The sequence below is a fragment of the Caretta caretta genome, chromosome 14, assembly GCF_965140235.1.
Source record: "Caretta caretta isolate rCarCar2 chromosome 14, rCarCar1.hap1, whole genome shotgun sequence".
Classification (NCBI taxonomy): domain Eukaryota; kingdom Metazoa; phylum Chordata; order Testudines; family Cheloniidae; genus Caretta; species Caretta caretta.
Window position 1 is genome coordinate 36,172,325 of NC_134219.1, and position 570,295 is coordinate 36,742,619.

Here is a 570,295-nt window from a genome sequence, read left to right on the forward strand (position 1 = left end):
GGTTCTGGGGGGCCTGGGCTGGCAGGGAAGACTGGCTCAGAGGTGATTTCAGCACATCAGGTGACAATCCCAAGGAGATCTCTGTAACCCAACCCATCAGAGTTTCCATACTCTTCTAAGAGAAGCTGAAATGTCTTCTCTACATCTGTCTTGTCAGCTGTTGTCCTGAACTTCACTATGGATCAGGTCTGGCTTTTTCCATGCTCTTCCACAAAATCCATATGATCTTCAGTTCTCATCACCTGTAGATCTGCTTTCACTGACTTAATCCAGTCTTCTATTGTGATGTCCCCTGACTTTGTTGCCAAGCTATTGAACTCAGATATCTTCCAGTCTCATGGAACATAAATGGTAGGAGGCTTCTTAGCTGCATCAGCATGCTGGTCTTTCACCACCTTAGCCAATGATAAAACTTCTTGCTGCTCAGATCTAGCTTGTCGTAATGCCTCAGCCTGTCCAGTAATGTGTGCTGAAGTTCAGAAAACTGTGTGTTTAGTTCTTCAATTCCAGCCTTTATAGATTTCTGACCCAGACCTGGACAGTACTACCAGAATTCAACCAGTATACCAATGGGGCAAATCCTACGGATAGGATCCTGTTTCCAATGCCAATTATGTTAATGGGGGAATGGTCTCACTATTGTGGGGAACTTTCCTGGCTTCTGCACTACCCCAGTGGAATTGGATAGTGAGAGCATCTCAGTCCTCACTCCCACTCCCTTTACCTAAAATTATAAGAGGCAACAGTCTGTAACCCACTAATGCCTGTTTGACTGGCAAAGTGTTAACAGGCCACTTAACCTTGATTGGTCATCTAGTCCAGTTCCCTGTTCTGAGGCAGGTCTAAGGCCTTGTCTATACTACAAAGTTCAGTCGAAATAAGGCATCTTATGTCGACCTAACTACAAAGGTGTACACACTGCAATGCTACTCCCACTCATTTAACTCTCATTTAAGGCCATTGCAGAGAAACTAAATGAATTATTTGCATTGGTCTTCACTGCTGAGGATGTGAGGGAGATTCCCAAACGCAAGCCATTCTTTTTAGGTGACAGATCTGAGGAACCATCCCAGATTGAGGTATTATTAGAGGAGATTTTGGAACAAATAGATAAATTAAACAGTAATAAGTCACCAGGACTGGATGGTATTCACCCAAGAGTTCTGAAGAAACTCAAATGTGAAATTGCAGGACTACTAACTGTAGTCTGTAACTTATCATTTAAATCATCTTATGTACCAGATTACTGGAGGATAGCTAATGCGATGCCAATTTTTAAAAAGAGCTCCAGAGGTGATCCCGGCAATTACAGGCCTGTAAGCCTGACTTCAGTACTGGGAAAACTGGTTGAAACTATAATAAAGAGCAATATTGTCAGACATATAGATTAATTTAATTTATTAAGTAAGAGTCAACATGGTTATAGTAAAGGAAAATCATGCCTCACCAATCTACTAGAATTCTTTGAGGGGGTCAACAAGCATGTGGACAAAGGTGATCCAGTGGATATAGTGTACTTAGATTTTCAGAAAGCCTTTGACAAGGTCCCTCACCAAAGGCTCTTAAGCAGGTAAGCTGCTCAGCATAAGAAGGAAGGTGCTCTGATGGATTGGTAACTGGTTAAAAGACAGGAAACAAAGGGTAGGTATAAAGGGTCAGTTTTCAGAATTGAGAGAGATAAATAGTAGTGTCCGCCAGCGGTCTGTTCTGGGACCAGTCCTATTCAACATATTCATAAATGATCTGGAAAATGGGGTAAACAGTGAGGTGGTAAAATTTTCAGATGATACAAAATTACTAAAGATCGTTAAGACCCAGACAGACTGTGATGAGCTACAAAAGGATCTCTCAAAACTGGGTGTCTGGGCAACAAAATGGCAGATGAAATTTAATGTTGATAAATACAAAGTAATGTATATTGGAAAGCATAATCCCAACTATACATATAAAATGATGAAGTCTAACTTAGCTGTCATCACTCAAGAAAGAGATCTTGAAGTCATTGTGGATAGTTCTCTGAAAACATCCACTCAATGTACAGCAGCAGTAAGAAAAGTGAACAGAATGCTGGGAATAATTAAGAAAGTGATAGATAATAGGACAGAAAATATCATGTTGCCGCTATATAAATCCATAGTATAGCCACATCTTGAATACTGTGCGCAGATGTGGTCGCCCCATCTCAAAAAAGATATATTGGAATTGGAAAAGGTTCAGAAAAGGGCAACAAAAATTATTAGCAAAAAGAAAAGGAGTACTTGTGGCACCTTAGAGACTAACCAATTTATTTGAGCATAAACTTTCGTGAGCTACAGTTCACTTCATCGGATGCTGTAGCTCACGAAAGCTTATGCTCAAATAAATTGGTTAGTCTCTAAGGTGCCACAAGTACTCCTTTTCTTTTTGCGAATACAGACTAACACGGCTGCTACTCTGAAACCAAAAATTATTAGGGGTGTGGGACAGTTTCCCTATGAGGAGAGATTAATAAGACTGGGACTTTTCAGCTTGGAGAAGAGATGGCTAAGGGGAGATATGATTGAGGTCTATAAAATTATGACTGGTGTAGAGAAAGTATAAGGAAGTGTCATTTATTACTTCTCATAACAGAAGAACTAGGGTCACCAAATGAAATTAATAGTTAGCAGGTTTAAAACAAATAAAAGGAAGTATTTCTTCACACAACGCATAGTCAACCTGTGGATCTCCTTGCCAGATGATGTTGTGAAGGTCAAAACCATAACAGGATTCAAAAAAGAACTAGATAAATTCATGGAGGATAGGTCCATCAATAGCTATTAGCCAGGATGGGCAGGGATGGTGTCCTTAGCCTGTGTTTGTCAGAAGCTGGGAATGAGTGACAGGAGATGGATCACAATGATTATTGTTCTGTTCATTCCCTCTGGAGCACCAGCATTGGGCACTATCATAAGACAGGCTACTGGGCTAGATGGGCCTTTGGTCTGACCCAGTATGGCCGTTCTTATGTTCTCCTGCAACCCCAACATAATAAAACCACCTTGACAAGAGGCGTAGTGCTTAGGGCGACCTAGTTAGAATGATGCAGTGGTCAGTGTAGACCAGGAGTGGGCAAGCTACGGTCTGCAGGCTGCATCCAGCCTGTCAGACCTTTTATTCTGTCCCTTGAGCTCCATTGCCCCGCTCTGCCTGCCTGGCGTTCCCGTGTATTCAGGACCTGCATGACGGGCATGAGGGCATGCATGTTACTCTAGCTGCACAACCCAAACGCGCTTCATGCACAGAGCCTGGAACATGCAAGCCCACGTGCCTGCTACTTGTTCACTTAGGTGACTCTGATGTTTTAGTAAAGTTAATGTTCCATTGTTGAGGATAAAACAAAGGGTAGATGGCCAGGGAGTGCTCAGTGGCAGTTTTCAAAGTTGTGGGCTGTTGGGACCTACAAGGAAGGAGATTTCTGAGAGCAGGAGTCTGCTGAATCTCAATGAATTCCAATGACTGGAGCTGATGCCTGGAAAGGTGCTGCTACCAGGGATACTGAGGGTGCGGCAGGAACCCCCAGCTTGAAGTGGCTTCCATCATCTACAGGGTTTACAGTTTGGTTCAATGACTCTCAGCACCCCCATTATACAAATTGTCCAGCACCTCTGCTTGCCCCTGCCCTCCAGAGACAGGACACCAAAATGGGTGATGCCCTAATAGTGGAGAAGGGAATGACGATCACTGTGTGGAAGCTGGCTACTCCAGACTGCTACCAATCAGTCACAAATCAGTTTGGAGTTGGGAAGTCCACTGTGGGGGTTGCAATGAGGCAAGTTTATCACCTCCTGCTTGTTAATCACCTCCCCCAAATATTAATCACCTCCTGCTACAAAGGACTGTGAGTCTGGGTAATTTATGTGAAATAGCAGGTGGTTTTGCAGCAATGGGATTCCCTGATTGCGGTGGGCGATAGATTGAACACACATCCCCATTTTGGCCCCAGACCACCTTGTGATGGAGTACATCAACACAAAGGGGTACTTCTCTATGGTATTGCAAGCACTGGTGGAATACCAGGGTTGTTTCACCAACATTAATGCAGGCTGCTCTGGGAAGGTGCATGAAACATGCATCGTCAGGAACGCTGGCCAGTACAGAAAGCTGCAAACAGGGACTTTCTTTCCAGACCAGAAGATTCCCATTGGCGATATGGAAATGCCAATTGTGAACCTTGGAGACCCAGCCTATTCCTTGCTTCTCTGGCTCATGAAGCCTTACACTGGGAACTTTGAAGTCTGCAGCAATGAGTGCTTCAACAACAGGCACAGCAGGTGCAGAATGACTGTTGAATGTGTCTTTGGTTGCTTAAAGAGGCACTGGCGCTGCCTTTTGGCAGATTAGACTTCAGTGAGAAAAATATTCCCATTGTCATAGCACCTGTGTGCTCCGAATAACATTTGTGATGCTAAGACAAAGAAGTTTCCTCCTGTGCGCCTGCCTGTTTCCTATCCTGACTATCCATTCACAGTTTTTCCATTGATAGCTTCTCCCTATGCTCTCTGCTTACAATCCGAAGCACCTGAGAATTGCAGCACCTCCTGGAACATCTTTTCCTTATTTCTCTTGTTTTGTATCCTTATCAAATGGAGCCGCTCTGCTGGTGTACAGGAGGAGACCTCAAGGACACATCTGCAGATACTAAAGAAACAAGACACAGAGGCATTATTGTGAGTGCATTCTCACCCTTGATCCAAATGAGTTATCACTACAAGACACTGTTCTGAATACTGGCATTGTTTTCCAGTAGCTTATTTCACTCATGAGAGTAACTGAGGATGCAAGGGTGAAGCTCCTCTGTGCGTGCGACTGCAGGCCGTGTCCATATGCTGCTTGCTTATGTGCTGCTGTGGTGCCTGCAGAAGTATTTACCAATTGGTGTGGCAAAGTTTCCTATCATGGGGGAAGAAACAGAGCAGCCCTCCCAAGGAACCTTTGGCAGAGGATTGAGAGTACCTTCTTACTAGTCTTCCTATCTTTCCTTTGCTTTGGGATAGTCTGAATGGGTTCAGTTGCTCTGGCCTGCGACAACACAACCCTTCATTATAAATGGTCAGTGACTCAGCACAGTTCAGTGGAGCTTAGTCGACCTAGGGAACTGGTGTCCACAGCACAAAGTCCACCGTCATGACTCGTGCTGGTGCAGGTGTTGTCTGGAAGTCTCAGCAGACAGGCCAGGCATCCCCTGGACATGGGGTGTGAGAGAACTCTCACCCCCAGAGGCCCTGCCAGGCCAGCAATGTCCCAGACTGTGCAGCTGCATGAAGGGATAATGGCCTGGGGCTCGGACAATCTGTTGTATTTTGGTTGCACAAGAAAACTCATCAATTACCCCAGGTCTCTAGCTGAGAGTCTGTGCAGTGCCTGGCTCTGCCACACCCCTCACAATCAGGAAAATGTGAGGCTTTCTTTCCCTCACCCCCAGGAGACGAAAACCTTGGAGGACGGTGGCTTTACATGCAATTTCTTTTTATGTTACTGATTCTCAGAGAGCAGGAAAAAACAGGGCAGAGCTGAGTGTCACCTGCCAAAGTGAGTGGGTCGGCTCCAAATCTGTCACTCACTAGCACTGCTGGGGATGTTTCTTTACGAGGACTTTGATCCTTGTACTTTACGCAGCACATGACAAGGATTCCTGTTACGATAACTTCCCAGCTATCTTGTTACTTTCATTTCTGCAGCTGGTGGGAGCAGCAGAAACCGGACATTCAGTTACAAGTGCAGTAAATTAACAAAAGCCACGAATGAACAGGACAGAGTGAAACTCCCTGGCTGTGACTCCTGTGCTGAATGGATGAAACTGCCTCAGCAAAGGGAGGTTTCACAGGAAACACGAACTCATGGATGCTAGAAAAACTGAGAGCTTTGAAGGACCCTGAGTCCGCTTGGAGGAAGTGTCCCTGCAGGACTCAGCAGGTAAGGGATCTTCCAGTGCTGGAACTAGACTCCTTTGGTATTTCCTCAACCACACACACACTCAGATGAACGGTCAGTGTCCCAGGACCCCTCTCCCAGGTCTGTCAGGGGTAAACTGCTGCTCCCACACTTGGAGTGTAAATTTGGCTGCAGAAACGCACACACGTGATGGTCAGTAAGTGTTTGGTTTTGGTAACTCCACAGTGTGCTTAGTCCATTCCAGTCGTACAATGAGGCAGAGTCTCTGCCCCTCAGAGCTTCTAGCCTGAAGATTGAGAGACGGTTTTTCCCTTTCCTGGTTCATTGTGCTTTAGCAGAGCCTGGGGCCCTGCAGTAGAGCTCATTTGCTCTTGCTATTTTGCTGCCTGATGTGAGCTGTAGTTAGTGAATCGCTTCCTTAAGTGATAAGAAAAGGAGTACTTGTGGCACCTTAGAGACTAACCAATTTATTTGAGCATGAGCTTTCGTGAGCTACAGCTCACTTCATCAGATGCATACCGTGGAAACTGCAGCAGACTTTATATACACACAGAGAATATGAAACAATACCTCCTCCCACCCCACTGTCCTGCTGGTAATAGCTTATCTAAAGTGATCAACAGGTGGGCCATTTCCAGCACAAATCCAGGTTTTCTCACCCTCCACCCCCCCACACAAATTCACTCTCCTGCTGGTGCTAGCCCATCCAAAGTGACAACTCTTTACATAATCAAGTCGGGCTATTTCCTGCATAAATCCAGGTTTTCTCACATCCCCCCCACCCCCATACACACACAAACTCACTCTCCTGCTGGTAATAGCTCATCTAAACTGACCACTCTCCAAGTTTAAATCCAAGTTAAACCAGAACATCTGGGGGAGGGGGGGGGTAGGAAAAAACAAGAGGAAACAGGCTACCTTGCATAATGACTTAGCCACTCCCAGTCTCTATTTAAGCCTAAATTAATAGTATCCAATTTGCAAATGAATTCCAATTCAGCAGTTTCTCGCTGGAGTCTGGATTTGAAGTTTTTTTGTTTTAAGATAGCGACCTTCATGTCTGTGATTGCGTGACCAGAGAGATTGAAGTGTTCTCCGACTGGTTTATGAATGTTATAATTCTTGACATCTGATTTGTGTCCATTTATTCTTTTACGTAGAGACTGTCCAGTTTGACCAATGTACATGGCAGAGGGGCATTGCTGGCACATGATGGCATATATCACATTGGTGGATGTGCAGGTGAACGAGCCTCTGATAGTGTGGCTGATGTTATTATGCCCTGTGATGGTGTCCCCTGAATAGATATGTGGGCACAATTGGCAACCTGGATTTATGCAGGAAATAGCCCGACTTGATTATGTAAAGAGTTGTCACTTTGGACGGGCTAGCACCAGCAGGAGAGTGAATTTGTGTGGGGGGGTGGAGGGTGAGAAAACCTGGATTTGTGCTGGAAATGGCCCACCTGTTGATCACTTTAGATAAGCTATTCCCAGCAGGACAGTGGGGTGGGAGGAGGTATTGTTTCATATTCTCTGTGTATATATAAAGTCTGCTGCAGTTTCCACGGTATGCATCTGATGAAGTGAGCTGTAGCTCACGAAAGCTCATGATCAAATAAATTGGTTAGTCTCTAAGGTGCCACAAGTACTCCTTTTCTTTTTGCGAATACAGACTAACACGGCTGTTCCTCTGAAACCTTCCTTAAGTGATGTTATTGGCCGTGTGTGACTCCCCTTCCTTACCACTGGATGGATTCATTAGAGGACTTAGGTGCCTATCACTTTAAGTACCTAGAAAAAAATCCCAGAATCAGGACACACTGGGATTCACAAAACCCTACTCAACTGCGGCCAAACCCTGCACTGCCTACAATCACTTGGTGCCTAAATTTTTGCAGTAACAGTTTACAGGTGCATATTTTTCTGCATCTGAGCATTTTCCCTACTCCGATCCTCCCAAATACTCAGAGGGTCACTCCCTACCCCAACCAAGGGGTAAAGACACCCCAAGGCTGCAGCCAAGTTGGCTGACATATGGAGGAAGGTGGGTTCACGGCTCTCCTCACTCCCTGGAAGATGAGTGGGAGGGGATAGTGGCAGGTTCCTGTCTCGGTTTCAACCCTCAAGGCATTGGGGTGGAAGGAGGCCCTTGAAAACTCCCCATGTTCACCCTGCTCGTGTCATCCCAAAGATAAGACCCAAGGAAGGTTGTGAAACTGCTCTGAACTCTGTTATGAAAACAGTCTGTTTGAGTAATGAAAGTCTGTGCTGTAAGAATCTTGAAATTGCCTGGTAGAAAAGTTACCATATGGATGGGAAATTGGTTTTGGCATCTATGGAAAACATCTGTGGTTTTACCTGGACTTGGAAGGCATCTGAGTTCCAAGGTAGCAGGAGATATGAACATTCCCAAGTCACTGGTTGAAGAGATCTCGCTCAGTTTGATGTCAAAGGGGAAAGAGATGTGTCAAAGTGGGAATTGTCTGTCATATTTTTATGAACTATCTACGACTCTGTACCTATCACCTTGGCAGCACTATCCATTGAGGGAAAGAATTGATTTTCTCCCTGGGACATGGTAGATGAAGGTAGGTATCTCAGACATAGAGTTGCTAGGACTTTCTGAGCTAGAATCAACACACTGGAATGGCATACCCTACAGAGACAATGGAAACCACAATGGCTAAATATTAACACCTAGCTGCAGAGGAAGCTGAACATGGGAGCACAACATTGCTGTGTCTTGAGAGCAAAGAGGAGAGGTGTCAGGGTTAGGTTAGGAAGAGCAGGGTACACAGACACAGAGCTCTGCTGGAATGGAGAAACAAAGAAGACAGGGCAAGCGAGGTTGGGCCTTGTGACAGCCTGGCTTCCATGCAGAGGAACCAGCACCGTCAACTACCAACTACCCCCACCAGCGCCCCTGCAGGAGACCCAGTTCCCTCTGCCCCATCAGCCCCACCAGCACCCCTGGCAGAGACCCAATTCCCCCTGACCCATCCCCCCCACCAGTACTCCTGGGGGAGACCCAGTTCCCCCTCCCACATTGCCCTCACCAGCAACCCTGGTGGAGACCCAGTTCCCCCTTCCCCATCCCCCCACCAGCACCCCTGGTTTAGGGAAGGTCAGGTCCAGTTTGGTCTGGGGAGGGATGTGGGTCGGGTCCAGTTTGGAGGGTTGGCCTGGTCTTTTGGGGGCACAGCTGGTCCTGATCCTAATCTCTGTGCCTCTCTGCCTGAGGGGGCGAGGGGGAGGGGAGGACTAGCAAGTCTAGTATGAATAACGATACTGTAAATACAATGTAATAGAATTTTTCATATTTTATATTTTTTTTAATGTTTTAAATAGTTTTTAAATTCTCCCCAGTTTCATGCAAAAATGTAATGCAAACCCTGGTAGTTCCTATGAGAAATGTGATGGATGAGATAATGGGATGGTTCTCTCTTAGTGGGGGCAGCACATGGCTGGTGTGTTGGCCAGCTTTGTGAGCTGGTTTCTCTCTCTCTCTCTCTCTCTCTCTCTCTCTCTCTCTCTCTCACACACACACACACACACACACAGACAGGCCCCCTGCATCCAGATCACTTTCCCCACCTGGGCTGTGCTAGGAGGCATCAGGAGCTGCTGCTCTCTGCTCTCCACTTATGCAGCCCAGGCGGGGAAAGTGACCTGGATGCAGAGAGCCCTGATGTTGCTCCTTGCTTCTCCCATCACAGCCCCCTAGGGATGCGTGGGGCAGAGGAGCAGCAGTCCTGGGGGGGAGTGAGCAGCAATGCCAGCTGCTTTGTGCATCCAGGTCAGTTTCCCCACATAGGTGCAGGAGGGGGATGCAGGGGTTAGCAGTAAAGGGTGCAGGGATTAGGGGTGCAGGAGGGGGACGCAGGGGTTAGCAGTAAAGGGTGCAGGGATTAGGGGTGCAGGAGGGGGACGCAGGGGTTAGCAGTAAAGGGTGCAGGGATTAGGGGTGCAGGAGGGGGACGCAGGGGTTAGCAGTAAAGGGTGCAGGGATTAGGGGTGCAGGAGGGGGACGCAGGGGTTGTTAGGGGGCTTATTCCTTCACTCTCCCACTTCCCTGGTTCTTCTCGCATGAACAGAGAGCAACAATACCCGAAGTCCGAAGGTGCAAACAATTCGATGTTTATTGGGGTGAACTTCCAGCAAGCTAAATACAAGTTCCTTTTTCCTTATTTTCGAATCCCAACTTACTTCCTGTTTGCCCCTAATTTATATAGTAATATTCTTAGCTATACCTTAACCAATCATTCTAGTAAAATTTAACTAACCAATCCTAACATGGATTAGCTAACCAATTATATCCCACCACCTTAATTAGTTTACACCCAGCAAAATTAATTATACAGCAGACAGAAGCAATCACAGAACCAGACAGAGACCATGCCAATAAACAATAGCAAAGTGGGAACTATAATGACAAAACAATACAGAAGTGAGGATTTCACAACTACATCTGTAAAGACATAAGAGTTTCCCAGCTGTGTCTATTGATAAGTGAGTTCTTACCAGACAGAAAACTATCAACCTCAATTTCCTTTTACAGCTTCTAGGCACTTCCCTTTCTCTGGAGGTGATAGGCACTATAAGGACAAGATTAAATTCCTAACAGCCCAATAGCGCCTTATTTCAATGTGACTAGTTTGGAATGTGAGGATGTGACCATTCACTTCCCAGCTTATGGCTGCCTCTGTCGCTTAGCCAAAGGCCTTAGCCTAAGAACAGGGCCTCAGACTGTCACAGTAAGAGAAGGCCCTTACACTGGCAGACAGTGATTTTGATTCTTTCTTTTATACCTCTAACTAGCCAAGTGATAGGAATACACCTAAATTCTTAGAGTATAGGCCTTTACAGACAGGCCTGAATATCTATATCCTAACACTCCACCCCTTTTTTTTCTTTTTCTTTTGGGATCCTCCTGCCCAGGTATCCCTGGAAAAGCATAGGACATATGGCGACACATTTCCTGATAGGGCCAGGCATCGAGGTGGAAGGTGTCAATGCTCCATCTGTCCCACTGCCCCTTGTGTAGTATAGTGCCCTGCACCTTCTCTCGTATGGGCATACCACACCTATTCCAATTAGTGTTCCAGACTTCCCAGTGTAGTGGGCCCGAGAAGGTTGGGTCCAGGTTGTCTAGTACACTTGGGGGGGCTTACTACATTACTTATAAGTTATAATTAGTGGCTGTTCTCTAGGGGGTTGTGCCCCCCTTGATCGTTTCCATATGCAATGTAACACACATATAGTTAACAATACACTAGCTGCTATGATACTCCACAGCAACACCGAGAGTCCTGACCACTGCAGTATGGTCCAACATCCTGGCCACCACCAAAAACACTGCTTCTCCTCCTTTGATAAGGTTAAAATTTTGTCAGCACCATCCTGTAGTGTGTATTGTAAGTGTGTCCAACTGTTGTCGCTTGCAGCAAGTTGCTTTTGTAATCTTTGTGTACTTTTGTCCATATTGTGTGTCCATTGAATATCCACAGTGAAATTTGGTATTGTCCAAACCAATTCAACTACTTGATACGGTATCGGGTAGTAGGTGCTGGTTCGATTGTTTACAACGATTGAGTCCACTGATCCATTGGTGCACCATAGTCCAGGTGGCAGAGTATAGAAGTTCATAATTTTGTCATACACTGGAAGGATTTTGCCTCCTAGTGTTATATTGCAGGATTGCATACATTCCCAACAGAATACACCATACCCCATATACATTACCCCTAAATGCCCCCCCTTTGCAATAGGCCATTGATCCTGCTCCTCCATAGTCATAGGAGAGGGGCACATCCATATTCCTCCTCTGGATATACAACTGCTTAATGTGATGACAGTCCAATTTACCCCATTCCATGCCCCCCACCTATTCCCTAGTGGCTCCCAACGTGCTCCCCCTTCCCTACTTACTCCCATAGGGTACAAGGGAACCACCTTATTTGCATTTCCTTCCCATGGTATCATAGTAACAACTACACAAGAACTGTCCCCACAGGTCGGGGATGTTATTTTCCAGGTAGATGGGTATGTTTTTGCAATTGTGGATAAATATGGGCTAGCTTCCCGATTCAATACTGAAGGCCATTGTTCTGACCAAGCATCTCTCATAATATCCATTAACATTATTAACTGAGCATTTTGAATACCTATGCACACTTCTCCCCATGTTAGTCTTCTGAAGCCATCTTCTACCCATGTCACCAGGTCCCCTGCCCAATGAGTTAACTGCAAGTTTACCTCTACTGCTGTCCTCCACCCTGTGGCAACTGCTGATAGTTGCTGTGCCATTAATTCATTAATTTGTTGTTGAAATTTCACATTTTGGCTTACTAATTGTTTGGTTACCCACTCGTCCCCCAGATTCCATGTACCCAGCATAGTGTTCCCAGCTGCCCACAATCCCCTTTTCCGACGACGATTCCAGGTGTGTCCCCTCACCCATGCATTGAATTGTTGTTTCAATCCTTTTATGTACATACTACAATTAGGATGGATTTGGTCCACCCACCATTCCTTGGGGCGTACCACCCATGTAATAGAGTGAAAGGACACGTTAAAAAGTGCTGGCTGCACCTGCTCCCACAATGGCTCCCAGACATTTGCTCGTCGGGGAATATTCTTGGCTCCAGGCTGTGGCCACTTTAAATTTGGATTCTTCCAACTTGGCATCCATATCACCTGTAGGGTTACATTCTGTAAAATGGTTAACTCATCGTACACCCAGCGTCCCAAAGGGGATTTTACGCCTAATGTAATATGTACATAACAATCACACCTTTGGGGATTATCTTCCATGGAAGTACCATTGTGGTTACATATGGTAACATCACACCCTAAATGTGGGGCCCTATTTTCCCAAGAGGGTTCATTTGCTCCAGGAGACCAGAGGGTTATATTCTTTGGACCCTCTGTAACAAACCACATAGCTGGGTAACTGTGTTTTTCACTATCGTTAATCATGGCAGCACCCAGGGAGTACCATGCAATATTTCCTGATAAATTTGATATTCTCCACCTGGTTGGGATTCCCCCATCTAATCCATAAACCATATACCGACACTGCCAAATTCCTGTTGGAGTATTAGTGGTACATCTTTCTATGGGGAGATTCTCATAGTCTTCATTAGCTTTATTACCACAGGTTGCATGTGTAGCCGTCCATGTGTTTCCTCCTTTTGACACTTCACATCGTGGGATCTGAATAGAATTTGTAAATGTGACAATTGTGATTAGCACTAGTAATTGTTCCATCCAGGGCCAGGGAATTTTCATCCTTTTCTCCTTTTTGAATTAACCTGTAATACACACATAACACAATTTACATGTCCCCTTTCCCAATCCCCTGTTTGTACCTTTTTATTTGCGTGCAGTGAACCCACTCCCGTCCTCCATTCTCTGTACCCAGTAATAGCAGACTGGGCCCTAATTGGTCAAGGACAAGATAGGGGCCCTTCCATTTAGGAGCTGGGAATGGATGGTGCTGACCTGGAATCTTGTACATCACTAGATCTCCCACCGTGGGTAGATTACACTCCCCAGGCAGGTCATACCACGCTCTGACTCTTGCTGCTCCTTGCTCGTCTCGCCAGGCCACCGCCTGCTGTACTTGTTTTACATGTTCGATTAAAGTTAAAATCCATTCTTGTGTTAGGCTGTGTGTAGTGACTTCCCCAGGTACTGGGGTAAGTAGATTTTCCCACCGTTCCATAGGCCTTCCCATGAGAGCTTCATATGGAGAAAATCCTGTGCCCTTTGATTCTCGGGCCCTTATTCTCATTAAGACAAAGGGCAGTAACTGTGACCAGTTTTTTCCTCCGATTTCCACTCCCTTTCTTAGCTCACTTTTAATGGTGCGGTTCATGCGTCCCACCTGCCCCGCAGCCTGGGGGTGATAAGCAATATGGAACAACTGTGTGATTCCAGTGAGGGCCGATAGCTCCCCTAACAGATTTGACCGAAAAGCAGCTCCTTGGTCTGAGTCAATCACCTTTGGGACCCCCCAGCGAGTGAATACCTCATTTACCAGTATTGCAGCAGTTACCCGGGCAGTTTGATACTTTGTGGGGAAAGCTTCCACCCACCGGCTGAAAGCATCCACTACCACCAACATGAATCGGTTTTTCCTGTGATCTGGTGGTAGGGGTCCTGTGTAATCAATCTGTATCCTTTCCCATGGTCCCCTTGGGGCTTGTCTCATTAATTCTCCCCTTAGCACCTTGTGAGGTGGGCTGTGCCTGGCACAGTCCAAACAACGTTCCAGATGTGATTTTAAATCAGCTGCCATTCCTGGCCACCAGCACAACCTTTTTAAAGTTCCCAGTGCCTCCTCAAACCCGGGGTGTCCCCCTGCCAAGCTCCCATGCACCCAGCTTAAGAAAGCCGTCCGACTTCCCTGGGGGCACAACATGACCGGTCCCTCAGTTGTTAGGACACACCAAATCCCTTCCATTAGTTCCACCTTTGGCACATGCCTGTCCCCAAGTTTCATGATGCCTTCCAGTCCTGGGTCAGATTCCTGCAACTCTCGAATTCGCCCTCCCCGATCTGTATCCACCCCGCTTCTTGTTAACACTGCTACAGGCACACTCTCTTCTGGCTCCCAGGGCCATGGGGGTGCCTCTGTTGCAGCCCACTTGGCCTCTACATCAGCCAGATTATTCCCTTTGCTTAGGGGTCCTGTTTTCTTGTGTGCCTTTACCTTTACCACATTGATCCATGTAAAACAGTGACTCAGCTCCTCCACTCGCTTCCACCAGGTAGCATGCTTGATTGTGGAGCCGTCTGTCGCCCTGAAATGATTATCTGCCCACCATCTCAGCATTAATGTGGCACCACGAAATACATAATCTGAATCTACCACCACCCAACATTCTGCCTCAAATTTGGGATCCACTTCATTTAAAGCTGTTAGCAAGGCTGCCAGTTCTGCCTCCTGAGCTGACTTTGCTTCTAGTGAGAAACCAATGGTGCTGACTGTCTCATTGCCTCTGATTCCCACAACAGCTAAGCCTGCAGTTTTCCGTCCCCCTTGATAGCTACAACTTCCATCCAAAAACCATACCAGTGTCCCCTCCTTTACCTGATTGGGATTAGCTGCCCGAAACACCTGATGTTGGGTTTTACCTGGGCTGGCTTCACATTGGTGTGGGGTGCCAGCCAGATGTAATCCAGCTACCCAGACTATGGGTTCCTTTAACACCTCTGCTTTAATGTTTTCTGCCTGTAGAGCCAGCAACCATTTAGCAATACGCTGCCCACTCACTTGTCCCTGTAAAATAGTGTGCATGTTTAACAGCCGCAGGGGGTCATGATGAGATCAGATTATTACTTTCTGCATTCCCGTAAGGTATTTAAATTTCCCTACCCCCCAGTAGGAGCACAACAGCACCTTTTCACACCATCCATACTTCAATTCCACAGCACTCAAAAGTCGAGAGGCAAAGGCCACAGGTCGGTCCTTTGCTCCATACTCCTGTGTTAATGCACAACCAATGGTAGTGTCCGATACCAAAGGGTACAGATAAAAGAATTTCTCCCCATCTGGGGAGGCCAGCACTGGAGCACTGGCCAGGTTTTCCTTTAGCACTCTCACTGCCTCAGTACACTCTTCTGACCATTCCCAAGTTGAGGCTTGGGTTAGGTCAAATAGAGGCTGGGCTATTTCTGCATAATTGGCCACAAAATCCCTGCAAAATCCAGTTAGACCCAGAAAACTTTGCAAGCTTTTAACATCCGTAGGCAGTGGCAGGGACTGGATCAGTTGCACCCGTCCCTTATCGATTTCCCTTCCCATCTGAGACACTTCCACTCCTAAGTAGGTCACTCTTGTCTGTCCCATCTGAGCCTTTTTCCCATTGACCTTCAATCCTGCTCTTGCCAAAGCTTGCAAGACCTGCTCAGTTAGTTCCCTGTCTTCTTCCTCTGTCCCTGACATTAGCAACAGGTCGTCTACATATTGTATGCACCTTGCTGAATCCACCCCCTCCAGAGCCTGTCTCATGTATCTGTGAAAAATTGCAGGGGAGTCCCTATATCCCTGGGGTAGGACTGTCCAGCAGAATTGTCTGCCCTCCCATGTGAATGCAGTTTTATACTGACACGAGGTAGCTAGTGGCAGAGACCAAAATCCATTAGCTATGTCCAAAACAGTGAAAATTCGGAATTGGGGTCCAATACGGGCCAACATTTCAGGATACGCTGCCACCACTGAGGCTGGCGAATTGGCCAGAGTATTTAGCGCCCTGTAATCCACAGTGAGGCGCCAGGTACCATTTGGCTTCCTCACGGGCCACACAGCAGCATTACAAGGGGATGCAACTGCCCGAATCAGTCCCCTCTGTTCCAATTCCTCAATAGTTGCCCCCACCTCTGCCAATGCCTCCCGAGGAATAGGGTACTGTTTCTGTGGGGGAGGGTCCCCTCCCTCCATCAGTACCTCCATGCTGCCCCTCCCACAATCCAGGTTATCCGTCGCCCACACAGGACTGTGTTCCCACCCAGCCGGGGGTGGTGGGAGGGCATGTGCCGCTTTAATGGTCATAGTGGCTATCCCCATGGGAATGGTATAGCCCTGACCGTCCTGTGTTTGCCCCAGTAAACACACCCAATTGGCTAAATCCAGTACAAGTCCCAGTTTGTGTAAATCTCCTGCCCCCAACAGATTAAGCATATCATTACAACCCCACATAATCTCCCCTTCCCCCCAGATTCCTTTGATTTGTCCCCTCCTCAGGGTTAACTGTGTCTCCCCTCCTGTTGCCCCTACAATTGTCACAGTCCCTTCTGAGGGTCTCCCCTGCCCCCATGTGGTTAAACTGATGGCTGCTCCAGTGTCTATCAAAAAATCCCTCATGGGACTCCCTTCGATTGCCCCCTGGAGCGTGGGGCGACCAGATGCATCCCGTCCTAAACTGAGAACATGGACAGGACGCCTCCCAGGGCACCCCTAAGTTGCAGTACCCACCTCTGTCCCTCCCACTGGTTCATGGGGGGACCGGGGGTCCTGGCACCGAACACATTCCTGTCTCCATGCAAAATTGTATGTCTGGCATTTCAGGCAGTCCCAGTCCCTTGGCCTCCAGGACCACTTTCCTCCTGATCTGGTAAGATCGTGGGTAGTCAGTTTAGCCTGCAGTCTCTGGATCTCTTGCTCTATAGCTGCCCGCTCATCCCTGACTACCCTCCCAAAGCCACGAACTCTCCCTCTACCTCCTCCTCTCCAGGCTGACCCACTCCTTTCCACCTTGTATTGATCCCCCGCAGTAATAGCATGGACTGGCTCTTCCCCTTGATGCATCTGCCTCCACACATCTGCCTGTTCCAGAAACTGGGGTAGCTGATTGGGAGCAAGTTCAGGGTGCTGCAACCTTAAATGCCCCACGAACTGCGGATTGCTCAGCTCCAACCATTTCTCCAGCAATTCCACACCCCTGCCCTGCTCCACACCCCCACCAGGTCCCGGTGCCCCTGTCTGGGGCATCACCCATGGACCGTCCAGGGGATCCACCCAGCACCGTGCCCAGGCCTGTATGCGATTAAGTGTATCCCGCCCTGTTTCCCCAGGGACTCGCTTCATCTTATTCATCCCCGCAGTACGAGAGTACACCCCAAACAAGTGTTTTGCCACCTGTCCGGGTATTAGAAATGGATGTGCCACTCCTGCCACATCGATTCCCAAGGTACCTCGTCCCAAAAGACTACGCCATAAGATCACCTGGTCCTCACGAGTTAGACCCTCCATCTCTCTGCCCACCTCCACTAGCCACAGCACAAACTGATCCCAATCATTCCGGGGTACCTTTCCCAAACGGCCCAGTACTGCCTCCCGGTCCTTCAGGGACAAGGGGCGGATTTCTGCCTGTTCTACTACTTGTGGGGCATGGTCCCCCCACCCCGCAACTGGGGCCACTATTCCTGCCTCCTGCAGTTCCTCCTGGGTAGCCTCTCTCGCAGGGGCTGTAACTGTGGATCGCCGGCTTACAACATCCACCGGCAGTGGTGGGTACAGTGTTTTTTCAGGGTAGGGTGGTGGAGGTGTCTCCTTCAGTTCCATTAGTGGGGCGGATGGTTTGAGGTCCCCAAATCCATTGCCCCCATGTTTACAATAATACAATTCCTCCTCTAAGTCTCCTACTCTCCCCAGCAGTTCGTCCCTCTCTCTCCGGATTGCCTCACAAGACTCCTCTGTCCGTGCAGCATCCCGTGCCTTCAAATCCGCTACCTCTACTGCTAACACAGATTTTTCTGTTAAAATCCGTTGCTGATCCACAATCTCCTCCAAATCCTTAATGTGTTGGAGGAGATCAGCTTCCCTTTTTACCCAGTATGCCATCCCAGCACACAAACCTTGTAATACCATTCCCTTTTTCCTACACTCCTTTCCCTTGGGGTCTCCCAAAACCTCTCCCATCTCCTTCTCAATCTCATCCCAGGTGAACCCCTGCACCTGGTATGGGCCCTGATTCTTCCTTATCCATTTGTTCAAAAAATCCGTTACCCCAGCTTGCCAGAACCCGCAACTACCATCACGAGAGTTCGCCATACCCCCTCCAAGCAGCTGCGCGGACTGTTGGGGAGGGGGACTTACAGGCTGCCACTCACCTATCCAATGCGATGTATCCGAGTCACGGCACCAAGATGTTAGGGGGCTTATTCCTTCACTCTCCCACTTCCCTGGTTCTTCTCGCATGAACAGAGAGCAACAATACCCGAAGTCCGAAGGTGCAAACAATTCGATGTTTATTGGGGTGAACTTCCAGCAAGCTAAATACAAGTTCCTTTTTCCTTATTTTCGAATCCCAACTTACTTCCTGTTTGCCCCTAATTTATATAGTAATATTCTTAGCTATACCTTAACCAATCATTCTAGTAAAATTTAACTAACCAATCCTAACATGGATTAGCTAACCAATTATATCCCACCACCTTAATTAGTTTACACCCAGCAAAATTAATTATACAGCAGACAGAAGCAATCACAGAACCAGACAGAGACCATGCCAATAAACAATAGCAAAGTGGGAACTATAATGACAAAACAATACAGAAGTGAGGATTTCACAACTACATCTGTAAAGACATAAGAGTTTCCCAGCTGTGTCTATTGATAAGTGAGTTCTTACCAGACAGAAAACTATCAACCTCAATTTCCTTTTACAGCTTCTAGGCACTTCCCTTTCTCTGGAGGTGATAGGCACTATAAGGACAAGATTAAATTCCTAACAGCCCAATAGCACCTTATTTCAATGTGACTAGTTTGGAATGTGAGGATGTGACCATTCACTTCCCAGCTTATGGCTGCCTCTGTCGCTTAGCCAAAGGCCTTAGCCTAAGAACAGGGCCTCAGACTGTCACAGTAAGAGAAGGCCCTTACACTGGCAGACAGTGATTTTGATTCTTTCTTTTATACCTCTAACTAGCCAAGTGATAGGAATACACCTAAATTCTTAGAGTATAGGCCTTTACAGACAGGCCTGAATATCTATATCCTAACAGGGGTTAGCAGTAAAGGGTGCAGGGATTAGGGGTGCAGGAGGGGGACGCAGGGGTTAGCAGTAAAGGGTGCAGGGATTAGGGGTGCAGGAGGGGGACGCAGGGGTTAGCAGTAAAGGGTGCAGGGATTAGGGGTGCAGGAGGGGGAGCAGGCCTGTCTGCACATGTGCTGCCAGCCGTCTGTCCCGTCCCTGCTCCCTGCTGGCCAAAGCTGGGTGTCAGCAGTGCTGGGCCTGCAAAAATCAGCTGGTCGGAGGTACGTGGAGGTGGGTGGAGGAGCCGGGCTGAGCCAAGAGAGAAGGGAGCACAGTCATGAGTCACGGCGGGTTCACTCTGCTCACCTGGCCTCGCTCTCTCTTCACACAGTCTGCGGGGGACCGGCTCTGGCCAGCAGCCGAGGGGCTCTGCCTGTGGGACAAGTGGGCTGCCTTGGCACAACCCGGCCCCCGAGCAGGTTTTGTCCAGGGGCTGTGCCCCCCCGACACACTGGGGCACCATTTTATAATCCTGCATAGGGCCCCATAAATCCTAAAGACAGCCCTGGTTATGAGAGAGGCAGCTAAAAGCAATGCTCTAAACAGCTTGCTGCTGGGACAAGTTGCCAGGTCTCAGAGCCCAGGTCCCACCACGTGCTGGGCTTGTGTTTCTCCAGCAGTGAAATTGCAAGTGAGGGGCAGCGCTCAAGATAGAAGCTCCGGAGAGACACTCCGGTTGTCTCTCCCCTTCTGTGTGCATTTGTTTTGTTTTGTCTTCTTAGCAAACATGACTGGACTTTATCAACAGCAGCAAGAACAACAAGAGAGTTGGCCTATGTCAGTAACTTCTCTTTTCCTCACAAAGCAGTTATTAACATGCATGCCATGTCGGTCCCAGGATATTAGTGAGACGGGGGGAGAGATAACATCTTTTATTGGACCAACCAGCTTTCGAGACACACGGAGCTGTTCTTCAGGTCACCATCTTCCCATAATTTATTACCATCTAAGAGACTGTCAAATATAAGGGCATGTCTACACTACAAAATTAGGTCGATTTTATTTAATTCGACTTTGAGCATCCGATTTCACAAATGCTATTTTGCATGTCCCCACTAGGTGGCTGTGGTCAATGGAGCACATCCTCACTGCCAGGGGTTGCATCAACTCAAGGAGTGATGCACTGTGGGTAGCTATCCCACAGTCCCTGCTGCAGATTGGAATTCTGGGCTAGGGTCCCAATGCCTCATGGGATGAAAACATTGTTGCAGGTGGTTATGGGTGCATATCGTTAGTCTCCCATGTCTGTGGCTCGGAACCAGAGTGGCTGTTCGCTAGCCTTGTCCTGTGGTACGATTGTCTAAGCTCCTTTACTTCCACGTATCACTGCTGCATGTCCTTGGTGTAGCCCTTATCCACCATGCCCTGTGCGATTTTGGCATAGATATCAGTGTTTCTTTTGCTGGTTCAGGCTCTGCCTGCACAAACTCTTCACTCCACCCCCCTCTCCCCCAGCAATCAGATTCAGCATCTCCTGAAGGATCCATGCTGGAGTGAATTTGTGCGTCTGGGCAGACATGCACACCAGGGTGGGCTAACCCTTGTGCCAGTCACTGCATGTCTGATTTTGTTTGTTTCTTCTGTACCCAGACCCAGCTACGATGACGGGGAAGGTTCCCTCGTTCTCCCGCAGCTCCACAGTGAGCTCCACTCTGCCCAGCTACGTCGCTCTCTGCCTCACTCTACAGGTTCACAGGCTAGCGTCAGGTAGGAACACTGGCCTCCTCACTGGGTTTGCTGCCTGTTCTCACACAGAGCTCTGCTGCCCTGCAGCTCCTCACACATACAGAGAGAAGTGACCATGTCACCCCTTCCAGGGTCACCCACACTGGACACCCCTGCAGCTCAGGGCACACCCAGAATAGCCCTCCTCCTAACGCTGTCCGATGGACTCCTGCCAGCCAAACCCCTGGGTGAGAACTCCCATTGACTTCAGTGGGGCCTGGATTTCTCCCCTAGATCTGGTGTCTCCACTTCCCTTATGGTCCTTGCTTTAATCTAGCACCAGCCTCCTCTCTGCCCCTTCCTGCTAGTGCGAGAGTGTGTCCCCCCCACTCCCGTGCTCCTCCTGCCACCTGGCACATTCACTGACAAAAACCTTCATTGACGCAGAGTGAGGGTGAAGGGGCTGTTAAAAGGGATGAAGGGCTTGTAAAATGTGACAAGTGCAGGGCTGTTTCTGGGCAGTAGCTCAGTGTAGAACAGGGTTGGTAGCTCCTGTTCAGAGCAGCTCCCCTAAAAACAAGTTTTCTACACTACCCGCTGGATCGGGTCTAGTCTAGACGCAATAAATTGATCCCCGAGCGCTCTCCCGTCGACTCCAGAATTCCAGCGCTGTGAGAGGCACAAGCAGAGTCGATGGGGGAGCGGCGGCAGTCGACTCACTGCCGTGAAGACGCTGCGGTAAGTCGATCTAGGTACGTTGACTTCAGCTACGTTATTCTCATAGCTGAAGTTGACTACCATACATTGATTCCCCCCCCCAGTGTAGACCAGGGCTTAGCAAGGAGAAGGCATTTGACTCTGTGCGACAGTTGTCATATGCCCTGATCCCTGAGTGATGTGCCTTATCTGTGCAGGCAGAGTGCAGGTCTGTGTGAGGTGGTGTATTGGATCATCTCTCAGGAGGGCAGAGTTAAGGTTGCTTTGGCCTGTACCTTAACTTTGTATTTGCTGGTGTTCAGAGCCCTGAGTTTTGCTGAACTGTTTTCTGGAAGGACCTGAAATACCTCTGGGAACCTTAACTTTGCATTAGCAAAGATTTTTGTCTGTGTCTTTCCTAGTTTCTTGAACAGAAAGAGTAGTAGACATTAATGGTCATTTAGGCAGTTGTAGTCCTCACTTAGATTTGCAGTTGATATATGACTGTGGCTAGATAATAACACAAAGCCCTAGCTTTTATATAATAGTTTTGATCAATAGAGCTCAAGGAACTTTATTCATTATCCATTTTACAGATGGGGAAACTGAGGCACAGAGCAGTGAAGAGACTTGCCCAAGATCACCAGCAGGCCAGTGGAAGAGCCAGGAATAGTCCCAGTCCAGTGGTCTCTCCACTAGGCCACAAGGTTGCTATGTCATTCCTCAGCACTCCTTGCCCTGCCTGTACATTTTGTTACAGTGCAATGGGGGTAATGGTTGTGCTTTGAAGGGTTTAGAGTGTGTAGTTGCTAACAGGGCTGGTTCAAGAAATTGGAGACACAGTCCATGTCCCAGCATCTCGACAGTTCCCTGGTGCTTACAGTGACTGTAAGTGTGAGAGAAAACTGCTGAGTCTGACTCCTTCTCCACCCCCTGCCCCACCATCCCTCACAACGTGTAGCCCCCCTTCCCCTCCAACATTCCAGCTCTCCCTCCCCTTCCCTCACCATGAAGCCATTAGTTAGCACTGTCGAAGCCTTTAATATGTAAGATGTTGCTCCTTGCTGTCTCCAGATGGGGTGGACATACCTGCACTAGCTCTGATCAAGGTGTTGTGTCATAAATGGCAGAGTAGACACAGTAGCATGAGAAGCCTCCTTGAATATGTACCTAGGGTCCTGGGCAGGATCATACCTGGGGAGATAGCCCATCCCCCCGCTCACACCAGCACGACTACGCTTTCTCACGCAAGCTCAGTCAAAGCTGGTGGGTGCATGTCTCCCCACACTGGAAATTACACCTCCAGCTCAAAGTGTAGATGTCTCCTCAGTGTTACCAGCTCACAGAACTTTGTCACAAGTCTCATGCTATTTGACGGGTTCTTAAAGCCACAGCTCCCGGAGGCCTGTGATTAGCTGAGAAACTCAGCTTTCATTTTGTTTTAAAGTACGTTTCTGGCCATCTTGGTGAAGATAAATACTTGGAAATGTGACTCAAGTCATCTTTAAAGGTTCAGAAATCAGAAGGCAGAGACCGATTTTATGATTTTTTAAAAAGAAAAGGAGTACTTGTGGCACCTTAGAGACTAACCAATTTATTTGAGCATAAGCTTTCGTGAGCTACAGCTCACTTCATCGGATGCATACTGTGGAAAGTGTAGAAGATCTTTTTATACACACAAAGCATGAAAAAATACCTCCCCCCACCCACTCTCCTGCTGGTAATAGCTTATCTAAAGTGATCACTCTCCTTACAATGTGTATGATAACCAAGGTGGGCCATTTCCAGCACAAATCCAGGGTTTAACAAGAACGTCTGGGGTGGGTGGGGTTGGAAAAAACAAGGGGATATAGGTTACCTTGCATAATGACTTAGCCACTCCCAGTCTCTATTCAAGCCTAAGTTAATTGTATCCAATTTGCATGACCAGAATAAACCAGTCGGAGAACACTTCAATCTCTCTGGTCATGCGATTACAGACATGAAAGTTGCGATATTACAACAGAAAAATTTCAAATCCAGACTCCAGCGAGAGACTGCTGAATTGGAATTCATTTGCAAATTGGATACAATTAACTTAGGCTTGAATAGAGACTGGGAGTAGCTAAGTCATTATGCAAGGTAACCTATTTCCCCTTGTTTTTTCCTATCCCACCCACCCCAGACGTTCTTGTTAAACCCTGAATTTGTGCTGGAAATGGCCCACCTTGATTATCATACACATTGTAAGGAGAGTGATCACTTTAGATAAGCTATTACCAGCAGGAGAGTGGGGTGGGGGGAGGGATTTTTTTCATGCTTTGTGTGTATAAAAAGATCTTCTACACTTTCCACAGTATGCATCCGATGAAGTGAGCTGTAGCTCACAAAAGCTTATGCTCAAATAAATTGGTTAGTCCCTAAGGTGCCACAAGTCCTCCGTTTCTTTTTGCGAATACAGACTAACACGGCTGTTACTCTGAAACCTATGATTTTTTAAAAATCTCTTTATTTTTAAGCCAATCTCATAATTTGGGTGGGGGGCTATCTCCTGATTTTTGAAGACTTCAAAGTTGGCAACTAACATTCCTGTCTGTCTTGGCTCCTCTCCAATTTAATTTTCTTTTTGCCCTGACTCATTTCACAGCACAGTTCACAGTGACTGGACCTGACCATCCAGTCACTGCCTCCCTAGGTGGGGAGGCCGTCCTGCCCTGCCACCTCTCCCCCCAGGATGAGCGCTGAGAACATGGAGGTGGGATGGTTACGATCCCGGGACTCTGCAGTGGTGCACCTGTATCGTGATGGGCAGGATCAGTACGGAGAGCAGATGCTGGAATACCGAGGCAGAACTGAGCTCTTGAAAGACGACATCACCAGTGGGAGAGTTTCCCTGAGAATACGGGATGTCCGACCCTCCGATGATGGGCAGTACAGTTGTTATTTTCAGTCCAGTGCCTCTTACGAAGACGCTTTATTGGAACTGCAGGTGGCAGGTCAGTGACTTGTTCTGATACTTTGACGTCTTCAGCAGGGTAATAAAAGGAGTCAGGGGGGGTCATTGTGAGATGCCACCTGATATGTCTCATTGTAGTGGGGCAGTAGCTCTGCTCTGGTTAAGGTTTATTCTAGCTCACTATTTAACAGCTGTTTTTTCTAAGGGCTCTAAAATCCAGAAACTTACTCCGATTGTTTTGAAATTTTCTGTGACACATTGGAGTCTGGGACAGGGTTAGTGGGCTAAGACTGAGTTCATTGGAGCAAGGAATTAATGAGATACACAAACACCAATAAAAAGTCTGGTGATATGGGCATGTTGTGGTTAGTACCACTTTTTTATGCACACCCGGGGCCAGACAATTTTGTGCACACCTGGGGCCAGACAGCTGGGATTGATCTCGGCTTGTGTCTGGCACCCACAGGGTAACAGTGGTTGATACACAGAGTTCTGTAGCCCAGAGCCTGGTATAAGAAGGGGAGAATTGAGGAATTCCCCCCGCTCCCCAGGACTGGTAAAGGCAGGACCTTTGAAGATGCCAGAGAGACCAGCAAGGGCACATGTCTAGCTAGGTCTGTAACCGTGACATGAGGTTTAGGTCAGGTGCAACGAACACCAGACTGCTGACAATCCCCATGGCGTGGCAAGAAGACACCTCTGTGCACTTCTACTGACACAGCCTACAGACCTCAGCACTGAAATGAGACACATACGTGATCCCTCAAGGTGCATGCACCTCTCCTCATATCGCAGTGACGCTCTGCCAGCCAGCTTGAATTTATCCCTCCCCCAGTCACTTCAGTGATTCCGAACACGGTCTCTGTCATGCCTGTTTGTTGTGGCACCACCCTCACTGAATCATTCCCAGAGCTTATTGCCAGCCCCAGGAGACAGCGTCCAGGTGGCAGGGCTGGGGTGGTGTGTGCCGTTACTTTATATCTCTTGGGTTTTAGGAGTTTAAGTTTAGCCACTCTCTGCATTTTGGAAAGGCACCAGGTCCTGCTGGGCAACCGTAATTCTGCATTGGCAAGTATTTTGTCGGCTTTAGTAACCGAGAGACTTTTTCCATTGGACCATATGAACTGGAACCATAAACTCACTGAACATTAAATCTCACCAAATGAGGGTAAATCCGTCCTCATCATCGTTATACTCCACACCTGAACATAGCTATTATATGAATGTTAGGGGGCTTATTCCTTCACCCACTTACTTCCCTGGTCCTTCTCGCATGAACAGAGAGCAACAATACCCGAAGTCCAAAGGTGCAAACAATTCGATGTTTATTGAGGTGAACTTCCAGCAAGCATGATTCCAGTTTCCTTCCTTAGTGTCCCCCTTCCCAGCTCTGACCCCACAGAGCCTTACACCTGTGTCCCTGTTCCCATTCCTTCCCTTAGCCAAACATGATTCCAATTTCCTCACCCCCATTCCCTGTTCCCATTCCCCCCACCCACACACCCACCCACTTCCTGATTGACTGCAGACTATATAGTAAAACTTGAGTTCTGCTTTGCTATACCTTAACCAATCATTTTCCTGAAATTTAACTAACCAATCCTAACATTTTGTAACATGATTATGTAACCAATTATATCCCACCACCTAAATTAGTTTATACCCAGCAAAATTAATTATATAGCAGACAGGAACAATCACAGAACCAGAGAGAGATTATGCAGACAAACAATAGCAAAGTGGGAACTATAATGACAAGACAATACAGAAGTGAGGATTTCACATTCCAGCTATTGATAAGTGAGTTCTTGCCAGACAGGATGCTATCAAACTAAGTTTCCTTTTACATCTTCTAGGCACTTCTCTTTCTCTGGAGACGATAGGCATTATCAGGACAGGATTGTATTCCTAACAGCCCAATAGCACCTTCTTTCAATGTGACTAGGTTGGAATGTGAGGAGGTGACCCCTCGCTTCCCAGCTTGTGGCTGCCTCTGTTGCTTAGCCAAAGGCCTTAGCCTAAGAACAAGGCCTCAGATTGTCACAGTAAGAGAAGGATCTTACAGTGGCAGACAGGTTTCAGAGTAACAGCCGTGTTAGTCTGTATTCGCAAAAAGAAAAGGAGTACTTGTGGCACCTTAGAGACTAACCAATTTATTTGAGCATGAGCTTTCGTGAGCTACAGCTCACTTCATCGGATGCATACCGTGGAAACTGCAGCAGACTTTATATACACACAGAGAATATGAAACAATACCTCCTCCCACCCCACTGTCCTGCTGGTAATAGCTTATCTAAAGTGATTCTTTCTTTTATACCTCTATAACTAGCCAAGTGTTAAGAATACACCTAAATTCTTAGAGTACAGGCCTTTACAGACAGGCCTGAATATCTATATCCTAACAATGAACGACATACCCTCATATCTCAATGTCTGTACTTTGACCCGTTAACCTTTTACCCCCAATTGGGGATATTGCAGATTATGTATTCCTTACGCCATCTGATCCTAAACCGAACTTCACACCCATTGATAATCTGTATGTTATTCCCTGATAAGCAGAAACTTCTACGCTTAAACTCTGTACCATTTTATTTTTATTTTAGCATCATCTTAATAAAATGTAACTAGAATCGTTGTGGCCGAGATAGAGTCTGTTCTGCAGAGCGGCTCCCGCCAAGAACAGCGTGAACTGGAGCGCAGCAGGGTAACTCCCTTCCCCAGGGCACAGATGGTGGTGGTAGGGCATAGGGGGTCACATGCTCCCCCAGATTTGCTGCCTGGCTTGTAATGAGTATGCTGACATGGACTGAGCTTGCTCAGTAATACTTCTGAAGCCAGCTGCCATCACCCTGACCCCCCCCCGCCCCGCCCCCCACATGCACGCACGATTGACAGGCAAGGGGTGTCCCTGCCTGTTCCAAAACCTCCGGTGTCAACGCACACCCATGGGAATAGTAGAGCAAAGATAGGATGGGGAAATATGTATTTACAGAGGGATGAAGATAGAAGAACAACAGGGAGAAGATGCGGGAGGGAGAAAACACGCTTAGATCCAACACGAGGCCCCACGTGCCCAGTGGTACCACAACATGAAAGCGTAGATGCCAGGCGCTGGGTCCACACTCAGAGTTCAGGGGTCCTGGGCAGAATTCCGGTGCAGCTATGAGACTTGGGTGCTTCTGCTCATCTTCGGCGCCAGTGAACATTCCCCAACAAACGCCTCCAGTGCCCTCTTCTGCCGCTCTCTGCAAACCCCACAGAGCGACCACCTCCCCACTTAACTAGCTAACAGACTCCCTCCTTATTCCCAGTACAGAGTCCCAAGCCCCAGTATCACAGCCCCATACAGCTCTGGGTGACAGGGATCCTGGGACCCGCTCTGGTTTGTCCTTCTCAGGGGAGTCCTACCTGGCACAGTGCTCCTCATGGCTCCCGTCCTGTGATGTCCCCACTTGGCTGCTCTGTCCTTCCTGGGCTTTTGGCAAGTTTTTGGCTACTGTCATTGTGTGAGGGCCTCTCGCTGTAGCCCTCTTGTCCAGATCTACAGACACACACACCCCATCCCTCCCTCTCTCCACTCTCCTCCCCTGGAAGACCCAGCACTTCCTCTGCCCCAGGACAGGTTTGAAGGGGCCGTGCTCTCTAAACCCCAAGGGGGGGTCACAAATATGTTTCCAATTAGCTTTGTAAGTGAAAGTAGTGGAAGAGTTTGGCCTCCCCCTGCCCATCAGTTTAGCAGTGCTCATCTCCTTCCAGAGGCTCTTCTGATTCAACCCTTTGTCCCTGCTGTGCAGTGTGTGTGGTGAGAGGCATTGTCTGTGTTCATCAAAGGGAGAACCAGTCCCTTGTCCCTGCTCAGGAAACTGCAGGATTATGTAGCAGCTCCCCACGATTGGTAGAGAATATGAAGAAAATGCACATAAGCTAGAACAGTAATAAATGAGAGGTCGGGTTGCCTGGTGGATAGTGCAGTGGACTGAGAGTCAAGGGACAGGGGTTCTAGTCCTGCCTTTGCTACTGAGCTGTGCGTGAACTTCGGCAAGTCTCTGTGTCTCTGTTTCCTCTCTCACCCTTTGTCTGTGTTGCCCGTTTAGACTGTAAACTCTGCAGGTCACAGACTGTCTCCTACAATGTGTGTACAGCCATGGGCAGCAGGTATAAGAGACAAGGGAAGGCAATGCCAGATGTGGCCCCGCCCACACTCCATCCCCAGCCCTCCCTCTCCCCACCCCCCCGCCCTGCCCCGCTTCAGCGCAGCTCCCTCCAGTCTCGTGAGGCTGGGGCCGCGGGGCTGCACACCGCTCACCTTCCCCTGCTCCGGGGTCAGGGAGACTGTGGGCGCCTGTCCTTCCCATACTCTGGGACTGGGGAGGCTGGGGCCACATGCAACTCACACGGGAGGACTGGGGGCCTGCCCCTACGGTGCGGGGGCCTTGGCTGCCGTGGGGCCTCTGGCAGAAGGGGCAGGGTTCACCCACTGCCCATGTGTACAGTGCCCAACACACCTGGGCCACAGTCTCAGCTGGGGCCCCTAGTCACTACTGTAAGACAAACAATCATAGCCAATAATTCTGATAAACTTTTACTTAAAACCCTTCCAGACACTCACTCCCATCCACAGCACAATAATTGTTAAATGTGGGTAACCTGAGCAGCCACAACTGGGTATTACACAGAGTTCATTTTATAATCACAACAAGGTCATTCCCTTGTGTAATGTACACGTAACCCACCAAACTTTCGTCCCACAAGCACTCGCTATAATTCCGTGTTACTACAGGGAGAGTGAGAGGGTTCAGTCTGGTCTGACAGTGGAACTCCCACCCGTGAATAACAACAATGAGATAAATACGCATATTTGGACAGTAATGGATGCTCATACTCTGAGTTTTTCCAGTTTGGAATAAAGACACCACAATGGAGTAAAGCTGCCCCAAACTGAAACAATCATTAGGTTCATAAGGGGACAACCTGAGGGTTAACTGAGACTTCTCACGAATCTAGACCCAATCTTATTATTACATCCATACACCAAATATTTTACAAACAGCACCAACAAAATTAGCATCAAACATACAGATTTCTTCAGTACCAAATGGTTCACAGGCCACAAATCCTGCATTTAAAACTTACACTGTTGATTTGGTATTAATGTCACCACACTGCCATGAGCTGAACCAGCAGCAAGCACCCAGTTCTTCTAATAGGCTGGTATCCGTCTCTTTGTGGTTATCTTCTTGCTGCAATCAGTAAAAGCAGACCTGTGAGTATCAGCGCTCAGGGCAGAGATCTTCACCCCCTCTGATGTGGCTGTTGCCCTCTGGGTCTGGCTGAACTAACTGAAGACTTTGGTCCCTTTTTTCTTTATATTGGGAGTGGAATTGGCCCCCACCCTTGGAGATGCCCCTACTAAGCATACTGCAAGGGTTCATAAACTTTTTCTTTTGTTCACCCATGTTACCCGCACACTCTATGACACCCCACCCTTACCCAATTCCTAGGGCTCAACGCATACTGTTCTGTGGGTTTGCGGGGTCTTTTATCCGTTAAAGAGCCTTACACAGTAATATCCTCACCCTCTATTTATTTACAGAATACACATGTTAGGCATACAATGCTATGCTCACCAATCATGATCAGGCAGGCGGTCTTTCCCTGTTGGCCAGGCAAGGTTAGTCTTGTCTGGATTCTGGTTGCTGCCCATCACAGTCATGCAGAGGATTTGTAGTAGCTCTGATCTTGGGCTGTGTCTTACAGGCGAGTTCTTTCTTCTTCTTCCAGGTCTTTTCTTATTCTTATTCTTCTGTTCCTTCTGCTGTTCCTTCTTGGACCCCAGGTTACATAGTGAAATCTGAGTCCTGCTTAGCTGTACCTTAACCAATCATTTTACTAAAATATTACAAAATAATTCTTTGACCAATCTTAACATACTGTGAAACAATTCTTTAACCAATCATACCCCACCACCTTAGTTGATTTAAATCTTGCAAAATTAGTTATGCAACAGACAGAAACAATCAAAGAACCAGACAGAAACCAGACAGATAAACAATAGAGAAGTGGGGACAATAAAGGCAAAACAATAAAGAAGTAGAGGTTTCACACCCACAACTATTGATAAGTGATTTCTTTCCAAACAGAATGGCATCAAGCAAAGTTTTCTTTAAACATCTTAAGAGATTCCTTGCTTATCTGGTGATGGTGGGTACTATTAGGAGAGGATCTCCTCCTTAACAGCCCGATATTACATTGTTTTGATGTAATTTAGATGGAATGTGAGGATGGGACTTTCTGTTTCTTGGCTTATGGCTGCTGCTCTCCTAATGTGGCTGCAGGAAAATGCCTCACACCTTACGCCTGCTAGTCCCCGACTAGCTGGAATCGGTGGACTGTTGAAAAGGAACAGCCACAGAAGCACGGGGGATGGGATGTGTACATATAATTTCCACCATAGGCCCTTTAACCTCAGTTCTTGTCTGTGGCTCTTGGGCATTTCCCATGAGTCTGTTGGACCAAAGCCTTGTGAGTCACACCCCTGCTGGGAGGGGACTCAGTAGCCTGTGCTCTTCTGGTCAAGAATCCCACGCGGAAGGCTCCAGACACCCGGCCCTTCTCTGTCTCTCCTGGGAGGTTGTTTCCCTCTCTAGGCTGGTCTGTGTGAAATTTCCAAACTCCCTGAGGGCCTCTCTGCATACACACTGACTAATGAAATCAGTTTGAATTCACACCTGGTTAAGGTACAAGACTCTTGCTTCAGATTAAGATAATTTTATTTCAGTTTATTTTGTCAATACTAAAAAAGTCCAAGTGTGATCTGGTGTGGGAGGCATGACTTTAACCTAGCATTTCCTTTAGACTGCGGTCCTGGGCAACACAGTACGGGTTAAGGGCTATTGAGAAAAGCTGGACATGCACAAGACCATGGGAGTGGATCTAATGCATCCAAGGGTGCTGAGGGAGTTGGCTGATGTGATTGCAGAGCCATTGTCCATTATCTTTGAAAACTCATGGTGATTGGGGAAGATCCCGGACAATTGGAAAAAGGCAAATATAGTGCCCATCTTTAAAAAAGGGAAGAAAGAGAACCTAGGGAACTACAGACCATTCAGCCTCACTTCAGTCCCTGGCAAAATCATGGAGTAGGTCCTCAAGGAATCCATTTTGAAGCACTTGGAGGGGAGGAAGGTGATCAGGAACAGTCAACATGGATTCACGAAGGACATACCACGCCTGACCAACCAGATTGCCTTCTATGATCAGATAACTGGCATTGTGGATATGGGGAAAGAGGTGAATGTGATATTACTTGACTTTAGCAAAGCTTTTGATATGGTCTCCCACAGTATTCTTGCCAGCAAGTTAAAAAAGTATGGCTTGGATGAATGGACTATAAGGTGGATAGAAAGCTGCTAGATCGTCAGGCTCAACGGGTAGTGATCAATGGCTTGATGTCTAGTTGGCAGCCAGTATCAAGCGGAGTGCCCCAGGGATCGGTTCTGGGGCTGGTCTTGTTCAATGTCTTCATTAATGATCTGGATGATGGGGTGGATTGCACCCTCAGCAAGTTCGCAGATGACACTAAACTGGGAGGGAGAGGTAAATACGCTGGAGGGTAGGGATAGGGTCCAGAGTGACCTAAACAAATTGGAGGATTGGGCCAAAAAAAATCTGATGAGGTTCAACAAAGACAAGTGCAGAGTCCTGCACTTAGGAAGGAAGAATCCCAAGCACTGCTACAGGTTGGGGACTGACTGGCTAAGCAGCAGTTCTCCAGAAAAGGACCTTGGGATTACAGTGGACGAGAAGCTGGATATGAGTCAGCAGTGTGCCCTCGTTGCCAAGAAGGCAAACAGCATATTGGGCTGCATTACTAGGAGCATTGCCAGCAGATCGAGGGATGTGATTATTCCCCTCTATTCAGCACTGGTGAAGCCATATGTGGAATATTGCGTCCAGTTTTGGTCCCCCACTACAGAAAGGATGTGGTCAAATTGGAGAGAGTCCAGTGGAGGGCAACGAAAATTATTAGGGGGCTGGGGCACATGACTTATGAGGAGAGGCTGAGGGAACTGGGCTTATTTAGTCTGCAGAAGAAAAGAGTGAGGGGGGATTTGATAGCAGCCTTCAACTACCTGAAGGGGAGTTCCAAACAGGGGCACCATTTCAGATTTTGGTAGGGGGTGGGGGCGGCTTTAACCAGGATTCCCAAGGCTATATTTTACTGCCTCAGTAGTGCACAGTCACTTCAAAAGTAGCCCAATATATTTATTTAAACATTATTTTTATTAACACTACGGTCTATACCTTTAAAAAGAATCACGAGTTAGAGTATAATTAAACGATGGATGTTAGCAGCATATAGATCATTTTGGCAGCCAAATCATAGAAATTGTTCAGATTGGCTTAGGTTTATGTTCACTGAAGAGTTTATACAAATAGTTACAATAAATACAGAGGGTTAAGTTAGAAGGTTTCTGGTGTGTTGCTGTAAGGATTTGAGAGAGTAAACGTCACCTCCATGAAATTCACCGATTGTACTCAAGTTTGTGACACTCTGCCACCCTCACAAATGTTAAACAGTAAGTACAACAGGAGATATGAATATTTACCAGCTGGAAGAGAAGATACAGCAGAAAGCTGCAAAATGGCTACTTGAGGGTAGCAGCTCCTCAAAAGATATCTGGGGAAAAGGTCCTAGACTAGAAAAGTGCAGCCCCACTTTGGGGAGATTTGGTAAAATCCAGACATTCCCAGGGGAATTGGTGTTTTTGTGTCACAGTCGATGGACCTGACCCAAAGCCCATTGCTGGCAAAGGAAAGACTCCCACAGACAAGGGGGACCAAATGATAGAATAATGGCAGTGCCCAGTGTGGCCATTTCACTACAAAATTAGAGAGTTGGAAAAAAGTGGAAAGTTTTAAGTGTAATTTAAGTAATGTTTGTGGTGGTGGCAGCTCATGTTTGTTTTTTCATAGCAGGGGAAGGATCCCAGGTGCTCATTCGTTAGTTGTGCAGCACCCCCTCCCACCACCCACCACCCTTTGCCCCCCCCCCCCAAATGATGCCCTTGGTTCCAAAGAAGATGGAGCTAGGCTGTTCTCAGTGGTGGCAGATGACAGAACAAGAAGCAATGGTCTCAAGTTGCAGTGGGAGAGGTCTAGGTTGGATATTAAGAAACACTATTTCACTGGAGGGGGCGGTTAAGCACTGGAATGGGTTACCTAGGGAGGTGGTGGAATCTCCATCCTTAGAGGTTTTTAAGGCCCGGCTTGACAAAGCCCTGGCTGGGATGATTTAGTTGGTGTTGGTCCTGCTTTGAGCAGGAGGTTGGACTAGATGACCTCCTGAGGTCTCTTCCAACCCTAATCTTCTATGATTCTATCTAGTGTTTGTGTTTCTCTTTTGCTGACTGTATTTCCTGGCTTTCAGAGGTACCAGTTTTCTGCTACCCATTTCTGCATTCTGGAAGGGTACAAGGCACTGCCAACACAACCCAAACTCCCCTATTGCAAGGTTTTTTATTTGTGAATTAATATAAGGCTTGTCTACACGTATGTAACCCCTGCCCGTCAGAGTTGGCAGCAACAAGGGCCGGGTTCAGTATCTAGGGGTTCCTTTTAATAACACAATGCAAAACCAGCTTGAGCCCCCACCCAGTGACCTGGGACAATTACACAGCACCCCCGTGAGTGCCTCTAAGAGGCAATACTTCCCCTCTCGCAAGCACAGAGTCTGAGTGTAGCAAAAATCTTTTAATGAAGGAGGGAAACAATGCGGCATTATGTTGGGGAAACACCACAAACAAGGTTCATAAACATAAACCATGAGCCAGAAGACCCACCGTCAGGTAGGTTGGGCCATGTCCTTTCCATTTGAGTTCTTAAGTCCAGCAACCCAAAAGTCACCCCACTCACAGTTGCTGTCCTTGGTCAGTGCAGCCCCACAGTTCAGAAGTTCATCTGCAGAGTTTACCTCCCAGCCTGGGTGGAAGGGGGGGAAGGTATGGAGGCACCTTACACGCTCCACTGCTCAGGCCCTCACTGCCCCCCCCAATGGCCAATTGCCACACCTCTCTACCAACCACTCTGTTGGCCACACCTCTCCACTAGCCATTCAACAAGATATCTTCACACACACCCCAGCTCTCAGTGATTGCAGGTGTTAGTAGGGGAACCTCACTGCTGGTGCACACTGGATAGTCTTCTTACATCAGAACCCCTAGCCCAAAGTAGGTCTTACGCTTAGACCTAGATATCAGTGATTTCAGCTCTATAGCATATAACTAGACTCTTAATTAAGTCTAAATTAGCTCTGTAACACAGTGAAGATAGAACAGAACAAAATCACATTTGGGACTAAACTACCCAATACAAATATCTGTCCCCAACCTCTCTTAACTCACTGGGCTTTGGAACCCATGTCCCTTGCCAAGCAAATCCTGTTTTAGTTGAGGGTGAGCCTCTCAGTCAGATAATGCCAAGCACAGTTCTGCTGTCCTTGATTCACTCAACCAGGATAACAACCCTTTATTACTCCTGCCCCAATAACAAAGAGACTGGGGATCCCACAGCAGCCAAAGGGAACATTTGGGCAAGCATCATGCTAGGCAGGGTGGGTGTGCCCATGCAAATGAGATCAGTCCCTGAAGTCCTTTTCTACAGCTCACCACCAGATGTCAGGGGAGAGCTCATTCTGACTCTGCTTACACATATGTGTGCACTGCTTTCGATGAACTAATGCAAACCTCTCTAGGGACACTTAAATGGGTTTGGAAATGGCTTATATCAATTTAGCTTGAGTTAATTCCTTCTTGATATAAGAGTGTCCACAGAGGAATTTACACTTGATTAACTAAACCAGTTTAACTAAAATGGAGCAAATTTGTGCATAGAAAATCCCTGATATTAATATTAATTTTATGGTGTATCAAATATGAATCTGGCCAGATTAACTGACCAGCCACACTCTTGGACTCACACTCGATTATTAGTTTAATAGGAAATGGCTTTTGACAACCATGTAATAAAACTTTTGGCTCATTACTGGGCACTGTAGGATTATCACAAGTTCATTTATTTCTTCTGTAGATTTGGGCTCTGCTCCTGTCATCTCTGTGGAGGGACATCAGGATGGAGGGATCCGGATTATATGTCGATCATCCGGATGGTACCCACAGCCCAAGGTGCTGTGGAGAGATCTCCAGGGGCAGCTCTTACCATCAGCCTCTGAAGAAATATCCCCAGAGGCCAATGGCCTGTTTCAAACAGAGATTGCCATTGTTCTAACAGAAGAGTCCAACCAGAAAGCATCCTGCTGTGTCAGGAACCCCCGACTCAACGAGGAGAGAGAGTCAGCGATTTCCGTAGCAGGTCAGTGCCCGTCCATGCCGCACATGGATAGACCGAGATGCTGCAGACATGAGCGGAAAGTATTTATTATTGTGTCTCCTATTTATTAGCCTGAACCTTCAAGGTGCTGAGCACATCATGGAAAGTCCTGAACAGCCTCAGTTCTCTTTGGAGATGTCTACACTGAAATTAGACACCTGCTGGTGGCCTGTGCCAGCTGGCTCAGGCTAATGGGCTAGGGCTAAGGGGCTGTTAAATGGCAGTGTAGATGTTCAGGCTTCGGCTGGAGACCAGGCTCTAGGACTCTGTGAGGTTGGAGGTTCCCAGAGCTCAGGCTTCAGTCTGAGCCTGAAGGTCTACACTGTAATTAAACAGCCCCTTTGCCCGAGCCCCCTGAGCCTTTGTCAATTGGCATGGGCCAGCGTGGGTGCTAATTGCAGTGTAGACATACCCTTTGACTCCAGAAGGAGCTAAGCGTGTTTAGCACCTTGAAGGCTGGGGCACCATTGGCCAGATTTTCATAACAGCTCAGTACCCAGCAATCATCCTTCTTCTCAGTGTAGGACGGGGAGGGAATTCTCCTTTGTTATTGTGCTGTAGTGAGAACTGTATTGGAATTGCAAGCTGTCACTTTAAGAGTTGGGGGTTTCCTGGTCCTGTTTGCAGGCTAGAGGGCTCTGTAGCAAAGCGTGTGAGCAGAATCAGGGCTTGTCGACAGGAACAGCTAGTTTGTGGCAAACTGGGGTGTAAATCTGCGCACTAACTGTCCATGTGGACCCTGCTACATGCACTAACGATTCCATAGTGCGCTTTGATCTGCCCCACATGGAAACAGGAACAGATCAAAGTGCACCAGGGAACTTTTAGTGCAGTGCAGCAGGGTTCACACAGCCAGTTAGGGCACAACAGGCTAGTGCGAGGTGGATTTACACGCCAGCCTGCCGTGCACTCTCTGTGCTTATAAACGAGCTGACATAAAGCAAAGTGGGGTGAGTTGTGCCCACTGCCTTAGGGAGCAGCCCCTGTTGTGTATTTGGTTGTCGTGGTAATAGAACCTTGTTGTTGCTATGGCAACTGAGTTAAATTATTAGGGGATAACCCAGCCAGTTTTGGCTGGTTTTTGGTTAGTTCAGTGTGTGGCAATAAATGGCTGCTCTTAAGGGTTACAGCTCTCTGTGTCTCCAGTGGTTTCTTCCTAAAACTGTTACCCCAAGGGTACAACAGCCCCCCTCTCCTGTTTTAAGGTTTCTTGTGTGTTAAGGTTCTGGACTCTAAGGGTATGTCTACACTACGAAATTAGGTCGAATTTATAGAAGTCGGTTTTTTAGAAATCGGTTTTATATATTCGAGTGTGTGTGTCCCCACAGAAAATGCTCTAAGTGCATTAAGTGCATTAACTCGGCGGAGCGCTTCCACAGTACCGAGGCTAGAGTCGACTTCCGGAGCGTTGCACTGTGGGTAGTTATCCCACAGTTCCCGCAGTCTCCGCTGCCCATTGGAATTCTGGGTTGAGATCCCAATGCCTGATGGGGCTAAAACATTGCCGCAGGTGGTTCTGGGTACATATCATCAGGCCCCCGTTCCCTCCCTCCCTCCATGAAAGCAAGGGCAGACAATCGTTTCGCTCCTTTTTTCCTGAGTTACCTGTGCAGACACCATACCATGGCAAGCATGGAGCCCGCTCAGGTAACCGTCACCGTATGTCTCCTGGGTGCTGGCAGACGTGGTACTGCATTGCTACACAGTAGCAGCAACCCATTGCCTTGTGGCAGCAGATGGTGCAATCGGACTGGTAGCCGTCGTCGTCATGTCCAAGGTGCTCCTGGCCGTGTCGGCCGGGAGCGCCTGGCCAGACATGGGCGCAGGGACTAAATTTGGAGTGACTTGATCAAGTCATTCTCTTTAGTCCTGCAGTCAGTCCTATTGAACCATTTTATGTGAGCAGGCAGGCGATACAGATTGCTAGCAGTCCTATTGCATCATCTTCTGCCGAGCAGCCATGAGATGTGGATGGCATGCAGTCCTTCTGCACCGTCTGCTGCCAGCCAAAGATGTAAAAGATAGATGGAGTGGATCAAAACAAGAAATAGACCAGATTTGTTTTGTACTCATTTGCTTCCCCCCCTCCCCCGTCTAGGGGACTCATTCCTCTAGGTCACACTGCAGTCACTCACAGGGAAGGTGCAGCAAGGTAAATCTAGCCATGTATCAATCAGAGGCCAGACTAACCTCCTTGTTCCAATAAGAACAATAACTTAGGTGCACCATTTCTTATTGGAACCCTCCGTGAAGTCCTGCCTGAAATACTCCTTGATGTAAAGCCACTCCCTTTGTTGATTTTAGCTCCCTGAAGCCAACCCTGTAAGCCGTGTCGTCAGTCGCTCCTCCCTCCGTCAGAGCAACGGCAGACAATCGTTCCGCGCCTTTTTTCTGTGCGGACGCCATACCAAGGCAAGCATGGAGGCCACTCAGCTCACTTTGGCAATTAGGAGCACATTAAACACCACACGCATTATCCAGCAGTATATGCAGCACCAGAACCTGGCAAAGCGATACCGGGAGAGTAGGCGACGTCAGTGCAGTCGCGTGAGTGATCAGGATATCACTCAGATTTCAGATTTCTCTGAAAGCATGGGCCCTGCCAATGCATGCATCATGGTGCTAATGGGACAGGTTCATGCTGTGGAACGCCAATTCTGGGCTCAGGAAACAAGCACAGGCTGGTGGGACTGCATAGTGTTGCAGGTCTGGGACGATTCCCAGTGACTGCGAAACTTTCGCATGCGTAAGGGCACTTTCATAGAACTTTGTGACTTGCTTTCCCCTGCCCTGAAGCGCATGAATACCAAGATGAGAGCAGCCCTCACAGTTGAGAAGCGAGTGGCGATAGCCCTGTGGAAGCTTGCAGCGCCAGACAGCTACCGGTCAGTTGGGAATCAATTTGGAGTGGGCAAATCTACTGTGGGGGCTGCTGTGATGCAAGTAGCCACGCAATCAAAGATCTGCTGATATCAAGGGTAGTGATCCTGGGAAATGTGCAGGTCATAGTGGATGGCTTTGCTGCAATGGGATTTCCTAACTGTGGTGGGGCCATAGACGGAACCCATATCCCTATCTTGGCACCGGAGCACCAAGCCGCCAAGTACATAAACTGCAAAGGGTACTTTTCAATAGTGCTGCAAGCTCTGGTGGATCACAAGGGACGTTTCACCAACATCAATGTGGGATGGCCGGGAAAGGTACATGACGCTCGCATCTTCAGGAACTCTGGTCTGTTTCAAAAGCTGCAGGAGGGGACTTTATTCACAGACCAGAAAATAACTGTCTATAGTTATCCTTGGGGACCCAGCCTATCCCTTAATGCCATGGCTCATGAAGCCGTACACAGGCAGCCTGGACAGTAGTCAGGAGCTGTTCAACTACAGGCTGAGCAAGTGCAGAATGGTGGTAGAATGTGCATTTGGACGTTTAAAGGCGCGCTGGCGCAGTTTACTGACTCGCTTAGACCTCAGCGAAACCAATATTCCCACTGTTATTACTGCTTGCTGTGTGCTCCACAATATCTGTGAGAGTAAGGGGGAGACATTTATGGCGGGGTGGGAGGTTGAGGCAAATCGCCTGGCTGCTGGTTACGCGCAGCCAGACACCAGGGCGGTTAGAAGAGCACAGGAGGGTGCGGTACGCATCAGAGAAGCTTTGAAAACCAGTTTCATGACTGGCCAGGCTACGGTGTGAAAGTTCTGTTTGTTTCTCCTTGATGAAACCCCCCGCCCCTTGGTTCACTCTACTTCCCTGTAAGCTAACCACCCTCCCCTCCTCTCTTCGATCACCACTTGCAGAGGCAATAAAGTCATTGTTGCTTCACATTCATGCATTCGTTATTCATTCATCACACAAATAGGGGGATGACTACCAAGGTAGCCCAGGAGGGGTGGTGGAGGAGGGAAGGAAAATGCCACACAGCACTTTAAGCACAGCACTTTAAAAGTTTACAACTTTAAAATTTATTGAATGGCAGCCTTCTTTTTTGGGGGGCAATCCTCTGTGGTGGAGTGGCTGGTTGGCCGGTGGCCCCCCCACCGCGTTCTTGGGCGTCTGGGTGTGGAGGCTATGGAACTTGGGGAGGAGGGCGGTTGGTTACACAGGGGCTGTAGTGGCAGTCTGTGCTCCAGCTGCCTTTGCTGCAGCTCAACCATACACTGGAGCATACTGGGTTTGATCCTCCAGCAGCCTCAGCATTGAATCGTGCCTCCTCTCATCATGCTGCCGCCACATTTGAGCTTCAGCCCTGTCTTCAGCCCACCACTACTCGTCCCGGAGTGCTTTCCTGCACTCTGACGTTATTTGCCTCCACGCATTCGTCTGTGCTCTGTCAGTGTGGGAGGACAGCATGAGCTCAGAGAACATTTCATCACGAGTGCGTTTTTTTTTCTTTCTAATCTTCACTAGCCTCTGGGAAGGAGAAGATCCTGTGATCATTGAAACACATGCAGCTGGTGGAGAAAAAAAAAGGGACAGCGGTATTTAAAAAGACACATTTTATAAAACAGTGGCTACAGTCTTTCAGGGTAAACCTTGCTGTTAACATTACATGCATAGCACATATGCTTTCGTTCCAAGGTCGCAGTTTGCCCCCCCCCCCCCCCGCCACCGCATGGCTACCCCCTCAACCTTCCCCCCTCCCCGTGGCTAACAGCGGGGAACATTTCTGTTCAGCCGCAGGCAAACAGCCCAGCAGGAACGGGCTCCTCTGAGTGTCCCCTGAAGAAAAGCACCCTATTTCAACCAGGTGACCATGAATGATATCTCACTCTCCTGAGGATAACACAGAGAGATAAAGAACGGATTTTGTTTGAACGCCAGCAAACATACACTGCAATGCTTTGTTGTACAATGATTCCTGAGTACGTGTTACTGGCCTGGAGTGGTAAAGTGTCATACCATGAAGGACGCAATAAGGCTGCCCTCCCCAGAAACCTTTTGCAAAGGCTTTGGGAGTACATCCAGGAGAGCCGCGAATGCCAGGGCAAAGTAATCCTTTCACATGCTTGCTTTTAAGCCATGTATAGTATTTTAAAAGGTACACTCACCGGAGGTCCCTTCTCCACCTGCCGGGTCCAGGAGGCAGCCTTGGGTGGGTTCGGGGGGTACCTGCTCCAGGTCCAGGGTGAGAAACAGTTCCTGGCTGTCGGGAAAACTGGTTTCTCCACTTGCTTGCTGTGAGCTATCTACAACCTCATCATCATCATCATCTTCTTCTTCGTCCCCAAAACCTGCTTCCGTGTTGCCGCCATCTCCATTGAAGGAGTCAAACAACACGGCTGGGGTAGTGGTGGCTGAACCCCCTAAAATGGCATGCAGCTCATCATAGAAGCAGCATGTTTGGGGCTCTGACCCGGAGCGGCCGTTCTCCCCTCTGGTTTTCTGGTAGGCTTGCCTCAGCTCCTTAAGTTTCATGCGGCACTGCTTCGGATCCCTGTTATGGCCTCTGTCCTTCATGCCCTCTGAGATTTTCACAAAGGTTTTGGCATTTCGAAAACTGGAACAGAGTTCTGATAGCACGGATTCCTCTCCCCATACAGCAATCAGATCCCGTACCTCCCATTCAGTCCATGCTGGAGGTCTTTTGCGATTCTGGGACTCCATCATGGTCACCTCTGCTGATGAGTTCTGCATGGTCACCTACAGCTTGCCACGCTGGCCAAACAGGAAATGAGATTCAAAAGTTCACGGTTCTTTTCCTGTCTACCTGGCCAGTGCATCTGAGTTGAGAGTGCTGTCCAGAGCAGTCACAATGGAGCACTCTGGGATAGCTCCCGGAGGCCAATACCGTCGAATTGTGTCCACAGTACCCCAAATTCGACCCGGCAAGGCCGATTTAAGCACTAATCCACTTGTCAGGGGTGGAGTACGGAAATCGATTTTGAGAGCCCTTTAAGTCGAAATAAAGGGCTTCATCGTGTGGACGGGTGCAGGTTTACATCGATTTAACGCTGCTAAATTTGACCTAAAGTCCTAGTGTAGACCAGGGCTAAGACATAAAGTTGTGTTACGCTGCAACCTTCCAGCAGGAGTATTTATGTTTGTGTCTAACGTCTGTGGGTGCTGTGACCATCACAGTTCTCAGTGGGGGTGGGGGAGGGAATTCTCCTCTGTTCTCAGTGAGAGCTGCTGGGTGCTGAGTATTTATGAAAATCTGGCTAATGAAGTCATTTTTCCTGAACAGCAGAAGAGAGCCCTGGATATGGTCTGAGCGTTGCTACTTAGAATACATCTGAAAATACCAGCAATAAAAGTTGAGGCCCAAAATTGGCTGAAACAAATTCTTACCTAGGAGCATCTTAATTTTTAGAATAAAAGGTTGCGATTTTATGTATTATTATCTACCAAATAACTTGGTTAATACTGAATGAATATTTCATCACTGTAATAGTAAGAAAGTTGTATTTGTAAAGCACTATTCATCTGAGGTCTCATAGTGCTGCACTGCTGGTTAGTCTATGATATGTCCAGTATTACCTAATTGTTATGTTCACAGCATGCACAGAGAGAGTTGAAACAACACATAAACACTCTTCCTGAAAGGCTGCAATGTAGCACTGCTTATTTCTAAGAATCCAGAACTCTAACATGCCACAGCCAAATACAGAGAGAGACAAAGCAGGCTGCTCCCTAAGGCAGTGCAGCAGAACCAAACCCACTCTGCTCTAGGCTGGCTCTTTGCAGACTGACTGCAGAGGATCCAGATGCACGCTCCCAAAAGAGCCCTTTAGCCTGCAAGCAGGACCAGGAATCCCCTCAGGATTTCAAGAGTCAGCTTGTAATTTTTACACAGTTTTCAATACACACCACTAATCACTTAGCAAAGGGCCCTCTAGTCAGCCATTGCTCCGAGGCCCAGGGAAGAGGACTCTGGAGGAATTTTTACTCTGAATCTATCGGCTCAAGTTTTGTTTTTATTAAAATCCTGCATTAACATATTTTGGACCAGACTCTCCCGTGAAGCTGAACCCCAATCTGTAGCCTTAGGATCACTGAGAGCAACCTAGGGACTTCTTGAGCTTATGCCAGTGGGGGATAGGTGTAGCATAATGGAGCTGCACCCTAACCCTTCCCTATCCCCAACATGCCCCCTCCCATTAATTAACCAAGTTAAGTAACCAGGCTAAAGCTTCGGCTTCCATTGGTTTAATAATAAAGCACAAAGCAGCCACGTCTCCCTGTGTATTTCCCTGTGAGAGTCTTGTAAGTAGTCACAGTGTCACCACTGTCTCAGTGTCCTGCCGTCATTCTGCGCGTGTTTGCTCCCAAGTCAATGGCACTTTCTCTTGCAGAGCTGTTTTTCCCACGAGTCAATCCCTGGACGGTGGTTCTGGGGGTGATCCTGGCTCTCCTGACTGGTCTCACTGCCCTGGCCAGTTACTGCTTCTGGAGGCAACGCAGAGCAAAAGGTGATGTAATGAGAGGGGTGGGGGGAACCTGGTGAGAGACAGACTAAGATTTAAAAAACAAACCAAAAGTAAAGAGACAGGGATTAAGGGGCTTTGATTCAGTGTTTGGAGGAGTTTCAGGCAGTGGGAGTTGGGCTGAGGGTGAAGAGGGAGCTGAAGAAATTATGATCATGTTTGAACCAAGAATTGTCAAGTGGTTTCAGCCCTTCAGATCTCACACGAGGATCCCAATCGCATGTGTGAGTCTGAACTGTTCCCTGGGGATCTGCACGGCTCAGTTTGAAACACCCGTATGGGGCTCAGTGAGCTGGGCTGAGAGCACCAACATACAGAACTTGGCTGCTTGCAAGAAAAACAGAACGCAAACTAGAAGAGAGAGGTTTGTTTGGGCCCAATTCTGCCCCCCAGTCTATGCTTGTGAGTAGGAGCTGTGGATGGGCAAAGCAGTGGCTGTGCAAATGGAAAGGTTAGCACTTATCTACACTCAGATTTGCTCTGCCTGAGATCCTGCTACACTACAGAAATAGGGCAATGAACTCTCCATTGCAGTATAAGTGCTCAGCTGTAGTTTTTTCTCCAGTTGCAAAGCGCAGAACTGCCCTTCAGTGATCTAAGTACTTATAGAGATGCTGGAATTTTCACAGCTGCCTAAGGGGTCTGAATGCCCAATTTTTGTTTAGATTAATGACTACTGAGTGTGCAAACTCCCAAGGCAGCTGTGAAAGTCCCACCCAGAGGGTTTTCTCACCTGAAGGGCTGTGAAAATTATGTAGAAATGTACCAGTGTTGGAAGAATTGGGAAGGGGAAATGTCTGTTCCAATGATTTCCCAATGGGGACGGAAGCGGGTAATTGAGAGAAGCAGAGAGGAGCTTTGTACTTGTGAAAGCTGGACCTGGATGCTGCACCTTTAGAACTCTCACCTTCACACTCGGTCAGCACCAGGTGTGAACTGGTTTAGTTAGTGGCTTTAGTTAACAGATACATTATGTGGGTTGAGTACACGTTTAGGTGACAGGGATACACTCATTTTGAGTTGTATGTAAAAGTCATGTATATGCCCAGAGAGAGAGAGAACTCTGTTGGGCTCATTTTGAAGCATTAAACAATCAGAACAATTAACTGTCACTGTCTTGTTCCCTGGGCCTTTCAGAGAATTCTCCGCACCAGCTGCCCTGGTGAGCTGTGGCTAGGATGCTGTAGTAACACAAACACACTCAGGACTTGCACGGCTGGTCTAAGATGCTGCTCACACTGGGCACAAGATAGTCTCGCTCAGGCTGCACTCAGCAGTGACTGGCAGACATGACGCTGCCTCCATGTCCTGCAGTTTTGGTACCCCAGGGCTGATGCACCAAGGGGACGAGCTCCCAGTGGGAAACAGCTGATCTTAGAGGCGATGCCTGTAGGGGCCCCCTTCCCTGGCTTCTGCTGACCTGAGCACCCAGATAAAGAAAGATCTCTCCACCCTGTTCTTACCTGGGGCACCCTCATCTACCCAGGCCCTAGGGGGAGTTGTTCCCATGTATCACTAAGACCAGGGGACAGGCACCTGCCACAGGGTCAGGAGTTGGCCTAGAATGAAGCCAATCAGACCCTGTCCCCTTTCCCAGTCTGGGTCAGTGCCCCATTCCCATCGCTCACTTCCATCCTCCATCCCCACAGTCAGGAGCTGGAGCAGGGGGAGGGAGGGTAGGAGAGCTGGGGCTGTTCAGGGGATGGGCCAGAGGGGAGCAGGCAAGGAACTGGACAAAAAAAGAGACCTTCTCCTCCCCACCATCCCCCTCAATAGCGAGATTAGACAGGTGTGTGACAGGGCCCAGGCAGCAGGGATGCTGGCTGCAGGGATGTTGAGATAGATCTGTCTGTGTGTCCTGTTTGTCAGTCTGTCTGCCTCACTTTCATAGTTACAGCACAATTATGTTAATAGCAGGAACTGAGCCTTAAACATGATGGTGAAATCTCACCTCTCGCCCTTTTCTCCCTCTAGAGACGCTGCAATCGGATAAGGAGAGCGAGAAAGGTCAGTGTCTGGGCCCATCACATTAGCTGTAGAGTTATCCCCATAAACACAACAGGGTGAAATCTTGGCAGCCATTATTAATTATTAATTAATCATTGGAACAATTTACTGAGGGTCATGGGCGGCGGATGGAGCCCCCCTTTGGGTAAGCTCGCCCCAGCTCCGCCTCTTTCACCCATGCCCCCCTCCCCCTGCAGCCAGAGCCCCGAAACCCCCTGTCCCTCCCCCACACCTGGAGGAGCCCCAAGCGCCCCCTCCCTCGGCTGGAGGAGCCCCAGGCTGGCTGAAGCCCCGAGCCCTCCCCTCCCACCTGCCCGGAACTGCCCCTGGTCAGCTGCAGCTATGCTGTGCCCTTCCCAGACCCCAAGCTGCCTGGGGAAAAACATCTCCCAGGTCTGGAAGACGCTTTTGCTATGCCCCATGCTGGTTCCGGGGTGGCTGAGGAGGCGGTATGTGTTACTCAGCTTCCTGGGTCCATCAGTATTCTCCAGTCCAGGGAAATTACTGATGAACCCAGGAAGCTGAATAGCACATACCGCCTCCTCAGCAGCCCTGAACCTACATGGGGCATAATAAATCAAAAATGTCCCCCCAAAACCCCACAAACAGAGGTCTGGTGGCCGTGGCAGTGGCAGGGGAGGCTGAGCCTCTCCTAGTCTATTATACCCACCGCCCATGGCAAGGGTCATGGTGGATTCTCTAGCACTGGCAGTTTTTAATCCAGACGGGATGTTTTTCTAAACGATCTGCTGTAGGAATTATTGTGGGGAAACCCACTGGCTTGTGTTATGCAGGGGTCAGACTAGGTGATCACAATGGTCCCTTCTGGCCTGGGAATCTGTGAATTGATGAATCACCTCTCGCCCTGTTCTCTCTCCAGAGACCCTGCTGTTTGAATGGGAGGGAGAGAAAGGTCAGTGTCTGGGCCAGTTACAATATTAACTCTATCCCCATAAACACGACAGAGGGAAGTCTCACCTCTCCCTCTTTTCTCCCTCTAGAGGCTCTGCGATCTGCGATGGAGAGGCAGAAAGGTCAGTGTCTGGGATCAATGGGATCCGATGGGTTGAAGATTTCATGTCATGTCAGTCGAGTTAGCTCAGTCGAACCAATTTAATTCAATTGAAAGTCCCATTTACTGCCGGTGGAGTCACAGTTTAACACCTTTAGCTCAATTTTAGCAGGTGGAGTTACAGCCTGTTTGAAGGAGTGATGGGGAACATCTCCATCTCTACATCAGAGCCCAAGCAGTGAGCTCAGGCCTGGCACAAAGAGGGCACAAAGGGGCTCTGAAGGGGAAAGGATCATATGATCTAATAAACCCCATGGGAATTACAGAAATGGCACCTTGAGCCCAGGGGCCTGAATATACAACACAGCTCGGTCAGTCTCATTGTTGGAGACTGTGTGTACGTGTCAAAAAACCACCCATGCCCACAAGTCTCAGAGTCTGGGTCACCTGCCTGGAGCTCGTGCTGCAGGGCTAAATCTAGCAGTGCCATTCCTGCTCTGAGACATCCCCCTTCCCTCCTCACTGGGTCTCAGAGCTCAGGTTCCAGCCTGAGTGGGAATGTCTGTACTGTGTGAGCCCCACAAGCCTGGCTCTGAGACCAGCTGCCACAGAGCTTTTTTTGGGGGGGGTGGGGGGGCAAACCCACAGAGACTTGTCCAGTATTTAACAGGATCCCTCACCTGGGAACCCCAGGTGTTCTGGCCCTTGCATGCCCATGTAATGTGGGAGGGGGCAGGATTTCATCCTCAGGGACCACGCACACCCACAACCTCAGCTCCAGCCTGCAGCGACTCCACACAATAACCATACAGGTCTGCTCAATGCAGAGCAGTGTGTGTGTGGTTCTGTGTTAAATGAAACTGATTTTTAAAGGCACGCTGGGTTTTTTTTGGGGGGGGGGTTGTTTTTTTTCAATTTTCCCCTCATAAAGTTACTGCAGAGCAGAGTTAAGGTTGCTTAGCTGCCTTAGTTGCATTTCTACACCATGGCATGTTTGGGTTATTTTTAACTTAACCTTAGTTCTGTATTTCCTGAGTTTATAACACTTGGTTTGGGGATAATTACAAGATCCCTGTAATGTGCTTTACCCTTAAATTACAAGTACATCCTCTCCACCTTAACCCCACACTAATCATAGAATTGGAGGACTGGAAGGGACCTCGAGAGGTCAGCTAGGCCAGTCTCCTGCACTCATGGCAGGACTAAGGGTATGTCTACACTACGGAATAAGGTCGAATTTATAGAAGTCGGTTTTTTAGAAATCGGTTTTATAAATTCGAGTGTGTGTGTCCCCACAGAAAATGCTCTAAGTGCATTAAGTGCATTAACTCGGCGGAGCGCTTCCACAGTACCGAGGCAAGCGTCGACTTCCGGAGCGTTGCACTGTGGGTAGCTATCCCACAGTTCCCGCAGTCTCCGCTGCCCATTGGAATTCTGGGTTAAGATCCCAATGCCTGATGGGGCTAAAACATTGTCGCGGGTGGTTCTGGGTACATATCGTCAGCCCCCCGTTCCCTCCCTCCCCCCGTGAAAGCAAGGGCAGACAATCATTTCGCGCCTTTTTTCCTGAGTTACCTGTGCAGACGCCATACCATGGCAAGCATGGAGCCCGCTCAGGTAACCGTCACCCTATGTCTCCTGGGTGCTGGCAGACACGGTACGGCATTGCTACACAGTAGCAGCAACCCCTTGCCTTGTGGCAGCAGACGGTACAGTACGACTGGTAGCCGTCATCATCATGTCTGAGGTGCTCCTGGTCGCCTCTGTGAGGTCGATCAGGAGCGCCTGGGCAGACATGGGCACAGGGACTAAATTTGGAGTGACTTGACCAGGTCATTCTCTTTAGTCCTGCAGTCAGTCCTATTGAACCGTCTTATGGTGAGCGGGCAGGCGATACGGACTGCTTGCAGTCGTACTGTACCATCTTCTGCCGAGCAGCCATGAGATGTGGATGGCATGCAGTCCTTCTGCACCGTCTGCTGCCAGCCAAAGATGTAAAAGATAGATGGAGTGGATCAAAACAAGAAATAGACCAGATTTGTTTTGTACTCATTTGCTTCCCCCCCTCCCCTGTCTAGGGGACTCATTCTTCTAGATCACACTGCAGTCACTTACAGAGAAGGTGCAGCGAGGTAAATCTAGCCATGTATCAATCAGAGGCCAGGCTAACCTTCTTGCTCCAATAAGGACAATAACTTAGGTGCACCATTTCTTATTGGAACCCTCCGTGAAGTCCTGCCTGAAATACTCCTTGATGTAAAGCCACCCCCTTTGTTGATTTTAGTTCCCTGAAGCCAACCCTGTAAGCGCCCCTCCCAGCGTCAGAGCAATGGCAAACAATCGGGCATCTGAGAGTGCTGTCCAGAGCAGTCACAATGGAGCACTCTGATGGGGCTAAAACATTGTCGCGGGTGGTTCTGGGTACGTGTCGTCAGGCCCCCGTTCCCTCCCTCCCTCCGTGAAAGCAAGGGCAGACAATCATTTCGCGCCTTTTTTCCTGAGTTACCTGTGCAGACGCCATACCACAGCAAGCATGGAGCCCACTCAGGTAACCGTCACCCTATGTCTCCTGGGTGCTGGCAGACGCGGTACGGCTTTGCTGCACAGTAGCAGCAACCCATTGCCTTCTGGCAGCAGACGGTGCAATACGATTGGTAGTCGTCCTCGTCGTGTCCGAGGTGCTCCTGGCCGCGTCGGCTGGGAGCGCCTGGGCAGACATGGTCGCAGGGACTAAATTTGGAGTGACTTGACCAGGTCATTCTCTTTAGTCCTGCAGTCAGTCCTATTGAACCGTCTTATGGTGAGCGGGCAGGCGATACGGACTGCTAGCAGTCATACTGTACCATCTTCTGCCAGGCAGGCAAGAGATGGGGATGGCTAGCAGTCGTACTGTACCATCTTCTGCCGAGCAGCCATGAGATGTGGATGGCATGCAGTCCTTCTGAACCATCTGCTGCCAGCCAAAGATGTAAAAGATAGATGGAGTGGGTCAAAACAAGAAATAGACCAGATTTGTTTTGTACTCATTTGCCTCCTCCCCTGTCTAGGGGACTCATTCCTCTAGGTCACACTGCAGTCACTCACAGAGAAGGTGCAGCGAGGTAAATCTAGCCATGTATCAATCAGAGGCCAGGCTAACCTCCTTGTTCCAATAACAACGATAACTTAGGTGCACCATTTCTTATTGGAACCCTCCGTGCAGTCCTGCCTGAAATACTCCTTGATGTACAGGCACCCCCTTTGTTGATTTTAGCTCCCTGAAGCCAACCCTGTAAGCCGTGTCGTCAGTCGCCCCTCCCTCCGTCAGAGCAACGGCAGACAATCGTTCCGCGCCTTTTTTCTGTGCGGACGCCATACCACGGCAAGCATGGAGCCCGCTCAGCTCACTTTGGCAATTAGGAGCACATTAACCACCACACGCATTATTCAGCAGTATATGCAGCACCAGAACATGACAACGCGATACCGGGCGAGGAGGCGACGTCAGCGCGGTTCCGTGAGTGATCAGGACATGGACACAGATTTCTCTGAAAGCATGGGCCCTGACAATGCATGCATCATGGTGCTAATGGGGCAGGTTCATGCTGTGGAACGCCGATTCTGGGCTCGGGAAACAAGCACAGACTGGTGGGACCGCATAGTGTTGCAGGTCTGGGACGATTCCCAGTGGCTACGAAACTTTCGCATGCGTAAGGGCACTTTCATGGAACTTTGTGACTTGCTTTCCCCTGCCCTGAAGCGCATGAATACCAAGATGAGAGCAGCCCTCACAGTTGAGAAGCGAGTGGCGATAGCCCTGTGGAAGCTTGCAACACCAGACAGCTACCGGTCAGTTGGGAATCAATTTGGAGTGGGCAAATCTACTGTGGGGGCTGCTGTGATGCAAGTAGCCCACGCAATCAAAGATCTGCTGATATCAAGGGTAGTGACCCTGGGAAATGTGCAGGTCATAGTGGATGGCTTTGCTGCAATGGGATTCCCTAACTGTGGTGGGGCTATAGACGGAACCCATATCCCTATCTTGGCACCGGAGCACCAAGCCGCCAAGTACATAAACCGCAAGGGGTACTTTTCGATAGTGCTGCAAGCTCTGGTGGATCACAAGGGACGTTTCACCAACATCAACGTGGGATGGCCGGGAAAGGTGCATGATGCTCGCATCTTCAGGAACTCTGGTCTGTTTCAAAAGCTGCAGGAAGGGACTTTATTCCCAGACCAGAAAATAACTGTTGGGGATGTTGAAATGCCTATATGTATCCTTGGGGACCCAGCCTACCCCTTAATGCCATGGCTCATGAAGCCATACACAGGCAGCCTGGACAGTGGTCAGGAGCTGTTCAACTACAGGCTGAGCAAGTGCAGAATGGTGGTAGAATGTGCATTTGGACGTTTAAAGGCGCGCTGGCGCAGTTTACTGACTCGCTTAGACCTCAGCGAAACCAATATTCCCCCTGTTATTACTGCTTGCTGTGTGCTCCACAATATCTGTGAGAGTAAGGGGGAGACGTTTATGGCGGGGTGGGAGGTTGAGGCAAATCGCCTGGCTGCTGGTTACGCGCAGCCAGACACCAGGGCGGTTAGAAGAGCACAGGAGGGCGCGGTACGCATCAGAGAAGCTTTGAAAAACAGTTTCATGACTGGCCAGGCTACGGTGTGAAAGTTCTGTTTATTTCTCCTTGATGAACCCCCCCGCCCCTTGGTTCACTCTACTTCCCTGTAAGCTAACCACCCTCCCCTCCTCCCTTTAATCATTGCTTGCAGAGCCAATAAAGTCATTGTTGCTTCACATTCATGCATTCGTTATTTATTCATCACACAAATAGGGGGATGACTACCAAGGTATCCCAGGAGGGGTGGTGGAGGAGGGAAGGAAAATGCCACACAGCACTTTAAGCACAGCACTTTAAAAGTTTACAACTTTAAAATTTATTGAATGACAGCCTTCTTTTTTTTGGGCAATCCTCTGTGGTGGAGTGGCTGGTTGGCCGGAGGCCCCCCCACCGCGTTCTTGGGCGTCTGGGTGTGGAGGCTATGGAACTTGGGGAGGAAGGCGGTTGGTTACAGAGGGGCTGCAGTGGCAGTCTGTGCTCCAGCTGCCTTTGCTGCAGCTCAACCATACACTGGAGCATACTGGGTTTGATCCTCCAGCAGCCTCAGCATTGAATCCTGCCTCCTCTCATCACGCTGCCGCCACATTTGAGCTTCAGTCCTGTCTTCAGCCCACCACTTACTCTCTTCAGCCCTCCACCTCTCCTCCCGGTCATTTTGTGCTTTCCTGCACTCTGACATTATTTGCCTCCACGCATTCGTCTGTGCTCTGTCAGTGTGGGAGGACAGCATGAGCTCGGAGAACATTTCATCGCGAGTGCGTTTTTTTTTCTTTCTAAGCTTCACTAGCCTCTGGGAAGGAGAAGATCCTGTGATCATTGAAACACATGCAGCTGGTGGAGAGAAAAAAAGGGACAGCGGTATTTAAAAAAGACACATTTTATAAAACAGTCGCTACACTCTTTCAGGGTAAACCTTGCTGTTAACATTACATACATAGCACATGTGCTTTCGTTACAAGGTCGCATTTTGCCTCCTCCCACCGCGTGAACGGATTTTGGTTGAATGCCAGCAAACATACACTGCAATGCTTTGTTCTACAGTGATTCCCGAGTACGTGTTACTGGCCTGGAGTGGTAAAGTGTCCTACCATGAAGGACGAAATAAGGCTGCCCTCCCCAGAAACCTTTTGCAAAGGCAGAACCGCAAATGCCAGGGCAAAGTAATCCTTTCACATGCTTGCTTTTAAACCATGTATAGCATTTTAAAAGGTACACTCACCAGAGGTCCCTTCTCCGCCTGCTGAGTCCAGGAGGCAGCCTTGGGTGGGTTCGGGGGATACTGGCTCCAGGTCTAGGGTGAGAAACAGTTCCTGGCTGTCGGGAAAACCGGTTTCTCCGCTTGCTTGCTGTGAGCTATCTACAACCTCCTCATCATCATCTTCTTCGTCCCCAAAACCTACTTCCGTATTGCCTCTATCTCCATTGAAGGAGTCAAACAACACGGCTGGGGTAGTGGTGGCTGAACCCCCTAAAATGGCATGCAGCTCATCATAGAAGCGGCATGTTTGGGGCTCTGACCCAGAGCGGCTGTTCGCCTCTCTGGTTTTCTGGTAGGCTTGCCTCAGCTCCTTCAGTTTCACGCGGCACTGCTTCGGGTCCCTGTTATGGCCTCTGTCCTTCATGCCCTGGGAGATTTTCAGAAAGGTTTTGGCATTTCGAAAACTGGAACGGAGTTCTGATAGCACGGATTCCTCTCCCCAAACAGCGATCAGATCCCGTACCTCCCGTTCGGTCCATGCTGGAACTCTTTTGCGATTCTGGGACTCCATCATGGTCACCTGTGCTGATGAGCTCTGCATGGTCACCTGCAGCTTGCCATGCTGGCCAAACAGGAAATGAGATTCAAAAGTTCACGGTTCTTTTCCTGTCTACCTGGCCAGTGCATCTGAGTTGAGAGCGCTGTCCAGAGCGGTCAGAATGGAGCACTCTGGGATAGCTCCCGGAGGCCAATACCATCGAATTGTGTCCACAGTACCCCAAATTCAAGCCGGCAACGTCGATTTAAGCGCTAATCCACTTGTCAGGGGTGGAGTAAGGAAATCGATTTTAAGAGCCCTTTAAGTCGAAATAAAGGGCTTCATTGTGTGGACGGGTGCAGGTTTAAATCGATTTAACGCTGCTAAATTCGACCTAAAGTCCTAGTGTAGACCAGGGCTAAGTATTATCTAGACCATCTCTGGTGGGTGTTCGTCTAACCTGCTCTCATGATGGAGATTCCACAACCTCCCTCAGCTTTTATCTCAGAAGCGCATTATGGTCCTGATCTACAAAGAGCCTTAGGCACCTAAACTCCAGCCTCAATCCCCGTTTTAGGTTCCATGATCCACAACCCCCTCTTGGCTGACACCTACCCCTGTAGGCACCTAAATTCACTCAGGACATAAATCTCTGTGTAAGTTCTCACACTATCTAAGCTTCTGCCTCTGGGCACGAAGAGTGCACTGCTGCCTCACTCTAGATGTTTGGGTACCTATCTCCCACCTGTTCCCCCGGCAACACATAAACTGTGGGGAGAAGCATCTAGCTCGCCTGTGGGGCCTGATCCAGTTGTCATGCACAGAGACCACCCAGAACTGATGTGAGAGACAGGGAGGAGAAGAACCTTCCTCATGGGCAGTGTGTGAACCACCCCTCCGCCCCCTGCCCCTCTTCCAGAGCCCCTGCCCAAGCTCTGAGCTCCCCATCAAGGCCGCTGGCCCCCCACAGTGCCCCCAGCCACCATCCCTAGCAGCCGCTGCCAGAGGGGTGTGCCAGTCAATTTTGGGAGCTGCCCCAGGAAAGCTGACCCCCTGACTCCCTGCACCCCAACCCCCTGCCCCAGCCCAGAGCCAGCACCCTGCACCCAAACTCCCTTCCAGAGCCCACACCCTGCACCCCCTCCTGCACCCAAACTCCCTCCCAGAGTCTGCACCCCACACCTCCTCCTGGACCCCAACCCTCTGCCCCTGCCTGGTGAAAGTGAGTGAGGGTGGGAGAGAGTGAGTGACAGAGGGAGTGGGGATGGAGTGAGTCGGGAGCAGGACCTCAGAGAAGGGGCTGGGCAGGGGGCATGGAAATGGGTCTTTCGGTTTGTGCCATTAGACAATTGGCAATGCTACCAGATGGGTATGTGGAAGCCCTGGCCGTGCTGGAAGAGCGCGCCCAACACCGCAGATGGCAGCACTGCCCGAATGTCAGGGGGACCGTGTCTGCACGGGTGCAGCTTGTGTGTGCGTGGGGGCCCAATGACTGTTCTGCCCTGGGGCCCGGAATTGCTGTCGGCGGGCCTGACCACTCCTATCTCCATTAAATCCTCGCCTTTCACAGCTCCCCCTCTCCCAGTTCTCGTCCTGCCTCGCTAATCGCTCTCGGTGTCTGTTCTGTTGGATCGGTCTCTTCCTGTCTCCCTCTTTCACAGCACATCCCCCAAAGCTCAGTGCTTGTCCCTAGTGGTTCTTATGGACACTCACGGCATCAGATACCACCTCTATGCCAGTGACTCTCAAACTCTTGCTCTGCTAAAGACTGTTCCCGGGCCTCCCATCCCACATCTCAGCCTGTCTGACAGCTCCTCCTCCTCGATGTCCAGAGGGCAGCTTAAGCTCAAAGCTCTTCCGGCCCCCTCACAGCCCACCCCACTTCCTAGTTTCTTCATCTCTTTGGATAAGACCTCGAGCCCTCCCCAAGGCAGGGGGCTGTGACAGCTCTCCCTCCCTCCCCGCCTCCTATCCCGCACACTGGGCTGCCCCGAGCAAGGTACCAGGATCTCTGCCCCTTCAGTGGGCCAGGGATTGTGGTCCTGAGGTGGGGTGTGAGGCCTGAGCTGGCTGCAGGGAGCCCAGAGCAGAGTGAGGGGCCTGGAGTCTGAGTCCTACCCAAGGTGTCTCCTTATGGGAGGGGCCAGGGGGTATTTCCCCTGCCCTGGCTGGGAGAACCGCTCCATAATGTAGGCCCAGGTCAGGGGTTGGGGTTGGAGTTGTGGGAGGGAGAAAAAAACTGTCCTGTATTTTTGAAATACAGTGTTGGCCACCCCAAAAACATCTCCATCAGCCCCGTCAATCTAGACATTGTCTCTGACTCAGCCTCTGTCTGGGCCCCCATGTCCTGACCTCACCCGTCTCCATGCTCCTGCGTGTATAACACGTCACAGATACAGCCTCTTGTGTCTGTCCGACAGCCCAGGCTCTCGTTCACCCCATCGTCTCACACCTCCACTGCTGTGATCTCCTCCTGTCCAGCCTTGATGCCAGCCACTTTGTCCCCTCAGCTCCATCCAAAGCACGGCGGCTAGGCTCAGCCCTCAGACTCGTCTCTCCTGCCACATCCTCCACTTAGTTCCACTGAGGCCCCCTCCAGCACCGCTCCAGCACAAGCTCCTTGTCTTCGCCTTTAGGCCCCTCAACTCAACATTTAGTCCCACCCCGTCTGAGCGATTGATGCTGCCTTCCCTCTGCCAGCGATGGCCGGTTCCAGGGGTGGGCACACAGGGCCGTCATCCTCGGCACCACTTCCAGGGGGAGCTGTACTGCCCCTGGGCTTTCTATTTTTTTTTTCTCCTGGCAGTCTAGGTAGGGTGAGCAGATAGTGTGAAAAATCTGGACACTTTTTCTTGTGCGGGGGTGGAGGAATAGTTGCCTTTATAAGACAAAGCCCCTAATATTGGGATGTCTGGTCACCCACAGCCTGGGTCACCCGCCGGTCTGCTTCTCCCTTAAACACCTCAGAGTTTTCTCCCCCTTCCCATCCATGCAAGGAAAAACATCCCCTCAGTATTAGTAAAGCTGCTCCCTTCTCCTCTCTTCAATCCCTCCCCCAAACCCAGCTGTGCTGTGGCCCCTGGAATCTCTCCTGGCTGGGCATGTGGTGGGCCTGGCCCTGAGTGTGTGTGTACAGGTCCTAGCACCATGGGGCCTGGCACTGTGTATGCATACAGGATGTAGCCCAGTGGGTCCCAGCCCTGAGTGTGTGCGTACAGGACCTACCGCAGTGGGGGCTGGCTCTGAGTGTGTGCGTACAGGATCTAGTGCTGAGTGTGGGTGTACAGGACCTAGCTCAGTGGGGCCCAGTTCAGAGTGTGACCTCTAGATGCAACTGGAATGCGAATAACAATGTGCAGTGGGGCAGGAGACTGGCCCTGGGATATGGAGATATGGCCTGGGGTGGGGCTTAAAAGTGTGTGTGTCTGTGCAGAGGATGGGGGATGAAGAGGTGAAGGTGGGGGGGTGTTGCAGGGAAAAATGTCACACAGCAAGAGATGAGTAATGACATGGACCAAGGAAGCTCTGCTCTCTGGGCCAGGTTTACCTTCCAGTATTTGAGGTTTAGAACGTAGTAGATATAATAGATGGGGCAGGACAGCTTAAGTCCATTCGTCCATAAGAAGCCAGCTCCTGGGCTCGGCTCTGCTTATGGACAAATCTTTCAAAACACTCGTATCACCAGTGAGGGAGACGTCACTTTTATCTTGACTGTTGCCCATTAAGTTTTGAGACTCAACATTAACTCCCGATGTCTTTGACTTTCCAGCGGAATACGAGGCAGCGAAAGGTAAGGGCATTTGTACTAGTTTTGATTATGCTTTAAATTGGAAAAGAAACACTCAGAGCTGTGTATGCAAAGACGTGTTAGTGTAAAAAATTAATGTGTTACTGAGACAGGTAATGTACACGACAAGGAGAAATCCAGATATTACCCAGACATAATGGATGGGAAATTTTTGATATTGAAATATGAATATTAACAGTTTTATATTTCATAACATTAACCCTTGGAAATACCCTTAAAAAGTAAACAAACATCACTTACTGACACCTGAGAGACCCTGTAACAAGAGCAATGATTCTTTTATACCAATAGGGCCCAGCCCACTGAGCTCTCCATGGGTGTTCTCCTGCATCCCTAGGTCTCCTTGGAGCAGGATTGGGCCCTGTTGGCTTACACACACAGCAGCTGTAGGATCAGGCACATGGGTCTGATCCCACTGAAGGTGGCAGGAGTTGCAGGTGCTCATCACCCCTTGGGGTCACCAGCATCACCCAGGGGATGGAGACACTTATGAAGGAAGAGTTCTTTGAGCTGCAGGCCCAGGTTCTCAGTTGGGCCAGTGCCTGCTTGGGGTGGGGGCAGTGAGGGAGCTGGTTATGGCTCCCTGGTTCTCAGGCTGCCCTAGGGGTTGCTCTAACTTGCTCCAGCTGGCTGTGGTCCCTGAGAATTGGTGATGTGCTCTGCTCTGCCCCAGCATACCTCCTCCCAGCCCTGACACTCCCCCTTCACCAGGATGGCTGAGGGAGGAGGGCGGGCAAGTTGACACAGGAGCCAGCTATGCTGCTTTACCCTGGCTGGGCTCTCCCTACACCAGGGGAATTCTCTGATGTCCAGGGCCTGGTTCCAGCCAGTCTGCACCATCCCTGCTCACAGTGACCGGAGCAGGGGAAAGAACTGGGCCCCTTATCACTAATGGCCCCATTCTGCCCCCCGACTCACATGAGTGATCCCCACAGGTGCGGCCCCATTGATTTCTGCAGGGAGGGTTTGCAGGATCAGATGGAATAAAGGAGAAGTCATAACTAGTGGTTAGGAGCCCAATCCTGCTGTCCTTACTCAGGCAAAGTTCCCACTGAATCCAATGTAATGTGGGGTTAGAACTGGGCACTTCTGTTACTGAGAATCTCTCCTGTTCATTCATTTATGTTCTTTTTTCCCTTTTCTCTCCTCTCATTCCCATGGACCCTCTGGCAGAACTGGGTAAGCTATTTCTGGTTGTATGGTTTGTTTTTCACAGTATGTGACTTGCTGAGTCTGCATTTCGTTGGTGTAAATTCTCGTTTCTGATTATTTCAGGACTCACCAGAGCCCAAGGATACGCAGGTAACTAACACTGATACTGCTGCAGTCGCTCTCAGACCCATTCCTCTGGGGTACTCGGTCCCTGCTCAGTCCTCTTACAGCTCTCCCAATAGCTAAGGGGTAGGGCAAATTGTGATTGTCTGTGTGAAACTTTGAGGAGCTTGGTTATTCAAACACCCCCAAGGGTACCTGCTGGGGGCAGGGGGAGCTGGTGCAAACAGATAATTGTTTAACTGCTCTCTGTTGCTATTTTATAGCTTCTAGTTAATACATTGTTTACTTCAATACTGACCATTGTTTGGCAGAAACATCCAGTCGATGAGCTTATCCAACCCCGCTGGATGCAGTGGCAGAGAGGGGGTGGAGGGCAGAGGGGCAGCTGGTGACTCTAGAAGGGTTGCCAGGGTGAGGAACAAGGAATTTAAACCTCCTCTCCCCACACTTAGGGCTTCTCAGCATGGGGAATTCATGGGGAAGAGCCCAGAGTAGCTAGTGTGGAGTATTCTGCACTTGTATTCTTCCAATGTGGATTAACCCAAAGCAGACAAGGGCACTCTTAGCATGGAATAAGAGTGTCCGCACAGGCAGCTAGCGCTGATTAGCTGTTCTGCACTAGCTACTCAGGGCTTCCCCCCATGTATACAAGTCCTTAAATTTACTTCCAAGTAGAGGTGAAAGTAAGCCAGTGTGTGAATTAGAGCAACAATTGGCTCGCTGGGGGCAGGGCTCTGGATGCTGCCAGCAGGGTAACACTGGGCGGTGCTGGGCATGGGTGCCCATCCCACCCCTTCTACCCTCCTCCCCCACAGGAGCCCAAACCACCACCACTCCTGACCCCAATGCCAGACAGCTGGGGGTGAGGCCCCAGCCCTGGTGGGCCCAAGCCAGCACACACAGTCCCTAGGTGGCGCTGCCCCAACCCCCTGCCCTGAGCCCCCTCCCCAAGCGGTGCTTGCCATAGGACAATACCTGTAAGAAATTTAAGTTACTTTCACACCTGCTTCCAAGGGAAAGAGGAGAAGCAAGCCCTCAGGTCCCCTCCCAGAGGTCACAAGCCCTGACTACCCCCTGCTGTGGCAAAATTGGGCCTAGATCTGCTGGTTCCTTGGTCAGGTCAGCACTTCAATCACAAGAGTATCCGTTCACTACTCCAGTCATAGACAGGACACTGGACTGGATGTGGAGGGGCAGTGACAGGGGAGGGCTTGGGGAGCAGAGCCCCATAAGGCCAGGAGATTGTCACAGAGCTTGGGTCTCATGTGCCACCCTAGGACATGCACAGTGCATATGTGCAAGGTCCTAGTGTCCAGTGCCTGGGTGTGTGAATTAAAGCAGCACAGGAGCGTGGGGGGCAGTGGGAGCTGGGAAGCCGGGTGAGAGCAGGGGGTTCTGAGGCAGGAAGGAGGAGGAGGCGGTTGGATGATGCTCAGCAGCAGGGAGTTTGTTTGGGGTGTAGGGGGAGCTGGTGGGAGAAGGGAACAAAGGGAGAAGGAGGGTGAGTGGGGCTGGTAGTCAGGGAGCAGCAGGAGGTGTCAGATGAGGGGTGGGCAGGGTGGAGCCCGGGGGTGGGGACAAGGAGTGGAGCCAGTGAAGGGGACGGCAGTGGGTGTGAGGGGGCCTGTAGCCCAATCTAGAGATTCTATATCGATTATACTGATTACTTACGAATTTGTAGTTGTCACTTTGAGGGTTGACTGGTTTTTGTCCCAAGATCAGGCCCAGTATTATTTAAATCGTTACATGATTGGGAACCCCACTGTGCACAGCTGCAACACTCACACTATAGGAACCCTCTTAGATTTACAAATAGTTTATTAACACATTTAGCAAAGTCACACACACCCCAGCTCAGGAAGGTAGACAGAGATGCCGTAGAACGTCCATCGGCACATTCATATACATAGATAATTTGTTGCAAAAGAACCTAAAACGTGAGCCATTGTTTTTTATGTGGTGGGCCAGAGTGATGAGGAGGAGGTGGAGTTGGTGGCAGCGATCAGGACAGAATGGCAGGGCAAGGCTAGAGTCAGCAAGGCCAAATGCTCCTTCTGGGTTATTTCAGACCCCTGGCACTGCCAGCCCTGCTTCCCTCCCCGCCCCCAGCCCAGCGCAGTCTATGGCCACGGGGCCCTGGGCATGGCTGGGCTCTCTGGGCCATTCCACACCCCTGGCCCCTGAGCCTGTCGTGATCTTGAGCCCGTCTCCTCGATGCCTCATTCTAGGGAATCTCCAGCCCCTGGGGAGCCTCCTGCCCCCACCCCCGGCCCACACACACACACACACCAGCTGTCCTGTCTTGGGCAGGGTCCAGGCCCTGAGAGACTCACTGGCTGTTCCCGGCTGGCCAGGGCCATTGGTGCTGGTACTGCGCTCTCACGGCCAGAAATCCCAGCCCCTGACCCAGCCCGGCCTGTTGCCCCAGCACTGACCCCTCCTCTGCAGCTCTGCCTGGCGGAGCCCCTCTCTCTGCCGCGGCCTCTGGTGCTGCGCTCGCAGGCTCAGCCCGTGCCAGGGCCAATGCGGCGCTGCTGGGGCTGCTCCTCCCCCGGCCCCTGGGTTCTCTGCGTCTGGGGCGAGTGGCCGGGCGAGCGGGCAGGGACCTGCTCAGAGACACGCGCCCTGTGCTGCACCTGGAGGGCAGAGACCAGCCAGGGCCAGGCAGCAAAGTGCCACCGTGCTGGGATTAACCCTTTCCTTCCACCCACCCCACCAGCCCCTGACTGGTCAGTGCCACTCGACTGCCTGCGCTCTGACCCCAGGGACCCAGGTCTGGCAACTCGGGGGAGTCACTGCGTGAATTTGTGGGGCAGAGTAACCAGGGCTCCATGTGCAATGGGGAAGGCCCCATGCTGTCATGCAGACCTTAGGGGCTGGGCAGTGAGTGCCCATGTGTGAGCCAGGCGCTGCAGAGACAGAACAAGGGGCTGCTGGCCCCAAAGGGCTCCCGGTCTGAGTGCGGACAAGGCCCAGCAAGGGGAGCAGCAAACGCCAAGATGATGCAAGGATCCCAGTGCACCCTTGGGCCTGTCTGGCTGGGTCTGACAGAGTATTGTAGTGACCCTGCTGGGCCCTGGGTCACTCCCAGTTCAATGTACAGCCAGCAGGGGGCTCAGCACCCCCAGGGCACAGGGCAGGGCAGGGGCACTCAGAGGACGGGGCAGTCGCAGGTTGCAGGCAAGAGGGAACAGCCTGGGAGCTGGGATGGGGAGGCCAGGAGTCAGGTGGGAGGCACCACCCTGTGCTCAGTTGCTCCAGGTTCTCACTCAGCGACGCAGGCTCCATTGGGCCCAAGCAGACAGACTGGAGAGAGCGAGGCTCTGTCTGCCTGGGGAAGGGGCAATTCTGTAAAATGGGGGCCAGTTGTGCAGACGCATCATGGGGTGGCACCCTCACATACCACCCTCAGCCGGCTCTGGGTGGCCCTGCAACTGCCCTGCCTCAGTTTACTCTCTTCAGCATTCCTTAAACTGCTCCCCACAGTCCAAAAGGGCTGAGACAAAAGTCCCCTGCTGGGGTCCACTCTGAGTCCCAGCAAACCCCAAAATAAAATCTTTTCCTTCACTCTGCTCTAGCCTCTGGCTCTAATTCAAGGTCCTCACTCTCCTCGAGTCAGGAGACCCCAGCCCTCCTTCCTGGAGCTGGATTCAGTTCAGACTGTACCTTTTTCCCTGCAGACCTCACCTGCAGGCCTCTGTCCTCATTCAGCTGCTGTTTCTATCAATGTCATCTCTGGCAGCTCCTCCCCCTTAGAGGAGCTCCTCTCTCTAGGTGCACCCCTTCCAGGGTCCTTGCTCTGTGAGCTGTCCTGGGCCCCCCTCTCCTCAGCAGCTTCCTCTTTCTGGGATCCCTTCAGCTGAGCCCTGATAACCCTTTATCAGGTTCATTAGCTGTTTAGCTGCCAACCAGGCACCTAGGGATTTCATTACTTCCAGGTGGGGCTGGGTTGGCTGGTTCTCCCTTACAGGAGCCTGTCACAGGTAGGCTGATCCCTGACTCCCCGTAAAGGGCCGGCCCCCATGACCTCCCTTCCCCCCGTTTACCTAAAGGCAGGCTTGACCGTGGCTAACACTTGGTGATGTTCTGCAGCCAGGGGGCACTTCCTGCCCTTCTGCCACAAGGAAACCTACAAGGCCCTTGGCCATATTTTTATCCTCATCACTGAATTGTGAAAAAATGAAGAGACCAGGAGTTGTGTTCCCCACAGTCCTGTGTAGCTCATGTGATGGGCAAAATCTCCCATAGTCTTCAGCATGGCGTAGTTCAGAACAACATGTACTGTGTGAGTCAGGCCCTCTGGCCATAGCAGAGGTAGGCAATAGCACCAGGCTTTCACCATTGCCGTCATGATGCTGTAACAGATACGGGCTGGCTACAGAGCTTCCTCCGGAGTCAGGTACACACCAGATGTGCTCATCACAAGGCCCTTCAGGGCTCTGCCAGGTCTGGCTGAGGTTAGCTTAAATAAGGTCTGCTACACACAGACCCACCTAGCTACAAGGTCCCTCCAACAGCTGCCTCCCAGGACACACTCACACACATGCCCTTTGGAGTTAAGTTTGTCTTTCATTCAGATAGCTCCTTATTAGCATCTCTAATTATTACTGAGCACAGCTTTTCTTTCCTGCAGCCTTCAGTAAATGAGCTCTGGGAGCACATTTCAGATCCTCCTCCATTCACCTGGCTGGGTGTAATGTTAGGAGCTGGGAAAGTGCCTTTCTGCTCCTCCCCTTTTCCTGTAGGATGGACTTCGTTTTAGCCCAGCTCTGGTTCGGGCTTTGTGCTGCTTTTTCAGGTCTCTGGGGAGAGAGGTCCCCAGTCTCTTCCTTTTCTATTTCAACTTCCTCTTGGACGTGTGTTTTTATGGTGGCTTTTCCCTCCAGCAGGTGCAATCTCCACCTCAGACAGTCCATCTTCCACACAATGAGCCTGTACCTCTGCACCCACCACAGCGCTGTTCTTGTCTCCAGCCGGCTGGTGTAGCTCACTGCCCAGCTGCTCTGTTTTCTGGAGAAGCTGCGCTTTCTCTCTCTTACATAATTTCATCTCTTTCCACAAGGCCTCTGGGCTCTCCTGTTTCGTATGCGTCTTAGAGCTGGGCTTCATTCCATACTCGATCTTAAGCTGGATCTGGAGCTTAGTCAGCTTCTTCTGCAACAACAAACACTGCTGTTTCCCGGTCACCTTCCAGTGCTGAGACGGGCTCCTTCCAGTGCTCCTGCTCCCGTTCCCACTGGATGGCTTGGGCTGAGATCCAGTCCCTTGTCAGCGCATCTCCTCTAGCTCCTGCAGGGCCTCAGCCTTTGGGCCTGGAGGGTGCTCAGCTGTGCAAGGCCTTCTGCCCTGCTCCCCTCAGCTGCAGCAACCTTTTCTTCTCGCTCTGCCCAGTCCATTGTGGGTGGGGTTGCTGGGTCGCTGTAGAGGACACGGCCACTAGTGCAGCTTCCTTTGTAGCCAGCACCTCTGTATCTGTGCCTGTCGACATCCAGCCCTTCAGTGCAAGATCAACTTGTTCCCCTAAAAAGCCTCCCAGGACACCCACAGCATCACTGCACTCCCCTGTGTAAATGCAGCCTCCTGGTGATTTATTGCTGGGCTCTCTTATCGCACACACCAGAGCCCTCAGGCTGCACCTTTGCCCTCTCCTGAACCCTCAGCTTTAGTCTGTCTAGTTCTTTAACTTAGTCCAGGAGCTGCTCCTTCTCCTCTATTAGGAAACGTCTACATTGGAGCTAAGAGGTGTGATTCCCAGCTCATGTAGACGTAGCTGAGCTAGCACATAAAAACAGCCGTGTGGCCAGGGTAGCACAGGTGGCAGCTTCAGCTAACCATCTGAGTAGAAACCCTCCCAGCCCCCCTTGGTACGTACTCAGGCAGCTGGCCCGAGCTGCCCTTCCTAGCCGGGCTACACTGCTACTTTTAGCGCTCTAGCTTGAGCAGAGTTAGTGTAGGTACGTCTACATGAGCTGGGAATCTCACCTCCCCGCTCAGTTGCAGACACCCTCTGTTTCAAGTTCTCCAGGTTTCTTCCTTCTAACCAGCGTGGCAGGCTCCTGTGTCCCAGCAAACCCTCCTCTAGTTTCCCAGCCACACCACTCCCATCCTGCAGCCCTTTCTGGGCCCCTCCTTCCAAGGCCTAGGGCTTGTTCAAGCCCTTCCCGTTTTGGCTCCTGGGTAACTTTCCTCTTGCATGGCTCATTTTCTACCTTGGCTGCCTGCAGCTTGGCTGCCTTGAGACTGTTGTTCCCCATCTCCCTGTTGCTTTGCACCTCCCTCGGCTGAACGATTCCGGTCTCCAGGTGCTGCTTCTCCTCTAGGGCCCGGGCTCCTTGACCAGGAGTATTGTCAATTCCAACTGCCACTTCCTCCCTGTGGGATGGTACCTGGCGCTTGGTACATTCAGCAGCTGTGAGTTTCTCCTGAATATCAATAATCTCATCAGTCCTCGGCTCATGTCAGTGCTGGAGCTTAATCTTCAACAGCTGGGCTTTTTGGGAGCTAGAGCAGAATTTCTTCTGCCGAATGCCCTATTTCTTTTCAGTGCCTTGACCTGTTTGCTCTCCATAGCCACAACCTGGTGGCTTCTCTCCTGCTCTGCGAGTAGCTCCTTCTGCCTGTCTTCTGGTCATTGGGCTTGCTCCTGTTGCTTGGCCAGTTTCAGTAAGAAAACCCGCACCTGGGCCTGCAAATTACAGAGCTGTTCAATAGCCCTCTCAGAGCTCTAGTAACACCACCCTCTTGGGACCACCAGAAATGCTGAATCACATTTAGCTTCTTCCTCAGCTCCCCTGGCCCAGAGAGCCTGCTGTCCACTAAGCTGCTGGTTGGATCATTTTCCAAGGGAGTCCTTTCAGGATCCTGGAGGAAGCTACTCAAATGCCCCCAGTTCTCAAGCTTTGTTTCTGGGAGCGAGGCTAAGGTATCCCTGGTAAGCAGAGGGATATCTGAAACCCATGGCTGGCCTCTCCCTCTGAAGCTTATACCCCAGGGCCTGCTTTCTTAGCTACTCATTTTGCTCAGTGCTAGAAACTCTCACTGCCCCATAGCAACATCCCCGATCCCCTCTGTCCAAAATCCAAAGTTCTTGTAGGGCAGCATCTTTTTATGTGTCCCTTTTCCGTGTAGTCAAAACAAATTGACCCTGGAGGGGGAACTCTTCCCAGCCCAAAATAGGGTTCCCACAGTCCTGGGCCTGACCTCCCCATGGCAGGGTGTCTAATAACCTGGGACTCCTCTGTTCCCCGAGCGTTCTGGGAAACCAGGCCAGTCTGCCCATCCTTGCTTCTGGAGGCAGCCCCATCTTATATGCCCATCCTGCCCACAGTCTGTGCACAGCACTGGACCAGCCCTGTCTGCAATGGGCCAGGGTGACTCTTTCAAGTCACTGGCCCTCCTCTGTGCGTCGCTGTGGGTGCGTGGGCACTTCCAGCAATGGGAGCTGGAATACCCTTGGCTGTTGCTGGCCCTCCAGACATCAGTTTGGGAGAATGAATGTCCCACCATCATGGAAGGTGTCTGTACCGTGCTGCTCTGTCAGCCCTCCTGGGCGAGTCTCAGAGCCGGGGTGACAGACATCAGCTTCTGGGGTTTGTGCTAAGCATTAAACACAGCTGTTTAGATGTTGTGTCTGGGGCTGGAGCCTGGGTCTGAACCCCACACTTACTCCCTGGGCTTCAGAGCCCTAGCTCCAGCCTGAGCCAGAAGGTCTGTACGGCTCTTTTTAGCGCCATAGCAGGAGCCCCCACAAACCTCATTCTGTTGTCCCGGCTCTGAGACTTGCTGCCACAGGCTGTGTAGACGAACCCAAAGTGTCTCCAGAGTCTGGGTGTGAAAGTTCCCAGAGTGTCTGACCCAGGGCCGGTTAATTAGAGCAAGGGGGGTGGCTGGCGCAGTCATTAGATGGAGACACCTGAGCCCCTGGGGCTCTGAGACGGTCTCTGGGAGCATTATCCGCTCTGGGAGATGCCCAGGTGCAGCTGCAGAGGGTCTGTGCCACTCACACAGTCCAGGGGAGAAAATCGCTCTGAGCAGAGAGTTCAGGCTGGAGCCGAGACTCCATTTTCAGCCTGATTTTTTGGGTGCGATCAGGAGCTGGGGGGGGTGGGGGTGGGGAATTTTCCTACCCAGGGCAAATTTAATGGCAGCTCTGGGGTGTTTCATAGCTGATGACCTGAGCCCGTAACTCTGCGTTGCTGAGGATGTTGACAGTCACTCATTGCAAGTCACTGGGGTTTAGGCTCCTAAGTTGATCAGACAGGTTTGAAGTGGAGCTGGGTGAAATGTTTTGGACAAATAGTTTATTTGCTGCAAAATATTATTTTTGATAGGCTGAAACTTTGCAAATCCATGTTGAGTTTGCTGAATAGTTTGAATGAACAGAAGAATATGCCACCCCTTCCCTTCTAGCCTTTAGCCCAGTGGCTGGGCCCTCATCTGGGAGCCCAGGTTCAATCCCCCCCGTGTGATATAGGGGAAGGAATTGGAATGGGGGTCTCCCCCCCCTCAGGTGAGGGCTGGAACCTCTGGGCTCCAGGTTTCTGACATGGGGCTCTCTGTGTCTCTCCTGCTGAAGATGCCCGTGTCTAAATACTGCCATGGGCCCTCGGCCACAGCATGGGAGTGAGAATGACCCTGCAGCCCAGTGGGTCAGGCCCCACCTGGTACGTACGCCCAGAGTCAGCTCCTCTGCTCCATTGACTCTGTAATTATTGATCCATAACCCCAGTGAGAGAAGGGGTTATGGCCCCTGGCACAGCAGTGTCTCAGGCATGTCGGTGGCCCTGTGCAAACCCCTAGTGCAGACGTGCTGCACAGGTGTGAGTCAGGACTGGCCCCTGGTGCAGCTTATGCCAGATGGAGGGGGCAGGAAGTGGGGAAATGTCCCCTCCCTCCCCACTGCCCCAGCCCCATTAGTAATGGCCCCTGGTCCCCCCATTACCCAGTTACACCTCCAAGCATCCCCCCACTGCCCATCCCCCCACTGTCCTGCCCCCACCCAGGAGCCAAGCCCAGATCTACTTCCCATGGCCTGGGGGAGGGGCTGGGCTTGGCGAGGGGAGGGGAGGGGCTGGCTGTGGGGTTTGCCTGGCTGGAAGGTGGTACCATGGGGCCGGCGGCATGGAGATTCCCAGCTCCACCCCTGGGGCAGGGCTGCCTGGCCAGTGTATGTGGGGACGGTGCCAACCTGCTCTTAGTAACAAACCAACCACACATGGCCCCAAAGCAACAGAGATGCAGACCTGCCCCCTTCACCCCTCTCTGCCCCCTGGCACCTGCCAATCTCCTCATTGCCCTCTGGCCCCTAGCTCCTGCCCCTCCCTTCCCCTTCCCTCAACCTCTGTGCCCACCTGGCCCCTAATTCTATCCTCCATGGCTCCACTTTGCCCCACCCCTTCCCTTTACCCCCTTTCTGCTCCCATGGTCCCCTCTCTACGCACTTTGTCACATGCCCCCTGCCCTGTCACATGTCCCTGCCCCCCACCTACCTCTGCCCCCCTGGAACCCACCCCCCTTCTCACCCTGCCCTCCTGGGCTGGCAGCTGCCCCCTCTTCCAAACACTCTTTGCACCTGGTGCCCACGCATCACTTCACTCCCCTACTCCCTGGCCTCTGCTGTTCCCTTTCCCCCCTGCTCACGAATCCCAGCTCTCCCCTCACTCCCATTTGCCCCTAGTGCCCACCCTATCTTTCACCCTCCTCTGTTGTCCTGGCTCCTGCTCTTATCACTCCCCTCAGCGCTCCTTGCACCTGCCCCTCTCCACATCCTCTCTGCCCCCCTGGCACCCGCCCCTTCCCTCGCCCCCCTGTGCCCACCCCTCCTCTAGCCCCACTCTGACGCTCTGGCTCCTGCCCCTTCCCAACCCCCTCTCCTAACACCCTCTCCCCACCTGCCCTGCCTCTCCCCTCCCCCCTCTCTGCCCCCTGGTGCCCACCCCTCCCCCCTCAGCCCTCCTTGTGTCTGCCCCTCTGCTCACCCCCCTCAGCCCCCCTGTCACCTGCCCCTCCCCTTGCCCCCTTCCTCCCTGGTGCCCCCCCACACACACACACACACCATCCTCTGCCCCCATCACCCATGACTTCCCCCATTCTCTGCCTTTCTGGTGCCTACCCCTGCTTTCACACCATCCTGCTCCTAGCACCTACTGCTCCCCTCCCCCTTCCCTCCTTTTGCCTGCCCCATCCTTTCCCCCGTCTGTCCCCCACCACCTGCCCCTCCCCCTGCCCCTTAGGGACCCACCTCTTCCCTTGCCCCCTCTATCCCCCAATACCTCCTCTTGCCCCTTGTTGGCCACAGTGCCTACCCCTTTCCATGCCGCACGACTGTCCCTCTAGCGCCTGCCCCTCCCCCTGCCCCATTACTGCCTGCCCATCTGCTTGTCCCCTCAACCCCCTGACTTTCACCTCTCCCCTTGTGCCCCTCTAGCTCCTCTGGCACCCACCCCTTCCCTTGCCCTCCCACCCCGTGATGACCACCCTTCCCTCACCCTTCATTTGCCCCGGAGCCTGTCCCATCCCACGCTACACCACTGCCCCCCAGTGCCCACCTCTCCCCCACTCTGTCCTGCCAATGGCTGTCCCTGACCCCATCCCTCCCCTCACCTTCTGGCACAAGCCCCCTTCCTTGCCCCCCCACCCCCTGGTGCCTGCCCCTTCCCTTGTACCTCCTCCCCCTGCCACCTTCCCCTTAGTTCTCCCCCCACCCCTCCTGTCGCCCCCTCTGCCTCCCTGACACCTACACCCCTCACCCCCATCTAGTGCCCTGGTACCAACCCTTCTGTTCACTCCTCTGCCCCTCTGATGCCCATTTATACCCTCTCCCCCATCTGCCTCTATGGTGCCTGCCCCTTCATCTGCTCCATCTGCCTGCCTGGTGAAAACCCCTTCCCTTGACCCACTTTGGGCCCCCTGGTGTCAGACCTTCCTTCCCCCCATCTCTGCACCCCTGGTGCCCACCCCTCCCCACACCCTTTCCTAACCTCTAGGTCCCACCCCTCCCCTCATCCTCCCTCTGTCCCCCTGGTGCCCACATCTCCACACCCCTGTGCCCCCCAGGGCCTGCCCTTCTCCACACCCCACTTTCTACCCCCCACCCGTGTGCACCTGTTCCCTTCCCCCACTCTGCCCCCTGGTGCCCACCCCTGTCCTGTCTCTACTCCTTACATCTGCCCCTCTGATCAGCCCCCTCATCCCTCCTGGAGACTAGCCCTTCCCTCAACCCCCCACCCCAGCCCCACCAGCACCCACACCTACCATCATGCCCCTCTCCCCCTTGATGACTGCCCCTTCTCTCGGTCCCGTTTTCCCCTGGGGTCTGCCCCACCCCTTGCCCCCCCATGGTCCTCTGGCACCTGCCCTACCCCTCACCCCTCTTCCTCCCCTTGTCACCTGCGCCTTCTCCCTCCCCCTCCCCCTCCTTTTCCCCTGGTGCCAACCTCTCCTTCTACCTCCCCTCTGCCTTCCCAGTGCCTGCCCCACTCCTCCTCCCCCCTCCCCACCCCATTGGAGCTCCCCCCATTCCCTCACAGCCCTGTGCCCCTGGTGCCCGCCCCTTCCCTAGCTTCCCTGTGCCCCTGGGGTCTGTCCCCTTCTTCTGCCCTGGCACCCACCCCTCCCCTCACCCCCTGGAACCTGCTCTTCCCTTCCCCCGCCCCGTCCTCCTGGTGCCCACCCCTTCCCTTGCCCCCCCTTGCACTTGTGTCTGCCCCTCCCCTCCCTTTGCCCCCCCTCACCCCCTGCAGCCCTTTCAAACCTATCCCCCTTTCTCCCCCCCCCCCAGCCCTCCTGGTGCCAGCTCCTCTTTCCCCCCCACTGCCCTTGTGCCTGCCCCCCTCTACCCCTCCCCCCCCGTGTTCCCTCACCTGCCCCTCCCCTTTCCTCTCCCAGCAGCCCCCTCCCCCATCCCTCTGCTGCCCTCCCCTCCCTTCCCCTCCCCCACGGACACCTTCCCTCCCCCTTCCCCGGCCTCTGCCATTTCCTCACAGGCAGATGGGCCCTGACTCCCCTCAGGCAACAACCCCCCCCATGCCCCCCCCCCGCAGCGATTAACGGGGACGCAGGTTAATTTCCCTTCGATCCCAGTGACCAGCCCCTGCCCCGGCCCTGACTCTGTGACTCTCTCCCCAGTGGACGTGACTCTGGATCCAGACACGGCAAATCCCTGGCTCGTCCTGTCTGAGGATCGGAAACGTGTGAGACACGGAGACACACGCCAGGATCTGCCCGACAAGCCTGAGAGATTCGATACTTATCCCATTGTCCTGGGCGCTGAGGGGTTCAGGGGCGGGAGGCGTTACTGGGAGGTGGGGGTGGGAGACAAGACTGAGTGGGAACTGGGGGTTTGTAGGGAATCTGTGCGCAGGAAGGGGTGGGTCACATACACTCCTGGGATTGGATACTGGGCCGTGTGGCTGAGGAAGGGGGTATACCAGGCCCTCACCTCCTCCTGGACACCCCTCCCCGTGAGCGTCAGGCCCGGCCGAGTGGGGATTTTCCTGGACTATGAGGCGGGCGAGGTCTCGTTTTACAATGTGACTGACGGGTCCCGTCTCTTCACTTTCACTGGCACCTTCGCGGGGACGCTCCGCCCTTATTTCAGTCCCGGTCTCAATGCTGGGGGTAGAAACGCGGCTCCCCTGATCCTCTGCCCGGTCCCGGCTCCGGCCGGGGGGCATCTCGGTCCCTGACAGTGACCCCACGGCACGGACCGGCCCCCGGTAACTGTGGCAGAGGCCAGTTACTGCAGCTGCTGGAGTTTTTTGTGCTGACCAGACGCTGCCAGTTTCCCTTTCCAGCTGCAGTAGAAAACCGGACACCTGGCAACCCCTGCCCAGGCTGCTGAGTGGGACCCAGACAGATTCCCCCCCCCCCGTGTTTGCTCCACCCCTGGCACAGGGCTATGCTGGTAAAAAATACAGCCAGACAGCGAGTGGTTTTTGCTGCCCTCACCTTTCCCCGTCTCCTGCCCAGGGGTAGCAGATGGTGACGGACGGGGATCATTCACTCCTCTCACAATTTTCTACCCCGTGAAATCTCAATGCAAAATATGAAAAAAAAAAGATAATTCTAAATTAGAAAATGTTATTGTAAAACCAAAGCATTTTCCTTCATATTTCAACAGTACTTCTGACACATGCATCTGAACATATTTTTAGAAATGGAATTATTTACATTTATTTTTTGATTCTTCCCTCAAATCTATATTGAGGTTTAACTTCTCTACATAGCTTCATTTGTATTTCAACTGTGTCATTTTAGGCAATCCAAAATATGTATCTTATCAAAATAATTATTAAAAACCGTCAGACTGGGCTGTTCAGTTACAATGTATGTGTGTCATAAATATCACAACTACACACACATGCAATTGCTCTCGCTCTCTCGCTCTCTCTCTTTATTGTCTTGACTGGTTCTCTCTGCAAGGCAGGGCACATATACCCACCTCCTGCACTACACCTTTGAAAATTAATAGGTGAAAAAATGATAGAATTACTTAAGCAATATATTTAAGTTAACTCACACAAGATTTTAAAATAGTCTTTGAACTTCTGTCAGCATTAATTCATGTGATTTTTAACTTTCTAGCTACATGTAATCGGTAATCAAGACATGACCCTTCCTTTCTTGTTCTCACATCAATTAACAAAACATAGTCCCGAACCTCAAATGCTATCTTCCTATAGATAGAAATCACTTCTACAATCTCCATTGTTTTAGTTTATTTTTCTTTAGAACTATTATTTTCAGGCAATGTCCTGTCAGTATCCACTGTTGATTTCAATGTACTGTCGGGTTCTTCATGCTCTTGGTTCTAAGGACACAACAAATGTATTTTGGTAAAAAAATAGAGAAGGGGTTGTATTCCTTTACTGAATCATCACAAATTACTTAATTGTATTAAAGACACTGGCACTTAATGGCCCATAATATGAAATTTGGTGAAGCTTTATTGGGAAACTTTTCTTCTCAGCCATAAATCACTTGAAAGGGTGATATTTTTGTTCTCATGTGAGGTTTAGAGTACAAAGAAAATAAAGAAGCTCCAGGAAATTCGTCACAGTTCCTCTGGGTTCTCCGTCCACCACCTTCTTGAATGATGTGTACAAATAATGACTGATTGGTCTAATTCCTTAAAATTAGAAATTGAATGTCATTTCCTGAAGAGCTAGCTGAGCAGAGTATGAGGGGAGGCACATCGCATGGCATTGCTAGGATTACTTCTTGTTTTAAATGTGATGTGTTATGAACATTTTCAGTGTAATAATTCAGTTTTGAAAATTTATTCGTACCCTAAACATACCTTGATTATTTGAAAATAAATACCCTAAAATTATCTTGTGATGGATTCATTTGTGTTTTTATCCAGTCTGCTGGTGTCTAGGTGGCATGGGCTGCTGAAGCTATCTGTTTTTCCTAGTTTTTAACATGAGGAAATGTTAATCTAAAAATAGAGAATTTTTCCTTAAAATTTCCTTCAGAAATATCTGTTTTCCTTTTCCTATTTCCCATTGAATTATGTGTAATTACTGTGGTTTCTTATCCAATCTTATTGTGTTATTACATGGGAAAATATGTTCGCAAATAGTAAAAACTACACTGTATATTAACATATCTGACAAGACATAAAAGTGTGTTGTCACTAACAATTTACAGCATGAAATGTCATGAGGAGATTGCAGGCAATGTTCATTTTTAAATTTCTAACTATGAATGCTTCTGCATCAGTTCTTGCAACCCCTGGCTGGCAGACCTCTGGGTGAATTAAGCAGCAGGCAGTCTGCCGAGGAACCTCCACCAAGTGTCTTTATTACCATTTATCGTGCATCACACCATAGCAGCAGTTACGTGGAAGCCCCTTCCTGCTCCCTGGTTCAGCCTTTTATCCTGCTGCTTTCTTCTCAGCGCTGAGCTAGTGACCTCCTCAGGCTTCCTACAGGTGCAGGAGATCCCCTCTATTCTTCCAAACCCAAACTACTCAGTCCCTCCTCCTCTAACTGCACCTGGTGCCCTGGATGTGCTCAGTGACCAGGGTGCTGGCTTCAAAAGGGCTCAGTTTGTAGCTGCGAACAACCCCCTGTCACACGGCCATAATTGTGTAGGTGACCATGTAATGAAAATAACACCAAATGTAAACTGTTACCTCATTGTTCAATTCAGAACCCAGATCTGCCAATATCTGCTCTGGACAGCCATGTTGATATATAATTTTACCTGTCCTCTTTCCACCTCATGTGCTGTTAAGTTGGAGCACATTAAATGTGGTTTGAGCATTGGCCTGCTAAACCCAGGGTTGTGGGTTCAATCCTTGAGGGGGCCATTTGGGTCAAAAATTGGGGATTGGTCCTGCTTTGAGCAGGGGGTTGGACTAGATGACCTCCTGAGGTCCCTTCCAATCCTGATATTCTATGATTCTATGAAATCAGTCCCAGGCGCTATAACTCTTGAGGTGTCCACACTGGTAAGGCTTGTAGAGAGCCCCGACTCTGCGGCTGGAGTACTCCTGGGAATCCACTCGACGAGAGGCATAGAGCTTTCTGTGCCTGGGCTAAAGCACCGCAGTGCCAGTGTGGACGTCCTGCTCTATTGCTGCACTCTCACTGGCCTCTGGGACATTTCCCGCAATGCCTGTTCTAGCCACTCTGGTCATCACTTTGAACTCTACTGCCCCGGCCTCAGGTGACCAAGTGTCAGACCCGCCATTTAAATTCTCTGGGAATTTTGCAAGTCCCCTTCCTATTTGCTCAGCAAGGCGTGGAGCGCTCTCTGCACATCTTTCCAGGTGACCATGCCTCCACGCTCCAGGCGATACCCAGCATGGAGCAATGCTGAGGTGCTAGACCTCATCAGTGTTTGGGGAGAGGAGGCTGTCCAGTCCCAGCTGCGATCCAGCTGTAGGAATTATGATACTTATGGACAGGTATCAAGGGCCATGACCGAAAGGGGCCATGACCGGGACGCAGTGCAGTGCAGGGTGAAAGCGAAGGAGCTGCGGAATGCATATCACAAGGTGCGGGAGGCAAACCACCACTCCGGTGTTGCCCCCGTGACCTGCCGGTTCTACAAAGAGCTGGACGCGATACTTGGGCATGACCCCACTGTGACGTTGCACTCCATATGTTTTATGGAAATATGCTTATGAATGTGAATGTGACATAACTGGAATATGCTTTATGCTAAGTATGCCATGTAACATATCTCCGCAAAGGGTATGATCTACTGAATATATTCATCCTATTTGTATGCATGTATCATTTTCATATCTAAAGTTATGAGCGTTGGCTCTATTCTAGTATGTTAATTATTTGCTGTGGGAAACACATAACCTATTCTGAAGACTATTCAAGTAAATTGGAAGTACTTGACTAACAATGGACTGTGGGAGACACCAATCCACATGTGCTAAACTAACGTAAAAATTGGCGTTGACCTGCGGAAAGCTGAATCATTCATGGACATGTAACTTGCCCATGTGGCTCCAAACTCCATCTAGCTGCTGTAATCTTGCAAAGGGGTTTCCTCCCACAAGGCAGAGAATATAAAAGGCCCTGGAAACCCCTCCATTTTGTCTTCAGCTGGCTCAAGATTGATGGACTGAGGCCATAAACTACAGCTTTGGTCTGAAAAGGATTGGGCCCAGGCTAGGAAAGAATCCTGTCCATGAACTATGCTAATTGAAATATCTTTGAGGGTGAGATATTACTTGTAATCACTTTCTTAATGTATTAGGCTTAGACTTGCATTTTGTTTTATTTTACTTTTGTGACCTTCCTTGTTCTGTCCACTATTACTTGAAACCACTTGAATCTTACTTCTTATACTTAATAAAATCACTTTTGTTTATTAATAAACCCAGAGTAAGTGATTAATACCTGGGGGAGTGAACAGCTGTGCATATCTCTCTATCAGTGTTATAGAGAGCGGACAATTTATGAATTTGCCCTGTAAAAGCTTTATTCAGAGTAAAACGGATTTATTTGGGGTTTGGATTCCACTGGGAGCTGGGTATCTGGTGCTGGAGACAGGTAACTTCCTGAACTGTTTTCAGTGAAGCCTGCAGCTTTCGGGGCTTGTCCCAGACCCTGGGTCTGTGTTGGGTGGGCTAGCATGTCTGGCTCAACTAGATGGGGTTCTGGGGGGCCCAGGCTGGCAGGGAAAATGGGCTCAGGGGTGATTTCAGCACATCAGGTGATAGTCCCAAGGGGATCTCTGTGACCCAACCAGTCACACCCACCTCCAGCCCAAAGAGCACCATGGACACTTCACAGGCCATGCTAGCCCAGAGTGCAACAAGCCAGAAGAAGGAAATCGGGAGCAAGGGTGCTGAGGAGCAGGGGAGCCCAGAGACAGAGGATGACTCGGCATCCATAGATGCATGCTTCCAGGAGCTGTTTTCAAGCCTGGAGGAAGATAGCCAGTCGCAGCAGCTGGAACTTGGGGAATCACAAAGATCAGAGGAGGCACCTGGTAAGTGCCTTTGATTTTAGGAAGAGAGTTGTTGCGGGAAGGTTGGTGGGGCGAGGAGAGTTGCAGAAAGCAGGTTTGGATCTGTGCGGTGCCTGGAAGTGGAACAGGGTGTTGATGCACTCTCTCGCGTCTTGGCACTTGGCCTCACAAATCTCAGCAAAGGTCTCATGCAGATACTGAGCAAATCCGATTCTGTAAGTTCCTTGGCAACGCTGCTGTGTTCATTTTCCCATTAAGAGTAACATTCCCACGCCATTGTGCCATCAGGGGTGGCGGGACCATTGCTGCACAAAGGGAAGCTGCATAAGGGCCAGGGCAGAATCTTCAGTCTTTCAGAAAACCCTGACTTGCTTCCCTGCTCACCCTCAGCAGTGAGATATCTTGAATAATGAACTCAGGCTGTGGAAAATGTGTGGATAGTGTTGAGTATAAGGCCCCCCTGCAGTGTTAGCTCTTCCCATTATACACGGTCCCTGAGCAATGAGTTCCCCTGGCCCCTGAGGTTACTCACCATTTTGGGGGGTCTTGTGGCTTATGTGCTCTTGCCTTGAGACAGACAGTTGTGATAGGTATGTAAGTTGTGCTTGTGTTTAAGACCAACAGTATCATTGCTCTGTCTAGTGTTAACAATGGTGCCTCTGTAAAATGTTGCATTTTGCCTTCACAGAGGCAACCTTGGCATCCCAGTCGTCCTTGTTATCGCCAGCTGAACAGCTGCACAGACTCAGGAAGCAGCCTCAAAAAAGTAAAGAGGACCTGCTGCATGAAGTTATGCAGCAGGCCATTGCTGAGAATAGAAAAATGCAGGAGAACACAGAGCGGCTCCTAAACATCATGGAGCGGCAAGTGGACTCGATGCAGGCGCTCATAGAACTGCACACGGAGCAGCTTCGTGCCTGCCCTCCCCTGCAGCCTGTGTCCCAAAACTCTTTCCCTTGCGCCCCCATGTCACCACCAACACCGTAGATCATAACCTTTCTTATGGTATATTACATGGGGCATTTAGAATAAAGCATATTTCAGTTATGTTATATTCATGTTCATAAGCATATTTTCATAAAGTATATGGAGTGCAACGTCACAATTGCATTAAGTGAAAGCAAGCATAGCCCAGGAAATCAACAAGCACTGCTAGTCAGTGCATCATATGGAGCACTAGGTACCTACTAGCATTACAACCACTGCACTCCTGTGCATGGCACCAAACATTACTTGCTTTCAGCATTGAATTGCTGCCTCAGAGCATCCCAAATCCTCAAGGCCCTGCGTTGTGCCCCCCTAATGGCCCTGGTCTCTGGCTGCTCAAATTCAGCCTCCAGCCACTGAGACTCAACACTCCAGGTTGGAGTGAAACTTTTAACCTTCCCTTCACAAATATTATGCAGGGTACATCATACGGCTATAACCATAGGGATGTGGTCATTGGCCAGGTCCAGCTTCCCATACAGACATCACCAGCAGGCCGTTAGACAGCCAAAGGCACACTCGACAGTCATTCTGCACCTGCTCAAACTGTTCTTGAACCGCTCCTTGCTGCTGTCAAGGCTTCATGAGCCATGGCATCAAGCAGTAGGTGGGATCTCCCAGGATCACAATGGTCATTTCGTCTTCCCCTATGATGATCTTCTGGTCTGGGAAGACTGTTCCCACTTGCAGCTTCCCTAACAGGCCTGGGTTCCAAAGATACGTGCACCATGCACCTTTCCAGACCAGCCTGCATTAATGGCTGTGAAATGCCCACGGTGACCCATGAGCGCCTGGAGAACCATTGCAAAATACCCCTTCTGATTAATGTACTTGGTGGCTATGTGGTCTGGTGCAGAATTGGAATATGTGTGCCATCTATCACCCCTCCACAGTTAGGGAAGCCCATTTGCGCAAAGCCATCCACAGTGTCATGCATGTTTTCCACAGCAATGTTTTTTCTGAGCAGGATGTGATTAATAGCCCTGCACACTTCCATCAACATGAGTCCAGCTTCTCCAGCTCCTGTTGCAAACTTTCCTTATCCTGTTTCCAAATTTCATGCTCCTCTGCAAACTTATTCACAGCCTGATACATAATCCACACAGCAGTATTTGTCATTTGTTTCTTTTTAGGAGTAGGAGTGCCCCATGGACTATAAGGTGGATAGAAAGCTGGCTAGATCATCAGGCTCAATGGGTAGCGATCAATGGCTCACTGTCCAGTTGGCAGCCGGTATCAAGCGGAGTGCCCCAAGGGTCGGTCCTGGGGCCAGTTTTCTTCAATATCTTCATTAATGATCTGTAGCATGGTGTGGACTGCATCCTCAGCAAGTTTTCAGATGACACTAAACTGGGAGGAGTGGTAGATATGCTGGAGGGCAGGGATAGGATACAGAGGGACCTAGACAAATTAGAGGATTGGGCCAAAAGAAATCTGATGAGGTTCAACAAGGACAAGTGCAGAGTCCTGCACTTAGGACAGAAGAATCCGATGCACCGCTACAGACTAGGGACCGAGTGGCTAGGCAGCAGTTCTGCAGAGAAGGACCTAGGGGTGACAGTGGATGAGAAGCTGGATATGAGTCAACAGTGTGCCCTTGTTGCCAAGAAGGCTAATGGCATTTTGGGGTGTATAAGTAGGAGCATTGCCAGCAGATCGAGGGAAGTGATCATTCCCCTCTATTTGGCATTGGTGAGGCCTCATCTGGAGTACTGTGTCCAGTTTTGGGCCCCACATGACAAGAAGGATGTGGAAAAATTGGAAAGAGTCCAGTGGAGGGCAACAAAAATGATTAGGGGGCTGGAGCACATGACTTAGGAGGAGAGGCTGAGGGAACTGGGAATGTTTAGTCTGCAAAAGAGAAGAATGAGGGGGGATTTGATAGCTGCTTTCAACTACCTGAAAGGTGGTTCCAAAGAGGATGGATCTAGACTGTTCTCAGTGGTAGCAGATGACAGAACAAAGAGTAATGGTCTCAAGTTGCAGCGGGGGAGGTTTAGGTTGGATGTTAGGAAAATCTTTTTCACTAAGAGGGTGGTGAAGCACAAGAATGGGTTACCTAGGGAGGTGGTGGAATCTCCTTCTGTCATAAATATAAAGGGAAGTGTAAACCCCTTTAAAATCCCTCCTGGCCAGAGGAAAAATCCTCTCACCTGTAAAGGGTTAAGAAGCTAAAGGTATCCTCGCTGGCACCTGACTAAAATGGCCAATGAGGAGACAAGATACTTTCAAAAGCTGGGAGGAGGGAGAAAAACAAAGGGTCTGGGTCTGTCTGTGTGATGCTTTTGCTGGAGACAGAACTGGAATAGAGTCTTAGAACTTAGTAAGTAATCTAGCTAGGTATGTGTTAGATTATGATTTCTTTAAATGGCTGAGAAAATAGCTGTGCTGAATAGAATGAATATTCCTGTCTGTGTGTCTTTTTTGTAACTTAAGGTTTTGCCTAGAGGGATTCTCTATGTTATGAATCTAATTACCCAGTAAGGTATTTACCATCCTGATTTTACAGAGGTGACTCCTTTTTACTTCTATTAAAAGTCTTCTTGTAAGGAAACTGAATGCTTTTTCATTGTTCTAAGATCCAAGGGTTTGGGTCTGTGGTCACCTATGCAAATTGGTGAGAATTTTTACCAAACCTTCCCCAGGAAGTGGGGTGCAAGTGTTGGGAGGATTTTGGGGGGAAAGATGTTTCCAAACTACATTTTTTTCAGGAACCCAGATAAAGTTTGGTGGTGGCAGTGGAAGTCCAACAGCAAAGGGTAAAATAGTTTGTACCTTGGGGAAGTTTTAACCTAAGCTGGTAAAAGTAAGCTTAGGAGGTTTTCATGCAGGTCCCCACATCTGTACCCTAGAGTTCAGAGTGGGAAAGGAACCTTGACACCTTCCTTTGCGGTTTTCAAAGTCAAGCTTGACAAAGCCCTGGCTGGGATAATTTAGTTGCGGATTGGTCCTGCTTTGAGCAGGGGGTTGGACTAGATGACCTCCTGAGGTCCCTTCCAACCCTCATATGCTATGATTCAATGAACTAGGCCCCTTGACTCAAAAGACATGTCTAACTTGGTTAATGGGATACACTGTCAGAAAACATTTGGATTCAGGAGACCTAAGGGAGCTGGTCATTGTTATGTAAAGCCTCCGCTCAATCCAGTAGAATGTGATTGTAAGATCTGTAACTTTTCAGTCATTGCTAGTATGATCATTAAGTTCTGTAACCTTTTGCAAACTTTGTAACTTTAGTTATTGTTAACATAGCCTTTTAAGTTTTGCAACTTTTGCAAGCTTTGTAACCTTTTCAATTACCATTTGTATAAACCTCCAAGCTTTCAATATTCCATCACGCCACCAGGGAGAGTGTGAACAAGGGAGTGTATGTGCGGCTGGGTGGAGAGGAACTGCCAGGAGAAAAGAGCCCGGAGACAGCAACCGGGTGTGTCTGATGTAATCTGCCCTGAGAAGGCGATCACAGAGTGCTGTAAAGAAAAGAAGAACCTGGTATGCATGAAAGGAACGAGGTCTGGGAACGCTTCTCAGTGACGGACACAGAAGGAAAACTCAGTGTACATTACAGGAGCCACCCAGTTCCAATAAAAGGAAGCAGGCACGCACACAAGCCCCTGCTTCTTGACCTGCTCGCCGGCCCGGATCCGTGACCGCAGGCAGACACACAAGATCTACGAGGCTTCGGCTTCCCAGCTTCCTGTGCTGTCTCCAGGAACTCTCCGCCTGCGTGAGTGTGTGGGTGCATGAGGGTATGAACGTGGGGAATGTGTGCGTGCATGAATAAGAGCCATCCTTTTTCTGTTTGATCCAATAGCGGCATTTAATAAAACCAATATAAGTGTAACCCGGGGTTGGTTTCTAGGGAAACTGAGGTAACAGTAATAACTTGTGCTGGCCCTACCGAAGGGGTGGCAGTGTTAACAGAGCTTGAGATGGAGTCAAATCGAGAGGACAGAGAGGCTGCGGTACGGATGATAGGCCGGTATTTCTTAACCCCTTCTGAGTTAAAGGCAATTTTGCTGATGCATTAGGAGGAGGGAAAGTCAGTTATTGCTTATTGTGCTGGACTGTTGTCGGCAGGCTCTCTAGCTGATATCAAGGAAGGGTAGGTAACAAATTTGTTATATAATGGTTTAAGGAAACCTATTAAGGTGTTTATAGAATCTCAAAAGGAGTTGGATCAGGCTAAGTTAATTTAGATGGCCCGAGAGGCAAAAAAGGTAGTAAGCAGAATATGTGGCTCCTCCCGGAAGGCAGTCAGCGAGGTTTCTTACAGCAACCGAGCTACCTACAGGGGTCCTAATCACGCCGGTATGGGACGTAAAGTGGGACGAACCAACAGAAGATGCGGAGGGTCCAGTGGAGGATCAGTGTGAGCACAGATATGGGCTTTACTCCAGGAGAAAGGAACAGATGTGGTTCGTTTACATGGACAGACTTCAGAGGTTTTGTTAAATGCTGTGAGTGATTTGGCAGGGAACAAGTCACAGCCTATGCCACAACCTGTTGAGATTGTGGGAACAGGCCTGGGAGATCTGGTAGGCCCCTATGGCTTGTTGTCCCAGGAATTGGCTCAGATGGACGTGGCCGCTTCCCGACAGAGTAGCTCCACATCTCAGTAGGGTTGCCTTGCCCTTAGCAACCCCTGCCCCCAAGATTGAATGTTAGCGGCTAAATTGCAGCCCCACATAACTGGTAGACCTTACGTGGAAGTGGGGCAGGTGAGGGCGAAAGGAAACATACAGTGGTTGCTAGCATTAATTGATACAGGAGCAGAGGCAACTCTGATTAAATCGGTGCAGGAGGACATGCAAAAAGGACAAATTATTCCTTTATTTGGCTTTCAAGACAAAGGAGTAAAAGGAATTTTATTTAAAAAATCTGTCACGGGTGACAGGACGCAGTAAGTTTTGGACAGACACAGTGGTCTGGAACAGCATGACTGAAAATGCTGTCTTAGGTGCAGATGTGGTACAGCAGAAAAAATGGATAACTGATCTGGCAGAAAGTCGGCTGTGGAAAAGGGGGACAGGGATTGTAAGTGAGCAGGTAATGCCAGGAGCATTAAGGAAAGAAGCTTGTAAAGCCATAGCAGCTGTGGTGTTACCAGATAATAAATGGACCCGGGAGTTCCCTATGGTGTGGGCCAAAAAAAAAAAAAAAAAAATCCGAATGTGGGGGCATACAAGCAGCAGTGAAAATAGTAGGAAAATTTGTAAAACCAGTTCCTCAATATTCCTACCCTGCAGAAGCTGTTCTGCATAGAAAACAATTGCTGCAGGATTTAAAAAAAACAAAGTGGTGGTGAAGTGCCAAAGTCCAAACAATTCTCTGATCCAGCCTGTGCAGAAAGCGGACGGAAGGTGGCGCCTCACGATTAATTGTAGGAAAATCAATGCGGCTACAGTCCCGATGGCACCAATAGTAGCTAATTTTCCAGCTGTATTGGCTGGAATAGCTTCACCTGCTAAATGGTTCTCTGTATTGGATATTGCTAGCTGTGTCCTTGCTATTCCATTAACCCCTGAGAGTCCGTCTTGGTTTGCTTTTACGTTCCAGAACAAACAGTTCACATTTCAACATGTCCCCATGGGTTACCATGGTGCTCCAGCTAGAGCACATGCACATGCCACAAGGATGTGGGATCAACTCCCTGATTGGAATGAGCCGTGGGTTACTTCTTGTGTGAATAACATACTAACAACAGCTGTTTCCCAGGAGGAGTGTAAACATCGAACTAAGCTGGTCCTGGGAATAGTGGGAAAAAAACAGGCTTAAAATTATCATCATGGGACAAGGCACAGCAAAAAGTTAATACTTAGGTACTATCTTGGGACAGGAGGGTCGTACTATCAGTAAACTAAAAGTGAAAATCTTACGCACCCTCCCTAAGCCAGTGGATGTGCATTCAGTTAGGGTATTGTTAGGAGCTATGGAATTTGGTCAGGATTTTATACCAAATTTTGCTGAAATTTGTAGACCCCTATGATCCCTAATTTAAAAAACTGCCAATGGGACTGGGGCCCAGAACACAATGAGGCATGCGGAAAGGTAAAAGAAGCAGTTATGACTGCACCAGCATTAGCAGAGCCGGATCCAAATCTTTTTACTTCATGGTCTCACAGCTTGGGAGCTTGAGGTGCAGTTCTGCTGCAGGAGACGTGTGGAAAGCAATGCCCTGTCGCTTATGGAAGCTGCAAATTAACACCCCAGGGGTCCACGTTTTCTCCATGTGAACTGGTGTCAAATCTAAAGGGAAGGGTAACCCCTTTTCTGTATACAGTGCTATAAAATCCCTCCTGGCCAGAGGCAAAACCCTTTCACCTGTAAAGAGTTAAGAGGCTAAGGTAACCTCGCTGGCACCTGACCCAAAATGACCAACGAGGGGACAAGATACTTTCAAATCTGGAGGGGGGTGGGAGGGAAGGCTTTTGTCTGTCCGTGTGATACCTTTGCCAGGAACAGATCAAGGATGCAAGCCCTACAACTCCTGTAAAGTTAGTAAGTAATCTAGCTAGAAAATGTGTTCGGTTTTCTTCGTTTTGGCTTGTAAATTCACTGTGCTGGAGGAAATGTGTATTCCTGGTTTTGTGTCTTTTTGTAACTTAAGGTTTTGCTGAGAGGGATTCTCTATGTTTTCAATCTGACTGCCTGGGAGATTATCTTCCATTCTAATCTTACAGAGTGTTTCTTTTATCTTTGTTTTGTTCTTCTAATAAAGTTCTGCTTTTTAAGAATCTGATTGGGTTTTTAAGGGATCTAAAAAAATCCAAGGCTGGTTTGTGCTCATCTTGTTTATTCTCAAGCCTCCCCATGAAAGGGGGCGTAAGGGCTTGGGGGAAGACATCTTCAAGTGGGCTCTTCCCAGATTCCTTGATAAATCGCTTGGTGGTGGCAGCGTACCAGGTTTTAACCTAAGCTGGTTCCCAAGGCAAGAAAGGAATCTGTGCCTTGGGGGAGTTTTAACCTAAGCTTGTAAAAATAAGCTTAGGGGGGGGTCTTTCATGCAGGTCCCCACATCTGTACCCTAGAGTTCAGAGTGGGGAAGGAACCTTGACAACTGGAATGCTTGGCTATTATATGGGCCTTACAGAAATGGAAATACATAACAGGACACTCTCCTATTATTGTAACCACAGCTCACCCCTGTAAAGCTGATTCTGCAAGAAAAGACTAATATTAAAGTAAGTGATCATCGTTTGGTTAAGTGGGCCCTGATTCTACAGAACCGCAGGCTTGTGGTAAATAAAGTAAAGGAACCTCCACTACTTCCATACGCTCTAATAATCGAAGGAAAACAACATGAATGTCCTATACCCATACAGACACAGTACAAGTGGCCCATGCAAGAAGCTGGGGATCTATTACAGGCAATATTGGATCACAAGTGGTATGTGTAAAGGTTCAGACTCAACCCTGTGGCATCTCCTGGTGGTCGCTGGGAATTAGCCCTTTGCACCACCAGCCCCCGTGTCCCTCCCAGGACCCAGTGCCCATTTCTCTGGGGTGCTGCCTCCCTGGCAGTACCCCCATACTCTCAGGTTCTGGGTCTCCCCACCCAGGGGAACCCCCCACCTTCTAACCCCATCTCACCTCAGTCTGGGCTACTGCCAGTACCCACTTAGCACCTTATATCAGGGCCAGACTGCAGTGTATATGCCACTCATCACAGGCAGGGGGGTTTTGGACCTGCTGCCTCTGCCTACCCATGGGCTGCCCCTCTGCAACCCTGCACCTATTCAGCCTCTAGTCAGGCCTGCAGCCTGAGGCTTTCCAGGCCAGAGCTCCCAGCTCCTCTGGAGCAGGGCTGGGGAAGGGCCAATCTAGCTGTCCTGCTCAACACCTTGCAGCCAGGCCCTTCTCCTTCTACCAGCAAAGGGAAACTGACTGGGCTCCTGGCTCACAGCCTCTTATACGGGCCAGCTGGGCCTGATTGAGCTGGCCACAGCTGCGGGTGCTCCCTTAATCGGGCTGGGCTTTTCCCCACAGCCCCAGCCCTCTCCCAGGGCTGGCCTCAGCCCTGTCAGGGCCGGAGCGGGTAACCACCCTGCTACAGTATGGTTATTACAAGGAAAGTCAACTTGTTGGTGCAGCAGCAGCTGTTTGTTTCCAGAACGAGAACTGGGGATCCCATGTGAACAAACATCAGCCCAGGAATGCAAAGTGGCAGCAGTCAAGCTAGCATTCAAAGCAACTCCCTTGGACTGTGACTTGGTCACATGTGCTCACTCTCAATGGACTGTGCAAGGAGTAAGCACCTGGGCACCCATATGGGAACAGCAGGAAGGCAAAGAAGTTGCATACTGGGATTACTGGAAAACTATTATTGACAGTATTCGGAAAAGGGTTGGTCCCACAGAAATCAAGCATGTTAAGGCTCACGCTAAGCAACATACTCGGGAAGGAAACTACAATGCAAAAGTGGATGAAATGGCTAAGGAAGCAGCAGCAGCTACATCTCCTGTGGTTCAAAGTAACGTCGACGTGGTAACTCAATGTCCTATGGAAAAAAGACGCAAATCCAAACAAACACTGATACAGCTGATCAAAGTCTTCTGAAACAACACAAAGCATTCATACAGTATTGTGACAAAGTGGGAATGTTCTTAATGTTTTCTCTGAATACTGTGGGGGTGCCTCAGATTTCCCCTAGGCAGTTCTTAAGTATCTAGGTGGTGGGATAAGGGGGTGTGATTGTTGCAGAGCCTTGGAGGGCCAGTGTGATGCTGTCTGCACAGAGAATGGCCGACACCCTGTCTCCTGGCAACTGATGGCCTGGGCCCCTCCCTTGCAAGGTGCCAACTGAAGGTATTGGAGAACAAAGAGATCAGGTGGCCTCCTGGCCCGGAAAAGAGACAAAGGCCAGAGGAGGGGCTGGAGAGTTTCAGTCTGGAGCTGGATGGGGAAATGGAGGGAGGCCCAGATGTGGCTCTGGCCTCCCTGCCCCCCAAGATGGACCTGACTGAAGGGTCCTGTTCTCTGTACCTACAAGCTCTGTTTTAGACCGTGTTCCTGTCGTCTAATAAACCTTCTGTTTTACTGGCTGGCTGAGAGTCACGTCTGACGGCGGAATTGGGGTGCAGGGCCCTCTGGCTTCCCCAGGAGCCCTGCCTGTGCGGACTCGCTGGGGGAAGTGCACGGTGTGAAAAGGGGATGCTGAATGCTCCGAGGTCAGCCACAGGAAGGTCGAAGCTGTGTGAGCTTCTTACCCTGGAGACAGTCTGCTCATAGAGAGGAGGCTCCCCCAGAGTCCTGACTGGCTTCATATGGAGTAGTTCTAGAGCATCGCCCGGTGACTCCGTGACACTATGAAGAACAGAAATGATCGCTACCCCTTCCTGCTTCTCCACGTGGGCACCAATGATACTGCCAAGAATGACCTTGAGCAGATCACTGCAGACTATGTGGCTCTGGGAAGAAGGATAAAGGAGTTTGAGGCGCAAGTGGTCTTCTCGTCCATCCTCCCCATGGAAGGAAAAGGCCTGGGTAGAGACTGTTGAATCGTGGAAGTCAACGAATGGCTATGCAGGTGGTGTCGGAGAGAAGGCTTTGGATTCTTTGACCATGGGATGGTGTTCCAAGAAGGAGGAGTGCTAGGCAGAGACGGGCTCCACCTAACGAAGAGAGGGAAGAGCATCTTCGCAAGCAGGCTGGCTAACCTAGTGAGGAGGGCTTTAAATTAGGTTCACCGGGGGAAGGAGACCAAAGCCCTGAGGTAAGTGGGGGAAATGGGATACCGGGAGGAAGTACGAGCAGGAACACGTGAGAGGGGAGGGCTCCTGCCTCACAGTGAGAAAGAGGGGCTATCTGTGGGTTATCTCAAGTGCCTATACACAAATGTACAAAAACAAGCAGGGAAACAAGCAGGGAGAACTGGAAGTCCTGGCACAGTCAAGGAATTTTGATGTGATTGGAATAACAGAGACTTAGTGGGATAACTCACATGACTGGAGTACTGTCATGGATGGATATAAGCTGTTCAGGAAGGACAGGAAGGGTAGAAAAGGGTGGGAGAGTTGCACTGTATGTAAGAGAGCAGTATGACTGCTCAGAGATCAAGTATGAAATTGCAGAAAAACCTGAGGGTCTCTGGATTAAGTTTAGAAGTGTGAGCAACAAGGGTGATGTCGTGGTGGGAGTCTACTAGAGACCACCAGACCAGGGGGATGAGGTGGACGAGGCTTTCTTCCGGCAACTCACAGAAGTTACTGGACCGCACGCCCTGGTTCTCATGGGAGACTTCAATCACCCTGATATCTGCTGGGAGAGCAATACAGCGGTGCACAGACAATCCAGGAAGTTTTTGGAAAATGTAGGGGACAATTTCCTGGTGCAAGTGCTGGAGGAACCAACTAGGGGCAGAGCTCTTCTTGACCTGCTGCTCACAAACCGGGAAGAATTAGTAGAGGAAGCAAAAGTCGATGGGAACCTGAGAGATGAGATGGTCGAGTTGAGGACCTGACACAAGGAAGAAAGGAAAGCAGCAGAATATGGACCCTGGACTTCAGAAAAGCAGACTTTGACAACCTCAGGGAACTGATGGGCAAGATCCCCTGGGAGAATAACATGAGGGGGAAAGGAGTCCAGGAGAGCTGGCTGTATTTTAAAGAATCCTTATTGACGTTACAGGGACAAACCATCCCGATGTGTAGAAAGAACAGTAAATATGGCAGGCCATCAGCTTGGCTTAACAGTGAAATCCTTGCTGATCTTAAATTCAAAAAAGAAGCTTACAAGAAGTGGAAGATTGGACAAATGACCAGGGAGGAGTATAAAAATATTGCTCGGGCATGCAGGAGTGAAATCAGGAAGGCCAAACCACACTTGAAGTTGCAGCTAGCAAGAGATGTTAAGAGTAACAAGAAGGGTTTCTTCAGGTATGTTAGCAACAAAAAGAAAGTCAAGGAAAGTGGTGGCCCCTTACTGAATGAGGGAGGCAACCTAGTGACAGAGGATGTGGAAAAAGCTAATGTACTCAATGCTTTTTTTGCCTCTGTTTTCACTAACAAGGTCAGCTCCCAGACTGCTGTGCTGGGCAGCACAGCATGGGGAGGAGGTGACCAGCCCTGTGTGGAGAAAGAAGTGGTTCAGGACTATTTAGAAAAGCTGGACGTGCACAAGTCCATGGGGCCGGATGCGCTGCATCCGAGGGTGCTAAAGGAGTTGGTGGATGTGATTGCAGAGCCATTGGCTATTATCTTTGAAAACTCACAGCGATCGGGGGAAGTCCTGGATGACTGGAAAAAGGCTAATGTAGTGCCCATCTTTAAAAAAGGGAAGAAGGAGGATCCTGGGAACTACAGGCCAGTCAGCCTCACCTCAGTCCCATGATAGAAAAATCATGGAGCAGGTCCTCAAGGAATCAATTCTGAAGCACTTAGAGGAGAGGAAAGTGATCAGGAACAGTCAGCATGAATTCACCAAGGGCAAGTTCATGCCTGACTAATCTAATTGCCTTCTATGACGAGATAACTGGCCCTGTGGATGAAGGGAAAGCAGTGGACGTGTTGTTCCTTGACTTTAGCAAAGCTTTTGACACGGTCTCCCACAGTAGTCTTGCCAGCAAGTTACAGAAGTATGGGCTGGATGAATGGACTATAAGGTGGATAGAAAGCTGGCTAGATTGTCAGGCCCAAAGGGTAGTGATCAATGGCTCCATGTCTAGTTCGCAGCCGGTATCAAGTGGAGTGCTCCCAGGGTCAGTCCTGGGGCCGGTTTTGTTCAATATCTTCATAAATGATCTGGAGGATGGTGTGGATTGCACCCTCAGCAAATTTGCAGATGACACTAAATGGGGAGGAGAGGTAGATACGCTGGAGGATAGGGATAGGATACAGAGGGACCTAGACAAATTGGAGGATTGGGCCAAAAGAAATCTGATGAGGTTCAACAAGGACAAGTGCAGAGTCCTGCACTTAGGACGGAAGAATCCCATGCACCGCTACAGACTAGGGACCGAATGGCTCGGCAGCAGTTCTGCAGAAAAGGACCTAGGGGTTACAGTGGATGAGAAGCTGGATATGAGTCAACAGTGTGCCCTTGTTGCCAAGAAGGCCAATGGCATTTTGGGATGTATAAGTAGGGGCATTGTCAGCAAATCGAGGGACGTGATCGTTCCCCTCTTTTCGACACTGGTGAGGCCTCATCTGGAGTACTGTGTCCAGTTTTGGGCCCCACACTACAAGAAGGATGTGGAAAAATTGGAAAGAGTCCAGCAGAGGACAACAAAAATGATTAGGAGACTGGAACATATGAGTTATGAGGAGAGGCTGAAGGAACTGGGGATGTTTAATCTACGGAAGAGAAGAATGAGGGGGGATTTGATAGCTGCTTTCAACTACCTGAAAGGGGGTTCCAAACAGGATGGATCTAGACTATTCTCAGTGATAGCAGATGACAGAACAAGGAGTAATGGTCTCAAGTCGCAGTGGGGGAGATTTAGGTTGGATATTAGGAAAAAACTTTTTCACTAGGAGTGTGGTGAAACACTGGAATGCGTTACCTAGGGAGGTGGTAGAATCTCCTTCCTTAGAAGTTTTTAAGGTCAGGCTTGACAAAGCCCTGGCTGGGATGATTTAACTGGGGAGTGGTCCTGCTTTGAGCAGGGGGTTGGACTAGATGACCTCCTGAGGTCCCTTCCAACCCTGATATTCTATGATTCTATGAAAACAAGTGAGACAAAGAATAACAGAAGTAGAAGGAAAATGAAAAACAAAAAACAAAATGTCATCATAGCAAAACAAGGAGACAAAAAGATGGGTACCTCCAGAACAACATAAAAAAAATTCCATTTGTACATGAACAAGGACATTTTGGGGCTAAAAAAACATAACACAAGTAAAAGATGTCATGTGGTGGCCAGAAATTAACACGCACATTAACAAATTTTGTCAATAATGCTTGGTGCCTGCCCAAGTTAACCCTAAAAGCGGGGGGGAATACTAAAACACCAACCTAACACTAAGGGCCTGTGTCAAAAATTACAAATGAATTACACTGGACCTTTTTCTAAAAAAAAAAAACAAAAACCTTCTACCAAAACAAAACAAAAAACCCTTTTGCTTGGTGGTCATAGATAATTTTTCAGGATGGGTAAAAGTAATCCCCACAACAAATAACACAGCTCAAATTACAGCTCTGGCTTTATGGACTCAAATGCTAAGCAAATGGGGTATACCCTTGGTCATAAATAGTAACCAAGGTCCTCACTTCATGGAAGCAGTGGTAAAAGCATTATTATTAATAAGGATAATCAAACAAAAATGGCATATGGTCTACCACCCACCAAGTGCAGGAAAAGTAAAAACAAAAACAAAAAAACCACAGTCTTGACCAAGCAAATTCAAACACAAGGCTGAAATTGGAAAACTGCTTTACCTGCAATCCTGATGACCATAAAAACCTTGGAACAAGCTGAAAGTAAGTACTCACCTTTTAAGTTAATGACAGGTTGAGCTATGAGAACTCCTAAATTCCTACTCCCATCTGAAAAATGGGTGCAGAAGGAAGTTTGAATAGCAGATTTAGTACAAACAATTTTTTAAAAATGAGCACAAAAAAATCAGCAAAGACAAAGGGAGGAACAAAAAGAACCATCTGGGTACCAATGGAAAATAGAAAACAAAGCAATTCTCAAAAAATTGGGAAGTAAAAAAACCCCTAAAACCCACATGAAAGGGACCATTCCCTGTAAAATATGTGGCCAGTCCTATAATGGTTCTGATGGCCACTCCAAATGGGAATGTATGAAAACATTCTGATCAAGTCAAACTGTATCCATCAAAAAAGTAAGTATAATCGTTCATGAATATATAAGGTAAATATAAAATAGTGTATAGTCATGTAAAATGTACTAACCTAAAAGGCTCAGTTAAAGACCTGTGTTTTGTTTGTTTATTTGTTTTCATAAACTAATCCATGAAAGCAAAAAATATACCGGGGAACCTGTTTCGTTTGGTCATCTATGGGCTCATCTACCATGTGGCTACTGAATCACCATCCATCTGTCCCATGGGAGAGGCAACCAGAGATTGTAAAATCAAGCAATTCCCACAGCAATGGGGGCTTATACCAAGGATACACATGGATTTTCTCCTCCGAATTGGGGCTACTAGTCTTGAATGGGTAAGGGAGCAAGAAATAGGACTAAGTCTTTAGTCACCCCTTGTGGAAAGGTAATTAAAGCAAAAAAAAAAAAAGTGTGACTTGGAACTGGAATGTCACAAAACTATGAAGTAAAGGCCCTGTATGGTGAACCTACCCCCGACCAGGAAAAGGTTCTTGTAAAAAATGGTCTCCAACTTATTTGAAAATGCGTGAAAAAATTTGAAGCAGTATTTGTAAAACCAGGGAAGTACCTGTATAAAAGAATAAAATGGGGATTCCGATATGAGCGTCCATTCACCTTACTTCCACCTTTTATAGGACACAGACCTATCACCGCACCTCCACCAACTGAAAAAGCAGCAGCAAAAATTCGAAAACAGTCCCTAAGTGCTGAAAATAACATAAATTTAGGCACAGTTCCAACTGGCATGAACCTTACTATAAATAACGGTTCAGAGCCGTCCTCTGTAGTTTTGTCCAAAGGTCATGTTTCAGCAACACTTATCTCCCCAGAATTAAAAAAGAAGCTGAAAAAAAATAAGAAAACAAAACTTTTTATCCAAGCAGCCGATTTCTCGGTTCACAGGGTGAAAAAGGGGTCAAACCTGGTTAAAGGTCGTGACGAGGAAAAAAACTAAATGTGGAAAATGGAAAAGTTTGGCACTGTATGGTAACAAAATCTGTTAATCCCTTTGGGGCCAAAAAAAACACTCAAGGAATATGAACCTTTCGTGTAAGAAATAGAGCATGTGTTTATTAGGAAACACATGGAGCCTCTCTACCCTAAGGGAAAAAATAAAAAAAACTTTAGAGCAACTAATGAAGTCAGCACACACTGAAAAACAAGGAAAACCAGTGAATCAAAAGATGGGATATTCTGTAATGAAATTAAGTAAATTGTAGGAAAAAAGTGTTTTCAATATTGTTAAACAATAAGGAATATTCACTCAGGATTATCCTGGAAAAAAGTTTGTATAAAAGACCAGGAAATCTTAAAAGAACAATAAAAAAAAAATCTTAAAACAGAACCAAAAAGAAACTTGGCCCCAGACTCTTAACTGGGCATTGAGTTACTACTCTTATATTAATCAATCATTCCAAGATACCTGAAATGTGGAAGTGCATACATGTACCATATGCCAGTGCACTCTCATCCTTTCCGATATAGCCAATGGAAAGGCACAAGAAGCGCATCCAGTAATATATGCCAACGCCTGGAAAAATAAAACAAAATACTATAAAATAGTAGCAGAAGAAAATGAATTATGGTAAATACCTGAATTAAAATAAAAGCAAATACTGGAAGCCCAATGGAAATGGGATACCTTGGTTAAAAAAAACCTGAAATTTAAAATAAAAAGAAGGTAATCTCACCATAAACTTACAGTAAAAAAATGGTTGGTGGAAATTATATAAAATAAACCAAAATATATGTTGGCATAAAAAAAAGGGTAATGTAACAATAAACAACCAAACCTGGTTTATGGACCAAAAAATGTGGTGTACTCATGAAAATATAACTTATTTCCAGTATGAACAATATCAATGGCACCCCCAAATGACTAAAATCTTTATGCCTCACCCTAAATTAACATCGCGAAGTTTAAAGAATATCAAGTAAAATAATACAGATTGGAATATAAAAATACAAACTAATCAAGGCACACTGGACCAGATAGAACGGTCAACTAAACTCATAATATCTGTAAAAGATATGCTTGCTCAAAAGTATAAAATTGTTTAAAAAGCTGTAAAAAAAATAAAATCTCAAATGTGTGCTTGGTACAATGTTGTATGTCAAGTAACAACATGAAATAAAGTTAATTGGGAAATGTTATTTTGAATTTCTGAAACTGCTGTATTATTCCGTATATGTTTCTGTTGTAAATATCAGATGTTAAGCAATATAAAAAAACCCAAGCTTTGCAAAAAACTTATAAAATTAAGTTGTTAAATTATGCAACTAATAATCATAAAATAATGCTTTAAGTTTTATAAAAACAAAAAAAACCCACAGATAATCTAATAGTTAGTGTACAAATTGCAGGTATGGCGTGGCAATACTGAATGAATGGTGTGAACATAACTTGACATGACTTAAACATGGCTGAAGGGCTGCAGAGGATCCTGGGAACAGGGTCCCTTGAAGCAGATTTGATAAAGGACTGGCAAAGCCTGCATGTATGATCGATATTGTCATAGTGAACCTATTGGTCGGCAAATATGGGCCCATGCAAAAGTAAATATCACATGTATAAAGTTGCAGCATGGAGCACAGGGCGACCTGGTTGTAGTGACCTTGCAGCAAGGACACCACACAGAGAGCCAGAGTGAATGATTGATGAGTGAGTAAACGTGGAGTGGAGTGGTGTGGAGTGATTTTCATTGGGTACTTCCCCAGCCCCTTCTAAAATACTAAATAAATAAAATTAATAACCACACGCCCACTGGGCATGCTTTTAAGACATGTGACTCCTTTGAGGAAAAAGAGTATAAGAATCAAGCAAAGTAAATTACTGTTGGTTGAGATTCCTTAATTGACTCTTGAAGAAGCAACGCTGCCAGACAGAGTAGCCAAAACTCTGCTCTGTGGGCTCGAGTAGGACTGTGAACCAGAGGGGTCTCAAGGCAGCCAAGGCCTTGCCTCGAGGGAATCCGAGACAGGCCAGAGGGCTGAGAAGAACAGACCTGGAGAGAAGAAGCCGTCCATAAAATTGGTAACCACCTTCTCTGTTAGCCAAGCAGGAACTGCATCAGGCTAGCACAGGGCCTGCTTGTGTATGTTTGTAAAAGAGAGACTTGTTAAGAGGAATTTATAGCTCTTAATGTATTGCTCTTAATATCTAACATAGAAGTTATATGCTTAATGTAACCCTTTACCGCTCGTGTAATTCCTTCTTAAGAAACTATTGTGGATTGAAAATAATTGCTGTGGACCTTTTTCACTGGTATGACAGTGATCTGTTCCACTGGACACCAGTAAAGATCCAATTCAGGGGTAGTATCGCCCCCTGTTGTCAACACCGAGCACCCCCAGCCTCTTTCCCAGCAGCTCTTGTTACAGCAGCACCCCTGGACACCAACATGACGATTCAAATGGGATGGTTTGCAGGATCAGGCCCTCATCGGCTCTCTCATATATTATTTCTCCACATTTCATATAGCAGGAGGTGGGATTCAGGAAGGGGGTCTGAGCAAGGGAGGGGAGACTCCATCATTGGAGCCCAGGTGGGGAAGGGGCTGAGATCCGGGCAGTTGAAGCTGGTCCGCGTGTCAGGAACTGCTTCCCATCAGAATTTGCTACCAATCGCAAAAACCTGCATTCACTTGGTGCCTAAATTTTTGCAGTAGCAGTCCCCTAAGTGCCTGTGTTTCTGCCTCTAGACATGTGCACTGCTGCCCCCCGCTAGGCACCCACATATCTATCTCCTGCCCGATTCCTAGAACGACCCTGACTCTAGGGAAAATAGGTGCTCCTCTGTTTATCTTGCCTTCAGGGCCCAATTCAGCAGCTCTGCTCAGAAACTACAGCATTGCACTGGGAGCTTAGGTTTAGTTACTTGTCCACTAGGACCCCTAAATCCTTTCCAGGGACACCGCTTTCCAGGATACAGCCCCCCATTCTGTAGATAGAGCCTACGTTCTTTAGGACAAATTTTCAAAAGTGTTTCGGCATCTCAAGTTGCAATTGGGTGCCTGTAGGATTTCCAACATACCTAAGCAGGTTAGACAATCACCTGTCGGGGGGGGTCTCTACTGAATCTGCCACAGCACAGGGAGATGACCTTGATGGCTTCTTGAGGTCCCTTCCAGCCGCACATGTCTATGATTTCCATGAGGTCATGTGGTAAAGAATAAACTTGTGCTAGAGGAAAAATAAAAAGAACAAATTGTGAAATAACAATTGTAAATTACAAAATCCTGGTAAGAACAAAGGAAATGTTCTGCTAGGAACACTGCAAGTGATGGCTTAAATACCAGCACCAATTACTATTTTCTGTGAGGGTTTATTATTAGCACCTTACACTAAGCAGCACAGTGACATCCATCTGCACAATGTTAACCAAGGCATGCTAAGGAAAACAGGAGTAACCAAAACACTGCTGTTAAAAAGCATTACAAATAAATAAATAAACTGAAGTGAAATTGCATTTACAGTAGTTTACTGGAAACAGAGTAACTTTCAGGCATCCGAACAGGAGATAAGACCCCCATAAAGTGCCAATGAATTATTTTGTGTAACAAAGACATATCTGGTCATGCGCTTTAACACCACAGCCCAGGAGTGGGGTTGCTGAGACGGGCCAGCAAGGAACACAAACCTCTCTGCCACCCATGTGCTATTTTGGCAACCACTGCCCAGGGCTCACCCCATTGTGGTCACTTTTATCCCCTCTGCCCCTCGCTGTCCCAGGGTTTCCCCTTCTGCCCCTGTCTGGCAGCGCATCTCCCCCATCCTAACCCCGGTTCCTGCCCCCTCTCCCTGACTCTGTCTACCTGCCCCCCTCATTCCCCTGCCTCCGCCAGCGGCTCCACCCGCTCCTGGACACGCTTCGGCCCCCGCCCCATAAACGGGGGGCCGCCCTGCCGCGGGGAGCAGCTTCCGATGGCAAGTGAGGGCGGCGGCTTCAGCAGATGTTCCCGAGCGTGTTCAGACCGCTCCAGCCTGCTCCGTGACAGCTCGGCGTTGTGGGGAAACTCCTCTCCTCCGCCCCTTCCCTCCCCGGGGCTGCGCTTCCTGGCTCAGCGGCTGCTGCTGCCGCCGCCTCCATTGTGATCGGGGAGCCTGGGCCGAGCGGCTGCTGCTCCCCCTTGGGGTCTGTCCGAGCCCCCTCGGGGCCCAGCCGGGGGCACTGTCTGCGGCGGCTGGAACCAGCCCCGGGCTCTGCCGACACCAGCCCCTGAGCCGGAGCCTGCAGGTGAGGGGAGAGACCCGGGGGAAGGGCCGGGGCCGGGCAGGAAAGTGACTCCGCACCAACGGCCCCTCCTCGCCCCAGCTCCGCTCCCGGGGGTCTGCGAGTCCCAGGCCGGCTGCTGCCCTCGCTCCCTGGCTCCCCGAAGCTCTCGTTAGCAGGAGCCGATCCAGCCCGGAGAGTGAATGGCCCCAGCACAGTGACCAAGTCTTCCGGGCAGAGGGCGAAGGAGATGGGGGAAAAACCAGGCTGGAAGGGGCAGCAGGAGCTTATTGCGGAGGGAGGTTCCCGGCTCCCAGCCCTGCCCAGCCTCGTTCCCTGCAGCGCCCCGGGGACAGACTGACTTTCCTGGGAACAAGGTCAGGAGCAGGGAGAGGAAAACCAGTTGCTGCTCCGCCTGGTCCCTGCACTGCTGAGGGAATGTGCCGCCGTCCGGGACAGAGTCAGGCAGGGTCCCCCAAACGGGCTCCTTTGAGTCTGCTCTTTTCTAAGGCCAGGAAATTCCTACACTAGGAAATTAGGTCAGTATAACTTCCTCACTCGGGGGTGTGAAAATCCACACCCCAAGAAAAGTAACACAATTAAACCAACCTAATCCCCAGTGTAGACCAGGGGTGGCCGACCTGTGGCTCCAGAGCCACATCCGGCTCTTCAGAGGTTACTATGCGGCTCCTTGTACAGGCACCGACTCCGGGGCTGGAGCTACAGGTGCCAACTTTACAATGTGCCAGCAGGATCTCACTGTTCAACCCCTGGCTCTGCCACAGGCCCTGCCCTCATTCCACCCCTTCCCGCACCTTCCCTTGAGCCTGCCATGCCCTCGCTCCTCCCCCACCCCACCCCCCAGAGCCTCCTGCATGCCACAAAACAGCTGATCAGGAGGGAGGGGGAGGTGCTGATCGGCGGGGCTGCCGGTGGGTGGGAGGCATTGGGAGTGGGGCAGGCAGAGCTTATGGGAGGATGTTGACGTATTACTGTGGCTCTCTGGCAATGCACACTGGTAAATTCTGGCTCCTTCTCAGGCTCAGGTTGGTCACCCCTCGTGTAGACAGTGCTAGATTGACAGGAGAATTCTCCCATGGACATAGCTACTGCCTTCTGGGAGGTGGAGCACCTACCTCGACAGGAGAAGCCTTCCTGTTGGCATAGGTAGCATCTTTACTGAAGATGCAACTGTGTTGCAGCAGCATTGTAAGTGTAGACCTGCCCTAAGGTTTGGTTTAGAGACTTTTAAAAATGTCTCAGTGGGTTTAGTCCTGGTGGGAGGGGCTGGGTCTGTGCTGCAATAAAGTGATCAAGTGTTTTTCCAGCCTGGCAGAATCGAGAGTCTGGCTTCAGGTAAAGAGCCCTGGGGGAAACTGGGGTGTAAAATAGACTAAAGCATTTTCTGATGCCTGCCCAATGGCCCTTCTTGCACTGACAGGAGGCAGAATGACATCCACATCTTGCTCCAGATCCTCTCATCCTCCCAGGGGACGGGGAAGAGACATGGCTGCTTCAGTGGTGCTGGCTCAGGTAAGTGTTTTGCAGGGAGCTGCTGGGGAGGGTGGGCTTGGTCTGGACGTGGGGGAGAGACAGGAAATACAGGAGGAAAGCTGAATGGGGAATGAAAAACCTCTGTTGTGTCCTTTGTTCTCTACACAACAAAACCAATATGGAGAAGCCACAGGGGCACAGCTAGGTCCTAATTAACCATATTTAGTAACTATACACAGACATGCAAGGTCTAGCCACATATTTACGCTACTGCTTAGATTAGTCCTTGGCAGCTTCTAAACCACAGAACATAGTGAGCCACCAGACAGCTCACAAACTGCTTGAAGGGATGTAAAGGGTTTTTTGGATTGCTTGGTCCTTAAGGGCAGCTAATCATCAACAGGAGCCCTTCCCGTATGTCCCTCTGCTTCGGCCTCAGTGGGTTTCAACTGCCTGGGTTCTCAGCTACTAGCTATAGTGCCCCCATCTGACTGTTTAAGGGAGCCAGGAACCCTACCCTACCTCCCTATGTAGTTTCAGTTATCCCTGACCTGGTCCTTACCCCCAGGACTAGCCTGATGCCTCTGTACATAGCTTCCCTAATGGATGAACCAACAATCAATGTACACTTTATTTACAAGGGGAAATATACAGGAAGCCTATAAAGGGAAGGGAAAAATGGTCTTGGAGTAGATACATCAGTAACACCATACAACTCACAAGTAACACAACCCCGAGGGTGGATTGCCCTGGATTGACGAGTCCAGTTTATTCCACACTAGTGGGCTCCAAAAGGTGGAGGACCCCATATTCCTTGATGAGATGTTGCAGGCCTGAAGCTGCTGGAGTGCGATGGGGTGATGAGGGTGCCGATTCGCCCAGGGTTCTAACCTCTCTTCGGCATCAATAGGCATTACTCAGAGTGGGAAAAGTCTCCACAGCGTAGGGAGGCCCCTCTGTGTTTCCCAGGCCACTTGCTCTCTGCCTGAGTTCGGCAAATCCCTTTGAGGGCAAAAGTGGCAACACACTAGGCAGGGGGAGACAGTTAGGTGATTGCCCGCGCTCCCCTCAGGCTGTGGGAGACAGACAGGGCATCGCCCACCCTCCCCTCAGGGTAGGGGAGACAGTAAGGTGGTTGCCCATGCTCTCCTCAGGCAGGAGGGAGACAGCTGGTGGATTGCCCACATTCCCTCAGGCAGCAGGGAGACAGTCAGGGGATTGCCCGCACCCCTCTCAGGCCGGGGGAGACAGTTGGGAGATCGCCCATACTCCCAGCAGGCGGGGGGAGTCATCTGGGGGATCGACCATGTTCCCGTCAGGCAGGGGTAGGCAGTCAGAAGATCGCCTGTGCTCCCCTCAGGAAGGGGGGAGACAATCAGGGGATCACCCGCACTCTCCTCAGGCTGGGAGAGACAGTCAGGGGATCACCCGCATTCCCCTCACTCAGGGGAAGACAGTTGGGGGATCACCTGCCCTCCCCTCAGGTTGGGGGAGACAATCGGGGGATCACCCGTTCTCACCTCAGGCAGGGGGGAAACAGTTGGGGGACTACCCGTGTTTCCCTTGGGCAGGGGGAGGCAGTTGGAGGATCGTCACGGGCTCCCCTCGGGCAGGGGGAGACAGTCAGGGAATCGCTCATGCTCCCCTCAGGTGAAGGGAAACAGTCGGGAGATCACCCGTGCTCCCCTCAGGGGTCAGCAGGTGGGACATCCTGCTGAACTTGTGCTTAAAAGCTGGTTTAGGCAGACATTCAGTGAAAGACATCAGCTTTCTTGTGCATAAGTTCAGCTAATTTGTTTTGTATCGGTATCAATAATAATAATAAACATGAAGGGCTTTTATGCTCTGCCAGTCCAGTTGAATCCATGTCATTCTCTATTATTTATTACTGGATCCTTTCACTTCACAACATACAGGTCCAGCATATGCACTTTATTTATGTTACCTTCACTTTAATAAGACCTCAGGGAGAGAGGATGTCCATTGTATGTTTTCAGTAGCACTGAGGTTTTCCACAACTTCACTTCTGTAAATAGCCTCTGATAATCCCGCTATGAAATAAGACAGAGCACACCCTGTATCAAGCTTCATTTGAAGTCTAACTTAATCTACATTGTAAAGAATTCCAAACAACATTTTGTTTTCTTCTAACAATTCTAGAGGTGCTATAACTGTCCCGGGGCTTGTCATGACTGCAAAGTTAACTCTAGTTATAGCTCGAGTGCTGCCCCTGACTTGAGTCGAGTCCACACACAAAACCCTTAACTTGAGAGCAGCACAGCTGCCTGCAGAATGAAGAATCATGGGATGTGCCCCCGAAAGTCTTAGCAACACACACGAGTGAGAGCAGCACCGGTGTGGACAGTGGACACGGTAACTTAGGTGTTATTTCGCTGTGTGGCCTCTCTTACTCAAGCTAGGCTAATTTATGAGGAGTACCTCATAAACTGGAGTTAACTCTGCAGCGAAGACATATTGTCACTGGGCTCCATGTTCTCTTGATATCGGTGGGTTCGTCCTCTACTGAGCTATTATACAAGCCCGTTTTCCCCAAATACTAGGCACTTTTAACCTTTCCCTCTTCCACCCTGATTTAATAAACAGTCCAACTGGCTGCAGGTAGCAATTTCTTTGTAGATTCACTTTCACTGGGCCTCTGCCATCAGTGTCTATTCCACTGTATTCCTGGATTTGGACCATGTCCTCGGTGCAAATTGTTGTGTCTTTTTACTGTGTAATATGCCAAAGAACTCAATGAAACTACACAGACATAGTTGGATTCCAAATAATCACATTTAGTAAATTTACACAGATACCCAAGGCCTAGCTACATACCCACCGCTGCTCTGATTGGCTCTGGAGGCTTCTAAAACCTAGAACACAGTGAGCTCCACTAAAGAGCTCATAAACCATTTAAAGAAATACAGTAACTCCTCACCTATAGTCGTCCCGGTTAACGTTGTTTCGTTGTTACGTTGCTGATCAATTAGGGAACATGCTCATTTAAAGTTGTGCAATGCTCCCTTATAACGTCGTTTGGCAGCCGCCTGCTTTGTCCACTGCTTGCAGGAAGAGCAGCCCATTGGAGCTAGCTGGTGGGGGCTTGGAAACAGGGTGGACCGGCAGCCCCCCTATCAGCTCCCCACTTCCCTAAGTTCCCTGTGCATCAGCCGCCCAGAACGCTATCAATTGCCGGCAGCTCAGCTGTCCCTCCCCCCACTGCCACATGCTGCTCCTGCCCTCTGCCTTGGAGCTTCTCCCGGGAGCCTCCTGCTTGCTGTGCAGGGGGGAAGAGAGGGGGCTAATGTCAGGGTGTCCCCCTCCCTCCTGCTCCTGCACCCCACTTACCCCATCTCCATTGTGTGGGGGACGACAGGACAGGGCTCAGGACAAAGGGAGCTTCCTTGGAGCAGCTGCTGTCTCAATTTGCTTATCTACTTAAAAAGGCAGTGTACTTAAGAGTGGGGTCAGCCTACTTAAAGGGGCACTCTCTCTCACAAAGGGTGTGTGTGTCTCTGTCTCTGTCTGCCATGCTGTCTCCCCTCCCTCCATTTGTGCTGCCTTGTAGAGTGTGCAGCTACATTAACACAAATGAGTTAACCCTTGAGGGCTCAGCCAAAAGCTAGTTCATCATTTAGCAGTAAGGCATTCCCTGGGAAATATCCCACCCTCTTCCACCCGCTGACTTCACCACTTCAACCAAGCTTCACAATCATCATTGCTGTGTACAGTATTAAATTGTTTGTTTAAAACTTATACTGTGTATATATATAATATAGTCTTTTATCTGGTGAGAAAAATTTCCCTGGAACCTAACCCCCCCTATTTACATTAATTCTTATGGGGAAATTGGATTAGCTTAACATTGTTTCGCTTACAGTCGCATTTTTCAGGAACATAACTTAACGTTAAGCGAGGAGTTACTGTACTAACCTAACCTTATACACTACCTCTTCTTTAAGGTAGGGCCTGAATTTTAGGGATAGGGTGGAAATACTCCTGTGTGAGGAAACAACCCCCTGAATGTGTTGATACCAAAGCTCTGTTGCCATCCTACAGCACTCAGAAGCCAAGAGTAACTCTGGAGGTGGGCTTACAAACTGTAGGGAAATGGTGGCCATTTTGAATAAGGGCTGTGACATTACTCTCTATATGATTTTATGAAAATATGCTAATGAGTGTGAATATAATGTAACTGGAATATGCTTCATGCAAAAGGTCTCTTGTAAGGTATCATTACAAAGCTTATAATCTACTGAGTGTGGTCATGTATGTATCCTTCTTGTATCTTAAACTAGAAATATTAAATATGACTCTGAGGGCCTATTGTAATTATGCAAAGTTCGGTCCATTAATGGTGGTTTGGAATTTTGATGGCTCCCATTAACCAGGACAATTGACTGTAGATGACTCTGTTTACTTGTAAGTCTTCCTGTATACCTGTGTGCTGGCAAGTGGGTAGTGAAGTCTTACAGTGACATGTGATCATGTCACCTGAACTGGAATCCATCTTTAACCTGGTACTTTTCCATTTAGAAGGCGGGGTGGGAACCCAGAGAGGGACAAAGGATTCCCGCCTTGTGCAAAAGATGTATAAGGGGGTGGAACAGAACAAAGGGGGCTGCAGTCATGAGAAATCCCCTAGCTACCACCTGAGCTGGAACAAGGACTGTACCGGGGAAAGAATTGGGCCCAGACTAGGAAGGTGTCCAGTCTGTGATAGAAGCTTATTGAAACATCTCTGAAGGTGAGATTTTATCTGTATTCAGTTTTCTTACTGTATTAGGCTTAGACTTGTGTGTTTTATTTTATTTTGCTTGGTAATTCACTTTGTTCTATCTGTTATTACCTGGAACCACTTAAATCCGACTTTTTGTATTTAATAAAATCATTTTTTTCTTATTGATTAACCCAGAGTATGTATTAATACGTGGGGGGGGGGGGGGCAAACAGCTGTGCATATCTCTCTATCTCCTCTGGGGGGAGGGATAGCTCAGTGGTTTGAGCATTGGCCTGCTAACTTAGGGTTGTGAGTTCAATCCTTGAGGGGGCCACTTAGGGATCTGGGGCAAAAATTGGAGATTGGATCCTGCTTTGAGCAGAGGGTTGGACTAGATAACATCCTGAGGTCCCCTCCAACCCTGATATTCTATGATTCTCTGATCAGTGTTATAGAGGGCAAACAATTTATGAGTTTACCCTGTATAAGCTTTACACAGGGTAAAACGGATTTATTTGGGGTTTGGACCCCATTGGGAGTTGGGTATCTGAGTGCTGGAGACATTTCTTGAACTGTTTTCAGTTAAGCCTGCAGCTTGTGGGGGACATGGTTCAGACCTGGGTCTGTGTTTGTAGCAGTCTAGCGTGTCTGGCACAACCGGGCAGGGTTCTGAAATTCCAAGCTGGCAAGGGAAACAGGCTCAGAGAGAGTCTCAGCACATCAGCTGGCAGTTCCTAAGGGGGGTTTTGTGATCCAACCCGTCACAAGGGCAGTTTGACTCTACCCCTCTGAAAGTAATGGGAGGTGGTGGCCATGCAGAACAAGGGAGAATGTGTGAGTTCTGTGCCAGGAATTATGAGATCATGGGAAAAGTCCAAAAATCCCAACTAAATATTGTGAGACTCATGATAAAATCAGCGGAGTTGGCATCACAGTTTCACCACAAAAATAGTGTGTTTTTAATGACAGCTTTTAGAAATTTCCCCTGCCCCAGGGAAAATTTCCTGCTCTCTGTGGGTGAGGGATTTTGCAGCCCTGCCTGTGACTGAGCTGGTGGGATTGTGCCCAGGGGAGCAGGTTCTGAGAGGGGGACTCTGGCTGTTTCAGGAGCTGGTGACCTTCAAGGAGGTGGCTGTGTATTTTACTGAAGAGCAGTGGGCTCTGCTGGACCCCCATCAGAGAGCCCTCTACAGGGACGTCATGCAGCAGAACTATGAGAATGTGACCTCTCTGGGTAAGGATTCCTGTCCCCTCGGGTATTAGAAGGGGTGAGGGTCTCTGAAGCATTTGGGTCAGCTTCTGCTCAGGGTTCTTCCGTGGTCTCTTAGTTTTCAGGAGGATCAGCCCCAGAAACCATGTGAGAGAGACTGCTCCCTCCTGATACCCCTCCCAGGGGAGAGGAGATTCAGAGACATAGTGGAGATGCTCATCCACAAAACTTCCAAGGGAGAGGATGGGCTATAGGTAGCACCCTGTGTTTCTCACTTTCACACACAGAAAGATGTCTCCTCTCCATCCTTTCTCAGGACTATCTCCATGGCTGGAAAGGGCTGTGATCTCAGCAGGGTTAGGAAGGAGTAAGAGGTTGCTCAATTGTATTGTGCCAAAGTCATAAAATCCCCCAGTGTGTGGAGATCGCTGAACCTCCTGCAGGGGGAGCTGTATGCCTCCCAAGAACTATCTAACCGGCATGCCCAAAGGGTCTGCAGGAACATCTGTTTGGTTTATGCAGCTCTGGTTGAAGAAGGCAGCAGTGTTGATATAGTATACTTGGATTTCTTCAGGGCATTTGACTTGGTACCACGACATTTTGATTTAAAAAGCTTGTGTTATATGGAATGAACAAGACCACACAGTAGATGGATTCATAACTGGCTCACTTACAGATCTCAAAAATTTTTTGTTAATGGGGGAAGTCAATGAGCAGGGGTGTTTCTAGTGGGTGCCCTAGGGAGCAATTCTTGGTCCAACACTACTTAATATTTTTATTAAGAGTCTTCATGATGATGTAAAATCTTTGCTGATAAGGTTTGTGGATGACACAAAGATTAGTGGGGTATCAATAATGAGGACAGGTTATTGTTACCGAGTGATCTGAATTTCCTGCTTAAATGGTCATAATCTCCGAAAAGGTGTTCTAGTACTTGTACAGCCAAATGCAAGGTAATACATCTGAGACTACAAGAATTCAGATTGTACCTACAGCATGAAGGATTCTGGGGTTGGCTGCACTGCGGAGGTCAGAGCAGCCTAGCTGCTGCGCTGGCATAACCCCATAGAAGTAGCCAAATCTGACCTTCTGAAATAAAAAATCATACTTGATAACCTGGGTTTCATTATCCTTTCTTTTAATTTAAACTGAATCAACCTGTGACTAGAGCCAAGGTTATTTCCTACGACCACCTCTTCTATGATGTCCTCACTACTTACTAAAACCAAGTCTAAAATTGCATCAAGTCTGTTGGTTTGGTGACAGTTTGAGGAAGAAACTATCGACATTGTAGATAATCATGCAGCGCTGTGCGAAACAGGACTCAGGTGATCCTTGGGTGTGTAAAAAGGGGAGTATCAGGCAGAAGCGAGGAAGAGCTCTTGCCTGTATACGCAGCATTGGTGAGAGCACTGCTGGAATACCGCCTCCAGTTCTGGTGTCCACACTTCAAGAAGGATGTGGGAACATTGGAGAGAGTTCAAAGAAGGGACACAAGGAAGGCCCCGGGGCTGGAAGACAGGCCTTTCCATGGGAGGAGCTCAACTTATCCAGCTTATTGAAGAGAAGGTTGAGAGGGGACTTGATCAGTGTGTTTAGGTACTTACACATGGAAAATAGATTTGATAATGGAGGGGAAGGGGGGGTTTAAGCTTTGCTCAGGAAGGAATAACTTGACGCAGTGGCTGGAAGCTGAATTTACACAAATTCTTCCTTGAAATAAGATGCAATTTCCCAGCAGTGAGGATAATTAAACATTGGAACCATCTTACTAAGGGGGGTAGGGGACTCATCATCGCTTTGAGTCTTTAGCGTGAAATTAGTTCTCTCTTTAAAAAATATGCTTTAATCCAGTTTCTGTGGGATGTTTTATGGCCTGGGCAGGGGCAGGGTAGATGGGTGTAGTGGAACTCAGTGTCCCACTCCTCCACTCCCCGCAATCTCCATGCCTCCCTCACCTGAGCCCCCAACCTCTCTTCCCTCCCTAATCATCCACCCCATTTATACCCCTCTTCCCTTATTCCCCCACTCCTCTGCCCCCTAATACCTCTCCCCTCCCATGTCTGTTTCCCCCTCCCCAAAAATATTTTGATTACATTCCTCCCAAAATGAAATTGTGACCCATGATTCACAAATTGTAGCAACCTCTGGCCACTCAATCCATATCTCCTTGTGTCTTAGATGGGGGCTTGTGATTAACTTAGCCTTAGTTATGCTAATTGAAGGGTAAGTTCACAGCCATCAGTCTCAGGGAGTCTCAGTTCAACAGTACAAGGCAGCAGAAGGACATTTTTGAAGGACTTGTAACTCGAGAACCCCTCAAAAGAACCCAAATTTTGGTCACTGGTGCTACCCAACATTCCAAGGAGGCACACAAAATGCAAAGTGATCTGAGTGACCATTCTGCTTTTAGAGCACTTGCAAGAGTTGAGCTTTAAAGCCTATAAAATGGCAGAAATGGAAACCCGTTAATTCTTTTTCTGTATTGGTGCATGCATACTGTAAAAAATGTACATTTTCTTAAATCTCATTCTCAGTCTGCATCCCCCAAAGATTGAGGGTGTGCCATGCACTATTTTGGGTAAAACTCAGCAGATTGAGATCATTCTGCCCTGCATCACTTCAATAGTTTGATCTCTAGCCCTATGCAAAAAAAAAAAAAAAAAAAAAATGTAGAAACTCTTTTTTAAAATGGCTATTTTTCTCAGGCCTTATATTTCTGGCACCTCTAGCTCAAATAACCCCAAAGTTTGGGTCACTAACTGCACCCAACACCCTCCTGACGCACACCAAATTTCAAAAGAGTCTGACAAAGGATGTTGATTTTAGAGGACTTAGAAAAATCAACCTTTTAACAGAAGTCATGATGCAACCTTAACTATAGTGGCCCTGCCATGCCAGTACAATTTCCTGGATTTTCAGAAGTTTGAGACTGAAATACTTTAACTCCGTTTTTCTTGGGTTTTTGGAGGTTTGGGTGTCACTGCATTCATTAAGTGTTTTTTTCTGTTTTGTCATTGAATAATGATTATAATAATTTTTTGGTCATTTACAGCGGTCAGAAAAGAATATTTTTCCCCAATGTACAAATGGCTAGTTGTGTTCTAGAATGGGGTCTTTGTTTGTATGTTTCCTTCCTCTGAAGCATAAGAGATCGGCCACAGTTGAAGACAGGACACCAGATGGGGTGGACCAGTACATCGAGGTGGTACAGAGAACCCTCTTTCTAGATTCCTGGCTGGTGTGTCTTACTCACATGCTCAGGGTCAAACTGATCACCTGATTTGAGGTTAGGAATGAATTTTTCTGCAGCTCCGATTGGCTGGAACCTAGTCGGGGGAGGGGTTAGATTTCCTGAGTCTGCAGCATTGGGCCTGGATCACCTGCTGGAATCATCTGAACATCTCTTACCAAATCAGTTCCCTGCCATTGCAGGGGCCTCAGACATTAGTAGCATGTTGGTCTGTCCTGTTCTCTCCCTGTGCCACACAGTTTACTCTCCTGGGGACGGAAATCTTTTCAACAAAAGTCTCTGGGCTTTAATATAGGGCCTCTGATACACAGGAGGTCAGACTAGAAGATCTATGGGTCCCTTTTGCCCTTAAACTCTGTGAAGAATACAAGGGCAACCACTCATCCAGCACGTCTGGAAACAGCTGTGTCTCAGAATAATTGTAAAATCCTGGTCTCACCTGCTTTCTTTCCCTGGAGCAGGATTTCCAATTGCCAAACCCAACATAATAGCCCAGCTGGAACGAGGGGAAGAGCCGTGGGTGACAGATCTCCCGAGCCTTGAGGAAAGGGACATCCTGAGAAACATCCGCACAGGTGAGGAAGTGATTAAATGGACACAGAAACCACCCGTCATTGGCATAATCAGCTGGGATTCTCACAAAGGGCCTGTGGGCTCCCCCACGTCTGCTTCATCTCACCCAGGTTAGGACTGTGACTAGCTGGTGTCAGACGCAACTCAGGGCTCCCCACCCATCCTGACTGACACCTAGAAGTAGCTCCTGCCCCACTGTGTGCTCACTTGGGATGTGGAGGCAGAATTGGTCCCCTCCTCTCTCCTTTCTGGGGAAGGGTTTGGAGGGGGGAGGGATTTGGCTCCTGATTTTTGCATCTCCCCATCAGATCTTTTGGTTTATTTCCTGCCATCCCATTCACTTTTTTGAGGTTCCCTTTCCCCTCGGGCACAGGAAATGACTCCTGCCTCAAGTATCTCTCTGTCCCAGCAGGTGACGGGATGGTGGGTGAGAGCGAGGAGGAGGATCCTCAGCAGGAAGTTCCTGAGCAAGTGGAACACGGAAATCTATCCGGAAAAACTGAAGCGGACGTTTCCCGGAGTCCTGAGCAGAGAGAAGCCTGTGAGAGACAGCAAGGAATCAACCCAGGGATGAAACTGGGTAAATCCACTTACCAAGTGGGAGGTCTGAAGGACCTTAAGGAAACCACGATCCTGCCAAGAGTCTTCAGTAAAGAGGAACCATATGACTGTGCTGAGTGTGGGAGAAGTTTCAACCGGAAATCCAATCTTGTTAGGCATCAAAGAGTCCACAGCGGCGAAAAACCCTATAACTGCCCCAGCTGTGAGAAGCGCTTCAATCAGATATCAAACCTTATTGTACATCAGAGAATCCATACAGGAGAGAGACCCTATAAATGCCTCAACTGTGAGAAAAATTTCAAGCACAGTTCAGACCTTGTTTTACACCAGAGAATTCACACAGGAGAGAGACCATATAAATGCCCTGACTGTGGGAAGAGCTTCAAGCAGAGCTCAGTCCTTATTTCACATCACACAATCCATACGGGAGAGAAACCCCACAACTGTCTTGAGTGTGGGAAATATTTTGCTTATTTCTCATCCCTGATTTCACACCAGAGAATCCACACAGGAGAGAGACCGTATACATGCCTCGACTGCGGGAAAACCTTCCGTCAGAAAGCGTACCTTATTGTCCACCAGAGAATCCACACAGGAGAGGCACCCTATAGCTGTCCTGAGTGCGGGAAAAGCTTCAAGCAGAGATCAGACCTTAGTGTACATCAGAGAACCCATGTGGCAGACAGACCCTATAAATGCCCTGACTGTGGGAAAGGCTTCAGCCAGAGTTCAAACCTCCTTAAACACCAGAGAGTCCACACAGGGGAGAGACCCTATAACTGCCTGGAGTGTGGGAAACATTTTTCTAATTTCTCGTACCTGATTTCACATAGAAGAATCCACACAGGAGAGAGACCCTATAAGTGCCCCGACTGCGGGAAAAGCTTCAGGCAGAGCTCGGACCTTAGTAAACATCGGAGACTCCACACAGGAGAGACACCCTATAAATGTTTTTTCTGTGGGAAAAGCTTTGCTCTGAGCTCAAACCTGATTTCGCACCAGAGAATCCACACGGGAGAGGCATCCTATAAATGTGCCAACTGCGGGAAAAGCTTCAAACAGAGCTCGGACCTTATTTCACACAGACGAATTCACACAGCAGACAGACCTTATAAATGCTCTGTCTGTGGAAAGAGCTTCAGCCAGAGATCAAACCTCACCGTACATCAGAAAATCCATACGGCAGCAAGACCCTATAACTGCCCTGACTGCGGGAAAAGCTGCAAGCGCAGCTCAGAACTAATTTTGCATCAGAGAATCCACACGGGAGAGAAACCCTTTAACTGCTCCAAATGTGGGAAAAGTTTCTGTCAGAGATCGCACCTTATTAGGCATCAGAGAATTCACACAGGAGAGAAACCTTATAAATGCTCTGTCTGTGGAAAGAGCTTCAGCCAGAGATCAAACCTCACTGTACATCAGAAAATTCACATGGCAGCGAGACCCCATAACTGCCCTGAGTGTGGGAAAAGCTGCAAGCGCAGCTCAGACCTTATTTCACATCAGAAAATCCATGTGGGAGAGAAACCCCATAACTGCCCTGAGTGTGGAAAAAGCTTCAAGCGGAGCTCACAACTAATTTTGCATCAGAGAATCCACACGGGAGAGAAACCCTTTAACTGCTCCGAATGTGGGAAAAGTTTCTGTCAGAGATCGCACCTTATTAGGCATCAGAGAATTCACACAGGACAGAAACCCTTTAACTGCTCTGAGTGCGGAAAGAACTTTACCCAGAGCTCAGCCCTTATTGTCCATCAGAGAATGCACACTGGAAATAAACCATATACATGTTCTGTCTGTGGGAAAAGCTACAAGGCGAAGGTCTCGCTAATATCCCACCAGAAACTGCACACAGGGTAAAAGGTGTTTGGAGCTCTCTCTGTTGGGCAATCGGTCTTTGTCCTCTTGAAGCAAAGTGTAAATGTGCTTCATTTGAGGAGAGTCTGGGCAGGGGGAGCAGGTGGGTGCAAGGTTGGGGTTTTAATGGGGAATGGTTGATGGGGCCCAGACAAGGCAGGAATGCTGGGTAGTGGGAGCTGTGTTGTTTCTGGGTCTGGGTGAAGCAGACAATGAGAATAGTAACAAGATGTTTCTGTGGGTTCCACACACACTTTCCAATGTAGGGGTGAGGTAAAAATGCCCTGTGGCCGTTTGTGTCTCAGCTCCTCAGGCCCCTCAAGACGGGGAGAGGGACGTTCCACAGGGAAGTAGCGAGAAGCCTCGTGGGGCTGTGGTTATAAGGGAGATGGTGCTGCTAAGCTGAAGCAACAGGATTTCAGAGCAATGCTCAGTGTATTGAACATCTCTGCAGCCGTGGGATGGGAGGGAGGACTGAGACAGGAATTCATGGTGGAGATTGCCCAGACAGATATTGTCATTTGGGGTTGCACTGTTCCTGGGAGGACAGTATGGTGTAATAGTGACAGCAGGGGGAATTGGGACTCAGGACTCCTGAGTCCTATTCTGAGCTCTTGTGTGGGAATAAGGGCTAGTGAGTTAAAGCAGTGGAGACTGGGACCCTGGGACCTTTAGGTTCAGTTCTCAGTTCTGAGAGGGGAGCGTGTCAAATCGCGCCATCGAACGACTGCTCCGGAAGGTGGTAGGTGCCAATGTATACTATCGGGACACACTGATTCCACTCATTTTAATGGCACTCAGGACAACTCCATCTGCCTCCACAGATCACACTCCCTTTGAGGTGATGACTGGGCGTACTAAGCCAATACCAGATCATCTTCTGTGGCATACCAACAGGTAGAGGTGGGAGGCATGGGGTGGCAGTGGAGAGATGGGCAGTCAGGACCCCTGGGTTCAATAACGCTGCATACTAGTGTCTCCTGGTGTGATCTTGTGCCAGTCACTCCCCGTCCTTTCTGTGCAGCCTCATCTTCTCCCATCTCTGTTGTGGATAATAGTTGCTCCCCTCCACAGGAAGTCGTGAGGTGTCACTAATTCTTGTTTCAGAGTAGCAGCCATGTTAGTCTGTATTCGCAAAAAGAAAAGAAGTACTTGTGGCACCTTAGAGACTAACAAATTTATTTGAGCATGAGCTTTCTGAGCGACAGCTCACTTCATCAGATGTGTAGCTCACGAAAGCTTATGCTCAAATAAATTTGTTAGTCTCTAAGGTGCCACAAGTACTCCTTTTTACTAATTCTTGTGTGACTCAGGAGGACAGAGGTGCTGACACTCACCTGCCCCTTCCTGGCTCTCTGTGTTGGGGGAGTGAGTTACTGAGCCAACGGGAAGGGTTTCAGCAGGAGTTCCTCATCCCTGTTTTCAGGGAGGGGCTCAGTTGACATCACACATGGGATTTTTCCTGAAATAACTGCTCCATGAGGAATTTTTCTCCTTGTTTCGGGATGGTGGGCGACTGGAGGGTCTCTTGTTTCTGGAAAATCAGATTTCAGATTCATCTTTATTTCTCATTGAAGTTTTTAATTTGGTTGGTTTCTGTTTTTCCCAGATAAATTCCTAATAAAATGTTTATTGCAAATCCATTGTCTCCCAGGGAATCTCAGACATTTCCTCTGTTCTCAAGCTGTACGGGTGCGGGGCAAAGTGCCCCACATTGGGCAAATTCCCCCTCAGGAATTCAATGTTGATAAATGCAAAGTAATGGACATTGGGAAAACATAATCCCAACTATACATATTAAATGGTGGGGTCTAAGCAAGCTGTTACCACTCAAGAAGGAGATCTTGGAGTCATGGTGGATAGGTCTCTGAAAACATCCACTCAGTGTGCAGCAGCAGCAGTCAAACAAGCTACCAGAATGTTGAGAAGACTGGGACTGTTCAGGTTGGAAAGGAGAGACAATTAAGTGGGGGTTATGATAGAGGTCTATAAAATCATGAATGGTGTGGAGAAAGTGAATCAGGAAGTGTTATTTACCCCTTCATATAACACAAGAGCCAGGTGTCACCCAATGAAGTTAATAGGCAGCAGGTAAAAACTAACAAAAGGAAGTGTTTCTTCACACAACACACAGTAAGCCTGTGGAACTCATTGCCAGGGGATGTTGTGAAGGACAAAAGTATAACTTCAAAAAAGAATTAGATAAGCTTATGGAGGCTAGGTCCATCAATGGCTATTAGTCAAGACGTTCAGGGATGGAACCCCATGCTCTGGGTGTCCCTAAGCATCTCACTGCCAGAAGCTGTGGGGTTGGACAACGGGCTGGATCACTCGAAAATTGCCCTGTTCTGTTTATTCCCCCTGAAGCACCTGGCATTGGCCACTGGGGGAAGTCAGGTCCATGGGCTAGATGGACCTTTGGTGTAACGCTGTATGGCAATTCTTATGTTCTTATTCACTCCCCCTCAACAGGAATCTCTCACTCCCCCTATCCAGCCCCTTTCACTGATGTGTCTGCCCATCCTACTTTAAAGGGGATATCTGATGCTTCCATGTCTTTGCTCTTGCAGCTCTAAGTGCCTCTGGGCTCAGTGTCTGGGTCTTCCCTTCCCATAGCCTGAGAATTTAATTGGTCGCTCAGAGCTGGAGCGGCTGGTCCCTGGGAGGCATGATTCATGGACACTTCCCATGGGGAGCAGCCCATCTCCTTCTGCCCGGCAGCATCTCCAATGTCTGTCCTCTCTCTCTGCTCCATATCCAGCTCATTGAGGAATCCAGTGCCTCACAGGCAGAATCGAGACATTTCCTCTTGCACTCAGAGCCGTTGAAGAGCCCTCATCCTGCCCAGACTCCATCCCAGCCATTCACTTCCCACTGGGTTCCTGGATCCCACTCCCAGTTTCCTGGTGGTTTCTGTGGTACTATCTCCCTACTGTGGTAACTGCATCTCTGTCTAGGGAGATAAAACCCCGCTCCCCAAAACTCTGCTGTCCCATTCTCGGTCCCAGGCCCTTGCTCCATTGCTCTGTGCTGTACCTGGGCTGTTAAAGCCCAACATTAGGGCTCTGATCACAACCCCTGCCCTGGACCTGGAGGGGAGTGACCAATTGCAGCCACCAGACAAAACACCCCCATGTGTTTGTTGCTGTGTGAAATTGTCAGCCCAGACATCTCAGTGTGGGTGTTTGAAGCAGCCCTGGGCCATCATCTGAGCTACAGGGAAACAGAGTATCTTTACGGGGTATCTTTAGTTTATGCTCAGTAATCCTTGCCCCTCAGAATCCAAGCAGCATAAAGATACAATTCCTCCTTGTTAAGGCTTTTTATTCCCTCCCCCCTTCTGCTTTGAGTTGTAAGTTCAATTGTTGGGAGGAATGCACTTGCATCACGTATCAGAGAGGTAGCCATGTTAGTCTGGATCTGTAAAAGCAGCAGAGTCCTGTGGCACCTTATAGACTAACAGACGTATTGGAGCATAAGCTTTCATGAGTGAATACCCACTTCATCGGATGCATCATGTCTCCTAGTTTGTCGGATGCATCATGTCTCCTGGTTTTTCTTGTGTCAATGAGTTTGCTTTGTCGGGCTGGACATAACCCTTGTTGGATACTAGTACGTCACGCTAGTTAATGTTTCTCTCTTGTCTGGTGGTTTACACAATTACAGGGGCTCACAGTGCAAATGCTCAACTATTACCTTACAATATGGGATGCAGATGTTATAAGTAAGATTAAAGTACACAGCACTTACAAGCATTCAAAAAAGTCTAAACACTAAGCACGTTTTTATAACTCTACTACCTATTTGACCAATACTAACACACAGGTGAACCAGACTGGTTCTGGTTGTTTTTCAGTATCTAAGTGAGGCATAGGGATCTTGGCACAAAGTGGCACCTGGTTTGTCAATGTCACATCAGGAACCACCTGAGCTCCCCAAAGAGTCTGCAGGAAAATTTTCCCATTTGTTTTGTTTATACAAGGACCCACCCACCCAGCTCATCTGGCAACAGCTCTGTCTCAGGACAACTGTAAAACCCTCATCTCACCTGTTTTCTCACAACTGGTTTTCCAATTCCCAAACTGAACATAATTTCCCAGCTGAGAAGGGGAGGAAGAGCTGTGGGTTCTGGACCTCCAGGGCTCTGAGGAAAGGCAGGTCCTGAGAAATATCCACACAGGTGAGGAATTGGTTAAACGGTCCCACAGAAACCATCTCTCATCGGTATAAACAGCTGGGATTTTTTTTTAAAGACCCTTCAAGCTCCCTCAGTTCTGTCTCATCTCACCCAGGTCAGGACTGTGCCCAGCTGACGTTGTATTTTTATGGCAGATGTCACTCAACTGCACAGCCACCCCAGGGAGACGCCCTATGAGGGTCCCCAGTGCTCACCCTTCACCCGCACAGCCATCCAGGGAGACACGCTGCCAGGGTCTCAAGGACTCCCCCCACATCCAGCACCCACACAGCCAGGCCAGGCCCTACCAGTGAGTGCAGCAGCAAGAACCTTTGGGAACACCTATACTCACGCCAGGCACCAGAGACCCCCAGGCATGGGGTGCACCCCTCCCTCATCAGACATTCCACTTCGGACAGAGATCCCTCTGGATATGACTCTGGGGACATGGAGAGCCACTGTCACACAAGCCTCCCTACAATGGACAGAGCGGGCCCTCCCCAGGCAGGAGGAGAGATTCCCTCTGAGAGCCCTTTCCAGACCAAAGCCCACCTCAGTTCTTCCTTCAGTTCACGGAGCCACTTGACACACGGGAATTCCACAACAGTGGGACAGGTGCCTCACTGGTGTAAATCAGTAGTTGCGCCATTGAGGTCATTGGGCCAGAACCCCAGAGGGTGTTATCGAGAGAATCCAAAAGGGGGCATCTCTCGGAGCTGTCACAGGTCACAGCGTCAGCAGGATAGTCTCACAGCACAGCCTGCCCAACACCAGCGACTTCCCTAGCTGGATGCATGACTGTCTTCAGCGTGGCTCAGTAGCTGGGCTACGACAGCCGCATTTCCTCCAAGCATGGGGGTGGGGGAGACATGTCCCACACACTGGCCAGTGGGTTACACAAGCGCTGTCGGTGCCTGACTCTCTGAGCCCCCATGCAGGTGCCTAACACGCAGGGTTTCCACCCAGAGTGACCCTCCACATGCTGGGGTTGAGTTCATTCTGTGACCTTTGCCCCCAGCCTAGCTAATACAGGGAATGCATTAAAGTAAAACTAAGATGAATCAACCAATGTCTGGGCATTGCACGACTCCCCCATCACAGTGGGGGAACACTAGAGAACCTTTGGGTACAACTGGGCCAAATCCCTCTGGGTCCTGCAAAGAATACACCCAACCAGAGATTCTCCAGCCTACAGGGCTGCAGCTCCCCCAACCCCGGACTGTCCTGTTCCCACTTATAGCTCGCCCTCTCCCAGGCCTTTCCTGTTTTGGCCAGGGACCATGGAGAGTCCCTCATGTCCCCAAAGGTGATCTACTGTCCTTAGTTCCACTGCTCCAAAATCTGGTTGGCTGAGGACAAGGCACTCAGCTGTCCGTCCCAATCTCCGACCAGGCCCGAAGCTGTACAACCTCAGCCACCTGCCAACGGGACCCCTACCCGAAACATGGTGCAGAAGGGATCCAGGCACAACCCGTCTCTCCTCACTGAAACCTCCAGAGTGAATGAACCAGAGACAGAGTCCCAGAGACACGTGCCCTCTGCTGTCATCCTGGGCTTTGGTCAGCATCCCTGGGGCCTTTTAATTTGGGAGCCCTCCTAAGACATTCACAATTCCCTACAGTCCCACATTCCCCAATGACACCCCCTCTTCAGAGACACAGTCCTCCCTCCAGGAGTTAACAGGGCACAATCCATTCATCGTGATCTAATGAATAGAAGAAATCCCAAGGGAAATAGAGCCATGAGACAGGAATACCTGGGTCCCTGTAACTCAGGGCTCTGAGCTTCCACACTAGGTCCAGGCATCCAGACAGGGTCTCCCCAGAGCGAGTGACTCACACTGCCTTGCTCCATGCTGGAGGGACACCCTTGCGTACACAGCCCCCAGAACTGCTCTGGACTTTACTGCTGCCCTATTACAGGGCAAACTACTAGGTCACTCCTTCTCTCTCCCACCATCTGGTCTCTCTAAGCCAGTGGCTCTCAGCCTTTCCAGACTACTATCCCCCTTTCAGGAGTCAGATTTGTCTTGCCTACCCCCAAGTTACACCTCACTTAAAAATGACTTGCTTACAAAAATCAGACATAAAAACACAAAAGTGTCAAAGCTACTATTATTGAGAAATTGCTGACTTTCGCATTTTTACCATATGATTATAAAATAAATCAACTGGAATATAAATATTGCACTTACATTTCAGTGTATAGTCTACAGGGCAGTATAAACAAGTCAATGGCTGTATGAAATTTGCGTTTGTACTGACTTTGCTAGTGCTTTTTATATAGCCTGTTGTAAAACAAGACAAGTCAGACTCCTGAAAGGAGGACAGTAGTCTGGAAAGGCTGAGAGCCGCAGCTGTAGCCCCCTTTTATACCAGGGAGCAGGCTCTGATGGCAAGGGAGGGCAGAAGCTTCTTCAGCCCATGTTACTGGGCATTTCTGGATAGTTCAGGCAGCTGGGTAACAGCAAAGTACCAAATCTCCAAAAGAAATAATCTGAAGCAAAACACTCGTCCTTATTCTTCAGCCGAGGAAGGCGATTGGGGAGGTCTCAAGAGGGGATTTGCCCATTTCACACTCTGGTTCCCCCAGGCTCTGTCCCTGCCAACAGAGACTCTGGGCTTTCGTTACAGTGGGTCCCAGGGCGGGCTGCAGCCCGGGTTGTTATCCATGGGGCACAGGAAGCAGGGCTGGGAGCAGCAGCTGAGAGCTGGTGTATCCGGCGCTGGGGCGAGGGCAGGGGGCGAGCTCAAGGTAGGTAGGAGGCATTAATGGTACTCTCAGAGGGCAGAGACTGCACCGCTCCTGCATTTGAGTGGTCCGTGATCAAGGCGGCTGGAAGAAGCTGTCGCTGCCTCCATTGTGAGCCGGGAGCGCGGGCTGAGCCGCTGCTGCTCCCCAGCGGGGTGCGGGGAGAGACCTGCATTAACCTCCCTTTGCATCCGTTCCTCCCAGGGGAGGACTTTCTGCGGTGGCTGGAACCAGCCCCGGGCTCTGCCGACACCAGCCCCTGAGCCGGAGCCTGCAGGTGAGGGGAGAGACCCGGGGGAAGGGCCGGGGCCGGGCAGGAAAGTGACTCTGCACCAACGGCCCCTCCTCGCCCCAGCTGTGGTCCCGGGGGGCGGGGGTCTGCGAGTCCCGGAGCTGCCGCTGCTGCCCCCCCCAGCTCTGCCCCCCGAGCGCCGGCAGGAGCCGAGCCAGCGCCGGGAGAGCGACCGCCCCAGGACCGGGCCAGGGCCCGAGTCTCCCAGCCCGAGGGGAGGGGAGGGGGCAGGAGGGAGACAGGGGCAGAGACTGGCAGGGGCAACAGGAGCAATCAGTGGGGAGGGAGGGAGGTCCGGGCTCCCAGTCCTGCCCAACCCAACCCCACCCCATTCCCTGCAGCACCCCAGGGCCGATTGACTTTCCTGGGAGAAGGGGAGGAACAGGGAGAGGAAAAGCCAGTTCCTGTCTGGGCCTGGTCGATGCGCTGCCCTGGGGACAGCGTGAGGGGGGATCCCCCAGAGCGGCTCCTTTGATTCTGCTCTTTTCTAGTGTTGGTTTAAAGACTGTTACTGGGGGGTTTAAACATGTTTCAGTGGGTTTAGTCCTAGTGGGTGTGGGTGGGGCTGGGCTGGGATACGCAGCAAAAAAGTGGCAGAGTCTAAATTTAAAGTATCTTTCTGCAGACAAAGAGCCTGGGGAAATCTGTGTGAAATGGACTAAAATCTTTTCTATAACCTGCCCCATCGCCCTTCTCACCTTGACAGGCTGCAGAATAATGTCCACATCTTGCTCCAGGTCCTCCCATCCTCCCAGGGGACAGGGAAGGAAAGGGGCTGTAATGGAATCAGTGCAGGTAAGTGATTTTCAGGGAGGTGGTGGGGTTGGCCTGCATGTGGAGGAGGGACAGTAAATACAGATGGAGGGAAGAACAGAAAATGAAAAACCTTCTGTTGCATAGTTTGCTCTTTACACAACACACAATATGGAGAAACCCCAGGGGCACATCTGGGTTTTTCTAACTATACACAGAAGTGCAAGGCCTAGCCAGTTGTATACATTTACTTGGTCTGGTTTCTGGCAGCTCCTAAGGAACACAGTGAGGGCCGCTAGAGGGCTCACAAACTGTTTAAAGGGATATTACCCACTTCCTACACACTACCTACTCCTGCCTCTTTGATGAAGGTAAATTATTTTTTTAAATGTTCTCCAATACGTTACTGTCAATACTACTATTACTAGAAGACTGCACATTTTGTTCCTTCTGTAGGCCAAACTCATTGCACACATCAGAGGCTCCTGGCATCTTTTCATTCCCCTTGGCCCCCACAAGTGTGCCATCCTCCCATCCCTATTTTAGGGGCTCCCTGCAACCCCCCACCCACTCCCTCATGCTACGGGTCTGTGTGTCCCCCCTTCCCCATGCCAGAATTCCCCATTCTTCCTCCGATGTCCTCTCCAATCCCCTCTTTCCACATATCGTGTCCCCCATTCTTGCATTCCCCCTATGCCAGGAAAGCTATGTGCCACCATAACAGGACCAGCCACCTCCTGAGCACCCCCTCATGGACTGAGGTTGTGCTGCAAGTGTCCTGACTCAGTTTCCCCTCTTGGTTCCTCCATAAACTCAAAAACACTTCTCTCTGTTCAATAATACCCCCCTTAAGGTCTTCTTTATTAGCAAAAAGTTCAAAATAAACCCCAAAATATCTTTGTTTCCACTCCCTCCAGCCTTAAACTGCACACAGTCAATTCCCTGACATATTGTCCCAAAACTCCCAGGATCTTCCTTGCAGGAGCCTTTCTCACTCTCACAGTTTTCTCTTCCTGTTTCCTCCTCTCCTCTGGCTCTTTCTAGAGCCCTCTATGATGCCCCATTGAGAGGCTGTTAATGAGGCACAGGCAGGCTGGACCAGTTCTTTTTTAAAGGGCCCAGTCCACCTTGTGACAGCTGCCCTATTCCTTCTCTTCTATTCCACTACGTTTCTGGATTCAGATCCCATCCCCGTTGCCAGTTGGGTCTTTTGCTCTTCACACAACACAAAGAACTTGGAGAAACCACACAGGCAGAGTTGGGTTTCAAATAACAATATTTACTAAATACTGACCAACACCCAAGACCTAATTACACACACTGGTGCACTGATTTCTTGAGGTTTATAAAACTAGCACACAGTGAGCACTACTAGAGAGCTCACAGACTACTTAAAGAGATACTAACCTACCCTTAAAAAGAAAAGGAGTACTCGTGGCACCTTAGATACTGAGCATAAGCTTTTGTGAGCTACAGCTCACTTCATCAGATACAGACTAAGACGACTGCTACTCTGTAACCTACCCTTATACACTACACCATCTTTAATGTGGGCCCTGAATTTGTGGGACAGGCCCAGTGTAAATTACTATACTTGAGAAAGCAAACGCCTAAAAATGTTGATATCCAAAGCCTACAACTAGAGTGCAGAACTCAGAAGCCATGAGTCACTCCGGAAAGTCAGGAGATGGGCATAGATTCACAGGAAGTCTGAATGGACCATTGTGATCAGCTAGTCTGATGTCCTGTATAACTCAGGACTTAGGACTCTCCTGAATTAGTTCCTGTTTGAACTAGCGCATATCTTTTCAAAAAACATCCAAACTGAATTGATACTACTCCAACTTGACATTTCCATGTTTATTCATCCGAGGATTACATTAGCCCTTTTGGCCCTACCATCATTCTGGGAGCTCATATTCAGCTGATTATCCACCATAACCCGCAAGTCTTATTCACTGCTTCCCAGGATAGAGTCCCCCATTCTGTGTCTATGGCCTGCATTCTTTCTTTCTAATTGTATGAGTTTATATTTGGCCATATTGAAATGCAAATTCTTTACTGACACCCAACTTACTAAATGATCCAGATCGCTCTATAAGGGTGATCTGTCCTCTTCCTTATTTACCACATCTCCAATCTTTGTGTCACCTGCAAACTTTATCAGTGATGAGTTTGTGTTTTCTTCCAAGTGACTGATAAAAATGATAAATAGCAATAGGGCCAAAAACCAATTCCTGTGGGACCCCGCTGGATACACACCCACTTTATGATGATTCCCTGGTTACAGTTACAGTTTAAGATCCATCAGTTAGCCAGTTTTTAATCTATTTAATTTGTACCATTTTAATTTGATATTATGTTAGTTTTTTAGCCATAATGTTGTGCAGTACCAGTCAAACACCTTTTAAAATTCTAAGTATGATCAGCACTATTACCTTTATCAGCCAAACTTGTAATCTCATCAAAAAAAGGTAGAGTAACTCCTCACTTAACATTGTAGTTATGTTTCTGAAAAATGCAACTTTAAGTGAAACAATGTTAAATGAATCCAATTTTCCCATAAGATTTAATGTAAATGCGGGGGTTGGGTTCCAAGGACATTTTTTGGGGGGCAGACAAAAGGCATTCTGTACTGTACTGTTGTTGGGAGAGTAGTTAACTCTGGCTTACCCCACACAGGCACAGCCCACTGCAGACAACGAAGCAGGCAAAGACACTAGGAAGCACCTTGAGCAGCAGCAGTGGCAGCTTCCACACAGAAGAACAGGCGCTGACTTTGCCGGGGGATGCTTCAGGCCTGCCTCTTCCCATCCCTGCTCTGCTCCAGGCCCGCCTCTTCCCACCCCCGCTCCACCTCCTCCCCAGAGCATGCCGCGTCCCCACTCCTCCCCCTCCCTCCCAGTGCTTCCCTGCCACCAAACAGCTGTTTGGCGGCGCTTAGGACTTTCTGGGAGGGAAAGGGAGGAGCAGAGACGCGGCACTTCCCCTCTCCTCTCCCTCCCTCCCAGCACTTCCCTCGCCGCCAAACAGTTGTTTGGCGGCGGGGGAAGCGCTGGGAGGGAGGGGGAGGAGGCAGAGAAGAGGAACTTGTGCAATGCTCCCTTGTAAAGTCGCTGCTCTTCCACAGAATCCTACAAGCAGTGGACAGAGCAGGCAGCCAAATGACGTTATAAGGGAGCATGGCACAACTTTAAACGAGCATGTTCCCTAGTGATGCAGTGACGTAATTTCGAAACAACATTAAGCGGAAGGACGTTAAGTGAGGAGTTACTGTGGCAAGTTAGTTTGACAGGATATATTTTCCAAAAATTCATGTTGATTTGCTTTAATTACATTACCTTTGTTTAATTCTTTAGTAATCAAGTCCCATATCAGCCACTCCATTCTCTTGTCCAGGTTTGATGTCATGCGGACAGGCCTATAATTACTCAAGTCGCCCTGTTTACCCTTTTTAAAAATTGGCACAACGTTAGCTTTCCTCCAGTCTTTTGGAGCTTCCTCAGTACTCCCAGATTTATTGAACAGCAACGTTAACTACTCTTCAGCTACTCCTTAGCCAGCTCTTTTAAAACTCTTGGATGCAAGAGTTGGATTTGCTGATTTAAAAATGTTTAACATTAGTAGCTGGTGTTTAACACCCTCCAGATATACTCGTGAAATGAAAGGAGTTATCGTCATATGATGAGACTATATTATTTGATTTTTTTTAACATTCCAGTCATGCCAATCTTCCCACCAAGTTTCAGTAATAACAAGTAGGTTGAATTTTTTCTCATTTACAAGCAATTCCAATTTCTTTTATTTTTTACCCAGGCTCCTAGTGTGTAGGCATTAAATAATTTCTTCTTTTCATGTCTCTTGGTGCCTTGAATAATTTTGTTCTCAACATCTTAATATTTTGGTCTGAGTGCTCATTTGTTCCCTCATTTGTTTTCTCCTTTTGTTATTAGTTTAATGCCCTCTTGATTACTCTAGCCAGCCTGCCCCCTAGCAGATTGGTTTCCCTTCAACAGATATGGAGGCCATCCAACCTATACTGCCCTCTCTCTCCTAGAAGATGGTCCAATATTTCATAAAACCAAAACCCTCCACCCTACACCACTTACCTAGCCAGTGTTTCGCTTCCAGAGTCTTCTGCCTTCTGTCTTCCTTCACTCCCAGGACAAGAAGCATCTGAGACTATCACTTTCATGTTCCTTTCCTTTAGCACCCTTCCGGTTTCTCTGAAGTTGTCTGTAATGGGTGAGGTGCCCCATGACAGAGTTATTAATGTCAATACAGACCATCACCACTGGATCCTTGCCCACTGACTTCAGAAGCCCTATCCAATCTCAGAGTGACCCCTCATGTCTTGGCTCCGTCCTGTTGTCTGCCTGTCCCTGGCAGAATGTTCTTTCCATTCTTCTTAGCACAGAATCCCCAACAAGGATCGTCTGCCTTTCTTGCATGGGTAGAGATCTCTTTGCAGGGACGCTTGATTGTCTTGTGGGTTGGGCAGGCATCCTCAGGTATGTCCTGTACAGTTCTCCATTCTGTTTGGTCAGCTAGATATTGCAGTTTCCACACTGAGAACATGATAACAATGCGATACTTCTAGCTGTGTGGAGTTCCTTCTTGTCCTCTTCTCTCTGGTGTTCACGGTTTGCCCATCCTCAACTGCCTCCAGGTGTGGAGAATGTCACCGGGTCTTCCCGCCTCAGTGATTACAAACTGCCACGCCTCCTTCTCTGGTCTCCTCCTCTTCCTGGTTCTGTGGTGGCCAGTTCCATTCTTGAATCTAGGGTGGTGATGCTTCCTGAATTTGGTTGTCCAAGAACTCCTCAGTATCTCTGTATCTGTACTTGTCCTGCCAAACCACTAATCTTTCTTCCAGCATAGCCACCAACTTGCACTTCATCCAAAGGACGTTTGATCTGGCCTCCTTCAGGAAAGAAAATATGGCACATCTGTTACAGGTCTCAACCACTGTTCCATTGCTGGCCACGTAAAACTCCCTCCCACCACCAGGGGCTAAGCTGCCTGGCCCCAGTGTTTGTGTATTGCATTGCAGCCACAAAACTCCACCTGCAACAGCACACGTGCAAAAATTAAACTTTCCCTGCCGCTGCTTACAGGGAGACACCAACTACTGACCCTCCCTTACCACTGGGAAGGGGGAGCTTCCCTTCTGGCCCTCTCCACCCCCTTTCTTTACCATTGCTTTGTCTCCTCTCTGCCCCAAACAATGTCTTCCCACACAGTCTCCAGTCTCTTCCCTGCCTGCCCCATAGTCATCGGTCTTTCCGATTGCAGTCTCCTGTTTCTCACACCTGCAACCCCATATGCCCCTGCAGCTCCTCAGCCTCTCTGCAGGCCCCACAAACCCCCTGAATCCCCCTCAGCCTCCCTGTGACCCCCACACATTTCCATTTATCTTCATAGTTTCCTGTCCAGTCTCCTAACCACAGAGTCACAGCCGTGCCTGAGGAGAGCAGGGCTTCAGTCTTATTGTTTTCAATGTGAGTTGGTGGCCATCTTTACCAAGGGCAGCGTCACTCTCACTTCCACATGCCACTCCAGGGAAGTAGTGGCCATCTTGAATCAGGACAGTTTGACTCCAGCCCCCTTCCCCCGCAAAGTAATGGGACCACGTTGAACAAGGGAACATGTGTGAGTTCTGTGCCAGGAATCATGAGATTCCTGTGAGCATGGGAAACATCCAAAAATTCCAACTAAATATTGTGAGACTCATGATAAAATCACTGGAGTTAGCAGCTCTGGGCATCATGGTTTCACCACAGAAACAGTGTATTTTTAATGAAAGCTTTGAGAAATATCCCCTTCCCCGGGGCAGTTCCCTGCTCTCTGTGGGGAGGGGGATTTTCCAGCCTTGCCCATGACTGAGCTGGTGGGATTATGGCTGGGGGAACAGGTCCTGAGTGGGATTATGGCTGGTGGGATTATGGCTGTTTCAGGGGCCGGTGACCTTCGAGGCAGTGGCTGTGTATTTCACCAAGGAGGAGTGGGCACTGCTGGACCCCAGTCAGAGAGCCCTCTACAGGAACATCATGCAGGAGAACTATGAGACTGTGACATCTCTGGGTAAGGATTCCTGTCTCCTTGGTTATTAGAAGCTGGGGTGTCTCTGAAGATTCTGGGTTGGATTCTGCTCAGGGTTCTTCCCTGGTCCCTTAGATTTCAGGAGGATCATCCCATAGTCCCCAGAACCCATGGGGAAGCGTCTGCATCCTCTATGCCTCCTCCTATGGGAGAGGAGATATGGAGACATAGTGGGGTGCTAATACATCTCCATCCCCAGCATGTCCGAGAGAGAGGAACATACCATCCATCCTCTCTATCTGTGTTTTTAAATATGGGCACACACTGGTACGCAGACAGATGTTGTGTGTCCCTTCCTTCCCAGGACTGGCTCTATACCCAAAAAGGGCTCTGGTGTCACCACGATTACAAAGGGGTAAGAGGTTGCACAACTGTGCTTTGCCAGAGTCATATAATCCCCAGTGTGTGGAAATCCTTGAATCTCCTGCAGGGGGAACTGCAGGTCTCCCAGGAACCATCTGATCATCCCAAAGGGGCTCCAGGAACATTTTTCCATCTGTTGCATTTATACAAGGGCACCCACCCAACTCATCTCTGGTCAGAATAACTGTAAAATTCTTGTCTCTTCTGTTCTCTTTCCCTGGAGCAGGTTTTCCTATTCCCAAACCGAATGTGATCTCCCAGCTGGAACGGGGGGAAGAGCCTTGGGTCCCGGATCTCCAGGGCTCTAAGGAAAAAGAGATCCTGAGAAACATCCACACAGGTGAGGAATTGGTTAAATGGACGCAGAAATCACCCACCATTGATGTCAATAGCTTGGATTCCCACAAAGGCCCCATGAGCTACCCCAGTTCTGCCTCATCTCACCCAGGTCAGGATTGTTCCCACGAGGTGTCATGTGATTCATGGCTTCCTGTCTGCCCTGCCTGACACCTGGCTGTAGCTCCCTTCACCTGGAGTTGTTGGATGGGATATGGAGGCAGAATTGGTTCCCTCTCTTCCAGAGAAAGGTTTTGGAGGAGGGGACATTCAGCTCCTGCTTTTTTCAATCTTCCCAGCAGTTATTTTGGTTTGCTCCCCACTTTGCACTCTCCTTTCTGAGGTTCCCTTTCATCTCAGATCAAGTTGATATTCATGTCTGAATTTTCACTCTGTCCCAGGAGGGGATGGGACGGTGACTGAGAAGGAGGCGGAGAATTCTCAGCGGGGAGGTCCCGAGCAAGTGGAACGGCATGGGATGCAGTCAGGAAGAGCTGAAAGGAAAAGTCCCTGCTCAGAACTCCAGGAAGCAACCTGCAAGAGTCAGCTCAGGCCAGAGAGGCAGCTGGGAAACCACAGAGGGAAGACACGGGGTAAATCCACTCACCGTGGAGGAGTTTTGAAAGACCTTCCCGAAGACACGATCCAGCCAGGAATCTGCAGTAAAGAAAAAATGTATGATTGTGCTGAGTGTGGGAAAAGCTTCAGTTGGAGATCACATCTTATTGTACATCAAAGAAACCACACAGGGGAGAAACCCTATAACTGCCCCGAGTGCAGGAAAAGCTTCAGTCGGAGCTCTACCCTGATTATACATCAGAGAGTCCACACGGGAGAAAGACCCTACAAGTGCCACGACTGTGGGAAGAGCTTCAAGCGCAGCTCAGAACTTCTTTCTCATCGACGAACCCACACGGGAGAGAAACCCCATAACTGCCCTGACTGTGGGAAAACCTTCAGTGATGGCTCAAACCTCATTAAGCATCAGAGAATCCACACGGGACAGAAACTCTATAACTGCCCTGAGTGCGGGAAGAGCTTCAGTCGGAGCTCACACCTTATCACTCATCAGAGAATCCACACGGGAGACCGTCCCTTCTACTGCCCTGAGTGCGGGAAGGGGTTCGGTCGGAAGGCTCATGTCATTACACACCAGAAAACCCACACTGGAGAGAGACCCTTTCGGTGTCCCGAGTGTGGGAAAAGCTTCATTCGGAGCTCAGACCTCACTATACATAAAAGAATCCACACGGGAGAGACACCTTATAAGTGTTCTGTCTGTGGGAAAAGTTACAAGCAGAGCTCAGAACTTATTTCACATCAGAGAAGCCACACAGGAGAAAGACCTTATAACTGCCCTGACTGCAAGAAAACCTTCAGTAATAGCTCCGACCTTATTGTGCATCGGAGAATCCACACAGGAGAGAAGCCCTATAAATGCTCCGATTGCGGGAAAAGCTTTGGTCACAGCTCGGCCTTTATTAGACACAGGAGAATCCACACCGGCCTGAGGCCCTATAATTGCCCCGAGTGCAGGAAAAGTTTTGCTCAGAAATGGCACCTTATTAGACACCAGAGAATGCACAATGGAGAGACACCCTATAAATGTTCTGTCTGTGGGAAAAGCTACAAGGCAAAGGTCTCCCTCGTGTCTCACCAGAAACTCCACACAGGATAGAAGGCAGTGGGAGCTGTCCCTGTGGGGCAATGGGTCTGTGCTCCCCTGAAGCAAAGTGTAAACCTGCTGCAATTGAGGATGGGCTGAGTGGGCGCAGCAGGCAGGTGGATGGTTTGGATTTCACTGAGGGCGGCTGGTGAGGCCAAAGGAGGGGGGAGTGCTGGGCACTGGGGGGATAAGTCATTTCAGGGTCTGGGGGGAGCAGGCGATGGAATTAGTGGGGAGACATTTTGTGCAAGTTCCACACTCGCTTTCCAATTTAGCAGGGAGGTAAAAATTCCCTGTTGCCATCCAGTCATCCTTGCAGTTCCTAGGGCCCTTGAGGACAGATGCACGCGGATGTGCAGTCATATTGGGCGTAGTTATAAAGCAGCCGAGAGCTACTGCTCTGAAGTAACAGGATTTCAGAGCAAGTCTTGGTGTATTGAACATCCCTGTAGACATGCGGGGGTGCACTGGACATTGGGGAATCCATGGGGGGAGATTCCCCCAAGAGGTTTGATTGCCGTGTTCCTGAGAAGCCAACAGTGAGAGCTGGGGACTTGGGACGTAGCACTCCTGGGTTTGGCTCCTGGCTCTGAGAAGAGAGTGTGGTCAGGTGGCTAGAGCTGGGCGAAGAAAGTGGGAGTTAGGACTTCTTGGTTTAGTAGCCAACTCTCCTAGTGTCTTCTTGTGTGACCCTGTACCAGTCACTTCCCCTCTCTGTTGTCCTGTTGCTCCTGTCTCTGCCCTGGGGATAGTAATAGTCGCCCACCTCCCTGGAGAGTTGTGGGATGTCACTAATCACTGTGTGTTCATCGATTCTAAGGTCAGAAGGGATCATTGTGTTCCCCTAGCCTGACCTCCTGTATAGCGCAGGCCGTAGGCCTTCCCTGAATTAATTCCTGTTTGAACCAGAGCAGATCTTTTTTAAAAAAATATCCAGTCTTGATTTAACAATTGCCAGTGATGGAGAATCCACCACAAGCCTTGGGAAGTTGTTCCACTGTTGAAAAGTTTGTGCCTTATTTCTAGGCTGAATTTGTCCAGCTTCAAATTCCAGCCATTGGATCTTGTTAGATCTTTGTCTGCTATACTGAAGAGCCGATTGTCAAATATTTGTTTCCAAGATACTTACTTAGAGACTGTGATCAAGTCACCTCCTAATCTTCTCTTTTCTAAAATAAATAGATCAAGGTCCTGGAGTCTTCCACTATAAGGCATGTTTCTCAAGACTTTAATCATTCTTGTGGATCCTCTCTGAACCCTTTCCAGTTTATCAACAACCTTCTTGAATTGTGGACACAAGAACTGGACAAGTAGCTGTCACACCATTGCCAAATATGGAGGGTAACATAATCTCTCTACTCCTACTCAATATTCCCCTGTTTAGACATCCAAGGAGCGCATTAGCCCTTTGGGCCATTGGCAGCTCACGTTTAGCTGATTATCTACCGTGACCCCCAAGTCTTTTTCAGAATCACTGCTTCCCAGGATACAGTCCTGCATCCCTGTAATTAAGGCCTACATTTTTTGTTCATAATTGTATGAGTTTATATTTGGCCATACTGAAATGCATATGGTTTGTTGGCACCCGACTTTGTAACAGTCCCCAATCTGTGTGTCACCTGCAAACTTTATCAGTGATGATTTTATGTTTTCCTCCAGGTTACTGATGAAAATGTTAAAAAGCATACCGCAAAAAACTGATCCCTGCCGGACCCCACTAGAAACACCCACTCAGTGATGATTCCCTATTTATAATTATATTTTGCAACCTGTCAGTTAATCAGTTTTAAATCCATTTAATATATGCCATGTTGATTTTGTATCGTTCTAGTTTTTTAATCAAAGTATCATGCAGTACCAAGTCAAATGTCTTACAGAAGTCTAAGTATATTCAATCAGTACCATTACCTTTATCAACCAGACTTGTAAGTTCATTAAAAATAAATCAAGTTAGTTTGACAGGATCTGTCTTCCATAAACCCATGTTAATGGGGATTCATTATATTACCCTCCTTTAATTCTTTATTAAGCAAGTCCCGTATCAGCCACTCCATTAATTTTCCCAGGATCTGTAAGGCTGGCAGTCCTACTATTGCCTAAGTCATCCCATTAACCCTCTAAGCACAACATTAGGTTTCTTCCAGGCTTTTGGAACTTCCTTAGTGTTTCAAGAGTTATTTTAAAATCAACATTAATGGTCTAGAGAGCTCCTCAGCTAACTCTTTTAAAACTCTTGGATGCAAGTTATCTGGACATGTGGAATTAAAACTGCTTAACTTTAGTAGCTGCTGTTTAATATCCGCACAAGATACAATTGGAATGGAAAGAGTGTTGCCGTCATATGATATAACTACATCATCTATTTCATTTTTGTTCCCAGATACAGAACAGAAATTATTGAATACGTCTGCTTTTCTGCGGAAAGGGATCTGGGGGTCATAGTGGAGCACAAGCTAAATATGAGTCAACAGTGTAATGCTGTTGCAAAAAAAGTGAACATCCTTCTGGGATGTATTAGTAGGAGTGTTGTAAGCAAGACACGAGATTAGGCCTCAACTGGAGTATTGTGTCCAGTTTTGGGCACAACATTTCCGGAAGGATGTGGACAAATTGGAGAGAGTTCAGAGAAGAGCAACAAAAATAATTAAAAGTCTAGAAAACATGAGGGAAGATTGAAAAAATTGGGTTTGTTTAGTCTGGAAAAGAAAAGACTGAGAGGGAACATAACAGTTTTCAAGTATGTAAAAGGTTACAAGGAGGAGGAAGAAAAATTGTTTTTCTTAACCTCTGAGGATAGGACAAGAAGTAATGGGCTTAAATTGCAGCAAGGGAGGTCTAGGTTGGACATTAGGAAAAACTTCCTAACTGTCAGGGTGGTTAAGCACTGGAATAAATTGCCTAGGGAGGTTGTGGAATCTCCATCATTAGAGATTTTTAAGAGCAGGTTAGACAAACACCTGCCAGGAATGGTCTAGACAATACTTAGTCCTGCCACGAGTGCAGGGAACTGGACTAGATAACCTCTTGAGGCCCCTTTCAGTTTTATGATTCTATGAATATTGGCATCTTCAGCTAGAAAGTTTCTTTTATTACTGTATTTTATTATTCTGCCACTGTCTCATTCTTCCCTAGCTCTCTCTGTCAGGGAGAGTGTTTTACTGAGTCGAAAGGTTTTAGCTGGATTCCCTTGTCCCTGATTTCAAGCCGAGACTCAGATCACAATGTGATTATTCCTGAAATGACTGCCCTGGGAGGGAATTCACCTGGTCTCTGGATGATGGGGGTCTTGTGTTTCTGGACATTTAGATTTTGGTTGAGTCTTAATTTCGCATTGAAGTTTTTTCAACATTGGTTTCTGCTTTCCTGAATAAAAGATTTATTGCAAACCCTTCATCTCCCTGGGCATCTTGGGGAATTTCCTCAGTTCATGAGCTTAGCACAAGGCTGGATACACAGACGCCTCCAGCGGGGGAGCAGCTTGTCTCCTCACCAGCAGCATCTCTAGTGTCTATTCTCTCTTTCAGCTCAGTGAGGAATCCAGTTGTTCCTGGGCAGAATCTTGATGTTTCCCCGAGGACACAGAGCAGCTAAAGGGCTCTCAAACATCCTGGCTGGACTCCATCCCAGGCGTTTGCTTCCCATCAGGTGTCTGGCTCCTGCTTCTAGTTTTCTGGTGCTTTCTATGATACTAACTCCGTGGTGTCACAACTGTCTCTATTGGGGAAAAGGGGATTTATCCCCTAGGCACTCTGCTGTCCTGTTCTCTGTCCCAGCTGCCAGCTCCATTGATCAAAAATTGGGCCATCAAACCCCAACACCAGGGCTCTGATTTCACCCCCTGCCCTGGACCTGCTTTGGAGGGGAGCGAACAACTGCAGCCACCAGACAAAACATCCCCTGGTTTTGTTATGGTTTTTTTTTGTTCTACATTTGTACTATGCCTTTCACAATGGGATTCTGGATCATGACTAGGGCTCCTTGGTAATACAATAATGGAACAATAATATAAGGTTCCTAAAAAATCCCCTACCACGATTGGATCTGCTTTAGCCATTTCCATTCACCAACCCCTAGGAAGACGGAACAAGGTGGAGCAGGGTGTGGTGGTTATTTTGGCCATAGATTTCTCCTTCTGTTCTTTTGATTCCTTTATCAATTTTCTATCGTTTTGAGAAGGGTGATTGGGGAGGGTTCAGGAGCTTTAGTGCATTTCACAGCCAAGTTCCTGACTCCTGTTTCCATCCCTATCCCTCCCTGTTGCTGTCACACTACAGACTCTGAATCCCTCTACAATGAGAAAAACTTGTATTTTCAAAAGCCAGTTACAGTTACTTGGGACCAATCATTTCCTGACCTCTCCCACCATTTGCACATTCCCAGCCCTGAAGAGCAAGGACAGGGGAAGCTGAGGCCTTCTAGATCCTGAATTGTTCCCTTAATAAAAACTCCTCAGCAGATATTTTGGTTTGTATTGATGTGAACAAACAGATCAAAGCAGATTACCTAGTAAATAGACAAAAACACAAACTGAGCTTAATATACTAGTGAAGTAGGATATGAATTACCAAATTCTCACATAGAGTGATAAACAAGCTGGCCGATTCTTAAAGCACAAGCTGCCTTTGCTTTGCAGCTTGGGTTTCCCAGGTTTTCATATACAAGCTAGAAATCCCTTTAGCCTTGGATCATCACTTCCCCCAGTTCAGTCTCTGTTCCTCAGGTGTTTCCAGGTGTGTTGTAGGGAGAGTGAGGTACTACCATGATGTCATTTCACCCTTTTATATCTTCTTCCCACTTGCTGGAAAGCTCTTTTGCTGTGACCTGGGTCAAACAGTTCCCACTATGTAGTGCTATCTCTGAGAGGTTTCTATTGTACACAGTTCCTGGGGTAATTGTTGTTCTTGTGTGCATTTCCTCAATAAGCCATTAACATTGTTTGGCCTTTTTACTGTTGTACCTGAAAGGCTGCTTGTGGGTGTTTTCAACCTAAGAACATGTTTCAGTAACACATACATAGCCAAACTTCGTAACTTCACATATAATGATAGCACATACAATCTAATGAGATATTATTGTCTAGTAAATCAAAACTTTTAGAATGATACCTCACAAGGCATAATTTGTGCAAAACATATCCTAATTATATAACAGTGGTGAATATGGGGGTGTCAGGGTGTCACACACCCATCCTCTCCCTTGGATGGGGATGGATTAATGTCTCCACACTGTCTCTGAATTGCCTCTCCTCTGGGAGCAATATAGGGGGGATAGGCTTTCTCTCAATGGTCTGGGGACTATTGGGATGATTCCCCTGAAATATAGGGGACCAGGAAAGGATCCTGGGTAGAAGTGATTGAGGTACTTCAGAGATATCCCTACTTCTAATACCCAAGGGACCAGGATTCCTGACCCAGAGAGGTCACATTTTGATAATTCTCCTGCATGATGTCCCTGTAGAGGGTTCTCTGAGCATGGTCCACCAGAGCCCCCTGCCCCTGGGAAGCAGGGCCTGACACACCACACAAAGGGATTTCTCCCTGTGTCTGTGATGCAATATCTGTTGGACACTGCAGCCGATCCATTCCAAAATTCCAGGGAATGTTCTAGGGAACCACTGGCAGCATCCTGCTGATTGGGTGAAAATGAAAACCAGAAAAGCCTGATTTAGAGACCAAATCCAGCTGCAGGCAGAGGAATCCCTCTGGTGCACCCTGCTGCTGTGTGCACATCACAGGCAGTGGCTGAGCTGGCTGCATGGTGAGATCATACAGCCTGGACTGTACCAGACATAATACAGCCTTAGAGGATGGCTTTTGGAGGGACCTGGAGGGGCAGGAGTTGGGTTTGGGGGGGAAGCAGCAGGTACTATAAGGGTGGTGGAGGGGAGCCAGTGAGAGTGGGGGGAAGGAGTGACCCTGGGGGGGAGTGAAAGTGGAGGGGAGTTGGGGAGAATGTGGGGAAGGAGTGAGGAAGGGAAATGGGGATGTGGAGGGGACACTGGGGTGAGGAGTGTGGTGGGGGGAGAGGAGGGAATAGAACACTGTTTATACTCTGAGTGCCGGGCTGGGGGTGTCTGTAACTCCCGTGACCCCCATATATGGCCCCCGTTCTGCTCTCCACTACCCCTCCCCACTCCCTACACATCCTCTCCCCACCCATCACATTGCAGCGTAATCTGCCATCACCTGCTGTTCTCTATACAGATCATATGTCACAGGACCAACGTCACAAGGCGCTCTCTCTCAAGGGGCGCACAGCTCAGCCAGCGTGAGAGAGGCAGTGTGCCGTCCTGCAGTGACTGGTTAAACCCCTGTGAGATGCAAGCCCATCCCCTGCCTTTCCAGGAGGCTGATGGCTGGGGCATACTCTGCACTGGCAACAGGCCTCTGATATCAGCACGTCCAGGGCTTTGTTCCCTCACAGTGACAAATTTCCACACACATACATACCCCCGCTGGGAATGTCACAGGACTACTAACTGTGATATGTAACCTATCACTCAAATCAGCTTCTGTACCAGATGATTGGAGGATAGCTAATGTAATGCAATTTTTAAAAAGGCTCCAGAGGTGATCCCGGCAATTACAGGCTGGTAAGCCTGACTTCAGTACCTGGCAAACTGGTTGAAACCATAGTAAAGAACAGAATTATCAGACACATAGAGGAACAAGATTTGTTGTGAAAACATCAACATGGTTTTTGTAAAAGGAAATCATGCCTCACCAATCTTCTAGAATTCTTTGAGAGGGTTAACAGCATGTGGACAAGGGTGATCCAGTGGATATAGTGATCTTGGCCTTTCAGAAAGCCTATGACTAGATCCCTCACCAAAGGCTCTTATGCAACACAATCAGTCATGGGATAAGAGGGAAGGTCCTCTCATGGATCAGTAACTGGTTAAAAGACAGGAAACAAAGGGTAGGAGCTGGGACTGTTCAGCTTGGAAAAGAGACAGCTAAAGGGGGATATGATAGAGGTCTATAAAATCGTGACTGGTGTGGAGAAAGTAACAAAGTGTTATTTACTCTTTCACATAACACAAAAAACAGGTGTCACCCAATAGGTATCAAATTTAAAACAAACAAAAAGAACTACTTCACACAATGCACAGTCAACATGTGGGACTCATTGCCAGGGAATGTTTTGAAGGCCAAAAAATAATCAGATAAGATCATGGAGGATAGGTTCATCAATGGCTATTTTAGTCAAGATGGTCAGGGATGCAAACCCATGCTCTGGGTGTCCCTAGCCTCTGGCTGCCAGGAGTTTGGAGTGGATGACAGGGCATGAATCATTCAATGATCACCTGTTCTATTCATTCCCTCTGAAGCACCTGGCACTGGCAACTGTCGGAAGACAGGATACTGAGCTAGATGGACCATTAGTCTGACCAAGTAAGACCGTTCTTATGTAATTCAAGGCTCACGTGTAAAGAATCCAGCAGAGATTTCATGTTCTGTTCTCCTCCCCTTTTCCTTTCCTCCCTCTTTTCCCCCATTCATTTCTGACCAAACCTTCCAGCAGCTGCTGGACAATCTCCTACCTGAGTATGTTTCACTGCAGCCATTTCCCTGTCCTGTCCCCTGGGAGGCTGGGATGATCTGGATCGAAACACAGATGTTATTCGGCAGCCTGTCAGGCTGAGAAGGGCAATGGGGGAGGTTACAGAAGTGGCTTTAGTTCATGTCACACCCCAATACCCCCACCCCAGGCTCTTTCCGTGCAGACAGAGGATTTAGACTTTGCCAGGCTGGGAAAACACTTGGTCACTTTATTACTCACGTGAGCCAGCATCAGTCTTTGAATTTACACCCACAGTTCTGCACCCAGTTATTTCCAGCCATTCCTCTCCCCTTCTCCTACTGAGTGTGCAAAGGCCATCGTGTGCACAATTGCAGCTCTGTATCCACTGCGCTGCCCTGGCTGGGGGCACATTTGGAGGCTAATTCACAGGCACATGTCACTGTTTTGCCCGTTTGGGGCAGTGCCCCTTTTCTGTGGGAAACCAACGAACCCATCACCCCACCGCAGCCCTGTCCTTCTCTAGAGCTTTCCCTGGGGGGCTCTCAAAGGGCTTCACCCCCATTCACACACACCCAGCCTCTCAGCCCCTGGGCAGCGGGTCCAGCTTAGGGCCAGCCCTGGGACAGACCCAGAGACCTGCCTGAGGGGAACAGACAGCAGGGACCCAGCTACCTGTGTCCCTGGCTGGAGCTTTTCCCCAAATATCTCCCCAGCGCTGTGCAGAGGGGCCCGGCCTCCCCTCCTAGCTCCAGTGCAGTCTCCCCAGGTGTCTATATCCCCTACAGGCTCCGGCTTAGGAGCCGGGGTGGGCAGAGCCTGGGGCTGCCCCAGAGGCTGGTTCCAGCTGGGCTGGGCAGAGAGGGGGGTTAATGCAGGTCTCTCCCTGGCACAGACCCCCGCTGTAGCTGCCAGCTGCTCAGTCTCGCCCCCAGACAATGAAGGCGGCAACCACAGTGTCTGACCCGGGAAGCTCCAACCCTGAGCAAAGCAAGAGGCAGCGAGTGCAGTCTCCCATCCCTGAGCAGCCCCTGGAAACCCCCGGTGGCACCAGCTGATAAAACCTGCTGCCTTCGGCCTGGGATCGTGAAACGTGTCTGGATCCAGCCTGACTCCTTCTCCCAGCCTGGGAACATGTCCCACAGAGCAGGACCCCCTGCTGCGGGTCCCACCCCCTGATACTTCCACTGCTAAGGAGAGTTCACCCTCGGGGTTGGGGGAATAGACGTCCCTGAGAGCCAGACCTGTTCTGGATCACCAGATCCCAGCTACAGGTACCGCATGGGAGTGATTTGCGGGTGGTGAGAAGCCAGTGGAGAAGCGAGGACAGGGCGTGTTCAGAGGCAGGAGTGTGATGATGCACAGAGCCCAGGTAGGGGACTGAGAAGGCTCTCCATGCTAGAGGGTGGACCAATATGGGATGGGGTGGGTCTGAGCGCCCCACAGGGCGATGAGGTGGCCCAGAGACCATGAGGCAGCTGAGAGATCCCTGGGGTTGAGGGGCTCAGAGATTATGTGACTGAGAGACAGAGAATGTGTGTGTGAGAGAGGGAGTGAAAGAGGTGAGAACAAAAAAAGGAGGAAAGTAGAGAAGGGAGAGGATCAGGAGGTGAAAGTGATACAGAGCTACAAGGGAAAGGAAGAAATAGCAACAAATGAGACACAAAGGGGAGGTGAGGGGGGAAATGGTTATTTAGCTCAGCTATCCCTGCTGCTCCAGTCCCCTCCCACAGCCTTACCCTCGGTCCTCCAGCCCCTGCTGCAGATGTCCCTGTCAATCTGGTTTCCCTTTTTAAGTTGTCTGGTGAGCCAGGGTTCCTCTACATTCGCTTCCCCCTCCTAGCACTGCTATCTGGGTAGGAATCAGGAGCCTGAAGAGATTGTGAAGTGACCAGGGACCCATGGATCCAGAGAGATCCCCAGTCAAAAGGAGCCCATAAGATGAGACACAGCCCTGATGGCAGCAGGGGATGCTGCTCTGTGGGGCACAGTTCCAGGCAGGGAGAAGGATTCTGGCCAGATCCCTCCTTAGCCCAGTTTCCATCCCCAGGGGGAGAGTGTAGTGAGGGGGTTTCATTAGCTGTTGCCATGAGAGGGCTCTTGTTCTTGCTAAGGAGGGGAGGCTGTGCTGTCTTCCTCTTCTTTCTCTGCTCAGGTATCAGTGTTGAGCTCCCTGGCTCAGAGGGTTACTCAGAGACAAAGGTGGATGTAGATGTGCTGTGTGGGTGGCTGCCCTTCTACAAACCCAACAGAAGGGAAAATGTCCAACCTTCCACTTCTTGTAAGCTTCTTTTTTATGTTTAAGATCCGCTAGGATTTCACCGTTAAGCCAAGCTGGTCGCCTGCCATATTTACTATTCTTTCGACACATCGGGATGGTTTGTCCCTGTAACCTCAACAGGGATTCCTTGAAATACAGCCAGCTCTCCTGGACTCCTTTCCCCTTCATGTTAGTCCCCCAGGGGATCCTACCCATCCGTTCCCTGAGGGAGTCGAAGTCTGCTTTCCTGAAGTCCAGGGTCCGTATCCTGCTGCTTACCTTTCTTCCCTGTGTCAGGATCCTGAACTCAACCAACTCATGGTCACTGCCAGAGAATGAACCCAGAGACAGAGAATGAACCCAGAGGCACTCAGAGCTGTGAGAGCAAAGACGTGGAGGATCCCAGATCCCCTTTTAAAACCAGATGGACAGAAACATCATCAAATAGGCTGGATATGGGAAATGAGCAATTCCTGCTGAGGGGCAGTGAATAAGGGAGGAGCTGACCCGGTTTGAGGCAGTTTGCCCACCAGCCCTCAAGAACTGAGGAAACTTGTGGGATGCCCAGGGTGATGAGAAAATTCACACAAACATTTTATTATTTATTTGGAAAGCCAGAGACCAAGAGAAGTAAAAATGTCAACAAGAAAAAGACTCCAGAATTTCCAGAAACAAGAGACCCTCTCTCCTCCCTGACCATCGACAATAAGAAATAAAACCCTCCCATGGCCATTACAGTAGTAACTCAGAGGTGAGAACACCAGAGTTACGAACTGACTGGTCAACCACACACGTAATTTGGAACCAGGAGTACGCAATTAGTCAGCAGCAGAGACCAACCAACCCGCCCCCCCCCAGCAAATACGGTACAGTACTGTGTTAAATGTAAACTATGAAAAAAATTAATGGAAAGATTAAAAAAAAGATTTGACGTTGTAAGGAAACGGTTTCTGTGCTTATTTCATTTAAATTAAGATGGTTAAAAGCAGCATATTTCTTCTACATAGTGAAGTTTCAAAGCTGTATTAAGTTAATGTTCAGCTGTAAACTTTTGAAAGAACAATCATACCATTTTGTTCAGAGTTATGAACAACCTCCATTCCCGAGGTGTTCATAACTCTGAGGTTCTACTGTATTTCAGGAATAATCCCAATGTGTCATGAGCAGAGCCTCTCCCTGCAAACAGGGACAAAGGAAACCAGATAAACTTTCCCTTTGGCTCACTAAAACAGTTTCCTAGCAGGAAGATCCAGGAGAAGGGCCACTTGTATAAGGTCACAAGTGTAAATATTAGCAGAGCTGGGAATGGAACCCAGGAGTCCTGATTCATAGTTGTCTCTCCTGTTCTAGCTCATTAGACCCTATTCCTCTTCTAGAGTGCAGAAGAGAACCCAAGAGTCCTGATTCCTAATCTCCCTGTTCTCACTATTACACCATACTGCCCACACAGCAACAGTGCAATACCCCAAAGATCCCACCCCACCGATAACACTCCCATGCATTCCCCGACCTGCAGCCCACCTCTCTGTATCCGGAAATATGCCATACATTTTGCACGGCTCTGAAATCCTGACACTTCAGATCAGCAGCTCTCTCTGCTTTATAGCTACAGAGCCACAGGCGCCATCGCTGCTTCCCTGAATAATGTTCTCCTATCCCCACCACGAGGGGTCTGAGGAGCTGCAGAGACGGTCAGACACAAGCCGCGACCGGGTATTTTTACCTCCTCTCTACATTGGAAAGTGTGGGTGGAATCCACAGAAATGTCTCCCGACTAATCCCATTGACTGCTCCCTCCAGTCCCTGAAATGACCCATCTCCCTAATACCCAGCATTTCCTCCTCCCTGGCCCCCGCCAACATCCCCCCACTGAAACCCCAATCATCAGCCACCTCCTGACCCTACCCAGACCCTCTTCAAATGCAACACATTTACACTCTGCTTCAGGAGTGCACAGACCCATTGACCCACAGGGAGAGCTACCAACACCTTCTATCTTGTGTGCAGTTTCTGGTGAGACATTAGATCCAACTTTGTCTTGTAGCTTTTCCCACAGACAGAACATCTATAGGGTGACTCTCCTGTATGGGTTCTCCAGTGTTTAGTGAGGACCGAGCTCCGAGTGAAGCTTTTCCCACACTCAGTGCATTTATAGGGTCTTTCTCCAGTGTGGATTCTCTGATGTCTATAGAGAGCGGAGCTGTGCTTGAAGCTTTTCCCACACTCGGGGCATTTATAGGGTCTCTCTTCCAAATGGACTCTGATGTACAATTAAATGTGAGCCATGAAAGAAGCTTTTCCCACACTCGGAGCATTTATAGGGTCTCTGTCCTGTATGGACTCTCTGATGTGCAGTGAGATTTGAGCTACGACTGAAGCTTTTCCCACACTCGGTGCATTTATAGGGTCTTTCTCCACTGTGCATTCTCTGATGTTTAGTAAGGTCTGATTTCCCCTTGAACATTTTCCCACAGCTGAGACATTTATAGGGTTTCTCTCCCTTGTGGATTCTTTGATGTACAATCAGGTTTGATCTCCAACTGAAGTTTTTCCCGCACTCAGCACATTCATACGGTTTCTCTGTAGTGCAGTTTCGTGGCTGGATCATACTTTCATTCAGGTTATTCAGATCTCCATCTCGGTGAGTGGATTTACCTGATCTCTCCCCTTGGTGATTTCCCTGCTGCCTCTCTGGTCTGGGCTGACTCTCACAGGCATGTCCCTTTTCTGGACTCTGGGAAACTTCCTCTTCACATCTTCCCTGTAAGGTCCCCTGCAGTTCCACTTGCTCAGGACCTTCCTGCCCAGGGTTCTTCTCCTTGTTCTCACCCACCAACCCATCACCTGCTAAGATAGAAAAAGAATCCAGACATGAGTCCTTCCCTGTGCCAGAGAGAAAGGGAAGCTCAGGAAGGGGAATGGAAAAGGGGTGGAACAAACAGGAATAACTCTTGCGGAGATGAAAAGGACAGGAGCCATGAGTGTCATCTGTCGTGAGGACACAATACCTGCTGCAGACAATCCTGAACTAGGTGAGGCGAGGAAGAAAGCGGGAAGCTCACGGGCCCTTTGTGGGAATCCCAGCTGTTTATGCCAGTCATGGATGGTTTGTGAATCCATTTAACCAATTCCTCACCGTGCAGGTGTTTTTGAAGAGCTCCCTTTCCACATAGCCCCATAACTCTGTGACCCGTGGCTCTTCTCCTCGTTCCAGCTGTGAGATCACCTCAGGTTTGGGAATGGGAAATGCTGCTCCAGGGAAAGAAAAGAGGTGAAACCAGGTGTGCCGCTGTATGAAATATGGGAGACATTTTAAGATACTGTTGATACCAAATTTATAAAATTGTAAGGAATCTGACCAGATATGCCATGTAAAGTGTCTGTGAAAATGTTATAATTTGCCAAGTATAATAATTTTGTTTATATGTTTGTATCACCTTTGAATTATGAGTTATAGATGTGTAGGGTACATCCGTATTTCAAAACTTGTGCTGTGTTTCTGGGTGACACCCCCAGACAGATTGGCGTCAGCACTGCCTAGCCTGTTTGATGGCCCATCAAGGGTCATCAGCTGTACAATGAACCCACTGAAAGAAGCCAGGGACTACACATTATGAGCCAGCAAGACATGTAGAGAATTCTATGGCTTTACATACCATGTGCTGGGCAGCTTGTGTTTGGGACACAGGAAGTACAAGCCACATGGCAAAAAAATATAAAGGGCAGCTGCATCATCTCCATTTTGTCTTCATTCCTGCTTCTTACCTCTGGAGTAACTTTTCTACAAACTGAAGTTCTGAACAAAGGACTGAATGACCCGTCCAAGCTGTGGATGTGTTCCAGAGGGACTTTCAAGCCAGTAACTCACCAATACTGCTAAGAACCTGATATTTGGACTTTGAAGTCTTATGTGTGTATGTGATTGCTTGACCATTTAACAACTCTCTTCTTGTTCTTTTCTTTTCTAATAAACTTTTAGTTTTAGACCCTAAAGGACTGGCTGGCAGCATGGTATTTTGGGTAACATCCAAACTAATACTGATCTGGTAATGTCGCTGGCCCTTTGGGGTCAGAAGAACATTTTGTTTAAATAACTTTTCACTTTACTGGACCTAGATGGTGATTGGGAGCCAGAGAACTGGAATGCAATAAAGGGGGCTGTGTGATTTCATTTTTTCAGCTTCTTGACAATCCGTGTGGGGGATCAGAAGCACAGTTCGTGACTGGTTGGGGAGTCTAACTTCAGTGTTAACCACCAGTTTTGGGAGTAAGCGCTCTCCTTTTTTCAGCCTGCCCTGCCCTTGGCATTTTCAGTGAGGGCTTCCCTAGACACCCTGGGTCACACCAGGGTCTTACAGTTATTCAAGACAAAGATGTTTCCAGATGTCCTGGGTGGGAGGGTGCCCTTGTATAAAGCCAACAAATGGGGAAATGTTCCTGGATATCCTTTGGACAGAATGAATGGTCCCTAGGAGATGTGTACATTCAGGGATCTCCACTCTGAGGGATTTTAAGAATCTGGCATAGAATATAGAATATCATAGAATATCAGGGTTGGAAGGGACCTCAGGAGGTCATCTAGTCCAACCCCCTGCTCAAAGCATGACCAATCCCCAACTAAATCATCCCAGCCAGGGCTTTGTCAATCCTCACCTTAAAAACCTCGAAGGAAGGAGATTCCACCACCTCCCTAGGTAACCCATTTCAGTGCTTCACCATCCTCCTAGTGAAAAAGTTTTTCCTAATATCCAACCTAAACCTCCCCCACTGCAACTTGAGAACTCCTTATTCTGTCATCTGGTACTACTGAGAACAGTCCAGCTCCATCCTCTTTGGAACCCTCCTTCAGGTAGTTGAAAGCAGCTGTCAAACAAGACATTCAACCTCTTACCCCTTTATAACGCTGCTAAGACCAGAACCCTTTCCAGGCACAGAGCCAGTCCTGGGAAGAGCAGGACACACAAAATCCCCAAATGTGAGAATGAGCCCATGTTTAAAAAGACAAGAGGAACATACCACCCATCTTCTCTCTTGGATGGGGTGGTTTAACATATCCACCCTGTCTCCGAATTGCCTCTTCCCTGGAAGGGGTATGGAGGTGACAGGCTGTCTCTCAAGAGTTCAAGGGATTACTGGGCTGATCCCCCTGAAATCTAGGGGACCAGGAAAGAACCCTGAGTAGAAACTGATTTTGGTTCATCAGAGATCCCCCTGCTTCTAATGCCCAAGGGGACAGTAAACCTTACCCAGCAAGGTCACGTTCTCATAATTCTCCTGCATCACATCCATGTAGAGGGTTCTCTGACATGGGTCCAGCAGAGCCCACTCCTCCTCTGTGAAGTACACAGCCACCTCCTCAAAGGTCACCAGCCCCTGAAACAGCCAGAGTCCCCCACTCAGGACCTGTTCCCCCAGCCACAATGCCCCCAGCTCAGTCTCAGGCAGCGTGATAGGGGTAGGGTTGCCAACAGTCTAATCACACAAACCCAAACACCCTTGCCGCGCCCGTGCCCCTTCCCCGAGGCCCTGCCCCGTTTACTCCATCCCCACTCCCTCCGATACACAGTGTCCTCCAGCCTCGCTCACTTTCATTGGGATGGGGCAATGAGTCGGGGTGCAGGAGGGGATGCGAGCTCTGGGCTGGGGCCAAGGGGTTCGAAGTGTGGGAGGGGGCTCCAGGCTGAGCCTGTGGTAGGGGTTTGGTGTGTGGGGGGGTGCAGGGTGCAAGCTCTAGGGGGGAGTTTGGGTGCTGGAGGGGGCTCAGGGCTGGGGGAGGGGGTGTGGGGTGCGGGAGGGGGTGAGGGCTCCAGCCGGGAGGCGCTTACCTTAGGCGTCTCCCAGGCGACGGCGCAGCAGCCTGGCCCTGTGCAGGGGCAGGCTCTGTGATCTGCCCCTGCCTGCAGGCACCGTCCCTGCAGCTCCCATTGGCCGCAGTCCCCAGGCAATGGGAGCTGCGGAGTCGGCACTCGGGGTGCAGGCAACACACAGAGACCCCCGCCCCCAGGGACTGCAGGGACGTGCTGGCCTCTTCCGGGAGCAGTGCAGGGCCAGGGCAGGCAGGGAGCCTGCCTTAGCCCCGCTGTGCCACCAGACTTTTAGCAGCCTAAAATTTCTCGGTTGGATTCAGTAGCCTCTGGGAGATCAAGCCCGATTCCGAGAGACTCCTGGTGAAACCAGGAGGTTTCACAACCCTAGGTTGGGGGTGCTCCCCGCACAGGCCCTGCAAGAGCTGAATTGGGCTAGTTGGGCCCAGTAAGCTAATTAGGCTGCCAACAGGGGAGCTTTAGGTTAGAGACAGCTAATTAGAGAGAGGCTCACTATGCAGGGACAGGCAGGGCCTATATAAACCAGGAAGTTGGCTACAGACAGGAGTGGCGGGAATGCAGGCTGCAGTCACTCCCTGGGAGGAGGGAGCTTGGCTTGGCAAACCTAGCGAAAGGGGAGAACCAGAGAGGGTGGCAAGGCTCAGGGGAAAAGCAGCGAGGTACAGGGTAGGCCAGACCTGGGCTGTTGATGAGAGAACCCCTGAGCTGGGACCCAGAGTAGAGGGCGGGCCCGAGCCCCCTGCCAGCCACTGATGAAGTGGCACTGGTGGGGCAGTGAGCAGGGAGACTGCCTGAGCCCCGGATTGTCAAGAGGGACTTTGATACCTTGGAACACATATGGTGACCCGGCCTGAGGTCTGAGTCATGAAGCGGAGACTGCGGTTCCAGCAGTGAGAGGGGCCCGCAGGATGTTGGGAGAGACACTGACAGAGGAGGAGCTAATCCCCCGAGCTGCCAGGAGGAGGTGCTGCATGCCGTGGGTCAACCCCATTACACGGAGGGCTAGAAAATCTCCCTGCTTTCTGTGGGGAAGAAGGGTAAAGAACCAGTGGGGGGGGGAGGAGTAACCCGAGGAGGGGAAATGGGGATGTGATGGGGACAGTGGGGATGGGGAGTGTTTTGGGGGGGGGAGATGGGAAGGAGTAGAACAGGGACTGTTTCTAATGAGTCCCAGATTTCATCAGCTCAACCTCTGCAAATATGGACTGGGGGGTGTGAATTTCTGGAGTCAGATGGGAAGGGGAGGGGGCAGAGTAATGAATAAATGGAGAGCAAAGGGTAAAGCAACCCTGCGTGCAGGGCTGGGGTCGTCTGCAACTCCCATGATCCCATCTCTGTCTCTGCATCCCTCTTACCCTTCCTACACATCCCCACGCCACATTGCAGCCTACAAAGGAATTTCCCTGCCATCCCCAGCTGCTGCCTATACAGACCACAGCCCATGGGCAGCAACTTCCCATACTGCTTCCTCCTTGAGAGAGACAGTCTGAGATTCAAGTCCATCCCCTGACTTTCCAGAGAGCTCATGGCTGCTGTGCAAGGGCGATGGGCCTTCAATATTGGCACATCCAGGGTTTTGTGACCTCACATGGGGGAATGTCCCCCCCACCCTCTGCTGGAAATGTCATTGGATTTCAGGCCCCACATTCACAGAGCCCAGCAGAGAGATTTCATTTCCTCTTCTCCTCCCCTTCTGCTTTCCCTGTCCCCCCACGAATTCACTCCAGACCAAACCCACCAGCAGCTACCGGACCATCTCCTACCTGAGCTTGTTCCACTTCAGCCATTTCCTTGCCCCGTCCCCTGGGAGGATGGGACGATCTGGATCAAAACATGGACGTTATTCTGCAGCTTGTCAGGGCGAGAAGGGCAATTGGGAGGTCTCAGAAGGGGTTTTAGTTCATTTCACACCCCGATACCCACCCACCCCCAGGCTCCCTCCCTGCAGACAGAGGATTTAGACTCTGCCAGGCTGGGAAAACACTTGGTCACTTTATTACTCGCGTTAGCCAGCATCAGCCTTTGAATTTACACCCACAGTTCCGCACCTACTGTTATTTTCCACCCATTCCTCTCCCCCTCTGAGTGTGCAAAGGGCCTCCATGTGCACAGCTGCAGCTCTGTGCCCATGACACTGCCCTGGCTGAGGGCACATTTGGGGGCTAATTCACAGGTACATGTCACTGTTCGCTGGGTTTGGGGCAGTGCCCCTTTTCTGTGGGAAACCAACTAACTCATCACCCCGCCACAGCTCTGCCCTTCCCTAGGGCTTTCCCTGGGGGGCTCTCAAAGTTCTTCACCCTACAGCGTCCCAGCCCCTGGGCAGTGGGTCCAGCTCAGGCCCAGCCCAGGGACAGACCCAGAGACCTGCCCGAGGGGGACAGACAGTGGGGACCCAGCTCCCTGTTCCCCTGGCTGGAGCTTTTCCCCAGAGATCTCCCAGCGCTATGCAGAGCGGCGTGGCCCGGCCTACCCTCCCAGCACCAGCGCGGTCCCCCAGGTCTCTGCATCCCCTGCAGGCTCCGGCTCAGGCGCCTGGGCGTACAGAGCCCAGGGCTGCCACAGGGGCTGGGCACAGAGTGGGATTAATGCAGGTCTCTCCCCGGCACAGCCCTGCTCGGTCCCGCTCCCAGGTCCCAGACAATGGAGGCAGCAGCAGCAGCATCTGACCCGGGAAGCTCCGACCCCGAGCAGAGCGAGAGGCAGCGAGTGCAGCCTCCGTACCCGAGCAGCCCCCAGAGCACAGTTGCCAACTTTCACATGGTAAATAAGCACCCCAACTTGTTTGAGCATTGGCCTGCTAAACCCAGGGTTGTAAATTCAATCCTTGAGGGGGCCATTTAGGGATCTGGGCAAAAATTGGGGATTGGTCCTGCTCTGAGCAGGGGGTTGGACTAGATGATCTCCTGAGGTCTCTTCCAACCCTGATATTCTATGACTTTCACAATAAACCAAAAATCAAGCTAATCCCATTTCAAAACAAGGCCAAAACAAGCCAATCCCTAAGAACCCCAACACTCTATGTGACTAGATCCCCCCAGCATGCAGTCTGGGACTGTGGTGGGCCCGCTGTGCACCCCTGACTCTCTCTCACCCCCCCTTGCCCCTGCTTGCCGGGAACCAATCAAAAAAAAAGAAGCACCAAGCACAACAAGCTAGAAGGCAAAAACTAGCCAACAAGCAACTCACAAGCCAATTAAGCCAAAAACAAGCCCATTTTCTGTGTTTTTTTCATGGGTTTGGCATGTCCATGCCCAGAGCCCCCTGGTGGCACCAGCTAATGAAATCAGCAGGCTGGAAACGTGGCATGTGTCTGGATCCGTGGTGTCCTGTCAAACCTTGCTACCAGACACAATGTGCTGCATGGCTTGTATGTTTGAGTCACTAAAAACATTGTCCAGGGATTCATTTGCATTCTATTGATATGATTAAACATGTATTTAGGCAGTACCTTCTCCCAGGATTACTGGGTCATGTGGGGGGCCAGATTTATAGACAGAGAGAGATATTACTAACACCAAACGTTTGATCTATAATTTTGAGGAAAAAAATGAAAAAAATGAGTGTGCAGTTGGTAAAGCAGTTTCTTAAAGAGATGGTTTATGAACTCATATGTGTACTGCGCACAGGGACTGAGCATCTGCTGAAGCTGCTGGCCTCACTCTGGCCTCACTTGGGATTCAAATCTGCTGCCTGCTGTTCGCAGAGGGGCAAAGAGAGCACATGGGGGGTGGAAACTGACTGTGCAGGGGTGGGGGGTCAAACAGCAGGAGGCAGGGGCAGGGAGAGAGGCCCAGGGGCAAAACCAGGCCATTTCAGATTTGGGGGGGCGGTGGGGGGGGGTGAGACTTTAACCATTATTCCATTCCAGGGGCTACATTATTCCATTCCAGGCACCTGAAAATGCTAGGGGTTTTTTTGCAGGTAATAATTTAGAAATTAGCTGACAGGAACACTGTTCCTAATTCCTATTTGGTAGAAGCCAGGCATTCACAAAGGAATCGGTGTTTCTATGTCACAGCTGATGGACCTGACCCAAAGCCCATTGTTGGCAAGGGAAGGACTCCCACAGACAAGTGGGACCAAATGGCAGAATCAATGACCACACTGGGGTACTGACAGTCACTGCAAAATTAGAAAGTTGGGAAAAATTGGGAAGTTTTAAGTGTAATTTAAACAATATTTGTGGTGGTGGCAGCTCAGGCTTGTTTCTTCACAGCAGGGAAAGATTACAAGTTCTCTGTTCTGCTCTTGCAGCCTGGCTGTGCTTTACTTTCTGCATTTATCTAAGTGTAGACACTGGAAAAAAATCAGTTCTACAACTTTTAATTCATTTCACTTGTAATGTCCTAGTGCGCCAGTGTTTAGGTTTCAAACACTGCACAGGAATCTTGGTCTAAGAACTATTTTCAGTCAGATACAGAGCCTTTTTTAAAAGGTTTTGGAACCTTTTGTAGTCTATGGTTTTATAACTTAGGTTGTTTTATTTTTAAATAAGTTATAGGTGCTAGAACTAGGGGTACTGAGGGTGCAGCACCCCCTGGCTTGAAGTGGTTTCCATCACATACAGGGCCAGCACAGTAGCTGCATGATCTCTAGATTATCCTTGGGCATGACATTTTTGGAGATCTTTCTAATTCATCATGAAAGAAATTTTCAGATTGTGTTGTAACTTGGTCTTTCACCACTAACATAAATGAGCTGATGCTAATGTAAGCGGGGGAATGGCCCCGCTATTGTGGGGATCTTTCCTGGCTTCTGCACTACCCCGGTGAAGTGGGCTAGCAAAAGGATCTGAGTCCTCACTCCCACTTCCTTTACCCAGAGGCCTCCCTGCCCTTGAGGACTCCCCTTCCACTCTCCTGTCTGGCAGAGTCCTCGTAACCCCAACAAGTCTGGGCCCAGGATTCCTGGGGGGCTCAACCCCCCATCCCTGCTGTGGTCACCTAGGACAGGGGCTAGGGTGTCCCCACTCCGGGGTACTCTCTCTGCACTGGGCACTTCCCTGACCCACTGACCATTACATACAATTTAAAGCAAATACAAGTTATTTAATCAACAATTAATTTAAAAAAGAATAAGGAAAAATGGAAAAGATTAGAGGAAAACACATCATCCCACTCTGTGGCAGGGAACGTCACAAACAGTGTCTCTGGAATGTCAGGGCAGTTCACAGTCTGTTCCCTGTAGGTCCCAGGCCTCCTTCTCAGGCCCTGGCTGTGCTGCAGGGATGCTGTGGCTTGGACACTTGCTCTGGTGGTGGCCACGCACCTCCGGGCTTTGGGTGGTGGGACCCTTCTTCCCAGCATCAGCCCCCTGTCAGGTTAAGATCCCCCTCCCAGTCTGGCTTGCAAGGACCCTTGGCTGGGGGTGTCTTCCTGCGCTCGGCTGGCCCCAGTTGCTCACCACACCTGGCTCCAGACTGCTCCTGCTCCAGCCCCAGCTCCACTCTGCCTCAGCACGGCTGCTGCTGCTGCTGTTCTGCCTCCAGACCCCTGAACTGCTTCTCTGGCCCCTCTGGCTCTGTGGCTGCAGCTCTGCTCCCAGCACAGGATCTGCTCTCTCTGGGCTGCTTTTCTGGCCCCACTGGCTGGCCCAGCTCTGTTCCCTAGCTCAGCTTGGGCCCCTGCTCTCTCCTTAGCTCGGCCCCACTCTGTCTGACCCAGGCAATTCCAGCTCACACAGAGGACAGGACTCCCGTCGCCTCCTGACTCCCTCATTAGCCTGTCAATCAGGCTGAGCTGGAGCATTGGCCTCTCCCCATTGCCACTGGGGACTGTCAGTCTCAGGGTCCTGATTTCTCATTGACCCTTCCCCTTTTGGTACAGGGAGCTAGTCAACCAAAACACCCCCACTGAATGTGAGTAAGGGGACAACAATCCCTTTACACTAAACTACAGGGGTTAAGATGAACATTTAAAAGTTTGTCAGGGGGAAAGTAGCATTAGAGAGAAAGTATGTGCATTAATTAACAAATGATGGGGGAGGGTGAAATTAATGATGGCTCAAAAGTAGCTGAGGTACCAAACTTTAAAAAAAAAACCTCTTAAAAAGTCACTATATAATTAAATGATGGATGTTAGCAGCATAGATCTATAAATTTTGGCAGCCAAATCTTACAAATTGTTCAGATTGGCTTGGGTTTATGTGCCCTGAAGAGTTTATACAAATAGTTATGATAAACACAAAGGATTAAGTTGGAAGGATTTGAGAGAGTAAACATCATATCAATGAAATTCACAGATGGTACTCAAGTTTGTGAGACTCTGCCACCCGCAGAAATATTGAAGAGTAAGTAAACAGGAGCTAAGATTACTTACCAGTTGGAAGAGAAGGACACACAGCACAGCAGACACACACCTATAAAATGGCTGCTTAAGGGCAGCAGTTGCTTGTATCTGCACAAAAGGACCAGTAGTTCCTCAAATTGTGTTCGGGGGGAAAAGATCCTAGAAAAGTGCAACCCTGAGTAGATTTGGTAGGATCAAGGCATTCACAGGGGAATCAGAATTTGTGTGTAACAACCTATATGGCCCTACCTAGTAACCTGACCCAAAGCCCAGTATAGGCAAAGGAAAAACTCTCACAGACAAGTGGGACTAACTGGCAGAATAAATGGCCACACTGGGATACTGCCATTCCCCAAAATGGAGAATTGGAAAAAATGGGAAAGTTTTAAGTGTAATGTAAGTAACATTTGTGGCGTGACACCTCATATTTGTTTCTTGACAGTAGGGAAAGATCCCAGGTGGTCATTCTCCACTGCTGCTGTTACAGCCTGAAACTTGGGCTAGCTGTGCGGATAATTATCCCCTGAATGTGTGCGGGGCAGCAGCCCCCTCCTCCCTTGCCGGAGCAGCCCTGTGTCTACTGGTGCCACAAGGGGCTTGCTCTTGCCTTTGTAACGTGTGAGGGTCAGTCTAGGCAGATCATGATGAAATTTGCAGCAGGCATCTTCTGACCGAAGCAGGGAGCTTCCTTCCCCCAACCACCCCCAGGGAGCCTGTTTGTTTCAATGAACAGAATGGCTTCAGAGTAACAGCCGTGTTAGTCTGTATTCACAAAAAGAAAAGGAGGACTTGTGGCACCTGAGAGACTAACCAGTTTATTTGAGCATGAGCTTTCGCTTATGCTTCATCCGATGAAGTGAGCTGTAGCTCACGAAAGCTCATGCTCAAATAAATTGGTTAGTCTCTCAGGTGCCACAAGTACTCCTTTTCTTTTTAATGAAAAGAATGGATTTGAAAAAAGTGCAGCAGAAGCCCCCAGCCCTGCTATTGGCTCTGCCAGATACACCTCTGCATTCCTATTGGCTGAGCAAAGAATAGCCAGGCCAGGGAGGGGTGGGGGGAGAAGAGCGAGTGACGTTCAAGCAGCTTGGCTCCGGTTCCTGGCTGCGGGGGAGGAGGAACAAGCAGCGGAGCTTTCACCGGGGTGGGGAGGGGGAAGAGGCGAAGCCAGGCAAGCAAAGTGACCGCTGCTGTCTCCTTTGTTTCAGAGTAGCAGCCGTGTTAGTCTGTATTCGCAAAAAGAAAAGGAGGACTCGTGGCACCTTAGAGACTAACCAATTTATTTTTTGCATTTGCTGCTGCCCTTCTTGCCAATCAGGAGGCGGAACCGGTATCTCAGGAGCTCTGATTCCAACCCAGCTGCTCCTGATTTCCTGACAGCCAGGAGCCAAGCAGGAGTTTGCATTGGCTGGGCCTTTTGCTCTGCTTGAGGAGCCTGCAGTTGCTGCTCTCACTCCGGGGAGGGGAGCGAAGATGGGGGTGGGTAGGAGGGAGCCAGGATTAAGCCCAGGGGCGAGGTGCTGCCAGATGGTGGCTGAGGGCAAAGCTCTGGGGCACAGGGAGGGGCAGAGGGGGTAACAGCAGGGGAGCTGGAACAGTTTGTACAGTGGGGGTGCTGAGAGCCATTGAACCAAACTGTCAACCCTGGATATCATGGAAGCCACTTCAAGCCAGGGGGTATAGCAGCACTTCTAGTTCCAGCACCTATGGGTAACAGTTACCCCAATGGGATGAGCCACCTGCCGCGTTTGCAAAAATAGGGTGAGGGCAAAGGGACTTTTTTATTCCCCCTTGCACAGGCCAGTAGGTCTCAGCCCAGGCTTCCCAGGGCTGGGTTCTTAAAGGCACGGGTATCCCCATGCCGAGACACCGCCGCTCCTCCAGCTGATACAACCTGCTGAGATGCTGCAGGAGACTTGCTTCAGTGAAATATTTTACATACACCCCCCAAAAACTATGTGTCACACATCCTGAGTAGTTAAAAGAATCCCTTATCACTTTATATGTCTGCGTAGAGCCTCCTGGCCGCTGACAAATGTGTCTGATCTGCTGCTGGGGTTCCCTGAATTGCGCTCCCTTTCTTGTAATCTATTTTAAATACAGTTTTGCTCCTTCTAATTGTTTACCTTTTACAATGTCATTACTCTTAGCACTTCATCGTTTACCTCTGTCAACGCTGTGCAGATGGGATTTCATTGTGCTATTTAATTTATATTTTAACAGCAAGGCATTGAAAATATTCAGACGTAAATTAGGGCCAAGTAGTTTTAGCCATGACATCTGTGTTTCTGGTATAGCACTTCCTCGGCTTTTACTGTGATTTTTAATTTGGAATTTTTAATTCTAAATTTTTATTTTTATAGCACAAGTGTATTCTGTTGGATCCTGTGACTTCCAGTCTGACTGATCTCCTGGCCTGGTGTCAAAACATCTTCATTTGCTCCACCAGTGGGGATTGCCTTTCACAACTGTTGTTTTGCCCTCAATCCAGCCCTTACTGCTTCTTTGCATCTCTCTGCTTGCGTGTAGAACTTGGTTCCTAAATATTCACTAAGGGCAGTTATACAATTTGCTATTAAATCCTCATCAAAGGCAAAAATCTACTATAATTTTTACTGAACATAAAAACAGCCACACTGGGTCAGACCAAAGGTCCATCTAGCCCAGTATCCTGTCTTCTGACAGTGGCCAATGCCAGGGGTGCTTCAGAGGGAATAAACAGAACAGGTGATCATCCAGTGATCCATCCCCTGTCGTCCACTCCCAGCTTCTGGCAAACAGAGACTAGAGACATCTAGAGCATGGGGTTGCATCCCTGATCACCTTTGCTAGTAGCCATTGATGGCCCTATCCTCCAGGAACTTATCCAATTCTTTTTTGAACCCAGTTATAGTTTTGGCGTTCACAACATAACGAACACGCGTCTATAACCCAAAGACTGCTTGACAACCACAAGAATTCAAAAATCATGAGTCAAGTCATGGAATTTTAAAAAGAAATAAATATTGGGTTCTTTTTTATGTGCCTTTTTGTTTCTGGGCCTTTCGGGTACAGGAGGCCCAGATCCACCTAATCCCCTGAGTGAATCTTGGCCTTGCCTCATAGTTTTGCTGTTACCTCTCCCAAATGATTCATATACCTAAAGCCGTATCTACACTACAAACTTACGGTAACACAAGTTACACCAGACTATAGTTGCCACAGTTAACATGTCACTTGTGTGCGTGCCTACGTGGCTCCTTGTGTTGGTGGTGAGCGCACTCACCAGGAGCGCTTCATTCAGAGTGCAGTGCACCATGGATAGGTAATCCCACTGTGCAACTCGCCACCGCCCACCGCACTGTATTTTGGAAAATTTTGGCAACACACGATGGAGCCCAAATGGGTCGCACGGGGGTGACTGGGAGCATGGGATCAACTGTCCATAATGCAATGTTCACCATCCCATAATTTTTGCACCTTTTTTCCTATATCCCACAAACCCGCGTGGCCCTCCTCACTGTCTGCCATCTCTGACGGAAGCATGGAGCATGCACAGCTCTGCACTATTTGTTATGAGCACTGCATGCCCAGGGTGCATGATCCTGCAGTATTTGCAGAGCCACAAGAATAGACATGGGGGAGATGAGGAGTCCATGCAGAACAGATGGCTGTGGGACAGAGCGACAACCAATTCAAGCTTGTTGGTGGCATTCACAGATCAGTCACAGGTGGTTCTGGGCCCGAGAAACAAGCACCAATTGGGGAGATTGCATCTTAATGTGTGGGATGACAAGCAGTGGCTGCAGAACTTCTGGATGCGCAAAGCCACATTCCTGGATTTGTGTGCAAAACTCGCCCCAGCCCTGTAGGGACACCAAAATGAGAGCTGCACTGACAGTGGAGAAGCAAGTGTCAATTGCACTGTGGAAACTTTGCCGGATTGCAACTGGTCAGTCAGAGTCTCTCAACTAAATACAGGGTGGAACAGATTTATGGGAAGTAGTTAACACATATTAGACGAGACCATTCCATGTCAAGTGGCCTGTTAACACCTCCAGTCAAAGGGGCATTAGTGGGTTACACACTGTTGTCTCTTACAATGCTGGGAAAAGGGAGTTGGAGCGAGGACTCAGATCCTTTCGCTGTCCGATTCCACTGGGGTAGTGCGGAAGCCAGGAAAGTTCTGCACAATAGTGGAACCATCCCCCCACTTACACAACTGGTGTCATGAACCTATCTGTAGGATTTGCCCCATTGGTTTACTTTTTGAGTTCTGGTAGCACTGTCCAGGTCTGGTCGAGAACCCTACACTGGCTGGAATTGAAGCACTATGGACCCAGTTTGCAATGGAGCTGGGCTCTAGCACAGAGAACAGGACAGCAGAGTATCGAGGAAAGGGGGTTTGTCCCTTAGAGTCTTACAGTGATGCAGTTACCACAGCAAGGAGGCAGAGCATCAGCGAAACCTCCAGGAAACTGGGAGTAGGATCTAGGCATCTGATGGGAAGCGAAGGCATACGATGGAATCCAGCCAGGACATCTGAGAGCCCTACAGCTGCTCTGTGGCCCTGGGAAATGTCACAATTCTGCCCGGGAGTCACTGGATTCCTCACAGAGCTGGGCACAGAGCAGGAAGAGGGGACAGACGCTGCAGATGCTGCCAGGGAGGAGATGGGCTGCTCCACCTCTGGAAGCATCTATGTATCCAGCTTCTCAGGACCAGCCCCACTCCAACTCTGTGTGACCACTGGCGATCACTCCCAGCCAGGGCCTCCGGATTCTGCCTCTGAGGCTGTTTATGCTCTGCACCAATTAAATCCCTGGGAGAGAGGAAAAGAAGACATGGAGACTGAGCCCAGAGACACTCAGAGCCGCAAGAGCAAAGACATGGGGTGCCTGAATCAACCCCCCCGTCTAAAGCCACACGGGCAGAGACGTCAGCGAAAGGGCTGGATACAGGGAGTGAGCAATTCCTGCTAAGCGGGAGCAAATAAGGGGGAAACTGACCCAGTGTGGGGCATTCTGCCCAGAGCTGGAGAACAGAGGAAATTCCAGGGATACGTTGAGAGATGAAGTAGAGATGCACAACAAACATTTGACCAGGAATTTATTTGGAAAATCAAAAACCCATTGAGGTAAAAACTTCACTGAGAAATGCAGATTAACCTGAAAGCTGAATGCCCTAAAACACGAGACCCTCTCCCCTCCCCAACCATCCTGAAACAAGGAGAAACTCCCGGCTGGGGCAGTTGTTTCAGGAATAATCTGAGTGTGTAACAGCCTGTGCCTGAGAACAAGGACAAGGGAACCTAGCTAAAACCCTTCCCTTCAGCTCAGTAACACACTCCCCCTGACAGAGACCCAGCAAGCAACGGGAGAATGTCTCATAATAATACAATACAGGAATGGTAATAATGCAACTTTCCTCCCATGGTGCCTCTTTTCTCCTGAGCCACTGAATACACAGTAACTAGTGACAATCTCATAACTCCACAGGGAGGTGAGTGACTGCTATTACGTGGGTTGTAGGGAGGAAAGAATAGATGCACAGAGAGGAGGGGAAGTGGCTGGTACAAGATCACACCGGGAGACACCTAGCAGAGTTGGTTATTGAACCCAGGAGTCAGGGCTCAGACTCGTCCCTGCTCTAACCTATTAGACCTCACTCCCCTCTCAGAGCCAGGGCCCTGTGTCCCGATTCCCCCTACTCTCCGTATAATACCATACTGCCCTCATAGGAACAGTGCAAAACCCCACCTCATTGGGGAATCTCCACCATGAATTCCAAAATTTCCCCCACACTGTCTGCAGAGGTGTAGTGGGGTGGCTGCCCCACTCCAGGAGAAAATGGGTTAAAGTAGGCCAGAGAGGCTGCACAGATGGGCAGCCAATCAGAAAGGGCCTGTGGGCGGCCAACCAGGACCAGGCTGAGCCCTATATAAAGGCTGCAGCACAGCGGAAAGAGGCGTCTCCCCTGACTAGCAAGGGAGGAGGACTGACTCTTGGTAGAAGGAGTGGCACCCTGGACAGAGCAGTGAGAGCTCTGGCTGACCCTGCCAGACTGCAGGCCTTGAAACAAAGGCTGAGTGGGTGCTAGGGCTACGGGGCAGTGGCCCAGGGAAGGCAGGCAGTGATGGGGAGTGGAGGAAGGCAGCAAGCGGCTGCCACTCAAGGGTCCCTGGGCTGGGGCCCAGAGTAGTAGGCGTGCCTGGGTCCCCGCCCTTGCACCACACCTTGCCATGAGGGAGTGGGGCCCATGGACTGCACCTTGTCCCTGAGGTAAGGGACTAGACTTTGGAGTGGCAGGTGGCCATGAAGGCAGGTGTGGACTAGAACTGCTGATATGACCCCGGAAGGGGGGAGAATGGAGTAGTGGGCACTGCTGGAGGGTGGTGTCCTGAAGAGACTGGCTTCAGTCTTGAGAATGACACATGGCCCAGTGGTGGAGACCACACAGCCGAGCAGACAACGGGCAAGACACCACCTGCAGAGGGCACTACATAGTTGAATGAGCTAATTCCCAGAGCAAGCCAGCAGGAGGCACAGCAGTGGTGAGTCTGTGCCGTGTTACAAGAGAATTCCAATAAACTGTGAATTGCTCTGATATCCTGTCACTTCAGACTGGCAGCTCTCTGCTTTATCACTATGGCCTCACAGGGCCCCTCGCTGCTTCCCTGAATAAATCCCCCTGCCGCTGCCCCAACAGGCCTTAGGACCTACAGAGACAACTCAGATGCGAACTGCAATGGGGCATTTTTACCTTTTTTCTACATTGGACAGTGTGTGGGGAACCTGCAGAAATGTCTCCCCACTAATCCCACTGCCGGCTGTCCCCAGACCCTGAAAGGACCCATCTCCCACCTTACCCAGTGTTCTCGCCTCCTCTGGCCTCCACCAACCACTCCCCACTGAAACCCAAACCATCCACCCAACTGCTGGCCCAACCCAGACCATCTGCAAATGCTGCATATTTATACTTTGCTTTGGAAGGGCAGAGACCCGTTGCCTCACAGGGAGAGCTCGTGCCACATGCTATCCTGTGTGGAGTTTCTGGTGGGACAGGAGAGAGACCTTCGCCTTGTAGCTTTTCCCACAGACAGAACATTTATAGGGTGTCTCTCCCGTGTGGGTTCTCTGATGTGAAATAAGATGCGATTTCCGAGTGAAACTTTTTCCACAGACAGAACATTGAAAGGGTGTTTCCCCGGTGTGGATTCTCCGATGTCTAATAAGGCCTGAGTTGTCACAGAAGCTTTTCCCGCACTCAAGGCAGTGATAGGGCCTCTCCCCCGTGTGGATTCTCTGATGTACAAGAAGGATGGAGCTCAGCTTGAAGCTTTTCCCACAGTCGGGGCATTTATAGGGTCTTTCTCCAGTATGGATAATTTGATGTCTATTAAGGTGTGAGCTATAACTGAAGCGTTTCCCACAGTCAGAGCAGCGATAGGGTTCCTCTCCCCTGCCGGGTCTCTGGTGTAAAACAAGGTGTTTAATAAGTTGTGAGCTCCACCTGAAATGTTTCCCACAGTTGGGGCACTTATGGGGTTTTTCTCCTGCATGGATTGCCTGGTGTTTAACAAGGTTTGAGAAGTGAGTGAACCGTTTCCCACAGTCAGGGCAGCTATAGGGTCTCTCTCCCGTGTGGACTCTCTGATGTACAGTAAGGTTTGATCTCTGATTGAAGCTTTCTCCACAGTCAGAGCAGACATAGGGTGTCTCTCCAGTGTGGATCCTCTGATGTTTAGTCAGGGCTGAGCCATCGCTGAAGCTTTTCCCACACTTGGAGCAGTTATAGGGTTTCTCTCCTGTGTGGACTCTCTGATGGACAAGAAGGTTTGAACTCCGATTGAAGCTTCTGTCACACTCAGCACATTGATACAGTTTATCTTTGGTGCAGATTCTCGGCTGCATCAAGTCTTTATTAAGGTCTTTCAAACTGCCCCCTTGGTGAGTGGATTTATCCTGTCTGTTCCCTGGGTGGGTTCCCTGCTGCATCTCTGCCCTGTGCTGACTCTCACAGGTGTCTCCTTGCTCAGGACTGTGGGAAATGTTCTCTGATAATGCTCTGTGCCGTTGCACTTGCTCAGGACCTTCCTGAGGAGGATTCCCCACTTTGTTCTCATTCCCCATCCCATCACCTGCTGGGATAGAGAGAGAATCCAGACAGGAGTCATTCCCTGCACTGGGGGAATGAAAACCTCAGAAAGGGGAAAGGCAAATGGGGGGAAAAAATCATAATAACTGCTGGGGAGATTGAAAAATCAGCAGGGGACTTCCCCCAAACCCTTTCCCAGGGGAGAAATTCTGGGGGAGGGAACCAATTCTGGCTCCACATCCCATCTGAATACTGTGGAGGACTGCCAGGTGTCAGCCAGGGTGCATGGGAAGCCATGTATGACGTCTGCAATGAGGCTATGACACCTGCTAGGAATAATCTGCACCTGGGTGAGATGACACAGAACTGAACAAGACCAGGAGTTTACCATGATTCTCATACCGAGTTGTTTTCCAGGTGTGCTGGGTCCAGGGAAATCTAAGGGACCAGGGAAGAACCCTGAGCAGAAATGGACCCAGGACTTCTAATACCCAAGGGGACAGGAATCCTTACCCAATGAGGTCACGTTCTCATAGTTCTCCTGCATGACGTCCCTGTAGCGGGCTCTCTGATGGGGGCCCAGCCCAGCCCACTTCTCCTCCGCGAAATACCCAAGCCCCCTTCTCAAAGGTCACCGACCCCTGAAACAGCCAGAGTCTCCCACTCAGAACCTGCTGCCCCCGTCACAGTCCCACCAGCTCAGTCACAGGCAGGTCTGCAAAATCCCCCTTCCCAGAGACAAAAGGGAACTTTCTCTTCGGAAAGGGAAATTTCTCAAAGCTGTCATTAAAAACACACAGTTTCTGTGGGGAAAATGTGATGCCCAGAGATGCCAACTCTGGTAATTTTATCATGACTCTCATGATATTTAGTTGGGATTTTCAGAAGTTTTTCACAAAGATCTCACAATTCCTGGCATAGAACTTGCACATTTTCCCCTTGCTCCACATGGCTGTCATCTTTCCATGACTTTCAGGAGGGCTGGACTCACACTGCCCTTATTCAAAATGGCCACTATTTCCCTGAAATTTTGGCATGTGGAAGTGAGGCTGCCCCTAGTAAAGATGGCCACCAGCTCCCATTTTTTTCAATGAGACTGAAGCCCTGCTCCTCAAGGAATATGGCTGCAGCTCTGGGGTTAGGAGACTGGATGGGAAACTATGAGGATACACGGAAATATGGGGAGCTACAGGGAGGCTGAAAAGGCACAAGGGGACAGGTGGGAGCTGGAGAGAGGCTAATGAGGTGCCGGGGATTTGGGCATGCAGGGGCAGGCAAGATAGCAGCTGTGAGAGGTAGCAGACTGGACAGGGAAAGACAGTGAATAAGAGGACAGGTGGGGAGAGGAGACTCTGGGGAGCTGTGGTGGGGTGGGCAGGAGACTGGCTGGGGAAGAGAGGAGGCAAACTAGTGATAAGGGAGGTGGGTGGAGAGGGGCTGAAGGACATCTCTCCCATCCCCGTGGTAGGGGAGAGTCAGTGGGTGAGGCAGCATTTTCCCATACACACTGTTGCAGGTGGAGTTTTGTCACTGTGATGTGATACGTGCGCACACATACACACATCACCTCCCACATACATGCTGGGGCCAGGCAGCTCTCCCCCTCCCCCACCACGTCTCAGAAACCAGAAGGTAAATAAAAAAAACATTTATTATTATGATTTTTTTAACTTGTCATTTGCCAGATGAACTGGAGAGGCAAACAGGGACATTTTGAAGGCAGTTTAGAGAGGAAGCAGGAGAGGCTTTCTTCCTACATACAGTTCTACATTCATTATCGTGATTGCCAGCGATAGCACCGTGGTTCGGATCTGCCACAGATGTGCCATGTTTTCTGACCTGGTGGAAGCCAGAAAGGACTTCCTCTGGATGAAGTGCTAGTTGGTGGCTATGCTGGTACAGATACTTCAGAGCATCAGAGGCGTCCTTGGACAACCAGATTCAGGAAGCATTGCTACCCCAGGTTCAACAAACAAAGGAATTGGCCACCACAGAACCTGAGGGGCTTAGGCAGCGTGACACCGAGTGTTGCAACACCTAACTTTTAGGCACCTGGCAAATCACAAGAATAACGCTGGGGTCCACAAAGTCTGAGTTACATGCCTGAGCTCCCTGTGCAATAGGCACTTAAGAATGGAATCCACAAAAGCCAGTGCCCTAGGTGGGCAGCCTAAGCCTAAGCCAGCCAGTGGGAGATGCCAATGAGAGAGGTGCGTCTCAAACCTCTCACAAAGCTAGGCATCTAAATCCGGGCTGCAGGGGGTCACTTACTTCTGCTAGTGATCCACGAACCAAGGGAAGAAAGTTATTCCTCCGCCTAAATTGCGTGCCGGACCTGATCTAGTAGACATGCTCAGAGGCTGCCTAGATCTACATAAAACAGGTGGGGGGCAGGCCCTCCCCTACAACCTTTAGCCCGGTGATTATGACATTCACCCAGGGTGTGGAAGATTCTGGTTCAGTTCCCCACTCTGCCTGATGAGAAGGGATTTTGTTACCTCTCAGGTGAGTGCTTTTAATATTAATATTTAATTAAAATGGAACAACTTCAACAAGCAAGACTGAGCATGACCCACAAAAGAACATCGCATAGTTCAGTGGTTAAGAGCACTCACCTGGAGATAGCAGATCCCTGTTCAAATCCCTCAGCAACCAGAGGAGGAACTTGAATGGGTGGTCTCCCACCTCTTATAAGGGCGGGCTGCCTTCCCCCTCGCTCTCTCAAGGCTGTTTTATGTAGATCTAGGCCACCTCTAAGCACACCTACCAGATCAGGCCCCCTAGGAGATTTCAGCGCTCTGCCACCTACTGTCCCTCAGGTTGTGAATCGCACTGAGGCTTAGGCAGGAGATAGGTGTCTGGGTACCTAGGGTGATGCACGTGCCCAGAGACAGAAACATAGGCACCAAGGGAGCTCTTCCCGCAAAAACAAAGGTGCTGAATGAGGTTAGCTGCCTATAGGATTAGACGGCAGCTGAGTGGGAGTTCTGCAGATCACAGTGGTGCCTAAAAACAGGATTTAGGCAACTCAGTCTGGGGGTTGGGTGCCCAAGTACCTTTGTGAATCTGGACCTCTGCTTTTAATGTTAATTTTCAAAAGATGTTGGAAGTTCCATAGGACTGGAAGAAAGTTAATGTTGTTCTTCAAAGGGGTAAATGGGATGATGTGGGTAATTATAGGCCCATCAGCCTGACATCGATCCCAAGCAAAATAACAGAACAGCTGATATGAGACTTAAAGAATGAAAAGGGAGTAATATAGTTAGTGTCGATCAACATAGGTATATGGTAAATAGATTCATAGATACTAAGGTCAGAAGGGACCATTATGATCATCTCGTCTGACCTCCTGCACAACGCAGGCCACAGAATTTCACCCACCCACTCCTGCGGAAAACCTTTCATCTATGTCTGAGCTATTGAAGTCCTCAAATGTGGTTTAAAGACTTCTAGGAGCAGAGAATCCTCCAGCAAGTGATCCGTGCCCCATGCTACAGGGGAAGGCGAAAAACCTCCAGGGCCTCTTCCAATCTGCCCTGGAGGAAAATTCCTTCCCGACCCCAAATATGGCGATCAGCTAAACCCTGAGCATATGGGCAAGAATTCACCAGCCAGATACCCAGGAATCTTGGATATTGTTAAACTAGATTTTTTTTTTAAATGAGATTACAAGTTAGGTTGATAAAGGTAATAGCACTGATGTAACAGATTTTCTGTAAGGCATTTGGCTTGATACTGCAAGACATTTTAATTAAAGAAACTAGATTGATACAAATCAACATGGTGCGCACTAAATGGATTAAAAACTAGCTAACTGACAGATCCCATAATGTAATTGTAAAGAGGGAATCCTCATTGAGCGGGTGTGTTTCTAGAGGGGTCCCACAGGGACAGCTCTGTGTGTGTGTGTGTTGTGCGGGGGGTGCTAGGCGGGCCGGGGGGAGGGGTTAGGGTGCAGAGGGCCAAGCGGGCCCAGGGGCTTAGCGGGGCGGCCTGGCGCCGGCAGCAGGGGTCGGACCCATACTCACTGGCGGGAAGCAGCAGCAGCGACTCCAGCCCACCTCGCTGGCTCCTAACATCTGGGGAGAGGGTGGAAGCCGGAAAGAGGCGGGGCAGGGGCGGGAAGAGGGGGAGTAGGGGCAGGGGTTGTCCCAGGGCCCGCACCCCCCTAGGGACGGCCCTGCTTATGTCACTCAGGGGGGTGGCTTATTCACACCCTTGAGCGACCGACATAAATGGTAGTGTAGCTATAGCCATAGCTGATGAAGAGCACCCTGTAGCTCCAAAGTTTGTCTCTCTCATCAACAGAAGTTGGTCCAATAAAAGCTATTACCTCACCCACCTTGTCTCTCTATTTCCCTAACTGGGCAGAGCTGGTTCAATCTGCCACCCTTCGCCTTCCTGATAACTTCACTTCCTCAGAGAGACAAAGGGCAACCCCCCTAGGGCCCCTTCACGGTCCCCCTGCAGCCCCCCTCCTGCTCTGGCCCCTGGGGCAAATCCTGACAGGACCTGAGGGCAGAGGCTTCATTTCTGTTAAGGCAGATCAGATGCCTGCTGCAGGCACATTCACAAGGCAGCAGGTTCCCAGGGCCTGTGAGATCAGAGAGTCACTTTCCTGCCCGGCCCCAGCCCTTTCCCCCGGGTCTCTCCCCTCACCTGCAGGCTCCGGCTCAGGGGCTGGTGTCGGCGGAGGCCGGGGCTGGGTCCAGCCCCCGCAGAAAGGCCCCCGGCTGGGCACAGAGGGGGATAATGCAGGGCTCTCCCCGCACACACCCCGCTGGGGAGCGGCGTTCCTCTAATTCTCATTCACTTTTTGCAGCGCAGAAGCCGTTCGCAACCCTGAACTCTCCCCCTTCCACCCCGGATACAGCAGCGCTCGGCGGATCCAGCCCCTTCCTGTGCCCCGGCTACCACCCGGGCGGCAGCCCTCGCTCGGAGACTCGGGCCACCTTCCCAGCCCGCGGGCAGCGGGTTTCATTAGCCGGGGCCACCAGGAGGCTCCGGAGGCTGCTCGGGGGCGGAGGCTGGGCTCGCTGCCTCTCGCTCTGCTCGGGGTCGGGGCTTCCCGGGTCAGACGCTGCCGCTGCCGCCTCCATTGTCTGGGAGCCGGGAGCGGGACCGAGCAGCGGCTGCAGCGGGGGCTGTGCCGGGGAGGGACCTGCATTAACCCCGCTCTGTGCCCAGCCCCTGGGGCAGCGCCGGGCTCTTCTCGCCCCAGCTCCCGAGCCGGAGCCTGCAGGGGATGCAGAGACCCGGGGGACCGCGCTGGGGCCGGGAGAGGAAACAGCGCTGGGAGATCTCTGGGGTCCTGGAGAAAAGCTCTAGCCAGGGGCACAGGGGGCTGGGTCCCCGCTGTCTGTCCCCCTCGGGCAGGGTCTCTGGGTCTGTCCCTGGGCTGGGCCTGAGCCGGACCCACTACGCAGCGGTTAGGGGGTGAATGGGGTGAAGCCCTTTGAGAGCCCCCGAGGGAAAGCCCTAGAGAAGGGCAGGGCTGTGGCGGGGTGTTGGGTTTCCCACAGAAAAGGGGCACTGCCCCAAACCCAGCAATGAAAGGGGTAAAACAGTGACACGTGCCTATAATTTAGCCCCCGAATGTGACCCCAGCCAGGGCAGTTTCCTGGGTGCACACGGATGCCCTTTGCACACTCAGAGGGGGAGAGGAGTGGCTGGAAAGTAACGGTGGGTGCAGAACTGTGGGTGTAAATTCAAAGGCTGATCCTGGCTCAAGCGAGTAATAAAGTGACCAAGTGTTTGCCAAGCCTGGCAGAGTCTAGATCCTCTGTCTGCAGGGAAAGAGGCTGGGGGTGGGGGTGGTATTAGGGTGTGAAATGAACCAAAGCCCCTTCTGAGACCTCCCCAATTGCCCTTCTTGCCCTGACAGGCTGCAGAATAACGTCGGTGTTTTGATCCAGATCACCCATCCTCCCAGGGGACAGGGCAAGGAAATGGCTGAAGTGGAACAAGCTCAGGTAGGAGATGGTGGGTTTGGTCTGGACTGAATTCGGGGGCAGGGAAAGAAAAACAGAAGGAGAACAGGAAATGAAATCTTTCTTCTGGGTTCTGTGAATGTGGGGCGTGAAATCCAGTGATATTACCAGCAGGGGTTGGGGGATATTCCCCTGTGTGAGGTCACAAAACCCTGGATGGGCCAATATCAGAGGCCCATTGCCCTTGCACAGCAGCCATGAGGTCCCTGGAAAGTCAGGGGATGGGCTTGAATAAGAACGGCCAGACTGGGTCAGACCAAAAGTCCATCTAGCCCAGTATCCTGTCATCCATCAGTGGCCAATGCCAGGTGCCCCACAGGGAATGAACAGAACAGGTGATCATCAAGTGAGCCATCCCCTGTCGCCCATTCCCAGCTTCTGGTAAACAGAGGCTAGGGACACTCAGAGCAGTGGTTCTCAACTGGGAGTCCTTGTTCCCTGTGGGTCCATGAGCCCTTCTGGGGGCGTCATGGGGCCCCACCTCTAAAACCTGGTGCCCCGAGCCCTGGCACCCGCCCCCCATGGGCTGAAGACCTCAGCTGCAGCGTCCCCCTGCGGGGCTGAAACCGGGAGCAGCGCGGGGCTGAAACCCCTCCTGCCTCCCGCAGTGAAGCTGGAAGTAGTGGAGCTGAAGCCCCGATGCAGGCAGAAACCTTGAGCCCATGGACAGAGTTGAGGGGGCACAAGGCTGTTGCCCCTCCAAATTTCAGTGCCTTATCCAGAGTGGGGCAGGCCTGGGGCCAGCCCCCCAACCTCCTCCTCTCCTCCAGCCCGGCTCAGACCCTTGGCCAGGTTGTAGGTGGGAAGCCAGAGCCAGGCAGTGCAGGCAGCTGCTGCTCTGGCTGGTGTCCTGGAGCAGGCAGCCAGGGCATTCCCCTGTCTGCTGCTGGTGCCCGGGATTGTGGCTGCTCCTCAGTTCCCAGCCCCCTTTGACTGCTCACGCAGCCAATCAGAGCTGCCCAGGTGGGGACCCGGCTCTGGGGCCGGCAGAGCCCTCGGGGAGCAGCCACCGGCACACAGCCCCAGACAGGTGGGTGGCCTGCTGAGGTGAGTCGGAGGTGGAGGTGGCGCTCCCTCCCTGGACCCCGCTGTGCGGAGCTGGCCCAAGCCCCCCCAAATAGAAGTCAAACTACGCCTATGCCCAAAGGTCCCACTCCTGGCCCCCGAGTCCCGAACCCAGCAGGAGGTAGCAGAGCGATTCCTCTGTAGGCTGCAATGTGGTGTGTGGGGAGGGGATGTGTCGGAAGGGGAGGAGGGATTCAGAGGCAGAGATGGGGGTCATGGGAGTTACAGAGCCCCCAGCCCGGCACTCAGACCTGCTTTGTCCTTTGCCCTCCATTTACTCTCTACTCTTCCCCCATCCCCTTCCCACCTGACCCCAGAAGTTCACCCCCTCCCCCCGAACTCACTTTAGTACTCCCCTCCCCCCACACGGGTCTTATCCTTCCAGAGTCCATGTTTGCAGAGGGTGAGCTGATTAAACCTGGGGCTCATTAGAAACAGGCTGTGTTCTACTCCCTCCGCTCTCCCCGCCACACTCCACACCCCTGCTGTCCCCTCCACTTCCCCATCTTCCCTCCTCACTCCTCCCCATCACTCCTCCACTTTCACTCCTTCCCCCCACTGGTTCCCCTCCCCTCCATCCCCACAGTGCCTTCTGCTTCCCCTGCAACCCCGCTCCTCCCCCTGCAGGTCCCACCCAAAAGCCATCCTCTAAGGCTGTGTTATGTCTGGTACAGTCCAGGCTGTACGATCTCGCCATGCAGCCAGCTCAGCCACTGCCCGTGATGTGCACACAGCAGCAGGGTGCACCAGAGGGATTCCTCTGCCTGCAGCTGGATTTGGTCTCTAAATCAGGCTTTTCTGGTTTTCATTTTCACCCAATCAGCAGGATGCTGCCAGTGGATCCCTAGAACATTCCCTGAATTTTGGAATGGATCGGCTGCAGTGTCCAACAGATATCGCATCACAGACACAGGGAGAAATCCCTTTGAGTGGTACGTCGAGCCTCGCTTCCCCCTCCGGCAGGAAAGTTGGAAGCACTTACATTTCCCTTCCGGTGTCTGAGTTTGTAGGGGGAATTTCATCCCCTGAATGTGTGTGTCACTGCAGGGGGAATCTCAACCTGCAACACAGCACACGCAAAACTGAAGCCCCACACTACTCACTGACAGAGGGATTCAACCCCCTGGGAAGGGGAAGCTGCCCTTGTGTCCCTCTGCACCTCCCTTGCTTACCCAGCACCCATATCTTCTCTCTATCCCAGGTAGTCTCTTGCAAACTTGCCCCACCTCCTATATTCACCTCTTTTTCCCTTCACAGTCTCATACCTCTCACAGCTGCTATTTCCCCACATGCCCCTGCCCACCCTAAGTCTCCTTACACTCCTTCCTGCACCTCTTCCCTCTCCTTTCTACAACACACACCTTCCCCTGAAGCCTCCTAAAGCTCCCCCTGCACCCCACTTCCCCTCCACTGCATCTTCCCTACCAAGCCCACACATCATGTATAAGTAGGGGCATAGCGAGCAGATCGAGGGACGTGATCGTTCCCCTCTATTCGACATTGGTGAGGCCTCATCTGGAGTACTGTGTCCAGTTTTGGGCCCCACACTTCAAGAAGGATGTGGATAAATTGGAGAGAGTCCAGCGAAGGGCAACAAAAATGATTAGGTGACTGGAACACATGAGTTATGAGGAGAGGCTGAGGGAGCTGGGATTGTTTAGCCTGCAGAAGAGGAGAATGAGGGGGGATTTGATAGCTGCTTTCAACTACCTGAAAGGGGGTTCCAAAGAGGATGGCTCTAGACTGTTCTCAATTGTAGCAGATGACAGAACGAGGAGTAATGGTCTCAAGTTGCAGTGGGGGAGGTTTAGATTGGATATTAGGAAAAACTTTTTCACTAAGAGGGTGGTGAAACACTGGAATGCGTTACCTAGGGAGGTGGTAGAATCTCCTTCCTTAGAGGTTTTTAAGGTCAGGCTTGACAAAGCCCTGGCTGGGATGATTTAACTGGGAATTGGTCCTGCTTTGAGCAGGGGGTTGGACTAGATGACCTTCTGGGGTCCCTTCCAACCCTGATATTCTATGATTCTATGATCTTCCTGAACCCCCTTAATGTCAATCTGCCCCCCACAAATCACCCTGCACTCCGCTCGGCCTCCCTCTAGCTCCTGACACTTACCCTGTATCCGCCTCACCCCACTCCCCACATTACACAGCACCCTCCCACCATCCGCCCCACACCCACACTTTACCCCCCTCCCTGGACCCCGCTGCCTTCCCCACTCATTCCCTTTACCACCACCACTCTGCCTCTAACTCCCCACATTCCCTTTTCTTTTCAGTTTCCTATCCAGTCTCCCAAGCACAGAGCTGCAGCCATATTCCCTGCGGAGAGCATGGCTCCTGTTTCAAAGAAAACCATGGGAGGTGGTGGCCATCTTTATTAGGGGAAGCCTCACTTCTACATGCCAAACGTGTAGGGAAATGGTGGCCATTTTGATTTCAGACCCCCTGAAAGTGATGGGAGATGGCAGCCATGTCGAACAGGGGACAGTGCAAGTACTATCAACCTGTGGAACTCATTGCCAGAGGATATTGTGATGGCCAAGAGTATGACAGGGTTCAAAAAAGAACTAGATACATTCATGGAGGATAGGTCGATCAATGACTAGTAGCCAGGAATGGTAGGAATGGTGTTCCTAGCCTCTGTTTGCCAGAAGTTGGGAATGGGTGACGGGGAATGGATCACGTCATGATTATCTGTTCCGTTCATTCCCTCTGAAGCACCTGGCATTGGCCACTGTTGGAAGACAGGATACTGGGCTAGATGGACCTTTGGTCTGATGCAGTATGACTGTTCTTATGTTCCGTGCTAGGAATTATGAGATCACGGGATAATTTTATAACTCTCAACTAAATATTGTGAGACCTGTGAGGAAATCACTGGAGTCAACAGCACTGGGCATCACAGTTTCACCACAGAAACAGTGTAGGTTTTTAATGAACAATTTGAGAAATTTTACCCTTCTTCCCCAGAGAAATCAGGGAGATTTACCAGCCTTACCCATCACATGGTTGACCACTGCACATGGCACCTCCTCCTGGTGGCTCTGGGGATTAGCTCCTGACAGGTGCTGCACTCTGGCAGTGTCTCTCCCATCATCTTGTGGACCCCTCTCACCCCTGGAACTGCAGTTTCCTCTTCATGACTCAGCCCTTGGGCCGGGTCACCATACATGTTCCCCGCCTTCCATCTGGGCTATCAAAGTCCCTCTTGACAATCTGGGGCTCAGGCAGTCTCACTGCCCCACGAGTGCCACTTCATCAGTGGCTGGTAGGGGGACTCGGGGCCCCCCCACCTACTCTGGGTCCTGGCTCAAGGGCCCTCTAATCTGCAGCCAATCTCTGGCCTACCCCATACCTCGCTCCTTTTCTCCTGAGCCTTGCCACCCTCTCTGGGTCTCCCCTTTCACTGGGTTTGCAAAGCCAAGCTCCCTCCTCCCAGGGCGTGACTGCAGCCTGCCTTTCTGCTGCCCTGTCTGTAGCCAGCTTCCTGGCTTATATAGGCCCCGCCTGTCCCTGCATAGGTGAGCCTCTCTCTAATTAGTAGCCTCTAGCCTAAAGTTCTGCTGTTTGCAGCCTAATTAGCTGATTGGGCCCAACTAGCCCAATTCAGCTCTTCCAGGGCCATTGTGGGGAGCACCCCGCATCACAAGGCCTGAGACTGAGCTGGGGGCATTGTGACGGGGGGAACAGGTCCTGAGTGGGGGACTCTGGCTGTTTCAGGGGCAGGTGACCTTCGAGGAGGTGGCTGTGTATTTCACGGAGGAGGAGTGGGCTCTGCTGGACCCACTTCAGAGAAACCTCTACATGGATGTGATGCAGGAGAATTATGAGAACATGACCTCGCTGGGTAAGAAATCCTGTCCCCTCAGGTATTAGAAGTAGGGGGATCTCTAATTAACCAAAATTGGCTTCTACTCAGGGTTCTTTCCTGGTCCCCTAGATTTCAGGGGGATCAACCCCATAGTCCCCAGAACGCTTGAGAGACAGCCTGTCACCTCCATACCCCTTCCAGGGAAGAGGTAATTCGGAGACAGTGTGGAGATATTAATCAATCCCCATCAAAGGGAGAGTGTGGGTGGTGTGTTCCTCTTGTCTTTTTAAATATGGGCTCATTCTGGGATTGTGTGTCCTCTTCTTCCCAGGACTGGCACTGTGCCTGGAAAGGGCTCTGGTCTCAGCAGGGTTTCAAAGGGGTAAGAGGTTGAATGAAGTCTTGTTCTATGCCAGATTCTTAAAATCCCCCAGTGTGGAGATCCTTGAATCGCCTGCAGAAGAAACGGCACATCTCCCAGGAACCATCCGATCTGCTCGAATGATCTCCAGGAACATTTCCCCATCTGTTGGTTTTATTCAAGGGCACCCTCCCACCCAGCACAGCACATCTGGAAACGTCTGTGTCCCCGAGTAACTGTAAGACCCTGGTTTCACCTCTTTTCTTTCCCTGGAGCAGGATTTCCCATTCCCAAACCTGAGGTGATCTCCCAGCTGGAACAAGGGGAAGAACTGTGGGTCACAGAGCTACAGGCCTGTGTGGAAAGGGAGATCCCGAGAAACTCCACCCCAGGTGAGAAATTAATTATATGGATTCACAATCCACTCATTATTGGCACAAACAGCTGGGATTCCCACAAAGGACCTACAAGTTTCTCGCTTTCTGCCTCACTTTACCTGGGTCTGGATTGTCCCCAGCAGGTACTGTGTCCTCACAGCAGATGTCACTCATGGCTCCTGTCTTTCCAGTCTCCCCAAGAGATATTCCTGTTTGTTCCACCCCTTAGCCATTCCCCTTCCTTAGCTTCCCTTTTTCCTCGACACAGGGAAGGACTCATGTCTGGATTCTCTCTCTGTCCTAGCAGGTGAGGGGTTGGTGGGTGAGAATGAGGAGAAGAATCCTGAACAGAAAGATGCTGAGCAAGTAGAATCGCAGGGGACCTTACCGGGAATATCTGAAGGTGATGTTTCCCAGAGTCTGGTGCAAGGGGATACCTGTGAGAGTCAGCCCAGACCAGAGAGGCTGCAGGAAGACCACCAAGGGGAGAGGCAGAATAAATCCACTCTCCGAGATGGAAGTTTGAATAACCTGAATGAAACTGTGATCCGCCCAAGGATCTGCACTGAAGAAAAACCGCATGAAGATGCTGGATGCAGGAAAAATTTCAGTGAGAGTCCACACCTGATTGTACATCGAAGAATCCACAAGGGGGAGAAAATCTATAAATGCTTCGAGTGTGGGAAAAGCTTCAGTCGTAGCTCAAACCTCATTGCGCATCAGAGAGTCCATACAGTAGAGAGACCCTATAAATGCCCAGAATGTGGGAAAAGCTTCAGCCGCAGCTCAAACCTCATTGCACATCAGAGCGTCCATACGGGAGAGAGACCCTATAAATGCCCCAATGTGGGAAAAGCTTCAGCCGCAGCTCAAATCTCATTGTACATCAGAGTGTCCATACGGGAGAGAGACCCTATAAATGCCCCGAGTGTGGGAAAAGCTTCAGCCGCAGCTCACATCTCATTACACATCAGAAAGTGCACATGGGAGGGAGACCCTATAGTTGCCTTGACTGCGGGTAAAGCTTCAGTTACAGCTCAGTCCCTATTAAACATCAGAGAACTGACACTCTAGGGAGACCTTATGTGTGTTCTGTCTGTAGGAAAAGCTACAAGGCAAAGGTTCTCAAATATCCCACCAGAAACTGCACACAGGATAGAAGGTGGTGGGAGCTCTCGCTGGGGGCAAATGGGTCTGTGTCCTCCTGCAGCAAAGTGTAAATGCGGAGGGTCTGGATAGGAGTAGAAGGCAAGTGGATCATTTTGGTTTCAGTGGGGGATGGTTCGTGTTGGCCAGGGACGAGGGAACTCTTGGTACTGAGGAGCTGGTCGTTTCATGGTCGGAGGGAGCAGGTAATGGGATGAGTTGGGTGACATTTCTGTGGGTTACACACACACTTTACAGTACAGAGAAGAGGTAAAAATCCCTGGTCGCAGTTTGTGTCTGCCCCTCATCTCTGCCCCTTGGGACGGAGATAGGGGGACGTTATTCAGGGAAGCAGTGAAGGGGGCCTGTGGGTCTGTAGATATAAAGCAGTGAGAGCTGCTGGTCTGAAGTGACAGGATTTCAGAACAGGGCTCAGTGTACTGGCTATCTCTACAGACAGTGAGGTGGGCTGGAGATTGGGGAATTCATGGGGAGTTTCCTGAGGAGGTGAGACCTTTGGGATATTGCACTGTTGCTGTGCAGGCAGTATGGTGTAATAGTGAAAGCAGGGAGTTTAGGAATCAGGACTCTGGGTGGGGAGTAGGGTCTAATTACTCCTGGGGGAATTCTGCACCAAAAAATTAAATGCCAAAAAAATAAAAATTCTGTGCACAATATTTTAAAATTCTGCAAATTTTATTGGTCCAAATAAAACTACATAATCATGCCAGTTTCAATTATTTTAGTAATTTATTTCAAAATACCTGTCAGCAAGTCTGTCTGTAGCAATACAGACATACACAAAAATTCCCCCAGGAGTAGAGAGTTAAAGAAACCGTTATGACAACCCAGTTCCTGTTTCTCTGCCCCCTCCATCCCCCAGAGCCCAGCCGGGGGGCCAGACACCCACAACCCCTCCCCTCGAGAGCCCAGATGTGCGTCCCCAGCCAATACACCTAACCTGCCTACCTCTCCAGAGCCCAGCTGCGGGCCCTCCCCAGCCCACCAGGACCCAGCCGTGCCCCCCCAGCCCAGGCACCTGCCCCCTTCCCGCCCTCACAAAGCCCAGGGATAAGCCTGATGCTGGGTCCCAGGCTTGTGTGGCGGTTACTGCACTCCACCGCCTCCTTCCCTCAGGGCGTGCTGGGAATTGCAGCTGCCAGGAACCCTCCAGCTCCCTCCTCCCCCCGCCCAGCAGTGTTGTCTCGGCTCTACTGGGTCCAGCAGCCCCTAGTGACGACCAGCAGCTCTGCAGCCCATTTCTGTGGGGGAAAGGAAATTCTGCGTGCACATTACTTTCTGCAAAATTCTGCATTGTGCAATGGCACAGAATTCCCCCAGGAGTAAGTCTAATGGGTTAGAGTAGGAAGGACAGTGAAACCTATGAATCTGCAGTCCTGCATTCCATTCCCAGCTCTGCTAATGGTTACATTTGTGACCTTCTACCAGCAGCCTGTCTCCTTTCCTGGCTTTCCCTGGTGGGAGACTGTTTTAGTAAGCCTAAGGGAAAGTTTTAGCTGGATTCCTTTGTCCCTGTCTCCATGCAGAGGCTCTGTTCATGTTGTCACATGCTGGGGTTATTCCTGAAGGAACTGCCCTGGGAGGATTTTTCTCCATTTTCTGGATGGTCAGGGAGACAAGAGGGTCTCGTGTTTCTGGAAATGTGGGTTTCAGGAAAGTCTTTTTCTTGTTGACGTTTTTACCTCTGTTGGTTTCTGGTTTTTCAAAGAAATGCTAATAAAATGTTGGCTGTGATTCTCCCATCACCCTGGGTGTCCCACAAGTTTCCTGTGTTCTTGAGCTCTAGGGATGGTGGGCCAGGTGTCCCAAACCGGGTCAGTTCCTCCCTTATCCACTGCCCCTCAGCCGGAATTGCTCATTACAACAAATCCAGCCCTTTTGCTGAGGTCTCTGTGCATCTGGTTTTAAAAGGGGATCTGGGCTCCTCCATGTCTTTGTTCTTGTGGCTCTGAGTGACTCTGGGTTCAGTGTCTGTTTCTTCCCTTCCCCTGTCCGACAGGTTTAATCAGTGCAGGGGATAAACCACCTCAGAATCCAGGAGCCCTGGCTGGGCGTGAGCCCCAGCGGTTGCTTAGAACTGGAGCAGCTGGTCATTGGGAGGCTGGATACATGAATGTTTCCAGATGGGGAGCAGCCCATCTCCTCCTTGGCAGCATCTCCAATGTCTCTTCCCTCTTCCTGCTCCGTGCCTAGCTCAGTGTGGGATCCAGTGACTCCCAGGCAGAATTGTGACATTTCCCCATGGACACAACAGCTGCAGGCTCTCAGATGTCCTCCATCCCAGGTCATCGTTTCCCACCAAATGCCTGCTCCCACTCCCAGGTTCCTAGTGGTTTCTCTGATGCTCTTGCTCCCTCTATGGTAACTGTTGTGATAAATGGACCTACAAATGTACTGTCATCGTCAGTGATGCCATTTCAGAATGGGGGGGGGGGGGTTGAGGGGGAGAGGAACTTTAACCATGATTCCAGGAGCTACTTAGGCACCTGAAAACTCTATTTCTTTTGGCAGATGATAGCCTAGAAATTACCTGCCAGGAGCACTGTATCTGATTCCTATATAAAGAAAAATATATATACAAACACCAGTTAAAGCCATATTTTAATTTTATATGTAAGTTTAGAACAATCAGGAGATAATGCAGTAAAATATTCTCAATCCCAAGCCTTGAGGTTTCATAAGAACGGCCATACTGGGTGAGACCAAAGGTCCATCTAGCCCAGTATCCTGTCTTCCGCCAGTGCCAGGTGCTTCAGAGGGAACAAACAGAACAGGCAATCTTCAAGTGATCCATCCCGGGTTGTCCACTCCCAGCTTCTGGCAAACAGGCTGGGGACACCAACCCTGCCCATCCTGGCTAATAGCCATTGATGGACCCATCCTCCATGAACTGATCTAGGTCTTTTTTGAACCCTATTATAGTTTTTGGCCTTGACAATATCTCCTGGCAACTAGTCCCATGGGCTGACTATGCTTTGTGTGAAGAAATACTTCCTTTTGTTTGTGTTAAACCTGCTGCCCAGTAATTTCATTGGGTGACCCCTAGTTCTTGTGTGATGAGAAGGAATAAATATGATTTCCTTATTTACTTACTCTGCTCCCAGTCAACGTTTTATAGACCTCTCTCCTATCCCCCCTTAGTCGTCTCTTTTCCGAGCTGAAAAGTCCCAGTCTCATTAATCTCTCCTCGTATGGAAGCTGTTCCATACCCTTAATCATTTTTGTTGCTCTTATCTGAACATTTTCCAATTCCAATATATCTTTTTTCAGAGGGGGTGACCACATCTGCATGCAGTATTCAAGATGTGGGCATACCCTGGATTTATAGAGAGGCAATATCATATTTGCTGTCTTATTATCTATCCCCTTCTTAATGATTTCCAACTTTCTGTTCGCTTTTATGATGGCTGCTGCGCATTGTGTGGATATGTTCAGAGAACTATCCACAATGACTCCAACATCTCTTTCTTGAGTGGTAACAGCTAATTTGGACCCCATCATTTTGTTTTTGTGTAGGTGGGATTATGTTTTCCAATGTGTGTTACTTTTCTTTTACTTTCCTCTATCAGTTTTGGAGCCTTAATACAAGAACTAATAACTTTAATGGGTAAATAAAATTCATGCTGAATATTTGCTCAATATCATTGTCCTTACAACATCACACCAATCACCCTCAAACACTCACATACTTTTTAATTTTAATTATATTACCATTTGGAAAATTATACTCAAGCAAATATATGCAGTCTTAATTTGTATCTCATTTCTCATCAAAAAGTTATGAAGTCTAAAGTAGTTGAGTTTCCCCTCAAACATTCTTCTGAAACATGGAATAACTAACAAACTAGAGAAGAAATTCATTGTGGCACTAGCTTAAAAAAAAAGGAAAAGCCAAAAAGCTTTTAAAGTGATCATTGGAAAGAAAAGATTACAATAGATTGGCGAACATGGATTTCCTATCAGCTGTAATACATCTGAAGGTGTATTTCCAGTAGATAAAATATTATCACCTTTTTCCAATGATGTTATTCAATAATAAGAAATAAAGTCTTAACATTGTAATCTATTTAAACAATGCATTTGATATTTCTCCAGCACAAATGAAAACACACTCTAGTTCAAGGTACTAAAGATGTAAGGATTCAAAACATAAAAATGAACTTAAAAATTGATCTTGCATTTACTGAGCTTAAAGCCTGTTTTAACCTCTGGAAAATGTTCAGTTTTATAAGGTAATATAGAAATCCTGAGTATGTATCTACAGTGACCCAACCGGATGATTCTTAACTGTTCCTAATGAAAATATAATATGACACTAAATCTTAGATGTTATTAAGAAAAAAAAATTCCCAGGGTACAAAGACTAATCCTAGAAAGAAAACATTTTGTTTGCTGAGTGAGAAGCAGAGGTATGGCCTGTATCTTCCTCTGACTTCCATCAGGAGCAACTGAAACGTCTAAGGGAAGCACTGACTGTTACACTGAAAATAAAAGTGAGCAGTTTTGTGCGGGAGGCTTACGAAGAAGGAACCCCCCCTCCCCTTAATGGTGCTCCTGCGGTTTATGCAGAGTCACTTTCCTGCCCAGCCCCAGTCCCAGCCCTTTCCCCCAGGTCTCTCCCCTCACCTGCAGGCTACGGCTCAGGGGCTGGTGTTGGCAGAGCCCGGGGCTGCCCCAGGGGAAAGTTCCCACCTGGGCTGGACACAGAGGAAGCGTTAATGAAGGTCTGTCCCTGAAACAGCTGCCCTGGGGGGAGCTCAGATCTCAATGGAGGACACAGCAGCATCTGAGCCAGGAAACTCAACCCCCAATATCCTGAGCACGAGCAGCCTCCTCAGCCTTAGCAATAATTAACAAAGAGCCCTAGTGACTAGGATGACCACATAGCAACTGTGAAAAAAACGGGACGGGGGTGGGGGGTAATAGGTACCTATATAAGAAAAAGTCCCAAAAAACGGGACAGCTGGTCACCCTACTAGTGACAGCAATGAATGAACTGAATGCAGCTGAGAAACAATCTCAGCTGTGTTAACACTGCACAGCAGCATCTCTATGGCCACTAAAGGGCTCTGGTTAGTGCCAAGGGATCAGCAGAGCATCTGCTCAGCTTTATTTGCTGCTGCTTCTTTTGTGATGTATGAACCCCGCCCAGGCTGAGCCGGAGCCTGCAGGTGAGGGGAGAGACCCGGGAGAAAGGGCTGGGGCTGGGCTGGGAAGTGACTCTACACCAGCGGCCCCTCCTCTCCAGGGGCGTTGGAACAATTTGTACAGTCAGGGTGGTGAGAGCCATTGAACCAAACTGTCAACCCTGGATATAACGACAGGTTTCAGAGTAGCAGCCGTGTTAGTCTGTATCCGCAAAAAGAAAAGGAGGACTTGTGGCACCTTAGAGACTAACACATTTATTTGAGCATAAGCTTTCGTGAGCTACAGCTCACTTCATCGGATGCATGTAGTGGAAAATACAGTGGGGAGATTTTATATACACAGAGAACATGAAACAATGGGTTTTATAATAGCTCACCTTACCTGATCACTCTCGTTACAGTGTGTATGGTAACACCCATTGTTTCATGTTCTCTGTGTATATAAAATCGCAGAGCTGCTGCCCTCACTGACGCCCCGGGGCTCTGCTCCCCTGAGCGCCTGCAAGAACTGATCCAGCTCCAGGAGGAGAGAGGACCCAGTCTCCCAGCTCAAGAGGAGAGAGACAGGGAGTTAGGGAAATAACAGGGAGAGGAGAAGAGTGGGTGACACAGGGGAGAGGGGGGCATTTATTCTTAATTTAAGAATCCTGCTCTGGGGAGTGCAGTGGTCTTCCAGGCCAAAGGACCGGGTGAGGCAAGGTCATGCATTAATGAACAGTGCAGAATCTGTTCCTGTCGCTAGACTGCATTAATGCATATGTACCAGGGGGCAGAAGTACCACTGCCCTCTGCTGCCCCATCCCAGCTATGAGTGCTTGCCTGAGCAACCTTAATAACATTCTTTAGTGGTGTGTGTAGGTAATACTGATATCAATGCTCTGATATTGCTGCTCTTTACAATGATTTAATCCGGAGATAGCCTCTCCATCTCTAGTGCGTCTCTCCAAGAATCAAATGTTACTGTAATAGCCATCAGACATTTTCCCTTTTCTCAGTTATTGAATTTTTATATAAAAATCCCCACCCAGATTTCAATCCTTTTCTATTTATTCATATTTTCACAAAACATTTGCACATTTTTCTATCTAAATATCCCATGTTGATGTAAAATCGCAAATGTTGTCCTTGTAATTAACAAACATTAATGTAACACTGGGTTTTGTCATAAACCCTCCATCTTCAGCCCAACAACCTGGAGAGACAATCAGGACCAGTGCTTTCCACTGAGTCCCCACGTTCCCTACCTCAGAGCTTTTTCCCCACAGCCAGCTAATATGCACTAAGGCATATCTGGGGCCTGCAAAGCCAGCCACGGGGGCAGCAGGCAGCCCAACATTTGTATTTACAGGGCTACTGTTAACAATCCCCTGCTCCTGTTCTGGGGATCTGCAGTGGATGGGTTCCAGGGTTGGGGAAATAAAGCACCAAAGAGACTTCCCAAGAACCTGCCAACTCTATTAAGGGCCATTTTTGCTCATTATCCAACACCGACAACTCCGGGAGTTTGACAAACTAAATTCTACTTTATTAATTAAAACCAGGAAATAAAAGCAAAACTTCCCCCACTGCCTAAGAACCAGCAACAGGCCAGCTTTTTAAAGCTGGTAGAAAAGTGCAGGCGCTCCATGAGAGATGTTGAGATCCAGTCATAAAAATCAACGCTCTGAGTGCAGGAAATGCACAGAGCTTCGGTTCAGGGGAGCCAGTGAACAGGGTGCATTTTACAGAAGTATCCCGACTGAGACTTCTATTCCTGTGGGGATGTCTCTGGTGTGTGTATGGGGGGGGGGGGAAGTGGGGCAGAGAGAGTCAGACTTAGATCTACAGAGGTATTTAGGCTCCTAACCTGCAGATTTAGATGCCTAAATCCCATTTTTAGAAGCCGCTGCAATCCACAAAACCCCTATTCAACTGCTGCCCAACCCTGTAGGTGCCTAAACTCACTCCGCACCTAGCTTTTTGCTGTACAAGTTCCCTCTGGGCATGCACACTGCTGCCGCTGCTCTCTGTGTGTCCAGGCGCCTCAGCCCCAGAGCGATGCGTGAGCTTGGGAGAGACAGGCATGCGCCTGCAGGGAGCAATCAAGAAGATGCTGTCCCTTTAGCCCAGTGGTTAGGGCACTCACCTAGGAGACAGAGGTTCAAGTCCCCCTTCTATCTAGTGAGGAGAAGGGATCGGCTACTGCTCAGGTGAGAGCTCTAACCACCAGGCTATGGGATATTCTGATGAGGGGGGGAGGTCGTCTCCTACGGAAGTTGTTCCACTTTAATTCAATAATGTAATATCAATGAGGCCAAAGAAAACATGAGAATTGCTCTATAGTCCAGTGGTGGCAGATCACTGATCAGATCCCTTCTTCTCGTCAGGCAGAGAAAAGACTGGAACCAGGAGGCCTCCCACAACCCAAGTCAGTACCCTAATCATGGAGCTAAAAAGTTTTAAACAAGGGCCTTCCTCCCCCTCCTCCTGGGCTGTTTTGGAGCCTTTGCGCATGGAGAAACCGCAGGGGCACAGTGGGGTGTCCCCAGTAACCATTGTGAACTAAATCTATCCAAACAGGAAAGGCCCAGTTACACACACACTGCTGCTCCAAGTGGTTTCTGACTGCTCCTAAAGCATAGAACACTGTGAGCGCCACTCGAGGGCTCACAAACCATTTAAAGGAATCACCTACAGTATATTCTCCTCCTCCCTTAACATAATATTATAGAAAAGTTACAAATGTATTCTCACTCCTGCTATCACTCGATATACAACATGCTACAAATTCAGTCTGAGGGGTGGTTTATGACTTCCTTGTCTAGATGACGTTTCACAGGCAACACGACAGCCTCTGGAACAGTGCCTGTGTTTTCTGGAGAGCTGTATCAGCAACACCTTCCTGCTGTGTAATGTTAGGGTCACTTGTAGTAGAAACTGGGACGTGAGACTCACTGGTGCTATCACGAGTCTGTGGCTGCGGCTGTATCATAGGTGGGCTATTTTCAACAGGCATCACTGGGGTAGGACATCCTGGGGAATGTGTGCTAAAAACCTGGTGCTGATATCTTCTCCATGACCTGTTTGGTGCCACTTCTACCCACTTGACAGTGCGCTGGTCAGTGACTTCAGGCTTCCATAAATTATCTCTGTAGTCTCTTACTAAGACACTTTTTCACACATGAAAACTGCGCAATCCAGGATGACTTTTTGCCCCCAGTTGATCAGACGGTATCTTATAAATGTCCCTCGGCCTTTAACAAGTCCAGTCCAGACATTAAATGATGTCTCATCAGCAACATCACTCAAGTTTGATTTGTTGCAGTACTTATTGCATTTCTATAGGCCAAGGGAAAATTCACAGTCTTGTGTTGTAAGTTACCTTTATCCAGAGGCATAACCCAAATCACTTGCTTGAATGGCTGGATAAACTATTCCGGTAATCCCTGTGTGGCAAGATGGTGAAGCGCTGATGTGATATGTCTGATACTATTTATCTGACATACACTTTAAACTCTTTGGATATGAATTAGGGGTATGGAACAGCTGCCGTATGAGGAAAGAATAAGACTGGGACATTTCAGCTTGGAAAAGAGACAACTAAGGGGGGATCTGATAGAGGTCTATAAAATCATGACTGGATGTGGAGAAAGTAAATAAGGAAGTGTTATTTACACCTTCTCATAACACAAGAATTAGGGGTCACCAAATAAAATTAATAGGCAGCAGGTTTAAAAGAAACAAAAGGCAGTATTTTTTCACACAACGCACAGTCAACCTGTGGAACTCCTTGCCAGAGGATGTTGTGAAGGCCAAGACTATAACAGGGGTCAAAAAAGAACTCGGTAAGTTCTTGAAGGTCAGGTCCATTAATGGCTATTAGCCAGAATGGTCAGAAATGGTGTCCCTAGCCTCTGTTTTCCAGAAGCTGGGAATGGGTGACAGGGGATGACTCACTTGATCACCTGTTCTGTTCATTCCCTCTGGGGCACCTGGCATTGGCCATTATCAGAGGACAGGATACTGGGCTAGATGGACCTTTGGTCTGACCCAGTATGGCCGTTCTTATGTTCTTTAATTGGTTCTATTGTCACTTACAATCTGCTCAGGACCTTCTGTCCTCGACAACTATAACAGTCTTAAAATTTCTACCATCTGAGCCGAACAAACTGAATTCAAACAGAATATTTCCAGCCACTTAGAATGGGCATCTATTGCTATCAAAAACATATCTCCCAAGTAGCCCAGCACAGTCTCTGTGGATTCACTGTCACACAGTAGTGGACTATTCCCAAGGATCATGTTCAAGAGTGTGTTATGTTTCGCTTACAAAGTTTGCATTGTTTTGCCATTTACAGTAAAAGCTTTGTTATCCGGCATGTTGGGAGAATGGGGGTGCTGGTTAATCAAAACTTCCAGTGAACTAAGTGTTATACTTACCAATGGAATGCCAATTTTCAAAGAATTAGAATACAATAAAATGAATAAAGTATAAAAGAGTATACAGATAGTACTGCACTGCAGAGTGCTTGGTTTTTTGAAGCACTTAGGTGTATACAGGGAAAGTTTTCTATACAGAAGGTTATCTTATGACACCACATATCACTATGAGCAGTGCAATGCATACACCCAGATCACTAAAAATACACTGAACACTAAAGCTATACTGAACATAATTTAATCTTTCCTTGATGATTCAGAAGGCACTTCAGGATCTTGCTGTGCCTCACGGTCAGCATTATCAACATCAATTATCACTGTAGATGTGGAAGGTGTAGGAGATTGGGCTGAATCTGTAATGACCCTATGACACACCCTGGAAGCTGCTTTTTTGAATAAATTCCTGATATCTGCTTGCTGACTTGTCTTCTGCCTCTTTTGCATAAAAGTAGAGTGCAGGATGTGCAATTGCATAACCTCCTGGGCAGTAAACTAGTCCCGGTTACTAGACTGAAGATTTCTATTGGGAGAGATCAGAAATACCAGTTAATAGAGCTTTGCAGTTGATAAAGTGCCAGATAACAAAGCTTTTACTGTATGTATCAATCCCCGGCCACTACACAAAACTCCTAGCAAGGATTTGCATTGGTAGGCCTTGCCAGATGACCTAGATCTTTATAGTGTTTCCACCATCTCAGCAATGGTTATTTTTTGGTGGGTTTAACAGGCGCCACCTGTCTTTCATCAGTTATGTTATTAGAAATTATAGATTGTTCCAGTCTCTCGCTACAGGTGTGCTATCAAACAAATCCATTTCCCCCAAACAGCCACATATTTTTGACTTAAAAAAAAAAAAAAACCTCTCTAAATGAGCAGTTAACTTACAGTCCCAGCAAGTTTTCTCTGAAAACATCCACTCAGTGCACAGCGGCAGTCAAAAAAGCTGACAGAATATTGGGAATCATTAGGAAAGGGATAGATAACAAAAGACAGAAAATATCATTTTGCCTCTATATAAATCCATGGTACAACTACATCTTGAATACTGTGTGCAGATGTGGTTGCTCCATCTCAAAAAAGATATATTGGAACTGGAAAAGGTTCAGAAAAGGGCAACAAAAATGATTAGGCGTATGGAACAGCTTCCGTATGAGAAGAGATTAATAAGACTGTGATTTTTCAGCCTGGAAAAGAGACGACTAACGGGTGATAAGATAGAGATCTATAAAATCATGACTGGTGTGGGGAAAGAAAATAAGGAAGTGTTACTTATTCCATCTCATGACACAAGAACTAGGGGTCACCAAATTAAATTAATAGGAAGCAGGTTTAAAACAAACAAAAGGAAGTATTTCTTCACACAAGGCACAGTCAAACTGTGGAACTCTTTGCCAGGGGATGTTCTGAAGGCCAAGACTATAACAGGGTTCAAAAAAGAACTAGATAAGTTCTTGGAGGATAGGTCCATCAATGGCTATTAGCCAGGATGGGCAGGGATGGTATCCCTAGCCTCTGTTTGCCAGAAGCTGAATGGGTGACAAGGGATGGATCACTTGATGACTACATGTTCTGTTCATTATCCCTGAAGCACCTGGAATTGGCCACTGTGGGAAGACAGGATACTAGGCTAGATGAACCATTGGTCTGACCCAGTATGGCTGTTTTTAAGTGCAGTCACTGTCTATTTCACTCTATTCCTGGATTAGGATCCCATCCTTTCTACAGCTGTTATGTCTTTTGCTCTTTACGTAACATACGTAATGTGGAGAAACTACACAAGCACAGTGGAGTCCAAAAAGCTGTGTTTTGTACATATATTCAACATGCAAGACCTAGGTACATACCTATACCACTGTTCTGGTCTTGAAGACAGTGAGGGTCAGCAAAGGCCCTCACATACAATTTAAAGGAACACTTCCCAATCCCTTTACACTATACTGGGTTTACACAGGAAGAAGAGAGCTGGAGGAGGACCTAAGACCAAGGCAGGAGGAAGAACCCTCAACCCCAGAAGGTGGCTCCCATCTGGTATCTTTAAGACTCTTTTGGGGGTGGTATTTGGTTACATGATGGAGACAGAGCCTAACCCACAGTTTACACGGGGGTATCTGGGTGTGTGCCCACCAGTGTGCGGGGATGGGGCCAGGAATGCAGAGATGCTCCACCTAAATCCCTGGCAAGCGGAGGAGCCCTGAGTTTTCACAGGGGTGGTATTGAGACCAGAGTATATAGGCAGTATCCAGAATTGTAGAGGCTGGCAGAGGGGCTGCAGAGCTAGGCAGAATCCGCACAGGCCAGATGATTTGGATTGGTCTTGCCTGGTTAAACAGACACCCAAGATGGCAACTGACAAATGTAAGTTATCTACACTGGTCAGCCCTAATAGCCTCTAGTGTGGAGCCTCTGATGTGTTACGAGATTTGAGTTGGTACTAAAACATTTTCCACATTCGCTGCATCGATACGGTTTTTCTCCTGTGTGGATTCTCTGGTGTTTAATCTGATTTGACCTTTGGCTGAAGCTCTTCTCGCAACTGGGGCATTTATAAGGCTTTTCTCCTGTATGGATTCTCTGATGCCTAATCAGAGCTGAGCTTTGCGTGTAGCTTCTCCCACAGTGCAGGCATTTATAAGGCCTCTCTCCTGTGTGCAGTCTCTGGTGTCGGATAAGGTCTGAGTTTACACCGAAGCTTTTTCCGCACTCGGGGCATATATAGGATTGCTCGCCCGTGTGCAGTCTCTGGTGCCTAATGAGGGCGGTGCTCACAGTGAAGCTTTTTGTGCATTCGGGGCACTTGTAGGGTTTTTCTGCCATGTGGGTTCTCCGATGCTTAACCAGGGCTGAGCTCTGGATGTAGCTTTTCCCGCACTCGGGACACCGATAGGGTCGCTCTCCCGTGTGGATCCTCTGGTGTATAGTGAGCTGCGAGCTCACGATGAAGTTTTTTCCACAGTCGGGGCACGTATAAGGTTTCTCCCCCGTGTGGAGTCTCCGGTGTGCAATGAGGTTGGAGCTCACGTTGAAGCTTTCCCCGCAGTCGAAGCATTTGTAGGGCCTCTCCCCGGTGTGGATCCTCCAATGGGTGATAAGGTTGGAGCTCCGTTTGAAGCTCTTCCCGCACTCCGTACACGTGTGTCTTCTCTCCCCCTCTGGGTTGCTCAGCTGGGCTGGCGTTTCCTTGAGGCCCTTGCAACCTCCCACACCATTGTTGGATTTGCCACCTTTCTCCGATGGATGATTTCCCTGCTGCCTCTTTGGCCTGTGCTCAATCCCACAGCCTTCTCCCCGCTCGGGGTACTGGGAGACACGCCCTTCAGCTCTTCCTGATAATGTCCCATGTGGTTCTGCTTGCTCAGGACCATCCTGCTGAGGATTTCTCTCCTGCTTCTCACTCACCGTCCCATCACCTGCCGGGATAGAGAATTCAGACATGAGTCCTTCCCTTCACTGGGGAGAAAGGAAGGCTCAGAAAGGGAATAGCAAATTGGGGGGGCTGGGGAAATGAAACACAGTAACCACTGGGGTGGTTGAGAAAAAAAGGAACCTGATTTAGACACTAGAAAGAGAGGTCAGTGGGGAGCTATTGCTAGATGTCAGTCAGGATCGGTGGAAGCCATGAGTGACGTCTGCCATGAGGGTATGGCACATGCTGGGTGTAAGAGATGGTGGGGCAGAACTGGGAGAGCTCACGAGGTCTTTGAGCGAATCTCAGCTGATGGTTCCCTACATCCACTTCACTGGTTCCCCACCTGTGCAGGTACCTCTCAACATCTCCCTCTCTGCAGAGCCCTGAAGATCCGGGACCCACAGCTCTTCCCCTCTTTCCAGCCGGACGATCACATCAGATTTGGGAAGGAGAAATCCTGCCCAGGGAGTGAAATCAGGCAAGATCAGGATGCATTATACATTTGTAGAATATCAGTCACAAAGAACATTCCCTGATTTTAACCAGCCCCCATGCTGTGTGTGTGACATGTGAATGTAGGAGAATGTGGTCACTGACCCCCACGCCCATGGGAGAGGCAGATGTCTGTATGGAGAGATATTGCACCTCAGTAGGAGTTTCTGGGGGACATGCTAACTCAGACCCAGCTCTGATATTAAGTCCCTGCCTGTTTCTAAACCTGCAGAGGCCAGGGCCCACCCCACAGATGGAGCTAGTCCCAGGAAGGGAGGGGAATTGGGGTTCTGTGTGAGACAGTGAATACAGACAGCTGAAGATGAAGCTTCTGCCCCCATGTAAATTATGGGGGGTGGATATGAAGTAGGATCTCCCTTAGGTTTCTGACTCCCCTGTCCCATGGGAAAAGGTATAGAGCTGAAAGTCTCTCTCTCACCAGACCAGGGGACTACGGGCCCAATCCCCTACAGCCTAGGATACCAGGAAAGGACCTGAGCAGAAGCCAAATTGGGCACATCGCAGACCCTACAGCTTCTAACAATCAATACTCCTGGGGGAATTCTGCACCAAAAAAAAAATAAAAATTCTGCACACAACACAAAATTCTGCATATTTTATTTGTCAAAATAACACAATATAATCATGCCAGTTACAAATATTTTGGTAATTTATTTCAAAATATTTGTCAGCAAGTATGTCTGTAACAATGCAGATCCAAAAAAGAAAAAAAAAGATTCTGGTAATTTTTTTTTTTTGTACAAATAGATTCCTTATGAGGCATATTAATACAGAACTTAGTGTAATTCATTTAAATTGAAATGAACTGTATTTCCTGCACCTGTCAGAAGTAGTGCAAAGGTTTAGGGGAGTCAAGGGTCACGGAAGAGCTGAGGGAGAGGGAAGGAGCCTAGGAGTGAACCTGGAGGGTGTTGGGTGTGGGTATGTGTTTTTTCTTTGCTGGGGGGGAGGGGGATTGTTAGGGTGTTTGGAAGCCTCCCCCATGCAGCCCCTGGCTGACCCCAGGCACGTCTGCCCCTATCCCTGCATGTCTCATCCCTATGGGTCTCTGCAATCCCCCTCCCCTGTCCCCAGACTCAACACCGTCACCCCACTCCTGAGCCCATGCTCCAGTCTGTCCCATTCTGAACCCCAGTCTGTGATCCCCCAGCAGCCCTGGGTGCCCCTCTCTGTCCTGACCTGGATGCGGGGGCAGGGGGCTGTGATAAACTCTACTCCTGGGAGAATTCTGCTGCACTGGGCAGAGAATTTGGTATTTTCCCCGCATAAAATAAATTTGTTCTGGCGCCACAATGGCCTCTGGTGGGTAAAAGGCGGAACTGCAGCATTTCTGAGGCAAAAACGTTTTTTATGCGGGCAAACACAAACGCTCCCCATTGCTAGCTGCTGGATGTGAGGGGATAGGGCAGCTCCCCTGGGCCTCACAGCTGGGTGGCCCCTTCATATTTCATAGTAGCCTCTGGCTACTGGGCTCAAGCTTCCACACGGAGAGGCTAGCAAATTTCCCAGTTTCTCTCCAGGGGTTTGTTTACTGTTCCATAAATTGGGGGAATTCTGCCCCCTTGCAATGGGCCCGTTCCTATAAACCAGGACCCAGATCCAACAAGTCCCAGCAGGTTTCTCTCACACCCTGTCCCCCTCTCTTTCTCCTCTGTGTATTTTCTGCCCTGGTCCCTTCAGGACAGGTCCCTGAGAAATCCCCTACCTGAATTGGCTTCACCACAGCCATTCCTTTACCCAGCCCCTCGGGAGAATGGGACAATCTGGAGCGAAACGTGGATGTTATTCTGCAGCCTGTCCGGGCAAGAGGAGTGATTGGGGTAATTGCAGAAGGAGTTTTAGTCCATTTCACACCCCAATTCTCAACAGGCTCTTTCCCTGCAGAGAGACTCTGCCTGGCTGGGAAATCACTTGGTCACTTTATTACACCCCAGACCCAGACTCTCCCAAAGACATTTTTAAACCCTCTGCATAGCAAAGGGAAATTTCACTGCCCAAAAAAACTTTGTTAACACAGAGCTAAGGTGACTGACCCACCTCATGTGCTTCCAGACCATTGAATCAACTCTGTGTAAACCTCTGAAAACCAGGAATTAAAGATTTCTGGTCCACATTAGCCCTGGCAATGTTTTCATACTGGGGACGTTTACCCATCCCTGTGGAACTCTATGGGAACCCCATGGCTTATCACTAGGGCCCTACTAAATTCACGGCCATGAAAAACGTGTCACGGACCATGAAATCTGGTCTTCCCCCATGAAATCGGGTCTTTTGTGTGCTTTTACCCAGATTTCACGGGGGGCGGGAGGGGGAAGACCAGTGTTTCTCACTTTGGGGGTCTTGACCCAAAAGAGAGTTGCAGGGGGGTCCGCAAGGTTATTTTTTGCGGGGCTCATGGTATTGTCACCTTTATTTCTGCTCTGCCTTCAGAACTGGGCAGCTGGAGAGCTGCGGCTATTGGTCGGGCACCCAGCTCCGAAGCCACCTCACCAGCAGCAGTGCAGAAGTAAGGGTAGCAGTACCGCAACCCCCACCCCCCACACACAATAACCTTGCGACCTCCCCACAACTCCTTTTTGGGTCAGGACTCCTACAATTACAACACTGTGAAATTTCAGATTTATATAGCTGATATCATGAAATTTACAATTTTTAAAATCCTATGACCGTGAAATTGACCAAAATGGACCCTGAATTTGGTAGGGCCCTACTGATCACTGGAAGCAGTAGCTGGCTCGGGTGTGTGTGTGGGGGGGCAACAGGACAGAAATGGTGTCAGATGTGTAAATAAGGAATAAACCCACACACACACTCTCTCTCACCGCTCCATGTTATTGCCCTAACTGCACAGAGATGGCTAAATCTGCCATATTTCAAGTTGTCTTTCCCACACCTCTTCTTTTCCCTGCATCTCGGTCTTATTTTTCACCCCCTCCCTGACAACTCCTCTGACAAAACGGGATAGCCCACTGAAGCTTATTCATGGTCCCCCTGAAGCGGCTCTCTCCTGCAGTTTGGCTCTTGGTGCAGACAACCCCAAAATCATGACATTTGCTAAAAATAAAAATTAAAAAAATTGCAGATTCTGTTTGTGGGCATTCAGGCTTTTGGGTTTCACTCAAGTCATCAAGCTTTTCTGTGCAACCATGAAGGCTAGCAGCTGAGTTTTAATGACAGCAGAGAGTCACACCCTAATGCCTGGACTAGAAGGGCAGTGTTTGCCCTGAGATCTCCCAGACACAGTTTAGAAAGGCAGCAGATCAGTCTCCAAAAAGTGGGAGAAACACTGGACCAGACCAGTGGCTCTCAGCCTTTCCAGATGACTGTCCCCCTTTCAGGAGGTTGGTTTGTCTTGCATGCCCCCAAATTTCACCTCACTTAAAAATGACTTACTTACAAAATCAGACATAAAAATACAAAAGTGTCACCACACACTAGTACTGAAAAATTGCTTCCTTTCTCATTTTGTCTGTATGAAGTTTTAGCTTGTACCGACTTCACTAGGCTTTTTATGTAGCCTGCTGTAAAACTAGGTAAATAGCTAGGGGAGTTGATCTACCCCCTGGAAGACCTCTGTGTACCCCCAGGAATATCATGTGCCCCTGGTTGAGAACACTGGACTGGACTAGAGGACCTGGGGCTTTAAGAAAAGCATAAAATAACAAGAGACTGGGACTGCCAGATCTGAGGCTGTGCATAGTCACTTCCCTGCCTGGCCCCAGCCCTTTCCCCCGGGTCTCTCCCCTCACCTGCAGGCTCCGGCTCCGGATGGTGTCGGCAGAGCCCGGGGCTGCCCCAGAGGCTGGTTCCAAGCACCGGAGAAAGTCCCACCTGGGCTGGGCACAGAGGGGAGTTAATGCAGGTCTCCCCCTGCACAGACCCCGCTGAAGCAGCTGCTCAGCCCGGGCTCCCAGGTCACAACAGAGGTAGCAGCATCTTCCACCAGGCTTTAGCACTAACTCAGATGTAGGGTCCGCCTGGGCTCCGATTCCTCTTCCTTTTCCCCCAGCAGCTCCTGCCTCCCTCTCTCCCCTCCCAGCATCAGCGGCTAGAGCCCAGCTGGTTTAGCCCCTTCCTGTGCCCTTCAATACCAAGTCGGGTAGCAACACTCACAGGGACTTTCTCAGGCTGGAAGGAGCCTTGTTCCCACACAGCTGTGAATAGAACCCAGGTGTCCTGACTCCCTGCCCATCCCCCCCGGCCTGAGAGCTTCCCAGCCTGGGGCGGTTTTGATTTGGTTTTCACTACAGCTGGATCCACACACACCTTTGGAGAAGCCCCAGGCACCTACCAATCCCCGGCAAGGAGACCCCCCCATGTCCCATTGCAAAACCTTCCCCTGAGCCCTGGCAGTTCAAACCCGGCGGCTGCTGCATGCAAGGCGCCGCTCCCCGGGCCCCAGCGCTGGGAGGAAGCGGAGCAGGGCCAATGCTGCCCGCGGTGCTAGGAGCCCATCCTCCGGAGCCTGCTGCAGCCCTGGGGGCAGCTGGGGAGCACGGCGGGGGCCCCCTGGAGGCAGCTGGGGGAGCGGATCTCCAAGGGGTTTGTGCGGAGCTGTAGGATGCTCGGGTGCTGTTGTGAGAGGAGGGTGTTCAGAAGTGGGGGGTTGGAGCTAGGAGGTGCGAGGAGGGTGCTTATCGCTGGGGTGTGGGGGGAGTTGGAGCTGGAGGGTTAGGGGGTGTCACTGGGGAGGTTGGGAGCTGGTTGTTGGGGGGGTGTTGTTTGTAACTGGGGTGTGTGGGACATGCTGGTGGGAGGGTTGGAGGTGGAGGGTTAGGGGGTGTTACTGGGGAGCTGGTTGTTGGGGGGGGTGCTGTTTCTAACTGGAGTGTGTGGGCATGCCTGGGGGGGGTTGGAGCTGGAGGGTTAGGGGGTGTCACTGGGGAGGTTGGGAGCTGGTTGTTGGGGGCACTGTTTGTAACTGGGGTGTGTGGGATATGCTGGTGGGGGGGGCAGGAGCTGGGTGTGGAGATGGCATGGCGGGGATGTTTGGAGCTGGGATGTTTCAGATTAGGGGGTGCTGGTGGTTAGGGTTGCCACCTCTCCGGTACAAACCCCAGAACATCTGGGATGATGCTGAGCCCTCATCTGGGGAAAATCTGGGCAGGTGGCAAGCCTGGTGTTTGAGGGGACTGGAGCTTTGTGGGGTTGTGTGAGGGGGAGATATTTGGATGTTGGATTTGTGCTGGACACTGATTCTAACTGGGGGGGGGGGTTTGAGGTCTGATAGTGCGGGGACCAGGGAGCTGGTATGTGGGAGTTGATTTATGGGGCAGTGGTTGGAGCTGGGGTGTTGATTGGTGGCTGTGTTTAGAACTGGTCTGCGGAGAGATGTTTGGAGCTGGGGCGAGTTGCGGGGGTGGGAAGGGGTTTGGAATTAAGGCTGTTTGCGGGGAGGGATGATTGGAGCTGGTGGTTTGGGGCTGCACTCACACACACCCCCTCCCTTGAGCTGCCATTGTTTTTCTCTGGCCCATGGCCTTGCCCCTCTGACATCTGCCTCACTGTAGCTGCCAAACCCACAAGCCTGAGGGCCTCCTCCTGCCCTGTGATCTGTGTGAGCGAGTGCCAGGGATGGTGTACCAGCATCTGCAGGGCAGGACTGGGCCCTGAAATCTGGCAGTTGGGTGGCCATTGGCAGCAGTTTGTAAAAAAGCACCTTCTTTCTCCCCTCCCCTCCCTCTCCCCTCCCCCTTTCTTCCAGGAGATGTCACAAGCGTGTCTGGCCTGTCTGAGGAAAAAGAGAGAAGACAACAAAGCTTATAGGGAGAGAAAAAGCAAAGAGCCACTGGTAGGTACAGCCTCCCACTCAAGTATACCTGGGATTGGTTTGCCCAGAGCAACATGGCAAATGCAGGGCCCGTCCTGCCAGCCTCAGCCAAGAATCCCTCCTCATTGGAGCCGAGGGAGGAGGGCAGGGTTGGGCACATGTTGGGTAACGTGATGACCTCCGGGTGTGAGAGGCTGCTATGCAGGAGAGGATCTGCCTGTGTATTGGCGTGGAGAGACCCAGTCCAAGGGCTGCTGTGATATTACAGTGGCTGGGGTTTCTCTGTAGCAGCGGTTCTCAATCAGGGGTAAGTGTACCCCTGGGGGTACACAGAGGTCTTCCAGGGGGTACATCAACTCATCTAGATATTTGCCTAATTTTACAACACGCTACATAAAAAACACTAGTGAAGTCAGTACAAACTAAAATTTCATACCGACAATGACTTGTTTATACTGCTCTATATGCTGTACATGGCAATGTAAGTACAATATTTATATTCCAATCGATTTATTTTGTAATTATATTGTAACAACAACAACAGCAATTTTTCAGTAACAGTGTGGCTGTGACACTTTTGTATTTTTATGTCTGATTTTGTAAGCAAGTCATTTTTAAGTGCGTGAAACTTCGGGGTATACAAGAAAGGGGTACAGTAGTCTGGAAAAGTTGAGAGCACCCAGGGCAGTGATGGAGAGAGAGAGAATGTGGGCTGCCTGGCAAGTTTGACTCGGTGCAAGCTGACAAGGTTAGCAAGGTGCCATGCTACTCTCCTTGTTTGCTGTCAAGCTTGGAGCTGGGGCGAACCTTTATATCTCTACGAACTCTGTCCATGTGCCAAGATCATCGGGCGTATTGTTTTCAGGGCTGCGGTAGACTGCCGCATGTCCTTCTGCCCCTCGCATGAGGGGTTCTTCTGGCTTTTCCTTCGTCTCCAATAAGTCACATTAGACAGAAAGTCTATGGCCGCCCCTTTGTTCAGAAAACTGTTTCCCTTCACCCACTTCTGGGCCATATGCTTGGGCCCCTTTTGCCAGGGCGGATCTTAAATATATTATTGCCTTTGGTGAGTGATATTTTTCCCTCCCTCCCCAATAATTTGTACTCAAAAAATCAGATATTCTCTCTCACAAGAACTGATCATCTAGCCGGCCCCATCTCTTCCTGCACCCCGTTCTGTGATGCTGGGCTCCTGGAAAATACAGGTTCGGAGGGAACTCTACCAAATTGTGGTGGCCAATTTATGTGCCTTTTGCAGTAGATAGTGCAGATCTTCATGCTATGATTGTCCTTGCTTTCCTTATGGGCTTTGACTCTCAGCTGAAATAGTTAACAGTGTGGCCATCTAATGTGTCGACCTTGGAGTCTGTGGTCAACATGCCATTTGGGATGAATGGAGCAGTTCATGCATCTCAGAGCTCCTGTGTCGGGCACTGATAATCGCACCAGTTAAATTTCTTTCACCTTTTTTCTTTGCCATCGTTGTTCCAGGGGCTGGTGACCTTCGAGGAGGTGGTTGTGTACCTCACTGAGGGGCAGAGGGCTCTGCTGGACCCCAGTCAGAGAGCCCTCTACAGGGATGTCATGCAGGAGAATTAGGGAACAGTGACCTCACTATGTAAGGATGCCTGTCCCCTCTGTGACTAGCTGCTGTGGAGTCTCTGGAGTGCCAGCATCTGCTTCTGCTTGGGGTTCTTTCCTGGTCCTCAGGGTTTAAGTGAAAATGTGGGGAGTCACATTTTCCCATCCTCTCCTCCAGGCCCCGAAGGATCTCTCCTTTCTTCCGCCCCTCTCCTGGGTTTGTGGGAGCCCCCCTCTCTTTTCCTTGCTGCATCCCATCATGTCATGACAATGAAACGTAGCAACACCCCGTAATATCAGGATCTGTGATGACAGGCACCCAAATCAGTGACTTCTCCCTATCTACTCTGATCTTCTTTTAACTGCTGTTGGTCCCTTAGATTTAAGGGCAGGGGAGTATCAACCCTTTATTCCCCAGAACCCTTGTGAGAGAGACTCACTCCCACACCCTCTTCCCAGGAAATTCAGAAACTTTGCATCCCTCCCCCAAGGAGGCAGAAGGGCTGTACAGAACTTTGCATTCACACAGACTCCCTGGTCCCTTCCTGCCTGGACTTCACCCTATCCATAGAGAGGCTTTGGAGGTTTAGAACCAGACAAAGGGCTTAGCACCAAGACTGTGTCAGCCCATGTCTGAAGATTCCTGAATCCCCACAAGAGGAACAACACTCGCCCCTATACATGCAAACGTTTCTCACCCCGAGTATTACCACCTTCCCATGTATTCCTCCTCCCTCCCCACCCCCATACAGAAGGAGGCTGAATCAAAATAATAGAGCGTTCTACATAGGGCATATTATCAGGAGATATACTTCCCCCTGATCATGCATATTTTCTTTCCGCTGAGCAGGACGTCGGATTTCTAAGCCCAACATGATCTCCCAGCTGGAGCGAGGGGAAGACCCATGCATCCCAGACCTCCAGAGCTCAGAGAAAAGGGAGAGTCCAGGGGGTACCTGCACAGGTGAGCAATTGGTTAAAATGACCCATTGACAAAGGAAGTAAAAAGTTGGGATTCCCACAAAGGCCTCCTGAGCTCCCCCCAGTTCTGCCTCATCTCACCCAGGTCAGAGCTGTCCCCAGCCGGTGTTGTATCCTCACGTCAGACGTTACTCATGGCTTCCTGCCCCGGCTGACTGACACCTGGCCTTAGCTCCCTTCCCCTTGAGTGTTCAGATGGATGCAGAGGCAGAACTGGTCCTCTCCTCTCTCTCTCCTCCAGGGGAAGGGAAATCAGCTTCTGATTTCTGTAGGTGAACAGTTGGTTTTGTTTTGAGGTATGCCCTTCTCTGAGATCCCCTGCCTCCCCGGCACAGGGAATGACTCGCATTTGGGGTTTCTCTCTGTCCCTGCAAGTGACTTGACGGTGGCTGAGAACAAGAAGGAGAATTCTCAGCAGGAAGGCCCTGAGCCAGGGGAGCCTCATGGGACAGTGTCAATAAAATCAGACGGGAATGTGTCCCTAAACCTGGAACAGGGGGAATTGCATGGGATGCCATCAGTAAAAACCGAAGGGAACTTTTCACAGAGTTGTGAGCAGGGAAAAGTCTGTGAACCTCAGGCTTGACAAAGCCCTGGCTGGGATGATTTAACTGGGAATTGGTCCTGCTTCGAGCAGGGGGTTGGACTAGATGACCTTCTGGGGTCCCTTCCAACCCTTATATTCTATGATTCTATGATTCTCAGTGTGGATCAGAAAGGCTGCAAGAACACCAGCTGGGGATGAGTCAGAATAAATCCACTCATGATGTGGGCGGTTTGGAGGAACTCAACAAAAGCATAACCCAGCCGAGCAGCCTGGTGGGAGAGAGACCCCACCCGTGCGCTGAGTGTGGGAAAAGCTTTAGTTGCAACTCACGCCTTATCCGGCACCGGAGGATGCAGACAGGGGAAAAACCCTATAGCTGCGCTGACTGCAGGAAAAGCTTCAGCCACGGTTCCGCTCTCATCCAGAACCGGAGAACCCACGCGGGCGAGAGGCCTTACAAGTGCCCCGACTGCGAGAAAAGTTTCTGCAGCAGCTTGGCGCTCACCAGCCATCGCAGGCTGCACACGGGAGAGGAAACCCTACGCCTGCTCCACGTGCGGGAAGAGCTTTAGCTGCAGCTCGTCCCTCTTGACGCACCGACGAGTCCACACAGGCAAGAGACCCTATCCCTGCCTGGGCTGCGGGAAGAGCTTCCGGCAGAGATCCAACCTGGTTGTGCATCAGATATTCTACTGTGTGAATAGACCTTACAAATAAACAAACGCCCGTCCCATCCCCAGAGCATTTGCAGTTCTCAGGAATGCCAGGGGGCATTCGGTCACCGGCTGCCTGTCTCTGGGGTCAGTAGCCTAGCAGTAGCCTACTCCAGCCTGATTGGTACTGCTCTCTGGCTCGGCAGGCGGAGGAACAGAGACCCCGTTCGGCTCCGCCTTCTTGCTGCAGCCCCAGCTTCTAAGTCCTTTGCTTCATGGCAGGGGAGGAACAAGATCATCCCAGGCACAGAAGGCAGATGGGAGGGACTCCCCTCCCTTCTCTATCCATGAAGAGGGATACTCCAGCCATGTCTCACTCCAGAGACCTGTGCCTAGCTTCACCCAGCATCTGGGCTGTGATCACCACTCTGGTTTCCTCAAATAGTCGTGGTTGACCAAGGGCTTGTCTACATAGGGAAAGAGACTGGAACAGCTATTGCCAAATGATTTTGGAAGTAGATTAAACTAAACCACAAAAAGTCACTCTTGATATGGTATAAAAGCATCCGCACAGGGAATTATTGTAGAATTGCTCTTGTGCTTTACATCCATACCCTAGCTTATTTGGAATAACTTCCCTGCGTAGACAAGGCCTTAGAAAGTTGCTTCTAAGTTTCCCTGTCACAGGTGATCAATCTGGTTGAGGGAAAAAGTGACAATGAACACAGCCAAAGAGAATACATTTCAAAAGTCACAGGCTTGTTCACTGAAGTGGTTCTGCAGTATTCTGCCAGGGATGAGATCCTCAACTGGGGGGCATTTAGCCCTTTGGGGAATAATGCAAAAGAGGTGCATTATAAGGGGCGCTAATTGCCTAACGGAGAGGGCACTGGCCTGGGACCAGGGTTCAATTCATAGAATCACAGAACCATAGGATTAGAAGTGTTCACAAGGGTCATCTTGGCTAACCCCGTGCCAAGATGCAGGGTTTGTTGTGTCTAAACCATCCAAGATGGGTGGCTCTCTAGCCTCCTTTTGAAAACCTCCAGTGAAGAAGCTGGCCTGTGGTTCCCTTGAGGTCCTTGTGAGTTCCTTGACTATCAATGGATATTATCCACTTTCTCTTCTGGCTGGTTTCCCTGCTGCCCCTCCGGCCTGTGCTGTCTCTCACAACTTTTTCACTGCTCATAACTCCTGGACACATGCCATTTGGATCTTTGCAACAATACCCCGTGCAGGTCCACATGCTCAGCATCCTTCTGCTGAGGATTCTGTTCCTCATTCTCACTCACCATCCCACCACCTGTGCAGGCACCTCTCAGGATCTCTTGTTCCTCTGAGCCCTGGAGGTCTGGGACCCATGGATCGCCCCCTTGTTCCAGCTGGGAGATCACATCAGGTTTAGAAACTGGAAACTCCAGCGAGGTCACAGTCTCATAGTTCTCCAGAGATGTCATGCAGTAGAGAGCTCTCTGAGCAGGGTCCAGCAGAGCCCACTCTTCCTTCATAAAATACACAGCCACCTCCTCAAAGGTCACTGGCCCCTGCAGTCTCCAGCCTGGGGGGAGGGATAGCTCAGTGGTTTGAGCATTGGCCTGCTAACCCAGGGTTGGGAGCTCAATCCTTGAGGGGGCCATTTAGGGATCTGGGCCAAAAATTGGGGATTGGCCCTGCTTTGAGCAGGGGGTTGGACTAGATGACCTCCTGCGGTCCCTTCCAATCCTGGTATTCTATGAAGCTTCCACAACCTCCTGAGGCATCTGTTCAATGGGCCTATTGTTCTTAGAGTTAGGAAGTTTTTCCTGAGATTTAATCTAAATCTGCTATGCTGTAGCTTGAACTCCTCTGTGGCAAGAGAGAGCAATGGTTCTCCATCTTTTTTTATGGCAGCCTTTGAAGACTGCTGTCAGGTCCCCCCCTTAATCTCCTCTTTTCCAAACTAAACATACCCAGTTCCTTCAGCCTTTGCTCAGATCAGGGCCGGCTCTACAGTTTTTGCCGCGCCAAGCAGTGAAAAAAACTGCCGCCGCTGATGGCAAAAGGGAGAAGCTGCCGCCGAATTGCCGCCATGGTCCCTTTTGCACTGCTGCCCCACGCAGCTGCTTGGAACGCTGGTGCCTGGAGCAGGCCCTGGCTCCGATGGCTGCATTCCATCCCTTTGATCATCTTTGTCGCTTGCCTCTGGATCCTTTCCAGTTTCTCCACATCTTTTCTATACGCTGGTGACCAAAATTTGGCACAGCACTCCAGCTGAGGCCTAACCAGAGCCAAATCACCTCCTGCGACTTGCATGCTATGCCTCTGTTAATGCAACCTAAAGTTGCATTTGCTCTTTTTGCAACAGGATCGCGTTGCTGACTCACATTGAGGCTCTGATCCAACATAACTCCCAGGTCTTTCTCAGCAGTGCTGCCGCCAAGCCAGTTAGCCCCCGTTCTGTATCTGTGCCTATGGTGCTTCTTCGTAAGTGCAGCACTTTACATTTGCCTTTCTTGAATTTCGTTTTGTTGGCTATAGCCCGGTTCTCCTATTTATCAAGATCCCTCTGAACTTTAGCTCTATTCTCCAAAATGTGTCATCTGCAAATTTGATCAGCACGCTCTCTAGTCCTACATCCAGGTTGTTAATGAAGATGTTAAACAACACTGTACACGGAACAGAACCCTATGGAACCCCACTCGAGACCTTCCTCCAATCTGACATCATTCAATTCATAATTACCCTTTGTCTGCAGTTGTTTAACCAATTACATATCCACTTAATGGTAGTTCTGCCAAGCCAGCATTTCTCCAGCTTACTTATCAAAGTGTGCGGAGGGACTGTGTCAGAAGCCTTGCTGAAGTCCAGGTAAATTATGTCCACCACATTCCCGCATCCACCAAACCAGTTACTCTGTCAAAGAAGGAAATCAGGCTGGTTTGGCATGATTTGTTCTTAGTAAATCCATGCTGGCTCCTTGTGATTACCCCTTCATCCTCCAGGTATTTGCAAATTGAATGTTATACATTGCTCTATTACAGGGGTGGCCAAACTTACTGACCCTCCAAGACGCATATGACAATCCTCAGAAGTTCAAGAGCCAGGGCTTGACTGCCAAGGCTCGGGGCTTCAGCCTTGCAGGTAGGGGGATCTCAGTCCTCAGCCCTATGGGAGATGCCTGCCAGGGCTCAGGGCTGAAGCCCTGCTCCTGCTGAAGTTCCAAGCCCTAGCAGGCGTGCCCTGTGGGACTGAAGTCCCGAGACCTACCTTCCTGCTGGACAGAATCCTGAAGTGACGCATGGGGAGGGGGGCACACAGGGTCATGTGCCCCGCCCCCCCCCAGATTTTTGCCAGGATTTGCAGGCCCTGCTCAGTCACATGGTGCTGCCTGACCACCTCCTTGCATGGCAGCTGCTGGAGCTGGCAAGCTGGGAGCTGCGGCTGTGGGGAGAGACAGCGGCCAACATCTGGGAGCTGCAGGGAGAGCCATTGCTTTTGCTGCTGCCTCTCCTCGGGGAGCTAAAGCAGCGACCCCTTCCTGCAGCTCCCAGGTGTTTGCTGCTGCCTCTCCACGCGGAGCAAACACCTGGGAGCTGTAGGAGGGACTGCTGAGGATAAGAGGGGGTGTGCTTGGGGGGCATGACTCAAGCTGTTGCGGGGGGCAAACCTTTAAATTGTGCCCCCCCACACTGTTTTCAGCAGCCACCAGTCATCTCTGGCAGAAGCCCCTAGCCCTGCCAAAAGGCAGAAGCCCTAAGCTCCCCCGCAGTCTGGTAGGCAGAGATTGGGGGGTGGGGGGGCTCCGCGAGCTGCACCTGAACTGTAAAAGAGCCACATGGGGCTCGCGAGCCACAGTTTGGCCACCCCTGGTCTAGTAGCTTCCCAGGGATCAAAGTCAGACTGACTGGTCTGTAGTTCCCAGGCTCCTCCTTCCCAAATCCCCAGCTTGGCCGGTGACCCCAGGCAAGTTACTTCCCCATCTGTAACAGGGCAACAATGGCATTCACCTCCATCACTTTGAGACCTCTGGATGAATAGCCCTATAGAAGAACTCGGTATCATCATCAACTAGTGCTGCCCCAATCCCTCCAGTAGAGCAGTACTCTGTCCGCCAGCAGAGGCTCTAGCCCTGTGTTCCTTCTCCTGCAACTTCCTAATTCCCCACATAACCCATCTCCCCGCAGGCAGGGCCATCCCGAGCAGGGTGCGGGGCCCGGGACATAGCAAGTCGGCACTTATCTGCTGGGGGGTGCTCCCCGCAGCTCCTGCCCCACCCCGCCCTGCTTCTTCCCATCCCTGCTCCACCTCTTTCCACCCCTGACCCTTCCGGCCCCGCCTCTTCCCTATCCAGTTCCACCCCCTCCCCCAAGCGCGTTGCACCCTTGCGCCTCTCCCCTCCCCACCAGTGCCAGATGCTGCAAAACAGCTGATCGGCGGCAGGTGCTGATAGGGAGAGGGAAGCGCTGATCAGCAGGGCCCACCGATGGGCAGGAGCCACTGGGGGGAGGGGGAGGTTAGTAGGGGGGCTCCTCCTTCCCCCCCGCCCGCCGCTCGACTCCCTGTTCGCCTCCTGACCCCTTTTGCCCGCCTGCCTCACCTCCGTGCCGGGCACCCACCTCCTCACGAAGGGCGGGGCCCCCGGCAGTCGCCCCAATTGGCCATACCCTAGGGACGGATCTGCCTGCATGCTGGTGGCTGGAAGTTGAAGCTAGACAAATTCAGACGGGAAATAAGCACACATTTTAACAGTGCGAGTAATTCACCATCGGAACAACTTACCGAGGGTGATGGCGGAGTCTCCGTCACTGAAAATCTTTAAATCAAGATGGAATGTTTTTTCTGGTTCAAACGGGCACCATTCCAGGGAAGTCCTATGGCCTGTGTTACACAGGAGGTCAGACTAGATGATCACAATGGTCCCTTCTGGCCTCCGACTCTGGGAATAATCTTCAGCCACTGAGCACGTCCTCCCTAATTCCCCAGCACTCAAGAGGAGGGCTCTGTAATTCCCCCCACCCCGCTCCCCAGCACGCAGGGCTCCGTAATCCCACCCCTCCCAGACACACAGGGCTCCGTAATCCCACCCCTCCCAGACACACAGGGCTCCGTAATCCCACCCCTCCCAGACACACAGGGCTCCAGACAAGCTCCACCAGCTTCTCAAGAAAGCACAAGGAAGTTTCAGGGAGGGAACTTTTTTATTTACGTGGGACCGGAAGTGACCCGGACACGAAACCAGGAAACTAAACAAAGGTGTCCGGAGAGAAGGTCTCTGCTCCCCCAACCTCAGGGCGCTGAGCGGCCAGGTGCCGTGGGGAACAGAGGAGTCGTCCACTGCAGGGTGACGGAAGCACTGGTGGAAGTGGGGGAGGGGGTTCTTACTCCACCCTCCCCTGGAGGAGACGGGTGTGTGTGTCTCTCTCTCCAGCCTCCCCATCAGATCAGCAGGAGGCGCGGGGTCTCCAGACAGCTGGATCTGCAGCAGCAAAAGGCTCTATCTGACAGCCCAAGAGTCAGCTGCTGCCCATGTCCTGGCCCCAGAGAGGCTGGCGGGGGATCACTCCCGCTGGCTGGCCCTAGCCGCGGCACCAAGGGCGCCATGCCCCCCGTGGTGCAGCCTGCGGTGGGTGATCACATTGGAGCTCTGGCTGAAGCGTTTCCCGCAGTCGGGGCAGACGTAGGGTTTCTCGCCGGTGTGGGTCCGGCGGTGCTTGGTGAGGGAGGAGTTGACGTTGAAGCCTTTCCCGCAGTCCAGGCAGACGTAGGGCCGCTCCCCGGTGTGCACCCTCTGGTGGGTGGTGAGGTGGGCTCTCTGGCTGTACTGCCGGCCGCACTCCCCGCACCGGAAGGGCTTCTCTCCCGTGTGGATACGCCGGTGCCGCACCAAGTTGGAGACCACAGCGAAGCTCTTCCCGCAGTCGCCGCAGATGAAGGGGGTCTCCCCGGTGTGGCTCCGCCGGTGGGTGAGGAGGTAGGAGCTGGTGGCAAAGCCCTTCCCGCAGTCGGAGCACGTGTAGCGCTTTTCGCGCCGGGAGGCGCTCTGGTGCCGGGCCAGGTGGGGCCGGTCGCTGAAGCCCTTCCCGCAGTCGGCGCAGCTGTAGGGCCGCTCGCCGGTGTGGGTGCGCTGGTGGGCGATCAGCTTGGAGCTGATGGTGAAGCCCTTCCCGCAGTCGGGGCACTTGTAGGGCCGCTCCCCCGTGTGCAGCCGCTGGTGGGTCAGCAGGTTGGAGCTGCCGCTGAAGCGTTTCCCGCAGTCGCTGCAGGCGTAGGGCCGCTCCCCGGTGTGGATGCGCCGGTGCTTGATGAGGTCCGAGCTGACGTTGAAGCACTTCCCGCACTCCGGGCAGGCGTAGGGACGCTCGCCGGTGTGCAGCCGCCGGTGGGTGACCAGGTGGGAGCGCTGGCTGCAGAGCCGCCCGCAGTCGGGGCACTTGTAGGGCTTTTCGCCCGTGTGGCCCCGCTGGTGACGCACCAGGTTGGAGACCACGTTGAAGCGCTTCCCGCAGTCCCCGCAGGCGTAGGGTCTCTCTCCGGTGTGGATCCGCCGGTGGGTGACCAAGGCCGAGCTGTGCCCGAAGCCTTTCCCGCAGTCGGGACAGTTGTAGGGCTTCTCGCCGGCATGCCCACGCTGGTGCCGCAGGAGGTTGGAGAAGGCGCCAAAGGTTTTGCCGCAGTCGGCGCACGGGTGGGGTCTCTTGCCCCCGTGGGTCCTCTGATGGGCCAGGAAGTTGGACCGCCGACGGAAGCTCTTCCCGCAGTCTTTGCACGTGTTCAGTCTCTCCCTGGGGCGCGGGCCCTTGCGCAACAGGGAGTCTTTGCGGGTCCTGAATACTTCCCCAAGGCGAGTGGGGTGATCTGGACAAGAGTCAATTCCTTGCGCTGGGGAGAAAGGAAATCTCAGAGAGGGGAATGGCAAAGGGGAGAAAATAAACCAAAATAACTGCTGGGGAGACTGAAAAATCAGGAGTCAAGCCCTTCCCTTGAGGAGGAGCAATTCTATCTCTGCATCCCGCTGAACACTCAGCCCGGAGGGAGGTTCTGCCAGCTGTCGGTCAAGGTGGGTGGGAAGCCACGAGCGATGTCTGCCATGAGGATATGACCCCCGCTGCGGACAATCCTGACTGGGGCGGGGGGGGATGAGGCAGAACTGGGGGTGCTCATGGGGCCTTTGTGGGAATCCCGGCTGTCTCCTTCACTCACCGATGACGTCTGTGTCAGTTTCATGGATTCCTCACCTGGGCAGTCTCCTCTCGGGTTCTCCCTTTCCCTAGAGCCTTGGAGATCCGGGACCCACGGCTCTTCCTCTTGTTGCCGCTGGGAGACAGTGTCGGGTTTTGGAATCGGAGATCCTGTTCACAAGACAGCAGAGTGGCAAAGACCCTGGTTGGTTAAACTGTCCTAAAAATTTACGGCAAGAATGTTCTGGGATTTGGCTGGAGGGGGAACATTCATGGACCACGTTCATGGACCCCTTGGGGAAATCTCCCTCTGCCCCTTTGAAAGCCCAGGAGGTGGAGACAGGATTTAGATCATTCTATTTCCAAATCTCTTGTCCCATGGGAGGAGGCATGGAGGTTCTGGCCTCATCCCAGAAATCTTGGAGACCTAGGCCGATCCCAGAGCTGCAGCTGCACAAGGCACGTCAGGGACTATACAGTTTCATAGAATCATAGAATATCAGGGTTGGAAGGGACCTCTGAAGGTCATCTAGTCCAACCCCTGCTCGAAGCAGGACCAATTCCCAGTTAAATCATCCCAGCCAGAGCTTTGTCAAGCCTGACCTTAAAAACCTCTAAGGAAGGAGATTCTACCACCTCCCTAGGTAACGCATTCCAGTGTTTCACCACCCTCTTAGTGAAAAAGTTTTTCCTAATATCCAATCTAAACCTCCCCCACTGCAACTTGAGACCATTACTCCTCGTTCTGTCATCTGCTACCATTGAGAACAGTCTAGAGCCATCCTCTTTGGAACCCCCTTTCAGGTAGTTGAAAGCAGCTATCAAATCCCCCCTCATTCTTCTCTTCTGCAGGCTAAACAATCCCAGCTCCCTCAGCCTCTCCTCATAAGTCATGTGTTCTAGACCCCTAATCATTTTTGTTGCCCTTCGCTGGACTCTCTCCAATTTATCCACATCCTTCTTGTAGTGTGGGGCCCAAAACTGGACACAGTACTCCAGATGAGGCCTCACCAATGTCGAATAGAGGGGAACGATCACGTCCCTCGATCTGCTCGCTATACCCCTACTTATACATCCCAAAATGCCATTGGCCTTCTTGGCAACAAGGGCACACTGCTGACTCATATCCAGCTTCTCGTCCACTGTCACCCCTAGGTCATTTTCCGCAGAACTGCTGCCTAGCCATTCGGTCCCTAGTCTGTAGCGGTGCATTGGATTCTTCCATCCTAAGTGCAGGACCCCTGCACTTATCCTTATTGAACCTCATCAGATTTCTTTTGGCCCAATCCTCCAATTTGTCTAGGTCCTTCTGTATCCTATCCCTCCCCTCCAGCGTATCTACCACTCCTCCCAGTTTAGTATCATCCGCAAATTTGCTGAGAGTGCAATCCACACCATCCTCCAGATCATTTATGAAGATATTGAACAAAACCGGCCCCAGGACCGACCCTTTCTAACAAACGATGGGAAAACACACCCTCCCTTACCCTGTGAGGTCCCGTTCGCATGGTTCTCCTGCATGGCGTCCCTGTAGAGGGCCCTCTGACCGGGGTCAGTGAAGTACAAAGCCACCTCCTTGAAGGTCACCGGTCCCTGAAACAACAGGCATTCGCCACTCAGCACTTGCTGCCTCAGCCCCAATCCCACCAGCTCAGCCACTGGGGACCCAGACTGGTGTGTCTGCTCCATTCCCCAACACATTATGTCCTGACAGTTCCCATAACCCCCCCAGTTAGATTTGCATCCCAACTGGTCCCTCATTCCAGACTGCTCCATGCACACCTGCCCTGTCATCACACCCAGATTTGCCTCTTCCTTGCTGCTCCGGACATAAGAATGGCCATCCTGGGTCAGACCAATGGTCCGTCTAGCCCGGTCTTCTGTCTTCCAGCCAGTGCCAATGCCTCAGAGGGAATGAACAGAACAAGGCAACTATTGAGTGATCCATCCCCTGTCGTCCAGTCCCAGCTCCTGGCAATTGTTTTGCAATGTAAGGACAGTCAGATCAGAGAGCTGCGGCTGTGGAAAATGCTTCTGATGCTGCAAGATCAAATCCAGCCTTGTCTTGACCTGCCGGCTCTTCCGACTTCGTATACGCATGGCCGTCATCCCATCCGCATTACGGGAACAGCAGCGCAGAGAGACTACGTGGGAATCAGGGGTGTGGCCTAGTGGTTAGAACAGGGCAACACGGCTGCAAAGTTACATCACATCCCCGTCCTTCAGTTTCCTCATCAGTACAAGGTGGATAACAAGACCAGCCTAGCTCCCAGGTAGGTGAAAGCCTGGGGTGGAAGGAGGAGCTTTAATGTAATATTATTAGAGGGAGAGAGGCCAAATCAGAAACAGCTCCTTTGGTACGCACGCTCACAACCACAAAAAGTCACCCAAAGGTGCTGCTCCAAATGTGGCAGTTCTGGCCCCAGTTTGTCACAGGGTCAGGTCTCATTCCACCCAAGAGGGGAGATTCCTGCTTCCCAGTAACAGGCATGAACAGGGTCCATCACACCCCTTGTAAATAAAAATTCCCTGCCCCAACCCTACCCTGTGTATTTCCTGCCCCTCTCTCTACAGGACAAACCCACAGCAGCTCCCTGAGAAATCCCCCTACCTGAGCCGGCTCCGCTCCAGCCATTTCCCTGCCCTGGCCCGCAGGAGGACGGGATGATCCGGAGTGAAACGTGGATGTTGTTCTGCGGCCTGACAGGGGGGAAAGGGGAGTGGGGAGGTTTCAGATGGGACTTGAGTCCACTTCACGCCCCGATTCCCCCCCAGCTCCATCCCTGCAGAGGGACCTTCCAGATTCTGCTGCCCCTGCTCTCCCCCGTCTCCCTCCTGCCCCCTCTCCCCTCCCCTCGGCTGGGAGACTCGGTCCCTGGCCGGGTCCCGGCCCGTTCGCTCTCCCGGCGCTGGCCCGGCTCCTGCCGGCGCTCAGGGGGGCAGAGCCGGGGGGCGGGGGGGGGCAGCAGCAGCTCCGGGACTCGCAGACCCCCGGGAGCAGAGCTGGGGCGAGGAGGGGCCGTTGGTGCGGAGTCACTTTCCTGCCCGGCCCCGGCCCTTCCCCCGGGTCTCCCCCCTCACCTGCAGGCTCCGGCTCAGGGGCTGGTGTCGGCGGAGCCCGGGGCTGCCCCAGGGGCTGGTTCCACCCACCGCAGAAAGTCCCGCCCCCCGGCTGGCACAGAGCGGGGTTAATGCAGGTCGCTCCCCGCACAGACCCCGCTGGGGAGCAGCAGCGGCTCAGCCCGGGCTCACAAGCATCGAGTCCCATCCAGGAGCCGCAGAGCCTCTCCTCGCTCCCCCCAGCATCCACACCAGCCTCAGCTGCTCCAGCCCCTTCCTGTTCCCCTCAATACCAAGCCGAGCTGCAACACGCACTGGATGGAGCCGCCCTGGTCCAGGCTGGGGGGGCGAACTAATAACGACGCTGAGTGAGGCCCACCCAGCTCAGCGAGCCTCTCGCCGGGGGAGGCGGCTCTTTCTGCAGCTCAGTGACCCTCCAGCTCTTGCCTGGTCCAGCAAACCCCCAGCAGAGAGCAGAGAAAGCTCAGCCTGGTTCCTCGTCCTCGCTGCAGCCCCAGCTCCGGAGTCCTCTTGCCTACCTCGTGATGAGGGAAGGCGTGACCGAGAACTTCCCTTCTGCTGTATCACATGCCCAGTGAGGGGCCGTTAAGGGTTAATGGGATTTTATGAACCCAGTGTTGCCACAGGAAAAATCACGAGCTAAACCACAGGAAAATCACAAGATGGACTTAAAAAGGGTGAGGTTTTAAAAGGTCCCCCGAAGTTCCTTTTGTTTGCTTTCTACTTTTTGGAACCTTTAAGGAGTTCTGTTTTCCAGGTTTCTTTGGCATGGGTGTTGTTGTTTTGGTGTGGTTTAGAGGGCTTTTATGTTTGTTTGTTTTTAAAAGAAACATACCCCCTTTTCTAAGTGAAAGCAGAGATTTTCCCATGATCACAGGAGTCCAGGAGCTGGAACTTTAAAGAAAATCCCTAATATCACAAGAGTGGTGATTACAATCCACAGAGCTGGCATTTCTGTTATTTAGTATATATTTATTTATGAGCTCTGTTGCGGAAGCATCGAACACATGTACACAGACACAGAAACACACACAAAATCACTGTGTCCCTGGACTCTAAAGGGATAAAATCACCCTGAAGAAAGTAAAGGGTTTTTAGTAAGATTATTTAACTGTTTTCCTTTTAAAAACAAAACCAAAAAAACCTTTTTATTAAGGCAAAGTTACAATAAAAGGTTAACATACTACATTATTTATCCCGTCTGTATTAAAAGAACCTGGCTGAAACCAGAATCTTTCCTTTGTTTTTAACAACTATTTTATAATGTTGCCAATTCCCACAATTGCATCATGAGGTTTGCAATCTTTGGTGCATTTCCGAAAGCCCCAGCTCCTGAATTCATGTTATTCCACGAAAGTCTCAGCTTTCAGTTATAAAAATACAGGAACACAGGACTGGAAGGGCCATTCTGGGCTAGTGAGAAATCCAGTCCCCCTGCTCTTGCAGGCAATCCCATCATATAATCCCATTCATGAATTTATCAAGCTCCATTTTAGTATTAATTAGGTTGTTTGCCCCCACTATGACTATTGAGAGGCTGTTCCAGAACTTCACTTCTCTGATGGTTAGAAACCTTCCAATTTCCAACATAGATTTATTCACGGCTGCTTAGTTTCTTGGCCTGTTGGTTGCAGAGGAAAGCTTGTAAATTTGACCTGATTGTTTCATAAAAGTTCAAAATGTAGAAGGCAAATTTAAAAAGCCATCATCTATCTAATCGATCTAATCTATCTATCTATCTATCTATCTCATGATCTGCAAGGTAATCTCATGATCTTGGGAGGGACCTGACTCATGGGTTTTGAAGATTTGCGGTTTGTTGTGCTTTATTCAAATCCAGTGAAAACTGAACATTTGGGAGAAAACGTGTCTTTGTTAGCGGTCCGACACTCTGCTTCTTCAGTGAATATGTGAGAGCTCACAGTTCAAATGTCTCAGGCCTCCAACTGCCAGCAAAGCTCAGGGCGTCTGATTCAGATGTCCTGATATTGCCCAGTTCAGAAAAAGCAGGGGAGGTGGATTTTTAAAATTGAGGTTTCCTTTATACATCATTTTAAATAAAAGCACAAACTCAATGTTAAAACATCCCTTTGCAGGTGACTTTGAATAGTGAGGATCAGCGTGCGAGCAGTGACTGAGAAACGCAGGACGGGTAGCACAGACTCTCCATGTGTGTGGGTAGAAAGGCGAATGAGACACCAAGAAGCATCGTCGCCCTCTGGTGTGAACCCCATCCTCCAGCCACCCAGTGTGGGTCCCTCATAGGTCCTTGGGGTTAGCCCCATGCCCCAGCAGCACCCTGACATGATCCCCCATCATGTCCCCTGTCATAAATATAAAGGGAAGGGTAACCACCTTTCTGTATACAGCAGCTCCTTCATTTTGTGAATAGCTGAAACTATTTGTGTCACATCTGTAAATAGTTTCAGGTATTTTTCACTGAATAAGTTATTTGTCCCCCCAAAAATTTGCCCAGCTCTACACAGGACACGTTAGCCTCTGCAGAGCCAATTATTAACATTGCAATAGCACCCAAATTGACATAGATGCTCCATTGTGCTAGGCACGGAGAGAGCCAGCCCCTGGCCCAAAGAGCTCATGATCTAAATAAAACAGATACAGAGAGGACAGCCTATAAATCTTCATTGCACAGCTAAGACAAAGAGAGGATGTGACTTGACCAAGGTCATGCAGGAGACCAGTGGCAGGGATGGGAATAACACCCAGGTGCTCTGAGTTCCAGCCTAGTGCCCACCCCACTAGGCCAGTACTTCTTAACTAATATGCTGTGATTACAGCTGTGTGAAGAATGGGTTTTTTCAGTTTGCAAGCACAGTAGAACCTCAGAGTTAGGAACACCAGAGTTAGGAACTGACCGGTGATCCACACGCCCCATTTGGAACCGCAAGTACACAATCAAGCAGCAGCAGAGACCTAAATAAACAAATAAAGCAAGTACAGTACAGTAAGGCTGGTATGTCCGGCTATGGTTGGGTTAGATTTCCAAGTATGTGACAGCTGGATGGAATGACCGGTTTTCCCCAGAGGCCTCCTTCAGTCTCCTGATCTCTGACAGCTCTCACCTGCCCCCTGACTCATCAGGTCTCTCACACCTTTAACACCCACATGGCCTCTCTTAAGCCTGATGAGGGGTCCTCTCGATCCATGGCCCAGGACAGTCACTGTCGTTCCTTCCAGCTGTCACATACTTGGGAGTCAACCTTGATCATAGCTGGACATACCGGCTTCACCCGGAACACCTGGAAATGAAGATCTCTTCCTGTACTGCCTCTTCGTACACCTGTATTGGACCTGGTGTTTGTTCCAGTTGAATACAGCTTTGCAGTCTGGGGGGAGCGCAGCTTCACAACACAGAGCTGAATTGGGCCTCTCGTGTTCTCAGCGTACTCCTGCATACGAGAGAGAGGAGTCCCCTGATGAGTCACACGGGCCCCCACTCCCTCAAAGGCCAGCATCACCCTGTGTCCGGGTTGCCAACCTGAAAAGGTTGAGAAACACTGGTCTAGACCATGCTGCCACCATGATTGAATTCCAGGTCCCATTATTAGGCTTGTTTGAATTCCAGAGCATTAAAATAAACTACCCTGATTAGAAATGTCGACTTTTAGTTGAAAGTTTCTAACTCAAGAATGGTTTGTTGCCTCCACTTCCGACTTGCCACATGGTCGGCTCTCCCTGAAAACCTTAATTCCAGGCCTAATTGTGAGAAACCGGGCTGCAATTAAGCAAGTCGATGAGTAATTTTTGGGAGGTGTTGTTCAGAGGAAGGTTGGGCTAGCATGATGATACTGAGACTGGGGCTTACAAGCCACAAGTGGCTCTTTAATGTGTTTCCGGCAACTCTTTGCAGCACATGATAGTAAAACACTGTGTGATTTAATTATTAACCGATCTAAGTTATTAACCAATCAGGACACTTTTACAATAGAACTTCAGAGCTCCAAACACCCCAGGGACAGAGGTTGGTTGTAACTCTGAACAAAATGTTATGGTGGTTCTTTCAAAAGTTTACAACTGAACATTGACTTGACAGCTTTGAAAATTTACTGTGCAAAAGAAAAATGCTGCTTTCCCTTTATTTTTTTAGTAGTTTACATTTAACACAGTACTGTACTGTATTTGCTTTATTTTTGTCTTTTCTCCACTGCTGCCTGACTGAGTACTTCTGGTTCCAAATGAGGTGTGTGGTTGACTGGTCAGTCTGTAACTCTGGTGTTCGTAACTCTGAGTTCTACTGTACTCTGTTATGAACCAATTAAGTTATTAAACATGCACTACGTTATTATTATTTCAGTTACTATTATAATAACTTATAATAATAAGTTATTATTTCACCAGGAGGGTGGTGAAGCACTGGAATGGGTTACCTAGGGAGGTGGTGGAATCTCCTTCCTTAGAGGTTTTTAAGGCCTGTCTTGACAAAGCCCTGGCTGGGATGATTTAGTGGGTGTTGGTCCTGCTTTGAGCAGGGGGTTGGACTAGATGACCTCCTGAGGTCTCTTCCAACCCTGATATTCTATGATTCTATGATTAACCAGTCAGGATACTTTTACTATGATCATGTGTTTCCTTGCTCATGAAGAGCGGATGTAGGGCTGAATAAGCATGGTTTAAATAACGTTAAGATTTCTGTCACTACAGCTGTAGTTGATAAAATAATAAGGCTTGATCAGTCATTTTACTGTGAGAATTAGACAGATAGATAGATAGAAAACTAAATATTTCCCCTGTCATACTGTTTAAACCTGAATATAAAGTACTATAGTAAATGAAACAATGAATTCACACTGCTGTGTCTCTTTTGAGTAATGCTGATCACTAATTTGGCTCCTGACTCACTGAGGTCTGAGCATCACTGAGCTAGCGGTTGGGGCACTGGACTGGGTCCCAAGGTACCTGTGCTCATGTTTTGACTTTGTCATATTCTTCTTGTGTGACTTTAGGCAGGAAGTTCTCAAAGTCCCCTATGGGAGACAACAAGCTGAATTCCACTGGGAACTGAGGCCTATTGATTTCAATAGGAGTTAGGCACCTAAGTACAACAGAACCTCAGAGTTCCGAACACCTCGGGAACAGAGGTTGTTCGTAACTCTGAACAAAACGTTATGGTGGTTCTTTCAAAAGTTTACAGCTGCACATTGACTTAATACAGCTTTGAAACTTTACTATGCAGAAGGAAAATGCAGCTTTTAACCATCTTAATTTAAACAAAACAAGTCCAGAAACAGTTTCCTTATCTTGTCAAATCTTTTTGTTTAAACTTTCCCTTTTTTTTTTAGTAGTTTACGTTTAACACAGCACTGTACTGTATTTGCTTTTTTGTTGTTGTTTTTTGTCTCTGCTGCTGCCTGATTGCGTACTTCCGGTTCCAAATGGGGTGTGTGGTTGACTGCTCAGTCTGGAACTCTGGTGTTTGTAACTGTGAGGTTCTCTTGTACCTTTGAAGAGCTGGAACTCAGTTCCCAGCTCCTTTAATCTTCTTTGAATACATGGCATGTAGTTTCTATGGGTCTCAGTTCCCATCTGTAAAACAGGGATGGTCCTTGTTCTTTTGTCTACTTAGATTGTAAGCTGCGTAGGGCAGGGACTATCTCTTGGTCTCTGTGTGTACAGCGCCTGGTGCAATGAGGCCTTGGTCTCAAGTGGTGCTACTGAAATATAAGTATAGTTTAGCCTGGATTCACTGATCCGCCCTCTGTGAGTATAGAAGCGAAATCCTCATGCTTTTACAAACTCAGCTACTACTGTGGCTAGATTCAGGTGTTTAGGTCTCACTGACTATGAGAATTAGCTTTGACTGATCTATTTATTTTTTAAATAAACGGAATAAGCAGCACATGTGGTGAGAGTGAGAGATTTCAGAGTGGCTCCTCTTTATTGGGTGCGAAGTGACTTCCTGATCCTTTTGCCCCTTTGCTGCAAGCGCAAAGAAATCGCATTGCACTGCGCAGGAATTGCCGCACTGGGTCAGACTCGTGGTCTGTCGATTTCCGTCTGCATCAATGGCCAGATACTTCACGGGAAGGGGCACATGATTCAAAGCCTTAGGCCTTCTATACACACTCAGAAGTTGTACCGCTTTAGCTATACTGGTGCAGTTAAACCAGAACAACCTCCCTAGCCTGGAGGCAGTAATACCAATATACAAGTGCCTATGCTGTTATAGCTTATTCCCATATGAGAAGGGGAATAAGCTATACTGGAATAAGCACTTTTGTGCTGATATAACTGCCTACACACTAGGGATTTTACCAATACAGTAAAACCTGAGTTACGAACACCTCGGGAATGGGGGTTGTTCGTAACTCTGAACATAACGTTATGGTTCTTTCAAAAGTTTACAACTGAACATTGACTTAATACAGTTTTGAAACTTTACTGTGCAGAAGAAAAATGCTGCTTTCTCTTTTTATTTTAGTAGTTTACATTTAACACAGTACGGTCCTGTATTTGCTTTTTTTTTGGTCTCTGGCTGCGTACTTCCGGTTCCCAATGAGGTGTGTGGTTGACTGGTCAGTTCATAAGTCTGGTGTTTGTAACTCTGAGGTTTTCCTGTATAACTATTTCAGTAAAAAAAAAAAAATACTAAATCAGAGGATAGACCTTACCTAAATAGATCACTTCATCCAGGCAGCCTGACTGTTGTTTGTTTAATCCAGTGGTCTTCAAACGGTGGGGTGCGCCCCACTAGGGGGGCACAGAGGAACATTTGGGAGGGCACAGCAGGGCCCAGGCCAGACCCCACGGGGGAGGGGGGCAGGAAGGGAACACCACTCAGCCCCATACTGCCTTCAGCCCCGACCCCAGGTGTAGTTCCAGCGTTGGCCCTGACTACGGCTCTACTCCTGGCCACGGCTCCTGACCACTGTTCTGGCCTGGCTGCAGCTCAGTTACTGGGCCCAGCTCTTGACTGACAGGGGGGCGCAGACTGGGTAAGGTGGGGGCATGACTGAAAAAGTTTTGGGACTACTGCTTTAATCCATGCACAGTGCTTAGATCTCATGGTGATAAACTCTGTCAGTCCCTAATACAGCCAAACACAAACGCAGAGTAGTCCCATTAATGTCAATTGAGATTTCTCGCATGCTTAAACTTCAGTGTTTGTTGAATTGGGGCCTAAGTGCTTTTCACATTGTTTCATCTCACAGACAATCTTAAAGGCAGGAGGAGAACTAAAATATTTAATAGGTTGCTTTGCTCTGGACACAATTTTTCATTACTGAAGCTGGCAAATAAACTTGATAGTGGTTAGGCTGCTGGAATGCTAAGAACACTGCTGATCACGCTGACCAACATTGTACCATTGTTTCCTTGTACTCCCAGGTCTGTCTTTCTGTATCCATCTGTTGTCTCTTGTCTTAAACTGAGATTGTATACTCTTTGTTTCCTGTTCTGTGTTTGTACAGCACCTGGCACAAATGGCCCTTGACTGGGGCTCCTAGGCACTACAGTAATACAAATAAATAATAGTAATTAGAAAAGAAAAAAGTGAAGAATACAGTCTGTGATGACCCAGTGCCATTTATTCATTGTTTTCAGTGACTGGAGCAAAGAAAGATACTGCGTGTAGGTGTAGTTCTTTCATCAGTGGGTGATTTCTGTGTCCACTGTACACTTAGGACAGATTCTGCTACACATATTCATATTGAATAGTATGTGGGAAACATAGGAATTGCCAGACTGGGTCAGTTCCCAGTCAGTTCTCTGACTGTTCCAGAAGATGACAGAGCTTTGCTATAGCAGATGTGGGATAACCTGCCCCCAGACAGATCTCATCCTGGCATCTAATATGAGACTCCTTCTGCCCCACAACAGAAGATGTTTACAAGCAGGAATCAGGCTCACAGATTTTTAATTTTAAAATAAGTGGGACTGAGACATTGCCAGACTATGAAATTAAAGGAGCAAGTGGCGCTGAGCAATCTAATAATGGCTTAAAAACATCCAACTTGCATATTTTCCCAGTGGCTTTAAAATTGTTGTGGAATTAATCTGCCAGGAAAAATGTACTATCCACAGTCAATCTATCATCCTTAGGGATAGGCCAAACTCTGATACCCTTGCTGTGAATAGTATTTCACTCCCTGATTAATTAATGCCATTGATTTTGAAAAAAAACAATTTTGAGATTGTTTACTCTAGAAAGTAGATGACTGTAAGGGGACATAATTGTCCTAACAGCTAGGTGCCATATTCATAGAGCAGGATCCTCTTGTACTAGTTGCTGTACAAGCATACAGTTAAAAGCTGATCTTGAATCCAGGCCCACAGGGTTTTCGGGAAACAGCTCTGGGATGTTTCACCAGTGCTACTCAGACCTCAGAAATATATATATATATTTCTCAAAGCAAATAAATTAATAACTTGGTGCAAGTTGCTAACTTAATTGGTTAATTACATAGTAAAAGCATCCAGATTGATTAATAACTTAGATTGGTTAATAATTAAATCACACAGTGTTTTAATATTGTGTGCTGCAAAGAGCCAGAGGAGACATATTACAGTTTTATCACTGTGCTACACCAACACACTGGGATTGGGAACTCACAGATTTGTGTGGGCCAGCTGCCAGGGTTCTATGACCCACTTCCTGATTGGCCACATAGTCTTGGCCCTGATTGCCTGGCGACTCTATATAAATTTCCTGTTTTGCTACTAGCCTTGTCTGTGTAACAGGTCATTGCCTTGCTAGTTGCTACTTGGCCTCACCTGACTCTGCCTCACTGCCTCACCCTTGCTGTGCCTTCCCCTTGGATTGGATCTCACCGTGATCAGACTTCTTGTATGAACTCTGATCAGGACTCCCTTTTGCCCTGCCTTACTCCCGGACATTACCCACAGAACAAAAAGACCGTCCCTGCCTTAAGCGTCTTAGAAACTTAGTATGAAACAAGAGACATCAGATGGGTATGGACACGGGCACCGAAATACAATTGTCCTGGGGGGTGCTCAACCCCCACTCCACCCTTTCCCCCAATGCCCCACGCCCACCCCACCTTTTCCTGCCCCTGCTCTGTCCTCGATCTGCCCCCACTCCATTCTTTTCTTCCCCCAATGCCCCACCCCACCTCTTCCCATCCCTGCTCTGCTTCTGCCCCATCTCTTCCCGCACCCTCCCCTGAACACCCCCCATCCCGAGACACTATTGGTCAGCGTGATAGACAATGGTCTCTACAGTTCAGAAAAAGACCAAAACATGGTTGAGGTTTGAGGGTTTTTTTACATCCCAGCAAAGCAAAGTTTTGAGAAGGGATTTGAAAGTGGATAATCAGATAGCAGTGCAGGAATTTCTGTTCTTCCTGTCTTGTAGCAAAGGAAGAAAGCGGGATCGCTTGACGATTACCTGTTCTGTTCATTCCCTCTGAAGCACCTGCCATTAGCCACTGTTAGAGGAAAGGATACTGGGCGAGATAGACCATTGGTCTGACCCAGTAGAGCCATTCTAATGAACAAGGGGACATGCAATGAAATGAAAAGGTGGGAAAATTCAAAACCAATAAGGAAATACTTTTTTGTGCCACCTGCAATTAGCCTGCGGAACTCATTGCTACAGGAAGTTGTTGAGGACAAGAACACAGCAGGATTTATATGGCGAACAAGAATATCCAGAACTGTTTCAATGAACACCACCACATTCTGTCAGGGATAGTAAACCTCATGCTTCAAGGTTTAACCCAATCTCTAAAGTGCTACTGCTGATGTAAATGACAACACAAGGGGAAAAGCCTCGGGTGTGTGTGAGGGAGTGGAGAATTCTGATTTGGGTTCTAAGTGTAAATGAGGACAACAAGGTCAAGACAGAGGAGAATTAGCCTCACAAGGGGCTGGCGCCGTTTAGCCTGAAAAGATAACAACAGCCTGCATCTTTACATTTATTTCAGTGGGACAGCAATTGGAGTAAACAAGAGCATAATCCAGCCATGGCTTTTCAGATGTTTTGTCTCACAAAAGGGTTGGGAAGGAGATTCTAAACATATTAAATAAACCGTTAAAAGCCTAATTTAGTTAGGAAGGAAAGAAAGGCTCAGTGGTTTGGGTTGCCAGCCTTACATTTGGGTCATATGGGTTCAATTCACTCTTTGTCTACTGACTGAGGCTACGTCCACACTACAGACTTTTCAATGGCGCTGTGCCGCTATAAGGTCTCCTGTGTTGAGTTCTCCTGTTGGCTAATTAAACCACCCTTAATAAGCAACGATAGCTCTGTCAGCGGGAGCGGACATAAAAAAAGGTGCCAGCCACTTGTACTCACCCGGCGGTGCTCCGGGTCTTTGGTGGCACTTCAGCGGCAGGTCCTTCACTCGCTCCGGGTCTTCGGCAGCACTGAAGGGCCAGCCACCGAAATGCCATCGAATACCCAGAGCGAGTGAAGGACCCGCCGCTGAAATGCCACTGAAGACCCGGAGCGAGTGAAGGACCCGCTGCTGAAATGCCGCTGAAGACCCGGAGCGCTGCCGGGTGAGTAAAAATTAAAAAGGCACCAAAAAATTAAAAAGGTGCCATTTGTGCTCAGTGTGAGAGTGGCCACTGCCCTGCTCCCCCCCAGCTACACTACTGGTTCAGGGGTTGTTTTTTCCCCACACCCTGGAGTGACAAAAGTTTTAGTCACAAAAATGCCAATGTAAACATAGCTTAAGTTCCAAAGCTTGTCTCTCACCAGCAGAAGTTGGCCCAATAACAGATATTACCTCACCCCACCTTGTCTCGCTCATCATTGGAATTGGAAAAGGTTCAGAAAAGGGCAACAAAAATTATTAGGGATATGGAACAGCTTCCATATGAGGAGAGATTAATAAGACTGGGACTTTTCAGTTTGGAAAAGAGACAACTAAGGGGGGATATGATTGAGGTCTATAAAATCATGACTGGTGTGGAGAAAGTAAATAAGGAGTGTTATTTACTCCTCATAACACAAGAACTAGGGGTCACCAAATGAAATTACTAGGCAGCAGGTTTAAAACAAATAATAGGAAGTATTTCTTCACACAACGCACAGTCAACCTGTGGAACTCCTTGCCGGAGGATGTTGTGAAGGCCAAGACTATAACAAGGTTCAAAAAGAACTAAATAAGTTCATGGAGGGTAGGTCCATCAATGGCTATTTGCCAGGATGAACAGGGATAGAGTCCCTAGCCTCCGTTTGCCAGAAGCTGGGAATGGGATCACTGGATGATTACCTGTTCTGTTCATTCCCTCTGGGGCACCTGGCATTGGCCACTGTTGGAAGACAGGCTACTGGGCTAGATGGGCCGTTGGTCTGAGCCAGTAGGGCCCTTATGTTTTTATCCCAGGTCACTTAGGCTCTTTGTGCCTCGTTTCCCAGCTGTAGCATGGGGGTAGCCTGCGTCCCAGCACCGCTGGGAGGAGGATGCCTGGCTAGGTGAAAGCCCATGTGGCACTGGATCCCATGGTGCTGTGGGCTGCAGCTAGAGACGCACCTGGAAAGAGCATGAGGTTCTGCCAGGGAGCGGAGGGGCTGGGGAAAGCGGAGTCTGTCTCGGCGGCCTCTAGAGGGCTCTGGCTCGGGGAGGGGAGGCTGCGCCCTGTGTTTCCACCGGCCCGGATACCGGGGTTTGGTTTCCGGAGCGAGACAGGGTGACTGGTAGTGGCGGCGGGCGCCAGCTCCATTGTGACTCGAGATCCCAGACTGAGCCGCTGCTGCGGAGCGTCGGAGACCTGCATTAACCCCGCTCGGGGCCCAGCCGGGGGGACTTTCTGCGGTGGGTGGAACCAGCCCCTGGGCAGCCCCGGCCTCTGCCGACGCCAGCCCCTGAGCCGGAGCCTGCAGGTGAGGGGGGAGACCCGGGGGAAGGGCCGGGGCCGGGCGGGAAAGTGACTCCGCACCAACGGCCCCTCCTCGCCCCAGCTCTGCTCCCGGGGGGGTCTGCGAGTCCCGGAGCTGCTGCCCTCCCTGACCCCCCCGGCTCTGCCCCCCCGAGCGCCGGCAGGAGCCGAGCCAGCGCCGGGAGAGCGACCGCCCCAGGACCGGGCCAAGGACCGAGTCTCCCAGCCCGAGGGGAGGGGAGAGGGGGCAGGAGGGAGACAGGGGCAGAGGCTGGCAGGGGCAGCAGGAGCAATCAGTGGGGAGGGAGGTTATTATGGGCTCCCAAAGGGGCCCAGTGTTGCGCCCGGTCTCTGGGTGACGAGTCTTGCCAGTGACGCCTGCTTAGAAGATTCCCCTTTGGGGGGTCCCCCCAGGTCTCGAACCAGTGCTGGGGGTTCCCCACATCTCCCCAAACAAAGGGGGGTGGGGATGAGCCCAGAGCACCTCTGGGGACCAGGGTATTGCAGGGAGTCAGAGGCCACTGAGGAGGGGACAGCCCGTAGCGCCCTAGGTAACGTGTGGGGAGTCTGGGGTAATTGGGGCAGCAGGTTGTTGTGGGTGTAGGGGGATGTGGGTGTAGGGGGATCCTGAGGCAGGCTAGGGTGGGCCTTGTAGGAATCTGGGGAGGGCTGTAGGGAAGTTGGGGCAGCCTCCCCCCCATTTTATCCCTTCCTCCACCAGCCTCCCTAATTCTGTCCAGTCACCTTTCAGTCACTCCCCCACCTTCTGTCCCCATGGCCAGGTTATAGACCCTCCTATTCAGCCCCCTGCTTGTTATCACCCTCCCGCAGGCTGCTGTTGGGTTCGGAGGGAGCAGAGAGCCCCCCTGGCTGCCTAACCCAGCACCATACAACACCCCCCCACACACACATGCCACTTCTGCCGGGGAGCAGGGCAGGACCGAAGTGCCAGTCATGAAAGTGTCACACTGGGAAGCCCCGGGAGCCAAACCTGCCCAGACCCATTTACTGCAGCGTTCCTGGGCAGATTCACTTTGTCATGAACAAGGTGAGGAGCAGAGAGAGAGGAAAAGCCAGTTCTGCCTTGTCCCTGCGCTGTTCTGCCTGTGCTCAAGGGGAATCCCACAAAACAGGCGGCTTCTTGGGTTCTGCTCTTTTCTAACACATGGGTAAGAGACTCTGTTCCTGGCAGGGTTTAAAATGTTTGGGTGGCTTTAGTGCTGATGGGAGAGGCCGGGTCTGCTAAAGTGACACAGGGGGCTCGTCTACACTTGAAGCGCTGCAGCGGGGCAGCTGCTCAGGGCGTCTGGTGAAGATGCTCTAAGCTGACGGGAGACAGCTGTCCCGTCAGCATAATAAAACCATCTCCACAAGAGGCAGTAGCTATGCTGGCAGGAAAAGCTCTCCCACCCAGATAGCGCTGTCCACACCGGAGCTTAGGGCAGTGTAATTTACATTGTTCAAGGGGCATGGCTTATTCACCCCCCCTGCCCGAGCGACATATGTTACACCGACATAACCTGTCGTGTAGACAAGCCCTCAGCGTTTTCCCAGCAAGGCAGAGCCCATAGGTCCTGGAACAATTTGTACAGTGGGGGTGCTGAAAGCCATTAAACAAAACTGTAAACCCTTTAAATGATGGAAATGACTTCAAACCAAGCACCCCCAGCACCCCTAGTTTCAGCACCTATGACAGAGCCTAGTGCAGAGGTGGGCAAACTACGGGCCACATCCGGCCCGCGGGACCGTCCTGCCCTGCCGCTGAGCTCCCCCTGAGCTGTAAGCTCCTGCTGCTCTGAGCAGCATGGTAAGGGGAAGGGGGGGGGGGGTTGGATAAGGGACAGGGGGTCCCAGAGGCAGTCAGGGGACAGGGAGCAGTTGGATAGGGGGTGGGGTCCTGGGGAGCAGGTGGGGGTGTGGATAGGGGTCAGGGCAGTCAGGGGACAGGAAGCAGGGGGCAGTTAGATAGGCATGGTAGTCCCAGGGGGCCTGTCAGGGGGCGGGGGTATAGATAAGGGTCGGGGAAATCAAGGGACAGGGAGCAGGGGGGTTGGATAGGGGATGCGGTTCCAGGGGGCGGTTAGGGGCGGGGGGTCCCGGGAGGGGGCGGTCATGGGACAAGGAGTGGGTGGGGGGGTTGGATGGGTCGGAGGTTCTGAGGGGGACAGTCAGGGAGCGGGAACTGGGAGGGGGCAGGTAGGAGGCCGCGGCCATGCTGTTTGGGGAGGCATAGCCTTCCCTACCCGGCCCTTCATACAGTTTCGCAACCCCGATGTAGCCCTCGGGCCAAAAAAGTTTGCCCACCCCGGTCTAGTGTCTGTCTGCAAGGAAAAAGCCTAGGGGGCGAAGTGGACTCAAGTGCCTTCTGAAACCTCCCCAGTCGCCCTTCTCAGCCTGACCGGCTGCAGCATAATGGCCCCGTTTCGCTCCAGATCCTCCCAGCCCTCCTGGGGCATGGAGCAAGTTCTGTTCAGCTCAGTGAGGGTATTTTTAGCTTGCTGCTGGAGGAGGAAAAGGACAGTAAATGCACCAGGGGAAGGAAGGGAGGAAAGGGCATGACAAGCCTGATGCGACTTGTGTGACTCCGGGTCTGAGTTTTGGGAACGGGCCTGTTGGGGAGGTTGTAGACATTAACCTGTCAAAGGAATAAACCCTGGAATACCTGGGACTCAGCCCTTTCCTCTGTATGGCAGGGAGTTCTCAGGGTACATCCACACTTAAATACTACAGTGACACCGCTGCAGCTCCACCGCTGTAGGGCTTCCGTGTAGATGCTCACTACAGCAATGGGAGGGGTTCTCCCGTCACTGTAGCTAATCCACATCCATGGACCTAACGCTGTCTAGGTTAGGTTAGCTTGGCTTCACTACATCTCTCAAGGGTGTGTATTTTTCACACCTCTGACCAACATAGTTAGACCGATGTAAGTTTTCAGTTTAGACCAGCCCTGAGGGTCCCAAACACGGGACTGATCAGCAGCTACGGAGCTGGGGCGGCCAAAGAGAGGAAAGTGCAGGGTGAGGCAGCGTGGTGTTGGCTGATGTGCATGGGAGGTGGGTCTGCAATGAACAGGGACAAAGGGCCACCGTCTAGGCCCGAGCGAAAGGACTGGCTCTGTCCATGCAAAGGCCGCGGCAGATTCATCCCCTGGTATACCTGCATGAAGCCAGGCCTGTTCTCTGAGGGACGTTGTCACGGTGTTACCATCTCCAAACGCCCCCTCATGGCACGGCCCTGCAGGCACCCCACCATCTGGTTCCCCTTCTCAGACTCCACCGCATGTTCTCCTGTATCCAATATTACCCCTACCCTTTATTATCCCACACGGTACAAAATAGCCCCAAACACAGTCCATTCCCCCCGGTACACACAACTCCTTCGACGCAGTTGAACGACACACCTCATACCCCGCTCCCTGCTCAGGCATCTCTCACCTGCCCCTCCTGCCTCTTTCAGCCTCTTCTCAGCTGTCTCTCACCTGCCCCTTCCCTGAGTCTTTCTCCCTGTTCCTAGAAAGAGCCAGCAAACCTTTCTAATTCTCTGCAGCTTCCCCCCTGCACCTCAGCAGGGCTCTTCCTTGGGAGCCCTTCCCTGAGAGCAGATGTCCTGCTCCCGGGTCTCCATAGATTAGCCCCAATGGGACACACCTGTGCTGCTAGGGTGACCAGATAGCAAGAGTGAAAAATTGGGACTCATTTTTTCAGGGAGCAGGGAGGGTAGCTGCGTATATAAGACAAAGCCCCTGCTATCGGGAGGTCTGGCCACTCCTGGTATAGGGGTGCTGGATCCACTTCTTTTCCAAGGAGCCAGACACTCGGTGACAGGTGCAACATATGGGAGACGGGCCGCTGGTACTGAGCAGGGGGCGTTTGTCGTTACAGTCACTGGTGACGTTAGAGGAGGTGACTTTCACCATGGAGCCCTGGGTGATGCTGGATCCGCGGCAGAGAGCCCTGTACCGGGACGTCATGCAGGAAAGCTATGAGACCCTGATGTCCCTGGGTGAGGAACTCTTTTCATCTCTCCCTTCTCTTCTCTCCAACTTAAATCCACTCCTTCCCACCCACCCGCCCTGCTTTCCCCTCTCCATGAAGATGGGACAGAGCGGAGAAGAAAGGCAGGGAGCTGCAGCCTAGGAAGCCAGATGTGAGGGAGCAGGTGTCATTCCTGTGTGGCTAGAAAGCCCCACGGGAATCCTTGATACTGATTGAGTATTAAACGTTTCATGAATCCTAAGCAAATTGCCACAGAGAACTATGCTTTGCCGATAGTGAAGAGAAGACTGAGGAGCTGTCGTAGGATTAAGGAGCAGCAGGGGCTGGATAAGTGGAAAGGACACAGGGCTAGAGGTGGTCAACTGTTCTCAAACCAGATGTTTTTTGTTAGGAAGAGACGGCTTCTCCCCGCCTCCGAAAATAATTTTTTTCCCTCAAAGAATTGTCAGTTTTTTGGTTGGGGGGGGGGCTTTTTTTTTTTTTGGATACTTGTTTTCCTGAAATTTTGATCAAAACCATTATCAACAGGTTTTTTTTGTTTCCCAAGAAATGGAATTTTGGGGGGAAATGAACAATGGAAATGAACAATTTCCATACACATTTTGGGAGAAAATTGAATTTTTTAAAAACTATGGGACACTGAGATGAAAACAACTTTGCAATTTTTTGCCTGAATATCAATTTATTTGTTCATTTTTCAACCCGCTCTCTCCATGGGAGCTGGAGGCTGTGGAAGGACGGGTCTGATGCCGGGGCAAGGGGATACTGGGGAGAGGCAGAGGGAACCAGACAACGGCCAAAACCGTGGAGCAAGGAGGGGGCTGAGGACAGAGGCCACAAGTCCAGAGTGCAGTGGGAGGAGGACGCGGAGGGAACGGTGTCCTGGACTCTCCATTCAGGGAAGGCCTGGGGGGAAATGTGGTCCGGGCTGTGGCAGTGGAGAATGCAATGAGGATGTGTTTGGGGGGATAGGCCAGGCCAGGAGCTGGTTGCTAGCTCGGCTAGTGGAGAGGGGGGAAGTTGGGCTGGATGGAGGCAGAGCACAGAAGCCCAGAACCTCAAAGGTATTTAGGAGCTGGGATGGAGGGAGTGGGGAGATGGAGAAATCATCTATAATGGAGGGGAACAGAGGCCTGCCTGAAAGGGGAGGCGCCAGAGGAAAGAGATTGTGGCGTGGGATAAGAAGGGCTGTCAGGCAGGAGGTGATGGGGATTGAAAGGAGGAATCCGAAGAAACTGAGGTGGTGAACTGAAGATCTGAGGCAAAGTAAAGATACTTTCAGTTTCCCAGTTCAGTAACCAGGAGGAACGGGCTGCATGGTGTCTGTCAGGGCCCCAAACCGCCCAGGCTAATGCATGAGAATTCAGGCACCCTGCATGGTCCCAGACATGCTAACATTGGTTGTAGGTGCTTGGACCCCGCTCCCATCACAAACAGCTCTGGGTTGGCTCTCCCAGCTTTTGCAGGAGAGCATCATTAGCTCAGTTTTTTTTACAGAGGAGGCCTGGGGTAAAATAAGTGGAAGAACCAGGAATTAAACCTGGGTCTCCTTACTGACCACATTGCTGCTCCTTGGCTGCTGCGAACGGTCCGTAATACAGCCCTGTGAACAGCAGCAAACTGAAATCTGAGTCATTTATAGATTTAGTGCAAAATCTGCTTTATTTATTGATAGTCTACACGCTCTAGGCCAGGGAGAAGGAAGGTGTCCACGGAGTCAGAGGACAAAAGGGGAGGGTGGCTCGGCCTAGCTCAGAGCAGGATGACACAGTCAAGGCCTTTGGTCTACACCAGAGAATGAAGCCATTCGAGCTGAACAGCTGTAATCCCAAGGATCTCAGCGGTCTACTGGCTTACTGAACCACTGCAGGTTTGTCCTGCATTCACCTCCCAAACGGCAGTGCCCTCTGGGTAGCCTCTCCGACAGCTGGAGAGTCCACGGACGTTGCTGTTATTTTTGTTATTTGGAGTGACCCCAGCCAAGATTGGGGTTCTGTAGTACTTCGCCTCACCTTCAAACCTAGCTGGTGGGGATGCCTGCCCTAAAGAGTTTGTACTTCAAATAGATAAAGGGTGGGAGGGAAAACAGAGGCAGTGACTCGCCCGAGGTCACCCAGGAATAGAATCTGGGCATCCCGACTGCCAGCCCAGCGCAGTGTCCATAGGACCAGCTGTGGTTCGGCCGCAGGACTAGTCGGACAGTTCTGCCTAGCTTACCTTCCCTGCAGCACTAACATCATGGCGGGGCGTTGATCAGTGTTCACATCGCCCTCCCCGTCAGTACCCGGCCCGGGGAAGCTAATGATCCAACCAACGGGCACAATTCGGTGATGAACCCTGGTCACATGCCCCCTAAGGCATGTCGCGCATACGCTAAGAAGACTAATGCAGGTCAGACTTCAGCCCTGGAAAGTCCTTACTCACATAGCCCAGGTCATAACTGTGCCCAGCACGTTTGCAAGTGGACCCAGGGCGTGCTACAAGCATGCGGGGAGGTTGAAACGGCTTTTAGCATGGTAAATTTCTCTGGTGCAGTCAAGGCCGCTGATTGGACAGAACAGCAACATGTATGGTCTTCTTTTAGGGCTGGGCAGGCTATAAAGACCAGAGGATAGGCCAGAGGACAGGAGGTTTGGAGGAGACGGACAGAGAGGAATGACAGTAAGCGAGTGTAGAAGAAGAAGGCATAGACTTGAAGGCTGTGAGCTTGGAGTCAGTAGAGTTAAGGGGAGAAAGAGACCAGAGGAGTTAGGGAAGTTGTGAGTGGCAGGGGCAGGAGGATGAACTGGGGGACAGGAAAATGAGATGAGGCCTGGATCGGAAAGAGAGAGGAGAACACATCACAGAGACCAGGCCAGGAGAGAGGGACTCAGCTGTTGAACAGCTGAGCCAGCGAAGAGCTGGGGAAGAAAAGAGATCCCCAGGACAAGGGGCAGCCAGAAAGGCAGAATCAGAGGGCAATGAGCTGGAGTAGAGACACCTAATGAACCCTGATATCACCTGTTTTTCCCCCACGAGCACTATTTCCGATTTCTAAACCCGACCTGATCTCCTGGATGGAACGAGGGGAGGAGCCATCCGCCCGGGATTTCCAGGGACGGGAGAGCCCCCGCGGAGCCCACGCAGGTGAGCAACCGGGTGAATCAGACTCCCCCGGCCCATCCACCTGGGTCAACGGGGCACAAACAACAGAGCCGCTGGAATTCCCGTGAGCTCCCTGCTTCTGCCTCCTCCCACCCGGGTCAGGTTTGTAGCCCGCAGCAGACGTTGTGGCTATAGCTGGTTGGAATTTGCTCATTAACATTTTTTTTTTTTTTTAAGAGGGAGGACCAAAAAAAGGAGCGTTTTCACCAAAACAAACATTTTTGCAGGAAATCTTCATTTTGGTCAAAATTTCCACTTTTTCATCCCAAAACTGGAAAATCAAAATAATCTGCCTTTCTTAAAAAAACTGTTTTGCAATAAAATGGTTGGTCGGTTGGTTGATTTATGAAAACTGAACATTTTTAGAGACAGCTCAAAGTTTTAAACTGCAGATGGTTTTTCGAAAACTGAAAATTGAGGGAAAGGGATTTCAGACTAGATGTCCCGGTGGGTCCCTTTTTAGCCTTAAATTCTGTGACTTTCCTGACTTCATGTTCTTACAGTGACATCTTTGGTGTGGGAAATTAAACAACGTTAAAATTAAAAAGCATTTAAAAAAAATTCTCACAAATCATAATTGTTGCTTTTCAACTAACTCCAGATGTGTATTTGTGGCAGACGTCAGTCATGGTTCCCCAACCGTCCTGGCTCATACCTGGCAGCAGCTCCCTTCCCTGGAGTCTTCAGATGGGATGTGAAGGCAGAATAAACCCCTTCCTCTCTCTTCTTTGGGGAAATCCGGGTTCCTTCCCCCCTCCCCCCCCCCCCCCCTGTGCAGGGAGTGACTCATGCCTGGACTCTCTCTCCCTTTATCCCAGCAGCTGATGGTTTGGTGAGCGACAACGAGGAGGAGGAAGAGGAGGAGGAAGGCTCAGAGGAGCTGGAACCATGCACGTCTCAGAACCCTGAGTGGGAAAAGAGCCCTGCCGGCTCCGATGAACAAAAGAAAGCCCAGCCAGGGAAGAAGCATGACAAAGCCACGCAGCGCGGTCCAGGCCTGAGGAAGCCGAAGGGCACCGCGGCCCAGACTCGCTGCGGCGACTGCAGGAAGAGTTCCAAGTGTGGGGCGGCTGGGGGCCGGCAGCGTAAGGGCAAGCCGACCGAGGAGCGCGCCAAACCCTTCCGCTGCCAGGACTGCGGCAAGGGCTTCACCTGGGCCTCGCACCTGGAGCGGCACCGGCGCATCCACACCGGCGAGCGCCCCTTCCGCTGCCCCGAGTGCGGGGAAAGCTACAGCCAGAGCTCCCACCTGCTGCAGCACCGCCGCACCCACACCAGCGACCGGCCCCATAAGTGCGGCGACTGCGGGAAGCGCTTTGCCCAGCCTGACGAGCTGGCCGCCCACCAGCAGGGCCACGCGGCGGACAAACCCCACAAGTGCAGCCACTGCGGCAAGGGCTTCGTCTGGGCCTCCCACCTGGAGCGGCACCGGCGTATCCACACCGGCGAAAAGCCCTTCAAATGCCCCGAGTGCGGGGAGGCCTTCAGCCAGAGCTCCCACCTGGCAAAGCACCGGCGCAGCCATACAGGCGAGCGCCCCTACCGCTGCCCGCACTGCGGGAAAAGTTTCTGTCAGAGCTCGGACCTGGCCCGCCACAAGCGGATCCACCTGGGCAAGAAACCCCTGCGCTGCGGTGACTGCGGGAAGTGCTTCCGGGCTGGCCCGGCCCTGGCCCGGCACCAGCGCTCCCACCGGCGGGAGAGAGCCCACCGCTGCGGCGACTGCGGCAAAGGCTTCGTCTGGGCCTCTCACCTGGAGCGGCACCGGCGGGTCCACACGGGCGAGCGCCCCTTCCCCTGCGCTAGCTGCGGGGAGCGCTTCGCCCAGAAGGCCCACCTGCTCCAGCACCGCAAGACCCACTCCCCCGACCGGCCTTACAAGTGCGGGGACTGCGGCAAGCGCTTCGGGGACAACGCCGCCTTCCTGGCCCACCAGCAGGGCCACGCAGCGGAGAAGAGCTACAAGTGCAGCGACTGCGGGAAAGGCTTCGCCTGGGTCTCCCACCTGGAGCGGCACCGGCGTATCCACACCGGAGAAAAGCCTTTCAAATGCCCCGAGTGCGGGGAATCCTTCAGCCAGAGTTCACATCTCACCAAGCACCAGCGCAGCCATCTGGGCAAGCGGCCCTACAAGTGTAGCGAGTGCGGGAAGGCTTTCGGCCTCACTCTTGACCTCATCATCCACCAGCGGACCCACATGGGTGGCAAACCCTATAAGTGCTCCCAGTGCAGGAAAGGATTCACTCGCCGGGCCAACCTCATCAAACACCAGAGGAGCCATGGGGAGGAGGAACCCTGAGGGGATGCACGGACTGGGCTGCAGGGTGGAGGGAGAGAAAGGGGGATAGGATAAACATGACAGTCGGAGGCTAAAAAGCGTGTGTGTGGTGGGGAATGGTATATATGTGAGGCTCAGAAGCTAACAGGCTAGAGGAATGGTACAGATGTGAAACTTGGTGGCTAATGAGGTGGGGGAGCAGTATAAATGTGACACATGGAGGCTAATGAGGTGGGGGAGCAGTATAAATGTGACACATGGAGGCTAATGAGGTGGGGGAGCAGTATAAATGTGACACATGGAGGCTAACAGTGGGGGAACAATATAAACGTGACACTCAGATGCAGTATAAATGACCCTTGGCGCAGCTGCCCTGGGATTCCCTGTGTCTCACAGTGGGGTTGCCAGTTTTGGTGGGATGTATTCCTGGAGGTTTCATCGCATGATGTAATCTTTAATTAAAAATTAATCTTTAATTCCTGGAGACTCCAGGACAATCCTGGAGGGGTGGCAACCGTAGTCCCTCGAAAGGTATTTCCAGATGTCTCAGAGCATGAGTGAATCTCCCATAGAGACAGAGACCCACCTGCGCCTGACCCTAGCTCAGAGCACAAGAGGCTAAGGGCCTGGGCTGACAGGTCTTTGCCTCAGTCTCTGTGCCATGGGGATGAATTCACACAGCATAATGGAGAAGAGCTGGTTTCTACGGCGCTTCCCAAGGAAGAGGGGAAAAGCCTTAGTAGGCAGATAATCCCACTTCAACCACTCAGAGTGTTACATTTATACTGTAGCCCCAAACCCTGTTACCTATGAGTGTCACATTTATATTGTCACCCTCCCACCCACTGATCTCTGAGCGTCATCCTGGCACTGTCGCCTCCCATGCTGTTAACCTGTGAGCATCGCCGTCGCCCTCCCAGAGGCAGCAACAGGAACAGGGTAGGAAATTATTGCCTGTTCCCTGCAGTGATGCAAGATGCAGTCGGGGGGATACAGAACTGGGAGACTGCAGGGTTAGCTCATGCAGACCAGACAGCTGAGCCTGAGAACTGTGAACTCGTTGCACTGCGGACAGGCAAGAAATGTCAGGGGAAGCCATCCCTGAATTCTAAAGAGCTACAGATGAGTGACGGAGGTGGTGGTGGGGGCAGGCTGGCAGCGCCTCCTGATTTCTGAAAGGACGAGGCTGGGCAGAGATGAGAAGGAAGCTGAAGAAATCAACTGTCCTGGCCCGCCCCCAGTCACGGAGGGAGACAAAAAACCTGGCAGGCCAGCTAGTCATCTCCCCCCGCTCCCCCATTTGCTATGGGGTCCTGTGTAGGGATAATGGAGATTTAAACAGAGACTCTGCTGCACTCACACCCCTCCCTCTGCAACATACCCAGGATGGCCCAGACCCTCAAAGGTATTTATTCCTTTGGTATCAGTGGATTTTAGGAGCCTAAATGTCATTGAGGTTCTGGGCTAACATCCGCAGGGTGAGAAAAGCCTCCACCGGGATCGGAGCTGCAGATGCTGCTGTGACCTGCCCTTGCCTGTGAGAGCAGCTGCCAGCAGATGAGGGGTTCGTGCTGGGCAGGCAGCGGCCGCAGCAAGGCCATTTCTCCAGCAGAACTGAGCTCCCTGAGGACGGAATCCGTTCCTTTTGTCACCAGATCCCAGCGTGGCTCCCCAGAGACCTGTCCTCTCCCAACCCCTGTAGGAACGTCCGTCTGACACTTCCGGGAGCTGGGATCTGTTTGCGGCTGCGTTCTTGGTTTTTTGTTTTTTTTTTGGAATGCGTCGTGCTGAGTTTAGTTCTCCACCACTGAGTCGTAGACGATGGTTTATTTGTGACTTTTCTTGCTTTCTGTTGGAGGCAAATAAAATAGAATGTAGTTTTACCAGCCTTAGCCTCCAGGATACTTGGCATGATTAGAAATACAGCACGATACTCATTGGAATAGAGTCTGTTCAATTTGAACAGGAGTGTTGTAGATCTAATAGGTACCATTAACTCAGGGCTGGTTCAGACAAACCCAGGACTTCTGTGGAATATTTATTTAGGATCCCCCGCAAGGGAGAGAGACTGCACTCTCTCTTCAGTTAAAGTTATCAACCAGGAGCCCATTAACAGGCCAAGCCTTTCATAAGTGACGAGCTATTTGAACTCCCCCAAGCACTAAACCTCACATCTTCTACTCCAAGTGCAGGGTTTCTTTGACCTCCCATTTGGAACTTAAGGATATAGTGACATGCATATTGGTTTTAGAAACCCTTACCAAAACAAGACACTCTACTGTACACGCTTCTCCTCTAGGGTGTTGTATGAGAGACCAAAGTCGCTTAGTACCCAGCTGGAAGGCGCTCAGATACTTGGGAGATGAGCGCAATAGAAGAACCTATATAGAAAAGAACAGCTTTTGGGTGTCCACCTTGAGACTCCATAAAGGTGTCTAATTTTCCGAAGGGCAGGAGCTTGGCCCTTTCAGGCAGCTCATGCTCGGCACCCAAACTCCCTAAGCACCTCTGGAAATCTGTGGCCCAATTTTATTCTGACCACCAAATAAAAGGCCCAGTTTTATTCAGTGGCCCAATTTTCAATCCCCTTCCCTTCCCTCCCCTTGCCTGCAAACTCCCAAAATTAAAATACCTGCAGTCTCAAAATTTTACAGCAAATGGGGGGAAAAAAATTACAGAAAATTTCAGAGGCCTGGCAGAGTTTCACTGGTTTAATGAAGGTCTTGTCTACACACGGTTTTTATAGCGGCGTAATTATCATGGTTGGAGTGTGATTTTTCTAATGAACGAGTTGCACTAGTTTATTGATATAAAAGTACCTTATTCTGGTGTAACTTAGATAACAAGGCAGCTACTTTGACCTAACTTGGGAAGTGTCTACACTGAAATTTCGCTCCCGTGGACGTAACTGTCCCCCTACAATGATTCCATCTCCATGAGCAGCGTAGAATCAAGGTTGATGTAGTTAGGTCAATGCAGTCTCAGTGTAGACACTGCATTGCTTAAGTTGATTGTTACTGGCTTTCAGGACCCATCCCACAATGCCCCGTATTGACAGTACAATTGATACAAGGGTTCCTAGTGATGACACGCACCAATACAAGGAGCAAAGAATAGACGCGGACAAGTGATACAATTACTGCGGCAGCTGTATGGTGACGTAAGTTAGTCAATTATGTAGCGTAGACATGGTCTTATTCCCCTTCCCTCTAGATATAGCTATTCTTGTATAAGTACTTTTATACTGAGGTCAGGTCTATACTACAATGTTTTGGCAGCATAACTATGTTGGTCAGGGGTGTGACCAACAGCTGTGCTGACAGAAGAGCACTCCTATTGACGTGGCTAATGTCAGTGGGGGAGGTGGTGTTACTATGCCAAAAGAAAACCTGCTTCTGTTATCATATGCTGTGTCTACACTAGAGGGTCTGCTGGTATATCTGTACAGGCAAAGCATTTGTAGTGTAGACAAGGCCTGACATAACTTTGTCCACACCGGTATAGATAAAACGGTACAACTTTTGTATGTAAACAAGTACTAAAGTTGACATTTTAAAGTGATTCAATTCAACCAATGCAGCTTTATGTATGGACACTCTGAAGTTGGTTTAAACCTGTTTTACAACGGTTTACCTTGCACTGGCAAATTTTCAGGTGCAAGCTGTGTTGATATAACCAGTTTTAAACCAAAGTAAGGTGGGTTACACCAATTCAGCAAATTTAGGTGTGGACACAAGCAAAACAAAGTTGACACAGGTTGATTTAATGTTGTAACGTAGACCAGGTTTAAATTGGCTTTTAAGCCAAATTAAAATTAAACCAGTGCAACTTCTGCGTGTCGACATGATCTAAGAAATTAAGCATCTTTTAAAGGATTAAAAAGTCATGACACTGGCTCCTTCTTTAAAAGTGCTTGGAGCTCCGCTGTGGAGAAAATACGAGGTAAGCACAAATCATTACTGACTGCATCTTTCCGCTGGGGTTCTGAAGGGGTGGAGGATAGGTAGGTGCACAGTGATCTGGAGCAGTAGAGGGAATTTCCTGGCTGTGGAACTCAAGAGATTCATGTTTGACTTTTCTGAGGTTCTTTAGCATGTTCAGAGGGGAGGTAGCCATGCCGTGAGGCCATGTGTCACTATCCTAGGTGACCTTTGGTACATAGAACTTGTGTTGTGCGTTTATAGTAAAATCCCCAACTCTCCAGATTGCCAGTCCCATGTATTCAAAAACCATGAGTTGGGCCCCCGAAAGTCACAAGTGGCTTAAAAAAAACCCTTAAAAATTAATTCTGGATTCTCTGTATTTGCTTTCTGAGCCTTTAGGGATTAACATGTTCAAGCTTTTCTCTGCAACACAGGGGACTGGATGATGACTTCTCTCTCTAAAAAATGATTGTGGAGAGTTTCACAGGACTCCAGGAGCTGGGGCTTTTAGACTGATCAAATATCACAAGACCGGTGATAAAGATGTTGGCAACTCTGGAATGTACTCCCCTAATTGCTGCAATTAGGGCCAGATTAAAAGCCACCAGGGTCCTAGCCATGTCACCTGTGCCCTTCTCCACACTACAGCCGCACCCTACTTGGGATGCTAGCAGCAGAAGCTACCACCGCAAGAGCCAGCTGATGGAAAGCCTCTGCCTCGCCTCTTTCAGCAGCCTGAGTCTGCTGTTCCCTGCCTTCAGGCAAGTGGAGATCTCACCTGGGCTTGACTCAAAGGATTCTCTCTGTAGGGGCCCCTGCTGAGCCACAATGCAGGGCAGCAGCACCCAGGGGCCCAACCCAGAGCCCCCAATTTGGCAATAGCAGTACAGGGCTCCCCAGAGCAGTCAAGTTTCCGAGTTAAAATTGGGATGGATAAGGTAGCTCCCCCACCGCCCCATGTCAGAGCAATTGTCTCAGCCTCTCTGCAGACTCAGGCAGACATCACCACAGGGGTTACACTCTGGTCACATTTTAGAGCTTAACCACCACAAAGGCTAGGAACCTTATTATTATAAAAAAACAACAACTAAGTACGGGAGTTAGGGCCAATAGTGCCAAAGGGTAAAGTTTTCAGAAAGTACCTATGGGATTCAGGAGTGATATAGTTACATAAGAGCTTAAGTCTCACTGAAAGTCAATGAATCACCTTTGATGGTGGGACATAGCATCACAGAGCCACAGGATTTGATCTGTGCCTTGCCTTGTAACCAGACCCGTAGGAGTGACCCTTTTAGTGTGCCAGACCCTTCAGGGGCAGGCCCCTAGCCCCAGGGGGTATGTTGACACTGCAAAGAAAAACCTGCAAAGGCAAGTCTCAGGGGCCAGGTCAATGGACTGAAATAACCATGTCGGTGTTCCCACCCAGGATCCAAGACCCTCACAGAGTCTGGGCCTGCAACCCAAGCCTGAACATCTACAGTGCTATTTTTAGCCCCACAGCCCGAGACCCAGGCTCTGAGACTCAGCACTGCAGGTCTGTCTTGGGAAGGTAGACGTACCCCAAGATGGCCTTCAGGCACCAGCGCTCCCTGTCTCTGTCCATGGCTCCCTGCAGCGAATCCAACCCAGCCAGATTTCTGCAGGAAGTTTGGATTGGGCCACTTCAGGGCTCTCAGGGATTATATCCAGAGTCACCAGACAGCCTTTGCAAAACAAGGTCACCATTGATTAGTCCCTGGGTGTACAGAATCAGAGCGAGAGGCAGAGTTCAGCCTGTCCAAGGCTCCCTTCAGCCACGCTGCCATCAAAGGCATCTTGTCTGGCTCTCACTCCCTTTGTCCTTGTATCCCAGCCACCTGCCCCCTTTGTTCTCCAGCTGGGGCCTTTGCTCCATTTTCCTGCCAAAGGGTGTGCGGGGGGGGGCAATCTCTTTCCTTTGGGGTGCTGGTTGCAAACATCCTGGCCATTGGGGTTCCCAGATCTTCCACTGATAGGTCGTCAGTTTCAGCCATTCCTTTCAGGACCCAGTCATACCCGCCCCCCCAACAGCCCACCCCCCCAACAGTTACGAACACCTTACAGCTCCTGCTCTGCCCTAAGAGCAGCTTTTTAACCCATTTGCACTCACTAGGGAGCTATGCAGAGCACAGAGGGAAACTGAGTCGTGCATAGCGATCATAAAAATGTTACCAAAATCCCCACTTTGTCACACGCCAGCCTGGACCCCCAAAGGGTATTTAGCCACCTAGTTCCCAAAGGAGCTACCTTTGAGGCTCCAGGTCAGCAGTGAGCAGAGCAACTCCTGAATACCTTTAAAAATCTGGGCCTAAGTCACTTTTGAAAATGGCACCTTTGAAAATGGCACCGTAGGTCTTAATCCGGTTCTGAGTCTGATGGAGATTATCTGACCTCCAGAGCTCACTGCAAGGCAGATGGTGTTCTTGTGTTAAAACGAGAGCTTGTAGAGAAGCACGCGCATATTTTGAGTCAAATATCACATAGTACAGAAGCAGAGCCTGCTGCAAGCTGTCTGCAGCAGATAGCCCCGCTCCTCCACATGGCGTCTGCCTGCATCCTATGGCTGCTTTTGGCCCAGCTTCCCCAGGGCAGGTGGCTCTCTAAGACAGGCTGAGCTATCAAAGGGTTGATCACAGGCAGAGCTGAGCAGGCAGTTGTCACAGAGAAGCGTGGGCTTTAGCAGGCATCTTCTCCAGGTTTGCAGAGGTGCCCGCTGCTGAGCTGTCCATATCAGCATGACTTCCAGCAACATCTCTGTCACACAAAGCCCCTGGCTGCAGCCACAGATGGATGCTGCTGGCTGAGTTTTATGTCCAAGCTCCCATCTGCCACCACCGAATAGGCCATGGAGTTCTTAGCCAAGGCTGCTAAGTCGGTGCTGCAGGCTCCAAGCCAATCATCTTCCGAACAACCCCATTAAGCTAATGTTCTCCAGGGCTTCTGTCTTATTGTGGTAGAGAACTCCGGTCGCTGTGAGCACAGAGGCCTACCAGCCAACAACTAGCCAGAGCGAGCCATACTGTCTCATGCCATGTGGCCGGCTTTGGCAGTGTCCCACCTGAAGCTGGTTTATCTTTTCTTCTCTTTAGCTAAGAAGTGGTCTGTGGGGAGGGTGATTTTCTCCACTAAAGAGCTGGGGTTTGTGTTCATAGAATCATAGAATATAAGGGTTGGAAGGGACCCCAGAAGGTCATCTAGTCCAACCCCCTGCTCAAAGCAGGACCAATTCCCAGTTAAATCATCCCAGCCAGGGCTTTGTCAAGCCTGACCTTAAAAACCTCTAAGGAAGGAGATTCTACCACCTCCCTAGGTAACGCATTCCAGTGTTTCACCACCCTCATAGTGAAAAAGTTTTTCCTAATATCCAATCTAAACCTCCCCCACTGCAGCTTGAGACCATTACTCCTCGTTCTGTCATCTGATACCATTGAGAACAGTCTAGAGCCATCCTCTTTGGAACCCCCTTTCAGGTAGTTGAAAACAGCTATCAAATCCCCCCTCATTCTTCTCTTCTGCAGGCTAAACAATCCCAGCTCCCTCAGCCTCTCCTCATAACTCATGTGTTCCAGACCCCTAATCATTTTTGTTGCCCTTCGCTGGACTCTCTCCAATTTATCCACATCCTTCTTGAAGTGTGGGGCCCAAAACTGGACACAGTACTCCAGATGAGGCCTCACCAATGTCGAATAGAGGGGAACGATCACGTCCCTCGATCTGCTCGCTATGCCCCTACTTATTCCTTCAAAGAAACATTTTTTTCTGTAAAGTTAAAGCATTTCTGCAGCATCCTTCCCTGGCCAGGTTGTGGCATTGCTGTGGCACCCCAAAATCCACACACACCCCCTAAAACACATTTGGTTCCTGTTCCACCCCACCCCCCTTTTGGCTCCTATCTCCCTTTCCCATTAGTCCCCCCCCAAAAATCATTTGGTTCACATCCCTCCTCCCCATATAATTTGGCTCCTGTTCTGTCTCCCCCCTCCCCACACACCCCAGAAATAATTTGGCTCTGTTGCCTCCCCTACTCACACCCCTTTGTTGTTGTTATAGATTGTAAGCCCCACAGGGCAGGGACAATATTTTTGTTCTGTGTTTGTACAGCACCTGGCACAATGGTGTCCTACTCCATGGATGGGGCTCTTAGGTGCTACAGTGCATCATGGTAGCCCTGAGAGACCCCAACTGAGATCAGGCCCCCTGTGATTCCAGGGGCTGTACAGACACCATGTGAGAAGTCCCACCACCTTACAGGCAGGCAGATGACGGGCCAGCAAAACATACCCCCCCTCCCCAAGTTCTGCACCTGGGAAAGTTTTTTGGCTTTGCTAATTAGCTGCCCTAAGGGAGCCCTCCCCTCGCTGTACTAAGTGCTAATCTACCAATACTGGCATATAAGGCCCTCCCTTCCCAGGGGAACAGCCCCCTTCCCTGGCTGTCCTGCCACCCTCCCCCTCTTTCCTGCTCCACAACCAGAGCACAGACAGGGGGCTGGGAGGAGGTCAGGTCACTCCATCGGGCAGAGGTTGTGGGGGCATCACCCCCACACCCCTGCCATAGCAACCCATTGGCTCCAGTTCCCCTCTTCAAACACCCTACCAAAAATCATTCAGCACCAGCACCCCCCATCACAAAAAAAAAAATCATTGCCCCCCCCCCCAACATCTCCCACCTACCCTGACCTGGAAAGGAGGTGGCATTCAGGGCGCCCACAGCTGTGTAACAACAGGAGGGACCAGCTCTTGTCCATCAACATCCCCAGGGGTCTCTTTTCTCAGAGGTGGATAGAAGGGGGCTCTAGCCTCCCAGCTGCAGTGTTTCCAGTCAAAATGGAATTAGGATGAAATCTAGACACTGCATAAACATGGGACTAAACCTGCCCGATTCCTTTGCAGCTGAAATTCTCTTGCACACCTGGCTCCTTGTACCCACTTTTGCACAGACCAACAGCAGCTGTGCACAGCAGCTGGCAGGGGCTGGGCTCGGCAGCAAAGTAGGCATGTGGCAAGAGGGGTTGATGAGCAAAATTAGAGGCACTTTTGAAAATCCACATATCTTACGCACAGCAAGGTTGCCCACTCTCCCCATTTTAAGAGTCTCAAGGTATGTGCCCAGCTCCTGGAAAATCTGTAGGAAAATCTTTTTAAGTAAGTTGCCAGCTTCTGTGGTTGCAGAAAAAAGCTTGAGACCATGACCCACATGCATAACCCAAGGGCTCAGAGACCAGAAGGGGAAGAAAAAAATGTCTTTAAAACCCTGGGATTTTTAAAAATGGCATTCTTTCCTGCTTGTTTTGAATGCTTCCAGCTGGTGCTATGGAAGACAGACTCCCTATACTTACTCCCACCATTGGTGGCCTAGGGCATAGAGCACTGGACTGTGACTCTCAGAGGCCGATTAGGGGTTTGTGGGGCTCTGGGCGAGAACAAGTGGGGTCCCACCCCCCCAGGGAAATGAGATTGGGGCATGGGGGCTTGCCCTGCTCCCTAGCAGGAGCGGCGGGTGGGTGGAGAGCAGGTCAGGGTGATGTGGTTGCCCATTTTTCCAGGTGCCCCCCATTGGCTGGGACCCCTGCGGATGGGCCCCGTTGGCCCAGTGGCTAATCCACTATTGGTGACTCTGGAGAGCTGGGGTCTATTGTTGGCTTTTCCCCAGGCCTGTTAGGTGGCCTCCGGCAGGTTGCTCTGTTGTGCCTCGGTTTCCCCATGTGTACAAGAGGGATAATGATACTGTCATGGAGTCACAAGGTCTGGTCTACATTCCCGCCCCCCAACCATCACCAGTCTTTGGGGAGTGACCCCCTTCAGTGTCTAGGACCCAGAGGGCAGGCCCTCGGCCTCCGAGACTGAGTCTTAGGCAGTAGTGATCCCTGTTTCTCTCTACCCGCAAATCCAGCGGAGCCAGATTCTTGCGGGAGGCTTGTACGGCAGCCCTTCAGGGCACCAGGCTCTCAGAGTCCTGCAGAGATGCAAGCAGCCTTTCCTAAACAAGGGAACCATTTATTAGTCACCTGACACACCAGATCTGAAAGGCCTCGGGGCAGCAGAGAGAGGCAGAAATTATGCCAGTCCATCCTGGCCAAGCGAGGGCCATGAGCCAAGCTGTGATGGACTCCCTCCCTGTCTCCCCCTCCCCTTTGTCTGCCCAGCTCACAGTTCCTGTGTCCCTCCAAAAGGGCAACTCTTAGTCCAGTTCACATGTCCTGCCTGCTGGGATTTCCTGTTAGGCATTGATTGTTCAGTCCTTGGGGGTCTCACTTTGTCTTGCTGCATCCTCTGTTGATCTGGGTCTGTTTCAATCAGTTCCTCAGTGACCCAGTCATTCCCCCTAGACAGCGAGGTGCCACACACCCATCTCCTGCACTGTTCCAGGAGCAGCGTTAACCCTTTTGCACTCATGGGGTTGCAGTGCAGCGTACCAAGGGAAACTGAGGTATGCCTAGGATTCATAAAAATATTACAGAAAATTCCTACTGATGACCACCTTTGTAAAATGCTTTGAGATCTGCGGATGAGAAGCGCTAAGTAAGAGCTGGATATTATTGTTTGGGCTCTCACCACAGATGGATGCAGCAAAGACAAATACACTTCCTTCTGTCTTCCAACACTCCCCCTCCACCACACACACCCTCCCTCTCCCTCCTGTTCTTTATGAACGACTCCAGACACACTGAGTTTTGCTAAACTACATTCTACTTTATTACCCTCTAATCCAAAGCAAGGAAGTCAAAAGTTAAACCCTCGTCCCACCTCTGTGCCTGCAGCCCAACTACACCCCTGTGCCATTCCCAACCCATCTCTGTCCCGGTACCCACCTCCCCCAACAATAAACCAGCCTTTCAGGCTCTTCCCTGAGACAAACCGCTTGAGCGAGTGACAAAAGCCAATGATGTGGCCGGGAGAACCCGGTTCCAAGGAGTCACCTGCTGTGGTAACTAGGAGATGTAGTGTTAGCTCCTTGTCTGTCAGCAGCCACGCTCCCAGGAAGGAGGCGGATTCCGGCAGCTGAGCTGTCAGGGTTCCCGACTCCTTGTGGCCTCCTCACCGCTGGACTCAGCCTGGTCTGGTTTCAGGGCCGGGCTGGCCTGTTGACTTCCCCAGCTTTCTTTTCTGACCAGCCTCTTCTTCTCAGGAACCCGCAGACACCCCCTTTCCCACACTGTTCCCTCCTCTTGGGGTGTCATGCGTAGCCCTTTAGGATTCAGGGCAGCTTTCCCTGATACTCACAGGACATTTCCTGTCTGTCCCAGTTCAGCAAGTTCACAGTTCTCAGCTGGCTGGCTCTCAAGAGCAAACGCTGTCGTTTCCCAGCGCCCTTATCTTTGACCTTCACTCCCTCCTGACTGTCTGACATCACTGCAGAGCTCAGGCAGTAACTTCCTTCCCCAATTCGGTCTGTCTCCGTCTCTAGCTGTGAGCATCGCTACTTAACCAACTGGCCCCGAAAGGCCAGAGAGGATTTTTCCATTGACACCCACCCAGGGAAGCACAGTCAGACCCAGCATTAGTGCAGCCAACGTAGAAAATATACTAGCTCAGCCTTTCTAACCAACCTTTGTCTAGCATGGGATGTGTCACGCCGAATCTGACGGGAGCAGTATGAATGAAATGCCCGGAGGCTCCGGAAAGGAAGGACAGTATAGACATGACACCCTGAAGCTAACGGAAGGGAGGGGGAACTGTATAAATGTGACCCCTCCCAGGCTAACACAAAGGCGGGGATCATATAAATGTGACACCCCAAAGCTAATGCTATTGACATCGGATTCCCTGGGTCCACAAAGGCTGTTCTAGGCCTCCCACAAAGGGGAGGGCCCATGGAAACCAGCTGCAGCGCTGCATGGTCCTGGGTGAATTCATCCCCCTGGAGCAGAGAGCAAGGCAGAGTCCTGAGCCTTGCCTTTCACATCCTGAAAGAGGGTCAGGACCCATGGAGCGGGGCTTGTGCATCTGTGGCTCTAGGGCCAAATTTCACACCTTTGTCGGGCATTGGGTCACTGGCCCCTCCTTTCAATGGCTCCTGGGGATCCCTGATCTGCCTATAACAAGGCAGATTCCCAGCCACAGAGGCCCTTCACTGCGCTTATTTCTCCAGGTGTCTCCAGCAGCAGGGAGTCCCACTGGTGAACCGTGTGCTGCTCCAAAGCCATTCCTTTGCTCCAGGGACAGATCCCCCCGCCCTGCCACTCTCTCTCTCCCAACCTCTGCCCCACATCCCCTACGCCTGTCTGCTCTGAGGTCTCCCCCATTTCCTTCTGAGCCGGCAACAGCACAGAAGCAAACGGAGTGGAGCAGGTGGAAAAAGTTGTATCGGTGGGCGGCACCTCCGTAATCCCATCTCTACCCCACGAAGCTAGATACCCCCCTGCCCCCAGCACACCCATACGCTGCAAGCTCCGTCTGCTTCCCATCCAACCCTCTGAACCCTAAACACTCAGCCCCCCACCTCGCTCTGCTTCCCACCCTCCCCCCACCCAATGTCTGCTGCCCCCTCTGGTTCCTACACCCCCAGTCCCCAAACTCTCATCCCCCCTGCTTGATGTCCACCCCACCTCCCCCCATATCTAGTCCCTATCCCAGACCCAGCCCTCCACCCCCTTCCCTTCTAGCTCTCATTTCCGCCTGGGTATGGGGTGGGTGGGGGGAACCCCCTGGCCCTATGGCATTCTGCGGGGGGGGAGAAGAGGGTCTCAGCTACCAGGCGGCTCAAGGGCCATTTTTCTGCATCAGCAGTGAATCATGCTGCCGGTGTGAGGGGGCAAACTGCCACCCCCCCTTCACCCGCAGAGAATCCCCTGGCTGGGGAGGGAGAACATGCCAGTCCCCCAACCAGCCCCATCTAGGGCAGAGGGTGTTTCTGGCTCTCTCCAAAGACAGGGGTTCCCCCTCCCCCTACACACCCTGCTTAGCCATGTTAGGAGCTGGGAGGAGGTTGCTGGGCCCAGCTCTCCAGAGGGGCAGCAGCACTGGCCTCCCGTTCCCCTGGCCTCCATGCGCCAGGAGCTGAGAGAGGCTTGGTCGCCCAGGCCCGGGGGGAAGCAGTCGGGGAAGCGGAGGGGACAGGGCATTGGAAGCGGGTGGCCGGATCCTCAGCCCAGGCCTCGGGCGGTGGCGTGGTCGTCCCGGTCCTCCTCTCGGCCTCCCACCAGGCGGGCGGCAGCAGGGAGAGCGGGCTGTCGGTGCCAGCGGTGTGGAGTCTCTGGTGGGCTGCAAGGGCCGCGCTGAGGCTGAAGGCTTTGCCGCAGTCAGGACAGACGTGCCGTTTCTCCGCGCCGGCCTGGGCGTGGGCCCGCTGGTGCCGGTTGCGGTGGGAGCTGCGGCCAAAGCGCTTTCCACAGTGGGCACAGGGGAAGGGCTTTTCTCCGGTGTGGGTGAGCCGATGCCGGTCGTAGTGCGAGCTCCAGGCGAAGCCTTTGCCACAGACACTGCACTGGTAAGGCTTCTCACCCCGGTGCAGCCGGCGGTGCCGCTCCAGGGCTGGGGCGGCAGTGAAACCTTTGCCACAGTCAGGGCACTGGTGAGGCCTCCCCTCCCGGGTGGCGTGGGTGCGCCGGTGAGCCAGCAGGGTGGAGCTGACGGCAAAGCTCTTGCCGCAGTCGCCACAGCGGTAGGGCCGCTCACCCGTGTGGATGCGCCGGTGACGCTCCAGGTGGGAGCTGACGGCGAAGGCCCGCCCGCACTCCCCGCACCGGTAGGGCTTTTCTCCCGTGTGGATGCGCCGGTGACGCTCCAGGTGCGAGATCCAGCCGAAGCTCTTCCCGCAGGCCCCACACGGGTACGGCTTGCCGGCAGCGCCGGCATCACGGGCCGGCGCCGGGCCCTCGGCGGGCCTTTCCCGGGCGTGGGTGCGCCGGTGTTTGGCCAGGGCCGACCCCCAGCGGAAGCGGCGCCCGCAGTCCGGGCAGGCGTAGGGGCGCTCGCCCGTGTGCACACGCTGGTGCTTGAGCAGGTTCGAGCTCTGGCTGAAGCATTTGCCGCACTGTTGGCAGCGGTGGGGCCGCTCGGGGCCACTCTCCTCGACCTGGCAGGGCCCCTCTCCCACCCCGCCGCCGTCCTGGGTCTGCGTCCCCTTGTGCTTGAAGCGCTGTGGGTCCGTCTGGTGGTTGAGGCGCTTACCGCAGTCGGCGCATCTCTGCGGCGGGGGCGGGGCTTCCTCCTCAGCCTCCTCCTCCTCCGCAGCTGCCGCGTGGGTGCGCATGTGGCGGTCCAGGTGGGAACTCCAGGCGAAGGCCCGGCCGCACTCCCCGCACTGAAAGGGCTTCTCTCCCGTGTGGATGCGCTGATGCCGCTCCAGGTGGGAGCTCCAGGCGAAGGCCTTGCCGCAGACGCCGCACTCATACGGCTTGCCGCCCAGGTGGCTCTTCTGGTGCCGGGCCAGGGCGCTGGGGTCGGCGAAGCTCTTGCCGCACTGCGGGCAGCGGTTGGGCTTCTCTCCGCCCGGCGCATGGGTGCGCTGGTGGGTCAGCAGGGAGGAGCTGACGCTGAAGCGGCGCCCGCAGTCGGGGCAGGCATAGGGGCGCTCCCCGGTGTGCACCCGCCGGTGGATGGTCAGGTCCGAGCGCTGGATGAAGGTCTTGCCACAGTCGGGGCATTCATGGGGCCTCTCGCCCGTGTGGATCTTCTGGTGCTTGGCCAGCGCCGACTTGTGGCTGAAGGTCTTGCCACACTCGGCACAGGTGTTGGGGCTTTCCCCGCTGTTAGCCGGCGGCTTCTCCCCTGCCTCGGGGCTTTGGGGAGCCTTCCCAGCGCCGTCGGCTTTTCCCGGGGCTGGCTCCTCTGGGCTCGCTTCCTGGGGTTTCTCTTCTTCTTTCCCACTGGCGGTGCTGTCTGCTGCTAGGGGAGAGAGACCCAGACACGAGTCATTCCCTGCATGGCGAGGGGAACAAACCACAACTGCCGAGGAGCGTTAGTGATGATAATGCAGCATTCAGGCCTCTATATTTGCTGGAGATAGAATTTTGGGTCTTGATGGCCCGTTTGGCTTTTGATATTTTTATATTCTTACTAATATGGGTGAACAAAGAACACTGTGTGTTACATCTGCCCACAAGGAGATGGGAGGAGGGGGAGGAAGAGATAAGAAATAGAGCTAAAGTGTTGCTGGGTAGAATGGGGGTGTAATATACGAGCGTACACTTGAAGACTGCCTCAAATCTTAACTCAAGGCAAGGTCAGGCAACCAGTCAGGAGGGGCAAAGGGACTGGAGTGGGGCGGGGAGTATAAGAAACACTAACAGGCCAAAGAAATGCCTGTCCCTGACTGAAGCATAACCTCACTCCTTACCCCTCCCATGGGGTACAAAAGAGGTGGTACCGAAGCCCCCAGACCGAAGTCCCTCCAAAATGGCACATGACCATAAATGGTAAGGGGTTGGACAAAGGGCGTGCACTTCAGGTATAATTATGCCTGCTACGGAGGGGGGAACGGGGACACTGGGGAAACAGGCTCTGCCAGCGTGCAGAGCTATGGCTATGCTTGCCTGATTAACACCAATAAACATCACGTTGCCTGCACTTCGGACTCCTGATCTTCTGCTTTCTGTCTGCCCTTACCAGGGAGATCAAACGGCCAGCAGCCACATCTCCCCCCAGAACCCGACCCCAAAAGGAGGGGGATCGATTCTGCCTCTGCATCCCATGCGGACGCTCCCGGGGAGGGAGCTACTGCCAGGGCTCAGTCAGGGTTGGTGGGAAGCCATGCGTGACATTGCAGGGATCCTCTCCTTCCTGGAGAGGGACTCACCTGCCCGGCCACCTCTGGGTACGTGAAGATCCAGGGCTGTCGGCTCATCCCCTCGGTCCAGCCGGGAGAGCAGGTCAGGCTTGGAAATTGGAAATTCTGCTCGGGGACAGGGCGAGCAACAAAATGAGCAAGATCAGAGCAGGTTGGGCATTGCCACGCCGCCCCCCCCCGCCTCCCTCAGCCTCAGTGGCCCCTTCCCAGAAGCCCCTGGGGCTCTTGCTCTCTGCCACAACCAGGTCCTTCGTCCTTCTCCCCTCTGTGAGAGACTTCATCTCCTATCCGCCTTCAGCCTCTCTCCTCACCGCTCAAGAAATCCAGTGACATCACAGCCCATCAGAGAGGAGTCACATTTCTACTAGCTTGTTCCCCACCCCTTTACTCCTGCCCCTGTTAAATAGGCTGCTTTTCCCTTTCCCCACCCCAGAGGAGCCCTTCTCGCTCAGCCCTGCTATCCCATCCGCCAATTCTCACCCCAAAGCTCCTCAAGGGAGATCTCTGTTTCCAGCCCTCAGATGCCCGCTCTCCCACTCAGATTCAGTCTCCCTCCGCTGCCTTTCCTAGTAACTCTGAGGGGCCTGTCCCCCCCCCACGCCTGGACGTATCCTCCTCACACCCTCTGCTGCCTCCGGTACAGGGACCCACCTCCTCCCCTCCCAGACCCTTCTGGCATCCTGGGACACGTCCTGTCCTGTTTTGCAGGCTTCTGCAGCCCTGCCTTTGGGATATCCTTTTCCTCCGCCTTTGTCTCCCTCTGTTATCACTAGGGTCCTACCAAATTCAGGGTCCATTCTGGTAAATTTCACGGCCATAGGATTTGAAAACTGGTAAATTTCACGTTTGCAGATGTTTAAATCTGAAATTTCATGGTGGTATAACCGTGGGGTCCCAACCCAAAAGGGGATTATGGAGGAGTCACAAATCTGTTTGGGGGGGTGTCACAGGATTGCCCCCCTCACTTCCATGCCACCTTCAGAGCTGGACTCTGAAGGCAGCAATCAGGGAGCTTCCCGGAAGTGGGTCTGAGCTCTCCCCGCCCCCCAAGCGGCTGTGCAGGGGTTGGACAAGTCCCGTGACTCCCCAGGGCAGCTGGAGCTAGGAGCCCGCTGGCTGGGGCTCTCCTAGCAGCAGAAGGAGATCAGATTGAATGGGGAAGGGCTTATTTCATGGTCTGTGACATGTTTTTCACAGCCGTGAAATTGGTAGTGCCCTAGCTACCACCAGCCCTAGCTACCACTTGGGACCCACTGTCCTGCTCCCATGGCTTCATTCACTCCCTTCTCCACTACATCCCTGAGTTCTGGGGCGTAGGAGGAAGCAGGGGGTGGATTCCCCAGCAAGGAAGACCCCTGAATGGGGCCACTCACGGCTCCCTATGGAGAAGAGGAAGCGATTACTTACCGAGGGCCATCAGGGTTTCGTAGCTCTCCTGCATGACATCCCTGTACAGGGCCCTCTGCCGGGGGTCCAGAAGCACGTACTGCTCCATGGTGAGACACGGCTCCTGCCTCCTCCACTGGTTGCCGGCCTCTGCAACAACAAAACCTCCCCCGCTCAGCACCCACCGCCCCAGCCGTAAGTCCGCCGGTGCAGGCATCGCAGGGCCAGGCTGCCCTCTGCCTCCCGGGGTGGACTGTCATTCCCTCCCCTGTGCAGGCCTAATGTGCTTCTGCTAAGCCCCTACCTCTTATTCCTGGGATCAGCCCAGGCTGCAGCATCAGGTTCCTGGTTATTAAGTGCACTCTGTGGGTGGTACCCTGATTACAGCAGCTGGTGGCCCTGCATCAATCAGAACTTTCTTGGAGGTGCCTAAGGCAGTGGAATAAACTCTCTCAGGAAGCAAGGACCCTCACAAACCTCCCCGCCACCAGTGCAAAGCCCAGTTCTTGGACCTGGCTTCTCCAACAAACATATAGCACTGGGGGAGGGGCATGAATATAGATGTTAAAAATTGTGATTGCAAAGTGCACAAGTGCTACAATAACGAAGGCCATGTAAGCGCCCAACACTGACATGTAAGCGAGCACAGCTGTGCAGAGTACGGAGGTTCCATGTCACAGAGGGTTTCGTGATTTCTAAACGGACCTGCGTTGGGAGTTGGCACGAACACCGGAAATTTCGAAATTCTCGGCAAAGGAAAATTCAAAAAGTTGTTTCAGGGCATTTGAAAGGTTTTGTTTTGACTTGTTTCCTTACTATTTTGCATTATATGATGGCAATTTCAAAACGAGTCATTTCAAAACACACAATCAAAACGTTTTCTTCCCTTTTTTCCCCCAAATCAATCTGATGACAGAACTGCATATTCCGATGGCATAAGGTTTCCATCCCAGTGTCTCCGACCAGCTCTAGAACTAAGGGGTGAAGTTTTCAGAAACAGCGAGGAGACCCAATTCCCATTCATTTCAGTGGGGAAGGGGCTGATAGCAGAAGGCGTGGAGCAGGGGCAATGGGGAGTCTGGAGTCTCAGGAAAATGTGTTGGGGGGTCTCCTCCTTTCTCCCCCATACCCAGGGGCTACTCTGCTGTTGACACAGGGGCTGGAGGGAAGCAGGTGCGCATGCAAGACAGACCAGCTGATCTGGAAAGGTCTATGCCAGGGGTTCTCAAACTGGGGGTTGGGACCCCTCAGGGGTCATAAGGTTATTACATGGGAGGGGATCGCGAGCTGTCAGCCTCCACCCCAAACCCCGCTTTGCCTCCAGCATTTATAATGGTGTTAAATATATTTTAAAGTGTTTTTAATTTATAAGGGGAGTCGCACTCAGAGGCTTGCTATGTGAAAGGGGTCACCAATACAAAAGTTTGAGAACCACTGGTATATACTAACCAGCTTCAACTTCTCCATCTGGTGGCTGCATCCTCCTGGCAGCCCACACCCTGGTCCCATCTGTGCTGCATTCCAAGCCAGGAACAGACTCAGCCAAGGATGAGACTGGAGGGAGGGGAAGAGACCAGATCCCTTTCATCTACTGAGAGCATCATACCCCTCACCCTCTCTTGGATAGAAGCAGAAGGGTAAGATTCCCGCTCCTGGGTGGGGCTCAAACCTGCAACCTCTAGATCCAACAGTATGAGCTGCAATTGCCAGATGTAAGAGACCCAGGTGGTGTGCCCCATCATCAGGAGCTAGCTCAAAGCTCTACATGTTTCTGTCACTAGAGGGGAGAAAGCCACACTAAGCATGAGTTATATCAGTGTGTGTGAGGGGAACGTAGCAGAAAGGTAAGGGTAACTACAGTATTGCCAACCCCAAAGCATTCAGGCCCCAACCAAAAAATAACGAGATTTAAAAAATAATGATAAATTATGGGGGGGGGGGGGAGTATTTTCTTTCTGGTTTTTGAGCCTATAGGGGTCACATTTTCAAGCATCTCTGCAGTTTAGGAGGCTGGAAACTCAATGTTGTATTCTTGCGATTTTATCTCATGGCATTTGGTGCAGGAAATTTGGAGAAAAGGGCTTAATTTAAATGTTTACATAACTTCAGTCCTGAAACAGTGTGAGATTTTCAAACAACATACAAAACACAGTCCTCTTTCACTGCTGCATGGTATTCAAGCCTATCTCCAATGAAATGGCCCTAATCCATTGGCTAAATTTCAGCTCCAAATGGACACCAAATTACAACAACAACAATCTCCTTTGAGCCCAATAATTAAGGGTACAAGGGTTCCCACAGCCTTGTGAAAGAGCCACGTGCAGAGAAGGGTCAGTAGCAGAATTTGAACACAGAATCTTCCGCCATCAAAGCACATATTTGAGCCTCTTGAGCTAAAGGAGGAACTTCAGCAGCTGGTGCCAGTAGTAGCCTCTTATCCTCTCTGAGGATAGAGGGTGCTGTGACACACACACACTTTACAGGGGTCAAGAATAAAATCCCCACCTTCACTACATGAATCTCCAGGTGAAATCCTACACAGGAGGTCTGACTAGTGACCAAAGAGATCCCTTCTGGCCATACAATCTAGGTCTTTAAGTGTGTTACAATTAGCCCCTTGGGGTGGATCATTTACACCTACACAGGATGGGTGCAAAAGTCAACCAGATCAGAACGTTGGAGCTTTTGCATTTGCTTTGCACGGATGTGACCGGGCTGCAACAAAATGTGAGGCAGATGGAGAATTACACCCCACGATTTCAGAGGGGCAGGGTGGGGAAAGAGGCAAAAGCCTGGGGGAAGGAGAAAGGAAGAGTTAAAGTAGTGGTCTGTCCCAAGCAGGGACTCCGTGGAAAAGGCATTGAGGGGGGTTGTGTGTTGATGGTGTATCCCATGTGATTTCCATTTCCAGTCCCACCCAGCCTGGGCCACATGCAGAGGGTAAATCCGAGCCGCTCCTGTCCAGTGTCTCTCTGCTAATTTAGACCAGTTGACCATCTGTCTCTGGTTTTTAGCTGATGTTTCAAAGCTAAACTATTTTCTACTCTTTAAACCCTTTCTCTTGGGCAGCCGACACAAAACTTCTTAGTCAACCACAAAAGCACATCCTGTGGAGTTGAGAACACATGCCTTGAGTTGCTGAAAATTGCCTCCGTTTATTTTCACCCACTTCTACCAATTTACAACCCAGCAGCAGGTTCAAATCATTCCCTCCGTTGTGCATTGCCATGCATTCATTGACACAGATGTTCTTTTGCCCATTTGTCCAGCTGGGTTAGTTAATGGTTAAGAGTTAATTGTTGACTCAAAACTCTTGCAGTTAGTTATTTGCAAAGGGGGCCACCTCGTTTCCAAATCACTAATATATTAAACCTCCTAGTCTGGAGCTGCTATTAAGCTTCTGTATCTATGTTAACTGGCCATTTATACCTACTGTTTCCTGTCTCTTAGCCAATTTCCAACCCAGAATAGAACTTTACCTCTCATCCCATCATTATTTGGTTTTCTTAATAGCCCTTTGTGAGGGGCTTTGTCAAAGTTTTTGAAAGTCCAAATTAAACCTGTCTACTGCTTCTTCCTTATCCACTATTTGCCCTAGTTCTCCACCTGGAGTATGCTACCCCTGGGGGTACACAGAGGCCTTCCAGTGGACACAGCAGCTCCTTTAGATATTTGCCTAGTTTTACAACAGGCTACATAAAAAGCACTAGCGAAGTCAGGACAAACTCAAATTTCATACAGACAATGACTTGTTTCTACTGCTCTATGGACTATACAGCGAAATGTAAGTACAATATTTATATTCCAGTTGATTTGTTTTCTCATGATATGGTAACAATGAGAAAGGAAGCAGGTTTTCAGTAATACTGTGCTGGGAGCCTTTTACATTTTTAAGTCTGATTCTTTTAAGTAAGCCGTTTTAAGTGAGGTGAAGCTTGGGGGTAGGCAAGACAAATCAGACTCCTGAAAGGGGTAAGTAGCCTGGAAAGGTTGAGAGCCGCTGTGTTAGTGAACTCTGATAGCTTAGAGCAACATGATGTTGCTCTGCAGAAGCTATGCTGGTTAGTCTCGATCACATAATACTGACCTATCAGCTTATGAAGCTGAGGGTTTATAACCGTCTTTAAATATTGCTGGAAAGAGATTTTCCAGATACTGAAATCAGGTTCACTCATCTGCAATTCCAAGGGCCAGAGCTCTTTACAAATGTATTCGCTACCCTTCACTCCTATGCTCTAGCAGCTGATTCTCATGTCTGATTGCATTTTCTTTTGGTGTTGGCAACATATTTCTCTTTCTCTAGCAAAGACACTTTTGCGAGCGCTGGCTAATTAAATCCCACCTTTCCGTGCATGATCATACAGAGGCTTTTTGAAATCCAATTTACATCCCCCCCAGAGCCAACCGCAGCTCCATGCCGCCTTCAGCAAGTTAAATCACACACAGAGGAGAATGCTAACTTCTGGATCCACTCATGCAAACAGGAGCAAGAGCCCGGGCTTGCCAGTGACAGCAGCAGCTCGGGGACTCGCGGACCCCCGGGGAATAGAGATTATGGGGAGGGTAACGAGGAGCCATTTTTACAGTCTGGCCACAGCCAAGACTGAATTCTCTCTCTCTCTTTCTCTCAATCACCTGCAGGCTCCGGCTCAGGAGCTGGTGTGGGCAGAGCCCGGGGCAGGTCCCAGCCACCGGAGAGAGTCCCAATCTGGGCTGGGCGCAGAGGGCGCTTTGCTGAAGGTCTTTCCCTGGCGCAGCAACTGCTCAGTCCTGGCTCTTGGGTCACTATGGACGCAGCTGCTGGCACTCAGCGTCTGACCCAGGAAGCTCAGCCCCCTGATATCCTGAGCGAAGGAGAAGAAGAAGCAAATACAGAGGAAGAGAGCAAAGGCATAAGCCAGAGCAGCCTCCCGTCCCTCCGCAATAACCAGAGCCCTCTGGTGGCACCAGCTCCTGGATCCGCATTGCTGCGCTCCCGCCGGGGCAGAACATGGCCCAAAGGGGGCGGATCTGGCCAGAGGGATTCTGCCCCCACCCCAGCCGCCTGCGGGGAGTGTGTGTCGGGAATCCGGGTCCAGCCAGGGCCGTGCTCGGCAGCCGGGCTCTCCATTCCCCTGTGCCACGCAGCGCCCCGCGGGGAGCGGGGCTGGTCCCCGCCGGCCTCGGGAACCAGACGTCAGGCCGGATGCGGGGCGGGTGTAAATCAGCATCGCTCGGCTGACTTTGTGGAAGCTATGGCTGGTTACACCCGCTGGGGATCTGGTCCCCATTGACTCCCATGGAGCAATGCTAATGTACACCCTCTGGGGATCTGGTCCCCATTGACTCCCATGGAGCGATTCTAATTTACATCAGCTGGGAATCTAGCCCCATGGAGCTATGCTAATTTACACCCGCTGGGGTTCTGGCCCTCAGCACTTACATGGGGATCTTCAGCCAGACATCTCAAAGCGCTTCACAAAGAAAGGTAAATCTCATTATTAGCTGTAAAAAGAACGCAGAGTACTTGTGGCACCTTAGAGACAAACACATTTATTTGAGCACAAGCTTTCGTGGGCTAAAACCCACTTCATCAGATGCATGCAGTGGAAAAAAGATATATATATATATATATATACACACAGAGAACATGAAAAATCTTTGTTGCCACACCCACTATAACAAGAGTGATCAGTTAAGGTGAGCTATTATCAGCAGGAGAAAAAAAAAAAAACACGGAAGGGCTGTGACTTGCTCCGGATCATGCACCAGATCAGTGCCAGAGCCCGGAGCAGAACCCAGGAGTCCTGCACAGGAACGACCCTCCAAAAATGTGTTCAGGTTCCCACACCACATAACAGCCCAGCAGGAAGCTAGAGCGGAAGTTGCAGCCCAGGGGGGATCATGTATCCTGTTATTGTTCATACAGCACCTAGCGCAATGGGACCCTAGCCTATGACTAGGGCTCATCGGGGGCACCACAGTGCCCAGAACGGAACGCTAGACACTCCTATCCCTTTGGAGCGCCTGAGACACGCAGCAGGGTTCGCTGGGAGGAGGTCAGGGAAAGACCCAATAGGAGTCTAAGCTGGTCTAGAGAGATCAGAGGTGACAGAGACTTGGCGGGGAGATGGACAAGGTCTATTCTGCACCCAAACACACACTTTGGAAAGCATAGGCACTCGGTGGCCGGTGAGCACAGAGGAAGCTGGGGACACTATCATTAACCCCCCTTTTACAGATGGAGAAACGGAGGCCTCGAGAGCGGAAGTTACCTGGCTAAAGTCCTCCAGCAGGCCAGTGGCAGAAGAACCCAGGTGTCCTGCTCTACGCAGTAGTCACACTTGCCCATGGGGAAATAGCTGCTGTGAGCAGAGCCAGAAGGGGGGACGGGCACTGATGGGGAGCAGCATCCGGGCACAGGTAGGGGGAGGGCTCTTGTTGGGAGTCACCCCTCTGCTCCTCTTGGACTCCCCAAGCTGCCCCCCAACTTTTGGTGGCTTTCCCACCCCACATACATTTTTCCAGTCCTTCCGGCATCACTGGAGGAGATGTGAAGGCAAATGAAGAAGTCACTAGAAGAAAAATACACAGGTGGTCAAGAGGAGGCATGGGTGACTGGAGCTTGCCTCAGTTTCTCCCTCTGTAAAAAGGGGTCAGTGATAATTGACCCCCTTCGTAAAGCACCACTGATGAGAAGTGCTAGATAGTAAGTGGGTGTCGCTCCTGTACGAGAGCGAGGTAGTAGTATTCCATGGCCTTGGCGAGTCCCCTCACTTGGCATATTACATAGGCATAGCAATCCTGTCACAGAGTGGCCCCTCTCTATGACACTGAGGTGATCCCCACCCCCACCTAGGATCCTGCACACACATTTATTGCGCGCAGGAGCAGGGCACAGACACAAGAGAAAGACCAAGTGCAGAGTTTATACAATTTCCCCAGAGCTGGCTCGGCTTCTGCAAGTGTTCAGGGGAGCAGAGCCTGAAGCGGGGACGGGGGGGTCAGGGAGGGCAGCAGCTCTGGGACTCACAGACCCCCGGGAGCAGAGATGGGGCAAGGAGGGGCCGTTTGTGCAGAGTCACTTTCCTGCCCGGCCCTTTCCCCCAGGTCTCTCCTCTCACCTGCAGGCTCCGGCTCAGGAGTGGTTCCAGCCACTGGAGAAAGTCCAACCCATAGGCTGAGCACAATGGGGGCTTTAATGAAGGTCTCTCCCCAGGAGAGCAAGAAAACAACAGGCAGACGCGGGATGCTCAGCATGCATGGGAGAAAAGCTTATTCACTTCCTCCAGGCTCACAATCATACATCCCTGGTGATGCTGCAGGAAACTAGCTGGCCTCTGAGCTTGGGCTCAGAACTGGGGGAACTGCACTGCACTGCCTGAGGATTGTCTGAGCCCGGCTGTCTGATGACCCCAGCTGTGGAGAAGGATTACAGTTTCCAAGGGGGAGCGAGAGCTCCCAAGGAGGAAGAAGAACTACATTTCCCATCCACCCCTGGAAGTGCAGGCCAGTTTTCCACTCTCAGCTTCAGCTAGCCCAGGCTATTTCTCCTGCTGTTTTGGACGGGGAAGAGACAGCTACACAGTGTGCAGCGGCCGTCAACAAAGCTGACAGAATGTTGGGAATCATTACGAAAGGGATGGATAATAAGACAGAAAATATCATATTGCCTCTATCCACGGCACGCCCACACCTTGAATACTGCATGCAGATATGGGGGTCGCCCCCTCTCAAAAGGGATACATTGGAATTGGAAAAGGTTCAGAAAAGGGCAACAAAAATGATGAGGGGCATGGAACAGCTCCCATAAAAGGCGAGATTAATAAGACTGGGACTATTCAGCTTGGAAAAGAGACGACTTAGGGGGGATGTAACAGAGGTCAATAAAATCATGACTGGGTGTGGAGAAAGTAAATAAGGAAATGTTATTTATTCATTCTCATCACACAAGAACTAGGGGTCACCCAATGAAATTACTAGGCAGCAGGTTTAAAACAAACAAAAAGAAGTATTTCTTCACACAACACAGAGTCAACCTGTGGAACTGCTTGCCAGAGGGTGTAGCAAAGGCCAAGATTATAACAGGGTTCAAAAAGGAACTAGATAAGTTCATGGAGGATAGGTCCATCAACAGCTATTAGCCAGGCTGGGCAGGGATGGTGTCCCTAGTCTCTGTTTGCCAGAAGCTGGGAATGGGCAACAGGGGATGGACCACTGTATGGTTGCCTGTTCTGTTCATCCCTCTTAAGCACCTGGCATTGGCTACTGTCAGGAGAGAGGATACTGGGCTAGATGGGCCACTGGTCTGACCCAGTATGTTCTTATGTTCTTATCACTGCTGTTGTGAAGTAGTTTGGGAAGGCACTGGAAGCTACAAAGTACCTCGACAGACAAGGTGAGGGGGAGGCTTTGGGACGCAGGCTGCCAGGGGATCCATCTAGGGCCTGCAAACAGCTGAGCTCTGCAGCTGGGGCACCGGACTGTTCCAGAACTTCACCTTGGGTGATGAAATCGCTATTGATCCACAGGTCTCTGACTCAAGTAAGTAGAAGGTAGGGAGGGTGTGTGTGAGACAGATGCTCCCTGGAGTTTCCTTTTGAGCCACAGCAAATATGAGAGTCAGGACAGTGGGATAGGAAATGTATCCCAGATCTGGGAAAATGTATCCAAACTCCTGGGCAGGAAGGAGGGAATTTGTCTGGTTTTGGAGAAGGGTCTGTAATGCACAGAAGACTCTGGTGCTGTGTTTATAACCCAGCTGCTCTGGGCAAAGGCATCAGGTATTAGACATGGACACAATGAGGAGCACTGGGACAGAGAAACACACACTGTGTGTGTAGATCAGATGATAGGCGATATTAGCAGAAGGCAGGTCTTGAAAGAGAAGAGTGACAGAGGATCAGGATGGGTTAGGCCGGAAAGAGTTCAGTGGGACAATATTGCCACCTTTCTCAGAGGCTAGTGACTATTTATTATTTTATTACCATAGCACATAGGAGCCACAGTCATGGGCCAGAACCCTGTTGTGTTTGGCGCTGTAAAAACACAGAACAAAAAGATAGCCTCTGATCCAAAGAGCTTATTAATGAATTGCAATCATTGGGCTCGGATATGTGGGTTTAGCACAGAAAAGTGGTGGTGGGGGGAATCTGTGGGGAAAAATTCAGAAGCCACTTGCAAGTAGGGTGACCACACAGCAAATGTGAAAAATTGGGAGAGGGGATGGGGGAGGTAATAGGAGCCAAAAATCAGGACTGTCCCTATAAAATCAGGACATCTGGTCACCCTACTTGCAGGTCACCGACAGTGGTAGGGGAGGGGAAAGGTACAGGGACATGAGGTCTAATCCTTTCTCTTTGTGAACAGCATATAGTTGGATGGGTTTTTATTACGGAGGTACCAGTTGCAGCTCCATGGTGAAGGCTGAGTTACATATTATTCTTAAAGAGGATGAGTCCTTTGCTCTGGTACAAATGAAAAATGCAAGGGATCCCCCCATAAAATTGATAGCAGTGACTTGGAGCAGGGAATTCATTTTCTAAGAATTTTCAAGTAAATCTGTTAACTAGTTGAGGGGTAGTTTAGATCATAGGCACAGCTCTGCTAACTCAGTTGGTAGCGCATGAGACTCAGTCTCATGGGTTGGAGCCCCACGTTGGGTGGTAGGTTTGGCCCCTGATGGAAGACAGGATACTGTGCTATGGAAATGTACAGTTAGGAAACCTAAATCACCTTAACTCAGCCTTTCAGCCTCCCAAGCGCTTAGAAGTAGTCACTTTGCAAATTAATCGGTGACCAAACAGTAAGGATTAATTTTCTTGATCTGCAACACATTTTTGTCAGTCAGTAACAAAGTGAAGGAAAGCAGCCCAGTCCAACAGGTAGAGCACTGGACTGAGGGGTCAAAAGGAGTGAATTCAAGCCAGTGAGTCACTTTGCAAACTTGGTCAAGTCACTTCACCTCACTGTGCCTCAGCCTTACCAATCTGTAAAATGGGAACAATGTTACATACATCTCTCTTTACAACACGCCTTGAGATCTAGGTTTCAGAAGCATTACACATAGCTTGACACAAGAACAAGCACAAGGAAACATTACACACACTGACTAAGTGAAAGACAGCTACTGCTTGTTGCAAAGTGATCACTTTAGGGCATCAGCTGTTTGTCTTTGCCCAATTTAAAGGGCCAGTGTCACAAAAGGCATTCTGGGGGGGGGGGGGGGAATTCCAAAAAGAGGGCAATCTTCCAGTAGAGAGAGTTAATAGAAAATAAGAAGCTTTGAGGGAAGGGAGCAATGGTACTTAAGTTATGCTTTGGCTTGTAATGTCATCACTTGATTAATAATAATAGTACTTTTCAATGGGAGTTTTTTTTTACAAAGGATCATTAACCCCAGTTTACAGATAGGGAAACTGAGGCATAGACCAATGTGACTGCCCCAAAGTCACTTAGCAAGTCAGAGCCAGGAATAGAACCAATGTCTTTAGGGTCTTAGTCCAGTGTCATAGCCACTAGGTAACACTCCCTATTATAGCAACTATTCCTACAAACTTTCTTTTCTAACCCATGCACAAACATGCTTCTTTGTAGCATCCAATTAAATTTTCCATGGGAACACCAAATAGATTGAATAGATGTATAGATTCCAAGGACAGAAGGGATCATTGTGTTCACCTAGTCTGACCTCCTGTGTAACACAAGCCATAAGATTTCCCTGAATCAATCCCTGTTTGAACTAGAGTTGACCTTTTAGAAAAATGTCCAACCTTGATTTAAAAATTGCTTATGCTGGAGAATTCACCACAACCCTTATTAAATTATTCTAATGGTTAATTACCCCCATTGTTAAAAACTTGTGCCTCATTTCTTGTCTGAATTGGTCTAGCTTCAGCTTCCAGGCACTTGATGTTGTCAGACCTTTGTCTGCTAGATAGAAGAGCCACTCAGTGGAGTCGCATCATACCCGCATTTAACGTACGCGAATTCAACTATACGCGCTCGGCAAAAAAAAAGAAAAATAACTATAACTCGCGGCGGTGGAGTACTGTACAGGAGTCGACGGGAGAGTGCTCGGGGGGGTCGATTTATCCTCGGGGGAAGATAAATCCTCTTGCCTCTAGATAAAGGGCTGCAGCCTTGCAGTCTAGTAATGTATCAGAAGCACTAACGTTTCCTTCCTGTTTCTCTGTCTCAGACACGGTGCCTATTGCAAACCCTCTCCAAAGCCTCCAGGACGAAATCACCCTCTCCCTCTGCCTCGACTATTTCAGCGATCCCGTGACGCTAACCTGCGGGCACAGCTTCTGCCTGGCCTGCATCAGCCTTTGTTGCAATGTAAATAGATTTCCCCCTCCCCCTGCATACTTACAGTTTCTTTCTAGAATCTCTTCCCCAATGGCTCTGGAAATAGTTATCACTTTATTTGTGCACTTTCCCCTCTTTTAAAAAATTTCCCCTCTTTTAATATTTTTTGAAAGAAAGTGTGACCTTAAAAAAAATCATATTTTGGAATAAGAATAGGACATTGGATGTGGCCCAGCACACTCCTTAATCTGAGTTGAGGCAGAGGTGGGACGTATCGCTATTTGCAGTGTGGCCTCGTGGATAGCAAAGAGGAGTGGGGTGCAGGAGGCTGGATTCTATCCCTGGCTGTGTCACAGGCTTGCTCGGTGAGTTTTGGGCAAGTCACACTCCATGCCTCAGTTTCCCCATCTGTAAAATGGAGATAATGATATTGAACTCCAGTGTAAAATGCTTTCAGATCGATGAAGAGCATTATACAAGGGTAAGGCATAGTGCCAAGAGTTCCAGGTTCCATGTTGCTGGATGACTGTAGAGGCACACAGTGAAAGACAGTCCCTCTTGGGAACAGTTTACAATCAAACTACTGGCTGACCACACTTCACCTCAGTGCCTCAGTTCCCCATCTGTAAAATGGGCCTACACTTGAGGTGGCTGGCAGGTGAGGCACCAAAGCCAAAGAAACCGACAGAAGTTGGCCCTTGTCACAGAGTCACTGGGGTGATGCTCTGGAACTACTCCATATGAAGCCAGTCAGGACTCTGGGGGAGCCTCCTCTCTCTGAGCATACTGTCTCCAGGGCAAGAAGCTTACACAGCTTCAACCTTCCTGGATCTGACCTCAGAGCATTCAGCGTCCCCTTCCACACCGTGTGCTTCCTGCAGGGAGTCCGCCCAGGCAGGGCTCCTGAGGAAGCCAGAGGGTCCTGCACCCCAACTCCGCAGTCAGACGTGACTCACAGCTAGCCGATAAAACAGAAGGCTTATTATTCAACAGGAACTCAGCGTAGGACAGAACTTGTTAGCACAGAAATCAGTGACTTTCAGCCAAGTCCATCTTCGGGGAGGGGAGCCCAGAGCCAGGGCTCTGGCCCTCCCCCTGCACCCCAAGCCAGCGGAGACTGAGCTTCCAGCTACCTGCCCCCGCCCCCCGCCTGTTGCTTCTCCTCCAGCCTTTTTTCTCGCCTCCCGGGCCAAGAGTCACCTGGTCGCATCCCCTTCCTGGGTCTCAGGTTACGAAGGGGCTGCCATAGCATCCATGCAGGCAGCTGAAGCAGCCCCTACAAAAGTCACACACCCTTATTCCCACCACCTAGACATTGGTGCAATGCACCGGGAAATTGAGGCACACACAGCATTCATGCAAAACAGTAAGACTCACATGGGCTCACATACAGCATAACAAGGGAAAATCCCCACTATGTCACAGCCCTTCCCAGCCTTGGTGTGGGAAACAGGAGCTGATGATGCACATGACCTCCTAGGTAAGCTCTTTGAGATCTGCTAATGAAAAGTGCTATATAAAAGCTAGTGGTTGTATTATTCAGCTCTGGCCTTGATACTGCTTGTTTAATTTCTTTTGTTACCGCACCCACGGTCTGTATTTGTCAGATGAGCTTGAATAACATACTTACAATATCGAGTAACGTTCTAGGGGCAATAAGAACTTAAATGAGATCAGGCACATCCCATAATCAATGCTGCCAGCTCTCATGGGTTTATCACAAGTCTCATGATATTGATGTTTTATTGAAAGCCCCAGCTCTTGGGGACATGTCTAGCTATTTATCAAACTTATGTGGCCCCCCATTACCAAAGTATCCAAGTGATTACATGAAAATCTCAGCTCTCATTTTGTTAAAAAAGTACATTTCTGCCCCTTAGGGTTACAAAGACAAGTGTGGAAACCTAACTCAAGTGTATCCTGAGGACTCAAACCCCAGAAGGCAAAGACAAAGAACTCAAAATTTCTGTGACATAGGGGCAATCAATGATTTTGACCTCCTTTGTAAAGAACCCTATGGATGGTAAGTGCTACATAAGAACTAGAAAGTATCAATGATCATTATTTCAAAAATCTAGTGATTTTTCAAGCCAATCTTGTGATTGGGGCCTGACATGATTTTTGAACGTCTGATGTAGGCAATACCACACATCATCTCACCCAACTTTGGCATAAGAACGGCCATACTGGGTCAGACCAATGGTCCATCTAGCCCAGTATTTTGTCCACAATGGCCAGTGCCAGATGTTTCAGAGGGAATGAACAGAACAGGGCAATTATTAAATGATCTAGTCCCAGCTTCTGGTAGTCATAGAATCATAGAATATAAGGGTTGGAAGGGACCCCAGAAGGTCATCTAGTCCAACCCCCTGCTCGAAGCAGGACCAATTCCCAGTTAAATCATCCCAGCCAGGGCTTTGTCAAGCCTGACCTTAAAAACCTCTAAGGAAGGAGATTCTACCACCTCCCTAGGTAACGCATTCCAGTGTTTCACCACCCTCTTAGTGAAAAAGTTTTTCCTAATATCCAATCTAAACCTCCCCCACTGCAGCTTGAGACCATTACTCCTCGTTCTGTCATCTGCTACAATTGAGAACAGTCTAGAGCCATCCTCTTTGGAACCCCCTTTCAGGTAGTTGAAAGCAGCTATCAAATCCCCCCTCATTCTTCTCTTCTGCAGGCTAAACAATCCCAGCTCCCTCAGCCTCTCCTCATAACTCATGTGTTCCAGACCCCTAATCATTTTTGTTGCCCTTCGCTGGACTCTCTCCAATTTATCCACATCCTTCCTGAAGAGTGGGGCCCAAAACTGGACAGAACTTGTTAGCACAGAAATCAGTGACTTTCAGCCAAGTCCATCAGCCAAGTCAGAGGTTTGGGGTCACCCATCGGATGGGGTTGTGTTCCTAACCATTTTGTCTAATAGCCATTGATGGAGCTACCCTCCATGAACTTATCTAATTCTCTTTTGAACTCAGTTACACTTTTGGCCTTCACATGCTCTGGCAAGGAGCTCCACAGGTTGACTGTGTGTTGTTTGAAGAAATACTTCCTTTTGTTTGTTTTAAACCTGCTTCCTATTAGTGTCATTGTGTTATCTGAAGGGGTCAGTTACACTTCCCTATTCACTTTCTCTACACCATTCATGACCGTATAGACCTCTATCATATCCTCCCTTAGTCATCTCTTTTCTAAGCAGAACAGTCCCAATTGTTTTAATCTCTCCTCACATGGAAGCTATTTCATACTCCTAATTATTTTTTGTTGCCCTTTCCTGTAACTTTTCCCATTCTACTATATCTTTTTTGGGATAGGGTGACCAGAACTGCATGCAATATTCAAGGTGTGGGCATACTGTTTAATTATCATAATGGTCCCTTCTGACCTTAGTATCTATGAATCTATACCATGGATTTCTATAGTAGTATTATGATATTTTCTTTCCTATTAGCTATCCGGCATATCCTATCTGGCTGGGATAATTTAGCTGAGGATTGGTCCTGCTTTGAGCAGGGGGTTGGACTAGATGACCTCCTGAGATCCCTTCCAACCCTGATATTCTATGATTCTATGATCTCTTTCCTAATGTTTCATAACATTCTGTTAGCTTTTTTTTTGACTGCCACTGCACATTGAATAGATGTGTTCAGAGAACTAGCCACAATGACTCCAAGATCTCTTTCTTGAGTAGTAACAGCTAATTTAGACCCCATCATTTTGTATGTATAGTTGGGATTGTTTTTTCCAATGTGTGTTTCTTTGCACTTACCAACATTGAATTTCACCTGCCATTTTGTTGCCAAGTCACTCAGGTTAGTGAGATCCCCTTGTAAATCTTTTCGGTCAGCTTTGGACTTAACTATCCCAAGTAATTTTGTATCATCTGCAAACTTTGCCACCTCCTTTTCCAGATAATTTATAAATATTTGAACAGCACAGGTCCCAGTACAGGTCCCTGGGGACCCTGATATTTACCCTTTTCCATTGTGAAAACTGACCATTTATTCCTACCCTTTATTTCCTGTCTTTTAACCAGTTACTGATCTAGGAGAGTACCTTCTCTCTTGTCCCATAACTGCTTACTTTGCTTAAGAGCCTTTGGCGTGGGGCCTTGTCAAAGGCTTTCTGAAAGTCCAAGTACACCGAGTCACCCTTGTCCACATGCTTTTTGACACTCTCAAAAAATTCTAATAGATTGGTGAGGCATGATTTCCCTTTACAAAAGTCATGTTGACTTTACCCCAGCAAATCATGTTCATCTATGTGTCTCATAATTCTGTTCTTTACTATAGTTTCAAGCAGTTTGCCTGGTACTGAAGTTAGGCTTACTGGCCTGTAATTGCCAGGATCACCTCTGGAGCCTTTTAAAAAAATCGGTGTTAAATAAGCTATCCTCCAGGCATTTGGTACATTGGTTGATTTAAGTGATAGGTTACATATCACAGTTAGTAGTTCTGCAGTTTCATCTTTGAGTTCCTTCAGAACTCCTGGGTGAATACCATCTGGTCCTGGTGACTTATTACCTGTTTAATGTATCAATTTGTTCCAAAACCTTCTCTATTGACACCTCAATCTGGGACAGTTCCTCACATCTCTCACCTGAAAAGAATGGCTCAGGTGTGTGAATTTTCTCCACATCCTCTGCAGTGAAGACCAATGCAAAGAATTCACTGAGCATCTCCACAATGACCTTGTCTTCCTTAAATGCTCCTTTAGCGTTGTGATCATCCAGTGGCTCCACTGAGTGTTTAGCAGGCTTCCTGCAACTGATATACTTAAATAAAATTGCAGTTGGTTTTTGTGTCTTTAGCTAGTTGCTATTGAGATTCTTTCTTGACCTGTCTTATTATACTTTTACATTTGATTTGCCAGAGTTTGCTCCTTTCTATTTTCCTCACTAGGATTTGACTTCCAATTTTTAAAGGATGCCTTTTTGCCTCTAACTGTCTCTTTTGCTCTGCTGTATAGCCATGGTGGCATTTTCTCATCCTCTTACTGTTTTTATTAATTATTATTAGGGGTATACATTTGGTTTGAGTCTCTATACGGTACATCAGGAAACAATCACCCAATGGAGGAAGCTTTAAATTCACAGTAGCTTTCCTGTGTAGACAAACCCTCAGACTCCAGATCTTCAAACTTTAAATCCTCCTCAGTTTAGCCACTTGTCTGCACTGATACGTGACATTCACATGTTCTTTACTCCATTCAAACCACTGAAGACACATTAGTTGAATTTCACCATGAACTGGTAATTTGAAGGCACCGAGGCCTTGAAAACCAGGAGGGAAAATGTGAATGTATTTTCAGTTATCCCCTCCTCTGTTTTTTCACCAAAGATTGAAATGTCCATTGAATTTGAATTCAAACCCAGAGCTGCAGCCAAGGCTGTGTACTTCTGAGAGCCCGATTCCTTTGGAGTATGCCTGGGGGAAGCCAGTGGGGAACTAGGGGCATGGCTCCCTGAGAGGCAGGGAGTTTGGAAGGTGGTGGGGGTGGCTAAGAGACACTCAAGCTCCAGTAGCCACTAGGGTGGCCACCACCCAGCACAGCCCCTTTTCTGAGGTAGCTGGCCCAGACCAAGTGGTTCGGATGTCCCGGTCTTTTATACCTCAGAGGTGACAACCCTAGCAGCCACAGCTTGGGAACCCCTGGCCTAGGGCATTGGCTGAGGTGGATGGGGAGCCAGGTCAACTGTGGCTGAGTGAGGGGGATAGATCCAGGGGACTGGCTGAGGAAAGGGTCAGGCCTGGCAGGGGGCAAACCAAATTGAGAGAGGCCTGGCCATGTGTTGCTGGTGGGCTTACCCCAGATGTCCAGCGGCGGGGGAGGGGCAGGTCTGGCTGGGGGCAGAGTGGGAGGAGGCCTGGCTGCTTTGGGGCTGACTGAGGTTGTGGGGGGTAGGTCTGGTGGGCCGGTTGAACAGGGTCAGGCCTGGCTGAGGGTTGGGGATGAGTCAGGCCAAGCTAGGAGAAATCTGGCTGGGGCTGGCAGGGCAGGCTGGTTGGCATGGAGAGGGGGCAGACCTGCCTTCCTAGGGGTTGGAGGAGGGAGGGCAGGCCTGGCTGGTCAGGGAAGGGTTGTTGGGGGTCAGGTCTGGCTGGGGACAAATGGTAGGCTAGGAGAGGATTGGGGAATGGGATGGGGCTGATGAGGGGGAAGGACAGTGGTAGTAGGGGAGCCTGGGGGATTGGGGAGCTGGCTGGCTAGTGAACAGAGCAGACTGGATTGGTGGGGTGGGTTTGTTGGGCCTTTGATTCCTCCCTCAAGAGGCATAATTTTTTTTTTTTTTTTTTTTTACAAGTTGCCAACCAAAAATCCAGAGAAATAATCACCCTGGCAGAGAGGAGCCTGATGGGAAATGTACAGACAGGTAAACTGAGGCCGAGAGAGGGGCTGGGACCTGCCCAAAAGCCATAGAGGGGTCAAAGGCCCAGCCATTAATAGAACCCAGGAGTCCTGACTCCCAGGTCCTTCTGCTCTAACCACTAAATGCCACTCTCCTCCCAGAGCTGGAGAGGGAACCCAGGAGTCCTGACTCCCAGTCCCCTGCTGTTCTAACCCGTAAACCCCTCTCCCCTTCCACAGCTGGGGATAGACCCCAGGAGTCCTGACTCTGAGCTCTCCCTGCTGCTCTAACCAGTGACCCCCTTTCCCCTCCCAAAGCTGTGGATAGAACCCAGGAGTCCTGACTCCCAGCCCTCCCTTGCTCTAACCACTAAACCCCTCTCCTCTCCCAGAATTGGGGATAGAACCCAGGAGTCCTGACTCCCAGCCCCTCTTTTTTAACCCATTTAACCCCAACCTGCCTGGTGCTCCTGCTGGGAAACAGGGGAAGCCCCATGCCCCAACCCCATTTCTCCAGGAGGAGCACCGGGGGCGGGGGGCGCAGAGGGGACTGCAGATGGAAGGGGTGGGGAGGGGCCCCCATTTGCTCTAGTCAAGGGCCTCAGAAAACCCTAGTCCACCTCTGACCCCAGGCGTCCTGATTCCCAGCCCCCTGCTGCTCTAACCACACTCCCCTTGTAGAGCTGAGGACAGAACCCAAGAGTCCTGACTCCCAGCCCCTTTGTTCTAACCACTAGACCCCACTCCCGTCCCAGGGCCCTGGACAGAACCCGGGAGTCCTGACTCCCAGCCCCCTTGTTCTAACCACTAGACCCCACTCCCGTCCCAGGGCCCTGGACAGAACCCGGGAGTCCTGACTCCCAGCCCCCTTGTTCTAACCACTAGACCCCACTCCCGTCCCAGGGCCCTGGACAGAACCCGGGAGTCCTGACTCCCAGCCCCCTTGTTCTAACCACTAGACCCCACTCCCGGTCCCAGGGCCCTGGACAGAACCCGGGAGTCCTGACTCCCAGCCCCCTTGTTCTAACCACTAGACCCCACTCCCGGTCCCAGGGCCCTGGACAGAACCCGGGAGTCCTGACTCCCAGCCCCCTTGTTCTAACCACTAGACCCCACTCCCGTCCCAGGGCCCTGGACAGAACCCGGGAGTCCTGACTCCCAGCCCCCTTGTTCTAACCACTAGACCCCACTCCCGTCCCAGAGCCCTGGACAGAACCCAGGAGTCCTGACTCCCAGCCCCCTTGTTCTAACCACTAGACCCCACTCCCGTCCCAGAGCAGGGAGAGAACCCAGGAGTCCTGCCCGTAGCTAGCCACGAGAGAGCGCTGCGCTGTCTATTGCTGCAGGACCCAGGCGAGCCTTCCCCTCTCCTCCCTCTTCCTCGGCTGCCGGCCCGGCGATTGGCATCTCCTCCGGGCTCGCCTGCGCTCGCTGCGGTGCAGAGCCACCCCTGCCCGGCGGCCCCGCTCGGGCTCGGGCCCGGGCCGCGCGGGAGAGGCGGCTTCGGCGGCGGCCCCTGCAGCCCTTTGTGCGGTTGCAGCTGCAGCCATGGAGGGCGCGGCCGGGCCGGCCCGCAGCCTGCAGGACGAGCTGACCTGCCCCGTGTGCCTGGAGTACCTGCGGGACCCGGTCATGGTCTCGGACTGCGGGCACAACTTCTGCCGCGCCTGCGTCACCAAGTGCTGGGAGGACTCGGAGCGCGGCCTGGGCTGCCCCCAGTGCCGGGAGCCGGTCGCCCACCGCCTCTTCCGGCCCAACCGGCCCCTGGCCAACATCGTGGAGATCGTCAAGCGCTTCGGGGCCCAGGCGGCCGCCGGGCCGGGGGCGGCCGGGGCCGGGGTGTGCGAGCGGCACGGGGAGGCCCTGAAGCTCTTCTGCCAGGAGGACCGGAAGCCCGTCTGTCTGGTTTGCCACCTGTCCTGGGACCACCGAGCCCACCGGGTGGTGCCCATAGAAGAGGCTGCCCGGGGCTGTAAGGTAGGAAGAGCCGCCCGGTGCCTCGGTGCTGGAACTAGGGGTGCGTCCGCACCCCCCGGCTTGAAGCGGTTTCCATCCTATACAGCCCGGGTTCTCATCCGCTTTCTTTCCGAGGCCCCCTCCAACATGCTATAAACTCCACGGCCCACCGGAGAGTCCCAACAGCTGCTTTTCTGCATATGACGGCCAGGCCCGGCCGAGGGGGGTAGCAAGCCGGGCAGTTGATGGAGGCCCCACACCAGAGGGGGCCGGCAAAGCGATGGTGCTCAGGCTTCAGCATCAGCCCCGGGGTGGCCGGGCTCATGGACCTGTGCTTCAGCTCTGTGGGGGGGCTTCGTCTTTCTTTCCAGTGAGTCTAATGCCAGCCTTGCTTCGTGGACCCCCTGAAACCTGCTTGCGGCCCCCCCCCCCAGGGGTCCCGGACCCCTGGTTGAGAACTGCTGGTGTACGGGGTTTCCAGTTTGGTTCAGTGGCTCTCAGCACTCCCCTGTGCTATACACGTTGTGCCAGGAGCTGGTGTGTTGCTAGGGTTTCCAACCTGGAGTCTCCAGGAATTAAAGGTGAATCTTTAATTCAAGATTCGGGCATGCAATTAAACCTCCAGGGATATCTCCAGGGATACATCCCACCAAAATTGGCAACCCTATAGGGGCAAAATCGTGAGGTATGGCTTTGCCTGGGAGAAGTGTCTCTTGGGTGGCTTGTACAGGCCAGGGTGTGTTTTATCTTCTGCAAGGTAATCCTGTATTAAGAAGGAATCTAAATCGGGTGTTAAGGAAGCACGTCAGTCCTGCGTCTGGCTGAAGGAAACGGGCTGCTCTGATTATTTTCCTTCCTTCCTCTGATCAGCTTTCTTTGGATAGCCTGATCTTGGAGTCATTGTGGATAGTTCTCTGAAAACATCCACTCAATGTGCGGCAGCAGTCAAAAAAGCTACCAGAATGTCGGGAATCATTTAGAAAGGGGTAGATAATAAGACAGCAAATATCATATTGCCTTTATATAAATCCATGGTACACCCACACCTTGAATACTGCGTGCAGATGTGGTCGCCACATCCAGCTATATTGGAATTGGAAAAGGTTCGGAAAAGGGCAACAGAAATGATTAGTGACATAAAACAAACACAATCAAATTTATTGCAGGCCTTTGTAACTGAGACAGGCTCCTACTGCAGGGTGAGGCCTAAATGCTAGCCCCAAAGTCTGGATCGGAAGCGGATTTTTATGAGAATTTGAGGGGATCTCTGGAGCTGGGGATTTAAGGTGGGGGGCGAAGGTTAGAGAAAAGGTTTAGAAAACCTGACCTGAGAGGAGAGGTTAAAAATCTGCACATGTTGCCTTGGGAAAAGAAGAGTGGGAGGAAAACCCTCATAAGTTTTCAGTTCTGTTAAGGGCTATTATAAAGGGGACAGTGATCATTTCTTCTCCATGTCCACAGAAGGCAGGACAAGAAGCAATGGGCCTAATCTGCAGCAAAGGAGATTTCAGTTAGATATTAGGAAAAACTTTTTAACTGTCAGGGTAGTTAAACTCTAGAATAGGCTTCCCAAAGGAAGTTTTGAAATCCCCACCATTGGAGGGAATGGCCAACACCTGTCAGGGATTGTCTAGGTTTACTTGGTCCTGCCTTAGCGTGGGGAGGGATAAGATGAATTCTTGAGGTCCCTGCCAGCCCTACATTGCTATGATTCTACGTCTAGGGGTTTGAGGGGAGGGGGGCAATGTTTGGTTCCAGTTGTGGGAGGAGCAGAGCTGGACGTAGGGGTGTTCCGAGCTGGGGGGATCGGTTTGGGTGTCGTGTTGGAATGACTGAGGGTATGTCAGGAGGGGTGGGAGATTTGGAGGCAGGGGCTGGGAGCTAATTTTGGGGCAGTGTTTTTGCTGCCCTGTCTGGGGATGTTCAGAGCTGGGGTTTTAAGGGATGCGTGGATTTGGACTCGGTTTTTGAAGTAGGTTGGAGGGGCTAGGACTTGGTTGCAGTGGGTTGTTTTGGGCAGGATGGATTTTTTTGGTATGTCAATACATGACGGAATTTCTGTCTGGGAGGTAAAACGAAGAGGGCTCCTCTATTTCCAATTGTGCCTGGGGTTTTTTGTCCCTTTTCCTTCCCCCCCCTCCCCCGGTTGAAGATCCATTTGTCCTGTTGTCTCCTCTTCTCACATCTGCATGGTTGAGCATGAAGTGTAGCTAAGAAACAAAGTCCCAGAGAGGCCTACGTCTTGCCCTCAGACATGCGAGTGAGCAGTCCCAATGGCTCCTAGGGAAGCTGTATGTGTTTTTGGCAGAATTTGTGCCTGGATTTGTTGGGCTACGTAAAGGATAAAGAATAACAAGGTCGGTATTTTAACAACATTCTATAAATCCGTGAGATGCCCTCACCTGGGATACTGTATTCATTTCTGGTCAAGCAGTAATAGAAGGGGTTTACAGGTGGGTATAGAGCATGATCTGGACTCCAGAGAGACTTGTGAATGGGCAGGATTTGTCAGCGCTGGGGCTGCTCAGTTTAGAAAGAAAATAAACAAGAGGGACAGACCCCCCCGGGACTCCCACGCCTATCAAATCGCCCCCTGTCCCCTGACTGCCCCGACCCCTATCCACACCCCCACCCCTAACTGCCCCCTGGGACCCCACCCCCTATCCAACCCCCTCTGCTCCCTGTCCCCTGACTGTCCCGACCCCTATCCACACCTCCGTCCCCTGACAGCCCCCCCGGGACTCCCACGCCTATCCAACACCCCCTGCTCCCTGTCCCCTGACTGCCCCCCGGGACTCCCTGCCTCTTAGCCAACCCCCCCTCCCCGCCCCCTTACCGTGCTGCTCAGAGCAGTAGGAGCTCGCAGCCCTGCCACCCATGCTGCCCGGGGGAGGGGCTGAGGGCTAGCCTCACCGGCAGGGAGCTCATAGGCCAGGCAGGATGGTCCCGCGTGCCAGAGTTTGGCCACCTCTGCTCTATGAGCTAGAATAAGGTTTGCCTGGGGGCAGACTAGCCCATAATTCCCTACTGCAGGGTTTATTGCACCTTCTTGTGAAGAAGCTGGTGTTGGAGGCTGGAGATGGGCTCCTGGTCTGACCCAGACTGGCAATTCCTGTGTTCCTAAATCTGGGAACTTTGTGGCGAAACCATCCCAACAAAGATCCTTCTTGCTTCTTCCAGGAGGCGCCACAAGAGCATCTGGCCGGTCTGAGAAAAGACAGAGAAGAAGCCAAAGCCAATGAGGAGAAGAGAAGTGAGGAGCTGCTGGTATGTGCCCAGAGCCACCCTCCACCCCAGGTTCGCCTGGGATCAGAGTGCCCTGAGTGAGACGGCAAACGCAGGGCCTGTTTCTCTGTAGCCCCTGGGGGTGATGGGGAGAGAGAACATGGGCTGGCTGGCTGGCTGGAGAGTTTGGTTCAGTGCAGGTGGACAAGGTTTTGAGAAAAATCCCTGCTGTTGCTGTTAGCAAAGGTGCAGATGCCCTTGCATATGCTGCTGCTGTTGTCTGCTCTAAGAACTGCCTGTCTGCAGAGCTCAGCAGCCATATTGTTCTCTGGGCTGCTGGAAACCATCACAGAGGAGGCACGCACGCTCTGCTACCCCTTTGATACGGACTTCACTTTAGTTCCTTCTCTGTGCCCCTTTTCCCCTCCCCTTCCTCTTCCCTCACCGGGATGAGGAATTGGTCATCTGGCCAGACTCCAGGTCACCTCCCTCTCCACGGCTGGGCTTCTGTGGAAAGGTGAGGGCTTCTGGTCTCTCCTGAACTCTGCCCACTCACAATCTCCAAACGAAATTCCATTTGCAGTGCATGGAGCATATCTTCATAATAGGATCATCCCTCTCCCTTGTCGCCTATTGTGGTCAGCGGTAAAATGTTTATCAAGGATGACTTCTACCTTGTAATCACTAGGCTTCAGAGTTAACATGATTTTGATACATGGTGAAGTTCATGTCTCTAAGAGATATTGTTTCAGGCTGTTTGCAGACTCAAGTAACCCTTACTGCATCATTCACACTTTCAGTTATTTTTTTGCCACTGTCAGGGAAGAAAAAGTAGAAACTGAACCTCAGATTTTGGGGCACAAGATGCAGAGACTAGGGAAAAGTGACAGGTTAATGAGCTACTGCTAAAGGGCTTGATCCTGCCCTGAGGATCCTGCTCTGTCCTTTCTCTTTAAAGAAGTCTCCCCATCTGCTGAGAGACTACTTATGGTCTGTTACCGAGCCACCCTCTCTGTAATTGCAGAAACAGACAGAAGCCGAGAGACAGAAGATCCTCTCTGAGTGTAAGGAGCTGCGTGGGTTCCTGGAGGAGAAGGAGCAGTTCCTGCTGTCCCGGCTGGAAGCGCTCGACGGAGACATTGCCCAAAGAAGGGATGAGAGTGTCTCTAAACTCTCAGAAGAAATTTCCCACATTGACAAACTGATCACTGAGAAGGGAGGAGAGACTGGGCAGCAGCCGGTGAGCCAGTCCGCGCAGGTGAGAGATATCGTAGGGTTACTATCATTATCTTCCATCTTGCCGATTAGAGGAAGGCAGAAAATGAGGCATGGAACAAAGCAAATTGATTGCAGTGCTGGGACTAAAATCCAGGAGTTCTGACTCCCAGATACCCCATCTATAGACCTGGCTCCTCTCCCAGAGTTTGGAGTAGAACCCAGGAGTCCTGATCCACTGCAAACTCCTTCACTCGACAGGGATGTGTCTGTCATATGTATTCTGATCCATTCCCTGTCGGAGTCCAGGATTCAGAGTTCACAACATAATTGACACATACATTATCTAGATGCTACCTGGAGCCAGTCAACCCACTCCCCCTTTAAATTTATATATTTTTTTAATCATCTCATTTTCACAGTAAGGAACACTTTTTAAAAAAATGCATTTGTTTTGGTCCATTTTGTTCCATGGCCGGATTTTGAACTTAAAAGCTTCAAAAGCTGTTTGTTACAAAAAAGGAAACAATTGAGATTTCTTGCATTAAAAACATCCATGAAATCTCAAAGTTGGGAAAAGAGAACTTTAAAAAAAAAATAAAAAAAAAATCATGGGGTAAATTTCAGCCAGCGTTCATGTTAATAGCTCAGTGGGACAAATTGTGCTCTCAAGTGGGACTGGTTGGTGTAAATCTACTGAGTCAGTCTAGCTTGACACTGGTATGAATCAGATCTGAATGCGGCCCCTGTTCACATAGGTCTGGTGTGCACTAAAAAATAGATGGACCTAGCTACATTGCTCAGGGCTGTGAAAAATTTCGCACCGTGTGATGTAATTAGGTCAACCCAATCCCCACTAGAGATGCAGCTGGGTGGATGGAAGAATGCTTCCATCAACTTAGCTACCATCTCGCAGGGAGGTGGATTACCTGCAGCGACAGGAGGACACCTTCCATTGATGTAGGACGTGTCTACGCTACGGTGCTTCAGCCGCAGTGCCAGAGCTGGGCTGCTCTAGTGTAGACGTGCCCATTGAACACCTTCCTCCCAGTCATCTGGAATCCCGCTGCAAACACAAGTGAGTTTAGCTTCGAAGCTAGAAGGGCACTGCTAGGCTTGCTCTACAGATAGGGAAGTTGAGGCAGAAAAGGACTGACTTTCCAAGCAAGCCAGTGGCAGGACAAAGAGTTGGAGCCAGGAATGCTGCACTGTAATGCCCCCCACCCCCCTAAGCTCATCCTTCCGCACCGCTTGAGCTCCCTGTTTAGCAGGATAGGGAGACTTGGGGGGATGGGGCTCTCGCTCCCAAGGCAGAAAATCTTTTCTTCTTGTAAAGTGCATGGGGAGATGCTTTCCCCTGTGGCCACCTCCCAGCTGACCCTTCTTGAGGCTGCTGAGAGCAAACATCCCAGCTGGAAGGAGCTGGAAGTTGCAACTGCTCTCTGAACGGGAGCCTGTGTGTCAGACTCCAGTGGGGACTCCCCTGCAGGTCCAAGAGGCCTCCCCAGTCTGGGACACATTTCACTGACTTCCTCTTCTTTCTCCTCCTCTCTAGGGTGGTGGCGGCGGCAGCAGGATCGGGTAAGTCCTGGGTTCCATCTCCCTCCCCTTCACGCTCAGCTCGGCTTGGAAACGGCACTGAATGCCACGGAGTGCAACGCCCGTGATCATGTGTGCTGCTAGCAGCTGCCATAGCAAGGAGGGGAGGGGCTAGCTGCTATGTGACAGCCAATGGGATTACTCCTTTAGCTTCTGTGGTAGGGGCTTTGTCTTTTGGTGTTAGAGAGCCCAGGTTCTATCCCCGCTGGAGACCTGTGCTGTCTATGGTCCTAGTGTTTTATGTGAGATACACCCACTCTGGATCTCTGTCTCCTTTCTTTCCACATAACCCTGGGATTGGTGCCCCTTGTTCCTGGAGTAGCCCAGGGTGAGAGAACTGGGCTAGTGGGAATTCAGAGAGCTCTCGAACGGGTCTCCATTCCTGCCCTCCGAAGTCCTGTTCCAGGCCATTCGGAGCATGGGGTTGTAGTCACATGACTCACAACAACCCGGTTTGTCTTGCAAAGCTCAGCTCCAAACTGGCCTGAGAGCTCCCAGGTTTCCTGGGGCCAGGCCTCAGGCCTGTTTCTAACCCTTCGTCCTCCTTCTCTCCAGCAGCGAGAACTGGACATTTCAGAAGCCGGAGCCTGCGTTTGCGGAGCTGGAAAAAAGACTCAGGAGTTTCTCTCAGAAAAGCGCCGTCCTGAAGGAAGTCCTGCTGGAGTTCAAAGGTGAATGGAAGCATCTGTGTCTTCTCTGCTCATAGCTGCCGTAATATTGGGGAGGGCTGTTACGTCAGTAGCTTACCTGGTCTCTCAGTCCCTAACTTATATCAGTCGGCCTTACCTGTGCCTGAGTCAGTGGTCTCTGTCTTGCCACCCTGTAATTTTAAAATCCGCTGCTAGACTAAAGCAGCAGCAACCCCGTGGTTAAGGTTGCAGCATGTGGTCCTCAAAATCACTTCACATCTCCTCCAGTGACCCCCTACCGCCACATATATGCTCCGTCCACATGTGCTGCTCCTTCTCTGAGGGCTTGTTTTATAGCAAGAGTTGGAAGAATTGGGTGTGTAGCATGTCTCTCACTCCTTGCTGTGGAAGGCACTGTTCTGAGTTGGGTTGTGAGGACCTGGTGACAGTGTGTCTTGCAAGGGATAGGATATTTTCCCCTTCACTGGGCATTTCCTAGCTCTGAGTGGTGTCTATAATGAAGCCTTAGACCAGAGGTTATCAACCCATGGCCCATGGGTGGCTTGTGGCCCAATCGGCACACAGTTGTGGCCCATGGGACATCCTCAGGGCCCTACAGGTAGTATATATATTGTGTGGATGCAGCCCACATAACACACAGGGCTTGTCTTAAATCGGTGCCACTGCGATTGATGCAGCAGCATCGATTTAGTGGATCTGGTGGAGATGCAGTAAGTCGAGGGCTGAGAGCTCTCCTGTCAACTTCAGTACTCAACCTCTCCAAGAGACAGAAGCTACGTTGATGGGAGAGCGTCTCCTGTCAACATAACACAGTGCTGTAAGTTGACTTAAGTTACATAACTTGCCTAACTTAGATCGACTTACCTGCTAGTGTAGACCAGGCCATAGGGAGCTGCATATACAGCCCACAGTGGTAAACAGGTTGAGAACCACTGCCTTCGACACGGGATATTAAGCGGTCTTTGAAAGTCTTCCAACAGTGGCCTTTGTGCTAAAATGGAAACTCCTTCGTCTTCCAGTGTAATGGAAAAACTTGTTTCCCATTCCCTACCCCGGTTCAGTGGCAGAAGGAAAGCTTTCGTGGATATTGTTTCACTTTTTCAACCTGGTCTAGATGCTCATCCCCATGAAAGCCAGGGCTCAGTTCTCTCTCCTTTCATTCCCCTAGAAAATCTGCGCTTTGAGCTGGAGAACGACACAGGTAAGCCTCCGCCTCCCTCCACTGACTTCTTCCAGTGCCCCAGGAACAATGCTGGAAACTGACGTTAGCCCTGCTGCTGTGGCAGTACAGTGCGGGCGTAGGCCTGGCGAGATGGCTGAAGGGAATTCAGCCAAAATCTCCCCTCAGCGTGTTGTTTCCCTTTTGGATAAGGAAACAAAATGCTGACGGCTGCGAAGCAGGGTGAGACAAACACCTGTTGCATTTCCTCAGCAGACCCCCTGAATTTCTTCCTGAATCTCCTGTTTTCTTAAAGGCAAACACAGTTTGGAAACTGTAAGAGCATGCAGCGTCTCTGGGCCCAGAGACCTCCCCTTTCCCCTGCAGATTCCTTCATCTCTCAGGCTATTGCCCGGCCACAGATAGTACCACAGCTTAAAAGAGGGAAGATCTGGTGGCGTAAGGGGCTGTCCCCAGGGATGAGCTCTGCTGTTAAATCCCTGTCTCCCTCTCTCTAGCCGATATAACTCTAGACCTGGACACCGCAAACCCCTACCTGGTGCTGTCCGAGGATAAGCGCAGCGTGAGGCTGAGGAGCGCCCCGCAGGACATGCCAGCCAGCCCCAAGAGATTCGATTACTCCTTCTCTGTCCTGGGGGCTGAGGGCTTCACCTCGGGGAGGCACTACTGGGAGGTGGAAGTTGGGGACGGGGACAGCTGGGCTGTGGGGGCTGCCAGGGAGTCGGTGAGGAGGAAGGAGAAGATCGACTTCTCGCCCGAGGAGGGGATCTGGGCGGTGGGGCTGAATTGGAAGGGCAAGAACTGGGACCAATACCAGGCTTTCACCTCCCCTGAGACTCCCCTGTCCCTCTGCGAGAGGCCCAGGAAGATCGGGGTCTACCTGGACTACGAAGGGGGGTGGGTGGCATTCTACAACGCTGATAACATGGCCCCCATCTTCACCTTCACGGCCGCCTTCTCGGAGAAAATATTCCCTTTCTTCTGGCTCTTCTACGTGGGCTCCTCCCTCACACTTTGCAACTGACACGCCTGGCCTGGTTTGCTCCTTAAGGGGACCTGCAAAGGGTGGGGGTCCTGGCCCCTCTGTTCTTTGTTGTTGTTGGGGTGTTTTTTTTGTTTTTTTGCTGCTTTCTGAGGCGTAAAGAGAGCCTGAAAGTTTGAAATGATCTTTTTCCTCCAAACTTTTCTCTTCTCATTACACTAGAAATTCAGAGCTTGTCTACCCTGGAAAATGCCATGGCCTGCTGGGAATCTCTGCTTAGATGCTGAGGAGCACAAGTTATATTGCCTTTCAATGTGACTTGCGCTCCTAGGTGGTTTTTTAACAACCACCCCTCCTTCCCCCCCACACCTGTCCTGGAAGACTATAGCCCACTGGAGACCTGGCAGCCATACCAAAGAACCTGCTTGAGATTAAGTGAATTAGGTTATTCAGGCAGGTTGTTTTTTTTTAACACCCCACTAACTCAGTTGCCCTACACACACTTGGGAGAAAAGCTCTCTTTGTTAATGATTCACCACTCCCACCTGCTCGTTTGAGCTCCTGATCCACATCTCTGAAATCTCCAGTGAGTCTGCCAGAGAAGACTAGACTTGATTCTCCTGATGTCTCAGTGGTAAATCAAGTTGTGTGGGGGAAGAAGGCATAAACAGCTGGGCCTTTTTTTTGCACTTTGCAGGTCACCTTTTGCAAATGTAGCTGCTGCAATTCCCTCTCCCCTTCCTCAGCAATAGGATGCTTTCTCTCATAACACAATGTTACCCCTTCTCCTGGCCACTAGCACGTAACAAGCGTAAAGCCTGCTTCCCCTTCTGTTGCTTTCCCTATGTTGTCAAATACCTAGTGAGTGTTACAGGGTTGCCCTTGATGTTGGTGTTTTGGGGCCTTATTGAGGCTGCTGGAAGCCCAGGGCCTCAGTTTTGCTCAGGCTTGTTGGGCATGAGCTGTAGGTGACCTAAGGGCTGGGGGTGGTGGTGGTCTGTGATAACCTGCTGATCCACTGGTAAATGGAGCCAACTTGTCTAGAGGCCACATTCTGGAGTTACATGTGAGATAAGCAAGGGCAATCGAACCCGGGGGTTCCCCCTGAGGTTGGATGATGTTTTTGAGTTACACTAGCACAACTGCAAGTTACAGCAGTCTGGAGTGACTCCAGTGTCAATTGAGAGCAGACTCCAGGAGTTAGTCCAGATTTGATTCCAGCCCTAAACCCCATTGCTTTCAGGAGTTGCCCTGGTTGAACACAGATGCAACAGGGTAAAGTTAACCAGAGGGGTTTTCCATCTGCTTGTATCTAAGTCCAGCCCAGCATTCACTCTAGCCTCTGTAACCCCATCAGTGCTGTGTCTCTCTGAACTGTCACTCTGTTTCATAGGAAAATAAAATTCACTGTGCAAATAGAAAAAGCTCCTGTGGGGTTAAGTATTTCACTGCTGCCTGCCTGGCATACAGCCTTATGCAGGCAACAGAGCTGCCCCAGACAGGAGCCTCCCTCTTCCGCTGCAGCTGGTGAGGACAGCAGGGGTGGGCTGAGTGTGATGGCTAATCCACAGGCACTAATGGATATTCGCAGCACTTGGGCTGAGCACTGCTATGTCCCCTTGGAGGGACTGCAGCTCTGCCCCGCTGTAACTCGGGCTGAGCTGCTTTCATGACAGGCTTAAGGGCACTGAGGGGGGCTAGAACCCAGCTTTCCCCGTCTGGTGCCTTCATGAGTGCATAACACGATGGCTCCTCCGTCTGCCCGTCTCAATGCCAGGTAAGCGGAGTACATTTCCACGTCTGGCTGAGGCCTCGTCTGTGATGGGACGTAGCTGCGCCGGTGCACACTCCTAGCACCGATGAGGTTCGGCGTATCGTAGCATTGCTTGTGCCCACCTGAGACGCAAACAGAAGGTGCGCTGGCAGGTGCCTGCACGGGTGTGACCACTAGCTGGGGCAGCGGCCACGACGGGCAGACAAGGCTGCAGAAAAGGGAACATCTAGCTTGCTCTTCTCAAGACTGGGTCAGGGTCCATAAACTGAGCCATGTGACTACGTGGGGAGCAAGAGAGGGCCAGTGGGTGCCATATAATAGTGGGCACCAGTGTTCCCTCTATTTTTTCCCACGCATGTGCGGAATGAATTTTGTTATGTGCGGCAGGGGTGGGGTCAAGGGGTTCAGGGCTGGGGCAGAGGGTTGGAGTGCATGGGGTGAGGGGTTTGGGGTGCAGGCTGCCCCAGGGCTACAGCGGGGAGAGAGGACTCTCCCCAGCTCTCTCTCCCTGTAGCAGCACCTGGGCTGGGGCGGGGAAAGGTGCCTCTCCCCTGGCAGTGGCAGGGCTGGGTTGGAGCCACGGGAGAGGTGCCTCTCCCTTGGCCATGACAGGTCCAGGCTGGGGGAGAAGCATCATTCCCCACCGCGGCACTTAAGGGGCTGCTGTGCAGCCATACGGCTTAGAGGGACCTTAGGTGGGCACTCCTGCTGCGAGGAGCAGACACATGGGCCATCCTGCTCAGAGCATGCTCCCTTGGGGGGAGATCTGGGGGAGGGATAGCTCAGTGGTTTGAGCATTGGCCTGCTAAACCCAGGGTTGTGAGCTCAATCCCTGAGGGAGCCATCTGGGGGGGGAAAAATTGAGAATTGTGCCTGCTTTGAGCAGGGGGTTGGACCAGATGATCTCCTGAGGTCCCTTCCAACCCTGATATTCTATGATTCTGTGATCTAGTTAGCCTGTGAGGCTGGCACATGCTCAGTGCAGACAAAGTCTTGCCAGCATTTAGCTGCAGAACTCTTCAAGTCACCTCTACTGAGCACGTGCAAGCTGTTTGGTGGCTTATAACTGTGGCCAATTCAGGTGGATTTTTTTTTTTTTTACAGGGGTGGCAAAAAGCAGGGTCCAGACACGAGGGCGACCCACCCCCACCAAATTTCAAGTCCCTGCTCCACAGCATGCACCACCTTGGTGAAACAAAGGTGAAACTTTCACCTGGCAACACACCTTCTTCCCAAATTGGCTCAAAAACGAGGAAGCTGTTGGAGTTGATTTATTTTTGAGAGTTTCAAGCCCCTCAAGCTGAGGCCGCCCCGACCATGAGTGCTGACAGGCTGAATGGTTAGAATGGCAAAGTTAAACGATAGAGACAAGGGCTTCAGAGATCAATCTAGTAGCAGGGATACTGCTGGTACACGCTTTCTGGCAGGAATTTTATTCAATGCACGCTGGGGCGTAGATGGTACTCGAATACAAACAGCGATGGCCTTCCGGGCACACGGCGGCTCGCTGACAATCCCCTCCCCAGTGGCAGCTCAGCACATGGCTGTGCGGATCAAGGCTTCACCTGGTGATTGCTAGGCCAGGCAGAGCCAGGGCGTCACTACCAACTCGCGACCGGCTGCTGCCGTCTCCTGACCGGTGAGCTGACGCTCACCCTGTCCAAACTGAGGCGATGCCGAGGTAGAAATCCTCCCCGCCATGGCTTTTCTGATGGGCAGCCAGGTGTGCTCTCTCCTGGAAGCCTTTCCCACATGCGGGGCACTTGTGGGGCTGCTGGCCCGCGTGGACGCTCTGGTGGTTCCTGAGGTCCGAGCTGCGGCCAAAGCCGATGCCGCACTGGGGGCAGTGGAAGGGCCGGTCACCGGTGTGACTCCGCCGGTGGAGGATGAGGTCTGGGTGCTGGGCAAAGCCCTTCCCGCAGTCGGCGCAGTGGTAAGGGGCATCCCCGAGGTGGCTGCCCTGGTGGGCCAGGAGGTGGGAGCGCTGGCTGAAGCTTTCCCCGCACTTTAAGCAGGTGTGCCGTTTCTCCTCCATGTGGCTGTACCGGTGCATTTCCAGCTGGCCGGGCCACTTGAAGCCCTGGCCGCACTCGGGGCACTTGTAGCGATCGTCCTGCAGGTGGGTGCGCTGGTGGTTGACCAGGACGGAGCGCTTGCGGAAGCGCCGCCCACACTTGGGACACTGGTGGGGCCACTCCCCCATGTGGCTCTTGCGGTGGGCAGCCAGGTCGCAGCGGCGCAGGAAGCCCTCCCCGCAGTCGGGGCAGGGGAATGGGATCTCCCCGGTGTGGGAGCGCCGGTGGACAGCCAGGTCGCAGCGCCGCAGGAAGCCCCGCCAGCAGTCGGGGCAAGGGAAGGGCTTCTCCAGGGCATGCAGCCGCTGGTGGCGCAGGAGGTGAGCGCCGTCAACAAAGATCTTCCCGCACTCGGGGCACGGCCGCTGCTGCTGCTCCGGCTGGAGGCTCAGCAGGACCTGGATGTATCTGTGGCCCTCGCTGCCTCCCCCGGGGGAAATGGGCTGGGCTCCCTCCTGCCCTTCTAACCCGCCCCAGCTCGCACAGACGTCCTCCTGTTCATGACCCCCTTCGCATTCCATTGATGACGTTGGGTGCGGCTCCCCCTGCACCGGTGTCCAGGACGCGTTCCCTTCGGATTTCACGGACGGCGTCCTGCACAGCTCCATTTGCTGGGGACCCTGGTGTTGAGCATTTTCACAGGCCGGGCCCTCACCTGCTGGGACAGAGAGAGAATCCAGACAGGAAACCTCAGAGAAGGGAATGTGTAGGAGGGAAACAAACCACAGTAACAGCTGGGGAGATGGAAAAAAGAATTAAGTTCCTGCTCAAACTCTTCCCCAGAGGACAGAGAGGAGGGGACCAGTTCTGCCTCCACCCCATCTGAAGACTCAAGGGTGTAGGAAGCTACTGCTAGGTGTCAGTCAGGAACGGGTGGGCACAGAGATGCTGGTTTTCTGATTGGCCGAGGGGTGCTCCGCCCCCTTCCCTGAACATGCTCCATCCTTGCTCCTCCCCCCAGAGCCTCCTGCCCACCGCTGATCCGTGGTGGGTGGGAGGCGCTGGGGGGAGGGGGAGGAGCTGATTGGTGAGCACCCATGGAGTTCAGCGCCTACGTGCGGGCACTTGGGTGAAGGAACCTACTGCCAGGGGTCAGTCAGGAATGGGTGGGAAGCCATGCTGATGGTTGCCATGACACAGCTGAGGATAACTCTGCTCTGGGGGGTAGAGGGCAGCTCAGCAGGCCAGCTATTTCCTTTCCTTGCTGATGGTGTGCATCAGTAGAGCTGGTTCCTCACCTGCACAGGCGCCCCGCGGGCTCTCCTTTTCATAACAGCCATGCAGATCGGGGACCCACGGCTCACCCTCCCCTTTCAACTGGGAAATCACATCAGGCTTGGAAATTGGAAATCCTGCGCAAGGCAAAGAAACCAAGTGAGATGAGGTGAATTCGTGGAATATTTCTTACGAAGAGCGTTCCATGATTTTTAACCCCAGCTCATTTTAAAGCGGTAAAATCCCAGGGCCAGCTCCCCAGCTGCTCAAAATCTCTGCACATTCTGCTAGGGGGGGCGGGGAAACAGCTCTCTGCTGAAAACACTGAGAGCTAGACACTCCTCAGCAAAGTGGTCCCTATAGTGCATGGAAACCAACTTTATGTCCTAGAGAGTGGAAACTCCACCTCGGATCCACTTCTTACAGACGGAGAGGGGCCCAGTGACAGAGAGTCACAGGGACGCTGGGACCAGTGGGATTCAGTGCAGTAAGGGATGGGAAAGAGTTGGGGGTATCACCCAGTGCAGCAGTTCAAGGGTGTTAGAGGTCAGCCAAGCTCATTCTGTGGAATGAAGCCATCAACGAGCTTGTGAAATCAGGAACCAAATCCCCACAATCCCTTCCCCAGAGGACAGAGAGGAGTCCCCCCAACCTCCCTTCACACCCATCTGAACTCTCAAGGGCAAGGGAGGTCAGTGGGGTGGGAGCTGGTGTCAAGGTGGGTTGGAAGCCTGGAGTGACATCTGCCATGAGGGGACTCCTAGTGGGGACAATCGTGACCCGTGTGGGATGAGGCAGAACTGGGGGAGCACACGAGGCTTTTGGAGGATTCCCAGCTGTTTCTTTCATTGGCTGGTGGTGTGTGTTAGTTTAATCAATTCCTCACCTATGCAGGCACCTCTCAGGTTCCCCCTTTCCTTGGAGCCCTGGAGATCCGAGACCCACGGCTCTTCCCCTCGCTCTAGCTGGGAGATCACACTGGGTTTGGGAATGAGAAATCCTGCTGAGGGGGGAAGAACATGGTGGGATGGGGTGAATGAATGGTTTGTGGAATGTCTGTTACAAAGAAAGTTCCATGACTTAACCTGGCCCCTCCCCAGTCCGTGGGGACGTGGCATCGGAAGACGGACGTGGGAGACCCTTTGGAAGAGTCGGACACGCTTTGCCCCCTGGAGGAGACGATGGGATCTGCACATGCCCTGTGATCTAGCCATAGCACTAATATCAAACCGCTTAGGCCAGATACCAGGCTGTAGCAGGGAATGAAACTTTCAACAAAAAAGACTTCTCTTCAGAAAATGATTTGGTTGAAAATTATTTCATTGCAAAACAGTTTAGCTTTCAATTCCATTTTTAGAAAATATTTTGAAATGGTAATTCTTTTTTGGGAGAAAGAACTCTGCCAGAGTTCTACTTTCTCCTGCCTGTCCTTTTCCACCCGAAAAGAGGGGGAGGAAAGTCGAAGAATGAGAGAAATTAAAAGTGAAGTGTTACTCTGAAGGGTTAAGCACTGAACGTGATATTTGCGGAGAGAAAGCTTCTAATACCCAAGGGAACAAGGAATCCCTTACCCAGCGAGGTCACACTCTCGTAATTCTCCTGCATGACGTCCCTGTAGAAAGCTCTCTGACTGGGGTCCAGCACAGCCCACTCCTCCTCTGTGAAATACACAGCCACCTCCTCGAAGGTCACCAGCCCCTGAAACAGCCACAGTTCCCCCACTCAGGACCTGTTCCCCAGTCACAGTCCTACCTGCCCCAGACTGTTCTAGTTTCCTGTTTACTTTCAGTAAGGCTTATAGTACCTCTAATCCCCAAGTTAGAATCTCCTCCCTACTGCTCCCATGTGCTGCTCAATGGTTCACTCACTCCTAGGTCTAACATCTCCTCACTCATCATTCAGGCCTCTGGCCATTCCCTCTGCTCATATGTGCTGACTTATTTTTCCAGGTGAGTGCTTTGCCTGAGGCCCTGCCCCTTCCCACAAGGCTCCGCCCTCACTCCGCCTCTTCCCACCCCCTTCCCCAACTCCTCTGCCTGTCCCTCACTCGCTCCTCTCAGTCCCCTTCCCCAAGGCCCCCTGCCTGCCCACTTCTGGCTCCTCTCCACCTTCCCCTGAGCCCCTGCCGCGATCGGCAGCCAGCCCGGGGGCCCCGCTGAAGAGCTGATCGGCAGCCAACCGTGGCCTGCCCAACAGATGTGGCTTGTGGGTGCTGAGCACCCCCTATTTTTTTTCCCATGGGTACTTGAGCGCTGGAGCACCCACGGAGTCTGTGTCTATGCCTCTGCTACCTAATGCACCTTCAGTCTCCCAGGATGAGGGTCACTCATTAGTATGTGAAACTGAGGTGGTTCTCACTGGGTTCACAGGGACCGACCAAGCAAATCTATGGAAGCTCCATATGGAATTCCTCCAATGCAGGATCCAGCAGGTGCGAGATGGAGCCCTCCTGCTCTTTATTCTCACCCAGCCAAATGAAACCTGAACCTTCAGCATCTGGCTCAGTCCACAAGGTTAATTTCTCTCTTTGATTCCTTCCATTCCCTCGGGGGACCGTGCCACCCTGCCGTGCTGTTTTATGCATGTGTTGCTGGTTTACTTTTGAGAATCTTGACTCCCCTTCCTGCCGCCCGCCCCCCAAGCTCTGGACTAGAGGTGCCCTGAACTATAACAGTGAACAGCTGCATTCTTTGCTTTACAGCAATGAGTCTCAACCTTTCCAGACTACTGTGCCCCTTTCAGGAGTCTGATTTGTCCTGCGTATCCCCAAGTTTCACCTCACTTAAAAACGACTTGCTTACAAAATCAGACATAAAAATACAAAAGTGTCACAGCCACTATTAGGGATAAATTGCTGACGTTCTCATTTTTACCATCTAATTATAAAATAAATTGATTGGACTATAAATATTGTATTTACATTTCAGTGTATAGTTTATACTGCTCTACACACAAGTCATTGTCGATATGAAATTTTAGTTTGTACTGACTTTGGTAGTGCTTTTTATGTAGCCTGTTGTAAAACTAGGCAAATATCTAGATGAGTTGATGTACCCCCCTGGAAGACCTCTGTGTCCCCCCAGGGGTACATGTACTTCTGGTTGAGAACCACTGCTTTACAGTAGCTTGAGACCTGACCTGCGGAGTTCAGATCTAGATCTGAAGAACTGAACTTGCCCAGAGAGAAACAGATTTAGAAAACCCAGCATCTTTCTTTTTAAAGACAACTAGTTCAGTTAGTATTATACAGAAGGTTTGAAGAGGATAAGTTTATTTGGCAGGGGGGAAAAAATCAGAAGAAATGGAAATGTTGCATTTTGTCTGACATTTTCCTTTTTAAGCTGTTTTAGGGTTTGGTTGGGTTTTTTTGAAAAAAAAAACATTAAAAAACTTCTGTTTCCTTTCTGTGGGAAAATCCCCACTTTTCTGTCAGTTTTAAAAGCTCCTTCCCCCGCTGGAAAAAAGATCAAGGTAATAAAAAGCCGGGGGGTGGGGGTGGGAGGGCGAGGCGTCTCGGTGAAACGAAACCAAAATTTTCTTAAACAAACAAAAAACTGACCAAAATGAAAAAATTGTTCAGAAATGTTTCTGTCTGTCAAAAAAAGGCACTTCACATTGGAAAAAAAAAACCCCACCCTGGCACAAAATCTTCCACCAGCTTTCCGCAGGTTATTTGTTCGTTTCACAGCTCAGCAAAATAAGGGACAAACTGAAGTGTGAGGGTAATAAACCATCACTTGAAACCTATAAACCTGGCATGGGGCACTGTCAGCAGACAGGATACTGGGCGAGATGGACCTTTGGTCTGACCCAGAGTGGCCGCTCCTATGTTCCAGAGCGGACATCTCTCTGTAAAAGTTGGGCTCCAGTTGAACCACAAGTTGCTGGGTTCTATGAAGGCCTCCTGGGGTGGGAGTCTCTAGTCTGTGTTATGCAGGGGATAAGACTAGAGGATGATCATAATGCTTCCTTCTGGCCTTAAAATACAGGAGTCTATCTTTGGCGTGCTGGTCATGCCAACGTTTTTGCAGCAAGCACCTTCACTCTGTGCTCCATACTGCCCGATTCATGGGGAGGCGCTGCCTGTGAAACTCCACCGAGCCATGACGCTGGTCTATGCAGCTGTTGCCTCATCTTAAGACTGTGAGCATTTGGGGGCAGGCGCTGTCTCTTGGTTCTAGGTTTTCACCCTGTCCTGCATAATAGGGCGGGGGTCCCTAGGGACTTCAGCAATGCACAGAGTAAATAATAACTATACCACTGTTGCTGACGTGCACGCACTTGCCCACGACCCCTCATGCAGGGCGCCCAGCGAGACTTGCTGGGCAAGGATTTTGCCGGCCCAGCCCAGGTCTCAGAGGGATGTTTCCATACGACGACGCTTCCTTTCATCTGTGGGACCTTGTTCAGGCTGAGGCCTTCACAGCAGGGGCGGTGGAGTCTTCCCATACTTTGGGAGGGGGGACCGGAGGGCCCCCACTGTGACCCCACCGATTCCCCAAAGGCCACAACTCCCGGCCAGGCCAACAGCTGGAGCCCGGCTGGGGAGCCCTGGCACCTCTAGGGAACCGCAGAACCTCCACCTTCCAGCTCCCCACAGCTGCACACATGGCTCCTACCCCAGCCCGGCTCTGGCGGGGGCCTCGGAGCTGCAGCCTGGCCATGATAACAGCTGTGCGCGCAGCTGTGAGGAGCCGCAGACCCTCCACCTGCCCTGGGCTCCAGCTGCCAGCCTGGCTGGGGAGTGGGGCCTCGGGGGGAAGAGGAAGGGCAGGGGTGGGACCCATGACGAAAAGTGGATGGGCCATGGCCCCCCTATTCTGGCGCCCCTGCCCCACAATATCCTATCCAGGAGGTGTGGGAGGGGACGTTTTATCCTTTGATTTCCCATCAGATCTGTCTCTCCCATCATCCCTTCTCAGCCACATGCTTGGCTCTGCTCCCGCAGCATTTCCCCACCTCGCGCCGTATCAGCTACCTGAGCAGGCTGGGTCAACTGCCCCTGCCCCAGGCAGGCTTCAGCCAACGCAGCCGCCTCCTCGCTGCTGTGGGGCTCCCTTGCTGTCACCCAGGCCCGCACGTCCGGCTGCAGTGCCCCCAGGAACCGCTCCCGCACGACGACGTCCACTATCTGCTCCTTGGTGCGCTCCCCGGGCCGCAGCCAGAGCCGAGCAGCCCGGCTGAGCCGGGCTAGCGTCTCTCGGGGAGCTTCTCCGGGCCGGGCAGCGCCTGAGCGGAACTGCAACCGATGGGCTTCCTCGCTGGCCTGCTCTGAAACGGCAGCCTTGCCCTCAGCACGGCCCCTAGTGGGGCCTGTCCCCAGGGAGACGCAGGCCTCAGGTGCCTCCCTGGGGAATGAAGGAACCTGGTGCCCATGAGGCCACTCACGGGACGGCACCGCCTGCTCAAGGCCTGCCGTTTCTGCCGCTTTCCGAGACCGGGGAGGCGTCTGCGCCGTCCTCAATGGACAATCTTCCCCCTCCGAGCATCCCAGCAAGGACCGGGACGGCGTCCGCGGGGATAAGGGCCAGCCAGGGCTCTGCTCCTCAGCCTCGCTCTCCTCCTTGGGATGCTGGACCGGGATCCCACAACGCCCTTCCCCCAGGGCACGGGGTTCTCCCCACATCCCAGCCGCCGGGGTCTCCTGTTGCACCTGGTCCTGCTGGGAAAACGCCGGGGTTGAAAAACTTGGACCAGCTACACACCGAGTCTCTTGCTGCAGCCGAGCTGATGGGGCTGTCGCCTTAGCATGGGTGCTGGAGACTCATCACACTTTTATATCATGAGGTTCAACCCTCACAACCCACCCAGCTGGGGGGGGAGGAGGGGGTCGTGGCAGCCTCCATAGCAAGACTCATAAGCATAGGTGCCGACTCCGTGGGTGCTCCAGCCTCGGCTCAGCACCCACCAGCTGTTCAGAGGCTGGGGGAGGGGCTTGGGCAAGGGCAGAAGCAGCAGGCGGGGTCTTTGAGGAGTGGGCAGAGCGGGGGTGGGAAGAGGCGGAGTGGGGGTGGAGCCTCAGGGGAGGGGGCGGAGCACTCCCAGAAAAAAATAAAAGTCAGTACCTATGCTTGCTCATAAGCCAGACAGAGGGGGAGATGGGAATACCACGGCACCCATGCAATAGTTTTCCTCCCAGTGGGCCTGTTCCTATAAACCAGGCTCCAGATCAAGTCCCAGGACAGGTCTGTCACCCCCTGCCACCCACTCACCACCATCTTCCTCACCCCCCTGCGTTTTCTGCCCCTCTCCCTCCAGGAGGAGACCCCATAAGTTCCAGAAATATCCCCTACCTGAGCTGGTTCCACAGCAGCCATTTCCCTTCCCAGCCCCCCAGGGACAATCCGGACCTGATTCTGCAGCCTGTCAGGGCGAGAAGGGAGGTTTCAAAAGGGCCTTGGCACCATTTCACGCCCCGATTCCCTCCTGGCTTTTTCCCTGCAGACAGATGCTCTAGACACGGGGCAGTCACAAGGCGGACCGCTGGCCAGACCCGGCCTGCCAGATGCTTTTGAAGGGGACCCCACAATCTTTTTTATGTATTTATTGTGAGTGTGATTGTGATTATATATATATATATATATGATTGTCTCTGGAGTCTGGACCTTGAGGAAGAAATTTGGACCCTGACTCTGCCCCACTTTATTACAACATCTTAGGATGGCGTTCCAAGAAGGAGGAGTGCTTGGCAGAGACGGGCTTCACCTAATGAAGAGAGGGAAGAGCATCTTCGCAAGCAGGCTGGCTAACCTAGCGAGGAGGGCTTTAAACTAGGTTCACCGGGGGAAGGAGACCAAAGCCCTAAAGTAAGTGGGGAAGTGGGATACCGGGTGGAAGCACAAGCAGGAGCGCACAAGAGGGGAGGGCTCCTGCCTCATACTAAGAAAGAGGGACGATCAGTGAGTTATCTCAAGTGCCTATACACAAATGCAAGAAGCCTGGGAAACAAGCAGGGAGAACTGGAAGTCCTGGCACAGTCAAGAAATTATGATGTGATTGGAATAACAGAGACTTGGTGGGATAACTCACATGACTGGAGTACTGTCATGGATGGATATAAACTGTTCAGGAAGGACAGGCAGGGCAGAAAAGGTGGGGGAGTTGCAGTGTGGGAGCAGTGTGACTGCTCAGAGCTCCGGTACGAAACTGCAGAAACTGCAGAAAAACCTGAGAGTCTCTGGATTAAGTTTAGAAGCGTGAGCAACAAGGGTGATGTCGTGGGAGTCTGCTATAGACCACCGGAACAGGGGGATGAGATGGATGAGGCTTTCTTCCAGCAACTCACGGAAGTTACTAGATTGCAGGCCCTGGTTCTCATGGGAGACTTCAGTCACCCTAATATCTGCTGGGAGAGCAATACAGCAGTGCACAGACAATCCAGGAAGTTTTTGGAAAGTGTAGGGGACAATTTCCTGGTGCAAGTGCTGCAGGAACCAACTAGGGGCAGAGCTGCTCTTGACCTGCTGCTCACAAACCGGGAAGAATTAGTAGGGGAAGCTAAAATGGATGGGAATCTGGGAGGCAGTGACCATGAGATGGTCGAGTTCAGGATCCTGACACAGGGAAGAAAGGAGAGCAGCAGAATACGGACCCTGGACTTCAGAAAAGCAGACTTTGACTCCCTCAGGGAACTGATGGGCAAGATCCCCTGGGAGAATAACATGACGGGGAAATGAGTCCAGGAGAGCTGGCTGTATTTTAAAGAATCCTTATTGACGTTACAGAGACAAACCATCCCGATGCGTAGAAAGAATAGTAAATATGGCATGCGATTAGCTTGGCTTAACAGTGAAATCCTTGCTGATCTTAAATTCAAAAAAGAAGCTTACAAGAAGTGGAAGATTGGACAAATGACCAGGGAGGAGTATAAAAATATTGCTCAGGCATGCAAGAGTGAAATCAGGAAGGCCAAATCACACCTGGAGTTGCAGCTAGCAAGAGATGTTAAAAGTAACCAGAAGGGTTTCTTCAGGTATGTTAGCAACAAGAAGAAAGCCAAGGAAAGTGTGGGCCCCTTACTGAATAAGGGAGGCAACCTAGTGACAGAGGATGTGGAAAAAACTAATGTACTCAATGCTTTTTTTGCCTCTGTCTTCACGAACAAGGTCAGCTCCCAGACTACTGCACTGGGCAGCACAGCATGGGGAGGAGGTGACCTGCCCTCTGTGGAGAAAGAAGTGGTTTGGGACTATTTAGAAATGCTGGACGAGCACAAGTCCATGGGGCCGGATGCGCGGCATCCGAGGGTGCTAAAGGAGTTGGCGGATGTGCCTGCAGAGCCATTGGCCTTATCTTTGAAAACTCATGGCAATCAGGGGAAGTCCCGGACGACTGGAAAAAGGCTAATGTAGAGCCCATCTTTAAAAAAGGGAAGGAGGAGGATCCTGGGAACTACAAGCCAGTCATGCCTGACTAATCTAATTGCCTTCTATGACGAGATAACTGGCTCTGTGGATGAGGGGAAAGCGGTAGACGTGTTGTTCCTTGACTTTAGCAAAGCTTTTGACACCGTCTCCCACAGTATTCTTGCCAGCAAGTTAAGGAAGTATGGGCTGGATGAACGGACTATAAGGTGGATAGAAAGTTGGCTAGATTGTCAGGCTCAACGGGTAGTGATCAATGGCTCCACGTCTAGTCGGCAGCCGGTATCAAGTGGAGTGGCCCAAGGGTCGGTCCTGGGGCCAGTTTTGTTCAATATCTTCATAAATGATCTGGAGGATGGTGTGGATTGCACCCGCAGCAAGTTTTCAGATGACACTAAACTGGGAGGAGGGGTAGATACACTGTAGGGTAGGGACAGGATACAGAGAGCCCTAGACAAATTAGAGAATTGGGCCAAAAGAAATCTGATGAGGTTCAACAAGGACAAGTGCAGAGTCCTGCACTTAGGAAGGAAGAATCCCATGCACCGCTACAGACTAGGGACCGAATGGCTCAGCAGCAGTTCTGCAGAAAAGGACCTAGGGGTTACAGTGGAGGAGAAGCTGGATATGAGTCAACAGTGTGCCCTTGTTGCCAAGAAGGGCAATGGCATTTTGGGATGTATATGTAGGGGCATTGCCAGCAGATCGAGGGACGTGATCATTCCCCTCTATTTGACATTGGTGAGGCCTCATCTGGAGTACTGTGTCCAGTTTTGGGCCCCACACTACAAGAAGGATGTGGAAAAATTGAAAGAGTCCAGCGGAGGGCAACAAAAATGATTAGGGGTCTGGAACACATGAGTTATGAGGAGAGGCTGAGGGAACTGGGATTGTTTAGTCTGAGGAAGAGAAGAATGAGGGGGGATTTGATAGCTGCTTTCAACTACCTGACAGGGGGTTCCAAAGAGGATGGATCTAGACTGTTCTCAGTGCTAGCAGATGACAGAACAAGGAGTAATGGTCTCAAGTTGCAGTGGGGGAGGTTTACGTTTGATATTAGGAAAAACTTTTGCACTAGGAGGGTGGTGAGACACTGGAATGCGTTACCTAGGGAGGTGGTGGAATCTCCTTCCCTAGATATTTTAAGGTGAGGCTTGACAAAGCCCTGGCTGGGATGATTTAGTTGGGGATTAGTCCAGCTTTGAGCAGGGGACTAGATGACCTCCTGAGGTCCCTTCCAACCCTGATATTCTATGATTCTATGAACACAGACCCAGCCTCTCTCTCGAGGAGGGAGCGCATTTCAGCCCACAGTCTGAACCAAACCCGAGAAAGGAGCCGCTCTGGGGGATCCCCCCTGACACGGTCTCCGGGCAGCGCATCCCCCCAGCAGCTGGGGACCAGGCAGAGGCAGGAACTGGCTTTTCCTCTCCCTGCTCCTGACCTTGTTCCCAGGAAAGTCAATCGGCCCTGGGGTGCTGCAGGGAATGGGGCTGGGCAGGGCTGGGAGCCGGGAACCTCCCTCCCCAGATTGCTCCTGCTGCCCCTGCCAGTCTCTGCCCCCGACTCCCGCCTGTCCCCTCCCCTGGGGGGGAGACTCGGTCCCGGGCCCGGGCCCGGGGCGGTCGCTCCCCCGGCGCTGGCTCGGCTCCTGCAGGCGCTCAGGGGGGCAGAGCCGGGGGGGTCGGGGAGGGCAGCAGCTCTGGGACTCGCAGACCCCCCCGGGAGCAGAGATGGGGCGAGGAGGGGCCGTTGGTGCGGAGTCACTTTCCTGCCCGGCCCCGGCCCTTCCCCCGGGTCTCTCCCCTCACCTGCAGGCTCCGGCTCAGCGGTCGGCAGAGCGGGGTTAATGCAGGGCGCTCCCCGCACAGCTGGGAAGCCGGAGCTCCTCAGCTCACAACGGAGCGAGCAGCGGCTGCATCTGACCCAGGAAGCGCAACCCCCGGTCTGCTGAGCAGAGAGAGCTCGAGCCCTAGGAGCTTCCCCTCCTGAGCAATACCCAGAGCCCCCTGGTGGGGAAAAGCGAAGGAAACCTCCTCCCTCCTCACCCCAGCAGCGGGGACAGAAACCTGGCTCACGGCGGATCCGGCCACAGACTCCGTTTCTCTTCTCTGAAGAGAGAAAGAAACTTCCAAAGCAAAGGAACCAGAATCAGAGCCCAAACCAGCGTGTCTGAGACCTTTTCCTTGTGCTCAGAAAACATTCACTCGCAAACCTGGACTTAAGGCCTGCATTTACTCCAGAATGGATAAAGAAAAGGAGGACTTGTGGCACCTTAGAGACTAACCAATTTATTTGAGCATAAGCTTTCGTGAGCTACAGCTCACTTCATCGGATGCATTCAGTGAGCTGTAGCTCACGAAAGCTTATGCTCAAATAAATTGGTTAGTCTCTAAGGTGCCACAAGTACTCCTTTTCTTTTTATTAGTGCTCGTGTAACTCTATGTGGTTCTTTGTCCCCATCTAACGGCTAGAACACCCAGAATATTTACTGTTGCAGGACTTTATCCTGAGTCTCTGACATCCTAGGAAAGTGCCCTAGAGCACTGGCTATAGTCAGTCTCTGTCACTTGCTTTCTCGGGCCCAATGCATATTTAATATAAAATAGAACTGCTCCAGCAGAAGAGATTTGGAAAACCACCCTGGAGTAGCTAGTCGGTAGGGTACACAGGTGGGATGTGGGAAATCTGGGCTCAAATCCTTGCTCCAAATCAGGCAGGGCAGTGATTTGCATTGGGATGCCCCACATCAGAGGTGAATGCTTTAATCCCCAGGCTAGTGGCTATAATGGGGGCTCTCTTCCTGGTTTTTCACAAGATTAGGCATCTAACTCCAGGGTAGGATTCACGATTGAGACTCTTGAGTTGGTGGAAGGGCCTGTCTCTGGCCCATCAGTCAGGTGCCGAGGACCCACATCAATAGGGTTAGGTGCCTATATACTTCTGAGGATCTGAGCCCTCAGCATATCCCATTCCTCTGCATCTCATTTTGGGCTAGTTTAGGCAACTCTCTGCTCAGCAAGCTGGCTTCTGAACAGCCCTTTCCTAGGGGCCTCACACAATGCATGGGGAGCCTGGGACCTAACTTGGGGCTGAGAAGCCCACTAGGTAGCAGGGAGTTTGGTACTGCAATGCCTAAGTACCCTTACGACACTAGCGCCTGGTCCGTTAGCACAGGCAGGAGCTACTCATGCTTTCAGTTCGAGGGGTTGAACCTCACGGAGGGCCTGACAAGGGCATTGTTACACTCAGTCCCTTGGAGGATTAGGCCCTTGTGTTTCTTAAGGTGGGCACCTGAAAAATGGAAGCTGCTTTTGGAAAGTGTGGGGATAAGAATCTGGAGAGGACTGAGGAAGAAAAAGATAGAAATAAAGGCTGATCCAGCAGTTAGAGCAGTATCCTTGAACATTGGAGGTCTGGGTTCTCTTCCCTCTCCCACCACGTACTCCCTGTGTCACTCTAGGCATGTCAGTTAGGCCCTGTTCAGTGGAAGCTAGGAACTCAGACACTATGGTAACAAGGACCAGATAGCTATGGTAGATGGACTTCGGAGATGTGGGTTCAATTCCTAGCTAGGCCAGTGTTGGGAACACTGGGGCATGGCCACTAGGTAACTCGAGGGGATGGAAGACCACGAGTGTCGATGAAGCCCCCTTGCACTAGGCCCTGGTGTCCTTGGCCCCCCCTCCTGCCTGGAGGCACTTGCAGCAGCTCTGCGTACTAGGCCCAAGTGTCCTTGGCCCCCCCCCCGCCTGGAGGCACACACAGCAGTTATGCTGAGAATCTGCAACAGTATGTTGCAGAGTCAGACTGCCTGAAACTAAGCAAGGCCAAACAGGGGAAATATAAAAGAACAATGCTGAATAAAGCAGCTTTATGTATAGTTTAACAAATGATACAGAGAATCAGGGAACTAGCTGGGAACTGGATTGGCTGGCTATATGGACACTTGGGGCAGCTTGCTATTAAATAAGTATGCTGGGAAAAAGGATGTATAAAAGCCTGTGTAACTTCCTGCTCTGTGTGCAGGATTTGAGATTTTATTCTCCCTGTACCTTTTTGCAGCTGCAAATAAACTTTTCTGCTTCTCCACCCCGTTGTGATTATTGGGTGTAGCACACAATGGTAACGAACCACTCAAGCTGTTGTTCAGCCTCTCGGCACTGGGTGCCGGCAACACCAGTAACTTAATCTCACTGTTATTATGGATGCAGTTTTTGTCAAGGTGATCATCCCTGTCACGGAACCCGTGCATTTTACCACTGATTTCAACTTGACTGTGAAAAGCGGGAAGTTATTTTGTTACTATAAAGTTAAGCAGTGTTTGAAAAAGAAAGTATTGTCAAAAGAAATCAATCAATAAAATTCCATAGCTTCCTTTTGCAAAGTAAAGAAAACTTAAGGCTTGTCAACCAGAACAAGCTTGCTGCGGACCAACATATCCTGTGCACCCTGCCTACAAGCATTAGTGGTTTGTTAATGTGCTTTGATCTCGTCCCATTTGATAATATTGATGTTTATTTATTTATCACAGCACTGTAACAGTTAAAAGGAGGTTTGGAATGATTCAATTTCTATCTGGAAATGTTGGCAACCGTCTATTTTGCCATACACACACAAACCCACGAAAGAACATTTCCATCTATAATAATCAAAATGTACAGATAGGCAAAGTAAGAAAAATGCTGCTTGAGAACTTAGGAGAGTCTAATTCCAGTGAGTTAGACTTCTGAATTAGGGTTGTTACAGATGCACTCACACATGAATAGTAAAAGCAGTTGTGATTTGCTGATTTAAGGATATTTAGTTGGTATGTGAAGGGATAGCTCTGTGGTTTAAGCACTGACCTGCTGAACCCAAGGTTGTGAGTTCAATCCTTGAGCAGGCCATTTAGGGATCTGGGGCAAAAATGGGGGATTGGCCCTGCTTTGAGGAGGGGGTTGGACTACATAACCTCCTGAGGTCCCTTCCACCCCTGATATTCTGTGACATGTGATGTAAACAATTTGTATTTTAACCGTCGATAAAGCGTTAACTTTTTGAATCTCAGCGTGTCTATGTCATTAAATAATTCTCTGCCCACCGGCGTCATTTCCTGCAATTGTGAAAATTTAAATGGATCAAAATCAGGAAAAAAATTGCTTAAAAAATAAACATTGATATTATCGGTCAAAATGGTGAAAATAAAAATAAAAATTGAATTGTATTAAGCCTAGTTAAAGAAATGAACTGTAACAACTGGTTAATGCGCTTTGATCAGCTCCAGTGTCAAAGAGGACTAGATCAAAGTGCAGTAATGAACTCTTAACGAGCTGCAGCAAGACCCACAGCAGGCACATGTAAATGTTTCCATAGGCAAGCCCTGTTTGTTTAGCAGAAACATTTTACTGTTCATAAATGCACATTTATGTTCACAATCAGCCTTTATTACAAAAAGTTTTGTTGCCATGGCTCGAAATGATCTATTTTTCACCATGACTGTGCTGCGAATTAGGCATAATTTTACCGTGACAAAATCCTATCCATAACCATTATTACCACCCCGTGTCTCAGTTACCAATCTGTCCTTACTTCACAGGGTGCATGCAAGGACAAAATCCACGGATGATTGTCAGGCGTCCAGTGTGAGGGCTCTATAAGCCCTAAGACCGGTAAGCACAGGCACAGTTCTGCTGGCATAAACCCCATTGACTTCAGGCAGATGCATCCTGGCGAAGACTCAGGGTATGTAGACACTAGAAACGCTATAGCGACACAGCTGCAGCGCTGTAGTGTAGACACGAATTACAGCAATGGAAGAGGTTCTTCCGTCACTGGAGTACATCCACTTCTCCGAGAAGCACTGTCTAGGTCAGTGGAAGAATTCTTCTTATAACACAAGAATGGAAGAATGGAGCTAGACTGTTCTCAGTGCTAGCAGATGACAGAACGAGGAGTAATGGTCTCAAGTTGCAGTGCGGGAGGTTTAGGTTGGATATTAGGAAAAACTTTTTCACTAGGAGGGTGGTGAAACACTGGAATGGGTTACCTAGGGAGGTGGTGGAATCTCCTTCCTTAGAAGTTTTTAAGGTCAGGCTTGACAGAGACCTGGCTGGGATGATTTAGTTGGGGATTGGTCCTGCTTTGAGCAGAGGGTTGGACTAGATGACCTCCTGAGGTCCCTTCCAACCCTGATATTCTATGATTCTATGATTCTGTCAATATAGTGCTGTCTATGCCAGGGCTTAGGTGAGCTTAACTTTGTTTCTCAGGGTGAATTTTTCACACGCCTGAGCAATGTACGTAAGTCAACCCAACTTTCTAGTGTAGACCAGCCCTCACTGAGGAATGGTTTCCTCTCCATGACATGAACAAGCCCTGAGTGTGAATGTATGGCTCCCTCTCGGGGAGAAGTGACTCTGTCCACAGACAGCCCACCCCAAGCTCGTCCTCTTCAAGGACTAGAAGACCATGTGCTGAGGAAACGCAAGGCAGAGTCTGCCTGATATCCCCAAGAGATTTGACTCATACTTGTGTTCTGGGCTCCAAGGAGAGTCACTACCGGGAGGTGGAGGTAGGTGATTGGGACGGCTGGGCCATAGGGGTGGCCAGGGAGATGGTGAGGTGGAATGGGGAGTTCAGTGTCAAGCCAGAGGAGGAATCTGGACAGTGGGGCTGTACCGAGGGCAGTACTGGGCTCTCAGCTCCCCGCACACCCCTCTGGCCTTGAATGAGAACCCTGGGGAAATCGGGGTGCATCTGGACTATGACTGAGGGGAGGTGACATTTTACAACGCAGACACCGAGGTCAGTTCTTCAACTTTGAAGCTTTGTTTGCTGAGAAAATCCTCTCTTCCCTCTGGCTCACGTCTCCAGGGACTGGTATCTTGTTGAGAAGAGGGTTCAGAGCTTTTGCTGACTCCACATAACAAAAACCTGGTTAATATGCAAGGCAGTTATCCCATTAGGAGTTAGGCGCCTAAACGCTTTGGAGGAGTTGGGCCTCCATCACTTGAAATCTTCTCCCGTGACATAAGTAAAGAGGATCCAGGAAGAAAACGGAGGTCATGTGCAAAAGCGGCGAGATATGGTTTCAATTCCTGGCTCAGTCACAGACTCTCTGAATATAAGAACAGCCATACTGGGTCAGACCAAAGGCCCATGTATCCCAGTATCCTGTCTTACAACAGCGGCCCATGCCAGGTGCTTCAGAGAGAATAAACTGAACAGGCAATCACCAAGTGATCCATCCCCTGTCACCCATTCCCAGCTTCTGGCAAACAGAGGCTAGGGACACCATCCCTGCCCATCCTAGCTAATAGCCATTGGCAGGACTTAGCTGCCATGAACTTATCTAGCTCTTTTTTGAGCCCTGTGATAGTCTTGGCCTTCACAACATCCTCTGGCAAAGAGTTCCAGAGGCTGACTGAGCGTTGTGTGAAGAAATACTTCCTTTTGTTTGTTTTAAACCTGCTGCCCATTAATTTCATTGGGTGACCCCTAGTTCTTGTGTTATGAGAAGTAACGAACACTTCCTTATTTAATTTCTCCACACCCATCATGATTTTGCAGACCTATATCACGTCCCCTCTTAGTCGTTTCTTTTCCAAGCTGAAAAGTCCCAGTTTTATTAATCTCTCCTCATACGGAAGCGGTTCCATACCCCAATCATTTTTGTTGCTTTTTTCTGTACCTTTTCCAATTCCAATATATCCTTTTTGAGAGCGGGCGACCACATCTGCATGCAGTATTCAAGATGTGGGCAAACCATGGATTTATAGAGAGGCAATATGGCATTTTCTGTCTTCTTATCTATCCCTTTCCTAATAAGCAATCTTTGAGCAAGTCCCCTGGGGTAAAGTTTTCAAACATGCCTAAGACATGGGCCTCAGAGGTATTTAGGCTCTTAATGCTCACGATTTCAATGGATTTTAGGAGCCTAAATACCTTTGAGGATCTGGGTCTAAGTGACTTAGGAGACACTGATGTTCAGCAGGACCGAGGTGTTACTGAACATCTTACCCTTATGCCCAGATCGGCACCTAACTCCCATTGAAATCCACAGACTTTAGGAGTCTAAATACCCTTGAAGATCTGGCCCTTAGTCTGTCTGTGATTCGGTCTCCCATGCGAAAAGAGGGGATTAGAATCCTTACTGTCTCCTGCCCTTTGTCTGTTTGGTCTATTTACACTGGGAGCTCTTCAGGATAGACTTTCTCACAATGCATGCCTGCAGCTCTCAGCACAATGGGGTCACAGTCTCCATTAGGACGCCAAGGTTCTGCTCTAATAGAAAGACCACAACACAGGCAGGCTTTTCTGCAGCTGGACGGGGGGTGGCTGCTGAACCTCCACTCAGAGGAGCTGCACCAACCGGGGGTGGGGTAATTTCACAGGAGAATGGCAGGGAAACAGCAGCAGAAGTTGTAGCCATTGGGATGAAGACAGGCTCACCTACCCTCACCCCTACCCCACCCAGGCTGGCAGAACCACCAGCCCCATCAGAGAAGATGCTCTCCCCACCCCAGGCATGACACAAAATAATTCTTTATTGAGGATTTGTCCAAAGCCCTGAAGCTGAGAGTAGCAAAGCCGAGGCCTGTTCCTGGGGAGGGTGAACCTCAGCATTTCTCTTCAGAGCCCCCTTGCTCCAGAGAAGGTGCTGGTGTCAGTCCTCTTGGCCCATGGAGAGTCTGCGCTCTACTGACTGTGGTGTGGGGAGGCTGCGCAGGGCTGCCTTTGCCTCCCTGTCCTCATACTCTCAGTACCTGGGCAGAATTTCAGATCTTCTGCTGTAGTCCCCAGCCATGGTTCAGTCATTATCCCCACCCCTCTGCTAAGTGCTTTATGTCCCACTCTCAGCAGAGTCCAGCTGTAAGGCAGGATCCTGCTGGGATCATCTCTGCCAACATCCCCCGTGGTTCAGCCCCCAAGCGCTGGTCAGACACGGATCCCGCTCAGCATGGCTCGTTACTCGGCGGAGGCTGCGATGGGGGACACCGGCTCTTCCGCCTTCTCCGTTTTGCAAAGGCTCGGTGCAGGGATCTCCAGCTGCTCTGTGGCAAGTGGGCATGGTGCACATGGGTGGTCCTTGGTCGGTGTGTCCTCACCGAGGCTGGAGAGCGGGGATGGCGCGTCCCAGTGGCCGGGTGCTGGCATTTCCGGCGTAGGCTGGACCGGGCCGGCAGCCACCTCGGGATGGCTCTTGCTTTTGTGTGCGGTGACGTTGTCCTTCTTCTCAAACTTCTTGCCACAGATGTCGCAGGAGAACAGGTAGAAGGAGTCGGCGTCATGCTTCTTCATGTGCCAGTTGAGGGAGGCCTTTTGACGGCAGCTGAAGCCACAGATCTCACACCTGTGGGTGGGGAAGGGGATCAAGAGGAGAGTGTGGAGAAAGCCGGGCAGGGAATCAGAGAAAGAGAAAGCTCAGAGTGGGATGCACAGAGGAGACAGGAACACAGAAACTGCCAGACTGGACCAGACTCAAGGCCCATCTGGCCCCTTACCCTGTCTCTGACAGAGCTCAGCACAAGATGCTTCAGAGCAAGGTGTAAGAACCTCATGGTGGCCAATGTGGGCTAACCTGGCCTGCACGTTAGGTCTGGTCCCGAGCTCTAATGGCTAGAGAACTGGCTTAAAGCCTGAAGCAGGAGGTTTAATCTCCCTTCCAAAATTGCTATTGTTCATTTTGGTCATTCTCAATATTCTTGTTTCCACATAAATGTCCAATCCTTTTTCGGAATCTCACTAAATTTTTGGCCTCAGCAACTTCCTGTGGCAATGAATTCAACAGGCTATTCAGTACTCCTCAAACTTTTGAGGATCGTGCCCCCCCCCTTACCCCTCTCTGCGCCTCCCCTTGTCGTCCCCGGAGCCCAGGTTGGAATGGTGCCGCGGGTTGGGGAGGCAGGGAGGTGGCATGGTCAGTGGAAGAGGGCCGAGGCTGGGGGTGGGGCTGGGAGCTGGGCTGTGGCCAGGGGTCGAGGTTGGGGACAGATGCGGGAGTGGACCCGCAGCTGAGCTGCAGTGGGTGCCAGCACCCGGGCCCGCAGCCAGGTGTGGCTCCGCTCCCGGCCTTGCCCCCAGCCTTGGCCCTGGGCTGGGAACAGGGCCGCAGCCAGTGGCTGAGGCTCGGGACTGATGCGGGGCAGGGAGCAGCGCTGTGTTGAGGCTGGGGATGGGACAAGACGTGGGGCCAGGGATGTGGATGGGGGCGGGACTGGAACAGAGCTGGGAGCAGGAGTTGGGGGCTGGCCTGGGCCCCGCTGTGCCCTCCTGGACATTTCTCCACGCCCACCCTAGGGAGGCAGGCTTTGGGGACCTCTGGTCTACAAGTATCTAATGGGTGTAGACATCAAAGGGGTGAGGGGGAGAGGCCTCGTCTGTGGTGTACTTAGGAAGAGGGCCCGGACAGCCCTAGGGACTGTATCCTCCAGAACTGGATCGATGGCACCTAATCAGGGATCTCCACCTTTGGCCTCTCAGTGCTGCAATTCTTAGGGACAGAGAGAGCTCAACACAGAGGAAGAGACCCCAAGTCACAGAGCAAGCCAGTTGGGTTTGCTACTTACTGTATGGGTTTCTCCCCTGTGTGGATGCGTCTGTGGACGATCAAGTTGCTGCTGGTGCGGAAGGGGCGGGCGCAGTACTCACAGATGTAATCCCGTTTGTCTGCAGGGGGAAGGAGAGCAGATTACTGGCTGCACTGGGCAGCAGGATGTAGGGCAGGGCATTTTACCCAAGTGGAAGCAAAGGTAGGGATGAGAGAAGGGCAGTAGGTCCATGGGACAAAAAGCAAGGGGGTGCCAGAGCAGATATTGGTAGTGACTCCAGGGCTGGAATGACAGTGGGACCTGCAGGTTGGGATTGAGGGGCACTGGCAGAATTGTGTGTGTAGGGGGAGCTCAGGACCAGAACAGCAGAGGATTCTGTGGGTCCAGACTGAGATGCATTAGCAGCACTGGGGCTAGAATAACAGCGCTGTTTGCAGGGCATGACTGAGAGGCACCTGCAGAGCTGGGGCTGGGTGGGAGGGAATCCGAGGGCTAGAATAGTAGTGGGGGCTGTGGATCAGGACTGGGGGGCATCGGCAAAGGTCGAAAGGGGGAAGGGGCCCAACCCAGGGATGGAATACCAGGGGGCCTGTGGGTTGGGATTGAAATGCATTGGCAGACCTGCATGATTGTGGGGCTGGAATTGAGGGGCATTTGGCAGATGATTGTGTACGAGCCCAGGGCTGGGACTGAAGGGCAGCTGTGGGGCTGAATTGAAGGGTACTGGCAGAGGGCTGTGTGTGTGTGTAGGAGCTCAGGGCTGGGACAGAAGGGGAGCTGTGGGGCTGGATTGAGGGGTACTGGCAGCGGTTTGTGTGTGTGTGTGTAGGAGCCCAGGACTGGACTAAAGCCCTGTGGATCTGGATTGAGGGGCCCTGAGAGAGCTGTGTGCGTGCTGAGGGGAGGGAGAGCCCAGCACCGTAGCAGAAAGGCAGGTGCTTTGAGGCTTTAGCCCCTGTGCTCAGGCATACTGACCGCTGTGCAGCTTCTCGTGCTCCTTCAGGTGTTTCTTGAAGTTGAAGGACTTGCCGCAGCTGGGCTCAGAGCAGGTGAAGGTTTTCTGGTGCACATGCTGGTATTTCTTGTGGTACTGCCGTTTGGGGGTGGAGGGGAAGCAGAGGGTAGAGTCAGCTGCCGCCCAGAGACCCCACAGTCCATCCTCCCTGGTTCATACCTAACTGAGCGCCCTACCACAGAACTGGGAGTCAGAGGGAATGCTTGGTTTGACTTTGGGGCTGGACCAACAGCCCCAATACAGGGGGTCTCCCTGGTGTCACTCAGCTCTCCCTGTGGGACCCAGCAGAGGGAAGCCATAACTCTATGACCCATTCAGCCCCCAGCCTGTCTGTGGAGGCTGCAGCAAAGGAGGCCAACTGGATCACGTTCCAGAGTCAACTGCAATCAGTGGGAATCTCACCATGGATGTCGATCGGCTCTGGGTTGGGGCCTTAGCCCTGATATAGAATCTTGTCCTGCTGCGAACTGAGGACACACGGACTCATTTCACTGAACAGCCAGTCAGATGGGAGCGACCGGGGCATATGTGACAGCTCCCATTTGGGCTGAGGATTGAAATGGGGATGTCCAGAATTAAAAGCATAAGTAGCTACAGATTGAACTATGGTAAGACCATCGCAGACTCCTGTTCTCTGTGGATCAGGCACAGAGAGGGACCCGTAACATACGTTCACCAGTGGGTCACACTGAACTGATTGTCAAGCCGGCAGCTGGGCTGATACCATAACGGTTTTAGGCCACGTATCCCAACAGGGACCAGGCGGTGCTGGGGGTGGGTCAGGTGCCCCTCCCCACAGGTCACTGTGTCACTCACGTTCAGGTACTGGCGGTTGGAGAAGATCTTGCCGCAGCCCTCGAAGTCGCACAGGAGCATCTCACGCTTGGTTGCCTTCCTGCAGAGAGGAGGGGGTGAGGATCTTGCAGGTTATTGATGGAGCCAGGATGCAGGTCAGCCGCCCCTCGGTTCTCAAACCCTCCCTCGTCCTCTCCTCTCCATCTCCCTGCTGCAGGGGCAAGAGCCGTGTCCTCTGCAGCCACCTCCCTGGATCTTTCTCTGCTCACCAGCTGCCTTCGTCACCTCTCCTCTGCAGCTTGTGACGTCTGGATAAAGCCCCCTTCATCTCCCTGCCTCACTGGCTCTCCAGCTCCTTTCCAAACTCTTTTTTCCCATCTGTGCCCATCTGCTCTGGTCTCTCGGTCAGCTGTGCAAAGTATTGGGGGTGGAGTGGTGGACAGATTGGACAAAGCACACCACTAGCAACGGGGAAGGTGTGTGGGTTGGAGGCGCTAAGGGGTGGGTCGCATGCCCTGTGGAAGACGTCAACCAATGGGTGCAGTGGGGATGTGAGAAACGCCAGAGAGTATCACTGGCTGTGAGCCTATGCAGGGACACGAGAAGGGTGGTTGCAAGGGGGAATGGACAGGAGACCAAGTGGCAAGAGGTTTGCCCGTCAGTGAGGCCATTGAAAAGTATGTTAGGTAATGGGCTGTGGGAAGCAGCCCCTGGTGTGTGGCTCTGGGGCTAATGGGGCTTTTCCTCACCTCTAAGTCCAACTGGAATGGCGCTGCAACCCCCACCAAGAGGCCAATGCAGACAGAGCGGGAGATCCTACCCCTGCCCAAATACTCCCCTTTGCAGGAGGCACCACCGGCTGCTCAGTGGAATGGGGAGTCCAGCCGTGGGGAGCAGGGATACAAGGGACTGGTCTGCAGCTGAGCTCTGCTACCATAAGGGCTCTAGGGCAGGGCAGCCAGCAGAGTCATGTCCAGGGTTCCAGGCCAGCTTCCTACCTGATTCTCTTGGGGCCGATCTGGGCCATATCCTTATTGCTCGGCTGTCCCCGCTTCTTGCGGCTGCAAAGGAAGAAACAAACTGATTGGGTGCTCCCAGAGGGGGTGTGTCTCTCCTCCTCCTTTCTCCCCATGTAGTCTCCCTTTCCCCTGGCCTGTGTTTTCCTTTTCTGTACACCCTTCCCCATCTCCACCATGAACATCTCTCTCATCCCCTCATTGCGAGAAGGCAGAGGAGATGAAGGCTGCCTGGCCTTCTCTGGGGCAGGGATCTCCAGCTACCAGCCTCCTCCTACAGAAAGGGCTTCTGGTGCCAGATCTTACGTAGTTGGCAGAATCCAAGGGTGCCCAATAGCCCCTTCTCAGGACTCATGTGGCCTTGGCACAGGAAGACGAAGGGTTCCCTGTCCTTTTTCTAGCTAGCACCAGATGAGGATTGGAAAGGGATCCAGAGCATTTGGCCAGTTCAATGCCCTCCATGGAGACACCAGGAGTCTTTCCCCCTTTGTTCACCTCAGACACCCAAGTCCTCCCTATAAGATCAGACTTCCCACCAAAGCTCCAGATTGCCCCAGCTGAGAGCATCCCTGGGAAGTCCGGTCAATCCTGCCAAAAAGCCACTGAGCCTGTGGCATTGAGTGACAGGGTTTCATTCCAAGCACCCCTGAATCCCAGAGGGCATGGCGGCTCTGGTCTGTCCTGGATCTCAAGGACCCAAAGCAAACCCTGGTCAAAGGAGATTTCAGGGTGGTCACCCTAAGATTGCTCTGGCATCTTCCTGGACCTCCAAGCCTCACTGACACCCACATGGACACAGCAACACCTCTCAGGCACCGGGAAGTGCTCCAGTTTGGCCCAGCACTATGAATTTCATGTCTTGAACGTCAGGTTGGTGTGGAGGCCAGTGCTCAAATCGTGAAAGATCTTGAAATGCCTAAGTCTCATTGAAATCAATGGGAAATAGGCACCTAAACATCTTTGAGGATCGGGGCCTGGGTGTTTCCACGGACTGCTAGGCTTTAGTTGTAGGCTGGGTGCACACCCCCATCTTTCTGATAAAGGGTACCCCTGCCGAAAGGATACAGGGCTCTGTCCAGCTCACCCCCCAGGCTGCTGGAGTCACTAGGGTTCAAAAGTTAAAGGTTTACACAGTAGAACCTCAAAGTTACGAACACCTCAGGAACGGAGGTTGTACGTAACTCTGAAATGGTTCGTAACTCTGAACAAAACGTTATGGTTCTCTCAAAAGTTTACAAGAGAACATTGACTTAATGCACCTTTGAAACTTTACTATGCAGAAGAAAAATGCTGCTTTCCATTTATTTTTTTTTAACAGTTTACATTTAACACAGTACTGCACTGCATTTCCCTTTTTTTTTTTGTCTCTACTGGGGCCTGATTAATTGACTGGTCAGTTTGTAACTCTGGTGTTCATAACTTTGACATTCTACTGTAACTATAAAAACACACAGTCAACATAATGCCACAATATATAAATTGCTTTAAATCAACCTCTAAAATGTTCTCAGGCAGCATTTTTTGTACTTTGTCTTTCTGTAAATTTTCAATGGATTTTTTTTTGTTGGTTTGTGTGTATGTATGATTAAATGGATGTTTATTGACATTGAACAATAACAATCTAATCTTTCCAAGCCTAAATATACCGCAGGCGTGCTAGATACAGCTGAGCTCAGTGCTTTCCTGCTCCATGAGAGGCTCCAAGATTCACCAGATAACAAGCTAGCCGAGGACAACTTGCGCAATGTTACAATTGTTGGGTCTCTGTGCTCATAGTGATAGTACGTTTCCATATAAGTAACCTCAGTTTTTCTGGCATACAAAAACTATTACACACCGCAAGATCCTATGTGTGTGTCTAACATGGCAAGGAAAAAGAAATTGTACAATACTATATTTAGAAATAGCATGTGTTCATACAGTTAATAGAGTACATTGGAACAGTTACACAAGAGGGCAGAGTTAAGGTTACATGTGCAGCCTTTAACCTTTGCCTGACTTCTGCGCACTCATGGTCATGGATTTCCAGAGGAGACGAGCACAGCCTGCTCCCCTGACTTTCAACTAGAATCTCAAGTGCTCAGTGCTTCTGAAAATTAGGCCTTCAGGGTTAGTTTTTCAAGAGGACTCAGCAGCTCCAGAGGTCCTGATGAACATTTTGAACATTTGGCCATAACCATGCAACCAATACCATTCTCCTAATGGCTTTTTTGGTATCATATTTCCCAATTTTTAATTAAAGTAAAAAGATGGACAAAACAATAAGACCGAAGGAGAAAGCATCACTCTACAATTTCAAAGCTCTGATGGCTTGTAATAGAGATGTAATCAGAAAATTTAAGACCTTCAATGCAGTGTGGATGTATTTGGTAGGACACCCCCGAGATGCAGTCATCCTAGGGTTCCTAGGCACTACGGTAATACAAATAATAATGAAATGTTACTAAAACTTGACTAGGTCAGTAGAACCAAGCTGCTCTTGGATAAGTCCATCGTTTGCATGATAAAAATAAAGAGCATTAAAAACTTTTAGAAAAATCCACTCTGGACATTAAATAAGACAGAAAATGATTTTATTTCTGTGCTGTTTGACAGTTATTTTAAATACCTACTCCTCACCACACAAAATAGCTACAAGTTTCCATTATTTATAGTGTAATTAAATTAAAAACAATTATCCTGTTACAAACATGATTAAATTTTATTATTTACGAACAATAAAAAGTCTTTAAACACACTGTATTGCAAATAATACAGTTAAGAAAAAAAGATTCAGTCGTAATCACGTTAATCTAATATTTTTAAACACAGAGAAAGTTTGGTAACATACACTTAAGTTTGATCTAATTTAAAATGTTCTGTCTGCATTATCCACCTTCCAAGGTAAATCTTGCAGTCACTTTGCTTTTGTTGTTGTTGGTCTGTGATGGAATGTCCTGAAAAGAGAAAGAAGTTAGAAAATAGCAAAATTGTCATTTTGGTGAAGAAAACGGATGTTAAAAATCACGGATGACCTGCCATGTTCACTATGTAAGATGCAGGCTATGCAGCTTACTTTGCAAGTGCAAGTTGAGGCTGCTCAACGCTTTGCAATACTGTATATGCGTGTTTGCTGAGTAAGTATCCGAGCGTGTGTTTGCTGGGAGGGCAGTGTGAGAGCCTGAGCGAGTGTCTGATTGGCTGGTAGCCTGCAGGGGGCGGGCAGTGGGGCTGTCTGTCTGTTTGTTTCAGGGGAGCCTGGCTGTTTAAAAATAGCCAGAGCTTCTCGAACCAGCTGAGCAGCGGCGAACCAGCTGAGCAGCGGGGGACAGCAGAGCAGCACACAGCAGGAGTTCGCCTGGAGTGAGCCCAGTGAGGCTTACATCTTGCCAACTTCTCTGAGGAAGCTCATAGTAAGAAGGTGGTATGGAAGGGAGGGGTTCAGCTATTGTGACCTGCACTGGATGTGCCATGTTTGTCTTTCTTCCACAGGACAGAAGCGACTTTGTGTGTACAAAGTGCAAGCTGGTCTCCATATTGGAAGAGAAGACTGAAGGTCTGGAGCAACAGATAACGACCCTGTGTTGCATATGAGAAACGGAGGATTTTCTGGACAAAAGTCAGGATATGCTTCTACGGGCACAAAGCTCTAAAGATTTAGAGCAGGTTGCACAGCGGAGCCAAGAGGCCAGTGAAGAAGCTTGGCAACATGTGACCTCCAGAAGAAGAACGGGGAATGTCCGGGTTTCAGCAACGCGGACACAGGTAACTAACCGCTTTCATGTTCTCTCCACAGGTACCGTTGCGGAGAGTGGACCAGATGATATGTCTGGGGGGAGAAAGCAGAAGGAGACTCCGCTGGTTGGAAGGCATGAGATGCGCTGCCCTGAGATGAGGGGTTCCACGACCACCACTCCCAAGAGAAGGAGGCGGGTGGTGGTGGTCGGGGACTCTCTACTCCGGGGGACTGAGTCATCTATCTGCCGCCCTGACTGGGAAAAACGAGAAGTCTGCTGCTTGCCGGGGGCTAAGATTCGCGATGTGACGGAGAGACTGCCGAGACTCATCAAGCCCTCGGATCGCTACCCCTTCCTGCTTCTCCACGTGGGCACCAATGATACTGCCAAGAATGACCTTGAGCGGATCACTGTGGACTACGTGGCTCTGGGAAGAAGGATAAAGGAGTTTGAGGCGCAGGTGGTGTTCTCGTCCATCCTCCCCGTGGAAGGAAAAGGCCTGGGTAGGGACCGTCGAATAGTGGAAGTCAACGAATGGCTACGCAGGTGGTGTCGGAGAGAAGGCTTTGGATTCTTTGACCATGGGATGGTGTTCCATGAAGGAGGAGTGCTGGGCAGAGACGGGCTCCACCTTACGAAGAGAGGGAAGAGCATCTTTGCAAGCAGGCTGGCTAACCTAGTGAGGAGGGCTTTAAACTAGGTTCACCGGGGGAAGGAGACCAAAGCCCTGAGGTAAGTGGGAAAGCGGGATACCGGGAGGAAGCACAGGCAGGAATGTCTGTGAGGGGAGGGCTCCTGCCTCATACTGAGAATGAGGGGCGATCAGCAGGTTATCTCAAGTGCTTATATACGAATGCACAAAGCCTTGGAAACAAGCAGGGAGAACTGGAGGTCCTGGTGATGTCAAGGAATTATGACGTGATTGGAATAACAGAGACTTGGTGGGATAACTCACATGACTGGAGTACTGTCATGGATGGTTATAAACTGTTCAGGAAGGACAGGCAGGGCAGAAAAGGTGGGGGAGTAGCACTGTATGTAAGGGAGCAGTATGACTGCTCAGAGCTCCGGTACGAAACTGCAGAAAAACCTGAGTGTCTCTGGATTAAGTTTAGAAGTGTGAGCAACAAGAGTGATGTAGTGGTGGGAGTCTGCTATAGACCACCGGACCAGGGGGATGAGGTGGATGAGGCTTTCTTCCGGCAGCTCGCGGAAGCTACTAGATCGCATGCCCTGGTTCTCATGGGTGACTTTAATTTTCCTGATATCTGCTGGGAGAGCAGTACAGCGGTGCATAGACAATCCAGGAAGTTTTTGGAAAGCGTAGGGGACAATTTCCTGGTGCAAGTGCTAGAGGAGCCAACTAGGGGGGGAGCTTTTCTTGACCTGCTGCTCACAAACCGGGAAGAATTAGTGGGGGAAGCAAAAGTGGATGGGAATCTGGGAGGCAGTGACCATGAGTTGGTTGAGTTCAGGATCCTGACACAGGGAAGAAAGGTAAGCAGCAGGATACGGACCCTGGACTTCAGGAAAGCAGACTTCGACTCCCTCAGGGAACGGATGGGTAGGATCCCCTGGGGGACTAACATGAAGGGGAAAGGAGTCCAGGAGAGCTGGCTGTATTTCAAGGAATCCCTGTTGAGGTTACAGGGACAAACCATCCCGATGTGTCGAAAGAATAGTAAGTATGGCAGGCGACCAGCTTGGCTTAACGGTGAAATCCTAGCAGATCTTAAGCATAAAAAAGAAGCTTACAAGAAGTGGAAGGTTGGACATATGACCAGGGAAGAGTATAAAAATATTGCTCGGGCATGTAGGAATGAAATTAGGAGGGCCAAATCGCACCTGGAGCTGCAGCTAGCGAGAGATGTTAAGAGTAACAAGAAGGGTTTCTTCAGGTATGTTGGCAACAAGAAGAAAGCCAGGGAAAGTGTGGGCCCCTTAATGAATGAGGGAGGCAACCTAGTGACGGAGGATGTGGAAAAAGCTAATGTACTCAATGCTTTTTTTGCCTCTGTCTTCACGAACAAGGTCAGCTCCCAGACTGCTGTGCTGGGCATCACAACATGGGGAATAGATGGCCAGCCCTCTGTGGAGAAAGAGGTGGTTAGGGACTATTTAGAAAAACTGGACGTGCACAAGTCCATGGGGCCGGATGAGTTGCATCCGAGAGTGCTAAAGGAACTGGCGGCTGTGATTGCAGAGCCATTGGCCATTATCTTTGAAAACTCGTGGCGAACGGGGGAAGTCCCGGATGACTGGAAAAAGGCTAATGTAGTGCCAATCTTTAAAAAAGGGAAGAAGGACGATCCTGGGAACTACAGGCCAGTAAGCCTCACTTCAGTCCCCGGAAAAATCATGGAGCAGGTCCTCAAAGAATCAATCCTGAAGCACTTACATGAGAGGAAAGTGATCAGGAACAGTCAGCATGGATTCACCAAGGGAAGGTCATGCCTGACTAATCTAATCGCCTTCTATGATGAGATTACTGGTTCTGTGGATGAAGGGAAAGCAGTGGATGTATTGTATCTTGACTTTAGCAAAACTTTTGACACGGTCTCCCACAGTATTCTTGTCAGCAAATTAAGGAAGTATGGGCTGGATGAATGCACTATAAGGTGGGTAGAAAGTTGGCTAGATTGTCGGGCCCAAAGGGTAGTGATCAATGGCTCCATGTCTAGTTGGCAGCCGGTGTCAAGTGGAGTGCCCCAGGGGTCGGTCCTGGGGCCGGTTTTGTTCAATATCTTCATAAATGATCTGGAGGATGGTGTGGATAGGACTCTCAGCAAACTTGCGGATGATACTAAACTGGGAGGAGTGGTAGATACGCTGGAGGGAAGGGATAGGATACAGAGGGACCTAGACAAATTGGAGGATTGGGCCAAAAGAAATCTGATGAGGTTCAGTAAGGATAAGTGCAGGGTCCTGCACTTAGGACGTAAGAACCCAATGCACAGCTACAGACTAGGGACCGAATGGCTAGGCAGCAGTTCTGCGGAAAAGGACCTAGGGATGACAGTGGACGAGAAGCTGGATATGAGCCAGCAGTGTGCCCTTGTTGCCAAGAAGGCCAATGGCATTTTGGGATGTATAAGTAGGGGCATAGCGAGCAGATCGAGGGACGTGATCATCCCCCTCTATTCGACATTGGTGAGGCCTCATCTGGAGTACTGTGTCCAGTTTTGGGCCCCACACTACAAGAAGGATGTGGATAAATTGGAGAGAGTCCAGCGAAGGGCAACAAAAATGATTAGGGGTCTGGAACACATGAGTTATGAGGAGAGGCTGAGGGAACTGGGATTGTTTAGTCTGCAGAAGAGAAGAATGAGGGGGGATTTGATTGCTGCTTTCAACTACCTGAGAGGTAGTTCCAGAGAGGATGGTTCTAGACTATTCTCAGTGGTGGAAGAGGACAGGACAAGGAGTAATGGTCTCAAGTTGCAGTGGGGGAGGTTTAGGTTGGATATTAGGAAAAACTTTTTCATTAGGAGGGTGGTGAAACACTGGAATGCGTTGCCTAGGGAGGTGGTGGAATCTCCTTCCTTAGAAGTTTTTAAGGTCAGGCTTGACAAAGCCCTGGCTGGGATGATTTAATTGGGTATGGGTCCTGCTTTTCAGCAGGGGGTTGGACTAGATGACCTCCTGAGGTCCCTTCCAACCTGATATTCTATGATTCTATATTGCACACAGGCATTGTCATCGGATTGGGTTGACGGTACTTACAGAAGGAGATGAGAGTCATCTGCGAAGGAACACACACTCCAGTATGTGACGTGCTCTTGATGCGCTCTCTCTTGCTCCTCTGATATTTTTTTTTTCTGTCTCCATGTCCCTAGCTGCTGGTATCATAATGGCTACAGCAAAAACCACACATCAATGTGTAACTAATTTGATCAAAACCATTACTTCCTTTAAACCTTAAAGGGACACCACAAACAAGTTTAGCCGATCTTTAAAATGCGTGAAAAGTTCAGGTGCTCTACATTTGATTTCAGTGGGAGTCTGATATCTATCCTACTTAGTTAGGCACGTCTGAAAATCCCACTAAGCACTTACACACCTTTGAAAATCTGGCCCTAAAAGATGATTAACAGAGTGCTCTCAAATGCACAAAGTAAAGAAACTGAAGGGAAAAGAAAGATTTAGAGGGAAATAATATTTTTATTTCCAGTGATTTTGAAAGTTTTCAGACACAAGCATGATTTTTGAGTAGATGGTGTACCTCTAATGGTAAAATTAAAATGCTGCAGGGAGAGGAAGGGGCAGCGCAAATTAAATATATAATTTACCATTATTTTCTGTTGTGTTTCGATTAATGCCTCCAGAACTTGTTCTCTACTGGTAGCAAACTGTTACTTAGTTTCACAGCCCCTGTAAAACAGACATTAATAGACTTTCAGTATAGAACTGAAGTCACAAAAACATCTACAAATGAAAAAGGCAGAAGATCCTTTACTGTGCATGTTAATACTTACTTGGTATCTGTTTGGGTTTATATTTTGGGGCTTCTTTCTCCCATAACTCCCACAAAAACATATAATCGTGAAGAGATAGTTGAGAATGGAAGACTGTTCACACTTAATTCAGCTAATTCCAAAGGAAATGCTTTTATACCTTCCTGTGTAATAAAAACATTAGAAAGTCTGGAAAGAAAGAGTTAGGGTCTATAATTAATTCCCTGGTGTTATGTAAGGCCGCAGTTCAAGAAGAGACTTAAGCATATGCTACTTTTTAGGCATATAAGTAGGCCCATTGACTTCTATGGGACTATCCATGTGTGTAAGCACAGGCACCATTGTCAGCCCTTGTGATTTTACTGAGAGTCTTGTGATATTTGGTGTTTTTCTTAAAGCCCCAGCTCCCAGAGTCAAGCGACCACCAGCTTTTATTTAGATACAATGAAAGTTTCTAGCCCTCACGTTTGGAAAAAAAACACGTTGAAAATGTGTCCTGAGGGTGACTTAAAGGCTCAGAAACCAGGAGAGAAATTTAAAGAACCTATAATTTATTATTAGAAAAATCCAAAAAACCCCCAATCCACACAAATCAAATATTCATGATTTTTGAGATGTTACTCATTACTTCTGTACACTTGAGATCGGCAGTACTGACTTTTAAATACTTTGGTGACTTGGAGCCTAATCATTCACTAAGGACCTGACCCAACTCGCAGTGATTTATTGCAAGTCATTCCTCTCACTTCAGTGAAGGTTGCATTAGGCTCAGTCACCCCAAGCAGTTTCCAGCACCCACCCAAGCTTAACTTGGCTTCCTTGGATCTTCAGAGATTAACTCAACTATCAACATCATAGTACTGAAACCAACACATCTTCTCAGCAATGAGCAAATTTTCAGCATCATTTATCTAGAAATGTAATAACAGAGGGCTCTTCAATCTAACAGACAAAGGTATAACAAGATCCAAAAGCTGGAAATTGAAGCTAGACAAATACAGATTATTAATAAGGCACATTTTTAACAATGAGGGTAATTAACCCTTGGAACAACTTCCCAAGGGTTGTGGTGGATTCACCATCACTGGCAATTTTTAAATCAAGATTGGATATTTTTTTAAAAGATCTGCTCTTGTGCACACAAGAATTAACTCAGGGAAGTCCAGTGGCCAGCATTATGCAAGAGGTCAGACTAGATGATCACAATGGTCCCTTCTGGCTTTATAATCTAAGAAACAATACGCTAATGCATACATCATTTTCTGCATAAAAGTATTACAAATTCACACTAGCAGCTTCAGTGCAGAGAACCAGACACTACACTGCTGAATATTTATTATCATTGTGTGATGGAACCTTATGAAAACTACAGCATTAGTTTACTCCTGGGGGAATTCTGAGCCACTGCTCAAGTGCAGAATTAATGCCTCCTGGAGATATCTTTTCCCCCTGTAGAAAAATTGATTCTGATGGGGAAGTGAAAGGAAACTGCAATTACACTTTTCACGCACTAGGGGCTGATGTGATGCCAGAAGAGAGGACAGCTAACTCACGGGTCAGAGCAACCAGCCATGGAGAGGGAGAAGACAGAGGCTGCCCTCCCCACAGTGCTGTGCCAGGTGAGGAGGCACGGGATATGGAGGGGGGCAGAGTGGGGCACATGGTGTTGTTGAGGCGGGTCACACAGACTGACGTTCCGGAGGGATAGTGGAGGGGGACAGTCTGGGGTGGGAGCAAAGGAGCTAGTGGGGTGACAACTTTGAGCCCAGGGCCGAATAGGAGTGGGGGTGCAGGGCCACATGGAGACGGGGGGCGGGGGGAGGAAGGGTGCAGGGCCACATGGGGACATATGCAGAAATGAATGGCTGAATGGGGAGTGGGGATGCAGGGACACATGGAGACAGAGGCAGCAGATATGCCTGACTGAATGGGAGAGGCATGGGGGAGGTTCCCCAACAATCCCCACCCCGCAAAAAAACCTGTTCCATACTTCTCCCACCCACATCCACCAACCCTCCAGATTCACTTCCAGGCTCCTTCCCAGCAATTACCTCCTTCTCCCTCAGCTCCTTCATTACCCCTGAAATCCCCAAGCCTTTGTACTGCTTCTCAATGGTGTGGGAAATACATTTCTGTATTGTAGTTAAAATGAATTATGATCAAAGTTCTGCATTAATATGCCCGGTAGAGAATCTATTTGTCAAAAAACATTTCCTGAATCTTTTTGTTGTTGTTGTCTGTATTGTTACAGACATACTTGCTTACGGGTATTTGAAATAAATTACCAAAATAACTGAAACTGGCACGATTACATTGTATAACTTTGACAAATAAAATATGCAGAATTTTAAAATACAGTGCACAGAATTTTTAATATTTTGGTGCAAAATTCCCCCAGAAGTAACTACTTATACACTGAAGCCCTATTTAGCCATTCGCCTCTTCCCTGGTGAGTAGGATAGTGCAGTACACTATGGCCACTTTGTACCACTTGGGCAACACAGAGGCCATGTTCTGGCCCCACATGGCCAGAGGAGAAATCCCTTTGTGTCAGTGGAACTCTCTCCAGGGAGGGATGGCTCCTGTGGAACCCTCCCTGCACTCTCTGGTGCTGTGGGGAGAGCTCTGATATATCAATTCTCCATTGATGTTAGGGATCTTATGACAGTGGTATGAGTTAGAGCAGTTTAGGAGCTTCTCTAAGTTATGCAGAGGGCAGACGGCGCAGGATCAGGGAGCTGCAACAGGTTCCATGACAGCTCCACCTGCATTGAATGGAGCTGTGACATGGGCAAACTTCAGCCCTACTATATTCTCTCTGACTACCCAGACACTAGTACGCTTGTCTCCCTCGCTGTCCCCTAGTTTCATTACTGGCTCTATTACCATTGAAGTCAATGGAAAGAATCTCTATTAATGTCAACGGACTTTGCTCAGGTCCTCACATGGCTCCCATCACAGTGGCTAAGCATCCTCCGTGAGCAGCACTGGCTAGGTATACAGAAGCATTCGTCCATCCACTTAGCTGCATCTAATCAGGGGCTAAGCCGGCATAGCTATGGCGCTTAGGGGTGAGACAAGTTTCACACCCCTGAGTGATGTACCCATGTTGATCTACATTTTAAGTGTAGACCAGGCCTGAGACACCCAGCGTGGTGTAGTAGACAGCTCTGCGCTGGGAATTGGCTGCGGTTTGGTCTGACTGCTATTGTCAGGGGTCTGTAGTTTCAGAGCACAGGACAGCCCCACACACGCCCTCGGGCCTTTAGGTTAGCCAGCATTCGAAAACTTTGGGGTTGGGAAATGCAGTCACTTCTCAGATGGGCCCAGAGCCACTTGGATGATCGAGCTGAGATAGACAAACTGATCTCAACCCCTTCCTTCTCACTCACCCACTTCTCGCCTTCCTTTCTCCTCTCCCTATGTGCTCAGGCTCTCCCTCTTCACCTGGATTGGCCCTCTGCCTGTCTTCCCCCTCACCTGGATTGCACCGCCTTCTCCTCAGAGGGGCTGCTGTTGGCTGGACTCGCCTCGGTAGGCAGCTGTGCACCCTTCACGGGTCTCTTGCGGCTCTTGTTCTGGCTTTGTTCTCTTTTCAGCTCGGAGTCACTGGATGGACAAGATGGACATAGGAACTGGTTACAACCTGTGAAAGGGGGCTCTCTAATGGCAGGTGAAGCTAGACATGGGAAACAGATGAAAAGCAACCCAATGCCACTCAGGGAGAGGCACACAGACTAAAAGCATCTCCTCCAAGCCAGTGCTAAAGGAATCAATGTATTATTCCACGTTCACATCAGGTTAGAGCTGAGAGTTTAGTCACACAACAGTCAGGGTTAGATTTGTCAGAGCAGCCTTCCCTCTGCAGAGTATGTTTAACAAATGGGTCTCTCGTTTCCAATATCAGGACAAAGTCACAAGGAAGCTTGGGAGGAAGGATGGGATTGTGGTTAAGGTACAAGACTGGGTGGCAGAACAGCTGGGTTCTGTTCCTAGCTCTGAAACTGACTCACTGTGTGGGTGAAATCAGGGGCCTTTGTTGATCAGATCCCCCTTGTGGCAAGATGGGGAGCTACACCAACTTGGCTCCACCCCCTGATGCTATCACACCCAACTCTGTGTTTGTCAAGTCCTTGTTACAACCTGACTTTTCCTGGCCAGATCCTCAGCAGTCTCTGGCCCCTTCAGGGTGAAGGGGAGTCAGAAGTTCCATGGCTCTAGTAGGCGTTACTCAGCCCTAGGTCTCCTGCGTTTAGAACCTTCTTCTCCATAAGCCCCTGGCTGGAGTATGCAGGGGAGCCCACGCCAGCCCAACTCACTGGGTTCAGCTCGGGGCCCGTTTGGATCAGCCAGAACCAGTCTTTGTCAGCCCCTTGCTGCTACCTCCTGCCTGTAGGCTTGCCATGCTTCTCTTTCTTTGGAGTGTTAGCAGTTCACCAGCCTGCTAGAGGGCGGCTCTCTAGCAGCTGCCTTTCCTCTCGGGAACTCCCCTTCTAACTGAGGTCCTTAATTTTTTTTATCATGCCCAGGTGCTTCCCTGCCTAATTAACTGCCTCCCAGTTCCCTCGGGTGAACCTGAGCTGCCTCATTCCCCATTGTGGAGCCTGTCAGAGCTGGGCTGGGCCCTGAGCCTTCAAAGGGCCATCTACCCTCTGACATTGCAGTGGGCAAATCTCTTCCCCTCCTCTTACCAGTAATGAAAATAAGGTCCCTGCCCTGGGGAATTTACAATTCCAGGGCCGGATTCTGATCTCACTCATATAACTGAGAATTAGGAGCTCTCAGAAGTGGTGTTTAGGAGCATCCCGGGGTACCACAGCTACCTGTGAAATCAGAGTGAGGCCTCAATTATACCAGCAAGGTGTTGGCAACCACAAAGCAGGGAGCAGGTGGGAAAGGGCAGAGATCCAGGAAAAGCTACGGAGAGCTTGTTCTGTATGCGCCCAGTGGGTTCCTGGGTTAATTGTTAATGTACGAAAGGGCCACGGAAGGTGAAGGGACAGAAGACCAGGGCTGTGGAATTACGTCAGAACGAACATACACAGACTCTTTGTAAAGTGCAAGACTACAGTCCAGCCTGGCAGCCCTTCAGAGAGCAGTGCAGTCAGCTCCCTCCCAGCCCAGCTCTAGCATCCCTTACCTGTCCAACGAGGGGTGGTAATTCTCACTGCGCAGGTCATCCGTGTAAGTGAGGTCATCTTCCTTGGTGAAGTCTTCATCCTCGTCCTCTTCCTCTTTGGGGTCAGGCACCTCCTCTGGTTTATCCTCCAATCCTGGTGCACTGCAAGAATCAGATGTCAAGAGAGGAGGTTGGATGGAAGCGCATCTCCCTGAGCCATGGCTCTGAGGGGAAGTCTCTGAGGGCTCTGTGGGTCCTGATCCCACCATCTCTCCTCACAGCCTGATGGCCATCCTGTCTACATGTCCCTGTCAGTCACTGGTCTCTCTGCTGAAGCTGTTCACAACAGCGCTGATGCTAATAATAGGGATGGGGCAAGACTGTCCCACTGGGAACTGGCTTGAGAACTCAGCAGTTAATTTCATACCGGATGTTGTCAGACGGGAGTGACTCTGGGTCATCGCACTGCTGGGGATACAGGACAGCTCCTCTCTAGTCCCGGGAGCACACGCACAGGGGATAGGTGAGCACCAGGGACAGATGATGAGGAGAAGAGCCACCGTCACTCACCTCTCCGGCTCTATCCCTTCCATGCCAGCCTCTGCCTCTGCCAGGGGAGCTGTGGGGAGAGAAACTAGGTGCAGTCAATGGAAGGGTGAGATGGAACCATGAAGCTGAGATCTGCAGAGAAGGGACGGGGAAGGAAGGCGCAGTTGTGGGAGAGAGGGTTTGGGAGGGTTTGGGAGGAGAGAGGAACACAGAGTGAGAAGGCCCCGAGGAAGGGAACTAAATCCTCATTCAGGGTATAAACCAACCACTAACAGGCCAGAGAAAGGGGACTAGGAAGAAACTATAAACAAGTTGTTCCATAATTGTCCAAAGGGGGTTTCTTGTCCCTCCTATGAAGCACCTGAGACTGGTCACTGAGGGAGAAAGGGCTGGATGGACTCCCCCTTTCCTCAGAGTCGTGGGGATCCGAGACCCACAGCTCTTTCCCTCACTCCAGCCGGGAGATCACGTCGGGTTTGGGAATGAGAAATCCTGCTGAGGGGGGAAGAACATGGTGGGATGGGGTGAATGAATGGTTTGTGGAATGTCTGTTACAAAGAAAGTTCCATGACTTAACCCGGCCCCTCCCCAACGCTGTGGGGACATGGTATCGGAAGACGGACATGGGAGACCCTTTGGAAGAGTCGGACATGCTTCGTCCCCTTGGAGAAGATGCTGGGATCTGCACATGCCAGGTGACCCAGCCACAGCACTAACATCAAAACACTTAGGCCAGATACCAGGCTGTAGCAGGGAATGAAACTTTCAACAAAAAGACTTCTCCTCAGAAAATGAGATTTGGTTGAAAATTATTTCATTTGCAAAACAGTTTAGCTTTCAATTCCATTTTTAGAAAATATTTTGAAATGATAATTATTTTTTGGGAGAAAGAACTCTGCCAGAGTTCTACTTTCTCCCGTCTCTCCTTTTCCACCTGAAAAGAGGGGGAGGAAAGTCGAAGAGCGAGATAAATTAATAGTGAAGTGTTACGCTGAAGGGTTAAGCACTGAACGTGATATTTGTGGAGAGAAAGCTTCTAATACCCAAGGGAACAAGGAATCCCTTACCCAGCGAGGTCACACTCTCGTAATTCTCCTGCATGACGTCCCTGTAGAGGGCTCTCTGACCTGGGTCCAGCACAGCCCACTCCTCCTGCGTGAAATACACAGCCACTTCCTCGAAGGTTACCTGTCCCTGAAACAGCCACAGTTCCCCACTCAGGACCAGTTCCCCAGTCACAGTCCTACCTGCCCCAGACTGTTCTAGTTTCCTGTTTACTTTCAGTAAGGCTTATAGTACCTCTAATCCCCAAGTTAGAATCTCCTCCCTACTGCTCCCATGTGCTGCTCACTCACTCCTGGTCTAACATCTCCCCACTCATCATTCAGGCCTCTGGCCATTCCCTCTGCTCATAGGCGCTGATTTTTATTTTTCCCGGTGAGTGCTCCGCCTGAGGCCCTGCCCCTTCCCACAAGGCTCCGCCCTCACTCTGCCTCTTCCCGCCCACTCTCCCAAATCCCCGGCCTGTCCCTCACTCGCTCCTCTCAGTCCCCTTCCCCAAGGCCTCCTGCCTGCCCACTGCTGGCTCCTCTCTGCCCTCCCTTGAGGCCGGCCAGCCCGGGGGCCCCACTAAACAGCTGATTGGCAGCAAACCCTGGCCGGCCCAACAGATGTGGCTTGAGGGTGCTGAGCACCCCCTATTTTTTTCCCATGGGTACTTGAGTGCTGGAGCACCCACGGAGTCTGTGTCTATGCCTCTGCTACCTAGTGCACCTTCAGTCTCCCAGGATGAGGGTCACTCATTAGTATGTGAAACTGAGGTGGTTCTCATGGGGTTCACAGGGACCGACCAAGCAAATCTATGGAAGCTCCATATGGAATTCCTCCAATGCAGGATCCAGCAGGTGCGAGATGGAGCCCTCCTGCTCTTTATTCTCACCCAGCCAAATGAAACCTGAACCTTCAGCATCTGGCTCAGCCCACAAGGTTAATTTCTCTCTTTGGTTCCTTCCATTCCCTCGGAGGACCGTACCACCCTGTCGTGCTGTTTTATGCATGTGTTGCTGGTTTACTTTTGAGAATCTTGACTCCCCTTCCTGCCGCCCGCCCCCCAAGCTCTGGACTAGAGGTGCCCTGAACTATAACAGTGAACAGCTGCATTCTTTGCTTTACAGCAATGAGTCTCAACCTTTCCAGACTACTGTGCCCCTTTCAGGAGTCTGATTTGTCCTGCGTACCCCCAAGTTTCACCTCACTTAAAAACGACTTGCTTACAAAATCAGACATAAAAATAAAGTGTCACAGCCACTATTAGGGATAAATTGCTGACGTTCTCATTTTTACCATCTAATTATAAAATAAATCGATTGGACTATAAATATTGTATTTACATTTCAGTGTATAGTTTATACTGCTCTATACACAAGTCATTGTTGATATGAAATTTTAGTTTGTACTGACTTTGCTAGTGCATTTTTTGTAGCCTGTTGTAAAACTAGGCAAATATCTAGATGAGTTGATGTACCCCCTGGAAGACCTCTGTGTCCCCCCAGGGGTACACGTACTTCTGGTTAAGAACCACTGCTTTTCTTTTTAAAGACAACTGGTTCAGTTAGTGTTATACAGAAGGGTCTGAAGAAGATAAGTCTATTTGGTGGGGAAAAAAAGTTAAAAAAAATGGAAATGTTGCATTTTGTCTGACATTTTCCTTTTTAAGCTGTTTTAAGGTTTGGTGGGGGTTTTTTGAAAAAAAAAACATTAAACACTTCTGTTTCCTTTCTGTAGGAAAATCCCCACTTTTCAGTTTTAAAAGCTCCTTCCCCTGTTGGAAAAAAGATCAAGGTAATAACAAGGCCGGGGGTGGGGGGGGAAGAGGGGGAGGCTTCTCAGTGAAACTAAACCAAAATTTTCTTAAACAAACAAAAAACTGACCAAAATGAAAAAATTGTTCACAAATGTTTCTGTCTGTCAAAAAAGGCACTTCACATTGGAAAAAAAAAACCCCACCCTGGCACAAAATCTTCCACCAGCTTTCCGCAGGTTATTTGTTCATTTCACACCACAAGGAAACTGGAAATAAGGGACAAATTGAAGTGTGGGGGCAATAAACCATCACTTGAAACCTTTAAACCTGGCATGGGGCACTGTCAGCAGACAGGATACTGGGCGAGACGGACTTTTGGTCTGACCCAGAGTGGCCGCTCCTATGTTCCAGAGCGGACATCTCTCTGTAAAAGTTGGGCTCCAGTTGAACCACAAGTTGCTGGGTTCTATGAAGGCCTCCTGGGGTGGGAGTCTCTAGTCTGTGTTATGCAGGGGATAAGACTAGAGGATGATCATAATGCTTCCTTCTGGCCTTAAAATACAGGAGTCTATCTTTGGCGTGCTGGTCATGCCAACGTTTTTGCAGCAAGCACCTTCACTCTGTGCTCCATACTGCCCGATTCATGGGGAGGCGCTGCCTGTGAAACTCCACCGAGCCATGACGCTGGTCTATGCAGCTGTTGCCTCATCTTAAGACTGTGAGCATTTGGGGGCAGGCGCTGTCTCTTGGTTCTAGGTTTTCACCCTGTCCTATATAATAGGGCGGGGGTCCCTAGGGACTTCAGCAATGCACAGAGTAAATAATAACTATACCACTTCTGCTGACATGTACGCACATGCCCACGACCCCTCACACAGGGTGCACAGCGAGACTTGCTGGACAAGGATTTTGCCGGCCTGGCCCAGATCTCAGAGGGGACATTTCGATACGATGACCCTTCCTCTCATCTGTGGGATCTTGTTCAGGCCGAGGCCTCCCGAGCAGGGACGGTGGAGCCTTCCCAAAGTCTGGGCGGAGTGGGGGGGGAGAGACCCCGCCCCCTCTGTGGTCCTGCCTCTTCCCCCAAGGCCCATCCAGCAGCTCGAACCCAGCCGGGGAGCTGCGGCAGACTCTCCACCTGTCCGGGGTGGGGGAGCTCAAGAGCAGCCCCTCGCCTGCGTCCCCACCCAGGGCATGTGGAGGGCCCACAGTTCCCTACAGCTGCACACATGGCTCTTACCCCAATCTGGTTCCGGCCGAGGCCTCAGAGCCGCAGCCTGGCCATGGTAAGAGCTGTGCGGGAAGCTGTGAGGAGCCGTAGACCCTCCACCTGCCCTGGCTCCAGCTGCCGGCCTGGCTAGGGAGCAGAGCCTCAGTGGTGGAGGGGGGGGCAGGGGCGGGAGGAGGAGGAGGAGGAAGGGCAGGGGTGGGGCCCATGGCAAAAAGTAGATGGGCCATGGACCCCTGCCCCACAGCATCAGGGGTGTGTGTGGGGGAAGACATTTCATCCTTTGATTTCCCATCAGATCTGTCTCTCCCACCATCCCTTCTCAGCCACACGCCTGGCTCTGCTCCCGCAACATTTCCCCACCTCGCACCGTATAAGCTACCTGAACAGGCTGGGTCGACTCCCCCTGCCCCAGGCAGGCTTCAGCCAATGCAGCCGCCTCCTCGCTGCTGTGGGGCTCCCTCGCCGTCACCCAGGCCCGCACGTCCGGCCGCAGTGCCCCCAGGAACTGCTCCCGCACGACGACGTCCACTATCTGCTCCTTGGTGCGCTCCCCGGGCCGCAGCCAGAGCCGAGCAGCCCGGCTGAGCCGGGCTAGCGTCTCTCGGGGAGCTTCTCCGGGCCGGGCAGCGCCTGAGCGGAACTGCAACCGATGGGCTTCCTCGCTGGCCTGCTCTGAAACGGCAGCCTTGATCTCGGCACGGCCCCTGGTGGGGCCTGTCCCCAGGGAGACGCAGGCCTCAGGTGCCTCCCTGGGGAACGAAGGAACCTGGTGCCCATGAGGCCACTCACGGGACGGCACCGCCTGCTCAAGGCCTGCCGTTTCTGCCGCTTTCCGAGACCAGGGAGGCGTCTGTGCCGTCCTCAATGGACAATCTTCCCCCTCCAAGCATCCCAGCAAGGACCGGGATGGCGTCCGCGGGGATAAGGGCCAGCCAGGGCTCTGCTCCTCAGCCTCGCTCTCCTCCTTGGGATGCTGGACCGGGATCCCACAACGCCCTTCCCCCAGGGCACGGGGTTCTCCCCACATCCCAGCCGCCGGGGTCTCCTGTTGCACCTGGTCCTGCTGGGAAAACGCCGGGGTTGAAAAACTTGGACCAGCTACACACCAAGTCTCTCGCTGCAGCCGAGCTGATGGGGCTGTCGCCTTAGCATGGGTGCTGGAGACTCATCACACTTTTATATCATGAGGTTCAACCCTCACAACCCACCCAGCTGGGGGGGGAGGAGGGGGTCGTGGCAGCCTCCATAGCAAGACTCATAAGCATAGGTGCCGACCCCGTGGGTGCTCCAGCCTCGGCTCAGCACCCACCAGCTGTTCAGAGGCTGGGGGAGGGGCTTGGGCAAGGGCAGAAGCAGCAGGCGGGGTCTTTGAGGAGTGGGCAGAGCAGGGGTGGGAAGAGGCGGAGTGGGGGTGGAGCCTCAGGGGAGGGGGCGGAGCACTCCCAGAAAAAAATAAAAGTCAGTACCTATGCTTGCTCATAAGCCAGACAGAGGGGGAGATGGGAATACCACGGCACCCATGCTATAGTTTTCCTCCCAGTGGGCCTGTTCCTATAAACCAGGCTCCAGATCAAGTCCCAGGACAGGTCTGTCACCCCCTGCCACCCACTCACCACCATCTTCCTCACCCCCCTGCGTTTTCTGCCCCTCTCCCTCCAGGAGGAGACCCCATAAGTTCCAGAAATATCCCCTACCTGAGCTGGTTCCACAGCAGCCATTTCCCTTCCCAGCCCCCCAGGGAGCCAGGGACAATCCGGACCTGATTCTGCAGCCTGTCAGGGCGAGAAGGGAGGTTTCAAAAGGGCCTTGGCACCATTTCACGCCCCGATTCCCTCCTGGCTCTTTCCCTGCAGACAGATGCTCTAGACACGGGGCAGTCACAAGGCGGACCGCTGGCCAGACCCGGCCTGCCAGATGCTTTTGAAGGGGACCCTACAATTTTTTTTTATGTATTTATTGTGAGTGTGATTGTGATTATATATATATATATATGATTGTCTCTGGAGTCTGGACTTTGAGGAAGAAATTTGGACCCTAACTCTGCCCCACTTTATTACAACACAGACCAAGCTTCTCTCTCGAGGAGGGAGCGCATTTCAACCCACAGTCTGAACCAAACCCGAGAAAGGAGCCGCTCTGGGGGATCCCCCCTGACACGGTCTCCGGGCAGCGCATCCCCCCAGCAGCTGGGGACCAGGCAGAGGCAGGAACTGGCTTTTCCTCTCCCTGCTCCTGACCTTGTTCCCAGGAAAGTCAATCGGCCCTGGGGTGCTGCAGGGAATGGGGCTGGGCAGGGCTGGGAGCCGGGAACCTCCCTCCCCAGATTGCTCCTGCTGCCCCTGCCAGTCTCTGCCCCCGACTCCCGCCTGTCCCCTCCCCTGGGGGGGGAGACTCGGTCCCGGGCCCGGGGCGGTCGCTCCCCCGGCGCTGGCTCGGCTCCTGCAGGCGCTCAGGGGGGCAGAGCCGGGGGGGTCGGGGAGGGCAGCAGCTCTGGGACTCGCAGACCCCCCCGGGAGCAGAGATGGGGCGAGGAGGGGCCGTTGGTGCGGAGTCACTTTCCTGCCCGGCCCCGGCCCTTCCCCCGGGTCTCTCCCCTCACCTGCAGGCTCCGGCTCAGCGGTCGGCAGAGCGGGGTTAATGCAGGGCGCTCCCCGCACAGCTGGGAAGCCGGAGCTCCTCAGCTCACAACGGAGCGAGCAGCGGCTGCATCTGACCCAGGAAGCGCAACCCCCGGTCTGCTGAGCAGAGAGAGCTCGAGCCCTAGGAGCTTCCCCTCCTGAGCAATACCCAGAGCCCCCTGGTGGGGAAAAGCGAAGGAAACCTCCTCCCTCCTCACCCCAGCAGCGGGGACAGAAACCTGGCTCACGGCGGATCCGGCCACAGACTCCGTTTCTCTTCTCTGAAGAGAGAAAGAAACTTCCAAAGCAAAGGAACCAGAATCAGAGCCCAAACCAGCGTGTCTGAGACCTTTTCCTTGTGCTCAGAAAACATTCACTCGCAAACCTGGACTTAAGGCCTGCATTTACTCCAGGATGTCACCATTTGCCCCAGTAGGTGCCCAGACACTATGGTGATGGACACCACAGGAGACCCCTATGAAAAAATAAATGAAAACCAGTATTGCAAGATTAAGCTACAGCCCCTTTACTTCTGGAGGAGAGTAGCCCACAGAGGGGCTTAATGTATTACTTTATGTGCATTTATTACCTTTCACATCTTTAGTCAATTCATAATACAGCTTGTCTACACATGGGAATTCATTTGGATTAAAGTAGGGTATGAATTTAAAATCCAATAGCTAGACATAATCAATTCTCTGTGTGAATACTCATATTCCAGAATATTCCATTTTATTCCAAATTACTGTAACCTGCTTGTGGGGCTGGAAAGCCCACCTTCATTAACACTTCCTATGTATACTTGTGGATTAAGCTAATAAAGTGGATTAAACTAATTTGGAATAAAGCACTCTTACTGCAGAATCAGAACATCCACACAGGAAGTTAAATTAGGAATAGTTATTCCAGAATATCTCCTCATGTAGACTCAAACCCAGGAGTCCTGTAGAGGACCCATTTACACAGCAAAACAATTGTTGTTGAACTAGTCACAGGGAAAACAACCCCTTAGCCCCAGGTATCTGGCAGGTGTGATGTGATTAGTTGTCATAGATTAATAGCTGAGTATTAACCCCATTATGTGCAGATACAAAGCACCTTCAGGGCTGACTTGGCTGCCAGCTGATCCCAGGCTGTTAGAACCTGTAGGGTAGACAAAGTCTAACCACCTAATTTTCAGAAGTAACTACAGATTTTGGGAGTTCCAACTTGAGACACCTGGGGCCTGAGTTTTCAGCAGTACTGAGAACATGCAGCTCCCAGTGACAGAGATTAGTGCTCATGTAACTCGATGTGGTTCTTTGTCCCCATCTAACGGCTAGAACACCCAGAATATTTACTGTTGCAGGAATTTAATCTGAGTCTCTGACATCCTAGGAAAGTGCCCTAGAGCACTGGCTATAGTCAGTCTCTGTCACTTGCTTTCTCGGGCCCAATGCATATTTAATAGGAAATAGAACTGCTCCAGCAGAAGAGATTTGGAAAACCACCCTGGAGTAGCTAGTCGGTAGGGTACACAGGTGGGATGGGGGAAATCTGGGCTCAAATCCTTGCTCCAAATCAGGCAGGGCAGTGATTTGCATTGGGATGCCCCACATCAGAGGTGAATGCTTTAATCCCCAGGCTAGTGGCTATAATGGGGGCTCTCTTCCTGGTTTTTCACAAGATTAGGCATCTAACTCCAGGGTAGGATTCAAGATTGAGAATCTTGAGTTGGTGGAAGGGCCTGTCCCATCAGTCAGGTGCCGAAGACCCAGATCAATAGGGTTAGGTGCCTATATACTTCTGAGGATCTGAGCCCTCAGCATATCCCATTCCTCTGCATCTCATTTTGGGCTAGTTTAGGCAACTCCCTGCTCAGCAAGCTGGCTTCTGAACAGCCCTTTCCTAGGGGCCTCACACAATGCATGGGGAGCCTGGGACCTAACTTGGGGCTGAGAAGCCCACTAGGTAGCAGGGAGTTTGGTACTGCAATGCCTAAGTACCCTTACGACACTAGCGCCTGGTCCGTTAGCACAGGCAGGAGCTACTCATGCTTTCAGTTCGAGGGGTTGAACCTCACGGAGGGCCTGATAAGGGCATTGTTACACTCAGTCCCTTGGAGGATTAGGCCCTTGTGTTTCTTAAGGTGGGCACCTGAAAAGTGGAAGCTGCTTTTGGAAAGTGTGGGGATAAGAATCTGGAGAGGACTGAGGAAGGAAAAGGTAGAAATAAAGGCTGATCCAGGGGTTAGAGCAGTATCCTTGAACATTGGAGGTCTGGGTTCTCTTCCCTCTCCCACTACGTACTCCCTGTGTCACTCTAGGCATGTCAGTTAGGCCCTGTTCAGTGGAAGCTAGGAACTCAGACACTATGGTAACAAGGACCAGATAGCTATGGTAGATGGACTTGGGAGATGTGGGTTCAATTCCTAGCTAGGCCAGTGACTTAATCTCACTGTTATTATGGATGCAGTTTTTGTCAAGGTGATCATCCCTGTCACGGAACCCGTGCATTTTACCACTGATTTCAACTTGACCGTGAAAAGCGGGAAGTTATTTTGTTACTATAAAGTTAAGCAGTGTTTGAAAAAGAAAGTATTGTCAAAAGAAATCAATCAATAAAATTCCATAGCTTCCTTTTGCAAAGTAAAGAAAACTTAAGGCTTGTCAACCAGAACAAGCTTGCTGCGGACCAACATATCCTGTGCACCCTGCCTACAAGCATTAGTGGTTTGTTAATGTGCTTTGATCTCGTCCCATTTGATAATATTGATGTTTATTTATTTATCACAGCACTGTAACAGTTAAAAGGAGGTTTGGAATGATTCAATTTCTATCTGGAAATGTTGGCAACCGTCTATTTTGCCATACACACACAAACCCACGAAAGAACATTTCCATCTATAATAATCAAAATGTACAGATAGGCAAAGTAAGAAAAATGCTTCTTGAGAACTTAGGAGAGTCTAATTCCAGTGACAGGTTTCAGAGTAACAGCCGTGTTAGTCTGTATTCGCAAAAAGAAAAGGAGTACTTGTGGCACCTTAGAGACTAACCAATTTATTAACCAAAGACTAACTCTCACAAGTCTTGGGAGACAGGCCAGTCCTTGCCTACAGACAGCCCCGCAACCTGAAGCAAATACTCACCAACAACCACATACCACACAACAGAACCACTAACCCAGGAACTTATCCTTGCAACAAAGCCCGTTGCCAATTGTGCCCACATATCTATTCAGGGGACAACATCACAGGGCCTAATAACATCAGCCACACTATCAGAGGCTCGTTCACCTGCACATCCACCAATGTGATATATGCCATCATGTGCCAGCAATGCCCCTCTGCCATGTACATTGGTCAAACTGGACAGTCTCTACGTAAAAGAATAAATGGACACAAATCAGATGTCAAGAATTATAACATTCATAAACCAGTCGGGGAACACTTCAATCTCTCTGGTCACGCAATCACAGACATGAAGGTCGCTATCTTAAAACAAAAAAACTTCAAATCCAGACTCCAGCGAGAAACTGCTGAATTGGAATTCATTTGCAAATTGGATACTATTAATTTAGGCTTAAATAGAGACTGGGAGTGGCTAAGTCATTATGCAAGGTAGCCTGTTTCCTCTTGTTTTTTCCTACCCCCCCCCCCAGATGTTCTGGTTTAACTTGGATTTAAACTTGGAGAGTGGTCAGTTTGGATGAGCTATTACCAGCAGGAGAGTGAGTTTGTGTGTGTATGGGGGTGGGGGGGGATGTGAGAAAACCTGGATTTGTGCAGGAAATAGCCCGACTTGATTATGTAAAGAGTTGTCACTTTGGATGGGCTAGCACCAGCAGGAGAGTAAATTTGTGTGGGGGGGTGGAGGGTGAGAAAACCTGGATTTGTGCTGGAAATGGCCCACCTGATGATCATTTTAGATAAGCTATTACCAGCAGGACAGTGGGGTGAGAGGAGGTATTGTTTCATATTCTCTGTGTATATATAAAGTCTGCTGCAGTTTCCACGGTATGCATCCGATGAAGTGAGCTGTAGCTCACGAAAGCTCATGCTCAAATAAATTGGTTAGTCTCTAAGGTGCCACAAGTACTCCTTTTCTAATTCCAGTGAGTTAGACTTCTGAATTAGGGTCGTTACAAATGCACTAGCAAATTAATAGTAAAAACAGATGTGATTTGTTGATTTAAGGATATTTAGTTGGTATATCTTGACATGTGATGTAGACAATTTGTATTTTAACCGTTGAGAAAGTGTTAAGTTTTTGAATCTCAGTGTGTCTATAAAAAGACCAGAAGTACTTGTGACACCTTAGAGACTAACAAATTTATCAGAGGATAAGCTTTCGTGAGCTACAGCCCAATTCATCGGATGCACAGAATGGAACATATAGTAAGAAGATATATATATACATACAGAGAAGGTGGAAGTTGCCATACAAACTGTAAGAGGCTAATTAATTAAGATGAGCCATTATCAGCAGGAGAAAAAAACTTTTGTTGTGATAATCAAGATGGCCCATTTAAACAGTTGAGAAGAAGGTGTGAGGATACTTAACATAGGGAAATAGATTCAATATGTGTAATGACCCAGCCACTCCCAGTCTCTATTCAAACCCAAGTTAATGGTATCTAGTTTGCATATTAATTCAAGCTCAGCAGTTTCTCATTGGAGTCTGTTTTTGAAGCTTTTCTGTTGCAAAATTGCCATCCTTAAATCTTTTACTGAGTGGCCAAAGAGGTTGAAGTGTTCTCCTACCAGTTTTTGAATGTTATGATTCCTGATGTCAGATTTGTGTCCATTTATTCTTTTGCATAGAGACTGTCCAGTTTGACCAATGTACACGGCAGAGGGGCATTGCCGGCACATGATGGCGTATATCACACTGGTAGATGTGCAGGTGAACGAGCCCCTGATGGCGTGGCTAATGTGATTACAACACATTACACCTATTATGGTGTCACTTGAATAAATATGTGGACAGAGTTGGCATTGGGCTTTGTTGCAAGGAAGTTCCTGGGTTAGTGTTTTTGTTGTGTGGTTGCCGGAGAGTATTTGCTTCAGGTTGGGGGGCTGTCTGTAAGCGAGGACTGGTCTGTCTCCTAAGATCTGTGAGAGTGAAGGATCATTTTTCAGGATAGGTTGTAAATCTTTGATGATGCGCTGTAGAGGTTTTAGTTGGGGGCTGAAGGTGACAGCGAGTGGTGTTCTGTTATTTTCTTTGTTGGGCCTGTCCTGTAGTAGGTGACTTCTGGGTACTCTTCTGGCTCTGTCAATCTGTTTTTTCACTTCAGCAGGTGGGTACTGTAGTTTTAAGAATGCTTGATAGAGATCTTGTAGGTGTTTGTCTCTGTCTGAGGGATTGGAGCAAATATGGTTGTATCTTAGAGCTTGGCTGTAGACAATGGATCGTGTGGTGTGTCCTGGATGGAAGCTGGAGGCATGTAGGTAAGTATAGCAATCAGTAGGTTTCCAGTATAGGGTGTGTTTATGTGACCGTCGCTTATTAACACAGTAGTGTCCAGGAAATGGACCGCTTGTGTGGATTGGTCTAGGCTGAGGTTGATGGTGGGATGGAAACTGTTGAAATCATAGTGGAATTCCTCAAGGGATTCTTTTCCATGGGTCCAGATGATGAAGATGTCATCAATGTAGTGCAAGTAGAGTGGGAGCGTTAGGGGATGAGAGCTAAGGAAGCTTTGTTCTAAGTCAGCCGTAAAAATGTTGGCATATTGTGGGGCCATGCGGGTAAAAACAGATGTGATTTGTTGATTAGGAAAAACTTTTTCACTAGGAGGGTGGTGAAACACTGGAATGCGTTGCCTAGGGAGGTGGTGGAATCTCCTTCCTTAGAAGTTTTTAAGGTCAGGCTTGACAAAGCCCTGGCTGGGATGATTTAATTGGGGATGGGTCCTGCTTTTGAGCAGGGGGTTGGACTAGATGACCTCCTGAGGTCCCTTCCAACCCTGATATTCTATGATTCTATGATTCTACCCATAGCTGTGCCACTGACTTGAAGGTGTATGTTGTCCCCAAATGTGAAATAGTTGTGGGTGAGGACAAAGTCACAAAGTTCAGCCACCAGGTTTGCTGTGACATTATCGGGGATACTGTTCCTGACGGCTTGTAGTCCATCTTTGTGTGGAATGTTAGTGTAGAGGGCTTCAACATCCATAGTGGCCAGGATGGTATTTTCTGGAAGATCACCGATGGATTGTAGTTTCCTCAGGAAGTCAGTGGTGTCTCAAAGATAGCTGGGAGTGTTGATAGCGTAGGGCCTGAGGAGGGAGGCCACATAGCCAGACAGTTCTGCTGTTAGGGTGCCAATGCCTGAGATGATGGGGCGTCCAGGATTTCCAGGTTTATGGATCTTGGGTAGCAAATAGAATACCCCTGGTCAGGGTTCTAGGCATGTGTCTGCACAGATCTGTTCCTGTGCTTTTTCAGGGAGTTTCTTGAGCAGATGGTGTAGTTTCTTTTGGTAATCCTCAGTGGGATCAGAGGATAATGGCCTGTAGAATGTGGAGTTAGAGAGCTGCCTAGCAGCCTCTTGTTCATATTCTAGCTTATTCAGGATGACGATAAGTCAGCCTTTGTCAGCCTTTTTGATTATGATGTCAGAGTTGTTCCTGAGGCTGTTGATGGCGTTGTGTTCAGCACGGCTGAGGTTATGGGGCAAGTGATGCTGCTTTTCCACAATTTCAGCCTGTGCACGTCGGCAGAAGCACTCTATGTAGAAGTCCAGCCTGTTGTTTCGACCTTCAGGAGGAGTCCACGCAGAATCCTTCTTTTTTGTAGTGTTGGTAGGAAGGATTCTGTGGGTTAGTATGTTGTTCAGAGGTGTTTTGGAAATATTCTTTGAGTCGGAGACGTCAAAAGTAGGATTCTAGGTCACCACAGAACTGTTTCATGTTCGTGGGCCTGGAGGGACAAAAGGAGAGTCCCCGAGATAGGACAGACTCTTCTGCCGGTCTAAGAGTATAGCTGGAAAGATTAACAATATTGTTGGGTGGGTTAAGGGAACTACTGTTGTGGCTCCTTGTGGCATGTAGCAGTTTAGTTTAGTGTCCTTTTTCCTTTGTAGAGAAGCAAAGTTTGTGTTGTAAATGGCTTGTCTAGTTTTTGTAAAATCTATCCATGAGGAAGTTTGTATGGAAAGTTGTTTTTTTATGAGAGTATCCAGTTTTGAGAGCTCATTCTTAATCTTTCCCTGTTTGCTGTATAGGATGTTGATCAGGTGATTTTGCAGTTTCTTTGAGTGTGGCACAATCTCTCAGCACAGTCTGTGTGATATGTAATTGTAATGGATTTTTTACCTTTAGTCCTTTTGGTATGATGTCCATCTGTTTGCATTTGGAAAGGAAGATGATGTCTGTCTGTATCTGTACGAGTTTTTTCATGAAGTTGATGGATTTCCATTCCATATGGCTAAATTCAGTGCCTTGCATAATATCAGGTTTCAGAGTAGCAGCCGTGTTAGTCTGTATCCGCAAAAAGAACATGAGGACTTGTGGCACCTCAGAGACTAACAAATTTATTTGAGCATAAGCTTTCTATGCAGCCCACTTCATCGGATGCATAGAATGGAACATATAGTAAGAAGATAAATATATATACATATAGAGAAGGTGGAAGTTACCATACAAACTGTAAGAGGCTGTAAAAATTTAAATGGATCAAAATCAGGAAAAAAATTGCTTAAAAATAAACATTGATATTATTGGTCAAAATGGTAAAAAAACAAAAAAAGAATTGTATTAAGCCTCGTTAAAAAAATGAACAGTTCGTTAATGCACTTTGATCTGCTCCAGTGTCAAAGAGGACTAGATCAAAGTGCATTAACGAACTCTTAATGAGCTGCAGCAAGGCCTACAGCAGGCACATGTAAATGTTTCCATAGGCAAGCCCTGTTTGTTTAGCAGAAACATTTTACTGTTCATATGTTTACACTAGAAATGCTACAGAGACACAGCTGCAACGCAGTAGTGTAGACACTAAGTACAGCGACAGAAGAGGTTCTTCTGTGAAGGAATTCTTCTGTCTATGCCAGGGCTTAGGTGAGCTTAACTTTGTTTCTCAGCGTGAATTTTTCACACCCCTGAGCAACGTACGTAAGTCAACCTAACTTTCTAGTGTAGACCAGCCCTCACTGAGGAATGGTTTCCTCTCCATGACATGAACAGGCCCTGAGTGCTAATGTATGGCTCTCTCTTGGGGAGAAGTGACTCTGTCCACAGACAGCCCACCCCAAGCTCGTCCTCTCCAAGGTCTAGAAGACCATGCACGGAGGAAACGCATGGCAGAGCCTGCCTGATATCCCCAAGAGGTTTGATTCATACTTGTGTTCTCGGCGCCAAGGGGAGTCACTACTAGGAGGTGGAGGTAGGCGATTGGGACAGCCGGGCCATAGGGGTGGCCAGGAAAACGGTGAGAGGGAATGGGAAGTTCAGTTTCAAGCCAAAGGAGGGATCGGGACAGGGGAGCTGTACCGAGGGCAGTACTGGGCTCTCAGCTCCCAGCTACCCCTCTGGCCTTGAATGAGAACCCCGGGGAGATCGGGGTGCATCTAGACTACGACTGACGGGAGGTGACATTTTACAACGCAGACACTGAGGTCAGATCTTCAACTTTGAAGCTTCGTTTGCTGGGAAAATCCTCCCTTCCCTCTGGCTCATATCTCCAGGGACTGGTATTTTCTTGAGAAGTGGGGTCAGAGCTTTCGCTGATTCCACATAACGAAAACCTGCTTAATATGTAAGGTAGTTATCCCATTGGGAGTTAGGCACCTAAACACCTTGGAGGAGCTGGGTCTCCATCACTTGAAATCTTCTCCCGTGACATAAGTGAAGCAGATCCAAGAAGAAAATAAAAGGGCATTGTGGTTAACAGAAGGCAAGCGGTGAGACCTGGTTTCAATTCCTGGCTCAGTCACAGACTCTCTGAATATAAGAACAGCCATACTGGGTCTGACCAAAGGTCCATTTATCCCAGTATCCTGTCTTCCGACAGTGGCCAATACCAGGTGCTTCAGAAAAAATAAACTGAACGGGCAATCACCAAGTGATCCATCCCCTGTCACCCATTCCCAGCTTCTGGCAAACAGAGGCTAGGGACACCATCCTTGCCCATCCTAGCTAATAGCCATTGGCAGGACTTATCTTATATGAACTTATCTAGTTCTTTTTTGAGCCCTGTGATAGTCTTGGCCTTCACAACATCCTCTGGCAAAGAGTTCCAGAGGTTGACTGTGCATTGTGTGAAGAAATACTTCCTTTTGTTTTAAACCTGCTGTACATTAATTTCATTGGGTGACCCCTAGTTCTTGTGTTATAAGTAACGAACACTTCCTTATTTACTTTCTCCACATCCATCATGATTTTACAGACCTATATTACGTCCCCTCTTAGTCGTTTCTTTTCCAAGCTGAATAGTCCCAGTTTTTATTAATCTCTTCTCATACGGAAGCAGTTCCATACCCCAATCATTTTTGTTGCTTTTTTCTGTACCTTTTCCAGTTCCAATATATCTTTTTTGAGAGGGGGCGACCACATCTGCATGCAGTATTCAAGATGTGGGCAAACCATGGATTTATAGAGAGGCAATATGATATTTTCTGTCTTCTTATATATCCCTTTCCTAATAAGCAATCTTTGAGCAAGTCCCCTGGGGTAAAGTTTTCAAACATGCCTAGGACTCAGACCTCAGAGGTATTTAGGCTCCTAACTCTCACGATTTCAGTGGACGCTAGGAGCCTAAATACCTTTGAGGATCTGCGTTTAAGTGACTTAGGAGACACTGATGTTCAGCGCGACCAAGGTGTTACTGAAAATCTTACCCTTAGGCCCAGATAGGCACCTAACTCCCATTGAAACCCACAGACTTTAGGAGTCTAAGTACCCTTGAAGATCTGGTCCTTAATCTGTCTGTGATTCGGTCTCCCATGTAAAAAGAGGGGATCAGAATCCTTACTGTCTCCTGCCCTTTGTCTGTTTGGTCAATTTACACTGGGAGCTCTTCAGGATAGACTTTCTCACAATGCATGCCTGCAGCTCTCAGCACAATGGGCTCACAGTCTCCATTAGGATGCCAAGGTTCTGCTCTAATAGAAAGACCACAACACAGGCAGGCTTTTCTGCAGCTGGACGGGGGGTGGCTGCTGAACCTCCACTCAGAGGAGCTGCACCAACCGGGGATGGGGTAATTTCACAGGAGAATGGCAGGGAAACAGCAGCAGGAGCTGTAGCCATTGGGATGAAGACAGGCTCACCTACCCTCAACCCTGCCCTGCCCAGGCTGGCAGAACCAGCAGCCCCATCAGAGAAGGTGCTCTCCCCACCCCAGGCATTACACAAAATAATTCTTTATTGAGGATTTGTCCAAAGCCCTGAAGCTGAGAGTAGCAAAGCCGAGGCCTGTTCCTGAGGAGGGCGAACCTCAGCATCTCTCTTCAGAGCCCCCTTGCTCCAGAGAAGGTGCTGGTGTCAGTCCTCTTGGCCCATGGAGAGTCTGCGCTCTACTGACTGTGGTGTGGGGAGGCTGCGCAGGGCTGCCTTTGCCTCCCTGTCCTCATACTCTCAGTACCTGGGCAGGATTTCAGATCTTCTGCTGCAGTCCCCCGCCATGGTTCAGTCATTATCCCCACCCCTCTGCTAAGCGCTTTATGTCCCACTCTCAGCAGAGTCCAGCTGGAAGGCAGGATCCTGCTGGGATCATCTCTGCCAACATCCCCCGTGGTTCAGCCCCCAAGCGCTGGTCAGACCTGGATCCCACTCAGCATGGCTTGTTACTCGGCGGAGGCTGCGATGGGGGACACCGGCCGTTCTGCCTTCTCCGTTTTGCAATGGCTTGGTGCAGGGATCTCCAGCTGCTCTGTGGCAAGTGGGCACAGCACATCCGAGTGGTCCTTGGTTGGTGTCTCCTCAGTGAGGCTGGGGAGCAGGGATAGCGTGTCCCTGTTGCTAGGTGCTGGCATTTCCAGCGTGGGCTGGGCCGGGCCAGCAGTCACCTCGGGATGGCTCTTGCTTTTGTGTGCGGTGACGTTGTCCTTCTTCTCAAACTTCTTGCCACAGATGTCGCAGGAGAACAGGTAGAAGGAGTCGGCGTCATGCTTCTTCATGTGCCAGTTGAGGGAGGCCTTCTGACGGCAGGTGAAGCCACAGATCTCACACCTGCGGGTAGGGAAGGCGATCAAGAGGAGAGTATGGAGAAAGCCGGGCAGGGAGTCAGATGCATAGAGGAGACAGGAACACAGGAATTGTAGGCTAATCTGGCCTGCAAGTTAGGTCTGGTCCTGGGCTCTAATGGCTGGAGAACAGGCTTAAAACCTGAAGCAGGAGGTTTAATCTCCCTTCCAAAATTGCTATTGTTCATTATGGTTATTCTCAATATTCTTGTTTCCACATAAATGTCCAATCCCTTTTTGGAATCTCACTAAACCTTTGGCCTCAGCAACTTCCTGTGGCAATGAGTTCAACAGGCTAATTCATTACTCCCCAAACTTTTGAGGATCGTGCCCCGCCCGTACCTCTGTCCGCGACCCGCCATGTCCTCCCCAGAACCCGGGTTGGAGTGGTGCTGCAGCTTGGGGACTTTGGGAACCTCTGGTCTACAAGTATCTAATGGGTGTAGACATCAAGAGGGTGAGGGGGAGAGGCCTTGTCTGGGGTGTAGTTAGGAAGAGGGCCCGGACAGCCCTAGGGACTGTATCCTCCAGAACTGGATCGATGGCACCTAATCAGGGATTTCCACCTTTGGCCTCTCAGTGCTGCAATTCTTAGGGACAGAGAGAGCTCAGCACAGAGGAAGAGACCCCAAGTCACAGAGCAAGCCAGTTGGGTTTGCTACTTACTGTATGGGTTTCTCCCCCGTGTGGATGCGTCTGTGGATGATCAAGTTGCTGCTGGTGCGGAAGGGGCGGGCACAGTACTCACAGATGTAATCCCGTTTGTCTGCAGTGGGGAGAAGACTGGGTTACTGGTTGTACTGGGCAGCAGGATGTAGGGCAGGGCATTTTACCCAGGTGGAAGCAAAAGCAGGGACGAGAGAAGGGCAGTAGTCCAAAGGGCAAAAAGCAAGGGGTTGCCAGAGCAAATATTGGTAGTGACTCCAGGGCTGGAATGACAGTGGGACCTGCAGGTTGGGATTGAGGAGCAATGGCAGAATTGTGTGTGTAGGGGGAGCTCAGGACCAGACAGCAGAAGATTCTGTGGGTCCAGACTGAGATGCATTATTAGCAGCACTGGGTGTGGCTCCTGGGGCTAGAATAACAGCGCTGTTTGCAGGGCATGACTGAGAGGCACCTGCAGAGCTGGGGCTGGGTGGGAGGGAAACCCAGGGCTAGAATAGTAGTGGGGGCTGTGGTATCAGGACTGGGGAGTATCGGCAAAGGTCGAAAGGGGGAGGGGGCCCAACCCAGGGTTGGAATACCAGGGGGCCTGTGGGTTGGGATTGAAATGCATTAGCAGACCTTTGTGATTGTGGGGCTGGAATTGAGGGGCATCTGGCAGATGATTGTGTAGGAGCTCAGGACGGGGACTGAAGGGCAGCAGTGGGGCTGGATTGAGGGGTACTGGCAGGGGTTTGTGTGTGTGTGTAGGAGCCCAGGACTGGACTAAAGCCCTGTGGATCTGGATTGAGGGGCCCTGAGAGAGCTGTGTGCGTGCTGAGGGGAGGGAGAGCCCAGCACCGTAGCAGAAAGGCAGGTGCTTTGAGGCTTTAGCCCCTGTGCTCAGGCATACTGACCGCTGTGCAGCTTCTCGTGCTCCTTCAGGTGTTTCTTGAAGTTGAAGGACTTGCCGCAGCTGGGCTCAGAGCAGGTGAAGGTCTTCTGGTGCACGTGCTGGTATTTCTTGTGGTGCTGCCGTTTGGGGGTGGGGGGGAAGCAGAGGGTAGGGTCAGCTGCCGCCCAGAGACCCCACAGTCCATCCTCCCTGGTTCATACCTAACTGAGCGCCCTACCATAGAACTGGGAGTCAGAGGGAATGTTTGATTTGATTTTGGGGCTGGACCAGCAGCCCCAGTACAGGGGGTCTCCTTGGTGCCACTCAACTCTCTCTGTGGGACAGCAGAGGGAAGCCATAACTCTATGACCCATTCAGCCCCCAGCCTGTCTGTGGAGGCTGCAGCAAAGGAGGCCAACTGGATCACGTTCCAGAGTCAACTGCAATCAGTGGGAATCTCACCATGGATGTCGATCGGCTCTGGGTTGGGGCCTTAGCTCTGATATAGAATCTTGTCCTGCTGGGAACTGAGGACACACGGACTCATTTCACTGAACAGCCAGTCAGATGGGAGCGACCGGGGCATATGTGACAGCTCCCATTTGGGCTGGGGATTGAAATGGGGATGTCCAGAATTAAAAGCATAAGTAGCTACAGATTGAACTATGGTAAGACCATCGCAGACTCCTGTTCTCTGTGGATCAGGCACAGAGAGGGACCCGTAACATATGTTCACCGATGGGTCACACTGAACTGATTGTCAAGCCCACAGCTGGGCTGATACCATAATGGTTTTAGGCCACGTATCCCAACAGGGACCAGGCGGTGCTGGGGGTGGGTCAGGTGCCCCTCCCCACAGGTCACTATGTCACTCACGTTCAGGTACTGGCGGTTGGAGAAGATCTTGCCGCAGCCCTCAAAGTCGCACAGGAGCATCTCGCGCTTGGTTGCCTTCCTGCAGAGAGGAGGGGGTGAGGATCTTGCAGGTTATTGATGGAGCCAGGATGCAGGTCAGCAGCCCCTCGGTTCTCAAACCCTCCCTTGTCCTCTCCTCTCCATCTCCCCGCACAGGGGCAAGAGCCATGTCCGCTGCAGCCACCTCCCTGGATCTTTCCCTGCTCACCAGCTGCCTTCGTCACCTCTCCTCTGCAGCTTGTGACGTCTGGATAAAGCCCCCTTCATCTCCCTGCCTCACCGGCTCTCCAGCTCCTTTCCAAACTCTTTTTTCCCATCTATGCCCATCTGCTCTGGTCTCTCGGTCAGCTGTGCAAAGTATTGGGGGTGGAGTGGTGGACAGATTGGACAAAGCACACCACTAGCAACGGGGAAGGTGTGTGGGTTGGGGGCGCTAAGGGGTGGGTCGCATGCCCTGTGGAAGACGCCAACCGATGGGTGTGGTGGATATGCGAGAAACACCAGGGAGTATCACTGGCTGTGAGCCTATGCAGGGACACGAGAGGGGTGGTTGCAAGGGGGAATGGACAGGAGACCAAGTGGTAAGAGGTTTGCCCGTCAGTGAGGCCATTGAAAAGTTTGTTAGGTAATGGGCTGTGGGAAGCAGCCCCTGGTGTGTGGCTCTGGGGCTAATGGGGCTTTTCCTCACCTCTAAGTCCAACTGGAATGGCGCTGCAACCCCCACCAAGAGGCCAATCCAAACAGAGCGGGAGATCCTACCCCTGCCAAACTACTTCCCTTTGCAGGAGGCACCACCGGCTGCTCAGTGGAATGGGGAGTCCAGCCGTGGGGAGCAGGGATACAAGGGACTGGTCTGCAGCCCAGCTCTGCTACTATAAGGGCTCTAGGGCAGGGCAGCCAGCAGAGTCATGTCCAGGGTTCCAGGCCAGCTTCCTACCTGATTCTTTTGGGGCCGATCTGGGCCACATCCTTGTTGCTCAGCTGTCCCCGCTTCTTGCGGCTGCAAAGGAAGAAACAAACTGATTGGGTGCTCCCAGAGGGGTGTGTCTCTCCTCCTCCTTTCTCCCCATGTAGTCTCCCTCTCCCCTGTCCTGTGTTTTCCTTTTCTGTACACCCTTCCCTATCTCCACCATTAACGTCTCTCTCTTCCCCTCATTGCGAGAAGGCATAGGAGACAAAGGCTGCCTGGCCTTCTCTGGGGCAGGGATCTCCAGCTACCAGCCTCCTCCTACAGGAAGGAGAATTTAGGGTGGCCACCCTAAGATTGCTCTGGCATCTTCCTGGACCTCCAAGTCTCACTGACACCCATATGGACACTGCGATGCCTGCCAGACACCGGGAAGAGCTCCAGTTTGACCCAGGACTACAAATTTCATGTCTTGAAGGTCAGGTCAGTGTAGAGGCCAGTGCTCAGATCCTCAAAGATCTTGAAATGCCTAAGTCTCATTGAAATCAATGGGAAATAGGCACCTAACCTAACAGGGGCCTGGCTGTTTCCACAGACTGCTAGGCTTTAGTTGTAGGCTGGGTACACACCCCTATCTTTCTGATAAAGGGTACCCCTGCCGAAAGGATACAGGGCTCTGTCCAGCTCACCCCCCAGGCTGCTGGAGTCACTAGGGTTCAAAAGTTAAAGGTTTATACAGTAGAACCTCAAAGTTACGAACACCTCAGGAACGGAGGTTGTACGTAACTCTGAAATGGTTCGTAACTCTGAACAAAATGTTATGGTTCTCTCAAAAGTTTACAAGAGAACATTGACTTAATGCACCTTTGAAACTTTACTATGCAGAAGAAAAATGCTGCTTTCCTTTTATTTTTTTTAACAGTTTACATTTAACACAGTACTGCACTGTATTTCCCTTTTTTTTTTTTTGTCTCTACTGGGGCCTGATTAATTGACTGGTCAGTTTGTAACTCTGGTGTTCATAACTTTGAGGTTCTACTGTAACTATAAAAACACACAGTCAACATCATGCCACAATATATAAATTGCTTTAAATCAACCTCTAAAATGTTCTCAGGCAGCATTTTTCGTACTTTGCCTTTCTGTAAATTTTCAATGGATTTTTTTTGTTGGGTTGTGTGTATGTATGATGAAATGGATGTTTATTGACGTTGAACAATAACAATCTGATCTTTCCAAGCCTAAATATACCACAGGCGTGCTAGATACAGCAGGGCTCAGTGCTTTCCTGCTCCGTGAGAGGCTCCAAGACTCACCAGATAGTAAGCAAGCAGAGGACAACTTGCACAATGTTACCATCTTTGGGTCTCTGTGATAGCATATTTCTATATAAGTAACCTCAGTTTTTCTGGCATACAAAAACTATTACACATCGCAAGATCCTACATGTGTGTGTCTAACATGGCAAGGAAAAAGAAACTGTACAATGCTATATTTAGAAATAGCATGTGTTCCTACAGTTAATAGACTACATTGGAACATTATTGCACAAGAGGGCAGAATTGAGGTTACATATGCAGCCTTTAACCTTTGCCTGACTTCTGAGCACTCATGGTCATGGATTTCCAGAGGAGATGAGAACAGCTTGCTCCCCTGACTTTCAACTAGAATCTCAAGTGCTCAGTGCTTCTGAAAATTAGGCCTTAGTGGTCAGTTTTTCAAGAGGACTCAGAAGCTCCCGAGCCCCTGATGAACATTTGGCATAACCTAATGGCTTTTTTGGTATCATATTTCCCAGTTTTTAATTCAAGTAACAAGATGGACAAAACAATAAGACCGAAGGAGAAAGCATCACTCTACAATTTCAAAGCTCTGATGGCTTGTAATAGAGATGTAAACAGAAAATTTAAGACCTGCAATGCAGTGTGGATGTATTTGGTAGGACATCCCCTGAATGCAGTCATTCTAGGGTTCCTAGGCACTACGGTAATACAAATAATAATGAAATGATAATAAAACTTGACTAGGTCAGTAGAACCAAGCTGCTCTTGAATAAGTCCATCATTTGCACGATAAAAATAAAAAGCACTAAAAACCTTTAGAAAAATCCACTCTGGACATTAAATATGACAGAAAATGATTTTATTTCTGTACTGTTTGACAGTTATCTCATATACGTACTCCTCACCGCACAAAATAACTACAAGTAAATACAATGATCCTATGTTACAAACATGATTAAATGTTATTATTTACCAACAATAAAAAGTCTTTAAACACACTGTATTGCAAAAAGGTATAATACAGTTAAGAGAGAAGGATACAGTCGTAATCCCATTAATCTAATATTTTTAAACACAGAGAAAGTTTGGTCACATATACTGTGACAAAGTTCCTCCTCTACTTTGGTGGGTATTGTGCTTATTGGCAGATTTGTTCCCCTTGGAGCTTCACGGCAGCCCTCAGTTTGGGCGTTTTCGTGAATCCACAGTCCAGGTCAACTCCTCCTGTGTCTGACCTGGAGTTTGGAGGTTTGGAGGCCCACCCTCTACTCCGAGTTCCAGCCCAGGGCCCTGTGGAATGCAGCTGTCTAGAGTGCCTCTGGAACAGCTGTGTGACAGCTAAAACTCTCCGGGCTACTTCCCCATGGCCTTCTCCCAGCACCTTCTTTATCCTCACCATAGGACCTTCCTCCTGGTGTCTGATAATGCTTGTACTCCTCAGTCCTCCAACAGTCTGCGTTATCACTCTCAGCTCCTAACGCCTCTTGCTCCCAGCTCCTCACATGCACACCACAAACTGAAGTGAGCTCCTTTTAAAAATCCAGGTGCCCTGATTAGCCTGCCTTAATTGATTCTAGCAGCTTCTTGATTGGCTGCAGGAGTGGTTGGGTGAGATTCTGTGGCCTGCGTTGTGCAGGAGGTCAGATGAGATGATCATAATGGTCTCTTCTGACCTTAGTATCTATGAATCTATTCTAATCAGTCAGTCTGTCTTAATTGTCTCCAGAAGGTTCCTAATTGTTCTGCAACCTTCCCTGTTACCTCACCCAGGGAAAAGGGACCTACTTAACCTGGGGCTGATATATCTGCCTTTTATTACTATCCTGTAGCCATCTGGCCCGACCCTGTCACAAGTTTGATCTAATTTAAAATGTTCTTAAATCTTGCAGCCACTTTGCTTTTGTTGTTGTTGGTCTGTGATGGAATGTCCTGAAAAGAGAAAGAAGTTAGAAAATAGCAAAATTGTCATTTTGGTGAAGAAAACAGATGTTAAAAATCACGGATGATCTGCCATGTTCACTATGTAAGATGCAGGCTATGCAGCTTACTTTGCAAGTGCAAGTTGAGGCTGCTCAACGCTTTGCAATACTGTATATTGCACACAGGTATTGTCATCAGATTGGGATGACGGTACTTACAGAAAGAGATGAGAGTCATCTGCGAAGGAACACACACTCCAGTATGCGACGTGCTCTTGATGCACTTTCTCTTGCTCCTCTGATATTTTTTTTTTTCTGTCTCCATGTCCCTAGCTGCTGGTATCATAATGGCTACAGCAAAAACCACACATCAATGTGTAACTTATTTGATCAAAACCATTACTTCCTTTAAACCTTAAAGGGACACCACAAACAAGTTCAGTCAATCTTTAAAATGTGTGAAAAGTTCAGGTGCTCTACATTTGATTTCAGTGGGAGTCTGATATCTATCCTATTTAGTTAGGCACGTTTGAAATCCCACTAAGCACTTACACACCTTTGAAAATCTGGCCCTAAAAGACGATCAACAGAGTGCTCTCAAATGCACAAAGTAAAGAAACTGAAGGGAAAAGAAAGATTTAGAGGGAAATAATATTTTTATTTCCAGTGATTTTGAAAGTTTTCAGACACAAGCATGATTTTTGAGTAGATGGTGTACCTCTAATGGTAAAATTAAAATGCTGCAGGGAGAGGAAGGGGCAGCGCAAATTAAATATATAATTTACCATTATTTTCTGTTGTGTTTCGATTAATGCCTCCAGAACTTGTTCTCTACTGGTAGCAAACTGTTACTTAGTTTCACAGCCCCTGTAAAACAGACATTAATAGACTTTCAGTATAGAACTGAAGTCACAAAAACATCTACAAATGAAAAAGGCAGAAGATCCTTTACTGTGCATGTTAATACTTACTTGGTATCTGTTTGGGTTTATATTTTGGGGCTTCTTTCTCCCATAACTCCCACAAAAACATATAATCGTGAAGAGATAGTTGAGAATGGAAGACTGTTCACACTTAATTCAGCTAATTCCAAAGGAAATGCTTTTATACCTTCCTGTGTAATAAAAACATTAGAAAGTCTGGAAGGAAAGAGTCAGGGTCTATAATTAATTCCCTGGTGTTATGTAAGGCCGCAGTTCAAGAAGAGACTTAAGCATATGCTACTTTTTAGGCATATAAGTAGGCCCATTGACTTCTATGGGACTATCCATGTGTGTAAGCACAGGCACCATTGTCAGCCCTTGTGATTTTACTGAGAGTCTTGTGATATTTGGCGTTTTTCTTAAAGCTCCAGCTCCCAGAGTCAAGCGACCACCAGCGTTTATTTAGATACAATGAAAGTTTCTAGCCCTCACGTTTGGAAAAAAAACACGTTGAAAATGTGTCCTGAGGGTGACTTAAAGGCTCAGAAACCAGGAGAGAAATTTAAAGAACCTATAATTTATTATTAGAAAAATCCAAAAAACCCCCAATCCACACAAATCAAATATTCATGATTTTTGAGATGTTACTCATTACTTCTGTACACTTGAGATCGGCAGTACTGACTTTTAAATACTTTGGTGACTTGGAGCCTAATCATTCACTAAGGACCTGACCCAACTCGCAGTGATTTATTGCAAGTCATTCCTCTCACTTCAGTGAAGGTTGCATTAGGCTCAGTCACCCCAAGCAGTTTCCAGCACCCACCCAAGCTTAACTTGGCTTCCTTGGATCTTCAGAGATTAACTCAACTATCAACATCATAGTACTGAAACCAACACATCTTCTCAGCAATGAGCAAATTTTCAGCATCATTTATCTAGAAATGTAATAACAGAGGGCTCTTCAATCTAACAGACAAAGGTATAACAAGATCCAAAAGCTGGAAATTGAAGCTAGACAAATACAGATTATTAATAAGGCACATTTTTAACAATGAGGGTAATTAACCCTTGGAACAACTTCCCAAGGGTTGTGGTGGATTCTCCATCACTGGCAATTTTTAAATCAAGATTGGATATTTTTTTAAAAGATCTGCTCTTGTGCACACAAGAATTAACTCAGGGAAGTCCAGTGGCCAGCATTATGCAAGAGGTCAGACTAGATGATCACAATGGTCCCTTCTGGCTTTATAATCTAAGAAACAATACGCTAATGCATACATCATTTTCTGCATAAAAGTATTACAAATTCACACTAGCAGCTTCAGTGCAGAGAACCAGACACTACACTGCTGAATATTTATTATCATTGTGTGATGGAACCTTATGAAAACTACAGCATTAGTTTACTCCTGGGGGAATTCTGAGCCACTGCTCAAGTGCAGAATTAATGCCTCCTGGAGATATCTTTTCCCCCTGTAGAAAAATTGATTCTGATGGGGAAGTGAAAGGAAACTGCAATTACACTTTTCACGCACTAGGGGCTGATGTGATGCCAGAAGAGAGGACAGCTAACTCACGGGTCAGAGCAACCAGCCATGGAGAGGGAGAAGACAGAGGCTGCCCTCCCCACAGTGCTGTGCCAGGTGAGGAGGCACGGGATATGGAGGGGGGCAGAGTGGGGCACATGGTGTTGTTGAGGCGGGTCACACAGACTGACGTTCCGGAGGGATAGTGGAGGGGGACAGTCTGGGGTGGGAGCAAAGGAGCTAGTGGGGTGACAACTTTGAGCCCAGGGCCGAATAGGAGTGGGGGTGCAGGGCCACATGGAGACGGGGGGGCGGGGGGAGGAAGGGTGCAGGGCCACATGGGGACATATGCAGAAATGAATGGCTGAATGGGGAGTGGGGATGCAGGGACACATGGAGACAGAGGCAGCAGATATGCCTGACTGAATGGGAGAGGCATGGGGGAGGTTCCCCAACAATCCCCACCCCGCAAAAAAACCTGTTCCATACTTCTCCCACCCACATCCACCAACCCTCCAGATTCACTTCCAGGATCCTTCCCAACAATTACTTCCCTCTCCCTCAGCTCCTTCATTACCCCTGAAATCCCCAAGCCTTTGTACTGCTTCTCAATGGTGTGGGAAATACATTTCTGTATTGTAGTTTAAATGAATTATGATCAAAGTTCTGTATTAATATGCCCGGTAGAGAATCTATTTGTCAAAAAACATTTCCTGAATCTTTTTGTTGTTGTTGTCTGTATTGTTACAGACATACTTGCTTACGGGTATTTGAAATAAATTACCAAAATAACTGAAACTGGCACGATTACATTGTATAACTTTGACAAATAAAATATGCAGAATTTTAAAATACTGTGCACAGAATTTTTAATATTTTGGTGCAAAATTCCCCCAGGAGTAACTACTTATACACTGAAGCCCTATTTAGCCATTCGCCTCTTCCCTGGTGAGCAGGATAGTGCAGTACACTATGGCCACTTTGTACCACTTGGGCAACACAGAGGCCATGTTCTGGCCCCACATGGCCAGAGGAGAAATCCCTTTGTGTCAGTGGAACTCTCTCCAGGGAGGGATGGCTCCTGTGGAACCCTCCCTTCACTCTCTGGTGCTGTGGGGAGAGCTCTGATATATCAATTCTCCATTGATGTTAGGGATCTTATGACAGTGGTATGAGTTAGAGCAGTTTAGGAGCTTCTCTAAGTTATGCAGAGGGCAGACGGCGCAGGATCAGGGAGCTGCAACAGGTTCCATGACAGCTCCACCTGCATTGAATGGAGCTGTGACATGGGCAAACTTCAGCCCTACTATATTCTCTCTGACTACCCAGACACTAGTACGCTTGTCTCCCTCGCTGTCCCCTAGTTTCATTACTGGCTCTATTACCATTGAAGTCAATGGAAAGAATCTCTATTAATGTCAACGGACTTTGCTCAGGTCCTCACATGGCTCCCATCACAGTGGCTAAGCATCCTCCGTGAGCAGCACTGGCTAGGTATACAGAAGCATTCGTCCATCCACTTAGCTGCATCTAATCAGGGGCTAAGCCGGCATAGCTATGGCGCTTAGGGGTGAGACAAGTTTCACACCCCTGAGTGATGTACCCATGTTGATCTACATTTTAAGTGTAGACCAGGCCTGAGACACCCAGCGTGGTGTAGTAGACATCTCTGCGCTGGGAATTGGCTGCGGTTTGGTCTGACTGCTATTGTCAGGGGTCTGTAGTTTCAGAGCACAGGACAGCCCCACACACGCCCTCGGGCCTTTAGGTTAGCCAGCATTCGAAAACTTTGGGGTTGGGAAATGCAGTCACTTCTCAGATGGGCCCAGAGCCACTTGGATGATCGAGCTGAGATAGACAAACTGATCTCAACCCCTTCCTTCTCACTCACCCACTTCTCGCCTTCCTTTCTCCTCTCCCTATGTGCTCAGGCTCTCCCTCTTCACCTGGATTGGCCCTCTGCCTGTCTTCCCCCTCACCTGGATTGCACCGCCTTCTCCTCAGAGGGGCTGCCGTTGGCTGCACTCGCCTCGGTAGGCAGCTGCACACCCTTCACGGGTCTCTTGCGGCTCTTGTTCTGGCTTTGTTCTCTTTTCAGCTCGGAGTCACTGGATGGACAAGATGGACATAGGAACTGGTTACAACCTGTGAGAGGGGGCTCTCTAATGGCAGGTGAAGCTAGACATGGGAAACAGAGGAAAAGCAACCCAATGCCACTCAGGGAGAGGCACATACACTAAAAGCATCTCCTTCAAGCCAGTGCTAAAGGAATCAATGTATTATTCCACGTTCACGTCAGGTTAGAGCTGAGAGTTTAGTCACACAACAGTCAGGGTTAGATTTGTCAGAGCAGCCTTCCCTCTGCAGAGTATGTTTAACAAATGGGTCTCTCGTTTCCAATATCAGGACAAAGTCACAAGGAAGCTTGGGAGGAAGGATGAGATTGTGGTTAAGGTACAAGACTGGGTGGCAGAACAGCTGGGTTCTGTTCCTAGCTCTGAAACTGACTCACTGTGTGGGTGAAATCAGGGGCCTTTGTTGATCAGATCCCCCTTGTGGCAAGGTGGGGAGCTACACCAACTTGGCTCCACCCCCTGATGCTATCACACCCAACTCTGTGTTTGTCAAGTCCTTGTTACAACCTGACTTTTCCTGGCCAGATCCTCAGCAGTCTCTGGCCCCTTCAGGGTGAAGGGGAGTCAGAAGTTCCATGGCTCTAGTAGGCGTTACTCAGCCCTAGGTCTCCTGCGTTTAGAACCTTCTTCTCCATAAGCCCCTGGCTGGAGTATGCAGGGGAGCCCACGCCAGCCCAACTCACTGGGTTCAGCTCGGGGCCCGTTTGGATCAGCCAGAACCAGTCTTTGTCAGCCCCTTGCTGCTACCACCTGCCTGTAGGCTTGCCATGCTTCTCTTTCTTTGGAGTGTTAGCAGTTCACCAGCCTGCTAGAGGGCGGCTCTCTAGCAGCTGCCTTTCCTCTCGGGAACTCCCCTTCTAACTGAGGTCCTTAATTTTTTTTATCATGCCCAGGTGCTTCCCTGCCTAATTAACTGCCTCCAGTTCCCTCGGGTGAACCTGAGGTGCCTCATTCCTCACTGTGGAGCCTGTCAGAGCTGGGCTGGTCCCTGAGTCTTCAAAGGGCCATCTACCCTCTGACATTGCAGTGGGCAAATCCCTTCCCCTCCTCTTACCAGTAATGAAAATAAGGTCCCTGCCCTGGGGAATTTACAATTCCAGGGCCGGATTCTGATCTCACTCATACAACGAGAATTAGGAGCGCTCAGCAGTGGTGTTTAGGAGCATCCCGGGGTACCACAGCTACCTGTGAAATCAGAGTGAGGCCTTAATTATACTAGCAAAGTGTTGGCAACCACAAAGCAGGGAGCAGGTGGGAAAGGGCAGGGATCTAGGAAAAGCTACGGAGAGAGACACCTTGTTCGGTAAGCGCCCTGTGGGTTCCTGGGTTAATTGTTAAAGGGCCATGGAAGGTGAAGGGACAGAAGACCAGGGCTGTGGAATTACGTCAGAACATACACAGACTCTTTGTAAAGTGCAAGACTTTGGTCCAGCCTGGCAGCCCTTCAGAGAGCAGTGCAGTCAGGTCCCTCCCATCCCAGCTCTAGCATCCCTTACCTGTCCAACGAGGGGTGGTAATTCTTATCGCGCAGGTCATCCGTGTAAGTGAGGTCATCTTCTTCGGTGAAGTCTTCATCCTCGTCCTCTTCCTCTTTGGGGTCAGGCACCTCCTCTGGTTTATCCTCCAATCCTGGTGCACTGCAAGAATCAGATGTCAAGAGAGGAGGTTGGACGGAAGCGCATCTCCCTGAGCCATGGCTCTGACGGGGAAATCTCTGAGGGCTCTGTGGGTCCTGATCCCACCATCTCTCCTCACAGCCTGATGGCCATCCTGTCTACATGTCCCTGTCAGTCACTGGTCTCTCTGCTGAAGCTGTTCACAACAGCGCTGATGCGTAATAATAGGGATGGGGCAAGACTGTCCCACTGGGAACTGGCTTGAGAACTCAACAGTTAATTTCATACCGGATGTTGTCAGATGGGAGTGACTCTGGGTCATTGCACTGCTGGGGATACAGGACAGCTCCTCTCTAGTCCCGGGAGCATACGCGCAGGGGATAGGTGAGCACCAGGGACAGATGATGAGAAGAGCCACCGTCACTCACCTCTCCGGCTCTATCCCTTCCATGCCAGCCTCTGCCTCTGCCAGGGGAGCTGTGGGGAGAGAAACTAGGTGCAGTCAGTTGAAGGGTGAAATGGAACCATGAAGCTGAGATCTGCAGAGAAGGGACGGGGAAGGAAGGTGCAGTTGTGGGAGAGAGGTTGCAGGAAGGGTTTGGGAGGACAGAGGAATGCGAAGTGAGAAGGCCCCGAGGAAGGGAACTAAATCCTCATTCAGGGTATAAACCAACCACTAACAGGCCAGAGAAAGGGGACTAGGAAGAAACTATAAACAAGTTGTTCCATAATTGTCCAATAGAGGGTTTCTTGCCCCTCCTATGAAGCACCTGATACTGGTCACTGAGGAATAAAGAGCTAGGTGGACCCTGGTCTTATCTGTTCTGGCAGTTTCTGTGTTCCAGCACCTCAGATGTGCTTGGCTGGACATCTGCCCTTGTTTCTCCACAGCTGGGGGACACCCACAGCCAACCCTCCCCTCGGGACCTGCAAGCTGGACGACTACATTTGAAAGCTTCACAAAAAGCAGGATACACCTGCCAACTAGGTCAACAGCGTGAATAGCATAGGATGCCTGCCCTGGCTCCCAATTCACTCCCAGGACAGATGTGGATCTGAAAAGTTCTCCATGGAACTTGGGCCCTTGTCACTAAAAAGACCTGCCTCTCTCCCCATGAATAGCAGGGACACGCTGGGTGCTTTCACTAAGGCCACATCCTCACTTCAAGCCAGTGACATGGTCGGTTACAACACAGTTAAAAGACGTAACAAAAAGGAGACCTACTCACATTCCTGGAACGGGGCCCCGGGACTCAGTGACCCACCCTTGTCTCTGTAACTGACTTAAATCTCTGAACCGTCCAAGGCTTCAGCCTGGTTTTAGGGTAAATGGTTAGTCCTGAAGCTGTAATGTGATGGGGCCTGGGATGCCAATGATGGGAACATTTGGGTGTTGGGGTCTGGCAAAGTGGGTCCCTGCCTCTTTAACTCATTTCTCCTCTTGACTCGAAGGGGCCTGAATCTGCTGACTGATGGTCAGGGTCTGGTGTCAGGCTCCTGTACTGTCCAGGCGTGGGGGCAAATGTAGGGGGATAGGGACTAGTTTAGAGGAGGGTGGTTATTATTACAGGATCCCTATCATCACTATGGATGGAGCTAAGACTCATGGGTTGCTCGTTTGCTTAACAGGGTCTAGCTGATCACTTTCAGATAGGGAGGGGGTGATGTAGGGTCGAGGAAGGGCTATCTGAACTTGTATTTCCAATGTACGGGGGGAGCCAGCTAGCCTGGCTGGGAGTGCCATGGGGGTTTGGAGTCAACGGGGCAAAAGAAATCAAGGACCAGTGGAGAGAGGGAGGAGGAATCCCAGTTTTGGCTGGACAGGAGGAGAAGGTTGTGGGGCCCTGGGAAAGAGAAGACTGGTCAGCTGCATCCATTGTGCCACCACATGCTTGCATGGGGATCCGGGAACAGGGGGGGTCCTGCTCACTCCCTCACCTGCGTCAGTGTCTGTGTTCCCTTCTCCTAGCTCTCCACCGTGGTCCATGCTGCTGGTAGATGATGGAGCTGCCATTCTCTCCACCACTGCACTGTTCCCAAGGGGGTTGGGCTCCACCTTAACCACCTTCCCAGAGGAGTCCTGGGCAAGCGCTGCCCTGCGGAGCGAGCGCCTGCGGCTGGTAACTGGGGAAGGTGGTGGGCTGGGCCCTGAGCTGGCTCCTCTTTCCTTGCGTTGGGAAGTGGCTTTGTCGGGCTGTGAGCTACCTCCCGGTGGCTGCTCTTCCGGTGCAGGGGGGCCCCAGGAGAAGGTGTGTCCAGCCATGCACTCCCACACTAGACTTCCTGGGGCTCCTTTGTCTCCTGGTGAGGGGGTCTTCACATTGGGGATAAAGCTGCACTCCTGGCTGTGAACATGAGACAGGACGACCAGGCGCTGCAGGGCATCCGTGGGGAGGGCGCTGGGATCTGAGCCACCCTGCCCTGGGGGAGAGAGAGGGAAACCACATGTAAACCACAGGGTTCCCCTAGCACCATATAACCTGTCTATCCCTGCCTGTAACCCAAGAACCCACGGGGGACACTGCACCATCCCAACATTTACCCCAACCTCTCCATATAATCCTACCCCTAAGGGAGCCACAGCACCAACCCCTCCTCCCCCATAACCCAACTTCCTGGTCGTGTGACTCTAAGCACACCTGTATTCATACAAAGAAAAGGAGTACTTGTGGCACCTTAGAGACTAACCAATTTATTTGAGCATGAGCTTTCGTGAGCTACAGCTCACTTCATCGGATGAATACCGTGGAAACTGCAGCAGACTTTATATACACACAGAGAATATGAAACAATACCTCCTCCCACCCCACTGTCCTGCTGGTAACAGCTTATCTAAAGTGATCATCAAGTTGGGCCATTTCCAGCACAAATCCAGGTTTTCTCACCCTCCACCCCCCCACACACAAATTCACTCTCCTGCTGGTAATAGCCCATCCAAAGTGACCACTCTCCCTACAATGTGCATGATAATCAAGGTGGGCCATTTCTAGCACAAATTCAGGTTTTCTCACCCCCCCACCCCCATACACACACAAACTCACTCTCCTGCTGGTAATAGTTCATCCAAAGTGACCACTCTCCCTACAATGTGCATGGTAATCAAGGTGGGCCATGTCCAGCACAAATCCAGGCTTTCTCACACCCCCCCTCTTCCCCCCCCCCCAGGGACACACACACACAAACTCACTCTCCTGCTGGCAATAGCTCATCCAAACGGACCACTCTCCAAGTTTAAATCCAAGTTAAACCAGAACATCGGGGGGGTAGGAAAAAACAAGGGGAAATAGGCTACCTTGCATAATGACTTGGGGGGTGTGTGAGAAAGCCTGGATTTGTGCTGGACATGGCCCACCTTGATTACCATGCACATTGTAGGGAGAGAGGTCACTTTGGATGAGCTATTACCAGCAGGAGAGTGAGTTTGTGTGTGTATGGGGGTGCGGGGGTGAGAAAACCTGAATTTGTGCTGGAAATGGCTCACCTTGATTATCATGCACACTGTAGGGAGAGTGGTCACTTTGGATGAGCTATTACCAGCAGGATAGTGAGTTTGTGTGTGTGTTTTTTGGAGGGGGGTGAGGGGGTGAGAGAACCTGGATTTGTGCAGGAAATGGCCCAACTTGATTATCATGCACATTGTGTAGAGAGTTGTCACTTTGGATGAGCTATTACCAGCAGGAGAGTGAATTTGTGTGTGGGGGGGTGGAGGGTGAGAAAACCTGGATTTGTGCTGGAAATGGCCCAACTTGATGATCATTTTAGATAAGCTATTACCAGCAGGACAGTGGGGTGGGAGGAGGTATTGTTTCATATTCTCTGTGTGTATATAAAGTCTGCTGCAGTTTCCACGGTATGCATCCGATGAAGTGAGCTGTAGCTCACGAAAGCTCATGCTCAAATAAATTGGTTAGTCTCTAAGGTGCCACAAGTACTCCTTTTCTTTTTGCGAATACAGACTAACACGGCTGTTACTCTGAAACCTGTATTCATACACTGCACACTACTGGAATAACCTTTGTACAACATATGCCTTATGAGGTATCATTTGAAAACTAATAACTCACTGATCACTAATATTCTTGTGTGATGTATGGACGCGATGTGTATTAAGAGTTATGGATATAGACTAGAATTGTGACTAAAGTATGTTTAAATGAGACATGTCAGGGGGAGCTGTAAATAGGTCTGCCCTAGACAAAGGAATGTGTTTGTTTCTCTGAACAGCAGCCAGGCTGTCAGTGAGAGACAATGAAGGTCTATTTACATATCAAATACCCAAAGCTATCAAGCCAACAAGTGGGGGAAGAGAGAGCATGGGGTCTATGCCCAAGCAGGAGAGAGAAGCTTGGTCCGGGTTTTACTTTTCAAAAAATATATTGCCAAGTTCACTGATCTATAAAGGTGGGGTTGGGGGTGTTTGAACCTCAAGTGATAAGCAATTGAATCAACTGATTGTACACAATTTTACCGACAGTACCAGGAGGTGTGAGCCAGTACGACATCATGCATCAACTATGGGAAAGGGACTGAGAGACTTTTTCCATTAGACCATATGAACTGGAACCATAAACTCACTGAACATTAAATCCCACCAAATGAGGGTAAATCCATCCTCATCATCGTATCCACTCATTATACTCCATACCTGAACATAGCCATTATATGAACAACATACCCCCATATCTCAATGTCTGTACTTTGACCTGTTAAACTTTTACCCCAAATCGGGGAGATTGCAGATTATGTATTCCTTACGCCACCCATTTCCTAAACCGAATTTCGCACCCCTTGATAATCTGTACCTTATTCCCTGATAACCAGAATCTTCTTTTTACTTCAACATTTTCTTATTAAAATTATTAAATTTGTTAAAAGTGCATAGAGTGAGGTCTTTTCTAAAAGCTAGTGACACACTGGTAAACTGGTAATATCATTGTGAAATGTATGTATAAACACAATATGAGAAAATATGGATACTTAATGATATCATGCTTTAAAGTCTGTGGTCAAACAGGGAGAAACAGGTCCCCATCCAGACAGGAGCTAAGGTAGCTGTCTACCTGTTTAGAGTGAAATTAAGCAAGCTGTGACCAAAAACAATGGAAGCCCTATTTACATAGAAATCAGCAGGGGGATGGGAAGTCCACAGGATGGAAAGAACACTGTGAGGTCACTCTGCCTCTTGACACAAAGTCATTGAACTTTGGAAGATATAATCAAAGAGAGAAGCCATGCCTGGCATCCCATCACTAGACAGACACAAGGGAACAGAACTCTTACAAGCTGAGAAAGATGGGCCCTTCAACCAAGGGAGGGGTTGAAGTCTCTGGAAACTGAGTATAAGCGAGAAACCTGCTTAGGCAAAGATCTTTCACCTAGGGAGACAAGGAAAGCCAATATCTTGTACTTCTGTGGAAGGTCCTGACTGAGGGAAAGTGAACCACGGCTTTGAAGAAGGAAGCTTGGTGAGAAAAAACATTTTGAACAAAGCCTGTCCCTCGCTAGATTCAGTTTTAGACTTTTCAATCCATGTTTTCACTTTTATTTGCTTATTTCCCTTTCTAACTTTATTCCTTTCACTTGGCATCACTTAACCTATGTCCTGCTAATAAACTTGTTTGATTTTTATTATAAACCAACTCAGTGCTGTTTGCAGGGAAGAGTTTATTTATCCTGGTTAATAAACTGTGATGTACTTTTGTCTCTTTAAAGGAATAAGCTGACCATTATTTCTCTGAACTGTCCAGGAGAGGGCTGGACATTGCAGAGCACATAGTTTTGGGAAAATTCAGGACTGGGAGAGTGTTGGGCTCAACTTGCTGGTTGTAACCAAGACTGGTGGAAGACAGAGTAGGGCTGTAGACTCGCTGCTGGGGTCAGAGTTGCTAAACCCAGGCTGTCTAGCACACAGACACTCAGGGTGTAACTGCATACTTGTAGGCTGGCTGTGAGCATCCTAGGCTGTGGGATGCAGCAGCAAAGCACTGTACAGGACCCAGGGTTGCAGGACAAGCGGTGACACAACCCCTTACTGGTCTGGATCACACCCAACCCTTTGACAGTGGAGTAGGCGAAATAAGATTTATACACAGCTTGCTATTTTAACTGAGGTTTGCACTCCAAGCACTAGTAGAATAGTTTTAAGTATTTTTCAGGTGAAAAGGCTGGGGAAAGTCAAAGAAAGGTTACTGTTTTATTATTTTCTGTTTATTTCAGGGAAGGAAATAGAACAAAGGAAAGCATAAAGATGAGTCACAAGCAGAAAAGGCAGTAGGAGAAAAGAAGCAGATGCTGAGCTCACCAAGAAGCAATCAAAAGAGCTGTATGCACAGTAAGGTCTTTCAGCAGCTGATCAGAAGCAAACGGAGCTAGTGGTCATGCTGCACTCATATGCCATAAGGAAGGATGGGGCACCTGCTCCAAACCAGGGGCCGGAGCGGGTCCCTTTTTCTACTACAGGGCATGCTTGTAGGGTGGCTGTGAGCATCCCAGGCTGTGCACTGCAAAGCATAGGCGCCCAACCCCACTCTGCCCCCAGCCTCGCCCCGACTCCACCCCTGCCCCACCCCCATTCCAACCCCTTCCTCAAATCCCTGCCCTGGCCCGCTTCTTCCCCGCCTCCTCCCCCTCCCTCCTAGAGCTTGTTATGCTGCAAAACAGCTGTTTTGTGCCAGCAAGTGCTATGAGGTAGGTGGAGCAGGGATGCAGGCATGCTCAGGGGAGGAGGTGGAGGTGGGGCGGGGAGGGGAGCTTGGCTGCCGGTGGGTGCAGAGCACCCACTAATTTTTTCCCCATGGGTGCTCCAGCCCCGGAGCTCCCACGGAGTCGGCATCTATGCTGCAAAGCACTGTAGGACACCCAGGTTGCAGGGCAAGTGGGACACAACCTCTTACTGGTCTGGATTGTACTCTGAACTCCATGACAGGGCGCCAGAGCACCACCCCCCTAATTAACTCTAACCCCCTGTGATGGGATGTACAAACCCTATGCTGGGGAACAGAGGGTTAAGGACCATCTGTGGGCCCTGGAGGCTCCACCCAGCTTCATCTGTTGGGTGTGCTCACAATGCACATGGAGCTTGAAAGGGCACTGCACAGCTCAGCCTGGGTGGTCAGTGCAAGGGAGCAGACCTTCCCAGGTAGCTCCTACAGGGATACAGCAGGAGTTCCATACTGCCTGAAGAAGACCTCAATATGGAGCTGCAGGCCACCATCACAGAGACAGCAGAGTGAGGGTGAGGAATCTCCGGACCCCTTGCAGTTGAGTACGTGTTGCAAGTCAATAACCAGGCCCTCACTGGGGCTCTAGAGAGGCAGGGGGCACTGGAGGAAGAAACCTAGGGAGCAGACTTAGTGATACCCTTGAATTACCAGCCCCAGGGTCAAAACCAAGTGGAGCGGTGGGTCTAGGTTCCCCCGCTGCCAACCCAGACTTGAGCCACTAGGTGCTACTGCTAAACCATAGACTTGAGCCACAAGGGGGTATAGAGAGTTAGTGCCCCAAACACAAGGTGATCCCCCCATCATGCCCAGTCATATAACCCAGCACCACTGGGGCTGAAGCACAGTCTACCCCCACCATGTAATCCTTCTCCCTGACATGACTGTCACTAAAAGGGGGGATTCCCCCACTGCACCTCCCTTTTTAGAAGGACACTCAAAGCTGCATACCCCTCCCCACAAGGAGAAGTGCGTGCAGAGTCACAGAGACCCCATTTGGGCAGGAGAGGTGCCTACCTGCACTCAGGACGCAGCCCTGTGAAGTGTACCTGCAGCAGAGAGAGGTGGGGACAGAAGGTGAGATATTGAGTGAACAGCGAGGGGCAGGGAGGGAACCCTGAAAACACAGATCCTGCACCCCCTGGCTGAGCCCATCCACCCAGAAGACAAAAGGGAACCTGCTCCATGACCTCCATCAGCCCACCCCAAAATCTCAACCACCACATGGGACAGGCATCAAGGTCAGACGCCAGTTAGGGTGCAATGGGGGAAATTGGGGGAAAGGACATATTGGAGCTTGTCAGGGTAATTGGTGGGGGCATGATTGGGACAGCAGGAACCTGTGAGGTTCTGGGAGGGTTGCACAAGGGGCTCTGTGGGGAAATGGGGGCTGTGAGGAGGGTCGGCCCTGTTAGGGGAAGGTGTGTGGGAGGTGGACCGTGAAAGAAATCAAGGGTCTCCTATGTCCATTCTACAGAGCCCCCCCTCCACTTCCTTCTCCTCCCATAGGACCTATCTCCCACATCCTGGCCCCTGCTGTGGGACCAGTACTCCCATCCCTCCCTCTCACTCCTCACCGGTCGATCAGGTACTTGGCCAGCTGGGAGTGCAGGGAGAATCCCAGCTGCTCCTTGAGCCGGCACCACTGCTCCAGGTGGCCCCCGATGCGGATGCGGCACTTGCTGCGCCGGGCGTCCAGCTCCTTGCGCTTCTGTTTGCGGATACACTCAGAGGCCTGCTGGCGGCCCTGCCGCCTCTGCTCCATCCTCCCACCAAGGATGCTGCCCACCTGGGAGTGGGGAGAAAGAGACTAGGGAGTGAGCTGCAAACCCCTTGGGGCTGCACAGAGGGAGTGGGGCAGAGATCCTGTCTGTGGTGCAGTGGGAGGCACACTGAGACAGATACAGAGGACAGTGAGTCCAACTAGGGCATTACTGGGGGTGAGGAAAGCATTTGAGAACTCAACTAGTAAAGACTGTACCCAACAAAAGAAATAGTGTGGGGGGTGAGATGGGTAAGTCAGGAAAAGGCAAGGGGAATATCCCAAGAAGAAAAGGGTCTGAGGGTGGGAAGGAAAAGGGACTATCACATCGTTAGGGTCCAGGGGGATAAGGGGTGTGGGGGACAAGCCTCCCAGAGACATTCTCAAAGGCCTCTTCCCTCTCCTGCTGTATTAGTTTGTCTAAAAGTAATCAGTTTAATCAATAATACCCAACCCCTTTCCCACCAAAGGAGTAAATCGATCTATTTGTTCCTTTTTCAGTGCCCTTGACTTGCTGCTCCCCGCAATGCATCCCTGGGACCCACTGTGCCCTGCCCTTCTCACCACATGGGGGACAGTGGTACCCAATGCCCCACTCCAGCCTGCCCCAGTAACATTCCCTGAACAAACCCAGGGCCAGGCCCCACACCTATCCTGCACCAGGTACACTGAGACAGATACAGGGGGCAGTGAGCCACATCGGCCCTGGGCTGCCCATGAACCATACAGCCCTAGAGCTGCCACCCCACACTGGCTGCCCTCCCCCCTCCATGGCCCCTCAGTGCTGCCCGGTCCCTCCCACCAAAGCCCCTCCTCAGCTCCGCCCACCGCCCCACCCCTATTCCTTCGACCCATCCTGACCCACCCATTACAGCCCATCCCCTTTTCCTCAACCCCCCCATCACCATAGTCCCTCCAGTATTCATCAGCCCCGCCCCTCCCCTTCTCAGACCCACCCCTGTTCCTCTCAACAGAGCCCCGCCTCAGCTCCACCCACCACCCCGTCCCCACCACCATAGCCCCGCCCCTTTCCCTCAACCCCGCCTCTGCCCCGTCAGAGCCCTGCTCCTGCCCTCTTCCACCGGGGCCCTCTCCTCTATCCCCACGGCCCGGATCACCCTCCCCTTCCCTCAAGCCGCGCTTCCCGCCGGACGCCTCTGGCCAATTAGAGCGAGGCGCGCGGCAGGAGTGGCCGTTGTGTAGCGAGAGGTGGGGGCGCGCGCGAATCCCCCTTTGCTTCCCCCCTCCCCAACTGCCTCTTGCGTTTTTTCCGCCGTGGTACCTTAAAGTGGGCCCGTCGGGGCACAGCGCGGGATATGGGCGTTGGGGCAGCACCGGGCCCCGCTCCGTACCCCCGAGCCCTTCACCCCTATCCTTGAGCTTACCCCGAGGAGGGGAGGGCCCACTCTGGGGCCGTGTCCCCTTTAAGAGACAGACCCCTCCTCCCCCAGCGCTTACACACCGCTGGCTGAGACCGTGACAAGATGGCGTCACACCACCAACTCCACAAGCGCGGAAGGAGCGCGCATGCGCCGTGGACGCTCTCCGGCCGATAGCGAGAGAGTGTGGCCCGGTGCATAACGGGAAATGGAGTCCTGCGCGCAGGGCCTGACGGGTTTTCGCGTCTCCAGCTCACAGCCGAAGGGCACCTTGGCTCTCACAGGGGCATCATGGGAGTTAGAGCATTTATCCATGCTGGAGTTCGATGTTGTCGTCTTTCCCCCTACCCTGATGCATGATGGGAACTGTAGTCTTGTGCCCTTGGTGTATGATGGGAGCTGTAGTCCTCAGGCTCCCGTTCAGCAAGGGACTGAAGCACCTGCCTGACTGGGAACACATGAGTACTCTTGATTGTAACGGTGCTATGCATGCACTGAAGTATACTCCTGGGGGAATTCTGCGTCACTGCTGCAGAATTCATGTCTCCTGCAGATTTCTTTGCTTCCCCACAGAAAAATGACTTCTGATGGGGAAGCAAAGGGAAGCAAGGGTGGTCACGTGCCCCTCCCCAGCAGTGCAAACAGTGCGGTTTGGGCACCAGGAGCAGCTGGTAGAGACCTAAATCACCGCCGGGAGGAGGGGGGCACTGAGCTGTGAGTGTGAGACACACACACACACACACACACTGTCCCTCTCACTCGCTATTGCAGTATGCTCAATGTGCAAGAGCAGGGCTTTGGGTGTTTCTGAGGAGGTAGGCATGGGGCAGGCTCTGGCTCCACAGGCAGAACAGAATGGAGCAGCCTGCCTGCTTAGTGAATTGTTCCCATTGTCTTTGTGAATTCCCGCAGGAGTATAAAACAGGTGTAAACATTTTAAGGCTCCTTTACTTTGCCAGAGTGGTGTAAAGGACAGTATGGCCTTACAAATGCTTATGCTGCTTTAGTGATTAGAACTGGTCTAAATTTTTGGAGTGAAAAAATTTCCCATCAGAATGTGCTCCGAGAAGTGTTTGCTACTGACCTTTCTGGAGTTGGTCAGTAGCCAATATAAATTGAGTTTGATTCCCCAGCGCTCACTTGCTTTTCAGTTGCCTATGATGTAACACTGAGCATATGACTTTATGTATTTATTTGTTGACTAATAACTAGAAGTAAAGGATCAAACCTAGCAACATTACTATTAGACAAAGGGGTTTGGCGATTTCCTCCAGTGCTCCCTACTCCCATTCTCTATAAATTGTATTGTAGTTGAAATAAATTACCTATATTATCGAAACCAGTGTGATTATACTGCATTATTTTGACAAATAAAACATGCAGCATTTTTAATTTTTTGGCAAAGAATTCCCCCAGGAGTATTAAGTACCTTCCTGAACTGAGGCCTTAAAGAGCCCGGAAATGCAGCTCCATGGCCCCATCATCCTCTGTTTGGGGAGGATTTTCTGGTCTCAAAAAGGAAACGGAAACTATAGCCTGGTCTGTATCTAAAACTTAAAGGACTGTTGCTCCACCAGCCAAAAAACCAAAATCCATGCCTCACCGCTGTGCTTATACCTTTCCCCGTAGCCCCTCTCTTCAGTGGAGCAAGAGGCTGTGCAGGTGGTTGTGGTGCTGGCCTGTGAAGGAAAAGAGGCCAGGGAGTCTTTGTTCTGCCGTGGGCTTTCTGAGTGCCCTTGGGCAAGTCACTTAGCTTTTCTGTGTCTCGGTTCCCCATTGGAAAGTGGGGATAAAAGCACAGCCCTGCCTCACAGCAGTGTGGTGAAAATAGGTAGATGAAACATTGTAAAGCGCTTGGAAGGTTACTGATGAAATGCCTCTCTAAGAAATAGACATTACGATAACAAGGTCTTGGTTTCCATGTCCTTTTCAGGAGCCTGACCCTTTGACCTTCAGAGAAGCCTCAGTGAGGTCCCTGGAAGGGGTGGTGCAGAAGAGACAGCTATCCCCCGCCCACTGTCACCAATCCTTCTGTACAGAGTAGGCATGCATAAATGGCTCTCTTTGAGTATGTTTACTCGAAGTGCAGATGTAGCTTAGGCCTTGTCTAGGCTAGAACAATTCTACTGGTGTAGCAAGCAAAAGCACCATGCCAGTATAAGCTGTGTTTACACTAGGAGGGTCTGCCAGGACAGTTATGTTAGCAAACCTTTTCTAGTGTAGACAAAGCCTAAGACTCCAATCCTGTAATTGGATGATACATTTTATGGTCAGAAGGGACCATTATGATCATCTAGTCTGACCCCCTGCACAACGCAGGCCACAGAATCTCACCCCCAACTCCTGTAACAAACCCCTAACTGATGTCTGAGTTACTGAAGTCCTCAAATCGTGGTTTAAAGACTTCAAGGTGCAGAGAATCCTCCAGCAAGTGACCCATGCCCCACACTGCAGAGGAAGGCGAAAAACCTCCAGGGCCTCTACCAATCTACCCTGGGGGAAAATTCCTTCCTGACCCCAAATATGGCGATCAGCTAAACCCTAAATATGTGGGCAAGACTCACCAGCCAGACACCCAGGAAAGAATTCTCTGTACTAATTCAGATCCCATCCCATCTAACATCCCATTATAGGCCATTGGGCATATCTACCACTAATAGTCGAAGATCAGTTAATTGCCAAAATTAGGCTAGCCCATCATATCCTCTCCTCCATAAACTTATCAAGCTTTGTCTTGAAGCCAGATATGTCTTTTGCCCCTACTGCTTCCCTTGGAAGGCTGTTCCAGAACTTCACTCCTCTAATGGTTAGAAACCTTCATCTAATTTCAAGTCTAAACTTTCTGATGGCCAGTTTATATCCATTTGTTCTTGTGTCCACGTTGGTACTGAGCTTAAATAATTTTTCTCCCTCGTGGTATTTATCCCTCTGATATATTTATAGGTAGCAATCATATCTCCTTTCAGCCTTCTTTTAGTTAGGCTAAACAAGCCAAGCTCTTTGAGTCTCCTTTCATAAAACAGGTTTTCCATTCCTCAGATCATCCTAGTAGCCCTTCTCTGTACCTGTTCCAGTTTGAATTTGTCATTCTTAAACATGGGAGACCAGAACTGCACACAATATTCTGGATGAGGTCTCACCAGTGCCTTGTATAACACACTGATTCTCAAACTAGGGGCACCGCTTATTCAGGGAAAGCCCCTGGCGGGCCGGGCCGGTTTGTTTACCTGCTGTGTCCGCAGGTTCGGCTGATCGCGGCTCCCACTGGCCGCGGTTCGCCGCTCCAGGCCAATGAGTGCTGCAGGAAGGTGGCCAGCACATCCCTTGCCCCGCGCTGCTTCCCACAGCTCCCATTGGCCTGGAGCGGTGAACTGCAGCCAGTGGGAGCCGCGATTGGCCGAACCTCGGGATGTGGCAGGTAAACAAACTGGTCCAGCCCACCAGGGGCTTTCCCTGAACAAGCAGTTCCCTTAGTTTGAGAACCACAGGTATAACGGTACTAACACCTCCTTTATCTCTACTGGAAATACCTCTCCTGATGCATCCCAAGACCGCATTAGCTTTTTTCACGGCCATATCAGATTAGCAGCTCATAGTCATCCTCAGATCAACCAATAGAGGTCCTTCTCCTCCTCTGTTATTTCCAAGTGATGCACCCCTAGTTTATAACAGACATTCTTATTAAGCCCTAAATGCATAACCTTGCACTTTTCACTATTAAATTTCATCCTATTACTTTCTACTCCAGTTTACAAAGTCATCCAGATCTTCCTGTATGATATCCCGGTCCTTCTCTGTATTGGCAATACCTCCCAGCTTTGTGTCATCCACAAACTTTATTAGCACATTTCCACATTTTGTGACAAGGTCAGTAATAAAAAGGTTAAATAAGATTGGTCCCAAAACTGATCCCTGAGGAACTCCACTAATAACCTCCTTGCAGTCTGACAGTTCACCTTTCAGTGTGACCTACTGTAGTCTCCCCTTTAACCAGTTCCTTATCCACCTTTCAATTTTCATATTGATCCCCATCTTTTCCAATTTAGCTAATAATTCTCCAGGTAGAACCATATCAAATGCCTTACTGAAATCGAGGTAAATTAGATCCACTGAGTTCCCTTTGTCTAAAAAATCTGTTACCTTCTCAAAAAGGAGATTGGGTTGGTTTGACACAATCTACTTTCTGTAAAGCCATGTTGTATTTTGTCCCAATTACCATTGACCTCAATGTCCGTAACTACTTTCTCCTTCAAAATTTTTTCCAAGACCTTGCATACTACAGATGTCAAACTAACAGGCCTGTAGTTACCCGGATCGCTTTTTTTACCTTTCTTAAAAATAGGAATGATGTTAGCAATTCTCCAGTCATATGGTACAACCTCTGAGATTGATTAAAAATTTTTGCTAATGGGCTTGCAATTTCATGTGCCAGTTTCTTTAATATTCTTGGATGAAGATTATCAGGGCCCCCCGATTTAGTCCCATTAAGCTGTTGGAGTTTGGCTTCTACCTTGGATGTGGCAATATCTAAATCCATATCCTCATTCCCATTTATCGTCCTACCATTATCCCTAAGATTCTCGTTAGCCTCATTAAAGACTGAGGCAAAGTATTTGTTTAGATATTGGGCCATGCCTAGATTATCCTTAATCTCCACTCCATCCTCAGTGTTAAGCGGTCCCACTTCTTCTTTCTTTGTTTTCTTCTTATTTATACGGCTACAGAACCTTTTACTATTGCTTTTAATTCCCTTTGCAAGGTCCAACTCTACATGACTTTTGGCCTTTCTCACTTTATCCCTACATGTTCTGACCTCAGTAAGGTAACTTTCCTTGCTAATCCCTTCCATCTTCCACGCCTTGTAGGCTTTCTACTTTTTCTTAATCACTTCTCTGAGATGCTTGCTCATCCAGCTTGGTCTACAACTCCTGCCTATGAATTTTTTCCCCTTTCTTGGGATGCAGGCTTCTGATAGTTTCTGCAAATTTGACTTGAAGTAACTCCAGGCCTCCTCCACCTTTAGATCCAAAAGTTTTTCAGTCCAATCCACTTCCCTAACTAATTTCCTTAATTTTTTAAAGTTAGCATTTTTGAAATCAAAAACCCTAGTCACAGATCTATTTTTGTTTATCCTTAGTTTGAACTGAATTAGCTCATGATCACTCGAACCAAGATTGTCCCCTACAACCATTTCTTCTATGAGGTCCTCACTGCTCACCAAAACCAAATCTAAAATGGCATCCCCCCTTGTCAGTTCAGCAACTACTTGGTGAAGGAATCCATCAGCTATCGCATCCAGGAAAATCTGAGCCCTATTATTATTACTAGCACTTGTCCTTCAGTCTATATCTGGGAAGTTAAAGTCTCCCATGATCACACAATTCCCATTAGTATTTACGTCTTTTAAAAACATTAAAGAGGGCTCTATCCATATCCAAATCGGATCCCGGTGGTCTATAGCACACCCCAAGCACTATCCCAGGGGAGGCTCTAGTAGCTTTCTTCCCCAATGTGATTTTTGCCCAGACAGACTCTGTCTTATCTATTCTATCACTTCTTATTTCTTTACAGTCTACTTCATCATTGATATACAATGCTACTCCACCACCTTTGCCTTTATTTCTGTTTTTCCTAAACAGCACATACCCTTCAATACCCGTACTCCAGTCATGACTACTATTCCACCATGTTCTGTTATCCCTATAATATCTGGTTTCACTTCCTGCATCAGTAGCTCTAGTTCCTCCATTTTGTTACCTAGGCTCCTCGCATTAGTGTAAAAACATATTAATTTTTGCTGTTTGGCTTCGCTCACATTCTTTACCTGATTGGGCACAGACATTCTACCACCAATATTACCTATTAGATTGGTAGGTACACTGCCCTTCCTCCTTATTTCCATTCTCCTGCCCACAGCTGTATCCTTTCTTACTTCTTTTTCTTCCCTCTCAAAGAGAAAATCTGGCGTGGAGATTACCTGGACATCTCCCAATCATCTCCCCCGAATTCCTAGTTTAAAGCTCTCTTGATTAGTTGTGCCCTCCTTACTCAGGTGAAGTCCATCCCGAGAGAACAGTCCTCTATCCATGAATGCTTCCCAATGGCTATACATCCCAAAGCCATCATCTAGACTGTGAACAAACATGTATTGTTGTCTTTTGAGGGTAGTAGGACTGGCTTGGAACCCTGGTTGTTTGAGGGAGGTTTTAAGAGGAGAAGTCAGTTCAGGGTGCTCTGGTTTTGGGAGATCAGGGGAGACTGAAGCTGGTGCTTCTGCTGTTTCTTTTCAGGGAAGGGAATAGTTGATGGTGGAAAGGGGCATCTTGTGCGTTTCATAATTTCAAAGGCTTAAAGAAGGATCATTACTATGGGAAATTAAAATAATTTTATAATTGAGCTTCTCTAAGAGCAGCTGTGATTGGCTAAAAATCACATCTGAAAAGGACTGCCAGAGGGCATGATGTCACAGAACTGATGACATATCACACTTGGTTTTGCTGGGAAAGGATGTAGCTTTCCATTGGTTAGCATCCAATCAATCAGAAAGTGAGGTATGTTGTTTTTTCCCCCTTCTGCCAAGGTTTTCAAAGGGCCAGGGGGCTGGCAAGGTTAGTTCCTAGTTCCTCTTGGTAAGCTGACCCAAGCCAAGGCAAGCCAGACTTCATCAGACCAGGTTAGAAAGCTAAGAAAGTAACACAGGAAAAGAAAGGCCAGAAAAACCAGGCAAGCAAATTGCTTGAACACTGTCAGCTGGTGACATGAGTGAGAGTATGAATTCAGGTGAGACCTCCAAGCACTTCAAGGCCAAGGTGTCCTATTCATCCAGGACTGGGATGCTGTTCCCTGTTAGCCACATGGATAGGATGCTCTGCAGAGGAAACTTTGCAAAGGGAATTGGAGCCAAAGCCTTGGTTTATGTGTCTGCAGTTCTTGAATACCTGATCTTCAACATTGTGGATAGGGCTGGCTCCATCACCAAGCACCACAATAGGCATCAGATTTCCCCATGGCACCTGAAACTCGCTATCCAAAATGATTTTGAGCTCAACAAGCTGCTGGGTAGGGTCACCAACTATCAGCGCGGGGATGCAGCCAACAGCAAGTCTCTGCTTTTCCAACCCAAGAAAACCAAGGACAGGAAATCCTCCAGGAGAAGGACTGTTCCACCTCCCATTCCTGCTGAGTGAGGACTGAACAAAAGGGAAGGAATCGACTTGATTGCTAATCACTTTTCCCACCCATCAACTGTGATGTAATAAAAGAGGTTAAAGTGCCCTATCTGACTTTGTGAATTCCTTTTCTCTGTTGTTCATCTAAGGTTGTAAGGGGTAAGTCAGGAATTTAGGAAGCTGCACAGATACTGTGATATGAAAGCCTTGATAGATATAAGCATTCAATAAAAATAGACATGCTCAGAATGGCTTAAGAAGACTGTTAGAAGTGGTTATCATAGATTTATTATTCTGCAGGTATTTCTCCAATTGTCTGAACATTAAGTCCATTTTTCTAGGTCGTGGAGCTGCTTTGGATCAAGTTCTTGGTGAAGACCAGGAGAACAAACTCCCTAGGGGAGTAGTAAAACCAGATAAAAAAATAAGAGAAAGCCTGTGGGCTAAATTTTCAAAAGTGACCAGTGTTTTTCAGTGCTGTAGGTTTTGGTTGCCCAGTTTGAGATATTCTAAATGAGCTTGAATTCCAGGAGAGTGCTGAGCAGCCGATTCCTGAAAATCAGGTCTCTTTACAGTGTCCAAAGCTGGGCATCCAAAAATTGATGCACTCAAACTTACTGTCCATAAGAACATAAGGATGGCCCTACTAAGTCAGACCAAAGGTCCATCTACCAAGTATCTTGTCTTCTGACAGTGGCCATTGCCAGGTCCTTCAGAGGGATGAACAGAACAGATAATGGTCAAGTGATCCATGCCCTGTTGCCTATTCCCAGCTTCTGAAAAGTGAGGGCAGCCGGCTTCAGCAGTGTTACTGAGCATGCCCAGTCCGTGTGAGCATGCTCAGTCCAAGTCAAGCGGCAAATCTGGGGGGGGGGGGGGGGACCTTGGCCCCCCTCTCCTCTCCATGCATCCCCTCTGATAATAATGTTTCAAAAGGAATGAAATGTATCAAGTCATGGGGCTCCAATCCTGGTTGGAATCGCTAGATGCTACTATAATAATAATAATTAATAAATAATTTAGTTATTAAAATGCATTTAAACTCAAAGATGGTAATTGCAGAAACATAATGATAAATCTACAGGATAGAATGGTTTGTGTGACAGTTTAAAAAAATTAAATTATTCTCACAAAGATCACCATGACTACCCCAAAATAATTATAGAATAAATTATTATTAATATTATTTGTAAAACACAGCCCTGTTCAGATGCTCAGCATACTGTGTAGCCTCATGTTGGTAGTCCAATGGTGCTGCTGATAAATAACCTTATAACCATATGGAAATACATGAAAACATAATATCCCTCCTCCCAATTTAAAATTGTAACCAGTCCAGGGATCCAGTGCTGATCCTGCAAATGCTTACTACCAAGTGCTTACTCCCATGAATTAATCCCTTGGAAGTCAGTGGGCCTTCTAGAAGTAGTAAGCGTGACAGTTATGGCAATATCCGGCAGTATCCTGGACAAACCTGATTGAATTAAGTTCAAGTATTTTAGGAGTTTAGTGTATTAAGAAAGTACATGTTTCTGTGCTATTGTGGGATTGCATGGAACTTCTTTAGAAGGAAGACCAGATTAAAGCAATCTTGGGGAAGTGTTGTGAGCTTTGAATGACAACGTTGACAAATGTAGTGGGCATAAATGATCTTTTGGTACAATACATGTGAAGTGGAATTCCTAGGAAGTATATGGGAGAAGGGGATTGCAAACTCCTACCTACAGGCTCAGCTTTTGAAGCTTTGCATTCCGGAGGGGGATGGGGGACCTTTTGTCTGCTGATCCCCCATTACATGAGGACAGTCCAAAGACAAACTGTATGGCAAAGTAGCTGATTTAGGGTTATGTCTACACTTAAAATGCTACAGCAGCATAGCTGCAGTGCAGTAGTGCTTCAGTGTAGACACTCACTACAAAAATGGGAGGGGTTCTCCTGTCACTGTAGTTAATCCACTTCCCAAGAGGCAGTAGCTAGGAAGAATTCTTCCATGGACATAACTCTGTCTAGACCCGGGGGTAGGATGGCATAGCCATATCTCTCTGGGGTGTGGGTTTCAAACCCACACCCCCGAGAGATATTGCTGTGTTGAGGTAAATTTCCAGTGTAGACCAGCCCTCACTTATGAGGGAGCTTTTTCTGAGCTAACAGCTGTTATGAACTCGTGACCACAGAAACTCCCCTGGGTGGGTTTTGAAGGACAGTTCACCGGCCAGAGCCCTTGTTGGAACTGTGGTGAGCTCTGGTAAACTTATTAGCACGTTGTAGGTTCTACTGTTGTTCTGAATAGGTTTTCTCTGTAATGCTTTTAACTTAAGAATAAATGTGCTTGCTTAGAAAGAACTATGCAGTAGCTTCAGTATCTCAATTACATTGTTTACCATCACTGAGAAGAAGAGTAAAGCAGGTCAGCTTAGGCAGCCTGACTTTGCTGGGAGCTGTGCGGTCTGGAAATACCCTGGTCAGGGGGGAGAGAGATGCAGGTCTCCACTCAGGGAGGGGTGATGGCTTAGGAGCCAAGAGCCTAAAGTGGACCACAAGGGGGAATACAGGTGCTGTTGCCCTGAACTGTGATAATAAGCACTGTGCTTAGTAGCAAGTGACTGCAGGATCCAACTTTTTAAGAGGTAAAAGGGATACAGGGGAAAGTAATGAATAGGAAGAAAACTAAAAAGAATAACACATTCAAAATGAGGTTATTTCTAAAAATTGGGAGAGGTGGATTGAGAGCTAGATCTGTGCTTTAGAAGCCAGCACGGCAAATAGATAATCTCCAGCCAATCAAACACTTGATGGTTAGCATCCCTGTCTGAGATCACAGGACAAGGCCCCAGGGAAGAGTTATTAAACATGGCCAGAGTTTATACCAGTTAGACCTATTAAAAATCCTAGTATCTATGGTCAATATTGAACCAGTCCACCAAATCACTCCATCACTTCGCAGGCAGGCACTGTGAAGAGGGCAAGAGAGGTGACAATTTATCTCTGTCCTCTTTTGATTTGAGGATTGCTTTTTAAGGAGTAGTTTGACTTCACAGCCTGAGCGTGAAAGTTTTAGTTCATTGTAGGTGTTTGTAAAATAGGTGATAAAAGAGATCCAACACAAAAGATGAGGAATCATCATATTTCCTTCCATCAGAGCAGGACCAAGAGTTTTATCCCGAGAGACTTTTATGCATCACCTTTTTAAGTCTATTTTCTTAACACTGATTAAAAATAGTTCACCAACCAAAGCTAAGAAAATGCACTTCAAGCTACCATTGCCTCATGGGAATGAAAGTTCAGTAAAGATTCCCACACCATCCTAAGATTCTGAACTATTGAGATGAAGGATGTGTACGGGGAGATCTTGGCAGACTAGCAAAATATTTGGACCACTGCCGATAATTGGAATATTCATTATCATACTTATTGCCAAAAGCAGCTAAATCAGTCGGTGTTAGCAGGCCTCTGCAATGGCCTTAGCAAGCAGCCAGGAGGGCTCGTGGGGGTAGAGGGCCTGACCTTCTGTTCTTCCTGTTAAGATCTCTGTCTAAAACACATACTTCAACAATTTCAACAATCAGGGAGCTTATCTATATCTGCCCATTGGTGTTGACACCAGGGGGTGCTACTACCCCTGAAATGGATCTTTACTGACTCCCGGTGGAGCAGATTACTGTCATACCAGTGAAAAAGGTCCACAGCAATTATTTTCAATATACAGCAGTTTATTGAGAAGGAATTACACAAGTGGTAAAGGGTTATATCAAGTACATAACTCCTATGTTAGACTTTAAGAGCAATATATTAAGAGCTATACATTCCTCTGAACGAGCCTCTCTTTCACAAACATACACAAACAGGCCCTGCGCTAGCTTCATGTATTTCCTGCTTGGCAAACAGAGAAGGTGGTTACTAATTTTACAGACAGCTTCTTCTCTCCTTGTCTGTTTTTCTCAGCCCTCTGGTCTGTCTCGGATTCCCCCGAAGCAAGGCCTCAGTTGCCTTGAGACCTCTCTGGTTCGCAGTCCTACTCGAGCCCACGGAGCAGAGTTTTGGCTACTCTGTGTAGCAGTGTTGTTTCTTTACACGTCAATTAAGGAATCCCAACAGTAATTTAATTTGCTTGATCTTTATACTCTTTTTCTTCAAAGGAGTCACATGTCCTCAAAGGAGTCATGGCTTAAAAGCATGCCCAGTGGGTGTGTGGTTACTAATTTTTACCTAAATAGTATTTTTAGAAGGGGCAGAAGGGGTGGTAGCCCACGAAGGTCACCCCACGTCGACTCATTCATCAGTCATTCACTCTGGCTCTCTGTGTGACGTTCCTGCTGTAAGGTCACTATAACCAGGTTGACCTGTGCTCCATGCTGGAACTTATACATGTGATATTTATTTTTGAATGGGCCCATATTTGCTGACCAATAGGTTCCATATTGATCGTACACGCAGACTTTGCCAGTTCTTTATTAAATTTGCTTCTTAAAGGGAGCCTGCTCCCAGGTTCCTTTGCAGCCATTCAGCCATATTTAAGTCATGTCAAGTTATGCTCTCACCATTCATTCAGTATGGCCACACCAATTTGGCACCATCCAAACAGTTGGGATGTGTTTGTCAGGGCCCTCAAGATGTGGACTCTGCAAAAAAAATCTGTCTATTTAATGGTTTGAGGAGACGTCTTGCTTAAACTTTGAAATTGTTTGCTTAACAAGTTTTTTTTTATTGATATATTACTGTTACAGTAACCAAAATAAATAAGAGAGAAAGTATGGGGATTTTTCAGGAACAGTTCATGGACACATCATATGGTCCCCAGAGGCAACTGAAAGACTGACCAATTGGATGGTTGTTGTTGTATCACTTGAAGACTGCTCCAGACTTCAGTAATTATTGATTTTTTGAGTGTTTTACTAACTAGTTGCAGATGTGTGTAAATGCTTCAGACTAAATAAAGTGAAAGGGCTCTTGTAGTGTACTCTTTGGGCAAACCATCTATCGGTCGGACGGATGTGTCTCCATTGATTTATTTCTTGCCACCACCTCACCAAGAGTAATGGTTACCAAGAGCTTTGCGTTTTTAGAACCATGGTAACAGGGAGGCAATCACCCTTTTAGTAGTAAAAGTTACGCACCTCTCAAGCTCCTCCTGGTGTTCCCTTCTTGTTGTCAACAGCACCTGGCATGGTTTGAGTTTAGGACGGTTGACTTTTATCCGGGAACTGCAACCCTGGATCTGACTGGAGCTCCATCTAGTCAGGGATCCTCTCCCTGACAGAGGCTAATACAAGAAATCTCAAATATCTAATTATGTTCTTTCTTGACTAGCCAGTGAATTGGGGGTAAGGGTGTTAGGCACCCAACTCTCATTGAAAATCAGAGGGATCTAGGCACCTAACTCCTTTAGGTTCCTTTGAAAATCCCTGCCTGGGAAAACAAGGAGGAATGGAGTTGAGAAACAGCTTCCTGACTGATACTGCAGCCCCAGTTAGCTCATAGTCTCAACATCTGAGTTTTCTTTTTTTAGAATTATGCGTAAATGTACACAGAGAGCAATCAGGTGGGCACATTTTCTTCATCATTCAGACATTTATACAGTTCTCCTCCTTCTGGGCCCATTATAAATTCATAGGTTATGTCTACACAGCAAAAAAGACCCATGGCAGTGAGTCTCAGAGCCAACTGACTTGAGTCAGCTTGGGTCAACTGACTTGAGCTCATGCTGCAGGGCTAAAAATAGCAGTGTAGACAAACTGACTCGGGTTGCAGCCCAAGCTCAGAGACCCCCCTTCCTTGCTGGGTTTCAGAGACTGGGCTCCAGGCTGAGCCCGAATGTCTATACTGTTATTTTTAGCCCAAGTCAGTGGATCTGGGCTCTGAGACTTGCTGCTGTGGGCTATTTTTTTTTTTCTGTGTAGATGTACCAATGGATTCCAAAGCCAGAAGGGACCATTGGGATCATCTAATCTGACCTCCTGTATAATCCAGTACACAAAACTGCCCCCAAATGATTCACCCTCCCTACGGTTCTGTCACCCTCCCACACTGTGTCACAGCTCCAGTTTTGACGGTAACACCTTTGGGGCAAGGGAAAAGTCTTTTTGTGTTTCATGTGGCGGGACGGGCCCTCTTTTAGTTAACAGCATATAACAATGTTCATAAGAATCCTAAAAAGCTGGCATAGTCCCTTAAGTGTTTGTTAAGGCAATTAGAGCCACAGAAAAAATATAAAATGTAAGTGAATGATTAGTGAATCCATTGAAATAAATAATAAATGCAATGATAACGTGATTAATAAACTGATAAGGGGCAGCAGGAGTCCATTATAACCCCATAAAATCACCATGTCTTTCCAATTTTCCAACTTGTTCTGCCCAAGTGTCAATGAGCAGGTGGGGTATTATGATCCCTTTCATTTCCATGAGGGAGGGAATGGCTCACAGTCCCACATTGTGAGGCTCTGGAGTCGGTACACGCACCACCGCTATGTCACGAGCCAGGGCATTGTCCCAGCCAGCCAATCACAGGGCTCAGAAGTGACCCCTCATTTGAATGCTGGCAATTATATAAGGGCACCGGTGAGGGGAGGCTCACAGCATTCGCAGATGGTGAGGTGAGGAAGTGAGACGAGGAGCAGAACAGCACAATGGTGGCTACTCAGAGACGGAAGAAAAGAGGCCAGAGGAAAAGGAAGCCCCAGAAAAGGAAGGCCAAGTGTAGGAAGCCACAGATAAAGCGGAAGAAGCTGCTGCACAAGGGAGGGAGGAAGATGAAGCACAAACCTGCAGTGAGGCAGGTGAGGCGAGGCCGGGGGCTGAAGCGCCCGTATGATTTGTATGTGTCTAAGATGCTAAAGCAGCTGCATCGGGACAAGGTGCCCATGTCAGCCAAGGCCAAGGGAGCGATGATTTCCTATGTGAGGAAGGTCTACAACAAGGTGTCCTCGGCAGCTGAGTGCCACAGGAAGAACAGCGGCTGTTGCACCATTGGCTCGAAAGAGCTACAATCTGCCCTGAGGCGGGTGATGCCAAAGAAAGTGGCCAAGCATTTGGCCACTTCCATCAACAGCAATTCTCCATAGGGAAATGTCCCCTTCCCTTCCCCTCATAGGCTGGTATAAGAGAGAATAAGGGGAGAAGGGAGAGGTACAAACTCCAGCCTGAGAGAGACCTCAAAGCCCATCTGATTAAAAATCTGACAATGCCTTAAAGATGCCTAGCAATCCTGCACTCTGACCCACACAGGGAGACCAACCTTTGATGCTTCCTACAAGAGACTCAGTTACAGAATATACTGAATGGGTGAAAATGAATTGCCATTACTGCTAAGAAGAGGCCACCCTGCTGCAGCCTTGAGTGAGTGAGAGACACAGACCTCTATTGAGACTACCACTTATGGACCCAATTGAGACCTGTTTTCACTGGAAAACAGAGGCCGTCCTGCTTCAGACTGGATCAGTGACAAAGATTTGGGCAGAAGACACCCTCACGCTGATGATGAAGTGAGCAAGAGACTTTCCATCATAGTAGGTCCTGAACAATAAAGACTCAGAAGAGAGATTTGCCATCATGAAGAAGGAAAGGATTGTATTGGGGATTTTCCTAAGAGGAAAAGTGGTATCTTGTGATTATAATAAAGCAGGATTTTAAACAGCACTTTTTTATTGTAATGTGTATTGGGGAATAATGAGGAGGGTGAGTTGTGCTTCAAAATATAATGTGAAGTATCGTGAGCATAGGTGCCAACTCTGTGGGTGCTCTGGGGCTGGAGCAAACATGGAAAAAAAATAGTGGGTGATCAGCACCCACTGGTGGGCCCCACCGATCAGCTCCTCCCCCTCCCCGCCAGCACCGCCTGCCTGCTGATGATCAGCTAGCTGTTCAGTGGCAGGCAGGAGGCGCTGGGCGGGGGGGGGGGGGGAAGGGGAAGAATTTGGGGCAGGAAGCTGAGGGTGGGAGTGCACTGAGCACAGGCCTGGGGGTGAAGGAGCAGGCTGGGGGTTGGGGTGTAGGGTCTGGCCAGGAGCTAGAATGAAGGAGGGGGCTCAGGGTTGGGAGTTTTGGGTGTGGAGCGCCTACCTGGGCAGCTCCCATTTGGTGTGAGGGGTGCAGGTAGGAATGTGTGAGGGGGGGTGTAGGAGCTCCCGTTTGGTGCTCAGGGTGGGGGTGAAAATGTGGGGGGTGCAAGAGTCCGGGCAGGAGGCTGGGGTGTGTGGGGGGTGCAGGGGTCGGGACAGAGGGCTGGGGTTGTGGGGGGTGCAGGGATCAGGGCAGGAGGCTGGGGTGTGTGTGGGGGTGCAGGGGTCAGGGCAGAGGGCTGGGAGTATGTGTGGGGGTGCAGGGGTCAGGGCAGAGGGCTGGGGTCGTGTGGGGTGCAGCGATCAGGGCAGGAGGCTGGAGTGTGTGAGGGGGGTTCAGGGGTCAGGGCAGAGGGCTGGGAGTGTGAGCTAGGGTCGAGGGGGTGGTCCCAGCTCCCTGCCCAGAGCAGCTCACGGCAGGGGGCTGGAGGGGATATGCCCTGATTCCATCCCCCTTCCCCAAGGCCCCGTCCCCACCTCTTCTCCGCCTCCTCCCCGGAGCAGGAGCGCGCTGTGGCTTTGCTTCTCGCGCTCCCTCGCAAGGGCCATCAGCTGATTGGCGGCAGGGGGGGAGAGGAGGAGGGGCAGGAACCCAGCACGGCAGGGGAGGGGGAGCTTGCCTGCCCTGCAGCAGCAGCTGGTGGGACCAAGCTTCTTCACCCTGCCCCCGCGGGGGGGAGGGAGGGGCGGAGAAGAGCGGGCCGGGGCAGGCAGGATTTTTAATGGCACGCTGCTGCCTGCCGGGGTCCCAGTCTGGGTTCGGCAGCGGGCTGAGTGGGGCCAGCGGCTGGGACCTGGCAGGCAGCAGCATGCCATTAAAAGTCAGCTCGTGTGCCATCTTTGGCACGTGTGCCATAGGTTGCCGACCCCTGCCTTAGCCCATCAGAGTAAGAGAGAATACCTTAGCCTATCAAAAACAATGATGTTATTGTTAATACTAATGAATAACATTTAAATTGAAATATTAATGCAATAAATACTACTACTAAGTAATTGATAACATAAACAATAAAAATACTAATAAAATAAAATAATGCAAAATAGTAAAATAAAATAAAACAGCATTATTAACATGGAAATAATATAATCATTATTCATTAATCATTAATCTCCTTAAACTTTTAAGGAGCAATTGAAGTCTGTTATAATTCTTTAAATTCAAAATATCTACCTAACTGACTAAAACAGCCAGGTAGTAAGCAAGGAGTTTTGTGATCCCTTTGTAATTTAATGCTAAACTGTATTATATGTTCAACCATTAGGTGGGATGGTGTGTAAAATACCTTATTTAAACTAATCTCAGCCATACCTAGCAGATCATTAAAGGATATGATGATGAACAGATCTGGTGTGTATAAGCAAGTTCTGTAGCCAGTCCATATCTGGTACTGAAGAACATGACACGGTGTCAGGAGTAAACTAAGAACAGAAACAGTAGGAAAACAGGAACAAAGGTTGCAGACAGAAGGTTGTAGGATCTCATCAACATGCCGCTCTTCAGTGCCCCAGAGAATTTCAGCTTTGACAAACCTTCACAATGGACAGACTGGAAACAATATTTTGCAAGATTTGGCATTGCTATGAAGCTGCACAAAGAAACTGGAGATACACAGGTGTCGACTTTAATTTATGCTATAAGGAAGCAAGCAAAGCATATCTTTAAATCCTTTGACTTTACTGGAGACAGTCACAGAGATAACTATGAAAGGGTTCTGGCTATTTTTGATACATATATACTTTATACCCCACAGAAATGTGTTTTATGAAAGAGCATGTTTTCAGCAGAGAATTCAAAAACCAGGGGGAAATGTTGATGTTTTGTAAGAGCTCAGAATGCACTGGCTGAAAACTGTGATTTTGAAACCTCAAAACATTAAAATATCAGAGACAGCCTGGTTATTGGGTTAACATATGTGTAAGCAGAGTCAGGATGAGCTCAACCCTGACATCTGGTGGTGAGGTGTGGCAAGTTGTGGAAAAGAACGTCAGAGGCTCATCTCATTTGCATAGGCACACCCACCCTGCCTAGCATGAGCCCATAGCTGCCCAAATGGTCACTTTGGCTGGTGTGGGATCCCCAGTGTCTCTGTTATTGGGGCAGGAAGAATAAATTATTACCCTGATTATGGGAACTGTGCTTGGAACTGTACTGGGCCTTTTGTTATGATAGAGGGACTCGCCATCAACTAAGCAGCACTCGCTAGGCAAGGGCCCTGGGTTCCAAAACTCTGTGAATTGAGAGAGGCTGGGGACAGGTATTTATACTTGGTGGCATGAGCCTCCTGGGGAGGACCTTACATACTAATTGTACTTCCTCCTGTCTCCACTGTAGTATTTCAGAGCTAATGTTGATTCCATTAGGAGTCTTGTTACAGGCTGCTGAGCTGAATTCACTTTGGGCTAATGATGCACCAGCACTGAGGTTCATCTACTACAAGCTGAAATCACAAAAGAGCTAAGAGCTGAAATCACTGGGTGTTGTGTTAAGTAGTGGGGGAGCCTGAAGATATATTGTGGAGCGGCTTGTGGACCTGGCTGGTAGAGCAGTTCATGGGACAGCAGGTGCTGCTTGTGGGACACCGAGCCGAGTGGAGCAGTTCGTGGACTGGCTGGTGGAGTAGTTCATGGGACGGTGGGAGCTGCTTGTGGGACGCAGAGCAGTTTGTGGACTGACTGGTGGAGCAGAGCCCTATGGAGCTGTGGGGCAGTCAGCTCCAGATCATGTAAGGTGCCCCTTACCTCTTCCTCTTCCCCTTTCTCCCCTCCCCCCATTTCCACCCAGGTTGGGAGGTAAAACGCTGCAGATAAACTTTCGAACTCTGGGACTGCCCTGACAAGGGACAGTGAGTTTTGGGAAGCCCAAACATCGGATCCAGCCAGCACAACACCACTGCAAACGGCCAGTGTACTGATGGTGAGCACCAGAGAGGAACTTGCCCAACAAATTCAGGTCCTGACGGAACGGATAGCTGAGCTGCAAAGTATCGTTGACCGAGTTAAGACTTCCAGGAATAAGAAGCCTCAAACTGTGGCGATTAAGAAGCCCGCACTTAGAGCCACCATCCCACCCAGGCGAAGGGGGAAAGGTCAATTCTTCTGCTACCGATGTGGTCAGGATGGACACAGTGCTGCCAAGTGCCGTAATGAAGAAAACCCCTCCTTAATGTATGGAAAGCTAAGGATCAGTTGGGAGAGATCCGGTAGCTGCCAGAGGGTCTGGGGACAGGGACCCCCCAGGTCTGCAGGATTTGAAGATTCCCCCAGAAAAGACTGTCCAGCTGGGATCCCTGCAGGACTGATAGGGCCTTGAGCAGAGGTCATGGTGAGGATAGAAGGGGTGGAGTGTAAAGCAGTGCTTGACACTGGATCTCACGTGACTATTATATTTCAGTCATTCTACCAACAGATGCTTAGGCACCTGCCTATACAGCCACTGACTGGCCTTGGCCTGTGTGGCCTCAGCATGGATGAATACCGCTACCAAGGGTATGTCATAGTGCACCTGGAATTCCCAGAGGAGGTTGCTGGGGTAAGAGAAGAGGTAGACACAGCTGCCTTAATATGCCCTGACCCTAAAGGGACCTCTGATGTGTCTGTGCTGATAGGGACCAACTCCAGTCTCTTCAAGGTACTCGCGGATTACTGCAGAAGGCGGGCTGGGGACCAGTACCTGAATGCCCTGATGATCTATACGCTTTGTGCTGAAGCCTACAGGAAAATTGAGAGCACTAAAAGGGACACATCTGAGCTACCGCTTGGGGCACTGAAGTACACGGGCACGACCCCCTTAGTAGTGCCTGCAAGGACGGAGCAAGAAGTGCTTGTCATGAATACCTGGCTGAAAGGCAGTAAACAGAAGTTAGCAATGATAGAGCAGCTGATGGGAGGAGAGCTCCCTGACGGAGTGCTGGTCCCCAGTGGAGTCATAACCCTACCTGCTGATGCCCAGGAAAGGGTGACTATACTGATTGCTAATGAAACGAGTCTTGATGTTGTTGTGAAGCAAGGACAAAAGATAGCAGACCTCTTTGAGCCTGAGTCGATCGTAAAACCTCAGTGGGAAACTCAAATTCCGACAACAGACCCAGCAAAGTTTGACTTTGGAGATTCACCAGTGTCCGAGGACTGGAAAGATCGCCTGAGGAAGAAACTTTGTGAAAGGTCCAAGGTGTTCTCACTGCATGAGTGGGATGTGGGATGTGCAAAAGGAGTAGAGCACAATATCAGACTACATGACTCTCGACCTTTCAGGGAGAGATCTAGGAAGATTGCTCTCTCTGAGATGGAAGATGTGCGACATCATCTTCAGGAGCTGGCTGAGAATGGCATCATTACAGAGTCCCGAAGCCCATATGCCTCACCCATTGTGGTAGTCCGTAAAAAGAATGGGAAAATCCGGATGTGTATTGACTACCGCACCCTAAACAGCCGTACTGTGGTCAACCAGTACACTATGCCTTGAGTCCAAGATGCTTTAGACTGTTTGCTGGGAAGCCAGTGGTTCTCTGTGTTGGATCTTCGAAGTGGATACTACCAGATCCCTCTGGGAGAAGAAGATAAGGAGAAGACAGCCTTCATCTGCCCATTAGGGTTTTATCAGTTCGAACGCATGCCCCAAGGGATTTCTGGAGCACCTGCCACCTTTCAACGTCTCATGGAGAAAGTTGTGGGAGACATGAATTTACTGCAAGTGTTAGTTTATTTGGATGACCTGATTGTGTTTGGAAGAACCTTAGAGGAGCATGAAGAAAGACTTCTTAAAGTGCTTGATAGGTTGGAGGATTATGGTCTGAAGCTTTCAATTGACAAATGCCAATTCTGCAGAACCTCAGTGAAGTATGTGGGTCACATCGTGTCCCAAGAGGGTGTGAGCACTGATCCTGATAAAACAGAAGCACTCACTACATGGCCACGTCCAAGTAACTACAGAGAACTCAAGACCTTTCTTGGATTTAGTGGCTACTACCGCAGATTTGTGAAAAACTATGCTACGATTGTAAAGCCTCTGAATGATCTTACCAGGGGACACCAGTCCAGCAAGAAAAAATCTAAGACCAAGAATAAGGGGAGGTCTCCAAAGCCTCCTGTGCGGAGACATTATGGCCCCTTTGAACCATTTGGGCCATGGTGGGATGAGAGATGTGAAAGGGCTTTTCGAGAAATCATTACTTGCCTAACTCATGCTCCAGTCCTATTTTTTGCTGACCCAAGCAAACCATTTATCCTGCATACTGATGCCAGTTTGGAGGGTCTGGGAGCAGTCCTGTACCAGGAAGTGGAAGGCAAATGTAAACCTGTAGCCTTTGCCAGCCGAGGATTGTCTGATAGTGAAACTCGCTATCCCACCCACAAGCTGGAATTCTTGGCCTTGAAATGGGCCATCACTGAGAAATTTCGAGACTACTTGTATGGTGCTCAGTTCCAGGTGTGGACAGACAACAATCCACTGACTTATGTGTTAACAAGTGCTAAGCTGGATGCTACAGGGCAGAGATGGGTGGCCACCTTGGCTAGCTATGAGTTCAGCATTCAGTACCGATCAGGGAGAAGCAATGTAGATGCAGATGCATTGTCGAGGCGTCCACAGGCTTCAGAAGTTGCTGTGATACTCACGGATGGAGTGAGAGCTATTTGCAGTGTGAGCCGCCGAGAGCCAGAGGCCCATGAGAGCCTTCAGGGATGTGTTGCAGAAGCTTTGGGCCTGCCCCCTGAATGCATGCCTTCTGCTTCAGTGAACTATATTGCATTAGACCAATCTCCCTTGCCTGTGCTCAATGCGGCTGACTGGCAAGAAGCCCAGTGGCAAGATATTGACATTCATGATACACTACTTGCCAAAAGGGAGGGGCGAAGCCCAGCTGCGGTTGTCCCACCTAACTCAGAGGGTAAACTACTATTGAGAGAATGGACCAAACTGAAACTGATTCAGGGAGTGCTACACCGAATGACCACCGACCCTTTACAAAAGCAACGAGCCCAACTAGTACTGCCAAAAGAGTACAGAGCCCTGGCCATGAGGGCCCTGCATGATGACTTTGGGCATTTAGGGATGGAGAGAACCCTGGAACTTATTCGTAGTAGGTTCTATTGGCCCCGAATGGCTGAAGATGTTCTCAGGAAATGTGAGACTTGCGCTCGATGTGTTCAAAGGAAAACTCTGCCCACTAGGGCTGCATATCTCAAGAACATCACCAGCAACAAACCTTTGGAACTGGTATGCATTGATTTCTTGTCTGTAGAGGTAGACAAGAGGAATGTTGGGAACATTCCAGTAGTGACTGACCATTTTACATGATATGCACAAGCATATCCCACACGTGATCAGAGGGCCACCACCGTCGCTCGAGTATTGTGGGACAAATATTTCTCAGTCTATGGATTCCTGGCTCGGATACACTCTGATCAGGGGCGGGATTTTGAGAGTCACCTTCTGAAGGAGGTGCTGAAGATAGCAGGAATTAAAAAGTCTAGGACAACTACACAACCCACAAGGTGATCCTCAGCCAGAGAGGTTCAACTGAACCCTATTAGATATGTTGGGAACTTTGCGACCAGAGCAGAAGGCAACCTGGAGCCAGCATGTCGCATTTCTGGTGCATGCCTACAATGCCACAAAGAATGATGCTACGGGAGTCACCCCATATCTCTTGATGTTTGGGCGGGAACCAAGATTACCCATAGATTTGTGCTTTGGTGTATCAGAGGATGGAGATAGCTATGAAACTCATCAGCAATATGTATCCCGACTAAGAGAAAAGCTGCGGGATGCTTATCACTTAGCTACTGCTGCGGCTCAGAAGAACGCAGACCACAACAAACATCGATATGATGCTAGAATTCGCAGGAGCTCCAACCAGGGGACAGAGTCCTGCTGCGAAATTTGGGTATTGCTGGCAAACACAAGATAGCTGACAGATGGAAGGCAATACCTTACCTGGCCATGGAAAAGCTGGGAGATCTGCCGGTCTACAAGATCAAACCTGAAGATGGTCCAGGGCAAATAAAGACGATGCATAGAAACCTTTTGCTCCCTGTGGCGGAATTGGTAAGCACCCCTTATGAGATGGGCCACGACAGGGCAGCCGGGCAGAATAGAAGTGCTAGACCAAAGCCACCATCCAACACAGACAGCAGGCCCCCTGCAGCTAACTTACCCCTATTCTGCACATCCGAGAGTGAGTCTGAGGAGGAAGACACAACCCTGGTGTATCCTGGGATGGAGACAAGGTTTCAGACTTGATCAGCTGAACCAAACGAGAGTTCTCCCTCTTCCACCCTAAACCCCATGGCGGAATTATTTAGGCCCATTTCTGACACCCCTGTGCCGCTGATGGGTCCCCCATGTGATGACACACACAGGTTATTGGCCAGTGGAGACACACAGGTAGAGGATGTCCTGGGCACCTTGGACCCTCCAGTGTTAGAACTAGAAGTGCAGGGGCCTACGCCAGTAGCCGAAGGACCCTCCAGGGAAGCCTCTCCATCCGTCACTCAAGAGGATGTTCCCCCTACCACGGCAACAGAGATTCTGAATAGACGAGACAGGGTGATAAGACCAGTAAAACGGTTAACTTATGATGCACCTGGGGTGACTAGTGAGGAGCCAATACATTTAGCACACAGGCTTGTGGAAGCTAAAGTGGGCTTCCTGAGGCCCTTTGGAGGAAACCAATGAGTTGGTATAAAGGGAGTGTGATTTGTCGGGACGACAAATTCTCGGCTGGGGGGAGGATGTAAGTAGAGTCAGGATGAGCTCCACCCTGACATCTGGTGATGAGCTGTGGCAAGTTGTGGAAAAGAACTTCAGGGGCTCATCTCATTTGCATAGGCACACCCACCCTGCCTAGCATGAGCCCATAGCTGCCCAAATGGTCACTTTGGCTGGTGTGGGATCCCCAATGTCTCTGTTATTGGGGCAGGAAGAATAAATTATTACCCTGATTATGGGAACTGTGCTTGGAACTGTACTGGACCTTTTGTTATGATGGAGGGACTCGCCATCAACTAAGCAGCACTCGCTAGGCAAGGGCCCTGGGTTCCAAAACTCTGTGAATTGAGAGAGGCTGGGGACAGGTATTTATACTTGGTGGCATGGGCCCCCTGGTGAGGGCCTTATATGCTAATTGCACTTCTTTCTCTCTCCACCGTGGAAAATCAGAGCTAATGTTGATTCCATTAGGAGTCTTGTTACAGGCTGCTGAGCTGAATTCACTTTGGGCTAATGGTACACCAGCACTGAGACTCCCCTATTACAAGCTGAAATCACAGAAGAGCTAAAAACTGACTAAGAGCTGAAATCACTGAGTGTTGTGTTAAGTAGTGGGGGAGCCTGAAGATATATTGTGGACCAGCTGGTGGAGCAATTCATGGGACGGCAGGAGCTGTTTGTGGACCGGCTGGTGGAGCAGTTCATGGGATGGCAGGAGCTGCTTGTGGGACGTGGAGCAGAGTGGAGCAGTTCATGGGACAGTGGGAGCTGCTTGTGAGATGCAGAGCAGTTTGTGGACTGACTGGTGGAGTGGAACGGAGCCCTACGGAGCTGTGGGGCAGTCAGCTTCAGATCATGTAAGGTGCCCCTTACCTCCCCCCCCCCCGCATTTCCACCCAGGTTGGGAGGTAAAACTCTGCAGATAAACTTTCGAACTCTGGGGCTGCCCTGACAAGGGACAGAGACTTTTGGGCCATTGGACTTTTGGGACTTTGGGTGATTTCGGGTTGCTGGACTCAAGAACCCAAGGGAAAGGACACGCCCCAATTTGCTTGGGGTGGGTTTTTGCTCATGGGTTGTGTTATGAATCCTGTTGGTGGTCTTTCCCCAGCATAATGCCACATCGTTTCTCTCTGTTATTAAAAGGCTTTTTTGCTACACTCAGACTCCGTGCTTGCGAGAGGGGAAGTATTGCCTCTTGGAGGTGCCCAGCGGGGGTGGTATATATTTGTCCCAGGTCACTGCGTGGGGGCTCAAGCTGGTTTTGCATTGTGTTATTGGAATGGAACCCCTAGATACTGAACCCGGCCCTTGTTGCTGCCAACTCTGATGGGCAGAAGGGTTACATATGATAGCCTTTCACAGCAGCTACAGCTGAAGAGAGATTTAACCCTACCCGGAGCTATAGAGATAGCGAAGCAGTCAGAATTAGTCAAACAATAGAACAAAAGGCAGGAGCAACTTGAAAAACCAGAAACTAGTTTAGAAGCTATTAACAGACACTTTGATTGTTAAAAGTCATTGTCATAAAACCCCTTAGGCAAGGAGAGAGAGCTCCCAAGCCAAGAGGGACAAATTCCAGCTGATATGCACAAGGTGTGGAAAAATCATATCACAAGAGATGATGCATATCCAGCCAGAAGCACATGGTGTAATAAATGCAGAAAAATGGACATTTTGGAACTGTTTGCCACACCAATGCTGTCAGGGAGTTGACTCATATTACAGACAATCAAAAGCCATTGTTTCTGGGATCTATCAATTGTGATGACTTAGAGCCTGTCCAGAGAGTGAAACTGAATATTCGTGGCAAGACTATTGACAGTAAAATTGACTCAGAAGCTGATGTTAACAGTCATCTCAGAAGGGACTTACAATCACTTTCAACCCCTCCCAGAACTGAAGTCACCCAACACAGCTCTGACTAGCCCTGGAACTATTCTGAATAGCATGGGCCAATTCACCACAGAAACAACCTAAACAGGGAAAGGCTATGCATTCATAGCAGTCAAAGGAACAAAGACCAACAACTTCTTCAGCTTCAGCATGGCAGCCATGATGGGCCTAGTGGGAAAGGTGGAAGAACATGATGGATGATTTGATGATACTGGACTTTTGAAAGGAGATTTAGTACAAATCAACTTCAGAGACAATGCTGAACCATACAGTGTACAAACACCCTTACCAGAGAGACCTTGGAAGAAACTAGCTGCAGATTTATGCGAAATCAGAAGACATCATTACCTGGTTGTGGTGGACTATTTTGCCTGGTATATAGAAATAATGTACTTGAAAGACATATTATGGAACTGAAGTGCACTTTTGCTCACTTCAAAATTCCAGAACAACTAGTGACAGACAGTGGACCACAATTCATTGCAGCAGAATTTAAGTCATTCTGAATGAAATATGATTTTGATTACTACTACTTCTACACATCACCCGCAACTGAATGGAGAGGCTGAGAGAGCTCCAAGACATCCAAGAAAATCCTACAGCAGGAAGATCCATTCCTCGCTCTTCTGAGTTACAGATCAACACCCATAGTGGTTGCAGAAGACCTCAGGAGGTCATCTAGTCCAATCCCCTGCTCAAAGCAGGACCAACACCAACCAAATCATCCCAGCCAGGGCTTTGTCAAGTCAAGCCTTAAAAACCTCTAAGGAAAGAGATTCCACCACCTCCCTAGGTAACCCATTCCAGTGCTTCACCACCCTCCTAGTGAAACAGTGTTTCCTAATATCCAACCTAGACCTCCCCCACTGGAACTTGAGACCATTGCTCCTTGTTCTGTCATCTGCCACCACTGAGAACAGCCTAGCTCCATCCTCTTTGGAACCCCCCTTCAGGTAGTTGAAGGCTGCTATCAAATCCCCCCTCACTCTTCTCTTCTGCAGACTAAATAACCCCAGTTCCCTCAGCCTCTCCTCGTAAGTCATGTGCCCCAGCCCACCATTTTTGTTGCCCTCTGCTGGACTCTCTCCAATATTTCCACATCCCTTCTGTAATGGGGGGATCAAAACTGGATGCAATACTCCAGGTGTCTCCTCACCAGTGCCAAATAGAGGGGAATAATCACTTCCCTCGATCTGCTGGCAGTGTTCCTACTAATGTAGCTCAATATGCCGTTGGCCTTCTTGGCAACAAGGGCACACTGCTGACTCATATCCACTGTGATCCCCAGGTCCTTTTCTGCAGCACTGCTGCTTAGCCTGTTGGTCCCCAGCCTGTAGCGATGCATGGGATTCTTCCTTCCTAAGCGCAGGACCTTGTTGAATCTCATCAGATTTCTTTTGGCCCAATTCTCCAATTTGTCTAGGTCACTCTAGATCCTATCCCTACCCTCCAGCGTATCTACTTCTCCTCTCAGCTTAGTGTCATCTGCGAACTTGCTGAGGGTGCAATCCATTCCATCATTCAGATCATTAATAAAGATGTTGAACAAAACCGGCCCCAGGACCAACCCTTGGGGCACTCCACTTGATACCGGCTGCTAACTAGACATTGAGCCATTGATCACTACCCGTTGAACCTGACAATCTAGCCAGCTTTCTATCCACCTTATATGTGGTCAAGGCCTACAGTGGAGAGTTCAACAGAAACCATCAACCTGTACAGTGTGTTCCAGTGAAAGAACAATCAACAGAGCAAATGCTACAGATGGTAGATGCAGAACAAGAAGAAGATGACTCAAAGATTCCAAATGGAGCACAGCCAGCTGCTGCAACTAGTGGACAACCAGATGACCAAGTTATTAGATGATTGGTTCAGGTAATGAGAAAACCAGTACAAGCCAAAGACACTTAACAGACTGAGCTGAACTGAACTTCAAAGACAGTATGATAGTGTAAATACTGTAAATGGTAGAAAGGTAGAACTTAAGGGGCAGGAGATGTAATGGAATACTAAACTCTTTTGTACTGGTCAGTCACTGGGAGGCCTGTGTGTATATATGTTATTTAAGCCAGTGGTTCTCAACCAGGGGTACATCAACTCATCTAAATATTCACCTAGTTTTACAACAGGCTACATAAAAAGCACTAGTGAAGTCAGTACAAACTAAAATTTCATACAGACGATGACTTGTTTATACCATTGTATATACTATACACTGAGTATAATATTTATATTCCAATTGATTTTTTTAATAATTATATGGTAAAAAAGAGAAAGTAAGAATTTTTAAGTAATAGCAGGAGGTGCCGCTTTTGTGCTTTTAAGTTTGATTTTGTAAGCGAGTACTTTTTAAGTGAGGTGAAACTTGGGGGCACGCAAGACAAATCAGACTCCTGTAAGGGGTACAGTAGTCTGGAAAGGTTGAGATCCACTGATTTAAGCTAACCTCAGCCACACTTGGCAGAGCGTTAAAGGATCTGATGATGAACATATCTGGTGTATATAAACAAGCTCTGTAGCCAGCCCATATCTGATACAGGAGCATGACATCCCTCATTTACATAAGGGAGGGTGTAGGTCATAGTCACACACAGTGTCACAATGAGGCCCATGCTGCACCGGTCACAAGGCAGTTGCCTGGAGTGGCAGCCCAGCTACCCTATCAGCTGGCACAGTGGGAGCTCCTCATTTGCATGCCAGTTCCTTTGACTGGTCAGATCTGGGAAGAGGCTGCTGGCATTTGCAGGTGGAGAAGAGCTGAGAAGAGTGGAACCATGGCAGCTGCCCAGGGAGGGAAGAGGAGACAGCCTCTGAGGAAACAGAAGCCCCAGCAAGATGAGCCACAGGCCACCCCCAAGCAGGGGAAGTGCCAGTCCCAGCTGGGGCATCAGATGAGGCAGAAGCCAGCGGCGAAGCAGCTGAAGAGCTGCCAGGGGAAGAAGGGCCTGGGGAAGAGCGGTGTCCCCACCCGCTACGCCTCCAAGATGCTGCAGCAGATGACGAAGGTGCGCATGTCGGCCAAGGCCAAGGGGCTGATGAAATCCTTCATGGCCGATCTCTACAGCCAGGTATCCACCGAGGCCGAGCACCTGAGGAAGCAGAAACAGCTCCCCGCCCTTGGCTCCTCAGAGGTGAGAGCTGCCCTGCAGCAGGTGATGCCGAGGGAAGTGGCCAAGCACTCGGCCACCCCCGTCTGCAACGAATCCGCATAGAGAACCATCCCTCCCTTCTCCCCAGGGACAAGCCTGGCTGGGGGGAGAGAAAGAACAAGAGGGGAGAAGGGAGAGAAGCAAGCACCAGCCTGAGAGAGACCCCGACACCTGCCTGATTTAAAAGAGGACATTGCTTAAAAGATGAGGAGAGAATTTTCCTTAGGTGCCAGCCTCACAATTTTTTATGCAAGAGACTGAGCTATAGGAGAGATCGCATCACTGAGAGACACTTCCCATTGCTGCAAACCAGAAACTATCCTGCTGCAGCCTGAAATAACCGAGAAACTCTTCTTCATAAAACAGAACTTTGTCAGATCTCCACACTGAGTGAGAGACAGGCCAAGAGGCGACCCTCGTGCTGCACCTGGAAGCACTGAACAAGATCCTTGACAAGAAGAACCTAACATCTCTGTACTGGACCCATGAAAGAGATTGGTCTTCCTAGGAAAGAAGAGATCTCCATACCGAAGACTGAATGAGCCTGAGACGCCATCATGGTGAAACAGAAAGAAGAGACAAAATAGAGAGATTTGCCCTCACTCAAAATGAGAGGATGGCATGTGATGTGTGTTATCCTAAAGCAAATAAAAACATCATCTTTCCATTATAATAAAACAAAATTTTTAACAGCAGTTTTTGTTCTCACGTATTTCCTTTGTCTTAAAGACTGATGCTGGGGTGGATTGCATTTGAGAATGTAATCTAAAACATTAGTAATATTGTAACTTTCTGCTGTGCTGAATAAAAAGAGGAGGAGGGTTTTATGCCACATCTTCGGTCCTGTTTGCTTATTGCTGTTTAAAAGCAAATAGCCACCCGAAGATGGTAAGAGTGGCCATTTAAGGCCACCTTTGGGGGGTTGAGGAGCAATAAAGGTTCCAATAAGATCCCTAGATTTAAAGCCACTCAGATCAAGGGTTGCCATACACCTCCGTAGAAAGAGAAATCACAGCCCTCTCCAGTTCCTTCAGATTTATTCCTTTTCCCACCAGCATTACCTTGGCCTTGGCTGGACTGAGCTAAAGATCAGCGTTTTTCATTAGAGGTCCTGGCTCTGCTAGCTGCTGAGGCTACGTTTTCACTGCTAAAAGAACTGTGTTTTTTTAGTGAAATAGGTAAATTGGGTCAGGTATCTCCCTGTACCTTCAAAGTGGAGATAAAGCACAGGTAGTTTTTATCTCAGTGTAGCTAGTCGAGATCAACATTCCATCCCCCACCCGTTTAGTTCAATTAGCTACAACAAGGTGAAAACTACAGGACTTTGTCTCCACTGGGATTTGTACAGGAAGATCACTAATTTGAGGTAGCTACCTCACTGTAAAAGTGAAACCCTATTTTAGCAGTGAAACCATAAACTGAGAGAGCAAGGAGAAGGCAGAATTTGGGTTTGACAAAAAGACAAAGTAAACTTGAGTATCATCAACATACTGAGAATTTTTCTCATCAAAAACATCTCAGAATTGCTGCTCCACACCACCACTACCAATCATCTTCACATACACATTAAAACTATATGGGTTTCACGGTTAACTCATGGACAGGATAGGTTAACTACAACCCCATGGGACCTTCCTGAAAGTAAAGAATGTAGCCATGGGAAGGACAATTCCATTTTATTCTGCCAAGACCCATACATGAGCCACAGCACCTCACGTTCAATCCTACCAGAGGCTGATAAAAGGTCAAATGAAGTGTCCCATGGACAGCTGACCTCTGTGCTTCCCCAGAAGGAGACGATAAACTAAAGAGATCTGTGCAGGTATTAGGCTGTTCCCCAGTGTAAATCCAAACATGTTAGGATCTCAAAAGTTTGAAGAATGTGGGTGCGGCTGAAGTTAGCTGACTGCAATCTTCCAAAATGGAAGGTTTGAGACTGGACGAAAACAGAGCAGAGTGTGAATGGTGTGGTGGGGCACCATCAGCAACAGCCTAAGCTGACTTTTAGGCAAGCTGCCCTCACAGGTGACTTGTCATCCATATTTCACCAGTAGTAACCTCAACACTGATTTTCACTAACCATGAAAGGTGGTCATTCACAAGAACATAAGAATGGCCCTACTGGGTCAGACCAAAGGTCCATCTATCCCAGTATCCTGTCTCTTGACAGTGGCCAATGCCAGGTGTCCCAGAGGGAATGAACAGAACAGGTAATCATGAAGTGATCCATCTCCTGTCGCCCATTCCCAGCTTCTGGCAAACTGCAGCCAGACAGCCAGCCCCCCCCCCCCCCCCCCAGACCAGCATTGCTGGAAACACAGGAGGAAGCCGGAACAGGGCACTTAACATATATTCCAGCACAGCCTTTGAAGCTGTGAAAAGCACAGGTGTGCTGCTACAATGTGCCTCTGGGAACAGATACAACGATTAAGCTCACAGCAGGCAGAGAAGCTGTGACAGACATGGCTCTTAGCCCCTACTAAATAGCGTGATGCACACACACCAACATCCTAGGTGGGAAAATATTTACCCTGATAAAAGAAATGTCCAGTAGTCGAAACTTATTGTTTCTCTCCCTTGCAAGTGTAAACTACTCTTGCGAAAGCTGGCGTCACCCAGACAGACCAGCCTCAATTTGGCATAAGAAAGGAGAAAGAGAATAAAGGAGTACAGAGGTATAAGTAGGGGACCTACAGCACCATGATTTTTGAGTGCTTTTCACTATCTATCTGCTGGTCAGATAAGTGACAGCCTCTCAAGGCTTCTGCAGCTAAGAGGGTCCCTAAGCCTTGTCCCTTATTCGTCTTTCCGCGGAATTGAGTGACCGATCCTGGCTTGGCACCGCTGGAATCGAGAGATGCAAGGAGGGTAAGAAGCACCCACACCTGATCTCCTATCTTTAGTGTACACATATTTTGAAATAGAGCTCTATACTTTGTTTTCTTTCTTTGGGATTGTGGCTTCAGTTTTGTAACTTGTTCGTGTGTGTAACATCTCTACATTTAAATAAGTAGGCACTAGCAATTTTGTAACCACATGATTAGAATCTAGCTTAATAAATTTTGGTAACCATTTGTGCATAAGCCTGACTTGTTTTCTCTGGTTTACTGTAAAGCAGCCAACACAATTAAAGAACCTCAGCCGTTTTGGCTCTAAAGCCTGGCCATTAGGTGAGAGTACTAAGAGCCTAGCGTTGAGTTGTGCCGCCTCCACGGGGCAAACTCTTGGGGCACCTGTCAGTCAATCCTGGCTGCCCGCTGCGAAGGAGCTCTGAGCACTAGCAGTTAAAGTCACAGGTGTGGAGAGGCTCTTAGTGCTGCCATTGGGGCACCTGTCAGTCAGTATTGACTGCCCGCTGCGAAGGAGCTCTGAGCTCTAGCAGTTAAAGTCACGGGTGGTTAGGACCTTGGGGCATCCGTCAGCCTAGCCCGGGCTGCCCGCCACGAAGGGACAGTGCGTCCTAGCGGTTAAAGTCACGGATGGTATAAACGGGCATAGCTGGCACCTCACCAAACATCCTTGGCCGTCGGCTAACACAAACAGAGGCTAGAGACACCATCCCTGCGCATCCTGGCTAATAACCATTCTTGGGACCTATCCTCCATGAACTTATCTAGTTCTTTTTTTAATTCTGTTATAGCGGGTCAGACTAAAGGTCCATCGAGCCCAGTGTCCTGTCTACCGACAGTGGCCAATGCCAGGTGCCCCAGAGGGAGTGAACCTAACAGGCAATGATCAAGTGATCTCTCTCCTGCCACCCATCTCCACCCTCTGACAAACAGAGGCTACGGACACCATTCCTTACCCATCCTGGCTAATAGCCATTAATGAACTTAACCTCCATGAATTTATCCAGTTCTCTTTTAAACCCTGTTCTAGTCCTAGCCTTCACAACCTCCTCAAGCAAGGAGTTCCACAGGTTGACTGTGCGCTGAGTGAAGAAGAACGTCCTTTTATTTGTTTTAAACCTGCTGCCCATTAATTTCATTTGATGGCCCCTAGTTCTTATAGTCTGGGAACAAGTAAATCACTTTTTCTGATTCACTTTCTCCACACCACTCATGATTTTATATACCTCTATCATATCCCCCCTCCTCTGGCAAGGTGTTCCACAGGTCGACTGTGTGTTGTGTGAAGAAATACTTCCTTTTGTTTGTTTTAAACCTGCTGCCCGGTAATTTCATTTGGGGACTCCCCTAGTTCTTGTGTTTTGAGAAGCAGTAAAAAACATTTCCTTATTTATTTTCTCCACACCAGTCAAGATTTTATAGACCTCTGTCATATCCTCCCTATTCATGTTTCAGACATCTGAAGAAAGCTTACCCTGAACATATGAAACATCCATCTGTGGGAAGGAGACCCCTTTTCTAAAGCATTGCAGAGCTGCTGTATTTATGTGATACCTCTTCTAAGTCCACGTGGACTTATTTCATTTTAAACTGTATTTAGTCAAGATGGGGGAGTTCAAATACACACGAAACAGAAATACTACTGTAACTTCCTGCTTGCTCAGAATGGCGCTCTGTCCCCCTCTAGTGGTGGTTAGGCCCCTACAGAATGATGAGCCTGCCACAGCCTTGGCTAACAGACATGCGTATTTTCACTCATGCGTTTAGCTCCAGATGTCCCAGGTTTGATTCCTGCTGCCGATGCCTGGGTGTGGGTCAGCATTATGGTAGCATCACTGTTTGCACTAAAATATGGCTTGTTTCAGCTCTTATTACCCATGACTTCAATGGGAAGCTGGTTCAGGCCGTAATGTGCTGAGTGTTCTAACGATGTATAGTATCTTATAGGCTCCTGGATCCCACTGTATACCTGGCCTTTCTGCTTTCACTCTCTGTGTGGATCAAGCCTTTTACCCCATGGAATGGAAGTTTCTCTTTATACATAGATTCCTTCATTTATTAAGGGTCCATTTTTTCAAAGATTTTTTACTAATTGTAGAGCTTCCAGGCAAGATCAGTCCTACTGAAATTCACGGACAGTGCTCATTGAAGAAAGTGCTACAGTAAATGTTTGAAGAAGTGGGCATTAACAGAGCTTGATGCAGTTAAAATTGATACATCTCCAAAAAACCAATGATTTTTCATGAAACCTGCCACTCTTCTCTTTGGGAGAATGGTGGGAAACATACTTGTCTTTAATCTGGAGCCATTCTAGGGTTGAGCAGTTATCTACTCATCAAGTTATTGCTTTAATGTGTGCGCAGAGAACTAGTGAGAGCTCTGATGGGAACATTTTAAATCTGATGATTACATTTACAATCTTTGTCCTTATGAACCTCATCCCCACCCAATTCTGTTAACTCACTGGTTGGGTCACATCTAAAGAATCACTTGTAAGATCTTTGGAGTGAGGAAAGATGTTTGATATGACTTCTGTGAAATGCCAGACTCTCTTTAATAAAAATAATAGTTTAATAATAATAATGTATAATAAAATAATAATAATAATAATATAATAAATTAATAATACAGGCTAAAATTTTGAAAGCAGCCTAAAGGATTTCTCTGTTCAGTTCTCATTCAAATTAATGGGAACTGGGCATCCACAGGCAACCAAAAAACTCAACCCAAAATATGAAAAAGAGGGCCCAATGTATCAGGGATTTATATTGCTAAGTGGAAGTAAAGGAGAGAAAAAGCCAACAGAAATAGTAATAACTACAATTAATAATGGTTAAACAAAATCAACATAAAAATAAATATGAATACTATTAGATTAATATTATTAATGATATCAACATTAAAAAGTGATCATTAGTACCCAGCTAAGGGATAGTCTGACTCCAATATAACAGATCAAATTGCTATATAAACTTTATTATACTATTTATCCCTCCATTGGCCAGTCAGCAGGTGGGATGTAACCATTAATTCAGGGAAGTCCTATGTCCTGAGTTATACAGGAGGTCAGATTCGAAATTCACTATAGTTCCTTCTGACTTTATCATCTATGAATCCCCTTCATTTCTGTGTGAGGGAGTTAATCACCCATGGCTACCCATTATGAGGCATGTGGGTCTCTACCAATATCATCACATTGTGACTAGTTGGGCATTGTTCCGGTCAGCCAATCACTGGGCTCAGAGTCATCCCCTCATTTGAATGCCTGCCACTATATATGAGTACAGCAGGGTGAAGGCCAGCGGCATTTGCAGGCAAAGGGGCTGAGCTGAGCTGAGTGAAAGCAGAGCGGAGAAATGGCTGCTTCCCAGAGAGGGAGGAAGAAGGCTCAGACTCAGAGGAGACAGAAGCACTATGGGAGGAAGTCCCAGGTCAAGCGGAAGAAGTCCTGGGACAAGCGAAGGAGACAAGCAAGTTGGACACCATCAGGGAAGTGTGGGAAGAGCAGGCCTGGGAAGAAGCGCTCTTCCACCCCATATGACTCCAAGATGCTGAGACAGCTGCAGCGGAGTAATGGGCAAATGTCAAGCCAGGCCAAAGGGCTTATGATCTCCTTCATGAACAACATGTACAGAAAGGTGTCCTCAGAGGCCAACCGCTTGAGGAAGCAGAGCCACAACGCCACCATTGGCTCCTCCCAGATGCAAGCTGCCCTGAAGGAGGTGATGCCGACAAAACAGGCTAGGCAGCCGGCCACCTCTTTCTCAAAGAGGTCTCGGTAAAGAAATAATCCCTCCCCTCCCCCACCCCCGAGGTACATCCTGGCTGGGACAAGAGAAAAATATGAAGTAGGGAAAAGGGAGAGGAGAAAACACCAGCCCGAGACACTACCACTTGCCTGCTTAAAGACCTGACATTGCCTTAAAGATGCCAAGAAAAACCTACACTCTGTGCATTACTGAGGGACCAACCATATGAGAGACTGAATCAGTGAAAGACATTTTCCAGGCTTGAGAATGAGTGACCATTCTGCTGTGGCCTGACTTAGTGAGATCATCATGGTTGGGGAGTGGGGGGAGGAAGGGACCATCATCTCTTAATTGAGTCAGTTGAAAGAATTTCGGCCATTGGAAAGAAAAGACCATCATGTTGGCTGTGGACTATAAATGAGAAACCCTAGAAAGGGGCTAGAAAGATCTGGCATCAATTTGAACTGAAAGGATTGTATGTATGTAAGGTGTTTTCCTAAGGGAAATGTCATCTTGGCATTATAATAAAACAGGATTTTAGCAGCGTTTTTCAGTATGATGTGCTTCCTTTATTTTCAGAATTAATGATGGTGGGGATGGATTGTGTGTCAGAAAGCTTACGAGTAAGAGTTGTGTGGGTTTTTGCTTTATTGAGAAAGGGGGTGGAATTTTGCAAACCTCTTTCAGGCCTCTTTCATTATCAGAGATTATCCCATCTAAAATGTTAAAAGATGCTTTAGTTCCACCAGTGTCACTTGGGAATTGAGAGTTATTAAGAGTTTAAGAAACTTCAGATTTAAAATCCCTCAAAGGGTGGGAATAGCCACTCCATAGAGAAACCTACATCTCTCTCTAGATTCTCCATATTTAGCTCAATTCCTACCAATACTACCTACATCTGTCTGGAGCTGAAGCTAGCGGGCTTTTCCCTTACGATCCTGTCACTCCTATCAGGACCATGTCCTCAGCCAGTGTAAACTGGTATAGCTCCATGAATTTCAGCTGGTCCTGCAAGAACAAGGGGCGGGAACATCTGAGTTTGATGAGTTGGGTATCTTTAGCATCCTGATGATTTGTCCAACCCAAAACATCTCCCAGTTTCCATTATCTTCATTTAAAAGAGGGGTCAGACAGGATGGATTCATGCAGGAGCCCATGAGGATGGTGAGTCAGTTACAACCATGCGTGACCTCCCAGAGATTAAAGAACAGAGCCCCTAATATCAACAGTTCCCTCTGCCCGGTCAGGTCCACAGAGCAGTTCTAACACCTCCTGATCCACCATACCAAAGACTACCAAAAAAAAATGAAGAAAGTGTAAACGGACAGCTGATCTTCGTGCATCACCCGAAGGAAATTATCGGCCAAATAAATCAGATCCCAGGCCAGAGGTGGGCAAACTACAGCCCACGGGCCACATCTGGCCCACGGGACCCTCCTGCCCAGCCCCTGAGCTCCCGACCTGGGAGGTTAGCCCCCGGCCCCTCCCCTGCTGTTCCCCCTCCCCCGCAACCTCAGCTCACTGTGCCGCTGACGCAATGCTCTGGGCGGCGGGGCTGTGAGCTCTGGCCCGTCCTGGTGCTCTGGGTGGTGCAGCTGTAGAGCTGCCAGCCACTGGTGCTTTAGGCAGCATGGCAAGGAAGCAGGGGGCTTGGATAGAGGGCAGAGGAGTTCGGGAGAGTGGGCAGGGGGTTGGGGTGTGGATAGGGGGCGGGGCGGTCAGAGGGCGGGGAACAGGGGGGTTGAACAGGGGAAGGGGTCCTGGGGGGGCAGTCAGAAATGAGAGGAGGGTTGGATGGGGCAGTGGGGGGCAGTCAGGGGCTGGGAGGTCCTGGGTTGGATGGGGCAGAAGTCCTGGGGGGCCATCAGGGGACGAGAAGCAGGGGGGTCATATAGGGGGCAGGGGCCGGGCCATGCCTGGCTCTCTGGGGAAGCACAGCCTTCCCTACCCGTCCCTCCATACAATTTCGGAATCCCGATGTGGCCCTCAGGCCAAAAAGTTTGCCCGCCCCTGTCCTAGGCCAACCCTAGGTATAAAGCCAGACTCGTTGGCATCCCAGTAACTGGAATAATTTAGGTGTAGTTAAAATTAGTTCTCTGAAGCCTTTTCAACAACTGTGTTCATAAAGGGCTTGCCACAGGGTGACACTGGCCCTTTAAGAGGTAGCAGGGCCATGTGACGGGTTCGGTCACAGAGACCCCCTTGGGACTGTCACCTGACATGCTGAATTTACTTCTGAGCCCATTTTCCCTGCCAGCTTGGGACTCCAGAACCCTGCTAGCCTGCTGCAGCACAGACCCAGATCTGGTCTACACCCCAAAAGCAGCAGACTTTAACCAAAAACTGCTCAGCAGGTCACCTATCTTCAGCATCCAGATACCCAATTCCCAATTGGATCCAAACCCCAAATAAATCCATTTTACTCTATACAAATCTTATACAGGGTAAACTCATAAATTGTCCACCATCTATAACAGTGATAGAGAAATATGCACAGCTGTTTGCTCCCCCAGGTATTAATCACTTACTCTGGATTTATCAATAAACAAAAGTGATTTTATTAAATATAAAAAGTAGGATTTAAGTGGTTTCAAGTAATAACAGAGAGAACAAAGTAAGTTACCAAGCAAAATAAAACAAAACACTCAAGTCTAAGCCTAATACATTAAGAAACTGATTGCAGATAAGATCTCACTCTCAGAGATGTTCCAATAAGCTTTTTCACAGATTGGACTCCTTCCTAGTCTGCGCCCAGTCCTTTCCTGTGGTACAGTTCTTGTTAGTTACAGCTCAGGTGGTAACTAGGGGATTTCTCATGACTGGCAGCCCCCTTTGTTCTGTTCCACCCCCTTTTATATCTTTGGCACAAGGCGGAAATCTTTTGTCTCTCTCTGGGTTCCATTTCTAAATGGAAAAGCATCAGATTTAAGATGGATTCCAGTATCATGTGACATGTTCACGTGTCCTGTGAGACTTCATTGCCCACTGGCTGGCACACACGTATACAGGAAGGCTTACGAGTAAACAGAGCCATCTACAGTCAATTGTCCTAGTTGATGGGAGCCATCAAGATTCTAAACCACCATTAATGGTCCACACTTTGCATAACTACCATAGGACCTTGGAGTTATATTTCATATTTCTAGTTTCAGATACAAGAATGATACATTTATACAAATAGGATGACCACACTCAGTAGATTATAAGCTTTGTAATGATACCTTACAAGAGACCTTCTGCATGAAACATATTCCAGTTTATATTATATTCACACCTATTAGCATATTTCATAAACATATGGAGTGCAACATCACAGGCCCATGCACCTCATCAGCTGCCTCCCACCTGGGCTTAAGAGAGAGTACCTGGCCCCTAGAGGAGGCTAGACCTAGTGAATGTCGGTTGCCTTACAGCACAGACATAGTCAGCCAGGAAAAGGGCAGGTGAGAGCTTCCAGAGACCAGGGAGCTGTGGAAGGGTCTGGAAGGAGGTGTAGTTAGTTCCGGGGAGAAGGCTGAAGGTAGGAGAGTGGCTGACGGATTTGCTGGCTGGCTGCCCCAGCTCTGCTGGAAAAGGCTGAAGGCCACAGAGCAGCAGAGGGAGGTGCCTGCTCACATCTAAGCTAGTGAGACAAAACTGAGGGCCCAGGGAGAGCTGAAGGCAGGGGAGCCATGAAGCGGCTGGCCGACCTAGGGGAACAATGGGAGGGCCAGGGGAGTGAAGGGTGCTGTCCCGGTGAGGATGATCTCCTGGCAGAGAGGCTGTGGGGGATTCCTGCTGGGAAGAGAGGGGGTTGCACAACTTGCACTCCAGCAGGAGGGGCATGGGTGGCTGTCTTGACGGAGGGACCAAAAAGGACTGACAAGGAGTGTAGGTGTGGCCAGAAGACACTGTGGTTATAAGTGGGCCTGCAAATTTGCCCTAATTGTGAGCTCAGCTGTGAGAAGTGGGTAGAAGTTCCCAGCATGTCCAAATAACCTGTAACAATAACATGTTGATGTGGAAAAGGTGCAAAACTGGGCTGAATTAGTCCAAAAAAAAAGGCCTCCCGATAAGATCACGGCTGGTAAGGAAGAACAGTGTGAGACTGAAAATCAGTGAACCTAAATGGATGATTTGGAAATTAGGCCTCATTAGGGCACAAAATAATGAGGGGATGGGCTATTGCACATACCACTCCCCTTTGGGGTCCTCAAAACCAGACCTGGGGCGGGGAGAAGCTGGCTACCAGCACTGGCAAAGCTGGCTGACTGAAAGAAGGGAAGGAATGAGCTTCATCATCATGGCAGACATTCCCACTGTCTTCTGAGACCCCAGGACCAAGCCTGATAACATTAGATCTTCATCCTAATCCTGAGAGATAACTTGGACAGCACTGAGCTAGAGAGAGGGACCCGGATGACACTGCCACCTCCACCAAACATCACCTGGGATGTGAGATGTCTTCCTCCTTCTCCTCCCGCCCCTCATGTGTCCTGTTAAGAAAATAAGAACAGTCATACTGAGTCAGACCAAGGTCCATCTAGCCCAATATCCTGGCTTCCAACAATGGCCAATGCCAGGTGCCTCAGGGGGAATGAACGGAACAGGTAATCATCAAGTGATCAATCCCCTGTCGCTCATTCCCAGCTTCTGGCAAACAGAGGCTAGGGACACCATTCTTGCCCATCTCGGCTAATAGCCATTGATGGACCTATCCTCCATGAACTTATCTAATTCTTTCCCCCCACCTTGTTTCTTTTCCTTCCTATATCCCTCCTTTTTCCTTCTGTCTAATAAGAGTCTGGCTTAGCAAGCCAAGGCTGTATATTTTTGCAACACTGCTGTAAACCTGGGACCAGAAAGAGGTCAGCTGTCCATGGGACACGTCACTTGACCTTTCATCAGCCTCGGGTAGGATTGAACATGAAGTGCTGTGGCTCCTGTGTGGGTCTTGGCAGAATAAAATGGAATTGTCCTTCCCATGGCTACATTCTTTACTTTCAGGAAGGTCCCATGGGGTTGTAGTTAACCTATCCTGTCCATGAGTTAACCGTGAAACCCATATAGTTTTAATGTGTATGTGAAGATGATTGGTGTGGAGCAGCAATTCTGAGATGTTTTTGATGAGAAAAATTCTCAGTATGTTGATGATACTCAAGTTTACTTTGTCTTTTTGTCAAACCCAAATTCTGCCTTCTCCTTGCTCTCTCAGTTTATGGTTTCACTGCTAAAATAGGGTTTCACTTTTACAGTGAGGTAGCTACCTCAAATTAGTGTGTTAGGATATAGATATTCAGGCCTGTCTGTAAAGGCCTATACTCTAAGAATTTAGGTGTATTCTTATCACTTGGCTAGTGATAGAGGTATAAAAGAAAGAATCAAAACCACTGTCTGCCAGTGTAAGGGCCTTCTCTTACTGTGACAGTTTGTGGCCCTGTGCTTAGGCTCAGGCCTTTGGCTAAGCAGCAGAGGCAGCCATAAGCTGGGAAGCGAACGGTCACATCCTCACGTTCCAAACTAGTCACATTGAAATAAGGTGCTATTGGGCTGTTAGGCACTATCAGGACAGGATTGTATTCCTATCACCTCCAGAGAAAGGGAAGTGCCTAGAAAATGTAAAAGGAAACTTAGTTTGATAGCATCCTGTCTGGCAAGAACTCACTTATCAATAGCTGGGATGTGAAATCCTCACTTCTGTATTGTTTTGTCATTATAGTTCCCACTTTGCTGTTGTTTGTCTGTATAATCTCTGTCTGGTTCTGTGATTGTTCCTGTCTGCTGTATAATTAATTTTGCTGGGTGTAAACTAATTGAGGTGGTGGGATATAATTGGTTACATAATCATGTTACAATATGTTAGGATTGGTTAGTTAAATTTCAGGAAAATGATTGGTTAAGGTATAGCTAAGCAGAACTCAAGTTTTACTATATAATCTGTAGTCAATGAGGAAGTGACTGGGCGGGTGTGGGTGGGGGTGGGCATGTGGGTGTGTGAGATGGGAACAGGGAATGGGGGTAAGAAAATTGGAATCATGTTTTGCTAAAGGGGGAGATGGGAACAGGGAATGAGGGTAAGAAAATTGGAATCATGTTTTGCTAAAGGGGGAAATGGGAACAGGGAATGGGAGTAAGGAAGTTGGAATCATGTTTTGCTAAAGGGGGAAATGGGAACAGGGAATGGGAGTAAGGAAGTTGGAATCATGTTTGGCTAAGGGCAGGAATGGGAACAGGGACACAGGTGTAAGGCTCTGTGGTGTCAGAGCTGGGAAGGAGGATACTAAGGAAGGAAACTGGAATCATGCTTGCTGGAAGTTCACCCCAATAAACATCGAATTGTTTGCACCTTTGGACTTCGGGTATTGTTGCTCTCTGTTCATGCGAGAAGGACCAGGGAAGTAAGTGGGTGAAGGAATAAGCCCCCTAACATAGTGATCTTCCTGTACAAATCCCAGTGGAGACAAAGTCCTGTAGTTTTCACCTTGTTGTAGCTAATTGAACTAAACGGGTGGGGGATGGAATGTTGATCTCGACTAGCTACACTGAGATAAAAACTACCTGTGCTTTATCTCCACTTTGAAGGTACAGGGAGATACCTGACCCAATTTACCTATTTCACTAAAAAACCACAGTTCTTTTAGCAGTGAAAACGTAGCCTCAGCAGCTAGCAGAGCCAGGACCTCTAATGAAAAACGCTGATCTTTAGCTCAGTCCAGCCAAGGCCAAGGTAATGGTGGTGGGAAAAGGAATAAATCTGAAGGAACTGGAGAGGGCTGTGATTTCTCTTTCTACGGAGGTGTATGGCAACCCTTGATCTGAGTGGCTTTAAATCTAGGGATCTTATTGGAACCTTTATTGCTCCTCAACCCCCCAAAGGTGGCCTTAAATGGCCACTCTTACCATCTTCGGGTGGCTATTTGCTTTTAAACAGCAATAAGCAAACAGGACCGAAGATGTGGCATAAAACCCTCCTCCTCTTTTTATTCAGCACAGCAGAAAGTTACAATATTACTAATGTTTTAGATTACATTCTCAAATGCAATCCACCCCAGCATCAGTCTTTAAGACAAAGGAAATACGTGAGAACAAAAACCGCTGTTAAAAATTTTGTTTTATTATAATGGAAAGATGATGTTTTTATTTGCTTTAGGATAACACACATCACATGCCATCCTCTCATTTTGAGTGAGGGCAAATCTCTCTATTTTGTCTCTTCTTTCTGTTTCACCATGATGGCGTCTCAGGCTCATTCAGTCTTCGGTATGGAGATCTCTTCTTTCCTAGGAAGACCAGTCTCTTTCATGGGTCCAGTACAGAGATGTTAGGTTCTTCTTGTCAAGGATCTTGTTCAGCGCTTCCAGGTGCAGCACGAGGGTCGCCTCTTGGCCTGTCTCTCACTCAGTGTGGAGATCTGACAAAGTTCTGTTTTATGAAGAAGAGTTTCTCGGTTATTTCAGGCTGCAGCAGGATAGTTTCTGGTTTGCAGCAATGGGAAGTGTCTCTCAGTGATGCGGTCTCTCCTATAGCTCAGTCTCTTGCATAAAAAATTGTGAGGCTGGCACCTAAGGAAAATTCTCTCATCATCTTTTAAGCAATGTCCTCTTTTAAAAATCAGGCAGGTGTCGGGGTCTCTCTCAGGCTGGTGCTTGCTTCTCTCCCTTCTCCCCTCTTGTTCTTTCTCTCCCCCCAGCCAGGCTTGTCCCTGGGGAGAAGGGAGGGATGGTTCTCTATGCGGATTCGTTGCAGACGGGGGTGGCTGAGTGCTTGGCCACTTCCCTCGGCATCACCTGCTGCAGGGCAGCTCTCACCTCCGAGGAGCCAAGGGCGGGGAGCTGTTTCTGCTTCCTCAGGTGCTCGGCCTCGGTGGATACCTGGCTGTAGAGATCGGCCATGAAGGATTTCATCAGCCCCTTGGCCTTGGCCGACATGCGCACCTTCGTCATCTGCTGCAGCATCTTGGAGGCGTAGCGGGTGGGGACACCGCTCTTCCCCAGGCCCTTCTTCCCCTGGAAGCTCTTCAGCTGCTTCGCCGCTGGCTTCTGCCTCATCTGATGCCCCAGCTGGGACTGGCACTTCCCCTGCTTGGGGGCGGCCTGTGGCTCATCTTGCTGGGGCTTCTGTTTCCTCAGAGGCTGTCTCCTCTTCCCTCCCTGGGCAGCTGCCATGGCTCCACTCTGCTCAGCTCTTCTCCACCTGCAAATGCCAGCAGCCTCTTCCCAGATCTGACCAGTCAAAGGAACTGGCATGCAAATGAGGAGCTCCCACTGTGCCAGCTGATTGGGTAGCTGGGCTGCCACTCCAGGCAACTGCATTGTGACAGGGGTAGCATGGGCTTCATGGCAACACCCTTTGTGATCTCAACCAGTTCCCTGTCTTATGGAAATGAAAGGATTGTAAAATCCGGCAACTTGTTGGCTGTAGGCTGTGTGCTTTGGCCAATCAGTTTGATATGTGAATTTATAGACTTATGATACACCCAAGGAGACTGTAAAAATAAATGTGTGGAAATAAGTGATAGCTTATTATTCTCATATTAATACAATTTTATTTTTATTTCTTTTGATGTTATTATATTCGTTTGATTTTATTACAGGTGGAACTGGTAGTGACCCCTCTCTTTATTTTGCCTGATATTATAAAATATGCTTTGAGGAGCTGTCACATCGCCACTGTTTGCATCCAGTCTTTGCCATCCTGTAGAGGTTATGCCCCAAGGCTAGAGAATTGCCTTTTCTTTGTTACAGGAAACTCTCTTCAGCTATTGCGGAGATAAAAATCACCATTTCCCCTCTGTTGCTTGCCTTCCTCAGGAAAATTTTGGCAGCCAGCCAGAAAAATAACCCAACATACAACCATTCCTAGGCTGGAATTCCCACATGCTGTACTGGGAACACCTGAGAGCAGCTGCAATAGGGTAGGTGGGGAGAGAGGAAGAGACCTAAACATAAGAAGAGTCATACTGGGTGAGACTAATGGTCCATCTAACTGAGTATTCTGTCTTCTCACTATGGCCAGAGTCAGGTGCTTCAGAGGGAATGAACAGAACAGGACAATTATTGCGTGATCCATCCCCTGTCGTCCAGGCCCAGCTTCTGGCAGTCAGAGGTTTAGGGACACTCAGAGCATGGGGCTAATAGCCATTCATGGACCTGTCCTCCATGAACTCATCTAATTCTTTTTTGAACTCAATTACAGTTTTGGCCTTCACAAAATCCCAGTTTAGGTTGTTAGTTTAGGGTTGCCAATTTTGGTTGGATGTATTCCTGGAGATTTCATCACAGGACATAATCTTTAATTAAAGATTAATCTTTAATTCCTGGAGATTCCAGGCCAATCCTAGAGGCTTGACAACCCTAAGTTTAATACTAGTAGTGTGTGCTACTGTGTTGAGAGTGCAACTCCTGATGCTTGGGCAACTCCATGGGAGGGAGCAGGAGGAAACAGCTCCACACTGCTGCAAACAGCAGTGAAGTGAGGAAGGGCACCCCTGCTTCAGAGGAGTGACCTGGCTGGTCCTGTGCTCCATCCGTCTGACCTCTCCAGACACTGCTGAGCCACCTCTAAGCCCGCTGGCTGTCAGCGGGTCAGATGGGTGGGAGAGACCACCACAGAGCCCCTGACCACCAACACCCTGAACTATTGCCCAGCCCACAAGGGGGGCACCCAGCTCCGCTGGAAAGGAGCAGCTGCAGGAAGCTTGCACCAGGCCTCAGCTGCTGGAAGGGGCTTGGTTTTCTTTTTACCCTGCTTTCCTTCATTCCGGGGGGGGGCGGTGGGGGGAGGAGTGAAAGCACGCCTCCGCACACCACCAAGATTTCTACCTACTAGTAGCCAGGTGCACCTTTCAGCCCTTGTCTTGGCCTCATTCAGGCAGCTGCCATTCCGTAAATGCCACAATGGCGGCCAAGGAGCAGCTGAAGTGATTCTGGTGGGATTTGAGCCCACAACTTTTGAATTATTGTCCCATGCGATACCATGTCTAAGGCTGCTTTTTAAAAGTCCCAGACACCTTCCACTGCGCCACAGTGCTCTCTGCGTGACAGAAAAGCTCCTCTCCACTCTCTACTTTGCAACCCTGCTATTGCTGTGGTAAAAGCCGGGAAAGATCCAAGGAAAACACCACGTTGGCTGGGAATTCAACCCAGACCAACGGCTTGGAACGCAGCCATGCTAACCGTGACACTACCGCTGCTGCCCTGATGGGGCTCCTCATAACTCAAGAATGTGGACTATCTAGTGTCACACGCCATACGCCAAAGCAATACCCTGGCACCCCCATTTTTACCATGGGTGATATAGTCATGAAATGATTTGTACAAAATATGTCTTGTGAGGTATCATTCTAAAAGCCTTGATGAGATGAACATTAATGTCCTGCTGGATTGTCCAGCCGGTGGAGGAGGCGAGCAGGGCAAGGCTGCCAGGACGAGTGTCTGGCCATCTTCTCTATTCCCCTCTCTGTGGTGCTGGAATGAGCTGGTGGCCGAACGGGCCTGGGGCCCAGGGCCTGCCACTCTCCTCAGCTGCGTCCCTGACTCGTGGGAGCACCGGCCTGAGCTGCTGGGCTGGGGACTAAGGAGCAGGGCTGCCAGCTCAGCCCTCCGGACACAAGAGGTTGACCTGCTGGCCGCAAAACAGTGGGTTTTGCTTCAAGTGCTGAGGAAATCTGCTCAGGAACAAGAGCTAGTGCAAAACTTACACTGGTCAGACTTCTGAGCAGGGCAAGATGGTTCCAGCTCTGTGGTCCTAGGCTGGGGAGTTGGGGGAATTGGCTGCAGCCTCTCTAGTGTTGGTTCATGAGTGGCTGGCAAAACCATTCATATAATGCAGCTGGATGTGTCCCTGCCTGTGGATGTGTGTGTAAGTGCAGGACATGGAAGGGTTTGTGGCTTGTCAAAACATCCCAGTGTGAGAGGGAGACAGGCTGGTAAGGCAGAGGGCTGAGCTGTACCCCATTTTCAGATTGCACCCCGGGGAACCTGTCACAATGTGTCCCCGCACCGCTGAGGCGCAGGCAGAAGCTTCGACCTACTGGTAACCAGATGCACCTTTCAGCCCTGGTCTTGGTCTCAATTGGCTGCCTCTTGTGTAAAAGCCACAATGGTGGCCAGGGAGCAGCTAAAATGACTCTGGTGGGATGTGAACCCACAACCTTTGAATGACTGTCCCATGCAATACCCTACCAAGGCAAGTGTTTAGAAGTCTAACACGCTTTCCACTGCACCACAGAGCCCTCAGCAGGATGACAGAGCTCTTCTCCTCTCCTCTCCCGACTTTGGAACACTGCAAGTGCTGTGGGAAAAGCAGGAGAAGACCTGAGAAAAGGACGACGCGGGCTGGAAATTGAAGCCAGACGAACTGGGTGACAAGTGTAGAACTGGTCAATGAAATTGCTTTTAATTGTTCACTTTATTAATATAACTTCATAAGTAAAGTATTATGAATGAAACTACATTCATTCATAAAACCAGGTTCCCCAATAACTGGCTAATTGAGTTTCACTTTCAATCCAGTTGCTGCTTAAATCACTGAAACTTGCACTGCTTCAACATGGTAACTTCTGCTCACTGTTTATTCCTAACACTTGTCCATGTTGTAACCCAAACTCCATTTTAACTTCTCCCAAACTCCATTTTAAAATGCTCGCTTCATTTTTGCAAAACCCTGCTGTAATCTTATTAGTGTAGTTTAGATGTGTGAATGAGGTATGTATGGATGATGGAATCAACCTCCAGCCCCATCCTGCCCTGATGAAATAAAGTGTAAACACCAACGGCTGAAGATGCAGACAACAGCCCTGACAAAGCAAGAGGAGTCCACCCTAAAAAGAAAAGTACAATTGAAGAAACATCAAAGCCAGGTCCTAGGCTGAAAGTCATGTCTGCAATTGATGGGTGATCAATCACACCGAATCCAGAGGCAGCGTGACACAGCAAGACCTATAGATTCTGGATTCAAACTAAAGCCTACAAAAAGGATGGGTGAGATGGAAGACAATGCTAAGTCTAAGAGGTATGGTCCATGAAAGTACACACCCATCTAGTTTGCTGCTTTGCAAAGGTGTCCTTGAGGATGACACAGATCCTTCAGTGGCCCAAGTTGAATGGCATCTTAACCTGGCATGCACTGGTACTAGCGGTGTGTATACTTTGTGTATACTCAGCCAATTTAGACTAGACCTGGGTGAGATTTTTGGCACAAAACTTTTGTGTGTCTGAAAAATGTGGATTCATTGACACGGAAATGTTTTGCAAAATTGTGCTGATTTTGCTAAATTATAGTGGTTAAAAAAAACCCCTACACCCAAAAAATATTTTGGGAGGAGTTTATTTGGCTTTATTTTTTCTTTTCAGTTCAAAATGACATTTCATTTCAAAATGTGCTTTAATTTTATTTTTAAAAAATCAAACATGTTTTACAATGGTGGAAATGGAAAGAAAATGTTTTGCTATGAGTCAAACAAAGCATTTCCTTTGATCTGAAACAGTGTTTTTCCCTGTGTGACTTGGGATGCCTGGGGCAGCAGCCCGCACTGAAAATGCCAAGGTCAGGGCAGGCTGCAAAAGGGAGAGCAGATACTCCCAAAACTGGTGGTTAACACTGAAGTTAAACTCACTGACCAGTCACAAATTGTGCTCCTGGTCCCCCACACTAGAAGCTGAAAAAGAAATCACATAGCCACCTTTATTGCGTTCCAGTTCTCTGGCTCCCAATCAGCACCTAGGTACAGTACAGTGAGAAGTTATTTAAAAACTCTGCTCACTACACGAAATATTCTTCTGACCCCCAAGGGTCAGCCACATTACCAGCCAATATTAGTTTGGATCTCACCCAAAATACCACGCTGCCAGCCAATCCTTTAGTATCTAAAACTAAAGGTTTATTATAAGGAAAAAAGAAAGAACAAGAAGAAAGTTGTTAAATGGTCAAGCAATCAGATACATACAGAGACTTCAAAGTCCATATATCAGGTTCTTAGCAGTATTGGTGAGTTGCTGGCTTGAAAGTCCGCCTGGATTACGGTTACCATATTTGAACATTCAAAAAAGAGGACACTCCACCAGGGAGGAGGGGGGTATTTGATTGTGCCCCCCCGCCCCGGGCCCTGCCCCAACTCCACCCGATTAGGGTTGGAAGAGACCTCAGGAGGTCATCTAGGCCAACCCCCTGCCCAAAACAGGACCAACACCAACTAAATCATCCCAGCCAGGGCTTTGTCAAGCTGGGCCTTAAAAACCTCTAAGGATGGAGATTCCACCACCTCCCTAGATAACCCCTTCCAGTGCTTCACCACCCTCCTAGTGAAATAGTGTTTCCTAATAACCAAACTGGACCTCCCCCACTGCAACTTGAGACCATTACTCCTTGTTCTGTCATCTGCCACCACTGAGAACAGCCGAGTTCCATCTTCTTTGGAACCCCCCTTCAGATAGTTGAAGGTTGCTATCAAATCCCTCCCCACTCTTCTCTTCTGCAGACTAAACAAGCACAGTTCCCTCAGCCTTTCCTTGAAAGTCATGGGCCTCAGTCCCCTAATCATTTTCATTGCCTTCTGCTGGACTCTCTCCAATTTGTCCACATCCCTTCTGTAGTGGGGGCCCCAAAACTGGACACAATACTCCAGATGTGGCCTCACCAGTGCTGAATAGAGGGGAATAATCACTTCCCTCGATCTGCTGGCAGTGCTCCTACTAATGCAGCTCAATATGCCGTTGGCCTTCTTGGCAACAAGAGCAAACTGCTGACTCATATCCAACTTCTCATCTACTGTAAGCCCCAGGTCCTTTCCTGCAGAACTGCTGCTTAGCCAGTCGGTCTCCAGCCTGTAGCGGTGCATGGGATTCTTCCTTCCTAAGTGCTAGACTCTGTACTTATCCTTGTTGAAACTCATCAGATTTTTTTTTGGCCCATTCCTCCAATTTGGCTAGGTCACTCGGGACCCTATCCCTACCCTCCAGCGTATCTACCTCTCCCCCCAGCTTAGTGTCATCTGTGAACTTGCTGAGGGTGCAATCCACCCCATCCTCCAGATCATTAATAAAAATATTGAACAAAAACGGCCCCAGCACCGACCCCTGGGGCACTCCGCTTGATACCGGCTGCCAACTAGACATCAAGCCGTTGATCACTACCCATTGACCCTAACAATCTAGCCAGCTTTCTATGCACCTTATCGTCCATTCATCCAATCCATACTTTTTTAACTTGCTGGCAAGAATACTGTGGGAGACCGTATCAAAAGCTTTGCTAAAGTCAAGATATATCACGCCCACTGCTTTCCCCATATCCACAGAGCCAATTATCTCATCATAGAAAGCAATCAGGTTGGTCAAGCATGACTTGCCCTTGGTGAATACACGTTGACTGTTCCTGATCACCATCATCTCCTCCAAGTGCTTCAAAATGGTTTCCTTGTGGATCAGCTCCATGATTTTTCCAGGGACTGAGGGGAAGCTGACCAGTCTGTAGTTTCCTGGGTTCTTCTTCTTCTTCCTATTTTTAAAGATGGGCACTATATTTGCCTTTTTCCAATCGTCTGGGACCTCCCTCGATCGCCACGAGTTTTCAAAGGTAATGGCCATTGGCTCTGCAATCACATCAGCCAACGCCCTCAGCACCCTTGGATGCATTAGATCTGGACTCATGGATTTGTGCGTGTTCAGCTTTTCTAAATAGTCCTTAACCTGTTCTTTCACCACTGTGGGCTGCTCATCTCCTCCCCATACTGTGTTGCCCAGGACAGCAGTGTGGGAGCTGACCTGTGAAGACCAAGGTAAAAAAAGCATTGAGTACTTCAGCTTTTTCCACATCATCTGTCACTAGGTTGCCTCCCCCATTCATTAAGGGTTCCACACTTTCTCTGACCTTTTTCTTGTTGTTAACATACCTGTAGAAACCCTTCTTGTTACCCTTCACATCCTTTGCTTGCTGCAACTCCAGTTGTATTTTGGCCTTCCTGACTACACCCCTGCATACTCCAGCAATATTTTTATACTCCTTCCTAGACATCTGTCCAAGTTTCCTTTTCTTGTAAGCTTCCTTTTTGTGTTTAAGCTCACCAAAGATTTCACTGTTAAGCCAAGCTGGTCGCTTGCCATATTTGCTATTTTTTCTGCACATTGGGATGGTTTGTTCCTGTGCCCTCAATAAGACTTCTTTAAAATACAGCTAGATTTCCTGGCTTCCTTTCCCCCTCATATTAGCCTCACAGGGGATCCTGCCCACCAGTTCCCTAAGGGAGTCAAAGTCTGCTTTTCTGAAGTCCAGGGTCTGTATTTTGCTGCTCTCCTTTCTTCCTTTTGTGAGGATCCTGAACTCAACCATCTCAGAGTCTTTGCTGCCCAGGTTGCCACCCACTTCTAGTTCCCCTACCAATTCTTCCCCGTTTGTAAGCAGCAGGTCAAGAGGAGAATGGCCCTTGGTTGGTTCCTGCAGTAATTGCACCAGGAAGTTGTCCCCAACACTCTTCAAAAAGTGCTGATGCCAATCTGTCTGGGGGTGTCATCCAGATACACAGCACAAGTTTGGAAATACAGATATACCCTACAGATCTATAACTCACAATACTAAGGGGAATCAAACATATAAACAAGATTATCATACAGGGCAAATCATAGCATTTTCACAGATATCTTACAGATACCTTACACAGCATATCTGGTCAGATTCCTTGCAATTTTATAATATTGTTATTAACAATATTATAAAGTGTCTCCCATATTCCATACAGCGTTACACCCCAACTTTCCAATTCACCAAAAAGTCAAACTAAAAATTCATTTTCTGTTCTCCTCAAAATGATTTTTTCCCCAATATTTCAGAATTGTGAGGAACCAGCAAATCCATTATTTGCTCAGATGTAATTTATACAGCCTCTGTATGGACAGCTTGGTTCTCCTCGGCATCTTTCCCCAGGAGTTATAAAGAGCTCTCTGACATAGGGAGATGCACTTCCCCTGGGTGGTGATGGAGTCCAGGGAAGAACACAGACAGATCTATACTGGGGAAACTACACTGGGCAGAAAGCTAGCGGAGGTCTGAGCACCATTTTGTCCTTGTGGATATAATATATGGAGGATCATCCATCAGGGCTTGTGGCTCATTAGTTCTCCCTTCATTTCTGATCTTATTGCAATGAAGAATGCCAATTAAAAAAAAAATGTTTTCTAGGGATGTCTCTCCAGGGAGGCCCCATCAGCCATCTGAAAACTAAATTCCAGTCTCAGGATGGGGGAGGAAGGGTGATAGCTATGCTGCTTTGGAATTGGAATCAGGATGGGAGAATATATTTCTTCCCTGGGCAGGCTGGTGGGGAGCTGAGAGACTTGCATGATGAACCTTCAGTGGATTAATAGATAGCCCTTGGGCCTTCACATAAAGCAGAGCCTCCAAGGTCATTGGGATCCTTGCTTGTTTTCATTTTGCTCCAGGGAGAAAACCTTTTCCACTTTGGAAGGTAACATTTCACTGTAAATTGTTTTCTGCACATAGATCACACCCTCTCTGAAAAGGAGCAGTTTCACCTTTGATGCTCAGCAATTTAGCCTGGTAAGGGGCACTGGCCCTTTAAGGCCAGAAGTGCTAGCTCAAGAGGCCAGTTACCTTGTTCCATGTGTGTGGAAAAAACAAAATGGACTGTGGCCATGAGGTAGATGGTCCTGAGGAATAGTTATTGTCTGGGAAGGGGAAGGTATAGGCAAACCCCGGCTATTGTTCCTATAAGGGCCCTCGTAGAGTGGATGGGGCAAAGTACCCTTTTTTCAGCCATCCCAGACAGGTATTTGGGGTTATTAAATCCACCTGAGCAGGAAAAAGGCAGTGGTCAGATGACTGGGCAGGTGGCTCTGCCGGACACAATCCCAGAAGGAGGGCTGTGGAGACCCTGGATCTAGGGATGGATAAAAAGGGGGCTCTTTTGGGAGCTGGACTATGCAAAATAAATCAGACCCCAAGAGAAGTGGAATATGGTTTTTAAAGACTTTTGGCTGTGAGTGGATTATTCCCAGGAACCAGAAGAGAAACAGAGGCAGGGGACTGCAGAGATGCACTATGCCACAAGGGGGCAAACTTGGAGACTGCATCCTTCCTACTATCCTCAACACTGCCAGGTGAAGTGTCTCCAGGCTGGGGTGAAAGACTTGCCGGTTCCTCTAGGACAGGAAGTTTGGAACTAGTGGCAGTAGATATGCTGACCTTGATCCTGTAGGGAACCTGGTGTGAGCTACTGACTACAAAGCTGGTGCATGGCGACTGTGTACATGGAGCTCATTGTGGATCTGGGGCCTTAGATTATAAAACCGCTGGGACAAGGACAAAAGCTTTCCATGTCTTAGGCACGTAGGCCAGGAAGGGTCATCAAGTCCAGTCTCCTGCCACCCCATTATATAATCCCATTCATAAATTTATCAAGCTCCATTTTTAGGTTGTTTGCCCTCAATACCCCTACTAAGATGATGTTCTGGAACCTGGCTCATCTGATGGTTAGACACCCTCTAAGTTCCAGACTAAATTTATTCATAGCTTGTTTATTCCCATTTGTTCTTCTGCCAAGATTGTTCTTTAGCTTGGATAGCTCTTCTCCCTCCCTGGTGTCCCCCCCCCCCCGGTGTATTTAGAGAGAGCAATCAGACCCTCTCTCAGGCTTCGGTTTGGTAGGCTAAACAAGCCATGCTCATTTAGTTTATTCTCATAAGATTTCCCTTGATCATCCAGGTAGCTCTTCTTTGCATCTGCTCCACTTTGAATGCATCTTATTTGAACATGGGTGACAAACATAGCGCACACATTGCTGTGAATTGCTTAGAATTGCTTGTGATGGGATCCCTGGGGTGCAGCCTGGGACTGTGGGACCACCATGCCCCCTTAACTCTCTCCAGCCTGGGCTGTCTCTCACAGTGCCTTGCTAGTGACCAGCAGCCAACCCCTCCAGGTGCTATTATCACTCAGCACAACAGCATGTGGCAGCCCCGACCCCCAATAGATTGCATGAATCACACAGAGAAAGGCTCTGGCCGAATCCCCCCAGCTCCCTGCACTGTACCTCAGGAATATACCATCTGCACTGCTCAAGACGAGCAGTGAAAATTTATTAATTGGTTCACCACTTCATCAATGAAAAGTGGACATACACTAGCCTTTGCAAACCTGAGCAGATTTGCCACACACTTCAGGCAAACTCACTGGTAAAGATAAACAGTTAAACAAATTTACTGACTACAAAAGATAGATTTTAAGTGATTATAAATGAGAGGCAAAAGGTCAGAGTTAGTTACCAAAAGAAATAAAATATAAGCACTCAGTCTAAACTCTCAACCTTATTAGATTGGGCAACAACTAGATTAAGCAGTTTTTCTCACCCCATTGGATATTGCAGTGCTTAGTATACAGAATTCACCCTTGAAATCTGGGCCAGTCTCCTTTGTTGGAGTCTCAAGTCTTCAGTGTCCTTGTTGCTTGCAGCATAGATGGGGGCAGGAGAAAGGTAAAGCATGGGCCTGCTGTGCTCTGTTTTATACCCTCAGTCCCATGTGCTTGGGGAACACACAAGTCTAGACATGTCTGAGGGCATTACTGAGGGCTTGTCTACACTGGCACTTTACAGCATTGCAACTTTCTCGCTCAGGGGTGTGAAAAAAAAGCCACGCTTCCAGCGCTGGGAGCTACGCCCCTCGTGGAGGTGGGATTTTTAGAGCGCTGGGAGAGCTCTCTCCCAGCGCTCTGCCATGACTACACAAGCCACATTAAAGTGCTGCCGTGGCAGCGCTTTAACGTTGCCAGTGTAGACTGACCCTGAGTCTCCAGGCAAGTTTGAGCAATTCCTCTGTTGTGGCTTCATGCAGGTGAGTCATTGCATTGTACCTCCTTTGCTGGTGATGGGTTGTTTGACACGCTGCCTGGGTGTTGGTTACTTTCCTTGCTGTTGCCTCTGGGGAGCTAATATCTGGCTGATTCCCCAACTTACAACTTGTTTTACTGACAACCATACAATACAATTCTCATAACTTTATAGACATTAATGATATACATGTATGGATAGAGAAATGACTTTCTGCAGATCATAACCTTTTCCCTGATACCTCACATGGCATGCTTTATATGCAATATCACAATTGTATACAGGAGAGGAATATGGGGGTTACAAGCCGCTCCCCCAAGGTATGTCACAACACTTTTATAAAAGTGAATAATAAGGGAATAATAATGTGAAGCCTGAAAAGGGGGTGCAGTCTCCTAGGAACAGTTTGTAATGGACCTAGAACCAAAGGGAAAAAGCTTGATAAACCATATACATAAAAATAATGATTATAAATGGACTAAAATAAGAACAGCCAAATAAGAATGAACCAGTTGTAAATAACAATCAGCTAAAACATAGCTGGAATCTATTATGAAATAATAAAATAATAAAAATTAATAATTAATAAATATAATTAATAATAAAGCAATCTAATTGTCCTAACCAGCCTGCCACTGCCCAATCAGCATGAGGCATATTACCATCCCTTTCATTTCCATAAGGGAGGAAATGGCCCAGGGTTGCCCATTATGAAATGCATAGGTCTGTACTGATATCATCCCATTGTGACCAGCTGGGGGCATGGTTCCTGCCAGCCAATCACTGGGCTCAGGGTCGGCCCCTCATTTGAATGTCTGTCACTGTATATGAGTACAGCAGGAGGGAGGTCAGCGGCATTTCCAGGCCAAGGGGCTGAGCTGAGCTAAGTGAAAGCAGAGCAGAGCAATGGCTGCTGCCCAGAGAGGGAGGAAAAAGGCCCAGACTTGTGGGAGACAGCACTATGGGAGGAAGTCCCAGGCCAAGCAGAGGAAGTCCCATGACAAGCAAAGGAGGCAGGCCAGGCGGAAGCCAGTGGGGAAGTGTGGGAAGAGCCCCCGTGGGAAGAAGCCCTCCCCCGCCTCGTACAACACCAAGATGCTGAGGCGGTTGCAACGGGACACCAGGCGCTTGTCAAACAAGGCCAAAGGGCTGATGATCTCCTTCATCAACAACATCTATAAAAAGGTGTCCACACAAGCTGAGCAGCTGAGGAAGCAGAGCCGTCGCCCCATGATCGGCCCTTCGCAGATGCAAGCCGCCCTGCAGCAGGTGATGCCGAGGAAACGGGTCAGGCGCTCGGCCACCCCAGTCTCGAAGAGGTCTCACTAGAGCAACATCCCTCCCCCTCTCCCTGGGGTGCCTCCTGGCTGGGATCAGAGAAAGAACAAGAGGGGAGAAGGGAGAGGAGCAAACACCAGCCTGAGACACCTCAGCACCCTCCTGATTAAAGAACTGATGTTGCTTTAGACATGCCAGAAAAACCCCAAAAAACCTGCATTCTGCCAGAGGGACCAACCTCTCCCCCAGCAATTCTTCACGAGAGACTATGAGAGACTGAATCAGTGCGAAACTTTCCATACCAGAGCCTGATAGACCATTCCACTGCAGCCTGATTCAGTGAGACCATCACAGTTTGGAAGAGGAGACTCTTATCTCTGGGACTGAGCCAGTGAGTCAATTTCCATCACTGGAAAAATAGAAACCAACACACTGGCTGTGGATTTAATGAACCAGACACTTTCCATCACTGTAAATGAGAGACTGGCTAGAAAGAGCTGGCATCAGTTGAACTGAAAGGACTGTATGAGAGGCGCTGTCCTAAGGGAAATGAAATAATCATCTTGGCGTTATAATAAAACAGGATTTTAGCAGCACTTTTTGGTGTCATGGGTTTCCTCTATCTTAAGGAGTAAGGATGGGATAGACTGTGCTTCCCAATTTAATATACAACTAATGACTAAGAATTGTGGGATTTTCTTGTGTTGAAACAAGGAACAATTTTATTAACTGCTTTAAGGCCTTTCTCTTTGCCACAGAATTAACCTGCATCTGACGAAGTGGGTATTCACTCACAAAAGCTTATGCTCCAATATGTCTGTTAGTCTATAAGGTGCCACAGGACTCTTTGCCGCTTTTACAGATCCAGACTAACACAGCTACCCTTCTGATACCTAGCTAAAATGTTAATCCATTTAGGCCACCACTTTCCCCTGGGAATTGAGGGTTTATTAAGGGACTAATAAAATACCCAGATTTTAAATTAATCAGACAAAGTGTGGGAAGAAGAGTTGAGTATCTCTCGCATTCTGGCAGTTTGTTCAACCCCAAACATCTCCCAATTTCCTCTTCTGTCTTCATAGACTCATTAAATAAGAGGGGTCAGAACATGGATCCATGCTGGAGACCATGAAAGGGATGAGTTAGTTGCAATCCTGTGAGACCTACCAGAGGGTAAAGAATGGAGCCGTTGTCATTCAGTTCCCATTGCTGCTGCCATGTCTCATGGAACAGTTCTAGTGATGCCTGGTCATCCATACGAAACGCTGCTGAGAGACTGAATGAAGTGGGTAGGGACACTTGACCTCTGTGCATCTCCAGGAGGAGATCATGAGCCAAAGACCTCACTGCAGGTCGTCGGCCATTCCTAGGACTAAAGCCAGACACATTAGCAGGCCAGACTTACAAAGGTACTTAGGTGCCTAAAGATGCAGACAGGCAAGTTCAAAAGCACCTAAGCAGGTCAGGGGCCTGATTTCAATATGAGTTAGGAGCCTAAATGGCCTAGGTGCTTTTTCAAAATCCTATTGTGCACCTATCTTCATCGTGATATGCCCGAACAGCTCTGAAAACCTGGCCCTTTGTCTTTCTGTGCTTCCTCTTTCTCATCTGTAAAATGAAGATTGTCATTGCCTTGTCCACTTAGATGGAAGCTCTCTGAGGCAGAGATGTTCTTTTCCTGTGGACGTGTGCAATGTCCTGCACAATCTCGGTGAGGGTTTTGAGGTGCTAGTGAAGCACAAAGAAGAAATGCTAGCAGCAAAAATCATCTCACAGTGTGTTGGAAGGAAAATGGTTTGGTCTCCAGCTATTTCCTCAGGAGGAATGCTAGGAGTTTAGGCTTGGGTTACCAACTTTGTAATATTTAAAAACCAGACACTCCAGCAGGAGTGCTCGAACTACCCGAGCCCTGCCTCTTCCCCCTGAGGACCCACCCTGCTCCACCCCTTCCCCCGAGGCTCCACTCCTGCCCTGCCCTTTCCCCCTGAGGCCCTGCCCCCATTCGCTTCTCTTTCCCCCTCCCTCCATCTCTCACTACTTTTCCCCTCTCACCCCCTCCCTGGATGGGTCGGGAGGGACTCACCTGTAGAGCCGGGCCTGGGAGCTGCAGCCGCCTGATGCAGGTGGCCGTGGCTGAGTAGGGGCTGGTGTGGATGATGACTCGATGCCTCCCACCTCTGCAGTAACTGGACTTTGGGTGTCCAGTGGGTAGATATGACCAGACACCATCAGGTCCCCTTTTCAACCAGACTTTCAGGTAGAAAACTGGACACCTGGCCATTCTAATTTAGGCCCAAATCTTCAAAGGTATTTAGGTGCTTAACTCCCACAAGTTAGGCTTCTAAATATCTTTGAGGATCCGGGTTTTAGTTAGCTTTAAACCAGAGGTGGGGCTTTTCTGAGGGTGTGACTTGCTCACTTGTTATGTATTTTGGGGGGATTACATTATGCATATATGCATTTTCACAGAGAGCTTTGATGGGTTCAGTTGGGACATCAGAAATAAATTTACAATCCTCAACCCTGTGTCTTCCTTAATATTTTGCCACCCCTAACCATTGTGTCTCGCCAAAATTGTGGGCCCTGAGCTTGTAAGGAGCTCTCTGCAGAGAGGCTTCCGTGCCCATGCAGATCCCCGATGACTCTGCATGTTGCCAGGGCCTGCAGAAGTGGAGCTCAGTGCAAAATTAGTGTCTTCCACTGCAAGATCTTGGGGGCTTTCGGTGGCTTACTTGGTACTCTTTCATAAAAGAACAGGGCATAAGTAATAAAAACCCTGAAGACCTGGCACAGTCCCTTAGGGATTTTTTAAAGCCAGTGGCACCAATGAAGAAAATATGTACTACCTATAATAGGCCAGGTTCTCAGTGGGTGGAAGTGTAGTTCTGATGAAATCAATGGAGCTGTGTCAATTTATAGAGACAAGGCGGTGGGAGGTAATATCTTTTATTGGACCAACTTCTGTTGGGGAGAGAGACAAGTTTTTGAGCTTACAGAGAGCTCTTCTTCACGTCTGGGAAACTAAGGCCAAGTCTACACTAGAGACCTATAGTGGTATAACTATGTCACTCACGCATGTGAAAAATCACACTGACTTAGCACTGTCTACATGGGGTGGCTAAGGTCGGTAAAACTACGTCACTGAGGGGTGTGGATTTTTCACACCCCTGAGCGAAGTATACCGAAGAAAGTGTAGCGTACACCTGGCCTTTGACTGGAGGGGTGTTAACGGGCCACTTCACCTTGAATGGTCCCTTGAAATGTGTTAATTACTTATGCTAAACAATCTCTTTCTACTTGAATTTAGCAGTGACATTCTAACCCCAGATCTACACTACAAGCTTTCATCGGTATAACTACATTGCTCAAGAGTTTGAAAAATCCAAACCAATGAGCGATGTAGTTATACCGATCTAAACCTTGGTGTTGACAGCACTATGTCAACAGGAGAGCGTCTCCCATTGAAATAGCTATTGTCTCTTGCAGAGGTGGGTTAACTATGCCGGTGGGAGAAGCTCTCCTGTTGGCATAGTAGTAAAATGCTACAATCGCAGCAATGCTGTACATGTAGACATGCCATGAGTTGTTTCCCAGACCTGAAGAAGATCTCTGTGAAAACTTATCTCTCTCACCAACAGAAGTTGGTCCAATAAAAGTTATTACCTCACCCACCTCATCTTTCTAATATCCTGGGACCAACCTGGCGACAGCAACGCTGCATGTGTCAATTTATGTCAGTGGAGATCCTGGCTCAATAAATACACAGCAATAGCTCATAAAAATAATTCCATGATAAAAATGAATAAAGAAAAAATGTAATGATACTTATTGGTGGTAGTAAAATAATAACATTTACAGTAGAACCTCAGAGTTATGAACACCTCAGAAATGGAGGTTGTTCGAAACTCTGAAATGTTCGAAACGCTGAACAAAAAGTTACGGTTTTTTCCCCCCAAAAGTTCACAACTGAACATTGACTTAATGCAGCTTTGAAACTTTACTATGCAGAATAAAAATGCTGCTTTCCCTGTATTTTTTTAGTAGTTTACATTTAACTCAGTATTGCACTGTATAGTATTTGGGCTTTTTTCATCTCTGTTGCCTGATTGTGTACTTCCACCTCCAAATGAGGTGTGTGGTTGACTGGTCAGTTCGTCACTCTGGGGTTTGTAACTCTGAGGTTCTACTGTAAATATTAAAATAATAAATTCTATTAAACAATCAGCTAATTGGCAGCTTGCCCCTAATATACTCCACAAAAATTGCCATAGCAACTTAATTGCCCTACTCATCCTACCAAAAGCCGGTGAGCACGTGGAATGCTACAATTTCCTTCATTTTCATATGAGAAGGAGTGAATTCGAATCCCTCATTACGAGGATCACCATTACAGTGTGGCTAACAAGGCCATTGTCCTAACCAGCCAATCACTGGGCACAGGGTCAGTGCCTCATTTGAATGCCTGTCACTATATAGGAGTACAGTTAATGCGAAGCCACTGCAGGCTGAGAACTGAGCTGGAGAGACCAGGGTGGAGAGCAATGGCTGCTGCCCAGACAAGAAAGAAGAAGGCCCAGATCCGGAGAAGGCAGAAGACCCAGCAGATGATGCTTCAGAAGCCACAGCCCAAGTGGAAAACGTCCCAGCCCCAGCAAGGCGGGTGGAAGCCGGTGTTGAAGCGATTGAGGAAAAGCAGGGGGAAGAGGCGTTTTTCTGCTTTGTATATCTCTGAGATGATGGGTCGGCTGCAGCGGGGAAATCGGCGCATGTCGGCCAAAGCCAAGGGACTGATGAACTCCTCCATGTGCAGTCTCTACAGCGGAGTATTCACGGAGGCTGACCGCAGGAGAAAGAAGAGACGCGGGTCTTTCATCGGCACCTCAGAGGTGCAAGCCGCTCTGGAGAAGGTGATGAAGGGGAATGTTGCCAATTATTCCATCACTTCCATCCACAGCAAGTCTCGTTAGAGAAACATTCCCTTTCCTTTCGCCCTAAGGCCCTACACCATGGCAGGGGTAAGAGAAAGAGCAAGAAGGGAGAAGGGAGAGGAGCAAACACCAGCCTGAGAGACCCTAATGCCTGCCTGATTAAAGATCTATCATTGCCTTCAAGATGACCAGAAAAGCTGCACTTTGCCCTTTGCTGAGGGACCAGCCCTGTGTACAGCAATTCTTCATGCAGGAAGCTGAGCTAGAGCAGAGATGGAATCAAAAGTGGAATCTCCATGATTATGAATGAGAGAGGGTCATGCAGCATCCTGACACAATGGGATCATCAAACATTGCGAAAAATACCATTCTTCATCAGAAGAAAAGAGTTTATCCTGAACCAGCACCAAAGACTTTTCACACCTGGGAAAAAAAGATTCTCATGCTGCACCTTGAATTTGCAAGCGGTACTTTCCGTGATGGATGGAGACTGTCTTCTCTGCATTGCTTCACTGAAAGAGTCTGAGGGAAGAGATTTGCGAACATTCTAAATGAAAGGATTGCCAATGAGATGTTATCATAAGGGGAGAAATTAAGGTCATCTTGGCATTATAATAAACAGGATTTTAGCAGCAATTTCTGTTGCTAAATGTTTCCTTTATATGGGAGTGGGGGGAGTGCTTTATGTTTTAGCTAACTGGCTTCAAGATGGAGCTTGCTACGTTTATGGAGGGGATGGTATGATGGGACTATCTACAATAACATGATGTAGCCAGTATGCGACTGCTAGGAGCAAATATCTCCAATGGCTGGTGATGGGACACTAGATGGGGAGGGTTCTGAATTACTGCAGAGAATTCTTTCCCAGGTGTCTGCCTGGCAGGTCTTGCCCACATGCTCAGTGTCTAACTGATTGCCATATTTGGGGTCAGGAAGGAATTTTCCCCTGGGTCAGATTGGCAGAGCCCCTCCCTGGGGGTTTTTCGCCTTCCTCTGCAGCACGGGCATGGGTCACTTGCAGGTTTAAATAGTGTAAATGGTGGATTCTCTTTAAATCATGATGTGAGGACTTCAGTAACTCAGCCAGAGGTTAGGGATCTATTACAGGGATGGGTGGGTGAGGTTTTGTGGCCTGCAACGTGCAGGAGGTCAGACTAGCTAGATGATCACGATGATCCCTTCTGACCTTAAAGTCTATGAGTCTATGAGCATTTAAGATAAAGTCTTAATGAGTTGTAGACTTCTGCTAGAGTGAACACAAAGGGCTTTCAATGCATCCTTTTTTTCTGATCAGTGCTTAAAATAAATATCCAGCCACAGATGATAAAGGCATATAGGCCTCCGTTTTCGGCTTGGAAGGATAAGAACTCAAGATTATAAACCATTAAGAAAAGAGTGGATATAGGCTAGCCTTTCAGCCTAGAGAACTGTAACAACCATCTCCAGTTCCTCCAGATTTATTCCTCTTCCTAACTACTTTGGTATTGTCCAAATTACGCAGAAGATGCTAAGATGTTACGTCTTACAGTTTCTCACCTCTAGGGTCTTCATGTGTACAATAAACAGGTCCCTTAAGGAGGATGTGTCATAGAATCATAGAATCATAGAATATCAGGGTTGGAAGGGACCTCAGGAGGTCATCTAGTACAACCCCCTGCTCAAAGCAGGACCAATCCCCAACTAAATCATCCCAGCCAGGGCTTTGTCAAGCTGGGCCTTAAAAACCTCTAAGGATGGAGATTCCACCACTTCCCTAGGTTCATAGATTCATAGATATTAAGGTCCGAAGGGACCATTATGATCATCTAGTCTGACCTCCTGCACAATGCAGGCCACAGAATCTCACCCACCCACTCCTGCGATAAACGTGTCACCTATGTCTGAGCTATTGAAGTCCTGAAATCATGGTTTAAAGACTTCAAGGTGCAGAGAATCCTCCAGCAAGTGACCCGTGTCCCATGCTACAGAGGAAGGCGAAAAACCCCCAGAGCTTCTTCCAATCTGCCCTGGAGGAAAATTCCTTCCCGACCCCAAATATAGCAGTCAGCTGAAGCCTGAGCATATGGGCAAGATTCACCAGCCAAATAACGCATTTCAGTGCTTTACTACCCTCCTAGTGAAAAAGATTTTCGTAATATCCAACCTAAACCTTCCCCACTGCAACTTGAAACCATTACTCCTCGTTCTGTCATCTGCTACCCTGACAACAGTCTAGATCCATCCTCTTTGGAACCCCCTTTCAGGTAGTTGAAAGCAGCTATCAAATCCCCACTCATTCTTCTCTTCCGCAGACTAAACGATCCCAGTTCCCTCAGCCTCTCCTCATAACTCATGTGTTCCAGTCCCCTAATCATTTTTGTTGCCCTCCGCTGGACGCTTTCCAATTTTTTCACATCCTTGTTGTAGTGTGGGGCCCAAAACTGGACACAGTACTCCAGATGAGGCCTCACCAATGTCGAATAGAGGGGAACGATCACGTCCCTCGATCTGCTGGCAATGCCTCTATTTATATAGCCCAAAATGCCATTGGCCATCTTGGCAACAAGGGCACACTGTAGACTCATATCCAGCTTCTCATCCACTGTAACCCCTAGGTCCTTTTCTGCAGAACTGCTGCTGAGCCATTCAGTCCCTAGTCTGTAGTGGTGCATGGGATTCTTTTGCCCTAAGTGCAGGATTCTGCACTTGTCCTTGTTGAACCTCATCAGATTTCTTTTGGCCCAATCCTCTAATTTGTCTAGGTCCCCCTGTATCCTATCCCTAACCTCCAGCATATCTACCTCTCGTCCCAGCTTAGTGTCATCTGCAAACTTGCTGAGGGTGCAATCCACCCCATCCTCCAGATCATTAATGAAGATATTGAACAAAACCAGCCCCAGGACCGACCCTTGGTGCACCCCACTTGATACCGGCTGCCAACTAGACATGGAGCCATTGATCACTACCCGTTGAGCCCAACAATCTAGCCAGCTTTCTATCCACCTTATAGTCCATTCGTCCAGCCCATACTTCTTTAACTTGCTGGCAAGAATACTGTGGGAAACTGTGTCAAAAGCTTTGCTAAAGTCAAGGAACAACACGTCCACCACTTTCCCCTCATCCACAGAGACAGTTATCTCGTCATAGAAGGCAATTAGATTAGTCAGGCATGACTTTCCCTTGGTGAATCCATGCTGACTGTTCCTGATCACTTTCCTCTCCTCTAAGTGCTTCAGAATTGACTCCTAGAGGTCCTGCTCCATAATTTTTCCAGGGACTGAGGTGAAGCTGACTGGCCTGTAGTTCCCCGGATCCTCCTTCTTCCCTTTTTTAAAGATGGGCACTACATTAGCCTTTTCCCAGTTGTCTGGGACCTCCCCCGATCGCCATGAGTTTTCAAAGAATGGCCAATGGCTCTGCAATCACATCCACCAACTCCTTTAGCACTCTCGGATGCAATGCATCCGGCCCCATGGACTTGTGCTCGTCCAGCTTTTCTAAATAGTCCCAAACCACTTCTTTCTCCACAGAGGGCTGGTCACCTCCTCCCCATGCTGTGCTGCCCAGTGCAGTAGTCTGGGAGCTGACCTTGTTTGTGAAGACAGAGGCAAAAAAAGCATTGAATACATTTGCTTTTTCCACATCCTCTGTCACTAGGTTGCCTCCCTCATTCAGTAAGGGGCCCACACTTTCCTTGACTTTCTTTTTGTTGCTAACGTACCTGAAGAAACCCTTCTTGTTACTCTTAACATCTCTTGCTAGCTGCAACTCCAAGTGTGGTTTGGCCTTCCTGATTTCACTCCTGCATGCCTGAGCAATATTTTTATACTCCTCCCTGGTTATTTGTCCAATCTTCCACTTCTTGTAAGCTTCTTTTTTGTGTTTAAGATCAGCAACGATTTCACTGTTAAGCCAAGCTGGTCACCTGCCATATTTACTATTCTTTCTACACATCAGGATGGTTTGTTCCTGTAACCTCAATAAGGATTCTTTAAAATACAGCCAGCTCTCCTGGACTCCTTTCCCCCTCATGTTATTCTCCCAGGGGATCCTGCCCATCAGTTCCCTGAGGGAGTCAAAGTCTACTTTTCTGAAGCCCAGGGTCCGTATTCTGCTGCTCTCCTTTCTTCCTTGTGTCAGGATCCTGAACTCGACCATCTCATGGTCACTGCCTCCCAGGTTCCCATCCACTTTTGCTTCCCCTACTAATTCTTTCTGGTTTGTGAGCAGCAGGTCAAGAAGAGCTCTGCCCCTAGTTGGTTCCTCCAGCACTTGCACCAGGAAATTGTCCCCTACACTTTCCAAAATCTTCCTGTATTGCCTGTGCACCGCTGTATTGCTCTCCCAGCAGATATTAGGGCGATTGAAGTCTCCCATGAGAACCAGGGCATGCGATCTAGTAACTTCCGTGAGTTGCCGGAAGAAAGCCTCGTCCACCTCATCCCCCTGGTCCGGTGGTCTATAGCAGACTCCCACCACGACATCACCCTTGTTGCTCACACTTCTAAACTTAATCCAGAGACTCTCAGGTTTTTCTGCAGTTTCATACCGGAGCTCTGAGCAGTCATACTGCTCTCTTACATACAATGCAACTCCCCCGCCTTTTCTGCCCTGTCTGTCCTTCCTGAACAGTTTATATCCATCCACGACAGTACTCCAGTCATGTGAGTTATCCCACCAAGTCTCTGTTATTCCAATCACATCATAATTCCTTGACTGTGCCAGGACTTCCAGTTCTCCCTGCTTGTTTCCCAGGCTTCTTGCATTTGTGTATAGGCACTTAAGATAATTCGCTGATCGTCCCTCTTTCTCAGTATGAGGCAGGAGCCCTCCCCTCTCACGCTCTCCTGCTCGTGCTTCCTCCCGGTATCCCACTTCTCCACTTACCTCAGGGCTTTGGTCTCCTTCCCCCGGTGAACCTAGTTTAAAGCCCTCCTCACTAGGTTTGCCAGCCTGCTTGCGAAGATGCTCTTCCCTCTCTTTGTTAGGTGGAGCCCGTCTCTGCCTAGCACTCCTCCTTCTTGGAACACCATCCCATGGTCAAAGAATCCAAACCCTTCTCTCCGACACCACCTGCGTAGCCATTCGTTGACTTCCACAATTCGACAGTCTCTACCCGGGCCTTTTCCTTCCATGGGGAGTATGGACGAGAACACCACTTGCACCTCAAGCTCCTTTATCCTTCTGCCCAGAGCCACGTAGTCTACAGTGATCTGCTCAAGGTCATTCTTGGCAGTATCATTGGTGCCCACGTGGAGAAGCAGGAAGGGGTAGTGATCCGAGGGCTTGATGAGTCTCGGCAGTCTGTCCGTCACATCGTGAATCCTAGTTCCTGGCAAGCTGCAAACTTCTCAGTTTTCCCGATTGGGGTGGCAGATAGATGCCTCAGTCCCGCTGAGGAGAGAGTCCCCGACGACCACCACCAGCCTCCTTCTCTTGGGAGTGGTGGTCGTGGAACCCCCATCCCCAGGACAGTGCATCTCATGCCTGCCAATTGGTGGAATCTCCTTCTGTTCCCTTCCCTCAGATGTATCATCTAGTCCACTCTCTGCATTCGTATCTGTGGAGAGAACATGAAAACGGTTGCTTACCTGTATCTGCATGACTGATACATGGACGCTCCCCTTTCTTCTTCTGGAGGTCACATGCTGCCAAATTTCTTCACCGTCCTTCTGTCCCCGCTGCGTAGCCTGCTCTGAATCTTCAGAACGTTGTGTCCGTAGAAGCATATCCTGAGGTCTGTCCCGGAAATCTTCAGTTTCTCTTATGCAACACAAGGTCAATCCTTGTTTCTCCAGACCTTGAACCTACTCTTCCAATATGGAGACCAGCTTGCACTTTGTCCAGACAAAGTCGCTTCTGTCCTGTGGAAGAAAGACAAACATGGCACATCCTGTGCAGGTCACAACAGCTGAACGCTCACCATCCATATTACCTTCCTTCTACGAGCTTCCTCAGGAGTTGTAGTAACTACCCAGAGAAGGGTGCAAGATGAAAGCCTCAGTGGGCTCTCCCCAGGTGAACTCCCAGGCAAACTCCCTCTGTTAGCCTCTCTGCTGTTCGCTGCTCAGCTGGTTCACAGCTGACTGGCTTTTTATAACTGGCTTTTTATATCTGTCCAATACATCTCTGTGGAATCTCCAAGAAAGGAAAGAATGGAGTTGTTTTAAAGCAGTGGTTTTCAACCAGGGATCCGAGGCCCCCTGGGAGGCTGCGAGCAGGTTTTAGGGGGTCCACCAAGCAGGGCTGGCATTAGACTCACTGAAGCCCAGAAAGCCGAAGCCCTGGGCTCTGAGCCCCACCACCTGGGGCTGAAGCTGAAGCCTGAGCAAGTTGGCTTCGTGGGGGCCCCTGTGGCGTGGGGCCCTGGGAAATTGCCCTGCTTGCTACCCCCTAACGCTGGCCCTGGCTTTAAAAGGCAGAAAACCAGTTGCTGTGGCACAGGTCGGCCATGGAGTTTTTATAGGATTTGGGGGGGAGGGAAAGGTTGAGAACCCCAGATCTAAAGCACAAATTTTAGTTCCTTTGGGTCCCCCCCCCCCTTATTTACAATTAGAAGTGACTCCATCTGCCTCTGCCAGGTCCCACAACACCTCATAGTCAACCATATCAGAGGCTGATGGTAGACATGGTAAAGTCTAAAATGGACACCTGACCTTGGAGCCTCACTAGGAAGAGACCCTCACAACCACAACTCCTTATCCAGCACCAGGTCTACGTGACATTCCATTTCATATTATTTATGGAAATATGCTTATGATATGGCATAATGGAGATATACTTTATGCAAGATAGCTCATGTAAGATATCATTGGAAAAGTTATTATGTACTGAATGTGATTATCCAATGTGTATGCCTGTATCATTTCTGTATCTGAAGTTAGGAATATTCACTATGCATCTGTATTTCAAATGGGATACTTTGGGTGTCACCCCCAACTAGCCCTTCAGGTACAACAATGAAAAAGCCAGACAGGGCTGATGGCCCATTAGCAAAGACAATGGACTGTGAAAGAGCTTAGTCTTCCAGTGGATGCTCCAGACGCCCTGCTAGTAATGGCTGTCACAGCCCTGCAGAGACAGGGGTCTGAGTCACCTGGTACGGGACCCACCCACTTTTTGGAATGCCAGTGTTTTTCCACTGCAAGACAAAGGGTTCCCGCCTTACACAAGAGCTATATAAGGCAGGGAAGTGACATCATCAAGGTTCTCCTCTGCCTCTCCACCCAAAGAGAAACTGAAAAACACCTGGAAGCAAGAACTGAACTTGGGGGAGAAGGGTTGAGCCCAAGCTGGAAGGGCGTCCAGCTTGTGAGTAATATGGGAGCTCTGCAACTAGTGTGTGCTGCGGACCTGTGGGATCGGTCGATGCTACGCACGGCTCATGCGGCGTCTCATGGTCTCGGACACCATCCGATGTCCAGGGACATCTACATCGAACACATCACCAGCCACCGACAGTACCAGGAGGTGTGAGCTGGTACGACATCATGCATCAACTATGGGAAAGGGACTGAGAGACTTTTTCCATTGGAGCATATGAACTGGAACCATAAACTCACTGAACATTAAATCCCACCACATAAGGGTGAATCCATCCTCATCATCGTATCCACTCATTATACTCCACACCTGAACATAGCCATTATATGAACAACATGACCCCATATCTCAGGTTTCAGAGTAACAGCCGTGTTAGTCTGTATTCGCAAAAAGAAAAGGAGGACTTCTGGCACCTTAGAGACTAACCAATTTATTTGAGCATGAGCTTTCGTGAGCTACAGCTCACTTCATCGGATGCATACTGTGGAAACTGCAGAAGACATTATATACACACAGAGACCATGAAACAATACCTCCTCCCACCCCACTGTCCTGCTGGTAATAGCTTATCTAAAGTGATCATCAAGTTGGGCCATTTCCAGCACAAATCCAGGTTTTCTCACCCTCCGCATCCCCCCCCCCCCACACACAAACTCACTCTCCTGCTGGTAATAGCCCATCCAAAGTGACCACTCTCTTCACAATGTGTATGATAATCAAGGTGGGCCATTTCCTGCACAAATCCAGGTTCTCTCACTCCCTCACCCCCCTCCAAAAACCACACACACAAACTCACTCTCCTGCTGGTAATAGCTTATCCAAAGTGACCACTCTCCCTACAATGTGCATGACAATCAAGGTGGGCCATTTCCAGCATAAATCCAGGTTTTCTCACCCCCCCACCCCCATGCACACACAAACTCACTCTCCCGCTGGTAATAGCTTATCTAAAGTGATCATCAAGTTGGGCCATTTCCAGCACAAATCCAGGTTTTCTCACCCTCCGCCCCCCCCCCCCCAAACTCACTCTCCTGCTGGTAATAGCCCATCCAAAGTGACCACTCTCTTCACAATGTGTATGATAATCAAGGTGGGCCATTTCCTGCACAAATCCAGGTTTTTCACCCCCTCACCCCCATACACACACAAACTCACTCTCCTGCTGGCAATAGCTCATCCAAACTGACCACTCTCCAAGTTTAAATCCAAGTTTAACCAGAACATCTGGGGGGGGGGGGTTAGGAAAAAACAAGGGGAAATAGGCTACCTTGCATAATGACTTAGCCACTCCCAGTCTCTATTTAAGCCTAAATTAATAGTATCCAATTTGCAAATGAATTCCAATTCAGCAGTTTCTCGCTGGAGTCTGGATTTGAAGTTTTTTTGTTGTAAGATAGCGACCTTCATATCTGTGATTGCGTGACCAGAGAGATTGAAGTGTTCTCCGACTGGTTTATGAATGTTATAATTCTTGACATCTGATTTGTGTCCATTTATTCTTTTACGTAGAGACTGTCCAGTTTGACCAATGTAAATGGCAGAGGGGCATTGCTGGCACATGATGGCATATGTCACATTGGTGGATGTGCAGGTGAACGAGCCTCTGATAGTGTGGCTGATGTTATTAGGCCCTGTGATGGTGTCCCCTGAATAGATATGTGGGCACAGTTGGCAACGGGCTTTGTTGCAAGGATAGGTTCCTGGGTTAGTGGTTCTGTTGTGTGGTATGTGGTTGTTGGTGAGTATTTGCTTCAGGTTGCGGGGCTGTCTGTAGGCAAGGACTGGCCTGTCTCCCAAGATTTGTGAGAGTGTTGGGTCATCCTTCAGGATAGGTTGTAGATCCTTAATAATGCGTTGGAGGGGTTTTAGTTGGGGGCTGAAGGTGACCGCTAGTGGCGTTCTGTTATTTTCTTTGTTAGGCCTGTCCTGTAGTAGGTAACTTCTGGGAACTCTTCTGGCTCTCTCAATCTGTTTCTTTACTTCTGCAGGTGGGTATTGTAGTTGTAAGAAAGCTTGACAGAGATCTTGTAGGTGTTTGTCTCTGTCTGAGGGGTTGGAGCAAATGCGGTTGTATCGCAGAGCTTGGCTGTAGACGATGGATCGTGTGGTGTGGTCAGGGTGAAAGCTGGAGGCATGTAGGTGAGAGAACCTGGATTTGTGCAGGAAATGGCCCACCTTGATTATCATACACATTGTGAAGAGAGTTGTCACTTTGGATGGGCTATTACCAGCAGGAGAGTGAGTTTGTGTGTGGGGGGGCGGAGGGTGAGAAAACCTGGATTTGTGCTGGAAATGGCCCAACTTGATGATCACTTTAGATAAGCTATTACCAGCAGGACATTGGGGTGGGAGGAGGTATTGTTTCATGGTCTCTGTGTGTATATAATGTCTTCTGCAGTTTCCACAGTATGCATCTGATGAAGTGAGCTGTAGCTCACGAAAGCTCATGCTCAAATAAACTGGTTAGTCTCTAAGGTGCCACAAGTACTCCTTTTCTTTTTCCCCATATCTCAATGTCTGTACTTTGACCTATTAAACTTTTACCCCCAATCAGGGAGATTGCAGTTTATGTATTCCTTACGCCACCCATTCCTAAACCGAATTTTGCACCCCTTGATAATCTGTAAAAGTAGGAAAAACTTTTTCACTAGGAGGGTGGTGAAACACTGGAATGCGTTACCTAGGGAGGTGGTAGAATCTCCTTCCTTAGAAGTTTTAAGGTCAGGCTTGACAAAGCCCTGGCTGGGATGATTTAATTGGGGATTGGTCCTGCTTTGAGCAGGGGGTTGGACTAGGTGACCTCCTGAGGTCCCTTCCAACCCTGATATTCTATGATTCTGTGATTCTATACCTTATTCCCTGATAACCAGAGACTTCTATGCTTAAACTCTGTACTGTTTTCTTTTTACTTCAACATCATATTAATAAAATTATTATACCTGAGGTCTCAAGCGGCAGGCCAGTGCAGCTGCCTTTCAAGACTTTCTGTATTCTGCCTGCAACAATATCTAGGGTGAGAAATTACTATTTGTAACCAATTTCTTTAGTGAAACAAGCTTAGTTTGAGTGTTTTGTTTTAATTTTTTAGTAATATATTTTTGTTCTCTTTGCTATCTCTTTAACCACTTAAAATCTATCTTTTATAGTCAATACATTTATTTCTTGTTTATAATATAACCCAGTTTGTGCAATTCATAATTGGGGGTGGGGGGCACATTGAGGGAGGTAGGCACCTGAGTGCTGGGGCAAGTCCCTTTAGCTGAGTCTTCCCAGAGCTGATCTCAGTGTCTGTGTCGTTCTGCAGTTGGGTGTGGCCCTGCCTGTGTGTGTTCTGGAGGATGCTTAAGAGCCTGGCTCAGCAAGACAGGTAAAAAGGGGACCTATGCTGTTAGAACGGGCGGGCTCAGTGGTATCTCAGCACATCAGGTGGCATCTTAAAGAGGGGCGACCTATCACAGACTAGACCGGGGTTGATAAGGCGTTCATAAAGAAGAAGTATTAGGTGTAGCTGAAGGTGGTTAATTAGAATCTGCTTGGTAACTGTTCTCAAAAGAGAGGGTAAAAATTGATGAGAATGTTAACAGAAAGAGATGGCTTTTTTGGCAGAACCTTGCTACTGCTTGCTTCCGGGGATTAAGCGACTGGGTCTATAAAGGGCAGTAGCATCATTTCCCATCAATAATAATAGCCTCAACACTTCCTTTTAATAACCACAATGGGCAGGTGTTCATCTTGGTGGTGGTTGTGAAATCTTATCCTAAAATTTGAGAACATCCAACAACACTGAGAATGGAAGGAACTCAACAGAGAGAAGTGGTTTGTTCAGACAGCCCAGCCCATTTTGAGTTCTTGAGAGACTGTGACAGATCTGAGCAATCTTACCTGCAAAGCAGATGGAAAACTACTGACAATGGACCAGATTTGCAAAGGTACTAAGGTGCCTAAAGATTCAGGTGTTCAAAAGCCCCTAAGCAAGTTAGGTTCCTAACTCCCATTGATTTCAATAGCAGTTAGGTATCTAATATGTTGAAACACTTTTGAAAATCTTACTAGACCTACTGGCATTGTGAGGGGCCTAAATACCTTTGAAAACTTGGTCCCAGCGTCCCTGATACATCAAAGCACTTAAGCACATGCATAACTTTAAGCACATGTGTAATTCCATTGATTTAAAGGGGACTATGGACTTGCTTAGGTGTTCTGCTGGATTGGGGCCAAGGAGACTGTCGTCCTGTCTTGTAGCATATAGGCTCTGATTCATCTCCCATAGCAGTCAATAGGAAACTCCAATTGACTCCAATGGGAAACTTCCATGATTCCAGAGGAAGTTGAATTAGACCTATATGATCTAGTTTACAAAAATGCCAAGCGCCTAAAACTCCAGTTGAAGTCAATGGGAGCTACTATTGCTTGGAACCTCTGAAAATCAGAGTCTATGTAATGTTTTGCACTATCTGAGGAATGAAAATATCTTGCCATTTCCAAGATCCTATATCATCCCAGATATTCTCCTGTCACACTCTGTTCCAGGCCTCTGTCAGCCTGGAATGGAAGACTGTATACAATAAGGGCCCGATCTCACCACCATTTACTACTGAGCAAAGCGCTTGTTTACTGCAGTTAATTGTCTTATTGACTTCAGTGACAATAAGCATTTCACTCGGTACGAAATGTTTGATTTGTTGAGTGTAAAGCATCGGATCCTGAAAGGTATTTACACATATTTCTGGAGAAAACTTGAGTTGGTTAAAACAGACATAAGCATCTCACTGTGTCACATAACAAGGGCTTTCCATTTCATTGCCAGCTATTTTCTTGTGGCGAATAGTCGGAAAGCAACTTGGCTTTGATCATGAGAGGGTCATTTCTGGAGTTAACAGTTATCCATTTGTTATGTGCATTGGCTTTAGAACATACATACAGTGCTTAGAGAGAACTCGGATGGGAAGGTTTTATACATTACAAATGAAAAAACGTACAAATCCTGAAGCAATAGCTCATTCCCTATGGGCTTGTTAAGGCAAGGGAAGCCTTCACCATTGAAATCAAATAATAAAAACATGGGAACATTTCATTCTGTCCAGTTGCTCTGCACTTAAACCAATGTTATGTGAGAGAGAAGAAGAAATAACAATGAAGGGTGGAACCTAAAAACAAAACAATGGACCATCTTTTTGTGCTGTGTTTGTATAGCAGCTAGCACAATGGGGTCCTGGTCCATGGCTAGAGCTCCTCGATGCTACTGCAATAATAATAATAATAATAAATAATGTATTATTAATACCACTACCTCAATTACGATGTAATTGACAACATGAAATAATAAAAAATGAATGATAAAAATAAATCCAACCCAATAAAATAAAAGATTGGTGCAATAATATTAATATGTGACTAATGTAATTTTAATATGCAAAATCTCTAAGGTTCACCTCATTGCCCAGAATGACCAGAGAACAGCCAATAAGCAGCTAGGGTTTTAAAAGCCTGTCATTTGCATAAGGAAGGGAAAATGACATAGCCGCACACAAATGCACAGTGGGGCCTGTACAGCCTACTCATAATGCAATTGGCTGGAGTGGCAGCCTGGTTACCCAATCAGCAAGCCCAGGGTGGGCCCTCATTTGCATGCTAACTGTTATATGAGATCTCAGCTGGCGGGAGGCTGGTGGCATTTGGCTGGGGAGAGCTGAGCTGAACAGGAGCAGAGTGGAAAGATGGCAGCTGCCCAGAGAGGGAAGAGGAAGGTCCAGATTAAGAGGACACAGAAGGCCCAGCAAGATAAGCTACGGACCGCCCCCAAGCAGGGGAAGCGCCAGCCCAACCCCCAGCTGGGGAATCAGATGAGGCAGAAGCCAGCGGCGAAGCAGCTGAAGAGCTGCCAGGGGAAGAAGGGCCTGGGGAGGAACGGTGTCCCCGCCCGCTACGCCTCCAAGATGCTGCAGCAGATGACGAAGGTGCGCATGTCGGCCAAGGCAAAGGGGCTGATGAAATCCTTCATGGCTGATATCTACAGCCAGGTATCCACCGAGGCCGAGCACTTGAGGAAGCAGAAACAGCTCCCCGCCTTGGGCTCCTCGGAGGTGCGAGCTGCCCTGCAGCAGGTGATGCCAAGGGAAGTGGCCAAACACTCGGCCACCCCCATCTGCAATGAGTCTGTGTAGAGAACTGTCCCTCCCTTCTCCCTGGGCACAAGCCCAGCTGGGGGGAGAGAAAGAACAAGAGGGGAGAAGGGAGAGAAGCAAGCACCAGCCTGAGAGACCCTGACACCTGCCTGATTGAAAATTGCTGGAAAGATGTCTAACAAACCTACATTTTGCCCCCTACTGGTGGACCAACCTCACACTCTTCTGCACGCCAGACACTCAGATAAAGGAGAGAGACTCCATCCCATCACCTGAAACAAGGGACCATCATGCTGCAGCCTGAATCAATGAGAGCTCCTTAAGAGGCCTGTATTCTACAGCCTGAATTCCTGAGAGAATTTGCGTTATTTTAAAGAAGAGACCGTCATCTCGCGGCTGAATCAATGAGATAGGCTTTCTGTTATTGGCCTCCAGGCGGCAGACCGAATGAAGCAGAGACTTGCCATCCTTGTAAACTCAGAGACAATCGAGACCAAGTAAAGAGATTGGCCACGATTAGAAATGAAAGAGTTGTAGGGGAGGTGGGAAAAATAAGAGACAGTAACATCACCTCGGCATTATAATAAAATTGGAATGTTAGGAGTGGTTTGTTGTGTGTTTCTTGTTTCCCAAAGAAAAAGAAGAATGGGATGGTTTGTGGTTTGGGATTTAACATCTTTTAGACCTATTTTCAAAGGTATTTGGGCACCGAAGGATCCAGATAGGCATCACGTAGGGTTTTCAAAAACACCTGAAGCAGGTTAAGTGTAGACTCCATTTGATTTCAACGGGAGTTAGGTGCTTTTGAAAATCCCACTTAGTGCCTATCTGAATCTTTAGGCACCAAAATACCTTTGTAAGTCTGGCCCTGAGCTTGTTGTGCCAGCAGCTGTATTTTATTATATGTCTGTACAGCATAATCACACCCTGAGAGGGCTGAGACCTTTAGAAGTGGTTGTATCTGTCTTTCTACATAAAATAATAACATAAAGTGCAGATAAGAGCTTTGCAATCATGGGTGGTGGGTAAACCACTCCTTTGGGGAGGCTAGCACACCAGCCCCGCCCCTTTTGCCAGAGGCCTCCCTTGTCGCTAGAGGAGCCCTGCCCTGCCCACCCCAGCCCCTCTGGCTGGCCTGAGCTGCCGACTCCAGCGCTGGGCCACTGGCGGGCCCGAGCTCCAGGTCGCTGGCTGGAGCTGAGCCCTCGCGGGCTTCAGGGGAGGAAGGCGGGGCCTTGGGGCGGAATATGAGTGGGGCTATGGCCTGGGTTATGGGAGACTTAGCCTGCCCTGGCCTTTGATACTCACCACCCATGGTTGTAGTTTCTGACACAGTGAGTGTAAATCAGAGTTGGCCAGATCTAAAGCCCACTGAAATCCCTGGAAATGTAACTGTATATGACAATGACTGTATTTAAAAACAAAACAAAACAACAACAACAACAAAAAAGCGGCAAAGAAGGTTCTCTTTTGGGGATGTCCCCCTAAACTCTTCCTACAGAGACAATTATGTTTTCTAATATAGGGCATGTACTTGCAGCCTAGAACAAGCATAAAAAATCCAAATCCTTCTGTTTATTCTTTTTGAACTGTTTACATTCTTAAAAGAGACAGCTAGTGAGTTTACAATTAGTTTTGAAAATGAGAAGTGTGGGAGTGATCTGGAATGGGAGAGCTGCTGGGGAGTGTATGAGGGTTGAACTGAGATAGGTTCCCCAATTTCCCAACGTGACAATCATCTTGGCTTTACAATAAAAGTGGAATTTTAGGAGCAGCTTTTTGTGTGTTTCTTGTTTCTTGATGAATAAGAATGGGGTATCTTTTGGCTTTAATCTGAGCTATTAAAGCTTTGAAAGAGACATACAGATGCCAGTGGTCTCCAGTCTGAGGTCTTGTCTACACTATAAACGCTTTGCCGGTATAGGCACACCGATCTAGTGATACTGGCAGAGCCCCCTGGTGTAGATGCAGCATATGGCGACAGAAGGAGTTTTTCTGTAGCCTCCCTGACTGACATTAGCTATGTTGGCAGAAATGCTCTTATGTTGGTGTAGCTGCACCTACAATGGGGGTTTTGTCGGCGTGGCTATCTCGCCTAGGGCTTTGGTTTTTTCACACCCCCTGACCAACATAGCTACGCCGACAAAACTTCATAACTGAGGCCTGCTCTGCACATAAAATGTAGAGGTCTAAGTCACTTAGGGGCGTGAAAAATTCACACACTCCTGCAAGGCATAGTTAAGCCGACCTAAGCCCCAGCGTAGACTCCCTCTCAGAGAGGTGGATGTACTACAGTGATGGAAAAAACCCCACCGCTGGCTGTAGGAAGTGTCTACACCACAGCACTGCTGCTGTAGCGTTTCTCATGTAGATTTAGCCTAATTTTTATAACAGATCTCACAGAGACTGGGACGTGACATCACAATCACCTTGTTAAACTAGTCTAGCCACAGGACTGTTGATATCACATTCCTCTGTGGCTGACTCTGGCATCTAGCCCCTGTTGCACTTCAGTGTAGACACTAGCTATGCTGACAGGTAATCCACCTCCCCAAGAGGAGGTAGCTGGGTTGATGGAAGAATTCTTCTGTTGACCTAGTGTTGTTTACACCAGGGATTAGGTGGGTATAGCTATGTCTCTCAGGAATGTGGATTTTTCATGCCCCTGAGAGACGCAGCCATCCGTGCATCTGATTAAGTGGGTTTTAGCCCACAAAAGCTTATGCCCAAATACATTTGTTAGTCTCTAAGGTGCCACAAGGACTCCTCCTTGTTTTTGCTGATACAGCAAAACACAGCTACCATTCTGAAACCAGCTATCCTTATGTAAGTTCCCTGTGTAGACAAACCTTCAGTCTCTGGTGATTTCTAAGGATTTACACCTGATTCACCCAGAGTGGCTGAGGCCAGGTCTACACTAAAGAGTTAGATCGACCCAGGAGCACCAGGTGGGGGGGAAGCCCCCGCCCCAACCCTGTTTCCCCAACAGGAGCGCAGGGCGTGGGGTGGGGCCCCCACTTGCTCTGGCCCCAGGCTTTATAGTCCTCTAATCCACTTCTGCCTGTCGCTGTAATGAGTGTCCACACTGCACCCCTGTACTGGTTTAAAGGTATACCTAGCCTGACAAGGGAATCAAATGCAGTGATTTCCAGAGAGGAGTAGGGGGTGAGTGTGTGCGTGTAAGTAAGTCAATCAGGCCGAGCAACTCTAGTCGATTGTGTGTAAGAGAGAAGAAGGAAGGAAGGAAGACTGTGGGCGCGACTTTGCTTTTCTGACTGGGAGGTAAAGATGTGTACCGTGCTCCAGGCTGCAGTGGTTTGCCCTGGGTTGAGAGTGTGGACTGGAAGGGAGATAGTGTAACCGCAGCGAGTACTCTAGCCTTGCCACTGAGCAGGCGGTAGAGGGAAGTGGATTGGATGGATTAAAGCATGATTGCAAACACCAGCAATCAGGGATCAACCTGAGCCAATGAGAGAGTTTAATCCAAGCCCAGGATATACTCGGTGCGGCTAGCTGGACGGTGAAGTCCACGCCTGGGTGACTTTACACACTTTGGCTCTGGCCTGGGGAAGGGAAACAAGTGAGAAGAGGGAGGCAGGAGAAACTGGGCAGGTACCCTTGGAGAAGGGAGAGAAGGGATATGGGAAAAAAACGGGGCCGGGAAGACGGGCTGAAACCTGATACACACTGCTGGCAGGGAGCTGCTGTATTGAGGAACTGGAGCGAGTAGCACTCAGCCGGAGCAGCCGGTGTAGTCCAGTTTAGAGCTTGTCTAAACCAGCCTGTCTAAACCACCAGAGTAGTTCGGTGCGTCTGTGATCCTTTGTGTAGATCAGCAGCAGTCGCGGGTCTGTGTGTGCCGTGGAAGGTGAGACCTGAGGGCTCCCAGGACAGAATTAAAACACGGTGAGGGAGAGCGAAGGGCGGACACTTCTGCAGAGAGATTGTGGGACGCTTGTTTCAAAGCTGGCCCCGTCAGTGTCAGGATGGCCGAGTGGTCTAAGGCGCCAGACTCAAGGCTCTGTCTTCCCCTCTCCTGGGTGTTCTGGTCTCCGTATGGAGGCGTGGGTTCAAATCCCACTCCTGACACGATCTTTTTAAGTAATAATAAATTAATTTTGCTGTCTCTCAAAGGAAGTTTTAGTCTCATTAGATTAAAATGGGAAAATAAGCCAAGGATTCTTTCCTTCTTTCCATTCACAGTATATTTTAAAAACATGTATGTGTTTTGTTTCCAGGGCTCTTTTCCATCAGATCTTTATTTGCCCTGTATTATGGAGGGGCTCTAAGGGGTAAAGGGGAGATTTGGGGGTGGATCAGCTGCCGCTCCGATTTTAGCATTGTTCAGACAGCCTTGAAAAGAGCCGTAAAATCTATAACCCGCCGCACAGACAGCTCTTTCAAAGTTTAAATTAACTGCGGGGGAGCAAAGCCAGTCTCTGCTGATTTGCACAGGATTTGCGTCTGCTGCAGAGTTCCGTGTGCAGTCTAGGTGCTTTGCTCAATTCAGGGACGTGAAATGATTGCGTGTGATTGCAGTGAAGGCTTTTGCGTTTCCGCTTTGGTCAGAACTAGTGGGGAAAATACTAGCTCTGTACCTGCCAGCAGGAGTACATCCTACATGAGACTGCTCTCAGCTCTTCCCTGGTGGTCTAGTGGTTAGGATTCGGCGCTCTCACCGCCGCGGCCCGGGTTCGATTCCCGGTCAGGGAATGACACTTTTAAATTAAAATATCTGTGATTTTCACATGGAAGGGGCGGGGAAGAGAAAGAGATTCTCCAATTCTGAATATGGATTTGGTATTTTTTTTAAAGTTTGTGCTATAGTTTCAGAAGGCCAGATTTTTACACTCTACTGCAACCTGGGAAGAGAAATTAACATTGTTTTTATGCTTGTGAATGATTCAATTGCTTCCCCAGCCCTAGGGGGCTTAGAAAACTGCTAGATAGATGAGGATCTGGGAGAGACATTTGTGAAGGCTGATTGCAGGAAGCACAAATGCCCCTGAGTAACTTTACCCACAGAAAGAAAAGCACCTTTGTGGCACCTTAGAGACTAACTAAGACTTACTCACAGAGTAAGCCATTGAAACCATGGGGATAGTGGTGAATGAAATTATTCATGTGTGCAGAGAAACCTTGCTGTTTCTCTTAGCGAAGTTAGGAGCCATAGGGTATATTTCTTAGGGTGTCACCAAATAATCAGATGCTAACACTTTTTGTCACTTTCTGATTTTATTGACTAGTAGAAGGACCTTCAGCAACACTGTATCTAGGAGGCTGGGGAACAAGCTGACTTTTCTCTCTCCTTTATTTGGCAGCATGGCCTTGGAGTAGCGCTGAAGACAGCTAGATTCCAGTCTTGGCTCTCCTGAGTGACCCTGAGCAAAGTCCCCGCTCCATGCCTCAGTTTCCCCATCTCAAAAATGGAGATAATGCTGGTGCCTTCCTTTGCAAAGTGCTTGGAGATATGCTGAGGAATGGTACTATATGAGAGCTAAGTATTATGAGTCATTCTACAACCCTACAAAATCTCAGCCTGAAAGCAGATGCTTCCTGTCCCAGCCATAAGCAAAGTTATTTGGGGCCAGATTCTGCCACATGAGTGGCCCCATTGAAATCAGCAGGGTAAATTGTGTGGTAAGGCACCACTTTGTATGTAAACGAGAGAAAAAAAACTCAATTCTTAGTTTAAAGGGGCAAAGTGTGCTGATAAAAAAAATCTGCACTATTCCAGCAGAGTAAGGGGGGTATTTTGTAAAGTGCAGCCAATCTGGGATCAAACTTTTTTTTAAAAGACTAACCAAATAAAGAGTCCCCTTTATTTATAGTAAATATTGCCTTACTCTTTGAGTGGTCCCACTAAGAACCGGGAAGCTGTTGGAAGGTTAAAGTACTAATCAGCTGGAGTAAGTGTGTCAGAATCTAACCCTTGTTAATTATTATTGATTAGTATCATAATTATCATTCTCCCCAAACTGGAAATCCATTAGGAATTGAGGCTTTACCGTTATTGTGCTCATCAAAGCTTGCTTTATTTTTGTTTTAAAAATAAGTGTCAGGTTTATGGGAAAGAAACAAAGGATGAAAGCAATCATCATGGTCTAGTAGCTAGATCACTGCACTGAGAGTCACAAGACCTGGGTTTCATTCCCAGTTCTGGCACTGACCTGCTGATTAACCCTACACAAGTCACGTCACTTCTTCGTGCCTCAGTTTCTCCATTTGTGACAGTGACCGCCGTTATAAAGTGCTTTGAGATCTACTCATGAAAAATGCTGTAGAAGAGCGAGGCGGTCTTAAGCACAAATCCCCACGTGACAACAAGAGCTCTTACAGTTACCAGGCCGTGCTTACAGAACCTGTTAGACCCTTTCCAGCATTTAAACACGTATTGCTTTACACTGATGAGCAGTCTTAAAGTCCCTTATAGTATTAAAATATACTAATACAGCCACAGCCCCACCAGTGCCACAACAAGCAGGGCAGTTGCCTGGGGCCCCATGCCAAAGGGCCCTCCACAAAGCTACATTGCTCAGGCTTCAGCTTCAGCCCTGGGTGGCAGGGCTCAGGGCCCCGGGCTTCAGCCCCAGGCGGTGGGGCTTTGCTTTCTACCTTGGACCCCAGCAAGTCTTAATTCTAGCCCTGCTTGGTGGACCCCCTGAAACCTACTCGCAGCCGTCAGTGGGAGAAGCTCTCCCATTGAGATAGCGCCATCCACACCAGGGGCTAGGTCAGTCTCTCAGAGGTGTGGATTTTTCACACCCCTGAATGATGTAGTGACACCGATGTCAGTTTGCAGTGTACACCTGGCATCAGTCACAGTCCTAATCTAGGCAAGGTCTAGATACGTATTTCCATTTTTGATACAGCTGTATTGTTTATGTCTTTGATCTGCATTTGCAAAAAGCTAGTAACTAAGGGTGCACAAAGAAGTGTGTTCTTAACTTGGGTTAAAATAGCAGTGAAGACACAGTAGCTCTGTTTTTAACTTGGGTTAGCAGTTAAGCAGTTAGCAGGGAGCCTGGTGGTTGAACTCCAGATGCTAACCTAAGTTAGTGTCTTCACTGCTCCTTTAACCCAAACTAACTAACCTGAGTTAAGAACAGGTTTCAGAGTAGCAGCCGTGTTAGTCTGTATCCGCAAAAAGAAAAGGAGGACTTGTGGCACCTTAGAGACTAACAAATTTATTTGAGCGTAAGCTTAGTGTACAGTAGAGGTACCCTGAAAGCCAAAGCATACAGACACTAGCCTATGTAGTGCTAGCTAGTGTGAGTAGCCCCTGGATTTCAACAGGGCAATGCACAGAAGTCAGAAATGTGCTTAACAGGAAATTCCAGGCCCTGTATTCTGAACAGTATTTGTTTGTGGTGAAGTATCTTGCCGGCAGGTATGAATGAAAACCAAGGCTGAGAATTGCTGTAGTGGAAAAATCCACTCTTCTCTAAGTGTCTGGGTGAGGAAGGCAGCCTGCTCTGTATGGGCCTGAACCAAAGCCCACGGAAATCAGTGGGAAGACTCCAGTGACTTGGTGGGAGTTGGATCAGACAGAAGGGATTGCAAAAAGAAAAGGAGTACTTGTGGCACCTTAGAGATTAACAAATTTATTTGAGCATAAGCTTTCGTGAGCTACAGCTCACTTCATCGGATGCATTCCTAACAAATTTATTTGAGCATAAGCTTTCGTGAGCTTTCGTGCATCGGATGCATCCGATGAAGTGAGCTGTGTAGCTCACAAAAGCTTATGCTCAAATAAAGTTGTTAGTCTCAAAGGTGCCACAAGTACTCCTTTTCTTTTTGCGAATACAGACTAACACGGCTGCTACTCTGAAAGAAGGGATTGGGAAGCTAATTGAAATATATTTGCTCCGAAAAGTCTGCCCCTACAGTAGGGCTTGCTGATTATAGCCTTTAAATGGCAATACACAGGAGGCCTCTTGTTTTCTTGGGAAAAGTGGCAGTTACAAGGAAAAAATGGATTTGGATTTGTAACCCCCACCCCCTTTTTTTTTTTTTTTTTCTTTTTGCTTCTTCATGATGGATGAAGAAAATCCACAAGGTTTGTTTCTTCCTGCTTGACTTTTGCATTCTGAATTCAGGGCTCTCTCGTGTTCCTGGAAGATTTGTTGGCCACATGTACATACAATGAGAGCTTGATGAGATTCCCCTTTGTTACCAGAGTACCAGTGGCGGGAGAACAAAGGCTATCACCAGGCCCTCTAACCCTGCTAAGAGCAGGTGTTATCAACACAGCAGTAAAGCCCTCTTTATCTTAAAACTGCTATCGGGCAGATCCGGCCCCTTCTGATTTAACAAAGACTGGATTCTGGGTGAAAGCCACATGACTTCAGATCAGTATAGGTAAGACTGGAGTCATATTGGAAGGAACAGGTCTAACTAGAGAGTGTGGTGACTTGTCTGCATATGTAGTGGCTTTGCCCACCTTTTGGCTGATTGATTTAAAATCTGGATCTCTTATTGGTCCCTTAACTATTCCTCAATTCTCAGGTGGTCTGAAGGGTTAGGTGCTGACTCCGTGGGTGCTCCGGGGCTGGCGCACCCATGAAAAAGAAAATACTGGGTGCTGAGCACTCACCAGCCACCCTTTGATCAGCTGCTTGGTGGGCGCTGCTGATCGGCAGTTGGGCGGCAGGTGGGAGGTGCTAGGGGGAGGCTGGGGAGTAGCGGTGGGAAGAGGCATGGCAGGGGCGGGGCCCTGGGGCAGGTGGTGTGGCAGGGGTGGAAAGAGGTGGGGCGAGGGTGGGGCCTTGGGGGAAAGGGCAGAATGGGGGTGGGGCCTTGGGGCAGAGCAGGGGTGGAGAATCCACCTGGAAAGGAGAAAGTTGGTGGCTGTGGTCTAAAATGTTTTAACATTTGAGACAGGGATGTTCACTTTTAGTCTGTGAGAAGGAGGAATGATTGGCGGTGGTGGATAAACATCCCCCTTTTTTCAGTAAAGCAAAATCCAAAACTTCTAGTCAAAAGCTTTTTTTTTCCTGATCCAGGATTAGAACTTCTAGGCACTATACCAGTGGTTCTCAATCGGGGTACACATACCCCTGTCTGGGGGAACGCAGAGGTCTTCCGGGGGGGCACATCAACTCATCTAGATATTTGCCTACTTTTGCAACAGACTACATAAAAAGCACTACTGAAGTCAGGACAAACTAAAATATCATACTGGCAATGACTAGTTTATACTGCTCTGTATACACTGAAATGTAAGTGCAATATTTATATTCCAGTTTATTTATAATTCTGTGGTAAAAATGAGAAAGTCAGAAATTTTTCAGTCCTAGAGTGGCTGTGACACTTCTGTATTTTTATGTCTGATTTTGTAAGCATGTCGCTTTTAAGTGAGGTGAAATTTGGGGGAGGCAAGATAAATCCCCTACCTTGGGGGTAGGCAAGACAAACCAGTCGTCTGGAAAGATTCACACCCATTGCACTATACTACTACTAATTTTATATTAAATTGTGAAGCACAATCCACCCCATCATTGCCCACTACACTAAAGGAAACATAACACCAGAAATGCTGCTAAAATCCTGTTTTAATATAATGCCAAGATGACAATTTTATTTCCCTTAGGAAAGCACCCAGTCCTTTCTATAGTTTCTCATTTGCAGTGATGAAAAGTGTCTGGTTCATTAAGTCCACAGCCAGCAGGTCTCTTTTTAACTAGGATGCAAATTCTTTCTCACTGGCTTAGTCCAGAGATGATGGTCTCCTCTTCCCACCAGTGATGGTCTCACTGAAGCAGGCTGCAGTGTGGAACGGTCTATCAGGCTTGGTCATGGAAAGTCTCTCACTGATTCAGTCTCTCATAGTGTCTCATGAAAAATTGCTGGGGGAGAAGTTGGTCCTTCTGGCAGAGTACAGGTTGGGGTGTTTTGTGTGTGTGTGTGTGTGTGTTTTTTTTGGCATGTCTAAAGCAACATCAGTTCTTTAATCAGGAGGGTGCTGAAGTGTCTCAGGCTGGCGTTTCCTCCTTTCCCTTCTCCCCTCTTGTTCTTCCTCTGATCCCAGCCAGGAGGCACCCCGGGGAGAAGGGGAGGGAAGTTCCTCTAGTGAGATCTCTTCGAGACCGGGGTGGTCGAGCGCCTGACCCGTTTCCTCGGCATCACCTGCTGCAGGGCGGCTTGCATCTGCGAAGGGCCGATCATGGGGCGGCGACTCTGCTTCCTCAGGCGTTCAGCCTCGGTGGACACCTTTTTGTAGATGTCGTTCACAAAGGAAAACATCAGCCCTTTGGCCTTGGGTGATAGGAGCTTGTTGTCCCGTTGCAGCTGCCTCAGCATCGTGGCGTCGTATGGGGCGGGGGAGGGCTTCTTCCCCTGGGGGCTCTTCCCACGCTTCCCCGCTGGCTTCCGCCTGGCTTGCCTCCTTTGCTTGTCCTGGGACTTCCTCTGCTTGGCCTGGGACTTCCTCCCATAGTGCTTTTGTCTCCTTCGAGTCTGGGCCTTCTTCCTCCCTCTCTGGGAAGCAGCCATTGCTCTGCTCTCACACAGGTCAGCCTAACCCTTTTGCCTGCAAATGCCACTGGCCTTCCCCCTGCTGTACTCATATATAGTGGCAGGCATTCAAATGAGGGGTCATCTCTGAGCCTGGTGATTGGCTGGCTGGAACAATGCCCTGGCTTGTCACAATGTGATGATGTCGGTACAGACCCATGTGCCTCATAATGGGCAACCATGGGCTGTTCCCTCTCAGGGAAATGTAAGGGTTGGTAACATCCCTGCTGCTGAATGGCTCGTGGTGGGATGAGTAGGGGTGTTTCCCCACCCCCGTGTTTCCCCATTGGCACCTAGTCCAAGTTTCCTTGCCCAGTCAGTACCAGTCTCCACCCCCCATACATCTCCCTATCTCAGTCTGCCCCCCAGCTCTTGTCAGGTCTCCTGTCCAAACTTCTCCCACAGCTCCTTGTCATCCCCCCCACACTCGCCACATCACCTGATCAGATCAAGCTCTGGCCCCCTCAGCATTCTAGTTAATGGCTTCTATCTCCATGCTGCTTTGGTACCCAGGGAGGGTTGAGTGCACAGGATCAGCAGGCCAGAGGAGCAAAGTGCATGGAGAAGTCCTGTTCAGCCCCTGCAGCTCCAGGCTGGAGAATGCTCAGTGCAAATGGAACCATAGCAGATATTAGCTGCCAAACTCTTATCAGTTCTCTACTGAGCAAGTCAAATGGCAACGTGTTGAAGGCTTCAAACTTAGCCAGTTTTGTGTGTGTGTGTGTGTATAGGGGAGTTCCACATGGACAGGAAAAGGAACATCCCTGATGGGGCCACACTGACTGTACATTTCAGGTCCCTGCTCCAAAACACTCGAGCTTTTCAACCAAATGCCCTGTGTGAATTTTTTTTAGCCTGGGTAAATCCACATATTGTCCCTTAATCTTGCTCTCACAACGGCTTACCTGTTTTTGCTGACGCTTATCGTAAAAAGACATCCTAAGGCAGGCACCCGAATGGAGAATGTCAGCCCAAACACCAAAAGTTTGCGAAAGTTTTAAGCAACTGAAAACAGGGTCTTATGATGGGATGTGTCTAGAAACGTTATCTACATTTACCTCTACTGGGTCCAACTATAATTCTTGAGCACCGTCTATTGGCACCTTATCTACTAACCAACTAACTAACTAACTAACTGTATGTACATAGATAGCCTGTAGGGACTACCACAGTACAAATACATAAAATAAGAATAAGAATACTGTGGACAGTGGAGACTAAGTAGTGTCTCTACTCCTATTGCACCTATTTGACTCAAATTATTATTCTTAATCATGTTTATTACAATAGTGCATAAGGAGCCACCAAGAGTGTGGCCCCTTGTGGTAGGTGCTGGTACAAACTCAAAGTAGTCAATAGTCCTCGCCTGGAAGAGCTTACAATGTAAATGACCAGATAGACCAGTGGCTCTCAACCTTTCCAGATTACTGTCCCCCTTTCAGGAGGCTGATTTGTCTTGCGTACCCCAAGTTTCACCTCACTTAAAAATGGCTTGCATACAAAATCAGACATAAAAATACAAAAATGTCACAGTCACACTGTTACTGAAAAATTGCTTCCTTTCTCATTTTTGCCCTATGTCAAGGTTCCTTCCCCACTCTGAACTCTAGGGTACAGATGTGGGGACCTGCATGAAAACCTCCTAAGCTTACTTTTACCAGCTTAGGTTAAAACTTCCCCAAGGTACAAACTATTTTACCCTTGGACTTCCACTGCCACCACCAAACTTTATCTGGGTTTCTGAAAAAACGTAGTTTGGAAACGTCTTTCCCCCCAAAATCCTTCCAACCCTTGCACCCCACTTCCTGGGGAAGGTTTGGTAAAAATCCTCACCAATTTGCACAGGTGACCACAGACCCAAACCCTTGGATCTTAGAACAATGAAAAAGCATTCAGTTTCCTTACAAGAAGACTTTTAATAGAAGTAAAAAAAAGAATCACCTCTGTAAAATCAGGATGGTGAATACCTTACAGGGTAATTAGATTCAAAACATAGAGAATCCCTCTAGGCAAAACCTTAAGTGACAAAAAAGACACACAGACAGGAATATTCATTCTATTCAGCACAGCTATTTTCTCAGCCATTTAAAGAAATCATAATCTAACACATACCTAGCTAGATTACTTACTAAATTCTAAGACTCCATTCCTGTTCTGTCTCCAGCAAAAGCATCACACAGACAGACCCAGACCCTTTGTTTTTCTCCCTCCTCCCAGCTTTTGAAAGTATCGTCTCCTCATTGGCCATTTTGGTTAGGTGCCAGCGAGGTTACCTTTAGCTTCTTAACCCTTTACAGGTGAAAGGATTTTTCCTCTGGCCAGGAGGGATTTTAAAGGGGTTTACTCTTCCCTTTATATTTATGACCCCCTATAATTATAAAATAAATCACTTGGAATGTAAATATTGTACTCACATTTCAGTGTATAGCATATAGAACAGTATAAAGAAGTCATTGTCAGTATGAAATTTTAGTTTGCACTGACTTTGCGAGTGCTTTTTATGTAGCCTGGTGTAAAACTAGACAAGTTGATGTACTAGATGAGTTGATGTACCCCTGGAAGACCTCTGAGTACCCCCAGGGGTACATATAGCCCTGGCTGAGAACCGCTGAGCTAGACACAGGGTGGGGAAGGGGTAGAACACACCCGCAGAGTGAACAAGGTGACGGCAGCAACGTGATGGGAGTTGTACCTTTTTTTGGATGGGTTTAGTTAGGAGGGGATCAGCTAAAGGGAAGGGAAAGAGGGTGAGAGGGACAGAGCAGGGGTGAGGAGGATAAGAGGGGAAGGGGTGTGTGACAGCTATGGCAATTTCCTGCCATGGCCTTGGGAGAGCTTACTGAATTAAGTGTAAGTCTCGCTGGAGTCCATTGTATTAAATGCAAAGCTGTGGGCTGGGATGGTTTGTAACCTCTCCAAGGGGCAGATGTGCTGTGAACCCTGGGAAGTGTTGTGGATTTCAAAGGACTGGATCGAATAATGTGCTAGATAAGGATGGACTTTGGGGACAAACAGTGTCAAGAGGTTTACCAGGGGAATCTCTAAGGAGAGGCACAGGTGCCGACTTTCCAAAGTGCTGGGGGGTGCCCGACCCTCGGCTCTGCCCCAGGCCCTGCCCCCGCTCCACCCCTTCCCCCCAAGGCCTCACCCCCGCCCCACCTCTCCCCGCCCTCGCTCCGTCCCCACCCTGCCTCTTCCTGCCCAGTTCTGCCCCCTTCCCTGAGCGTGCTGCCTCGCTCCTCTCCCCTCCCCCTTCACCCCAGCCTCCTGCACACTGCAAAACAGCTGATTGCAGTGGGCAGGAGGCGCAGGGAGGGCGAGGGAGGTGCTAATCTGCAGGGTCCGCCATTGGGTGGGAGGGGGAAGTTGATAGGGGGGCTGCCAGCACCCACCATTTTTTCCCCGTGGGTGCTCCAGCCTTGGAGCACCCATGGAGTCGGCACCTATTCCCCACCTCCGGTGACCTGAGGAGTGGGGCTTTGCTGCCATGAGGCCAAGACCCAAGCTGTAAAAGGAAAGACTAACCTATTAATGGGTGTGCGCTCTCTGAGCTAAGCCTGTTAACCAACTTGTAATCACAAAAAATCCCCTTGGTGGAGGCTGGAGGACTGACTCTGACCGGAGGCCTTGTTGGAGTTGGGGGGTGATCTCTGGTACGTTATTGCAATCAAGGAAGGTTTTAAAATGGTTTTTAATGTGGTTTCTCTGTAACGCTTGCACCGTAAGACTAAATGCGCTGGCCTAGGAAGGGCTATGTGCTAACTCGTAGGTGTGGGCAGTTACAGCCTTTGGAGGGAAAGCAAAGTGCAGAGCCTGGCCTGGAGAGGCAGTCTGATTTGTGGGATTATCACTGTGCAGCCTGGAAAACCCCCTGGTCAGGGAGGAGAGAGCTGCGAGTCTCTGCCTAAGAGAGGTGCGGGCTGAGGAGCCAGAAGCCAGAGGGAGTGCCCTGGAGGGTTGATGGGATGGGAATACAGGGCCAGTTGCTCTGAGCTGCGATGGTGAGGAGTAATGCAGAGGTGATGAGAAAGGGGGAGTGGGAGGAACATAAGAACGGCCACACTGGGTCAGACCAAAGGTCCATCCAGCCTTCCCCTGGTGCCCCCCACCAGTGGCCAGTGCCAGGTGCCCCAGAGGGAACGAACAGAACAGGCAATCATCAAGTGATCCATCCCCTGTTGCTCACTCCCCGCTACTGACAAACAGATGCTAGGGACACCATCCCTGCCCATCCTGGCTAATAGCCATTGATGGGCCCATCCTCCATGAACTTACCTAGTTCTTTTTTGAACCCTGCTATACTCTTGGCCTTCACAACATCCTCTGGCAATAATTTCCACAGGGGTTGACTGTGCTTTGTGTGAAGAAATACTTCCTTTTGTTTGTTTTAATCCTGCTTCCTGTTAATTTCATTTGGTCAACCCTAGTTCTTGTGTTATGAGAAGGAGTAAATAACACTTCCTTATTTACTTCCTTCACACCAGTCATGATTTTATAGGCCTCTATCATATCCCCCCTTAGTCGTCCCTTTTCCAAGCTGAAAAGTCCCAGTTTTATTCATCTCCCCTCCTCCTCCTCCTCCTCCCAGTTTTATTAATCTCTCCTCCTATGTTCCATACCCCTAAACATTTTTGTTGCCCTTTTCTGAACATTTTCCAGTTCCAATAAATCTTTTTTTGAGATGGGGCGACCACAGCTGCACGCATTCAAGATGGGGGTGTACCATGGATTGATAGTTTTATAGATTTATACCATGGCTGGAGAAACAGCCCATCAACACAGGTCAGAGAAAGGCCTGTTGAAACTGTAGCATGTTCTCTGAATGTCCAAAAGACCAGAGGTCCCTGCTTCTGCTCTCATTGGCTGGAGCAGATTGGCCATCCTCTATTCTGTCCGCACCTGGGTAGGGGAGGCAGTACCTGGGCTCTTAGTGTGTGGGGGCGGGGGAGTGTCTCCGCAGCACTGTTCTGCATCTGGGAGTTACTCAAGGGCGGGGTGGCTATGGCTGGGCCCTATTTTACCCCCTTTCTCCCCACTCTGGCTGAGTAAACGCTTGGGAGAAAAGGAGACTTGGTTAGAAATTCAGCACCCCCCAAACCCGTCGATCAAGGAGGGACAGCACCTGACGCCACTGCAGCTGACAGCTCTGGAGTCCCCCCGCGGTGGCTCGGAGCTCCAGGTCCTCCTGTTGCCCATGGCAACTGAGAGCTGTGCTCTTCCCACCCCCCCCACGCCCACAGTGGCTCAGAGCTCCAGGTTCCCCCACTACCCATGGCAGCTGGGAGCTGTGCTCTCCCCCCCCCCCCCCCCACCCGCGGTGGCTCAGAGCTCCAGGTTCCCCCCACTACCCATGGCAGCTGAGAGCTGCGGGGGACCCCTGCTGCCCATGGCAGTTTGGGGCTCCAGATCCCCCTCCCCCCGCTGCCTCTGGGTGGAAGTGGAAAATGTCGCAGAGGTTTCTGGACTCACAGAATCCGTGACATAATCTTATCCTTCATCATGAAGAGGTGAAAGAGGGCACAGAGATAACTGGATTGTCTTCACCTTTCCATTGCACCCTTAACACATGCAAAAAAAAAGGCGGAGTTTGTGTCTGCCTATTCACGGGCCTGCAAGAGTGTTTGAAGAGAGGCTGCCTGGGTGATTTTTGTTGTTATTATTTGTATTGTGTTAGTTGCAAGGTCATAGGCATTGGAACAGTTTGTACAGTGGGGGTGCTGAGAGCCATTGAACCAAACTGTAAACCCTGTATAGGATGGAAACTACTTCAAACCAAGGGGTGCTGCCACACCTCCAGCACCCCTAGTTCCAGCACCTATGTGCAAGGAGCCTCAGGCATGGACCAGGACCCTGCCGTGCTAGGTGCCATTCAAACACAGAACAGATGAGAGGGGAAAGCTGGCTGTGCATATGTGACCTGCCTGGAGAGATTTCAACAATGGATTTCTCACGTCCTTTGGTGGGGGAAGGGAAAGGTGTGGTGGGGAGGCGGAGATGAAGAAAAATGGTGGGAGCTGGGAAAGGGGAAAGAGAAGGAGCATGGGGTTCTGTAGCTAATGTGTGTCATAAACTTTATTCCTCAGGGAACTGATTTTCATCAAAGCACTGGGGATAGCCACAGATCTCTCTCTATACAGCTAGTCCTTGAGTCTGTCTGTTGGCATAGCTCATGTTATTTGGGGAGATGATGTTACTACACCAGCAGAAAAACTCCCTCTGTTAGCATAAGTTGTGTCTACACTAGGGGTTCTGCTGGTTTAGCCATAACAGAATAGCTCCATCGGCAAAACATTTGTAGTGTAGATAAGGCCTAAGTGTGAGAAAGAGCAGCCTCCTCCCTGATCTGGAGCTGTGTGCCTGGACCTATCAAAATAGCTGATTGCAGTATCACTAACCCAGCATTTGAAAATCATAAATCAGAGCCCCCAGTCATGACTGGCTTAAAATTCATGAGATTCCCCCCCCGCCAAATAATAACTTTTTTCTTTTTCTTTGGCTTCTGGTCTTTCGATTGCACTTGCTGCACATTTCAAAGGTCTTTTCTTCCCCTGAGAAAGCTACACGTTTTTTCCCCCCCATGAAAGCTGAGATTCTCATTCCATCTCTTGGTTCCAGCAGCTGGGCCTTCGAGTAAACCGCCATCTATTGTGAGACGCGTGATGTAAATTGTGAGAGATAGCGCTGCTTTGATTCTTTTCCTGTTCTTAGCCGTCCTCCTCTTCCCCTCGTGGCGATCACTTGACTGTGAGCATTAAGAAATCAAAGTGTTCCAGCTGAAGAAATAGATCATCCTCTCTCTGATGGGACAGAGACATGCAGTAACACTAAAGCCTGGCATTCAAAGGCCTCAAAAAATCATTAGGGGGGCTTAAAAATCATGATATTGCATTGTTAAAGCTAGTACATTTGGGGTTCTTTTTCTTTGCCTTCTAGTTTTTGAGCCATTAGAATCCATTCAGGGCATGTTTTCAAGCTTTTCTTTGCATTGGGGATTAGAAACTTCTTAAAAAACAAAACAAAGCTGAAGGTCATAATCATATGACTCCTGGAGCTGGAACTTTAAGAAAAACACCAGCTATGGCAAGAGTTGACAACACTGAGGGCTTATCTACATTTGAAAGTTAATGCAAATTAAGAGAGATTGTGAATGTAAAGCGCAGTAGCTGCTCCTGGACAATGGACACTCCTATTCTTGAACAAGAGTGTCTTGTTTTGGCATAGTTTAACTCTAACAGTTCGTTAAACACAAACCAGGCATTCTTGTTCTGGAATAAGAATCTCCACACACGCTGCTGACCAGGAACAACTCTAAGGGCTTGTTTTCAGTGTAACAGTTAGTGAGAGTTAACACACTCAAGGTACTGCGTACTTGACCTAGCCTCGTTGGAGTGAAAGTGACTGACCACACTTCAGCACAGCACTCTGGCTACACAGGGTGATATGGCATTAGCAGGGGGATTGCATTAGCTGTTACATTCCCTCCCCACTGCATTACTTGCTTCAACCCACCCTCCCAATAGGCTAGCGAGTTCAAATTTAAAGCACCTTTTAACTTGAGCTACAGATTGTTATGTATGGACAGGAATCAAATTAGGGGTAATATTCAAGTTATAACTCGAGCTAACTGTGCTGTGAAAACACATCCTCGTGTAGGCAAGCCCTGAGCCTGCTGAAGGTAGAAGAATAGTTCCCAAAGCTATCTGCTTTGTGACAGCTTTCAGCCAGACGTCCACCAGGGGTAGGGTTAAAGACGACAGGGAGTTGGGGGTGGCGGCGGCTTGTAAAGGGGAGGCGGATCTTTGGCCTTGGTGTTTTCCCGGCTTGCTATATTATTGATCAGTAACTGGCTGTATCCGTTTTCCAAGCGGTGCGCTCACCTCTGCCTGATTTGTAGTGTAAACACCAAACATGGACGCAGAGAAGCGGAACCCCAGACCGGAGTGAGTCTGACCCACTCCCCTTTCCCTCACCAACACAGTGGGAGCGGCTGGCTCAGTCGCGCTCTGTCTGCCTGTGGGTCTGGGTGTTTTGCGGGGGAGCGGCTAGCTCAGTCGCGCTCTGTCTGCCTGTGGGTCTGGGTGTTTTGCGGGGGAGCGGCTAGCTCAGTCGCGCTCTGTCTGCCTGTGGGTCTGGGTGTTTTGCGGGGCAGGTTTTAGGGGTGTGTGAACAACAGGAAGAGAAAACAAACTACTGAAGCAAAACAAATTAGAAACATGCATTGTCAGAGAAATGAGGATACATTTGTTTGAAATGCTATATGGTAAGTGTCAGGATGGCCGAGTGGTCTAAGGCGCCAGACTCAAGGTTCTGTCTTCCCCTCTTCTGGGTGTTCTGGTCTCTGTATAGAGGCGTGGGTTCAAATCCCACTTCTGACACATTTTTTTCCCTTTCCTGTTTGAGCTTTTCTTTCAGGAAGGGAGATTTAAGTTACACTGAATTAAAAAATGGGAAAACACAGCCAAGGGAATCATTTCTCTCTCTAAAAAAGAATAGGAGTACTTGTGGCACCTTAGAGACTAAGAAATATATTTGAGCATAAGCTTTCGTGAGCTACAGCTCACTTCATCGGATGCATGCAGACTCTCTCTCTCACATCTCTCTCTCACTTCTAACTGTTTCTTTCTTTCCATGTAGGGGTTGATGTTTTGGAGAGAAGTCACCATTATATACTTTTATGCTGGAAATAACAATCCTGTAAATACAACATATTAGAATAATTAACCTAAGAATAATCCAGGCAATTGTCCCTCGCCTCTGTTTGCCAGAAGCTGGGAATGGGTGACAGGGGATGGATCACTTGATGATTACCTGTTCTGTTCATTCCCTCTGGGGCACCTGGCATTGGCCACTGTCGGAAGACAGGATACTGGGCTAGATGGACCTTTGGGCTGACCCAGTCTGGCCGTTCTTATGAGAATTCTGGAAAAAAATGGTTAGTCACAGGTATAATACGTTTTCTTTGGGACATGACATTATAATTGTCAAAAAAAAAAACCCACAAAAACCTTCACTGGTTTGCATAGGATTTTGCCTTGAAGAGTCAGTACTGCAGACCTGGGGTCAGCGACAGAGTGCACCCCTGTGTCCACACCTTACACATGATTGCCATATTCTTTGTATAAAGTATGTCTTGTAACGTATTGTTTGAAAATTCATAATTTGCTGCTCATTACTGTCCTGCTAAAATGTGTGTGGCGATATTGTATTCGAAGTTATAAGATTCCACTGTATGGTGTTATTAACACATGTTCCAAGCTGAGCATGGCAAACAGCCCTGGAATGTGTGCCCTGCTTAATTGGCATTGAAGCAGTAAACAGAATCATCAAGGAGGAAGGGTAGACAAAGAAACCTCAAACAGGTGAGGAAAGCAGCAGGGAACACCCTTTCTTATAGACTCTGTCTCCTGAATCTCATCTGGAAATGTTTTCCAAGGCGGGGACTGACACTATAAAAAGGGGGACAAACACCCTAAGGCACCCCCACCTCCTCCTCTCTCTGTCCATTGATTCACTACACCAGAAGGAACAAAGGAAGCAACCATTAAAGAAGAGCAGAGGTCCAAACCTAAGGACTGCTGAGAGCTTTAGGTGAGAAAACCTTTGCTTTGAATTTAATGTAGTTTGTTAAGTTAGGCACCAGTTGCATTTTATCTTTATTTTTCTGGTAACCATTTATGACTTTGTATGTCTCATTACTTGTATTCGCTTAGCATCTAGCTCTTTGTGCTTAATAAACTTCTTTTGTTGTTTTCGCTAATCCAGTGTGGGCTCCACCTGAGGAGGAAACCTCGACTGGAAAGAATTATGGCCAGCGGGTCAATCTCTTGCGTCCAAAGGGCAGAGCTGGTGGGCCTTGCCCTTAGTCCCCAGCCCAGCAGCTCAGGCCAGTGCTCCCATGAGTGGGGGAGGCAGCTGAGGAGGGTGGCAGGCTACCTTTAGCTTTTCGGCTCCACGGAAGATTTCTGTCCACCCTCAGCTGGCCTTTATATACTTGGGCTAAGATTTATCTGGTGTAGCACCCCAGTCAAAGTCTCCACGTGATGCTGTCCCCAGAGTGGGAGGCAGCCGGCCTGCATCTATTGCTTCGAGCCAGCCATCAGAGCCACACAGGGCTTGCCCCTGGCCTGAGGGAGGAAGTGAAAAAAAACAGCAGAGTTGATGACTCAACACCCCCAGAACCACTTTGGCTGCACCCTGGCTGAAGACAGGTTCCAGGTAAGGTATATTCTTGTTTCTTGAGGACCAAATGATTGTGGTGGAACTGCTAGGCAAGGCTAAGAGCTTCTGAATGAGGCTTTGATACCTAAGTCCTTTATCACCCATCAACCCTTAACCAGGGGGCAGGGCTACTCAGGAAGACCAGGGCTTTAAAAAGCCTGCCCCTAAGCAACCAGAGGAGCTAGGGAACAGGGAAGTTTTGTGACGGAGTTTACAGGGCTGGTGTGTGTGTGTGTGGGGGGGGGGGTGGGTCTAGATAAACTTAACATTCTTTAAACTTAAAGACAAAAACACCCCCTGATAAAAACAAAACAACAACCAAGGAATGAGCTTCAGGAGTAAAAAGATAACACAGGCAGAAGTCTAGCAACAGAGTGAGGGCTATCCAGTTTATTGCACCCAATGCAGCATGTATGATTACTTGCCCTATGGGCAGGTGGTGTATGTATGCATTCGGTGCAAGGAGCTCCTGGCCCTCAGAGACCATGTATGGGCCTTGGAGACCAGAGTGCTGAACTGGAGGAGCTAAGGGAGATAGAGAGGTACATAGACGAGACTTTCCAGAACACAGTAGAACAGTCCTACCCCTGGTCTCACAGCCTCTCTGCTGTTGAGGGGAATGAAAGCCTCAGGGAAGGAGCATCCAACTGGAGCAGAGGGAAACGATCCCATAGTTGGGACCCCCTGTGATGGGTTCGGTCACAGAGACCCCCTTGGGACTGTCACCTGACATGCTGAAGTTACCTCTGAGCCCGTTCTCCCTGCCAGCTTGGGACTCCAGAACCCTGCCTTATTGAGCCAGACACGCTAGCCTGCTGCAACACAGACCCAGGTCTGGTCTATGCCCCCAAAGCTGCAGATTTTAACCAAAAACTGCTCAGCAGGTCACCTATCTCCAGCTCCCAATGGGATCCAAATCCCAAATAAATCCGTTCTACTCTGCATAAAGCTTATACAGGGTAAACTGATAAATTGTCCACCCTCTATAATGCTGATAGATATGCACAGTTGTTTCCCCCCCAGGTATTAATCACTTACTCTGGGTTAATTAATAAACAAAAGTGATTTTATTAAGTATAAAAAGTAGGATTTAAGTGGTTTCAAGTAATAATACACAGAACAAAGTAAGTTACCAAGCAAAATAAAACAAAAACACGCAAGTCTAAGCCTAATACATTAAGAAACTAATTACAGGTAAAATCTCATCCTCAGAGATGTTCCAATAAGCTTCTTTCATAGACTAGATTCCTTTCTAGTCTGGGCCCAATCCTTTCCCCTGGTACAGTCCTTGTTAGTTCCAGCAGACATCTTAGGTGGAAACTAGGGGTTTTCTCATGACTGGCAGCCCCCTTTGTTCTGTTCCACCCCGTTTTATAGCTTTGGCACAAGGCGGGAATCTTTTGTTTCTCTGGGTCCCCACCCCGACTGCTAAATGGAAAAGCACCAGGTTTAAGATGGATTCCAGTATCAGGTGACACGTTCACATGTCCTGTGAGACCCCAGCCTCCATTTCTCCAGGGCTGGCCTGCAGGTACCCAGGAAGGTTTGAAAGTAAACAGAGCCATTTACAGGTCATTGATTCTGAAGCACCCGTAATGGCTTCCACTTAATATGTTTACATCAGTAATACAAGTTTATATCTTATTCTCCTAACTGCAGACATAGAAATAATACATGCAATCAAATAGGATGAACACACTCAGTAGATCATAAGCTTTGAAATGATACCGTACATGAGACTTTTTGCATAAAGCATACTTCAGTTACATCATATTCACACTCATAAGCATATTTCCATAAAACATTAAGGAGTGCAACGTCACACCCCTTCCAGATGATGTTGTGGTAATCTCTCACACTGAGGATATCTCTCCAGGGGAGGGAACTCCAGTTATTAGGAAGAGACAGGTATTAGTAATGAGCGAGTCGATTATTAGAAACAGATATCTGGGTTTGCAATGACTGGGAGCACAGCATGGTGACTTTCCTGCCTGGTGCAAAGGTTGCGGATTTCTCGAGACATCTAGATAGACTTATGTGTAGTGCTGTGGAGGAGCTGGTGGTCATGGTACATGTAGGTATCAAAGACATAGGAAAGGATAAGAGAAAGGTCCTGGAGGCCAAATTTAGGCTGCTAGGTAAGAGATTGATGGCCAGGACTTCCATGGTAGCATTCTCTGAAATGCTTCCAGTTTGACATGCGGGGCCAGTTAGACAGGCAGAACTGCAGCGTTTCAATGTATGGATGGGACGATAGTGTAGGGAGGATGGGTTTAGATTTATTGGGAACTGGGGAAACTTTTGGGAAAGGGGGAGCCTATACAAGAAGGATGGGCTCCACCTAAACCAAAATGGAACCAGATTGCTGGCACTTAAAATTAAAACGGTCATAGAAAAGTTTTTGAACTAAGGGCTGGGGGAAAGCTGATGGGTGTGGAGGAGCACGTGGTTCGGACATCCCTTAGGGGAGGATCTATTAATGGAACTTCTCTATGTCCTAGTAAGGAGGAGAAGATGGAAGATGATAAAATACAGGTAGGATCTGATGAGAAACAATCATATGAAAAAAGTCCCGTTCAATTACATCATGTAATGGCAGACAGCTAAAAAGTGACAAGTTTTTAAAATGCTTGTATACTAATGCTAGAAGTCTAAATAATAAGATGGGTGAACTGGAGTGCCTTGTATTAAATGAGGATGTTGATATAATAGACATCACAGAAACTTGGTGGAATGAGGATAATCAATGGGACACAGTAATACCAGGGTGCAAAATATATCAGAAGGACAGAACAGGTCGTGCTGGTGGGGGAGTGGCACTATATGTGAAAGAAAATATAGAATCAAATGAAGTAAAAATCTTCAGTGAACCAAATTGTACCATAGAATCTCTATGGATAGTAATTCCATGCTCTAATAATAAGAATATAGCAGCAGGGATATGTAACTGACCACCTGACCAAGATGGTGATAGTGACTGTGAAATGCTCAGGGGGATTAGAGAGGCTATTAAAATAAAAAACTCAGTAGTAATAGGGGAATTCAACTATCCCCATATTGACTCGGTATATGTCACCTCAGGACGGGATGCAGAGATAAAGTTTCTTGACACCTTAAATGACTGTTTCTTGGAGTAGCTAATCCTGGAACCCACAAGAGGAGAGGCAATTCTTGATTTAGTCCTAAGTGGAGCACACGATCTGGTCCAAGAAGTGAATATAGCTGGACTGCTTGGTAATATTCACCATAATATAATGAAATTTAACATCCCTGTGGTGGGGGAAACACCACAGCAGCCCAACTCTGTAGCATTTAATTTCAGAAAGGGGAACTACACAAGAATGAGGAAGTTAGTTAAACAGAAATTAAAAGATACAGCACCAAAAATGAAATCCCTGCAAGCTGTAGGGAAACTTTTTAAAGACACCATAATAGAGTCTCAACTTAAATGTATACCCCAATTTAAAAACCTAGTAAGAGAACCATAAAAGTGCCACCGTGGCTAAACAACAAAGTAAAAGAAGCAGTGAGAGGCAAAAAGCCATCCTTTAAGAAGTGGAAGTTAAATCCTAATGAGAAAAGTAAACTCTGGCAAATGAAGTGTAAAAATATAATTAGGAAGGCCAAAAAAGAATTTGAAGACCAGCTAGCCAAAGACTCAAAAAGTAATAGCAAAAATCGTTTTAAGTACATCAGAAGCAGGAAGCCTGCAAAACAACCAGTGGAGCCACTGGACAATCGAGATGCTAAAGGAGCACTCAAGGATGATAAGGCCACTGCAGAGAAACTAAATTAATTCTTTGCATTGGTCTTCATGGCTGAAAATGTGAGGGAGATTTCCAAACCTGAGTCATTCTTTTTAGGTGACAAAGCTAAGGAACTGTCCCAGATTGAAGTGTCATTAGAGGAAGTTTTGGTACAAATTGATAAACTAAACAGTAATGAGTCACCAGGACCAGATGGTATTCACTCAAGAGTTCTAAAGGAACTCAGATGTGAAATTGCAGAACTATTAACTGTAGTCTGTAACCTCTCATTTAAATCAGCTTCTGTACCAAATGACTGGAGGACAGATAATGTGACACCAATTTTTAAAAAGGGCTCCAGCAGTGATCCTGGCAATTACAGGCCTGTAAGCCTGACATCAGTACCGGGCAAACTGGTTGAAACTATAGTAATGAACAAAATTGTCCGACACATAGACGAACATAATTTATTGGGGAAGAGTCAACATGGTTTCTGCAAAGGGAAATCATGCCCCACCAATCTACTAGAATTCTTTGAGTGGGTCAACAAGTATGTGGACAAGGGAGATCCAGTGGATATAGTGTACTTCAATTTTCAGAAAGCCTTTGACAAGGTCCCTCACCAAAGGCTCTTAAGCAAAGTAAGCTGTCATGCAATCAGAGGGAAGGTCCTTTCATGGATTGGTAATTGGTTAAAAGATAGAAAACAAAGAGTAGGAACAAATGCTCAGTTTTCAGAATGGAGAGAGATAAATAGTGGTGTCCCCCAGGTGTCGATACTGCTACCAGACCTATTCAACGTATTCATAAATGATCGGGAAAAAGGGGTAAACAGTGAAGTGGCAAAATTTGCAGATGATACAAAACTACTCAAGATAATTAAGTCCCAGGCAGACAGCGAAGAGCTACAAAAGGATCTCTCAAAAATAGATGGCTTGGCAACAAAATGGCAGATGAAATTCAATTTTGATAAATGCAAAGTAATGCACATAGGAAAACATTATTCCAACTATACATATAAAATGATGGGGTCTAGATTAGCTGTTACCACTCAAGAAAGATCTTGGAGTCATTGTGGATAGTTCTCTGAAAACATCCACTCAGTGTGCAGCAGCAGTCAAAAAAGCGTACAGAATGTTGAGAATCTTAGGAAAGGGATAGATTATAAAACAGAAAGTATCATGCCTCTATTTAAATCTATGGCACGCGCACATCTTGAATACTGCATGTGTATGTGGTTGCCCCATCACAAAAAAGATATATTGGAATTGGAAAAGGTACAGAAAATGACAACAAAAATGATTAGGGGTATGGAATGGCTTCCGTATGAGGTGAGATTAATAAGACTGGGACTTTTCAGCTTGGAAAAGAGACAACTAAGGGGGGATATGATAGAGGTCTATAAAGTCATGACTGGTGTGGAGAAAGTAAATAAGCAATTGTTATTTACTCCTTCTCCTAACACAAGAACTAGGGATCACCAAATGAAATTAATAGGCCGCAGGTTTAAAACAAACAAAAGGAAGTATTTCTTCACACAATGCAGTCAACCTGTGGAACTCTTTGCCAGAGGATGTTGTGAAGGCCAAGACTATGTCAGGGTTCTAAAAAGAACTAGATAAATTCATGGAGGATAGGTCCATCGATGGCTATAAGTCAGGATGGGCAGGGATGGTGTCCTTAGCCTCTGTTTGCCTGAAGCTGGGAATGAGCAACTGGGAAAGGATCACTTGATGATTACTTGTTCTGTTCATTCTCTCTAGGGCACCTGGCATTGGCCACTGTCAGAAGACAGGGTACTGGGTTAGATGGACCTTTGGTCTGACCCAGTATGGCTGTTCTTATGTTAGCATGGCTGTTTTCTAAGCAGTCATTGAGTGTTGAATACCAAGCCACCTCTTTCCCTTCTCTTTCTTGAGCAATGCTGTCTTTCAAAGTAGAGAAAGCTGTGGAGATATAGCTTTGAGGGGCTCTTTGGTGATCAGAGAGTTTATTGGCTTTCTAGAAGGCAGAAGTTACCCTTGTTTGGTTGTTTTAAATTCTAGACTTTGAAAGGTTGCTTGTTCCAATACCACCATCCCCTCTTTGGCTGTTCACTGTGTGAAAATAGAGGAGATTCTTAATGTTCAATCTTGTGGCTTGGGTGCCTTCTGTTTCAAGCATCAGTGATGTAGTGGGTATACACCATTGTGAAAAAGTACTGTAATGCTGGCCATTATAGGCAAAAAGACATCCTTAAAAACATGGCAGTAAAATCCTAATTAGAATTATAGGGAGTGGCCCAAACTCTGGCAGGTTGAGTGTAAAAGTATAATAAGGAATGGCATGCAAGAATTTGAGAAGCAACCTGCTAAAAATGCAAAAACTAACAGTAAGGTGATTTTTAAGTACAGCGGAAGAAGGGAGCCTGCAAGCAGGCTACTAGATGCACACGTTGTAAAAAGGAAGACAAAGCTATTGCAGAGAGGCTAAATGAAGTCTTTGAATAGGTCTTCATTGCAGAGAACGTGGAGGAAATAGCCCCATCAGAGCTATCCTTCTTAGGTAACGAATGTGAAGTACTTTCCCACAGTGATGTGTCAGAAGAAGAGATTTTAGAAGAAATTGAAAAATTAAACAATAAAAAGTCACCAGGACCAGATGGCCTTCACCCAAGAGTTCTGATGGAATGCAAGTATGAAAGTGCAGGGCTACTAACTGTGGTATTTAACCTACTGCTGAAACAAGCCTCTATACAGGTGTCAATAGTGCAGCCCAGTTGCACATTTGCAGAATCTGATCAAGTATGGGTGTGTTTTAGCAGGTCAGAGGGGGTGATTTTGAGTCATCGTCAGCCGTGTGAGTTGGATTGAATTGCAAATTTTGCAGAGCTTGTTCTGACTCTAGACTTTGCCTTTCCAAATTCCAAGTTGCTTCTTAGGCGATGTCTGTACTCGTGAACTTACAGCAGCACAGCTGCGCTGCGGTAAGGTCTCCTGTGCAGCTGCTCTATGCCAATGGGCGAGAGCTCTCCCGTCGGCATAATTAAACCACCCCCAATGAGCGGCAGTAGCTGTGTTGGCGGGAGAGCATCTCTCGCCGACACAGCGCTGTCCTCGCCGGCGCTTGTGTTGGTGTAACTTATGTCGGTCACGGGGGTGGTTTTTTCATAGACCTGAGGGACTTAAGTTTTACCGACATAAGTGCTAGTGTAGACACAGCCTTAGACTCCTTGCTAACGGCACTACTGTTTCCAAAGTTGAGTCTACATTACCTAATTATGGTGACCTAAGTTACGGTGTTGTACAGTCACCGCAGTAATTAAATCACTTTTGCACGTCCATACTACACTCCTTGTGCTGGAAGCGCACGTTCTCACCCAGAGTGCTTGCACCGATTTAACTGCCAGTGTGGGGCATCGTGGGAAGGCTTCTCAAAGCCAGCGACAGTCGGTGTAAGCAACGCAGTGTCTACACTGACACTGCATCGACCTAGTGCTACGTCTCTCGCAGAGGTGCAGTTATTACATCGGAATAACAGGCGAGTTACATCGGCGGGAGTGACATTTTTGTGTAGATGCTTAGAGTCAGGTTGGCGGAAGATGCCTTGTCCCAGGGCAAGTGGAATGGATGTTCCCACCCTACAAAACCTATGTAGGTGAAAAAAGTGTTAGCACCTATGTCCTTACTCCAGAGATGCACCAAAGTTTGTTTACCATCCAGCTCCAGTTCCAAAGCACAATTGGAGCAGTGCCTGCTTTCCATTCCTCTCCCCTTCATCTCGCCCCCAACTTGGAGCAAAAGCCACTCATCATCACACCACTCCTGGACCTCAAGCGCCTCCCCGGACCAGGGTTCCCTCTTCATCCTCAAGGAAGAGTGCCTGTACTCCACTCTGCTGCAGCAGTGTGACTGAGGAAGTAGATTGGGTGGATGCTACCCCAGTGGACGGGCCTGGCCCATCTACTTTTTGTTGGGGCGGTAACCTTTTTTTTCTTCCTCTTGATTCTGGTTCAGGTTCAGTAGATAGACCAAAATTATGGTGCAGGTTTGGTTCTGGTTCAAGTAAAAAATACCGGTTTGAACTAGATCTCCAGTTTTGTTCTGGTTCACGTAGAAGACTTTTTTCCTTTTAAACAAAATTACCCTCTCTCTTCTCTCACTCTCAGAATTGTCCAAACGTTTATTGAACAATTTAATCTTCTGCTAAACAAGTTCTCACAGAGTAACAGCAGCTGATATTTGGTTACTGGTGCCAGCTAGAGAGCAGGAAATGTCAAACAAAGTCCTGATATCTTGAATTACCCTATGGTCGACTCAAAGAAAGGCAGATCTGCTGAAGACCTATTTTATGCGACACGGAGCAAGGTATGCAGGTTGTTGTGTTGTAAAAAACGGCCTGATACTGCCAGGTGTTGATAGCTTCCTGGAGCTGCCACTGATCTCAGGTTGGACTTAAATCAATAGGAGCAGAGAATGCTCAGCATCTAGCAGCAGCAAACCTGTACAGAGGGCTAATTATGCTGCATGTACACCTGCTTTGCATCCACGACGTGCCCCAAAGCTGACAACGTGTCTCAGTCAATCTGGCCCACAGCACAACTGTAGTGAATCTCTAATAGGGACTGAATGTGCTTTCATGGTACTCACAGTGCCTTTACACTGACATAACTCTAACGAGCTCTGTGTAGTTCGAAAGCTTGTCTCTTTCACCAAGAGAAGTTGGTCCAGTAAAAGCTATTCCCTCACCCACCTTGTCTCTGTAGGACCAACACGGCTACAACTACACTGCAAATAACTCCAGTGTGTTTTGAGCACTTCAGCTGAGTCTGAGGACTCATCAACCCAGTCTCCAAGCAGATTAATGAGCTCCGCTGAGTTGCAGTAGGGTCACCGGACAGACTGCCTGATTGGCTAGGGGGAGCAAACAGGCTTGCTTTTAAGCTCAGCAGCAGCAGCAGATTGCTGGCTGGGCAATGCTTTGGCTTCTAGCTCTGATGGCTCTTGCCTCTGTCCTGCATCAGCTCAGGTTGTGCTCCTTGTTCCTACTGCTCACATTGTGCGACTCTTTGTCCCCCCTCTACATATTGCTTGGATGAGTTGGCTGATAGCTTTGATCTAACAGAGCTGGTTCTTTTGGCTCAGGCAGGAGAGATGGATGCTTTTAGATCTAGAGGTCCCTGGTCCCATCCACTTTCTTGGTGACCCACCAAGAGGTGTCAGGTAATGGTGGGAACACTCCAGTAGATGAAACTTGTTCTGAGCAGGATTAAGATGACACAGTGGCAAACACACCAGTTGCCACTGCAGTGGGATTACTTGCTAAATTGCTACTCATTGTGAGAGAGGCTGATAGAATTTGTCCCATGATGAAGGAGTGGCTCCATGCTTGGACCTCATGAATGCCTGGAGCCTGGGTTACGGATGGAGGTTGAGGGGTACCATTAATTAGGCACAGCAGTTTCAGTTACTCTGCTCCTGCACTTGGAGCATGGATTGATGAAGACAGTGGGGTTCAAGAAACCTTTGTGCTCCTCATACTTTTGGGCATGATTGCTTCTCCCGTCAGCTTAGATGTGACATTCCCCAGAGTACAGTCTGGACAGTTGAAAAGCTGTGTCCCCTCAATTCTTCAGCCCAGGGTGCCTCTTATATGGCTTCACTGTGAGAACAACCACACAGCCCCCAGCATGTAAATCACTCCCAGATATATTGTATGAGTGTTATAGCCAACAACTCACAAGTTATATTGTACAGCAACATCAGCAAACTCCCAGTCCCAGATTTCCTCCCAGAAATGTACATCTTGTACTGCCCAGCTCTCTCCTTCTGGACAATACAAGCTCATAGAAAGTCCATCATTTCCATTAATAGAAAATGATGTGCACAAATCCTGTTATCCCAAATAGAGGTTCCCAGACAGATCAATCCAAATACATTGGTTTAGATAAAACAACCAAACAAGTTTATTAACTAGAGAAAGAAAGATTTTAAGTGTTCACAAGTAATGAGGCTGAAAGTCAGAATGGGTTACAAAGAAATAAAAGGTAAAACACTACTACTACCTAACTTAACAAGCGAAATGAATTCAAAACAAAGATTTCTCTCACCACATGTTTTGCAGTGTTATTTGCTGGATGCCTTTCAGTCAGGACCTTTCCCCCAGTAAATGAAGTCCAATGCTCCTTGCCTTTTCCTTCAGGTGTTGTTGATGAGAAAGGGAGGAAAAGTACCCTTGGGACGTTTGCCTTCCCCTCTTATAGTCATTTCTTTTTAGCAAGAATCATCTCCAGCTGAGGTTCAGGAGAGAGAACGTCTGAGGGGACAGAAAGCCCCAGCTGTTTATTTGTCAAAATGTAGATTTCTCATGCATACCCTTCTTCTTGCCAAAGAATGGCCACTTGACCACGTGATAGACCATTTGATCTTGTTGATACCTGACTGAGGCATAAGTCTGGCTCTTGTTTCTGAGCAACTGGTTTGTTGCTGTCTCCCCAGATTTGGAATATGTCTTAGTAACAACATACAGTAGTGTTGTTACATACAATGTTGTTACATATAATGTTACATACAATGTTGCTATGCATATTTTACCAGGACAATAATTATCAGCAAATTATGAGTTTTCAAATGATACCTCATAAGGCATACTTTGTACAAAGTTTATCATAGCCTTGTACATAGGTGAACATAAGGGTATAGACTGTCACAGTAGTTAATCCACCTCTCGGAGAGGCGGTAGATATGGGCAAGTCTATACTTATAATGGCTTCATTGGTGCAGCTGTGCCGCTGTATCGCTTTAGTGAAGTCGCTCTGTGCTGACAGGAGAGAGCTCTCCCGCTGGCGTAGTTAATCCACCTCCCTAAGAAGTGGTAGGTATGTCAGTGGAAGAAGCTCTACACCTGGGGTTAGGTTGGTATAACTACTTCGCTCAGGGGTGTGGATTTTTCACACCCCTGAGAGACACTGTTATACCAATATAAGTTTGTAGTGTAGACCTTATTCTGTTTCCCATGCCCCATTATAGGCTCTTGGCAGGAGAGATAGGCATAGTGCCGTGCATTCTGCATCACATCACTGTCAATATCTCCAACATGCTCCCTTCACTTGTAGGGCCAATGTAAATCTCTTAAACCAGGTCACTACCAGTTGAGAAGTCCCCTGTGCAGGGGACTATTCTCAGAGGGGCATTTACAACCACTTCAAGCCCCCTTTATCCTACTGGAGTAGTGTGAAGGGACCTGAGGGGATGGGCGCCAATCCCGGGGCTGGAGCATCCACAGAGTAAAAACAGTGGGTGCTCATCACCCACCAGTCACAGCTGTTTGGTGACACGCCAGATCAGCTAATCCAGGGTGCTGCCAAACAGCTGATCGGGGACGCCACCAAACAGCTGATAGGCTGTTTGGCAGCTTGGGGAGTGGATTGGGGGAGGACGGAGAGCACCGAGCAGGCGGGGCCTCGGGGAGGGGGCACAGTGGGGGCGGGATGAGACAGAGCGAGGGTGGGGCCTTGGGGGAAGGGACGGAGTGAGGGCGGGGCAGGGGTGGAGCACCCTCAGGGGAAAAGTAAAAGTTGGCACCTATGCCTGATGTTGTGTCTTCACTGCAGCTGGGAGACGCTATTACCAGTTCACATACATATGCTAGTTCTGCTCTGAATTCTTCACAACTGTGTTCAAACATGCTAAAAACTTGTAACATACACAAGGCCAGAATGGGAACCACCCCTCAGTGAGGTCATGGCAGTTTAGGAGAAACTACTGAGACAGTCACAGGGCTAGTGGAAACCACACAGGAAAGGAAACTTTCAAAAGTTACTAGCACTCCAGATTGTCTTACGAGCCTGCGTGCTCACTCTTGTGTTTCACTGGCATAAATGGGAAGCAATGAGGTCTGGGAGGCGCTCAGACTCATAAACTCAGAAGGCAAGTGATGTAATTTGGTTGTTATGCGTCTATGTAGTCTCTTCTTTGGGCCATGTGATTCTAAGCTGACTTTTTAGAAATAAAAGTAGTAGAAGAACTGAAAGTAGTTGAAGGAGGAAGTGGGGCCCAGACAAGGGGAGAAACACCAGCGATTACAACATATATAAATATTCCAGTAAAGTGAAATTCTGACTGTGATTGCAGATCAGCAGGTTGAGAGCATGTTACATTTCAAGAATCTTAGGACAAAAAAAAAATCCAAACAGCCTCGCAAAACCTTGAACATTTAAAAATCTGGGGAGTGCCAATTTAAAGTTACACTTCTCAGATGAAGTGAACCTTAAATTACTTATTTAGTAGCATGGGCGGCGTGTGAATCTACCCTTCGGGGAGGCTAGCCCCCTGGCCCCACCCCTTCTGCCCGAGGCCCTGCCCCTACACCCCTTCTACCTCCCTTCACCCACCAGAGCCCCAAGCCGCCACCCACCCACCGCACCCTGGCCTGAGCTCCGGCTAGCCCATCCCAGCTGCCCTGAGTCCCAGGCCACCGACCGCCTTGAGTCCCGGCCCGCCAGCCGGCCTGGGCACCGGCCCACCCACTGCTAGCTTCAGGGGAGAGGGGGAATGAGGGCGGGGCCTTGGTTGGGGTGGAACGTGGGAGGGGTCCCGGCCTGGGTTAGGGGAGGTTTAGCCACTCCTGGCTCATTATATCTGCCACCCATGATTTCCTTGGGGGAAAGGGGGTGGGGAAGAAAAACAGTGAGTAAACCAGGCTCATCAAGGACAAAGGCCCAGATCCTCAAAGGTATTTAGGCTTCTAGCTCCCATTGATTTCAGTGAAAGTTAGGACCCGAAATACCTTTGAGGAACCTGCACCAAACCCAATGAGGGCTTGTTTACAAAGGAACCTACATAAACTAAAGTGTGAATTTAAACTGATCTATTTATATCAATATAACTGCCCCATAGTCACTCTTATTACAGAATAAGGTAACTTTATCCAGTTTAGTGCTTTGGAAGGGGTTTAAACTAAACCATAACAAGCCATTCTGATTCTGGACTCAGTGTGTCCACTTGAGAAGTTATACCAGTATTACTATTTTGATTTAAACTATATTGGTATAAATACATTGGTATAACTGGCCAAACTTTCCCATACCTACAAGCCCTACGCATCATGTGAGGAAGACTGAATTTGTGATTAACGCTTCTATGTGTACGTGTATACTGTAGCTGGAAAGTGCAATTCACAGCTTGGGAGACATTCCCCCTCTGGCTGGCCACCTGAGTGCAGTTCCTCCTGACACCTGGATATGTATGTGGGTAGCTAGTCCAAGCTGCTGCCTTTGCTGCTGTGGCCACACAAGTGCAGAGATAGCGCATGTATATCTACCCAAACTGGGAATGATGCCTTCCAGCTGCTGTGCGGAGTTACCCCAAGATTCAAAGGGTGATGGCCCCCAGTGATACTAAGGCCAGGTCTACCATAGTAGGAAGGCTTGGCTGGTATAATTATACCTGCATAGCTTTCCTAGCATGGAGACAGGTCTACTGTTATAACACAACTTACGAAGGGCCTTGGTGGATTGGAACAATTTACCAAGGATCATGGGGGATTCTCCATCACAGATGATTTTTAAATGAACTTTGTGTGTTTTTCTAAAAGGTAGGCTCTAGGAATTATTTTGGCGAAGTTCTGTGTCCTGTATTATACAGGAAGGCAGTGGTCCCTTCTGGCCTCAGAATCCTGAATCTGTGAATATCAGCGTAAGAGCAGTTATGCCAATATAATTGAGTTTACTCTAGGATTTGTGCAGACATATAGCTATGTTGGTAAAAAAAAATCACATATTTAGAATAGAATAGAATAGCCCCACTGACTTCCATGGGAGTTCAAATTAAGCATATTCTATAAAACTTTGCAAGATCACAGTAGAGGCAGCTGAATTTCAATGCTGGATGTAAATGGCCCCTAAATGTAGAGTGACATAGTTCAGGGCAACTGCACCTATATCTCCCCTTAGTGGTTCAGTGAGGGCACCCACTTCAGGCTCTCTTGGGTGGAGACACATGGCTCTCTCCCTTCTGACTGGGGTATCTCCAGGCTGAACAGTTCCCTGCCTTCACTGTGTTATCCCCAGATGGCCTGAGCAAGCTTCTCTTTCCATCTCTTCTGAGACTACTAACAACTCCCTAGTGAGACTGTGAATTCACCAGCAAAGTCTGACTGCTGAAACAGGGCTGCTTGCTTTCTCCTCTGTCAAGGTTCCTTCCCCACTCTGAACTCTAGGGTGCAGATGTGGGGACCTGCATGTAAAACCCCCTAAGCTTATTTTTACCAGCTTAGGTTAAAACTTCCCCAAGGTACAAACTATTTTACCTTTTGTCCCTGGACTTTATTGCTGCCACCACCAAGCGTTTAACAAAATATAACCGGGAAAGAGCCCACTTGGAAACGTCTTTCCCCCCAAAATCCCCCCCAAGCCCTACACCCCCTTTCCTGGGGAAGGCTTGATAAAAATCCTCATCAATTTGCATAGGTGAACACAGATCCAAACCCTTGGATCTTAAGAACAAGGAAAAAGCAATCAGGTTCTTAAAAGAAGAATTTTAATTAAAGAAAAGTAAAAGAATCACCTCTGTAAAATCAGGATGGTAAATACCTTACAGGGTAATCAGATTCAGAACATAGAGAATCCTCTAGGCTAAACCTTAAGTTACAAAAAGACACAAAAACAGGAATATACATTCCATTCAGCACAACTTATTTGATCAGCCATTTAAACAAAACAGAATCTAACACATATCTAACTAGATTGCTTATTAACCCTTTACAGGAGTTCTGACCTGCATTCCTGCTCTGGTCCCAGCAAAAGCAACAACAGACAGAGAAAAGGAGTACTAGTGGCACCTCAGAGACTAACCAACTTATTTGAGCATAAGCTTTCGTGAGCTACAGCTCACTTCATCGGATGCAAGTGAGCTGTAGCTCACGAAAGCTTATGCTCAAATAAATTGGTTAGTCTCTAAGATGCCACTAGTACTCCTTTTCTTTTTGCGAAAACAGACTAACACGACTGCTACTCTGAAACAGACAGAGAGAACCCTTTGTTTTCCCCCCTCCAGCTTTGAAAGTATCTTGTCTCCTCATTGGTCATTTTGGTCAGGTGCCAGCGAGGTTATCTTTAGCTTCTTAACCCTGTACCTTTCCTCTGGCCAGGAGGGATTTAAAGGTGGTTAGCCTTCCCTTTATATTTATGACATCCTCAGAGGCTGTTCTAAGGTACCACACAGCACTTCCTAGGCAAGTCTATTTTGTTCTTATGGTAAAAGCACTACCGAGAACACATGTTAAAAACAATAAAAGAACTTACACGCCTGCTAATAAGATGACCAGAGATTTCCCCAACTCTAACATGGGTTCTGGCAGGAGCAGTCCTTCAAAACCCCACAAAGGGGTCTCTTATTGTCACAAGTTCATAACGGCCTCAGATGAGAACTTGCACCCAGTCTTATATGGTCTCCATAGGCTAAGCCCTTCCAAGCCTTCCCTAGGTATTGAGGCCCTCTGTGGACCAAAGGTCCTGCCTCTTTGCTGCACAAGGGAAAAAGGCTCTGAGCCTGTTTAAAACTAGGCTATTTAGCCAAAAAATCCTTTCTTTTGTCTGTTGGTCTTTGGAAAATCCAGTTTGAACTAGTGGCGCCGGAACAGGGGAGGGGAGGCAGGGGGCCATGGCCCCTCCACTTTTTACCGGCTGTAAGGGTAAGCAGTGGGGGGAGGGGGCAGGGTCTTAGGGGGAAGGGACGATGCAGGGGCAGGTCCTCGGGGGAAGGGGTGGGGTGGGGGTGGGGCCTCAGGGGGAAGGGGCGGTGCAAGGGCAGGGGCTCAAGGGAAAAGGGTGGCGCAAAGGGGTGGGGCCATGGTTTGGGCACCGGCGGCCCTCCCACTGGAATTACATTAACATAACTCTTTCCTCCTAGAGAAGTTACATGCAATCTCACAGAAACAATTGCATTTTTAATACAATGAACTCCAAAGATATTGAACTTAATTTAATGAGGTTTAACTTAATTCATTAAAGTTTGCCCAGGATATTGCAGGGTGATGTCCTCTGTCACACAAAGCATGTGTCCTTTCTCCTGCGAGTGGTCCCTACCCAGATGAATAGTTTCACTGAAGCCGAAGAGATGGTTCACATGAATAATGAGTACTAGACGGGAACCAGTCATGGGATTAAGGGTTGCAGATATTAGTTATAGTCTGTGAAGAGTTCTGAGATCCTTTGGAATGAAAGTTGTTATAGTGGTTGGGTTGGCTTTTTTTTTTAATTCTTAAATGCTAACAAACATTTTCATGGACATTTTGAATTTCCATGAAAAGATGAGAGCAAAAGATCTTATCAAATTTTCCTGAAGATTCTCCCAGCTGTAAACCTGACTGAAAATATTTCAATGGAAAATGTCCTGGATTTTTTGAATTTCAACCTAATTTTCATGAAATTCCCCTCTGCCTTCTCCCAGGTTTTGTCCATCTGTAATAAGTATTGAATACTGTTAATGATAATTTAAAAAAAAATGTAAATTAAGACCTTGATCCTGCAAACGCTTACAGTCATGTGTAACTTGAATTTAGTGGGACTGCTCACGGGCGGAAAGTTATGCACATATTACTGTTGCTGCTGTTGCACAGAGGGCTAGTTGCAGTTGTAGTGCACAGAGGGCTAGTCAGAGACTCACAGATTTAAAGGCCAGAAGGGCAGGGCTTGATTTACATCTTACGCAACCCTAGGCACAGCATCTTCAGCGCCCTCCCCCACCTGCCTGCAGCTGACCTTCCTGTTTTCCATTAAAAATGAAACAAAAAGAAATATAAGCACAGCCTCCTCGGGAAGGCACGAGACCGTCCACCACGCATGGTGCTCCCAGCCCAAGCCGGGGCGCAGCTGTGGATTATAGAGAGCTGTGGTGATATCTAAATGTCAGCACCCGGCTCTGACCGACCCATGATACCAGCCTCCTTGCCTACTTGTTTTCAGAGAAGCACCTGTGTGCTTTTTCCCATTCTGCTCCTTGTGTTTGGTAGCAGCTCCTCAAAAACATCCACAGGGCTATCTCATTATCCTCTTTCAAAACCCTCCTTACAAATTTCCTTTGCTGTAATGCCTAAAAAAAAAAAAGCTGACAATGGTTAGACAGCAGCCTGACATGCTGACCAGTTCCCTTATTTTCTTGCATAATGACAGGTTTCAGAGTAGCAGCCGTGTTAGTCTGTATTTGCAAAAAGAAAAGGAGTACTTGTGGAACCTTAGAGACAAACAAATTTATTTGAGCATAAGCTTTCGTGAGCTACAGCTCACTTCATCGGATGCATAAGCTTTCGTAGGCTAGAACCCACTTCATCAGATGCATAGAGTGGAAAATACAGTAACAGGTATGTATACATAGTACATGAAAAGATGGGAATTCTTTTCATGTACTATGTCTATATACCTGCTACTGTATTCTCCACTCTGTGCATCTGATGAAGTGGGTTCTAGCCTACGAAAGCTTATGCCCAAATAAATGTGTTAGTCACTAAGGTACCACAAGGACTCCTCGTTGTTTTTGCTGATACAGACTAACATGGCTACCACTCTGAAACCCCTTCAGTGTGACAGCCCTTCTCGGGGTCCACTCTCTCACAGGGGTTAAGCTGTAGGCCCCGCCGCCTCCCAGAACCGCACCTCTCTGAGCCCTCAGCGTGCCTGTCTCTCGATGTGGACCCCTCAGGGAGTCCACTTGCTCTGGACCCCGAGGGCCTCCACGCGCAGCAGGAATAATGCAACCGCGACCTCTAGACTGGAGTGACTCTCAGCCAGCGTAAAACAGGAGGGTTTATTGCACGTCTGATCACAGTATACAAAACTCTCAGGGCCTCAGGCCTACCATCCCTCAGAACAGTACATCTAGGTCTCTCCAGCCTGCAGGTTGTCCTAGCTCTGGCTAGGGTGACCAGGTGTCCAGTTTTCGACCAGAACACCTGGTCGAAAAGGACCCTAGCAGCTCCAGTCAGCGCCGCCGTTTGGGACGTCAAAGGGCCGGTCGGCGGTGCTGTGGCACTAAGGCAGGCTGATTGGTATCTGTCCTGGCACTGCGCTGCACCCCGGAAGCAGCCAGCAGGTCTGGCTTCTAGGCGGGGGGGGCTGCTCCCATTTGGGAACTGACCAATAGGAGCTAGGGGGCAGTGCCTGCGGACTAGAGCAGCACGCAGAGCCTCCTGCCCCCCTCCCAGCCGCCTACTAGCGCCGGACCTGCTGGCAGCTTCCAGGACACATGCAACACGGTATCAGGACAGGCAGGCAGCCTGCCTTAGCCCCGCTGTGCCGCTGACCAGGGGCCACCCGAGGTAAGCCAGCGCCCCGACCCCAAGCCCCAACCCCCTGCCCCAGCCCTGAGCCCCCTCCTGCACCCCAAACCCCTCTGCCCCAGACCCACCCCAGAACCTGCACCCCTAGCCCAGAGCCCATACCCCCTCCTGCACCCCAACCCTCTGCCCCAGCCCTGAGCCCCCCCAAACCTGGAGCCCCCTCCTGCACCCCAAGCCCCTCACCCCCGGCCCCACCCCAGAGCCCATACCCCTAGCCTAGAGCCCATACCCCCTCCTACACTCCAACCCCCTGCCTCAACCTGCAGTCCCCTCCCACATTTCGAATCCCTCAGCCCCACCTCTCAGCCTGGAGCCCCCTCCTACACCTCAAACCCCTCATCCCCAGCCCCACCCCAGAGCCCACTCCCCCACCCGGAGCCCTCACCCCCTCCCACACCCAAAGCTCCTGCCCCAGCTCAGTGAAAGAGAGTAAGGGTTGGGGAGAGCAAGCCACCGAGGAAGGGGGAATGTAATGAGCAGGGGGCGGGGCCTCAGGGAAGGGGCAGAGCTAGGGTGTTCAGTTTTGTGCAATTAGAAAGTTGGCAACCTTAGCTTTGGCTGCTCTCTCCTCCCAGCCCAGAAAAACCCTTCCTTCCACGTGGGCATCTGATATCACCATCCCCCAAGTCCCACCTCTGTCCTTTGTCTTCCGTCCCAGGTAAACAGGCCACCTGGGCTTCCTCTTCTCTCAGCCTCTCCTCTCATCCGTCCTTTGTTTCCCCACTGGCTGGAACTGGCTGGTCAGGTCACCAGGGTCCTGTCTCCATAGCCCATTGTCCTCTCACTGGCCAGAACCAGCTGTGACTCCCAAGCTGGGCCTCCCGGTCACCAGGTCACCTGTCGCTGGCGTATCCATTCTCCAGGCCATTCACTGGCCCTCTGTAACAACAAACTCCCTCTCCCACCACCCTGTTAAACCAGTAACACCCAGGGAAACTGAGTCCCACACCCTCTGCATGCAAACCATTGAAAAACAGGACCCCCACCCCACCTCGCTTCATCACCGATGTCTATTTTGTTCTATGATTATACAGCACCTCTCATAATGGGGTGATGGTCCTTATGAGAGGAAACACATAGATCTTGGCTTTTTTAGTCTAACCAAGGCTGAAGGGAGATAGGATTTCTGTCTATAAATACATCAGAGGGATAAATACCAGGGAGGGAGAGGAGTTATTTAAGTTAAGCCAACGTGGACATAAGAATAAATGGATATAAACGGCCATCAACAAGTTTAGGCTTGCAATTAGGTAAAGGTTTCTAACCATCAGAGGAGTGATGTTCTGGGACAGCCTTCCAAGGGGAGCAGTGGGGGCAAAAAAACCTAACTGACTTCAAGACCGAGCTCATTAAATTTATGGAGGAGACGGTATGATGAGACTGCCTACAATGGCATGTAGCCAATCCGCAAATGTTAGTAGCAAATATCCCCGATGACTGGTGATGAGACACTAGATGGGAAGGTCTCTGAGTTACTACAGAGAATTCTTTCCCTGGTATCTGGTTGATGGGTCTTGCCAACATGTTCAGGGTCCAACTGACCACCACATATGCGGTTAGGAAGAAATTTTCCCCTGGATCAGATTGGCAGAGACCCTGGGGGGATTTTGTCTTCCTCTGCAGCATGGGGCACAGGTCACTTGCAGGTTAAAACTAGTGTAAATGGTGAATTCTCTGTAACTTGATGTCTTTAAACCATGGTTTGAGGACTTCAGTAACTCAGCCAGAGGATCGGGGTTTATTACAGGAGTAGGTGGACGAGGTTCTGTGGCCTGCAACGTGCAGGAGGTGAGACTAGATGATCACAACTGTCACTTCTGCAGGGCCGGATTTCCAATTAGGCACAGTGGGCACATGCCTAGGGGTGCTGGTGTTCTAGGGGAACCTAAAAGTTAAAAGTGGGTTAAAAGTTAAAGTTAATACACACTGCTCCCCTGCGGCCAGGCAGGTTCCTGGCATGGTGGCCACCCAGCATGCGGGGCTGGAACAGTGTGAGCGTCCAGGTCAGCTCACCTCGGGGTGCTGTGAGCTACGGCCAGGTGGAGCGGCTGCTGAAGGTGCTGGGAATGTCCCAGTCCCTTCCCAATCTTGGCCATCCCACTGCTTCTGCCCCATGCCAGGGAGGGAGGGGAAGGGACGTGGCCCGCACCCCATTTACTTGCACGGGCAGAACAGAAGCATGGCTACCGCGCTGGGCCATGGGAGGGACAGAAGGCAGCCGGGGACTACTCACTGTGAGGAGAGGTACACTCCCCCCATTGCACCTCGCTTGGGGCAGGTATCCACAGCACAGTGGTGCGAGAGATTATAGGTGGAGTGGGGATAGTCCATGATTGGCCTTGCCAGGGAAGACAAGGGGATCCAATGGAGGGATGCAAAGTGAGAGATATTGAACTGCTTGCAGGAGTGTAGCATAAATATCCACAGAAATTTCATCAATTTCCCCCTGTGCCTTGCACAGATTTCTTCAGATTTAGGCAGGCAATAGGCAGAAAAATCCATAGAGATTTTTGCAAATTACAGAATTAGGCATTGTATTATGTCTGCTGAAAGGAAGACAGATAGATGTATGACCTGCATGTATACATGTTTGGGACTTACCAGAAGAATAAGTAACTTGTGTTCCAGTCAGTTGGTGTCTCCTGATCAAAGGGTGGGGCAGAAAGATACACATAATTGTGTCAGACTGGAAATTCTTTTCCCCTAGAATAATTAATTACATCTCTCTCAGTATTTGGAACATACTGATTGGTTGGAAGTTTTGAACCACTTTTTTTTTCTGAGACCAGCTGGTTCAGGCTATAAAATGAAAGTGATCACTAGATGACTAGTGCTGCTGGTGGAAACATGGACAGATTCTGTAAGTGACACTGCTGTGCTGGGAGAATTGCTTTGAGGCTAGGAAAGGATGTGTGTTAGTCCATCTTCAGCTGGTTTCTTGTTTTGCATCTTTCTCTTTATTTTAACCTCTCACTTTTTTTTGCTTTTTTAGATGAATATGTCTTGGGCTTTGTTTTTCAGTACCCCTTTCTGCTCCCTTGAAGTTGATTCCCACTGATTTCCATGAGCCTTGGATCACGCTTTCTTGGTGGCAATGTGATTTTTAAAAAAGAGAATCCATACCCACCTTTGTGGGTATTTTATGGGAAAATTTGGTCACACTCAGGGCTTGATCCTGAATGATTGAAAGCAATGGGAATTTTTGCCTTTAACTTCAATGGCAGCAGGATTAGACTGTAGGACTCTAAATGCATCGATTGCTGTTAATACTGTGTAACCCTCTGAGATAGTGCCATCCAATAATATGCTGGGGGTGGGGTGTGGGGGGGTCTCACTTACAACTGTTCAAGGCTGGGGCATGGATCAGGGACACTGTTCCAGTGCCAACAATGATTCCATGAGATTCCTAGTATGAGTCAGGCTTGTAGGATCAGGGTTTAAACCAAGTCATGTTGTCCAAAGGAAATTTTTGGTACTGTTTAGTTTCTTGAGTGAAATGGGTGCCTGTTTGAGAAGGGAAGAGAAAAAAAAATCTTATTCTGTGGTTCTTTGGGTAGTAGCTTCCACCTGAAACTGGAAACTCTTGAACTGTGTTTCTCATCACTGAGAACTGAATTTATATGCATTGCTGATGCATCTGTTTATAGTTTAAAGGATTGTTCTGAATGGGCTCGGCTCTACCCTGCTGTTTCTCAGGGCATTTCTAGAAAACTAAATTTATTTGAGGAGCACAGAGAGGTCTAATCACCAATATTTCCAAAATAGCCAATGGAGTAAAAGCACTGTAGCAGTGTGGAGATTCAATTACTTTAGTGGGAGCAAATTTAGGTCAACACTGAGCGCTTTTGAAAATCTCACCCACTGCGCCTTAACGTTTTATTTAAATGTCTTTAATATTCCTTGTTATAAAGTTCCTTTTGAACTTTAAAGTTAAGTAGCACCCTTCACTACAATTTTGTCCACACTGGGGAAATGTATTAAAAGATTCAAACTGGTTTTAAAATCAGTTTGAACCTAGTTAGAACCCCAATGTAGACAAGGCTCAAGCAGCCAAAATCATTCTTATAACTGGTTTACTTAAGCCTCCTGATAGCCAAATTATTTAAACTGGTTATAAATATGATTATGGCCAACAACAAACTTATTGACTCTGTGGCTCCAAATGTGGCTCCAACTGAAACTGGTTTGAATTTTTTGGGAAAAGATCTGCAGTGTGGACAAGACCTTAAAGTTAACAAAATGTTTTGTATCTTTTGGGCCAAGCCATTTAACAATGGCTATTGATTTTGCATGCCTTATTATTTCACAGACCCTAAGTCCAGAGGGGACCATTGTGATCTTCCAGTCTGACTCCTGCCTAATGCAAGACATAGAATTTCATCTTGTAATTCCTGCATCAAGCCCATGTCTTGTGGTTTAGCTACAGGGTAAAGAGCAATTTCAGTGTGCCCCAGTTGAGGCGTCTAAAAGGGGCTTCATTTTTCAGAAAAGGCTGGACACCTGCTATCTGAAAATCAGCCCTCTTTCAAGTGTCCCAAGTTGGTCACACAACAGCACTTCTGAAACTCTTGCCCATTATATTCATTACATTGCAGCTCCTCTCCCCAGGTTGCTGCCCTGTCCCTAGGGCTTGGGTATGGCACATCACGGGTGGGACGGACACACACTCTGCCAGAGATGAGTTATATGTTTGAGCTTCTCTACCTAGGCTGTCAACGACTCCATGTGTAGTGGATCCAAGAGGTCTCACCCAGGCCTCTCACCTTCATTGTGCTAGGCACTGTGCAAAGATGTTTTAAATGACAGCCCATTCCCCAGAGATTTTATAATCTGAGGGTAGCCATGGTGGTGTGAGCAGCAGGAAGGGGTACCTGCCCCTAATATGGTTCTGTCCAAGATCCTAGGAATATACTTCTCCCCGCCCCATGCTTCCACTGCTGTGGATACCATTCTATTTTTACCATGCTAGCTCAATAAGAGGGAGCACAGGTCTGTCTACTCAAGCTGGAAATGACACATGCATCTCCAGTGTAGACATACCTTAAAATGATAGTCTCTCTACACTGGTAAAGTTAGGAGCTGGTTTGCTCTTATGTATCGTCTGGCAATACTCAGGGCTGGTTTGCTGCACACCCTTTTATGGATTTTAGCTCTGCTGTGGGTTGATTCGTGTCATTTCAGGGATGCCACCTGCCATCTGGGTTTCAGAAAATGAATTTGCTTCCCTGACTGCATCATTCATTAACTACACCTCACTTCTCTTTGTCCATATGTCCCCAGTGCTTTCCAGGCTGTGTTTCCTTGTGGCTGTATTATGGCCTGAGAGTTTCTCTAGCTTCCCTTGCCTTGATGATCCCGACTACAATGACCTGGTGAAGATTGCTGAAAATGGGCTCGGAAAGGCAACTCATCCAGTGGAGGTGGTCATTGTAGGGGCAGGCATAAGTGGACTCACTGCTGCCAAACTGCTCAGAGATGCTGGTCACATGGTAATTCTATGCACAGAGAGATGTCAGAGCAAGGCAGGGAGTCACTGCTGGCTTGAGTATTTTTCATTATTTCTTGTCTGAGGAATAAAGGTTAATAGGCTAAAGAATGGATAATAATGAAACAAGGGGAATTTCCATGAAAAAAAGAAAGAAAGAAAAGGCTTGCTGACAAAGGAAGAGATTTTTCAAAGGCAATAATGGGACTTTAGGTGCCCAACTCCCATTGTATTTTAATAAGATTTAGGCTCCCCTGTTCCCATTTCTGTCCTGGAACATTTCCCTAAAACTTCATTAATTTAAAGCTGGAGAAGTTACAGTAACTATCATAAGAAATAGAAAGGGGAACTAACACCCCAAAAGCTACAGTTTCAAAATAACCCTATCCATTAGAAAGTGGCAAGTTACAGTTATCTACTTTCAAATGTCAATATCTGTACAGGGCATACATTCTTTCGCAGAAATCTAAGCATGTGAAAATTGATGTGCTATTGGTAGCCTTCACTCTGCCTTCTTTTTATGTTCTTTGCGTGCCACAAACAACAGAGGTGAATTTCAGCCCAGTGGATGCATATCTTTAAATGATCTTCATCTCTGTGTACAGGGGAGTCAGTGCAAGACTTATGAACTATTTAACTCCCACATAAATCCATTTGTCTTTCAGGCATAGAAGCCTAGGGAGTTGAAAATCCCAGTCTACGGTCTTTGTGAATTCTGAGGACCCTGATGCTTTGGAAAACATACAGACAAAATGTTCAAACTTGGGTGCTTAAAGTTAAGCACCTACAGGAAGGTTTTCAAAAGCACAATGACAGTTAAATGCAGCTAGAGAAAATCTTCCCTCAAAATCCTTATGCCAGCATGTAAGGCTCAGACCTTGCCTACACTACAAATTCTTTGCCAGGATAGCTATTCCAGCAGAGCTGCCTAGTTTAGATGCAGCTTATGATGACAGAATGAGTTTTGTCTGTCAGTATGGTAACTCCACGTCCCCAAATGACATTAGTTGTGTCAACAGAAGCACTCTTGTGTTGTCCTAGCTATGTTTACACTGGGGGTTTTGCCAGCATTCTTATGTTGCCTGGGATGTGTGGTTTTTTTTCATACCCCTGACAACACAACTAGGCCGACAAACCTTGGGAGTGTAGAACTGGCTCTCAGATTTTAAGGTGCACTCAAATTTGGCATCAGTCTCCTCCCATTGACTGCAGTGGGTGCAGTTCAACCAAGATGGTGCGCTTTTGAAAATCCCACCTTAAATGGGTGCAATTTTCAGAGGTGCAATGTACATAATGTTAGGAACTGGTGGGTGCAGAGCCATCAGGACACTTATTCAGGTGCCTGAATGTAGATTCAGTTACCTAATTTTAGTCACCAAGGTTTGAAAGTTTTGTCCTTTGCGCCTAAAATTCTGCATGTGCCACATAAGTGAGTGGAAATGATGTTCCATGCTGGTTCCTAGGTTACAGTTCTGGAAACCAGTGGTCGTGTGGGAGGACGAATCAGGACCTATCGAGATGAGACACAAGATTGGTACGTGGAGTTGGGAGCCATGCGTTTGCCAAGCATCCACAGGTAATACAGTTTCCACTCCTCAGCCATGTAAGTTGTTTGGTAAAGGAACAGCCCAGTTTTGCAGAATTCTGCTGTGGTTAGGGATGAGATCAAACACCCTAAAAGAACTTGCTGCTAGATGTAATATTTCCTGCCATGACTAGTCACAATGACCTGGGTGGGATTATGGCCAATAGTAAACAATGAACTGAGCAATAAGTTTTTTCAGGATCGGGGCCTAGTTATGGAACTGGCAGCTTGTGAGTGCATGGTCAAACTTCCAATGGAAACCAATGGAAAAATTCCAATTTATGTTAACGGAATTTGTATCAGGCCCTGAGTCAAAGGGAAGCCAGACAATAGATATGGGCTCTTCATTAGCCAAAGTGATTTGAAATGAGTTGCATTGTTTCATAAAACACTGCACCCAATTGTTTTGTGAGGAAGTATAAGAACTAGAATAGAATAGACTAGAATCTTTTTCAGCACAATTATATGGAGCAAAAGCTTATTAAAACAAACAAACACAAAAAACAGTACCCTAAATGTACCCTAACTTCAAAGGAAACTACCATGAACTGAGACTACAATTCAGAAGCAGAACAACAGATGAGGTTATCATATACAACATCTGTGGTAACCAGTCAATATTCCAAGCCCTCAGCTACTATATAGCTGGTAGTCCCCTTGTAGTCAATGGAACGACATCAGTTTACATCAGGATCTATCTATCTACCTATCTATCATATTCCTACAGCAGGGGTGGCCAACCTGTGGCTCCAGACCACATGCGACTCTTCAGAAGTTAATATGCGGTTCCTTGTATAGGGACTGATTCTGGGGCTGGAGCTACAGGTGCCAACTTTCCAATGTGCCGGGGGGTGCTTACTGCTCAACCCCTGGCTCTGCCACAGGGCCTGCCCCGACTCCACCCATTCCTGCCCCCTCCCCTGAGCCTGCCGTGCCCTCGCTCCTCCCCCCACCCCACCCCCAGAGCCTCCTGCATGCCATGAAACAGCTGATTGGGAGGTGCGGGGAGGGAGGGGTATGCGCAGATCGGCGGGGCTACTGGTGGGTGGGAGGCGCTCGGAGCGGGGGTGGGGAGCTGATGGGGGGTGCTGACGTATTACTGTGGCTCTTTGGCAATCTACATTGGTAAATTCTGGCTCCTTCTCAGACTCAGGTTGGCCACCCCTGTCCTACAGCATTAATCACATTAGTTGGAATCAGGAAAGTTCAAAAAGGGAATGACATAAATAACATACTTACAACCATATTATTTGTATAGCCAGTAGAGCGTATAATTTATTTTCTTATTTTTCACTCTCTCCTTTCCCCTTTCTCTCCCCTTTCTTTCTTTCGCAGTATTGTTCGTGAATTTATTAGACAATTTGACCTTAAGCTAAACAAGTTCTCTGAGATGGATGACAATGCCTGGTATTTGGTTAATGGTGTCAGGACAACAGCTGGGAAGGTCAAACAGAACCCTGATATCTTGAATTATACTGTGGCTCCCTCAGAGAGAGGCAAATCTGCGAAGGAACTTTATCTAGGAATTCTGAAGAAGGTATGTTTATTGGTTGATTGTATAAAAGAAAAGAAATCACCAGGCCTGATTCTGAGAAATGGCCCTAACTTGTACTGCAGTACAGGAGGTCTCTTCTTCTGCAGTATGTGCTGGTCTCCCCTGCTCCTTTCCCAACACATCCCTTCTCAACACCGTTCCAACCCAGAATACATCCTGTGTCAGGGGAATCTTAGACTGCTGCCTGCATGTAGCTATAATACTCCTTGTGGGGGATTTACCACATGATCTGGCCCCGGTTTTCCTTTCACTTTTATTCATGTGATCCCCCCAGAGCTGTGGGTGCTCAGCACCTCTGAAAAGAAACACCTGTTTTTGTTTCCTAAACAGTGAACTCGGGATCAACTCCTGCCATTTAACAACAGCAGGGCTGGAGACTGTGCCATGCACCTCAGTTACATTCAGTGGGGTTTCATGGCTATACAGAGGAATTAGGGTCAAGTAGATAGGGCATTGCAGTAGGACTCAAGAGATTTGGGTTCAGTTGCTGCCATAGCTATGTGCTCTGTAAAGTGGAGCTGATTCTTCCCTACCTCAAAGGAGTATTTTGGGAATAAAATCCATCGGCAATTATGAAGCCTGCAGATATCATGGCGAGGAGGGTCATGCAAGTATAGGTACTTGCATAGATGGTTAGTTAGATAGGAGAACAGAATTTGGTCCAGTGTTTTTGTGAACATATTTCTCTTTCTGGCTCTGAATGTTTCCATGCATGGTTCCAACACAGACCCTAAAACAGTTCCGGAGTTCAGGTTGTGAAGAGCTGCTGGATCAGTATGACTCCTTTTCCACCAAGGTAATGGATATGGACCTTTGAGTACCTTTAAATCCAAATGTTTATGGAAATCCTGAAATAATTGCTCTGAGAGAGGTGTAAAACGCGCCTGTTTATCCTGATGAAACCTAATGATGCCAATTTTCATGTCGAGGTTGTCCTTTATTCAAAGCACCAGTAAAGGAATGAGGGAAAACATCATATTATGAAACTCTGCACAGCCTATTGGGATTGCCTTCTCCTTTTGGCAGCCTGAGTGGCCCGGATTTTGGTTGTGGCCAAGAGTATGGAAAATAAAGGACCGAGAGCCAGACATATGTCATACTTCCTTCAATTATTATTGTAATGTTGTTGTGCTGGAAGGTGTTAATGGTTGCAATCAAGCATATCTTTAATACATAAATTATCCACAGACCTGGTTAAAGTGGATGGGCATGCTAACCACCCTTCATTCAGGATATATGGAAGAAGCAATTAAGCTCCTTTCTGGAGTAAGATAGCTAGTGGTAGTGTAAGCCACTGCCCAAGGCACTACAAGGCCAATCAGAAGCTAAGCTGTGTGGACTGAGGGGTTTCCCTATGGTTGACTGCAAACACAGGGGCTAGGGGTTGAATGTCTGCAGCTGAGTCTGTGTATGTGAGAGAAAGGAAGCAAGAAGAAAGAGAGAGTTGCAGTGATGAACATGGGCCCGAGAGGAAAACAAGGGAGGGAGCTTCTTTTGGTCACAGTATTTTCTGGAAAGGCAGACTTGGATTGCTGAGCAGGGACATTGCTTCCTGTTGATTGTTACTACTGTGTTCAGGGAAACAGGATGTTGTGTCCATTCTTTTTAAATAGACAGGATTGAACCAAAGACCGACCTGACTCACATCCTCAATCTCTCCTTCAAACAGAAAGAACGAGGCAAGGCTTTGGATATTGGCAATGGCTCAGGCCAAAAAGGGGCAACAATATCATCACAATATAAAACTTGAAAATAACCCTTTATCTTCTCCTTCCTCATGGAAGTCAAATCTTTCCCCAATGATGCCTCCATGCCTCTTATTTCCAGCATAAATGTCCTTCTTGTGCCTAAAGAGAGAACAACTTTACTCACTTTCCTCCCCTCCCAGGAGTACTTGATTAAAGAAGGGAAATTAAGCCATGGGGCTGTACAGATGATCGGAGACTTGATGAATGAGGATGCTGGATTCCACATGTCATTTCTTAACTCTCTCATGGAGTTTAATATCTTCTCTCATGAAGACGGGTGAGAAACGAATGTACTTAAATTGCAAGGTCTCTGGGGCGTGGCTATATCTTTTCATTCTGCATGTGTGTACTTTACCTAGGACTATGGGGCCTTTGATTGTTGGCCTCTAGGGGTATGTCTGCATTACCAGTAGGCTGCCCATGGCAGTGAGTCTCCTAGGCCATGTTGAGAGACTTAGGCTAGTGGGGATTTTACTAGCACTGTACAAATAGCTGTGTAGACAGAACTCTGAAATTGCAGCTTGGGCTGGAGCTCAGGCCCTGTAGGCTAGGGAGATGGGTGGGCTTGAGAGCCCGAGTTCCAGCCCAAGCCACAACCTCAAAGCACTGTCTACACAGCTATTTCTACAGTGCTCCTGCGAGACCCGCTAACCCAAGTCTCTCAACCTGGGCTCAGAGTCTTTCTGCCGCCGGCAGTGTATACGTACCCTTTGTGTGACTGCAATGCTAGTAAATAAATAATACTATCCTTCTTCTTGCAGCTGAGAGGGGAAGAGACAGACACTCCATCTTAGCAATGTGGAAGTTAGAATGTGCAGAGAGAAGCAATCTCTATCACCGAATGGGTCGTATTGTCAGCAGGATATATTCCTGTTTTACTTAATCTGGGCCATAAGTTTGACTCACCTTGTGCAGCTCAATCGGAATTCCCCAGTATTGGCTGAAATTCACCTCCGGGCCCCAGGCCTGTGGGTCACTTAAGCCCTATTTTGAGAGATTTCTGTGGGGCTCTTATTGACTTACGTGACTATCATCAATTGCAGCTATAATTTGCTCTTTCTGAAATGGTCACACTCTGTGCTGTGTTCTGGCAGGGCTTGGGTTCAAACCTACAGTGGGGAGGGATTGTTTGCTATCTTTCTCTTGAGATACATAGGATCCGTTGTTAAAACCCTGGCTTGGATCTTAGGAGATCTGGATTCAGTACCCAACTGTATGACTGATGAGGAGAGGCTGAGGGAACTGGGATTGTTTAGTCTGCAGAAGAGAAGAATGAGGGGGGATTTGATAGCTGCTTTCAACTACCTGAGAGGTGGTTCCAGAGAGGATGGTTCTAGACTATTCTCAGTGGTAGAAGAGGACAGGACAAGGAGTAATGGTCTCAAGTTGCAGTGGGGGAGGTTTAGGTTGGATATTAGGAAAAACTTTTTCACTAGGAGGGTGGTGAAACACTGGAATGCGTTACCTAGGGAGGTGGTAGAATCTCCTTCCTTAGAAGTTTTTAAGGTCAGGCTTGACAAAGCCCTGGCTGGGATGATTTAATTGGGTATGGGTCCTGCTTTTGAGCAGGGGGTTGGACTAGATGACCTCCTGAGGTCCCTTCCAACCCTGATATTCTATGATTCTATGACAGATTTCATGTGTCACCTTGGGCATGTCACTTGCTTTCTCCATGCCTCAGCTCCCCCTTCTGTAAAATGGCAATTATAAACCTTTCTTAGCAGGGGCGTATACGGGCGGGGGGGGGGCAAGCAGGGGCATGCCCCCCCAGTAATCGTCGAGGGCACAGAACTTCTCTGGCCCTGGGGGCAGGGAAGAGTAAGCTCCTCCCAGGGTCAGCGTAGGGGGAGGAAGAGAAGAGAGAGTTCCTGCTGGGTTAGAGGGAAGAGCAAGATCCTGCCAGGGATAAGGGCAGGAGAACGAGCTCCTCCTGGGGTCGTGGTGGGGGGAGGCACAGAACCTGCCCCACCAAAAGGGGTCAGATTTAAATTCCTGCTCAATTCCCCTCATGGGCAGCACATGTAATGGGCAGGGGAAGGCTGAGCCTGCCCCAACAACCCCCCTGGCCCCACCTACACTCTGTCCAGAGGCTCCCCTCCCTTCTTGCTGCTAATTGACCCCAGCCCAGGTAGGCTGCTCCTCTCAGGAAAGGAAGCCGGCTGGGGCTGGGGCTTGGGTGGCTGGGACTTGGGGTAGCTGGGCCTGCCGAGTGCCAGGGGTGCCCTGGCATTGGGACAGCACCGCTCAGTACTCCAGGGCAGAGGGGCGAGGGCGGGGGGTCTGTGTGTCACCCACCACTCCAGGGCTGCGGGGATCCACGTGTCTCCTGCCTGCCTGGGGCTTGGAGCCATGCACTGTTAGGTGCTCCAAAGCTGGGAGAGGGGGCTTGTGCCTGCCCGGTGCTCTGGGGGGCTGGAGGCTGCACACTGCCCACCCGCCTGCCTGGGGCTGGGAGGTGGGGGAGCTGCGCACCGCCTGCCCACCCACCTAGTGCTCTGGGGTTCGGGGGGGGGGGGGTGCACGCATGTCCGGTGCTCTGGGTGTGGGGAGGCTCATGGCTGTGGGGGGTGGGGTGAGATCTGGGCTTGGGAGGGAAAGGGGGAGGAGGAAGGTTTCGGGGCCTCAAGCAGAAGGGGTGGGCCGGGGACTAGCCTCCTCAAGTGGGTGGTTCACCCACCACCCACAATGCCCCTGTTTCTTGGTCTGTTTTGTCTAGCTGGAGTGTAATCTCTTTGAGGCAGGGTCTGTCAGACACAGCCCCTACCTCAAAGGGGCACCACTTTATTGTTGTCCCTAAAAGCAATCGTGATACTGCTACTAATGTAATTCTTTCACTCCTCACTTCTTGTTTCTTTCAGTTTTGATGAGATCACAGGGGGATTCGACCAATTGCCCCAGGCCTTCTACCGGTCTATGCCTGGAGTTGTCCAGCTGAACTGCACAGTAGAGCAGATAATATCCAATGGTAACAAGGTCCGAGTGTTTTACCGTGCACCCAACACACTGAGCCCCTCCTTAGTGACTGCTGACTATGTCCTTGTCACAGCCTCAGCAAAAGCCACGAGACATATCAAATTTCTGCCACTGCTTTCCTCCAGTAAGCGCCATGCCCTGCGCTCCATTCACTATGCCACTGCCACCAAGGTTGCCTTGGTCTGCACCGAAAAGTTCTGGGAGAAGGAGGGGATTCGAGGTGGGCCGTCAGTCACAGATCACCCTTCCAGATTCATCTACTATCCCAACCACAACTTCTCTAGTGGGGTGGGGGTGATTGTGGCTTCCTACACGTGGAACGACGACGCTGAATTCTTTCTTCCCCTGAGTGATGAGAAGTGCATCGATGTGGTGTTGGAGGACCTGGCAGAAATCCACAAGGTATCTAAGGGCCATCTCCGGTTCATCTGTGATAAACACGTGATACAGAGATGGAACCTGGACAAATATTCCATGGGAGCATTTGCCTCGTTCACCCCCTACCAGTTTGCTGACTATTCTGGGCCTTTGTTTCAGAATGAAGGGAGGGTCCACTTTGCAGGAGAACACACAGCCCAGCCTCATGCCTGGATCGACACCGCTATGAAATCTGCTGTGAGAGCAGCAAGGAACATCCACGGGGATAGCTATCTGTCATGGGGGCAACATCAGCTGCAGAAGCAGCAAGAACAACAAGAGCAGGAGCAGGAAAGGGTTAACTGGGTTCAAAAAGTTGAACTTTAATTGCTTCATGGGTATTTAGGGAAGGCACAACTGCACTGGACACGGAGGGCTGGTCTACACTAAAGCTGTAAGTCGAGCTAAGTTATGCTACTTCAGTTACGTAAGTTATGTAACTGAAGTCGACATGAGTTAGGTCAACTTACAGTGGTTTCTACACTGCACTGTGTCAATGGGAGACAGTCTCCCGCCGACTTACCTTAAGCTTCTCAAGGAGCTGGAGTACAGACATCAATGGGAGAATGCTCTTACATCGACTCAGTGGGGCTTCACCAGACCCGCTAAATCGACACTGCTGCACAGTGCCCATTTAGCCATAAGTATAGACATGCCCTCTGAGTAGAGAATTAGAAACTGCACTGCTAATCTCCTTCACTGGGACAGATCCTCAGCTAGTGTAAATTGGTCTATTTTCGTTGAAGTCAATAGATCTACACCAATCAACACCAGTAGTGGATTTGGCCCCATATCTGTTGTAAGTAAACTGAGATTGTACTTCTCCTTTGAAATATTAGATAGACAGATAGATCTATTACAGTATAGGAACCTCCATAGAAATAGTTGGTTTCATTAATCGAAGTTATTACTGATCAAATACACTGCACTAACCTGTTCTTTATAAAGAGAAAAACAATTGTTCTGTAGCATCCTATCAATAAAGGAAGAGATGGAAATAATTAAATATTGCTCAGTTTCAATGAATTGCTTTTATCTTGTTTATAAGTTGTAAACCATGATATTTTGCAGTGGTGATGCTATGGAACAGGGAAGGCTGAGAGAACAGCTTATTCCGAAACAAACTCCAATCAGTTACACTTGTCTAAACATGTTTCTGACAATGCAAATAAACAAAACCAGGCATGTGCTGATGGCCTTAAATCCTAGGCCCTGGCTAGACTAGAATTGTTGGTCATGTTGTCACTCAGGTTGATTGACATGTTGGGTGAACTCACATGATGCTGAATGCAAATGTAGATACTCCACAAATGTTTGTTGTTGGTCACGGGTTCAAGTTAGGGCTCAGGAACCAGATTGGGAAGCAATATTTGTGCCCCTGAACAAACAAGGGCAAAAATTTTGGTCTTGGCAGGGCCCTGTGCGATTTCTTTTCCAAGAAAATGTGAATTAAACATTTTCAGATATTGCTGAAGTACATAAGGGTGAAATAAGCCATTTCTCTGCCACTGTGGGATTTGTTTTGAGGGTGTCTTTGTTAGTGACACTGGGCACTACTCTAGGTAACTCGGGAGGGTGGAAGACTACAAGTGTCAATAAAGCCCTCTTGCTCTAGGCCCAAATAAACTAAAGCCCCTCTGCTCCTTAAACTTTCTGTGACCCTGCACAACTATGAGGAAGGTAGCACACAAACAGACAGGTTTGCACACAGCTCGCTAGCCAAGGCCAGCTTCGGCCTGGAAAACATATAAATAAGGCAAAAATGTTTAGCAAAAACCAGTAACAAATAAACCAAATAAGGCAAGGCTCGGGCAATGCTACTGAGGAAAAACATAACTGGCTGCTTTAGCTAATTGGCTACGGTATTGTATGGGGCAACAGGTAATTGGTTGTATAAGCTTGTGTAGTAAAGTAGGCAAAGGTATAAAATGTAAACTGTAACCTGCATTTGGGGCTGCAGGATTGGAGACAGCTCAGTCTCCCTGCGCCCTATTTGGAGCTCCAAATAAATCTCTCTGCTTCTCCACCCCGTTGTGGTCATTGGTGCGACGCATACCGGGCAACGAATCCAGCTGTTGCTTGCCGCGGGCACTCTGTGCCGGCAACATGTTCATCCTGAAACTGGGCATGTGATTTGGCCACTCTTCCTCACTTGGAATAGTACTTCACTCTGGGCCTGATTCTACCACACTTCCTTATTTTATGTAATACCTAAGTCCTGGTCTGCTCTAGAAAATTAGGTCATCATAACTAAGTCACTCAGGCAAGTGAAAAATCTACACTCCTGATTGGCCTAGTTAAGCCAACCCAAGTCCCTGAGTAGATAGCGCCAGGGTGACTGAGGAATTCTTCTGTTGACCTAGTTACCGCCTCTCAGGGCGGGGGTTTACCTACACCAATGGGAGAATCCTTCCCGCAGGCGTAAATCGTGTCTACATAGAAGAGGTAAAGAGATGCTGCTGTAGCGTTTCAAGTCCAGACAAGCCCTTTAGCTCTGATTAGCCCCATGGGGTACAAGAATGAGCAGTTACTCACATTGGACAATGGGATGTTCTGATAATGGGCTCTCTCAATCTCTCCTGTTGAAGCTGTTCCATTTTAATTAAATATTAAGTGGGCCAGAGGAAGAGTGAGAATCATGAGTATTGGTAAACAAGTATTTAGGGCACTCACCTGAGAGGTGTGAGACTCCTCTTCAAACCTATTTTTCTCATCAGGCCAAAAGGGGAATTGAACAGGGTTTTCCCACATCCTGGTGAGCGTGCTAACCACTGGGCTAAAAGTTGGGAAGAAGCTCTCCCCCAGCCCAGCTGTTTTATTTGGAGTTGTGTGTGGTTGGAGCACACCTGTTGGATTGAGGAATGCCTATGTTCTTAGTAAAAAGAAAAGGAGGACTTGTGGCACCTTAGAGACTAACAAATTTGAGCATAAGCTTTTGTGAACTACAGCTCACTTCATCGGATGCATGTAGTGGAAAATACAGTGGGGAGATTTTATATACACAGAGAACATGAAACAATGGGTGCTACCATACACACTGTAACAAGAGTGATCAGGTAAGGTGAGCTATTACCAGCAGGAGAGCGGGGGGAGGGGAGGAAAGCTTTTGTAGTGATAATCAAGGTGGGCCATTTCCAGCAGTTGACAAGAATGTGTGAAAAACTGTGTGTGTGTGTGTGAAATAAACATGGGGAAATAGTTTTACTTTGTGTAATGACACATCCACTCCCAGTCTTTATTCAAGCCTAAGTTAATTGTATCCAGTTTGCAAATTAATTCCAATTCAGCAGTCTCTCGTTGGAGTCTGTTTTTGAAGTTTTTTTGTTGAAGAATTGCCACTTTTAGGTCTGTAATCGAGTGACCTAAGAGATTGAAGTGTTCTCCAACTGGTTTTTGAATGTTATAATTCTTGATGTTTGATTTGTGTCCATTTATTCTTTTATGTAGAGACTGTCCAGTTTGACCAATGTACATGGCAGAGGGGCATTGCTGGCATTGTTGGTCACTCAAGTACAGACCTAAAAGTGGATACAGACTTAGCCATTGGCTGAACAAGAAGTATGACTGAGTGGACTTGTAGGTGCTAAAGTTTTACATTGTTTTGTTTTTGAGTGCAGTTATGTAACAACAAAAACTACATTTGTAAGTTGCACTTTCATGATAAAGAGATTGTTTGTACAGTGCTTGTATGAGGTGAAGTGAAAAATAATCTTTTGTTTATTTTTACAGTGCAAATATTTGTAATAAAAATAATATAAAGTGAACACTGTACACTTTGTATTCTGTGTTGCAGCTGAAATCGATATATTTGAAAATGTAGAAAAACATCCAAAATATTTAATAAATTTCAATTGGTATTCTATTGTTTAACAGTGCGATTAATTGCGATTAATTGTTTTAATCATGATTAATTTTTTTGAGTTAATTGCATGAGTTAACTATGATTAATCTACAGCCCTATAAAGAATTTAAAGAGGGAAATATAATTAATTCCAGTCAACCTGGGTTTATGGAAAACAGATCCTGTCAAGCTAACTTGATATTTTTTTTGATGAGATTGCAACTTTGGTTGATAAAGGTAATAATATTCCTGTAATATACTTAGAGGTCTGTAAGGCATTTGACTTGGTACCGCACAAGATTTTGATTTTAAAACTAAAATTAGACAAAATCAACACAGCACACATTAAATGGATTAAAAACAGGCTACCTGACAGGTTTCTAAATGTTGTTTGTGCTATTGTTGCAGCCGGGTCAGTCCCAGGATATTAGAGAAACAAGGTGGGTGAGGTAATATCCTATGTCGAACCAACTTCTGTTGGGGAGAGAGACATGCTTTCAAGCTTACACAGGACCTGAAGAAGAGCTCTGTATAGGTTGAAAGCGTGTCTCTTTCATCAACAGCAGCTAGTCCAATAAAAGATATTACCTCACCCACCAGGTGTCAAAATGTAAGTGTAAATGGGGAATCATCATGAAGCGGGTGTGTTTCTAGTGGGGTCCTGCAGGGATCAATTCTTGGCAGTACACTACTTAACGTTTTTATCAGCAACCTGAAGGAAAATGTAAAATTATCACTGCTAGATGTTAGGGGGCTTATTCCTTCACCCACTTACTTCCCTGCTCCTTCTCGCATGAACAGAGAGCAACAATACCCGAAGTCCAAAGGTGCAAACAGTTCGATGTTTATTGGGGTGAACTTCCAGTTTCCTTCCTTAGTATCCTCCTTCCCAGCTCTGACACCACAGAGCTTTACACCTCTGTCCCTGTTCCCATTCCTGCCCTTAGCCAAATATGATTCCAATTTCCTTACCCCCATTCCCTGTTCCCATCTCCCCCACCCACACACCCACCCACTCCCTCACTTCCTGATTGACTGCAGACTATATAGTAAAACTTGAGTTCTGCTTAGCTATACCTTAACCAATCATTTTCCTGAAATTTAACTAACCAATCCTAACATATTGTAACATGATTATGTAACCAATTATATCCCACCACTTTAATCAGTTTACACCCAGCAAAATTAATTATACAGCAGACAGGAACAATCATAGAACCAGACAGAGATTATACAGACAAACAATAGCAAAGTGGGAACTATAATGACAAAACAATACAGAAGTGAGGATTTCACATCCCAGCTATTGATAAGTGAGTTCTTGCCAGACAGGATGCTATCAAACTAAGTTTCCTTTTACATTTTCTAGGCACTTCCCTTTCTCTGGAGGTGATAGGTACTATCAGGACAGGATTGTATTCCTAACAGCCCAATAGCACCTTCTTTCAATGTGACTAGTTTGGAATGTGAGGATGTGACCATTCGCTTCCCAGCTTATGGCTGCTTCTGCTGCTTAGCCAAAGGCCTTAGCCTAAGAACAGGGCCTCAGACTGTCACAGTAAGAGAAGGACCTTACACTGGCAGACAGTGATTTTGATTCTTTTTTTTATACCTCTATGACTAGCCAAGTGATAAGAATATACCTAAATTCTTAGAGTACAGGCCTTTACAGACAGGCCTGAATATCTATATCCTAACACTAAAGTTTGCAGATGACACAAAGATTGGGGGACCAGTAATTAATGAAGAGGAGAGGTCACTCTTACAGAGCGATCTGGATTGCTTATTAAGTTGGTCCCCAGCAAACAATTTGCACTTCAGTATGACCAAATGTAAACTCATACAATTAGGCAAAGAATGCAGGCCATAGTTATAGGATGATCACCCAGTGGGATCTGTGCCAGGGAGAGGCCTTCATAAAAGCTCCCTCTGTGGCCAGCCGAGGTGTGGACTTTCTCTGTTGGCTGGAACTGGCCCCCTAAGACAGCCTGGGCTCTGTCAACATCAACTCATGAACCAGAGACTCACAGGCACCAACTCTTCCTTTTCCCCAGGGGTCCTCTACCCCCGCTCTGCCCCAAGGCCCTGCCCCCACTGTGCCCCTTACCCCAAGGCCTTGCCCTCACTCTGCCTCTTCCTGCCCCTGCTCCACCCCCTCCTCCGAGGCCCCACCCGCACTCTGTCCTCCTCCCTCAGGGCCCTGCTCTCACTCCGTATCTTCCCACCCCCACTCCGCTCCAGCCCCAGAGCACCCATGGAGTTGGCCAATACGCAGAGACTCCAGGGGATGAAAGAGACCCAGGGGAAAGGGCTGGGGCTGGGCAGGAAAGTGACTGTGTACATACGGCCCCTCCTTGCCCCAGCTCTGCTCCCGGAGCTGCTGCCCTCACTAGCATACATGGGCTCTCACACTGCCATTGGGTCTTGCAGGAGCTGATCTAGCTATGGGACAGCAAATCCCCTCAGTCTCCTGGATAGAGGGGAAGGAAATAGAAAGGGATGCAGGGAGAGGGAGAGAGAGAGAGACTGGCAGGGGCAGAAGGAGCAGTAAATGGGGAGGGAAGTTCCAGGGTCCCAGCCCTGCCCAGCTCCATTTGTGCATCTTCCTAGGCAGATTCACTTTCCTAGGAACAAGGTGCGGAACAGAGAGGAAAAGCCAGGTCCTGCCTCTGCCAAGTCCCTGTATTGCTGAGTCAACCTGCTGCCCTCTGGGACAACGTCAGGGGAATCCCCCAAAGCAGCTCCTTTGGCGCTACACTTTTATAGCATTTGGTTCAGAGGGTTTAAAAATATCTTTGTGGTTTAATACTGGTGGGAGGGACCTGGTCTGTGCTGTAGTAAAGTGACTGAGCATTTTTGCTGCATCACAGAATCTAGAACAGGGGTAATCAATTATTTTTTGTCAAGGTCCAAATTTCTTGGTCAAGGTATAGACAAGGTCCAGACTTCAGAGAATATAATACAAAAACTATAACAATCATGATAATAATAAGTCAATAAAAAGATTTTGCGGTCTGTTCAAAAGCGTCTGGAAGTCTGGATTTGGCCCACCATTGGCCTGTTGACTACCCTGATCTAGAATCTGTCTGCCGGGAAAGATCCTGGGGGGTACTGGGGTGTGAAATGGATGAAAGCCCCTTCTGAAGTCTCCCTAGTTGCCCTTCTCGCCACGATGGGCTGCAGAGTAACGTTCACACTTTGCTCCAGATCATCGCAGCCTCCCAGGGGATGGAGAAGGGAAATGGCTGCCTGGGAGCTGGTGACCTCTGCGGAGGTGTCTGTATTTCACCAAGAGGCTGGGGACTCTGTTGGACCTGGGTCAGGGAGCCTTCTACAGGGATGTCAGACAGCAGAATTATGAGGCTGTGACCTCACTGGGTAAGGGATTCCTATCTCCTCAGGTATTAGAAGTTGGTGGTCTCTGAAGCATCTGGGTCAGATTCTGTGCAGTGTTCTTCACTGGACCCCCAGATTTCAGGGGGATCAGCCTCTATATTCCCCAGATACTGTGTAAGAGAGACTGTCCTCTCTGCATACCCTCCCATGGGAGAGGAGATTCAGGGATATAATGATAGAGCTGTTCTTGCCATAACCAAGGCTTTCAACTGGAACAAACTCGCTGTCTGCCCCCTTGTCCTTCCCAGGGCAGGTTCCAGCCCCTGACCCCTCTGCTGTCTCATGGCTCAATTCTGCCTATGTCCCTAGTGGCCAGATTCGCAAATGCGCTTCACTTCCATCTTCACAAATTCCACCTTGGCCAGCTGTGTTCGTGGGAGGCCCCAGATGTTTTTGATTCTCTTCCACCAGCCAGGAAAGGCATGGACCAGGGAAATGGGCCTGGGTCTCCTTACTGTTAGTGCCTTCTCGGGTACCCCTTGTGCCAATGTTCTGGATTCTTAGAAGGAGGGTGTTTTTCCTGGTTTCCCTTCCTAGCCTCTGTGATGTGATGGTTCCTCACAGTGAGAGGGGCCGGGTTCTGGGGCTGAGTGAGAGTTTATGAGGTAGTTGGCAGAGACTGCAAAGGCCTTCAAGTCAACTTGAGGTCATTTCTGTCTGTAATGCCACATCCAATCAATTTCAGAAAATATTCTAGGCATCAGTGGTCAGAACCTTATTGATTGTGGGAAACACTGGAAAAATATGAAACAGAAAATGGGGACAGATGCAGCCCAGGCCATGTGTTTAGCACAGCCTGATTTTCATGCACCTCTGCAAATATCTGTAGATCATATAGCTGTCTAAGAGCGGCCTGGCACTTTTCAGGATAACAATATCTCATCTTTGTTCATCCTTCCAATAGCTTTTAACACAACACTCTGAGTGATTTATCCCACAGACAGAATAGAAATAAACAGGGTGGGATGAAGAGGGAAATTGGAGGTTATGACACTATGTGCCCCTGTAGTCACACCCTACATATTACTGTAATAATCTTTGTACCAAATATGCCTTGTGAGGTATTACTTGAAAACTAATAACTCACTGATCATTAATATTCTTGTGTGATGTTTGACTGCAGGGTGTATTAAGCATAATGGTATCTGCTAAAATTATAACTGAACTGTATGTAAACCAGGTATGTTGGGGAGAGTTAAACAGATCTGCTTAGACAAAGGAATGGGTCTGTGATTCTGTGACCAGCCCAGCCATAAGGCAGAGACAATGAAGGTCCATTTTTAGATACAAGGTAAACAAAGCTATCAAGCTAAGAGACAGTGTGGTTACACCCCAACAGAGAAGAGAAACTTTATCTGACCTATAAAGACAGGGGGAGGGGTCTAAACCCCAAATAATAAGCAACTGAATCAACTGATTAAATACAACATTAATGCATCATGTAAGGTCTTTTATGAACACATAACATACTGGTGATTAATATCATTGTGAAGAGTATGTATCCACACTATGGGAGGAATTATGAATTGATATTATGTTTTAAACATGGGCATAGTTTCAGGGGACAAAGGGGTGTTGACCCCCCCAAACTTAGTCTCGGGCAGGCACGGAATTCACCGCCACCCCATGTATGGCCATTTTGGCCTGACTGGAGCTGCCCCCCCAAATATAGAAGTCAAACTACACCTATGGTTATGCACGATAGGTGTAATAGACCCCTTCCCTGAGGCCCCCACCACTCGTCGCTGCCTGGCTGAGTCCCTCCTCTCCTCTACTCCAAACCCCTCTCCCAGAAGTCCCCGCTGCTCGCTGCATTCCTCCTCCCCGCCTTCCCTGAGACTTGCATCGCCTGCAGTTGCTGCTGCACCGCCAGTTGCTGCCACAGCTGCGTCTGCTGTTGTACAGCCTGTTGCTTCTGGTTTTCCAGCAGCCATTTTAGGAGCTTGTCCATCTCCATCTTGTACATAGGGGTCCTTCTAGCAGGCCCTGGTTGTTCCCCGCATTCTCTATCACTTGTGACAGGGTTAGGACTCATCACCGCTGGCGCCTCCCACTGGTTGCTCCAGGAATTAGCTCTGTCCAGTCATGGAGCATCTTATTCACGTGCTGCCTTGCCCCTCATCTACTCTGCTGCTTTGGGGACCCTCATTGCTCCCTGCTCAGCAGCATCCTCTTCAGGACACTGCCCTCCAGCAGTGCCCACTACTCCGGTCTCACCCCCTTCCCGGGGGTGTGGAGTTATCAGCAGACCACAATCTGCACCTGTTGTAGTGGCCAGCTACAGCCTCTAAGTCTAGCCCCTTATCGCAGGCCCCAGCCACAGCCTGGATCGGGCCACACTCCTCTTCAGCCCAGTGTAGCACAAGGGGAAGGGGGGGACCCAGGCCCACCCGCTACTCTGGGTCCCAACCAAGGGACCCTCTAGCAGCAGCCTCTCTGCCCTCCTTCTCTCCCCTTACCCTGCTATTGTCCCTGGGCCACTTCCCCTTCAGCCCTAGCATCTGCCTGGCCTAGGCCAGCAGCCTGTGGTTTTCCTTTGCCAGAGCTCCCCAGCTCCTTCTGGCCTTCCCCAGCACTGCTCTGTCCAAGGTGCTACCTTCCAGCAGAGGAACCAGCCCTCCTCCCTTGCCCACCAGGGAGACACTGCCTACTCCCTTCCTGGGCAGTCTTTATATATGGCCGAGTCTGGCTCTGATTGGCTGTCTCTAATGCAGCCTCTGATTGGCTCCCTCACAGGCCCTCTCTGATTGGCCACCTGTACCGCCTCCCTGGCCTGCTGAAGCCCCATCTAGGATAGGAATGGGGCAGCCACTCCACTACAGTGATGGCTCCATGCTTGGTCCAGTACCCTGTCCAACTCCTCATAAAAGGATCGGGATGATGATGAGCTCCCAGTGGTGTGGTTCTCATCCCTAGCTTTCCAGTAGTCAGTCTTCCCTTTATCCGCTCCCTGTGCTGGTCACCAGTCCAGTGACTCCCCAAGCTGCCAGCTTGTACCAGCGAATAGCAAACACGTGGTCAGTCCTGAAACTCTCCCTCAAGTCAAACTGTTTGCTCACCGTGCACAAGAGATTCACCAAAATCTGGCTGCACTCCCCTGTGTTTGCCAGCAGTGCATTTGCCATGGCCACTGACATGAAGACATCCTTTGCCAAATATGGGAGAAGTTTCACGGTGTTTGCAGCTCAGCGGTCAAAATAAAATGGAAAGGTTACATATCCAGCTCCAGGACTTGAACAAGGGGACTTGCTTCCTTTACCTGGGACTCAATTGTTAGTTTGTCCTGAGATAGAGAGGACAAAGAACACTGGCCCATGGGATTATGGGACAGCATTGGTGGACTTTCAGAGTCTGACTCTGGAGCTGTGTCCACACTGCAAAACAATGGAGTTTGGACCCAAGTCCCAGCAGGACCCTGGCTCAGGCCCAAGTCAGATTTGTGTGTAGACAGAAGGTTGGTTTGGGCTCAAGTCTAAGTCTGACCCTGGGTTTACACTGCAATGTAAATATACCCTATGGGTATATAAGCCCAGGATTTCTGGGATTGAAAACCCAGGGCTTGGGATCTACACTGATTACCAACCCTAGGGTAAGAATTTATTAACCCAGGCTCAAAACTGGGCTGTGGTGTCCACACTGCAGTATGCCCCAAACTTCTTAGCACCCTGGCAAAATGTTGCTGCTCTAGCCCTTTGTTCATGGTGCAATGTGGAAAAACTTGACTATCCACTGCACACGTGACAAGAAGTTTGACCAGCCTGCCAACACATCCTGCCAAGCCGTCATTTTGCTCTGTGACCTCCCAGCAACTGGAGGCAGCAACATGGAAGAGGTGTGATTGGAAGAACTTCTTGCTTGCTCAGTAATGTATCAGCTGAGTCCTGAGGCATGCGTTCCCCGAGGAGTTGCTAATGTAAATGAGGCACCCAAAGATATGGTCTCCCTCCCAATACAATGCAGAACCTCAGTTGCACTCCAACACTTCTCTGCCAACATATACCATGCTGCATCTGGACACACATCAAAGCTGGTGTTGCTGGGGCTGTGATAAAATATTTGGATTGTACTATGAGGAGATTAATGTACTCTGTGTGTCTGGATCCATGACCATGCAGAGTCTGACTATCAGTGTAAACATGCTGAGTGGGTATTATAATGTGGCTAGAGTTGTCTTGAGAGCAAATTCTGTCTTCCCTTTTCTTGTGTGCTTTGTTTCTCAGTGGGTGTATGGGTTCAAACCCCGCTCCTTATATGTTACTAGAAAGCAGTGACTCTGAAAAGGTTTCAGGGGTCATAATGGACAAGCAGCTCAACAATTTTTATCCCTCCTCCTTGTAACAATCTTTTATGTACTTGAAAACTTATCATGTCCCCTCTCAGTCTTCTCTTTTCCAGACTAAACAAACCCAATTTTTTCTGTCTTCCCTCACAGATCATTTTTTCTAGACCTTTAATTATTTTTGTTGCTCTTCTCTGGACTTTCTCCAATTTGTCCACATCTTTTTCTGAAATGTGGTGCGAGAACTGGAATGATCTTCCAGTTGAGGCCTAATCAGCGTGGAGTAGAGCGGAAGAATTACTTCTTATGTCTTGCTTGTGATTCACTATCACTGACAGATCCCTTTCTGCAGTACTTCTCCCTAGGCGGTCATTTCCAATTTTGAGTGTGTGTAACTGATAGTTCCTTCCTAAGTGGAGTACTTTGCATTTGTCCTTGTTGAATTTCATCCTATTTACTTCAAACCATTTCATCAGTTTGTCCAGATCGTTTTGAATTTTAATCCTATCCTCCAAAGCACTTGCAACCCCTCCCAGCTTGGTATCGTCCGCAAACTTTATAAGTGTACTCTCTATGCCATTATCTAAATCATCGATGAAGATATTGAACAGAACTGTACCCAGAACTGATCCCTGCAGGACCCCACTTGATATGCTTGACTGTGAACCACTGATAACTGCTCTCTGGGAATGGTTTTCTAAGCTGTTATGCACCCACCTTATAGGAGCTCCATCTAAGTTGTATTTCCCTAGTTTGTTTATGAGAAGGTGTTAGCCGACGGCCAAGGATGTGTGGTGAGGTGCCAGCTATGCCCGTTTATACCATCCGTGACTTTAACCGCTAGGACGCACTGTCCCTTCGCGGCGGGCAGCCCGGGTTAGGCTGACGGATGCCCCAAGGTCCTAACCACCCGTGACTTTAACTGCTAGAGCTCAGAGCTCCTTCGCAGCGGGCAGTCAATACTGACTGACAGGTGCCCCAATGGCAGCACTAAGAGCCTCTCCACACCCGTGACTTTAACTGCTAGAGCTCAGAGCTCCTTCGCAGCGGGCAGCCAGGATTGACTGACAGGTGCCCCAAGAGTTTGCCCTGTGGAGGCGGCACAACTCAACGCTAGGCTCTTAGTACTCTCACCTAATGGCCAGGCTTTAGAGCCAAAACGGCTGAGGTTCTTTAATTGTGTTGGCTGCTTTACAGTAAACCAGAGAAAACAAGTCAGGCTTATGCACAAATGGTTACCAAAATTTATTAAGCTAGATTCTAATTATGTGGTTACAAAATTGCTAGTGCCTACTTATTTAAATGTAGAGATGTTACACACACAAACAAGTTACAAAACTGAAGCCACAATCCCAAAGAAAGAAAACAAAGTATAGAGCTCTATTTCAAAATATGTGTACACTAAAGATAGGAGATCAGGTGTGGGTGCTTCTTACCCTCCTTGCATCTCTCGATTCCAGCGGTGCCAAGCCAGGATCGGTCACTCAATTCCGCGGAAAGACGAATAAGGGACAAGGCTTAGGGACCCTCTTAGCTGCAGAAGCCTTGGGAGGCTGTCACTTATCTGACCAGCAGATAGATAGTGAAAAGCACTCAAAAATCATGGTGCTGTAGGTCCCCTACTTATACCTCTGTACTCCTTTATTCTCTTTCTCCTTTCTTATGCCAAATTGAGGCTGGTCTGTCGGGGTGACGCCAGCTTTTGCAAGAGTAGTTTACACTTGCAAGGGAGAGAAACAATAAGTTTCGACTACTGGACATTTCTTTTATCAGGGTAAATATTTTCCCACCTAGGATGTTGGTGTGTGTGCATCACGCTACTTAGTAGGGGCTAAGAGCCAGGTCTGTCACAGGGCCTCTGCCTGCTGTGAGCTTAATTGTCGTATCTGTTCCCAGAGGCACATTGTAGCAGCACACCTGTGCTTCAAAGGCTGTGCTGGAATATATGTTAAGTGCCCTGTTCCTGCTTCCTCCTGTGTTTCCAGCAATGCTGGTCTGAGGGGGGGGGAGGGGGCTGGCTGTCTGGCTACAGAAGGTCATGCAAGACAACATCAAAAGCCTTACTAAAGTCAAGATATATCACATCTACTGCTACCCCCCTATCCACAAGGCTTGTTACCTTGTGGAAAGCAAATGGGGAAAAGTTTCTTCCTTTGTGGAGGGTGGAGGTGGAATGGCTGCCTGCTGATTTTGATCAGCAAGATATCAAGGCTATAAGAAGACCTCAATGGGGAGTTGTGCGGCTCAGGAACTATTTTAATACTAAGCCACAGTAATGTGTGTTGCTATAGTGTACTCTGCCTGGCATTGTTTTTTTTGCACCATGGTATGAATCTTGTAAAGAACGATGTGTGTAGTACTATAACATTGCAAATGCACCTATTGCTATTATCTGTGAATGATGCTAGCCGCAGCCAGCATACATTGTGAACTAATAAAGATGAATTAAGTTTCCATAAATAGACTTTTATTCCAAACCCAGGCAAACATACATATTTATAACTAAATGAAACTTTATAAATACAGGAAAAAGAACCTTTGGAGGGGAAAGAACAGTCAGACTCTGAAAGTCCACCAATGCTGTCCCATAATCCCATGGGCTAGTGTTCTTTGTCCTCTCTATCCCAGGACAAACTAACAATTGAGTCCCAGGTAAAGGAAGCAAGCCCCCTTGTTCAAGTCCTGGAGCTGGATATGTAACCTTTCCATTTTATTTTGACCCCTGAGCTGCAAACACCGTGAAACTTCTCCCATATTTGGCAAAGGATGTCTTCATGTCAGTGGCCATGGCAAATGCACTGCTGGCAAACACAGGGGAGTGCAGCCAGATTTTGGTGAATCTCTTGTGCAAGGTGAGCAAACAGTTTGACTTTAGGGAGAGTTTCAGGGCTTGGGAAGTAGCTCCACAGAGGGCTAGACAACATGCAAAGTCCCCTTACATCCTTACCTCACCAGACCCTGGAATACCAAGACCCCAAAGATGGCTTTAGACTGGGATCCCATTGTGACACTATACCCAATATTCTTCATAGAGATATTGTTATGATATGAATATGTTATAACTATTAGATGTTTTATGCAAGATGGTCATGTGAGATATCATTGGAAAGGTTATTATTTACTAAATGTGATTATCCTATTTGTATGCCTGTATCATTTCTGTATATGAAGTTAGGAATATTGACTATGTAACAATTGCAAATGTGTTTGCACCTGGGGAATGCCCACCAAACAGTAGGCAATCAGCCTGAATAGGCCATTAGGGAGAACAATAAGACTTGGAAGATGCTAATCTCCCACTTTCCTGAGAAGTTTCATGGGATGCTGCTTTGACACCTGGTACTGGACACAATCTTGGACTGCTGATATTATTCCACTAGTAGGGGGTGGGAATCAAAGGATTCCTGCCATATGTAAATCCTATTTAAGCCTGAAGAGTGAGTTAATCAGGGTCATTTTTTCACTGAATCCCTGCTGAGGATGACTGCTAAAAACACCTAAGACTGAGGTGGGGAAGAACTAGACCAAGGCTAGAAGGTGTCTGGCCTGTGAAAGGAATATCTGGAACTCTAAGCTGCAAGCAAAAGAAGTTGGTTTTCAACAATCACTGCAACCTGCTTAACCCAACATTTAAGGTGAGAAATTACTACTTGTAACCAGTTTCTTTAGCATATTAAATTTAGTTTGCATGTTTCCTTTATTTGATCAGTAATCCCTTATAATCACTTAAAATCTATCTTTTGTAGTTAATAAACTTGTTTTGTTTTCTTGTGCAAATTATAATGGGGATGGAGGTGGGAGGTGGGGGAAGCTGTGCATATCTTCCTCCACACTGAGGGAGGGAGAAAATTGCATGAGCTTATGCTGTACACTCCAGGGGGGTATGCACTTGAGTACTGGGCAATCCCTGAGCTGAGTCTTCCCACACAGAGCTGATCTCAGTGTCTGTGTCTTTTTGAAGCTGTGTGTAGCCCTACCTGTGTGTGTGTGTGTGCTAAAGGAGGCTTGAGAGCTAGGACAGGATGAGGAAGCCCAGGCTGGTAGAACTCAGTGGGACCCCAGGACATCAGGTGGCACTCTGGAGAGGGTGGCAACCCAGCACATCCACACTGAAAGGGACACTGAGGGGAAAGGAAAACCGGTAACTGAACACATGCTAAGGTTCAGGGAGGAGTTGAAAGACACAATGGGTATTGAACAAACCAAACTGTCCAAGCAGAAGGCGTGGTATAATAAAAACACTTGGAAACGCCTACCTGTCATAAAAGATTTGGTGTTATTGTTAAATCTCATGATACAAAGTTTGTTGCTAATGGTAAGTCTTATAACAAAGAATTTGGTACTGATGATAAATCCTATGAAAAGGTGTAACATGCATGATTTTTGGGAAAACCTTTTGGATATGCTAGGACTGGTATCTAGGAAGGCCTATAATAATACTGCTTCTCAGTAAATACTGAGCTCAACCCACACACACCCTGTCCACTGCTCACTGTCGCCACTCGCTCCTCTAGTCTGCCAGGAGAGGAGCAACTCAGCAAGTGGCGGGGAGTGTGGGCTTCGGGGGAGGGGGTGGAGTGGGGGCAGGAAGAGGAGCAGTGTGGGCAGGGCCATGGGGGAAGAGCAGGAGTGGGCCCTCATGGCGGAGTGCAGGTGGGGCCAGAGGCCAGGCATCCATTCTCTCAAAGGTGGCAGATCAGCGGATGTTTGGGGAGGCTTAGCCTCCCCTAGCCTGTTATACTGGCTGCCCATGGGTGCCTGGCCTGCCTTGATGTGTGGCATGGGAAAGTGTCCTACTACAGTGGAAGGAATAAAGCAGCCCTCCCCATAAACCTTCAGCAGAGGATTACAGACTACCTTCCAAGAAAGTTTCCTTGAGATCTGTACGGAGGATTCACGGGACAATCCTGCTCACATAAACAAACTTTTCTGCAGGGCCCCCTCGGCCTAGTTGTACAGGAGAATGAGAAGCAGATAGCAAGTGTACCTCTATTGTTTTTTTCACTACCTCTTTTAGCCTGATTAAAAGAGAGTAAATGAACAGGTGTGTCCCTGCAACATCAAAGCAAACTGCATACTTACCAGAGGTTCCTTCCCCTGCATCAGGCTCATTCGTCCTGGACTGTAGGAACAGGCCTGAGGTGATCCATATATAGGGCCCCTAGATTAGGAATCCCCAGATTCTAGTTCATTGAGCTGACCCTCCATGGGACCAAGGTGCATAAAGGTATGTTTGTGGTTATGTCGTTGCAGGATCGGGGCAGAGGATCTGATGCGATGCAATAGGAGAACGAGATGCACTGGGGCCTCGAAAGAGCAGGCTGAGTTCTGTTTTCAGGAGTGCTGTGTTTTCCATAGGCCTGCTGGGAAGCAGGGAACAGCTGCACCGCATTGGCCATGACTGCCCTACACCCAGCCCCCTCTATCTCACTGCCTCCCCCAGCCCACCCCTGTGATGTGATGGGGGATGGGAGCTGGGTGGAGTGCAGTCCTTCTGTCAGACCTTCTGTCAAGGATTCCACTGGGGCATGAGCCTTGGTTTCCTATCTGTAAAATGGGGATAACAATCCTGATCTCTGTCCTAAAGCACTTTGAGAGATGGCTATTATTGCAGGTGGCCCACAGATGCTGTGAAATCGCTGCTGCCCTTTCCTGGATAGAGTCAGAACTGCTCACTTGTGTGCCACAACCCCTCCCCAGCAATTCCTTACCTCCAGCATCTGGGCTATTGGAGCGGGAGGGTCTGGGGTTGAAACTTGCCTCTATTAAATTCTGAACAACTATGGCAATGGCAATCATGAAGACCTTGCTGGCTGCGGGCGGGGCATGACCTGAGTAGGCATAAATTTTAGCACCTGCTGGGAGGGGGAGGGGGCATTATTTAAGAAGATGATTGACATAGGGAAGGTGGCTTTGTCACCATGGGCTCGTGGACCTGCTGTTTTGCCCCAGCAAAGGAATTGCATCATCAGCAGGGATCCACTCAGGGAACTTCAGCCTCAGTGGCGAGGCCCTTCACTACCTGAGCTGTAGGATCAGCTCACTCCACTGTGCTGTGGTAGTTACAGTGGCTGGCTGCTGACTCGAGGAGTGTTTGAGAGAAGCTTTGCAAAAGTGGCCGGTGATTTGGTGCTGAGTGTGACGTGATTGTCTCCTGATATTTGGTTTTCTGAGAGCCACAGCTTCTGGACGCATATGGTTACAAGAGGATCCTGGCTATCATTTCGAAAAGGAAATGTCTGGCCTTAGTGGATGTGGAGATAGCCTGAGAACATGGCCCGAGTCTGGCCTCAAGGCTCAGAAACCAGAAGGAAAAGAAAAAGAACGCTCAGGTCTCAGGGGCCACAAATTCTTCTTAAAAGTGTGTGTGGGGGGGGGGACCCAGCCCCTCTGTGGCCCCGCCCCTGCCCCTCTTCTTCTCCCCAAGGCCCTGCACCAGCCAAGCCAGAAGCTGGGCTGGGGAGCCTGGGCCCCTCCACCTGCCCAGGGTGCGGGGCCTGAGAGCAGCCCTCAGCCCATGTTCTCACCCACTGGACTCCCACCCAGGGCAGGTGGAGAACCCTCAGCTCCTCCCAGCTGTCCACATGGCTCTTACCCCGACCTGGCTCTGACTTCCAGCCTGGCCTCGGGGCGGGGCCTCAGGGGCCAAAGAGCCACAGCTGGGTTATGGTAAGAGGTGGGGAGTCATGCACCCTTCACCTGCCCTGGACAGGGAGCCCAGAGGGGTGGGGACATGGGCCAGGTGCTGCTCTCAGGCCCTCCCACCCTGGGCAGGTGGAGGGTCCACATCTCTCCATAGCTGGTGGAGCTCCCCAGGCCTCTCTTACCTGGGCTGGGCTCCAGCTTCGGGCGTGGCTAGGGGGTGGGGCCTCAGGGGGAAGAGGAGGGACAAGGGGCCGGGCCAGTGATGAAAAGTGGGGGTCCATGGCCACTTCACCCCGCCCCCCGCTCCGGCACCCCTTACAGGTATAGCCCATAGGGCTAGTTTAGCCTTCATCATATTCAGCTGTAATAGAAGGACCCTACAGATCTGTATCCTGTAAATCATTAGCTTAAGTAAGTTAGCATAAGTATAGTCAAGTAAAGTAGCCCGTGAACTCTGGCATAGCTAAATGGTCTGACAGTTATCCTCAGATTCTGGGGAACTCAGACTAGCTTGCTAAGTGGCAGGAGTTGGAACTTAGCGGGGAACGGCAACGGCAGGAACATGGAAGTAATAACTGCAAACTGGCGTAAGCAAGAAGTGACAGGTATGATAATCAGTTAAAATGACATTAACATGTTAACCTATAGGATAAGAACACCTCAATATTATGTGGGTGAGGAAGTTAGATTTGAGCATGGAAGGCTGAGCAGTAACATGAATATTCATGATGGTGCACAGGCCCTATAATAGGGCAAACCACCAGGTGGCAATAAGTTTTTGATTTTAGCTTAGCTTGGCTTCTTCCATCATTTAACCCTTCAGCTCTACTATCAATCTAGAGCCTTGAGGAACCTGGACCATTGGACTCATTTGGCATGCCAGAGATAGGGCTGGTCCTTTGTCTCTTACCACCAGGTCCTCAAGGAAGGGTGTAAGAAGGCAGATTTAAGCGTTTATGCCAAGAATGACAGGTTTCAGAGGAACAGCCGTGTTAGTCTGTATTCGCAAAAAGAAAAGGAGTACTTGTGGCACCTTAGAGACTAACCAATTTATTTGAGCATGAGCTTTCGTGAGCTACAGCTCACTTCATCAGATGCTCATGCTCAAATAAATTGGTTAGTCTCTAAGGTGCCACAAGTACTCCTTTTCTTTATGCCAAGAATGAAACCACAGATATTTCCAGTACTGTGTTATTCCTATCTGTTTCTGTGGCTTGGAGCTTTCCTGGCTTTGTTCATTATTTTAATAAAGATCTCTAAACTTTTACATTGTCCTCATTGTGTCATGCACCACAAGCCTGCCGACAAGGTATGACTCATAGGCTTTAATGATATGTAGCCTGATTTGGGGACTAGAACCATATGACCTTCTGATCGATTGGCAAACCATCCAAATGTTATTAACCTTTAAAAGGGTCAGGCAACATTGGTTATAATTTAATAATGTCTCATGTAATCTCATGGCTCCAGGAGCTGTAAAGAAAATGACAAATATTGTGAGCCTGGTGATAAAATCTTGTGGGCAGTACTGCGTTGGGCCCATGAAGGGGGACTCAGAAGATCGAGGTTCTATTTCCAGCATTCTGCTAACTTCCTGTGTGAATTACAGCAAGTCACTTCACTTCTCTGTGCCTCAGTTTCCCCTCTCAACTTTTCTCTATTTGGACCATGAGCTCTTTGGGACAGGGACTATCTCTCACTGTGTGTCTGTGAAGCTCCTGGCACAACCCTGATCTCAACTGCTACCTCTTTCCAATCAAAATATAAATAAATAAAAAAATCTCTTTGGGCAGGAGAACAGGGATTGTTCCTAGAGGTCCAGCTAGGATGGTGTTGGCTGTATTGGAAAGCAGAGGGAAGGGGTGTTGTGTGGGCTGACAGAAGAGTTGTGTGGCGTGGGAGAGGGCAGGCAGGTTGTTTGTGTGGGTGGGTAGGGCACATTTATTCTGTGGGGTGGTATAAGGGTTGCATGCAGTAGGAGAGGGAAGGCAGGTTGTATGTGGGATAGGAGAGGGGTTGCATGGGGTAGGAGAGGGAAGGCAGGTTGTGGTGCAGATTAGGGCAGATTTTCTTTGTAGAGTGGGCGAGGACAGAGATTGTGTGTGTGGAGAGGTCTGGAGCTGTGGGGAGGGCAGAAGGCTCCACATGGGCAGAAAAGAGGTTACAGTAGCCATGAGAGGTACAGATGATTCTGTGCCATTTGGTCACCCAGCTCAGGTCCCCTTAGCAGTCGGGTTCCTCCCTCGCATCCTACGCAGGGCCCTGTGCACCTCCTTGTTCCTCAGTGTGTAGATGAGGGGTTGAGCATGGGGGTCACCATGGTGTAGAAGAGGGACACCATCTTGTCCTGGTCCTGGGAGTCACTGGATGGAGGCTGTAGATACATGGAAATGCCCGTGCTGTAAAAAAGCAACACCACGGCTAGGTGGAAGGTGCAGGTGTTGAAGTGCTTGAACCTGCCCTCCGCTGACCGAATTCTCAGCACAGCAGTGCCAATGTAACTGTAAGAGACCAGGATGAGGCCTAGTGGCACCAGCAGGAAGATCACCGAGCTGGCAAAGATCTTGGCCATGTTGGCAGAGGTGTCGACACAGGCCAGCTTGAGCAAGGCTGGAACCTCACAAAAGAGGTGGTCTATCTGGTTTTGCCCGCACCAGGGCAGCCTCAGCGTCAGGATGGTATGAACGGTGGAGTTGCTGAAGCCACAGAACAAGGTGGTGGCCACCATCTGCAGGCAAAGGTGGTGGCTCATGATCTCTGTGTAGCGCAGCGGCTGGCAGACAGTGGCATAGTGGTCATAGGCCATGATGGCCAGCAGGAGGCACTCGGTGCAACCCAGCGAGAGGGAGATGTAGAGCTGGGCCACACAACCGGCCCTGGAGATGGATTTGTGGGCGTGTGGAAGTTCACCAGCATCTGGGGTCCAATGCTAGTGGTGTAGCAGAGGTCCAGGAGAGAAAGGTTGCTGAGGAAGAAATACATGGGCATATGGAGATGGGGGTCTACCCATGAGACCACGATGATGGTGGTGTTTCTAAGCAAGGTCATGGTGTAGCAGATTAAGATGAGCACAAAAAGCAGCATCTCTAACTGCAGCCGGTCAGACACCCCTAGCAGGATGAATTCCCCCAGGAGCTTTGGTTTCCATCTTCCCATGCCCCTTTGCCGTACATCACCTGTAGGGGCATGGGAAGATGGAGAGGTGTAGGGTGAAAGAGTAAGGGCGAAAAATAACCGGCAGCAAGGAGACTTGTGATAATAGGTGTTAGCATTGGGGTTGGCAGTGGGTTTTTTTGGAATGATAATCTTGAGTCCTACAAGACAGGTAAGTGTTAAGTGAATGGGTTTGGGAAAGACTGGAAGACTGGAATGTAGGATCTGTGAGTATTGGTGGCAGTCCTGGGATCCATGATAGCATTGGTAGGAAATGTGGGATCCACCACAAGTATTTGGGCGGGGGCGGGTCTATGTGAGAATTACATAATTAGCTGTTTAAAACAATTAATGTTTAGCTATGTTCCAAAGAGTACAGAACCAGGATGGTCCGGGGAGATAAGGATTTGGGGAATCAGGCAAACATCAAGAAAGCTGACTTGGGAGAAGTTATGATGATGGATTGGTGCCAATCTGTGTTAGCAATGAATCCAGAATAGCTGTTTTGGATTGGTAACCAATAATCCAAAGTGGTGTGTGAGAGATGAGTGTCCAGGGGCTAGAGGGGAGAGAGGATTGGTGAGAGGCTGGATTGATGGGTTTGTGGTTGCTGGTGGTAAGAGTGGGATCCACGATAGGTTTGGTGACAATAGCGAGATACCGGACAAGTCTTTTAGAGACTATGTGAGAAACATCTGTTCAGAAGAGTGAATGCTTCAAGATGCCAAAAATCTAAATAATAATATGGTAGCTATGAATAAGGGTAGTGGACAGAGCTGATAGTTCATGGGTAAGCCACACACACAGTGGATTCAGATGGGATTGGGATGATGGATTTGGAACAATTGATGTTAACAGTGGGAATACATTAGTTATTTTTCTTTGGTCACTGTGAATCCGGGATGGTTGGGGAGAGGGAACAGTCAGGGCCTAGGTACATAGAGAGAGAAAGGATTTGGAGAGGTTGGGATAGTGGGTTTGTGAGCATGGGGTCCACAGCAGGGTTTCACAAGAAGTAAAGATCGGCGAAAACCAATGAAGCTTTAAGTGTATTCCAAAGCTGTATGAAAATTTGGCCACCATGAATCCTGCAAGGGCAAGCTAGCTGGGGAAATAGGGGCTAGGTACTTAGGGACAAAATGGATTTGGGAGAGGCCAGGACAGTGTATTTGGGATAATTGGTGTGAGTGGGGGCTCTGTAAGGATTGGCATGTAGTCAAAACCAACAAAGCAGCCAGAATTCAGACCAAATAATCTGGAGTGGATTTTGTAGCTGAGGAATGAAACTGATGCAAAATTAGAGAGGCAATGGCGTGAGGTAATATCTGTTACTGGACCAACTTCTGTGGGTTAGAGAGACAACAACACTGCGTACAATGACTAAACATATTAAACTTTGCTATCTGAAATGGAAATGCCACAACATGAAGAAAGAGGAAGCAAAGCTTAACAGCAACTTTGTCTCTCTCGCCAACAGAAATTGGGTTCTGCTGATGGCCATATTTGGGGTCAGGAGGAATTTTCCTCCAGAGCAGATTGGAAGAGGCCCTGGGGGTTTTTCGCCTTCCTCTGTAGCATGGGGCACGGGTCACTTGCTGGGGGATTCTCTGCACCTTGAAGTCTTTAAACCATGATTTGAGGACTTCAATAGCTCAGACATAGGTGAGAGGTTTATCACAGGAGCGGGTGGGTGAGATTCTGTGGCCTGCATTGTGCAGGAGGTCAGACTAGATGATCATAATGGTCTCTTCTGACCTTAATATCTACGAATCTATGGTCCAATACAAGATATTTCCTCACCCACCTCGTCTCTCTAATATCCTGGGATTGACCTGGCTTCAACACTACATAGAATCATAGAAGATTAGAGTTGGAAGAGCTCTCAAGAGGTCACCTTGTCCAACACCCTGCTCAAAGCAGGACTAACCCCAACTAAATTATCCCAGCCAGGGTTTTGTCAAGCCGGGACGTAAAAACCTCTAAGGATGGAGATTCCACCACCTCCCTAGGTAACCCATTCCAGTGCTTCACTACCCTCCTAGTGAAATAGTTTTTCCTAATAGCCAACCTAGATCTCCCCCTTGCAACTTGAGACCATTGCTCCTTGTTCTGTCATCTGCCACCATTGAGAACAGCCTAGCTTCATCCTCTTTGGCACCCCACTTCAGCTAGTTGAAGGCTGCTATCAAATCCCCCCTCAATCTTCTCTTGGCAAGACTGGGGGCTTGTTTGAAGGCCAGAAGAGGGGGTTCAGTAAAGATTTCTTTCAAGATGTGGTCCCCATCAAGTATGCATTGTAAATTCATAACATTGCTAGACACTAAAAATTATGAACTGAACAGAGCCACTGGATTTATTACTTATTACAACAATCTGTAACCCACTAACCCTCACCCCCAGTAGCTCTCACACCCATCCCTCCTTTCCCCACCATAATGGGAGAGGTGTTAACTGGCCATTTCACCTTGAATGGTTCCTTGCAATATGTGTTAACTGCTTTTTGGACCAGTTATTCCTGGAATCTTCAAAAGGAGAGGCAATTCTTGATTTAGTCCTAAGTGGAGCACAGGATCTGGCCCAAGAGGTGAATATAGCTGAACCCCTTGGTAATAGTGACTATAACATAATAAAATTTAACATCCTTCTGAGGGGTAAAACACCACAGAAGCCCACCATGGTAGTTTTTAACTTCAGAAAGGTGAACACACAAAAATTAGTAGGTTAATTGACCAGAAATTAAAAGGTAGAGTGCCAAAAGTGACGTCCCTGCAAACTGTATGTAGGTTTTGGAAGAAATTGATAAATTAAACAGTAATAAGTCACCAGGACCAGATGGAATTCACCAGGAGTTCTGAAGGATCTCAAATGTGAAATTGCACAACTACTAAATCAGCTTCTGTACCAAATGACTGGAGGATAGCTAATCTGATGCCAATTTCTAAAAAAGGCTCCAGAGGTGATCCTGGCAAGTACAGGCTGGTAAGCCTAACTTCAGTACGAGGCAAATTGGTTGAAACTATAGTAAAGAACAGACATGTTGATGAACATAATTTCTTGGGGGAAGAGTCAACATGGTTTTTGTAAAGGGAAATCATGCCTCACCAATCTACTAGAATTCTTTGAGGGGGATCAACAAGCATGCGGACCAGGGTGTTCCAGTGGATACAGTGTACTTAAATTTTCAGAAAGCCTTTGACAAGGTCCCTCACCAAAGGCTCTTAAGTAAGCAGTCATGGGATAAGAAGGAAGGCCTTCTCATGGATCAGTAACTGGTTAAAAGGTAGGAAACAAAGGGTAGGAATATTTATTTGGAGGTATAAAAGCCTCAGTATGTGCCCATGCTACTGTCAGGGAGTCCAATTTATTTGTAAAATTCTTAGCCCTTTTGGGTGACACTGATAGAGTTAGAGGAGGGAAGGAGAGAGGTGGGAGAACAGGAATGAAGGTGAAAGTGAGGATGGGGGAAAAGTTGAAAATGTACAACCTGGGGGGAGAAGAGACTGAATGAGGATGTGATGAATGCTAGCTATGTACAGTGCTTGGTATCATATTGACTGGTGTCTTAGAAATACAGCCAGACAAGATGGGTGACCTGATATCTTTTATTGGAGCAACTTCTGTTGGTGAGGGAGACAAGGTTTTGATCTTACACAGAGCAGGGAAAGGTACTCTGAGTGTCACAGCTAAGTACAAAGAGGAACAGAAGCTCAAATAGTTAACACATATTTCAAGGGACCATTCAAGGTAAAGTTGCCAATTAACACCTCTTCCATCATGTAGGGAAGGGGCAGGGGGAGAAGCTCTAGGAGGGGGCTCAGTGGGTCACAGATTGTTGTAATAAGCCACAAATCCAGTATCTCTGTTTGGTCCATGATTTTTAGTGTCTAGGAACATTATGAATTTACAACACACACACTTGATGGGGTCCACATCCTGGAAGAAATCTTTCCTGAGCCCCTGCTTCTGGCGCTCAACCCCATCCCCACCAACCTCGCCAAGCTCAGCTTGAGAAGCAAGCTCCCCACAGACCTTGACACATGAACTCACAGCAGCACCAGACCCTGCCAGAGCAACAGACACAAAACCTGCAGCCCTATCTCCACTACTATGATGATCAATACCACCCACAACACATCCTTCAAAACCCATGGGTCTTACACACACTTATCACAACATGTGCTGTATGTCATCCTGTGCACTAAATGCCCCAACAACAGCTTGGTGGGTGAAAGCAGACAATCACTATACTCTTGAATGAACTCGCACAGGAAAACAATAAAAGACAAAAACACCCTGTCACTGGTCGGTGAACACGTGATCACTCTATATCTGACCTCTCAGTCCTCATCCTCAACAGAAACCTGCACAATACCTTCAGAAGATGAGCCTGGATTTATAACTCGGCTAGACACCAAAAATGATGGACTAAATAGAGACAAAACCTATATCCCACTAACTGCACCCCCTTTCGCTTATTTCTCCCCCTACTTTCCCCCCATGACTGGAGGCATGTTACAGGGCACTTCACCTTTAATGGTTCTTTGAAATATGTTTTAACTTCTTGTGCTAAACAATCTGTTCCACCTTGTATTTAGCTGTGACACTTTGAGTACATTTCCCAGACCTAAAGAAGAGCTCTGGGTAAGCTCGAAAGCTTGTTTGTCTCACAAATGGAAACTGGTGTGTTAGCATGGATTTGAGGGGTGCGTGTATCCCAGAATGTGATCAAGCTAATTGCAACCATATTATGTGCATTCAGCCACTCTGAATTAATAAAATAGAAAACCACATAGTTAAGTGTTAATTGGAAAACAGGCTTTTAGAGGAAGATCAAAACTAACTGGTAGTTTCTTCTAATCAGAATGATAGGAGGGGAAAGAAAAGTCAAGAAGTGAGACTCAAAACTTCGTTGGATGGAAGATCTGGAGTCCGGGCACCTCTGATATTAGAAGTTTATTGAAAGTTAGGAAAACTGATGATTTTGTAGAGGCCTATGCGTTTTGTAGAAGTTAGTTATAAAAGACTCGTGAATACAGTGTATTCTGGAGCAGTCCTCTGAAGCCATTTTGAGAGATGTTTTTCTTGACACCTTTTCTCCCCGGTGGATGAGCAACTGGCCACTGAGAACCCACTGCTGATTACTCATTACCGTTCCAGATTTTAGGAAAATATCTGGGATGCTATAAACCTATTGCTTATGTCTGTGTGTGCTTAAATCTAATAAACTGCAGTTTTAGATAGAGCCCACTTACTTGTATTAATCTTTCATCAGGCAGAAATGCCGTGTTCCCATTGATTTATCCTTGACACCGCCTGGAGTGAAACAGTTAAGTTGCCCCTGCCGTGAGTTCTGAAAACTGTTGGTAACAGGTCCAATAAAAGATATTACCTCATCTGCTTCATCTCTCCAATATCCTGGGACCAACCAGGTTACAACAACACTGCAGACTGAGAGATTTCCCTGACCTTTGCATAAATGTATGCAGTGCTGTGGCTGGGACAGCCCCAGGTTATTAGAGATTCCAGCCTTTCCCTAATCCATTCACTGAACACTAACCTGTCTTCTAGGACTCAAGGCTACCATTCCAAAAATACCCACTGCCAATCCCAGCGCTAGCACCTATTATCACAAATCTCCTTGCTCTGGGATAGTTTTCACCCTTATTCTTTCTGGCCCCTACAGATGATGCATGGCAAAGGGGAACGGGAAGATGGAAACCAAAGCTCCTTGGGGGAATTAATCCTGCTAGGGATGTCTGATCGGCCGCAGTTTGAGCTGCTGCTCTTTGTGCTCATCTTAATCTGCTACACCATGACCTTGCTTGGAAACACCACCATCATCGTGGTCTCATGGCTAGACCCCCATCTCCACACGCCCATGTATTTCTTCCTCAGCAACCTCTCTTTCCTGGACCTCTGCTACACCACCAGCGTTGGTCCCCAGATGCTGGTGAACTTCCGCAGCACCCACAAATCCATCTCCTGGGCCGGCTGTGTGGCCCAGCTCTACATCTCCCTCTCGCTGGATTGCACCAAGTGCCTCCTGCTGGCCGTCATGGCCTACGACTGCTATGCCGCCAGCTGCCAGCTGCTGCGCTACATGGCCATCATGAGCCGCCGCCTGGTTGTGCGGCTTCGGCAACTCCATGCTGCAGACCATCCTGACCCTGCAGCTGCCCCGGTGTGGGTGGAACCAAATCAAGCATTTCCTCTGCGAGTTGCCAGCCCGGCTCAAGCTGGCCTGTGTCAATACCTCTGCCAACAAGACCGAGCTCCTCGCCAGTATGGTTTTCTTTCTGTTGGTGCCACTTGGCCTCATCCTGATCTCCTACGGCTACATCAGCACCGCCATGCTAATGTTCTGCTTGGCCCAGGGCAGGCTCAAGGTCTTCAACACTTGTACCTCCCATCTAGCCGTGGTGTCACTCTTCTATGGCACGGCCATTTCCATGTATCTGCAGCCTCCATTCAGCTACTCCCAGGACCGAGGCAAGATGGTCTCCCTCTTCTATACCATGGTGACCCCCAGGATCAACCCCCTCATCTACACACTGAGGAACAAGGAGTTGCACAGGGTCCTGTGTAGGGTGCTGGGGAGGATCCCGACTGCCCAGGGGACCTGAGCTGGGTGAACAATTGGCACAGAACCATCTGTACCTCTCAAGACTACTGTAACCTCTTCTGTGCCCATGTGGAGCCTTCTGCCTTCCCTACAGCTCCGGGCCTCTACATCCACAGAAACCCACTGCCCTCTCCCATTCTACAGAACAAACCTGCCCTAATGTTCCCCACAACCTGCCTTCCTTTTCCTATCCCACACAATCCTTCTCCCACCCCACAGAACAAACCTGCCCTAACCCCACACCCAACCTGCCTGGCCTCTCCCACCCCACAGAAACCATCTGTCACCCCTCATGGCCCCCTTGTCCTCTCCTTTGCAATACAACCAAGCACCATCCTAGTTGCACCTCTAGGAACAATCCCTGCTCTCTTGCCCAAAGAGATTATTCTTATTGCTTTCTACTGCAGTAGCAAAGAGGATCCGACTGAGATTAGGGTTGTACCAAGAGCTGCACAGACACACAGCAAGAGGCAGTCCCTGCCTCAGCTGAGATCAGGGGCCCATTGTGCCTGGCGCTGCACACACAGTGAGAATCAGTCACTGCCCTAGCTGAGATCCAGGCTATGTTCCATGAGACAGGAAGATATATGAGTTCAGTGCCTTCTGAACAAAATTACTGGACATCACAATCAAAGACTGGATTGAGTCAGTGAAGGCAGCTCCGTGGGTGTTGAGAGTACCTGAAGAAGATCATGTGGATTTTGTGGAAGAGCATCTCAAAGTCCAGGGCAGATTGACAGTGAAGTTCATGGCAACAGCTGACAAGCCAGATGTAGAGAAGACATTTCAGCTTCTCTTAGAAGTGTATGAAAACAAAGTGCCCTTTGGAACCAGACTCAAAGAATTCTATGAGCTGACACAGAATCCAGGTGGGACCATTTGGGCCTACTCATATGAGCTCCAAGAGAGAATGAGCCAGGTGAAGCGCTGGGACCCACAAAAACTTCCGGACATGGATATGGTCCTGAAAGCATAGTCAGTGCTGCGGCTCCGGGATGATTCCCTCCACTGTGAGATGAAGAAGAGGTTTAAATAAGAGCCCAGTAAGAATTTCCATGAACTCCTGCCAGCTGCCATTACATGGTGTCATAAATATAAAGGGAAGGGTAAACCCCTTTGAAATCCCTCCTGGCCAGGGGAAAGCTCCTCTCACCTGTAAAGGGTTAAGAAGCTAAAGGTAACCTCGCTGGCACCTGACCAAAATGACCAATGAGGAGACAAGATATTTTCAAAAGCTGGGAGGAGGGAGAGAAACAAAGGGTCTGTGTCTGTCTGTATGCTGGGTCTTTGGCGGGGATAGACCGGGAATGGAATCTTAGAACTTTTAGTAAGTAATCTAGCTAGGTATGTGTTAGATTATGATTTCTTTAAATGGCTGAGAAAAGAATTGTGCTGAATAGAATAACTATTTCTGTCTGTGTATCTTTTTTGTAACTTAAGGTTTTGCCTAGAGGGGTTCTCTATGTTTTTGAATCTAATTACCCTGTAAGATATCTACCATCCTGATTTTACAGGGGGGATTTCTTTATTTCTATTTACTTCTATTTTTTATTAAAAGTCTTCTTGTAAAAAACTGAATGCTTTTTCATTGTTCTCAGATCCAAGGGTTCGGGTCTGTGGTCACCTATGCAAATTGGTGAGGCTTTTTATCCAACATTTCCCAGGACAGGGGGGGTGCAAGTGTTGGGAGGATTGTTCATTGTTCTTAAGATCCAAGGGTCTGGGTCTGTAGTCACCTAGGCAAATTGGTGAGGCTTTTTACCAAACCTTGTCCAGGAAGTGGGGTGCAAGGTTTTGGGAAGTATTTTGGGGGGAAGGACGCGTCCAAACAGCTCTTCCCCAGTAACCAGTATTAGTTTGGTGGTGGTAGCGGCCAGTCCAAGGACAACGGGTGGAATATTTTGTTCCTTGGGGAAGTTTTGACCTAAGCTGGTAAAGATAAGCTTAGGAGGTTTTTCATGCAGGTCCCCACATCTGTACCCTAGAGTTCAGAGTGGGGGAGGAACCTTGACACATGGTCTGAATTAGAGCAGGTTCCTGTGGAAGAGATGGCCAAGCCCAACCCCTGTATGCAAAGTGTAGGCCTAGGTAATGCAGCTACCAGGAAGAAGATTCTCCCCAAACACAGTTAACTCTGGAAAGTTTAAAAGAAGCTGTCCAGAAACTGGCCGGCCAACAGCGGGAGATGCTGAAAGTGATGACTGAGGTGATGAAAGGTAAAATCTCCCCTAGTATGCCAAAATATCCAAGGGCATTGGGATCCTGAAAATCTCCACCTTAAAGGCACGTGATTTCCGGAAGGCAAATGTTCAGGGCCCCTGAAAACCAAGCATTTAAAAACCATGTATCATGCTCCAAAAATTTTGAGATTGTCTTTAAAATCGTGAGATTTAATTAAATTATAACTGTCAGATTCTTTTTCTTTACCTTCCAGTTTCTGAGATTTAGATCACATTTGTATCATGTTCTGGGGTTTTTCTCCATCTCCATGAGGGCTAGAAATGTTTCTTTTTAAAGCTATTTTTTAATTGTAAACACATTCTTCCAGGTGCTGCAGCTTTTAGCAGAAGATCTAGCACTGTGAGACTTTCATTGGCAACACTGCATCAAACCACATACCTAAAATCACCAGTCACTTTTGTAAACCTTGGTCCATATGCCTCTCTAGTGGCCTGACCCTCACTAATTAGAACAGTTTGTTCCTGAAGCACAGCCAAGGAAGTTGCTCTTTTGGTTCAATCTTCCGTTTATGCCCTGATGCCTCTGGGTAGAATTGTCATTCAGTGACTTTGCTCTGTAGCGGCCAACCTTACCTCTGCAACCTGAAGGCTGAGTGCCTGAGTTAATAAATATGCCCCCAGCTTCACTTCATTCTCTGGGCTCTCTGTATTGACTTAAGTTTTAGATAGCTAGACCAGTGGGCTAGGAGGCTGGATAGGTAGATATATTTTAGTGAGACAAGGTTCGTGAGGTAATATCTTTTATTGGACCAACTTCTGTCGAGCTACATGGAGAAGTTAGTCCAATAAAAGATATTACCTCACCACCTTCTCTCTATAACATCCTGACACCAATATGGCTACAACAAAACTGCAAACAACAGGTAGGTAGGTAGATAGATAGAAGGGTGTACGGGGATAGATAGATAGATGGATAGATAGATAGATAGCATTAGGATTTAGACAGATAGGTTGTCAGTTTATTTTTAAGTCTGAAAAGTGCCCAGTTATTTGCCCAGCACAGACACCTAAATGGAACAGAATGCCAGGATATAGACACATGTCTGAGCCAGTCCCCTCAACCTGGGGCTGGATCGGAGCCGGAGCCCCCTAGAGAAAAAGAGACCCCATGTTGCATTCCTACATCACTGCTGAGTTCATGGTTTTGAAAACTCTTGGCAGGAGGAGACTCAGTACCATTGCCTGATGGTTTTATCCCTGGTTTACACTGGAGGTGAGGGAGGGAAAGATCAGTTACAATGGACAGCATGGGCATGTTTTTGTAGAGGTGTCATTCCCTAGGGTGTAAGTGAATTGCAGACTGACAGGGGTTAGTAAGAAATTTCCCAGCTGTCCATGAAGCGTGTGATGACACTTCCTCTGAAGCTGGGACTGACCACCATTAAAGATGGGGACTGGAAGGACCCGGGTGGGATCCAGCCTGGGGACTGGTATGTTCCTGTTAGCTGTCTTTGTGCTGTGCTTCTTCCCAGCACGTGTAACGCTCCCGGAGGTTGGATTCCTCTTGAAACACTTTGATTCACTTCTGAACCTGGCATAGAAAAAAATGTTAATGGCCTGTCTGGCCCCACTGTGGGCTCGTCAGCATCGTGTCACAAATAGCAAGCATCTTTAATAAGACCCAGAGTCCCCTCTTGATGCAGCCCCCAGCTGTGAGTGGGAGCCGACATGCTAACAAAGCCCGGCATGCTGCCTCCCAACACCTAACGAAGAGCCCTGGAGCAACAGCACCCTGCGCTGGGGGCCTAACTCCTCAGGGAGTGCGCGGCACCAAATGGCTCCCAGACTTTCCCCTGTAGCAGGCAGGGGCTGGGTGTCTCTGCACAGAGGTGCCACGGAACTGATCGAGGTGACACAGTGGAGAGTCCAGGGCTCACCAGCTAAGGGCCAGGACAGGAAGGAAAGAGGCTTGACTGAGATCAGAGAAATGACCCATTGGGGCAAAAGTTCTGCCCTCTGCCTGTGCCAGACAGATCACTGGCCAGTTACTCTGGTACCCCTTACAGCCCTGCCCCAGATCACTTGGCCAAATCACTGGCCAAGTTCATTTCCTCTGCAATGAATGAGGTCATTGTCCCTTCTAGCTCTATAGGTCAGCTTCCTCCATCCTCCACACAAATTCACAGGTTCACAAACCCCTCCCCATTAAAGCAGATCAGATTTGTTCTCCACTTGCTGTCTGAGAGTGCCTGATGAAGGAATATACAAATATTCTGCTCTCCATTGTACAGATGGGGAAATTGAGGCTAGGGGGCAGATGAGACTTGCCCAAAGTCAGGGTGGAAGTGGGAAGAGAACCATGGGGCCCTCATGCCTAGTCCAGCGGCCTAACCACTAGACCACACTGCCTTTCAGAAGGGCATACTTATCGGACTCAGGCCTGGACTATCCAATGTGCACTAGATGCACTTGCCCAGGGCCACCTGAAACTCCATGCACCGAGTTGCAACATCACTCAAATATGGCCCATCCATCCCACCCTCCATCACCCCTGTCACAATGGAGGGTTTGGCATGGGATCATGTGAGTGAGGCCTGGGTGATGGGAGTGAGTGGAGTTGGGCGGCCAGGCTCGGGAGAACCTCCCTTCTCTTGGGATGGGAGCAGACTGCTGAGCTGGGGATGCACCGGTGAGTGGCCAGGAGGGTCCTGGTGGTGTTGAGTGAGGAGCTGGGGGTGAGTTTTGGGGTGAGTTGGGAGTGTTGGGGAGGTGCAGGTGTGAGTGGGGAATGCTGGGGGCTGTGAGGGGAGTTGTGGGGTTGTGTGGGGAATGGGGGATGTTGGTAATAATGGGAAATGTTGCGAAGTGGAATGAGTTGGGGAGGAATGGGGGTTTTGGGGTGTGGGTTGGGGGGCTGGGATTGTGGAGACTGTGCCTGGGGAGGGGGCTGAGATGTTGGGGGCTGCGGTGAATGGGATGCATGTCAGGGCGGCTGGGTGTTGACAACAGGGGGTGCTATGACCCCTGAAATGGGTCTTTACTGGCTCCCGGTGGAGCAGATTACTGTCATACCAGTGAAAAAGGTCCACAGTAATTATCTTCAATACACAGCAGTTTATTGAGATGTAATTACACAAGCGGTAAAGGGTTATATTAAGCACCTAACTCCTATGTTAGACATTAAGAGTTATGCATTAAGAGCTATACATTCCCCTTAACAAGTCTCTCTTTCACAAACACACGCAAACAGGCCCAGCACTAGCCTCACACAGTTCCTGCCTAGCAAACAGGGAAGGTGGTTACCAATTTTATAGATGGCTTCTTCTCTTCTTGTCTGTTCTTCTCAGCCCTCTGGCCTGTCTCGGATTCCCTCGAGGCAAGGCCTTGGCTGCCTTGAGACCCCTCTGGTTCACAGTCCTACTCGAGCCCATGGAGCAGAGTTTTGGCTACTCTGTCTGGCAGCATTGCTTCTTCAAGGGTCAATTAAGGAATCTCAACCAACAGTAATTTACTTTGCTTGATTCTTATACCCTTGTTCCTCAGAGGAGTCACATGTCTTAAAAGCATGCCCAGTGGGCGTGTGGTGACTAATTTTTACCTAATTAGTATTTTAGAAGGGGCTGGGAATGTGGTACCCAACGAAGATCACTCCACATTTACTCACTCATCAATCATTCACTCTGGCTCTCTGCGTGGTGTCCTTGCTGCAAGGTCACTACAACCAGGTCGCCCTGTGCTCCATGCTGCAACTTTATACATGTGATATTTACTTTTGCATGGGCCCATATTTGCCGACCAGTAGATTCCATATCGATCACACACACAGGCTTTGCCAGTCCTTTATCAAATTTACTTCTGCTTAAAGGGAACCTGATCCCAGGATCCTCTGCAGCCCTTCAGCCATGTTTAAGTCATGTCAAGTTATGCTCACACCGTTCATTCAGTATGGCCACACCAATTTGACGCCATCCCAACACTGGACTATGTGTGGTGGCTGTCAGGGTAAGCAGGGTCTGGTGGAGGTCTGTTGGGATATATGTGGGGTAGGAGGGGAATTTGGGGTTATTTCTGTGGGGAGGAGTATGTGTGGGGAGGGGAGGAAGGGGCATCTGGGGGTCTGAGTGGAGTGAGGTCTGTAACAGGCAGTGCGGGAGGGACATCCGGGGGTCTGTGTTTGGTGGGGTATGTATGATGTACGGGGAGGGGGCCCCTTGTTCTCTAGTTTATGGAAGGTGGGGGGAGCCCACAATTTCCATGGTGCTCAGAGCCCCAAAATTCTTCAGTCAAGGCCTGCTTGGACTCCAACCCAAATGGCCCTTCTCAGTTTCAGCCTATTCACAGTTTTCCCAGGCACCCCCCCCCCCCACCACATTCCTCTCCCACTTGGGGGGGGACTGGTGGCTTTCAGACACCTATAAATGGTCCTCCACGTTCTCATACCTGTTAGCGAAGGGAATTCTGGGTGCCTGGGGATGCCTTGACCCCACCCACTCACTTCTGGGCCTGATATTAAGTTACCAAGTATTACTCAAAATTGATAGCTGAAGAGAAGCCAGGAGTTGTGGCTCCCGGCCCCCTGCTCTAACCCAATCCCCTCCCAGAGGTGGGAAGAGAACCCAGGTGTCCTGGGGGTCAGAGGTGTAACTTCAAGATGCTGCTGCTGTGCACTAACCCCAGAATCCTGCTGTCAGCACTGACTCACTCTGAGAACTGTCTCTGCTTGACTCAGATGGGAAGGGACAATCCCTGCTCCATGGCCCTGCAACCTTGACTGCCTCACAATGTTTTGCTGTTGTAGCTTCCAACATGGGTCGCTCACAAGCAGCCTGCCAGCATGTGCGTCTGGGTCACACCCTGAGTGTCTGTGTGTAGTCACAGCCCTGGTCCAGCAACTCTTACACCAGCAGCGTGTTTCACTGTAAGTTCTATTTTGTTTAGGCACTTTGCCATTTTGTTTGTAGAGTTATTTTTTGTCCACCAGGTTGGTGACCTTCTTCTTAAGACAATTGGCAAATTTTTCTCTCTAAGGTGGGAAAAAGCAATGGTCACATGGCCTATGTCACATGCCTAGTAACAGGAGAGCATAAAAAACTGCTACACCCGAGAGGAGAGGCTGTCCTTCCTAGTGGCAGCTCAGTACATGTCCTAGCCAAGACTTTAAGAGATCTGTAGAAGACCACAGAAGAAGAACCAAACTCCATAGTTCCAACTATCAGTTTCTGATTGATTCCTATCTTACCTGAATCCTGAACTCCTGTGTCCTCACCTTGCTGTCCTGGTGTATTCCATCCATGATGTCCTCTATCATGGGTCCATTCCTCTGAAACCTGCGTAGTATGCTGTGTACCTCTGTACCTTACCTGTAGTAAATTCACCTTTGTCCTCATGGGTTTGGGACCTTGACTGTATGACAGTTTGTTGTGCCAACCTGTACCTGTATGCCCTTTGTGTATTGTTTTGCCGGGGGTCCTATAAATTACTGTTTCCTGTTTGAGTCACTGTTTAATAAACCAGTTTGCTTTATAGTTAATCCTGTCCTCAGTTTTCTCTCCATTGATAGATGGGGTTTGGGGGAACGAGTCTGCTGGGTGGGAACTCTGAGGTGTGGAACCTAGAGCACATCCAGTTAACCATAGGCAAGATCTGAGTTCCTGGTTAACAGGGTGACCACAACACATTCCTAGTCCAAAATTCTCCCCCTGCCCCCCACAAGATGTTTGTTCTGCACTGCTCAGCCCTCTCATGGACAGTTCAGATATTTTAGGTCCGCGGTCCTGTGAGGGGAGCAATATCCAACAGTTTGCTACTTCAAATGGAGTTACTCATACAATTCAGGTTAAATGCAGTAATGGATCAGTTTGGATTCTGAAATAAAACATCTTTATTTCACTACAAAGAGAGAGATTTTAAGTGAGTACAAGTATAAGGTATTAAAGTCAGATTGGTTACAAGAGAAATAAAAATAAATCGCTTCCTAGTACTAAACCTTAGCAAAGCAGACTTGGCTCAAGGTGAAAACCCTTACCATATGCTCTGAGTAACATTGCTGAGCCAATTCTCAGGCCAAAATCTGCTCCCAAAGTCCAAAGGCTGTTTCTTTTGTCTTCTTAGGGGAAAGAGAGAGAGATGGATAGGGAGAGAAACCTTCGGGTGTTTCTGCCCCTCACTTTTATTGTCCAGTCCCCCTTTGAAATGAATTTTATTGAGGGTTATGCCTAGATAAAGTACATTCCTGCTGTGAGGACAGAGACAAGGAGTCTCATGGTGAAAGATGTGCCAGGCTGTTGTTTGTTTAAATGCAGATAGGGTTGTTCCTGTCCCACTTCCCTGTCTAAGACTGGCCACTTGATAGGTGGTTGCCCATCAACTCTGATGACACCTGGTTAGACTCCTTTGTGTTCAAGAAACTGCTTTACCCAGACTTGTTTGGTAAATGCATTTCAGATCTAATTTCTTCTTATGTTTATTACTTTAAGTAGAACGTTGCTACACACATTTCGTCATGATAGTATTGACAAGTGAGTTACTGGTTTTCTAAGCTCTCTCCAATAGGCTTAGAGCAGCTGAGCCAACGCAGCGTTTTAAGTGTAGACTTGCCCTTAGAAAGTTTTCTTAATAGCTAACCTGAATCTCCGTTAGTCCAGGCTAAGCCCATTACTTCGTGTCCCACTCTGGTGGGCATGGAGAACCATTGATCACCATCCTCTTTATAACAACTTTTCACACATTTGAACACTGTTTCCAGGTCCCCCTTCAGCCTTTTGTCCTCTAGACTAAACATGCCCAGTTCTTTCAGCCTTTCCTCATAGGTCATGTTTTCAAAACCTTTGATCGTTTTTGTTGTTGTCCTCTGGACTCTCTCCAATTTGTCCACATCTTTCTTAATGCATAATATATTATATTATTTATTAATATTATTTATTACTATGATTAATTAATTAATTAATCAAGATAATCACTTAGACAACCTACACAAATTAAATTCTTTCCATCTTTCCATATAATTAACTCCTTTCAGCCATAGATTGTAGACAGATAGGTTGGTAGATTTCAGTTTATCAGCCAGTTTTTCAAAGTGATCTAAAATGGAGACAAATAGATAGATTACCCTGTAATTTTCTGTGCCACATCAGGAGCAGAGTGCAGTTAGAAGTGCAAATTTGGGGCTTGGTCATGAGGACCCTGACATACATCCTCCTGCAAAAAATTACCACTTAAGAATTGCCAATGCTTATAATGTTTTACTGAGCAGATCTGGGGAACAAACCAGTTGCAGAAACCACATGAAATGGACACCAGTGGACTTTCCCTGGTTTCATCCAGTGTCTGGCACCAAAAACCAGATGCAAAATTGAATGGTTACAAAGTTATTGGGTTTGGATTCTGGGTCTGTAGATTGGTAGGGATGGTAGATAAAACCTCTGACATCCAGGAAATGCAGTGTTAAATGAATGCCTCTAGGTGTCACCATAGCAATCATTAATGGTTAGTTGTTAATGTTTTATAATGAATTGACAAGTCCAATAAACTAAAAGGCAACAAAGGTAACACAGATAAATAGAAATACTTTTTAACATGACCCAAATTTAACCTGTGTTACTTATACTCCATGACATTACCCAGGGAAAGATTAGGCATTTATGCTAGACGTCGCTTCCTCACCGAGGTTGGTCTTGAGCTCCATGGTAAATTAGAAGTTAACTTAATGACATACAATGTTTCTATGGCTGCTACAAAAATTACTTATAAGATGCATGACAGTTAATGAGAGTTATTCAAAAATTTTCTAACAGATACAAAATTTGCAAATTATTTTAAGGGTCAGAGTTCAGGTTAAAATTGAGTTAAAAGCATTTTTCCTTGAAGTTTCTGAGATGGGCATTGCACGTTGAAATTACCTCATCATATACACTATCGAGGATTCAAATGTTTAAAGAATATATGTTCCCATGATTCAGGGTATAAGTCAGCCTCTAACTGTCTGCACTGAGGAAGAAATTTCTGTTATGGGTAGGTTGTCTCATTGCCTATCTCCTAGCATACATATCCTAGAACTGCCACCAACTGCCACAGCTGCACTTTACCATGACAACTTGTTCGAAGTATTGTTGTAGTCAGGTTGGTCCCAGGATACGAGCAATGCAAAGTAGGTGAGGTAATCTCTTTTATTGGACCAACTTATGTTGGAGGCTTCAAAAGAAAGTTGCACAACATCTTCGAAAGATGACATTGAAGAATTTAAATTCATAAGTCTTCTGGACACTGAAAACCCTGGACTTAAGAGAGACTCTGGTTTTACGGCCCATTACAACAATTTGTAACACACCCTGCTGCTTACTAACCTTCCATTGTCTGACAACTGCAGAGGTGTTAAATTTCCTACTTCATATTTATTGCCCACTTCATTTTAAATGGGCACCTGCAACATGCATAACTATCTGTCCCGTCTTGTATTTAACTTGAACACTCTGGTTACCATCTCCAGAGCTGTGAAACTTGAAAGTTTGTCCCTTCCATCCAAATAAGTTGGTTCAATAAATGATATTATCTCATCTACCTTGTCTCTCAACTCTGTTTCTTGGCATTCAGATGTGTCACAGGGTGGACTGAGCCCTTTATGAGGGAACTACTCCCACTCACCTCTGGCTCATTAACAGCCTTGACAAGGCCTGACAAGGGACAAATGTTCCTGATAAAGATCCAGCAGGGAAGGGAACAGGAGGTGGAAGCTGTGAAGTTGAGCTCCAGCTGGGAAGGGCTGGGAGTGGTAGCTTCATGAAGTGGCGACTGGGACAGAAGAAGAACCCGGGTGTGGTAGAAGACCGCAAAGCTGAATATAAACTTTTGTGTTGTTGTGATGGGCTTTCTTTTTGGACCTGGAGGATTCTTTTGAACTGTTTCTGTTATTGAATGAGCCCCAGGCAGTGAGGCTGTTAGGCATGAGACAGACTGTGTGGATTTCTTAAGGAGTCCTGAAGAGGAGAAAGAGAGGCTAGCCACCACAGAGCTAACCTGGCCATGAGGGGGCTCTCGGGAGGCAGGGGAGCCCTGTTACAGTATCTTATGACTGCCATCAATTGCCACAGATCCACTACTCTATGCTTTAATTTCTTGGCATATTATTATTACGGATAAGAATAAAACTGGAGTCATAGTTAGGAGACACAGTCACAACCATGACCTGCACAAATAAAGAACACAAAAGATCCCTGTTGCAAACAGCTTACAATCTAAGCATCCATTTTCAATGACAGATGCATTTCTTGGCACATGTATCCTATTACTCCCACCAGCTGCCACAGATTCAGTTTTCTAGGACACTTTGATTCCCTGGCATATGGATCCTCCTTTGTCACTAAGTGCCACAGAATCACTTTTCTGTGACAAAGCCATTCCCTGGCAGAAGGATCCTACCTGTCACCCAATTGGCCCAGATTTTCTATGACAAAGTCACAAGTGAGAATGGTTCATTCAGAGTAAATGGGGCTGCCCTTGAATGTGACCCTCCTGTGTATGGCTGTTGGGGCACCTTTCATCTTTATCTTTGTCCCTTCTCCCTGCAGGAGGAAAGAGGGAACGGGAGCTCCCAGTGGGAGTTAATCCTACAGGGGGTCTCTGACCAACCACGCCTGGAGATGCTGCTTTTCCTGGTTTTCCTGGTCTTGTACGTCCTGAACCTGGTGGGGAACCTGGCCATCATCGTCACCTTGTGTCTGGAACCCAGTCTCCACACCCCAATGCTTTTCTCCTTCAGCAACCTCTCTTTCCTGGACCTTTGCTACACCACCAGCACTGTATTCCTCAGATGCTGGTGAACTTCCGCAGCGCCCACAAGTCCATCACCTGGGCTAGCTGCATATCGCAGCTCTACATCTTCCTCTAACTGGCTGGCACCGAGTGCTTCCTGCTGACCGTCATGGCCTACGACTGCTACGTCTCAATCTGCCAGCCGCTGCGCTACACAATCGTCATGAGTCGCCGCCTCTACCAGCACATGGCAGCCACCGTCTGGTTGTGCAACTTCTGCAACTCCATCCTGCAGACCATCCTGACGGTGCAGCTGCCCCGGTGCATCCGGAACTGGGTCGGCCACTTCTTCTGTGAGGTGCCAGCCCTGCTCAAGCCAGCCTGTGTCGACACCTCTGCCAGTAAGGCCCTGGCATTTGCTGTCAGTGGTCTCTTCCTGATGGTGCTGCCTGGCCTCATCCTGGTCTCCTACAGCTACATCGTCACCGCCGTTCTGAGGATTCTCTAGGCCCAGGGCAGGCTAAAGGCCTTCAACAGCTGCTCCTCCCACCCAGCCGTGGCGTCGCTCTTCTACTGCACACCCATTTCCACATATTCACAGCCTCCGTCCAGCTACTTCCAGACCGGATCAAGATGGTCTCCCTCTTCTATCCCATCATCGATCCCATGCTTACCCCCCTGATCTACACGCTGAGGAACAAGGAGGTGCACAGGGTCCTGTGTAGGGTGCTGGGGAGGCTATTCTGGAGAAAGAGAACATGAGCCAGAGAAATGAGTTGGGACTGGCTGGCTTGTCTGCATTTTTATCTCTCTGATCATGTCCACACATGGTGCTGGGACTGGGAAACCAGAGGTCACTCACCATGAGCCCCAGAAGTCAGAAGAGCATGAAAAAGATGGTGTTGGTCACCACACTGTGTCCTTCCTTGGATCCATCCACGAACAAAGTTGGCTCTGCATGGAGAAGAGTGAGCGATGTGGGCATCTGAGAGTCATCTCTCTGCACCAGATCCAGCCAGCGCAGACCAGAAATACACCTACTATAAAATCCCTCCGATTGAATATTGATCTAAAAACCCCACCAACATTGCCCCCTCTCTATTTAATTCTCAGATATGGATCGTTTTGGTGCTTCTTCCCTCTTCCCATGTCAAACTGCAGCTACTTCGCCACCTGGGCTGGATGTTCACCAGAGTCACCATCCTGAATCAGGTGCTTCTGCTCTCATCAGTGCTCCTGCTCTTTTGGCTGTGTTGGTGGTACGGCACCGTGCCATCCACTCCTGGCAGGACCCATGTGCTCCTCCTTTCCAGCTGGCGCTCGGGCTCCACTTTGCTGGCCAGCTTTTCAGGCAGCATCCTGAAGTCTTCCACCTGATGGAGCTGGCCAAGCATATCTGCCACCACCTTCCCAGAGGCAGCCCGGAGCTGCTGCAGGGGCCCGCCTGGGACCTGCTCCATTCCCTCTTCCGGTGTGAGGCAGCCACGCTACAGGACTTCATGCTGCAGGCCTGCTGGATGTCCCAGGTCTTCCAGCACGTGGACATCGAGAGGTCTGTGGGGTGGCAGGCCTGCTCCCAGGCCTGGAGGCACCAGCTTAGCTTTCACCAGATGCAGGAGATCTGCAAGACGGCCATGGAGGTCTTTGTGTACAGGCCAGTCAGCTCAGAGGAGGAGTGGAGGGATCTAGTACTTCCTAGAAAAGAGATCAAGGCCCAGACAAAGGGGTGGGGTCTTTTCTCCAATCTCCACTGAGGATTTGGTGCAATGGTTGGATGCTTGGATAAGGAGGAGCTGCCTCCCCATGCAGAGAATGAGTCACACACTTGTCCGGTGATTTTCTCACAAACCAGGGGGTGGATGCCAGTGGTAAAGCCACAAGGGGAATATCTGCGGCTCAGTCAGGAAATGCAGACCCAGCTACACACGATTCTGCAGAGCCAGAGATAGAATCCCTTTCCTACAGCACTAAATACACAAGATCAGTTCACTTACTAACAATCTTCCCTACTGCTAGATCCTTTAGCCTCCCTGTAGAGACAGGTAGTAAACAGGACTAGGGGTCAGGACTCCTGGGTTCTCTCCCCTGCTGTGGGAGGGGAGTGGGGGTCTAATGAGTTAGAGCAGTATACTTGTCCTGGATGCTACGACTGACCAGCCACTTCTTATCCAGGGAAAAGCTGTACTGCCGTCCTAACTCTTGTGTCTCTCTGTTTTGTTAAAGGCAGGAAAGGTGACCACCAGTCACAGCCATCAACTGAACTAAAACCCTTTCTTCCCCACTATAAGGGATTGTTTGACAAAAGAAGAGAGTCTAATTGCTATCCTCTCTGCAAAAGGCCTTTTGAAAAGTTTGGGTTATGTTTGGTTCTCAGAACCAGCCAATAGCAGATTCAAACTGATGTATGTCTTGTGGTGAAATTCTTTTTCCTCTGGTGTATCTGATTCAATACATTTCCAAACTTTGGCATGAATTTGCTAGTGTTTTGCCCATGCAAATGAGCCGGCTGAGGTCTCCGTCCTCAAAAACCTGAACCAGGTTTGATTGCTTAGTGTTGTACAAGTGACAGGATCATGCTAACACCTGTGATCTCTGGGCCCCCTTTACCACTGGAAATGCACACAGAAGCTCTCCTCCTGCTCATGGGACTCGCTCGAGTTCGGCTCCCTTTCGACTCATTTACATTCCCTTTGGAATCTGGAACAGAAAACTTTTTAATGGCCCCACAAGGGGGCTCATCGAAGGCCGTGTCAAAAATAGCATGCGTTTTTAATAACGCCCAGAATTTCAATTGCTGGATCCCCCAGCTGGAGCCAGGAGCCAAGATGCTAACAATGCCCAGCATGTCGCATTCTGAAGCCTAATGAGGAGCCCGGGGATATGATGTCTCAGGGCACTGACACTGCGAGGGACAATTTGCACCAAACCCAGACTTTCCTCTGTCACAGACAGGGGCTGGATATCTCGGCACCAGATCCTTGGCCAGCCAGACTAATACCACATATCCTTCTGCACCAGGTCATTGTCCAGTTACTGCAGTACCCCATACCCTTCTGTACCAGGTGACTGTCCAGTTACTCCAGTACCCCATGCCATTCTGCAAAAGGTCATTGTCAAGTTACTGTAGGGTGTAGAACAAGCCTATTCATCAGGTGTAAATGCAGGTATCCAAAGGTTTAAAAGATTTGCTCTATGCTGCTGGACACTGATGGAATTATTTTTTTCCAGGTTCTGGGTATAAACTAGGGTTAAGCTGTTATTTACGAGCCCCCTGGCCTGAACTAGCTTTTCCCACAAAACTGTCAACCCTGCTCCCTGGGGCTCTGCAAACATCACCAGCTGAGTGCCAGCCCCTTGGGGATAATGCAGGGAGGAAACTCTCCCCACACTCTCCAGCTCTGACAACCATAAAGGTTTGTCTCCCTCCTCACCACATGGCCCTTAAGAGTCAGGGACAGAGATCCTGAGCTGTGTGGGAGGAGACACCTGCAGTTGAGACATGGGGCCCTTCCTGGCCACGCTTCAGATCTCAGCCCACCCAGACACATAGAGATACCATCCCCGTAAGCTCAGAGACACCAGGGCAGGGGTAGGGGCGGATGGCTGTAGAGGGGTCTGGCTATCCAGTAGTCTTTCTAACCATATGTTTCTGCATCTATTCAGCTCTCTCTCCTCTTCTGTTCATCTCGCTCTTTCTTTCCTGTCCAGCCTTCTCTCTGTCTTTCTCTGTCCTTCTAACAATTCACCTCTCTCTCTCTCTCCCTCTCCTTCTCCATGTCCATCCTTCTCTCTCTCTGACTCCCACTCTCTATTTCCATCCATCCATGCCTAGCCTCCGTCAGCCCACACACACTCAGTAACTCTCTCTCTCACCCATCTCTGGCTTTTCTAATGTTCCTAGCACTGCAGTCGCTGGGCTCTCAGGAGCCCCTTCCCACTGAGACAGGTTTTGGGCATCCCCAGCTGGCAAGGGCACACGTAGTAGGAGGCTCTGTCTCAGCTCCAGGCCACTCACTTGCACACCGAGCAGGTTTGGCTGCCCAGATTGGGGACCCCATGACCATGCAACACTGACTCTGAGTGTCCGGCTAATGATCACATTTGGCTCATTCTCCTCCCAGTAAGACCCGCGAGGACCCAGCAGCAGGTGGGATGACACCTGGATCCTCTCAGTTTCCAGAGCCAGAGGTAGGTGTGCTGCCCACACAGCAGGTGGACAGAGTTAGCTGGTATCCTTACCCCCCTCCTCTCAAACCCCTTAGACATTCAGCCCCTCAGCCTGGGGCTGCCTCATCTCTGGGCTCTGCAAGCACAGGGGGGGTTTCAGTGCAGGGGATCAGGGATCGCAGCTAAGACTCTGCCCTGGCATCGGAGCTTCTGAACAGCCCAGAGCTGTTCAGGCAGGAGGGATCTGAAGAAAGCAGAGCCGGAGGTGAATGGAGGTGAGTCAGCCCAATGAATGGGAACAGCCCAATGAATGGAGACAGACAGACAGACTGACTGACCAGGGAAGTTATGATGATTAGGATGGATGGATGTTTACTGCCACATCTCCAAAATCTGGGTTGTTTCCAGCATGGGCTCATCGATAGCACAGATGCTGGGGCCCCAATCTGAACTCGGATCCTCTGGCACTGAGGGCTGGACAGAGCCTTGGTGGGAGTCCGGCGGGTGCATGGAACTCCAGTGGTGGATCTCACTGGAGGATCAGGAGCAGTTCTCTTTTTAACCACCCCTCCCCCCCTCCCCCTTTGCTTTCCTCCTAAAGTTTTCTTTCTCTCCCAGTCTCTCTCTGGAGCAGATCCTCAGTGGGTACCAACAAGTTATATTACAGTTGAACCTAGAAGCCCCCACAGAGATGAGGTTCCCATATTGCCAGGCTGCACGGACACACAGTGAGAGGCGGAGATCAGGGCCCCGTTGTGTTGGGCGCTGCACAGACATACAGTAAATGAGGGACACACAATCCATGCTCCAATCTAAATACACAAGACAGATAAATGGAGGATGAAAAGGAAGATTATTGTTCTCACTTTAGAGATGGGACCCCAGACTCAGAGAGACAAAGTCACTATCCCAAAATCACCCAGTGAGTCTGTGTCAGTGCTGGGTACTGAAGCCAGCTCTCCAGAGTCCCCAGCCCAGGACTTATCCCCGGACCATCCTTGGGGATAAGATCTGCCCCTCCCCTCTCACTCACTCACTCACTCACTCACTCACTCACTCACTCACTCACTCACTCACCTTAATCTCTTCTAGACTGTTCCCGTGTCATCATTCCTCTCATACTCCCATCACCCCAGGGCCATCACTACATTATGTGGGACTGAGGGTAAATTTGGCAGAAAACAATTGCCAGATTCACTTTTCCATCACTCCCACAGCCCCTCCCCAGCTCATCCCGGCTTTTTGGAAACAATAGCCAATGACCCAACAAGTTTAACTAACTCCTATCAATTGTGCTGCTGAGGAGTCTGTTTCCTTTCTACTTATCTTCACTCCTTGTCTTCATCTTTCAGGCCACAAGCCATTTTTGAAAGAATGGCCAAACAGCGTTGCTGACAACTATCATCGACTGTATCTTCCTCCCTGTCTTCTTCCTCACTCAGATTTCTCTTTCCCCAATTCTTCCCTTCCAAGTCTCACATTTATAGATGTAACTATTTATTCAGAGGTATAAAAGCCTCTGTAGGTGCCCATGCTCCTGTCAGGGAGCCCAATGTATTTGTAAAATTCTTAGCCCTTTTGGGTGACACTAACAGAGTTAGAGGAGGGAAGGAGAGAGGTGGGAGAACAGGAATGAAGGTGAAAGTGAGGATGGGGGAAAAGTTGAAAATGTACAACCTGGGGGGAGAAGAGACTGAATGAGGATGTTATGAATGCTAGCTATGTACAGTGCCTGGTATCATATTGACTGGTGTCTTAGAAATACAGACAGACAAGTTGGGTGACCTGATATCTTTTGTTGGAGCAACTTCTGTTGGTGATGGAGACAAGGTTTTGATCTTACACAGAGCAGGGAAAGGTACTCTGAGTGTCACAGCTAAGTACAAAGAGGAACAGAAGCTGAAATAGTTAACACGTATTTCAAGGGACCATTCAAGGTAAAGTTTCTAGTTAACTCATCTCCCCCATCATGGAGGGAAAGGTGGTGGGGGGAGAACCTGGAGGAGGGGGCTGAGTGGGTCACAGATTGTTGTAATAAGCCATAAATCCAGTATCCCTGTTCAGTCCATGATTTTAGTGTCTAGCAGAGTTATGAATTTACAACACATACTTGATGGGGTCCACATCCTGAAAGAAATATTTCCTTAGCCCCTTCTTCTGGTGTTCAAACAACTCTCCGAGCTCAGCATCAGAGGCAAGCCGCCACGGAGCAGGATACACCAACTCACAGTGGTACCAGACTCTGCCAGAACAACAGACACAAAACCTGCAGCCATATTTCCATTTCTATGATGATCAACACCATCCAAAACACAGTTTTCAAGATCCATTACTCTAAAATATACCCATCAAAACATGTGGTATATCTCCTCCAGTGCCCCAGCAACAGCTATGCGGGTGAAGCCAGACAATCACTATGCTCTTGAATGAACTCACACAGGAAAATGATAGAAGACAAAAACACCCTGTCACTGGTGGGTGAAAACTTGTCACAAAGCAATCACTGTATATATGACCTATCAATCTTCATCCTTAAAGCAAACCTGCACAACACCTTCAAAAGATCAGCCTGGAAGCTTAAATTCATAACTTTGCTGGACACTAAAAATTATGGACTGAATAGAGACAAAATCTATATCCCACTAACTCCACCCTCATCAACGTATTCTCCCCCCCCTCCTTTCCCCTCTGTGACTGGAAGCATGTTACAGGCCACTTCAACATGAATGCCATTGAAATATGTTTTAACTACTTGTGCTGAAAAATCTTCTTCATGCTGCATTTAGCTGTGACACTCTGAGTACATTTCCCAGACCTGCAGAAGAGCTCTGTGTGAGCTCAAAAGCTTCTCTCTCTCACCAGTGGAAGCTTGTCTGTTCCCCTGGATTTGAGGGATGTGTGTACCCCAGAATGCAATCAAGGTAATTGCAACCATATTATGTGCATTGAGCCACCGTGAGTTAATAAAATAGAACACCACATAGTTAAGAGTTAAATGCAAAACAGGCTTTTAGAGGCAAAGTGAAAACTAGCTGGGAGTTTCTGCTAACCAGAATGGGAGGAGGGGAAAGAAAGGTCAATAAGCGAGACTGAAAACCTTCGTGGCTGGAAGACCTGGAGTCTGGGCACCTCTGATATTAGAAGTTTATTGAAAGTTAGGAAAAGTGATGATTTTGTAAAGGCCATTATGACCTATGTGTTTTGTGGAAGTTATAAAAGACTCGTGAATACAGCGTATTCTGGAGCAGTCCTCTGAAGCCATTTTGAGAGATGTTTTTCTTGACACCTTTTCTTACTGGTGGATGAGCAACTGGCCACTGAGAACCCACTGCTAATAACTAAATACCGTTCCAGATTTTAGGTAAATATATGGGATGCTTTAAACCTGTTGCTTATGTCTGTGTGCGATTAAATCTAATAAACCGCAGTTTTAGATAAAGCCCACTTACATGCATTAATCTTTCATCAGGTGGAATTTCTGTGTTCCCATTGATTTATTCCTGACACCACCTGGAGTGAAACAGTTAAGTTGCCCCTGCTGTGAGTTCTGAAAACTGTTGGTAACAGGTCCAATAAAAGATATTACCTCATCCGCTTCATCTCTCCAGTATCCTCAGACTGACCCGGTTACAACAACACTGCAGACAGAGAGATGAGAGATTTCCCTGACCTTTGCATAAATGTATGCAGTGCTGTAGCCGGGTCAGCCCCAGGTTATTAGAGATTCCAGCCTTTCCCTAATCCATTCACTGAACACTAGCACCTATTATCACAAATCTCCTTGCTGCGGGATAGTTTTCACCCTTATTCTTTCTGGCCCCTACAGATGATACTTGGCAAAGGGGAACGGGAAGATGGAAACCAAAGCTCCTTGGGGGAATTCATCCTGCTAGGGGTGTCTGACCGGCCGCAGTTTGAGCTGCTGCTCTTTGTTCTCATCTTAACCTGCTACACCATGATCTTGCTTGGAAACACCACCATCATCGTGGTCTCATGGCGAGACCCCCATCTCCACACGCCCATGTATTTCTTCCTCAGCAACCTCTCTTTCCTGGACCTCTGCTACACCACCAGCGTTGGTCCCCAGATGCTGGTGAACTTCCGCAGCACCCAAAAATCCATCTCCTGGGCCGGCTGTGTGGCCCAGCTCTACATCTCCCTCTCTCTGGGCGGCACCGAGTGCCTCCTGCTGGCCGTCATGGCCTACGACCGCTATACTGCCATCTGCCAGCCACTGCACTACACAATCATCATGAGCCGCCGCCTCTGCCTGCAGCTGGCAGCCACCTCCTGGTTGTGTGGCTTCGGCAACTCCATCCTGCAGACCATCCTGACGCTGCAGCTGCCCCGGTGCGGGCGGAACCAAATCGAGCACTTCTTCTGCGAGGTACCGGCCCTGCTCAAGCTGGCCTGTGTCGATACCTCTGCCAATGAGGCCGAGCTCCTCGCCAGCGGGGTGATTTTGCTGCTGGTTCCACTGGGCCTCATCCTGGTCTCCTATGGCTACATCAGCACCGCTGTGCTGAGGATTCACTCGGCCCAGGGCAGGCTCAAGGCCTTCAACACTTGTTCCTCCCATCTAGCCGTGGTGTCACTCTTCTATGGCACGGCCATTTCCACATATCTACAGCCTCCATCCAGCTACTCCCAGGACCGAGGCAAGATGGTCTCCCTCTTCTACACCATGGTGACCCCCATGCTCAACCCCCTCATCTACACGCTGAGGAACAAGGAGGTGCACAGGGCCCTGTGGAGGGCACTGGGGAGAAATGTGACCGCCCAGGTGACCTGAGCTGGATAGACAATTGGCACAGAACCATCTGTGCCTCTTATGGCTTCTGTTGCCTCTTTGCTGCCCATGTGGAGCCTTCTGCCTTCCCCACAGCCCCGGCCCTCTCCACCCACACAAACCCTCTGTCCTCTCCCACTCTACAGAACAAACCTGCCCTAATCTGCCCCACAACCTGCCTTCCCTCTCCTACCCCATGCAACCCCTCTCCCATCTCACACATCCCATCTTGCACCCACACAACACCCCTGCCCTCTGCTTTCCAATTCAACCAAACACCATCCTTGGTGGACCTCTAGGAACAATACCTGTTCTCCTGCCCAAAGAGATTATTCTTATTGCTTTCTACTGTGGTAGAAAAGAGTCTGCAACTGAGTTCAGGGTTGTACCAAGTGCTGCCCAGACACACAGGGAGAGGCAGTCCCTGCCCCAGCTCAGATCAGGGCCCCATTGTGCTTGGTGATGCACACACAGTGAGAATCAGTCCTTGCCCCAGCTGAGATCAGGGCCCCATTGTGCCTGGCACTGCACACACAGTGAGAATCAGTCCTTGCCCTAGGTGAGATCCAGGCCATATTCCATGAGACAGGAAGTTATATGAGTTCAGTGCCTTCTGAACAAAACTATTGGACATCACAATCAAAGACTGGATTAAGTCAGTGAAGGCAGCTGTATGGGTGTTGAGAGTACCTGAAGAAGATCATGTGGATTTTGTGGAAGAGTATCTCAAAGTCCAGGCCAGATCCACGGTGAAGTTCATGGCAACAGCTGACAAGCCAGATGTAGAGAAGACATTTCAGCTTCTCTTAAAAGGTGTATGGAAACAAAGTGTCCATTTGAACCAGACTTAAGGAATTCTATGAGCTGACACATTGACCACTCAGGCCTACTCATATGAGCTCCGGGAGAGAATGAGTCAGGTGAAGTGCTAAGACCCACAACAACTTCCGGACATGGATATGGTCCTGAAAGCATAGTTAGGGCTGGGGCTCCGGGATGATTCCCTCCACTGTGAGATGAAGAAGAGGTTTAAATAAGAGCCCAGTAAGAATTTCCATGAACTCCTGCCAGCTGCCATTACATGGTCTGAATTAGAGCAAGATCCTGTGGAGGAGATGGCCAAGCCCAACCCCTGTACACGGAGTGGAGGCCTAGGTAATGCAGCTACTGGGGAAAAGGCTTTTCCCCAAACACAGTTAACACTGGAAAGTTTAAAAGAAGCTGTCCAGAAACTGGCGAACAAACAGTGGGTGATGCTGAAAGTAATGACTGAGGTGATGAAAGGTAAAATCTCCCCTTGTACGCCAAAGGATCCCGAAGATCCCCGCTGAAGGATATCCAGGGAAGGTACATTTACTACACTTGTGAAAGGCCAGGGTGTACTAGCTGAGAATGTCCCCTGAGAAGGAGACCAGAGCCCCAGGTACTCAAAACCAAAGGGGCATCAGGAATGAGTGGCCCATCTACAGTAGAAGGCCAAGTTGTGGCAGAAGGATTCTTAGGCCTGACCTTGGTGGAAAATCAGTCTGCATACAGTGCTGATAGGATCTCGGACAGTGCCAGCATATCTATGGACTTGTGTGAGTGAGCATTTGGAGACTAACTGCTGAAGTACTTATGGCTGAGGTGAAGATCAGCTGTTTGTCTGATACTGGCTCAGAAATAACCACTAAAACCGAGTTGCATTTTCAAAAATATTTGAAGGATAAGGAGCCGACCATACACCAAATACACAGTTTGTACATGTAACAGCAGTTAATGAAATGGCAACCCCAGTGGCGGGATGCCTTGAAATAGACATAGTCTATAGAGCTGAGTGTTTCTCTACCAGTAGGGCGGTAGGTGGCTTTCATCTTGGTCCATGTGGACCCTCCATTACAGCTGGTTGGGAATTTTTCAACTCAACATTTTCTTGTCAGAAAATGTTGATTCATCTAACATGACAATTTTGGGGTGGGGGGTGGGGGTCAATATTTTTTAAGAAAAGTAAAAAAGTTTCAAAATTGTGGAAACCTCCCATTTTGACATTTAGTAAATGGAAATTTCCATCTTTCTGGTTCGAAACAACTTTTCATTTAGGAAATTAAACATTAAACAAAACATTTCAATCGACCCAAACTAATTTTTTAAAAAATTTTTGGTTCATGCAAATTTTCAAGATTTCAACTTTTTGTGCTGATTCCAGATGGGGAAAGGTTTAAAATGTCAAACAATTTCACAAGATGTGAACACGCTTTCCTACCCGTCTCTGTTCTACATCATTTGAGTGCCCTGCTCCAGATGGCATCAGTCCGTGAGTTATATGAGTGGAGCAGACAGGGAATTCCTGCCCAAATATCCCTCACTTTAGTAAAGTCTTCCTACAACATCTACTGGCCAGCTTGGTATCTAGAGGGCCCAGAGCTCTGTGAGTGTAATCACTTAGCTCCACACACAGTATTATTATTTATTATTTATGTTTAGCTGACAGCGCTGAGGCCCAGTCATAAACCAGGTCCCCACTGTGCCAGGCACTGAACAAACACAGAACAAAGAGACAGTTGCTGCCCCAAGGAGCTGACAATCTAAGTATAAGACAAGAGACAACCGAAAGATACAGACAGATGTGGGAGCACAAAGTAACAATGAGACAGAATTGGTCAGTAAGGTGAGCAGTGGTCTCAACACACCAGGAGCTGGTTATTTGCATCAAGGCAGTACTTAGGAGACCAGGCGCCCTTGTGCTAGGCACTGTACAAATACAGAACAGAATGACAATCACAAGCTATCAGGCTGGATGCAGGAGGTCAGGTTGGATGGACCTGATAGTTTTTTCTGTCCTTAAAGGCTATGAATCTATTACTACAATTTAAAAAAAAGGAGCGGGGGCAGGGGGAGCTGGGAGGATTGGCTGGCCTAGGGTGGGGGATTGGGAATGGAATACAGGGTCTTTCTCTTCAATGGGGGTGCTGGCTCTAATCCAGCTCCAGCACAGATGGACTGGGAATATGTTATGGGAACTTTCCTCACTTGGAATGCTGGCTCCAATCAAGTTTTTGAGCAGGCATAGTGCTGAGTGTGGGAATGGAATATGGGGCTTTTTTTATTTTTTATAACAAATAAAAGAAAGGGGCAGCTGACAGTAATGAATATAAATCTGAAGTTAGGAATTGTAGAAAACGGATCAGGGAAGCAAAGAGACACAAGGAGACTTAAAGACAATAAGAAAAAGTGTTTTTAAAATATGTTGGGGGGGCAGGAAGAATCTTGACAATAGTATTGGTTCATTACTAGATGGAAATGGTAGGCTTATCAATAGTAATGCAGAAAAGACAGAGTTGTTCAATAAATGTTTCTGTTCTGTATTTGGGGAAAAAATAGGAGATATAGTCTCATCATATGGTGATAACACTCTTTCCATTCCATGTACATGTACCTGCAGACCCCATCCCAGGACCAGGGGAAAACGGTCTCTCTGTTCTACACCCCGGTTACCCCCATACTCAACCCCCTGATCAACATGCTGCGGAACAAGGAGGTGCACAGGGCTCTGCGGAAAGTGCTGGGGAAGAGCCCGACCACCCAGGGGACCTGAGCTGGTGCAGTAGTTGGGCATGGAACCATCTGTACCTCTCTTGCGTTCTGTAGCTCTTCCCTGCCCATATGGACTTTTCTACCCTCTGCCCGCTTCCACTCTTCACAACTGCCCTTGCCCTCTCCCACCTCAAAGAAAAACCTGCCCTCCCCAAGCCATACAAGTCCCCTGCCCTCTTTCAAGCCATGCAACCCACCAACTCCTGGGGCATGTCTACACCTAAAACTCAGCATCGGTGCAGCTGCGCTGCTATAGAGCTTTAATGGGAGAAGCGCTCTACACTGACGCAAGAGAGCTCTCCCATCAGCATAGTTAATCCACCTCCCTGAGAGGCAGTAGCTATGTTGGCAGGAGAACCTGTCCTGCTGGCATAGCCCTGTCTACTCAGGGGTTAGGTCGGTATAACTACTTCGCTCAGGGGTGTGGATTTTTATACCAATATAGCTCTGCGGTGTAGACCAGGCCTTGGAGTTCTGAGATTACACCAGGATGTCAGCTTTCATTAAAAAAAAGTTTCTCTCCATCCCACCCCCTATGGTTGGTTAGTACAGCTGGAAAGATGACACCAGAATGACCTAAAGACTCAGAAAGCAGAAGGAAAAGGAAAACACCAAATTTATTATTTAAAAAAAAACCTTCTGATTTTAAGCCAATCTCCTGATTTTTAGGGCCTGACTCACCCTTTTGGAATGCTCTGGGCTGGCAAGACTGCATACTTCCTACCAAGAGAGGAAGACATGCTAGCCCTTCCTCCACTCATGTCTCTGCTCCTCCGGAGGGTTAGAAACTCCATTTACTGGACCACATGTCATCCATTTGTCTGGGACCCACCAGCTTAATTGTTGATTCTGAACAACTTTGGCTACGGGATTGTTCCGAGGTTAATTCAAAGAGGCCTGTTGATTTCAAGGGACATCAGATTGGCCCTCAAAGTGCATGTGACAATGGCTAAGGTTTGGGAAAGTGACAGATGATTTTGGATGATGAAAATGAGACACCTTAAAGGCACCTGATTTTCAGAAGGCAAGTGCCCAGGGCTTCCTGAAAAGCAAGCATTTAAAAATCCTGAGTCATGCTCCAAAAATCATGTCATTGTCTTTAAAATCATGAGTTTTAATTAAATTGTAACTGTTGGGTTCTTTTTCTTGGCCTCCAAAGTTCTGAGATTTAGATCGCACTTGGGTCACATTCCATGGTTTTTCTCCCTCTCTGTGGGGGCTAGAAATGTTTCTTTTAAAAATTATTTTTTAATTGTAACCACGTTCTTCCAGGAGCTGCAACTTTCAGGAGAAGACCTAGTACTGCAAGACTTTTGTTGGCAACACTGCGGTACCCAAAATCACGAGTCACTTTTGTAAATCTTGGTCCGTGCATCTCTCTAGTGGCCTAAACCCGTAATTACAACAGTCTGTTACTGATGCACAGGCAAGGGAGTTCCTCTTTTAGTTCAATCTTCACTTTATGCTCTCATGTCTCTTGGTTGAACTGGCATTTTCACTGACTTTGCTTTGTAGCTGCTGACCACACCTCTCCAACTTGAAGGCTGAGTGCCTGAGTTAATAAATATGTGTAACCCACACACTTTCTGGGTATGGTAGTTCTAGTGGCACTGAGAGAGAGAGAGAGAGAGGGAGAGAGAGAGAGACTGCTCTACAGCCTTACGGCTTTTAGCTCAAGCAGTAGAGGCTCATGCACTAAGCTCCAGAGGGCCCAGGTTCAATCCTGCCCACCGATGACCAGGGTCTGTTGGCATTACAGATGCCCCCAGCTTCATTTCATTCTCTGGGTTCTCTGTATTGATTGAAGTTCAGATAGCTAGTCCAGCAGGCTAGGATGCTGGATAGATAGATCATACGTGCTGACTTTTACTTTTCTCCAGGGGTGCTCCACCCCTGCTCTGCCCCAAGGCCCCATGTTCCTTCTGCCTCTTCCTGCCCCATCTCTGCCCTCTCCCCCAAGGCCCCACCCTCACTCCACCTCTTCCCACTCTGATCCGCACCCCCCAAAAGCCTCTGCCTGCCTGTTGCTTTCTGGTCTCCATCCTCCCCCTAACCCCTCCCTGAGCTGCCAAACATCTGTTTGGTGATGCTCCTACCAGCTGTTTGATGGCATCCCCAATCAGCTGTTAGGAGGCAGCCCTTATTATCTGATCTGGGGCACGGCCAAACTGGTCGATTAGCTGCAGCACTGAACAGCTGTGGCTTGTGGGTGCTTAATGTGGGTTTCCCTTCCCCCCTGGGGTGCCACTTGAAACTGGGGTACCACTGAGCCAGCCTGACCCACCAGCCTGGGCTCCCTTTACACTGTACTGCTGTGCAGCCTGCCAAGCCCTCCTTTAGGCTTCAGACTGCACTTTAGCAGTACACATACAGGTAGTCACATACGCAGCTGCGGAAAAACAAAGACGTTGAAATCAGCTTTGCATGGGAAGGCTCAGCTAAGTAACTGCCCAGTACTCAAGTGCACCCCTCCTCTAGAGGGTAAACCAAAATTATACCGTCTTGCGCTACATGGAGATCTGTACAGTGTAAGCTCATGAAATTCGCCCCCTCCCTCAATGTGGAGGAAGGTATGCAACAGCTTTTGCCCCAAAGTAATATTTTCCACACACTAGTCTTAGACAAAACAAAACAAGTTTATTAATGACAAAAGGTAGATTTTAAGTGATTATAAGGAAAAGCAAACAGATCAAAGCAGATTACCTAGCAAATAAAACAAACACGCAATCTAAGCTTAATATACTAAAGAAATTGGATATTGTGATGGGGCAAGGCCAGATGGCTATAGAAAAGTAGTGGGAGATAGATATATTAGCTCCAGGCTAAACAAATCCCTGATACCAGGATAAGTTAAATGGCAGCTGCTCCAGGTCAATTAAGACACCTGGGGCCAATTAAGAGCTTTCCAGAAGTCAGGGAGAATGCTAGGTTGATTGGGACACCTGAAGCCCATCAGGGACTGGCTGAAACTAGTTAAAAGCCTCCCAGTTAGTCAGGTGGGTGCGGATATCAGGAGCTGTGGGAGGAAGTTGCGCTGTTGGAGAGACTGAGCAGTACACACCATATCAGGCACAAGGAAGGAGGCCCTCACTGATTTATGATGAAAATGGCTCAGTAGACTGTGACCCTTGTCTCTAGAGAGAAGAGGGTTACGTGGAGGGTCACAGTGAGCCTCTGAGGCTAGCGAAATCCACCAGGAAACATGGGATCTGAGGAGACAAGGACAGAGCTTTGTCACAATATGTATAGCAAATTCACACCCTACATGTTGTTTAGGCAGATTGCAGAAATTCCTGAAGGCAAGCTACACGCGCTTGCAGGTTAAAACCCCAGTTATTCCTTTCACAGGCTAGACAACCTTCTAGCCTGGGTTCAGCCTTACTCCCCTTGTTCAGTCTTTTTGTTTCTCCAGGTTTTCCAGCAGTTGCCTTTCTTGGGCAGGGAGTCAGTGAAGAACGAACTATGATGATGTCACTCCCCTGCCTTAAATAGCTTTAACGTATGGCAGGAACCCTTTGTCTCCCAGTTTGATTCTCACACCCGGTCAGTGGAAAAATGACAAGTATTATCATGGAGTCCAGCGCCATGTTACTTGGTCACATGTCCCTGTAGGGCCACCACATCCATACTGTTTCCAGAATCCCCAGAAAGGCTTACCAGTGGGAGATTAGCATCTTTTAAGACCTATTATTTTCCCTAATGATCCTTCCCCCAGCCAGCCATCTAGACTTATAGCATTCTGTCTAGTGGGTGTTTCCCAGGTTTAAACACACCTGTAATAGATGCATAGACAATCTTCCTAACTTCAGATACCAAAAGGATATATGCTTACAAGTAGGATAATCATATTCAGTAAATCATAACCTTTCCAAAGATATCTCACAAGCCTTATCCTGCACAAAATACATCATGGTTATGCCATACTCATATCGTAATAATATTACTATGAAGAATATGGGCAGTAATGCCACATTGAGCTCCCAATTTTTTTTTCATGGGTGTTCCAACGCAGAGCACCCACGGAGTTAGCGCCTCCATGCTGAGATTTCAGAGGGAGGAAGTGGGTGAGGTAATATCTTTTATTGGACCAACTTCTGTTGGTGAGAGACACAAGCTGTCTAGCTACATCGAAAAGTTGGTGCATTAATAGATAGATAGATAGATAGATAGATAGATAGATAGATAGCATTAGGTTCTAAACCAGTGTTTCCCAAACTGGGGTTCGTGAACCCTTGCGGGTTCATAGAAATATAGAATATTATGGTTGGAAGAGACCTAAGGAGGTCATCTAGTCCAATCCCCTGCTCAAAGCAGGACCAACACCAACTAAATCATCCCAGCCAGGGCTTTGTCAAGCCAGGCCTTAAAAACTTCTAAGAATGGAGATTTCACCACCTCCCTAGGTAACCTATTCCAGTGCTTCACCCCTAGTGAAACAGTGTTTCCTAATTGTTAGGATATAGATATTCAGGCCTGTCTGCAAAGGCCTATACTTTAAGAATTTAGGTGTATTCTTATCACTTGGCTAGTTATAGAGGTATAAAAGAGAGAATCAAAATCACTGTCTGACTGGATAAGGCCTTTTCTCACTGTGACAGTCTGAGGCCCTGTGCTTAGGCTAAGGCCTCTGGCTAAGCAGCAGAGGCAGCCATAAGCTGGGAAGCGAATGGTCACATCTTAACATTCCAAACTCGTCACATTGAAAGAAGGTGCTATTGGACTGTTAGGAATACAATGCTGTCCTGATAATGCCTATCACCTCCAGAGAAAGGGAAGTGCCTAGGAGATGTAAAAGGAAACTTAGTTTGACAGCATCCTGTCTGGCAAAAACTCACTTATCAATAGCAGGGGGGTGAAATCCTCATTTCTTTGTTGTTCTATCATCGTAGTCTCCACTTCCCTATTGTTTGTCTGTATAACCTCTGTCTGGATCTGTGATTGTTTCTGTCTGCTGTATAATTAATTTTGTTGGGTGTAAACCAATTAAGGTGGTGGGATTGGTTAGTTAAATTTCAGTAAAATGATTGGTTAAGGTATAGCTAAGCAGAACTCAAGTTTTACTATATAGTCTGCAGTCAATCAGGAAGTGTGTGTGTGGGGGAAATGGGAACAGGAAATGGGGGTGGGGGAATTGAAATAATCTTTTGCTAAGGGCGGGGGGAGAATGGGAATAGGGAATGGGAACAGGGACACACACCAGGCTCTGTGGTGTCAGAGCTGGGAAGGGGGACACTAAGGAAGGAAATTGGAATCATTGCTTGCTGGAAGTTCACCCCAATAAACATTGAATTGTTTGCACCTTTGGAGTTTAGGTATTGTTGCTCTGTGTTCATGCGAGAATGACCAGGGAAGTGAGTACGTGAAGGAATAAGCCCCTAACACTAATATCCAAACTAGACCTCCCCCACTGCAACTTGAGACCATTACTTCTTGTTCTGTCATCTGCCACCACTGAGAACAGCCTAGCTCCATCCTCTTTGGAACCCCCCTTCAGGTAGTTGAAGGCTGCTATCAAATCCCCCCTCAGTCTTCTCTTCTGCAGCCTAAATAACCCCAGTTCCCTCAGCCTCTCTTCGTAAGTCATGTGCCCCAGCCCCCTAATCATTTTTGTTGCCCTCCACTGGACTCTCTCCAATTTGTCCACATCTCTTCTGTAGTGGGAGAACAAAACTGGATGCAGTACTCCAGGTGTGGCCTCACCAGTGCTGAATAGAGGGGAATAATCACTTCCCTCGATCTGCTGGCAATGCTCCTACTAATACAGCCCAATATGATGCTGGCCTTCTTGGCAACAAGGGCACACTGCTGACTCCTATTCAGCTTCTCATCCACTGTAATCCCCAGGTCCTTTTCTGCAGAACTGCTGCTTAGCCGGTCGGTCCCCAGCCTGTAGCGGTGCATGGGATTCTTCCTTCCGAAGTGCAGGACTCTGCACTTGTCCTTCTTGAACCTCATCAGATTTCTTTTGGCCCAATCCTCCAATTTGTCTAGGTCATGCTGAACCCTATCCTTACCCTTCAGCGTATCTACCTCTCCCCTTAGCTTAGTGTTATCTGCGAACTTCCTGAGGGTGCAATTCAATCCATCATCCAGATCATTAATAAAGTTGTTGAATGAAACGGGCCACAGGACCGACCCCTGGGGCACTCCGCTTGATACCGGCTGCCAACTAGATATCAAGCTGTTGATCACTACCCATTGAGCCTGACAATCTATCCAGCTTTCCATCCATCTTATTGTCCATTCATCCAATCCATACTTCTTTAACTTGCTGGCAAGAATACTGTGGGGGACTGTATCAAAAGCTTTGCTAAAGTCAAGATATATCACATCCACCGCTTTCCCCATATCCACATAGCCAGTTATCTGATGATAGAAGGCAATCAGGTTGGTCAGGCATGACTTGCCCTTAGTGAATCCACGTTGACTGTTCCTGATCACCTTCCTCTCCTCCAAGTGCTTCAAAATGGATTCCTTGAGGACCTGCTCCATGATTTTGCCAGGGACTGAAGTGAAGCTGACCGGTCTGTAGTTCCCTGGGTTCTCTTTCTTCCCTTTTTTAAAGATGGGCACTATATTTGCCTTTTTCCTATCGTCCGGGACTTCCTCCGATTCCCATGAATTTTCAAAGATAATGATCAATGGCCCTGAAATCACATCAGCCAACTCCTTCAGCATCCTTGGATGCATTAGATCTGGACCCGTGGACTTGTACATGTCCAACTTTTCTAAATAGTCCTTAACTTGTTCTTTCACCACTGAGGGCTGCTCACCTCCTCCCCATACTGTTTTGCCCAGTGCAGCAGTGTGGGAGCCGACCTTGCCTGTGGAGACCGACGCAAAAAAAGCATTGAGCACTTCAGCTTTTTCCACATCATCTCTCACTAGGTTGCCTTCCTCATTCAGTAAGGGGTCCACATTTTCCCTGACCTTCTTGTTGTTGCTAACATACCTGTAGAAATCCTTCTTGTTACCCTTCACATCCATTGCTAGCTGCAACTCCAATTGTGCCTTGGCCTTCCTGATTACACCCCTGCATGCTCAAGCAATATTTTTATTCTCCTCCCTAGTCATCTGTCCAAATTTCCCCTTCTTGTAAGCTTCCTTTTTGAGCTTAGGCTCACTGAACATTTCACTGTTAAACCAGGCTGGTCGCCTGCCGTACTTGCTGTTCTTTCTGCACATCGGGATCGTTTGTTCCTGTACCCTCAATAAGGCTTCTTTGAAATACAGCCAGCTCTCCTGGATGCCTTTCCCCCTCATATTAGCCTACAGCTAGTATGGTTTTGCTACCATTTGCAACACCATACTTACACAAGAAAGCCTTTTCCTTGTATGAACATCTGAAAACCAAATACAGAATCAGACTCAGGTGTGCAAAACGTATCAGGGGGTTCTCAGAAAAAATTTTGTAATGGTGGACAGAGCTGTCCCTAGGGACTCTGGGTGCGGGGGCCAGCAGCCCGAGCCCCGTGACCATGACTTCCTGGCAGAACATAAACTTCGGTTGGATCAGTGCACTAAAACCAATATAACTGCATGCCAAAAGGACTTCGCAAAACTTTGAGGCAATACTTTCCAGCTATGTCAGGGGATGATGACTGGATTCGCAACCCTTTTGATGATACCACTTTCTCAATGCAGATATTGAGCACTGAGGAAAAAGAGAAATTGACTGAGATCTCCTGTGATTATGAAATGAAAAGGAATTTCAGAAGTCTGTCATTAATCACCCTTTGGCTGAGTTTAAGAAAGGAGTACCCCCTGCTGGCCGAAAAAGCTACTATAGTTTTGTTATCATTTTCAACAACATACTTATGCAAGAAAGCATTTTCCTCGTTTGCATATCTAAAAGCCAAATGCGGAAGAATGAGTTTAAGCTTTATTGTAGTTGTGTGTTGTTTGCCTGGACTGCTCAAGATCCGAATGCTTGTGGGAGGAACTCTTTATTTGAATTGGCTTCTTAAATACCTTCATGCTGTTTCACGTCTGGTACTCCTTGATGAAACATGTGGGAGGCTTAATCAAAGTGATATGAGTTACAAAAGTGAAATCTTGGAAGAGTGTTGCAGTTTTCAGAATGTAATAAAATTAATAATGTAATGATAAATAATAATGTAATAATAAATAGTGTATAATAAGCATGTTATAAAAAACCCAAATTATTTGAAAGATCACTGCTTCTATAATTTATGCTCAGGTAAGGGAGAAAATCCCTGGAAATATTCAGTTTTAGGGGAGGATTCGTGAGATTTGATATTTTCTTGAAATGGGTTTGCGGGTTGTTAAAGTTTGGGAACGACTGATCTAGACAGACAGGTAGTCACTTAATTTATTTTTAAGTCTGGAAAGTGGCCAGTTATTTGCGCAGCACAGACACCTAAATGGAACAGTATACTAGGATATAGACATGTCTTATCCGGTCCCCTCGACCTGGGTTCCTCTTGACACACTTCGATTCACTTCTGTCTGGCACGGAAAAAAATGTCAGTGGCCTGTCTGGCCCCGCTGTAAGATCATCAAGATTGTGTCACAGATAGCAAGCATCTTTAATGAGACACAGATTTCCCCAGACATGAGTGGAAGCCAATGTGCTAACAGTACCTGGCGCGCTGCATCCCGACGCCTAATGAAGAGACCTGGGGCAACAGCACCCTGCTCCCAGCGGGCCCTAACTCCTCAGGAGGCGTGCGGAACCAGGCAGCTCCCAGAGCTTTCTCTGTTGGAGGCAGGGGTTGGGACTCTCTGCACAGACCTGCCATGGAACTTGTTGAGGTGACACACTGGAGAGTCAAGGGCTGGGACAAAAAGGAGAGAGACTTGACTGAGATCACAGAAATGAACCATCAGGGAAGTGTTCTGCCCAATGCCTGTGCCAGACAAATAATTGGCCAGTTACTCCAGAACCCCATACCCCCTGCCACAGATCAGTGGCCAGCTAATTCAGTACCCCAAACCCCCCTGCCACAGATCACTGAACTGTGACTCCAGAACCCCATACACCTCTGCCCAGATCACTGGTCAGTTACTCCAGTACCCCTGTCATAAATATGAAGGGAAGGGTAACCACCTTTCTACAGTGCTATAAAATCCCTCCTGGCCAGAGGCAAAACCCTTTCACCTGTAAAAGGGTTAAGGAGCTAAGATAACCTCGTTGGCACCTGACCAAAATGACCAATGAGGGGACAAGATACTTTCAAATCTGGCGAGCGGGGGGGGGGGGGGGGGGAAACAAAGAGTTTGTCTGTCTGTGTGATGGTTTTGCCAGGGAACATATCAGGAATGCAGCCTTACAACTCCTATTAAGTTAGTAAGTAATCTAGCCAGAAATGCATTAGATTAGCTATTGTTTAATGGCTGATTAAAATACGCTGTGCTGGATAGAATGTATATTCCTGTTTTTGTGTCTTTTTGTAACTTAAGGTTTTGCCTGGAGGGATTCTCTATGTTTTGAATCTGATTAACCTGTAAGGTATTTAGTATCCTGATTTTACAGAGGTGATTCTTTTACCTTTTCTTTAATTAAAATTCTTCTTTTAAGAACCTGATTGATTTTTCATTCTTCTTAAGATCCAAGGGTTTGGGTCTGTGTTCACCTGTACAAATTTGTGAGGATTTTTATCAAGCCTTCCCCAGGAGAGGGGGTGAAGGTCTTGGAGAGATATTTTGGGGGAAGACATCTCCAAGTGGGCTCTTTCCCTGTTCTTTGTTTAACACTCTTGATGGTGGCAGCATACGGTTCAAGGACAAGGCAAATTTTGTACCTTGTCCTTGAACAAGTTTTTAACCTAAGCTGGTAAGAATACGCTTAGGGGGTCTTTCATGCAGGTCCCCACATCTGTACCCTAGAGTTCAGAGTGGGGAAGGAACCTTGACAACCCAATACACCCCTGCCCGAGATCACTGGTCAGTTACTCCAGTGCCCACACACCTCTGACCCAGATCACTCGACAGTGACTTCAGTATCCCATACACCCCTGCCTCAGATCACAGGCCAGTTACTCCAGTACCCCACACACCTCTGCCCCAGATTATTGTCCAGTTACTAGGGTACCACATACTCCCCTGCCCCAGATCACTGGCCAGCTAGTCCAGTACCCCATACACCCCTGCCCCAGATCACTGGCCAGCTAGTTCAGTACCCCATACACCTCTGTCCCAGATCACTCGACAGTTACTCCAGTACCCCGTACCCTCCTGCTCCAGATCATTTTCCAGTTACTCCTTTACCCCACATTCCCCTGCCCCAGATCACTGGCCAGTCCCCCATGCACCCTGTGCCCAAGTCACTGACCATATAAAAACAACGAGGAGTCTGGTGGCACCTTAAAGACTAACAGATTTATTTGAGTATAAGCTTTTGTGGGTAAAAAACCCACTTCCTCAGATGCATGGAATGAAAATTACAGATACAGGTGTAAATATATATTGGCACATGAAGAGAAGGGAGTTATGTTACAAGTGGAGAACCAATGTTGAAGGCCAATTCAGACAAGATGGATGTTGTCCACTCCCAATAATTGATGAGGAGGTGTCAACACCAAGAGAGGGAAAATTGCTTTTGTAGTGAGGCAGCCATTCCTAGTCCCTGTTCAAGCCCAGTGTTAAGTTTGCAAATGAATTGTAGCTCTGCAGTTTCTCTTTGAAGTCTGTTTTTGAAGTTTTTTTATTGAAGAATGGCTACTTTTAAATCTGTTATTGAATGTCCAGGGAGATTGAAGTGTTCTCCTGCTGACTTTTGTATGTTACCGTTCCTGATGTCTGACCTGTGTCCATTTATACTTTTACGTAGAGACTGTCTGGTTTGGCCAATGTCCATGGCAGAGGGGCATTGCTGGCACATGATGGCATCTACCATATTAGTAGATGTGCAGGTGAATGAGCTCCTGATGGTGTGGCTGGAGTGCTTGGGTCCTATGATGGTGTCGCTAGAGTAGATATGGGGGACAGAGAAGGCAACGGGATTTGTTACAGGGATTGGTCCTTGGGTTAGTATTTCTGTGGCGTGGTGTGTAGTTGCTGGTGAGTATTTGCTTCAGGTTGGGGGCCTGTCTGTAAGCAAGGACTGGACTGCCTCCCAAGGCCTGTGAGAGTGGGGGATCATTTTCCAGTATAGGTTGTAGATCATTGATGATGTGTAGGAGAGGTTTTAGCTGGGGGCTGTATGTGATGGCCAGTGGTGATCTGTTATTTTTCTTGATGGGCCTGTCCTGTAGTAGCTGCGGGAGACTTGTGGCCAATTTGGTGTGTGGGGGACCCTGGGGCTCCACAAACCTCTCCAGCTGAGTCCCAGCTCCTTGGGGAGGCTTCAGGGAGGCAGAGCCCCTCCCCCCCACCCCGCTTTGACATCCATAAGGGCGCTGTCTGCTCCCTCCCCCACACCCATGGCCCTATGCAGTCAGGGACAACTATCGTGAGCCGTGCAAGGAGCAGCTTCCTACAGTCACAGAGACACTGGGCCCTTCTCAGCTGTTCTTCAGAGCTGGGGAAGCCCAGGTATAGTGTGATACCGTTCTCAGGAGCCCAGAGACCCCAGGTCTGGGGTAGGATGGGGATCAGGGATACAGGCTGGGGATCCTACCTCCTTCCATCCATTCTTCCAGCCATCCATTGTACTTCTATCCAGCTCTCTGCATCTCTCCCCCACTCGCTATCCATCTGCTCATCCATCTCTCTTTCTCTCCCTCTGTATCCTTCTATCCATCTACCTCTCCTTCCTTCCATCCTGCTACCCATCCATCTCTCTGATCTATCCTCTCTTTATTGCTGTTTTTATCCATCCTTCTCTCTGCCTTTCTTTCTGTCCTAACAATTCACCTCTCTCTTCCTCTCTTTCTCATCCATCCACTCTCTCTCCATCCCTCTCCCTATAACCATCTCTCTCTGTCTCCTCCCCATCTCTGGGATTTTATTTATTCCATTACTGTGGACTCTGGGCTTCTAGGAGACCCTGCCAGTTGAGAGGCGCAGGGTATCCCTCCCAGCATGGGGCAACCTGTCCACAGATACTTCACTCACACACCAAGCGGGCTAGGTCTCTGGGATGAGGGGTATTCTGTGACCATGTGACACTGGCTCTGAACATCCAGTTTTCTCCATTTCCCTCCTTTTGAGACGCACTCCAGGGCCCCAGAAGAGTGTGGGGCAACACCTACAGCCTCAGGGTTTCCAGAGCCAGATGCAGATGGTGCCGCCAAACAGCAGGGGGCAAAGTTAGCTGGTCTCCCTGAGCCCAGAGACCCCTGACCATGGAGACTCTTAGTGTAGACCCAGAGACCCTGGTCTACACTAGCGGGGTGGGGATCGATCTAAGTTACACAATTTCAGCTACGTGAATAAGGTAGCTGAAGTCGACGTACTTAGATCGACTCACTGTGGTGTCTTCACCGCGGTGAGTCGACTGCTAGACTAGACGCGATAAATCAATCCCTGCTGGATCGATCGCTGCCCGCCGATCCAGTGAGTACTGTAGACATTTAGACATTCAGATCCACAGCTCGGGGCTGCTTCGTCCCAGGCCCTCGGGCATTGGAACATCTGAACTGTCTGGAGCTGTTCGGGTGTTATACCAATAAAATAAATATCAGCAGGATCTTATTAAAGGGAATAAGGCAAAATGACACATTTACTGTGAACACAGAAAGAATCATAGTAAGCAGTTAGTTATAGCTATAACATTCCATTCAATTTCATATTTATTCACACGTTCATTCATACACACACACACACACACAGGTTCTGCAAGGTTGTTATCATAGTTACCAGCCTTAGAGTTGCTCATGCCAAGCCACTGGCCAGGTGGCCTGGACATGAGGAGGGAGCAGGGCCTTGTCAGATTCTCATCTGATGCTCCTGGAAGTTGGTTTGCAGAATCAGACCCCAAAGTTCTCAGTTTCTAGAATCCATTTTTATAGGAATTTATTCCTATGCCAGTCTATGGGAATTGCTTCATCATGCTGTTGCTGAATCAATCAGCAGATAACACATTCCTGATGGCTCTGTACTGTCAGATGTTATCTTGTTCTTTGTTTCTCCCATCCTTGAGGCTGTTGGGTGGATTCCAGTCTGCCCTCCGGGGGTCCTCTGGTTGTCTCCACTCTGCGAGAGATTTTAAGTGAGTACAAGTGTAAGGTATTAAAGTCAGATTGGTTACAAGAGAAATAAAGATAAATTGCTTCCTAGTACTAAACCTTAGCAAAGCAGACTTGGCTCAAGGTGAAATCCCTTACCACATGCTCTGAGTAACATTGCTGAGCCAATTCTCAGGCCAAAATCTGCTCCCAAAGTCCAAAGGCTGTTTCTTTTGTCTTCTTAGGGGAAAGAGAGAGAGATGAATAGGGAGAGATACCTTGGGGTGTTTCTGCCCCTCACTTTTATTGTCCAGTCCCCCTTTGAAATGAATTTTATTGAGGATTATGCCTAGATGAAGTACATTCCTGCTGTGAGGACAGAGACAAGGAGTCTCACGGTGAAAAATGTGCCAGGCTGTTGTTTGTTTAAATGCAGATAGGGTTGTTCCTTCCCCACTTCCTGGCCTAAGACTGCCCACTTGATAGGTGGTTGCCCATCAACTTTGATGATACCTGGCTAGACTCCTTTGTGTTCAAGAAACTGCTTTACTCAGACTTGTTTGGTAAATGCATTTCAGACCTAATTTCAGCTTATGTTTATTATTTTATGTAGAATGTTGCATACATTTCATCATGATAGTATTGACAAGTGAGTTATTGGTTTTCAAAGCTCTCTCCAATAGGCTTAGAGCAGCTGAGCCAATGCAGCATTTTAAGTTTAGACTTTCCCTTAGAAGGTTTTCTTAATAGCTTACCTGAATCTCTGTTCATACAGGCTAAGCCCATTACTTCATGTCCCACCCTGTGTGGACATGGAGAACCACTGATCACCATCCTCTTTGTAACAACTTTTCACACATTTGAACACTGTTTCCAGGTCCCCCTTCAGCCTTTTGTCCTCTAGACTAAACATGCCCAGTTCTTTCAGCCTTTCCTCATAGGTCATGTTTTCTAACCCTTTGATAGTTTTTGTTGATGTCCTCTGGACTCTCTCCAATTTGTCCATAACTTTCTTAATGCATAATATATTATATTATTAATTAATTAATAGTAATAATCATTAAGATAATCATTTAATCAACCGACACACATTCAATTATTTCATTCTCTCCAAATAATTAACTCCTTTCAGCCATAGATTGTAGATAGATAGGTCAATAGATTTTTGTTTATCAGCCAGTTTTTCAAAGTGATCTAAAATGGAAACAAATAGGTAGATTACCCTGTAATTTGCCATGCCACATCAGGGACAGAGTGCAGTTAGAAGTGCAAATTTGGGGTTTGGTCATGGGGCTTCTGACATACATCCTCCTGCAAAAAATTACCACTTAAGAATTGCCAATGCTTATAATGTTTTACTTAGCAGACCTGGGGAACTAACCAGTTGCAGAAACCCCCCAACAACCCACTCTCCTGCTGGTAATAGCTTATCTAAAGTGATCACTCTCCTTACAATGTGTATGATAATCAAGGTGGGCCATTTCCAGCACAAATCCAGGGTTTAACAAGAACGTCTGAGGAACAGTGGAGGGGAGGGAGGGGAGAAAAACCTGGATTTGTGCTGGAAATGGTCCACCTTGATTATCATACACATTGTAAGGAGAGTGATCACTTTAGATAAGCTATTACCAGCAGGAGAGTAGGGTGGGGGGAGAGAAAACCTTTTGTAGTGATAAACACCCATTTTTTCATGGTTTGTGTGTATAAAAACATCTTCTGTATTTTCCACAGTATGCATCCGATGAAGTGAGCTGTAACTCATGAAAGCTTACGCTCAAATAAATTGGTTAGTCTCTAAGGTGCCACAAGTACTCCTTTTCTTTTTGCGAATACAGACTAAGACGGCTGTTACTCTGAAAACTGGTCATAAACTGACACAGAAAAATCCACAGACTTCAACGGAGAAAAAAGAACTATAAGAACAGGATGCTTTGCCATAGGGCTTTAGGTTCATCTTGCAACAACTCCAGGAGCATCGGATCATGACCGACAGAGCCCAGCTCCCCTCTGTGACCAATCTGGCTGGTGACTAGATTGATCCAGACTCTGTACTGGTAACTATAAACATCGACTGGCAGGACTGTGTGCATGGTGTGTGTGTGTAACTGAAAAGCATATGCTTTATTCTCAATAAATGCGGCATGTTGCCTTCTCCCCTATAAAAAATCTCGTGTACTTTGTATAAACATAACAATAAGAGTTATTCAAAAATTTTCTAACAGATACAAAATTTGTAAATTATTGTAAAGGTCAGAGTTAAGGTTACAATTTGAGCTAAAAGTGTTTTTCTTTGAAGTTTCTGAGAAGGGCATTGCATGTTGAAATGACCTCATCATATACACTATCGAGGATTCAAATGTTTAAAGAATATATGTTCCCATGATTCAGGGTATAAGTCAGCCTCTAACTGTCTGCACTGAGGAAGAAATTTCTGTTATGGGTAGATTGTCTCATTGCCTATTCTCTGACATACATATCCTAGAACAGCCACCAACTGCCATAGCTGCACTTTACCATGACAACTTGTTTGAAGTATTGTTGTAGTCAGGCTGGTCCCAGGATACGAGCAATGCAAAGTAGGTGAGGTAATCTCTTGTATTGGACCAACTTATATTGGAGGCTTCAAAAGAAAGCTGCACAACACCTTCAAAAGATGACACTGAAGAATTTAAATTCATAAGTCTTCTGGACACTGAAAACCCTGGACTTAAGAGAGACTCTGGTTTTATGGCCCATTACAACAATTTGTGACACACCCTGCTGCCTACTAACCTTTCATTGTCTGACAACTGCAGAGGTGTTAATTTTCCACTTTGTGTTTATTGCCCATTTCATTTTAAGTGGTTTTCTGCAATGGGCTTAACCACCTGTCCTGTCTTGTATTTAACTTGAACACTCTGGTTACCCTCTCCAGAGTTCTGTGAAGCTCGAAAGTTTGTCCCTTCCATCCACATAAGTTGGTCCAATAAACGGTATTATCTGTTTTCCTTGTCTCTCAACTCTGTTTCTTGGCATCCAGATGTGCCACAGGGTGGACTGAGCCCTTTATGAGGGAACTACTCCCACTCACCTTTGGCTCATTAACAGCCTTGACGAGGCCTGACAGGGGACAGGAGTTCCTGATAAAGAGCCAGAGGGGAAGGGAACAGGAGGTGGAAGCTGTGGCAGAGAAGAGCAGCATTAAGCAGGAGGCCCTTACAGGGGACCCTGACTGGGAGAAGGGATGGGGCCTGGAAGCCAGAGCCAGAAGTTGAGCTCTAGCTCGGAAGGGCTGGAAGTGGTGGCTTTATGAAGTGCTTACCAGGATGGAAGAAGAGCCCGGGTGTGGTAGAAGACCCCAAAGCTGAATATGAACTTTTGAGTTGTTGTGATGAACTTTCTTTTGGCATTTGGAGGGTTCTTCTGAACTGTTTCTGTTATTAAATGAGCCCCAGGCAGGTCTGGTGTTAGCCACGAGAAAGACTGTGTGGATTTCTTAAGGGCTCCTGAAGAGGAGAAAGAGAGGCAAAGCGCCACAGAGCCAACCCTTGTCATGAAGGGGATTTTGGGAGGTGGAGGGCCCTGTTACAGTATCCTATGACTGCCATCAATTGCCACAGATCCATTCTGATTTAATTTTGTGACATATTATTAAGGATAAGAATAAAACTAGAGTCATAGTTAGGAGCCCCAGTCGCAACTAGGATCTGTATAAATACAGAATAATAATAATAATTAATAAAACGCCTTATGTCCCAAAGACCTTACAATCTAAGCATCCATTTTCAATGACAAATCTATTTATTGGCAATGTATCCTATTGATCCCAAAAATTGCCACAGATCCAATTTTCTAGGACACTTTGATTCCCTGGCATATGGATCCTCCTTTGTCACTAAGTGCCACAGAACCACTTTTCTGCGATGAAGCCATTCCCTGGCAGAAGGATCTGACCTGCCACCCAACTGGCCCAGACTGACTATTACAAAGTCACAAGTGGGCATGGTTTATTCAGAGCAAATGGGGCTGCCCTTGAATGTGACCCTCCTGTGTATGGCTATTGGGGCACCTTTCAGCCTTATCTTTGTCCCTTCTCCCTGCAGCAGGAAAGAGGGAATGGAAGGTCCCAGTGGGAGTTTATCCTATTGGGGGTCTCTGACCAGCCATGCCTGAAGATGTTGCTTTTTGTGGTCTTCCTGGTCTTGTACGTCCTGAACCTGGTGGGGAACCTGGCCATCATCATTGTCTTGTGGCTGGACACACCCCTATGTATTTCTTCCTTAGCAACCTCTCCTTCCTGGATCTTTGCTACACCACCAGCACCATTCCTCAGATGTTGGTGAATTTACAAGTTCATCACCTGGGCCGGCTATGTGGCCCAGCGCTACATCTCCCTCTCGCTGGCTGGCACTGAGTGTATCCTGTTGGCCGTCATGGCCAACGACTGCTACGTCGCCATCTGCCACCTGCTGCACTACACTATCGTCATAAGCTGCCGCCTCAGCCTGCAGATGGCGGCCACCATCTGGCTGAACAGCTTCGGCAACTCCATCCTTCAGACCAGCCTGACCGTGTGGCTGCCCCGGTGCGGACAGAACTGGCTTGACCACTTCATCTGTGAGGTGCCGGCCCTGCTCAAGCTGGCCTGTGTCGACACCTCTGACAATGAGGCCCAGGCATTTGCTGTCAGTGTGATCTTCCAAATGGTGCTGCTGGGCCTCACCCTGGTCTCCTACAGCTACAAAGGCACCATAAATAAATTACCTGGAAGGAAGAATTTAAACGGAATAGTGTAAATGATAATTGGGAACTGTTTAAGAACACTTTACTAGGTGTCTGAAACTCACAATCAATGAAAAAGGTCACGTTGGTTTAAAAAACCAACAACAACATGGGCCATGGCTCTGAGGGGAAGGGAAGGCAAATATAAAAAGAAGAAAATAATATATAATGAATAGAAGAAATGGAAAGTTGATAGTAATGGACGTAAATTAAAAGTTAGAAATTGTAGAAAATTGATAAGGTAAATAGCAGAATTAAGAACAATAAGATATTTTTAAGTATTAGGAACTAAAAGAATCCTAATAATGATATTAGCCCATTACTAGATGGAAATAGCAGAATTCTCAATAATAATGCAGAAAAGACAGACGTTCAATAAATATTTCTGTTCTATATTAGGAAAAACCAGATACTGTCATCATATCATATGATGATGAAACTTTCCAATAGTATCTTGTGAAGATGTTAAAGAGCAGCTACTAAAGTTAGGTAGGTTTCAGAGGAACAGCCGTGTTAGTCTGTATTCGCAAAAAGAAAAGGAGTACTTGTGGCACCTTAGAGACTAACCAATTTATTTGAGCATGAGCTTTCGTGAGCTACAGCTCACTTCATCAGATGTTTACCGTGGAAACTGCAGCAGACTTTATATACACACAGAGAATATGAAACAATGTTTTCAATCAACAGGTCTGGAAAACTTTCATCCAAGAGATTTAAAAGAGTTGGCTGAGAAGCTCATTAGACCATTAATGGTGATTTTCTATAACTCTTGAAACACTGGAAAAATTCCAGAAGACTAAAAGGGTGCTTTAAAAAGAGTAAATGGAATCACTTGGGTAACTGTAGGCCTGTCAGCCTGACATTGATCTGGGAAATATTAATGGAGTGGCTGATACAGAACTCTATTAATAAAGAATTAAAGAAGGGTGTGAAGGAACAGAGAGATTGCTGCTGGGTACAGCAGGGGTCAAAGAAAACCTGTGGGCTCACCTAGTCCCACTGCGTTATACCTGCAGCCAATGCCAGGCCTGGAGGGGGGAGAAAAGAAGAGAGCCTGGCTCAGTCAGGGGCTGACTGGTGAAGAGGCAGGAGCTCTCTGTATACCTTCCTAAAGGCACAGACTGGCAACCAGCTGCCAATGCAGCCACTGGAGGCAAGTAAGTCTTCCCCTGCCAAGGGGAACCTGCAGATAAGCCCAAACTGCCTGAAAACTGGACTAGAGGGGCTACACCCCAAACTAAAATGACTTGCATAGGGAGCAGTTCAGGAAAACATGGATGGGAGAAAGGTCCATCTCCCCTGTTTAGGGGTTTGAGTGACACAGGACCCCGGTCAGGACCTGAGGGAAAAGGAGAGGTCAGGTCCTCCTACAGCCCCCCAACCAACGATCTAGCCACTAGGCTGTCCAGCCACTGAAGGCCCTATTACAAATGGTGGAGAATGCAGGCACTGATCTAGTCCCTGCTGAAGGGAATTTTAAAAAAAAAAAAAGTCCCAAGGACAAACCCTTGAATGGAGATGAAACAGCTGCTGAAACGGCTGACCGAGCAAAACACCCACCATCAACAGCAACACCAACAACTCCTGCAGCAGATGGCCATGCAGCAGTAACAGTTAGTTTGCAAATTGGCAGCCCAACAGCAGCAGCAGTAGCTGGCCCAACAGGTTGCATCCATTTTGCGACCTGCTGCTCCAACCGAGCTGCCTAGCCCTGCCCCTATCAGGCTTGCCAAAATGGGGCCCAACGATGATCCTGAGGCTTTCTTAGGGACTTTCAAGTGGATGGAAGTAACCCAGTGGCCCTGAGACTAATGGGTTGCAGTGCTGGCCCCGTATTTAACCAGGGTACTGCAGACCACATACCATGTGTTAGACCCCCACGCCGTTCAGGACTATGCCCAAGTTAAGGCAGCGATCCGCAACACCCTAGATATCTCAGAGGAAACATTCCAGCAACGCTTCCAGGAGGAGCGTTACCCACTGGGAGCCCGACCCCGCTTGTTGCCTGGAAGCTTCACAGCTCATTCTGGAAATGGCTCAAACCAGAAGCAAAGATGGGGGTGCAGGTCACTGAACAGGTCCTGCTAGAGCAGTTTGTCCAGATCCTATCCCCTGGGGGAAGAGAGTGGATGTTGTGGCATCACCCTGACACCACGACAGATGCCATCCAGCTCATGGAGAACTACCTAGCCAGAAAGTCCCCCATGATGATGCCCCCTTTGGGGTCAGCTGGAACCAAGAGCCCCATGCCCCTAAAGGATGGTACCACCTAACGGACACCAGGATCGTGAGGAATGTCGGCCTCCTCCCTCCCTATCAGAGCTCCCGAGGGCTCAAGGATCCAGGGGTGCCAGGGCTTCCCAACCCAGCTCGGGAGACCACAGGTCCACCAGAGGCCCAGCCAGGGTCCTTACTTGGCCCAGAACTTGGGGAGACCCGTTGTGACCAGAGCAATTGGGTACCCAGGCAGGAAACCCCTTGTGCCACCCAAGATCAGGACTGGTGTTTCATGTGTGGCCATTCTGGGCATTGGTCTGGAGAATGTCTGTACATGGAATATAGCTTTGGGAAGGTCTGGACTCCGCGAGCATGAGCATGCCCTGGGAAACCAGCAAAACTGACCATCCTGCTGCTGGTAAATGGGAGAGAAGTAATGGGACTGGTAGATTCAGGTGTGCCCAGATCCTGGTACAAAGTACATGGAGCCTAATCTTGGCCCAACCCAGGGCACCATCATGTTTCAGTGCATACACGGGGACGTGAGGGCCTACCCCCACACAGAAGTGACTTTAATGGTGGGAAGACATGAAGAGCCCCTGATGGTTGGTCTGGCCACGACACTGGCCTAGTCAGTTATTTTAGGCAGGGAATGGAACTATTTTGGGGAATTGTTAGCTGACCTGGTCAAGGGCCCCTGCCTCTGGACACCGGCTGGCCTGCAGCTGCAACCCTTGTGCGGGTGGGGGAGGTTGCTGACCCTGGTGAAGGGACTTCCCAGTCCTCAGCATCAACCCAGGCCAACCAGGCCCCATCCCAGCCAGGAGGGGAGCTCCCCCCATTACCTGAATCGGAGATTCTGACTCACCTCTCTGACTTTGTGGAGGAGCAACAGGATGACAACACCCTGAGTCAGTCATACGACTAGTTGGCGGCGTAGGAGACTAGGGGAGACTGTTGAACCCCACCAAGCACGACGGTTCCCACGCTTTGAGATTCAAGATGACCGTCTGTACCGCACAGAGAAAGACCAACCGGTCAAAGAGGTTTGACATCAGCTCTTGGTGCCCCGACTGTACCGGAAGCGGGTTATGTGAGTCTCCCATGCCATACCCACGGCTGTGCACCTTGGAAGGGAAAGGACGCTAGCCCAGATTTTAGCCCAGTTCTTTTGGCTAGGGGTCTACCGAGACATGGTAGACTTCTGTGCCTCATGCCCAGAGTGCCGGCTCACCACACCTCGGCCAGCTGAGAGAGCCCCATTGATCCCCCTCCTGCCTGTAAGTGTACCCTTTGAGGATGCAAGAAGAAACTAGAATGATACAAATCAAAACGGCACACATTAAATGGATTAAAAACTGGCTGACAGGTCTCAAAGGGTATGTCTACACTGCAATAAAACATCCATGGCTGGCCCAGGTCAGCTGACTCAGGTGCGCGGGGTTCGGGCTGTGGGGCTAGAAAATTGTAGTGTCAATGTTGGGGCTAAGACTGGAGCAGAAAGTGTTCTCTCAGTGTCTAAGAGTGCATGGCCGTCCTCCCCATCTATCTCTGAGGGAGGCCACTCCTCCTCGCTATACTGGGACATTGCCTGCACACAGCCCTGGAGTGAGCCCTGCTAGAATAGGGTTACCATACGTCCGTATTTGCCCAGACATGTCCGGCTTTTTGGTTCTTAAATCTCCATTGGGGAGGAATTTTTAAATATCTAAAAAAGTCCGGGATTTTGCCATTATTATTTTTCCCCAAAGAAGAGTTGATCATTCAAGAAAGAGAGTGAATGTTAATCATTTGAGAAAGAAAGTGAATGTTGATCACTCGAGAGAGTGCCTGATTTTTCCCCCTTGCTCCCAGTGCTTGTGCCACGAAACAGCTGTTTCACGCAGCTGGGAGGGAGGGGGGAGGAAGGGGAATGAGGCGTGCTCAGGGGAGGAGGCAGGGCTGGGACAGGGATTTGGGGAAGGAGTCCAATGGGGCAGGGTCGGGGTGGAGTTGGGGCGGGGACTTTGGGGAAGGAGTTGGAATGGGGCGGAGAAGGGGTGGAATTGGGGCGGGGTGGCGTGTAGGTTATCTTATGACACTACCTATCATTATGGGCAGCGCATGGCGTACACCAAAATCGCTAAAAATACACTTAGCACTAAAACAACACTGAATGTAATTTAACCTTTCCTTGATGATTCAGAAGGCACTTCAGGGTCTTGCAGGGCCTCAGGGTCATCATTATCATCAATTATCACTGTAGATGTGGAAGGTGTAGGAGATTGGGCTGAATCTGTAATGACCCTCTGACACACCCTGGAAGCTGCTTTTTTGAATAAATTCCTGATATCTGCTTGCTGACTTGTCTTCTGCCTCTTTTGCATAAAAGTAGAGTGCAGGATGTGCAATTGCATAACCTCCTGGGCAGTAAACTAGTCCCGGTTACTAGACTGAAGATTTCTATTGGGAGAGATCAGAAAGGCCGGTTAATAGAGCTTTGCAGTTGATAAAGTGATGGATAACACCGCTTTCACCGTAGATAAATAGATAGATAAAAGAATGACTGTGCATGCAACAACCGGTCTATAAATAGTTGGTTGCAGTTGCACTGTGTAGCGGGGTGGTCACCTGCTCCTGCCCTGAAGGGCTTGAAATCAGCCCAGGAGTGGGCTGTGGCTGGGGGCAAGCAGCTCCCAGGCTGATTGGGGAAAAAGGCACTACTGGGGCCATGCCCCAGTCAGGGCCCAGCTGACCCTTATAAGAGAGCAGTGGGCCAGGAGCAGAAACTCTCTCTCTCTCTCTCTCTCTCTCTCTCTCTCTCTCTCTCTCGGGCCTGGCTGCTGGGGAACGTACCTGGGTACCTAAGGTGGAGCAGGGCTGGGGGAGGGCCAGAGAAGCTGGAGAGCGCCGGCCTGGAAACCCCACAGGCTGCAGGCCTAGTGTAAGGCCAAAAAGGGTACTGGGGTTGCAGGGGGCAGCCCACAGGTAGGCAGAGGCAGCAGGTCCCAACCCCCCTTGCCTGTGATGAGTGGCATTTACACTGCAGTCTGCCCCAGGGAACGGGGGCTAGTTGATGACTGGACAGTGGCCATAGACTGAGGCGAGGTGGGGATAGAAGGTGGAGTTCCCCGGGGAGGGGAGACCCAGATCTGTGGGAGTACTGCTCGGGGGCAGCACCCCAACCTGAAAGGGGCACGGGGGTCCAGGAGGGACTTGGGCCCAGCGGCAAGCGTGACACCAGCCTGTAGAGGGCGCTCCTGAGGCTGGAAATGCTAATTTCCTGGACGACCGGCAGGAAGTGTTGCAGTGGTGAGTCCCGCCATGCTACACACTGATAAAAATCATTACTTATCAAGTACATTTTCCTAATCTGAATTTTATAGCAGTCAAGTATATGTCATCCTGCAGGCTATTATCAGCAATGGAGCATATGGAAATAAATCAGTATACTCAATGAATTGCTTGTTAGCTGTAATTTAAAAGTTAGGTACCATAATTTGCAGTAATGAACATCTCATGTCGGTAAGGCAGAGATAGCACCCTCATCGTGAGCTATAGTTGAATTCCGGTTAGCTTTGTCCTCCTCAAAAGGTTCTCAACAGGCTAAATAAACAAAGATAAATATCACAGGGGTAGCCGTGTTAGTCTGTACCCACAAAAACAATGAGGAATCAGGTGGCACTTTAAAGACTAACAAATTTACCCATGAAATAAATGCCCAAATAAAAAAGATAAATTTATGTATGAAGTGTTGTAGCTGTGTTGGTCCCAGGATATTAGAGATACAAGGTGGGCAAGGTAATAGCTTTTGTTGGACCAACTTCTGTTGGTGAGAGAGACAAGCCTTCGAGCTTACACAGGACTTGAAGAAGAGCTCTGGTTAAGCTCCAAAGGTTGTATCTCTCACTGACAGACGTTGATCCAATAAAAGATATTACCTCACCCACCTTGTCTCTCTAAAGATAAATATGTTCATTAAAGTTCTAGCCTACCATATAAGAGCTGGATTTAATCCTCTGCTCCAACCCAGGCTTTCTTTGTATGCTTGGAGAAGTCATGTCTACACAGCTTCTGGGAACATGACTTCCAGCATGGCTAGAAAACGCACATTAGTTTTGCTCAAGCTACCACACTAAAAATAGCCACATGGCCATTGCAGCTCCAGTGGAGACTCTAGCTACTCACCCAAGCTCAGATCCTGGGGGTCAGGTGGGTTTGGACTTGGGTGGCTAGCTGGAGCCTGCCCTGGTGCCGCAAGTCCATACTGCTATTTTTGGTGCGCTAACAAAGTCTGTCCACCCATGCTGGGAGGCACACAAAGGGTATGTTTATATTGCAGTCCCAGGATATGACTGAAGCATGAGCAGGCCTACCTGAGATACCTTTCATCTAGCTAACTCAGGTACCGGAGCACTGAAGCCCAGACACTGTGACCCTCAGTATGGGCTAGCCCTGTGAGTAATGACCCAGGCTTCCATCTGGCTTTATACAGTCTATACTGAAACTCGCCCTGCTGCAGCTTCACTGTTCTGGAACCTGAGCTAGCTAGATTAAAGCTAGTTCAGATATGTCTGCTCGGGCTGCAGTCACACCTTGGAATTGCAGTACTTGCAATTTCTCTGTTTTCTGGTTCCCTGTCTGTAAAATGGGGGTAGTAGCACTTCCCTACATAACAGGCATGGTGTGAGGGTAAACGCATGAAAGGTTGTTGTGAGGTGCCCAAATATTATGGTCAAGGTGGCCATACAGGTACCTGAGATTGAAAGATAGAAAATCTGGCTGTTAAAAATACTGAATAAAACGGTTTTGTTTTATTTTCCTGGGTTTCTCTCTGCGTTAGCTGAAAAGCCCAAAGTGCCACCTCCAACTTTCTGTGTAACAAGAATGTTCCTAGTAACCCTTAAGACATAAAGTCTTCAGTAAGGCCCCACTGAGACCTAATTATCATTTGTTTAACTGTATTCCTCCGAAACACTGACGTTAATAATACTCAGGGCTATTCATCTGGACTCAGCCAACTGCATTATTTTATTTACCGAACAAAAACTTCACAGTGGAAACTCTGGAGAGAATGTCCCAGTTAATGAAACGTTAGTGGACGTCCTTTGTGAGATAGCTGCCCCAGGGGAATCTCTGGGATAGTTCAAGTCCCTGACAAGTTTACATCCAATTGCCAAGTTATGGATTCCCCGCAGAGATGAATGACTGGCTTAGTTTTTTTTTAACTTGCAATGATTAGATTAGCCAGTGATTTTTTTTGTGGGTAGTGATTAACCCCGTAGCTACTGCCCCTTCTAACAAGGAGATGTTTCCTTCAATCTAAAATGTAAAGAATTCAAAGTTCATAGAAGCTAAGTGGGACTCAATCTTTGGGGCTCAGCATCCACTTGTAAACTTTGATGGCTTGTCGCAACACAGTAAACAGCTTTAGTGCAAAAAACATTTGGCTTACTAAACATTTCTTCTCCGTGGTATGTATTAAATATATTAATGTAATAAGTACTAAATAAGTACACCATGAGTAAGGCTAAGACTTTTTCAGTTATTTTTAGTAAAAGTCACAAACAGGTCATGGGCAATAAACAAACATTCACGGAGCTTGTCCATTGTCCATTACTTTATTAAAAATAACTGGGGGCAGGGCTAGGTAGGGGGGAGAAATGGAGTCCCATGGGGGGGGGGGGAAACGACTGACAGGCCGAGCCCTTCACCATGGCAGGGGGCACAGCCCTGACTCCAGTGGCCACAGTGGGGGTCGCAGTCATGGGGAACACAAAGCCCTTGCTCCAGAGCTGGTCCAGCTGTGGGAAAAGGGGTGCGTGACTCGACTGCAGCCCCCACCAAGCCCGGATGCAGTGGGGGGGGGGCACACGGCCCTGGGAAGCCACAAGGGGGATGTGTGACCCCACTTGCAGACTCCAGTGAAAGCCGCGGGGCAGGCGTGCCTGGCCCCAGCCGCAGCCCCGACAAGACTGGGACACCACGGGGCTCAGGTGCGGACCCCACCAATCCCAGAGCACCACAGGGCTGGGGCGCGCGGCACCAGCTGCATCCCCCAGTCTGGCTGCAGCCCCTGGAGGAAGCTGTGGGGCTGGGGCTGCAGGGTCCTTATTCCTGCCAGCCCCAATTGCAGGGCAGAGGTGCACAGTCCTGCCTCCTTCTCCTGAATCCCAAGAAGTCACGGAATCCGTGACTGCCGTGACCCCCTTGACTAAATCGTAGCCTTAGCCATGAATACATGATAGTGGCCTTCAAATATGTGAAAGGCTGACATAAAAGAGATGGAGAAAAGTTGTTTGTCCACAAAGGGCAGAACAAGAAGCAATGGGATCAAACTCCAGCATAACAGATTTAGAGTAAAACTCAGGAAAAACTTCCTATCCATAAGAACAGGAAGCCAATGGGACAGACACCTCTGGAAGTTGTGGAAGCTCCTTCACTGGACGTTTTCAAAAGGAAACTGGACAGCCATCTGTCTAACATCTCACAGCAAAATGATTGACCAAATATTATTATTTTATCAGTTACAATTGGCTAATAACATAGTAAAAGCATCCTGGTTGATTAATAACTTAGATTGGTTAATAATTCAATCACACAGTGTTTTAATATCATGCTGCAAAGAGCAGGAGGGGACACATTAAACAGTCACTTGTGGCTCACGAGCCTCAGTTTGAGTATCACTGGTTCAGACACAACAAACTGCATCTTGGCAGCGGGTTAGACTCGATGACCCTTGCCGTTCCTTCTAACCCTGTGGTTTTATGATTCTATGAGGACCATAGCAGCAGCTCCTGCGGCTCCCGTCCCATGGGGCTGGCTGGTCTTGGCTTCCCACTCAAGGCATTGTGATATCCGGGGTTGGAACATGGCTCAGTGGTGGGTAGGCCCAACCTGAGCAGCGCAGCAACCCCCCTGTACCATTTTGCAAGGCCTGGATTGGGGAACTGAGACCAGTCAGCACAGCGGGATGGGAGCTGCAGGAGCTGCTGCTGTGGGGTCAGTGCAGATTGGGCCCACCCTGCAGCTCCCCATGTTACCCTTTGACATGTTCTGGCAAGCCAGTTTTGGGTGATGAGCCACATGGTTGAGAAACTCTGCAGAATCTGTCCTTGGACACTGCAACCTTCTTCCTACTGTCCAGTCACTTTGCTGCCCTCATGCGGTCCCTTCACCTAAATCCTTCAAAATCAGGTTTCTCCAAACCTGCGATAACACAGACGTCTCCAGAGAAGCGCTGTCCCGTGGACTTGTTAGTCTCCCATTTGTGATGCTGTCCACGGTGGGGGAGTGTGGAGAGGTGATATGTCAAACATAGTGAAAGATCTCCAAAGTTTCACGATGGATCTGTGCCCTGCCATGCAGCAATGCCAATGGACCATTCTATTCCCCCCCTTCCCCATCGTCAGATGTTCAGCTGCATGTGTGTGTGTGTTCTCTCTGTGTGCTGTCCCAGCTCTGCACAGGCAGCTGGCACAGCAGACCTCGAGTGAACCACTCAATGACCACAAGAGCCGTTAAGGTATGAAGGCACCCTGCCAAGTTTATTGTTGACGAAGCATGGTATAAATATCCTGCAGACTCTACGAGGATACTAAGACATGTATGCCTGTGACTATGGATGCAGCTCAGTGAATGACAGGACTTTCCATTGCCTCCTTGGCTGGCCAAAGACACTCTCTCTGAGACCCCTCTTTTTACACTGATACAAACAAGTTACATATTGCTCCTCTGACGTGGCTAGGTGCCACCCTCGGACATATTTAGGTGACCCCCATTACTTTGTACATGTTCATTCGATCATATCATTTCTATCAATCACACTATCATCCTGACCTTATCTTTAGGATGGGTCAGCATGCTCCTTTTCTCTTTGGGGAATGTGTTGGTTTTGAGGGCTTCTAGCATCACCCTTCTGGAAGGTGTTTGCATCTGTGTTTTGTGCCTAGCACCTCTTAGGAGTGTGTGTTTCTGCAATATCAGCTCTGTTCTTGACAGATTCTGTGAGTAGGGCCTGCCTCTTGCTCACAACCTGGCTTTGCTTTATATCTGCAAAGCTTGGACCACTACTTTAGCCCGGGCCTCAGGCCTCATACCATGCCTCTGATACAAGGGCTTATGTTTGAGGCCCTCTTCCTTTTACACCCACTCCTCTTAGATCTCTGGATACAGCCGAGAGACACTTGGTGCAGGACCTGAGAAGGTGCATTGGTGGGGGGTTCGCATTACTCATAGATGCATAGCTTCCAAAGCCAGAAGGGACCACTTTGATTGCCTGGTCCAGTGATTCTCAAACTTTTAAATAGGCAACCCCCCAGCTGCATTTTCTCTTTTTGGGGGATCCACCCTTACCCCTGCTCCACCTTCTCCAGCCCCTTATTTTCCCCTCCCCTCCCCAGCCTCCTGCTTCCCCCGGCTCAGCCCCCAAGCGCTTTGCTTTCACTCTCCCATATCTGCCCCTTCTTCCAGCACTGGCCTGTTCCTCTCCCCTATGGCCAGGCTGCGATCTTTACCAGTCTGCCAACCATCCATGGGGCTGGCTCCAGCCATTTCCTCCACACTGCTCCAGCTGCCCAAATTCCTCTCCCCACTCCAGTGCCTGATGCCCAGGGGAGGTGTGAATGGGATCCAAGGAAGCCAGAGCCAGTGAGCGGACAATTAGCAGATTGTCCCCTGGTGGTGCTTCCCAGGGAAACTGAGAGAGCTGGGGAACAGGGACTGCCCTAGGGGCATGCGTGACCCACCTAGCCCCTTCCCATGGAACATTGATCTAGTCGGTGTAGAACACAGGCCAGAGAACTTCCCCCAAATAATTCCCAGAGCAGATCTTTCAGAAAAACAAGCCATCTTGATTTTAAAAAGAAAAGGAGTACTTGTGGCACCTGAGAGACTAACCAATTTATTTGAGCATGAGCTTTCGTGAGCTACAGCTCACTTCATCGGATGCATACCGTGGAAACTGCAGCAGACATTATATACACACAGAGATCATGAAACAATACCTCCTCCCACCCCACTGTCCTGCTGGTAATAGCTTATCTAAAGTGATCATCAAGTTGGGCCATTTCCAGCACAAATCCAGGTTTTCTCGCCCTCCACCCCCCCACACACAAACTCACTCTCCTGCTGGTAATAGCCCATCCAAAGTGACAACTCTCTTCACAATGTGCATGATAATCAAGGTGGGCCATTTCCAGCACAAATTCAGGTTTTCTCACCCCCTCACCCCCCTCCAAAAACCACACACACAAACTCACCATCCTGCTGGTAATAGCTCATCCAAAGCGACCACTCTCCCTACAATGTGCATGGTAATCAAGGTGGGCCATGTCCAGCACAAATCCAGGCTTTCCCACCCACCCCTTTTTTCCCGGGGACACACACACACACACAAACTCACTCTCCTGCTGGCAATAGCTCATCCAAACTGACCACTCTCCAAGTTTAAATCCAAGTTTAACCAGAACATCTGGGGGGGGAGGGGTAGGAAAAAACAAGGGGAAATAGGCTGCCTTGCATAATGACTTAGCCACTCCCAGTCTCTGTTTAAGCCTAAATTAATAGTATCCAATTTGCAAATGAATTCCAATTCAGCAGTTTCTCGCTGGAGACTGGATTTGAAGTTTTTTTGTTTTAAGATAGCGACCTTCATGTCTGTGATTGCGTGACCAGAGAGATTGAAGTGTTCTCCGACTGGTTTATGAATGTTATAATTCTTTACATCTGGTTTATGAATGTTATAATTCTTTACATCTGAATCAGATGTCAAGAATTATAACATTCATAAACCAGTCGGAGAACACTTCAATCTCTCTGGTCACGCAATCACAGACATGAAGGTCGCTATCTTAAAACAAAAAAACTTCAAATCCAGACTCCAGCGAGAAACTGCTGAATTGGAATTCATTTGCAAATTGGATACTATTAATTTAGGCTTAAATAGAGACTGGGAGTGGCTAAGTCATTATGCAAGGTAGCCTATTTCCCCTTGTTTTTTCCTATCCCCCCCCCCCAGACGTTCTGGTTAAACTTGGATTTAAACTTGGAGAGTGGTCAGTTTGGATGAGCTATTGCCAGCAGGAGAGTGAGTTTGTGTGTGTGTGTGTGTCACCGGGAAAAAGGGGGGGGGGGTGGGAAAGCCTGGATTTGTGCTGGACATGGCCCACCTTGATTGCCATGCACATTATAGGGAGAGTGGTCGCTTTGGATGAGCTATTACCAGCAGGAGAGTGAGTTTGTGTGTGTATGGGGGTGGGGGGGGGTGAGAAAACCTGGATTTGTGCAGGAAATGGCCCACCTTGATTATCATGCACATTGTAGGGAGAGTGGTCACTTTGGATGAGCTATTACCAGCAGGAGAGTGAGTTTGTGTGTGTGTGTGTGTCACCGGGAAAAAGGGGGTGGGGTGGGAAAGCCTGGATTTGTGCTGGACATGGCCCACCTTGATCGCCATGCACATTATAGGGAGAGTGGTCGCTTTGGATGAGCTATTACCAGCAGGAGAGTGAGTTTGTGTGTGTATGGGGGTGGGGGTGGGGTGAGAAACCTGGACTTGTGCTGGAAATGGCCCACCTTGATTATCATGCACATTGTAGGGAGAGTGGTCACTTTGGATGAGCTATTACCAGCAGGATAGTGAGTTTGTGTGTGTGGTTTTTGGAGGGGGGTGAGGGGGTGAGAGAACCTGGATTTGTGCAGGAAATGGCCCACCTTGATTATCATGCACATTGTGAAGAGAGTTGTCACTTTGGATGGGCTATTACCAGCAGGAGAGTGAGTTTGTGTGTGGGGGGGTGGAGGGTGAGAAAACCTGGATTTGTGCTGGAAATGGCCCACCTTGATTATCATGCACATTGTAGGGAGAGTGGTCACTTTGGATGAGCTATTACCAGCAGGAGAGTGAGTTTGTGTGTGTGTGTGTGTCACCGGGAAAAAGGGGGTGGGGTGGGAAAGCCTGGATTTGTGCTGGACATGGCCCACCTTGATCGCCATGCACATTATAGGGAGAGTGGTCGCTTTGGATGAGCTATTACCAGCAGGAGAGTGAGTTTGTGTGTGTATGGGGGTGGGGGGGGTGAGAAAACCTGGATTTGTGCAGGAAATGGCCCACCTTGATTATCATGCACATTGTAGGGAGAGTGGTCACTTTGGATGAGCTATTACCAGCAGGAGAGTGAGTTTGTGTGTGTATGGGGGTGGGGGTGGGGTGAGAAACCTGGACTTGTGCTGGAAATGGCCCACCTTGATTATCATGCACATTGTAGGGAGAGTGGTCACTTTGGATGAGCTATTACCAGCAGGATAGTGAGTTTGTGTGTGTGGTTTTTGGAGGGGGGTGAGGGGGTGAGAGAACCTGGATTTGTGCAGGAAATGGCCCACCTTGATTATCATGCACATTGTGAAGAGAGTTGTCACTTTGGATGGGCTATTACCAGCAGGAGAGTGAGTTTGTGTGTGGGGGGGTGGAGGGTGAGAAAACCTGGATTTGTGCTGGAAATGGCCCAACTTGATGATCACTTTAGATAAGCTATTACCAGCAGGACAGTGGGGTGGGAGGAGGTATTGTTTCATGATCTCTGTGTGTATATAATGTCTGCTGCAGTTTCCACGGTATGCATCCGATGAAGTGAGCTGTAGCTCACGAAAGCTCATGCTCAAATAAATTGGTTAGTCTCTAAGGTGCCACAAGTACTCCTTTTCTTTTTGCGAATACAGACTAACATGGCTGCTACTCTGAAACTTGATTTTAAAATTGCCTCTTTTAACCCTTGCCTTTTGTTATTAGTTTAGCATCTTCCTGACAACTCTGGCTCGGCTGTCCCTGAGTAGATTAACTCCCCTTCTACTATTTATCCTGCCTTTGTGCTTCACCATCCCAGAGGCATAAATTGAAATAAGAACGTAAGAATGGCCATATTGGGTCAGACCAAAGGTCCTTCCAGCCCCATAGCCTGTCTTCCGACAGTGGCCAATGCCAGGTGCTTCAGAGGGAATGAACAGAACAGGCAACCATACAGTGATCCATCCCCTGTCACCCAATCCCAGCTTCTGGCAAACAGAGGCTAGGGACACCATCCCTTCCCATCCTGGCTAATAGCTATTGATGGACCTATCCTCCATGACATTCATCTGTTCTTTATCTCTCTGTGTATGAGAAGGGCCCAGCCCAGTGTGCCTTTAGGTGTTACAATAATCCATATAATAAATGGTAATCAGACAATACTCTTGAGTGGGTGTCATAATTTAATTTAATCTTTCAACTCTTTCTCCTCTCCCACCTTTTGTCTGATCTGCTTATTAAACTGTAGTTTCCCAACACAGGGAATCTGTTCAGCATCAGCATCATCTGGGTTTGTACAGTGCCTTTTACAATGGGGACTTGCTGTAGATTAAGAATCCTGTTCCACCATCTCTTTGTGCCTCAGTTTCTCCCATCTGTAAAATGTGGATAATAATCCTTACCCAGCAGGGAATGGTGAGGATAAACACATTAATATGTTTTGAGAAGTGGGTTGCAGATAAATAACTTTTTACACTTCATATATTTTCAGCTAATAAGTTTGTTTTAATTGAATGGCTGGAGTACAAAACCCCTGAGACACCTGAAAAATAACACCTTGTTTTTGCCTTTGCTGAGTTTATTAAAAAACAAACACAAGAAAGCCCTGGGATTTAAAGCCACCTTTGAAATATCTCAAACCTTTTTGCAGTCAACCCTTGTATCCTTTAGGTTTATTCAAAGAGCAGTGGACTTGAGAAGTGAATGAATCACTCTTAACGCTTCATCTTTTAGTTGATTGATCTTCTCCCCACAATGTTATATGGACATTTTTATTATTTTAGCCTTTGCTTATGTCCAGTGTATTGTTGTTAAGATATAGATATTCAGGCCTGTCGGTAAAGGCCTATACTCTAAGAATTTAGGTGTATTCTTATCGCTTGGCTAGTTCTAGAGGTATAAAAGAAAGAAATCACTGTCTGCCGGTGTAAGGGCCTTCTCTTACTGTGACAGATTGAGGCCCTGTTCTTAGGCTAAGGCCTTTGGCTAAGCAGCAGAGGCAGCCATAAACTGGGAAGCGAACAGTCACATCCTCACATTCCAAACTAGTCACAATGAAATAAGGCGCTATTCGGCTGTTAGGAATACAGTCCTGTCCTGATAGTTCCTATCACCTCCAGAGAAAGGGAAGTGCCTAGAAAATGTAAAAGGAAACTTAGTTTGATAGCATCCTGTCTGGCAAGAACTCACTTATCAATAGCTGGGATGTGAAATCCTCGCTTCTGTGTTGTCTTGTCATTGTAGTTCCCACTTTGCTATTGTTGGGAACACTGGGGCATGGCCACTAGGTAACTCGAGGGGATGGAAGACCACGAGTGTCGATGAAGCCCCCTCGCACTAGGCCCCGGTGTCCTTGGCCCCCCTCCTCCTGCCTGGAGGCACTCGCAGCAGCTCTGCGTGCTAGGCCCAAGTGTCCTTGGCCCCCCCGCCTGGAGGCACACACAGCAGTTATGCTGAGAATCTGCAACAGTATGTTGCAGAGTCAGACTGCCTGAAACTAAGCAAGGCCAAACAGGGGAGATATGGAAGAACAATGCTGAATAAAGCAGCTTTATGTATAGTTTAACAAATGATACAGAGAATCAGGGAACTAGCTGGGAACTGGATTGGCTGGCTATATGGCTACTTGGAGCAGCTTGCTATTGGATAAGTATGCTGGGAAAAAGGATGTATAAAAGCCTGTGTAACTTCCTGCTCTGTGTACAGGATTTGAGATTCAAATCTCCCTGTACCTTTTTGAAGCTTCAAATAAACTTTTCTGCTTCTCCACCCCGTTGTGATTATTGGGTGTAGCACACCGGGTAACGAACCAACTCAAGCTGTTGTTCAGCCTCTCGGCACTGGGTGCTGGCAACACTATTGTTTGTCTGTATAATCTCTGTCTGGTTCTGTGATTGTTCCTGTCTGCTGTATAATTAATTTTGCTGGGTGTAAACTAATTAAGGTGGTGGGATATAATTGGTTACATAATCATGTTACAATATGTTAGGATTAGTTAGTTAAATTTCAGGAAAATGATTGGTTAAGGTATAGCTAAGCGGAACTCAAGTTTTACTATATAATCTGGAGTCAATGAGGAAGTGAGGGGCTGTGGGTGTGGGGGGGAGTGGGGGTGGGTGTGGGAGATGGGAACAGGGAATGGGGGTAGGGAAATTGCAATCATGTTTTGCTAAAGGGGGAAATGGGAACAGGGAATGGGGGTAAGAAAATTGGAATCATGTTTTGCTAAAGGGGGAAATGGGAACAGGGAATGGGGGTATGGAAGTTGGAATCATGTTTTGCTAAGGGTAGGAATGGGAACAGGGACACAGGTGTAAGGCTCTGTGGTGTCAGAGCTGGGAAGGAGGATACTAAGGAGGGAAACTGGAATCATGCTTGCTGGAAGTTCACCCCAATAAACATCGAATTGTTTGCACCTTTGGACTTCGGGTATTGTTGCTCTCTGTTCATGCGAGAAGGACCAGGGAAGTAAGTGGGTGAAGGAATAAGCCCCCTAACAATTGTGTTTGCCTTTTTGAATTCAGGACAGTGAATCAGATTCACAGCACGGGACAAACAGCAAATAGTCTGTAATCTGCTGAAGAAAAATAAATTAATGGCAGTGATAATTACTACGCATGCACACACGACCAAAACTGTGGTTCACAAAAACTCCAGCTCATTTATAGTCTAACCTAATGAAAATCTGTAACAAAGTAGCATTGTAAATTCATGCCTCCTGTATCATATCAGTTTCAGTTCTGTTAGAAACACATTTTCATTAAATTTATCATACACTGGCAAACTATTTAATTTATCTTTGTTTTATTAGTTTTTCTTTCCACACCTGGAGCCAGTGAGAGGTACACAAAAGTCTTCCACAATGCATGGCACTGTTCTGCAGCTTTGCCTGAGGAATTAGCTTAAGTGATCCTTTTGATTAATAAATCCAGATTCTGTACTTTTACAACTGAAGACACTATGCTGTTCTCTCACAAACGAAGTAAGTGAATTTTGTAATGAAATGTTGTGGTGATGAAAACACCAGACTGAGGAATTTGTATATATATTGGTGAGAAGTAATAACCAAATAATTGGAAAGGATATAAACTCTCAAACTTTGGAGCCTAAACTAACTTCTAAGTATTGGGGTTTAGGAGGGAAACTTTCCTTGTGGGCTGGTAATTGCATAATTAACCACTAGGGGGCTTCTTACACTTCCCTTTAATTCAGCTGATACAGGCCACAGCTGTAGATAGGTTTCAGAGGAACAGCCGTGTTAGTCTGTATTCGCAAAAAGAAAAGGAGGACTTAGTCTCTAAGGTGCCACAAGTACTCCTTTTCTTTTAGCTGTAGATAGGTAATTGAAGGAGATGTAAAAGTAGTTTGATATAGTCTGGAAATGCCTATGTTCCTAGAAATAAGAATTAAGAGACTGGAATAAATGGACTACTGGTTAAATCCAGAATGAGGGGAGGACTAGGGAAGGTTTTGTGGCTAAGACACTGGACAGAGATTCAGGTGCGGTGGAAAAAAACATGCATAGATGCAGCCCCTACCCCAAGAGCTGAAATAGGCATATCGGTGCCCCACAAACCCACACTTTTGGATTGTTTGGGAATCTATATAAAATCCTACAGAATATCAGGGGGAAACTGATGTTCTTCTTTCGCAATCACTGTTTAAATTGGCAATTGTGTCAGATTTAGACTGAGATTTAATTCTGAGCTGTGCCATTCTTCTCTGCTCCATCGTGTGCCGTATTAATAACTTCCTCTCGGTTAGTCTCTAAGGTGCCACAAGTACTCCTTTTCTTTTTCCTCTCCCCAGTATGTCCCTAGTCAAATAAAAGAGCAGCGTGCGCCAGAATCACTGGTACGCTAGGGGTGTTTTACAGCACTCTGCAGCAAAACAGGGAAAGCGGCCAAGAAAGCCATACAGCTCGTTCACCTGTCTGTTTATGCCAGGTTGACGGCTGCTTTGCACGACTGGAGCAATGCAGCTCTGAATCCCAGAGCGTAACAGTGATCTGGGGAGGTGATTGTTCCTCTCCCCTCAGAGCTAGTGGGGCCTTGCCTGGAGTATCGCATCCAGTTTGGGCACCACAGTTAAAGAATTTGTGGGCAAATTGGAGACAGTCCAGAGGAGAGAGATGAAAATAATGGGATGTTTAGCAAACATGAGCTGTGAGAAAAGGTTGAAAGAGCTGGGCATGTGTAGTCTAGAGAATAGAAGTCTGAGGCGGGGGGGGGCATACATAATAATGGCCTTCAAATATGTAAAAGGCTGTTACGAAAAGGACAGTGATCAGTTGTTCTCCGCATCCACCCAGGACAGGGGAGATTTAGGTTGGGTATTAGGAAAAGCTTTCTGAGGCTATGGCTACACTAGAGAGCCTACAGGGGGTAACAGCAGGCAGCCAATGACAGCAGAGATAGCAGTGGTGCCGAGTGCCACCAGACTACAGGATCAGCAGCATTGGTCAATGTCCTCCCCCTCTCGTTTTCAGGGATGAGAGGTGAACACACCTCCGGATCTTTGCTGACTAAGGACAGCCAACCATGAGCGGGCTGCAGCGGAGGGAAAGGGAGTGGTGTGTTAAAGGGACTTTCGTTCGTCAGATTTTCAGTCCAGACAGCGGGAAACTGAGGCAGAGGACGCTACCCAATGTACTGTGAGGTGGGTGTTTGCTTAGGGTTACATGCTTTGGAATCGTGGTTGTGGGTGTTTCCCAAAATTAATGCCGGGTTCCCTTTCCCTTGTAATAAAAGTTATCTTTTGTTACGCAGAGACTTATTGCTTGCTAGTGGGGCAGTTATTGCCTTTTAGAAGTGCCCAGGGTGGTGTTTAGTTTTCTCAGATTACTGGGTGGGGGCTGGAGCCAGCTCTGTTTTGTATTTTTAAGAGGCACCCCTAGATATTGCTGCCAACTCCACCTGGTAGAAGGGTTACATGTATGAACAGAACCTAGCATGATGCTGCCCTGATGTTGGCTGGTTAAAGAAAGGATGTCCTTGAGTAAATGACTTAATCTATCTTTTGCTTCAGTTTCCCCAACTGTAAAATGGAGATAGTGTCTGCTTCCTTCATGCACAGGGGTGTCATGAGGCTAAAATCTGTTGCTGACTGTGAGGTGCTCAGATACTACTGTGATGAAGACCGCATATGTGTGGAGATAGATGGAACCTATGAACCTTCTGTGCTTTATCTCCCTTGAAGGTGGCTTTTATCATTTGTTTCTCCCCAACCCAGTTTTTTCCCCCTGTCATGTAAGACACAATGAGAAATCTTACATGGCAGAACAGCAGCTCCGTGTCAGAGTTCATCCTGCTGGGATTTTCCAGCCAGCCCGGGATGCAGCTGCTGCTCTTTGCGGTCTTCCTGGCCATCTACTTAGCCATCCTTTTCGGGAACAGCCTCATCTTCGCCCTTATCAGGATTGACTCCCATCTCCACATGCCCATGTACTGTTTCCTGGCCAACCTCTCTTTGCTGGACATCAGCTACACCACCACCACTGTGCCGCAGATGCTGCTCCACCTCCTCTCCAAAAAGAAGAGCATCTCTTGTACTGGCTGCATCATCCAGATGTACATCTTCCTCTCCCTGGGGATAACTGAGTGCATCCTCTATACTGTAATGGCCTATGACCGGTACATGGCCATTTGCCACCCGCTGCACTACACACTCATCATGAGCAGGTCGGTCTGTGTCAAGATGGCCGCCAGCTCTTGGGTGGGTGGTTTCTTCTTTGCCATGGTGCACACCAGTGTCACCATGAGGCTGCCCTACTGTGGCCCAAATGAGATCAACCACTTCTTCTGTGAGGTGCCGGCCATTTTGAAGCTGGCTTGTGCGGACACCCGGGTCACCGAGGTGGTGGTCTTCGTGATGGGGGTGATACTGCTCATGATTCCGGTCTTCTTGATCCTGGTTTCTTACGTGTTCATCCTAATGGCCATCTTGAGGATCTCCTCAGCGGCGGGGAGGTTCAAGGCCTTCTCCACCTGCACTGCGCACATCACCATGGTGACACTCTCTTATGGTGCTGCCATGTTCATGTACATGCGTCCTGCCTACAGCTACGCACCTGAGAGGGACAAATACTTCTCTTTCTTTTACAATGTGGTGTCTTCCCTCCTGAATCTACAGCCTGAGAAAGGAGCGCTGGTCAAATTGATGGGTAAAAAATGACCTTTGCATCAAGGGGGAAGAAGAATTGTCATGTGGTTCAGGACTCCTGGGTTCTGGTCCCAGTTCTAGGACAGGAGTGGAGGATAATGGTTACAGCCAGTAGGAGTAGAAGTCAGGACTCCTGGGTTCTTTCCCCAGCTTTAGGAGGGGAGAAGTGTCCAATGGCTGGAGCAGGGAGGGGCTGGAACTCAGGACTCCTGGGTTCTATTCACCATTCTGGGAGGGAAGTGGGATCTAGTGAGTTAGAGCAGTGGGCACTAGGTATCACAACTCCTGATTTCTACGCCTCGCTGTGGCCCAGAATAACCATGTGACACTGGGAAAGTAAGGCACAGAGAAAGGGAATGAGCTGTATTCAAAACCCAGGACACCTTCTGACTGCCTGCCATACTGCCTCTCAATTCTGAGTTGTTTAAGTTAATAGAGCTGCCCTGTTATATGTCAGAGAGATAATGACAAGACATTTTAAGTGAAGGCTCCTTAACTATAGAAATCACTGCTCCATCCATTGCCTTTGGACTGACATCCTTAGATGGTTTAAGGCAATACAAGGTGTATCTATTCCCTAAGGTGAAATTCACTCCTGTGTAAAGATCCAGCAGAAGACCTATGTACCACGAAAGGATAGAATTTGCATTGTTTTAAAACTGGTGCAAACGCCTATGTGGACACATTTATGTTGGTTTATAAGGCAGGTGTATACTAGTAGAATGGTGTCAATACACAAAGTTGCAGAAGTAAATGCTTCATTAAATTGTGTGCCAATCAGAGCTTAATTGAACTTAAACTCTCAAAATAGGACGTAAATGGTGCATAGGTATTTTCCTGGTCCTTTGCTTGGCTGTGAGTTTCAGCCCAAATCTTTGGGAAGAGGTTGATTTTTGGGGGGATAAGTGGGCCAGTTATTAGTAGCGCTGGATTGCATGGGCAGGGACACATTCATTAACGATGGACCAATCCAGTTTATGTTTGTTGGTTTGTACATTTTTGTTAAATATGCATATAGAGACAGAGACACTTTATATTAATAAAATTAGTTAATATCAATGCCTAGCTCCAATAAGGATTTTTTCACCCCTACATGTCAAAGCAGGTAATTATTATTAGCCGCCTTTTACAGATGGGGAAACTGAAGCACAGGGCCCTGCAGTGTCTAGCTCTAGGTAAATTCACCAACCAGGAATAGAACCCATGGCTGTTAAGACTCAGTTCAGTGCTCAATCCATTAGGTGACTCTGCAAGTATTTATCAGTGATTGAATAGTTTTGATTTATCTCCACACTTACCAAATAATTCCATTTAACTTTTCTTCAAAATTGCTGATCTCCCTTCAAATCTCTCCCCAGGCATATCTGTGCTGCAAAGTTAACTTAAGTGATTGGCACCTGGGTCTGAGCACAATTTGAAAAGTAAAATACAATTAAAAAAAATTAAATCTGACCCATTTTTTTTCTTTTTCACAATTTACCACTTGGAACAAAGAAAAGACGTGTGAAAGAGTCTGTTTGACCTACTTTCTTATATACTTTATTCATTCTACCTTTTGAAGAAGTAAAAAAGGCAAGGTAGGAGCTTGGGGTAAATGGAAATTCAAAATCTGAAAACAGAAAACAAAAATTTGGCAGATTCCAAAAGCCAAAACGAAATGATATTTTTAATTCCAAATTTGGAATGTAGGACATTATTCAAAATTCACAATTCATGGCTGAGCACATATTCTCTTTCAGGAATATGAGAGCTAACAATAAAATAAAAAACGTCAAATGTTTAGAAACTCAGGAAATGCAGTTTTAAAGTTGTGTTTCTCAAACCAGGCAGCCAAACTGCCTAAATTCTGACCCACTGGAAATGCCAGCTGATTACATTCTCTTCTTTGTAGAATATAAAATGTATGTATAACAGAAAATTGGCTTCGCTACTTAATATAAACTTGTCTCTTGCTGAATGTACTGCATGTTCACTGCACTAATCTTTGTTATTTACATGCATTTGCTCCACTTTCATGATCTGAATTATAGGCAGTATATGGAGCCAGTCTAGCTTTTCCTCATATGACATTTAGACAATCGGAGGCGTAGCCCCAGAAAGTGTGATGCAATGAGGTACTTTGTGCCAGGAGCACCTTGCAGGACAGATATTTTAATAAGGACTGGGTAGTGTGTGCCTTTGTTATGCCGCTCGCCTAAGCAATCACTTGTATGCTGTGTACTGTCAATGTCTGTGGGTTTGTCTACACTTACAGCACTGCACCAGTTCAGCTGCACTTCTGTAACGCTTAGTGAAGATGCTAACTATGTTGACAGGAGAGCTTCTCCCATACGCCACCTCCCTAGATTGACCAATTTAGATTGGACTTGTTCCTGGAGGTTTCATCACATGACAGAATCTTTAATTAAAGATTTACCTTTAAATCCTGGAGACTCCAGGACAGACCTGGAGGTTTGGCAGCCCTACACATCCCCGAGAGGCAGTGTTGAGGGGAGAAGCCCTCCCATAGACCTAGTGCAGTCTGCAACAGGAGTTTGATAGGTATAACTGCATCCACACCCCTGAGCAATGTGGTTATACCGAGATAAATCCGTAGTGTAGACTAGGGCTAAGAAAAAGTCTGTAAAGCACCATGACCATTATTCAATTCAGCAGAAATGGTGTAAAAGATAGAGGGCATGAGGAAATGGTAGGGCAAGTGAATGCTTTTCAAGGAAGAATAGGGGGTGGCCAGATTCGGAGGTGTCTGGTGGCAGATGAAGGGGGAAGGGCCTCCCAACATCCTGTCACAGCTGCACCAGGTCTCCCTCTGTGTCTCTTTACAGCAAGTCCAGCCAAGTCAGAAAGAGGTTTCTGATTATTCTGGTCTCCAATCAGCTGTCCAACCTTGTCCCCTCCCTTTGCACTCAGTGCATAGCTGTACAAAGCACTGAAGGAAACTGAGGCACATGACTCACAAAAATATTGCTAAAATTTCCACATTCATCACACACCCATACTTCCTTTGTTCCCGAGTCCCTAGTGTCTGGAAGTTGTTGACTCCACCCAGAGCGAGCTCGGGACTGTGCTCAGCACATCTTAAAATAATGCCAATGATTCAACGTGTCAGCCAATTCCCCATATTTCGTCAGACACAAAACTAGGACTTCCTTGTCAGAACACCCACATTATGTTTTCTCCCAAATCGCATGAACGCTGCACCTGGCCTCTGTTATATTAATGACGATGGACTAAATGGGTCCGAAGAACCAAAGGTGTCAACATGACCCTAAAACTGTCCAACATTAAACGGCTTTAAACAAGGTCTGGGGTTTGCTATATACAGACCTCCGTTTGCTTAGCACCATGACAAAAACACACCATTAAACATCCTTTTAACTCTTTATTAAAGATACAAAAAGGGGGGGGGCAGGGGAACAGTTAAAACATTTGAAATGTAAAGTATTAAATAAATCTTTTATTTTAATCATAACCTTAGTACCCTTTTCCTTTCGTCGTAGGGAGATTTTATAAAGAACCCCTCTTTGTTTGATAGTCTTTCGGGTGGTATTAAAGATGCTGATGTCTGTGCTTTTGGGGAGAAAGAGGAAAAGTTAACTGAGATGAGCTGGAGCAGTTGTTAAAGTCTGATCCCATTTCCTAGAAGACAAACCAGGACAAACGCATGCAAAAGGGGAAAGAAAAAACCAGCAAAGATAAAACATACAACTACTGACTCTGGTGTTGACTTTCACTTGCAATCTGACTGCTGGAAAAAAAACACAGGCCTGGCACATGGTTCTATCAGTCACTCCAAGGTCTGGCAACCTTTTACCAATGTTGGGTTGTGTTGCCAACCCTCCAGGATTGTCTGGCAGTCTCCAGGAATTAAAGATTAATATTTCATTAAAGATAATGTCATGTGATGAAACCTCCAGGAATTCAAAGTTGGCAACCCTATCATTGGGCTCCTTAGGTCATAAGCTTACCGCAGTATTGCAAAATATATTGTCTCAGCCAGCTAAGTCAGACTTTTTATAAACAAAAAGAAAAGGAAGACAAAAGATGGGTAGGAAAAAGAAGAAATGAGGTGGAGAAGGAAAAGGGCACACAGGAGTGAGGGTGGTCATGGATCCACAGGACTGGTGCTACACCCCCAGCTTTGGAATAGTCTGTAGGAGGAACCCCTTCAATATGCCAAACCCCAAAAGCGTCTCACTCCTCCCGCACAGGGTAGGACATGCAGCCTCACTGCCTCCTTGATGGAACCTCTGATCTTCAGTCCTCCTGCTTCCCACTGTGAGCTCTGTAGAGTGAGTCCAACTGAGACAGACTCCTCATCAAGACCTGTCCACTCTTTGGGAGTTAATGCACCTCACCCAACATTTGCAGTGACACTCACACAGTGGTGTCAAAATAGTTTGGTTTATTAATGAACTGGAACACAGCCTAGGAAGTCCTTAGGTTAATTAAGCCAGCGCTTAATTTGTGCCAGGGCTGAACGCAAGAAGAACATAAGAACGGCCAGACTGGGTCAGATCAAAGGTCCATCTAGCCCAGTATCCTGTCTTCCAACAGTGGCCAATGCCAGGTGCTTCAGGGGGAATGAACAGAACAGAGCAGTTATCAAGTGATCCATCCCCTGTCGCCCCTTCCCACCTTCCGGCAAACAGAGGCTAGAGACATCATTCCTGCTCATCCTGGCTAATAGCCCTTGACGGACCCACCCTGCTGAGCCCCGGC

General features: G+C 48.8%; 15 protein-coding genes, 2 long non-coding RNA genes, 3 other non-coding genes and 5 pseudogenes across 44 annotated transcripts; 17 read left to right on the top strand and 8 right to left on the bottom strand.

The window, feature by feature from the left end:
* The first annotated feature begins 5,644 nt into the window (after window positions 1-5,644).
* On the top strand, window positions 5,645-72,353 carry LOC125621824 (butyrophilin subfamily 1 member A1). Its single transcript, XM_075119466.1, is given in 13 exon segments — window positions 5,645-5,934; window positions 21,050-21,166; window positions 24,447-24,526; window positions 24,528-24,795; window positions 35,847-36,128; window positions 43,442-43,558; window positions 45,548-45,580; window positions 46,461-46,493; window positions 46,582-46,614; window positions 56,708-56,728; window positions 57,920-57,925; window positions 58,022-58,048; window positions 70,148-72,353. Coding segments are annotated over 12 exon segments (1,566 nt in total). The 5' UTR covers window positions 5,645-5,934; window positions 21,050-21,060; the 3' UTR covers window positions 70,708-72,353.
* Window positions 72,354-81,283: 8,930 nt separating this feature from the next.
* LOC125621855 (uncharacterized) lies at window positions 81,284-93,240 on the bottom strand. Its single transcript, XR_007352602.2, has 4 exons — window positions 93,074-93,240; window positions 91,663-91,770; window positions 89,882-89,935; window positions 81,284-82,198 (listed from the first exon to the last, which is right to left on the bottom strand). It is a non-coding gene; the product is annotated as an uncharacterized LOC125621855 (long non-coding RNA).
* Window positions 93,241-95,210: 1,970 nt separating this feature from the next.
* Window positions 95,211-130,663, top strand: LOC125621848 (uncharacterized). The gene is made up of 7 exons (XM_075119464.1): window positions 95,211-95,475; window positions 96,893-96,984; window positions 102,773-102,899; window positions 106,590-106,703; window positions 107,111-109,056; window positions 110,194-110,196; window positions 124,585-130,663. The coding sequence occupies exons 2-7, from the start codon at window positions 96,901-96,903 to the stop codon at window positions 125,569-125,571; spliced, it is 3,261 nt and encodes a 1,086-aa protein (XP_074975565.1). The 5' UTR covers window positions 95,211-95,475; window positions 96,893-96,900; the 3' UTR covers window positions 125,572-130,663.
* Window positions 116,065-119,991, top strand: LOC142069096 (uncharacterized). Its single transcript, XR_012664955.1, has 3 exons — window positions 116,065-116,324; window positions 117,046-117,134; window positions 119,775-119,991. It is a non-coding gene; the product is annotated as an uncharacterized LOC142069096 (long non-coding RNA).
* A 6,495-nt stretch (window positions 130,664-137,158) lies between the features above and the next one.
* Window positions 137,159-142,952, bottom strand: LOC125621492 (uncharacterized; annotated as a pseudogene).
* A 9,574-nt stretch (window positions 142,953-152,526) lies between these two features.
* LOC125621491 (uncharacterized) lies at window positions 152,527-201,849 on the bottom strand. Its single transcript, XM_075119729.1, has 9 exons — window positions 201,564-201,849; window positions 201,094-201,182; window positions 199,970-200,075; window positions 198,540-198,653; window positions 196,923-198,183; window positions 180,262-180,947; window positions 160,484-160,767; window positions 160,191-160,329; window positions 152,527-155,574 (listed from the first exon to the last, which is right to left on the bottom strand). The coding sequence occupies exons 1-9, from the start codon at window positions 201,748-201,750 to the stop codon at window positions 154,469-154,471; spliced, it is 3,972 nt and encodes a 1,323-aa protein (XP_074975830.1). The 5' UTR covers window positions 201,751-201,849; the 3' UTR covers window positions 152,527-154,468.
* Window positions 160,464-170,053, top strand: LOC125621834 (uncharacterized). The gene is given in 5 exon segments (XM_048819186.2): window positions 160,464-161,503; window positions 166,313-166,439; window positions 167,043-167,156; window positions 167,446-167,979; window positions 167,982-170,053. Coding segments are annotated over 5 exon segments (1,179 nt in total). The 5' UTR covers window positions 160,464-161,479; the 3' UTR covers window positions 168,362-170,053.
* Window positions 185,931-224,673, top strand: LOC125621767 (uncharacterized). 9 transcript variants are annotated; one of them, XM_075119449.1, is made up of 6 exons: window positions 185,931-185,964; window positions 187,498-187,584; window positions 200,374-200,755; window positions 217,250-217,370; window positions 220,382-220,489; window positions 221,326-224,673. In XM_075119449.1, exons 4-6 carry the CDS (start codon window positions 217,283-217,285, stop codon window positions 222,804-222,806), a joined length of 1,677 nt encoding a protein of 558 aa, XP_074975550.1. In that variant the 5' UTR covers window positions 185,931-185,964; window positions 187,498-187,584; window positions 200,374-200,755; window positions 217,250-217,282; the 3' UTR covers window positions 222,807-224,673. The 9 variants fall into 9 exon arrangements, with proteins under 9 accessions (XP_074975550.1, XP_048674985.1, XP_048674982.1 ...); XM_048819028.2 differs by lacking the exon at window positions 185,931-185,964 and adding an exon at window positions 185,981-186,335; XM_048819025.2 differs by lacking the exon at window positions 185,931-185,964 and adding an exon at window positions 185,981-186,335 and having other exon boundaries at window positions 200,374-200,726.
* Window positions 224,674-235,285: 10,612 nt separating this feature from the next.
* Window positions 235,286-247,283, bottom strand: LOC125621759 (uncharacterized). Of its 4 annotated transcripts, XM_075119438.1 has the most exons (7): window positions 246,946-247,283; window positions 246,097-246,396; window positions 245,265-245,326; window positions 244,478-244,686; window positions 239,864-239,992; window positions 238,466-238,561; window positions 235,286-237,555 (listed from the first exon to the last, which is right to left on the bottom strand). In XM_075119438.1, the coding sequence occupies exons 5-7, from the start codon at window positions 239,949-239,951 to the stop codon at window positions 235,637-235,639; spliced, it is 2,103 nt and encodes a 700-aa protein (XP_074975539.1). In that variant the 5' UTR covers window positions 239,952-239,992; window positions 244,478-244,686; window positions 245,265-245,326; window positions 246,097-246,396; window positions 246,946-247,283; the 3' UTR covers window positions 235,286-235,636. The 4 variants fall into 4 exon arrangements, with proteins under 4 accessions (XP_074975539.1, XP_048674965.2, XP_048674964.2 ...); XM_048819008.2 differs by lacking the exons at window positions 245,265-245,326; window positions 246,097-246,396; window positions 246,946-247,283 and having other exon boundaries at window positions 244,478-244,780; XM_048819007.2 differs by lacking the exons at window positions 244,478-244,686; window positions 245,265-245,326; window positions 246,097-246,396; window positions 246,946-247,283 and adding an exon at window positions 241,292-244,281 and having other exon boundaries at window positions 235,286-237,552.
* An 11,592-nt stretch (window positions 247,284-258,875) lies between these two features.
* LOC125621788 (E3 ubiquitin-protein ligase TRIM7) lies at window positions 258,876-269,710 on the top strand. Of its 2 annotated transcripts, none has more exons than XM_048819097.2 (7): window positions 258,876-259,456; window positions 262,616-262,702; window positions 263,685-263,918; window positions 265,431-265,456; window positions 266,033-266,145; window positions 267,293-267,325; window positions 267,802-269,710. In XM_048819097.2, exons 1-7 carry the CDS (start codon window positions 259,028-259,030, stop codon window positions 268,326-268,328), a joined length of 1,449 nt encoding a protein of 482 aa, XP_048675054.1. In that variant the 5' UTR covers window positions 258,876-259,027; the 3' UTR covers window positions 268,329-269,710. The 2 variants fall into 2 exon arrangements, with proteins under 2 accessions (XP_048675054.1, XP_048675053.1); XM_048819096.2 differs by having other exon boundaries at window positions 258,878-259,456; window positions 266,030-266,145.
* Window positions 269,711-271,315: 1,605 nt separating this feature from the next.
* On the bottom strand, window positions 271,316-283,929 carry LOC125621773 (uncharacterized). 5 transcript variants are annotated; one of them, XM_075119443.1, is made up of 6 exons: window positions 283,525-283,929; window positions 278,329-279,009; window positions 274,922-275,048; window positions 274,237-274,353; window positions 273,374-273,487; window positions 271,316-272,793 (listed from the first exon to the last, which is right to left on the bottom strand). In XM_075119443.1, exons 2-6 carry the CDS (start codon window positions 278,974-278,976, stop codon window positions 271,712-271,714), a joined length of 2,088 nt encoding a protein of 695 aa, XP_074975544.1. In that variant the 5' UTR covers window positions 278,977-279,009; window positions 283,525-283,929; the 3' UTR covers window positions 271,316-271,711. The 5 variants fall into 5 exon arrangements, with proteins under 5 accessions (XP_074975544.1, XP_074975543.1, XP_074975542.1 ...); XM_075119442.1 differs by having other exon boundaries at window positions 278,329-279,012; XM_075119441.1 differs by lacking the exon at window positions 283,525-283,929 and adding an exon at window positions 279,644-279,710.
* A 6,294-nt stretch (window positions 283,930-290,223) lies between these two features.
* Window positions 290,224-315,760, bottom strand: LOC142069090 (uncharacterized). 2 transcript variants are annotated; one of them, XM_075119446.1, is made up of 12 exons: window positions 315,543-315,760; window positions 314,638-314,715; window positions 313,323-314,006; window positions 309,977-310,103; window positions 308,931-308,979; window positions 308,382-308,522; window positions 306,722-306,850; window positions 295,054-295,116; window positions 294,077-294,155; window positions 293,221-293,335; window positions 292,264-292,363; window positions 290,224-291,047 (listed from the first exon to the last, which is right to left on the bottom strand). In XM_075119446.1, the coding sequence occupies exons 2-12, from the start codon at window positions 314,659-314,661 to the stop codon at window positions 290,663-290,665; spliced, it is 1,896 nt and encodes a 631-aa protein (XP_074975547.1). In that variant the 5' UTR covers window positions 314,662-314,715; window positions 315,543-315,760; the 3' UTR covers window positions 290,224-290,662. The 2 variants fall into 2 exon arrangements, with proteins under 2 accessions (XP_074975547.1, XP_074975548.1); XM_075119447.1 differs by having other exon boundaries at window positions 313,323-314,003; window positions 315,543-315,758.
* Window positions 315,761-325,891: 10,131 nt separating this feature from the next.
* ZNF692 (zinc finger protein 692) lies at window positions 325,892-349,647 on the bottom strand. 3 transcript variants are annotated; one of them, XM_048819014.2, is made up of 12 exons: window positions 349,437-349,647; window positions 347,790-348,001; window positions 347,230-347,261; window positions 341,432-341,914; window positions 339,922-339,970; window positions 339,374-339,514; window positions 337,722-337,850; window positions 330,119-330,181; window positions 329,143-329,221; window positions 328,289-328,403; window positions 327,396-327,495; window positions 325,892-326,715 (listed from the first exon to the last, which is right to left on the bottom strand). In XM_048819014.2, the coding sequence occupies exons 1-12, from the start codon at window positions 349,551-349,553 to the stop codon at window positions 326,331-326,333; spliced, it is 1,905 nt and encodes a 634-aa protein (XP_048674971.2). In that variant the 5' UTR covers window positions 349,554-349,647; the 3' UTR covers window positions 325,892-326,330. The 3 variants fall into 3 exon arrangements, with proteins under 3 accessions (XP_048674971.2, XP_074975546.1, XP_074975545.1); XM_075119445.1 differs by having other exon boundaries at window positions 349,360-349,464; XM_075119444.1 differs by lacking the exon at window positions 349,437-349,647 and adding an exon at window positions 349,257-349,386.
* A 58,915-nt stretch (window positions 349,648-408,562) lies between these two features.
* On the top strand, window positions 408,563-408,988 carry LOC142069221 (H2B.U histone 2-like). Its single transcript, XM_075119730.1, has one exon. It carries the CDS (start codon window positions 408,563-408,565, stop codon window positions 408,986-408,988), a length of 426 nt encoding a protein of 141 aa, XP_074975831.1.
* A 12,980-nt stretch (window positions 408,989-421,968) lies between these two features.
* Window positions 421,969-422,415, top strand: LOC142069222 (histone H2B type 3-B-like). The gene has a single exon (XM_075119731.1). The coding sequence runs from the start codon at window positions 421,969-421,971 to the stop codon at window positions 422,413-422,415; it is 447 nt and encodes a 148-aa protein (XP_074975832.1).
* A 3,487-nt stretch (window positions 422,416-425,902) lies between these two features.
* LOC125621772 (L-amino-acid oxidase) lies at window positions 425,903-476,957 on the top strand. 6 transcript variants are annotated; one of them, XM_075119451.1, is made up of 8 exons: window positions 425,903-425,988; window positions 427,698-427,859; window positions 466,449-466,657; window positions 468,117-468,229; window positions 469,574-469,775; window positions 470,521-470,589; window positions 471,682-471,818; window positions 474,400-476,957. In XM_075119451.1, the coding sequence occupies exons 2-8, from the start codon at window positions 427,778-427,780 to the stop codon at window positions 475,256-475,258; spliced, it is 1,671 nt and encodes a 556-aa protein (XP_074975552.1). In that variant the 5' UTR covers window positions 425,903-425,988; window positions 427,698-427,777; the 3' UTR covers window positions 475,259-476,957. The 6 variants fall into 6 exon arrangements, with proteins under 6 accessions (XP_074975552.1, XP_048675006.2, XP_048675007.2 ...); XM_048819049.2 differs by lacking the exon at window positions 425,903-425,988 and adding an exon at window positions 426,059-426,282; XM_048819050.2 differs by lacking the exon at window positions 425,903-425,988 and adding an exon at window positions 426,059-426,244.
* Window positions 426,357-426,465, top strand: TRNAL-CAA (transfer RNA leucine (anticodon CAA)). The gene is made up of 2 exons: window positions 426,357-426,394; window positions 426,420-426,465. It is a non-coding gene; the product is annotated as a tRNA-Leu (tRNA).
* On the top strand, window positions 427,018-427,089 carry TRNAE-CUC (transfer RNA glutamic acid (anticodon CUC)). The gene has a single exon. It is a non-coding gene; the product is annotated as a tRNA-Glu (tRNA).
* TRNAL-CAA (transfer RNA leucine (anticodon CAA)) lies at window positions 441,158-441,266 on the top strand. The gene is made up of 2 exons: window positions 441,158-441,195; window positions 441,221-441,266. It is a non-coding gene; the product is annotated as a tRNA-Leu (tRNA).
* An 18,348-nt stretch (window positions 476,958-495,305) lies between the features above and the next one.
* Window positions 495,306-496,248, bottom strand: LOC125621487 (olfactory receptor 2G3-like; annotated as a pseudogene).
* Window positions 496,249-501,931: 5,683 nt separating this feature from the next.
* On the top strand, window positions 501,932-502,868 carry LOC125621486 (olfactory receptor 2B8-like; annotated as a pseudogene).
* Window positions 502,869-512,656: 9,788 nt separating this feature from the next.
* Window positions 512,657-516,548, top strand: LOC125621485 (olfactory receptor 2B8-like; annotated as a pseudogene).
* Window positions 516,549-522,787: 6,239 nt separating this feature from the next.
* Window positions 522,788-523,753, top strand: LOC125621484 (olfactory receptor 2B8-like). The gene has a single exon (XM_075119732.1). It carries the CDS (start codon window positions 522,788-522,790, stop codon window positions 523,751-523,753), a length of 966 nt encoding a protein of 321 aa, XP_074975833.1.
* Window positions 523,754-527,153: 3,400 nt separating this feature from the next.
* Window positions 527,154-545,168, top strand: LOC125621483 (olfactory receptor 2B2-like; annotated as a pseudogene).
* A 19,502-nt stretch (window positions 545,169-564,670) lies between these two features.
* On the top strand, window positions 564,671-565,585 carry LOC125621482 (putative olfactory receptor 2B3). Its single transcript, XM_048818330.2, has one exon. The coding sequence runs from the start codon at window positions 564,671-564,673 to the stop codon at window positions 565,583-565,585; it is 915 nt and encodes a 304-aa protein (XP_048674287.2).
* The last annotated feature ends 4,710 nt before the right edge of the window (window positions 565,586-570,295 follow it).

Excerpts from the sequence above, each read along its gene's own strand:
- LOC125621848 (XM_075119464.1), top strand. The coding sequence starts at position 96,901 with ATGACATCCACATCTTGCTCCAGATCCTCTCATCCTCCCAGGGGACGG. Across the intron at positions 102,900-106,589 it reads TGAGAATGTGACCTCTCTGG|GATTTCCAATTGCCAAACCC; the intron begins GTAAGGATTCCT and ends TCCCTGGAGCAG. Across the intron at positions 106,704-107,110 it reads CCTGAGAAACATCCGCACAG|CAGGTGACGGGATGGTGGGT; the intron begins GTGAGGAAGTGA and ends TCTCTGTCCCAG.
- LOC125621491 (XM_075119729.1), bottom strand. The coding sequence starts at position 201,750 with ATGGGACTCGATGCTTGTGAGCCCGGGCTGAGCCGCTGCTGCTCCCCA. Across the intron at positions 198,654-199,969 it reads TGCGAACGGGACCTCACAGG|GATCTCCGATTCCAAAACCC; the intron begins GTAAGGGAGGGT and ends TCTTGTGAACAG. Across the intron at positions 160,768-180,261 it reads TCAGAGGCTCCACACTAGAG|GCTCCGGCTCGGGAGCTGGG; the intron begins GCTATTAGGGCT and ends CATCCCCTGCAG.
- LOC125621767 (XM_048819022.2), top strand. The coding sequence starts at position 202,169 with ATGAACCCAGTGTTGCCACAGGAAAAATCACGAGCTAAACCACAGGAA. Across the intron at positions 202,241-217,249 it reads ACAAGATGGACTTAAAAAGG|TCACTGGTGACGTTAGAGGA; the intron begins GTGAGGTTTTAA and ends TTGTCGTTACAG. Across the intron at positions 220,490-221,325 it reads CCCCCGCGGAGCCCACGCAG|CAGCTGATGGTTTGGTGAGC; the intron begins GTGAGCAACCGG and ends CCTTTATCCCAG.
- LOC125621759 (XM_075119437.1), bottom strand. The coding sequence starts at position 241,430 with ATGAAAGGGATCTGGTCTCTTCCCCTCCCTCCAGTCTCATCCTTGGCT. Across the intron at positions 239,993-241,291 it reads AGATGGAGAAGTTGAAGCTG|AGGCCGGCAACCAGTGGAGG; the intron begins GTTAGTATATAC and ends TTGTTGTTGCAG. Across the intron at positions 237,556-238,465 it reads ACCCAGAGGTGGCCGGGCAG|CAGCAGACAGCACCGCCAGT; the intron begins GTGAGTCCCTCT and ends TCTCTCCCCTAG.
- LOC125621788 (XM_048819096.2), top strand. The coding sequence starts at position 259,028 with ATGGAGGGCGCGGCCGGGCCGGCCCGCAGCCTGCAGGACGAGCTGACC. Across the intron at positions 263,919-265,430 it reads CGGTGAGCCAGTCCGCGCAG|GGTGGTGGCGGCGGCAGCAG; the intron begins GTGAGAGATATC and ends CCTCCTCTCTAG. Across the intron at positions 267,326-267,801 it reads TGAGCTGGAGAACGACACAG|CCGATATAACTCTAGACCTG; the intron begins GTAAGCCTCCGC and ends CCCTCTCTCTAG.
- LOC125621773 (XM_075119439.1), bottom strand. The coding sequence starts at position 279,667 with ATGGCTGCTGTGGAACCAGCTCAG. Across the intron at positions 275,049-278,328 it reads AGTTGACCCAGCCTGCTCAG|GGGCTGGTGACCTTCGAGGA; the intron begins GTAGCTGATACG and ends TGGCTGTTTCAG. Across the intron at positions 273,488-274,236 it reads CCTGAGAGGTGCCTGCATAG|GATTTCCAATTTCCAAGCCT; the intron begins GTGAGGAATTGA and ends TGCCTTGCGCAG.
- LOC142069090 (XM_075119446.1), bottom strand. The coding sequence starts at position 314,661 with ATGGCTGCTGTGGAACCAGCTCAG. Across the intron at positions 308,980-309,976 it reads CGAGAGTGTGACCTCGCTGG|CTCCCCTGGCAGAGGCAGAG; the intron begins GTAAGGGATTCC and ends CTCTCCCCACAG. Across the intron at positions 293,336-294,076 it reads CCAACCGCCAGTACCTGAAC|TACCACAAGAAATACCAGCA; the intron begins GTGAGTGACACA and ends CCCAAACGGCAG.
- ZNF692 (XM_048819014.2), bottom strand. The coding sequence starts at position 349,553 with ATGCACCGGGCCACACTCTCTCGCTATCGGCCGGAGAGCGTCCACGGC. Across the intron at positions 330,182-337,721 it reads GAGAAGGCGGTGCAATCCAG|CCGCAAGAAGCGGGGACAGC; the intron begins GTGAGGGGGAAG and ends CTTCCTTTGCAG. Across the intron at positions 327,496-328,288 it reads GCACGAGAAGCTGCACAGCG|ACAAACGGGATTACATCTGT; the intron begins GTCAGTATGCCT and ends TCCCCACTGCAG.
- LOC142069221 (XM_075119730.1), top strand. The coding sequence starts at position 408,563 with ATGGCTGCTGCCCAGACAAGAAAGAAGAAGGCCCAGATCCGGAGAAGG.
- LOC142069222 (XM_075119731.1), top strand. The coding sequence starts at position 421,969 with ATGGCAGCTGCCCAGAGAGGGAAGAGGAAGGTCCAGATTAAGAGGACA.
- LOC125621772 (XM_048819048.2), top strand. The coding sequence starts at position 466,352 with ATGCCACCTGCCATCTGGGTTTCAGAAAATGAATTTGCTTCCCTGACT. Across the intron at positions 466,658-468,116 it reads TCAGAGATGCTGGTCACATG|GTTACAGTTCTGGAAACCAG; the intron begins GTAATTCTATGC and ends GCTGGTTCCTAG. Across the intron at positions 471,819-474,399 it reads ATCTTCTCTCATGAAGACGG|TTTTGATGAGATCACAGGGG; the intron begins GTGAGAAACGAA and ends TGTTTCTTTCAG.
- LOC125621484 (XM_075119732.1), top strand. The coding sequence starts at position 522,788 with ATGATACTTGGCAAAGGGGAACGGGAAGATGGAAACCAAAGCTCCTTG.
- LOC125621482 (XM_048818330.2), top strand. The coding sequence starts at position 564,671 with ATGAGAAATCTTACATGGCAGAACAGCAGCTCCGTGTCAGAGTTCATC.